The 576,716-nt window shown below is 45.2% G+C and overlaps 1 protein-coding gene across 2 annotated transcripts; it reads right to left on the bottom strand.

The window, feature by feature from the left end:
• Positions 1-447,858: 447,858 nt before the first annotated feature.
• Positions 447,859-463,279, bottom strand: TNFSF15 (TNF superfamily member 15). 2 transcript variants are annotated; one of them, XM_077283468.1, is made up of 4 exons: positions 462,881-463,277; positions 453,805-453,826; positions 452,853-452,897; positions 447,859-450,587 (listed from the first exon to the last, which is right to left on the bottom strand). In XM_077283468.1, the coding sequence occupies exons 1-4, from the start codon at positions 463,070-463,072 to the stop codon at positions 450,178-450,180; spliced, it is 669 nt and encodes a 222-aa protein (XP_077139583.1). In that variant the 5' UTR covers positions 463,073-463,277; the 3' UTR covers positions 447,859-450,177. The 2 variants fall into 2 exon arrangements, with proteins under 2 accessions (XP_077139583.1, XP_077139584.1); XM_077283469.1 differs by lacking the exon at positions 452,853-452,897 and having other exon boundaries at positions 462,881-463,279.
• Between the last annotated feature and the right edge of the window lie 113,437 nt (positions 463,280-576,716).

Raw genomic sequence — 576,716 nt, 5'->3', positions numbered from 1 at the left:
GTGGCGTCTGGGCATGCACAGATTGGCGGCGTTCAAAGCACATCCATCACGTTCTCTCCATTTCCCTTGTTTATTTTCGTCACTCGGTGCTTGGAATTTTACTGGATAGGCTTTATTTAGCCCTCCCTCTTTCTATACGGCCATTGGTTGCCACCTATTTAAAAGATCCTTCTCACCATCCCTTGGGCACGCCCCCGGAAGAAGCAAAGGGCGAAACGCGCGTCGGGGCGAGGGAGGAAGACCGGGCCATTCTGCACTATCCCATTCATTTGCTTTATATACCAGGGATTTTTCTCAGTAAGGTAATGCCGCTATTGTTTTACATCCCATGTCTTATATTTTATGTCAGATGTACATAGCAGATATGCCTGATTTAAACACGCACTTACTATTGCTTATCATATATTGGGCACATTCCTGGTAGCATTAGCACATTTGTGCTGTGATTCTGAGTTAACCCTCGGTACATTATTATTTCATAGTATGCAGATCTTAGTCTGGTCTCTCCTAGGTTATTTTTGTATCATATGTTCCCAGTATTTTATATGTTAATAAATATAGATTTGTTCTTTGACATCTTTTGGTTCTCTTCTTTGGGCTTGGGGGTTAATGCCTCTGAGTTCCCCAGTCTGTTGTTTAATTTGCTTTGAAGTGCCAGATTATCATTGTGGGACATTCTTGGTTTATCACTAGTGTTATGTTTGTAGATCTATTGTTGCCTTTCCATGGACCTTGTTCTGGCCATCCATCTGTTTAATCCCTTCTGCTCTGTTCCCGTATCCTCCTAGTATTCTGACTATGCCTTAGTCTCTTCCTTCAGTTTATAATGTATCCTCCTGGTCTTTGACCTTGGCTGTGAGAAGTGACTCAGCATCACATTACATCTGGCCAATACTTTTCTCTTTTTCACCAGTATGGAGCTTGTTTACATGCTCAGTGACCAGGTGGTGAATTTGACGCAGATGACTAAGGATCTGGATAATGAATGCCAGAGTCTTGCATCATCACAGTATCAGCTGCAGGGTCAGATAATTAATTTGATGAAGACATCCTATAGCCTTTCACTGTGGCTGTGATGTCAGTACCCTCTGATGAACAGTTGCTCTCTCCCAAACCTGTAATGGCGCTCCCTGATCGCACAGCTGAGGGCTACAGTACTGAGTTCTGGCAGTGGTCCAATAAAGTTCTGTGGAATGATGCAGCTCTCAGGTGCCAGTTCCACAAAGGCCTTTCCGAAACCCTTAAGGAGGCATTGGTCCTTCATGATGCCCTTTGTTCTCTGGGGGAGGCCATGAACCAGGCCATACGAGTGGACCGTAAAATTCGTGAGAGGCCTGGTGAACAGCAGGCTTCCCAATATACTTCCCTGGAGCAAGTCCATTTACCAGAAGTGGAGCCATGGGAGGTTAGAGTTGCCAGTCTTTGGTTGTGGAGAAGAGACGTAGACCAGATCTCAGATTCTGTATGGACTGTGGTCTCTTTGGACATTTTCTGAAGCATTGCGTAAATAGTTTTCTGGCTAGCAAACCATCAGGAGAACGTCTGAGTCTAGGTGATGGCTGATGAGGTCACCCAGACTCCCAGGTACCTTTTTCTTCATCTCATAAAGTACTGATAAATACAATGTTATCCTTCAAGAAGCAGGTGTTACCAACATTGAAGTTCATTGCTTGTGGGTCTGCCACTAACTTCATTGATTTGGGACTTTCTCTGAAGGGTTAGGGACAGTTAGCTTAGAAAGACCCACTCATATCTTTGCCCTTGACAAGATATTATTAGCCCAGAATTTGGTCAAAAGGATAGCGGTTGTGCTTCAAGCTCCAATCTGAGACTGGGAGGCACTTGCTGTCTCCAGGTGTTCATTGACCCAAGTGATTGCCAGGCTACTTAACTGAGCTGTTACTCCCAGACCTCTGCCAGATGTATATTCAGCTACTGTGTGGTTTGTCTCTATGTGCGCTCTGTTTGTAGATCTTTTGTTGCCTGACCTTGGACCTCGTGCTGACCATCTGTCTGTTTAGCCCCTTCTGCTCTGATCCGCTACCCTCCTGGTACTCTGACCTTGGAATGTTACCTGACTACGTCTTTGTCTCTTTCTCCTGCTTATGATGTACCCACCTGGCCTTTGACCTCATACTCTTTAACTTTCCCGTCTCTTGGCTTGGCCTTTAGAAGTGACTCAGCGTCACACTGGCATTTTCAGGCCATTGTCACGCCAGTTATGACAAAGTGGGACGGAGCTTGGGCATGACGGGATGTGGCATCCACTATGCTACAAATCTTACTCCAGCAGAGGTTGGAGTATGTTTTGTACCGAGGCACACATAGCGGCACACTCCACTACGTGCCTCACTTAATTCATTATTAGGCGTGCACCTCCTAATAACTCAGGAGCGTCTGCACCAACGTGCCACCTCAGCAAAACTGGTGAGTGAATCATCACCTATATTCCTCTGGTTTTATTCAGAAGCCTGTGAAGGTTTTTTATGATGTGTGCTCTACAAGATAAAAAAATAATAATCATCATTAAACAGAACCACTGTCCAGGGCAATAATCGGTTTTGATATTGTGGCAAAAAAATTATTTATCCTCTTAAAATTTAGAAATCAATTTTCAACACCCCTTCACAAAAAATGCAAGAGCAAATGTTTTGAAACAGTTTGAACCAATTTTTGAAAAGTTTTGCAACTTGTGGGCCGTGGTTGTTTCTTTAATTGCCTAATGAGGCCCTGTAATTGCCTGACTATTAACCTTCCTCCTCTCCATAGTGGGATAATATTATGTCGTTCCTTCTCCATTTACTTGGCAATTGCAATTTTCTGGTCTAAACTGATTAACTGGAGATAAAGGCAATTTTTAATCAATTAAAGTAATTCCGCTCGTGTTATTGCAGATTTAAAGCGTGAAAAGTATAAACTATTATCCCCCGTAGAAATTGGCATTGTTGTATCTTTGGTAGGATCGTTTTACGCATTTTCCTGGCTATATCATACTAGGGGGTTAATGGCGGCTGTTGTGCCTGGTTTATCGCTGATTTGCTCCGTTCCTGATGAATATATCTGTTCCCAGGTAAGAATGATGACATTGTTTTCGTGGCAGGAATACGATATGACAACTAGGCGGCTGAATTAATTAAAGTGCTTCCCTGGGAGTTTAGAGCTGAAATAAGTAATCACAAGTCTAATGCTCTAATTTCCTGATATCTAGGACTGCGGCAATGGACATGATGTACAGACATTAATTTACCCTTCATCTAAGTAAGAGTATGTGCGTAAATATTCTCCAGCCGCCATTGTCCCTGAAATCGGCTCGGAGGGACTACATTTTATTAAACACAACGGAGGAAACTTATTAATATAGGTATATGATGGAACGGTGTGCCGTGAGTGCAGGGAGCCCAGAATTCGATAGGCCACAGCTTTTGAAGAAGAGAAAAAATGACAGATCGTAGCAAATTTTGGTCACATCACCAATCCACATCCATTTCCCATTTCTTTTTCTCCTGGCAGGAGGAGATGTCAGAAGGGCGGTGGTAGTGAGAGACAATCAACAGACGCCCAAGACTGCAGGCGTAGACCCAAATCTGGCACTGTCCGCTGTATCCGGGATGGCTGGGACTAGAGATGAGCTGATGGATTCACGGGACTCTGGTCTAGGTCAATGGTACCTAGTGGCTGGACAGGAGGCCACGAATCTCTAACCTTCCGGTGACCCCCATGCGGCTGTTGATTATCCAGATCTGGTGTGACGTCATCTGTGCGTACGGCTCATCTCTAGTTGGGGCCTGTGGATTATTTTTTGTTCCTTCCTTCACATTCGAAGTCACAAGAACTTTCTTATCTTTATGTAGCGTCACAATACGACATCAGGCTTTTTTATGACTGTAGGCCGTGTTCACACGGTGCAGAAATACTGTGTTTTTTGTTTTCTGCCGGATCCGCACCAAACTGCACAATAACCATCGTCTCCCCCTTATTTGATGCTTTTCTGGTGCAGATGTGAAGCCGCCTTGTTAATGGGTTTTTTATAGTACAAGAAAAGTTTTGATTCTGCACCTAATAAATTATCTGCAGTTTTTCTACTTGTGTTTTTTTAGGCTCCACATAGAAGACAAAAGAAAAAAAAAGCTCCAAAGCATTTTTTGTATTTGGACTTGTATAAGATGTTTCAGGATTCATAGCTACATCGCTGAGACTCCTGGATAGATCACCAGCATGGAGATGTAAGTTTGACGTGAGATATATATCCCTCATCCTCGTATATGCCCCTGTTCTGCTGCTGTTATTTAATGCACTGAAAAAAATAAAAATAAAAAATTCTACTCACCTTCCCCCTGCTCCCCTGTTATGTAGTGTCCTCTGACTTCAGTGTGCAAACGACGGGAGCACATGACATCACTGCCCTGCGACCCCAGTCACATGCATGCCGACGTCAGCTGCTGGCCTCTGATTGGCTGGCAGTGTGTATTGCTGCCCATGGATCCAACGGGTCTATGCACCATAATACACTTTCAGCTGAATGTGAATCCAAGGACGCACGTCCAGTTGAAGTTTGCTCTGGCGAAAATACATGAGACAACATCCTCTGTTACTTAATGAGGTGCACTAATTTCCAGTCTTCAGGATAATACTGTTCCTCTGCCTCATGGCTTTCTGTTTGCCTGTGACCTGATGATTGACTATTGGAGTCTCCGGCATAGCTGACCCACCAGCTCAGACTGCGCTGTCTAATGCTGGTAGCAGAATTGGAAGATCACAGGGACTCTGAACAAGGGTGTAACTACAATAGGTGAAGGGGTTGCAATCAGGCCCTGGAGCGTAGGGCGTCCCAAAAAGTCCCTTTGGCCTATGTTATTAAAGATCTGCTATCAGTGATTGACAGCTATGTCTGCATGCACAGTCCAACAGCGAAGACTGTCAATCACTGATAGCACCGCCCACTGGACTCCTATTTATACATAATGAATAAATTACAAGTTTTACTAAAACTTTTCCTGGAACAATGTTTCTTGGTCTGATCCACTCCTCCTGTCTCTATAACATCCTGCCTGCAGGTTAGATGCCATTTTCAAAATGGTGGGTTCCCTTTAAACTCCACTGCGGACATGTTTAATGTGTCCTGCTAATCAAAATGAACAAATAAACGACCTGAAAAAGGAATCAAACATCTGAAATGGAACCTTAAAGATTGGGGAAAGCCATGTCACACTGTGCTCGTTATGTACTCACTACTTCGAGGGGGCAGCAATTAGTTAAAATATTAGGAAACTGTATAAAAAATCTTTTAAAACCAGACATCCCCAAAAATGAATGTGAAAATATAACAAAAGGCTTAAGTAATATATTGCAACACTGAAGTCTGCAAGTATTGAAAAAGTCATAGGATGCCCACTAGGGGGCACTGATGTACTGTGCATAGACTCCATCAATGACAATGACCTAATACTCAGAAAGTAAGAAAAAATAAAATAAAATAAGGAGAAATAGTAATTAAACTCCCAGTATCACTTACAGACCCTAACCGAACAGCGGAATTAAAAAATTGTTTGGTTCATTTTTTTTTAAATGTCTTTTGTGAAACCTGATCAAGGCTTTTTTTTTTCAATTGTTCCTGTATTCATTAAAAAAAAAATAAAAAAATAAAAAAAAGCAGCAGCATTCAGAATATCCATTGTTAGAATAAAGGAGCAAATTCATGTCTGTTCCATAATTACTGTTGGGTCAATAAATAAATTTACATTGCAAATGTCCTTCACTTGACCTTCAGAGGGTTCGGCATTCTATTGAAGTGAGTAAAAGAAAGAGATTGCTGCGAACGAGATGGAAATTGCCGCTAGATGTCGCCGTCGTCTCGCACACGTCGACACCTGGCGCCGCTGATATATTAATACTACAAAATACGGCTAAATAGCTAAATTGCCTTAAAAACAAAGATTTAAAAGGAACATTGGGTACATGTCAAGATGCAAACGTGTAGCGGGGAACACAATCAGTAATGTCGGCTGCGACCTGGGAGCTAAAGAGGTAGACATTCATTTGGCATCAATTCCTGATTAGGGGGATCTATTTTGTACGGGGTGTTTATATTTTTCGCTAAACACAATGTATTTGCAAACAAAACATTCCAAATAATAATAATAATTTGAAAAAAAACAACACATGTATAATTCCAATGCAAGGACGGTAATTTCTGAATCGAAATGTTACTTCTAAAGTGATTGAATAAAAAGCAATCTTTGGTTTGGTGTTCAGATTGCAGGTGAACTACAAATTCCAGCACGGTCTGCTAGAAACGGAATAAGCTAAGTGCATCCTACAATCGTACAGACCGAAGCTTTGTATTTGGGAAAAGATTCTATAAAGGTAAAATGTAACCTAAAAGAAATGTTAGATTTGATTCTATAGAAGGAAATGGCGCCCCCTATGAAAAAAAATAAATCAATGAGCTCATGTGACGGACGCCACCAATGTGTACTGCGGCCAAAAGGTTCACGGTTCTCTGAGTCGTCTTCTCATCAGTGCGGAGAAAGCTCCAGAGACACTTGTGGTAATAACCGACAGATTACAGTAAGGAAGATTAAAAACTCCCCGTGGGTACAAGGGTTTGGAAAAAAATGTTTTCACCTTTTGGAAATAGGAGTGCTGCCATTTTTTATTTGGTTGTGCAGTGGCTCAGACGAAACTGTGCTTTTATTCTATCTATCATGTATCTATCTAGAAAAAGGAGGTGAAGTTGCCCCCAGTCTTCCAAAATGTGCGCGCGGTCCTCCAAATCCACTGCCACATAGAAAATAATAATATATAGGAGAACAAGAAGTCACACTGCAAATATACCGGGCTGGAGCTCAGGCGCTGGTACCTCTGGCATGGCAGACATTTTTATCATGATTTTTTTGCTATCTACAGTATCTATTATCTATCTATTATCTATCTATCTATCTATTATCTATCTATCTATCTATCTATTATCTATCTATCTATTATCTATCTATTATCTATCTATCTATTATCTATCTATTATGTATCTACTATCTATCTATCTATCTATCTATCTATCTATCTATCTATCTATCTATCTATTATCTATCTATTTATTATCTATCTATCTATCTATCTATCTATCTATCTATCTATCTATTATCTATCATCTATCTATCTATGTATTATCTATCTATCAATCATCTATCTATCTATTATCTATTTATCTATCTATTTATTATCTATCTATCATCTACCTATTATCTATCTATCAACTATCTATCTATCTATCTATCTATCTATCTATCTATCTATCTATCTATCTATCTATCTATCTATCTATCATCTATCTATTATCTATCTATCTATCTATCTATCTATCTATCTATCTATCGTCTATCTATTATCTATCTAGCATCTATCTATCTATCATCTATATATTATCTATCTATCATCTATCTATTATCTATCTATTATCTATCTATATATCTATTATCTATCTGTTATCTATCTATCTATCTATCTATCTATTATCTATCTATCTATCTATTATCTATAGATCTATCTATCTATCTATCTATCTATCTATCTATCTATCTATCTATCTACAGTTGTGCTCAAAATTTTACACACCAAACAGTTCTACTTTGGTTTCATCAGACCATATGACATTCTCCCAATATTCTTCTGGATAATCCAAATGCTCTCTAGCAGACGTCAGATTGGCCCGGACATGTACTGGCTTAATCAGGGGGACATGTCTGGCACTGCAGGATCTGAGTCCCTGGCGGAGTAGTGTGTTACTGATGGTAGCCTTTGTTACGGTGGTCGCAGCTCTATGCAGGTCATTCACTAGGTCCCCCTGTGTGGTTCTGGGATTTTTGCTTACCGTTCTTGTGATCATTTTGACCCCACGGGGTGAGATCTTGCGTGGAGCCCCAGATCGAGGGAGATGATCAGTGGTCTTGTATGTCTTCCATTTTCTTTTTATTGCTCCCACAGATGATTTCATCACACCAAGCTGGTTGGCTATTACAGATTCAGTCTTCCCAGCCTGGTGCAGGGCTGCAATTTTGTTTCTGGTGTCCTTCGACAGCTCTTTGGTCTTCACCATAGTGGAGTTTGGAGTGTGACTGTTTGAGGTTGTGGACAGGTGTCTTTTATACTGATAATGATGTCAAACAGGCGCCATTACTGCAGGTGATGAGTGGAGGACAGAGGAGCCTCTTAAAGAAGAAGTTACAGGTCTGTGAGAGCCAGAAATCTTGCATGTTTTTAGGTGACCAAATACTTATTTTCCACCATAATTTGCAAAATAAATCTTGCCAAATCAGACAAGGTGATTTTCTGGATTTGTTTTCTAATTTTGACTCTCATAGTTGCAGTCTACCTGTGATGTCAATTACAGGCCTCTCTATAAGTGGGAGAACTTACACAATTGGTGGCTGACTAAATACTTTTCCCCCACTGTTTCTATTATCTATTCATCCATCTCTATTTGCTAAGTACCCCAAATGTTTGGGAGGCTTCTGAATAAATGGGAGACCTCCCAGACTCCTGGGACAGATGGCAAACCTCTTGGGTGCACACAGAAGCCTCCTGAAGCCTCTTGGAAAGTATTTTTTTGTCTGTAGTGATGGAATGATCTGTCGTCTGACTGATCTCTGGGGGTCCATATGGGACATGGAGCATGGAGGGGGCATAGTTTTATACCAGACAACTCCTTTCAGATTATTTTGCTTTCCCATGTGTCATACGAACCACGTCTTACTGAAGCTTTATATGCTTTTATTTCCCCCACCTTGTGAAGTTTTGTGCTAGTAATGTGTGCAGGTTGCGGAGGTTTCTATGACTATGTCAATGTTTCCATGACAACCGTATGGACATTTATGAAGTAATTTCATATCATGTTTTCTTACTATCTATCCTATATTTGCCGGCGAAATTGTGCCGGAGAGAGGTTGGCGGCTGCGTCACGGGTCATCCCTTCTTTGCTCTAGTTTCATCGGTCGCTCCGGCTCTGCCTGCCGTGAGCTTTGCTCTTGCATTAAGTAAATATGAGAAATGCTGGAGCGACACTATGAGCAGCCCTCTAATAAAAGGCAGCAATTGCTGGGCTGTCTGCCTCACCTTGACACTGGATCTTTCTTCATTTAAGTCCTTGTCTTTTAATCTAACGAGTCCTTATCCTCGGTTACTCACTCCACTTCAGGCGTCGCGCTCACCATTCTGCCTCTGTTCTGGAAAACAACGTCTCCGGTTGTAAATGTAACTTTTTTATGGATGCAAATTATGCTTTGCCTTTAGATTATCATGAAGTTTTCTTGTAGTAAGTGTATTATGCTCCATGTATAACATTTAAAGGGGACATTGCGCTGGATTTTTCTATTTAAACTGAGAGCTTCCTCTAATTTTCGCTGCTTCATTGATTCCAGAACAGTTTTTCTTTATTTTCTGTGCCCTTCTGTTACAGAGTTATGACCCTCAGTAATAATAGTGCAAATTTTCCCTTCAACGAATTGGGTGTGCACTACAGAACTCCTCCATGGGCGTGGCCACATGTTCATTGGCCAGCCTCAGAGGAAAAAAGGCAACACCCACAAAGATGTGGTTGGTCGAAGGGAAAATTTTCATCTTTATTTACAGGGGACATAACTTTGGAACAGATGGGTGGAGAAGAAAAATAAAAACTGTTCCTGAATCTGTGGACAGTCAGCAATTGGAAGAGGTACTCGGATTAAAGCACTACTCCAGTGTTTTTTTTTTCACATAGAGACAAAAAGAGAAAAAAAGCCAGCTCACCATTTCCAGCAGAGCGCGGAACCCGATCCTGACGAGATGCAGATTAGTGAAAAAAACTAAAAAAGTTCCAGCTCCGAATGAATAAAATGAAAAACTTTAATGAAAACATTAAAAACTCCATAGAACAATGCTCCATGCGAACAACACCATAACCCTAGTGAGTAAAGCTACGTGTTTCGACCGGAAAGGTCTTTGTCAAAGCTCCAAAGACCTTTCCGGTCGAAACGAGTAGCTTTACTCACTAGGGTTATGGTGTTGTTCGCATGGAGCATTGTTCTATGGAGTTTTTAATGTTTTCATTAAAGTTTTTCATTTTATTCATTCGGAGCTGGAACTTTTTTTGTTTTTTTTTCACATCCAGGGTGGTATGACTAATGTATGTTCTTTGCCTGTAGTAAACTACTTACCTGTCATCTGATCGTCATCTGCTGGCTGTGACCTGCCAGATCAATCAAGTGTTTGCGGGGTGAACCAGAAGTCAGTTCTTAATGTAAGTCTATGAGTGCCAGAACAAGGTTCTCACAGTCTTAGGGTTCATTCCACACGTCCAAGCTGATCGGTCAGAGATCGGACCCCAATGGCCTGACTTGCCACAGCTCTCCCAACCTTAGTGTGACAACTTCATAGAAATATATGAAGCTGTCATGATCTCGTTGGGGGAACCACCACCAGTCCGTGCATTAATGACCTGTGCTCGGACAATTGATACAGACGTCTGAATGCACCATTACATTGAGCGCTATTGACTATTAGCTGTAACTTACGGTCAGGCAGAAGCTGCCGGCACAATATGGCGGAGTTGGAATGGAGCAGCACTGAGAACAGAGGTAGATGACGGCTGGTTAGTATTATGCTATCAGAGACTAGAAATACCAATCTGGGGGTGAAATTTAAAAAAAACCACCAGAATGGGGCTTTAAATTAATTAATCCAGTGAAAGGTCCCCAGTAAGTGTAACACATCGAACACAATACAGTTGTGCTCAAACGTTTACATACCCCGGCAGAATTTTTGCTTTCTTGGTCTTTTTTCAGAGAATATGAATGATAACATCAAAACTTTTTCTCCACTCATGGTTAGTGGTTGGGTGAAGCCATTTATTGTCAAACTACTGTGTTTTATCTGTTTAAATCATAATGACAACCCAAAACATCCAAATGACCCTGAACAAAAGTTTACATACCCTGGTGATTTTGTCTTGATAACATGCACAGAAGTTGACACAAATGGGTTGGAGTGGCTGCTAAAGGCAATATCCTCACCTATGGCCTGTTTGCTTGTAATCAATGTGTGTGCATAAAAGCTGAGTGAGTTTCTGGGGTCCAGACAGACACTTGCATCTTTCATCCAGCCACTGACATTTCTGGATTGTGAGTCATGGGGACACCAAAAGAACTGTCAGTGGATCTATGACAAAAGGTACACAGTACCAGAAAACTTCATGATAATCTAGATGCAAAGTACAAGTTTTATCAATGTAAAAAAAGTAAATCTACTGAAAGGTCCTCTTTAATACTTGGCTTTTCACGTGACGACCACCTTTCTCTCAATCCCACTCCTGTCCGTTAGCTGAATAGTCAATGCCCTGAGCTCTGGAATGATGGGCATTCGCAACCCACCTGATGGAATTATTGACTTCTTTGTATTTTGCCGCGTGCTATTGATTTCCTTACGGAGCATATTTTTCGAGCAAAAGCTTAGCAAGCCGATGAGTTTCGTTATGTACATCTATATGGATAGCTAGAAAGACTGAACAAGCGCAATAGGTATTTCTTGCCTTTGGCAAACGACATATAAAATAGCTTGGCACAGCTCTCTCTCCATGCATTACACTGGATTAAGCCGTGTCTGGCATATGAAATACGGAGGGAGTGATATGTCAGCGAGCCTCCTGGAGGATTCTTCCAGTGCTAGAAATCTAATTATTTAATCTGGAGCTTACAATCTGTAATATTAAAAATGCCTCCACAGTCTGGCGCATATGCGGTGGAGGCGATAATCCTGATGGTAGAGCGTTTCTGCAGGCTGATACCAGAGATAGCTGCGAATAGTTTGATATTAGCACCCAAATGACTATTTAGAGAAGGATATATGTGTGTGTGCTTCTCCAGACGGATAGTGACACTGATGATCAGGAAGATAAAGAGACCGCCGCTTGTTTCAGCAGAGCCATTCCGGTTTCCGCATCTCTAATCCTAGGCTTCACATCTTTAATAGACTGCTTTTCATTTTTTTTTTTTTTTTAAGATGCAAGAGAATAAACTCCCAACTGCATCTTTTTTTTTTTTCAGCAGCTGCCTTTTAAAATAAATGACAGTCTTTTGCTTCCGTGTATTTGACCTTCAAATTTTCAAGAGGACGTCTTGAAAAGACCGAGGCGTCTGTTTTAAATAAATCAAGTAACAAGTCGCGTGTGTGCACTTTTAGATGCTCGGCGCTTTGGATTTGATTGCAAATGTTTGCACATTTTTTAATAACCTTTTCGTAAAGTACAAGTGTGCTTATTAGAGGTAGCGGCCAATTACATATTGACTCTTAATAATCTGCTTATTACAGGTCAGCCTTATGGAAATAGCAGACCTTTCTTCTCCTCCGTAGACTGTGACCTGGTGCCAATTATCTCGCTTTGGCAACAGACATCTTAAATGTTGTCACATTAAAGGCTCAGTCACACTAAGCATTTCCTTTAATTTTATTCTTTTTTTTCTTATACAAAAAGCAAAAACAAAGACAGGAAAGAGACAAATATATTTTTCTGACACTACAGGACCTGTTTTTTTTTTTTTACACATGTCATCCCCGACACAGTTTTGCCATGGACTGGGTCATCACTTAGTATGGAGCAGAATTGTGCCTTTCCCAAGAACATACATATGAAATAGAAACAACTCATGTAGAGGCAGCAATGGGGACTTATTGGTATCCCTTTTCATACCACATTGCGTGTCCCTCGTTATCCATGTAGCAATTGAGAGAATTTTGGCCATGGATAGGGCTCAGGTACTCAGCTAATCCCAAGTGAGAAAGGGATAGAAAATGTCCAGAGGATCCTGCCATCATTCTAAAAACTAAATATAGAGTGACACAAGGCAACATAAGCTAGCCTCTCTAGTGGTTTAAAATAATGGAATCAACCAGCATCAAGAAGGGATCCATTGTTGCTTTGCACAAAAAAGTCCCAAGGAAATCCTGGCCTTATTTATTTACCTATAGTGCCATCATATACCACATCACTGAAAAGCAACAGTTCTAACCATTGATCCGCCATGCTGGAACCTGATCTTATGCATGGATAGGGAGTGGCTGCTGGCCATTGGAGAAGCATTTTCAAGCCAGGTCATCACCAGAAGGTGAAAGTCAAGTACGGAATCATGAACTAGTCGGGTAAACTAAAAAAACAAAACAAGCCAAAGTCAAGAACCAGACACCAGGAGTTTTAAGACACAAGGGTTAGATGCATCAGCAAACCAGGGAAGAGCAAACTATAACTGACAGCAAGAATTATCTGTTATGGGTTAAATAGGTAGCAGTCACACCCTAGACTCACCTAGAGCAGATTACAACAGATAATCAGTCTCCTGTACCAAGACATAGACACCCTGTCTGGGAGGAACCAAAAGTCCCAGACAGACAAATGTAAAACAGGGCCACTCTTTCATCCCCCAACACCGTCAGAAGAACAAGAGAGCAGCTGCCTAATGGCTGAAGCAGAGGTTGCAGTAGATGGTTCAGACTTGGCTCTAAGAAGGTCACTTTTTATTCTCTATGTATGTCTCTACTGATTCCCAGAGTGATTTTTAGGATAGGTTTCTTTGGCTCTGATCCCTTCCTGTTTCTAATTTTTCAGCACTCTTAGGACTCTATAACATAGGAGATGACGGCCTTCTGAGGGATCATACACAGGGATAAAGACAAGTGAAATTTAGTTGTTTTTTAAGTAATTGTCCTACTAACAACATTTATCAATAGAACAGGTGATAATTGTTTGACCATTGGGGGTCCAGCTACTAAGACCCCCACCGATCCTGAGAATGGGGAGCCAAGATTTTTGTGTAATTGGAACAATAGTAAGCATGTGTGACCACAATTTGTACAGATAATGGCTGGACTAGTGGTTGCAAATGCTCACTATGGCTCTATTCACTCAGGGAACATTGGGACCTTGGTTCTCAGGATTGGAGGAGACCTAGTGGTAAGACCCACAGCAATTATACATCTATAATTCCTTTAAGGGAAAGTGCGGTAGCTTTATCACCAGAAGGGAGCCCCTTTTAGCTATTGCTATGTTACTCTACCCTCATTGTATGCACAACCCTGCTTTCACATCTGCTGTATTCTTGTCCTTTATCTTTCTTTATAATTTCTGACACATAATCATAAAATTGTAGCCCCTCTGTACAAATGATTACACTTCCATTACCCTTTTAGGCCCACCATGTTTTGAGGATCAATGACTCTATGTGGTTGTGCTTGAGTTGCACAGGATGATTTATCTTTGAAGGTTGATTCCTGACATTTGAATAAAACATTTGCTTCCCTATTTGTTGACCCAACCAAAACCACACAAGCCACTGAGTCTTTTTTACTAAGGATTTTTTTTAAATTATTCTTCACTTACCACATAGCTATGGTGCCAGTAGTGGGCAATTCAGTAAATCCAAAGGTTCGGTGTGACTACACAATAGGGTTTTTCCACTTTAGGCATAATGGCATATCCACATAGTTTCCCATTCACAGGACAATGTCCTGCTGAGAATGATAATTTTTAAGCAGGCTTAAAAAATATTTCACTTGGTGAAAGAGGGTTGCGCTTGTTAGTCAGGTAATCGGTGACTGTTTAGAGTGGCTGATAATCTGGAATTGGGTAATGCAAATGTACTTTTACTCTGATAGATCTTGAGGAAAATGTTTGGCGTCTTCTAAATTTCATCTTTTTGAGGCAAATTGACCCTTGTTTTACTGGAAGCTGTTGCAGAGATGGAACCTCCAACTATCAAGTATTATTGGGATATCCTAGATATGCCTTTATGTCAACAGGATATTATGCATCCGAGAACAATGACAATCAATGTGCACAGAATATTAAAGGGATTGTCTGGGCATAAGGCATTAATGATGTATCACCGGGAGAGGTAATCAATATCAGTTCGGTGGGGATCTGACTCTCTGCTGTTCCACGATCATCTCTTTTTTTTACTCTGACGCCAGCCTATATAAACACTTTAAGCACATCTCTGATCAAAGTGCAGCCACCACCGCTGGCCAGTGCCGGCTACTGTAGCGCACCTCCTATTCTTTTACATGAAAGCGGTGTTTGATAGCCTGCAAAGGCCAGCAGTGCACTTGGATCAGTGTTGCATAGCCTGCAAAGGCCAGCAGTGCACTTGGATCGGTGTTGCATAGCCTGCAAAGGCCAGCAGTGCACTTGGATCGGTGTTGCATAGCCTGCAAAGGCGAGCAGAGCACTTGGATCGGTGTTGCATAGCCTGCAAAGGCCAGCAGTGCACTTGGATCAGTGTTGCATAGCCTGCAAAGGCCAGCAGTGCACTTGGATCGGTGTTGCATAGCCTGCAAAGGCCAGCAGTGCACTTGGATCGGTGTTGCATAGCCTGCAAAGGCCAGCAGTGCACTTGGATCAGAGTTGCACTTATCAGCTTTTATCAATGTGTTATATCGAGCCCCAGCTAAGTAAAACACAAGGATCAGTGCGAAAGCCAACTCTTGGACCCCCCTGATCTGTTGTTGATGAGCTATCCTGAAGAGAGATCATCAATAGCATATGTCTTGACAGCCTCTTTAAGGACTGTTCTGTTCATATGGAAGTGAGATTGGTCTGTTTAATCATGCTATTAAACAACTACTGATGGGCTCTCATGTAGCTGATCGACGGCCATTTATTGGAAGAAATCGGCCACTGTATATCCACCTAAGGCCCCATTCATTCAGTGTTTGGTCAGTATTTTGCATCAGTGTTTGTATGCCAAAGCCAGGAACTTACAGCGAAAAACTATAATTGGAAGATTGAAAAGGTCCAACAGTTGGAAAGTCCAGCTACCAAATAATTATGGCATTTGCTGTGACATCCCAGATACGGTACAATGTATTGAGTAAATTAATAAATTGGAAAAATTACTAATTTTGTAATTTAGCATCAGTTTAATTATTATATTTGCATTTCTATTTGTTCTGATCTCTACTTTCTGTCTTCTTTCATTGTTTCAGGGAGAAATCTGGTTGGGCCTTGTTTGGGTGTATGAAGAAAGTACGAAACCCCCTTGAGCCATCGTTGTTCAAAGCGTGAAAGGAATGCAGAAATTGTTTGACTAGACGGCTGCTTGGCCCATAGCTTGTAAGCTTATCAGTAGCCACCTTTGGACACTATTTTACAGCTTCTAAAAAGTTTGTAAATACCATGCATTTCTGAACTATTTTTTATCCTACGTACTTTATAGTCCATAACTGCGTTATAACCAAATACCTTTCCTCCTCGGTATGACATTTTCCTAAAGGCAGTTGCCTCACGTTCTTACATGGGTAAAAGTGCAAAAAGCAAGCAACTTTGTGATTTACCATAAATGTAGGAAAGACACAGACAGCACATCCAAATATTGTACAAAAATCTATTGCGGCTAAACAAATACTGTATTTTGTGGATTATAATATGCACCGGATTATGAGACGCACTACAAATTTTTCACAAGAAGATAGGAAAAAAATGATTTTAATAAAAATCATGGTGCGTCTTATAATCCACTTATACAATAATTTACCTGCGGGGGTGTGGGGCTGTGGAGGACTGGGGTCTCAGGAGGCAGAGTCGCTGCTGCAAGAAGCTGGAGGTTGCAGGAGTGGGGTGCTGCTGTGAGTTCCTGGCTGGGAGGAAGGGAAGTTCGGCAGTGCGAGGCTGCGGCGAGTCCCAGTATTCCAGAAAATGTCGATGGAGTCTCTGCACTGCCCATCGTTTTCACTGCTGTGAACATGGGAAAATGGCCGCTGGAGGTGGCACATGCACCAATGAAGATCTCAGCTCCCTTTGCGCCCGGGTCCTCCCCAGCTACATCCATTTTTAGCAGTGCTGATCCAAAGTGTCTTGAAAATGCTAAGATGCTAAGAGTTGCAGTTTCTTTGCGATTATGCTTTGGTAAATTGACCCATGGACCACACACAACTTGTACAGAGACCTATAGCTGCTAAGCAAAAACTTACAAAACTGAACATGAAGTTCTTAGTTTAACATTCAGATCATACTGTATGAACCCCACTGACATGTTACTGGAACTTTGTGTTTTACCTCTTAATAAAATCCTTATGAATTGACTGATTTTTAGTTTAATACTTTATTCTCTTTTCCTGGGTTACAGTAGTAACATAGTGGTCTTTAATGGTTCTACTGTTCAGAGACACCTGCACAAATATTGCTTTCATGGAAGAGTCATCAGAAGAAAACCACTCTTGCGTCCTCCCCATAAAATTCAATGTCAGAAGTATGCAAAAGAACATCTAAAACAAGCCTTTTGGAAACAAGTCCTGTGGACCGATGAGGTCAAAATTGAACTCTGTGGCCGCAATGCTCAAAGGTAAGTGTGAAGTTAAAAAGGCACAGAATTTCAGGAAAAGAACATCTCAACAGCCATATAGCAAGGGGGTGGATCAATCGTACTTTGGATCTGTGTTGTAGCCAATGGCCGAGGACACACATCCAACTGAACTATACCCTGGCATCGTTACGCCTCTGCATGCGCCAAATTATGCTTTAGCACTTTGGTTTTCTTACCCTTCTCCCAAGAGCCATCACTTTTATACTCCTAGCCTAGCCTCATATACACATAGGCATACTGTTGCTCTTGAGGAATGTGTTGTAGTTTTGTATGACAACATTCACTTTAGCATATAATGTACTGGATAGTGGGGAAAAAAATCACAGTGAGGTGAAAATACTCAATTCAGCCATTTTTTTATGGGGTTTGGTTTTTACATTGGTCAAAATGACCTGGTAATATATTTCCCCAGGTCAATATGATTACGATCATTACAAACTTGTATAGTTTTTTTAAATTATTTTAGTGACTTTAAAAAAAAAGTTCTGAACCTTGTAAAAACAATTTTCATTGGTGTACCCATTTTTTTTTTCCAAGTCTTTTTCTATTTTATCATTGATGGGACTGACTGCATTAGGGTTTGTTTTATTTTCAAGGTTTTTAATTGTATAATTTGGGGGTTTTGTCCACTTCTTTGCTTTTTTTTGGGGATGTGCAGCGAATGAAAAATTGCAATTTTGGACTTTCATTTTTTTCTTTACGGGATTTACCTAATGAGTTAAATAATTTTGTAACAGGATGTCATGGGGTGAGAACTAAGATATTGTAAACCGTGCAGAGGACACAGAACTCCTAAAGATGAGGCCTGTCTGACCCCAATTCCCAGATCTTGAACTAGACCTGATGTTTCCTGCCTGCCTTGGCTGGCTTCCTAAGTCGGATTTCAGTTTAATCTTTGTGACTGCCCATCCAGAATACAACCTGGGGTCCTGCCATACCATTGTGTAGGTTCTCTCACAATAGTCCATCACTGAAACCGCTCATAGCAGTGACACAACCCAACTTCACATTTACATACACGCTAAATTGGAAAATATTGGGGATGATTGAAAAAAGTAAATTCTCCTTCTACCTGACCATCCTAAACCCCTCACTACTCCCACCAATCTTGCCACTAATTCCACTTCCGACCTTTATCCAACTATAACCCTACTTTTCTTTCTCCAGACTGCCCGGTGATGACGGCCAAGCAGCTGATGCCAATTTTTCCAATTTTAATACCACAAACTAGGTCTGGCTGTTATTTATTGGGCACTATGTCTTGCATTTTTGGGGTGCTGTAGGTTGAATTTGCATGCATGCTGTGTAAGTTGCATTCTTATGGGTGCAGTATGGGCAGTATGGTAGTATGGGCACTATGTTTGACATTTGCACAGTGGCAGAGTGACTGTAGCACATATATGGAAGCAGTGCGTAGCTCATCATGAATAGCGCTCAGTCATAAGCTGTATTCCTTCTGGGTAAATGTTTAACTATTGTATATTTTTGTGCCATTTGGCACAGACACATAACATTATGCTTGTAATTTGTTGCTCCTAACTATGATGGAATATTATAGGAGACAGAGTGCTGTTCCAAACACTTTAACCTTGACTGTTCAGAATTCTTTCATCCTCCAATATATATTTGTGGTTTTATATTTTCTTCTTGGAGAAAGGTTATGGTCAGGACACTCCAGGTAGATGGTGATGCTCAGTGGTTGGAAGGATATCTAGACAATTATGTAATGAAAGATCATGGCACTCCATTGTTTTAGTGAACAAAATTTTAATGATCTGTCTGTATGTCGTGGTCAAGGCTAGTACACTTGAAAAAATGGCCAATGTGTCAGTCATTCCAGACTTTCATCATGACCTCTCTGGAACAATAAGGTGTATGCTGGTCCTGGAGGACTGAAGCATTGATTTCTCTGCTCAGTATCCACCACACTACTCTTACGAGGCCGTGATCAAGGTTGGGGGTGACTGAAATGTTGGCCTCTCTACTGAATATCCACCATATTACTTCTAACAGGCAGTGATCAAGGTCCAGAAGGTTCAAAACGTTGAACTCAGTGTTGAGCATTCACCACACAATTCCTAAGAGGCTGTGATCAAGGTCAGGTAGGACTGAAGCGTTGGCCTCTCTACTGTGCATCCAACACACTGCTTCTTCCAGACCATATTCAATGTCGAGGATGACTGAAAATTGGCCATCTTGTAAAGTGTACTACCTTAGAATATGACATGCTGACAGATTAGTAAAGCTTTGTTCACTACAACTAAGGAGTGTTATGAGCATCCACCATACTACTCCTAACAGGCCATGGTCAAGGTCCGTGAGGACTGAAACGTTGACCTCTCTGTTGAGCATCTACCATACTACTCATAAGAGGTTGTGATCAAGGTAAGGGAAGACTGAAACGTTGGCCTGTCTAATGTGCATCTATCACACTACTCCTAACAGGTTGTGATTATGGTCTGGGAGGGCTGAAACATTGACTTCTCTGCTGAGAATCCACCACACTACTCATATAAGAGGCCATAAAGTGCACAGCTGAAATACACCAGAAATGTACCAGAAGGTATGAGTAACCACTGTTTATTAACTTTTCTCTTACTTACTCTTTCACCATGCTTACATATGCTCTTACAGTTTTTGCTCCACTAATCCTCACCCTCCTTCGCTATCCCAGACCCCAGCAGCCTCTAAACAAACTATCATCTCTCAGCGTCCACCACACTGCTCCTAACAGTATGTGATCGATGTTCTTGAGGAACAAAACATCATCCTGTGAAGTGAGGTACCCATGAACATTACATGCTGACAGAACAATACAATGTTCTGCCTTGCAAAAGGAGTACGTACATGAGCACTTTCCAGAGGTCTGCAGAAAACACCAATAACCAAACAAACCTCTCTATGTGCTATAAATGAGTGTAATACTTATTATAGAGCTCTGGTGTGTTCAGCGGTGCCATAAAACTTAGGCTAAGGCTGGATTCACAGATCTGTGTGTTGTGGTCTGAATGTCTCCTTCACAGCCTCATAAATACTATACTTGTGAGTCTTTTAAGTTCTGGTCAGGAGAACTGTGACTGGTCTATGCATCATGGACCATGAAACACGGATGTGCGAGTGCTGCCTCAAAGGAGTGTTATGGTATACATTGTTGTCAACAATACACTTTATAGGTGATAATTGTAAAATTGTTTAGATCTCTTAGAACCCTAGTTCTCCTCTGACCACAGTAGCTAAATTGAGCAGTCGGTTGCACATTTGCCATGTGGCTCTGTTTTAAGTCTACGGCACTGAACATACAAAGGTAAGGCTACCTTCACGCACAAAGTTGTTTGTCAATTTTATATTGCCCAAAAAGCGCATGTAAAATGCAAATTTTTACAAAAGTTTTATCTGGCGTTTTGTCTTCCCTTTTATTTTTGTATTTTATTTGTGCTTTCTTTTTCTGCAATCACCATGCAAAAGATAATAAGGTACCATCAAAATTAGCAGTTCACCGAAATATGTACCCAATTCGTGAAAATTAATCAAATAAAACATAACCTTTAATAATTTTATACTAAAAAGAAAAAACAATCTTTTCATATAAACATTAATGACTCACAAAACACCTATTTTGTCTCCAAATACAATAAGGGAAAAGGAAAGAAGGGTTCACCCTATCATTAACACTGAAAAATCCCTACCTGACTGCAGAGGTTGACACCCTACACCTGCGCAATGGCGCCCCCACACGTCGGCGGCTATCCCTCCCTCTCCCTGAAAAACCCTAACAAAAGGTGATAGGCTGCACAAAGTCAAAAGTAGGGTAATCAAATCCCCATAGTGCCCAAGTTCTGATATATCATATGGTACACGCACTATATTAGATAAGGCAATCCCTATTGCAGGAGCATACAGTTAAAGTTAGAGAAACAATCAATATACCAGAAAGAATTCAGATCAAATCATAAGTCTCATAGCCAATAGCACAACAATTATATGCATATATGTAAATGCAACCCAAAATAATCAGGTTAATAAAATGGTACCCCCTTTTTTGACAGTAGCACTAACCCTCTTAATAAGGGGAAGATAGAGGATAAACCCCCTCAATAAGGAAACAGACAAAATATTTTGTAGGGGAGAGATCACATAGGTGTGTAGTATAACAATTTGCACACAATCCCCAACTCAATACAAACTTAGAGTAGAGCCTCGGGAAAGAAAGGAACCACATGTAAATAGCTCAATAAAGTGCTTTTTGTGCATTAATATTTAGCTAGCACATTGTTATTGCACATATCCATTACTCCAATAGAAACATTTTTCCCAGCTACTACCCTTCAAATAATCCAGTATGCATATACTCTTCGCGTTTCCCCGCCTTAGCGGTTCATCAGGAGAACATGCTGAAAACAAGAACTTATCTTATCGTGTCAACAAGAAGTGAGGGCCATAGATAGCGTGGGGATGGTGCCCATCAACGTGAAGATAGCGTGAGATGATGACTTTTGGGTTTTCATTGGCTGTAAGCCGTAATCTTCAACATTAACAGAAATAAACACTTGAAATATATCACTCTGTTTGTAATGACTCTATTTAATATATCAATTTCACTTTTTTGTATTAAAGAAGTGAAATAAATTAGCGTGAGATAATGACTTTTGGATTTTCATTGGCTGTAAGCCATAGTCATCAACATTAACAGAAATAAACACGTGAAATAGATCACTCTGTTTGTAATGACTTTATATAATATACGAGTTTCACTTTTTTGTATTGAAGAACTGAAATAAATTAACTTTTTGATATTCTAGTTTTGTGAGAAGCACCTGTATATGTATTCTTGCATGAGTGCTCAGTGGTCCCTGTCTTTGCTAATTTTGTATCTTTGTCTGTTTTAATTGTTTAAATAAATGTTGTTTTATGGGTTCATATACTCTTTGTTTTTTTCTTACCCTTCCTTGTGACATTAACTATTTGAGTTTTGCCCCGGAATTTGTTTCATCTGTAGATGTGGGTGTCCTGTTATAAATAAGAACTATGACTTGTAACTTTTCGTTTTTGTGGAGTTCAGTTTTCGCTTTCTATAGTTTGTCGTGTGTGCAGAAAGTATTTTTTGTATCTATTGATAGAAGTGCTTTCTGTCTGAGGAAAAGCAGAAGATGACCTTTTCCTAAATGTTTCAAGGCAGAATACTACCTACCATAAAACGTAACTCACTGACCACATATTGCTGTATATGTCATTTTCCAAGTCCTGTCTTTAACCCTTTTAAGCAATATTTGACCATAGTTTCTAGTTTCTGTAGCCAGTATGTACACAATATGTGAATAGAGGTCATAATTTCAGAACTGGAATGCAGAACTTCTTGAAATGTGACGTTACTACTTCCCACATCTTCCACAATAACATTATGCATTCAGTCCCCGAAACCTTTAGACTGCGCCTATGAGACGTTTTTGGTTTTTAGTGACATCACAGAATGGTTTTCATGCATTTTCCTGCTGAATAGCACTCAAGTGTATGTCATGGGTTAAAAGGGTTGTCTCATTGAGCTTCAGGAGCGCACAGCTTCCCTGCTGTAACGCCCACAGGGTTTGACAAGGTATAGTGGACTCAAAAGACAGGAGAGTGGATCTCATAAACCAAAAGATATTTATTAACAAGGTTAAACAAAAAGGGAAAAGGAGTCAGAGGAAATGAACCTCTGGATCACGACACTGTACCACGTAGTGGAACACCGGGCAAGGTGTACCCCTATACAGGGATTCCCCCATCACAATACCAGGTGGCCTGAAGGCCGCAAATCCAGGACCAGAGGACGACCCGTATTGACAAACCAGCAACACTGTAGAATACTTGGACCTGCTGGTGGAGAGACTCCCAGAAGCTCCATGAAATCCAGAAAGGTTGATCCCACCGGTAGCAGGGTCTCGAGGGTTCCATGAGGAGAGGCAAGACAACTTGGAGTGAGAACCGGAGAGACCAGAGGAGTCCAGGATGGGGATCGCCAGAAGAGGACTCTGTGAAAATAGAGATGTAAGTAAAGTGCAGAGCACAGCAGAGCGTGCCTGAAGCTGAGGCAACAATCCAGAGAATAAACACGTTGCCCTGGCACCTCCCTTAAGGGGAGGATGCTTTTTATACACAGAGCATCATAGCACAGACAGCCCTAATAGCGAACAGGTGCCCTGCTGTTTCAAGTATGTGAAGGAAACGGGGCGCGGCTCCTAAGAGCATTTCCAGGAGACCAGCCAAGATGATGCAGAGAAAGGAGCCGCTGATCATCTGGAGCCACGGACAGGGTGAGTAAGGCTGTGTGATAGGCGCCGGTCTCCCTGCACAGCGGAGACCAGACCTGCGAATGAGGGCATGACACCTGCTTTCCGGATTCCTGCTTACAAGGGTGGTGTGCTTGTGATTGATTGACAATTTGGGCTAGCAACATCATCATGCCGCTGGTTCAAACTGTGCAATCTTCGATTCTGCAAGTAGGGGCAGCTTTGTATCTATAGGTTTGGAGGAGGAAAGTGGCAAATTAAGCTGGCCGGATTCATGATCCAACCAACTTCAGAGAAGCCCTTACAAGATCTATAGAATAGAGCTTCTGCAAGTAGAGGCAGCTTTGTCTTTGTAGGTTTGGAGGAGTAAAGTGGCAGTTAAGCTCTAAGATGGCTCTGGCAGTGGTCACTTGGCAGTTCTAAAATGACTACCACGAACAGGCTTGGCACCAGCTACTCCATGTTCCAGAGTCCTAGGGTTGCCCTGACCATAACCCTTTAGCCCCTATACAGGGATATAGACTTAAACAGGGGTCCTGGGCAGGGGCCACATAGTCAGCTGCTGTTCAGTGAGGCAAGCTGGCAAGAAGGATAGTCAGGTGGCTGGGTCAAAATCAAGAGGGCAGCAAAGGTACAAAATCATCAGGCAGGAGAAGCATCAATAATCAAGCTGAGGAGCAGAAACCACAAACCTAAACCAATGAAGCACAAAATTATATCTGCCAGCTTCCAGCAGTAAGCTGGAAGCGTTAGTAGGGCGTGGTGCTCTACAATTACCTGGAGCAATTAGCTAATAACTCAAGCTGAATTGCTGCCCATGCTGTCTAGAACTTTTTGGTTCCAACATCTCTTCTATAACCAGCGCCACCCACAGAATGAATACGGCGGCACCTGGCAACACAAGTAGACGCAGGTCCTGGCAGAGATGGGACACAAGCTGGCTGGAATAAAATCCAACCAAATTCAGGGCAGCACTTATAAGTTCTATAGAAAAGAGCTTGTAAGCACTGCACTTTTTGCAAAGGAGACCAGCGATCAATGACAGACTACAGAGGTGGCCAGTAATCTAGGCAACGAGCAGTAAACAATATGAAAAATTCCACTATTCGTGAAAACAGAGATCCTTGAGGAGAGTGATATGGCTGACATGCCACTGTGAGGAGGCTTATAAGCTATGCAATGAACCTCTGGGAAAGTAAATATGCAAATTGCCTCTTCAGAGAGGAAGAGAATTAAAACTGCCAAGTATTAGAAGTAGCAATCCTAAAAGTCAATATCGATTGTTTAACGAGCCTTGCCACATGATTTAAGATTAGTGTTGAGCATTCCGATACAGCAAATATCGGGTATCGGCCGATATTTGCTGTATCGGAATTCCGATACCGAGTTCCGATATTTTTGCGATATCGGAAATCGGAATCGGAAGTGTGCGGTGCGTATGGTTCCCAGGGTCTGGAGGAGAGGAGACTCTCCTTCAGGCCCTGGGATCCATATTCATGTAAAAAATAAATAATAAAAATAAACTAGATGGGTATTTCCTGAAGGAACTACAGATAGTGCTTTGGAATGGTGCCCGGGCTGCCCCTGCAAGACTTTCACACTTGGGTGCCCCTCAGGCGCTGGTTTGGTAGTTGTAGCCCCTCAGGGTTGAGGATTTGGTGGGCTGGGCACCTCAGGGTCCGATTTGGTGGGCGGGGCCACTCGGGGTCCGATTTGGTGGGCGGGGCCCCTCAGGGTCCGATTTGGTGGGCGGGGCCCCTGGGGGTCCGATTTGGTGGGCGGGGCCCCTGGGGGTCCGATTTGGGGGGCGGGGGTCCGATTTGGGGGGCAGGGCCCCTCGGGGTCCGATTTGGTGGACGGGGCCCCTCGGGGTCCGATTTGGTGGGTGGGGCCACTCGGGGTCCAATTTGGTGGGCGTGGCCACTCGGGGTCCGATTTGGTGGGCTGGGCCCCTCAGGGTCCGATTTGGTGGGCGGGTCACTTTAAGAGCTGATATTATCTGGCAAAACTGTGTCTTGGTGGGGTCATATAGAGTTCGTAGGCGTTGGCATAGTAACTGGGTCTGACTGCGCATATCAATGAGCTAATCAGCCAGGTGGCAGATGGCAGTTACATTTCAAATTGCCTCAGAAATCAGCCCATTTATAACCCTATGGGAAAATTTCCCTATTGAAATGAGGGGAAAAAAATTTTCAAACGCAAATTGCGCCAAAACTACAAATCCGATCGACACGAAAAATACTTAGCACACCTCTTGGGGATGCTGGCTTCGAAATGACGCCTCACTGGAGTCTGTGCGTGCAGCGGTTCGGGCCGCATTAATTGCGGACTGAATAATAATAATAAGAAGAATAAGAAGTTATCCACGATCGGATTACAATATAGTGCTTTGTGCCAAAGCACTATAAAAATATTGATATACTCACCCCTCCGGCGGACCCTGGCGCTTAGCGGTGCCTCCGTTCCTAAGAATGCAGGGCGTGAAGGACCTTCGATGACGTCGCGGCTTGTGATTGGTCGCGTGAGCGGTCACATGAGCGGTCACGCGACCAATCACAAGCCGCGACGTCATCGAAGGTCCTTCACTCTGCATTCTTAGGAACGGAGGCAGACGCTTGGACCGGTGAGAGCCGGGGCCGTCAGAGGGGTGAGTCTATCAATATTTTTTATTTTTATTCTTTATTTTATACATGAATATGGATCCCAGGGCCTGAAGGAGAGTTTCCTCTCCTTCAGACCCTGGGAACCATTCCGATATTTTGTGTCCCATTGATATGCATTGGTATCAGGTATCGGTATCGGCGATATCTGATATTTTTTGGATATCGGCCGATCCAATCCGATACCGATACCTTTGCATATCGGAAGGTATCGCTCAACACTATTTAGGATAAAAGCCAAACCAGAATCTCAATTTGCAGAAAACATATTTGTAAATTGAGATTTTCGTTTTGGCTTTTATCCTAAGACATGCGGCAAGACTCATTAAAGGATCAATATTGACTTTTCGGATTACTACTTCCAACAGATGGTGCTAGAGTTCTAGTCCTCTTCCTCTCTGAATAGGCAATTTACGGTACATATAAAAACAAATAGCATTTTTAAATACCAAGTAAATTGCAAAATTGCATCCTCTTTTTAAGCATGTTGATAATTAGAATAATCCTTTAAAGTAAGTAGCTACTATATGGATTTCGCACAGAATTACAATATTAAAGGGGTTATCTATTTTTACAATATATAAGCCCAAAGGAATCACCTGCATAAGAATATTTGTATTACTTAGTATTGCTCCAGCGCTTACGTTGCCTTTGTGCTCCTCCTTGCCGGTGTTTGCTTTGAAGGGCTGCATTAGTGACTCCTGTCCTCAGCACTTGACGAGCCATTGGGCTAAGTGGTCATGTCGAGGAAGATTTCACTAAATTGATGAGTCCAGTGACTGGTGGCATAGTACCAGTACTGACGACATGACATTATTGCTGCAGCCCTGTCCACAAACACCAGTGGGGAGCAGCTGAGAGATGGCACTAGAAGTATGTAAGTGATGCTGATTGTTATGAGCTGGTGGTTTAGGAGCAACATGGGACGTGCTCTGGAGGAGGTGGTACCTGTACTGACCGCAGTTCCTGAGCTTAACACAACACTAGAAGTAGCCATGGGATGTTCCTGTCACTCCCTAAACATCTCATCACAGCCGGAGGACTAACTGCCCCTAAAGATAGAAACAGGAAAGCTATCTTGCCTCAGAGAAAATCCCCAAAGGATAGGACAGCCCCCCACAAATATTGACTGTGAGTGGAGAGGGAAATGACATACGCAGAATGAAAACAGGGTGTAGCAAAAGAGGCCAGTCTAGCTAGATAGATAGAACAGTGTTGTGAACTCTATTTTTGGGCTCCCTCTAGTGGTCACAAGCGGTACTGTGTAGTGTTGTCTTTCTGCAGGTTGCAGCATCAGCTGGTTCGTTATCCTTGGTTGGTTTCCTATTTAGCCCACCTGGATACTCAGTTCCTTGCCTGCTATCAATGTATTCAGTGCTCTTCAGATTCCTTTTGTCTACCTTGCTCCCAGTCTCTCCAAGACAAGCTAAGTTTTTGTTTGATCATTTTTTGATTATCAGCGTTCATTATGTTTTTAGTCCAGCTCGCTAAAATGTGATTTCCTCGCTTGCTGGTTGCTCTAGGGGACTGAGTTTCTCCCCCCACACCGTTAGTTTCTGCTATCTAGTATTAGTGGGCCTCATTTGCTGAATCTGCTTTCACCCCTGTGTATGTGCCTTCCTCTTACCTCACCGTTATTATTTGTTGGGGGCTTCTATATCTTTGGGGATTATTTCTCTGGAGGCAAGAGAGGTCTTTCTTTCTCTCTAGGGGTAGTTAGTTCCTCAGGCTGGCTCGAGACGTCTAGGATTTTTAGGCATGTTCACTGGCTACTTCTAGTGTGTTTGGATAGGTTCCGATTTGCGGTCAGTCCAGTTTGCCACCTCCCTAGAGCTTGTCCTATGTTTGTTACTTAGCTGGAGTAATTTGTGATCCTCAACCACTAAGGATCATAACAGTATAGCAGGCCAAAAAGTGTTTAATGCATCGCAGAAGTGGGATAAAAAGAAGACCTGAGTACATTTATTTTTTTTCCTCCCGCTTTTCCTTTGCTGCAGTCTGTTTAGCTTCTTTCATCCCCTTGAACTCTGGGTGGTTTTGAGCTCAGCTGCAGACATGAATGTTCAGACTCTGACTTCTAGTGTGGATCATCTTACTGCACGGGTGCAAAGTATTCAGGATTTTGTTATTCATAGCCCTATGTCAGAACCAAAAATACCCATTCCTGAGTTGTTTTCTGGAGATAGATCTAGGTTTCAAAATTTTAAGAATAACTGTAAGTTATTTCTATCTCTGAGACCTCGTTCCTCTGGTGATTCCGCTCAGCAAGTTAAAATTGTTATCTCCTTGTTGCGTGGCGACCCTCAAGATTGGGCTTTCTCTCTGGCGCCAGGAGATCCTGCATTGCTTAATGTAGATGCATTTTTTCTGGCTCTTGGACTGCTTTATGAGGAGCCTAATCTTGAGAATCAGGCAGAAAAAGCGTTGCTGGCTATCTCTCAAGGTCAGGATGAAGCAGAGGTGTATTGTCAAAAATTTCGGAAATGGTCGGTGCTTACTCAATGGAATGAGTGTGCCCTGGCTGCAAATTTCAGAGAAGGTCTTTCTGAGGCCGTTAAGAATGTTATGGTGGGGTTTCCCACCCCTACAAGTCTGAGTGATTCTATGGCTTTAGCCATTCAGGTTGATCGGCGTTTGCGGGAGCGCAAATCTGCTCATCCTTTGGCGGTATTTTCTGGACAGAGACCTGAGCCTATGCAATGTGACCGAACTCTGACCAGAATTGAGCGACAAAGTCATAGACGTCAAAATGGGTTGTGCTTTTACTGTGGTGATTCTACTCATGTTATCTCAGCATGCTCTAAATGCTTAAAAAAAATCTCTAAACCTGTCACCATTGGTACTATACAGCCTAAATTTATTTTGTCTGTTACTTTGATTTGTTCTTTGTCGTCCTACCCGGTTATGGCTTTTGTGGATTCGGGTGCTGCCCTGAATCTGATGGATTTGTCGTTTGCCAGGCGCTGTGGTTTTGTCCTGGAGCCTTTGGAATTTCCTATTCCTCTGAGGGGAATTGATGCTATGCCATTGGCTGAGAATAAGCCTCAGTATTGGACACAAATGACCATGTGCATGACTCCCGTACATCAGGAGGTGATTCGCTTTCTTGTTCTGCATAATTTGCATGATGTTGTCGTTTTGGGTCTGCCATGGCTGCAAGCTCATAATCCAGTTTTAGATTGGAAAGCTATGTCTGTGTCGAGTTGGGGTTGTCAGGGAATTCATGGCGATACTCCGTTGGTGTCTATTGCTTCTTCCACTCCTTCTGAGGTCCCTGAGTTTTTGTCTGACTTCCAGGATGTATTTGATGAGCCCAGGTCCAGTGCCCTGCCCCCTCATAGGGATTGTGACTGTGCTATAAATTTAATTCCTGGTAGTAAATTCCCTAAGGGACGAATTTTTAATTTGTCTATACCAGAGCATGCCGCGATGCGGAGTTATATAAAGGAGTCTTTGGAGAAGGGACATATTCGCCCATCCTCTTCCCCTCTTGGTGCAGGATTTTTTTTTGTGGCCAAGAAGGACGGTTCTTTGAGACCTTGTATAGATTATCGTCTTCTGAATAAAATTACAGTCAAATTTCAGTATCCTTTGCCACTATTGTCTGATTTGTTTGCTCGGATTAAGGATGCCAGTTGGTTCACCAAGATAGATCTCCGTGGTGCGTATAACCTTGTGCGCATTAAGCAGGGAGATGAATGGAAAACAGCATTTAATACGCCCGAAGGCCATTTTGAGTACTTAGTGATGCCTTTTGGACTCTCTAATGCTCCTTCTGTGTTTCAGTCCTTCATGCATGACATCTTCCGAGAATATCTGGATAAATTTATGATTGTTTATCTGGATGACATTTTGGTCTTTTCTGATGATTGGGAGTCCCATGTGAAGCAGGTCAGGATGGTGTTTCAGGTCCTGCGTGCTAATGCTTTATTTGTGAAGGGCTCAAAATGCCTCTTCGGAGTACAGAAGGTCTCCTTTTTGGGTTTTATGTTTTCTCCTTCTACTGTGGAGATGGACCCAGTCAAGGTTCAGGCTATTCATGACTGGACTCAGCCCACGTCTGTTAAGAGTCTTCAGAAGTTCTTGGGTTTTGCTAATTTTTACCGTCGTTTCATCGCTAATTTTTCTAGCGTGGTTAAACCTTTGACGGATTTGACCAAGAAGGGTTCTGATGTGACTAATTGGTCTCCTGCGGCCGTGGAGGCCTTTCGGGAGCTGAAGCACCGGTTTTCTCCAGCTCCAGTCTTATGTCAGCCAGATGTCTCTCTCCCCTTCCAGGTCGAGGTTGATGCTTCTGAGATTGGAGCAGGGGCTGTTTTGTCGCAGAGAAGCTCTGATGGCTCTGTGATGAAGCCATGTGCTTTCTTTTCAAGAAAGTTTTCGCCTGCCGAGCGGAATTATGATGTTGGTAATCGGGAGTTGTTGGCTATGAAGTGGGCATTTGAGGAGTGGCGACATTGGCTCGAAGGAGCTAAACATCGTGTGGTGGTCTTTACGGATCACAAAAATCTGATTTATCTTGAATCTGCCAAGCGCCTGAATCCTAGACAGGCTCGTTGGTCGTTGTTTTTCTCCCGTTTCAACTTTGTGGTCTCATACCTGCCCGGTTCGAAGAACGTGAAAGCTGATGCACTTTCTAGGAGTTTTGTGCCTGACTCTCCGGGAGTTTCTGAGCCGGCTGGTATTCTCGGAGAGGGAGTTATTTTGTCTGCCATTTCCCCAGATTTGCGACGAGTGCTGCAGAAATTTCAGGAGGATAGACCTGACCGTTGTCCACCAGAGAGACTGTTTGTCCCGGATAGATGGACCAGCAGAGTTATTTCTGAGGTTCATTCTTCGGTGTTGGCGGGTCATCCTGGGATTTTTGGTACCAGAGATTTGGTGGCTAGGTCCTTCTGGTGGCCTTCCTTGTCGCGGGATGTGCGTTCCTTTGTGCAGTCTTGTGGGATTTGTGCTCGGGCTAAGCCTTGCTGTTCTCGTGCCAGCGGTTTGCTTTTGCCTTTGCCTGTTCCGAAAAGGCCTTGGACGCACATTTCCATGGATTTTATTTCGGATCTTCCAGTATCTCAGAAAATGTCTGTCATCTGGGTGGTGTGTGATCGTTTTTCCAAGATGGTCCATTTGGTGCCCTTGCCTAAGTTGCCTTCTTCCTCCGATTTGGTTCCTCTATTTTTTCAGAATGTGGTTCACTTGCACGGCATTCCTGAAAATATTGTGTCTGATAGAGGATCCCAGTTTGTGTCCAGGTTTTGGCGGACTTTTTGTGCTAAGATGGGCATTGATTTGTCTTTTTCGTCGGCCTTCCATCCTCAGACTAATGGCCAAACCGAGCAAACTAATCAGACGTTGGAAACTTATTTGAGATGTTTTGTTTCTGCTGATCAGGATGATTGGGTGACGTTTTTGCCTTTGGCTGAGTTTGCCCTTAATAATCGGGCTAGTTCTGCTACTTTGGTTTCGCCTTTTTTCTGCAATTCTGGTTTCCATCCTCGTTTTTCCTCGGGTCAGGTTGAGCCTTCTGACTGTCCTGGGGTGGATTCTGTGGTGGATAGGTTGCAGCAGATTTGGAACCATGTGGTGGACAATTTGAGGTCGTCACAGGAGAAGGCTCAGCGCTTTGCCAACCGCCGCCGTGGTGTGGGTCCCCGACTTCGTGTTGGGGATTTGGTGTGGCTGTCTTCTCGGTATGTTCCTATGAAGGTCTCCTCTCCTAAATTCAAGCCTCGCTTCATCGGTCCTTATAAGATCTTGGAAATCCTTAACCCGGTGTCTTTTCGTTTGGATCTCCCAGCATCGTTTGCCATTCATAATGTGTTCCATAGGTCTTTGTTGCGGAGGTATGTGGTACCTGTGGTTCCTTCTGTTGAGCCTCCTGCTCCGGTGCTGGTCGAGGGCGAATTGGAGTACGTGGTGGAGAAGATTTTGGATTCTCGTATCTCTAGACGGAGGCTGCAGTATTTGGTTAAGTGGAAGGGCTATGGTCAGGAGGATAATTCCTGGGTTGTCGCCTCTGATGTTCATGCGGTCGATTTGGTTCGTGCCTTCCATGCGGCTCATCCTGATCGCCCTGGGGGTCTTGATGAGGGTTCGGTGACCCCTCCTCAAGGGGGGGGTACTGTTGTGAACTCTTTTTTTGGGCTCCCTCTAGTGGTCACAAGCGGTACTGTGTACTGTTGTCTTTCTGCAGGTTGCAGCATCAGCTGGTTCATTATCCTTGGTTGGTTTCCTATTTAGCCCACCTGGATACTCAGTTCCTTGCCTGCTATCAATGTATTCAGTGCTCTTCAGATTCCTTGTGTCTACCTTGCTCCCAGTCTCTCCAAGACAAGCTAAGTTTTTGTTTGATCATTTTTTGATTATCAGCGTTCATTATGTTTTTAGTCCAGCTCGCTAAAATGTGATTTCCTTGCTTGCTGGTTGCTCTAGGGGACTGAGTTTCTCCCCCCACACCGTTAGTTGGTGTGGGGGTTCTTGAAATCTCAGAGTGGATATTTTGTAAGGGTTTTTTACTGACCGCATAGATTCCCTTTTCTATTTTCTGCTATCTAGTATTAGTGGGCCTCATTTGCTGAATCTGCTTTCACCCCTGTGTATGTGCCTTCCTCTTACCTCACCGTTATTATTTGTTGGGGGCTTCTATATCTTTGGGGATTATTTCTCTGGAGGCAAGAGAGGTCTTTCTTTCTCTCTAGGGGTAGTTAGTTCCTCAGGCTGGCTCGAGACGTCTAGGATTTTTAGGCACGTTCACCGGCTACTTCTAGTGTGTTTGGATAGGTTCAGATTTGCGGTCAGTCCAGTTTGCCACCTCCCTAGAGCTTGTCCTATGTTTGTTACTTAGCTGGAGTAATTTGTGATCCTCAACCACTAAGGATCATAACAGAACAGGACAGAATACTGTGCGGTCAGTATTAAAAACTAGAAAAATCCACCACAGAGTTTACAAAAATCTCCACACCTGACTAAAGGTGTGGAGGGTAAATCTGCTTCCCAGAGCTTCCAGCTTAACTGAATAAATCCATAGTGACAAGCTGGACTAGAAAAAACATAGAAAGTGCAGAAAGACCAAGTCCACAGCAAGTGGACTGCAAAAGAACAAGCAAGGACTTATCTTTGCTGAACTGGTCAGAATATCAGGGAAATCCAAGCAGAGATGTGAGTCCAACCAGGAACCATTGACAACTGGCACTGGCTGAAGGATAGAGCCAAGATAAATAGCCGAGCCAGAATAAACGATCAGTGGAAGCAGCTGCTGACTGCTAAATCCAAGGAGCAGCAGTTCCACTTAAATCCACCGGAGGGAGCCCAAGAGCAGAACTCACAAAAGTGCCACTTACAACCACCGGAGGGAGCCCAAGAGCAGAATTCACAACAGCTGATATTCTTATTTTCAGACCTTGTCATTGGCACAACTTCCAGTGAAACGGAATTACCTCCTCCCCCTCCCTGCGCAATGCCTCTGCACAGATCACAGAGCATGCCAAAAACACTAATGGAAGGTAATGAAAGTCTCTACTCATTTGTTTTCTTTGGTTCATTTGGCTGATGTAAATTCTATTTCTGAATACTGTAAATGGCTTTTCAAGCAAGATGTCCAACTCCAAAATCATGTACTGAAAATAAATACAGAAAAGAATAATAATATCTATTAAAAAAGTGCATGTATTAGTATCTGTTTAGTAAAAAATATACAGTGGATATAAAAAGTTTACACATCCATGTTAAAATGCCAGGTTTTTTCCAAGTAAAAAAAATCATGCCAAGAACAATAATTTCAGAACTTTTAGCACCTATAATGTCCCCCATAATCTGTACAAAATAATTGAGAAACAAATTGTAATCTTTTCGGGTGGAAAAAGAAAAATAACAAACTAAAATAATCTGGCTGCATAAAAATGTAGAAACCCTTAAATTAATACTTTGTTTATGTACCCTTTGAATTTATGACAGCATTCAATCTTTTGGGCAGGAGTTTATCAGCAGGGCACATCTAGAAATGTCAATCTTTGCCCCCTCTTCCTGGCAGTAGAGCTCCAAAACTGATAGATTGCAAGGGCTTCTCCTGTTTACAGCGCCATCATCAGGAGAATCCACTAATTTTACAATTTCATTCAGATCTGGGCTCTGGCTTGTCCATTCCAAACGTTGATGTTCTTCTGGCGTTGTCATACTGAAAGTTGAAATTCCTCTACAGCTTCAGCTTTTTACCAGAGGCCTGAAGGTTTTGTTGCAAAATTGACTGACCTTTGTAATTGCTTATAATGCTCTCCTCCTTAACTAAAGCTCCAGATTCTGCTGTCAAATAAATGGCCTAAAGCATAAAGTTACCTCCACCATGCTACACTGTGGGTATGCACAGGTGATGTGCAGTGTGTGCACCAAATATGCCCTTTGGAATTAAGGTCAAAAAGGTCAACAATGGTCTTATCAGACCATAACACATTTTCCCACATGCTTTTTGGCAGACTTAATGTAAGTTTTGGCAAAGCATAGCTGGGCTTGGAATGTTTTCTTTATTAGAAAAGTCTTCCGTATTGCCACCCTACCCCACAGGCCAAACACATGAGAATAGAGGAGATTGTTGTTACATACAGTGCACAACGAGTAGTTGACAGGACTTCCTGCAGCTCCTTTAATGTTTCTATAGGCCTTCAGTTTTCATCAGTTTTTGAGGGACGCCCAGTTTTAGGTAACGTCATTGTGATGCCAGTAACTTCGAGGAGCATCAGACAGGGGGCACGCTCCCTCTCTGCTCCCATGGGAACAATGCAATAGCTCTCAGAATAAAGAGGTGCAAAAATAATTATTTTTTCCATAAAATTGTTTTTATTGTCTAAAAGCACCAAAACATAAGAAAAGATTTACAGCTCTGGCAAAAATTAAGAGACCAGACCACTGCAAAATGTTCAGTTTGTCTGATTTTTCTCTTCATAGGCATATTTTTGAGTAAAATGTAATTGTTCTTTTATTCCATAAACAACTGACAACATGTCTCCGAAGTTCCAAGCAATAAATTTTGTACTTGTTTTCTGAAAATGAGAAATGGTCAAAATAACAAACAAATGCATTGCTTGCAGACCTCAAATAATGCAAAAAAAAACCCAAGTTCATAATCATTTAGAAACAGCAATACTAATGTTTTAACTCAGGAAGAGTTCAGAAATCAATATTTTGTGGAATAACCATGATTTTTAACCACAGCTTTCATGCGTCTTGGCATGCTTTCCACCAGTCTTTCACACTGCTTTTGGGTGACCTCATGCCACTCCTGGCACAAAAATTTAAGCAGTTATTTATTTGACGGCTTGTGACTATCCATCTTCCTCTTGATTACATTCCAGAGGTTTTCAATGGGGTTCAGGTCTGGAGACTGGGCTGGCCATGACAGGGATTTGATGTGGTGGTCCTTCATCCACACCTTAATTGACCTAGCTGTGTGGCATGGCACATTGTCTTGCTGGAAAAAACAGTCCTCAGAGTTGGGAACATTGCCTGAGCAGAAGGATTCAACTGTTTTTCCAGGATAACCTTGTATGCGGCTTGATTCATATGTCCTTCGCAAAGAAAAACCTGCCCAATTCCAGCCTTGCTGAAGCATCCCCAGATCATTACCAATCCTCCACCAAATGTCACAGTCGGTGCAAGACACTGTGGCTTGTATGCCTCTCCAGGTCTCCGTCTAACCATTAGATGACCAGGTGTTGGGCAAAGCTGAAAATTAGACTCATCAGAGAAGATTACCTTACTCCAGTCCTCTATGGTCCAGTCCTTATGGTCTTGGGCAAACTTCAGCCTCTTTTGCTTCTCATTGATGAAAGGCTTTTTTCCAGCTTTACATGACAAGAGTTCTGCCTCTAGGAGCCTGTTATGAACTGTTCTTGCCATGCTCTTCACCCCAGCTGCCATTTGCCATTCCTTTTGTAGGTCACTTGATGTTATCCTGCGATTGCTGAGTGACATTCGAGTAAGATGATGGTCATCCCAGTCAGTGGAGAGTGAGAGTCGTTTACTCCCTCTGCCGGTCTGTAGCTTTGTTGTCCCCAATGTCTGCTGCTTGACCTTGTTATAATGGACTGCATTTTGGCAAACTCAAAACAAGCCTTACAATGTTTGTGTGTAAGTGAAGGCTTTTTTCTGCCCACTCTTCCACAAAGGCCACCTCTATGGAGTGTACGGCTTATTGTGGTTGAATGGGCCGATACCCCAGTCTCTGCTTGGGAGCTCAGCAGCTTCTTCAGGGTTACTTTTTGGTCTCTGTGCTGCCACTCTGATTAATGCCCTCCTTGTCCAGGCTGAGAGTTTTCATGGGTGTCCCTCTCTAGACAGGTTTTTTTGTGGTTCCTTGTTCTTTCCATTTGATGATAGTGGATGTGATGGTGCTTTTGGGAGTCATCAGAGATTGGGATTTTTTTTTTATAATCCATCTATTATTTTATTATTATTATACATTTATATAGTGCCATTTATTCCATGGCACTTTACATGTGAACAGGGCAAATATAGACAAGCACAATAAACATGAGCAATACAAGGCAAACACAAGTACAGAAGGAGAGAGGACCCAGCTCGCGAGGGCTCATAGTCTACAGGGGATGGGCGAGGTTACACTAGGAGAAGGTAGAGCTGGTCTTCCGGTGGTTCAGCAGACTAAGGATCACTGCAGGTTGTAGGCTTGTCGGAAGAGGTGGGTCTTCAGGTTCATTTTGAAGGTTTCCGTGGTAGGCAAGATTCTGATGTTTTGGGGTAGAGAGTTCCAGAGTATGGGGGAAGCACAGGAGAAGTCTTGTATGCGGTTGTGGGAAGAACAGATAAGAGGGGAATAGAGAGGGAGATCTTGAGAGGAAGGGTGTGTGTGGATAAGTACCAGGAGACCATGTTACAGATGTATGGAGGAGACATGTTGTGGATGCTTTGTATGTCATAGCTAGGGTTTTGAATTGAAGCCTATGGACAATAGGAAGCCAGCGAAGGGCTTGGCAGAGAGGAGAGGCTGGGGAATAACGGGGAAACAGGTGGATTAGTTGGACAGCAGAGTGTAGTATGGATTGGAGTGGTGCCAGAGTGCTAGAGGGGAGGCCAGAGAGTAGGAGTTTGCAGTAATCGAGGCGGGAGATGATAAGGGCATGCACTAGTGTTTTTGTGGTTTCATGGTCAAGGAATGCACAGATCTGGAAAATATTTTTGAGTTCGAGTCGGCAGGAGGAGGCAAGGGCTTGGATATGGGGCTTGAAAGAGAGGGCAGAGTCGAGGATCACCCCGAGGCACTGAGCATGTGGGACTTGGGAAAGTGAGCAGCCATTGACATTGATGGATTGATCTGGTGGAGGGGTAGAGGGAGATGGGGGAAAGATGATGAATTCTGTTTTGTCCATGTTCAGTTTTAGAAAGTGAGCAGAAAAGAAAGATGAAATAGCAGACAGCCATTGTGGAATTTTGGTCAGTGAGGACGTGAGGTCGGGTCAAGATAGGTAGATCTGCGTGTCATCGGCGTAGAGATGATGCTGCAAACTGTGGGATTCTATGAACTGTCCCAGGCCAAGGGTGTAGATGGAGAAGAGCAGGAGCCCTAGGACTGGGCCTTGGGGAACACTGACAGAAAGGGGGCGAGGTGAGGAGGTGGTGTGGGAGTGTGGGAGAGGGAGACACTGAATGTTTGGTCTGTTACATATGACGAGATCCAGGATAGGGCCAAGTCTGTGATGCCAAGAGATGAGAGAATCTGTAGCAGGATGCAGTAGCATAGCTACCGGGGTGGCAGAGGGGGCAGCCGCCCTGGGCCCCATGCTCTGAGGGGGCCCACCCAGAGCTACGCTACTGTAACTGTATCGGCATGTGCACATTGCGCCGATACAGTTACATTCTGCGGCCCGGCTGCTATGGTGCCCCTGAGAAGGCAAGGGGGCCCAGTGCCAGCAGTGGGCCCACTGGCCATCATTGCAGGTTCAGCTGTATCGGCTACATGCTGATACAGCTGACCGCATTGATGAGTGAAGGAGCATTATGCTCCCTCTCCCATCATCTCCCTGTCAGCGTCTGAAGTCACCGATGCTGACACTGACAGGGGTTGCAATGACGTCACTACCCATCGCCCACAGTCCGGAGATGAGCGGGCACTCAGAGCAGCACAGGAACCAGGAGGAAGAGAGATGAGTATATATATATTTATTTTTATGGGAGCTGCTTTATACTACAAAGCCTGCCTATGGGGGGCTTCCTCATACTACAGAGTCTGCCTATGGGGGCTGCCTTATTACAGAGTCTGCCTATGGGGGGCTGACTTATTACAGAATCTGCCTATTGGAGGTTTCCTTATACTACAGAGTCTGGTGCTGGGGGGACGGAGTCAAGAATTGAAAGTGTTGAAAAGCTATTTAGGTTTGTGAGACAGGGAGGATATGAGAGATACTTACTTCTCAGTTTGTTTTGTGGCAGTGAGTGTGGACTTGAAGCTGGCGAGGGACTGCTTGTATGCTATAAAGTGCTCGGTAGAGCGGGATCGCTTCCATTTCTGCTCAGCGACCCTGGAAGCCCTTCTCAGTCCTTTGGTCAGGCTGGTCAGGCAGGGCTGCCTGTTGATTGTGCGAGTTTTGATATGCATGAGGGGGGTGGCTGAATCAAGTGTTGCTATTATTGTGCTGTTATAAAAAGTGGTAGCAGCATCTGTGTCATGTAAGGAAGCTATGTGTTATGGAACTGCAGCACAGAACTAGGAGAGAAGGGGGAAAGCTGACCATGCACTAAGACTAGGCTGATACCCTATGATGGACTCGGCGACCCATTCCTTGCGAATAGACCCACCGACGATCCTAGTTTAAACTCAGCGAAGACCTATAGATAAGGGGAAGGAGGTCCCTAAAAGATCTAAGGACTGGGTATAAAAAACAGGTCACCTCCTAATAGGAAACACAGCGAGGGCTGCAGAAACAAACTGAAAACAGAAACAAAATATAGCAGAACCAGAGATCCCAGAACTGCACAATATCAAACACAGAACGCTATCAAAGCACCTAGCCAGAACTCTAGCGGATTAACACTGTCGTCCAGCAAGGAATGGGAGGCAGGTGCTGGGTAATAAAGGGTGATACAATCACCAGACCTAAGACAACCCTGAACCAGGGGAAAAAGACCAGCAGCCAGAAAACCACAACAGGATGGTGGATGGTCAAAACAAAGCAGATTTTAACACTATGTCTGTAAGAGGGAGAAGGAACTCGGAGAGCGATTGTAAATTGAGGTGTTTGAGATTTCTGCGAGGGTGAGTGAGTTTGTGGAGTAGGGGTTGTGCACTAGGAGAGGAGAGGGAAGAGAATGTGAGTTTGTTGGTGATGAAGAGGTCATGCATAAATGACAGTTTATTGCAGACAGAGCGTGTGTTCTATAGTGCTCCAGGTAAGGGGATCGGGGGAGTGGGGACTGGATGAATGGGTATGAGATTATCAAGGTTGGGAAAACGTGTAGAGGATCATGGTAGGGGGTTAGAAATGAGGGTGGGGATGTGTTGAGGAGGGCCAGGATTAGGGGATACGTCGCCAGCAATGAGGAGCAGTAGTTAGAAGGTGGGAGCAGGATAGGACATGAGGTGGCCATGTGAGTCTGGAGAAAAAGTATTGTATGTGGAGGAACCGCTGTGAGGAGGAGGTGAGATGGCTGGGGAAGATGGAGGGGAAATTACTAAATTACTAGTTACTTACTAGGTGGAGGGGATTATAGGAGGTAGGGAAAATAGAGTAGCATAGGGATGAGTGAGAAAAGAAATCAAAACATTGAAGTGGTTTTATATTCCTTTACCTTACAGCCAATTCCAGCCCAATTTAAGTCTAATTCAGAGTAATGAAATTAGAAATCTGTAATTTGAAAGATGGCTGGGGCAGACACATGGCTCAGAATATATCTGCGACTAAGGACAATCAGGTGTGAGTGAGGGGTTGGCTGTGAATGGCCAGACCAAATGCTCATGGAGAAACAAAGGTCATAAAAAGAGGGAGGGGTTGGAGTGACCTCTCAAAGATATGCATGAAAATATAAGAGAAGTGAAGCAGGTTATGGAAACTAAATCATGGGTAAGCAGAGCATACCAGGGGGAGTGTAAATGCAGTTCACAAACAGTCAGGAGCCTGGGAAAGATGAGTACAGCTCCGACTTATTCTTCTCAACAACTTTGTCCCTGACTTCTTTATAGATCTCCTTGGTCTTCATGGTGTTTGGTTAGTGGCGCCTCTTGTTAATGGTGTTGCAGCCTCTGTGGCCTATCAGAAAAGGTAAAGTGTATATAGTGACAGACATGTGACACTTTAATTGCACACTGGTGAACTTCCTTTCGCTAAGTATGGGACTTTTGAGGGTAATTGCTTGCACCAGAAATTTGTAGGCACTTCACAGCAAAAAGGGTGAACACATATGCACATGCCAATTTTTAGTTACTTGATGCCATAAATTAAATTTATGCCCATATTTTTCTCACTTCGCTTCACCAACTTAGATTATTTAGTTCTGATATAATGACCCTTCCAGAGATTTTTTTTATCTCTGTACATGAATGCACAAAAGTCAGTATTATTCAAAAGTATTCAAAATGTATTAATTATAACAATATGAAAGGATTAAAAAAGGCAAATAATATAGGTATCTCTACAAGCAGCCCGGAGAATACTTCACCCCCTCTGGAAGAAGCTAAGGCGAAGCAGCGTTGTCTGGGTAGCAGCCCAGAAATACAGGACTCTCTTACCACTTGCAGTAAGTTATACTTAACATCAATTGCACACTAGATTATTTCCTATTTTTGATTATTTGCTATTATAGCCATTTACTATCTACATGAAATGCTGATTTTTGCATGACCAACTAATACCAAACACAGGACCCCATCCTGATCTGCATTTACCAAACCCGCACCTAGCACTTTCATTATTATAATACATACTATGACCCGAGAATCTCTTAGTACTATTTGCACTTAATAAAATAATCATGGAGACATCAAATACCAAGTGCTGCTTTATTACACACTTCTGAATTACCAGTATTATATATATATATATATATATATATATATATATATATATATATATATATATATATATATATATATATATATATTTTCTGACTCAGTTCTCTCTGGGCTGCTTGTAGAGATACTTATATTTCTGGCCTTTATTTAACCCATTACTTGCCAAATAAGAAATTTTCATTTTTTTTTTATTTTTAATGACAGATTTTTAATGATTTGGGTCCTAATGAATCAGAAGCATAATTTGCTAAATTTTTTCAAGTACGGATTTTTCAGAAAAGGGCTTCCCAATATTCAATTAAAAATGACAATGACATGATTTCCTATTTTGTAAACATTCATTTTACAAACACAACACAAAAAATTGGACCTAATTATAAAAATTATAAAATCTTAGTTGCTAGAAGCTAAAGATTGGGCGTCCCAAAAAAAGGACATTGGTAGATAATGGGTTAAAATCCTTTTGTACTGTTATAATTAATAAATTTTGACTACTTTTGACTAATACTGACTTTTGTACCTTCATGTAGAGAGATCAAAAATCTGTTAGGCCATGTGCACACTTTCAGTATTTTTTGCATTTTTTCGCGTTTTTTCGCTATAAAAATGTGATAAAAACGCGAAAAAAATGCTAACATATGCCTCCTATTATTTACAGTGTATTCCGCATTTTTTGTGCAAATGTTGCATTTTTTTCCGCAAAAAAATCGCATCGCGGAAAAAAAAGCAACATGTTCATTAAAAATGCGGAATTGCGGGGATTCCGCACACCTAGGAGTGCATTGATCTGCTTACTTCCCGCACGGGGCTGTGCACACCATGCGGGAAGTAAGCAGATTATGTGCGGTTGGTACCCAGGGTGGAGGAGAGGAGACTCTCCTCCACGGACTGGGCACCATATAATTGGTTAAAAAAAAAGAATTAAAATAAAAAATAGTCATATACTCACCTTCGATGGCCTCCGGAGTCTTCCCGCCTCTCCGGTGCATGCTGCCGCTTTGGTTCCTATAGCTGGTGTGTGGTGAAGGACCTGCGATGACGTCGTGGTCTTGTGATTGGTCGCGAGACCGGTCATGTGACCGCTCACGTGACCGCGACGTCATGGAAGGTCCTGCACACACAAAGCATCTATAGGAACGGACGCCGCTGAGGAGATCCGCTGTCTGCAGGTGAGTATAACCATTTTTTTTTTTTTTTATTATTTTTAAACATTCTGTCTTTTACTATAGATGCTGCATAGGCAGCATCTATAGTAAAAAGTTGGTCACACTTGTCAAACACTATGTTTGACAAGTGTGACCAACCTGTCAGTTTTCCAAGCGATGCTACAGATCGCTTGGAAAACTTTAGCATTCTGCAAGCTAATTTCGCTTGCAAAATGCTAAAAAAACGCGAAAAAAATGGGAAAAAAACGCAAATAAAAATGCGGATTTCTTGCAGAAAATTTCCGGTTTTCTTCAGGAAATTTCTGCAAGAAATCCTGACGTGTGCACATACCCTAAAGCTGGAAAAAGTACTGAAAGGTTTCTCCTTGGTGTGATCTTTTTACATGAGAAAATCCTGGCATTTTAACAAGGGTTTGTAGACTTTTTCTATCTACTGTAGATGTTATCTCTCATTGTATTTTTACCTGTGATGATAATGAGATGACTGTGGAAAAGTTCTTCCTACAGCAAATGTCATCCTGTTAACTGCATGGTTTGCTATCCATATTTATGGGCAGCACGTGATAGTTCATTTATGGTTATATATGAGAGATGCTGTCTACTCTGTATCCTTTCCATGATATCTATTTGCCCTATTATGCATCCATTTTAATTTACAGTGTTGGCATAATACTTATTTCCTTCATTTGTAAAAATATAATGCATAATTGTACTCATTTCATACTTGCCTGATAGTTGATACCAAAAAAGTTCTATTTTGGTCTCATGTAAGCAGATGACCTACTATGCCTCCTCTGGATCATCCAGATGGTCAATGACAAACTTCAAAACTGGCCTAGGCATGTGCTGACAGGGGGACAATGTGTGCACTGCAGGATTTTAAACCATGACGGCGTAGTGTGTTACTGACAGTAATGTTTGAGACTGTGGTCCCATCTCTCTTCAGGTCATTGACCAGATCCTCCCGTGTAGTTCTGGGCTGATTCCTGACCTTTCTCAGAATCATCCTTACCCCACGAGGCGAGATCTTTCATTGAGTTCCAGACTAAGGAAGATTGACAAACATCTTGTGTTTATTTAATTTTCTAATAATTGTGCCAACAGTTGTTGCCTTCTCACCAAGCTGCTTGCCTATTGTCCTGTAGCCCATCCCAGCCTTGTGCAGGTCTACAATTTTGCCCTGGATGTCCTTAGACAGTTCTTTGGTCTTAGCCATGGTGGAGTGGTTGGAGTGTGATTGATTGTGTGGACAGATGTCTTTTATACAGGTAACGAGTTCAGGCTGGTGCATTTAATACAGGTAATGAGTTTAGAGTAGGAGACTTCTTAAAGGGAACCTGTCACCCCCAAAATCGATGGTGAGTTAAGCTCACCGTCATCAGGGGCTTATCTACAGCATTCTGTAATGCTGTAGATAAGCCCCCGATGTTTCCTGAAAGAGGAGAAAAAGACGTTAGATTATACTCACCCAGGGGCAGTCCCGCTGCGGTCTGGTCAAATGGGTGACTCAGGTCCGGTCCGGCGCCTCCTATCTTCATTCCATGACGTCCTCTTCTGGTCTTCACGCTGCGGCTCCGGTGCAGGCGTACTTTGTCTGCCTTGTTGAGGGCAGAGCAAAGTACTGCAGTGCGCATGCGCCGGGCCTCTCTGACCTTTCCAGCGCCTGCGCACTGCAGTACTTTGCTCTGCCCTCAACAGGGCAGACAAAGTACGCCTGCCCCGGAGCCGCAGCATGAAGACCAGAAGAGGATGTCATGGAATGAAGATGGGAGGCACCGTACCGGACCTGAGACGCCGGGACTGCCCCTGGGTGAGTATAATCTAACGTCTTTTCTCCTCTTTCAGGTAACATCGGCGGCTTATCTACAGCATTACAGAATGCTGTAGATAAGCCCCTGATGACGGTGAGCTTTCCTCACCATCGATTTTGGGGGTGACAGGTTCCCTTTAAAGAAAAACTAATAGGTCTGTTAAAGCCAGAATTCTTGCTGGTTAGTAGATGATTAAATACTTATTTCATGCTATAAAATGCAAATTAATTATGTAAAAATCATACAATGTGAGTTTCTGGATTTTATTTTTACATTCTGTCTCTCACAGTTGAAGTGTACCTATGATAAAAATTACAGACCTCTCCATTCTTTGTAGATGGGAAAACTTGCAAAATCGGCAGTATTTTCCCAACCGTATGGAGAACTTGGTAGCTGAATACACAGTGAGCTTACATTTACCATATCTCTTGTGCACAGGTAATATCCTCTTTAAGAATGCCACTTCCCTATATTCCCACTACAAGGAGATAGTAGTGTGAAAGGCATGGAGACATTATTGTAGCACTTGAAGGGCATCTGTCGGTAGAATCAACCCTACTAAGTCATCTATATGGGTATGTAGATCATAGAAAGTTGAATAAAATGACACCTCGATATCTAGGATCCAATAACTTATTCCAGAGAAATCCACGTTTTTTAATCTGTAAATTAACTGTTAAGATTAAGATCTATGAGAATCTGCCTACAGAGCTTATTTTAAATGAAAGGGATTAGTGATGAGCGAGTGTGCTCGTTACTCGCGTTTTCTGAGTGTTCTCCGAGTATTTTGGGTGTGCTCGTAGATTATGTTTGTATCCCCGCTGCTGCATGATTTGCGGCTGTTAGATAACCTGAACACATGCAGGGATTGCCTGTTTGTTAGGGAATCCCCACATGTATTCAGGCTGTCTAGCAGTCGCAAATCATGCTGCGGGGACTCAAACATAATCTACGAGCACGCCCAAGATACTCGGAGAACACCCCGAGCAAGCTCGGAAAACTCGAGTAGCGAGTACACTCGCTCATCACTAAAAGGGATCATTACCAGAGTGAGACATGTGGATCAGGAGAGCAGACTGTCAGTCATTATATGTGTCACACTGGTAACATTCATAATAAGCTCTGGAGGCAGATTCTCAGGGAGATCTATGTTTGACCCATAGATCTTAAAAGCTCATTGACATATCAGGAAAAATCTGGGTTTCTCTTGAATAAGACTTCCGATTTCAGGTGTCAAAGTATAATTTTATTCCACTTTTTGTGACCTACATGCTCATATAGACAGTTTAGGAGGGTTCTACCTGCAGATTCCCTTTAACAGCAACTAGTGTGGTCATAGGACGAGAAGGACTCCAGATCTGCATATACCTATTCAGTCCTCATGTCCTTTATAAAGTGACAACGGACAGTCTATGTAACTAACGTCTATGTAACTAACATGCATAAAAGAGACCTCACAGCGTCAGGTTTTAGATCTGATACCAAATGTCCCTAAATTCCTGGTTTATCCATTTTTTCCTTTATACTTTGTTTCTTTTTCTTGTCATAGCTGATAGTGACGATCCGTCCTTGAATATTTAGAAGGCTGTCATTATCAGATCCATTTAGCTTGCCCTGGAGGGAGCTGTATTTCTATGCGGAGGCAGCTTTGAACGTGACAGTTTCGATATATAAGTCCACCGACGATGTGTTCTAGAAAGTAATGAAAAAATTGAGAAATATGTTTTAAACACAATATATCTGCCTGTGGCCTCCCACCCAAGCAGTAACAAGTCACAGACTTCACGCGTTCGGCCTGAGATTTTTTTAATGTGATTTTTGAGTAATTGTCTGGTGTCATTAAATTTAATCTTAGAAGGTGATTATATATATAATATCACAAAACAGGGATTCCCCAGGTTTCTCTCTTTTATCATTATTCTTCCTGGTTTCTGTTCTCAGATTCACTTTTTCTTTCGTAAATGCTTTTTGTTGGTTAATAAGAATTAAGGATTTTGGTCCTTTAGTTTACGGGTGTTTCTTACAAAATTAGAATATCATCAAAAAGTTAATGTATTTCAGTTCTTCAATACAAAAAGTGAAACTCATACATTATATAGAGTCATTACAAACAGAGTGATCTATTTCACGTGTTTATTTCTGTTAATGTTGATGATTATGGCTTACAGCTAATGAAAGCCCAAAAGTCATTATCTCAGTAAATTAGAATACTTTATAACACCAGCTTAAAAAATGATTTTAAAATCCGAAATATTGGCCTACTGAAATGTATGTTCAGTAAATGCTCTCAATACTTGGTTGGGGCTCCTTTTGCATCAATTACTGCAACAATGCGGCGTGACATGGAGGCGATCAGCCTGTGGCAGTGCTGAGGGGTTATGGATGCCCAGGTTGCTTTGATAGCATTGTCGGGTCTGGTGTCTCATCTTCCCCTTGACAATACCCCATAAATTCTCTATGGGGTTAAGGTCAGGTGAGTTTGCTGCCAATCAAGCACAGTGATACTGTTGTTTTTCCACCAGGTATTGATACTTTTGGCCATGTGGACAGGTGCCAAGTCCTGCTGGAGAATGACATTTCCATCTCCAAAAGCTTGTCGGAAGAGGGAAGCATAAAGTGCTCTAAAATTACCTGGTAGATGGCTGCACTGACTTTGGTCTTGATAAAACACAGTGGACCTACACCAGCAGATGACATGGCTCCCCAAACCATCACTGATTGTGGAAACTTCACACTAGACCTCCAGCAGCTTGGATTGTGGCCTCTCCACTCTTCCTCCAGACTCTGGGACCTTGATTTCCAAATGAAATGCTAAATACTTTCATCTGAAAACAACACCTTGGACCACCGATAACAGTCCAGTTCTTTTTCTCCTTGGCCCAGTTAAGACTTTTCTGGCGTTGTCTGTTGGTCATGAGTGGCTTGACACAAGGAATGTGACACTTGTAGACCATATCCTTGATGTAGCCACTTGTAGCCCATGTCAGGGGTGTGACGAAGGACCTAGTTATGAAACGCGTTTCGGGGTGTGCGCCGCACTTGAATCGGGGATCACCACCAGACCACCATCAGGTAATGCCTATTGCTGCTATTCACATTCCTTTTTCCTACATATTGTGCAATTTATATCCCCCACATATCCTTTTTATTTGTAGACTGTGAGCCCTCGCGGGCAGGGTCCTCTCTACTCCTGTACCAGTTGCGACTTGTATTGGTCAAGATTATTGTACTTGTTTTTATTATGTATACTCTGTTGTGAATTCTGTTGTGGGTTCTGCTCTTGGGCTCCCTCCGGCGGTTATAAGTGGTAGTGCTGCTGTTTGTCCTTCACAGCAGTCATCAGCTGCTTCCACTTTGGACGGGGCTATTTAGTCTGGCTCCTTCCTTTAGTGAGTGCCAGTTGTCCATTGTTTTCTAGGGATCCACATCTCTGCTTGGTTTCTCCTTCTGGATTGTCCAAATCATCAAAGATAAGTCCTGGCTCTGTTTTTGCAGTCCACATGCGGTGGACTTAATAGTTCTGTGAATTGCTATGTTTATTCTTGTCCAGCTTTGTCTGTGTAAAGATTTATTCAGCCAAGTTGGAAGCTCTGGAGTCACAGAGTTACCCTCCATGCCTTTAGTTAGGTGTGGAGATTGTTGTATTCTCTGTGGTGGATTTTGTAGTATTTTTTATACTGACCGCACAGTACTCTGTCCTGTCTTTTCTTTCTAGGTAGTGTGGCCTCCTTTGCTAAATTCTGTTTTCAGTCTGCGTTTGTAATTTCCCTCTCCTCTCACAGTCAATATTTGTGGGGGGCTGCCTTTCCTTTGGGAATTTTCTCTGAGGCAAGATAGTATTCCTGTTTCTTTCTTTAGGGGTAACTAGTCCTCCGGTCATGACGAGGTGTCTAGGGAGTGACAGGAACATCCCACGGCTACTTCTAGTTGATGTGTTAAGTTCAGGGTCTGCGGTCAGTATAGAGGCCACCTACTCCAGAGCTCGTCCATGCTGCTCCTAGGCCACCAGTTCATAACAATACCCCTCCTCACATGTAAAGTACCATGGAATAAATGGCGCTATAATAATAATAATAATAATAATTACACCTCTTTATATATATTTGGGGTGATTTGGTATATTGCACCAACTATTTATTATATAAATGAATGTGTTAACTGCATACTTCTTACCAACAGGCTTATTCTTAAGGGATTACTATTACTATGCACTTTAACTAGCAATGCACTTTAATTAATTATCCGTCATCTTTTTTTCCCTTTGGTTCCCCCTTTTTTCTTAATTTAATTCTGTGCACATTTTGCCATTTAATATGTTTTTCTTTTAATCTAATCATTGTACTTGTGCTGGCACTCTTTTGCACACAGTGCCAACTTTTGCCACCCACTGTTTAAAGGGAACCTGTCACCTGAATTTGGCGGGACCAGTTTTGGGTCATATGGGCGGGGTTTTCGGGTGTTTGATTCACCCTTTCCTTACCCGCTGGCTGCATGCTGGCCGCAATATTGGATTGAAGTTCATTCTCTGTCCTCCGGAGTACACGCCAGCGCAAAGCAATATGCCTTGCACAGGCGTGTACTCCGGAGGACAGAGAATGAACTTCAATCCAATATTGCGGCCAGCATGCAGCCAGCGGGTAAGGAAAGGGTGAGTCAAACACCCGAAAACCCCGCCCATATGACCCAAAACTGGTCCCGCCAAATTCAGGTGACAGGTTCCCTTTAATAAAGGTGTTTTACTCTAATACCCTTGTCCTATTACCATTCTTCTTAGGTCCATTCCATGCCTAGTGGTTTCTTTGATTCTTGGCATTGTACTGATACTATTCTATGACACTGTGAATAGATGGAATTCATTTAGAGGTCCAATGGCGGGTACGTACAGTGGGGCAAAAAAGTATTTAGTCAGTCAGCAATAGTGCAAGTTCCACCACTTAAAAAGATGAGAGGCGTCTGTAATTTACATCATAGGTAGACCTCAACTATGGGAGACAAACTGAGAAAAAAAAATCCAGAAAATCACATTGTCTGTTTTTTTATCATTTTATTTGCATATTATGGTGGAAAATAAGTATTTGGTCAGAAACAAACAATCAAGATTTCTGGCTCTCACAGACCTGTAACTTCTTCTTTAAGAGTCTCCTCTTTCCTCCACTCATTACCTGTAGTAATGGCACCTGTTTAAACTTGTTATCAGTATAAAAAGACACCTGTGCACACCCTCAAACAGTCTGACTCCAAACTCCACTATGGTGAAGACCAAAGAGCTGTCAAAGGACACCAGAAACAAAATTGTAGCCCTGCACCAGGCTGGGAAGACTGAACCTGCAATAGCCAACCAGCTTGGAGTGAAGAGATCAACAGTGGGAGCAATAATTAGAAAATGGAAGACATACAAGACCACTGATAATCTCCCTCGATCTGGGGCTCCACGCAAAATCCCACCCCGTGGGGTCAGAATGATCACAAGATCGGTGAGCAAAAATCCCAGAACCACGCGGGGGGACCTAGTGAATGAACTGCGGAGAGCTGGGACCAATGTAACAAGGCCTACCATAAGTAACACACTACGCCACCATGGACTCAGATCCTGCAGTGCCAGACGTGTCCCACTGCTTAAGCCAGTACATGTCCGGGCCCGTCTGAAGTTTGCTAGAGAGCATTTGGATGATCCAGAGGAGTTTTGGGAGAATGTCCTATGGTCTGATGAAACCAAACTGGAACTGTTTGGTAGAAACACAACTTGTCGTGTTTGGAAGAAAAAGAATACTGAGTTGCATCCATCAAACACCATACCTACTGTAAAGCATGGTGGTGGAAACATCATGCTTTGGGGCTGTTTCTCAGCCAAGGGGCCAGGACGACTGATCCGGGTACATGAAAGAATGAATGGGGCCATGTATCGTGAGATTTTGAGTGCAAACCTCCTTCCATCAGCAAGGGCATTGAAGATGAAACGTGGCTGGGTCTTTCAACATGACAATGATCCAAAGCACACCGCCAGGGCAACGAAGGAGTGGCTTCGTAAGAAGCATTTCAAGGTCCTGGAGTGGCCTAGCCAGTCTCCAGATCTCAACCCTATAGAAAACCTTTGGAGGGAGTTGAAAGTCCGTGTTGCCAAGCGAAAAGCCAAAAACATCACTGCTCTAGAGGAGATCTGCATGGAGGAATGGGCCAACATACCAACAACAGTGTGTGGCAACCTTGTGAAGACTTACAGAATACGTTTGACCTCTGTCATTGCCAACAAAGGATATATTACAAAGTATTGAGATGAAATTTTGTTTCTGACCAAATACTTATTTTCCACCATAATATGCAAATAAAATGATAAAAAAACAGACAATGTGATTTTCTGGATTTTTTTTCTCAGTTTGTCTCCCATAGTTGAGGTCTACTTATGATGTAAATTACAGACGCCTCTCATCTTTTTAAGTGGTGGAACTTGCACTATTGCTGACTGACTAAATACTTTTTTGCCCCACTGTATATAGGAAATGACTGTTGATACTGTTATGGTGCACAGTAGCTGGCTAAAATTGTTTTAAGGGCACTGTTGTTGTCACTGGAGCCAATGCTTCCTCACCCTGGTTAACTTTCCATTTTTGTGGGTGTTGTGCCCGTCATTGCCACTGTTGGCACTATGATTAAGTTACACTGATATGATTGGCTTTATTACTGATAGAGCTCGTGCACACAACCGATTTTTTCGTCCGAGTGTTATCCATGGTTTTCACAGATAGCACTCATACTCACTCCTACTTTATGATATTCTATTGGGCCATGCACATGTCTGATTTTCTCCTCGGACAGAGTGGTCTAGGAAACAATGAGGGTGTGTGCACACGTCAGGATTTCTAGCAGAAAGTTTCCTGACAAAAACCGGACATTTCTGCCAGAAATCCGCATGCGTTTTTTTAGCGGTTTTCATGCATTTTTGATGCGTTTTTGACGCGTTTTTTGTGCGCTTTTTTCCAAATGCATAGAATTGCGGGAAAAATGCGGAAATCCGCAAAATTAATGAACATGCTGCTTTTTTTACCGCGATGCGTTTTTTTCACGGAAAAAAAGCACCATGAGTAGTGTTGAGCGATACCGTCCGATACTTGAAAGTATCGGTATCGGAAAGTATCGGCCGATACCGGCAAAGTATCGGATCCAATCCGATACCGATACCCGATACCAATACAAGTCAATGGGACTCAGGTATCGGACGGTATCCCTGATGGTTCCCAGGGTCTGAAGGAGAGGAAACTCTCCTTCAGGCCCTGGGAACCATATTAATGTGTAAAAGAAAGAATTAAAATAAAAAATATCGCTATACTCACCTGTCCGACGCAGCAGGGACCTCAGCGAGGGAACCGGCAGCGTTGTTTGTTTAAAATTCGCGCTTTTACTTGGTTACGTGAGGTCCCGGCTTGTGATTGGTCAGGGCGGCCATGTTGCCGGGACGCGGACCAATCACAGCAAGCCGTGACGAAATTACGTCACGGCTTGCTGTGATTGGTCCGCGTCCCGGCAACATGGCCGCCATTAACCAATCACAAGCCGTGACGTCACGGGAGGCTGGACACGCGCGCTTTTCAAAATACGCGCGTGTCCAGCCTCCCGTGATGTCCCGGCTTGTGATTGGTTAATGGCGGCCATGTTGCCGGGACGTCACTGGAGGCTGGACACGCGCGCTTTTCAAAATACGCGCATGTCCAGCCTCCCGTGACGTCACGGCTTGTGATTGGTTAATGGCGGCCATGTTGCCGGGACGTCACTGGAGGCTGGACACGCGCGCTTTTCAAAATACGCGCATGTCCAGCCTCCCGTGACGTCACGGCTTGTGATTGGTTAATGGCGGCCATGTTGCCGGGACGTCACTGGAGGCTGGACACGCGCGCTTTTCAAAATACGCGCATGTCCAGCCTCCCGTGACGTCACGGCTTGTGATTGGTTAATGGCGGCCATGTTGCCGGGACGTCACTGGAGGCTGGACACGCGCGCTTTTCAAAATACGCGCATGTCCAGCCTCCCGTGACGTCACGGCTTGTGATTGGTTAATGGCGGCCATGTTGCCGGGACGTCACTGGAGGCTGGACACGCGCGCTTTTCAAAATACGCGCATGTCCAGCCTCCCGTGACGTCACGGCTTGTGATTGGTTAATGGCGGCCATGTTGCCGGGACGCGGACCAATCACAGCAAGCCGTGACGTAATTTCGTCACGGCTTGCTGTGATTGGTCCGCGTCCCGGCAACATGGCCGCCCTGACCAATCACAAGCCGGGACTTCACGTAACCAAGTAAAAGCGCGAAATTTAAACAAACAACGCTGCCGGTTCCCTCGCTGAGGTCCCGGCTGCGTCGGACAGGTGAGTATAGCGATATTTTTTATTTTAATTCTCTTTTTTACACATTAATACATTAATGTTGTTGCGATACCCGATACCCGATACCACAAAAGTATCGGATCTCGGTATCGGAAATTCCGATACAGCAAGTATCGGCCGATACCCGATACTTGCAGTATCGGAATGCTCAACACTAACCATGAGCACAAAACATGCAGAATGCATTCTAAATGATAGGATGCATAATGTATGCGTTTTTAATGAGTTTTTATAGCTTTTTTATCATGAAAAAACGTGAAAAAAACGCAAAAAAAACAGAACGTGTGTACATAGCCTGATAGACATGTCTGATTTTGATCCAAGTGTCAGATCAAAATCGAAAATGCAGATCTATGGGTACATAAAAAAATCGGCACTGAGATGTCAGAGATCCAATTTCCAAGGGCTGACAGGATGGAGAGGGTGAATAACCATTTTTTCTCTCCACGTCTGAAAAAAACCGATACCACTGTGATCAAAGTCCCATGATGTTAGGGGTCGAGTTCCCACCTCCGCACAGGGGGAATCTCGGGCCATCTCCCATTCTTCTTCTGCCGCAGTGTAGCCTGCTCAGCGGAGACATCAGTCCCAGCGTCTCGCTCAGTCTGACTCTGTACAAAGAGTTACTGCTGCTTTTCCTGCTTCTGCCATTGAAGTTAGTGCTGGGCAGCGGCGAGCAGACGCTTCTGGGACTAAGTCCTGCTTTTCTCGTTCTGAGCATGCCCAGAGTAAGATCTCTCATTGGAGATCGAGGGTCACATGATCAGATACTGCAGCTAAGGCCATTGGTCCTTCAGGAAGGTCCTGTAGGTGCTCACGCTCTGTGGCAGCCTCTCATTGGTCCTTCTAGGAAGGTCCTGTACGTGCTGCAACTATTTAAGGCTCGCATGGCCGCACGGCCATGCGCTAGTATTGTTCTATATTATGTGCTTTGCGCCAGTGTGGTCATGTGAGTTTGTGTTCAGGGACCCGGCTGAAATAAGCCCCTAGAATGCTGGTGCGGCGCCCCCACACCGCCGCAGGGCCGAGGGGTACCCGGAGCCGGGCCTCTAGTTCTCAGTCTCGGGTTTGTCACGGTGGCTAGACCCGGTCCGTGGCCCTGTCCGTCAGTGGGGGACGTCCGGTGCAATAGGTGGTAGTAATGGTAGCGATGTAGCGGTGCAGTTGTGGGGTGTAAGTCGCGGTAAATAACGAGGACACCAGGTTGCAGTCTCTTTACCTCTTTACTGGAGATCTCTGAGTCCTCAGTCCGGAATACGGTTCACCAGGCTACGCAAGTCCGGCCGGTCCAATGGCACCTCCAGAGTTCTCCTCTCAGGTGGAAATCTGTGCCTTCCTTCTTAGCGCTATGTGTTGTAGTCCTTCCCTGCTGTGCTCACGGAAAGTGACCCCACAACGGTTGTGTCTGTTTCTTAAGTTCCCTCACAACTCGATTTGATGTTCCTCTGTAATCCACCCCTTCCCTGTATTCAGGTTGGAATGGCACCCGTTTGTCAGGTAGGCCTGGAGTTCTTCCGGGACCCTAGAGATGCCCCTCTCCCGCAATTGCCCCCCAAGACTTCATAGGCGATATGTGGTAGACAGCCAGCCTGAGACCGACTGCCCTGCCGCTGTTTGGAGTATGGCTTGAAGCTGTATTCTAATCCACTCCCTCGGCGTTCCGGCCACCGGTATTGCGCCTCAGCAAGGTGCTGCCTCTTTCAGCACAACCCCTGCTGGTATTCTCCTTCTGCTTGATCTCGTTTCTCACTCAGCACAATCTGTCTCGCTTCTAGTCCTTTCTTGAGTCCCGCTGCTTCCAGGAGCCTGCGCGGACCCGTTACGTTCTTTCAATGCCAAGCCTCTGCCAGGATCCCACCCCTGGCAGAGACCCTACAGTCTCTCCCTTCACAACACCCCCTGCCACAGGGTGTTGCTCCGTTCAATCCCGTCAGCGTTCTCTCTCTAACTTCCTGCCTGACCCCCAGTTTACCCACTATGGTGGGGAGTGGCCTAATGAATAGTACCCTTAGCTCCCCCCGGAGGCCCTGCTGTGAAACATATTGGTGTCTGTGATACCTGATTGGAGGAACTCCTTCGGTGCCATCGAACGTACCATGGCTCCCCTTAGCGGCGAAGCCACAGCACTGCAACGACCAGGACTCTGGGGCGCTGCACTCCCCCCTGGTTAAACACAGTACTCCGGGACTGGGAAGAAAAACAACAATACAGATTAGCAAAAAGACATACAATTTTGTTGAGTGTAAAACAATAAGTATACTTGAACAGGCTTCCCTTTATGGGAGGTGAGGACACTTTTAACGTTACAAACATAGTCAACTTTATAAATTACAGGCTATACATAACTCCTGTTACCCAACCGGGTATTCTACTTAGTGCAAATACTGTAACAATAAATTAACATTGCCTTAAGAAACACACACTCTTAGTTTACCAAAGGCCTTCCTATAATCACATTACAGGGTAAGGTAACTTCACATTCTCCTACTTTGAACCTGCAGGACCGCCTGTCCCTATGGCACCAGACCTACTGCCTCTCCTTTCTTTTACAGGACCGCCCCGTTCAGCCAGGGCCTACTGCCTTTCGCTACTATACATAGTATAGACATAACATTCCTTTCGTTTGAAGAACTCTGAGCCCGCTCTACTCGGCTCCTTTAAGGACTCACTCTCTAACCCCTACGGGTTCACTTTCTGTCCTTAGTAACAAAGTAACTTTCTATGGGGACGCAGGGTTTACCTTCTATCCTCACCTTCATCATTACTTCTTTACTTTCAGCTATGCAGATCTCTACATCTACCCCTACGGGCTCTCTGCACCTTTCAAAACATTATTCAGGTTTCACATTTCAAACAAATTGAACACATTTAACTTTTCATGGAAAACAGTTACATTCTTTTTCAAGCTTCATTATCACATTACTGTTCTGCAACAGTATCTTTCTCAAGTTCAATTTCACACATCCCCTTTAAGAGGGGACCAAGTCTTTCTGAGGTAGCTCGTCTTCTCAGCCTACCAGCCCACGCAAAGGTTCCGGTATGGTATCTTCGCAAAGTGTCTTTAACTAGAACCGGTAGGAAAGGTATCTTCACAAAGTGTCTTTGGCTCAAACCAATAGGGCAAATATCTTCGCAAAGTGTCTTTGGCTAAAACCAGTAGGGAGCACCTTTAAGAAGGTGCAAACTATTTACAAAAGAAAGTTCGAATCATGCACAGTCCATGATTTCTGCAGTTTGTGTAACTTTGTGCAAAAATTTCAGAAAAAGGAAAACAAACAAAGGGGATCCCGGGTCAACAGAGGGATCCATTAACCCTGGGCGGGTTTAGCAACTTAAAGGAATAAAAGACAAACAGTAACTATTTACATTTTTCAGAGTATCTTAAAATCTTACTCTTCTTTCAGAAATTTCCATGAAGCGCTACCTGGTGGGCGGACCCCTGCAATTCAGGTTTCAGGTCCACTCCCGCAGCCAGATACACCCCATGGGTTCGGGTCTGTTGCACGACCAGGTCGTGCGCGGCGATAAAGGTCTGTGTCCCCACTTCTCTTTGTGCTGGTACATCAGGGACATTGATCACCCGCAGAGGAACTTCTTTAGCCACTACGGTGGTTGCGGCGATCGGGCGGCAGATCGCTAGTTCTGTGGTTGGGCAGGTGGAGGCGACCAGGGTGGTTACAGGTCGGTCACACGGTGGCACTTTGGCTACAGGGGCTGGTTTCTCTTTCTTGTAGACGTTCAGGGCGAACCACCCTTTTTCCCCAAAATGCCGGGTGTAAGTAACACTGTCTCCCGGATAGAGGTCTCGATCGGGGTGACCCTCTCTAAGGTGTGACTCGACATCCCGTCGGTTAACAAAGACCTCCGCGTATAGCCCCGGTTCTTTAATGAAGCCCCAGCCTCCTTGGAGTTTAAAGACAGTGACGATGCCCTGCCTGCGCGGGGCCTGGTGAGTGGTGGGGTCCTTACGGGCCCGGTCCTTGACCGCCAAATCTTTTTGATGGTAGGCCTCCCGTTTAGCCTAATGTGCTTTCTCTTCCTCTCGCCACCGCTGTTCCAGCTGGGTCTGATATTCTTCCCAGCTTAGGGCCTGTACCATTTCTCCCTTCTGGGTCTCCACCCCTGGGAACCCCATGAGATTGGATCCAGGGTTCACCCAGCGGCACACCGTGCGCTCCGCGCTGACCTCACACGGCAAGGGAGTAGGGGTGATAGGGGCTCGCATACGGTGTTCCATGCCCGTGGCTTCCTCCCATGGTAACAGGCGCTGAAGTCTATGGGTCCCCGGGAGAGGTGGTGCTGCTACGGGACCCACTAACACACCCTCGACTGGTGGGGCAGGATCGGCGGACTCACCCACTGGTACGAATCCACCTTCCGCAACAGGTCCCGCTGGTTCCTCCGAAATCCGAGAACCCGCTGCCGGCACCGCCTGATGCGGGGCCTGGACTCTCACATTCAGTTGGAGGAGCCGGTGATATAAATCCTCCATCTCGGCTCTCAGGAATTTGGTGTTATCCACAGAGGACAGGCTGCTGGGCTCATCCGGGTAGTCAGGGGAGACTTCCACTTCAACCCCGCTGTCGGGTTCGGAGCTGCTGGCCATAGCGTCCTCCGCGTGGGTCGCTTCCTGGTCTTTTTCCCGCGCTCTCCTGCGTGAGCGGTTTCGTTTTCTCTGCCTCCGCCCCCCATTAAGGATTAGGAGGCGGATTTCTGCTGCTGACGGACACGTCCTCACTGCACAGAAATATTTAGACTGGGCGGCCATTATTCTTCGCGCTCTCCAGCTCGTCTACGCCCACTCCACGCCCCTCTTCTCTTCCTGCGCTCTCCTCAGCGCTGCAATGGCGGCGGATTTTGGCGGCAACTGGCACAGCACACAGTCTTGCAATAAAGTACAGTCCAAGCACAACAAATCACAGTCTCTAGGCACACATGACCTGATTCTTCAGGCTTAAGTAGATCCTGTTCGTGACGCCAATTCTGCGGCGCCCCCACACCGCCGCAGGGCCGAGGGGTACCCGGAGCCGGGCCTCTAGTTCCCAGTCTCGGGGTTGTCACGGTGGCTAGACCCGGTCCGTGGCCCTGTCCGTCAGTGGGGGACGTCCGGTGCAATAGGTGGTAGTAATGGTAGCGATGTAGCGGTGCAGTTGTGGGGTGTAAGTCGCGGTAAATAACGAGGACACCAGGTTGCAGTCTCTTTACCTCTTTACTGGAGATCTCTGAGTCCTCAGTCCGGAATACGGTTCACCAGGCTACGCAAGTCCGGCCGGTCCAATGGCACCTCCAGAGTTCTCCTCTCAGGTGGAAATCTGTGCCTTCCTTCTTAGCGCTATGTGTTGTAGTCCTTCCCTGCTGTGCTCACGGAAAGTGACCCCACAACGGTTGTGTCTGTTTCTTAAGTTCCCTCACAACTCGATTTGATGTTCCTCTGTAATCCACCCCTTCCCTGTATTCAGGTTGGAATGGCACCCGTTTGTCAGGTAGGCCTGGAGTTCTTCCGGGACCCTAGAGATGCCCCTCTCCCGCAATTGCCCCCCAAGACTTCATAGGCGATATGTGGTAGACAGCCAGCCTGAGACCGACTGCCCTGCCGCTGTTTGGAGTATGGCTTGAAGCTGTATTCTAATCCACTCCCTCGGCGTTCCGGCCACCGGTATTGCGCCTCAGCAAGGTGCTGCCTCTTTCAGCACAACCCCTGCTGGTATTCTCCTTCTGCTTGATCTCGTTTCTCACTCAGCACAATCTGTCTCGCTTCTAGTCCTTTCTTGAGTCCCGCCGCTTCCAGGAGCCTGCGCGGACCCGTTACGTTCTTTCAATGCCAAGCCTCTGCCAGGATCCCACCCCTGGCAGAGACCCTACAGTCTCTCCCTTCACAACACCCCCTGCCACAGGGTGTTGCTCCGTTCAATCCCGTCAGCGTTCTCTCTCTAACTTCCTGCCTGACCCCCAGTTTACCCACTATGGTGGGGAGTGGCCTAATGAATAGTACCCTTAGCTCCCCCCGGAGGCCCTGCTGTGAAACATATTGGTGTCTGTGATACCTGATTGGAGGAACTCCTTCGGTGCCATCGAACGTACCATGGCTCCCCTTAGCGGCGAAGCCACAGCACTGCAACGACCAGGACTCTGGGGCGCTGCACTGGCACTTCCGGCGAGGAGTTTGTGTGCATGCATGACCACTGACTGCTCTCAGTTGGGTAGTTAGCCTGTGCCACTGTGAAGTCTAACAGGGTGCAGTGCTTTGAGTTTCGGCTACTCTGTGAAGTAACAGAGGTAGCTCATACCGCCTTATAGTTCTGCCGTTTGCTAACAGCAGGTTCTCCTGCACGGTGGACCCCGGGCTGCGAATGCATCAATTATAATAAAACCTCTATATTTACTCGGTGCGTTCCGCTAGCCCTAACACATGATAATAATTGGATCATTTTTCTGGTGATGTGACCCTTCTCATACTGTGGGTACTATTACTGGTCCTGATCTGGTTGGCATTGCACTGATGCCACTATTGGCCACGGTAAGTGACTAGAATTACTTTAGAAAATATTGTGGCTGGTACTAGCATTGAAGCTGTTTTTGGTCCTGGTGTTTTGTAAACTGTTTTTGGTCCTGGTGTTTTGTAAACTGTTTTTGGTTCTGGTGTTTTGTAAACTGTTTTTGGTTCTGGTGTTTTGTAAACTGTTTTTGGTACTGGTGTTTTGTAAGCTGTTTTGGGACTGGTGTTTAACCCCTTTCTGCCAGCTGACAGAATAGTACGTCAGCTGGCAGATCCCCCGCTTTGAGGTGGGCTCTGGCGGTGAACCCACCTCAAAGCCACGACATGTCAGCTGTTTTGTACAGCTGACATGTGCGCGCAATGAGCGCGAGCGGAATCGCGATCCGCCCGCGCCCATTAGCTGATCGGGGGTCAGCGGTGCATTGCCATAACAACCAGAGGTCTCCTTGAGACCTCTATGGTTGTTGATGGCCGATTGCTTTGAGCGCCACCCTGTGGTCGGCGCTCAAAGTACACCACCATTTCTACTACATAGAGGTGATCTGTACTTCACCTCTATGTAGCAGAGGCGATCGTGTAGTGCATGCTTCTAGCCTCCTATGGAGGCTATTGAAGCATGCCAAAATTAAAAAAAAAAGTGTTTAAAAATATTAAAAAAAATAAAAAAAATATAAAAGTTCAAATCACCCCCCTTTCGCCCCAATCAAAATAAAACAATAAAAAAAAAAATCAAACCTACACATATTTGGTATTTCCGCGTTCAGAATCGCCCGATCTATCAATAAAAACAAAGGATTAACCTGATCGCTAAATGGCGTAGCGAGAAAAAAATCAAAACGCCAAAATTACGTTTTTTTGGTCGCCGCAACATTGCATTAAAATGTAATAACGGGCGTTCAAAAGAACGTATGTGCACCAAAATGGTATTAATAAAAACATAAGCCCTCACCCGACCCCAGTTCACGAAAATTGGAGACGCTACGGGTATCGGAAAATTGAGCATTTTTTTTTTTTTTTTTTTAGCAAAGTTTGGAATTTTTTTTCACCACTTAGATAAAAAATAACCTAGGCATGTTAGGTGTCTATGAACTCGTAATGACCTGTAGAATCATAATGGCATGTCAGTTTTAGCATTTGGTGAACCTAGCAAAAAAGCCAAACAAAAAACAAGTGTGAGATTGCACTTTTTTTGCAATTTCATCACACTTGGAATTTTTTTCCTGTTTTCTATTACACGTCATGGTAAAACCAATGGTATCGTTCAAAAGTACAACTTGTCCTGCAAAAAATAAGCCCTCACATGGCCATATTGACGGAAAAATAAAAAAGTTATGGCTCTGGGAAGGAGGGGAGCAAAAACCGAAAACGAAAAAACGGAAAAAGCTCCGGGGGTGAAGGGGTTAAGCTGTTTTTGATACTGGTAAGGTGCGCAGTAACTGGCTAAAATTTGAAGTAAGTATACTTTCACTGGTATGGGCCACTTAAAAGTTAATTCTGCCATATTCCATATTCTTCATCATTACAAAATTTTGGTTAAACTAGATGTAGCTTTAACATGACAGTCCTATTGTGTTTTTCCAAAATTATTTCCTTTACTGGGGATCTCAGAATAAGAAATCCCCCACTATTCACCCCAAATTTCCCAAATTTTTTAAACCAGAGAATTATTATTTGCGGCTCAATAACAGTAGCCCATTGTCTGCCTTGACTACTCTGCTCATGGATTTATTAAGTTGCTCTATTTCCACACAACTTTTCTGGTCTTTTTCATATTCCGTTCATGTCATAAAAACAATTTTAACAAAATGACGAAGCATCTGACACCTTAAGAACTATTGTCAGCAAAAAATAATGGACTATCAGCATCTGATAGTGTAACTGCTTGCATTGATGATGCTGTTATGTATCCTTCCGGATCGCTGAAGAGATGCATTTTGCCAGATTTCAATCATCATCATCAGTAACAATGTTTCATTGCTCTCATTAAGTGCTGCAGATAATGCTGCCATTGATGTCAGAAACAAAGCGCCGCAGTCAATAAGACACTAGTAGCCGCTTGTTTTCATTAGTGAGTGTAATGCTATTATCTTATGTATAATTTCAATAATCATTTATTTTTATATTCCCTGCCGAATGTTGTAGAGCTATTGTGATCAGGACAGGATCTATGGTGTCATCGGTCTGCCATAAGAGTGCAACTCAACTCAGGTCACATCTCTTTCATATCTAAAGGGACACTCAATGAAAACTGATACACTGTGTTATGTATTGTGCATCTTAGTAATTTGTCCCTTCACTATGTCTGAAAGAAATAAAGGTTTGCTACCATGTTAGCCAGGTGAAAACAAGATTTTTCTCCATGAGAAAAAGAAAATAATAATCTTGTAGTTATGAAACCTTTTAATGGCAAACAAAAATAAAAAAAATAATGTTACAAAGCAAACATTCAAGACTTCTTTGGTCTCTTCATCGGGCATGGTAAAAGAAAGTATCTGAAGAAATACAAATATATACATAAAAAAGCAGAGACATGACATAATAAATGGACATTTATATACAGTGTGTCTGTAAAGTCATGGTGCACTTTTGACCAGTCACTGGAAAGCAACAAAAAACGATAGAAATGTGAAATCTGCTCCAAATAAAAGAAAAACTCTCCCAGTTTAATATCTATTCAGTGCAGTTGCATGTGGGCTCCATTTGTTGCCCTACACACATCCAAATGCTAGCATAAACTTGTGGTTGCATGATGTCACAGACCTGGCAGTGTATTAATCAGAGTTCAGTTTATCTGGGGTTAATCTGACTGGGGGCTCAGCAACAGCTTAAATAAAGGTACCGTTACAGTAAACGACTTACCAATGATCACGACCAGCGATACGACCTGGCCGTGATCGTTGGTAAGTCGTTGTGTGGTCGCTGGGGAGCTGTCACACAGACAGCTCTCTCCAGCGACCAACGATCAGGGGAACGACTGATTTCAACGATGCCGAAGTCCCCCTGCAGCACCTGGGTAACCAGGGTAAACATCGGGTTGCTAAGTGCAGGGCCGCGCTTAGTAACCCGATATGTACCCTGGTTACCATTGTAAAAGTTAAAAAAACAAAAAAACAAACACTACATACTCACATTCTGATGTCTGTCACGTCCCCCGCTGGCGTCCACAGGGTTAAAACTGCTTTCGGCAGGAGCGCTTGCTAATGCTGCGCTGCTGCCGAGAGCTTCCCTGCACTGAATGTGTCAGCAGCGCGCCGGCAGTAACAGCGGTGACGTCACCGCTGTGCTCTGCTTTACGGCCAGCGCTGACAGTCAGTGCAGGAAGCTCTCAGCAGCAGCGCAGCATTAGCAAGCGCTCCTGCCGAAAGCAGTTTTAACCCTGTGGACGCCGGGGGACATGACAGACATCAGAATGTGAGTATGTAGTTTTTTTTTTTTTACTTTTACAATGGTAACCAGGGTAAATATCGGGTTACTATGCGCGGCCCTGCGCTTAGTAACCCGATGTTTACCCTGGTTACAAGTGAACACATCGCTGGATCGGCGTCACACACGCCGATCCAGTGATGACAGCGGGTGATCAGCGACAAAATAAAGTTCTGGACTTCTAGCTCCGACCAGCGATATCACAGCGAGATCCAGATCGCTGCTGCGTGTCAAACACAACGAGATCGCTATCCAGGACGCTGCAACGTCACGGATCGCTGTCGTTCTCGTTGGAAAGTTGCTCAGTGTGAAGGTATCTTAAGATTAGAGGTCTGGTGCCCTCACTGTCTCAGGAGCAGATTCTTCAGATTTTGTAGTAAGTCATAAATCCTTGTGATAGATTTAGTCCTGTGTGGAGAGAATCAAAGACTGTAATAAGATTGTATTCCCATTGATGTTTTTGCAATTTGAAGTTGCCTTTTAATATGACAACTTTCATATTGTTTATGTTGCGTCCTGGACCACAGACATGTTTGGCCAAAGGTGAGGCTATGTGCACACGTTCAGGTTTTTTCGCGTTTTTTTGCGATAAAAACGCTATAAAAACTCATTAAAAACGCATAGATTATGCATCCTATCATTTAGAATGCATTCTGCATGTTTTGTGCACATTGTGCATTTTTTTCCGCGAAAAAAAAGCATCGTGGTAAAAAAAGCAGCATGTTCATTAATTTTGCGTCTTTTTCGAATTCTTCCCACTATTTTTTTTCTTTCTGAAAAAACGCATCAAAAACGCGGTAAAAACGCATGCAGATTTCTGGCAGAAATGTCCGGTTTTTGTCAGGAAAATTTCTGCCAGAAGTCCTGACGTGTGCACATAGCCTCAATGTTTATTTTTTGTCTGTAATCGTGTGGCAATGAGACCTTATCCTAAAGGTACCGTCACACTAGGCGATATCGCCAGCAATCCGTGACGTTGCAGCGACCTGGATGGCGATATCGCTGTATTTGACACGCAGCAGCGATCTGGATCCCGCTGTGAAATTGCTGGTCGCTGCTAGAAGGTCTGCACATTATTTGGTCGCTAGGTCGCCGTGTATCGCCGTGTTTGACAGCAAAAGCGACGATACCAGCGATATTTTACACTGGTAACCAGGGTAAACATCGGGTTACTAAGCGCAGGGCCGCGCTTAGTAACCCGATGTTTACCCTGGTTACCAGCGTAAAAGTTAAAAAAACAAACAGTACATACTCACCTGCGCGTCCCCCAGCCTCTGCTTCCTGACACTAAAGCGCCGGCCCTAAACTGAAAGTGAAAGCACAGCGGTGACGTCACCGCTCTGCTGTAGGGCCGGAGCTCAGCCAGCGTCAGGATGCAGAGGCTGGGGGACGCGCAGGTGAGCATGTACTGTTTGTTTTTTTAACTTTTACGCTGGTAACCAGGGTAAACATCGGGTTACTAAGCGCGGCCCTGCGCTTAGCAACCCGATGTTTACCCTGGTTACCCGGGGACCTCGGCATCGCTGGTTGCTGGAGAGCGGTCTGTGTGACAGCTCTCCAGCGACCACACAGCGACGCTGCAGCGATCGGCATTGCTGTCGCTATCGCTGCAGCGTCGCTTAGTGTGACGGTACCTTTACTCTCAGTTATTGTCCTGTTTCTCCACACAGACACCCCCCCATAGGATGTATAGTGCACAAAATTAAGCACACCACATTGGATTAGGAACATGTGAATGTCCCAGGAATATTATAGTCCTGCTGTGTGTTGGGGATCTGTATCCTGTGTATCCTGCTCTCATGTATAGACCAAAGACAGGATACAGATCTTCAACACACAGCAGGATGTTACGCCCAACTGTGGTGCATATGGATTAGTGGACCCAGGGGTGAACCCAGCCTCTCTGCTGCCTGAGGCGAACGGAAAAATGGGGCCCCCCCCCCCGTAATAAAATCAGTACAAGTAAATCTGGCTTACTCTTTACTAGCCTAACCTGACGCACATGGAAAATACATACACTTTTAAATAGGAATATATTTGAAACGTCGATCTTTACACTTCTTCAGGGACTAAATGCCGCCTGAGGTGAAGTGATCAACTTGCTTCATTTTAAGTGTGCCCTTGGCCGGGGAACAGTGCTTACTGTAGCGCTTCTTCCCTGGCAGGCGTCCGTGTCATTCAGATGCGGCACACAGTTGCCACACGTATTACACACACGGACACGAATATCTCCAGTACCGTTTTTTCCGGTACCGGAAATATCAGGATGTGTGAAGTCAGCCTAAGGCAATGTTCACACGATGCGGTTTTTGCTGCGGATCCGCAGCGGAATTGCAGCTGCGGATCCGCAGCAGTTTTCCATGCAGGGTACAGTACAATGTTACCCTATGGAAAACAAAAACCGCTGTGCCGACGATCCTTTTTTTCGCAGGCAAATCCGCGCGGATTTGCCTGCAGAAAAAAGAAGTACCATGTCAATTCTTTCTGCGGATTCTGCTGCGGGTTTCCAACAGCACCAATAGGAAACTGCAGTTGGAAACCCGCAGTGGAATCCGCAGAAGAAAAAGGACACAAAACCGCAGAGAGAAGCACCGCCGTTTTTCACTGCGGATTTTCCCGAAAAAGGACCTGAAAAATCCGCAGTGAAAAAAGGATCGTGTGAACGTAGCCTTTAGCCACATTCACACTTTCAGTATTTGGTCAGAATTTTACCTCAGTATTTGTAAGCCAAATCGGGAGTGGGTGAGAGATCCAGAAGTGGTGACGTGTTTCTTTATACTTTTCCTCTGATTGTTACTCTCCTGGTTTTGGCTTACAAATACTGATGTAAAATACTGAACATGTGAACATGGCCTGATAGCGTGTTTCTGTTACTTCTGACTTCCCGCAAGCAATGGGAGCTGGAGCAGACCGCGACGCCCATCTGACCCGTAACGGACCGGGACCGCCCCTGGGTGAGTATAATATAACCTTTATTTCTCATCTTTCAGGTTACATTGGGGGCTTATCTACAGCATTACAGAATGCATTACAGAATGCTGTAGATAAGCCCCTGATGCCGGTGGCCGCAGCTCATATACTATAGTCATTTTGCTATCAGGTCAGATTAATATTGAGGATCTGAGAGGCCAGTAGTACCTTTTTAACACCCCCGCCCCCTTTTTCTGTTCGTTGGTTATAGGGAAAGGAAGAACAGAGAGAGAGAGAGAGAGAAAGAAAGAAAGAAAGAAAGAAAGGAGAGAGAAACAGAAAGAACAGAGAGAGAAAGAAAGAGGGGAAAGAAAGAACAGAGAGAAAGAAAGAACAGAGAGAAAGAAAGAAAGAAAGAAAGAAAGAAAGAAAGAAAGAAAGAAAGAAAGAAAGAGAAAGAAAGAGGGGAAAGAAAGAGGGGAATGAAAGAAAGAACAGAGAGAGAAAGAAAGGGGAAAGAAAGAAAAGGAGAGAGAGAAAGAAAGGGTAAAGAAAGAAAGAACAGAGAGAGAGAGAAAGAAAGAAAGAGGGTAAAGAAAGAACAGAGAGAGAAAGAGGGGAAAGAACAGAGAGAGAGAAAGAAAGAGGGTAAAGAAAGAAAGAACAGAGAGAGAAAGAAAAGAAAGAAAGAACAGAGAGAGAAAGGAGAGAGAAAAAAAGATTAGAGAGGGAAATAAAGAACACAGAGAAAGAAAGAACAGAGAAAGAAAGAAAAAAAAGATTAGAGAGGAAAAGAAAGAACAGAGAGAGAAAGAAAAAAAGATTAGAGAGGGAAAGAAAGAACAGAGAGAGAGAAAAAGAGAGAGAGAGAAAGAAAGATTCTATAAAGATACTATAGCGGCCCGGCTCCCATTATAATGCCCACCTGAGCATCCCGCTGCAGGACATATCAAGATCCGCTCACATGGCCGGCATCCCCGATTCCAAGGTGATCCCGCTGTCCATGCTGTCGGAGGAGGACACGGTGATGGATCTGAAGCATTCCCTGAATGCCTCCATGGTTCCGTCACAATCTCCTCCCAAAATTACATCATTTCCAGTCAGCTTCCAGCACGTAACCTCCGGTGGAACATCACATGCGAGTTTTAAAGTGCTCCTCGGGGCTCCGCCGTGTACTCCTGTGTCCACAGGAAAAGTAAGCTCCCGGCAGGGACAGCCTCTCAAAATTGGGACTGTTCCGCTGGATCCGGGACGTATGAAATTTGGTCCCCACCATACACCGACATCGTACACGCACGGCTCCACACACCTTATACACACACGGTTCCGCTTTGTATGCCTCTTACACACACGGCTCCGCTCCGTACACCTCGCGCACACACACGGCTCCACTCAGTACACACATGGCTCCACTCCGTAAGCCTTGTACACATGCGGCTACAGATCGTACACACATGGCTCCGCTCCGTACACCTCGTACACACACGGCTCCGCTCTGTACACATCGTACACACATGGCTCTGCTCCGTACACCACATACACACACGGCTCCACTCCGTACACCAAGTACAGACACGGCTCCATTCCACACACCTCGTACACACACGGCTCCGCTCTGTACACCAAGTACACACACGGCTCCACTCCGTACAACTCGTACACACGGCTCCACTCCGTACACCAAGTACACACACGGCTCCGCTCAATACACCATGTACACATGCGTCTCTGCTCCGCACAAATCGTACACACATGGCTCCGCTACGTACACCTTGTACACACACGGCTCCTCTCCGTACACCAAGTACACACATGGTTCCACTCTGTACACCAAGTACATACACGGCTCCGCTCCATACACCAAGTCCACACACGGCTCCGCTCCATACACCTTGCACACATGCGTCTCCGCTCCGCACAAATCGTACACACATGGCTCTGCTACGTACACCTCGTACACACACGGCTCTACACCGTACACACCCGGCTCTGCTCCGCACACCTCGTAGACACACGGCTCCGCTCTGTATACCTTGTACACACATGGCTCTGCTACATCCACCCTGCAAACCCCTCCTGACCCCACACATCAACTTCCCCTCATCCAGCACCATGATAATCACCACAGCAGAGTCCTGCATACACGAGGACCCTGATCATGTGACTGCTGACTCCTCCCCCTCCTGTGACCTCATCACAGGTCCCGTGTGCACAGAGCAGCCATCCATGAGCAACCCGAGGAGATGCATGGAGAAGAGCGACTTCAGCGTAAGGACCTGTGATTATGTCATGTGAGTTGGGGAGAGCTGGATGAGGAGATCCAGGACGGAGCCCTGAATAGACTCAATAACGTAGTTACTGAACCTACGTCTCTGACGCAAATCCAGTTACTACACCGACAGAATCTGCTGCCCCCTCTCTTCAGGGACGACAGTGCCGCCTGAGCCAAAGAGCTCAACTCGCCTCTTGGTAGCGGCGTCACTGAGTGGACCCACGTGCCACAGGGCTGAGTCTTCCCAGGAAGGAGCATAACTAAGCAGCTACCTTGGTGTTCACTGGAGCTCCTGATGGTGGAGACGAACTGGGCTGCAGGTAGCCACCAGTTACCACTCCAGGGTAGAGCCTGGTACTGCAGCTGCCGACCCCAGAGGTCAGGTACGCTGACATCGATAATCGTTAGGTCTCTGTTCAGACTAGTAAGTTCTGGCACTTCTACAGAATGGTTACTGACATGGATCCAGGCTAGATTCAGACATGCTGGTCTAGGACGCTGGATCAGGATTTGGCCGCACACGGACCAAGGAACAATGTTCAGGCCCTGGCTGCTCCGGGACCAGGGGACGAGGTTCAGGCCTGGCTGCACCAGGACCAAGATGCAGATTCTACTCATTGCTTGGTGACTCCCTTGGGGAGAGGGAGACTTTTATACAAGATGTCCCTCAGCTATTGGCTGGAAGCCATCTTGCAGGTGCACTACATTATACTAAATATCTTTCAGCAACAGTCTGAGATTTAGTATTTGTGCGAGCTACCCTTTTAAGAAAGGGGGAGAGTGTACAGATGAGTACTAGGCATGCCACCGGGACCCGCGGCCCGCACACCAAGAAGCAGCAGGGACACTTTGGGAGACCACGCTGCAGTACTGGGGTGTTGAGTAAGTCGGCATCCCTGCACGCAGAGAGAAGGGTACACCATGTCAGGGCACTGGCAGCAGTGCTACAGTAGCCATCCTTATGCCCTCTCTTCTTCAAGCCGTGAGGACTCTATGCAGAGAAGTTGGAGACTGACACCTTATCATGGGCTCCCACTGGAAGAAAAGTGACACTGCACCATCTTCATGACTAGGATGCTTCTCTCCATCAAGCCATCTACAGCATAGGACAAAGCTGGAGTAGTACCAGGAACCGGGCATTCAGAGTTCTCTCTCAACCGCCTGGTTGGTGGATCGCAGAGACTTGGCAGATGTCACAGCCATGACATTCTCTTCACCAGATTTATTAGAGACTGAAGATACCTGCTCTGGGTCCGTCTTCAGTCAGGTCTCCAAGACGACATGTATTTGAGGCAGGCAGGTTCCTAGGGGCAGATCATTGGTATAATTTTCAGGACTGTGTGGATATATCGCCTCCGCTTTCCTTTCTTCGGGGACATCAGCACCCAGAAACTCAATGATAAGCAGACCTACTGGAGAAAATGGTAACACTGCTGGCTGACCTAGAGTAATTGGACTGGGCACCTCTTGTGCCTCAGCTGTCCTCAACGAAGGACCACATGGGGTCTCCAGACTAGAACTGGCACACGAGTTGTCATCTCTGGTCGACCGATGGGAATAGCAGACAGCAAATGGAAGGCGATCTTCTCCATGTACAAAGCTCTGATCTGGAGCTCAAGTTGTTCAGACACGACTTTACTGTTTCTGAGTAGGGCTCATCCTTCACTTGACAACACCCTCACTGAATTCTGGAGCTGTCGGATGGAAGTCTGACACCGACTCTTCACGTCTTGCAGCACGAACTCTCTCCGATTTGAAGCCTTCACTTGCCACGGTTACAGTCACAGTCATTTGTAGAGAGGTAATACTCCCACCAAGGACAGCCTCTCACACTGGCCCAAGCTTTTCAAGACTAAGTTTCATGGGACAAAGACACACAACCGCAGTAATACTGCAATCCCATCTCACCCCAGACCCGCACGCTGGGAGACCACACTGCGGGTTTTAGGTGGTGAGTATGTGAGGGGCAGCCAGGGCCATAGTCATGGCCCGCATAAGTGTCTGCTTTAGCGCTCCCTGGCCACCCGCATCACATATATACAGTCCCACTGTCTCACTTGCCTGGTTTTCTGAGGCCTCCCTTAGACACAGAGGCACTCCTTCCTTTGATCTGGCACATAATGAGACAGAGTCCAATTCCAACTTTAAACTTAGAACTTTACTCATTTTCAATTGCAGCACGTCCACAGCAGTTACAGCATCAACATATAGTTCAGCACCGTTCACATCTTTCACTTTTCCTGTGCTCTTCTCTATGTCCTTTAGGTTGTACCCGGTTCGGCCCCCCTTGACTGGCATTGCAGCATCGTCCCTGTTCAGCTTCACTATGTTCAGGAGTTCCCTTGTCTGTTTCGCGCTAGACATGAGGGCATCTGCCCATGTAGAAAGCTGCCACATCTTGGAGCGACCTGCGTACTTATAGTGCTTCGCTTCTGGCCCTCTGGCCCTGGACGGCTGGGCTCTTTGCTTGTAACATTATGGAGCTGACCACCCTGACTTGGCTCTATGGCCCCTACTGACTAGGAACATGAAAACCCTCTATCTTATCCATGGTTAGCTCCTCCTATGTGAACTATATACACTGTTGTACCCCCATCTAGTGTCCATCTTGAGCTATGGTATTTTCCCTGTCTACACAACATGTAAATATATGTACATAGCAGCATCAGGAACATTATATATATATATATATATATATATATATATATATATATATAATTATATACAACAATAAAAACACGGTTTAGCAGCATTACAAGGCAGCAATATACATACAGTAAACCAGGACGTGTTTGGGGCACAAGACCGTTTTTATGACCCCCTTACAAGTAAGCCAACGTCCCTGCATGGAGGAAGAAGGGGACACCATGTAGGGGTCCTGGCAGCAGCGCTACACAGGACTACAAGATTCCTGAGACATCCACATGTTTCTCTTACAATGTGGTGTACTTAAAGGGCCACTGTCACCCCCTCCAGCCATTATAAACTAAAAGAGCCACCTTGTGCAGCAGTAATGCTGCATTCTAACAAGGTGGCTCTTTTAGTTTTTGGTGCATGTATTCCCAAAATAAAGCGTTTTATAACTTCTCCGAAATACCTGTCTTTCGCCAGGGAGGCAGGTCCTCACCCCCCTGCTTGAAACGCCACACTGCTGTCACTCAAATCTTCAGGGGCACCGGGCGCCGCCCCCTCCGTGCTGTTTTCGCATGAAATCCGGCGCCTGCGCTGTGTAGTACTGTCTGATGCAGGCGCAGTGAGCTTTGGCCATCTGACGTCACAGCCAGGCTTGCAGACGGCGCGGCCACCCACCTTGGTAATCCCAGCCCCGCAGTGTGTTGTGCATTATGCACAGTGCGGGGCTGGGATTACCAAGGTGGGTGGCCGCACAGGCGCCATCTGCAGTTTTGATAAAATCACTGTTTATTTACTGCATATCTATCAGTTTCCTGAATGCTGAGCCCTGTATACCCCTGGCAACACTACTGATCGGTAGCATTTTGTGTACACTGTGCATAGGCAGAAAGCTGCCAATCAGTGATGGAGGCAGGGTTAGTCTACATGGCAGCAGATTTACTATTCCTCTAGTGATAATCTCCTGCTTATAAAATAGTAATTTTATCAAAACTACAGCAAGCAGCCCAGTAAGTGACATCACTGGAATCAGAGTCTCTGTCTTTGTGTTATACTTTACCCAGGTAAGGTGGCAAAAACCTGTAGACAATTCTCTTTAACCCATTAGTTGCTGCAATACTGACTGTGACATGTAAGTGGATAAAAGGAGGGGGAGGGAATTCCCATTGTCACCTCATCTGCACTAATGGACTTGATCTTTGGGTTCAGAAATATTATTATGCCTTAAAAAGCTCAGTATTCTGCCTTTTGTGAATGCCCATTAAGTTTTCACACTGGCTGGCATTATACACTGCAGTGGTGAAGGACTGATCATTCTACTATCTTCTGATTTTGTACCTTGTCTGCCCTCCTGATACTGACCCGGTAACTTGACCACTTCTGCCAGCCCACACTACCGGCCAGCAGCCTACTTCATGGCCCCAACCCAGGGACATCTGTGTAAGTTCAGATTCCTATACAGGTTTTAAAGTGTGAAGGTCAGGAAAACCTGTGGTAAATGGAGTGGGTAGCATTAATCCTGTCCATGGTCGCCATTTCTAGAGTTGTCAAATGACTACTGAAAGAGTGCTGTCTAAGTAATGCCCACATTATTATTATTATTATTTATTTATATAGCACAATTAATTCCATGGTGCTGTACATGAGAAGGGGTTACATACAGGGTTATAGATATCGTTTACAGTAAACAATGACAGAATGGTACAGAGGGGAGAGGACCCTGTCCTTGTGGACTTACATTCTACGGGATAATGGGGAAGAGACAGATGGTCGGGGGTGCAGCAGCTCTGGTGGTGGTGAGGCGGCAGCTCTGGTGGTGGTGAGGCGGCAGTTCTGGTGGTGGTGAGGCGGCAGTTCTGGTGGTGGTGAGGCAGCAGCTCGGGTGGTGGTGAGGCGGCGGCTCTGATGGTGGTGAGGCGGCAGAATGGTTATTACTGGCTGTAGGCTTTCCTGAAGAGATGGGTTTTCAGGTTCCGTCTGAAGGATCCAAGGGTGGTGGATTGTTGTAGCTGGGTCTCACTGATTGCTTTCAGTTCTGAGTTGATGCCACTGCTGGGCATTTTCCAATATCAAAGGGAAGTAAGCATGGTGCACTAAGTCTCAGTGACCGACCACTGAGTCTACTGTCCTCAATTTTGCCCACTTCTTGGTGTCATGGATACTGTAACAAAGGCAGATGCCTATCCATCATGTAATACCATCAGGCTACACATTTATCCTGGAGAAAAACAACGTTCCCAAACATGCAGCCATTGTTATTAACAATTACCTTCAATATAAAGGACAAAATGTGCTCGAAATGATGACCCGGCCCTGCAGAACCCTGATCTCACGTCATCCAGTCTGTCTGGGATTGCATGAAGAGGCAGAAGGATCCGCACAAGCCTCATACACAGAAGATCTTGGCTCAGGTCTCCAAGATGTCTGGAACAACCTCCTGCTGAGATCCTTCAAAATCTGTGTGCGAGTGGTGGCAAGAAATTATGATGTTTTGAAGGCAAATGGCGGTCTCACCAAATACTGATGCAATTTACGTTTTTCTTTTGATCACTTGGAATTTTCTTCATTTATAAAAAGAAACTTAACACTTCATTTTCCCCACATACCTGCCTTCACAATCCTGTATATAACTATAATGTATTTACTGAATATATAAAAGGTTCATGAATCATCACAGATTGCGGCTTCAGAAATAACGCAACCCTGCAAACTACCCCCTACTTCCCGGCATTCCTGGAGCCTCTCCTGATTAGTAGGCCAGGCACAATGTCTTGCATATTGCAATTAAAATGTCACATCTGACATGCAAATAAGGAGAAGCTCTTGGGATACTGGAAAGTAGGTTGAGGCTTGTCCAATGGCCACGGACTACCAAAGTGGTCGTGGGATCAGAGTCATGTGAATCATTTTGCTCAGCTCTACTATATACTCTATACACATCTTAATTATGGATGCAACATCCAACCTTTCAATGGCAAATTAATCTGAATTGAATAGATAAGACGAATATTGTGTCAGCCCGAGGTTACTGAAAGAGTCACGAGTGCTATGTATGTGTGTATCTCACTGTCGGTGTATCTAGTCATAACAAAAGGACTTGCATGCTTTGTGTTCACCACATAATGTTATGAGAGAAATGGCTGATGATTGTGGAAAATACCAGGTCTGAGAAGGGGAATTAACTTGAGAAACAGTAATAATACTATTTTTCTTTTGTTAAAGTAGCTGCTCTTATAGGGACAATGGAGCCTAACATAACACAGTAGATCTCAAGTATGCAAATGTTTCATTCATTTTTTATATATAAAGTGTATATATTAGGAAAAAAATAAACCCTTTTAAGAACCCTAAAATAGTGCCCACAAAGGCTTCACTGAACCTGTTGCTATTAGCAGAATTTGTGAACTGTCCTTATAGGGAGTTCCAGAAATTAGAGGGAATGTCCCACAAACAAAGCATATTTTAATCAATAGAATTGGAATAATAATAAGTTTTGCAATTGGTTATGCAAAAAAAAATCCCTGCACTGAGGTGGTATTCTAAATGTGCCTCTGCTATGTACTATTTGATGATTTTGTTGAACCATGCAGAGCTGCTCTAGTTCATGGTTGGCACAGACCACAGCTCCTAGCCAGGAGGGGAAGCATAAGTGACTTATGATAAGTGAGTATACAGATAAAGCAGCAGGGGATGCAGCGGCTGCTTTATGATGTAACACATTTCACTACATGAGATAGCACATATCTCTACATGTTTTATCACAGGTGTGAATGTTTCTGCCAGCCCCCTGAGCTCATCATAAATCTGTGAGGTTGGAGCTCCAGCAGCCAGGAAGCTTATATATCAGTTACGTGAGTTATGATAAGGTTAGAGGGCTGTGGATATGGCAGAAACACTCACTCCTGTGATAAAATAGGCAGAGAAATGTGTAACCCTGAGCAGGAAAATGTGCTACCTCAGAAAGCAGCAGATGTGAGCCCCTGCTGTTTCGTCTGTATACTAACTTATTATAAGTCACTTATGCTTTCTCCCCTAGCCATGAGGTGTGATATGTGCCAAGATGAACAGGAGCAGCTCTGCATGGTCAGACACAGCCATTACACAGTTTGTAGCAGGGGCATATTTATAAGATTTTTTGAATACATCCATTTGTGGAAATTATTATAATTAAAAGATCTATGGAATAAAACTTACTTTTTTTCATGGTACAACACCTTTAAGGAACAAAGATCGCCTGGCTAGCAGATTGGCTATGTTTACAAGAGTGACCTAGTGGTTTTTCAATGTGGTTCATAGAGACAGGTCAATAGTGGGGCTTCTTAGAATCATAGAATGTTAGAGTTGGAAGGGACCTCAAGAGTCATCGTGTCCAATGCAGGAGTCACTAAACCATCTCAGACAGATGTATGTCCAGCCTCATTTTGAAGACTTCCATTGAAGGAGAACTCACCACCTCTTGAGGCCGCCTGTTCCACTCATTGATCACCCTCACAGTCAAAAAGTTTTTTTCTAATATCTAATCTGTATCTTCTCCCTTTCAGGTTCATCCCATTGCTTCTTGTGTTTCCATGTGCAAATGAGAATAATGATGATCCCTCTACACTGTGACATCCCTTCAGATATTTATAGACAGCTACTAGGTCTCCTCTTAGCCTTCTTTTTTGCAAGCTAAACATTCCAAATCCCTTAACCATTTCTCATAGGACATAATTTGCAGTCTGCTCACCATCCTGGTCGCTCTTCTCTGAACTTGCTCCAGTTTTTCAATATCTTTTTTAAAATGTGGTGCCCAGAACTGGACACAGTATTCCAGATGAGGCCTGACCAAGGAGGAGTAGAGGGGGATAATTACTTCATGTGATCTAGACTCTATGTTTCTCTTAATACATCACAGAACAGTTTTTGCCTTTTTGCTGCTGCATTACACTGTTGTGATGTGCAGTCTGTGATCTATTAGTATAACCAAGTATTTTTCACACGTGCTGTTGCTTAGTTCTATTCTTTCCATTCTATAGCTGCAATTTTTGTTTTTCTTCCCCATATGTAGAGTCCTGCATTTGTCCCTGTTAAATACCACTATATTAGTTGCTGCCCATTGTTCAAGCTGATCTAGATCCTTCTGAATCCTTTCTCTGTCTTCTCTAGTGTTAGGGTACCTGTTGTGAATTAGACTTTTTTGGCTCCCTCTTGTGGTCACTGGTGATATGACTCTGGGATTGTCTTTCTCAGTTTGGCACCCACCTGGGTCGTTAGTCCAGGGGTGTTGCTATATAAGCTTCCTGGATTCTCAGTCCAGTGCCTGGCATCGTTGTAATCAGATCCTTTCTGTTTGCTCCTGTCTGCTGGACCTGGTTCTTGCAAAATTAAGCTAAGTCGTGCTTCCTTGTTTTTTGGTTATTTGTATGGCTCTTATTTTCTGTCCAGCTTGTACTAAATGTGATTCCTGATTTTGCTGGAAGCTCTAGGGGGCTGGTATTCTCCCCCCGGGCCATTAGACGGTTCGGGGGTTCTTGAATATCCAGCATGGAAATTTTGATAGGGTTTTTGCTGACCGTATAAGTCATCTTACTATATTCTGCTATTAGTCAGTGGGCCTCTCTTTGCTAAATATCTAGTTCATTCTTACGTTTGTCTTTTCTCCTTACCTCACCGTTATTATTTGTGGGGGGCTTGTGTCCAACTTTTGGGGTCTTTTCTCTGGAGGCAAGAAAGGTCTATCTTTTCCCTTCTAGGGTTAGTTAGTTCTCCGGCTGGCGCGAGACGTCTAGAACCAACGTAGGCACGTTCCCCGGCTGCTGCTATTTGTGGTGCTAGGATTAGATATACGGTTAGCCCAGTTACCACTGCCCTATGAGCTGGTTTTTTATGTTTGCAGACTTGGTATGTACTTTTGAGACCCTCTGCCATTGGGGTCATAACAGTATGCCAGGCCAAAGTTGAATGTTTAATGCATTGCAGAAGTGGGATAATAAGAAAGGAAATTCTGAGGTTTTTTTTTTTTTTCCTCTCTTTGTTCCTCCCCTTTACCTCTGAGTGGCTTGTGCTTGCTGCAGACATGAATATCCAGACCTTGATTACAAGTGTGGATCAGCTTGCTGCTCGTGTGCAGGGCATACAAGATTTTGTTACCAGTAGTCCAATGTCTGAACCTAAAATACCTATTCCTGAACTGTTCTCTGGAGACCGATTCAAGTTTAGGAATTTCAGGAATAATTGTAAATTGTTTCTATCTCTGAGACCCCGTTCATCTGGAGACTCAGCTCAGCAAGTTAAAATTGTTATCTCTTTCTTACGGGGCGACCCTCAGGATTGGGCCTTCTCGCTAGCGCCAGGAGATCCGGCATTGGCAAATGTTGATGCGTTTTTTCTGGCGCTCGGATTGCTTTACGAGGAACCCAATCTTGAAATTCAGGCAGAAAAAGCCTTGCTGGCTATTTCTCAGGGCCAGGATGAAGCTGAAGTGTATTGCCAAAAATTTCGGAAATGGTCCGTGCTTACTCAGTGGAATGAGTGTGCTCTGGCCGCAAATTTCAGAAATGGCCTTTCTGAAGCCATTAAGAATGTGATGGTGGGTTTCTCCATTCCTACAAGTCTGAATGATTCCATGGCGCTGGCTATTCAAATTGACCGGCGTTTGCGGGAGCGCAAAACTGCTAATCCACTGGTGGTGTTGTCTGAACAAACACCTGATTTAATGCAATGTGATAGAATTCAGACTAGAAATGAAAGGAAAAATCATAGACGTCAGAATGGGTTGTGTTTTTACTGTGGTGATTCTACACATGTTATATCAGCATGCTCTAAACGCCTAACAAGGGTTGTTAGCCCTGTCGCCATTGGTAATTTGCAACCTAAATTTATTTTGTCTGTGACTTTAATTTGCTCATTGTCTTCCTACCCTGTTATGGCGTTTGTGGATTCAGGTGCTGCCCTGAGTCTTATGGATCTGTCATTTGCCAAGCGCTGTGGTTTTGTTCTTGAGCCTTTGGTAAATCCTATCCCTCTTAGAGGTATTGATGCTACGCCATTGGCGGAAAATAAACCGTAGTTCTGGACACAGGTAACCATGTGCATGACTCCTGAACATCGGGAGGTGATTCGTTTTCTTGTTCTGCATAAAATGCATGATTTGGTCGTTTTGGGTCTGCCATGGTTACAGACCCATAATCCAGTCTTGGATTGGAAGGCAATGTCTGTGTCAAGTTGGGGCTGTCAGGGAATTCATGGTGATTCCCCACCGGTGTCTATTGCTTCCTCTACTCCTTCGGAAGTTCCTGAGTATTTGTCTGATTATCAGGATGTATTCAGCGAGTCCAGGTCCAGTGCTCTGCCTCCTCATAGGGACTGTGACTGCGCCATAGATTTGATTCCAGGTAGTAAATTTCCTAAGGGAAGACTATTTAATCTGTCTGTACCTGAGCATACCGCAATGCGTTCGTATATCAAGGAGTCTCTGGAGAAGGGGCATATCCGTCCATCATCTTCCCCGTCTTGGTGCGGGATTCTTTTTTGTGGCCAAGAAGGACGGATCTTTGAGACCTTGTATTGACTATCGGCTTCTGAATAAAATCACTGTTAAATTTCAGTATCCTTTGCCTCTGTTGTCGGACTTGTTTGCCCGGATTAAAGGTGCCAAGTGGTTCACCAAGATAGATCTTCGTGGTGCGTACAACCTTGTGCGCATTAAGCAGGGAGATGAATGGAAAACTGCATTTAATATGCCCGAAGGTCATTTTGAGTACTTGGTGATGCCTTTTGGGCTCTCTAATGCTCCTTCAGTGTTTCAGTCCTTTATGCATGATATTTTCCGGAAGTATCTGGATAAATTTATGATTGTTTATCTGGATGATATTCTGTTTTTTTCTGATGATTGGGACTCGCATGTAGAGCAGGTCAGGATGGTATTTCAGGTTTTGCGTGAGCATGCTTTGTTTGTTAAGGGCTCAAAGTGTGTCTTTGGAGTACAGAAGGTTCCCTTTTTGGGGTTTATTTTTTCCCCTTCTGCGGTGGAGATGGACCCAGTCAAGGTCCGAGCTATTCATGATTGGACTCAGCCCACGTCAGTTAAAAGTCTTCAGAAGTTCTTGGGTTTTGCTAACTTCTACCGTCGTTTTATCGCTAATTTTTCTAGCGTTGTTAAACCTTTGACGGATATGACCAAGAAAGGTTCTGATGTTGCTAACTGGGCTCCTGCAGCCGTGGAGGCTTTCCAGGAGTTGAAGCGCCGGTTTACTTCGGCGCCTGTTTTGTGCCAGCCTGATGTCTCACTGCCCTTTCAGGTTGAAGTGGATGCTTCTGAGATTGGGGCAGGAGCCGTTTTGTCGCAGAGAGGCCCTGGTTGCTCTGTAATGAGACCATGTGCCTTTTTCTCTAGGAAGTTTTCGCCTGCTGAGCGGAATTATGATGTTGGCAATCGGGAGTTGTTGGCCATGAAGTGGGCATTTGAGGAGTGGCGTCATTGGCTCGAGGGTGCTAAGCATCGTGTGGTGGTCTTGACTGATCACAAAAATCTGATGTATCTCGAGTCTGCTAAACGCCTGAATCCTAGACAGGCCCGCTGGTCATTGTTTTTCTCCCATTTTGACTTTGTGGTCTCGTATTTACCAGGTTCAAAGAATGTGAAGGCTGATGCTCTTTCAAGGAGCTTTGTGCCTGACTCTCCTGGAGTCGTAGAACCAGTTGGTATTCTTAAAGAGGGAGTTATCTTGTCAGCCATTTCTCCGGATTTGCGACGTGTGTTGCAGAGATTTCAGGCTGGTAGACCTGACTCTTGTCCACCTGGCAGACTGTTTATTCCTGATAAGTGGACCAGCAGAGTCATTTCCAAGGTTCATTCCTCGGTGTTGGCAGGGCATCCGGGAATTTTTGGCACCAGAGATCTGGTGGCTAGGTCCTTTTGGTGGCCTTCCTTGTCACGGGATGTGCGGTCATTTGTGCAGTCCTGTGGGACTTGTGCTCGAGCTAAGCCTTGCTGTTCTCGTGCCAGCGGGTTGCTCTTGCCCTTGCCTGTCCCGAAGAGGCCTTGGACACACATTTCCATGGATTTCATTTCAGATCTTCCGGTGTCTCAGGGCATGTCTGTCATCTGGGTGGTATGTGATCGCTTTTCCAAGATGGTCCATTTGGTATCTTTGCCTAAGCTGCCTTCCTCTTCCGATCTGGTTCCTTTGTTCTTTCAGAATGTGGTTCGTTTACACGGCATTCCTGAGAATATTGTGTCTGACAGAGGATCCCAGTTTGTTTCCAGGTTCTGGCGATCCTTTTGTGCTAAGATGGGCATTGATTTGTCGTTTTCGTCTGCCTTTCATCCTCAGACTAATGGACAAACGGAGCGAACTAATCAGACTCTGGAGGCTTATTTGAGGTGTTTTGTTTTGCAGATCAGGATGATTGGGTGACCTTCTTGCCGTTGGCTGAGTTTGCCCTTAATAATCGGGCTAGTTCCGCTACTTTGGTTTCGCCTTTTTTTTTCAACTCTGGTTTCCATCCCCGTTTTTCCTCGGGACATGTGGAGCCTTCTGACTGTCCTGGGGTAGATTCCGTGGTGGATAGGTTGCAGCAGATCTGGAATCATGTGGTGGACAACTTGAAGTTGTCACAGGAGAAGGCTCAGCGTTTTGCCAACCGCCGCCGCGGTGTGGGTCCCCGACTTCGTGTTGGGGATTTGGTATGGCTGTCTTCTCGATTTGTTCCTATGAAGGTCTCCTCTCCTAAATTTAAGCCTCGCTTCATCGGTCCTTACAAGATATTGGAAATTCTTAATCCTGTGTCCTTTCGCTTGGATCTTTCGGTGTCGTTTGCCATTCACAACGTGTTCCATAGGTCTTTGTTGCGGCGGTACGTTGTACCTGTGGTTCCTTCTGTTGAGCCTCCTGCTCCGATCTTGGTTAAGGGCGAGTTGGAGTACGTGGTGGAGAAGATCTTGGATTCTCGTCTCTCCAGGCGGAGGCTTCAGTATCTGGTCAAGTGGAAGGGCTATGGTCAGGAGGATAATTCCTGGGTGGTTGCCTCTGATGTGCATGCGGCCGACTTAGTTCGTGCCTTTCACGCTGCTCATCCTGATCGCCCTGGTGGTCTTGGTGAGGGTTCGGTGACCCCTCCTTAAAGGGGGGGTACTGTTGTGAATTAGACTTTTTTGGCTTCGTCTTGTGGTCACTGGTGATATGACTCTGGGATTGTCTTTCTCAGTTTGGCACCCACCTGGGTCGTTAGTCCAGGGGTGTTGCTATATAAGCTTCCTGGATTGTCAGTCCAGTGCCTGGCATCGTTGTAATCAGATCCTTTCTGTTTGCTCCTGTCTGCTGGACCTGGTTCTTGCAAAATTAAGCTAAGTCGTGCTTCCTTGTTTTTTGGTTATTTGTATGGCTCTTATTTTCTGTCCAGCTTGTACTAAATGTGATTCCTGATTTTGCTGGAAGCTCTAGGGGGCTGGTATTCTCCCCCCGGGCCATTAGACGGTTCGGGGGTTCTTGAATATCCAGCTTGGAAATTTTGATAGGGTTTTTGCTGACCGTATAAGTCATCTTACTATATTCTGCTATTAGTCAGTGGGCCTCTCTTTGCTAAATATCTAGTTCATTCTTACGTTTGTCTTTCCTCCTTACCTCACCGTTATTATTTGTGGGGGGCTTGTATCCAACTTTTGGGGTCTTTTCTCTGGAGGCAAGAAAGGTCTAACTTTTCCCTTCTAGGGTTAGTTAGTTCTCCGGCTGGCGCGAGATGTCTAGAACCAACGTAGGCACGTTCCCCGGCTGCTGCTATTTGTGGTGCTAGGATTAGATATACGGTTAGCCCAGTTACCACTGCCCTATGAGCTGGTTTTTTATGTTTGCAGACTTGGTATGTACTTTTGAGACCCTCTGCCATTGGGGTCATAACAGGTACCGTCACATTAAGCGACGCTGCAGCGATATAGACAACGATGCCGATCGCTGCAGAGTCGCTGTTTCGTCGTTGTGTTATCGCTGGAGAGCTGTCACACAGACAGCTCTCCAGCGACCAACGATGCCGAAGTCCCCGGGTAACCAGGGTAAACATCGGGTTACTAAGCGCAGGGCCACGCTTAGTAACCCAATGTTTACCCTGGTTACCAGTGTAAATGTAAAAAAAATCAAAAACTACATACTTACATTCCGGTGTCTGTCGCGTTCCCCGGTGTCCGCTTCCCTGCACTGCGTAAGCGCCGGCCGTAAAGCAGAGCGATGACGTCACTGCTGTGCTCTGCTTTACGGCCGGCCGGCGCTGACACAGTGCAGGGAAGCGGACGCCGGGGGACGCGACAGACACCAGAATGTAAGTATGTAGTGTTTGTTTTTTTTTACATTTACAATGGTAACCAGGGTAAATATCGGGTTACTAAGCGCGGCCCTGTGCTTAGTAACCCGATGTTTACCGTGGTTACCAGTGAAGACATCGCTGAATCGGCGTCACACACGCCGACTCAGCGATGTCAGCGGGTGAGCCAGTGACGAAATAAGGTGCTGGCCTTCTAGCTCCGACCAACGATGTCACAGCAGGATCCTGATCGCTGCTGCGTGTCAAACACAATGATATCGCTTTCCAGGACGCTGCAACGTCACGGATCGCTATCGTTATCGTTGTTAAGTTGTTCAGTGTGAAGGTACCTTTAGCTATCCCTCCTACCATTTAATCAGCTGCAAATTTGATTTGTTTACCTTTAGTTCCCTTATCTAAATCACTTATAAAATTGTTGAACAACACTGAGGCCAGGACAGAGCCTTGTGGTACCCCACCTGAAACACTCTTCCAATTGGATGTGCAGCCATTTATTACCACTCTTTGAGTACGATCACTGAGCCAATTATGAATCCAACTAACCAAAGCCTTGTCAATCCCATACTTGGTCATTTTTTCAATAAGGTTAGTTTGAGATACTTTATCAAATGCTTTGCTGAAGTTGAGATATAGTATATCTACCCCATTTCCCTAATCAACCTAGTAAGTGATTTCATCACAGAAGGAAATTAGATTGGTCTGGCATGACTTGTTTGTTACAAACCCATGCTGGCTTTGGTTAATTACTGTATTCCTATCCAAGTACTTACATACATGTTGTTTAATAATTTGTTCAAAGATCTCTCCTGGTATAGAAGTAAGGCTCACTGGCCTGTAATTTCCTATCTCCATCTTGTTTCCTTTTTTGGAGATAGGAACAACATTCGCCCTTCTTCGATCTTCTGGGACTTATCCTGTTCTCCAGGATTTTTTAAAGATTCTGGCTAGAGATTCTGCAATTTCCTCTGCTAACTCTTTCAGTACCCTAGGATGTAAATCATCTGGACCAGGAGTTGTTAATTCATTTAAATCAGCTAAGTGTTCCCTCACCATCTTTCTGTTTAAAGATAGTGTGGATTCTTTTATACCTTCGATCACACTGTGAAGATCAGTTGATGTTACATTTGTTTTATTAGATAAAACAAATCCAAAATAGGAATTTAAATGTTCGGCCTTCCCAACATCATTTTTGACCACTTCAACCTTTTCATTTTGTAAAAATCTTATAGCACCTTTGACTTATCTTTTGATATAGCCCCCAAATCCTTTTTACTGCTTTTGGTCTCCCTTGCAAGCCTCACTTCATTACTGGCTCATGTAAATGAATTATTTTGGTGATATGGCCTCTCAAATTTTTGAACCCCTTACGTAAACTCACATTTAAGAAAATATTCAGAAAGAGAGACATGTCTAGATACATTGAGATCACATTCTTTTCCACGCTTTATTTAATGATTTCATCAGTCATCACAATTTGCTTTTTCAATCTGCAAAGGCTTTTTCTTTTTTGTTACAGAATTTATCAAGCTTTTAGAAACTGCTGTGAGGTTTTGTTTCAGTTTTTATACAGAATTACATGGGTAAAAGTTTCTACTATAGATATATGAACCAATATATCGACATTTAGCTTCATGTATTGAGGTCCTGTTTTTAATTATGGAATCTAACAGAACTATGACATCTATTACTTTGCCGCCCTCAGATCTTAATTTCAGATATGGCAAAATAGTATCCTTCACTTAGAATGTACACATGTCACAAATTATTGAGGGATTCATTACAGCTTTGGGTTTGCTGAAAATTTAAATTTTATTTTTTTCCTTTTGTTAGTCTCTTGCTGGCACTTTATTTTAGGCTTGTCACCTGATGTTGTTTTGTAACTACTACTACCTCTTTTTAATTAGTCACATGACCCATCAGCTAATTGTCGGTTATAGAATTTTAGTTCTATGCAGACCAGCTAGGGGTGAGGAGCTCTCCTATGACTGTGTTGTTGCTGCTCTGGGATTTCTTCTATCCTGGTGCCATTTTCTCTGCTGCTGTGGAGCTTAGCAGCAGAGCCAGAGCTGAGTAGTTTCCTTTTTTGTCTGTCTCCTGTTTGTTTCTTCCCCTGAATGTTATCATCTGCAGTGGTGAGGCTAGTGTCATTGCCCTCCAGTGCACTAGCCGGGGTTGATAGAGGCTACAGTCAGGGACTCGTTACAGTGGCGGGGGAAAGAACCCGCATAGGGCGTTAGGGAAGCTTAGGGACAGGCAAAAATTGGTGTCAGGATGTGTCCCATCTCCCGTTCCCTACCTTTGGAGCCTTCCTACCCTTTTTCCATCCCGTTGCACTTATATGCTGTGCCATCCGCCGAACATACCCATGTCCAAGCGTGAAAAAACACAAGCCTGAAAGGTAGGTGTAGATTTCTGCAAAAGTATTAAATGCTACATAACGTTTCCTTGCTGAGACAAAGGTCCACTTTTAGAAACTTCCAGGGAATAGCTATTATTGCCAAAGAATACTAAGCCACCCAGAGAAGTCAAAAGCTCTAGGAGAAAAGTAGAAATACATGTGGTTTTACAGATAAATCTAAGTAGATCTTCACTTTTTGATAATATAAGGATCCTAAGTATGTGCCTCCCCCTCTACTACTGTACATTAATATGCTCAAAAAGGGATGTCTTAGCATGACAAACCTTTAACAATCCATGCACAGGTATGTATTTGAGAACCCTATCATATTGATCATAAATATGTTGCCAATGTAAATACATGGGGCCATACTGCACATCTAATTATATACAGACACATAGTGAATTGAGCAAAATAATGTGATATTGATCTAAGAGAGCACTCATCTTCCAATATTCTGTTGAGCTAGTTTGAGTATTTACAGAAGAGTTGAGCAAAATGATTCATAGGACCCTGGTCTAATGGCCACATTGCTATTCTATGGTTGACATGAAGGGGATACAGGGCCAATTTAGCTGTAGCTTCAGACAAGACAGGAGACCTTATGTCTGGTTTAACAGGTTTAGCTTTGCTGTGCAATTCAGTTACTCCCAGCTGCAGCAGAATAAGTCATAGTCCCATTTTAGTGATGTTTCCTTTGTTTCCTGGTCATGTCAGTCTTTGTCTCCTTACTGCCCGACATGTCCCTAGCCCAGCTACTCTTGTTTACCATGGGACACTCTTTCCAGCATAACAGATTCCCTGAGGGCCACCAACCTTCTCTTTCTCTGCAGCTTGACCAACATCTTCCTCACAGGAGGGACAGGGGTATGGCTCTCAATACTCCTTCCAGACTTCAAGCCCAAGACTGCCTTGGCATCCAGTCGAAACTTCGGATGTGATCTCATGCTTTTTAAGAAAACTAGAGGAGACCCAAATGAAATACCAGCCAGAGGGATAGAATAAAACATTTTAATCACACATACATATCCAGATATCAACATATCAAACTTCAAAGTGCATCATGTCAACCCCTCTGCTGCCATGACATCTTCACCTACCCGACCACCTCCCTACAGATGGATGTGAGCCCTGTGAATCTGCTCCTATCTGCTGGTATCCCATGTCCTGCACGTGTCACAATGACACTGTACTGGACCTACTAATCAGACCAGGCACTGGGGATGTCGGCAAGTTCGAAGAGATTTGCAAGGCTCTAGTCCAGTGGCCACAGACTACTGACCTTGTCCTTGAACAAGAGTTCTGCAAATCATTTTGCTCCTCAACTTTACAGTGATAACATTTTTTTCTAACGATTTTCAGGACTTTCTTACTTCAGATATATAACTGCGAAATACAGATAGCATGTAGGCGCCATAGAAAATCCAAGAAGCTTCCGGTTTTGTCTGAGCAATAACTATAAAAATTTATGTTTTTTTCTGCTTAACAATAGAATTTTGCTTTTGTCATTGATCATCATCCAAGTTATATGTTGGTAACCATCATTTCCATAGCTTTATTGTGACGAAAAAGACCAAGAAAGATTTTCTCGTCTTTTATCTCTCCTGGTCATGTTCCCCATAAGAACCTTGTACAAATTAGTCTTGTAACTTAAATAGTTTGTTACATACTGGCATACCTTACATAAAGTATGGAAAAGAACTGAGCTGGGAAAATGGATTTACACCCCTTCTATAAAACTTTATGACATATTTGTCACAATGTGCATTTATTACCTATAAAAAAAATACCTGAACCAGAATATACACATCACATGGCTTTTAAATATCCTCTTCAGTAGAGATGAGCCACCTCCCTAGTGTTCGGGTTCAGTTCGGTTCGTCCAACAGGGCCGTGTTCGATTAACTGTTTGTCGAACATTCGACGAACACCGTCGAACCCCATTGAAACCAATGGCAGGCAAACAAACACATAAAAACACATGGAAAACACATAGAAAACACCTTAAAAGGTGTCCAAAAGCTGACAAACTGCTCAGAAGACACAACAAACACATGGAAAAGTCACAACTACATATAGTCATGCGAAAAGAAAAGAGGTGGAGGAGTATTAGGAGGAGGAGACACAGATATAGGCATGTCATGCCCTTCTAAAATCAAGAAAGGCTGGAGTAAAAATCTAAAATCACCCTACCAACACCCAGACATCGTGACAAAAAAAATTAAAAAAGAAATATCTTTAGGTAGAATGGCCATGGTCCATTCAGAGCACTTTCCTTAGAAGATGTAGTGGTACCCCAGTTGGGAGTTGTGCCAAGAAAGGAACCCAATACATTCAGACTAATCCACCATTTGTCATATCCAAGGGGCATGTCAGTAAATGACAACATCGACGCGGAACTAAGTACAGTACACTGTGCTGTGCTGTACCTTATTTGACGAGGCAATCAGGTGGGTCAAGAAGTTGGAAAGGGGCACCCTAATGACCAAAAAAGACATTAAGGGGGCGTTCCGGTTACTACCTGTGCCTCCGAATAGTGTCCTCCCATTGGGCTGCTTCTGTGAAGGAGCATACTACATAGATCGCTGTTTGCCCATGGGGTGCTCCATATCCTGCACACTATTTGAGGCGTTTAGTTGCTTCCTCGAATGTGTCATCATGGACGTTTGTAAGGCGGCACATATCTATTACCTTAACGACTTCTTATGCCTGGGCCCAAAAGATTCGCCACAGTGTGAAAATACGCGGTAGTCCACCTGTGAGAAGGAGAGAGCTGGAGGGAGAGTGGACACCCCAGAGCCGAGGGGTTAGATTGAGAAAGAAAGAAGGTGGTGTAGCTTGCTTCATGGGTGGGGTACTCTGCTGAGTAGCAGAAATTGCTACTAGGCCCAAAAGGATTTCCTGGGCCAGATGCCGTTACAAAATAGTAGTTAGGTAAACAGGCGGTGTAGCTTGCTTCATGGGTGGGGTACGCTGCTGAGTAGCACTACATTCTACTACGCCCAAAAGGATTTCTTGGGCTAGATGCCGTTACAAAATAGTAGTTAGGTAAACAGGCGGTGTAGCTTGCTTCATGGATGGGGTACGCTGCTGAGTAGCACTACATTCTACTAGGCCCAAAAGGATTTCCTGGGCTAGATGCCATTACAAAATAGTAGTTAGGTAAACAGGCGGTGTAGCTTGCTTCATGGGTGGGGTATGCTGCTGAGTAGCACTAAATTCTACTAGGCCCAAAAGGATTTCCCGGGCTAGATGCCGTTACAAAATAGTAGTTAGGTAAACAGGCGGAGTAGCTTACTTCATGGGTGGGGTACGCTGCTGAGTAGCACTAAATTCTACTAGGCCCAAAAGGATTTCCTTGGCTAGATGCCGTTACTAAATAGTAGTTAGGTAAACAGGTGGTGTAGCTTACTTCATGGGTGGGGTACGCTGCTGAGTAGCACTAAATTCTACTAGGCCCAAAAGGATTTCCTGGGCTAGATGCCATTACAAAATAGTAGTTAGGTAAACAGGCGGTGTACCTTGCTTCATGGGTGGGGTACGCTGCTGAGTAGCACCAAATTCTACTAGGTCCAAAAGGATTTCCTGGGCCAGATGCCATTAAAAATAGTACTTAGGTAAACAGGCAGTGTAGCTTGCTTCATGGGTGGGGTACACTGCTGAGTAGCACTACATTCTACTTGGCCCAAAAGGATTTCCTGGGCTAGGTGCCGTTACAAAATAATAGTTAGGTAAACAGGCAGTTTAGCTTGCTTCATGGGTGGGGTACGCTGCTGAGTAGCACCAAATTCTACTAGGCTCAAAAGGATTTCCCGGGCTAGATGCCGTTACAAAATAGTAGTTAGGTAAACAGGCGTTGTAGCTTGCTTCATGGGTGGGGTACGCTGCTGAGTAGCACCAAATTCTACTAGGCCCAAAAGGATTTCCTGGGCTAGATGCCATTACAAAATAGTAGTTAGGTAAACAGGCGGTGTAGCTTGCTTCATGGGTGGGGTACGCTGCTGAGTAGCACCAAATTCTACTAGGTCCAAAAGGATTTCCTGGGCCAGATGTCGTTACAAAATAGTAGTTAGGTAAACAGGCGTAGTAGCTTGCTTCATGGGTGGGGTACGCTGCTGAGTAGCACCAAATTCTACTAGGCCCAAAAGGATTTTCTGGGCTAGATGTCGTTACAAAATAGTAGTTAGGTAAACAGGCGGTGTAGCTTGCTTCATGGGTGGGGTACTCTGCTGAGTGGCACTAAATTCTACTAGGCCCAAAAGGATTTCCCGGGCTAGATGCCGTTACAAAATAGTAGTTAGGTAAACAGGCGTAGTAGCTTGCTTCATGGGTGGGGTATGCTGCTGAGTAGCACCAAATTCTACTAGGCCCAAAAGGATTTCCTGGGCGAGATGGCGTTAAAAATAGTACTTAGGTAAACAGATGGTGGGTGGCTGGGCTACTCTGCTGACTACCAGACACTGAAGCTTTGGAGCAGACCTCTGAATCCCAGGCCATAGTATGAGTAAATAACTCTGCAGATGACCCCACCCACCTGGAATTGACGATGGCAGCGTCACGTAAAACTCAGCAAGGGGACTAAATAAAAAGAGTCTCCAGTTTTTCAAAAAATTCGGCCACAGACACCACTTAAGTGGCATCAATTTCGCCACAGTTTTTTAAAACGGTTGGTGAGGTGATTTTCAAAAATCATCAAGCTTTTAGTCTCCCCAAGATGACACAGGGGTAGAAAAGTCCTTGCGGATCCAGGATTTGTTCATCTTGATGAACGTTAGTCTGTCTACATTGTCACTGGACAGCTGCGTGCTCTTATAGGTCAGCACACCACCAGCAGCGCTGAACACACGTTCAGAGAGAATGCTGGCTGCGGGGCACGACAAGATCTCCAAGGCGTGAGTGGCGATCTCAGGCCATTTTTCAAGATTGGAAGCCCAAAATGAGCAAGGGTCCAGTTCCACAGTCATGGCATCGATGTTATCTTGGAGATACTCTTGTACCATCCTCTGTAGGCGTTGGCTGTGCGTCAGACTTCTTGTCTCCTGTGGCCTTGCAAAGGATGGTCTAAAAAAATCTTGAAACGATTGGAAAAAATTGCTGTTACCACCAGATACGATGTTACTGTTACGGTGAGTGATGACTCGATAGTCCCACGGTTGGCAAGATAGAACTCAGAGATTGACTACGTGCACCACTGGTGTTTTGTGGAAAAGCAGATGTTAGATTCTGTAACAGTCTCTGCTGATACTCCTGCATGCGTGAATCCCTTTCTATGGCAGGAATTATTTTGCCAAATTTGCTTTTGTACCGGGGATCTAAGAGTGTGGCAACCAAGTAGTTGGTATTACTTCGGATTCTGACAATCCGAGGGTCATGTTGCAGGTAGTGCAGCAAGAAGGCACTCATGTGTCTTGCACATCCAGGAGGACCAAGTCCTTGTTGTCTTGGTGGTGGCGAGGTGAGAATCATGCTTCCTTCATCTGCCCTCTCCCCCCAACCTCGCACAACAGAAATTTGATCAAGGTCTCCCTCATCTGATGAGTCTTCCATGCCCAGCTGTTATGGTTCTCAATGGCAAGAGAACATAGCCCAGCAAACATAAGAACTAGCTCTTGGAAGGATGGAAACTAAACTGACCATGAACTAAACCTGCCGCACAACTAACAGTAGCCGGGTAGCGTAGCCTGCGTTTTATCCCTAGACGCCCAGCGCCGGCCGGAGGACTAACTAATCCTGGCAGAGGAAAATATAGTCCTGGCTCACCTCTAGAGAAATTTCCCCGAAAGGCAGACAGAGGCCCCCACAAATATTGGCGGTGATTTTAGATGAAATGACAAACGTAGTATGAAAATAGGTTTAGCAAAATTGAGGTCCGCTTACTAGATAGCAGGAAGACAGAAAGGGCACTTTCATGGTCAGCTGAAAACCCTATCAAAACACCATCCTGAAATTACTTTAAGACTCTAGTATTAACTCATAACATCAGAGTGGCAATTTCAGATCACAAGAGCTTTCCAGACACAGAAACGAAACTACAGCTGTGAACTGGAACAAAATGCAAAAACAAACAAGGACTAAAGTCCAACTTAGCTGGGAGTTGTCTAGCAGCAGGAACATGCACAGAAAGGCTTCTGATTACAATGTTGACCGGCATGGAAGTGACAGAGGAGCAAGGCTAAATAGCGACTCCCACATCCTGATGGAAACAGGTGAACAGAGAGGATGATGCACACCAGTTCAATTCCACCAGTGGCCACCGGGGGAGCCCAAAATCCAATTTCACAACACCCAGCGCCAGTTCGTCCTCCACTTCTTCCTCGCCTCCTGCACCTTCCTTGACAGTTTGGCTGCTACCATGCGCCCTCGCTAATCCCTCTCCCCCAGCCTCCAATGCCAGCCGCCTTGGTGCTGCCAACCTTCTTGACCTTGGAGATATGATCCCTTCCACATACGACTCCTCCTGTTCCTCCTCCTCTTGTTCCACCACCTGACTCCGAACACTGTGTAAGGTGTGCTCCAGCATGTAAACCACCGGAATGGTCATGCTGATAATGGCATCGTCAGCACTAAACATCTTCATTGCTATTTCAAAACTATGCAGAAGGGTGCATAGGTCCCTGATCTGAGACCACTCCTGCAGCGTTATTTGCCCCACCTCTTGAGCTCGTTGGCCCAGGCTATACGTCATAACGTACTGCACCAGGGCTCGTCAGACAGTGTAGACACTGCTCCTAGGCCCAAAACTATTAACTGGATTAGATGCAGTAAAAATTGAGATACACAGGCGGTATAGTTTGTTTCACAGGCGGGCTACTCTACTGACGTGCAGACACTGCTCCTAGGCCCAAAACTGTTAACTGGATTAGATGCAGTGAAAATAGAGATACACAGGTGGTGTAGTTAGCTTCACAGGCGGGCTACTCTGCTGACGTGCAGATGGAGCACCCCCAGATGCAGGGCCGCGGGGTACTCGGTACCGGGCCTCTCTGTCTCGGTCATGGGGTTGTCACGGTGGCTAGACCCGGTCCGTGACCCTGCTAAGGGGTGTCCAATGAAAGATGTGATGATGGTGCATGGTGCAAGGTGCGATGAATAACGAGGACACAGGGTTGCAGTCTCTTTACCTCTTTACTGAAGGCTTCAGGATCCTCAATCCAGAGTACTGCTAACAGGGCTGGCTGAGACCGGCCGGTCCGAAGGCACATGCAGAGTTTCCTTTGCAGGTGGAAATCAGTGACTACCTTCTAGCGCCTGTGTGTTGTAGTACCTCCCTGCTGAGCACCATGGAATAGTCCTCACAACTGTTGTGTCTGTTTATGATGTTCTTTCTCACAACTATCGTTTCTGTTCTGATGTTCTTCTCCATCCCCAAATGATTTGGCTAGGACGCACCCGTGTGACGGGTAGGCCTGGAGTTATTCTGGGACCCTAGAGACGCCCCTCTCCCACAATTGCCTCCTATGTCTGCTTAGGTGATTTAGGTGAGACAGCCAACCTATAATTAACTGTCCTGCCGCTGTTTGAAGTAATGCTTGGAGCCCAATACTTCCTCGGCGTTCCGGCCACCGGCTACGTGCCTCGGTAGGATGTTGCCACGATCTTAAGGCATGACTCCTACTGGTTCTATTCTCCTTTGTGCTGTGATCTCGTTTTTTCACTTCTCCACAATAAACCTCGCTTCGTGTCCTTTCTTAGGATGCCACCGCAACGGGTGCAGGCGCGGCTCCGTAACGTTCTGTCCTTTTCGCTAGGCCACTGTCAGGATCCCACCCCTGACAGAGACCCCCCTTAATCTTCCCCACAACACCCTCTGCCACAGGATGTTGCCTGGGCAAAACCCAGTCAGCTTCTCTCTCACTTCCTATCCAACCCCCAGTTTTACCAGATTGTGAGGAGTGGCCTAATACATAGAACCCTTTGCTCCCCCTGGTGGCCAGAGTGTGAAGTGTAATGTGTGACTGTGATACCTGGTCAGGTGAACTCCTTTAATGCAATCAGACGTAACATCACTCCCCTTAGTGGCAGAGCGACATCACTGCAATAAACCAGGACTCTGGGGCGCTGCACAGACACTGCTCCTAGGCCCAAAACTATTAACTGGATTAGATGCAGTAAAAATTGAGATACACAGATGGTATAGTTTGTTTCACAGGCGGGCTACTCTGCTGACGTGCAGACACTGCTCCTAGGCCCTAAACTATTAACTGGATTAGATGCAGTAGAAATTGAGATACACAGGCGGTGTAGTTAGTTTCACAGGCGGGCTACTCTACTGACGTGCAGACACTGCTACTAAGCCCAAAACCCCAAAACGATTTACTGGGTTAGATGCAGTAAAAATTGAGATACACAGGCGGTGTAGCTATCTTCACAGGCGGGCTACTCTGCTGACGTGAATTATACCAGAGAAACACTCGGAGTACACGTCCAAATTTTGAAAAAAGTGTCTTTACAAATTTTATTCAACAAAAACAGTCACATACATGATAATTGTACCATCACGTAATAAATACACATACTTCAGCAAGGGAAACTATGGAAAAACAATGAAAAAGACCATTGACAGCCCCTGCGGACGTCTGCATCTATTCCATGAATAAAGTGCTATTAGTGCATGTCAAAAAAATGGGGGTTTAAGGAACATGTAAATAATGTACTATATGTCATATATTCCACAATCGGAATCACAGTCCGGTATCGTGCACTAAATGCCAAACCCAGTTCCCCAAATCTTACCCATTATGCAGACTCCAAGGGGTCACCACCGAAGCCCCTTGCGATACACAGGCTTTATAGTTTGTTTCACAGGCTGGCTACTCTGCTGACGTGTAGACACTGCTCCTAGGTACTAAACTATTAACTGGATTAGATGCAGTGAAAATAGAGATACACAGGCGGTGTAGCTAGCTTCACAGGCGGGCTACTCTGCTGACGTGCAGACACTGCTACTAAGCCCAAAACCCCAAAACGATTTACTGGGTTAGATGCCGTAAAAATTGAGATACACAGGCGGTGTAGCTAGCTTCACAGGCGGGCTACTCAGATGACTATCAGGCAATGCTACTAGCCCAAAAGGATTGGCTGAGCTAGATTACACCAAATGCTGTGACTAACACTTGCACAGCACTGGCTCAGACCTGCCTGGCAAACAGTGCTATGAACTGCTGTTACCTACCCTGAAAAGGGCTGATATTACAACTAGTCCCGACTCCTCCTGACTCCCTAAACCTATCTCTCTGACAATTCTCTCCAAAAAAACACTCTTAGTCTGTATAGCGCCCACAGCAGCAGCGGTGCCGTCTAACACTAAGCTGCAGCAGTGAAGAAATGGTGGCGACGGGGCAAATGGCTGGTTCTTATAGGGCAAGGACATGTAACATACACAGCCAATGACACATGCCGTTGCACCGCCCCTCTGTAAATGCGGAAAAGAAAAAAAAATGGAGATCGGTGTTATTTCAGCACAGATCTATCCCCCCGCCCCCTATACACTGAAACAGTCCATTACCAATGATAAACCGTTTTAATGTGCAAATCAAGCTAGGCTTTTGGTGAACGAACAGTTATTGAACAGAAACTCGAACAGCCGAATTTTAAGCAAATTGTTCTGGTTCGTCGAACGACTCCAACACCGAAAACAAAATTTGAAATTGGCGAACAGTTTGACTCGAACACCGCTCATCTCTACTCTTAAGACACTGTGATGTTGCACTGATGAGGGGCAAACACCAAGAAACACGTGTCTGCAAAAGGAGGTTTTGGTCTGGGTTCTTATCCTAAGTCACGTGGTAAGGTTTGTTAATGGCTTGATATTGACTTTTAGGATGGCTGCTTTGAGTAGGTGATGCTTAAGTTCAAGTCCTCTTCTTCTCTGAAGCAACAATTTGCATATTTACATTTCTAGAGGCATATTGCATGGCCTATTAGACTGCACTCTTCACAATGAGAGACATTGCCCCTTAGACAGAAGGTTTCACGCCTTTTAATGATGTACAATAAAAAAATACATTGTGGTACTGCATTAGTAAAAAAAAAACGTTTTGGCCCCCAAAAATTATAGTAGGAGTGATAACTTTATTGACTAACCAAAAAAATTATATTTGCAGCTTTCAAAGCACAGAGGCTCCTTTTTCAGGCAGGTTTACAAATAGAAGGAGCTTTTGCACATCAAAAGCTTGCAAATATAATTTTTCCGTTTAGCCAATAGAGGTATCACTCTTAGAATACTTTTTTCATTTTTGAGCATAAAATTATTTACACCACTTTGAATGCAAACTAAATCCACAGTAAAATCAGTAGATTTTGGCACTTATGAAAAGGAATAATTAGAAAGAGTTCCTAAAAGAACAAATGTCACAATCAAAGAAAATTATAGGGTATTTCCCAACTTGGTCCGTTATAATGTGCCGATCGCTGGACTTTCCACCACTGGGACCTCCATCAATTCTGAGACTGATACATGAGGAGAGAGCACCCTGCCAGCGAAGGCTCACAATCTGCAAGGGTGGGTGAGGATACAATAGGTAAGGGTAGAGCTGGTCATGCAGCAGTTTGGTCGATCAGTGGTTACTGCAGTTGTAGGCTTGTAGGAAGAAGTGGGTCTTCGGTTTCTTTTTGAAGGTTACGATGGTAGGCGAGAGTGTGATATGTTGTGGTAGAGAGTTCCAGAGTAGGGGTGATGCACGAGAGAAATCTTGTATACGATTGTGAGAAGAGGAGATAAGAGGGGAGTAGAGAAGGAAATCTTGTGAGGATCGGAGGTTGCGTGCAGGTAAGTATCGGGAGACGAGGTCACAGATGTATGGAGGATACAGGTTGTGGATGGCCTTGTATGTCATGGTTAGGGTTTTGTACTGGAGTCTCTGGGCAATGGGAAGCCAGTGAAGGGATTAACAGAGGGGAGAGGCCGGGGGATAGTGGGGGAACAGGTGGATTAGTCGGGCTCAGAGTTTAGAATAGATTGGAGGGGTGTGAGAGTGTTCGAGGAGAGACCACAGAGGAAGAGGTTGCAGTAGTCAAGGCGGGAGATGATGAGGGCATGGACTAGGGTTTTTGCAGATTCTTGGTTTAGGAATGTACGGATCCGTGAAATATTTTTGAGTTGAAAGTGACAGGAAGTGGAAAGGGCTTGCTCATCATCGCTTCAATGGTGGTCTGTAGGACTGTCGAAGATAGCTGAGCAGTGTCCTTGGCCATCTGTTGAAGTCCCATAGACTAGGTAGCAACTGCTCCATTCCAACTGGGCATTTTCAGGATTGGTGATGGCATGAAAAAGACCTTTTAAGATCAACAGTGCAAAAAACATCTTCTAAACATAAAAGTATGTAAAATCTACAGTCACAATTTCTAGTCAGTAAGTATTTACAGTAAGGTGCTACTGGATTTCAAGAGTCTGGACAACTGGACACCATCTCTAGTGGAAAGATGAAGGTTTTTTTCATTCTTTTTTTCCCAGGGAGCATTGACTCGCTACCAGTTGCATAATCGCAAGGAAAAATAGTTATTTTTTCAAAAAGACAGACCAGAGAAAAATGTTACAATATCATTAAGTTGTGTTTAGTGGTGTAATTTCTCCACTTTTACCTGGATTTTAGAATACTACCCTTAGCCTCACCACTAGTCCCGCAAAGCAAGAAAAGCATGTGTGAACATGAAGTACATTAAAGAAAGAGGAGAGGTCACAGAGAACAAAGGCTGATATTAGCCGAGAAGCTGGGTCTCAGAACGTGACAACCTATTACATATATTACATTATTCATATGCTGTTTGCAATGATACAAAGGTCATTTACAGAGAATAATGACCTAAGAGAATGATTAGCACAGCTGGGCCTTTGCCTGTCGGCAAATAATTTATTAGCAGTAGGTGGTAACGGCTGATTGAATAACATGATAATAGATGCCTGTGACGGAGGCCATGCAGTGACATCCATCACCCATAGGTCCTCAAGTAAAAAAAAAAGTATACCGTATACTTGACCTGCGGGAAGGAATAGTGTGGCCTACTACACTGTTCAATATCCTTTCACAGTATAGTGAAATATACGGACCAGATACAGGCCAAATGGACATTATTTTGATCTCTGCCTGGCAATGGAGTCCAATGGACATGTTTCACATATACATCGAGCGTTTCCTTGAAGTGCACTTTTTGTTCCTGATGTACTATGTGGATGGATGTTGTATGTGTACTTTTATCAGCTCTATATTTGCATTGTTAGGGTTCTATGTCTTTATTTAACTTTTACAGATCTTGTCCCCATTACAATTACAGCCAAAGAAAAATGTTTTCTTTAAGGGGGACTGCACATGATGAAGTTGGGGGGGAAGGGAACTGCACATGATGAAGTGGGGGAAGGGGACTGCGGATGGTTAAGTGGGGAAAGGCGACTGCACATGATGAAGTGGGGGAATGAGGACTGCACATGATGAAGTAGGCGGAGGGGGGCTGCACATGATGAAGTGGGGGAATGAGGACTGCACATGATGCAGTAGGGGGAGGGGGGCTGCACATGATGAAATTTTGGTTTGGTTATGACCACTAGATGGGGACATAGAGGGCGCTACTCTGTATGTAGCACTGTAAGAGTTAACTATAGGAGGGGCTACCTGGGAATAAGTCAGGAAGGTCTTCCTTTATTAGCCAGTCAGGGGCCAAACCCCTTAGTGCTCAGGTGGGCTATATGCCCGAGCTGCCAGATAACCCCGTAGTGTCAAAAGTGTACGGGCAGGTCACTCCAGAATATGGTGGATAGCTTCGTGGTCTGAATCACTGATGTCCGGGGTTAAACGGGTAGATGGATACTTCACTATAGTAACGCTTCACAGGGAGGACACTGAGGGGCCATCTAAGATACCCCGACCCACAGAAACACTTAGTGACGCAGGAAACAGAGAATGGAAAGATGAAGTGATATGCTGTATCATCTGTGATGGAAATGCAGGAAACTACTTGGATGTGCTGTGTCCTGAGGTGAATACATTTGTTCAGTTGAGAGTTGCCCTGGACTGTGTCTCTATTGATTGGGATCCAGAAGCAGCCGTTTGCCAGAGCAGCAATGGAGACACTGACAGCACAGTGAGCACAAGATGCAATATAAGAAACACCTTTTTCCTGTAGAGGGAGGCCAGGGTATCAGACACCTGAAAAGCCGGGCCTCGACCAATCAGCAACGGGCACAGCATGGTGATGATGTCATAATGGAAATCCCGCGTCTCTGATTGGTAGAGGCCGCCAGGTCTCGACCAATCAGCGATGGGCACAGTATCAACGTAGATGTCATAATGGTTGCCATGGCGATGATGATGTCATAAAGGTTGCCTCGACCAATCAGCGACGGGCACAGTCTGCCGCGAATTCTGGAATCATCATTGTCCATATACTACGGGGACATGCATATGCTAGAATACCCGATGCGTTAGAATCGGGCCACAATCTAGTATCTATATATATATATATATGTCAGCTGCAGCCGCCCAGCCCATGGCCGCCCCCCCAGGTCACCCAGACTGTCAGAATATACAGCGATATAGCATGGCACTCACTCAGGTGCCGGTAGCAGCTCCTCCAGTCTGGAATCTGCCTGTGCCTGATTAGTTCAGCACTGCACAGTGCACACAGCCAGGAGAGCAGAGCAGGAGAACTCTCCGCCGACAATGTCACGCTGGCTGTGTCCTTAACCCCTATGTGCCTGGCCCTGCACTGACTGAGAAGATGCTTGTGCCAGGCAGGGCAAATTGAAAGGGTAGAAAGGGTTAAAGCGGCCAGATGGATGTATGGCTGCGTGAGTGGGCCCCCCTGTCTAGTCAGGGCCCCAGCACTTGCCCGGGTGCGCCGGGTGCTGACGCCGGCCCTGAATGGCTCCTTGTGTGAAGTCCTGCTTCTGTGAGCTTTTATGAATTGTCTAACTGCTCTTCTTGCTGAGAGTCACAAGTCTAACATGCCAGTGTAAGGAGACTTCTAGGCCATGCAATGCTCCTCTATGAAATTAAATATGCAAATGTGCAGAAACCTTCTGACAGATTCCCATTAAAGGCCCGGAATCATCTAGAAGTCTAAGGAATCCCCAGTCGCCAATGTAAAACTTGAAAGTTTACTTATTATATTTTTTTTTTAATAAAGATCATGATATGGAAAAAACCCCTACACAATCAAGGTGTAAACATAATGGCATTTTCTGTTGACACGTTCCCTTTAGCATTTTTTAATATGCTAAGTTTCCTGCTTAGAAAAGACAAACATAAATCTTCCCTATTCTAACTTTCACTTTCTATTAACTGTTCATTATCCATGACTTAGCATATTCACAATGCTCGGCGCCTTTATTGGAGACTAATACACAATGCTGTATTAAAGTGTAGTCCACTGAATGGAAACCATAGAGCCATGCACAAAATTGTATAAGGTTCTGAGATGGAGTTGCAGGAGGCTCCAGTTTCTTCACTCATGTGACCTCTGCAGCCAATCCCTGACTTCCGGCAGGGCATTATCACTTCAGCATTGCCTGGGCGCGGTGACACATGTGTCCTGGGGAATTCCAGAAGTAATGCATCTTTCTTAATTTGAGAGCATTCTCTACGATTTACTAATTTTTGAAAAATTCCAGAAAAAAAACTGACCACATCATATTGAAGTGACTGAAGATCTGAAGAAGTACTTTTCTTTTTTTTACTTCTCATCCTTGTTGTGGATATATTTGCTTATAATTTTTAGATGCGAATTTCCCTTTCAACCATGAGGGCTTTTACAAGCATTTTTCTTTGAGGGGGTGGGTGTTTATTTTTCTCCTCTATTACATTTTTAGCCAATCATAAGAAGGCAGCATCATCATCAGAAAGCAAACACCTCTGGAGAAGATAAACATTGGCTTTCTCACTATGATCTGGTAAAACTCATATGGCTAACCTGGTCACGCTGACATCTCACTGCCTGCGCAGTGAGGAGAGGAGGACAACACTCTGAATCTTTCCCAGGCATTGGGGAATAATATATGAATATCTGGGATAGATGCAGAGCGGTATCAGGGATGCCCCTAGGAATCTCAGGGCCCCATACTGGCAAAATTTTGAGACCCCCTTGAGACCCTGCCCAGGCTCCACACCAGCTCTGCCTCCACCATCCCACCGCCCACTCTTGGAAAAACTTAACTTCATCATCACGTCCTCACCAATCAGATATTAGTGGTTCCCATTTAAAACCATATCACATTCATAACCAGCTTTTGTTCTGGCCAAAATAATTTTTAAGCTGCCACCATGACACAGTAGACTCTTTTGGCCGGGTCCTACTCTACTCTAAACTATTAAAATAAATATATTTAAATTTATTTTTCTTTAAGTTAATGAGTCACATACATTTTTTTTAAATGACCATTAATACCACATACAAGGGACAAATATCATCACACCATAGCCAGACCACATATTACCACGACATAGTGACTGAATAATACCACATATAAGGAACAAATACCGCCACACCATGAGCAGATCACATATTACCACCATATAATGACTGAATACTACAATACTGATCATTAATCAAAAAAACACAATACTAAGTGCCATTGTACAGAGGAGCTCTGAATACAGTGTCAGTGTAGAAGTAATACAGTGATCACCAGTGACATTATACATAGGAGCTCTGTATATACTGTCAGTGAAAAGGTAATACAGGGATCACCAGTGATATTATACACAGAAGCGCTGTATATACTTTCAGGGTACAGGTAATATAGTGATCACCAGTGCCATTATAAACAGGAGCTCTGCATATGGTATCAGTGTACAGGTAATACAGTGATCACCAGTGACATTATAGGCAGGAGTTCTGTATATAGTGTCAGTAAACAGGTAATACAGGGATCACCAGTGATATTATACACAGAAGCTCTGTATATAGTATCAGTGTACAGGCAATATAATGATCACCAGTGACGTTATACATAGGAGCTCTGTATATAGTGTCAGTGAACAGGTAATACAGGGATCACCAGTGATATCATACACAGAAGCTCTGTATATAGTATCACTGTACAGTTAATATAGTGATCACCTGTGACATTATACACAGGAGCTCTGCATATGGTGTCAGTGTACAGTTAACACAGGGATCACCGGTGATATTATACACAGAAGCTCTGTATATAGTGTCAGTGTACAAGTAATACAGTGACCACTAGTGATATTATACACAGAAGCTCTGTATATAGTGTCAGTGTACAGGTAATATAGTGATCACCACTAGTGAGGCCGCGAGTGCGCAGATTGAGATCTCGGTGGCCCTCGGCTTCAGAAAAATGGCCACCGAGATCTCAATCTGCCTCTGGTGACCATTTTCCTGAACCCGAGGGCCACCGAAATCTCAAGCCCACAGCCTCAGGAACATGGAACACGAGAGGTCATCCGAGATCTCAATCTGTGAACACGCCGCCTCCGGCTTCAGGAAGATGGCCGCAGGGAAACCAATGATGCACTCCGCACTGCCCACCACCAACACCGAGCCTGAGCATCGCCACACTTCTGCCGTCGCTCCTTCCCTGAGGAAGGGACGTTGTTACACCCCTCTCACAACCCCCCTGCCTTCACACTATAAAATGCACCCCCCATTTTCCTCCCAAATTTTTTAGGGAAAAAGTACGTCTAGTCCGAAAAATACGGTATTTAAGAATCTATTTACAATATGTTCTTTAGTTATTGAATTTTTTCTGTTTTCTGAGAACCCATTTGAGCTCCGTGTTAATGCTATATTGTGCTACTATGTGCTGAGTTTTCAAGTACTGTTGCCAATCGCGAGGGTAATAACACTTTCACGAAATATCTTTACTCTACAGGAGCAGCGTGGGTGCTAAATGGAGGCGAAGACTGTTCCTCATAAATCAGCTGGCTTTAACCACACATATAATTGTAAGTAACGATTGTGTCTCCCCCATGCATTATCCAGTTGTAAAACTCTAACAGTCCTATGTACTTCACTATCTAGATCTCATTTCTATTTTTCCCTTTTGTAGCTATCCCCGTCCACTTTTATTATAAATAAGAACAATCTATCATTTCCTTCACTGTCATGCTTGTGGCAAGTGATATGATATACTCCAATCAACTCGCATTAAATTTCTTATATATTTCATTTTTTACTTACTGCTAAACCAACTCGTAGGATTTATTATGTTCCTCTCTCATGTAATTACCTCCTGGTGCAATTAATGTCTCATTAATTACAGTGTAATATACAGTTCTCAGCTACTAGACAAAACAACGGCCAGAGAAAGAACCTAATAGATGCTGCATCCTTAATAATATGTTATTTTTTGATACGTATATATCTGTTATTTGCACTTAATTATTATAGCAATGCTAATCCATCTGTAATAAAATGAAAGTTGTCATGTCAGATTGTAACTCCTTCAGTCTGGGGTTATTTTAACCCTTTAGAACCCAACATTTTTTTTTAGATTTATTGAATACTGTTTAATTGTTTTGTCTGCAAACCACATCAGGGTATGACTAGTTGTACTTTTTAATTGCACTATTTTGCCATGCAGATAATGTGTTGAAAAACGTATTTTGGGGGAATTTTTATTTTATGACATTTTGTTTTTATTATTAGCGAGATGTTATCTTTTTATCGATGAATTAGATTATGTAGATAAAATATTTACATTTGTGTTTCAGCCATGGTCCTTCTTCTGAAATTATCCTCTACTCATGATGGATACATATGTTGTATAGCATTAAAGATTTAAGCAATTGATTAAAAATTGACTGATCCAAGACTCAATTATTAGGAACAAAGAACTTTTTTTTTAGGTAACCTGTCATGACAAAAAAAGATATTTACTTGCAGATATAGGGTTAATCTACATGTAAACCCTTTGTAGCCAACTTTCGGGAGCAGCGGCTACAGAGAGAAAATGAAGTTATATTCTCCTTGCAGCCACTTGCTTTGGGTCATTGGGGTGGTACAGAGAGCCATTCCACTACTTGCTCACTGAGCACACTGTAATCACCCTCGTCGCTTTGATTGACAGCCTAATTGGCTGTAGACAGATGATCACGGCATACATATCTAGTGTCAGTTAGCAAGCAGAAGCCAGCAGTCAATCATTTACAAAAAGTTTTCAAAAGACTTTTGTGCATGGCCAGTTTGAGAACAGTACAGCAGAGAATAGAAACATTACTCAGGATGATGAGAATAATCCTTTAAGGCTTGAGCTCCATGCACATGACAATAATTTTCAGACAAGTTACGCAAAAAGAAAACTATTTGTGCAACTTTATTGCTTTGACTTAACTATTTTAGAAAAAAAGTAGAAAAAACCAACCCAAGCAAATCTCAAAGAGGTTGCATGATGGTCGAATACGACTACCATTAACTTATTTAGTGGCAAAGTCACCTGCGACTAAAAATAAGAAAAATCAATGGTGTTGGATTATTTTGTGACAATCGCCTTATGGTCCCTGTAAGCCTCGGGCCACAACATGACCCCAGTAACATTATAAGATGTGATGGACAATGCATGGCCAAAATTACTGTGTAGCCTAATCAAATGTAGAACGCTGGTTGCGTCGGACTAGGCTGCAATACCAGACTTAACCCATGAACATTGGTGGTGCTATTTTTGGAAGATTTTTTTTTTTAAATACTTTACAATATGAGATTCTGGCCTATATGTAATCTTCATTTTGATTGCCCTTATTATTAATTAGTAGGGTTCAGAAAGCTAATTGCAGGAAATGAGTTGAATACCAACAATACCTCTGCATCTAAATGTTTTAGCGTAGATGTCTGTTCTCTAAGTAACCTTTTAAAACTTGTAAGAGGCCACATTGACATTTCAGTTTTGACATTACTGACTTTTAGGCCTTTAGCATTTTTGTAAAACTTGTAAAGCATCCAAGATACTTGGCAGCAACACTCGCCGCTTCTCTCCATGAACAGAATACCATCTGTACAAAGAGCACTGCATGTGTCGATGCTGACAACTCACCCTATGTATCCCGCTCCCTCGACGTTTGGGGTTTTCAGCGTGCCGCCATCACCGTACGTGACATATTTTTTATTACTATTCTCTGTATTACTCTTCATAATTGCATCTCCAGATCTCATCTCCACCATTGCATATAAGTAGAAAGGACGCGCGATACATATTAATATACCATAGCACAAACCCTTTAGATATTCCCGCATTATAAATGAATGCTGGGCTTTTATACTCGAAGTCGCGCAACTGATCAAATCTGGAAATTAAATTTTGTGACTGCTAAGTACAATCTGATCTTTTTTTATGTATCTTCTCTATATTTTACAATGTAGAGGGACTTTTAACTGAGCCTTTTCTAGCTCCAGTGACTTGAGTTAACAGATACTGGCAGTTTCACTCTTCAGCTTTCAGTTAATACCACAAAGCCTGTAGAAAGCTACGAAATAAAATAGATATGAGAAAGTTATTATGCCCTACAGGAGAGACTGTTTCAGGGCACCAAAAGAGATGGCTTTCAGTAACACTATGTTTGACGATGAAATGGATTTATTACATTCTTACTATATTAATCCACAGAGGATAAATACATAACGTTAGTATCTAAAACCTTTACTTCTAGTCCACAAATCAATGTCTCATGCAGTTCATTAAGATTTTCCAGTTGCATAGCAAAAGCTCATGCAAATGGGTATATTTCTGATCCGTACAATCCACGTTGCTGTAATACGGCACCTATCAAAGTCTATTATACTTTCATATGTCATTCTGAACTCATTTTTGTCTGAATCATATGTATGAAATAGTAAGGAAAAAATGGACCATGCTCCACCAGATTTCGTATTATACAGCAATAATAGAGCAAATCAATTTTGGAACAAATTAGGCCAGACATGTCACTCGAAGCAAGGATCATCAAGCTACGACTTGCCTACTTTGGACACATCATACGAAGAGAGCAATGACTGGAGAAGGACATCATGGTGGGAAAAATAGAAGGAACAAGGTGAACAGGAAGACCGCAACCCGATGGCTTGATGCTATCGAGATAACGGTGGAGAAGACCCTTGTGGACCTATCTGGGCTTACACAAGATTGATCTTCCTATAGATCAATCATTTATTAAGTCATCAAGGTTTGAGATGGAGCCAAAAGTCGGTAAATAAAAATTTATTATAGAGTATTTATTCTTGTGGATCAAACTTGTCCATTCAAGTCTATGGGAGTGAGGAAGAAAACACAGCACAAAAAAGTAGAAAACACATAACTTACAGTAGAATTGAAGTCTACAAAAATCCATATTTGCCGAAATACAGATCTTTTGTAGTTCGCTCCTGTGCGTTACAGCAAAACCATTGTTATCTGAACCATAATGAAGTGGAGAAAAAAAATCTTTATGCTCACCTTACAGCTCACCTCTTTAGCCTGTCCACTACTCACCACCACCCATCCGGTTTTCTCTGCAATTTCTGATCCCATACTGCTTGGCTGGAATCTATGGACTTCGCAAACTGATGAAAGGACTTCCTGGTTTCATGGACCTGGGAGGGCTCTTCGCATTTGCACAAGAAGATCATGGCACACGTTGTGATGTCATGATGCCATGACCTTCTGCGCACTTGCACAAAATACAACGCAAGTAGTGGGGGATTGTAGATGCAACAAGGACCAAATGGCTGGTGGTGAGTAGCAGAGGAGCTGTAGAGGTGAGCTGCAAGGTGAGTATTAGGGTTTTTTTTTACATTACCCTTATTCTGCTTTGGAGTCTGCAGAGACCCCAGCACATAATAAGGAGCATTAAATTCACAAAGAATAATAACTCTGCAAATCAAAATTCTTGAAAAAACCTGTATGAACAGGTCAATTTGAATCTTGCCTGATTCATTCATCTCCACAACTATTAGCACAAATGAAAACATTTCTAGGACTGCATGCAAGTACTGCCGAATGACAGAGATTCATGGAATAAAAAACCTTCTTTAGCCCCTTTTCGACATCGGGACTAATAGTACGCCGATGTCGGACTACTTCTCTTTGTTGTGGGCTCCAGCGGTGAGCCCACATCTTTCCCGGGACATGTTAGCTGTTTTGAACAGCTAACCTGTGCCCATAACAGCGGCAGGGAAAATCACGATCCACCCACAGAAATTAACCCGTTAAATGCCACTGTGCCACTGGTTTTGCCTTTCAAATACTGATGTGAAATACTGACCAAATACTGAACGTGTGAATGTGGGCTTTTTCTGGCATCCACACCTTATAGCTAAGCAAGTCTTTAGTGGTTTTTATGCAGAGACAACCAACACGAGCTGGATTGGAAGATTTGCTTCTGTGTGGGTGTTGTAGGCCTTAGCACAACCATTCTCCTCACACATTTTAGCATCAGAGATTTGGTATTTCTACTCTAGCAGTTGCAGTTCTTTAAAATTAGTCCCTTGTTTTTAGACTCCCAGTCTGCTTGTGAAGGCTTGGAGCTTTAGCATTCATCTTACTTCCTCTCTGGTACTGATGGAGGACATTTGGAGTAACTTCTCTGAATCTGCTCAAGATAAGTTGCTTCCCCCTGTTAGACTCCCTTCTTCACTTTAGAGTACAGTGGGTACTGACCAGAGTTCATCCCCCCTTCTCTATTCAGGGCCTAGGTCTAGGTATATACAGGGCTTAGATCCCTGCTTGGCGATTGGTGTGGAACCAATATATGGACGGTAGGGGAGGCAGAGTTCTATTAGATATGCCTAGGGGTCTCCACTCCTCCTTTCCCTAGGTTTTTGGTTTCCTTCCACGCTTCCCCTCGTGTTCACATAGTCTTCCCACACTGTGTGTGACATTATCACCGGCTATGCATATTTAGGGAAAAAAAAACTGACAAGTGGTTTTATTTTTGTGTGTTTTTTTCCCTTGGGCATGTTTTTTTTTCTTCCTTTTTTCCTTTGGTTTTGGATCCGGTTGCATTGCTGGAAGAGCAGCTATGCTGTCTGTCTCGGGAGGTGAGTGACCTTCACTAGGAGGTTCAGCAGCAGCGACAGCGGCTCCAGGTCTCTGATGTAGGGGTCTCTGCAGGTAGGCCAGTCAAGCTGGAACCCAAGGTTGCCCTCCCGGACAGGTTTTCCGTAGGTAGAGACAAGTTTTTTGTGCTCAAGGAAGCTTGCAAACTGTATTTTAAACTTTGTTCTCTCTCCTCCGGAACTGACGATCAATGAACTGGTGTTGTGATCACTCTGCTACAAGGAGATCCTCAATCCTGGGCTTTCTCTTTGCCTCAGGATTCAGTTTGTCCCCAGTCTGTGGAGGGAATTTTGGCTCTAACCCTAATCTATGATGACGCTTACCAAGTCTCCTTGGTTGAGTCCAGGTTGTGTTGCCTTCAGCAGGGAAATAGGTCAGTGGAGACATAACATACAGCTCCAAATTCCACAGATGGTCAACTGATATAAAACAGAATGACCCGATTCTCAGAAGCCAATTTCTTCAGGGCCTTACTGAAATGTTGAAGGATGCTTTCCAGTGTATGAAACCCCTATGTCGTTGGTTATACGTGTGGATAGATGCCTTCAGGATAGGTGGACCACCTTCTTCTGGTGCCTCATTTTCGATGTATTGACCCTTTGCCAGAGGAGCGATCAGGCAGTGAACCAGTTTTGGGCAAGGTGGAGAAACCCATGCAGTTAAGGGGTGCCTCTGCATTGTACATTTCGCCGGAGATTCAGAAAAAGAAGGGATTGTGTTTTGTTTTGTGTGGAAAAAAAGGACATTTTATTGGGGCCTGTCCTTTGATGCCCAAGCAAAAAAAGACTTGTTTAACCCTTAGTAGTCTGGAGTTGAATAAGCAAGGGGTGCATTTATCGTCAACTTGCCAGAGGTGGTGCTGGAGAGCAAAACCGAGGAGATAATGATAATAATAATAATAATAATTTTTATTTATATAGCGCCAACATATTCCGCAGCGCTTTACAAATTATAGAGGGGACTTGTACAGACAATAGACATTACAGCATAACAGAAATCACAGTTCAAAATAGATACCAGGAGGAATGAGGGCCCTGCTTGCAAGCTTACAAACTATGAGGAAAAGGGGAGACACGAGAGGTGGATGGTAACAATTGCTTTAGTTATTTGGACCAGCCATGGTGTAAGGCTCAGGTGTTCATGTAAAGCTGCATGAACCAGTTAACTGCCTAAGTATGTAGCAGTACAGACACAGAGGGCTATAAACTGCATAAAGTGTATGAGAACATGATGCGAGGAACCTGATTATGTTTTTTTTTTTATAGGCCACACAGGGATAGTTAGGTTAATGCGTTGAGGCGGTTGGCCAATCTGAACAAATTAGTTTTTAGGGCACGCTTAAAACTGTGGGGATTGGGGATTAATCGTATTAACCTTGGTAGTGCATTCCAAAGAGTCGGCGCAGCACGTGAAAAGTCTTGGAGACGGGAGTGGGAGGTTCTGATTATTGAGGATGCTAACCTGAGGTCATTAGCGGAGCGGAGGGCACGGGTAGGGTGGTAGACTGAGACCAGAGAGGAGATGTAGGGTGGTGCTGAGCCATTGAGTGCTTTGTGGATGAGGGTAGTAGTTTTGTACTGGATTCTGGAGTGGATGGGTAGCCAGTGTAATGACTGGCACAACGTAGAGGCATCGGTGTAACAGTTGGTGAGGAATATGATCCTGGCTGCAGCATTCAGGACAGATTGGAGCGGGGAGAGTTTGGTAAGAGGGAGGCCGAATAGTAGAGAGTTACAATAGTCCAGACGAGAATGAATAAGTGAAACAGTAAGAGTTTTTTGTGTTTTTAGTGATTTTTGTGTTTGTTGACAGTGGAGCCCGTGTCAGCATGATTGATGCTGTGTTTGCTAGAACTTATGGGCTAGCTTGCTATACTTTAGGTGAGTACATTCCAATCTTCACCATTGCTCAGCACCACTTGCACAGAATGCTCTGACTCAGATTGAACATAATGCAAGACTGAGGGTGGGGTCGGTTCATTGTGAGATAATTCCTTGCTATGTCCTGGACGATCTTCCCACCCCAATTGTATTGGGTCTTCCCTGGTTGGTGAAACATAATCCATTGGTGGATTAGCAAGCTAGGGAAATCTTTGAGTGAGGGAGATAACTGCCATAAGAACTGTTTAAATATTTCTCTTTCTACAGTATATACAGTAACCGTACCTGCATTTTTGTCGAGTTTTGAGGACGTTTTTTCTGAGAGGGGGTGTCAGGATTTGCCTCCTCACCGTACATACATTATGACTGTCCTATTAACCTGACCGCCTGAGCTAAACTTCCAAAGTCCCGACTATAATCTTTCTGGCTCTGAGAGACAAGCCATAAAGGACTTCATTGCGGAAAGTCTGGAGAAGGGACATATCCGTCCCTCATCTTCACCTGTGGCTGCCGGGTTCTTCTTTGTGAAGGAAAAAAGATGGCTGTCTACATCCGTGTTTTGATTTCTGGGAATTTAATCAGATTACCATCCAGATCCATACCCTTTTCCTCTACATCTGAATCTGTTCAACCACGTCGTAGGAGCTAAGGTGGTCTCCAAATTGGATTTAAGGGGGGCTTACAACTTGGTTAGAATCCGAGAAGGGGATGACTCCTGAGAGTCAATTCGAGAGTCTGTTTGTGCCTTTTGGTCCGACCAATGCACCTGCGGTTTTCCAACATTTCATTAATGATATTTTCCATCATTTGGTGTGCAAATTTGTGGTGGTCTATCTGGATGATATTTTGGTTTACTCAATTGATTTTGAGACACATCAGGGGCATGTTAAACAGGTGTTGCAGATAATAAGGAATAACAATCTATACGCCAAACTAGAAAATGTGTTTTCACCATCCAGGAGGTATAGTTTTTGGGGTATCTGTTGTCATCTTCAGGTTTTTGGATGAATTCGCAGCAGGTCCGTGCTGTCCATGATTGGGACCATCCCAAGAACCTGAAGGCTCTGCTACGTTTTCTCAGCTTTACTAATTTTTACCGGAAATTAATCTAAAATTATTCTGTAGTTGTGAAACCCCTTACTGACATGACAAGGAAGGGGTCTGATTTTTCCAAATGGTCAGGCTTTTTCCCCCCTGAACAGCTGTTTTGACATGACACCTATACTTAGTGAACTTGATGTTTCCCAGCCCTTTGCTGTAGAGGTTGATGCGTCGGAGGTGGAGTTTGGGGCTGTGTTGTCTCAGGGTCCATCGTCGGGTAAATAGTGACCACTTTCTTCTCTAAGAAATTGTCTTTGGCTGAGAGAAATTATGACATGAGCAATAGGGAACTTTTGGCGACTAAATTGGCATTTGAAGAATAGCTATAATGGTTGGAGGGGGCTGTCCATCCCATTTCTGTTATTACTGACCAACACAGTATCTTCAATTGGCTAAACGTCTTAACCCTAAGCAGGCTAGATGGTCCCTGTTTTTATTAGGTTCAATTTTGTTGTCACTTTCCGTCCAGGGGTAAAAAATGTCAAGGCTGATGCTTTGGTTGAATATGTATCTGCTTGTATTATCTGCTCGCGTTCTAATGTATCGCACACCCATCCGTCTGGTACTCTTCTTCCGCTGCCTATTCCTAGCAGGCCATGGATTCACGTGGTTTTGGTGGTTGTAGATAGTGATGAGCGAGTGTACACGTTGCTCAGGTTTTCCCGAGCACGCTCGGGTGACCACCGAGTATTTGTTAGTGTTCGAAGATTTAGTTTTCATCACGGTAGCTAAGTGATTTACAGCTATTAGCCAGGCTGAGGACATGTGGGGGTTGCTAGGTAATCATCATATGTAATCAAGCTGGCTAATAGCCGTAAATCATGCTGCTGAGGCCGATGAAAACTTAATCTCCGAGCAGTCATTAATACTCGGAGAACACCCTAGCGTGCGCGGGAAAAATTGAGCAACGAGTACACTCGCTCATCACTAGTTGTAGTTCAGCAAGATGATTCATTTTGTCGCATTACTGGCTCTTCCAAATGCCAAAACTCTTGATCAGGAGTTTATAAAAGAGATCGTGAAGCTTCACAGGGTTCCCTCCAATGTTGTGTCAGATCGAGGTACCCAATTTGTTTTCAAGTTCTGGAATCAGGTTTTGGAGCCTTACCGCAGGTGTTTTGTCTCCGAGAATCAGAAATTTGCTATTAATAATCATGATCAGAAGTCTACCGGCAAGTCACCTTTCTTTGGTACTTTTAGCGGGGTAGGGGCTTTGGGAGTTCCGGAGGATGAACGTTTTTCTTTGTTGCTCTCTTTGGTGTGGCAGGGAGACAGGTACAAATGTATGGCTGACAGAAAATGCTTGCCAGGTCCGGACCTGAATGTGAATGACTTTGTGTGGTGTGGAAGTTGTGTCCTAGATTCATTGAAAAAAAAGCCATCATTAACCCATCAGCATTTCGTCTTTAGCTGCCCCAGGCTTTATGATCACAATGTCTTTCACAGGTCTCTGCTTTGGAAATATGTGGAACCTCTTGAGTCCTCAACCCTACTGCTGCCCCCAATAATGGTTGATAGTAATATTAAGGTTCAGATTTTGAGGATTGTAGATTCTCATGTCCAATGTCGTTCCCTACAATACTTGGTGCACTGGAAGGGTTATGGCCCAGAGGAAAGGATGTAGGTTTCAGCATCATAGGTGAATGCTCCCAGGCTGGTTCATTCAATCCACACCTCTTATCCTGAGAAACCTGGTCCTGAGTGTCCAGAGGCCACTCACAGATGGGGGGGTACTATCACGGGTGTGTCTGATGCTACAGATAGTCGCTCTGCATCTGGCTGCAGAAGGCCACTGCATCTGGCATTGTAGTCGCCTTCCTAATCCTTCTGAATTTTGGACCCAGTGGCAATCTCCCTCCAGCTCTAATTGACACATCTGTACCTGGGTGTTTATAGACTCCCAGTCTGCTTCACGGAGCCGCCAATGATATTTACATGTTCCGCTTGCGAAGGCTTGGAGCTTTAGCCGTCTACTTACTTACTCTTTGGTGCTGCTAGAGGACATTTGGGGTAACCTCTCTGAGTCTGCTCAAGATAAGTGGCTTCCCCCTGTTTGTCTCCCTTCTTCTCTCTAGAGTACTATGGGGACTGACCAGTACTCATCTCCACCTTGCCTGTCCAGGGCCTAGCTCTAGGGATATACTGGGCTTAGGTTCTTGCTTGGTGTGGAACCAATATAGGGACAGTAGGGGAGGCATGGTGCTATTAACTCTGCGTAGGGATCTCAACCCCCCCTTCCCTTAGCGTTTGGGCTTCCTTCCCCTCTTCTGCTCATGTTGCTCTTAGTCTTCCCACACTGTGCATGACATTGAGACAGTCAAAGAGGTAATTTCCCCTTTTAGTGAGATACAGTCTGGTGGCACATTGTATTTGGTATGTGTTAGGGTTGGTGGAATCAAGCAAATAATATAAAAGAAGATATAAGGTGTGTTCCCAGCCCGGGGACAACCGTGAAGAGATATTACCTGCTGCTCAGTAATGGCGGACAGTATATGGCGGTATAATGAGAACACACACGGGTTAATGTCACGGACCCTGTTGCATCACAGAGCCGCAATACCGTTGAATGAACCCTAGTGTTTGGTCACAGGACTCTGCCCCAAGGACACGGGGTTATAGTCCCTCTAGACCCACTAGCGATCTGCGCCGCACCTGCGGTGCCAGGGAAAAACTAATGGTAATAAATTTAGCGCACTGAGTGCGTGCAGCGCCGCTCTGGTGGACGCCACTAACTGCCCTAACTAGGGAAAGGAAAGTGCACTAGTTGCGCACGGCACTGCACTGGCGGACGCTGCTTATGACGCTGTAGCAAACGTGTTTAGTGCTTGATAGCACAAACTGGCGCTAGTTAGCTCCAATCAACTACACTCAGTCAACAACGCTAGGGAAGGGGATCGATTTATATGCTTGGGTATGCTGTCTGTATGGGAGCTTGGGGGACAGCTTATTTTCCATTTGCATTTGTTGTGAGATCGTAGAGGCTATATAAAGACTGATATATTTTGACTATGATATGAGGGTATCTTTACCATCTCAAATCAGGACCTACTGTATATCAGATAAATTTTGGTCACTTTCATTTCCCCCTTTCTTCTTATCTGAAACCAGATTGTAAAAAATGTTTTTTTGCTATGATCTTTATCAGGACCTAGCTTTGCGCATATACTTTCACCCACCTTTTTCTATCTTACAGCTTAGTCACATCTTACAAACACCTATATTGAATGACTGTGCTTTTTGTTATCAATAGGTACAGTGTAGGGTTTTCTATGGCTAATTAGGGATGCCATTTCTCGTATCTATATAGGGTGCCAACCTCTGCTGTCAGGCAGTTTAAAGGTTAGGGGTGCATTAGTATCTCAAAAGTGTTCAGCTTTAATTCATACACATATATTTACTGTATATCAAAGTGGTGTGTTTTTTTGTTGGTGATATTTTTTAGAAGGTATCGAATAAAGAGATTGATTGTAAAGGTTTTTTCTATGTTTTGGTCCAAAGTACATTTAACTGAAATGCATTGTGGTGCAGAGACCCACTGGTCCCTACATGGCAATACACGCCAGGATGGGAGACATACACACAAGGATGGACCCAAGATGTGGAACATATAAACGAGGATGTGGGACATCTATAATATAACGATGGGAGCATCACTCTGTTCGTACCCTTTATAGATTGCGCAAGCGCAAGTGCATGCGCTGAGGCTCCTAGCGTTAGATTATAGCCACAGCGTCCGTCTTCATGAAAAAATGGCGTCGGAAAGCCCTGACTGCGCTGGCACCAATTTCGGCGTCATGATCTCGCCCACCCATGAAGTCGCAGCATTTCATCCCACAGCAATTATTTACTTACATATATCTGGTGTGGGTTCCACCGCCACAGTGTCCCCATGCCCCCTGATTCCAGCCCATGAACGTCCCCCTGCTCTTGCAGTTGGCGCCTGCGCAGTCTGTGCTTTCTGGCACCATTTTCTTGAAGAGACACTGCAGTGACAGGATGAGGGCGCAGGATGAGAGCATCACATGACAGGATGGGGAACAGGATGGGAGAAGCACATTACAGGATGGGGCACAGGATGGGAGCAGCACATGACAGGATGGGAGCAGCACATGACAGCATGGGGGTGCAGGATGTGAGCACATGACAGGATGGGAACGCAGGATGGGAGCTGCACATGACAGAATGGGGCACAGGATGAGAGCAGCACATGACAGGATGAGGGCGCAGGACGGGAGCAGCATATGATAGGATGGGTGTGCAGGATGAGAACATTACATGACAGGATGGGGTGCAGGATAGAAGCAGCACATTACAAGATGGGGCGCAGGATGGGAGCAGCACATACCAGATTGGGGGCACAGGATGGGAACAGCACATGACAGGATGGGGGCGCAGGATGGGAGCAGCACATGACAGGATGGGGGTGCAGGATGAGAGCAGCACATGACAGAATGGGGTGCAGGATGGGAGCAGCACATACCAGAATGGGGGAGCAGGATGGGAGCAGTGCATGACAGCATGGGGGTGCAGGATGGGAGAACCACATGACAGGATGGGCATGCAAAATGGGAGTAGCACATGACAGCATGGGGGAGAAAATGGCTAGAAAGTTGGAGGAGTGTTTAAACTAGGGAATGGGGGGGTATTCATTTTATAGGAGGGGAAGATAGTGCAGATAGAGACCTGGGCACAAATAAGGAAGTTGGGGGTGGCGGTGGCATGGGGGGTGGGGTTAGAACAATTAATAGTTTAAGAAAGAATAGAGGTGCAGAGAGATACATAAAGTGAATGTATACTAATGCTAGAAGCCTCCCCAACAAAATGGACCAATTAGAATTACCGTATATACTTGAGTATAAGCCGAGAATTTCAGCCCATTTTTTAGGCTGAAATTGCCCCTCTCGGCTTATACTCGAGTGATACTCAGGGGTCGGCAGGGGAGGTGGAGTGGCAGCGGTCTAAGCATACCCACCTGCTCCTGGCGTGGTCCCTGCTGCCCCGGCAGCTTCTTCCTGTAGTGAGCGGTCACATGGTACCGCTCATTACAGTAATGAATATGGACCCCACTCCACTCCCATAGGGGTGGAGCTGCATATTCATTACTGTAATGAGCGGTACCATGTGACCGCTCAGTACAGGAAGAAGCTGCCGGCGCTGGGAAAGCAGGGACCGTGCCAGGAGCAGTTGAGTATAAGCAGTGCGCTATATTCACCTGCTCCCTGTTCCACCGTCACCAGCCGCCGCTGCGTCTTCTGCATCCTCTGCACCGACGCTCAGGTCAGAGGGCGCGGTGATGCGATTAGTGCATGCCGCCCTCTGCCTGAGCAGTCAGTGCAGTGGACGGGGAAAGTAGGGGCGGCTGGTGGCGGTGGAACGCGGAGCAGGTGAATATAGAAAGTGTCAGGGGCCTGAGCGACGAGAGGTGAGTATGTGATTTTTTTTCTTTTATCGCAGCAACAGCATATGGGGCAAATGACTGTATGGAGCATCTTATAGGGCCATAATCAGCATTTGTGCAGCATTGTATGGGGCAAATGTCTCTATGGAGCATCGTATGGGGCCATAATCAGCATTTATGGAGCATTACATGGGGCAAATGTCTGTATGGAGCATCTTATGGGGCCATAATCAGCATTTGTGGAGCATTACATGGGGCAAATGACTGTTTGGAGCATCTTATGGGGCCATAATCAGCAATTATGGAGCATTACATGGGGCAAATTTCTCTATGGAGCATCTTATGGGGCCATAATCAGCATTTGTGCAGCATTGTATGGGGCAAATGTCTCTATGGAGCATCGTATGGGGCCATAATCAGCATTTATGGAGCATTACATGGGGCAAATAACTGTATGGAGCATCTTATGGGGCCATAATCAGCATTTATGGAGCATTACATGGGGCAAATGACTGTATGGAGCATCTTATGGGGCCATAATCAGCATTTGTGGAGCATTACATGGGGCAAAAGACTGTATGGAGCATCTTATGGGGCCATAATCAGCAATTATGGAGCATTACATGGGGAAAATGACTGTATGGATCATCTTATGGGGCCATAATCAGCATTTGTGCAGCATTGTATGGGGCAAATGTCTCTATGGAGCATCTTATGGGGCCATAATCAGCATTTATGGAGCATTACATGGGGCAAATGTCTCTATGGAGCATCTTATGGGGCCATAATCAGCATTTATGGAGCATTACATGGGGCAAATGTCTGTATGGAGCATCTTATGGGGCCATAATCAGCATTTATGGAGCATTATATGGGGCAAATGTCTGTATGGAGCATCTTATGGGGCCATAATCAGCATTTGTGGAGCATTACATGGGCAAATGACTGTATGGAGCATCTTATGGGGCCATAATCAGCATTTATGGAGCATTACATGGGGCAAATGTCTTTATGGAGCATCTTATGGGGCCATAATCAGCATTTGTGCAACATTATATGGGGTGTATTTTGTATGGAGCATCTTATGGGGCCCATCATGAACTGTGTGGAGCATAATATGGGGCTCCTGATTCAATATGGATATTCAAAAACACTTATCCTACTGATATCTCAATTAATTTTACTTTTATTGGTATCAATTTTTATTTTTGGCATTTACTGGTAGCTGCTGCATTTTCCACCCTAGGCTTATACTCAAGTCATTAAGTTTTCCCAGTTTTTTGTGGCAAAATTAGGGGGTCGGCTTATACTCGAGTATATACGGTAATGTTGTTGGAGCATAATTATGACATGGTGGGGATATCTGAGACATGGCTGGATTAGAGCCATGACTGGGCTGTTAACTTGTAGGACTATAGTCTGTTCAGAAATGACCATACAGATAAGTGAGGGGGAGGGGTGTGTCTATATGTAAAATCGTCCTTAAAACCCATCCTGCGTGATAATATAGGTGAATTTAATGAAAATGTAGAGTCCCTGTGGGTGGAGATAAGGGGAGGGGGAAAAATAATAAATTACTGATAGGGGTTTGTTATAAGTCTCCAAAAATAATGGAATCAATGGAGAATATCCTCATAAAGCAAATAGATGAAGCTGAGACTCAAGGAGAAGTCATTATTATGGGGGACTTCAACTACCCTGAAATAGATTGGGGAACAGAAACCTGCAGTTCCAGCAAAGGCGATCGGTGTCTGACAACTATGAGAGACAATTACCTTTCACAACTGGTTCAGGACCCAACAAGAAGGGGGGCACTGCTAGACCTAATATTAACCAACAGGCCAGACCGCATATCAAATATAAGGGTTGGGGGTCACTTGGGGAATAGTGATCACAAAATAATAAGTTTTCATGTATCCTTTAATAAGATGTGTAATAGAGGGGTTACAAGGACACTAAACTTCAGGAGAGCAAATTTCCAACGGATGAGAGATGATCTTGGTGCAATTAACTGGGACAATATCCTGAGACATAAAAATACACAAAGAAAATGGAAGACGTTTATTAGCATCCTGGATAGGACCTGTGCACAGTATATACCTTATGGGAATAAACATACTAGAAATAGGAGGAAACCAATATGGCTAAATAGAGCTGTAAGAGGCGCAATAAGGGACAAAAAGAAAGCATTTAGAGAATTAAAGGAAGTAGGTAGTGAAGAGGCATTAAATAAATACAGAAAATTAAATAAATTCTGTAAAAAGCAAATCAAGGCAGCAAAGATTGAGACAGAGAGACTCATTGCCAGAGAGAGTAAAAATAATCCCAAAATATTCTTTAACTACATAAATAGTAAGAAACTAAAAAATGATAGTGTTGGCCCCCTTAAAAATAGTCTGGGTGAAATGGTGGATGAGGAAAAAGCCAATATGATAAATGACTTTTTTTTATCAGTATTTACACAAGAAAATCCCATGGCAGACAATATGATCAGTGATAACAAAAATTCCCCATTAAATGTCACCTGCTTAACCCAGCAGGAAGTACGGCGGCGTCTAAAAATCACTAAAATTGACAAATCTCCGGGCCCGGATGGGATACACCCCCGAGTACTGCAGGAATTAAGTACAGTCAGTGATAGACCATTATTTTTAATCTTTAAAGAGTCCATAATAACAGGCTCTGTACCACAGGACTGGCGTATAGCAAATGTGCTGCCAATATTCAAAAAGGGGACAAAAACTGAACTCGGAAATTATAGGCCAGTAAGCTTAACCTCTACTGTGGGTAAAATCCTGGAGGGTTTTCTAAGGGATGCTATGCTGGAGTATCTAAAGAGGAATAACCTCATGACCAAGTACCAACATGGGTTTACTAGGGACCGTTCCTCTCAGACTAATCTGATCAATTTCTATGAAGAAGTAAGTTCTGGACTGGACCAAGGGAACCCAGTGGACGTACTGTATATGGACTTTTCAAAAGCTTTTGATATGGTGCCACACAAAAGGTTGATACATAAAATGAGAATAATGGGGATAGGGGAAAATATGTGTAAGTGGGTTAAGAGCTGGCTCAGGGATAGAAAACAAAGGATGGTTATTAATGGAGCACCCTCGGACTGGGTCACGGTTAGCAGTGGGGTACCACAGGTGTTATGGTTCCCAATGGCAGGGGAACATCAGAAACATAGAAAAACGGACAAGCTCTCGGGTGATGGAAACTAGAGCTGACCGCGATGCTAAACCTATACACACAACTAATAGTAGCCAGGGAACGTGCCTACGTTTTCGCTAGACGTCTCGCACCAGCCGGAGGACTAACTACCCCTAATAGATGAAACACAGTCCTGGCTTGCCTCCAGAGGAAAATTCCCCACAGGAGATAGTAGCCCCCCACATATAATAACGGTGAGTTAAGGTGAAAAGACAAACGTAGTATGAAAACAGATTTAGCACAGCGAGGCCCACTAACTAGATAGCAGAAGGATACAATAGTGGACTTCGCAGTCAGCTACAAAACCCTATCAAAAACCATCCTGAAATTACCTTAAACTCATGTGCCAACTCATGGCACCGGAGTGGCAATTTCAGCCCACAAGAGCTTCCAGCTGCAGAGAATCACATAACTGCAAACTGGACAAAACATACAAAAATAGACTAAGGACAGAAATGTCCAACTTAGCTGGTCAGCAGACTGGGAGCAGGTACATGCAACAGAAAGACTCTGGTTACATTGATGGCCGGCATTGGAATGACTGAGGAACAAGGCTAAATAGGAAACTCCCACATCCTGATAGAAACAGGTGAAAAGCTCACAAGACACCAGTACCACAAGCGACCACTGGGGGAGCCAAATAACCGAATCACAACACACAGGGGTCAGTATTGGGCCCTCTTGTTTTTAACATATTTATTAATGACCTTGTAGGGGGCATACAAAGTAGAATTTCAATATTTGCAGATGACACTAAACTCTGCAGGGTAAGCAATACAGAGGAGGACAATTTTATATTACAGGAGGATTTATGTAAACTAGAAGCTTGGGCTGATAAATGGCAAATGAGCTTTAATGGGGATAAATGTAAGGTCATGCACTTGGGTAGATGTAATAAGATGTATAACTATGTGCTTAATTCTAAAACTCTGGGCAAAACCATCAATGAAAAAGACCTGGGAGTATGGGTGGATGACAAACTCACATTTAGTGGCCAGTGTCAGTCAGCTGCTACAAAGGCAAATAAAATAATGGGATGCATTAAAAGAGCCATAGATGCTCATGAGTAGAACATAATTTTACCTCTATACAAGTCACTAGTTCGACCACCCTTAGAATACTGTGCACAGTTCTGGTCTCCGGTGTATAAGAAAGACATAGCTGAACTGGAGCGGGTGCAGAGAAGAGCGACCAAGGTTATTAGAGGACTGAGGGGTCTGCAATACCAAGATAGGTTATTACACTTGGGGCTATTTAGTTTGGAAAAACGAAGGCTAAGGGGTGATCTTATGTTAATGTATAAATATATGACGGGACAGTACAAAGACCTTTCTGATGATCTTTTAAATCATAGACCTGAGACAGGGACAAGGGGGCATCCTCTACTTCTGGAGGAAAGAAGGTTTAAGCATAATAACAGACGCGGATTCTTTACTGTAAGAGCAGTGAGACTATGGAACTCTCTGCTGTATGATGTTGTAATGAGTGATTCATTACTTAATTTTAAGAGGGGACTGGATGCCTTTCTTGAAAAGTATAATGTTACAGGTTATATATACTAGATTCCTTGTTAGGGTGTTGATCCAGGGAACTAGTCTGATTGCCGTATGTGGAGTCGGGAAGGAATTTTTTTCCCCAATATGGAGCTTACTCTTTGCCACATGTTTTTTTTTTGCCTTCCTCTGGATCAACATGTTAGGGCATGTTAGGTTAGGCTATGGGTTGAAGATGGACTTAAAGTCTTCCTTTAACCTTAATAACTATGTTACATGACAAGATGGAGGCACACAAAACAGGATGAGGGCGCAGGATGGGGGCTGCTTATAACAGGATGGGGGAGCAAGATGGTAGCAGCACATGACAAGATTAGGGTGCAGGATGGAAGCAGCACATACCAGGATGGAGACCATATACCAATATAAATGCTCGCCACCCGGGCGTAGAACAGGTTCAATAGCTAGTATATATATACCAGGATGGAAGACATTTTTACCAGGATGGAGGACATATATGCCAGGATGTGCCTAAGATGGGAGGCATATATTCTGGGATTGGGGACATTTTTACCAGGATGGAGGACATATATCCCAAGATGTGCCTCAGGTGGAATACATGAAGTGGGTACAGAAAGTATTGAGACCCCTTTAAAGGGATATGAATACTTTCCGTACCCACTACATACCAGGATGGGTCCTACAAATAATTGAGAGGTCTGTCATTTTTATCGTAGGTACGCTTCAACTGTGAAAAACAGAATGTTAAAAAAAATCTTGAATTACATTGTATGATTTTTACACAATTAATTTGCATTTCATTGCATGAAATAAGCAGTTGATACAATCGAAAAACAGAACTTAATATTTGGTACAGAATCCTTAATTTCCAATTACAGAGGTCAGATGTTTCCTGTAGTTCTTGACAAAGTTTGCACACACTGCAGCAGGGATTTTGCCCCACTCCTCCAAATGGATTTTCTCCAGATCTTTCAGGTTTCAGTGCTGTCACTGGGCAACATTGAGTTTCACCTCCCTCCAAAGATTTTCTATTGGGTTCAGGTCTGGAGACTGGCTGGGCCACTCCAGGACCTTTAAATGCTTCTTATGGAGCCACTCCTTAGTTGCCCTAACTGTGTGTTTTGAGTCATTGTCATGCTGGAAGACCTAGCCACGTCTCATCTTCAATGCTTTTACTGAGGGAAGGAGGTTGTTGGCCAAAATCTCACTATACATGACCCCATCCATCCTCCATTCATTACTGTGCAGTCATCCTGTCCTTTTCGCAGAAAAGCACCACCAAAGTATGGTGTTTCCCCAACCATGCTTCACTTTTGGGACGTTGTGCTTGGGGTTGTACTCATCCTACTTTTTCCTCCGAAGACAGCGAGTGGAGTTAATTTGAAAAAATTCTATTTTGGTCTTATCTGACCACATGACCTTCTCCCATACCTTCTTTAAACCATACAGCTGGTCATTGGTGAATTTAAAATGGGCCTGGACATGTGTTGACGTGAACAGGGGAGCCTTGCGTGCCCTGCAGGATTTTAATCCATGATGCTCTAGTGTGTTACTAACGGTAATGTTTCAGACTGTGGTCCCAGCTTTCTTCAGGTCATTGACCAGATCCTCCCACGTAGTTCTGGGCTTATTCCTGACCTTTCTCTGAATCACGTGAACATATAATCCCTTAAAACAATTTAATTAATTAAATATTAAAAAACACCTACCCAGACTTATCATAGACAGGATGTGCCCCAATATGTTTCCCCACTGTCACGGTTCATCAGGATACCTGCTTGATAACAACGATGCCAAGGATACAAGAGGCCATGATGGAAAAGTAGCATACCCAAAGGTCAAAACAAGAGGATTTAAACAAACCACTATTGAATGAAATCATCACAATTGATTCCACCCACCCAATGATCAGCGCTTTGTTTAACTGGGTCAACTGTCCCCCAATGTCTAGCAAGAATATAATTTGTAGTTCTCACCTGTGCAGGCATGTGTTCCACGCTGAAGCGCTAAGGTATCCATCCTGAAGTACCAATGATGTCATTTCTGGGCGCTATAGCAAAAGGTGTCCTGTATATTATGCATCCACCGTGTGGAACGCACAGCAGGAGGCACAGTATCGTCACTTCCTGTCGTGCCTCCTGAATGTTATTAGAGCAATGCCCACTGGCTTGTGACATGCGTTTTACAATGTGAAGCGCAAATACTGCCTGTACTATTCTAGATATGCACAGCAGAAGCCTGGTACATTGCCATATAAGGTTATTGCCGCACCCTACCATGTAATGAGAGTGTATAAATTCAAAACAGTACATAAATGAAAGTAATATCATACCATCAGAGAGATACATACAGTATGAAGTATTAAACAGGAGAATTACACGCTAGCAAGAGAACTATAAATACAGAAGAAAATTAAAGATGTACTAGTAAACCTATAAAATGCACAAGTAATGCCACCTCCTACTAGAGGTAAAGTAATGGCCGGAGCTGGAGCCGCCCCTCCCCCCAGCGGCGTAAATGGAGGTCAGCATGACCATGGGATGGAGGGAGGGGTTAGGGTTAATGGGTGGGGGCTTAAGAAAAGCGGGAGTTTAAGTAGCGGTGGGGGGGTGGGGCTTGGCAGTTCCCGCTCTCTGGGCAGCTTGTGTGCAACTCACCATGTCCGTTGTCGATCGGATCCTGGAGAGCCTGAGGGCTGCGGCGGCTTCGCACCCTCCCGACTGGCTGGAGCAGCAGGTGGCGGGCATTATAGGGAGCGGCGGTCAGGCGACGGCGTCTCCTCTGTGGCGCTCGTGCCGGGCCAGGCCCCCAGAACGACTCTCTCCCGATTCAGCTCCCCGGGCCCCCCGTAGGCGTAGGAGCCCCTCTAGAGACCCTCCAGGCCGGGCGCCATCTAGTCGCGGTGCCAGCGCGCCCCGGCCTGGGAGGAATCCGGTAGCCGGAAGGGGCCCATCTTCGGCTGCTAGGCCTTCGCCTCGCATCGTGTTGGGGGCAGAGCCTGAGCGAGCTGGGCAGCGTGGGAGGCCTTGTGCGTCAGGGGGCCGCGGCGGTGATGTCCCTGCCGCGCGGCCTGCCTCAGCTTTACCTAGGAGCGGGCAGAGTGGTGGTTATGGATCGGGTGGCCCCGGAGCCCACGTACTTGGGCTGACCCCGTTTTCTGCAGCAGGACCTTCATCTGCGCCAGGAGTTCTGGATGCAATGGCGGTCTCATCAGGGCTTGATGGGGGCTCTGTTATGATCCCAGTGGTAGAGGACCTCTGATATTCCGGCAAGATAGCAAAACATAAATACTGCTCTAGGGAGGTGGAAACTGGGCTAACCGCATACCTGATCCTAACACACACAACTAGAAGCAGCCGGTGAACGTGCCTACGTTGGTTCTAGACGTCTCGAGCCAGCCGGAGAACTGACTACCCCTAGAGGGAAAATAAGACCTCACTTGCCTCCAGAGAAATTGAACCCCAAAGATATAGAAAGCCCCCAACAAATAATAACGGTGAGGCAAGAGGAAAACACAAACGTAGAGATGAACTAGATTCAGCAAAGTGAGGCCCACTAGTCTAGATAGACAGAAAATAGATAGTGGACTATGCGGTCAACAGAAAACCCTACAAAAACATCCACGCTGAACATTCAAGAACCCCCACACCGACTGACGGTGCGGAGGGAGAATATCAGCCCCCTAGAGCTTCCAGCGAGCCAGAAAATCAAATATTAAGCAAGCTGGACAAAGACACTGAAAAATGCAAACGATCCAAATTATACAAAACGGACTTAGCTTTTCTTGCATGAGACAGACTGAAAGGAATCCGGAGGAGACCATATAGGTCTGGATACAACGATGCCAGGCAAGAGACTGAGTCCGGAGGAGACTTAAATAGGGAACACCCGCTGCTTAATGACACAGCTGGAGCTCAGGCCTGCAACAAGACATGCCTAACACAATACCGTTAGTGACCACCAGAGGGAGCCCAGAAACACAGTTCACAACAGGGCTCAGCAGCTACGTCGGTGCAGCCATTTGGTGGTCGGCTGGCACCAGATTCTTCATCGCCACCTGCTGGAGTGTCGCAGGGATTGCAGCTGGATTTAAGCCACGAACCTACATGGTCATCTGTTGTGAATTCCGCTCTTGGGCTCCCTCCGGTGGTTGTAAGTAGCAGTTTTGTGAATTCTGCTCTTGGGCTCCCTCCTGTGGTTTTGAGTGGTATAGCTGCTTCTTGGATTTAGCATTAGCAGCTGCTTCCACTGATTGTCTTTCTGGCTCGGCTATTTTAGTCTGGCCTTAGCCCTCAATCAATGCCAGTTGCCAATTGTTCCTGCTTGGAGCCACTGCTCTTTTGGATTTCCCTGACACTCTGTCCAGTTCAGCAAAGATAAGTCCTTGCTTGTCCTTTTGCAGTCCATTTGTTGTGGACTTTATTGTTCAGCACATTCTATGTTTTGCTCATTTGTCCAGCTTATCAGTATGGATCTATTTAGCTAAGCTGAAAGCTCTGGGCTGCAGATTTTGCCCTCCACACCTTTAGTCAGGTGTGGGGATTTTTGCATATCTCTGCGGTGGACTTTTTCTAGTTTTTATTACTGACCGCACAGTGTTCTTTCCTTACTATGTATATAGCTAGAAGTGGCCTCCTTTGCTAAATCTTGTTTCATACTACATATGTCATTTCCTTCTCCTCTCACAGTCAATATTTGTGGGGGGCTATCCTATCCTTTGGGGATTTTCTCTGAGGCAAGATAGCTTTCCTGTTTCTACCTTTAGGGGTAGCTAGTTCTCCGGCTGTGACGGGGTGTCCAGGGAGTGACAGGAACATCCCACGGCTACTGCTAGTGTTGTGTTAAGATCAGGAACTGCGGTCAGTACAGTTACCACCTGCTCAGAGCTAGTCGTATGTCGCTCCTAAATTACCAGTCCATAACAGTCATCCGCCTCGGATGGTTCGTTTTCCACAGGACGGAGTCATCAGGACCCTGGTACTCTGGCTGGAGGGATCACAGCTCCCTCGCAGCCTGGTGAGTGTGCGTCTTTGTCTTTATTATCTGCTCAATTGTTATCCCCTCCAGTTGTTCGGGGGGTGGGGCTTGGCAGTTCCCGCTCTCTAGGCAGCTTGTGTCCCGCCCTCCCGCCCTATTTTGTTTGCGGTTATTTTGGGGGTGTTATTTTATGTTGATGGGAAATTATTTCATTTGTTATCAAGTGGCTGTGGTGGCTGGGGGGAGTCCTTGGAGTTGGTGGAAATTGGGTTGGGGGAGCCATTGGCTGATGGCTCCTCTGTATTTAGAGTTCAATTGGTTTTGGATCTGGTGACTGGGGTGGGGGTTCCGGCAGGGGTGGTCGGTTCCCTTGGATTTTAGCGTGAACAGTGAACCCGATGGGGTTTTTTGGTGCTCCCGAACCAGTGTGGTAACGGCTGGGAGTAATTTGGTTTTGATAATGGTCACGCTTTGCTGTGTGGGTCACCAGATTCTTTGGGAGCTCCAAGGACTCCTTCACAGTTTTAAATGTTGGTGGTTTTTATATATTTCAATGTTTGTTGTTTATGTTAAATAAATAAAAGGCTGCTGTGGCTGTTACTATTCCAAAGAATCTGTTGTATGTGTTTTATTTGAGGTTAACGGGGCTTTAAAGCTATGTGCAATGATGGGTGGGTGTTGGGTGGGTTCCCCTCACCCCAAACGCTTGACATTACCAGGGTCATGTAAAAACATGTAGTAATTATGCAATTCATCAGACTCACCCAGAAACTTCTCTGGGTAGGAGGGACACTAACCAGAGACACTCCATTGAAAAGGATAAAGTGTTTGGAACCTATAAAAACATAATGTAGATTTGGCTAAAGTAATTTAAATAAAGCAGGTGTAAGAGAGAGATTCATTCAGTCCCTTGGGGGAAAGGGAATGCATCCTAGAAATCCACTCGGCTTCACCTCTTAGGATGATCTTATCCAGATCTCCTCCTCTAGTTTGGCCTGATAAGTTTTATCATAAAGAAGGTGATCTCTCCCAGGCGTGTGCCATGGACATTGTTCAATGGCGAGCAATTGGTGTGTCCTGCTTTTTCCTGACATCACCCAAATGCTCATCCACCCTCACCCTCAGTTCTCTTTTGGTCTTGCCAATGAAGTCCATAGGGCAGGTGCATGTTGCTTTATATACAAGTCCCATAGATCTACAATTGCCAAAATCCCTAACATTAAAGGTCCTTCCACTAGCCGCACTACAAAAGGTCTGACACTTAGACATCATTCCACACTTGGAGCCATTATCACATCTGAAGAAGCCATAGGGTTTCCTGTCGAACCATGCCAGTTTCTAGTGAAGACTATGTACCAACTGGTCACCGATAGATCTACCCCTTTTATACGTGATACCTGGCTTAGATGACACATAGTCTTTTTAATTGGGATCCGATTGAATACCCCAGTGCTTCTTAAAAACTTGATATACTCTCTTTGCTTGCCCATCAAATGTTCCAATCCTCCTGACCATACTGGTATCTCCTGCTATCCGGGTATCTTTTGTCATCAGAAGGGACTGTCTGTCAGCAGAGAGCTTCATTTAGTGGTCTATCAAGCACCCTGCATGGATTACCTCTCATCCTGAACCGTTGATAAAGGTCCCTAGCCTGCGTTCTAAAAAATCCCATTTTGGAACAGTTTCTCCTGATCAGAAAAAACGATCCCTTCAGTATCCTCTTTTAAAGGGGGGATCGGATGGTGGCTAGTCTGACTCAATAAGCTATTCGCAGCCATGGGTTTACGGTACGTGCAAGTACTAATGTTACCATCCATCCAGCTGATGTATGGATGCCACCACCCTCCCCAAACATATGGGTTTCCTCCCACTTGCCCTAGAAAATATTGGCATAAGTGGGAGCACATGGGCTCCCCATTGCCATCCTCCTGAGCTGGTGGAAGTACAGTTCTGGCAAAAATTAAGAGACCACTGCAAAATGTTCAGTTTGTCTGATTTTTCTCTTTATAGGTATATTTTTGAGTAAAATGTAAATTATTCTTTTATTCTATAAACTTCTGACAACATGTCTCCGAAGTTCCAAGCAATACATTTTTTATTTTTTTCTGACAAAGAAAAATGGTCAAAATAAAAATAATAGTGCTTTCAGACCTCAAATAATGCAAAGAAAACAAGTTCATAATCATTTAGAAACAACAATACTAATGTTTTAACTCTCGAAGAGTTCAGAAATCAATATTTTGTGGAATAACCACGATTGTTAATCACAGCTTTCATGCGTCTTGGCATGCTTTCCACCAGTCTTTCACACTGCTTCTGGTACAAAAATGTAAGCAGTTTTTCTTTGTTTGATGGCTTGTGACTATCCATCATCCTCTTGATTACATTCTAGAGGTTTTCAGTGGGGTTCAGCTCTGGAGATTGGGCTGCCCATGACAGGGTTTTGATGTGGTGGTATCTTAATTTTTGCCAGAGCTGTATATACTGTATAGAGGATGGTCCTTTTTTAATATAGATGCTACAAGGGCCAATACATCTGACCAACATGGGAGGAAGGGTGTGCAGGCCCAGATTTTTACACCGAGACCTATCTGACTTTAATTACTCCACTGCTTATCCCTTACTGATGGACATTTTTGTGGTATTTATTTAATATATTTTTAGATAAAAAGAGTTGTTTCAAAAGGGTTTTATTAAAAATTTTGGACTGTTTGGATTTTATACCCCTGCTCCCATGGAAGGTTCATTTTAAATACCAGATACTGTAAATTTAAGTTTTGGTAATGAACTTACATGTGGCCTTGGAGTAGCAATTTTTCCCATCAAGGAATGGGAACTACCAGAGTTATGCTGATAAAGTGAAAGATGAAATAGCCTTGGATATCTTGTGGTTGTTGTGTCCCCATAATCCAATATATCAGCTGCAGTGTCTCCGTAATTCCAAAACAAAACCTGTTTTATTTCAATTTCAGAAATGTGATTCCTTTCTGCAGGGAATTTAGGAAGTTTCATTTTATCTTTACAGCGCTCTTTCAGTCTTTCAGTTTCCTTATAAAACTCTTAGCATCCACTAAAGAACAAATATCCTTGTGGTTAGCAATTTAGTAAAACATTATTATATGACATGTTCTATGAAAGGATAAACAGCGCTACATAAGATAATAGAAAAGCAGAAAACAAAAAGTAATAATCTGGAAAGTATATGATGAAAATACTGTGGAGTTGAAAATACTTGTAATATTTAAAACCATTGTTGGAGTAATAGTAGGGCATGCACAAACTACCAACTGGCCCTACTATATCTCCATATGTCACCGATTCACATAGGGTGCATAAGTAAAAATCATAGCATGATTCATTGGTTCCTGACTATAGTAGATGATCGTAAAAATCAGTCAAGTTCTGTCCGTCATTCTGACAGATAGCACTAGTCCCCATGTTATTCATGCACATATCCAATTTTTTCTTCGGACCGATTTGGTTTGAGGAAAAAAATTGCAGCATATGCAAATTGCTTCAGATAATCAGATGCAACTTACCTATTCATGTCTATGGGTCCATGGAAAAGATTAGATCACACTTGCATTAATGTTTAGATTTTTCATTCTCCACATCTGAGAAAATCGGATCACCCTCTTAACACACTCTGCTTGCACATCACTATTGTTTACTGCTGAGTGCCGTGCAACCTTGGATGGTCCAGATGGATAGAGTAGTGGATGGTTGGCAGATGTCCCCAATGTCCCAACAAGGTTGCGAAGTCAGCAAGGAGGTGGCAGGGTCATGCTTTTGCCAGAATCATGGGAAGAGAGTTGATAGGCCCCTTTAAGGTCCTTGAAGGTGTGGAAATGGCCTCATCAATGTATGTAGAGTTTTTGGCTGACCATTTTCTTCCATGGTAGAAAAAAAAAGAACCTTCCATCCATAGTAAAATCATCTTCATGCTGACATTGCCCCATCTCAAACAGCAAAGTAATTGGCTGCTACAGGCATTAAAGGAAAGAAACTCATGGAGTGGCCACCATCTTCCGCTGACCTCAACCCTATAGAGAGCCTTTGAAAAATTCTCAAGGACAAGATCTATGATGGTGGGAGGCCATTCACATTAAACCAGCTGATCTGGGGAGGCTATTCTGACATCTGGCAAAGAAAATCAAGCAAAAAATATTCCAAAACTCACAAGTTCAATGGAGGCAAGAATTGTGAAGGTGATGTCAAGGAAGGGGTTCTATGTCAACATGTAACTTGGCCTATTAAGATGTTTTTGATTGAAAAAAGCTTTTGATTTCAGTAAATGTGACTTCTTACTGCTACAAATTCAACAAATGACCATTTTCAGTTCTTTACAACCTATAAAATGTTTGGTAATGTTGTTTATTTGGAGTTTTCATGTTGAGTTTTTTTTTTGTTTTGTTTTGACAAAATCCTGTTATCATTGCGAGGTTTGTCAAATAATATGAGATTTATTCTCTAACTGTTGATGATTTGAACATTATACTGCCTCATTTGCATCAAACATTTAGGAAAACCAGAGAAAAGTAGCATTTGTATAATAAATTGAAACAAGTTGTAAGGAGGTGAGCTGAGAATAAAGCCTTGATCACAAAACTTCTTGAAAAAAACATGCATCTAGATCTTTCCTGGAAGGAAAGAACAATATAAAAGAAGCTATCTCTACTACAATTCACTAGTGATATGAGTTTCTAAAGTTCCTAATTATTAAAAATGATTGTTAAACTGACGATCACTCACAGCGTTCTACCCACGGTTGAGAACCATCCAGAAACTTCTGGACATTTTGTAAAAATAGGACACTTTTTTGCCCTGAATGTAAAAAGAATTGAGACATCCGTGATTTTTTAGATGCTGAAGAAACTTACACAGATAATTTTGACCATCCTTTTACAATTAACAGTGCATGTAACTAATGACTTCATATCAGAATTATAGACTGTAGATATGTATCACTGTCACTAACAATTATGATTTATTATAGTTTTCCAATGTGTCACTAAAAACTATCAACTGCCTGACTTTTTGATAAGCCGTCCCGAAAAAAAAAAGTAAACGTCAAATTGGCAACCCTGGTTCTACTCTTACTAGTTGATGCCAGATAGTTTTCTCATCTCCCACAAGGGAGCGACTAATTTGCTAATTGAAATATTAATGTGTCCTTAGACTCCTTACATTTTTGAATGACTTTATTTGCCACGTGGTTTCTGATCACCCTTCACTTCTGATGTTAATGCTTTCCTTTACACTTATCTGAATTTCAACATTTTGACGTAAACTTCATGTTTTCGGCATTTGTGGGTTTTTTTGCCACTCGGCAAGAAAACAAGATTTGCATAAAGAAAAGAGGAATTAATAAGTAAATATAAAAATAAGTGCTTAGACCTCTAAACTTCTCCTACAGAACACCCTGACATGAGGAAACAAACATTATTTAGGTTCCTTATACAAATTTTTGGGACAAGATAATGCAAAATAAAATGGAACAAGTTCCCTTATCAGTTTCACAATCATTTTTATTGCTCCACTGAGTGTAAAGTTTGTAATGAAGGAACTTTGTAATATTATTCGTCTTGTTTAAAGGAGTTGTCGGAGAAGTGGACCTCAATGTTTCTTCTCCAGTAAAACAAAAACACTTAAGCACTGGCTCTCCCATGGATTGAGTGACTTTGTGTCATACAATCTCTGTGATCAATCAGCACTTGCGCCCCACACTCCTCCTTCGGACAAATCAAGACATCGGTGGAAGTGAGAGCTGCAGTTGCCCTCCCACTACCTCTGGATGTCAATTACGCCCGTAGGAGAGGACAGAGAAGCCAGCCCCGATTGGCCACAGGGATCAATCCCGTTACATAGCAATGAAAATGAGCCTGAAAAAAATATTACAAAATGGTAGAAAATGTGAAATAGAGTTGAAAAATTACATTTATTTCTGCAGTGTTTATTATTTGCATGACCATCAAAGACTTCAGGTTGTTTTCACATCTTACCAAGAGGTTCCTAGATCTGTCAATGGTCTGAAGATAAATATCTCATATCTACATGTAGATTACCAATGTAGTCTGTATGTACTATGACATGTGAGCTGGTGGAAGGATGTCTCATTTTTTAAAATCATATTCAGTCAATTCCAAAAGTGTTGGCGCCCTTGAAATTGTTCTGGGAATTGAAGTATTCCTCCCAGAAAATGATTGCAGTTACACATGTTTTGTTATACATGTTTATTTCCTTTGTGAGTATTGAAACAACACAAAAAAAAAAGAGAAAAAAAGGCAAATTAGACATAATTTCATGCATGAAGAGAAAGAAGAGTGGCACTCACCGATTCTTTCGAAAATACAAGTTCTGTATTCCAAACTATGGGACAAAGATGTAACATCACTGCCTTCATCCCTGCATGGTTTCCCATCCCCCCAATGCAGGGACACTAAATTACTCACCACCCCATTCTGTGCAGTGAGCTCCTGGTCCTCTGCTTATGCATGCTTAAGGTGCCCACACGTGCACTTCCTAATTCTTAAAGGGTCAGTGTGTGCATTCCTAATGCGTCCACAGTCTATTGCTGAGAGGCACTTGGTACTTAAGACTCTTTCAGTGTGTTTGTGAAACTGCTGAGTCGCTAGGTCCTTTCCTGTTTCTGCCACCCTGGGCGCTGAATACCTAGGCCTGAACCTGTACCTGTGTCTGTCCTTGTCTGAATTAGGACCAATCCCTGAGCTTGTTTGTATCTAAAGGCCCCGTCTCACATAGCGATTTACTAACGATCACGACCAGTGATACGACCTGGCCGTGATCGTTGGTAAGTCGCTGTGTGGTCGCTGGGGAGCTGTCACACAGACAGCTCTCTCCAGTGACCAACGATCAGGGGAACGACTTCGGCATCGTTGAAACTGTCTTCAACGATGCCAAAGTCCCCCTGCAGCACCCGGGTAACCAGGGTAAACATCGGGTTACTAAGCGCAGGGCCGCGCTTAGTAACCCGATGTTTACCCTGGTTACCAAAAAAAACAAACAGTACATACTCACCATCTGATGTCCGTCAGGTCCCTTGCCGTCTGCTTCCTGCTCTGACTGAGTGCCGCCGTACAGTGAGAGCAGAGCGCAGCGGTGACATCACCGCTGTGCTGTACTTTCACTTTCACTTTGCGGCGCTCAGTCAGTGTGGGAAGCAGACGGCAAGGGACCTGACGGACATCAGATGGTGAGTATGTACTGTTTGTTTTTTTTTACATTTACGCTGGTAACCAGGGTAAACATCGGGTTACTAAGCGCGGCCCTGCGCTTAGTAACCCGATGTTTACCCTGGTTACCAGTGAAGACATCGCTGGATCGGTGTCACACACACCGATTCAGCCATGTCAGCGGGACCTCAACGACCAAAAAACGGCCCAGGCCATTCCGACACGACCAGCGATCTCACAGCAGGGGCCGGGTCGCTGGTACGTGTCACACATAGCGAGATCGCTACTGAGGTCGCTGTTGCGTCACAAAACTTGTGACTCAGCAGCGATCTCGCTAGCGATCTCGCTATGAGAGACGGGGCCTTAAGTCTGGATCTTTTCCTAAATTCCCTGTGCCTGAATCTGTACCTATCTTTAAAACCTGCAGTATCTGAACCAGTAACTATCTCTAATTTGTTACCTCTGTGCAACATTAGTGGTTTGCGTATACCCTTGCTACTTCATTGTAAGTACCTGGTGGATGTCTGACTCTGACTGTCCTGTGCATACCTGTCCTTGTTTTGTTGTAGTGTGAACTTGGTCCTGTCCATCCTGTGGGAACTTTTGGTTACTCATCGGTCCGCATCTGCGGTTTTATGTTTGTCCGCATGTGCAGTCTCCTGTCTGTCCGCATCTTCGGCTCACTGTCTGTCCACACTTGTGGTCAAGTACCCCCTTGCCAGAGACCCAGTTCCTCCTGAAGCCATTCCTGTCCATCCTGTTTGAACTGGGTCCTACCCCTAGTTGTATATCACTTGTATCCACCAGCACCATCATATATTGTTGGGATCTGCTGCCGTATGACCGAGGTCAGTTCTGGTGTAGCATCTAGTCACGCCTCCTTGGGCTCTCCATGAATCGCAGCACCATCTGTTGCCGTGCATCCAGAGTCAGTCTTTGGGCAGCACTTAGTCACAATCCCACAGGCTCTCCTCTGTCCACAGTACAGTGGGACCATGATCCACGCCCACGCTAGACAGTCCAAGCACGAGCGTAACAGTAGACATGGTGTGCAGGAGAGCAGAGAGTGCGGGGAGAGGAAGAACAGAGAACGATGGCCATTTCGCGTTACTGCAATGCTTCTACGGATCCAGGTGTGTAATTACATCAAATTACTTCCTTTAAGGGCAGTTCTAAGACATAGGTGATTACAAACAATGTATACAGCATGTTAAAAACAAAGATAGATCAATTCTGCCATTTAAACCTAGCGATCCCTCAGCAGTAACCTTCATAATCCATATAGCGTCTTGTCTTAACAATAATTTAATATAATCCCCATCTTGTGGTGGATACTTAACTATTTCAAGACCTACAAAGCGCAATACTTTTGGATCAGATTTGTGCACTTGTATGTGTTTTATCAATCTTAATGACCCTTTGCCTGAAGTAATGGAGCAATAATGCTCTCGAAAACAAGTGTGGAGGGATCTTATAGTCTTACCTATTTTGGACGAGGATATCACCCCAATTATGACTCCTTTTATAAGAAATTAATGGTTTTGACTGGCCATAGTATGCATCTTTTTGTTATTTTCCAATAAATGTCAGTTTTTGTGAATGGCTGTGGGGATGAAATTATCCATAGGACTATGTTTAAAATGAAAAGTAAAACACTGTTCATAAAATAACAATCCCCTTTTTATCTTTACTTTTATTTTTTCGTCATGTAAACAATTCTTTATGGGATATTTTTTAACTTTATATATCAAATGCTTCTTTCAAATTAGATGAATGGTAACCTCTATGTAAAAATCTATTTTTCAGATCATTAGCTTGTTTATAAAAAATTTCTCCTCATCATTATTTATTTTGCATCGTCTTAATAATTGGCTATAAGGAATTGATCCTTTGTATGATGTGGATGTGCCCTGTTATAATGCAATTGAGTGGTTTTGGAAGAAGGTTTCCTAAACGTTTCTGTAATCATTTTACTACATTTTAAATCTATTTTTATGCACAAAAATTCTAAAGTATTTCCTCCATATAATTTATGTTCTCTGAATTAGATGTATTCAAATAAGCTTCACAAGCAGTGTTGAGCGATACCGTCCGATACTTGAAAGTATCGGTATCGGAAAGTATCGGCCGATACCGGCAAAGTATCGGATCTAATCCGATACCGATACCCGATACCAATACAAGTCAATGGGACTCAAGTATCGGACGGTATTCCTGATGGTTCCCAGGGTCTGAAGGAGAGGAAACTCTCCTTCAGGCCCTGGGATCCATATTAATGTGTAAAATAAAGAATTAAAATAAAAAATATTGCTATACTCACCTCTCCGACGCAGCCTGGACCTTACCGAGGGAACCGGCAGCGTTGTTTAATTAAAATGCGCGCTTTTACTTCCTTCCGTGACGTCACGGCTTGTGATTGGTCGCGTGCCGCCCATGTGGCCGCGACGCGACCAATCACAGCAAGCCGTGACGTAATTTTCAGGTCCTCAATGCCTAATTCTAGGCATTCATGATTTTAAAATTACGTTCCGGCTTGTGATTGGTCGCGTCGCGGTCACATGGGCGACGCGACCAATCACAAGCCGTGACGTCACGGGAGGCAGGAGACGCGCGCATTTTTAAAATTACGTCACGGCTTGTGATTGGTTGCGTGCCGCCCATGTGACTGCGATGCGACCAATCACAGCAAGCCGTGACGTAATTTCAGGTCCTGAATGCAGAAGTAGGCATTAGGACCTGAAATTACGTCACGGCTTGCTGTGATTGGTCGCGTCGCGGTCACATGGGCGGCACGCAACCAATCACAAGCCGTGACGTAATTTTAAAAATGCGCGCGTCTCCTGCCTCCCGTGACGTCACGGCTTGTGATTGGTCGCGTCGCCCATGTGACCGCGACGCGACCAATCACAAGCCGGAACGTAATTTTAAAATCATGAATGCCTAGAATTAGGCATTGAGGACCTGAAAATTACGTCACGGCTTGCTGTGATTGGTCGCGTCGCGGCCACATGGGCGGCACGTGACCAATCACAAGCCATGACGTCATGGGAGGAAGGAAAAGCGCGCATTTTTAGCAAACAACGCTGCCGGTTCCCTCGGTGAGGTCCAGGCTGCGTCGGAGAGGTGAGTATAGCAATATTTTTTATTTTAATTCTTTATTTTACACATTAATGTTGTTTCGATACCGATACCCGATACCACAAAAGTATCGGATCTCGGTATCGGAATTCCGATACCCGCAAGTATCGGCCGATACCCGATACTTGCGGTATCGGAATGCTCAACACTATTCACAAGCTGATAACTTTACTTTTGACCCTGCCCAGATGATAAATATGTCATGCACATATCTAAAATATGGACCAGGGGAGCAGTTTCACTCTCTTGCTGTACACAGACCAGAGTTTTGGGTTCAGGATGATTCACCAGGATTTGGGATTTGGGATCAGGACATTGGCCACAGTGAGAGCCATATTGCAGGTGTACACTTATGATAAATGCCTTCCAGTCATTTGTTGGGGCCATTTTACTAAGTGCACACACTGCACCTTTAAGAACGGGAGTGTCACGCTCAGTGTGGGAAGACTAAGTGCAACACGAGGGTAAGAAGGGAAGAAAGCCCAAACACTGGGAAACGGGGAAGTGGAGAAAATACAAACTCCTTGCAGATGTTGCCCTTGGTTGAATTTGAACCCAGGACTCCTGCACTGCAAGGCTGCAGTGCCAACCACATTTTTCAAGTTTTGCTATCCCTTAATATTTGCAGCAGCTGTTTAGCATGCCCCGATGTGTCTCAAAATCCGGTGAGTAACCCAAAATATCCTCCAAATAGACCACCACAAACCTGCCCACCAAGTGATGGAAAATATCATTAATGAAATGTTGGAAAACCACAGATGCATTGGTCAGACCGAAAGGCTTGTCTCTCAGTACCAGAAAAATTATACAGTCTGGACTTTGGAAGTTTACCTCCGGAGGTCAGGTTAATAGGACAGTTATATGTACAGTGGGAAGGCAAAGCCTGACACCCCCTCTCAGAAAAAACATCCTCAAAAGGAGATAGAAATGCAGGTACGGATAGTGTAGAAACTGTAGAAAGAGAAATGTTTAAACAGTTCTCATGGCAGTAATCTCCCACTCAACAATCTCCCTGGCTTGCCAATCTACCAACGGATTATGTTTCACCAACCAGGGAAGAACCAATACAATTGGGGTGGGAAGACCATCCAGAACATAGCAACAAATTATGTCACAATGAATCGACCCCACCCTCAGTCTTACATTATGTACAATCCGAGTCAGAGATTTCTGTGCAAGTGGCGCTGAGTCGATGGTGAAGATGGGAATGATCTTAACTAAAGTACAGCAAACCAGGCCATGAGTTCTAGCAAACTCAGCATTAATCATGCTGACTCCAGCTCCACTGTCAACAAACACAGAAATCTCCTTGGTTTTGCTCTCCAGCACCACCTATGCTGTCAGGATAAATCGGGTACTGCAGGTTGATGATAAATGCACCCCTTGCTTATTCAACTCCAGAATACCAAGGGTCTGCTTTTGCTTAGGCATCAAAGGACAAGCCCCATTAAAATGTCCCTTTTTTCCACAAAAAACCACACTCTCTTCTTTTTGCAAATCTCTGGGGAAATGTACGATGTAGAGGCATCCCCTAACCGCATGAGTTCCTCCACCTCCCGCAGAACTGGTTCACTGCCAGACTGCTCCCCTGGCAAAGGGTAACACCACAAAAAAGAGGCTCTAGAAAAGGTGGTCCTACCCACCTCTAATGAAAGCATCTATCAACATGTATAGCCAACGACATAGCAGCCTTCAAGGACTCAGGGGTTTTATACACTGCCAAAGCATCCTTCAATTTTTTACTAATTCATCATAGATAAGTGCTAGAGCTAACAAAAATTCCTCCACAGACTGGAGACAAACCGAATCCTGCGGCAAAGAGAAAGTCCAGGATTGAGGATCCCCTTGCAGCAGAAAGATCACAATACCAACTCGTTGCTCCTCATTTCTCTAGGAGTGAGGACGAAGTTTAAAATACAGTTTGCAAGCTTCCTTGAACAGAAAAAAATTGTTTTTAACACCAGAAAACCTGTCCGAGAGGGAAATCTTGGGTTCCAGCTGGAGCGGTCTACCTGCAGAGACCCCAACATCAGCGACCTGCAGCCGCTGCTGCTGCTGCCGAACCTCATAGCGGAGGTCATTCACCTCCAGAGACAGACAGTGTAGCTGCTCTTCCTGTCCTGCAATCGGATCAATAACTAAAAGGAGAAAAGGAAAAAAAAACACACCCAAGGGAAAAAAAACCTCACACAAATAAAACAACACGTCAGTTTTTTCTTAAATATACACGGCCAGTGATAATGTCACGTACAGCGTGAGGAAGACTAAGTGCAACATGAGAGGAAGAGGGGAAGGAAGCCCAAATGCTATGGAAAGAGGGAGTAGAGACCCCTGGGCAGATCTAAAGATCTAATAGCACCTTGCCTCCCCTACCGTCCCTATATTGGTTTCACACGAATTGCCAGGCAGGAACCTAAGCCCTGTACACTGTGTTCCAAATTATTATGCACAAAGAGTTTAGGAGTGATAAGGTTAGAATTTTTTTGTTTGTCATTTAAACTCATTGATGGTGATGTGTGTCAGGGCTCTTTATATCACTGAAAGCAATTGCAGATACCTGTGCAAATTAGTTTGGCAGGTGTGTCCAAATAAAGGCAAGACTACTTAAGAAGGTTGTTCCACATTATTAAGCAGCCTACATTTTTGGCCAAAATGGGAAAGAAAAAAGATGTGTCGGCTGCTGAGAAGCAACAAATTGTGGAGTATTTAGGTCAAGGCATGACTACAATCAACATTGCCAAGACACTTCATCGTGATCATCGCACAATCAAGAAGTATGTAGCTGATTCCCAGCACACATGTGTGCGTGCTGATAAGGAAACATTGAGGATCCTTTCCAACAGGCAATTGCGTAAGGTTAAAAGAGCAGCTGCAAAAATGCATTGTCATAGCAGCAGACAAGTTTTTGAAGCTGCTGGTGCCTCCAACGTCCCCAGAACAACAAGATGCAGGGTCCTTCAGAGGTGAGTAAGCCATCCTGTCGACCACCTCTATCCACTGCACACAAGCAGAAACAGCTCCAGTTGGCCAAACGATACATGAAGACTGACTTCCAAACTGTTTTATTCACCGATGAGTGCCGTGCAACGCTCGATGGTCCAGATGGATGGAGTGGAGGATGGCTGGTTGATGGACACCCCATGAAAACACGGCTAAGGCGCCAACAAGGAGGAGGTAGAGTAATGTTTTGGGCTGGAATCATGGGGAGAGAGATTGTCGGCCCCTTTATGATCCCTGAAGGGGTAAAGATGAACTCCATAATCTATGTGGAGTTTCTAAAAACACTTCCTGCCATGGTTCAAGAGGAAGAACCGTGCTTTCTGCAGCAAGATCATTTTCATGCATGATAATGCACCGTCTCATGCTGCAAAAAACACATCTGCATCTCTGGCTGCTATGGGCATAAAAGAGGACAAACTTATGGTGTGGCCACCATCTTCCCCTGACCTCAACCCCATTGAGAACCTCTGGAGCATCATCAAAAGGAGTGTCTATGATGGCGGGAGGCAGTTCACATCTAAGCAACAGCTCTGGGAGGGTATTCTGTCCACATGCAAAACAATTGAAGCAGAAACCATCCAAAAACTGACAAATTCAATGGACGAGAGTGTTCAGAAGCTTCTTTCGAACAAGGGGTCCTATGTGCAAATGTAACATCACCTAGAATAAAGTTTTCACTTGAAAACTGTTTGATTTCATTTTTAATAAGCTGATAATGCTTATAACTTCACAATTGACCATTTTTTTGTTCAAAATAAAATTAAAAAGGTTGAAAACACTGCTGTGCATAATAATTTGGAACATGCATTTTGAGTATTTATTTTTTTTAAAAAGATACTGTTTTCATAGGCAGTTTGTTCCAAAACATTGCAATTATACTAGAATAGTAGATGACTGGAAAATAACAATGACTGCAATTCAGATAGGTAATTTAGAGAAAATATGAGGAAATATTATTTGCATAATAATTTGGAACACAGTGTATATACCTAGAGCTAGGCTCTGAATAGGGAAGGGGGATAAGCACTGGTCAGTCCCCACTGTACACTAAAGACAAGAAGGGAGACAAACAAGGGGGAAGCAACTTAGCTTAAAGGGGTTGTCCACTACTTTCAATTATCCCCCCAATGTATCCCCCCGGGGCCCCTGACGAATTGTGTAAATACCTTGCGTTGCCTTTTTCGCCTGTGAGCGGCGCTATGCTGGTGGCTGAGTCCGGGTCACGTGACCCCCAGGCTGCAGCCACCGCTAATTTCCGCCGACGTCACGTCAATTTCCAGACTCTGACGTGACGTCAGTAACAGGCGTGTCCCAGCCGCACAGTCAGCAGTCACTCAAGAGTGACTGGGCTGTGGGTGGGACTGTGGGCTGCCTGTGCTGTGCTGGGGGCGGGGCTTTGCTGGGGGCGGGCGGGGCTGTGCTCTGCAGGTGTCTGGTGCTGGGATCTGCTTGCCGAGATGTGCGGCGGCTGGTTCCGTGGCAGCGGCGGACGGTGTACTGTACTGTACCGGCGGCAGCCGGTGCGTGGGCGGCCGGTCCCGCCGCGGCGGCAGCCGGTGTACTGTACTGTACCGGCGGCGGCGGCCGGTGCGTGGGCGGCCGGTCCTGCGGCGGCGGCCGGTGCCGTAGCGGCGGCGGCCGGTGCGACGGCGGGGGTCTGCGTGGTGCTGAAGGTGGCTGTGCGGTGGTGGTGGCGGCGGCGTTGTCTCTGTGTGCAGGCATGTCCGATGGGACTACAAGTCCCATCGGGCTCTGCCTGCTACAGTGACAGTGAGTGACACATTAGCCAATAATGGGACAGTAGTAGTCCCATCATCCGGCTAATGTGTTGAATGTAAAAAAAAAACAAAGAAAAAAAAAACACATATACAGTACATACATACATAGAACACATACAGGACATGCGCCATGCGACGACATGCTCCATGCGATAACATGCAGCATGCGACGACATGCAGCATGCGACGACATGCGCCATGCGATGACATGCGCCATGCGTCGACATGCAGCATGTGACGACATGCGCCATGCGACGACATGCAGCATGCGACGACATGCAGCATGCTACGACATGCGCCATGCGGCGACATGCAGCATGCGACGGCATGCGCCATGCGACGACATGCGGCATGCGACGACATGCGCCATGCGACGACATGCAGCATGCTACGAGATGCGCCATGCGGCGACATGCAGCATGCGACGACATGCAGCATGCGACGACATGCAGCATGCGACGACATGCGGCATGCGACGACATGCGCCATGCGACGACACGTGACGACATGCGACGACATGCGCCATGCGACGACATGCGCCATGCGTCGACATGCAGCATGCGACGACATGCGGCATGCGACAACATGCGCCATGCGACGACATGCAGCATGCGACGACATGCGCCATGCGACGACATGCGCCATGCGACGACATGTGATAACATGCGACGACATGCGCCATGCGACGACATGCGCCATGCGTCGACATGCAGCATGCGACGACATGCGACGACATGCGACGACATGCGGCAAGCGATAACATGCGGCAAGCGACAACATGCGGCATGCGACAACATGCGCCATGCGACGACATGCAGCATGCGACGACATGCGCCATGCGACGACATGCGCCATGCGACAACATGTGATGACATGCGACGACATGCGCCATGCGACGATATGCGCCATGCGTCGACATGCAGCATGCGACGACATGCGACGACATGCGGCAAGCGACAACATGCGGCATGCGACAACATGCGGCATGCGACAACATGCAGCATGCGACAACATGCGGCATGCCGCATACAGTTCATACATACAGTACATACAGACATGCAGTACATACATACATACAGTACATATAACATAGAGTATATACTCACCATTAGTGTTGAGCGATACCGTCCGATACTTGAAAGTATCGGTATCGGAAAGTATCGGCCGATACCGGCAAAGTATCGGATCCAATCCGATACCGATACCCGATACCAATACAAGTCAATGGGACTCAAGTATCGGACGGTATTCCTGATGGTTCCCAGGGTCTGAAGGAGAGGAAACTCTCCTTCAGGCCCTGGGAACCATATAAATGTGTAAAAGAAAGAATTAAAATAAAAAATATCGCTATACTCACCTGTCCGACGCAGCCGGGACCTCAGCGAGGGAACCGGCAGCGTTGTTTGTTTAAAATTCGCGCTTTTACTTGGTTACGTGAATTCCCGGCTTGTGATTGGTCAGGGCGGCCATGTTGCCGGGACGCGGACCAATCACAGCAAGCCGTGACGAAATTACGTCACGGCTTGCTGTGATTGGTCCGCGTCCCGGCAACATGGCCGCCATTAACCAATCACAAGCCGTGACGTCACGGGAGGCTGGACTTGCGCACATTTTAAAAAACGCGCGTGTCCAGCCTCCCGTGACGTCACGGCTTGTGATTGGTTAATGGCGGCCATGTTGCCGGGACGCGGACCAATCACAGCAAGCCGTGACGTAATTTCGTCACGGCTTACTGTGATTGGTCCGCGTCCCGGCAACATGGCGCCGTGACCAATCATAAGCCGGGACGTCACTGGAGGCTGGACACGCGCGTTTTTTAAAAAGTGCGCAAGTCCAGCCTCCCGTGACGTCACGGCTTGTGATTGGTTAATGGCGGCCATGTTGCCGGGACGCGGACCAATCACAGCAAGCCGTGACGTAATTTCGTCACGGCTTGCTGTGATTGGTCCGCGTCCCGGCAACATGGCCGCCCTGACCAATCACAAGCCGGGAATTCACGTAACCAAGTAAAAGCGCGAATTTTAAACAAACAACGCTGCCGGTTCCTTCGCTGAGGACCAGGCTGCGTCGGACAGGTGAGTATAGCGATATTTTTTATTTTAATTCTTTCTTTTACACATTTTTACATTAATGTTGTTTCGATACCGATACCCGATATCACAAAACTATCGGATCTCGGTATCGGAAATTCCGATACAGCAAGTATCGGCCGATACCCGATACTTGCAGCATCGGAATGCTCAACACTACTCACCATCACTTGTCACTTTGATCCCGGTGCGACGGCGGGGTTCTGCGTGGTGCTGAAGGTGGCTGTGCGGTGGTGGTGCGCCATGACGACATGCGGCATGCGACGACATGCGCCATGCGACGACATGTGACGATATGCGACGACATGCGCCATGCGACGACATGCAGCATGCGACGACATGCGGCATGCGACGACATGCGGCATGCGACGACATGCGGCATGCGACGACATGCACCATGCGACGACACATGACGACATGCGCCATGCGACGACATGCGCCATGCGTCGACATGCAGCATGCGACGACATGCGGCATGCGACAACATGCGCCATGCGACGACATGCAGCATGCGACGACATGGGCCATGCGACGACATGCGCCATGCGACGACATGTGATGACATGCGACGACATGCGCCATGCGACGACATGCGCCATGCGTCGACATGCAGCATGCGACGACATGCGACGACATGCGACGACATGCGACGACATGCGGCAAGCGACAACATGCGGCAAGCGACAACATGCGGCATGCGACAACATGCGCCATGCGACGACATGCAGCATGCGACGACATGCGCCATGCGACGACATGCGCCATGCGATGACATGTGATGACATGCGACGACATGCGCCATGCGACGACATGCGCCATGCGTCGACATGCAGCATGCGACGACATGCGACGACATGCGACGACATGCGGCAAGCGACAACATGCGGCATGCGACAACATGCGGCATGCGACAACATGCAGCATGCGACAACATGCGGCATGCCGCATACAGTTCATACATACAGTACATACAGACATACAGTACATACATACATACAGTACATATAACATAGAGTATATACTCACCATCACTTGTCACTTTGATCCCGGTGCGACGGCGGGGTTCTGCGTGGTGCTGAAGGTGGCTGTGCGGTGGTGGTGGCGGCGGCGTTGTCTCTGTGTGCAGGCATGTCCGATGGGACTACAAGTCCCATCGGGCTCTGCCTGCTACAGTGACAGTGAGTGACACATTAGCCAATGATGGGACAGTAGTAGTCCCATCATCCGGCTAATGTGTTGAATGTAAAAAAAAACAAAGAAAAAAAAACACATATACAGTACATACATACATACATAGAACACATACAGGACATGCGCCATGCGATGACATGCTCCATGCGACGACATGCAGCATGCGACGACATGCGCCATGCGACGACATGCAGCATGCGACGACATGCAGCATGCGATGACATGCGCCATGCGACGACATGCAGCATGCGACGACATGCAGCATGCGACAACATGCGCCATGCGACGACATGCGCTATGCGACGACATGTGACGGCATGCGATGACATGCGCCATGTGACGACATGCGCCATGCGTCGACATGCAGCATGCGACGACATGCGACGACATGCGGCATGCGACGACATGCGGCATGCGACAACATGCGGCATGCGACAACATGCAGCATGCGACAACATGCGGCATGCCACATACAGTTCATACATACAGTACATACAGACATACAGACATACAGTACATACATACAGTACATATAACATAGAGTATATACTCACCATCACTTGTCACTTTGATCCCCGAAGCCATTGTCATCTATAAAAAATATTAAAATAATAAACAAACACTATACTCCCTGATCCGCAGAAATCCAATTAAAACGAGTGTCCCTCGACGATCTCCCGTGGAGAGCAGGAGCATCTGCTGATGCGACCACTCTCCAGGTGCTCCAGGAACACAATGAGGGGAGGAAGGTATCCTTCCACAATGTATTTCCCACAATGTATTCCTACGCCCCTGTGAGAAAATAGTCCCTAGTCTCACTTTATGGCATTGCTGTGTGAGAAAGTTGCCACGCAGCTTTTTGCCATAAAGTGAGACCAGTGAACTTTAGTAACCTCAGTGATTCACTGCAGGAGCCATTGTCTCCTGTCAGTGTGTCACTGAGGGTCCTATAGAGCAGTGACATCACCCGATGTCACTGTTCTATAGGGGAGATCGTCGTGGGACCCTCGTTATTAATTGGACTACGGTGGACAGGTAGTATGCGGTTTATTATTTTACGTTTTTTGCAGGCGCTGAAGTATGGTAAGTATGGTTAAATGAAGAATATTAAAATACTTTTTCCTAATGTGTGCGTGTTTTATTAACCCTTTTTTAGTATTGGATTAATAACGGATAGGCGTCTTATTGACGCCTCTCCGTTATTAACCCGGCTTAATGTCACCTTACAATAGCAAGGTGACATTAACCCCTTATTACCCCATATCCCACCGCTACACGGGAGTGGGAAGAGAGGGGCTAAGTGCCGGAATTGGCGCATCTTACAGATGCGCCATTTCTGGGGTGGCTGCGGACTGGTATTTGTAGCCGGGGGGGACCAATATCCATGGCCCCTCTCTAGACTATGAATATCAGCCCGCAGCTGTCTGCGTAGCCTTTCTGGCTATAAAATATAGGGGGACTCCACGTCATTTTTTTTGGGGGGTCCCCCTATTTTAATAGCCAGTAAAGGCTACGCAGACAGCTGCGGGCTGATATAGCAGGCTACAAATATTGGCCCCCGGCCGTCGGCTTTCCCCCTCTGGTGCAGAAAATTGCACGGGAGCCCACGCCGTTTTTTTCCATTTTTTTATTAAATTAAACGCTCATTAAGGCCTCTTTCACCCTTGCGTCGGTACAGGTCCATCGCTATGCGTCGGGCCGACGTACCGACGCACGTTGTGAAATTTGTGCACGTTGTGGGCAGCGGATGCAGTTTTTCAATGCATCCGCTGCCCATTCTGAAGTCCGGGGAGGAGGGGGCGGAGTTTTGGCCGCGCATGCGCAGTAGAAAATGGCAGACGCGACGGACGTGCCAACGGTCCGCCAAAACACGACGAATCCATTGCACGACAGACGCGACGTGTGGCCATCCGTCGCGATTTTTCACTAATACACGTCTATGGGTAAAAAACGCATCCTGCAAGCACATTTGCAGGATCCATTTTTTTTCCCAAAAAGACGGATTGCTAAAAACGCAAGTGTGAAAGTAGCCTCAGGCTGCTTTCACACTAGCATCGGTAAGGGTCCGTCGCGCTGCGTCGCTAATAAAAGTCTATGGAGAAAAAACGCATCCTGCAGACAACTTTGCAGGACGAGTTTTTTCTCCACAACGACGCATTGCGACGTGCAGTACACGACGCTAGTGTGAAAGAGGCCTTAGAAACATCGGCCTTTCTATCTTATCCATAGATATATTTATAGATAGATATATCTATAGATACATAGATGTATCTATCCATATATTTGGCTGCTTTCACACATCAGGTTTTTGCCGTGAGGCACAATCTGGCGAGTTTTGAAAAAAACGGATCCATTTTTTTCCGCCGGATCCGTTTTTTCTCATAGAGTTGTATTAGTCGGATTGCGCCTGATGGCCACACGTTTCATCCGTTTTTTGCTGGATCCGTCAAAAAAGCTGTTTCTGCCGGATGGAAAACACATACAGAGGAACGTTTTTTCTGTCCGGCGAAAAAACGCACAGCGACGGATCCGGCAAAAAAACGTATGAAACTGAGCTGTGAAATGATGAATCCGGCCTTGGAATCCGTTTTTTCAGGCGTGTTTCCATTCAAATCATGCACATTTTCCGTTTATTTACTTATTTCCAAAAACGGCATTAAAACCGCGCATAAACTGCACCAAAAAAAGCATCAAAACTGCACCAAAAACTGTATCAAAACTGCACCAAAAACTGCATCAAAACCTGGTGCAGTTATGCAGTTTTGGTGCGGTTTTGATGCAGTTTTTGGTGCGGTTTTGATGCAGTTCTTGGTGTGGTTTTGGTGCGGCTTTTTCCGCAGCATGTGCACAACAAGTCTGCAGCTCCCATAGACTTACATTGGTTGTGCACTACACTGTGGATTTGATGCAATTCAGTACGGCAAAAAACGCTGCGGATCTGCAATCAGATCCGCAACGTGTGCACACAGCCTTAGCATTTAATGAACCTAGCAAAAAAGTCACACATCTGAACAAAAATGTTGTCACCCTCAACTTAACATTTGCTTGCACACCCTCTGGAAAAAATAATTGCAATTCATTGTTTCCTATAACCATCTACAAGCTTCTTACACCTCTCAGCTGGAATTTTGGAGCAGTCTTCTTTTGCAAACTGCTCCAGGTCTCTCATATTTGAAGGCACCTTCTCCCAACAGCAATTTTAAAGTCTTTCCACAGGTGTTTAATGGGATTTAGATCCAGACTCATTGCTGGCCACTTCAGAACTCTCCAGCACTTTGTTTCCATCCATTTCTGGGTGATTTTGAAAGTATGTTTATGGTCATAGTCCTACCCATGACTTAGGATGCAAACCCAGCTTTCTGACACTGGGCATTACATTGCTACTCAAAATCCTTTGGTAATCTTCACATTACATGATGCCCGATCTATCAACATATAAAAACAATTAATCTGATCGGTAAATGGCATAAGGAGAAAAAAAATCAAAACACCAGAATTACGATTTTTTTGTCGTTGCAACATTGGAATAAAATGCAATAACAGGTAATCAAAACATTGTATCTACCCAAAAATATTATCAATGAATACATCAGTTTGGCGCGCAAAAACAAGCTCTCACCCAGTCCCAGATCCCTAATAATGGAGACACTGTGGGGCTCAGAAATGTGCACTATTTTTTTTCCAACTTTGGATTGTTTTTTCACCACTTAAATAAAAAGAAACTATACATGTGTTAGGGCTACATGAACAGGAGAACCAAGAGTTTACTAAATAAACTATTTATTAAATCCAAAGAATTTTTACAATTTAAGAATGGATATTACATGTCAAGTACATACAATGTGAACTACCCAGGTGGATGAAATTGACCAAAGGTCCAAGGAAAACCAGATTAAGCAGGTCATTGCAGCATACATGTGAAAACAGCAACGACTCATGGTGATTTTTATCATAGAAGACTAAGGGTACTGTCACACAGTGCAATTTTGATCGCTACAACGGTACGATTCGTGACGTTCTAGCGATATCGTTACGATATCGCAGTGTCTGACACGCAGCAGCGATCAGGGACCCTGCTGAGAATCGTACGTCGTAGCAGATCGTTTGGAACTTTCTTTCGTCGCTTGATCACCCGCTGACATCGCTGGATCGTTGTGTGTGACAGCGATCCAGCGATGTGTTCGCTTGTAACCAGGGTAAACATCGGGTTACTAAGCGCAGGGCCGCGCTTAGTAACCCGATGTTTACCCTGGTTACCAGCGTAAACGTAAAAAAAACAAACAGTACATACTCACATTCCGGTGTCTGTCCTCCGGCGTCTCAGCTTCTCTGCACTGTGAGCGCCGGCCAGCCAGAAAGCGAGCATAGCGGTGACGTCACTGCTGTGCTTTCCGGCCGCTGTGCTTACACAGTGCAGAGAAGCTGAGACGCCGGAGGACAGACACCAGAATGTGAGTATGTACTGTTTGGTTTTTTTACGTTTACGCTGGTAACCAGGGTAAACATCGGGTTACTAAGCGCGGCCCTGCGCTTAGTAACCCGATGTTTACCCTGGTTACCCGGGGACTTCGGCCGTGATTGCAACGTGTGACCGCAGTCTACGACGCTGGAGCGATAATCATACGATCGCTGCGACGTCACGGATCGTGCCGTCATAGCGATCAAAATGGCACTGTGTGACAGTACCCTAACACTTTATGCTCAATGCTCATTTAATGAGCCGCCCGTTACAAAACATGAGTAACATTGAATACAATAGCCTGTTTACATGTCAGAATTAAAGGTGATAATTACCCATTACTAGTTTCCAGTTCTCCCGGGGACCTCGATCACCCCTGGGGTGAGAACTGGAAACTAGTAATGGGTAATTATCACCTTTAATTCTGACATGTAAACAGGCTATTGTATTCAATGTTACTCATGTTTTGTAACGGGCGGCTCATTAAATGAGCATTGAGCATGAAGTGTTAGTCTTCTATGATAAAAATCACACTGAGTCGTTGCTGTTTTCACATGTATGCTGCAATGACCTGCTTAATCTGGTTTTCCTTGGACCTTTGGTCAATTTCATCCACCTGGGTAGTTCACATTGTATGTACTTGACATGTAATATCCATTCTTAAATTGTAAAAATTCTTTGGATTTAATAAATAGTTTATTTAGTAAACTCTTGGTTCTCCTGTTCATGTAATTTGTGAAAGAGTAATTCTAAATAGTTGGATATTTTGATTTAACTGGTACTTTTTCTAATGTGTTAGGGCTAGCGGAACGCACCAAGTAAATATAGAGGTTTTATTATAATTGATGCGTTCGCAGCCCGGGGTCCACCGTGCAGGAGAACCTGCTGCTAGCAAACGGCAGAACTATAAGGCGGTATGAGCTAACCCTGTTACTTCACAGAGTAGCCGAAACTCAAAGCACTGCACCCTGTTTGACTTCACAGTGGCACAGGCTAACTACCCAACTGAGAGCAGTCTGTGGTCATGCATGCACACAAACTCCTCGCCGGAGGTGCCAGCATTCTAGGGGCTTATTTCAGCCAGGTCCCTGAATACATTCACACAAAATCTCCTCGCCAGAGGTGCCAGCATTCTAGGGGCTCATTTGAGCCAGGTCCCTGAATACACAAACACACAAACTCCTCGCCGGAGGTGCCAGCATTCTAGGGGCTTATTTCAGCCAGGTCCCTGAATACATTCACACAAAATCTCCTCGCCGGAGGTGCCAGCGTTCTAGGGGCTTATTTCAGCCAGGTCCCTGAATACACAAACACACAAACTCCTCGCCGGAGGTGCCAGCATTCTAGGGGCTTATTTCAGCCGGGTCCCTGAACACAAACTCACATGACCACACTGGCGCAAAGCACATAACATAGAACAATACTAGCGCATGGCCGTGCGGCCATGCAAGCCTTAAATAGTTGCAGCACATACAGGACCTTCCTAGAAGGACCAATGAGAGGCTGCCACAGAGCGTGAGCACCTACAGGACCTTCCAGAAGGACCAATGGCCTTAGCTGCAGTATCTGATCATGTGACTCTCAATCTCTACTGAGAGATCTTACTCTGGGCATGCTCAGAACGAGAAAAGCAGGACTTAGGGTGAGTTTCCACGGTCAGTAAACGCTGCGTGTTTGACGCTGCGCTGAGCTGCAGCGTCAAACACGCAGCGTCCAGATGTTCCAGCATAGTGGAGGGGATTTTAGGAAATCCCGTCTCCACTATGCGTGGAAACCCGCATCCGTCTTCCCTGTGACTCCGGACATGCTGCGCGTCTTTTCAGATCGCAGCATGTCCGTACACCTTGCGGGGACGCAGCATCCCCGCAAGGCATATCACAGGGCGCTATGGGAGGGAGCGATGATCCCGGATGTGTACAGTTAACAAATCCGGCATCATCGCTTCCCAGAAAGGGGGTGGGGCTTAGCGCCGAGCGGCTTCGCCGCTGCGGTGATACCGCCGGCCATCCTGACCATGGACACATACCCTAAGTCCCAGAAGCATCTGCTCGCCGCTGCCCAGCACTGACTTCAATGGCAGAAGCAGGAAAAACAGCAGTAACTCTTTGTACAGAGTCAGACTGAGCGAGACGCTGGGACCGACATCTCCGCTGAGCAGGCTCCACTGTGGCAGGAGGAGAATGGGAGACCGCAGCGGAGATGGCCTGAGATTCCCCTGTGCAGAGGCGGGAACTTGACCCCTAACATTACCCCCCCTAGGGCCCCCCCTCCTTTGGTCTCGCTATGTTCGAAGGCAGCAATGAGCTGCGGAGCCCGAATGTGCTCAGCAGGCTCCCAGGACCTATCCTCAGGACCGTAACCCTTCCAGTCCACCAAATAAAATTTTTTGCCACGAACCACCTTGCACCCCAAAATAGCGTTCACCTCGTAATCGTCTGTAGACGAACCCGATTTCCCGGCAGACGACTCAGAAAACCGGGACATGTATACGGGCTTAAGGAGGAACACATGAAAGGTTTCGGTGATACCTAGGCGTGGAGGAAAGGCTAGACGATAGACCACAGGATTAACCTGTTCAAGAACCTTGAAGGGACCAAAGTAGCGAGGTGCAAACTTAGTGGACTCAACACGCAGCCTGATGTTACGAGCGGAGAGCCACACTAAGTCGCCAGGAGCAAAGGTCGGGGCAGGGCACCGATGTGCATCGGCGGAGGACCTCATTCTCTCCTTGGAGGCCTGGATGGCATCCTGAGTGCGGTCCCAAATGTCTTGTGCCTCCACTGCCCAGTCTGCCACCCTGGAGTCAGCAGAGTACATGGGCATAGGCACAGGGACCTGCGGATGTTGGCCGTAATTAAGGAGGAAAGGAGTCTGACCGGTGGAGTCAGCTACAGCGTTGTTAAGGGCAAACTCAGCCCACGGTAACAAGGATGCCCAGTCATCCTGCCTGGCAGAAACAAAATGTCGTAAATAAGTGACCAGAGTCTGATTGGCCCCTCAAACCAACCCATTAGTCTCGGGATGATAAGCCGAGGAGAGATTTAACTCAATACTGAGTAGATGACAAAGCTCTCTCCAGAATCGAGACGCAAACTGGGGACCCCGGTCACTGACTATCTTGTCCGGCATACCGTGTAAGCGAAAGATATGCTTGATGAACAAGGCTGCCAGAGCCCGTGCAGAAGGTAGTCGTGGAAGAGGCACCAAATGAACCATTTTGGAAAAATGGTCGGTGATCACCCAGATAATGGTGCAGTTACGAGACTTGGGTAAGCCCACCACAAAGTCCATCCCGACCATCTCCCAGGGCCTGTCCGCCACTGGCAGAGGGTAAAGCAACCCAGCTGGCCGTTGCCGAGGGGACTTGTTCTTGGCGCAAGAGACACACGCCCGAACATAGTCTGCGACATCACGAGCCATATGCGGCCACCAATATGTCCTCGCCAGTAACTCAGATGTCCTTTTGGAACCAAAATGTCCACCCACCCTGGACGAGTGTGCCCAAGAGAGAACCTCCGGTCACAAGCTGGATGGTGCAAAAGTCTTGCCCGGAGGCACAGACTCTAGCGAAACTGGGGCCACAGTTCTCAGGCTCTTAGTGGGGACAATAAGCCAAGGCTACTCTTCCTCCTCCACAGATGACACAACGGAGCGAGAGAGAGCGTTGGCACGAATGTTCTTCTCCCCAGAAAGAAAATGGAGGGTGAAATGAAACCGGGAGAAGAACAAGGACCATCTGGCCTGGCGAGAATTTCACCGCTGGGCTGTCTGCAGGCACACCAAATTTTTATGATCTGTGAAGACTTGGAAGGGAAAATGAGCTCCCTCCAAGAGATGTCTCCACTCCGAGAAAGCCAACTTCATGGCTAGCAACTCCCTGTCCCCGATGGAATAATTCCTCTCTGCTGGTGAGAAGGTCTTAGAAAAGAAGAAGCAAGGATGCTTCCGACCTTGAGCATCCTTTTGGAAGAGGACTGCTCCAGCACCAACAGAAGAGGCATCCACCTCCATGATAAATGGCTTATCTACATCGAGGTGATGTAGGATGGGAGCGCTAGCGAAGTGTGAATTTATGGAGTTAAAGGCCTTGGAGACCTCCTCGGACCACAATTTGGGATTTGCTCCCTTCTTGCTGAGGGCAACCAAGGGAGCTACCAAAGTTGAGAAGTGCGGAATGAACTGGCGATAATAATTAATGAACCCCATAAAGCGCTGCACCACTTTAAAAGAATGGGGTTCCTGCCAGTCCATCACAGCTTGTAGTTTGGCAGGATCCACAGCCAATCCCTGGGCGGAGATGATATAGCCTAGGAAAGGTAAGGACTCCTGCTCGAACATACACTTCTCCAACTTGGCATAGAGGGAGTTTGCCCGTAGGAGGACGAAGATTTGCAAACATCTCTCCGGTGGGAGTCAATATCTGGAGAATAGATGAGAATATCATCCGATAGGCTACAACCGAGGTGGAGAGCATATCCCGTAAGATGTCATTCACAAAGTCTTGGAAAACGGCTGGGGCATTACAGAGCCCGAAGGGCATCACCAGATATTCATAGTGCCTATCCCTGGTGTTAAAAACCATCTTCCATTTGTCCCCCTCACGGATGTGAATCAGGTTGTAAGCACCCCGCAGATCTAATTTAGTAAATACCCTTGCTCCCCGAAGCCTATCGAAGAGCTCAGATATCAAGGGCAAAGGATACTTATTCTTAACGGTGATGGCGTTAAGACCCCTGTAATCTATGCATGGACGCAGTTCCCCATTCTTCTTCTGCACGAAGAAGAACCCAGCTCCAGCAGGTGACACAGACTTCCTGATGAACCCTCTTGCCAGATTCTCTTGAATGTACTGAGACATTGCCTCCATCTCTGGGAGAGATAACGGATAGACTCAACCCCAGGGAGGCTCAGCACCAGGCAAGAGGTCAATAGGACAGTCATAGGGGCGATGGGGCGGAAGGGTCTCCGCCACCTTTTTGGAGAACACGTCCGCATAAGACCAATATTGCTTGGGGCGAGAGGATAGATCTGCGGGTACCTCTGTAGTAGCAACCTGAACACACTCCCTCTAACACCTACCCCCACAAGATTCACCCCATCCCAAAATTCTGCCTGAGGACCACTCGATATGAGGAGAGTGGTACCGTAGCCAAGGTATCCCCAACAGGACCTCATCAATTCCCTCAGGAATGACGAGCAGAGAGATATAATCTCCTGATGGGATGGCGACATGGACAGAGTAAAAGGGATGGTCTGGTGTGTTATCTGTGAGGGCAGTGTTGACCCATTCACCACTCGTACCGTTACTGGTTGAGCTAGCATAACCAGGGGTATTGCGTGACGTTGGGAAAAGGCAGAAGACATAAAATTGCCCTCCGCCCCCGAATCCACGCAGAGCTCTACTGAGTGGGAGGATGAGCCTATAATAATTGTCCCCTTAAAGGACAATTTGGAGGCAAACGTCGCCGAGTCTAGTGTACCTCCACCTACTACCACTAGACGCTGACGTTTCCTCGACCGCTGGGGACATCTGGTGGCAAGATGTCCTGACTGCTGGCAAAGATGACAGACCTTGAGTGCACAAGCGGTCCAAGACTTAGATCCCGCTCGTGACACTACCATGGTCTCATGTGACTCAGGAACCAGGACCGGAGATTCCAGAGGTTTGGCGAAGGTGGGAGCCAGCCGAAACCTCTGCCTACACTGGGCTCGCTCTAACCTCCGCTCGTTAAAACGGAGGTCAATACGAGTAGAGACAGTTATTAACTCCCCCAGTGTGGCAGGAATCTCCCTAGTGGCCAGAGCGACATGATGTGTTGTAAACTTCTGATACATATGTTTCCCACAGGGGTCATGTCTCCATTCTGGGGTGATATCGTCTGTGCGGACTAAGAAACTTTTTCTGAAATGTTTCCCTCCCACACACACAGATATCCAAAAATAGCTGGTAAGAATTCCTTATCAATGAATATATTGAAAATAGTTCATAGTCTAGAATTGTTCATTGTGTGATCAACAGCCAAATTAGTGTAATAACCGATTTCTGGAAGCCCAACTTGGCCAGTAATTTTTAGAGCTGTTTTATCAAATGTTTTGTTAGCAACAATCAATATAAATAGTTTACTAATGAGTCTAATGACATATTTGCTACAATAATTTTTATTTTAGTTAAGAATTGCCCATGAGGGATTTAGAACATAGGATAATAAAATAATCCACCACAGCCACAACAAAAATAGGATAATTCTGCTTCCATACAAACAAAGTTAGTTTGAAATAAAATGTACATGGAATTATTTTAGTACTGGATTTCTCCCATATAAAAGTACATATTTTCCAAGTTACATTGATATGAATGTTGTAGGGATTCACTAAATTCCAGGCAGAACTACAGGCATACAAAGACTATGTCAGGTCCAAACAGCTGAAATTTATTTTTGTCTTAAATGCCAAACAAATCAAAACAGCCTTTTCTTGGCATAAAAAGTAAAAATAAACAGTTCACGTATCAGCACGGGTTAACCTGTTTGGATAACAATCTTGCTTTCATAGCTTCTGGCAGAGACTGTTCTACATACCAGCTCGTTTTTCTACCTCCACACATAGACAACATCTGAGGCATCTCAGCTGCCTTAAATAGGTTTTTCAAACCTCCAGAGTGAAAATAAGGTAACGGCCAGTCCCACCCAGCTCTTCTGGCCACTCAGAAAACCCGGACCCATTTTAAAAAATCACTTAGCAATTAACAGTGCTAGAACTTACTTTTCTGGGTCTCACATCATCAAGGCTACCCAACTTGGTTACATATATCTACAGGCTAGGACCTGTCCAGCTGCCACCTTACAATAAGTTAGAGTTGTCATACATAGGTCATTACCTAAGTCTTTATTTGAAAAAGTCATCACAATACTTTGCCTCAGCACTTAGAATGTTCTTGTCATTACATATGCCATTGAGGGGGAGAAAGCTTTCGATTATGGTATATTATCCTGTGTAGTTATTCTCCATACTATTAATATCATTGGCTAGATCATCTGAATAGGTATGAATATTTGGGAGTGAATCAAATGGTAAAAATGTTTGCAGAAAGATTTCAAGAATATAGAATAGAATAATATTTATAAGGTCTCAAAAAGTCAGAAATCATATAAGGACTAGTGATGAGTGAGTGTACTCGTTGCTCGTGTTTTCCAGAGCACGCTCGGATGGTCTCCAAGTATTTGTTAGTTTTCGGAGATTTCATTTTCATCAGCACAGCTGAATGATTTACAGCTATTAGCCAGGCTGAGTACATGTGGTGGTTGCCTGGTTGCTAGGGAATCCCCACATGTATTCAAGCTGACTAATAGCTGTAAATCATGCAGCTGCCATGATGAAAACTAAATCTCCGAACACTAACAAATACTCGGAGATCACCTGAGCGTGCTCTGGAAAACCCGAGCAACTAGTACACTCGCTCATCACTAAGTCACATGCCACATAATTTGAAGAAAACAGCCGCACTCTAGACTTGGATTTTCAAGTGCGTATCAAAAGCAAATATTTATTGAAATCACCACAGTAGAACTTAAGGGTGTTGAGGTAATGTTTCGACCCGATAGTGGGTCTTTTTCACACCTCACTTAAAGGAGAATAGTTTAAGAAAGAGAAAAAAACCGCAGTGCGTGATACTCAGATGTAGACTCTTGGAAATAGCAATTGCCTTTGAAGACAAGAATCCACAACGGCACGGGAAGGGTTTACGGTCGCTATAGAGACTGCAGGTCCAGACTGCCGAGTTCCCTGTGGTGCTGTGGGAACTCGTCAGTCTGGACCTGCAGTCTCTATAGGGACCATAATCCCTTCCCGTGCCTTTGCGGATTCTTGTCTTCAAAGCCAATTGCTCTTTCCAGGAGTCTACATCTGAGTATCCCGCACTGCATTTTTTTCTCTTTCTTAAACTATTCTCCTTTAAGTGAGGTTTGAAAAAGATCCGCTATCGGGTCAAAACATTACCTCAACACCCTTATGTTCTACTGTGGTGATTTCAATAAATATTTGCTTTTGATACGCATTTGAAAATCCAAATTTAGAGTACGGCTGTTTTCTTCAAATTTATGATTTAATTGGATCTACTCCAAGTTCAGCCTGCACCTGGTATCTTTTTTCAGTGTGCACGCCATTGCTCTAAACATGCCACATAATGACATGAAAACACACAATACATAAATCAAGAATGGGGTATACAAAAATCATGGATAATTGTGTATCTAACAGTTCATTGCTGCTCCTGTGCTAAACCACTGCCTGCCAGCGGAGGTTAGCACCCTAGGGTAAGCGTGATGGTGCCCCCCGCTCCTCGACGGCTGTCCTTAAGGGGCCCTGATATACCCTACAGTGGGGAAAAAAGTATTTAGTCTGTCACCCATTGCAAGTTCTCCCACTTAAAAAGATGAGAGAGGCCTGTAATTGACATCATAGGTAGACCACAACTATGAGAGTCAAAATGAGAAAACAAATCCAGAAAATCACCTTGTCTGATTTGGCAAGATTTATTTTTCAAATTATGGTGGAAAATAAGTTATTTATTTGGAGGACTATGGGGAGTGAATTATACTGTATGACACACTATGGGGAGTATATTATACAATATGGAGTATTATAGGGGGTGTATTATACTATATGGATGACTATGGGGAGTGTATTATACTATATGGAGGACTATGGGATGTTTTATACTATATGGAGCACTATGGGGAGTGCATTATACTATATGGGGACTATGGGGTGTGTATTATACTGTATGGAGCACTATGGAGCACATTATACTATGTTGTGGACTATGGAGCGAATTATACTATGTGCAGGACTATTCATTGAGTGATTAGTGTTTATGCAGGAATAAAAATTATTGTTCTCAGCAGCACATCGCCCGCAGAATGGCACAGTAGAAATTGCAGCCTACTGCAGGACCAAGCCCGAATGATAGGTAATAGGCCTGCATGATCTACAGGAAAATCTGCTGGTGGAACATACAGTGACAACAGCACAACACATAAAGCTATATATAGTTTTACAGATTTATTGCAGCCTATTCTTAGATAATGTCTGTGAAATTCCTCAGGCATATTCTATCACATTTTGTTTTTACAGTCGAGTAAACTATTTGAGATAATACACTGTGTTCCAAATTATTATGCAAATAATATTTCCTCATATTTTCTCTAAATTACCTATCTGAATTGCAGTCATTGTTATTTTCCAGTCATCTACTATTCTAGTATAATTGCAATGTTTTGGAACAAACTGACTATGAAAACATTATCTTTTAAAAAAAAAATAAAAAAAAAATAAACACTCAAAATGCATGTTCCAAATTATTATGCACAGCAGAGTTTTCAAACTTTTTTTGTTTATTTTGAACAATAAAATGGTCAATTGTGAAGTTATAAGCATTATCAGCTTATTACAAAATGAAATCAAACAGTTTTCAAGTGAAAACTTTATTCTAGGTGATGTTACATTTGCACATAGGACCCTTTGTTCGAAAGAAGCTTCTGAACTCTCTCGTCCATTGAATTTGTCAGTTTTTGGATGGTTTCTGCTTCAATTGATTTGCATGTGGACAGAATACCCTCCCAGAGCTGTTCCTTAGATGTGAACTGCCTCCCGACATCATAGACACTCCTTTTGATGATGCTCCAGAGGGTCTCAATGGGGTTGAGGCCAGGGGAAGATGGTGGCCACACCATAAGTTTGTCCTCTTTTATGCCCATAGCAGCCAGAGATGCAGATGTGTTTTTTGCAGCATGAGACGGTGCATTATCATGCATGAAAATGATCTTGCTGTGGAAAGCACGGTTCTTCCTCTTGAACCATGGCAGGAAGTGTTGTTTTAGAAACTCCACGTAGATTATGGAGTTCATCTTTACCCCTTCAGGGATCATAAAGAGGCTGACAATCTCTCTCCCCATGATTCCAGCCCAAAACATTACTCCACCTCCTCCTTGTTGGCGCCTTAGCTGTGTTTTCATGGGGTGTCCATCAACCAGCCATCCTCCACTCCATCCATCTCGACCATCGAGCATTGCACGGCACTCATTGGTGAACAAAACAGTTTGGAATCAGTCTTCATGTATCGTTTGGCCCACTGGAGCCGTTTCTGCTTGTGTGCAGTGGATAGAGGTGGTCAATAGGATGGCTTGCGCACAGCTGCAAACCTCTGAAGGACCCTGCATCTTGTTGTTCTGGGAACTTTGGAGGCACCAGCAGCTTCAAAAACTTGTCTGCTGCTATGACAAGGCATTATTGCAGCTGCTCTTTTAACCTTACGCAATTGCCTGTTGGAAAGAGTCCTCAATTTTTCCTTATCAGCACGCACATGTGTGTGCTGGAAATCAGCTACATACTTCTTGATTGTGCGATGGTCACGATGAAGTGTCTTGGCAATGTTGATTGTAGTTATGCCTTGACCTAAATACTCCACAATTTGTTGCTTCTCAGCAGCCGACACATCCTTTTTCTTTCCCATTTTGGCAAAAAATGTAGGCTGCTTAATAATGTGGAACAGCCTTCTTAAGTAGTCTTGCCTTTATTTGGACACACCTGCCAAACTAATTTGCACAGGTATCTGCAATTGCTTTCAGTGATATAAAGAACCCTGACACACATCACCATCAATGAGTTTAACCCCTTCACCCCCAAGGGTGGTTTGCACGTTAATGACCGGGCCAATTTTTACAATTCTGACCACTGTCCCTTTATGAGGCTATAACTCTGGAACGCTTTGACGGATCTTGGCGATTCTGACATAGTTTTCTCGTGACATATTGTACTTCATGTTAGTGGTAAAATTTATTCGATATAACTTGCGTTTATTTGTGAAAAAAATGGAAATTTGGCGAAAATTTTGAAAATTTTGCAATTTTCCAACTTTGAATTTTTATGCCCTTAAATCACAGACATATGTCACGCAAAATACTTAATAAGTAACATTTTCCACATGTCTACTTTACATCAGTACAATTTTGGAACCAAAATTTTTTTTTGTGACGGAGTTATAAGGGTTAAAAGTTGACCAGCAATTTCTCATTTTTACAACACCATTTTTTTTTAGGGACCACATCTCATTTGAAGTCATTTTGAGGGGTCTATATGATAGAAAATACTGAAGTGTGACACCATTCTAAAAACTGCACCCCTCAGGGTGCTCAAAACCACATTCAAGAAGTTTATTAACCCTTCAGGTGTTTCACAGGAATTTTTGGAATGTTTAAATAAAAATGAACATTTAACTTTTTTTCACACAAAATTTATTTCAGCTCCAATTTGTTTTATTTTACCAAGGGTAACAGGAGAAAATGGACCCCCCAAAGTTGTTGTACAATTTGTCCTGAGTACGCTGATACCCCATATGTGGGGGTAAACCACTGTTTGGGCGTATGGCAGAGCTCGGAAGGAAAGGAGCGCCATTTGACTTTTCAATGCAAAATTGACTGGAATTGAGATGGGACGCCATGTTGCGTTTGGAGAGCCCCTGATGTGCCTAAACACTGGAACCCCCTACAAGTGACACCATTTTGGAAAGTAGACCCCTAAGGAACTTATCTTGATGTGTGGTGAGCACTTTGACCCACCAAGTGCTTCACAGAAGTTTATAATGCAGAGCCGTAAAAATAAAAAATCATATTTTTTCACAAAAATGATCTTTTCGCCCCCAATTTTTTATTTTCCCAAGGGTAAGAGAAGAAATTGGACCCCAAAAAATGTTGGCCAATTTGTCCTGAGTACGCTGATACCCCATATGTGGGTGTAAACCATTGTTTGGGCGCATGGCAGAGCTTGGAAGGGAAGGAGCGCCATTTGACTTTTCAATGCAAAATTGACTGGAATTGAGATGGGATGCCATGTTGCGTTTGGAGAGCCCCTGATGTGCCTAAACATTGAAACTCCCTACAAGTGACACCATTTTGGAAAGTAGACCCCCTAAGGAACTTATCTAGATGTGTGGTGAGCACTTTGACCCACCAAGTGCTTCACAGAAGTTTATAATGCAGAGCCGTAAAAATAAAAAATCATATTTTTTCACAAAAATGATATTTTGCCCCGAATTTTTTATTTTCCCAAGGGTAAGAGAAGAAATTGGACCCCAAAAAATGTTGTGCAATTTGTCCTGAGTACAATGATACCCCATATGTGGGTGTAAACCATTGTTTGGGCGCATGGCAGAGCTTGGAAGGGAAGGAGCGCCATTTGACTTTTCAATGCAAAATTGACTGGAATTGAGATGGGACGCCATGTTGCGTTTGGAGAGCCCCTGATGTGCCTAAACATTGAAACTCCCTACAAGTGACACCATTTTGGAAAGTAGACCCCCTAAGGAACTTATCTAGATGTGTGGTGAGCACTTGGACCCACCAAGTGCTTCACAGAAGTTTATAATGCAGAGCCGTAAAAATAAAAAATCATATTTTTTCACAAAAATGATATTTTGCCCCCAATTTTTTATTTTCCCAAGGGTAAGAGAAGAAATTGGACCCCAAAAAATGTTGTGCAATTGGTCCTGAGTACGATGATACCCCATATGTGGGTGTAAACCATTGTTTGGGCGCATGGCAGAGCTTGGAAGGGAAGGAGCGCCATTTGACTTTTCAATGCAAAATTGACTGGAATTGAGATGGGACGCCATGTTGCGTTTGGAGAGCCCCTGATGTGCCTAAACATTGAAACTCCCTACAAGTGACACCATTTTGGAAAGTAGACCCCCTAAGGAACTTATCTAGATGTGTGGTGAGCACTTTGACCCACCAAGTGCTTCACATAAGTTTATAATGCAGAGCCGTAAAAATAAAAAATCATATTTTTTCACAAAAATGATCTTTTCGCCCCCAATTTTTTATTTTCCCAAGGGTAAGAGAAGAAATTGGACCCCAAAAAATGTTGGCCAATTTGTCCTGAGTACGCTGATACCCCATATGTGGGTGTAAACCATTGTTTGGGCGCATGGCAGAGCTTGGAAGGGAAGGAGCGCCATTTGACTTTTCAATGCAAAATTGACTGGAATTGAGATGGGACGCCATGTTGCGTTTGGAGAGCCCCTGATGTGCCTAAACATTGAAACTCCCTACAAGTGACACCATTTTGGAAAGTAGACCCCCTAAGGAACTTATCTAGATGTGTGGTGAGCACTTTGACCCACCAAGTGCTTCACAGAAGTTTATAATGCAGAGCCGTAAAAATAAAAAATCATATTTTTTCACAAAAATGATCTTTTTGCCCCCAATTTTTTATTTTCCCAAGGGTAAGAGAAGAAATTGGACCCCAAAAAATGTTGTGCAATTTGTCCTGAGTACGATGATACCCCATATGTGGGTGTAAACCATTGTTTGGGCGCATGGCAGAGCTTGGAAGGGAAGGAGCGCCATTTGACTTTTCAATGCAAAATTGACTGGAATTGAGATGGGACGCCATGTTGCGTTTGGAGAGCCCCTGATGTGCCTAAACATTGAAACTCCCTACAAGTGACACCATTTTGGAAAGTAGACCCCCTAAGGAACTTATCTAGATGTGTGGTGAGCACTTTGACCCACCAAGTGCTTCACAGAAGTTTATAATGCAGAGCCGTAAAAATAAAAAATCATATTTTTTCACAAAAATGATCTTTTCGCCCCCAATTTTTTATTTTCCCAAGGGTAAGAGAAGAAACTGGACCCCAAAAAATGTTGGCCAATTTGTCCTGAGTACGCTGATACCCCATATGTGGGTGTAAACCATTGTTTGGGCGCATGGCAGAGCTTGGAAGGGAAGGAGCGCCATTTGACTTTTCAATGCAAAATTGACTGGAATTGAGATGGGACGCCATGTTGCGTTTGGAGAGCCCCTGATGTGCCTAAACATTGAAACTCCCTACAAGTGACACCATTTTGGAAAGTAGACCCCCTAAGGAACTTATCTAGATGTGTGGTGAGCACTTTGACCCACCAAGTGCTTCACAGAAGTTTATAATGCAGAGCCGTAAAAATAAAAAATCATATGTTTTCACAAAAATGATCTTTTTGCCCCCAATTTTTTATTTTCCCAAGGGTAAGAGAAGAAATTGGACCCCAAAACATGTTGTGCAATTTGTCCTGAGTACGATGATACCCCATATGTGGGTGTAAACCATTGTTTGGGCGCATGGCAGAGCTTGGAAGGGAAGGAGCGCCATTTGACTTTTCAATGCAAAATTGACTGGAATTGAGATGGGACGCCATGTTGCGTTTGGAGAGCCCCTGATGTGCCTAAACATTGAAACTCCCTACAAGTGACACCATTTTGGAAAGTAGACCCCCTAAGGAACTTATCTAGATGTGTGGTGAGCACTTTGACTCACCAAGTGCTTCACAGAAGTTTATAATGCAGAGCCGTAAAAATAAAAAATCATATTTTTTCACAAAAATGATATTTTGCCCCCAATTTTTTATTTTCCCAAGGGTAAGAGAAGAAACTGGACCCCAAAAAATGTTGGCCAATTTGTCCTGAGTACGCTGATACCCCATATGTGGGTGTAAACCATTGTTTGGGCGCATGGCAGAGCTTGGAAGGGAAGGAGCGCCATTTGACTTTTCAATGCAAAATTGACTGGAATTGAGATGGGACGCCATGTTGCGTTTGGAGAGCCCCTGATGTGCCTAAACATTGAAACTCCCTACAAGTGACACCATTTTGGAAAGTAGACCCCCTAAGAAACTTATCTAGATGTGTTTTGAGAGCTTTGAACCCCCAAGTGTTTCACTACAGATTATAACGCAGAGCCGTGAAAATAATTTTTATTTTTTTTCTCAAAAATGATTTTTTAGCCCCCAGGGTAACAGAATAAATTGGACCCCAAAATTTGTTTTCCAATTTGTCCTGAGTACGCTGATACCCCATATGTGGGGGGGAACCACTGTTTGGGCGCATGACAGAGCTCAGAAGGGAAGGAGCGCCATTTGGAATGCAGACTTAAATGGATTGGTCAGCAGCCGTCACGTTGCATTTGCAGAGCCCCTGATGTACCCAAACAGTACAAACCCCCCACAAGTGACCCCATATTGGAAACTAGACCTCCCAAGGAACTTATCTAGATGTGTTTTGAGAACTTTGAACCCCCAAGTGTTTCACTAACGTTTATAGCGCAAAGCCGTGAAAATAAAAATTCTTTTTTTTTTTCACAAAAATGATTTTTTAGCCCCCAGTTTTGTATTTTCACAAGGGTAACAGGATAAATTAGACCCCAAAAGTTGTTGTCCAATTTGTCCTGAGTACGCTGATACCCCATATGTGGGGGGAACCACTGTTTGGGTGCATGACAGAGCTCGGAAGGGAAGGAGCGCCATTTGGAATGCAGACTTAAATGGATTGGTCTGCAGGCGTCACGTTGCATTTGCAGAGCCCCTGATGTACCCAAACAGTACAAACCCCCCACAAGTGACCCCATATTGGAAACTAGACCTCCCAAGGAACTTATCTAGATGTGTTGTGAGAACTTTGAACCCCCAAGTGTTTCACTACAGTTTATAACGCAGAGCCGTGAAAATAAAACATCTTTTTTTTCCCACAAAAATGATTTTTAGCCCCCCAAATTTTTATTTTCCTAAGGATAACAAGAGAACTTGGACCCCAGAAGTTGTTGTTCAATTTGTCCCGAGTACGCTGATAACACATATGTTGGGGTAAACCCCTTTTTGGGCGCATGGGAGAGCTCGGAAGGGAAGGAGCACTGTTTTACTTTTTCAACGCAGAATTGGCTGGAATTGAGATTGGACGCCATGTCGCGCTTGGAGAGCCCCTGATGTGCCTGGACAGTGGAAACTCCCCAATTCTACCTGAAACCCTAACCCAAACACACCCCTAACCCTAATCCCAATGGTAACCCTAACCACACCCCTAGCCCTGACACACCCATAATTCTAATCCCAACCCTAATCCAAACGTAAATGTAATCCAAACCCTAACCCTAACTTTAGCCCCAACCGTAACTTTAGCCCCAACCCTAACTTTACCTCCAACTCTAGCCCTAACCCTACCCCTAACCCTAACCCTAAACGTGACTGAAATACGTGGCACTGAAATACGTGGCACTGAAATACGTGGCACTGAAATACGTGGCACTGAAATACGTGGCACTGAAATACGTGATACGTGGCACTTAAATACGTGGCACTGAAACACGTGGCACTGAAATACGTGGCACTGAAATACGTGGCACTGAAATACGTGGCACTGAAATACGTGGCACTTAAATACGTGGCACTGAAATATGTGATACGTGGCACTTAAATACGTGGCACTGAAATATGTGATACGTGGCACTTAAATACGTGGCACTGAAATACGTGGCACTGAAATACGTGGCACTGAAATACGTGGCACTGAAATACGTGGCACTGAAATACGTGGCACTGAAATACGTGGCACTTAAATACGTGGCACTTAAATACGTGGCACTGAAACACATGGCACTGAAATACGTGATACGTGGCACTAAAATACGTGGCACTGAAATACGTGGCACTGAAATACGTGGCACTGAAATACGTGGCACTGAAATACGTGGTACTAAAATATGTGGCACTGAAATACGTGATACGTGGCACTGAAATACGTGATACGTGGCACTGAAACACGTGGCACTGAAATACGTGATACGTGGCACTGAAATACGTGGCACTGAAATACATGGCACTGAAATACGTGGCACTGAAATACGTGGCACTATGACTGTCAGAAAATGTTCATTAAACGGTTAGGGGTGAGGTTAGGGGTAGAGTTAGGGTTAGGGTTTGGATCCCTTTATCACCTTGATGGTGGTGGGTGGCTTTTCAGTGTGTTTTCTGTTTTTTTTCGATAAAAATGCATGCGTTTTTAACGCAAACAAACGCATGTGCTTAAAAACGCAAGAAAATACTGCAGGTTGTATTTCTGAAAATGAACGCATGCAGAAAAAAACCGCATGCGTTTTCAATGTTAAATATAGGGAAAAAACGCATGCGGTTTTTTGTGCAAAAAACGCTGCAGACAAAAACGCAAGTGTGAAACCAGCGACGCTTTTTATAGCAAAAAAGTTTTTTGCGTCTCCACATTTTGAGACCTATAATTTTTCCACATTTTGCTCCACAGAGTCATGTGAGGTCTTGTTTTTTGCGGGACGAGTTGACGTTTTTATTGCAACATTTTCGGACACGTGACCATTTTTGATCGCTTTTTATTCCGATTTTTGTGAGGCAGAATGACCAAAAACCTGCTATTCATGAATTTCTTTTGGGAGAGGCGTTTATACCGTTCCGCGTTTGGTAAAATTGATAAAGCAGTTTTATTCGTCGGGTCAGTACGATTACAGCGATATCTCATTTATATCATTTTTTTATGTTTTGGCGCTTTTATACGATAAAAACTATTTTATAGAAAAAATAATTATTTTGGTATCGCTTTATTCTCAGGACTATAACTTTTTAATTTTTTTGCTGATGATGCTGTATGGCGGCTTGTTTTTTGCGGGACAAGATGACGTTTTCAGCGGTACCATGGATATTTATATCAGTCTTTTTGATCGCGTGTTATTCCACTTTTTGTTCGGCGGTATGGTAATAAAGCGTTGTTTTTTGCCTCGTTTTTTTTTTTTTTTTTTCTTACGGTGTTTACTGAAGGGGTTAACTAGTGGGGCAGTTTTATAGGTTGGGTCGTTACGGACGCGGCGATACTAAATATGTGTACTTTTATTGTTTTGTTTTTTTATTTAGATAAAGAAATGTATTTATGGGAATAATATATATTTTTTTTTTATTATTTATTTAGGTTTTTTTTTTTTTTTTTTTTTACACATGTGGAAACATTTTTTTTTTACTTTTTTACTTTGTCCCAGGGGGGGACATCACAGATCATTGATCTGGCAGTGTGCACAGCACTCTGCCAGATCGACGATCTGCTGTGCAGGGCTGCAGGCTTACCAAGTGTCTGCTCTGAGCAGACACTCAGTAAGCCACCTCCTTCCCTGCAGGACCCGGATGCCGCGGCCATCTTGGATCCGGGACCTGCAGCCAGGAAGGAGGTAGGAGACTCTCGCAGCAACGCGATCACATCGCGTTGCTCCGGGGGTCTCAGGGAAGCCCGCAGGGAGCCCCCTCCCTGCGCGATGCTTCACTATACCGCCGGTACACTGCGATCATGTTTGATCGCGGTGTGCCGGGGGTTAATGTGCCGGGGGCGGTCCATGACCGCTCCTGGCACATAGTGCCGGATGTCAGCTGCGATATGCAGCTGACACCCGACCGCGATCGGCCGCGCTTTCCCCGTGAGCGCCGCTGATCGGTGATGACGTACTATCCCGTCGGCGGTCATACGGGCCCACCCCACCTCGACGGGATAGTACGTCAAATGTCGGGAAGGGGTTAAATGACAAACAAAAAAATTCTAACCTTATCACTCATAAACTCTTTGTGCATAATAATTTGGAACACAGTGTAGTGATCACAAGTGAGAATTCGCTAATGCATTCACATTGGAATTAATGATTATTCTTTGGAATTTCCCTTTATGCTAGTACTTACAAGCAATTTTATCCTGGTAGACACAAAAGACATCACGTTGTTACTTTCTACATCAGTACCCATTAAGGCTATGCTCTTGTCCTATGTTTGATGGTACTCTTAACCTCTTCAAGACCTTGCCCTTTTTCGGTTTTGCGTTTTCGTTTTTCGCTCTCCTTCTTCCCACAGCCATAACTTTTTTATTTTTCCGTCAATATAGCCATGTGAGGGCTTATTTTTTGTGGGATGAGTTGTACTTTTGAAGGACACCATTGGTTTTACCATGTCGTGTAACAGAAAACGGGAAAAAATTCCAAGTGTGATGAAATTGCAAAAAAATTGCAATCCCACACTAGTTGTTTGTTTGGCTTTTTTGCTAGGTTCACTAAATGCTAAAAATGATCTGCCATTATGATTCTCCAGGTCAGTACGAGTTCATAGACACCAAACATGTGTAGGTTATATGCAGCGCCCCAGAGTCCTGGTCGTTGCAGTACTGTGGCTCCGCCACTAAGGGGAGCCATGGTGCGTTCGATGGCACTGAAGGAGTTCCTCCAATCAGGTATCACAGACACCAATATGTTTCACAGCTGGGCCTCCGGGGGGAGCTAAGGGTGCTATTCATTAGGCCACTCCCCACCATAGTGGGTAAACTGGGGGTCAGGCAGGAAGTTAGAGGAGAACGCTGACTGGATTGAACGAAGCAACACCTAGTGAGAGAGGGTGTTGTGGAGGAAGAGACAGTAGGGTCTCTGCCAGGGGTGGGATCCTGGCAGAGGCTTGGCATTGAAAGAACGCAACGGGACCGTGCCTGCTCAGAATAGCGGCGGTGCCCTAAGAAAGGATTAGAAGCGAGATAGATTGTGCTGAGTGAGAAACGAAATCAAGCAGAAGGAGAATACCAGCAGGGGTTTTGTTGAAAGAGGCAGCACCTTGCTGAGGCGCATTACCGGTGGCCGGAACGCCGAGGGAGTGGAATAATATACAGCTTTAAGCCATACTCCAAACAGCGGCAGGACAGTCAGTCTCAGGCGGGCTGTCTACCACATATCACCTATGAAGTCTTGGGGGGCAATTGCGGGAGAGGGGCGTCTCTAGGGTCCCGGAAGAACTCCAGGCCTACCTGACAAACGGGTGCCGTTCTGACTGTAACATCAGGAAGGGACGGAAGATTAGCAGAAGATCAGTTAATCGAGTTGTGAGGGAACTTAAGAAACAGACACAACAGTTGTGGGGTACTTTCCGTAAGCACAGCAGGGAAGGACTACAACACATAGCGCTAAGAAGGAAGGCACCGATTTCCACCTGTGAGGAGAACTCTGGAGGTGCCATTGGACCGGCCGGACTTGCGCAGCCTGGTGAACCGTATTCTGGACTGAGGACTCAGAGATCTCCAGTAAAGAGGTAAAGAGACTGCAACCTGGTGTCCTCGTTATTTACCGCGACCTGCACCCCACAACTGCACCGCTACACCACCGTTAACAGCACCTATCATTCACTGTATGTCGCCTCCCCACCAGCAGGGTCACGGACCGGGCCTAGCCACCGTGACAACCCCAGAGCAGAGACTCAGAGACCCGGTACCGGGTACCCCTCGGCCCTGCGGCGGTGGGGGCGCTACAATTTGGCGTCACGAACAGGATCTACTTAAGCCTGAAGAATCAGGTCATGTGTGCCTAGAGACTGTGATTTACTGTACTTGAACCGTACTTTATTGAAAAGACTGTGTTGTGCCATTTGCCGCCAAAATCCGCCGCCATTGCAGCGCTGAGGAGAGCGCAGGAAGAGAAGAGGGGCGTGGAGTGGGCGTAGACAAGTTGGAGAGCGCGAACAGCAATGGCCGCCCAGTCTAAATATTTCTGTGTGTTGAGGACGTGCCCGTCAACAGCTGAGGTCTACCTCCTGATCCTGGCCGGAGGGTGGAGACCATGGGGACGGGGCCGCCCACGGAAGAGACCGCGGGAGGAAGACGCGGGAAAAGAACAAGAAATGGCGGCACCAGGAGCACAGCGCGGAGCTGACACGGCCCAGTCCGAGGCCGCACAAGCTGGGACAGGCTCTGAAACGCCAACGCTGCGGGGTCTGACCCTCACCGAGCCACTGTTGGGCCGACCCCCTGTGCCACTGTCCGAAGAATGTGTGGCTGCAGCCGAGGCCCGACAGCTGGCCCGCCGCCTGAAGGCTGATGCCCGTGCCCTCACCCGGGTGGGCCAGCCCACCGAGATCAAGTTGTCTCCTGTTGCTGCTTACCCGGCCGCGGCGGAAGGTACGCTACCCGCTCCAAGCCTGAAAATCATGCCGGATGCTGAGCACTTACGGCGTCCTGGCTCACCGGTACGATCTGTTGGCCTGGTGAGACCGGATAAGAGGCCACCTTCCGCTTCACCACAGTAAGATTCTACTGTACTTTCTTATTTGTAAATAGTTACTGTTGGTTCTTTTGTTCCTGTTGCTGCTAAACCCGTTCAGGGTAAACTTTAAAGAGGTGACCCCTTTGTTGACCCGGGGTCACTATTGTTGTTTTCGTGAAGTTTTGCACAAAGTTACACGAACTGCAGTAATCATGGACTGTGCATGATTTAAACTTTCCTGTAAATAGTTTGCACCTTCTTAAAGGTGCTTCCTACTGGTTTTAGTTAAAGACACTTTGCGAAGATACCATTCCGGAGCCTTTGCATGGACTGGTAGGCTGAGAAGAAGAGCTACCTCAGAAAGACTTGATCTCCTCTTAAAGGGGAGGTGAGAATTGAACCTGAAAGTGATACTGTTTTGGAACAGTAATGTCATGATGATGCTTTGCAAGAAATGTAACCGTTTTACATGAAAAGTTATATGTGTTTAATATGTTTGAAATGTGAAGCTTGAATAATGTTCTTCAAAAGGAAAGATGCAGAAAGCCTGTTGAGGTAGACTAGAGTTCTGCATGGATAGAAACGTAAGAAAGTAATAATGAAGGTGAGGATAGAAGGTAAACCCTGCGTCCCCATAGAAAGTTAGTTTGTTACTAAGGACAGAAAGTAGACCCGTAGGGGTTAGTGAGTGAGTCCTTATAGGAGCCAGGCAGAGTGGGCTCCATGTTCTCAAACTGAAAGGAATGTTATGTCTATACTATGTATAGTAGAGAAAGGCAGTAGGCCCTGGCTGAACGGGGCGGTCCTGTAAAAGAAAGGAGAGGCAGTAGGTCTGGTGCCATAGGGACAGGCGGTCCTGCAGGTTCAAAAGTAGGAGAATGAAGAGTTACTTTGCCCTGTAATGTGATTATAGGAAGGCCTTTGATAAACTAAGAGTGTATGTTTCTTAAAGGCAATGTTAATTTATTGTTTCAGCATTTGCACTTAGTAGAATACCCGGTTGGGTAATGAGAGTAAATTGTAGCCTGTTGCTATGATAGTTGACTATGTTTTGTAACGTTAAAGTGTTCTCACCTCCCATAAAGGGAAGCCTGTTCAAGTATGCTTATTGTTTTGCACTCAACAAATTTGTATGTCTTTTTGCTAACCTGTATTGTTGTTTTCTTCCCAGTCCCGGAGTACTGTGTTTAACCAGGGGGGAGTGCAGCGCCCCAGAGTCCTGGTCGTTGCAGTACTGTGGCTCCGCCACTAAGGGGAGCCATGGTGCGTTCGATGGCACTGAAGGAGTTCCTCCAATCAGGTATCACAGACACCAATATGTTTCACAGCTGGGCCTCCGGGGGGAGCTAAGGGTGCTATTCATTAGGCCACTCCCCACCATAGTGGGTAAACTGGGGGTCAGGCAGGAAGTTAGAGGAGAACGCTGACTGGATTGAACGAAGCAACACCTAGTGAGAGAGGGTGTTGTGGAGGAAGAGACAGTAGGGTCTCTGCCAGGGGTGGGATCCTGGCAGAGGCTTGGCATTGAAAGAACGCAACGGGACCGTGCCTGCTCAGAATAGCGGCGGTGCCCTAAGAAAGGATTAGAAGCGAGATAGATTGTGCTGAGTGAGAAACGAAATCAAGCAGAAGGAGAATACCAGCAGGGGTTTTGTTGAAAGAGGCAGCACCTTGCTGAGGCGCATTACCGGTGGCCGGAACGCCGAGGGAGTGGAATAATATACAGCTTTAAGCCATACTCCAAACAGCGGCAGGACAGTCAGTCTCAGGCGGGCTGTCTACCACATATCACCTATGAAGTCTTGGGGGGCAATTGCGGGAGAGGGGCGTCTCTAGGGTCCCGGAAGAACTCCAGGCCTACCTGACAAACGGGTGCCGTTCTGACTGTAACATCAGGAAGGGACGGAAGATTAGCAGAAGATCAGTTAATCGAGTTGTGAGGGAACTTAAGAAACAGACACAACAGTTGTGGGGTACTTTCCGTAAGCACAGCAGGGAAGGACTACAACACATAGCGCTAAGAAGGAAGGCACCGATTTCCACCTGTGAGGAGAACTCTGGAGGTGCCATTGGACCGGCCGGACTTGCGCAGCCTGGTGAACCGTATTCTGGACTGAGGACTCAGAGATCTCCAGTAAAGAGGTAAAGAGACTGCAACCTGGTGTCCTCGTTATTTACCGCGACCTGCACCCCACAACTGCACCGCTACACCACCGTTAACAGCACCTATCATTCACTGTATGTCGCCTCCCCACCAGCAGGGTCACGGACCGGGCCTAGCCACCGTGACAACCCCAGAGCAGAGACTCAGAGACCCGGTACCAGGTACCCCTCGGCCCTGCGGCGGTGGGGGCGCTACAATTATTTTATCTAAGTGGTGAAAAAAATCCAAACTTTGCTAAAAAAAAAATTGTGCCATTTTCCGATAGCGTCTCCATTTTTCGTGATCTCGGGTTGGATAAGGGCTTATTTTTTGCGTGCTGAGCTGTTGTTTTTAGTAATACCAGTTTTGTGCAGATATGTTTTTTTGATCGCCCGTTATTGCATTTGAATGCAATGTTGCGGCGACCAAAAAAATTTAATTTGGGCGTTTTGATTTTTTTCTTGCTACGCCATTTAGCGGTCAGGTTAATCCTTTGTTTTTATTGATAGATCGGGTGATTCTGAACGCAGCGATACCAAATATGTGTAGGTTTGATTTTTTTTTATTGTTTTATTTTGATTGGGGCAAAAGTAGGGTGATTTGAACTTTCATATTTATTTATTTTTTTTCATATTTTTAACCCCCTTCACCACCAAGGGTGGTTTGCACGTTAATGACCGGGCCAATTTTTACAATTCTGACCACTGTCCCTTTATGAGGTTATAACTCTGGAACGCTTCAACGGATCTTGGCGATTCTGACACTGTTTTCTCGTGACATATTGTACTTCATGTTAGTGGTAAAATTTCTTCGATATATCTTGCGTTTATTTGTGAAAAAAACGAATATTTGGCGAAAATTTTGAAAATTTCGCAATTTTCCAACTTTGAATTTTTATGCCCTTAAATCACAGACATATGTCACACAAAATACTTAATAAATAACATTTCCCACATGTCTACTTTACATCAGCACAATTTTGGAACCAAATTTTTTTTTGTGACGGAGTTATAAGGGTTAAAAGTTGACCAGCAATTTCTCATTTTTACAACACCATTTTTTTTTAGGGACCACATCTCATTTGAAGTCATTTTGACGGGTCTATATGATAGAAAATACCCAAGTGTGACACCATTCTAAAACCTGCACCCCTCAAGGTACTCAAAACCACTTTCAAGAAGTTTATTAACCCTTCAGGTGTTTCACAGGAATTTTTGGAATGTTTAAATAAAAATGAACATTTAACTTTTTTTCACACAAAATTTATTTCAGCTCCAATTTGTTTTATTTTACCAAGGGTAACAGGAGAAAATAGACCCCAAAAGTTGTTGTACAATTTGTCCTGAGTACGCTGATACCCCATATGTGGGGGTAAACCACAGTTTGGGCGCATGGCAGAGCTTGGAAGCAAAGGAGCGCCATTTGACTTTTCAATGCAAAATTGACTGGAATTGAGATGGGACGCCATGTTGCATTTGGAGAGCCCCTGATGTGCCTAAACATTGAAACCCCTAACAAGTGACACCATTTTGGAAAGTAGACCCCCTAAGGAACTTATCTAGATGTGTGGTGAGCACTTTGACCCAACAAGTGCTTTACAGAAGTTTATAATGCAGAGCCGTAAAAATAAAAAATCATATTTTTTCACAAAAGTGATCTTTTCACCCCAAATTTTTTATTTTCCCAAGGGTGAGAGAAGAAATTGGACCCCAAAAATTGTTCTGCAATTTGTCCTGAGTACGCTGATACCCAATATGTGGGTGTAAACCATTGTTTGGGCGCAGGGCAGAGCTCGGAAGGGAAGGAGCGCCATTTGACTTTTCAATGCAAAATTGACTGGAATTGAGATGGGACGCCATGTTGCATTTAGAGAGTCCTTGATGTGCCTAAACATTGAAACCCCTAACAAGTGACACCATTTTGGAAAGTAGACCCCCTAAGGAACTTATCTAGATGTGTGGTGAGCACTTTGACCCAACAAGTGCTTTACAGAAGTTTATAATGCAGAGCCGTAAAAATAAAAAAATCATATTTTTTCACAAAAATGATCTTTTCACCCCCAATTTTTTATTTTCCCAAGGGTAAGAGAAGAAATTGGACCCCAAAAATTGTTGTGCAATTTGTCCTGAGTACACTGATACCCCATATGTGGGTGTAAACCATTGTTTGGGCGCAGTGCAGAGCTCAGAAGGGAAGGAGCACCATTTGACTTTTCAATGCAAAATTGACTGGAATTGAGATGGGACGCCATGTTGCGTTTGGAGAGCCCCTGATGTGCCTAAACATTAAACCCCCCCACAAGTGACACCATTTTGGAAAGTAGACCCCCTAAGGAACTTATCTAGATGTGTTTTGAGAGCTTTGAACCCCCAAGTGTTTCACTACAGTTTATAACGCAGAGCCGTGAAAATAAAAATTATTTTTTTTTTCACAAAAATGATTTTTTAGCCCCCAGTTTTGTATTTTCACAAGGGTATCAGGATAAATTGGACCCCAAAAGTTGTTGTCCAATTTGTCTGGAGTACGCTGATACCCCATTTGTGGGGGGGGACCACTGTTTGGGCGCATGACAGAGCTCGGAAGGGAAGGAGCGCCATTTGGAATGCAGACTTAAATGGATTGGTCTGCAGGCGTCATGTTGCATTTGCAGAGCCCCTGATGTACCCAAACAGTACAAACCCCCCACAAGTGACCCCATATTGGAAACTATACCCCCCAAGGAACTTATCTAGATGTGTTGTGAGAACTTTGAACCCCCAAGTGTTTCACTACAGTTTATAACGCAGAGCCGTGAAAATAAAAATTATTTTTTTTTTTCACAAAAATGATTTTTTAGCCCCCAGTTTTGTATTTTCACAAGGGTATCAGGATAAATTGGACCCTAAAAGTTGTTGTCCAATTTGTCTTGAGTACGCTGATACCCCCTATGTGGGGGGGAACCACTGTTTGGGCGCATGACAGAGCTCGGAAGGGAAGGAGCGCCATTTGGAATGCAGACTTAAATGGATTGGTCTGCAGGCGTCACGTTGCATTTGCAGAGCCCCTGATGTACCCAAATAGTACAAACCCCCCACAAGTGACCCCATATTGGAAACTAGACCTCCCAAGGAACTTATCTAGATGTGTTGTGAGACCTTTGAACCCCCAAGTGTTTCACTACAGTTTACAACGCAGAGCCGTGAAAATAAAACATATTTTTTTTCCCACAAAAATGATTTTTAGCCCCCCAAATTTTTATTTTCCCAAGGATAACAAGAGAACTTGGACCCCAGAAGTTGTTGTTCAATTTGTCCCTAGTACGCTGATACCCCATATGTTGGGGTAAACCCCTTTTTGGACGCACGGGAGAGCTCGGAAGGGAAGGAGCACTGTTTTACTTTTTCAACGCAGAATTGGCTGGAATTGAGATTGGACGCCATGTCGCGTTTGGAGAGCCCCTGATGTGCCTGAACAGTGGAAACTCCCCAATTCTACCTGAAACCCTACCCCTAACCTCACCCCTAACCGTTTACTGAACATTTTCTGACAGTCATAAGTGCCACGTATATAAGTGCCACGTATATAAGTGCCACGTATTTAAGAGCCACGTATTTAAGTGCCACGTATTTCAGTGCCACGCATTTCAGTGCCACGATATTTCAGTGCCACGTATTTCAGTGCCACGTATTTCAGTGCCACGTATTTCAGGCACTGAAAAATACGTGGCACGTAAATACTTCAGTGCCACGATATTTCAGTGCCACGATATTTCAGTGCCATGATATTTCAGTGCCACGTATTTCAGTGCCACGTATTTCAGGCACTGAAAAATACGTGGCACGTAAATACGTGGCACGTAAATACGTGGCACTGAAATACGTGGCACTGAAATACGTGGCACTTAAATACGTGGCACTTAAATACGTGGCACTTATATACGTGGCCACTGAAATATCGTGGCACTTATATACGTATATACGTATATAAACGTATATTTCAGTGCCACGTATTTCAGTGCCACGTATTTCAGGCACTGAAAAATACGTGGCACGTAAATACGTGGCACGTAAATACGTGGCACTGAAATACGTGGCACTGAAATACGTGGCACTTAAATACGTGGCACTTAAATACGTGGCACTTAAATACGTGGCACTTATATATGTGGCCACTGAAATATCGTGGCACTTATATACGTATATACGTATATAAACGTATATTTCAGTGCCACGTATTTCAGTGCCACGTATTTCAGGTTAGGGGTAGGGTTAGGGGTAGGGTTAGGGTTTTTTGTTTTTTTCTTGTTTTCTTGTGTTTTTCTATAAAAACGCATGCGTTTTACCGCGTTTACATGCATTTTTTCACACATGTGGTTTTTTTAAAAAACGCATGCAGATAAAAACGCAAGTGTGAAACCAGACTAAAAGACGCTTTTTATAGCAAAAAAGTTTTTGCGTCTCCACATTTTGAGACCTATAATTTTTCCACATTTTGGTCCACAGAGTCATGTGAGGTCTTGTTTTTTGCGGGACGAGTTGACGTTTTTATTGGTAACATTTTCGGACACATGACCATTTTTTATCACTTTTTATTCCGATTTTTGTGAGGCAGAATAACCAAAAACCAGCTATTCATGAATTTCTTTTGGGAGAGGCGTTTATACCGTTCTGCGCTTGGTAAAATTGATAAAGCAGTTTTATTCGTCGGGTCAGTACGATTACAGCGATATCTCATTTATATCATTTTTTATGTTTTGACGCTTTTATACGATAAAAACTATTTTATAGAAAAAATAATTATTTTGGCATCGCTTTATTCTGAGGACTATAACTTTTTTATTTTTTTGCTGATGATGCTGTATGGCGGCTCGTTTTTTGCGGGACAAGATGACATTTTCAGCGGTAACATGGTTATTTATATCCGTCTTTTTGATCGTGTGTTATTCCACTTTTTGTTCGGCGGTATGGTAATAAAGCATTGTTTTTTGCCTCGTTTTTTTTTTTTTTTTCTTACGGTGTTTACTGAAGGGGTTAACTAGTGGGCCAGTTTTATAGGTTGGGTCGTTACGGACGCGGCAATACTAAATATGTGTACTTTTATTGTTTTTGTTTGTTTTTTTTAGATAAAGAAATGTATTTATGGGAATAATATATTTTTTTTATTATTATTTATTTAGGAATTTTTTTTTTTTTTTTTTTTTACACATGTGGAAATTTTTTTTTTAACTTTTTTACTTTGTCCCAGGGGGGGACATCACAGATCGCAGATCTGATAGTGTGCACAGCACTCTATCAGATCGGCGATCATACTTTCATCGGAGCAGGCTGCAGCTTTCATCTGCAGCCTGCTCCGACCCGGAAGTACTCCCTGCAGGACCCGGATACAGCCCCTCGGCCATTTTGGATCCGGGGCCTGCAGGGAGAAGACGTTCGGTACGAGGTGAGTACATCACCTTGTACCGATCGTCTCAGGGAAGCACGCAGGGAGCCCCCTCCCTGCGCGATGCTTCCCTGTACCGCCGGTACACCGCGATCATGTTTGATCGCGGTGTGCCGGGGGTTAATATGCTGGGGGCGGTCCGTGACCGCTCCTGGCACATAGTGCCGGATGTCAGCTGCGATATGCAGCCGACACCCGGCCGCGATCGGCCGCGCTCCCCCCGTGAGCGCGGCCGATCGCGTATGACGTACTATCCCGTCGGCAGTCATGGGGGCCCACCCCACCTCGACGGGATAGTACGTCAAATGTCGGGAAGGGGTTAAACACTTTTTTATTTTTTTGGCATGCTTCAATAGCTTCCATAGGAGACTAGAAGCTGCCACTGCACGATCGCCTCTGCTACATAGAGGTGAAGCACAGATCACCTCTATGAAGCAGAAATGCAGGGTTGCTTTGAACGCTGACCACAGGGTGGCGCTCAAAGCAATCTGCCATCAACAACCATAGAGGTCTCAAGGAGACCTCAGGTTGTTATGGCAATGCATCGGGGGTCAGCGGTGCGAGCGCTTCCGGCCGCGCAGCCGGCGGCTCTTGTTAATTGCTGCTATCAGAGTTTGACAGCGGCATTTAACTAGTTAATGGGGACGGGCAGATCGTAATTCCGCTCGCGCCCATTGCGGCCATATGTCAGCTGTTGATAACAGCTGACATGTCACGGCTTTGAGGTGGGCTCACCGCCGGAGCCCATCTCAAAGCAGTGGAGTCTGCCAGCTGACGGGATAGTACGAGTCTCTCGCATCAAGTCTCGGCACTGCCGCCGGCACTCGGGATCGGAGCGTTCAGCTGCCGCCGTCACTCGGGAAAGGAGCGTGCGGCTGCATGTATTTCTATGCTGTCTTACGCAGTTACTTCACTGTTTGGCTCTTGCAGGTAATTTCTCGGGGTCTGGCCACACATCAACACTGCTCTTCACGTTAGCCATGCTGGATCCATCGTGGATTATCTTTCATTGTCTAATCCAGACAAATTATGTGGATGCCTCTTAGTTTCTTTATGTTTTTATCTGTTAAAATTTCAGACATACATTAATGTGTTAACCTAATTGTTAATGTGCTTTAAAAAAACCCTTGTTTCCTTCCCCCACCCCTGTTCAAAGATAAAGAATGTTGATTGTGAGTCTCAATGGGGACAGCAATTGCGATGTCTACAAGGTCCTGTAGACTTAATAGCGCAATAAAAGGGAGTAAAAAAAATTAATTCCAGTGCACAGATCTACAGCGATCAGCAAGCTCCTTTAGAGGGGATTAGTGATGAGCGAGTGTGATTATGTTTTTGTCTCCACAGCTACATAATTTGCGGCTGCTGGGCAGCCTGAACACATGTGGGGATTCCCTAACAGACAACTTGAACCCATGCAGGGATTGTGTGCTTGTTAGGGAATCCCCACATGTATTCAGGCTGTCTAGCAGCCGCAAATTATGCAGCTGCGAGGACTCGAACATAATCTACGAGCACGCCCAAGATACTCTGAGATCACCCGAGCATGCTCAGAAAACTCGAGTAACGAGCACACTCGCTCTTGATAACTTTTTTTTTGCGGGGGGGGGGGGGGGGAATAACCATTGGAAAATTGAAAAAGAGCACGAGTCGGAGGTGTGACAATTGCTTTGTGTGACCCCAGCCTTAGGTTAAGCTTAGAACAGTGATGAAGTTATTGGACTGGCCATGTCCACAAATTGCAGATGTTACTAGCACTGTACGCTCATCTGAATCTCCCCTAGACCCACAGGTGTCTCCATATAACTGACCTGCCTATTGGACTAGTTATCTAAGATGCATAGTCCCCAGCCAAGTTTTCAGAGTATATTTTCTTAGAAACGCTGCAACATTTTAGAGTAAAATACACGCAGCAGCAATTACCCAGATGATCATACTGACCATGCATCAGACGGCCTGAATCTCCATTCACATCACTCTGTAATATATACCCCTGCAGTCTGCTATTTTTTCATATTTGTATCAAAAAGTTCATTTATTATGGATTTATTTTATAGCACCATGATATTCCACTGTGCTTTACAGACATTGTCATCACTGTCCCCATTGGGGCTCCTCACAATCTACATTTCCTTCCAACAAGTCTTTGGTGGAAACCTGAAGAACCCAGAGGAAATCAACACAAACACAAGAGAACATACAAACTCCTTACAGATGTTGTCTTTGGTGGGATTTAAACCCAGGGCCCCAGCACTGGAAAGCAACAGTGCTAACCACTGAGCCACCATAATACATTGCAAACATTGATTTTCTGTCATTTATCTGCCAATTATCTATGACTCTTTAGCTCACATTGGGCTATTGAAGACTAAGGGCAGATTTATATGCCAGAACTAAACATCCCCCATTCACTACACATGTGGTATGAGCCTAGCCTAATAGGAGCACACGTTACCATTCCAAATGATATGACTTCTTTATGTCATAATGAAGAAGGATGTTTGTAGCCGTTTAATAAAGTGAGTCGTTAATATCCATTATATAGAAGAGTCGATATATTTGTGGAAGAACTGAAGCGAGGAAGAAATATAAGGTATAAATCTGGGGTTTTGAGTCATTTACATTCTTTGCTGAATACATTGCATTCCTTCCATACACAAATGTAATCCTTGAAGCAGAACTCGCTCAGAATATCATCCTGCTTTTAGAATTGATGATTTCTGTTGAATCCATTAAAACGTTACAAACAGAAATACAAAAATACAATTTACAACGTACAAAAGAATTCGGGTCATGAAGAACCTTTTCATGATCTCTGTAAGCCTCTCCCGTATTATTATCATCACTCGCTTTTTTATGCATTTAGCTGTCATAAAAATATTATATGAATTACAGTGAACACATTTTGTACTGAAAAATGACCCCTAAAAAATGTACAAGGCCTTGAAAAGCTAAGTTATGGTATGGGAATGAAAGATTCATTTGGGTTGCACAGTTGCCAACAGACCCAAATTTTCAGGAACTGTCCCAAATTTTCATAAACAATGTCAGGCAATTCAGGAATTTACTGCTCAACAGTACCGAAAATTGGGTGTTGCAAGTTGAACTTGACGTAGGATCTGAATATCCCTATTTTACAATGAGATGGGTTTGTAAGTCCAAAATTGTCTTGGTGCTTAACTAGTTCTTGACCTGGCCACTATTTCTGATCAGGCACATTTTTCATTTTTCTGTTTTTCCTACATGTGGTCTAAAGAGTTTGTGAAGGAAAAATTTAATGATGCGCACTCTGTTGTTCAGGATGTGCAGGCAGATCTTGGAGGAATCCGATGTAGTAACCGGAAAAGGAAACAGCAGCACTCAATAAATGTATATAGTTGCAAAAAAGTGTCTATATTTATTACATGTACAAGAAAATCACCACAGAATAACAAAATGAGTGAAGGCCTTACAATACATTGCTGGTCACATCCTGGCTTCTAAGAACATCTCCATGGAGTCAGGTGACCGGTGTGTCCCAATACTGGCTTTCCCAAATATATCTATGGTGCTCAGGTGACCAGTGGTTCAAAATCCTGACTACTCAAAATGTATGCATGGTTCAGTGGATGGTCAATGGAGCAGATCTGTATTCTTTCAGCAGGGTCCAGGGTCTCCTAACTTGACATCCTGTAGAATGTCAAATCTGCATCCCCTGTGATGGAGCCTTGATGACTTGGCTGCTGTCTTGTAGAGTGTTCCTGGATGTGGTTTTGTAAAGTCTCTGGATCTTTGGATTTCTGGATCTCTTGGTTAATCTGTTTCAGGAGCATATCCCATTAATATCGCTCACAACTGTTTTCCTTCAATCCAGCATCCAGAGGTAAAGTGGAAGATGTGATGAGATTAACTAGCATTGTTTGACTATTTAATCAATTTGCATAATTTTTGCTCCTCTGTTTTGCAAGTCAACCAGCTAGCTGGCCTGGACAATGTGTATTCAACATATCAGAAAATATCATTGTTCAATTACCCTGACTTCCAGGACAACAGCACAATATGTTACAACAAATGTCAACTTAAAAGTCAGTATTATAGCCTTACACGAACAGAAGTCTGTGTTTTTTTTTATTAATTAATTAACAAATACATAAATTCAATAGTCAACATATAGATAACAATCTATTCCTCCTGGCTTACTAAAAATAGACATCTGGTCATTACAGAGCTGTACATTGTTTTTCTCTTTTGGATATTCAAATAATTTTTGTATTTTTTTTTGGTGGTACACAGTCTTTATTGTTCTAATATTTTTATACTCTAATTTTCATATTTTATTCAATTATCAGATATACAGAGAAAAAATAAGTATTTGATACACTGCCGATTTTGCAAGTTTTACCACCTATGAAGAATGGAGAGGTCTGTAAGTTTTGTCGTAGGTACATTTCAATTGTGAGAGATAGAATCTTAAAAATAATACAAAAAAACACATTATTTGATGTTTAAATAATAATAAAATTGCATTTTATTGCATGAAATAAGTACTTGATCATCTACCAACGAGCAAGAATTCTGTCTCTCATAGACCTATTTCTTTAAGAAACCCTCCTACACTTCACTCATTACCTGTATTAATTGCACCTGTTTGAACTCGTGACCTGTATAGCAGACACCTATCCACAAACTCAATCAATCACACTCCGACGTCTCCACCATGGCCAAGGACACCGGGGATAAAATTGTAGACCTGCACAAGGATGGGATGGGCTACAGAACAACAGGCAAGAAGCTTGGTGAGAAGGAAACAACTGTTGGCATAATTATTAGAAAATGGAGGAAACACAAGATGACTGTCAAACTTCATCGTTCTTGGGCTCCATGCAAGATCTCGCCTCGTGGAGTAAGGAGGATTATTCTGAGAAAGGTCCGGAAACAGCCCAGAACTATATGGGAAGACCTGGTCAATGACCAGAAGAGAGCTGGGACCACAGTCTCAAAGATTCCCCCTAGTAACACATTGCAACATCATGGATTGATATCCTGCAGGGCACACAAAGTCCCCATGCTCATGCCAGCATACGTCCAGACCCATTTGAAGATCATATGATCAGATGAGACCAAAATAGAACTTTTTGGTATCATCTCCACTCGCCGTGTTTGTATGAAGAAGAAGGATGAATACAACCCAAAAGCTCTGTCCCAACCATGAAGCACAGTAGGGTAACCATCATAATTTGGTGTTTTTTTTCTGCAAGGGATACAGGAAAACTGCACTGTAATGAAGGCAGGATGGATGGGGTCATGTATTACAAGATTTTGGCCAATAACCTCATTCCCTCAGTAAGAGCATTGAAGATGGGTCGTGGCTGGGTTTTGCAGCATGACAATTAGCCAAAACATACAACCATGACAACTAAGTAGTGGCTCCGTAAGAAGCATTTCAAGATCCTGGAGTGGCCTAGCCAGTCTCCAGACCTGAACCCAATAGAAAATCTTTGGAGGGAGCTGGAACTCAATGTTACCCAGCAACAGCCCTGAAACGTGAAAGATCTGGAGAAGATCTGTATGTAGCATGGGCCAAAATCTCAGCTGCAGTGTTTGCAAACTTGGTCAAGAACTACAGGAAATGTCTGACCTCTGTAATTGCAGACAAAGGTTTCTGTGTCAAATAATAAGTTCTGTTTTTCTATTGTATTGAATACTTATTTCATGCAAATTACTTATGTAAAATCATACAATGTGGTTTTCTGGATTTTTCTTTAAGATTGTGTCTCTTACAGGTGAAGTGTACCTACGATAAAAACTACAGATCTCTCCATTCTTTGTAGGTTGGAAAACTTGCAAAATCGGCAGGGTATCAAATATTTATTTACTCCACTGTATTGACGAGAACGTAAAGGAAATATACTTATGTTTTTCACATTTTTATTTTTCTATGACCACTTCAATAGATTTTAAAATGTTTTACCCTTTCTGTACCAATTATTATTTTCTTTTAACACATTTTTTTTTACAGAAATGGGTCTAGGAACAATGATTGCATTTTTTTATTTTTTTACCTACTATTGATTTATTTTTATTCATTTTTTATTTTTTTGTATATTTTTTAATTTTATTTCAACATTGAGATACTTTTTATTAAAATCTGACTTACCCTGTAACTGGGGCTGATATTTTAGCACCAGTTGAAGTGGAAATGCAGCCTCCTGGCTGAATAACGGAGCTGACTGGGTCTTCTAGAATGCATCAGTTCCTGCTTCACATGAACGCTGTTTCAGGAGAAGGAAATGCCTTTAGTGCTTCCAATTGTTTTATACACAGCGATAGTTCACAGCAATTGAGAAGGCAGAGACAGTAATAAACCATCTCTGACTTCTCTATCGGGAATTCGGCTATATTATTAAAATCCTTCTATATTATTTCAAAACACTCTTTTTCGGTGATTCCTTTGTATCTTCGTTCATACTGCACCCACAAATGCAAATGATACACCATTTGAAAGGTAAACTTGCATCCTTCTGCAAGAAAATAGCCAAACAAACCGCACATCCACGATGTGATCACAAAATACATTTTAAACATTAATTTTCATAAAACTGCAGTAAGGAAAAATGACCTGCAGGTGGCACCACACTACCCCAAAGCACAATAACACAAAGCTGAAAAAAATCCTAACATTTGCCTTGGGGGCTATCCAGCTTGCCGAACTCCTTGCCCAGCCGATTTCAGGCAGGTACATATAAAATATTTGCTACATATGAGGAAGTAGAATAAAAGTAAAACTTTACCGGTTTAAGACTTCAGCTTTAAAACTGAAGATATAAATGAATGCAGCCTAAAAGTGACCAGACAGGTTCTGAACCATCAGATTTTCCGTATTATTGGACAGTCATTGAAAATTCTATCTTCCTTCTAAGGTTGCAGCTTTTTGGTGACCTGGAGTCACCTCTGGTTCCAAGTAAAAAACTGCAGGATTGACATAACTGAGATTGTACATTGTTTCCCGATGGGAGAGATTGGTGAAAACAACCTTGCAAAAAATTTTAAAATTTTTAAAACATTTTTTTTCACATTTTTTTTTTAAAAATCCAACCGTAGGGAAAAAAAGGTAAAATATTCTGCAGATATTACTTTTTTTTTTAAAGGGATATTCCCAATTATTATACAATGGTGTAAATACGCTTAGTTATGGGGTCAATTCTCCTTCATCATTTTTACTGCCAAAGTGGCACTTCTGTACAGGGAGCTGCTCCGTTCACAAACATAGGGCTGTGTTGCAATTCCCTACACTGCAGATAGATGGCAGTGCTGCTGTGGAGGGGAAAAAATGCTGCTGCCCCTGTTTTTTTGCAAGGTCCTGACAATCAGACCCCTTCTGATCATTAAGTAAAAAACCATTGTGTTTAATGTTGGGTGATCTGCTTTAGGCTGGAGTCACACACAACGTATAAAAAATTGGTCCGTTTTACAGGGACGAGCATCGCAGAAATGTTCCCTGAACAGTGATCCGTATGTCATTTGTGTGCAGTGCGAGGATTCAAATTTCTCACATGTAAGCATCCGTATGACATCCGTATGGCAAGATTCTCTCGCCGGCTTGCAAAATGGACATATAATGGATCCATGGGCACAAATACAGTCTCTCTCTCTCTCTCTCTCTCTCTCTCTATATATATATATCAGTGAGACACATACCTCTCTGTGTTCATCATCTCATTGAATACATTTACATTTGACCAGCTTGATTTTCCTGAAATTGCCTGCGCCCCCGTCAACGGGCCAACTAGTTATTATTATTATTTATTATTTAGCACCATTTATTCCAGAAAGAAGCAGGGCACGTCCGAGGGTGAGTATATACCTAATAGGAATATACTCACCCTCGGACGCACCCTGCTTCTTTCCGGCAGCCTTCCTTCCTAAGAATGAGCGCGTGAAGGACCTTAGATTACGTCGCGGCTTGTGATTGGTCGCGTGACCGCCCATGTGACCGCTCGCGACCAATCACAAGCCGCGACGTCACCGCAGGTCATTCACGCGCTCATTCTTAGGAAGGAAGGCTGCCGGTTAGTACCAGGGCACGTCCGAGGGTGAGTATATCAATATTTTTTATTTTGATTCTTTATTTTACACATTAATATGGATCCCAGGGCCTGAAGGAGAGTTTCCTCTCCTTCAGACCCTGGGAACCATAGTATCCCATTGCACTGCATTGGGTTTCGTGTTTCGGCTGACCCCGACCCCGACTTTTTTATAGGATCGGCCGATTTCACTCGACCCGACTTTTGAGAAAGTCGGGTTTCGTGAAACCTGACCCGATCCTATAAAAATAAAAGTCGCTCAACCCCAGTCACAATCAGTCGGCGCGACGGTTCGACGAATGCGTCAAAAATAGTGTAAAACAGATGCAACTGGTCCAGCTTTTCGATGGATCCGCTAGACGGTTCCATCGAAAAACTGGATCCATTACATCCGTCTTATCCGTTTTTTCCATCCGTTTCATCCATTTTTTTTTACGGATCCGTTTTCCATACCTCCAAATGGGAGGCTCCCAAATGTGATTGGCTACTGGAAAATAATGGAAACCTATATATTGAGTGTTTTAACACCCCATCTTTGAGAGGGTTTAAAGCAAGTGTCAGAAATTGAAGGAGTTATAGCAAATATTGTGACTATGCATCTATCCTTCAGGCAGGTGGCTGGCAGGCTTCTTCCTTGTATGCTTATTGCTGGCACATTGAGGAATGAAGCCACAGGCCAGGTTTATATAGATTTGGGGCTGTCTGGCCAATTGTCTACTGATTTGGAGCATGCTCAGTGTAAGAAAACGGCAGCGCTGGATTCCATCATGTGACGTACCACGACGGATCTTGCGTCCATAGGCTTCCATTCTAGCCAACGACGTATGCCGCAGGATCCGTTGTGGCACATTTTTCCGACGCAGACAAAAAACGTTTCATTGTACGCTTTTTCCAGACGACGTGTCAACAAATTCTGACGGATCCAGTGCACGACAGAAGAAACGTGTGGCCATGCGTCGCGATCCATCGCTAATACAAGTCTGAGAAAAAACGCATCCTGCGGGCAAATTCGAAAGAGGCCTAAGTGTTAAGATGGCAGTTGTTGTTATGCCGGGCAGGTGACGCAGCAATAACTCAAAGGACACACAAAGGTGCAGTTTCAACTTTTACTCATAGTTCTGCAGTCCACAAACGCCAGCCAAGTGCTGTGTCCTTCAGGTCAGTGGCCCAGCAAACTCCTGGGTAAATTGAGGTGCACTTTTCCAGGACTCCTCTCATGTCTTTCTCTGGTCATCTCACTACGATGGCTTCCACCTCTCCTGCCCAGCGCCTCACCCACAATGTCCTAAGCCAGCAGCCATGAACCTAGTCGGGTGACATCCTCTGAGTCCCCTGGATCCTGTTCAGCTGCCTTTTTAGCCAGTTATGGGTGGATGTGGCTGTGACTCATACATATGTCACAGCCTGCAGTTTCTTAGCTGAACCTTGAAGATTTCCACTAAATTGGAGCCAGTCCCCTGACTGCAACCTGGTCCCTGCGCCTGACACTGGTCAGTCTGGATGTGGGCCCCACGGGTGGATTCTGCACTTCCCGTGTCCCTAGGATTCCCTCTGTCCTCCCGGGAGCTTCCTTCTGTCTCTCGCTCATGCTTCTCTCCACAGATACACTCTTCACTCCTCTTCCTTCGGTCTCCAAGGACCAGCTGCTTTCAACACTGTCCTCTTGCCTTCAAAGCTCCTACCCTATTTCCTACCTACTCCACCCACTCCCACCACCATATCCAGCCTGAGATAAGGCCTTCCTCCCTAAGGGTACGCCCAGGTGCCCCAACTGAAATGATGTGTTGGGTGTGAGAGTTAGAGTCCTGGGTAGTGTCCCCCTCCATACCTGAGAGTGGGATACCACACCACTGGATGAGGTGCAGTACTTCTGTGGCGACTGGACCCTCAGGGGCTCCACATTTGCATTGGTTTCCTCCCAAAGTCATACTGATAGGGAATTTAGATTATGCGTTCTATTGGGAACAATGATGGTAATGAATGTAAAACGCTAGGCATTATGATGTCGCTATATAAGCAATGCATAATAAATAAACAGCTTTCTCCTTACATGTGTATATCGGTAGAGACCTGTCACTCAAGTGGAGTGGGGCAACAAGATGTCACTTGAAACCGGCTTTTGAACTAGTCATTAGTCCCCCAAGCAGCATAACCCTGGCTGGTTTTTAAAACACCGATCAAGCGTTTATTTTTTTAAGTCCTGGAGTGACGCTTTAAAGGTAAGTTCCCTGTTCCCAGTCATACATATTCCCCCACCAGCATCTTCTATGTTTTTCAGAACCTCTCCGATCCACAGAGCCATTTTGTGAGTGTAGCTTCTGACAGGCCGGAAATCAGTAGCTACATCACAAGCTCTCATTGTAAGTCTATGAGAGCCAGAACGAGGCGAGAACAACGCTCTCATAGACTTGTATTGAAAAGTGACCTCCTCGCCACTCCATGAAAAACTGGAGCTTGATGGCAGGTCATTTTTTTCTGGAGATGGACCAGAGCGGCAGCGAAAATAGATGAAAATGCCAGAAGGTTCGTATATGACAGGGGCAGGGGAATTACATTTAAAGTACCTCTCCAAGGGTTGAATAAAAAAATGTTGGAATGGTGCTTGAAATGTATACTTTTAATGAAACGCGGGAGTGTTTCAGAGTAAAACATCCCTGGCTGAAGTGACACAGCCGGTGTCTGATTCATGCTGGCTGTGGTTTGGGCAGCAGGAATCAGCCGTCAGGTTACCTTAATTAGTCATGCATGTTTACAGCATGTATGGAGGGGGTTTAGAGTAATTTGGGAGCCTAAAATTTGGGATCCTGGAGGACTGAGATGTCATAAGAACAAGGAGAACACAATTCCTTAGCCATATTGTGGTCATCTTGACAGTATACAAATTCATATAATTATTTACTTGACGTTATTCAAAAGAAAAATGAGTCATACTTGTAGGACGAATGCCTAAACTTACCCACGTGATCATATTATGAAACTCTCTCTAACATGCAGCATGACAGGTCAGCATTTTATCTGATACAACTACTTGTGCATGAAACATGAACAAACAAGTTGAGGAAGAGAAGTTGCTAAATGGTTGCATCACTGAGGAGGAACATTCTACCACTAGACGTTGTAAATTGAAGGTTACGTAACCTAACATCTTTAGACTGGAGGAAGAATGAAATTTACATGATTGTGAATAATCACTAATTAAAGAGCAAACATCTGATAAACTAAGCCACACTGTGGAGCGAAAAAAGGAAATTTTTACTACATAACAGCTGTGACTGCAACTTGACTAGTGATGTGCGAACATGCTTGGATAACGTCTTATCCGACCATTTTGGGGTACATACGATGTTTAGATTGCCTCTTGTCACATTTTATTACCATGTTGCAGCCATCAAAAATCTGTAATTGTGGTGTTTCGATTTTTTCTTGTTACAATGTTTACTGATCGGATTAAATTATTTCATATTCTGATTGATTGGACTTTCCTGAACACAGCGATACCAAATATGTGTGACTTGTATTTGTTTTTAATTGTTTTCTTTATAATGGGGAAAATGAGGGCGATTTGAACTATTGCGTTTTTTTCCCATATTTTTAAAAACATTTTCTTTTCACCTTTTACTGCATTTGTTAGCACCTTTAAGGGAGTTAAAGCTGTGATTGTCAGATCGCTTATGCTATACATGGCAGGGCTTCTGCAATTATATGTATAGAGAAAATCATGATCTATGAGTGCCAGATAAAGACTGGTGTTCATAGGAGGATCGTAATGACAAGCATGGGGATCTTCATCAGACCCCCGGGTGTTCTGGTAATCCATTTGTGCCCTGTGATAACATCATGGGCGCACTGATGGGTGGGTGGAATGATGTGCCCCTCATGCAGTTGCTTCTTAAATGTCACTGTTAGAGATTGACATCAACATTTAACTGGTTAACAGCTGTGGACAGAGTTCCACTCCACCTACAGGTGTTAGAGACATTTGATGGCTAAATAATTCAGCCATAATCTGCTGGGAAAGATGTAAGCTCGGTGTGCAAGCCTGCATCAAATTCAGAGAGGAGACATATGACTTACCAGTACGTCATATGTCGGTAAGGGGCTAACCATTTTTGTATCCAATTTGGCAGCCTAATAGCAGATCTGTGCTTCAGTGACTGCTCTGTCTTCAGCCTCAGTATCCTGAAAGTAATCTGTCTAATTGTGTGCCTTTTTTCCCATTGATTTGGAGCATGAAGGAGTTGCATATCATTACTGCTCCTGAACTTTAAGGTGGATGTGATGTCTAGCTCATGGTTCTTTTTTTCTCCAGTAGGTAAAGTATATCTCACCTCTGACTCATACTTTTGTATTGGCTGAGCATAGCGTTGTTTTCTTTTTTCATCATGCAGATTAATTTTTGGAAAATCTATTGTCTGAAGAAGGTTAAACTTTCTGGAAAAGTTAATACTACTAGTATAATTATATTCTATTGACATCCCAGTGATCCTGGTAAATTATCTGAGTAAATTACTAAAGTTAATGGACCTCTTGCTGAAAATGTTATCTCCAGATGCAAGGGTTCATTTCTGTATGATGTGTGCAGTTTTAGGGGGTCAGCCCCTGTCAAGAACGGAATTACACTATGACTTTTAGAGACAATGCTCCCCTCTGATTTGTGTGCACTTGGACTAGTCATTTCCTCCCCTGTAGCTTGCTGTATGTTGGTTTGAGCAAGAAGCAGGAAGTATCTGTTTAGTAAGTGAAGAGGGAGACTCGTGCCTGGGTGAGAGAAACAGGGCACTATGTGTGTCCTATGTCACGGCTCCCGGGTAATACTTCTGTGGGGAGAGCTGCACACAGCAGTTAGGGAGCTCAGCAAAACACCGGGTTACTAACAGGTAGCAAACAGGACCTAAACCATGTGACAGAGTGAGAGGTGGTCGGGGCGGAGCCAGACGCCAAGGTGCAAACGAGACGTTATACACAGGAGAGTAGTTAAACAAGCTAAGATCAGAGCCAGGAGATCACGAAGTACCAAATGAGAGACAGGGGATTGTCAGAGGAGAAGACAGAGGTCTGAAATCCAAAAGAACAAACGAGCAGAGTACAGCACGGAGAGCAAGCAAAACAATTGAAAACTGACCACACACTCCAGGGGTCAGGCACACAGACTAGACAAATATATAGCTGACAGGGAATCCTAGTCTGGAGTGAGTATAAATACCCCTCCCATATCCAAACAGAGGCCAGCAAAATTAACCCTGAGAGAACAGGACATTAACCATGTCCTAACCATGACATCCTAACAACAGGAGAATAGTAACTGAACTAATGGCTTCAAGGGAGAAGATAGTGACCAGTTACTGCAGGATCGATCACAAGGACTGCGTCTAAAGGAAAGAGTCGCATCACACAGTCAAGATGGTGCTTCCCGAACACCTGTAACCTGAGAGAGAAAACAACGCTGTGGTGCCAGTAATCCCTCAGCATTAGAAGTGTAAACCAGACTTGCCCAGACCTTTAAGAAGACGGATCTGTTAACCTGAAGGAAGAGCTCAACACAACAAACTGGGCTTCACTATATCGGGGCGAAGCAGAAGCTAACATACTTTCTCCTAAGAGCTACAGAATTGTTAATGTGACACCAGTGTTCAACTGTGTTATGGTGTAGAGCAGGGTTCTTTAGCTAGGATGCAGTAGCAGCACGGCCCAATTATCAGAAGCCAGGCAGGAAGTTAGAAGAGAGTAGTTTGTAGAAATTGTTCATACTGTGTGTATTGAACTTCTTATTGCCACAGCTGGAGTGCATCTTGAGAGATACACTTCAGCTCTCTCCTTGCTATTACATTATCATTACAAGAACCATTAGTCTTATTTTCCAGCATATAATCCGCTGTCTTTCAATAAAGCTGGCATTTTGTTTGTGCCTTCTCTTCTACTGTCCTGCCCTGCAGTGTATTTCAGTCACAGCAGCACAGTTTCAGACTGGAGAACACAAGGCTCACAAGAGAACATCATTCTTGGTTCACCATACATTTACTATCAAGATAAGAAGGGCTAAAGTCTGAAACAAAAAGGAAGACAGCGCTATGTACATTAAGACAAAGTGCGTGACACTAAATATCACAGATTTCTTTCATTATTCTTATCACTATATGGACTTCATTGGATTAAAGACTTGGATCCCATGCCGGTCCAACGCAGTCCATCAAATTTTACGTAGACTAAGCTGGAAACCTGCCCCTTAACAAAGGCTTCTTTGGTCGAAACGCGTGTTGGGGAGGGCACACTACTTGCATTTCCCAGGCCACCTTACCAGGTAAAACATTGCAGATGTACAATGAATGTTTAAACTGGACTCACAGGAGTGATGTCTAGATACTGTTAGGCCATTTGGAAGAGTGCAATAATGACTGTTAACACTGTGATTACAACTATACAGTAGCTATACACGATACAATGATGTATGCTTTTGTACCATGTGTGCCCTGTGCATTTCTTACCCTTAGCCAAATGCCCTTGTACCTTGGTTATGTTCAATAAAATATATTTTTCTACTTTAATACTGTGGGAGAATTGATTGGGTTGTTTTAGTCTCTTGTTGGTGTCTTTAAGGTTTAGCGATTTATCCCACATTGTCCATAATACTTCCAGGCTATGCTCTATACAAATACTTACCTATATTATTTTCATTTGGATAAATAGATACATGGGCAATAGTGTTGTTCCCATAAAGCTTTTATGAAAAAGTAAAAGCACTAGAAAAACATGACAATAAGAAGAATTAAAGAAATCTCGTATTGTAGCCCTAAAGCCCAGACATCAATGTAAGTGCTGGAAGGGGACTCCAGTCCTCATAACAGAACCACATGCACCAAGCATGAACAATACGGGACCATTAACAAATGCAATCTCCAGAATATCTTTCCAAATTCTATTAATATATCAGAACAGGGCAACACACAAGTAAAATCTACATACAGCACAAAGGTGCCATCTAATAGGATGGACCCGCAATCCTCTACTGACCCAATAATGCAGCACAGCGACCAATATAATAAGATACTTGGTCAGTAATCAGAGAACTGCAATGGCAACAAATAGACTTGTACGGTGGATTTTTATCTGCGACTCTGAGCAAAAATTGATGCATATTCGCAATTATTTTGCAGTGCAGACGCACGGTCCACAAGAAAAACAGAGATGTGAAAAGCCCAAAAGAATATAATTGATATGTGTTCTACCTGTGAAGAACATGAATATAATATGTAATGTGAAAATGAATGTGTGAATGAGGCTTTAAGTAGGGTCCCACAGAAACCCCCATGTATCACCATCCCTGCTTCCTCAGGGGTAGTGTATCTACTGAAGGTTTGGTCTTAAATAATGAATATGGACATGGTAATAATTTCCACAATTTTTACGTCCAGTAACTAATATCCCACTGTGATTCTCACCTGGTATACCTTGGTCTTATGGTGCACTGCACATAGAGTCAGTGCTTACAAGCAGTTATAGCACAAGTGCTAGATTTCTGTCACAAACAAAGTTTCAAGTAATTATAGTGAATATGGAAATTCCACTTTGTGTCAATTCATTGTGACAATTTTCACTGTGGCTTTAACCTTTTGCATTGCATGGGATAAAATGTGCAGCAAAATCTGCATGCAATCAGTGGGTTATTGGCAACACAGATCAAAGTAGGATATGTCTCAGTTTTTTTTGTCCTGAAAAAAAAAATTCAGGTGAAAAAGCATATTCACTGTAATAGGTGCCTACTATCTCTAACACTTCATTATAAACCATGAAAAGTTATGTTTCTATATTACCTATAAGGTTATAACTCATTAATGGCACATAGCGAGGCCGGGACAAGGTACAGTGCCTTGCGAAAGTATGCGGCTCCCTGGAACTTTTCAACCTTTTCCCACATTTCATGCTTCAAACATAAAGATACCAAATGTAAATTTTTGGTGAAGAATCAACAAAAAGTGGAACCCAATTGTGAAGCTGAGCAAAATTTATTGGTTATTTTTAATTTTTGTGGAAAATTAAAAACTTAAAAGTGGGGCGTGCAATATTATTCAGCCCCTTTACTTTCAGTGCAGCAAACTCACTCCAGAAGTTCATTGTGGATCTCTGAATGATCCAATGTTGTCCTAAATTCCTAATGAGGACAAATATAATCCACCTGTGTGTAATCAAGTCTCTGTATAAATGCACCTGCTCTGTGATAGTCTCAGGGTTCTGTTTGATGCACAGAGAGCATCATGAAGACCAAGGAACACAACAGGCAGGTCCGTGATACTGTTGTGGAGAAGTTTAAAGCTGGATTTGGATACAAAATGATTTCCAAAACTGTAAACATCCCAAGGAGCACTGTGCAAGCGATCATATTGAAATGGAAGGAGTATCATACCACTGCAAATCTATCAAGACCCATACCCACCTATATAGAATGTCCTGCACGCACCCTATGCAGATTTATCACAGCAGCCCACATTACAGTATGATCATCACAGCCCTATTTACAATATGATGTCTCCACAGCCACCAGTATTATATTGCCCGCAGCCCCCTATAGAGTATGATGTCCACCACAGCCTCATGTGTAGTATGATGTCTCCACAGGCCCTTGTAAAATATGATATATTCATAGCTAGTCTCTTCTCTAGTACATCCCCCAGAGCAAGCCCCAATATGATCTTCCCCATAACCAGCCCTCTAATGTCCCCACAGCCAGCAGCCCAAACTATAATGTCCCCCACAGCTAGCAGCCCCAGTATAATTACCCCCACAGCTAGCAGCCCCAAGTGCAATGTCCCCCAAAGACAACAACCACAAAGTATAATTTCCTCACAGCCAGCAGCCCCCAGTATAATCTTCCCCATAGACAGCAGAGATTGACACTGCTCACCTGTGTGCCTGTGCCCCGGACATCACTATGCTGAATGCCTGTGTCTGAAGGAAGATGCCGGGTGGCCGCAGGCATTCAGCATTATCAGTTTTTTTTCTGGGCCCGATTGCATTTGCACTTCTTTTTGGTTGAATTTTTGGCGTTTCGCACTTTTAGTGTTTGCAAAAAATTCATCTTTCCATTTGTGCCTTTGTTTATAGTGTATTTTATATGTTTTCTTCTGTTTCTTTTTTTTTTAATAGACCAGTGACGGGGTTTAAGTTTTTCAGATGTTTTCATCAGACAATTTACAGTTTTTCAAAGAGTAGCAAAATTTGTTGCAAATATTCTTTATGACCCCCTTACCATGGAGTGATTCTATACATGCTAAACATGTTTGCAACACTTGGAAAAACATGCCACTTTTTGCATTAAAAGTTGCAAAATTGGTTGACAGTAAAATAGTCCATTCTTGACTTTCCGCAAAATTTGTGCCATTTTGATGAATTTGGTGGAAAAAAAAAAATCAGCGAATAGCACAAGACAAAAAATAGAAAAGTGACTTTAAAAACCCTTCAAATGATGAATTGGGCCCTTAGTCTTCATCAGTGCGGTGTTTCTCTGCGGTAATACAATTACATAACTAATATATTATGCATACAAACATGCTCTACATCTTCCTCTGTTTGTTTTTTTTATATCCGATTTTATAGCTCCAGCTCCTTGTTTCCAGCACAATAATTAAGTAATCTTTGTAAAATTGTATTTAAAGCTGATGACGAGTTTTCTCCATTAAGTAAATAATATCAATAAATGCTGCAGTCGTTCAACACTGTTACAAATCCTTAGTAGACATCAGATGTAATAACTACAGAATAAGAAATAAAAATTAGTCAATCATATCCTCAGTTTTAAAACTGGACTCATCGAAAAAAGTATTTTCTCCCTTGGCCTAATATATTTGAACAGCTAATAAGCAGTCAACTATAGATCACGTGATGCACGGCGCACATAGGGTTATTCTGGTATCATTCCCAGCATGGAGAGAGACCTGAACCAGTTCATCCATTGACTTTATATAGTTCAGTCAACATATTTAATAAGTCTGTTTTTTTTATTTGAAATGTATTTTTGGATATCATCCTTATTGGAGTAATCTGCGTTTGCGGTATCACATGTAGGCATAGTACAATAAATAGTACTAGTTGGTTACATGCCACCTAATGTATGAACATACTACTTCTTTTAACTGCTCCATGGTTTCCTCATCCTGAAGAGTTAAAAAGAAGTAACAAACATGTGCACAGCGGTGTCATTTTTTTATTGCTTTGCACTATGTTCACTTTTAGCTGCCGTTTCGCAACGCTTTTTCAGGTGGGTTCCAGGCAGAAATCGATCTGAAAAAGAAGTCATGTGCACATTCCCATAAGTAAGTGCCCTATTTTAGTTTCTCAAATTAATCTGTCTGTTTAAAAGTTACTTTTTTTTTCTTTTTGGTGCACATGGCAAGATATATATATAAAAAAAGAAGCAGAACACCTGGGTTAGTCATGTCTTCCTGTTTTTACTGGCAGCCGTAAGGAATAAGTGTAGGAGAAATGGAATGACATGTTTATAAAGACATACGGGATGTACAAAAGATGGATGAGATGAGGCATCACAGGCATAGTCATCACACCATTACTTAACATAATATATTTTGCTCCATCAGTAATACAGGAACATTACTAAATCCACATATAACTACTGGCCGGTCAACTAGCTGGGTTATTCGAGCCTCGATTCTTCTATTTTGGTATTATCTTTTTTTCTTCTCTGCTAGAGATTCAGCTTCAATCATCAGATCGTCATTCTTACATGTTCCCAAATAAATTTTCTGCTAAGCAATTTCAAGGATTGCAAAGCTTACAAGGTTGTGATGTCCTTAGTTAAAATTATTAAAAATGTATCTGCAAGTTGTATGTGGCTTTTTATAATGCAAATACCTCCAAAGTGAGGAGTCATCCCTACCCTCCTACAAAACCCCAATTCAATTTGAAGTGTTGGTATATTAAACTCAAATATTTTTCTAAACCCTTGTGAAACCTCTGGTAGAACAGCTGCTTTTTCTTTTCGCAGAATATGGAGCAAGTCCAATAATCATGGAAAAAAGTGTCGACACTCCAGAAAATGAAGTATTTCTCCCAGAAATGTATTGCAATTACACATGTTGTGTTATATACATGTTTATTTCCTTTGTGTATATTGGAACACCATGAAATAAACAACTGAGAAAAAAAGGCAAATTGGAAATCAGCACATAAAACCCATAAAACTGTCTGGACAAAATTATTGGCACTTTTCCAAAATTGTGGGTAAACAACTTTGATTCAAACTCACCTGTGGCAAGTACCAGGTGTGGGCAATATGAAAATCTCACTTGAAACTAGATAAAAAAAAGAGACATTGACTAACTCTCTGCATTGTATGTCTGTGTGCTACACTAAGCATGGAGAACAGATAAAGTTGAACTGAAATGTCTGAGGACTAAAATTGTTGAACAATATCAAAAATCTCAAGGTTACAAGTCCATCTCTAGAGATATTGATGTTCGTTAGTCCGCGGTGCATAACATAATCAAGAAGTTTACAATCCATGGCACTGTAGCTAATCTGCCTGGACATGGATGGCAGAGAAACATTGATGAAAGGTTGCAATGCAGGATAGTTTGGATGGCAGATAAGCAGCTCCAATCACGTACCAAAGAAATTTAAGCTGTCCTGCAGGCTCAAGGTGCATCAGTGTCAGTGCAAACTAACCGTTTGACATTTAAATGAAAAGAAATGCTATGGCAGGAGACCCAGGAGGACCCCACAGGACACGCAGACATAAAAACACTAGACTGCAATCAGCCAAAATGAACATGAGTAAGCCAAAATTCTTGTGCCAAAGCATCTTATGGACAGATGAAACCAAGATAGAGCTGTTTGAAAAAGCCCATCATTCCACTGTTTACCAAAAGGGTATGAGGTCTACAAAGAAAATAACACAGTACACACAGTCAAATATGGTGGAGGTGCAAATATATTTTAAGGTTTTTCCGCCTTTGGCACTGGGTCCTTGACTGTGTGCAAAGCATCATGAAATATGAAGTCTACCAAAGGATTTTGGGTGGCAATGTAGTACACAGTGTCAGAAAGCTGCGTTAGCGTCCTAGGATATGGGTCTTCTAGCCAGACAATGACCGCAAATGTACTTCAAGTTGCACCCAGAAATGAATGGAAAAAAAGGGCTTAAGAGTTCTGAAATGTACAGCAATGAGTCCGGATTCAAATCCCATTGGACACCTGTGAAAATATCTTAAAATTGCTCTTGGGAGAAGGCACCTGTTACCAGAATGTCAGGTCATCCTGGGAGATCTCAATCAAATCCTGGGAGATCTGAGATTAGAAGATCACTATGCATTGTGAATCGCAGATTTTCCATTTAACCTGTGTGTTTGTGTCCCATATTAAATGGATTTTGTTTCCTTTGGTACTGAAGAGGTGTCAGGACTTTGAACATTTTTTACCTTTTGTGCATTACTGCCCTTTTCCAAGATGGCGTCTTTGGTCTCATGTGCACTGTGCCTTCCTGCTATAAAACTCCACCCCAGCCTTCAGTCTGTGCTAGAGTATTCTGCCTTGCATCCAGCTCCTGATCTCTGATTACTCCCTGGCTATAGACCTGCTCCTGTGAACCTGTGTGGTGATCCTGCTACTCTGCTCTGAGTTCCTGCTGCATACACAAGTTTCCAGTAATCCTCCTTCATCTGCTGCTCGTGTTTTACTTCCACCTGCATTTGCTGGACATGTAAGCTGCTGCTGCTTTGCATTAACCTGAGACTATTAACCAGGCCTCCCTGGTTGAGCTAAGATATGATTTGAACTGCCTATAAGCATATCTATCTGTGTCTGGACTAAGACAAGGATTTATTCGTGTCAAGTATCCACAAGAATAACTGTGCTTCATAGACTTTCTGATTGATTGCATTTTGCTCTGAAGTTTCCTATAGACTGCTAAGCTGCGTTTATTATTTGCACCAAGTGTTGTGGACTTGAGTTTCTCTCTGCACCTGTTTGAATCACCGTGTGATAATATAGACTTTACCACTTATAAAACCATGTCCTGTAGTTGTCTTGTTCCACGCAAAGAGTCTCCTGAGTTATCCTCTATAATTATTACAAGAGGTTAACAACCCTTTCTATGCTAGTCAGAAACATGTAGCTCCATTTCAGCTGCTTCTGTTCTGGTAATTACCTCTCTCTATAAAACCTGGCCAGACCTTCTCTTCCTTGTCAGTGAAAGCTTTGCTTCCTAGCTCTTTGGAGACGCTTTGCTGAATTGGAGATCTTTGGTGTTACTGGAGATTTGTTGCATGGTGTTTTGGGTGTATGCTTTCCTCATAGTCCTATTCCCATTTAGTTGGTACATTTCTATCCTTCCCTTATACCTCTCTATCTTTGATGAATATTTGTTGCTTTCTGTCATCCCTATCTGTCTTACGCATTGATACACTAGCATTTCTGTACTAGACCTCCTGGGAGAGGGAAAGGGGACAGCTTAGGGAATAACAGGAGAACAGTAAGGCTGGTGGCCCACACCTCCTCACCTTTAGAGGCACCTTTGGGAGCAGGGATAGCTAGAACCACAGTCCTAGGGATGGTTCAGGGCCCCTTTCCCTAATCATGATCAGCTATAGCGTGACAGCACCCTTTAAATATGAGAAACCTGGAGATGTTTGGAACAGAAGATTGGTCCAAAATTCCAGTTGAGAGGTGTAAGAAGCTTGTTGATGGTTATAGGAAGCAATAGATTGTGGTTATTATTTGTTCTAAAGGGTGTGTAGCCAATTAGTAAGTTGAGGGTGCCAAAAAATTTGTCTGGGAAATTTTGTTTTTGCAAAATTATGTACAGTTTGCCTTTTTTTCTGTTTATTTCTGTTGTTCCAACACACACAAAGGAAATATGTGTATAACAAAATATGCATAATTGTAATAATTTTCTGGGAGAAACACTTAATTTTCTGAACAATTTCAAGGGTGTCAACACTTTTAGTCATGACAGTATATTCTGACACAAAGAAAAAAGGTCAAGAGGGATGGCAGCACTAAGAGCTGTAGAAGATGCAGACATGCGCCCTGCTTCATTGAACAAATTCAATGTTTGAATTGTTCAGATAAGCAGGTACACTGAGTCGCAGCTCGAAACGCGTAGGATATGCATTAAACTTTGGACACACCAGAGGATGTAATCTTATTAATTCTCTTGGAATAAAGATTGTGTTTTAATTTAGAACCCACGAATGGAGAATTACTCACTTTATATACTCGAGTATAAGCCGACCCGAGTATAAGCCGACCCAAGTATAAGCCAAGGCACCTAATTTTGCCGCAGAAAACTGGGTAATCTTATTGACTCGAGTATAAGCCGGGTATGCATTGTCACCTCATCCCTGTCCTGGTATGTGTGGCTCCCCCTGTTGTGTGCATGGCTCCTCCGTCCTCCCCCTGTTGTATGCATGGCTCCTCCAGCCTCCCCCTGTTGTGTGCATGGCTCCTCCATCCTCCCCCTGTTGTGTGAATGGCTCCTCCATCCACTCCCTGTTGTATGCATGGCTCCTCCATCCTCCCCCTGTTGTGTGAATGGCTCCTCCATCCTCCCCCTGTTGTGTGAATGGCTCCTCTGTCCTTCCCCTGTAGTATGCATGGCTCCTCCGTCCTCCCCTGTTGTATGCGTGGCTCCTCTGTCCTCCCCCTGTTGGGTGCATAGCTCCTAAGTCCTACCCCTGTTGTGTGCATGGCTCCTCCATCCTCCCCCTGTTGTGTGCATGGCTCCTCCTTCCTCCCCCTGTTGTATGCATGGCTCCTCCGTCCTCCCCCTGCTGTGTGAATGGCTCTTCTATCCTCCCCCTGTTGTATGTGTGGCTCCTCCGTCCTCTCCCTGTTGTATGCATGGCTCCTTCGTCCTCCCCTGTTGTGTGCATGGCTCCACCATCCTCCCCCTGCTGTGTGAATGGCTCCTCCATCTTCCCCCTCTTGTATTCATGGCTCCTCCGTCCTCTCCCTGTTGTATGCATGGCTCCTCCGTCCTCCCCCTGTTGTGTGCATGGCTCCTTCGTCCTCCCTCTGCTGTGTGAATGGCTCCTCCATCCTCCCCCTGTTGTATGCATGGCTCCTCCGTCCTCTCCCTGTTGCATGCATGGCTCCTCCATCCTCCCCCTGTTGTATGCATGGCTCCTCCGTCCTCTCCCTGTTGTATGCATGGCTCCTCCAACCTCCCCCTGTTGTATGCATGGTTCCTCCGTCCTCCCCCGTTGTGTGAATGGCTCCTCCATCCTCCCCCTGTTGTATTCATGGCTCTGCTCGGCTCCCCCCGTCCTCCCCGGTACTCCTCACCCTGCTCGCGCTGTCACTGCACGTCCCTGCATCTCTCTATGGTCCCGGGACCGACAGCTTCTTCCTGCATTCAGCGGTCACGTGGTAGCTCTCATTAAAGTAATAAGTATGTGCGCAATGCCTATGGGAGTGGAGATGCGTCCATATTAATTACTTTAATGAGCGGTAGCACGTGACCGCTGAACACAGGAAGAAGCTGCCTCACCAGGGCAACAGAGTGATGCAGGGAGGACTTGCAGAGATCGCGCGAGGAGTGGGTGACTATGACGTGACAGCCGCCAGCTCCTGCCGCTCCCCCTCTCGAATTATACAGGAGTATATGCGATAGATATATCTGTTACCAGATGGGTGGGAGTGGATTCCTCCATGCTAGAAAACACAACAGTCTTGTCTTGGGTGAACTGGTTTAGCTTCCATGTTAATATGCAGTTTGCACACTTCCACAATTGCAGTTTTAGCTAGACCTTTTGGTGGAGTTTGATTTGAAGAAGGCAGTTACAGCAATGAAAACCAAGAATATTGGTAAACTTGAGGCCGCTGCCATTGAGGAATGTGTTAAGATTCCTCAAGAATATTGCCAGATGCTAGTGTCTGCCTATGCATCAAGTTTACAGCAGTCATAACATCCAGAGGGCCAGCAGGTCGTAATAGCCAGAGACGCTCTACAAAACACTAAAGTTGGGTATCTTGAAAGGGTTTGTATAATCCTGAGACTGGAGTAGTCAGTAAAAGTGACATTTGAGTTGAATTTGAAGAAACCACATTACATTAGCTGTGTTCAGATATTTAAATTGCTCTTGTTTGATTAGTTTATAAAAAAGAAACAGCAGGAAAGTTTGTAAATTTTTCTGACAAACTAAATTTGAAATGGGAGTTGAATAATTTAGATTTCAATTATATAAAATAAATTGACACTATTATTTTTCAAGGGGGTGGACAAAGACAGGAGAGGATCCCTTTGCGAGAACAGTACATAAGCCCTCTGCAATAGCTCATCATAATGCATCCCTTTACGTGCCTGTGACAGAAACTGCTGTGGAGGTAGAGTGGATCCCCTTCCCATCATGTATTGAGCCCCTGTGTGGCTGCAATGGGTGAAGCAATGGTTGGTCCACCAATGACAGTTTATATACCTGAAAAATTATAAAATTATAAATGTAATATAGGAAAACAAGACTCTGAAAGCCAGTGTTCTAGAATAAAACTTTTTAAAATGTAGCTAAATGTTTGCAATCTCTAATTTGCGAAAAAAATTAGCCTTTTTATGCCAGTTTTAGCCAATTCCATCCACTTTTTTAAAAAAAGGTTAGCTGAGTGAAGAAGGGGCATGGTCAGGCACGTCTTGCAAAATCCTCAAAATTTACGTTACAAAACTTGGAGTACAATTTTTTGCATTGATGCACAGCAACTGAAAGATGCGCTAAATTCATTAACTCCTATAAATAATTTTGGGGCATTTTACTCCAGCACACTGTTCATCAAAACTGTCTATGAATCGGAGTCCGAGAGTGAATCTTTAGCAACTCAGATATTTCCGATATCCACTAACTGTCAAGACTCAACCGAAATGAAAGACGAAAAATGTAACTTATGTGTAGTAACAGTACTGAAAACTCCAAAAGATTGAGTGCAGGAAAAGAGAGTTTGGAGCCAAGGTTCGGTCAGTGATTCATGGTCTTCTTGGCCGTTGCCAAATTCTTTTTCTGATTTTATGTATGCTGCTGCTTCTTCGGGGGGCAGAAGAAGCAGCAGCAAAACGCGCGTTGGGGTACCTGTGCAGCGGCGTTTGGCATCCTATGGGTGAGATATGTTTACCTTGAATATTCATGCACTATCAGCACTTTATTTTTAACCCATAAGCACTTTATTTTTAACCCTTAAGGAATGCGGGAATGTATGTTTACCCTATACTGAATAATAAGCATGTCCTTTTAGGGGTATTATATATCCTGCTCATCTTGTATTAAGCTCTCAATGAGGCTACTTTCCCCTTTATACGCACACATGTGGGGTTATTCTGAGTGCTCTCATTTCTATGGATTGCCTGCCCCTGCCAGTTTGCATCATTGTTCATTAGATTGGTCCAGTATTTCTTGCTTTTTATTGTGAGCACTGTTTTGCCCTGTTTATATTAAATTATTAATAAAGATATATTTTGTATGGAAAAAAAATCATTTTGGGCATTTGCAATTAACTATTCATTACTATTGAGTTATATTTGGGAATTTAAAGCTCTTTTCTCTGGTTCTTATGTATATCATATTGCTCAATTAGAGTATCCTCTATGAATATGGTCACTTTATATGATCGGTTCTGGTATGTCATTATATTCCAATTCACTCCATAGTATATGAGTTACAGTGCCCAAGAAACAGCACTTCACTGTCACATGGCCTGCTGGGATAAGTGATGGAGTCAGTGACTTTGTGCTCCATCACAACTCTCAGCAGTATGGGTGTCTTGAGAACACCAATTCTGTTAACAATGTAGCAGACAAGGTGGCCCATGACCAGACAGGCCCTTCTGGATTTTGTCAGAATTGCCAGATCGTACTGCTGTGTACTTCTGGTGGCTATGAGACCTTAAAAAAGCTGAGCGGTGAGGACTTCTCTTTTTGGGTCTTCAAAGATCTGATATTGATGTACTAGCCAAAGGGTACAATTTAATTTAAGAATTTATTTTGGCTGCCCGAGTACATAAGCTTACCTTCCTTTACCTGGGTTTTCCACTATTCTAAAGACAGAAAGAGACACTGAAGTGCTAACTTTGCCTCAATTTTCTAAAAATACTGTTACATACTGTATGGTACACAAGACTTCATCTATTTTTGGGAAGTTGGACAACAGCGATGTGCAAAGTTTTTGATGACATAATAAGAGATGACCTGCAAAAATATAACGTAAAGAATAATATAACTGACAACCAGGACAGATTCATGAAGGGTAAGTTGTGTCTATCCAACATGTTGGGTTTCTATGAGGAGGTGAGTGCAAATCTGGATGTAGGTAATGCGGCTGATGGGATTTATCTGGACTGTGGAAAGGCATTTGATGCTGTTCCACATAACAGCCTTATACTGAAGCTACAGAGGAATGACTAGGAGACACTATATGCGGATGGGTAAAGAACTAGATAAAAGACTGGAAGCAAAAAGTCGTCGTAAATGGTACGTTCTCTAAATAGGATATAGTCAGCAGTGGGGACCACAGGGATCTGTACTGGGAGCAGTGGGGTACTGCTGGGATCTGTACTGGGAGCAGAGGAGGCCACAAGCATCAGTACCAGGAGCAGTGAGGGACAAAAAGATAACTTCCGGGAGCACTGGGGACTACAAGGATCAGTACTAGAAGCAGAGGAGGCCACAAGGATCAGTACCAGGAGTAGTGAGGGCCACAAAGATCATATCCGGGAGCAGTGAGGACTACAAGGATCAGTACTGGAAGCAGGGGAGACCACAAAGACCAGTATCAGGAGCAATGGTAACTTCAAGGATCAGTAATGGGAGAATGGGACCACAATTATCATTACTGAGAGCAGTGGGGGCCACAAGGATCAGTACCAGGAGTAGTGAGGGCCACAAAGATCATATGTGGGAGCAGTGAGTACTACAAAGATCAGTACTGGAAGCAGAGGAGACCACAAAGATCAGTAGCAGGAGCAGTGGTAACTTCAAGGATCAGTAATGGGAGGATGGGACCACAATTATCAGTACTGAGAACAGTGGGGGCCACAAAAATCAGCACTGGAAGCAATTGGGGACATAAGGATCAGTACTGGGTCAGTGGGGAGCGCAAAGATCATTGTTAGAGTATGTGCTTTTTTTACATTTAAGTCTGAAGCAGAACCACAAAAACTACGTAAAAATGTATTTAAATGCTCTTCGACTACTCTTCCAATTGATTTCAATGGTAAATCCAAACTATCCTTTTGCAGGGAGGTTTTTTTTTCAAAAAGATTTGAAAATCTGGCTGAGGAAAAAAAGAAACGTCATTTTTTTATGTGAATTCCCAGTGGAATCAGCTCACAACTTTACACTGTTAGGTCACAGGGATGCAAAAAAAAACACCTGAAAAAACCCTTACATGTAAAATCCTTTTCATTCTTACAAATGGGGGGAATTTAACTTCTCCAGATCATGTCATCTTCAACTTGCTTACCCGTTCTCAATAACAGTAATTTTGACCAGGGGTGCCCACACTTTTACATGCCAATGTTTATATATATATATATATATATATATATATATATATATATATATATATATATATATATATATATATATATATATATATATATATGTCTTCTTATATTTCTTGAGTTCATACTAATGTGAATATTTAATATAATTACATACGCGCGAATAGTGTTTACGAACAATAGATCCATATAAAGTCTTTCAATGCTGCGCATATTGCTCTATAATGGGAACGATTGACTGTCATTATCATGGTCTGTCCAAAATGGTGGCGAAAACAATGTTAACTGTAAAAAAAAAATACTAAAAAAAATGTAACAGTTTAAAAAAAAAAATGATTTTTTCCTGCATTGACGGTTTTGTTGGCACATTTGAAAATGCTCATTTTGTACAGGTGTGAACTTGCTCTAGTAATGCATAGACTGTAGTTGGTGTTGGGAAATTTGGTGACAGATGTGTGTATTTCCTCCTCGGAGTAATATTGCGTGGTGGTCATACAGGTTTACAACATACTTTCTGTGAAAGTCGTTTTCCAAAGAAAACTCAGTTGAACGATATCAGATGAGAAATGTTGTTTTTTTTAAGCTTCATCTACGTATGTCCGAGATGGAAAAGCATTGATGCTTGGCAGCTGCTTCACCCTGTGGGATCCTTCATGATAATAGTGCGGTTTTCTTGTCAACAAATGTGATAGATCTAAGCCTGCCTGGAAATGTGCGTGTGCCTGTTACGTCATTCATTGCAATCTACATAATCTACCAAGTGACAGCACGAAAAGGGATAACCCTAGATAGCTTAGTCTCCACTCATCTCGGTACTAGGCTCAGTTGTGATTACTTTGGGCTAATCCTGTGAAATAATATCGTTACTATAAAACTTAAAACATTTCAGCTCTCCTGATGTGTGTTTTAGCTATCACTTACAACTTCTCATACTGTTCCAGGACAAATGTTTCTATATTCATGTATTGTAGTCTCTTCATCTATTAATCCTCCTGGAATGCGTGAAGAAGTTGACAGCTACACCTTCGCAAATGAGATGCCTTCTTATACATTCTTACACTTGTTGTCCCATGAGTGTTGACTTTTAAGCTTGACTCTACTGGTTTGCTTGAATTTTTCTAGGTCTATCCATTCCTTGTTCTTGGAGGAAAACAATGTAATGTCCCTAACTTTGGGGTGCTGCAATGTTAAATAAAACATTGGTCAGAAACCAGTGGTCCATCTCTGCCCTCCTACCAATCATGTCTTACCAGTGCAACCTCTTACCTGCCATCGGCTTCGGCTTACTATATACCTAGCATACAGCTAAATCCGCTCCTCCAACACCCATGTGGAACCCTGAATAACCACATGAAAAGCACACCAATTCTTCAGCCCACATCTTCTCCAGTCCTGCAATAAATGTTTACGTATGCCACTAGTTATCCAATTCTTGCACCCTCTTTTGTCAGCTACATTAAAAGGCTGGTTTACTACTCAGACAACGTCTTCTGAACCCCAATGATTCACCCGAGTAAAGTACATAACACCTATACTCACCTCTTGTGACGGCAACGTTCTAGCAGTGGTGGCACTGACTCTCCTCGCTGCCAGTCAGCATTGGCTTCACTCTTCCTTCGGACAAATCAAGACATCCAAAGGAAGAGATAGAGCAGCCAAATGCTTCCATAGGAGAGGAGAGTGCAGCCAACATTGGCAGTTAGAATCGAGTGATCTAACAAAGTTGCACAATCCCCATAAGAGCCAGTGCTGGAACTGCTGGAACAGCGTCGGCACCGTAGGTGAGTATAGGAGTTATTATTTTACTAGGGCAAAACATAGAGATTCAGAAGGGGTTATGTGAGTAATGAACAATTCCTTTAAGGCCTCTGATAAGCAATGAAGTGTGGATCCATCTGGTCACAACATCAATTCTTTGAGCTCCTGTAAGGATTCAAAACTGTCACCTTGAAGTGACATGATGGTGGGATGTCTGAAGTTGGCGTCAGAAATAATTTCGGCATGCTGTGGTCGTGAAGAATCCAGTGAATTATGGAAAGACCTTTGGCTTCTTTGTTACAGAAAAAGTTTCTTTGCTTTACTTTGGCTTCTTCATTGTAGTTGTTCTTTAGGAAACTTATTTTTGGAAACAAAGTTGCACAAAAGTTTTTTAGAACACAACTCTGTTTTTGGGATGTCACGTTAATTTGAATTCTAAGATGATCGTAAGAAAACAGTAAAGTGATAAAAATGATCACTTTTCCTTTAAGCATAAAAAATGGACTGCACACTTGCCAATGTTATTCAATGCGACAGTTTAGCTGAGCGATTATTTTCCAAGACCAAATCTGCATGATCAAAAAAAAAAAAATTGCAGCATGAACTCGTTTCTTCCGTAATCGGATTCCAATTGCGCCTTTAAGTCTATGGTGGAACGAAAAAAATTAAATGTCATACGGAGCAATAATATAACATCTATTTTTTACGGATACATTGCAATTCTGTAACATGGGAAACTGTAATCGACCATATAAATGATTAATAGCTGCTGTTGTAAAAAAAAAACGGATTGCACATGGATGACAAGGGAGAAAATAAATTGAGTTTTCTGGATGAAACTCTGATGATTTTTTTATATGGTCGTATTCACCTGGCCTTAAAAGAAGGACTTTTCCATGGCTGGGTATTTAATAGTTTACACATTTGTAGCATTTTTAAGCCTAACAAGAAGCACACTTGTAAACTCTACCATAACATGTAACTTGGGGCAGAAGAACATAAATTAATATTTCAAGATAAATGTCAATAACAATTTTCTGCATTAGCATTTTTCGACACATTTTGAGTTGTGTGTTAGGTTTAAAAGATGCCACATTTGTTAATTTATGTTCACACTTGTGTTCTGACATTCCGTTTGTCATTTCCATTTTTTAAGAACAGACAAATGGAATTCTTGTTAAAAACAGATCCATTGCATGAATGATGCAAACAGCAGCAGAGGGGGTATTATGGTTTCGTTATGTGTCTGTTTTTAGGATGGAAAAAAAGTGCAGTGTCCTAAAAAATGGACACATAATGGAGCCCGAGTGGTCCTCATAATTGATGAGATCCTAATGCTTCAATTTGCTTTGGCTTCCGTTAAGCAATGTATCAATCATTTATATATATTCCATTTGTTTTCTCTCCAAAACGGAACAGACGTAAGTCAAAGTGCAGCCTTAATGAGTTTATAGTAGAGACAAATCTTAAACAAGACCTGTCATCTGTTATGATGTATCTATTTTAGTACATTTGTATTCTCCTCGAAATACCAACTCTCGATTATCTGCATTGTGGTTTTCCTCTTTTTCAGGAAATTTATAAATAATTTGATAATGAGGAATGAACAAAATTTCAGCAATCATTAGTTCTGTCCATTTTGCAGAAATCACAGTATAATAAAAGATAGCGGCCGTACTATTTGGCTATGCGGATAAAGGTTCAGAGCTATCAACAGACCACGGTATATTTGCAATTTGCAGAAGTGACTGGCCAGAGAAAAATTGCTTGGGAGGGTTGTGTCCACCTGACAAGGAAAGTGCTTGATGTCTATTTATTTCTATAGGAATATGAGTAGGAATGCAGAAACCAGAGTCCGAAAAAGAGAAATGTACCAGAATAATTATTGTATGAGAAGCCCCAGTATAAGCTATGGCAGGTATGTTAGGAGAATGGGGGCTATTTATACAGTGCAAGGGGCCCATCAGTAAGATAAACTGTGAGAGCCACCTTAAAGTTAAAGTTATTGTTTGAGACTAGCCCGGAGTGGGAGGGGCTAAGGTGAAAGTTTCCTGTCAGGAGGTTAGATAGGGCCCAGCATGCAGTAAAAGCAGACCTATGGTCTGACTAGTGAGTAGAGTCACATGTCGTGGGCATCCCTGAAGTGAGTGGAGACTGAGGCAGTGGATAGCGTGATCCTGAGTAAAGAGAAAGAGGAAAACAGTGACCGAAGGATCGATGATGCGCTGGAGATGGGTCCCTGGACAGAACACCTAGCTGTATGGCCCTGAGTTTATAACTCAGAGAGGTAATGGGCCAAGATAGGACAAAGAATGTGAGATGAAGAGAGTGCCCCGGGTGAGAGTTCTAAGATGTCAGAAGCGACAAAGCGAAGTACCGGCCTTTTTTGCAAAATACTTCCTTTAAAAGGGAGGAGGACGTGGAACTGCGGGTTCAGAAGAGGACTCTCACTTACTGGACTATAATGATGTGGTGGTGAAGATTTAGGACTGGGTGAGGTAAAACCGAGTCATTCTGAGAAGGACAGGAAGAACGCTTGTGAAGATATTGAAGATGGTCTATGTGTTAAAGGAAATGTTCATGAAGCATTGCACCCACTATCTACTGTACATCGTACCCGCCAGGTTACTGTGTAGTAAAAGACTGTATACTATTGATTGGTGGTCTGCCTCACTCAGCTTTACAACACATAGTCCTGGCTAGCTGAAATCACTATGGTGCCTGCAAGTCGTAGCGCCCCCATAGCACAAATCCACACACCCAACCAGGACTCCCACCTTCATGTAATGTGCCTGGGCGTAGGAGACAAGCACCTTCCCATGGCTACTGCCCCGTGTTACATTATATTTGTATAGTGTAAGCTCTTAGGAGCAGCAGGGTCCTTTCTCTCCTATTCTCTTGTAGAGTGTAGAAATATGCCAAGGGTAATGGAAGTGATCTCCTCTGCTGGATAAATTACAAACCGCAATGGAAAATGAAATGTCTTTTAAAAGGCTTTTATTTGTGGTAGTCCTGAAGAAGGAGTCAGAATGACTATAAAATGCATTGACAATAAACCAACATTTCATTTTCCATCGTGGTTTGTCATTTATCCAGCAGAGCAGATCACTTCCATTACCCTTGGCATTTTTTTGTACTATTGCTTGAAAGCTGCAGCAGTTGGAATCTATGCTAATTTAGTGGTTGTGTCACACAAAACCCTACTAGGCGAGCAAAACTAAGCATTTATTCTCTTTCACCTCTTGGACAAGACCTTTTTGCGCTTTTGCCTCTTTTATTTAACGCTTGTAGAGTGTAAGCTCTTATGGTCAGCAGGGTCCTATTCCTCTCCTGTAGCGTGTAAGCTCTTATGGTCAGTGGTGTCCTCTCTTCTGTAGAGTGTAAGCTCTTATGGTCAATAGGGTTTTCTCTCTCATGTAGAGTGTAAGCTGTTATGATCAGTGGGGTCCCCTCTCTCCTACGGAGCGTAAGCTCTTATGGTCAGTGGCGTCCTCTCTCTCATGTAGAGTGTAAGCTCTTATGATCAGCAGGGTCCTCTGTCTCCTATATAGCGTGAGCTCTTATGGTCAGTGGGGACCTCTCTCCTGTAAACTGCAAGCTCTTATGGTCAGTGGGGTCCTCTCTCCTGTAGAGTGTAAACTCCTATGGTCAGTGGTGTTCTCTCTCCCTCCTGTAGAGCGTAAGCTCTTATGGTCAGTGGTGTCCTCTCTCTCTCCTGAAGAGTGTAAGCTATTATGGTCAGCAGGATCCTGTCTCTCTCCTGTAGAGTGTAAGTGTGGCACCCCAGGAAGTCCGGTTGACACAATGACATTGCCTTCCTCACGTGGGGGGGGTGATGTCATGCCTGGAAGCAAGGAGGGATCCCCTAATCAAGTAATACTGACATGCAACACCATCCTGACTCCAGATCAGAAGTCAGAAGGGGGAGCTCTAAACCTGGTTTCAGGGGAGCTTCCCTATAAAATTCTGGCCTGGGGGCAGGGTTAAAGAGTCTTTTAGTTAGTTTGTGCAGAAAATGAGAGGAAAAGAGGCAAAGGAGAGGAGACTGGGAATGAAGCTATAACTGGTCTCACCCCAGAGGAAAGCTTCAAGAAACTGGACACCGGTGTCCGTGGTGGTGTGTCGATTGCATACCCAGCCACTGAACCCAGAGGGCAGGAGATTGCTGGTCTCCTGGCCCACCTGATACCTGGAGGTACCACAGCAAGACAGGAGCCTGGGGCTGCCAGTGAGAAGGCAATGCCCATGACAGGCTCAGGCTGTCATCCATACAGGTTGGGAGTACAGACACTGAGAGGACTCAGAGAAAGATATGATGTGCACACTGTAAAATTCAGAGAGGGAGGTGCCAGCTGGACATTCAACGTCAAATATATAGAAGAAAAACAGCCGCACCCAAGTCTTTGCGTTTATGTAGAACATTTTCTACATAAACGCAAAGACTTGAGTGCAGCTGTTTTTCTTCTATATATTTGACTGAGAGGACTCAGGCAGCAAGGGTCAGCGTATACAGAACAGAAGGAAGGCCTCCGAACCCACCTGGCTAGGTGGATCCCAAGCTGTTTCCAGGCTGCCCGAACCCCATCATCACCTGTTACTTGTACCCTGGACTGTACCTGCATTTCATCAGTAAAACGTAAAGGAAACTGCTATCCCTGTGTCCTTCAATTACTTCCTGCACCCTCAGTCCTGCACCCCACCGTCAATCATCCCTCTTACCAACTGTATCGGTAGCCCTGGGGACTAAGCTCTACCTGTTGGGGAGCTATACCAACTCTGCTGCAACTCCATCAGCCCCAGTGGACCCCTTTAAGCAGTGTTGGCCATCCCTGGCTGAATATCACAGGTGGCATCAGGAATTATCCTTTATAGACTTTATTATTCACTTTCATTCAGCCCTTTAACTGGACGCCCAGGGCCACGGACCAGGTCACTGCCACTGTGACCACCCCTTTAAGTACCGACGGAACCGACCCAAGTACCCCACGGCCCTAGCGGGTGCTCCATTTTGGCATCACAAACAGGATATCGCAGTCCAGTACCATTGGGTCCTGTGTGCCATAAACTTTATTGAGCTGTGTGAGAACTGCCATTGCCACGCCACGCAGCGTGCAAGGAGCCGAGGAGGTATGTCTTTGTGGGCCGAGATAAAGAAAGAGCACAAAAGGAAGCTGCACTCCTTGCTCTGCTCTGAGAACCGGAAGGAGCACTGTCCAAATCGCCGGTGGAGCAGCCACTCACTTCGGTTACGGAATGCAGGGCCTGGCTGAAGTTAACTGGGGGGACATGTCCAATCTGGATGGAGATTCAGCAGCGGTCGCAGCTGCAGCCCCCATGACACAGCCAGACCCAGCTGTGGCCACAGCCGCAGCCCCCATGATATAGCCAGAATAACCGGCAGCTGCAGCCTCCATAAACCCACTGGATCCAGCGGCAGCCGCAGTTACAGCCTCCATAATGCCGCTATCGATGCCGTACATACCGGGAGCAGCATGGTTACTGCAATACTCAGGGGAGTCACACACCCTGAGCGATTTTAAGGAGAGACTCTGCAGTTTATTTGAAGTGTACCCCCTGTCTAAAAATCAAAAGGTCAGCATCCTCACTGGTCAGTTAACTGGTGCAGCTCAGAGGGAGCTAAAGTCCTGGCTGGACACTGATAAAAGGACTGTTAAAGGGAATCTGTCACCCCATTTTTCGCCTATAAGCTAAGGCCACCACCATCAGGGGCTTATCTAGAGCATTCTGTAATGTTGTAGATAAGTCCCCGATGTAACCTGAAAGATAGGAAAAACAAGTTAGATTATACTCAACCAGGGGCGGTCCAAGTTCTGTTCGGGTCCGATGGGCATTGCAGTCCGGTCCAGCGCCTCCCATCTTCATGCAATGACGTCCTCTTCTTTTCTTCCTGTTGTGGCTCCCGTGCAGGTGTACTGATTTGCCCTGTTGAGGGCAGCATAAAGTACTGCAGGGCAAATCAGTACGCCTGTGGAGGAGCGGTGACAGAAAGCAAAGAAGAGGACGTCATCGCATGAAGATGGGAGGCGCTTGACCTAGACCGTAACGCCCATCGAACCCGATCCGGGACCGCCCCTGGGTAAGTATAATTAACTCGTTTTTCTTATCTTTCATGTTACATCGGGGGCTTATCTACAACATTACACAATGCTGTAGATTAAGCGCCTGATGGTGGTGGCCTTAGGTTATAGGCGAAAAATAGGGTGACAGATTCCCTTTAACAGTTCTTTTATCAGTGTCCAGCCAGGACTTTACCTCCCTCTGAGCTACACCAGTTAACTGGCCAGTGAGGATGCTGACCTTTACTGCAGCAGAGACAAAAAAGATTTTTGGGGGCGTAAACAAAGGGTGCAGGACAGTATACAGGACTATGCCCTTAATCTTCAGGAGGCGCTGCGGGCCATTAAGCAGGTTGATCCTGACAGCATGCAAGATGGGGGACAGATTATTAAAGGAGCAATTTATTGAGGGACTCCTGTCCAGCACCCACAGGACACAGCTGCGCATCCTGTCCCTGCAAAGCCCTGACCTGGACTTTGCACATTTTAAAGATAGGGCCATCCGGGTGCTGCATGAACCAAATTCCAGCCGCACCGTGCCCCCTAGGCGCCCAGCAATTGCATACCACCAGGAAGCGGCATCCTTTCCACAGACCCTCATGGAATCCGACATGCAGACCCTAGATAATGACCCCTCTACAGGACTGCGCCTCCAGGTCCAGGAACTGACCAAAAGTGTGGCTGCTCTAGCCAAAACCGTGCAGTCCATGCAAGTGTCCTCAAAGGCGAAGATCCAGCTGGCTTCTAGTCCAGATAACGTCCTGTGGCGATGACAGAAGAGGATCCAACCGACCAGAGGGAGAGACAACGACCGCTACGACCAGGACGGATGACCCATTTGTCGCAGCTGCAGCAAATCGGGACACATCACAAGATTCTGCAATTTAAACGAGCAACCCCTGGGGCAGAGGGCCAACCCCCAGGAGTAGGATGACCAGGCCCACAAAGCTGGCTAGCCAAGTATGTCGGAGGACAACCGATCCTCCCAACTGTGATTGATGGCATCCGAAAGAACGCTTTACTGGACACCGGCTCTCAGGTTATGACTATGCCATATATTCTTTACAAACGGTACTGGGCTGACTCTGATATTGCCCGCGGCCCAGATAGGCAAGTAGAGTAGAGTTGAAAACCCAAGGTCTGATAATTGTAAATATTGACCGCCGAGAATGTAACCCAATGATGACCTTAGGTACTAATGTGATAGAAAAGTGTCTTGGCGAGGTTATTGTTTTGTTGCAACAGGTAGCCAAAACTGCTGGTTCCAGTGAGCAGCGGGTCCTGCAAAAGGAGATCAAAGCACTGATGCAGAAACAACAGGTAGATCTGTCTGGTGGAGAAGTCGGCAGTGTCAGAGTGAGTGATCCATTCCCCATTGCAATACCCCCAGGAGTGATATGCTAATCTGGTGTCAAGCAGCAATAGGACTTAGGGGTCCAGACTACCAGGCCCTGGTAGAACCCGTGTATTCTGACAATAGGCCCACCATCCTGACAGCCAGAGGGGTAGTTGATGTCCGCAAGGGGATCATACCAATACGCATCCTGAATTGTGGGGAAAAAGAGGTCCACTTACCCAGATATCCCACCCTTGCAAAGCTGTTCACTGTAAGTAACAATGCAATAGAGACAGCAGAACTCTTGCTTCCGTCCGACCAGGTGGAGGACAATGGCTCTGCAGGACAGCTGGAGGATTGGTGTCAATAGCTACACGTAGGCACTGATTCCGCTCCTTTGCATCAAATGCATGGGGCTTACCGAGTGGTCCAGGAATATGAGCGGGTATTCAGCAGACACCCTCTGAACTTTGGGCATGTAAAAGGGGTTAAACATCATATCCCCACTGGAGATCATTCGCCCATTAAAGAAATGTGCCAGCCTGTACCCCCAGCTCACTATCAGTGTGCCAAGGATATGTTATGGGAGATGAAGGAGGCTGGAGTGATCAGAGACAGTTGTAGCCCCTGGGCAGCTCTGTTAGTCCTCGTTAGAAAGAAAGATGGTACCATGAGAATGTGTGTTGACTACAGGTGAATTAAAAGCATTAAACACAAGGACACCTACTCATTACCTAGAATTAAGGAGTAATTAGCTGCTCTGAAATCTGCTAACTACAGTATTTCTCCACCTTAGATCTCACCAGTGGGTATTTGCAGGTTCTCGTGGCAGAGGCGGATAAAGAGAAGACCGCCTTCACGACACCAATGGGCCTCTCTGAGTTCAACTACATGCCATTTGGGCTTTGCAATGCACCAGGGATGTCCAAAGGATGATGGAGTGTTGCCTCAGGCACAAGAGCTTTGAAACCGTTCTGTTGTACCTGGATGATGCCATTGTCTTCTCCAATACCTATGAAGACCACTTGAAGCACCTGGCTGAGGTGTTCGAAGCCCTGTCCAACTTTGGCCTGAAAGTGAGGCCGTCCAAATGCCACCTACTGAAGCCCAAGGTGCAGTTCCTAGGTCACGTGGTAAGCACCGAAGGTGTGGCACCAGACCCTGACAAAGTCACTGTTATCAGGGATTGGCCAAAACCCAACAACATTCATGAAGTATGGCAGTTCCTTGGGTTTGTAGGCTACTACCGGAGATTCATCATGGGCTTTACCAAGATAGCTGCACCCCTGCAAGACTTAGTAGTGGACGAATCCAAGAAGGCTAAGAACAGGCGTCCTCCGCTCGAGTGGAATGACAGGCTAGAAGAATCCTTCACTTGGATGAAGCTGGCTCTCACAGGAGATGAAGTCCTGGCCTTTCCTGACTATGACCAACCATTTGTACGTTACATAGTTGCAAGAAACGTGGGATTAGGAGCCGTGCTGTCACAAGTGCAGAAAGGCAGAGAGTGATTGCCTACGCCAGCAGGAAGCTTCGTCCCTCTGAAAGGAACCCCGACAACTACAGTTCCTTTAAACTGGAGTTCCTTGCCATAGTCTGGGCGGTAACGGAGCGCTTCAAGCACTACCTGGCTTCAGCGAACTTTAATATCTATACGGACAATAATCCGCTAACCCACCTTGAAACCGCAAAGTCCAATTATGAATTTACCATCAAGTACCGAATAGGACATAAGAACACCCAATTTACCAGACGAGGGAGAAGATCTGGAAGCAATCGAAGAAATCGAGTGAGGAACAAGCGCTGCATCGTACAGGAGGCCATGTTAAACCCACTGCCCCACCATGAGTGGGCAGAGACGCAGGATAGCGATCCAGCAGTCGGCCTAGTAAAGGAGCTACTGACACAAGCTGACTCAGACCCTGATCCAGATGCTCCACAGGAAGCACAACAGTTGTGGAAAGAGAAGGGCAAGCTGTTCATCTATGAGGGTAAACTGTGTCGAAGGAACATCAACCCATGCACTCAGGAACTGGTCTGGCAGGTGGTAGTCCTGAAGCGGGATGCGCCAATGGTCTTAGAGGCATACCACGATGGAGCAGGACACTTTGGATGGAAGAAGTTGGAGGTCCTACTACGTGAAAGATTCTACTGGATTGGCATGAGGAAAGCCATTGAGAAATGGTGCCAAGAATGTGGCCCATGCAACCTGCGCAGGAAAGACAGTAACAGCCAGAGGGCTCCCCTACAGTCAATAATCATCAAACAGCCACTTGAACTGGTAGCCTTGGACCATGTGCAGCTGAACCCAAGCCGTTTAGGCTATGTCTAAGCCCTGACCATTACTCATGGTTCCTGGTAGTCACACCTGTCAAGGACTAAACAGCGAAGACGGCAGCCAAGGCATTTCAACAACACTTTTGTTGACCACACGGTTACCCAGAAAAGGTAGTCACCGACCAAGGCCCAGCCTTTGAGGCAGAAGTGTTCCAGGAGTTCTGTAACCTGTACGGATGCAAGAAAATCAGAACAGCGCCATACTATCCGCAGACAAATGGCATGTGCGAGAAAATGAACGAGGTGGTAATTAACCTATTGAATACTTTGCCCCTGGAAGAGAGAAACCTGTAGCCAGAGAAGTTGCAGCGGTAAGCTCTTATGACAAGCAGGGTCCTCTCTCTCTCATGTAGAGTGCAAGCTCTTATGGTCACTGAGGTCCCCTCTCTCCTGTCGGCATATAAGCTCTAATGGTCAGTGGAGTCCTCTCTCCTGTAGCATATAAGCTCTTATAGTCAGCAGGGTCCTCTCTCTTTTGTAGAGTGTAAGCTCTTATGGTCAGTGGGGTTCTCTCTCTCCTGTATAGTGTAAGCTCTTATGGTCAGAGGGGTCAACTTTCTCCTGTAGAGTGTTAGCTCTTATGGTCAGTGGGGTACTCTCTCTCTTGTAGAGTGTAAACTCCTATGATCAGTGAGATCCTCTCTCTCCTGTAGAGTGTAAGCTCTTATGGTCAGCAGGGTCCTCTCTCTGCTGTAGAGTGTAAGCTCTTATGATCAGTGGGGTCATCTCTCTCTCCTTTAGAGTGTAAGCTCTTATGGTCAGTGGGGTCCTCTCTCCTGTAGAGGGTAAGCTGTTATGGTCAGTGGGGTCCTCTCCTGTAGAGTGTAAGCTCTTATAGTCAGTGGGGTCCTCTCTCTGCTGTAGAGTGTAAGCTCTTATGGTCAGTGGGGTCCTCTCTCTGCTGTAGAGTGTAAGCTCTTATGATCAGTGGGGTCCTCTCTCTCTTGTAGAGTGTAAGCTTTTATGATCAGTGGGGTCATCTCTCTCCTTTAGAGTGTAAGCTCTTATGGTCAGTGGGGTCCTTGCTCTCTTTTCTACTCCACATGTATTTTACAAGCAATTACACTCTTTCCAGTATTGAAATCCGCTCACATTTATTTGCCACAAATCAAATATTTGGTAAAAATTCAGCAAAATTTCAAAAGATCCACTCACAGTATGCTTTGCCCAACTGTGGGCAAAGCTGAAAAGCATTAGTGCGCATGCGCCGGCGCACTAAGTCCCGGAAGTATTTTGCTGTGTTCCGGGACATAGTGCGCCGGCGCACTAATGCTTTTCGGTTTTGTCCGCAGTTGGGCAAAGCATACTGCGCGTGCGCAAGGCAAGATTGCCTTGCGCAGGCGTGTACTACGGAGGACAGAGAATGAACTTCAAGCCAATATTGCGGCCACCATGCAGCCAGCTGGAAAGGAAAGGGTGAATCAAACACCCGAAAACACTGCCCATCGGACTGAAAACCGATCCCGCCAAATTCAGGTGACAGGTTCCCTTTAAGTATATTGTGTCAATTACTGCCCATATAATGAAAAAGGGAGCACTTATGAGACATTTATAGAAAATAATACTGCACACAACAAAATAAATAATTACTTTATCAGTGCCGCTATTTCATGTTAAGTCTGGAGATGCTCTTATTGTGATATTATTTATGCTTTTGTTTGCCTTTTTTTTTATATCTTTCTAATCTGAGCATATTTGCCTCCTTACTGAGATGTAAGAACTTCTGGAGCTTCTAGAATATTGCTTTCCAGCATGCAGAAGTATAATCCTGGGATTTTAATTAACCCGTTTAATTCTATGGGATTAGGTGTTGGGTACTTATGAGCGAGTGAACTCGTTGCTCGGGTTTTCCCGAGCATGCTCGGGCGACCTCCGAGTATTTATGACTGCTTGGAGATTCAGTTTTCATCGCTGCAGCTGAACGATTTACATCTGTTTGCCAGCTCGATTACATGTGGGGATTCCCTAGCAACCAGGCAACCCCCACATGTACTTATGCTGGGTAGTAGCTGTAAATCATGCAGCTGCGTCAACAAAAACTAAAACTCCGAGCACTTACAAATACTCTGAGACCCCCCGAGCATGCTCAGGAAATCTCTAGCAATGAGTACACTCGCTCATCACTAGTGGTGGGCATGCCCTGCGAGTTTCTCAGAAATTGTGATCTTGTGTTATCCCCTTTACTTTTGGGTTGTTTTTTCACTGTCCAAGTATGGACCGTAATGTATGAACTGTCCGTGAGTCTCCTGTCCCGAACTCAACCTTCTCATAGACAGATATGAGTGTTGTTTTCGGTTTAGTAGATCCGCAGCCGATCTGAACATCATGGTCCATGCTTGATGTGTGAAGCCAGCCTTCCAATAAAGGTGTTACTATACTTTTATATGTCATCTTGTGATCATAATGGGATGCTCACTGAAAAGTGATCTCTGCAGAACGGGAAGTGTCAACCCAATTTTTCCAAAAATTTGGCAACATAAAATAATAGGTTATTTTCTGACATGCATATTTTTTAATGGGCTTGTAGAAAATTGATTTTTTACTTAAATGTCTGCAACAATTCTGATTTGTTTGAGGTTAATGAACCCTACAAAAAGCTTGGACTTTTGATGCAAGAGATTGGGTGTTTCACAGTGAAGAAGCACTGGTTCTCTTGGTGGTATATGAAGTCTGCAGAGTATTACACCTGACCTATGTGCCCGACTTAGTGCACAGCCTTATATAGAGCAAGTTTTATGAAGAGTCTCTTAATCCCTGGTATTTGAGGTGGGAAGAGTTAATCTTCAAGAAATAACGTACAATGATAAAATTCAATCACAGTGTTAAAGTTTGTTGACTTTATTGCATCATGGATGTTATTGTTTTTGTTTTGTTTTGCCTTTGACAGAGATAATATTGATTTGCAAGTTAGTTTTATAGCAGATTTTTTGTGTGTTTATATTGAGCATAATTATGTTTATATTATATAAAGTGCAAATAAGCCGTAAACTTAGCTACACTTGGTTTACTTGAACAGGAAACAGAGTACGGTAAGTGTTCTGCAGAATTGGAGTCCTTGGGCATGTACTTATCATTTTTATTGTTTCATATTATGTATTTAAACCCATCTGTATTTCATATGGACAGCACCAAGAAATGATTACTGCTTCATATGCATTATACAGTGAAAACTGCAGCTGGTGCCTAGTGATGCTCCACTTCTTTTTCTGAAGTGCGCCAAACTTCAGCTCCCAGCATCTGCTACTCATGTGTGACTCAGCAATCGGCGAGAGTCAAAGTCAAAAAGACTGACTGGCTGAGGGAAGATCTAGGGGGATAAGATGCACCTCTCCTTCATGGAAGGGCCAGTGCAGTAAGGAGAGAGGAGAACAATATGTGAAGGAGAAAGAAAACAATGGAATACCTAGCGTTCTTTGGACCCTAAGAGTAGAGATGAGGGAACTTGCGCGGAAAACATTTGCCAATCACAAATTCGGCTCAAATGTAGCACATTTGGATTCGTACATGGATTCCTGAGCATTTTTCTTGAACTCGGCAAAATTTAGCCAAAGCTTGGTAAATCATCGAGTTTTCACTAATGCTTTTGTTAGGACTTTGGCTAGAATAGTGGTGCTGTATGATGAGCGGGGTTACGGGGGGGATGTGTTCAATGAGGGGATGGGTTGGGGAAATGTCAGCGTAGTGTCGGACTTTATTTATTTTTTATATTAACTTAATGTATGGAGATTCTGGCAGCCAACTGGAGTGCAGAAACCATCCACAATGTCCAGACACAAGAGTTTCTGTCATTGGCTGCAGAAGTCTCATGTCCCTCTAAGTATAAAAAATGGACATGTTCTTTTTGTGCAATTTTTTCAGTGGAACTGCAGAGAGGCTGCTCCTGCTGCAAGTAGTCAGATAGTTAGCTAGGCGGTTTATTGTCAGCTAGTTCAGCTAGATAGGATCCTGTGTCAAATCGATCAAAATTGTTTGTGCTAATAGTGTGGTTGAGCCAGGAGTCCATGTTTCAGAATCTAAATTGTTTGTGCTAATAGTGTATTACAGCCAGGAATCCACATTTCTTAATCTAAATCCTTTCTGCTAATAGTGTGGTGCAGCCAGGAGTCCACATTTTACAATCTAAATAGTTTGTGCTAATTGTGTGGCCCAGCCAGGAGTTCATGTGGCGCCCCAGGATCCTGGTCATCACAGTGGTATTGCTTTCCTCCCGGGGAGAGTGATGCTATGTTCAGAGGCAAGGAAGGATAACTGCATCCAGGTATCACAACCATGCAACACATTTCATACTCCAGACCACCAGGGGGAGCTTCTGATCCTATTTACTAGGTGACTCCCCATATATATATATAACTGGTAGTCAGTAGGGAGAGTTAGTTAGTTCCAGACATCAGTCTGAGGAGAACAGAGGGTCCACAGAGCTGTGCATGCCCTCAGAGCTGCAGCTCCCAGAAAGAGACATTTTGAAGGCAGAACTGTATTGCAGCGAGCGTGAAAGAAGGCAAAGCAAAAGAGAGGATACCAGAAGGGGACCAGCCCTGAACAGGCTGCCTCTTTCTGAGGCGCAGAACACCGGTAGCTGGAACACCGAGGAGTAAGGACCTCTACGCCTTACTTCAGAGACCGGCAGGACAGCTAATTGCACGTTACCTGTCCGCACCTACACCCAGGAGGCACAGTGACACCCCACAGAGCCGGGTTATCTAAGAGACCCTATAAACAGGCTCAAGTCACCAGTCATATGGGTTTTGTCCTATCCTATATGGGGGACAGAGAGAGACACTACATCTGTGAGGACCTTATTTGAAGCTTATGCAGTAAAGGACTACACCACTACAGCGCAAGGGAAGGCTATTGATTTCCACCTGGAGAAGGGGACTCTGGACTTGCCTCTGAACCGGCCGGACTCTGCCTGCCCTGTGGTCTGGTGCTCTGGACTGTGGATGCTGAAGTCTTCAGTAAAGGTAAAGAGACTGCAACCTTGTGTCCTCGTTCTACACTGCGCAAAGCACCATTCACCATCTAAATACTGGGAAGCCCTGGGGATATACTTCACCTGTGGGAAGGTAAACCATCTAGCTGCCATAACATTACCCCAGCGGACCCCTGAAAGCAGCGTCGGTCACCCTGACCGAATACCACTGGTGGCGTCATGAACATAAACTTTATCCCTTTAAAGACCTTCACCTTTTACATGGGTGCCCAGCGCCACGGACCGGGTCGCAGCCACCGTTACATCCCCCTGTGAACACCGGACCCGATACCGAGTACCCCACGGCCCTGGAGGGGTGACTCATTCACATTTTAGAATCTAAATTCTTTCTGCTAATAGTGTGGTCCAGACACCAGGCCACATTTCTGAATCTGAATCATTTCTGCTAATGTTGTTGTCCAGACACCAGGCCACATTTCTGAACTTAATTTCTTTCTGCTAATATTGTGGCCCAGATGCCAGGCCACATTTCTGAATCTAAATTATTTCTGCTAATATTGTGGTCCAGACCCCAGGACATATTTCAGAATCTAAATCCTGTGTACAAATTGTGTGTTCCAGCCAGCAGTATACATTTCAGCATCTAAATCCTTTGTGCTAATTGTGTTGACCATCCAGGAGTCCATATTTCAGCATCTAAATGTTTTGTGCTAATTTTGTGGTCCAGCCACACTATCTCAGAAAATAAATACAGATTAGTAATTTACTCGCAGGTGACTGACAGGTGTGAACCTAGAGTTGTGAAACAGCTGGGTAAAAGAGGGGAAGGGTACATCCAACGTGAGTTGGAAAAAGCAAGGTTCTGGTGGAAGGGGGAATAGACTTGGTGTTCGAGGTGTACGTGGGGTACATGGAAATCTTACTGAAAGCTCTATCGAACAAACACTAGCTCATCCTATCCAAAGACAACTGACAACTTCTGTTATTGGACACACTACTCAACTGCCTTTCTTTGGCAGCCCCACACTTTCCAACCACCCAACTGACCCAGGGTATAAATAATATAATTGCGCAGCATGGATGCATGGATGCATGGAACAGGGCCTGGGACAGGGCTTGGACCAGCATTTCTAGCTTAAACATTGATCAGTAACAAGTGTATGTGTGAAAGGAGTAGCCCTGGTGCTCTAAGAGCCCTGCCAAATTCAGGCAACAAACATGAAGGAGCCCCAAATTGGAGTCCAAACATTTCCAAAAATTAGGGTCAGACTTCAGGAAAAGTGGCATTAATTGACCCACAGTAGAAATGTTACAGTGGTACAGCAGCAGTCAGGCATGGGCCATTTATGAGGCAGGGTCTGGGTCAGCGTTTACAGCTTTGAATTTAAGTTCAAATTAAGAGGTGGGTGAGGGACCAGTGTGGGTTTGCAGTGCTCGGAGCCTTGATATCTCATGCAACAGCTCAAACAGAATTTTTGCTCAGAAACACTCAGGTTTCACAAATATCAGCTTCTTAGACGTCTATTTTTAAAAAAATGTATGGATAGTAACACAGATAGTTGACTAAAAGTAAGTGCAGGCCTGCCGATCTGGGATCCCTACTGGTATAGGCAACACGCATGAAGGGGACCTAACTTGGAGTCCAAACATTTCCAAAAATTAGGGGCAGACACCACTAAAGTGGTATCAATTTCCCTAGAGTAGAAATAGTATAATGGGGCTCTAGCACCCCATCCACTACCAGCAACCCACGGCATGAAGACACAACTTGGAGCCTCCACATTTAAAAAAAAATGTAAGTAACATCAGCAGCAGTAGCAACAGCAGGCACAGCAGCCACAACAAAGGTGTCACGGACTGGAATAACGCTAGATCAATGCAGGACTCTAAAACGACACCATCGCCTAGTCTGACCAGTCTGCGACTGGGATGCAAAAGTCATTGGTGATCCATGACTTACTTATCTTGATGAAAGTTAGACGGTCTACACTTTCAGGGGTCAGCCGCATGGGCTTATCCATCAGGACACCACGAGCAGCTCTGTAAACACATGTTGAGAGAACGCTGGCTGCCGGGCATTACTTCCAAGTCGTAAAAGGCAAGCTCATGCCATTCTTCCATTTTTGAAGTCCATACTTCCCCCTGATGGCATTGATGTTGGCCTTGAGATACTGGTGCACCATCCTTTAATGTCATTCACTATATGTCAGACTTGTACTCTATTCTGCAGGTGCATTTTAAAAAATGTGTAAAAAGACTCACAGAAATTTCTTATACCACTTACACTGCTGCTGCTGCTAATGATTTTACATTGACAACTTGAAATAAGAAGAGAAAAGACCATACAAAAAATAGTGTGCACGTTCACATATATAGCTATAAATAGAAATTTAGATTTTGACACAACAAATGTTAAAAAACACTTAAAAAAACAATTAGAAGCACATGGCAAATGAACCACACCCCTGAGAGTAGAATTATATGGGACATGAACAGCAATGAACCAAATGAACCAAACAACGAAGAATGCATATGCATATTCTACAAATGAGCAGCAAGATATCCACAATATAACGTGCAGCGCCCCAGAGTCCTGGTCATTGCAGTACTGTCGCTCCGCCACTAAGGGGAGTGATGGTACGTCTGATGGCACTTAAGGAGTTCACCTGACCAGGTATCACAGTCACACATTACACTTCACACTCTGGCCACCAGGGGGAGCAAACGGTTCTATGTATTAGGCCACTCCTCACAATCTGGTAAAACTGGGGGCTGGATAGGAAGTTAGGGAGAAGCTGACTGGGTTTTGCCCAGGCAACACCTAGTGAGAGAAGAGGTTGCTTGGGAAGATTCAGGGGGGTCCCTCTCAGGGGTGGGATCCTGACAGAGGCCTAGCGAAAAGGACAGATCGTTACGGAACTGCGCCTGCACTTCATTGCGGCGGTATCTTTAGAAAGGATAAGAAGCGAGGTTTATTGTGGAGAAGTGAGAAACGAGATCACAGCACAAAAGGCGAAAGAACCGTAGGAGTCGTGCCCCGAGATCGGCAACATTCTACAACCCTGTGTCCTCGTTATTTACTGCGACCTACACCACCACCTACACCTTTTATTGGGCGCCCCTTAGCAGGACCACGGACCGGGTCGAGCAACCGTGACATCCTCAGAACCGATAGACCCGGTACCGAGTACCCCGCCGTCCTGCGTCTGGGGGCCGCTCCAAACTTACAGAGCGGAACATTCACTAAGGGGGCAGAATGAAGATTAGAAAACATGTAAATGACATAAATAGTAGACCGACTGGGACATCATGCTCCCAATAATATCATACCCAAGCTGCAACACATCCTCTGAACATATATGTATTGGGATATAATCAATCGAATTGTACCCAAACCACAAGGCGTATATGTAGGGAACCAAAATGTCTCCAGGTCTGGAAATGAGCCTGGTTAGACATAGATAATCGTGAGAAATCCCATAGAATAAGACTAAAAAGCTGTGACGTATACATCCTGATGGTATGCAACCTGAGGGTACAAAAAGATGTAAAAGAGAATGGTGGTTGGCTGAGAAATGATATCGCGGCCACCTGGTCGGTTCAAAAGAGGCTCATATGGGAAGCCAAAGTAAGTATGCAGTCCCAGTAAGGAAGAGGTGTGGGAGAGGCCCACGCGCATTGCTGCTGCGAGCAGCTTCATTAGGGGAGTTTATATTGACAACTTGACGTTCCCAGGGTTCAAAGTCTATAGCTATGATGCACACTGTCTGCCTCATTACTGTCTTGGGGAAAACTACTCTTAAGATTGTCTACAAGTGTGTATCGTAACTCCAGCATGAGCGTGTCCTTTTTTGAGGGAGAAGCATCAGGCAAATTTTCACTTGTACTGTGGTTCTAACAGAGTAGCCACCCAGTAGTCAGCACCATTTCCAATCCTAACAATACAGGCCTCATGTTGCAGATAGTGCAGCAAGAAGGTGCTCATGTTTCGGATGCTTCCGTGAGGTCCAAGGTAAGGGTGTGTTGCTGGCAGGGTTACAATCAAGCTTGCTTCTTCCATTCCCTCCCACTAACAGTGGACAACAGAGAGGGAATTATTATCCGTTTCATCTCCTGTTGCACACTCATCGCCTATTCCTTTTTGTCCTTGTCTATTTGTTGCTTGGCTCCTACACCTAGACTAACATTTTGTCTGGTACCATGAGCCCTCCTTGATCGCTGTAATCCACCCTACCATGGTACCCACCTGTGCGATGACAGTTCAGAACTTAGAGCTATTGTTACTCCTTCCGCATCCTCCTCTGCTTCCTCCTCTTCCTCTGAAACCACCACCTCCTCCTCCTCTAGACTATTCAGACTGTGCTCCAGCAAGTAGATAACTGAAATAGTGATGCTGATGACAGCATAATCTGTGCTAACCACCTTAGTAGCCATTTTGAAACTGTGCAGAAGGGTGCAGAGGTCCCTCACCTGTGCCCACTCTGCAAGTGTGATTTGCTCCACGTCCATAATGCATTGGCCGAGGCTATGCAAAATGACACTGCACCAGGGCTCATCGGTGCTGCCACAGTCACTGCAACATGAGTGGAATGCCACCGTGTTGGCACATCGCATATCAACCACTTAACCCGTAACTCAAAAGACCTTTGTAGCAATGCAAGTTGATGACCCATGGGGTGCGAAGTGTGGAAGTGAGCATACAGTGCTGCAGCAGCACTTCCAGGCAAGGATAGTGGCGGAGAAATTGCTGTACCACCAGATTGAGGACATGAGCCATGCAAGGCATGTGTGTGAGGTTGCCCCAACATGACCTGCCCTGACGGCAATCCATTTGTCCCATGAACAGGACAGCTCAGCTACATCTGGATTGCATGCTGAGTGATGGCATGATGTTACCTCTCAGCCTTCAATCCAGCAGACACTGAGCTGTGTCTGGGAACCGCTGCCTGGGACCAATGGTAACCTCAATGACGTTAGTACCCTGCCTCTAAAGCTGCACTCTCAGGCTCAGCTGTGTCTCCTGGATTCACGGCTGAGCAGTTGTATCATTCCACCGCTCAGCCATGCAATCCAGATGTAGCTGAGTTGGCCTCTTCGTGGGACAAATGGATTGTCGTCAGCAGGTGAGAAATACGGTGTTTTATTATTTTAAATTTTACAGTAATACATGGGTAAAAGAGGGTGGGGAGTGTGTTTTGTTCAATATCAAGACTTTTTCTTGAGTATGTCTTTATTTAATTTTCACAATGTGGGTAGTAATGGGGGCATTTTATAGATGCCTCTCCATTACCAACCTCTGGTCTTGATGTCAGATGACAATACAAATCTGACATCAACCCCACAAATATTACTTCACTTGCCACAGCACCAGGGCAAGTGGGAAGAGCCTGGGAGAGTGCCAGAATTGGCACAAGTAATAGATATGCCTTTTCTGGGGCATCTAAGGGCTGCTACTTTTAGGCTGGGGAGAGTAAATATCCATAGCCCCTTTTCAGTCTGAAAATACTAGCCCTTGACTGCCTGCTTTAGCTTGACAAAAATGGAGAAGACCCCACACCATTTTATAAAATATTTATTTAAATAATGAAAAAAAAAATGACGTCATGGGATCCCTCCATTTTTGATAACCAGCCAAGGTAAAGCTAACAGCTGACGGATGTAGCCCATTACAGGTTGCCAGAGTTAACAGTCACTGGGTCTCCTTGCAGCTACAAGTCCCAGAAACCTCATGGGAAACTTTGAGGGACACTTTAAGGTTACTTGTGTTTCCAACTGCTGAAACATCTGAAGGCTGTAAATTTAGGTTATCTTTGGTGTGTATTTTACTGTACTTGTTAATAAATTAAAAAAATGAAATAAATGGCGTGAGGTCCCTTGTAATTTTCGTACCCAGCTGAGGGAAAGTCTACAGCTGGGGGCGGATGTTAATATACTGGAAAGGAACCGTTCAAAGGTATCAATGTGATTTCTGAAAAAACAGGACAAACAACAAAAAATGAAAAGCCCATAAAAGAAACGGTGAAAGGATTAGATAGGATAATGAACTGATGCCACTATTGAAAACAATACCTAAACATTTTAAGGTCTTCCATGCTGGTGATCCTCATGGCCTAAAGGTGCAAGGTATTGATAGAATCCAGTGCAGCATCACAGGCGGGAATACCAAACAAATCCTTGTCCAGTTTGAGTGGCGATGGATATCCACACCAAAAGGATTCAAGGGGAAACTTAGTTTCATCTCATATCTGTAACAAATTTAATTCTGTCCTATCCAAATCATATCCAATGACTTAAGGTACCTTCACACTAAATGATAACGATAGCAATCCGTGACGTTGCAGCGTCCTGGCTAGCGATATCGTTGAGTTTGACAGGCAGCAGCGATCAGGATCGTGCTGTGATATCGCTGGTCGTTGGTTAAAGTTCAGAACTTTATTTGGTCATCAGATCGGCGTGTATCGTTGTGTTTGACAGCAAAAGCAACGATACCAGCGATGTTTTACAATGGTAACCAGGGTAAATATCGGGTTACTAAGCGCAGGGCCACGCTTAGTAACCCGATGTTTACCCTGGTTACCAGTGTAAAATGTAAAACAACAAACACTACATACTCACCCTCTGATGTCTGTCACACGTCCCTCGCCGTCCGCTTCCTGCACTGACTGAGCGCCGGCCGTAAGGTGAAAGTACAGCACAGCGGTGACGTCACCGCTCTGCTGTTAGGGCCGGCACTCACAGTCAGTGCAGGAAGCGGACGCCGGGGGATGCGAAGGTGAGTATGTACTGTTTTGTTTTTTTACATTTTACACTGGTAACCAGGGTAAACATCGGGTTACTAAGCGTGGCCCTGCGCTTAGCAACCCGATGTTTACCCTGGTTACCTGGGGACCTTGGCATCGTTGGTCGCTGGAGAGCTGTCTGTGTGACAGCTCTCCAGCGACCAAACAGCGACGCTGCAGCGATCGGCATCGTTGTCTGTATCGCTGCAGCGTCGCTTAGTGTGAAGGTACATTTAGGTTCATAATCCTATCTAATCCTTGCATTGTTTCTTTTATTGGCGTTTCATTTTTTGTTGTTTGTCCTGTTTTTTTTAATAATTACATTGATACCTTTGGACAGTTTACATTTTTTTATATTCTTCATATGCTTCTGAATATACCATCATTACCATCTATCATGCCTAGATACGTGTATGGCCATTTTCTAACATTTATGAGATGATAAACTTGTGGGGAAAGGTCCCTTCTGGAAAATATTTTGAAACTTGGGAAGTGAGGATTAAACATTATTGTATGGATCTGTCTATCCTATTGAGCATTTTTACATAGTTACATAGTTACATAGTTATTAAGGTTGAAGGAAGAATTTAAGTCCATCTAGTTCAACCCATAGCCTAACCTAACATGCCCTAACATGTTGATCCAAAGGAAGGCAAAAAAAACCCAGGTGGCAAAGAGTAAGCTCAACCTTGAGGAAAAAAATTCCTTCCTGGCTCTACATACGGCAATCAGACTAGTTTCCTGGATCAACACCCTATCAAGGAATCTAGTGTATATACCCTGTAACATTATACTTTTCCAGAAAGGTATCCAGTCCCCTCTTAAATTTAACTAATGAATCACTCATTACAACATCATGCGGCAGAGAGTTCCATAGTCTCACTGCTCTTACAGTAAAGAATCCGCGTCTGTTATTATGCTTAAACCTTCTTTCCTCCAGAAGTAGAGGATGCCCCCTTGTCCCTGTCTCAGGTCTATGATTAAAAAGATCATCAGAAAGGTCTTTGTACTGTCCCCTCATATATTTCTACATTAAAATAAGATCACCCCTTAGTCTTCGTTTTTCCAAACTAAACAGCCCCAAGTGTAATAACCTATCTTGGTATTGCAGACCCCCCAGTCCTCTAATAACCTTGGTCGCTCTTCTCTGCACCCGCTCTAATTCAGCTATGTCTTTCTTATACACCGGAGACCAGAACTGTACACAGTATTCTAAGTGTGGTCGAACTAGTGACTTGTATAGAGGTAAAATTATGTTCTCCTCATGAGCATCTATGCCTCTTTTAATGCATCCCATTATTGTATTTGCCTTTGTAGCAGCTGCCTGACACTGGCCACTGAATATGAGTTTGTCATCCACCCATACTCCTAGGTCTTTTTCATTGACGGTTTTGCCCAGAGTTTTAGAATTAAGCACATAGTTATACATCTTATTACTTCTACCCAAGTGCATGACCTTACATTTATCCCCATTAAAGCTCATTTGCCATTTATCAGCCCAAGCTTCTAGTTTACATAAATCATCCTGTAATATAAAATTGTCCTCCCCTGTATTGATTACCCTGCCGAGTTTAGTGTCATCTGCAAATATTGAAATTCTACTCTGAATGCCCCCTACAAGGTCATTAATAAATATGTTAAAAAGAAGAGGGCCCAATACTGACCCCTGTGGTACCCCAATGCTAACCGCGACCCAGTCCGAGTGTGCTCCATTAATAACCACCCTTTGTTTCCTATCCCTGAGCCAGCTCTCAATCAACTTACACATATTTTCCCCTATCCCCATTATTCTCATTTTATGTATCAACCTTTTGTGTGGCACCGTATCAAAAGCTTTAGAAAAGTCCATATACACTACATCCACTGGGTTCCCTTGGTCTAGTCCGGAACTTACCTCTTCATAGAAGCTGATCAAATTAGTCTGACATGAACGGTCCCTAGTAAACCCGTGCTGATACTGGGTCATGAGGTTATTCCTCTTCAGATACTCCAGCATAGCATCCCTTAGAATGCCCTCCAGGATTTTATCCACACTAGAGGTTAAGCTTACTGGCCTATAATTTCCGTGTTCAGTTTTTGTCCCCTTTTTGAATATTGGCACCACATTTGCTATACGCCAGTCCTGTGGTACAGACCCTGTTATTATGGAGTATTTAAAGATTAAAAATAATGGTCTATCAATGACTGCACTTAATTCCTGCAGTACTTGGGGGTGGATCCCATCTGGGCCCGGAGATTTGTACATTTTAGTGATTTTTAGACTCCGCCGTACTTCCTGCTGGGTTAAGCAGGTGACATTTAATTGGGAATTTTTATCACTAGTCATTTTGTCTGCCATGGGATTTTCTTTTGTAAATACTGATGAAAAAAAGTCATTTAGCATATTGGCTTTTTCCTCATCCTCATCCACCATTTCACCCAGACTATTTTTAAGGGGGCCAACACTATGATTTTTTAGTTTCTTACTATTTATGTAGTTAAAGAATATTTTGGGATTATTTTTTCTCTCTCTGGCAATGAGTCTCTCTGTCTCAATCTTTGCTGCCTTGATTTGCTTTTTACAGAATTTATTTAATTTTCTGTATTTATTTAATGCCTCATCACTACCTACTTCCTTTAATTCTCTAAATGCTTTCTTTTTGTCCCTTATTGCGGCCCTTACAGCTCTATTTAGCCATATTGGTTTCCTCCTATTTCTAGTATGTTTATTCCCATACGGTATATATTGTGCACAGGTCCTATCCAGGATGCTAATAAACGTCTCCCATTTTCTTTGTGTATTTTTATGTCTCAGGATATCGTCCCAGTTAATTGCACCAAGATCCTCTCTCATCCGTTGGAAATTTGCCCTCCTGAAGTTTAGTGTCCTTGTAACCCCTCTACTACACATCTTATTAAAGGACACACGAAAACGTATTATTTTGTGATCACTATTCCCCAAGTGACCCCCAACCCTTATATTTGATATGCGGTCTGGCCTGTTGGTTAATATTAGGTCTAGCAGTGCCCCCCTTCTTGTTGGGTCCTGAACCAGTTGTGAAAGGTAATTGTCTCTCATAGTTGTCAAAAACCGATTACCTTTGCTGGAACTGCAGGTTTCTGTTCCCCAATCTATTTCAGGGTAGTTGAAGTCCCCCATAATAATGACTTCTCCTTGAGTCGAAGCTTCATCTATTTGCTTTACGAGGATATTCTCCATTGCTTCCATTATTTTTTGGAGATTTATAACAAACCCCTATCAGTAATTTATTATTTTTTCCCCCTCCCCTTATCGCCACCCACAAGTTATCCACATTTTCATTAGATTCACCTATATTATCACGCAGGATGGGTTTTAAGGAAGATTTTACATATAGACACACCCCTCCCCCTCGCTTATCTGTACGGTCATTTCTGAAAAGGCTATAGCCCTGCAAGTTAACAGCCCAGTCATGGCTCTCATCCAGCCACGTCTCAGAAATCCCCACCATGTCATAATTATGCTCCAACAACATTAGTTCTAATTCGTCCATTTTGTTGGCGAGGCTTCTGGCATTAGTATACATGCGCTTGATGTTCCTCTCTGTACCTCTATTTTTTCTTAAATTATTAAGTGTTCTAACCCCACCCCCCATGCCACCGCCACCCCCAACTTCCTTATTTGTGTCCAGGTCTTTATCTGCACTATCTTCCCCTCCTATAAATTGAATACCCTCCCCCCCAATCCCTAGTTTAAACACTCCTCCAACCTTCTAGCCATTTTCTCCCCCAGCACAGCTGCACCTTCCCCATTGAGGTGCAGCCCGTCCCTAGCGTAGAGCCTGTAGCCAACTGAGAAGTTGGCCCAGTTCTGCAGGAACCCAAACCCCTCCTTCCTACACCAATTCTTGAGCCACTTATTAACCTCCCTAATCTCCCGTTGCCTCTCTGGCGTGGCACATGGTACAGACAGTATTTCGGAAAATACCACGTTGGAGGTCCTTGCTTTCAGCTTGCAGCCTAATTCCCTGAAATCATCCTTAAGGACCTTCCACCTACCTCTAACTTTGTCATTTGTGCCAATGTGCACCATGACCGCTGGGTCCTCACCAGCCCCTCCCAGTAATCTGTCAACCCGATCAGCAATGTGTCGGACTCGAGCGCAAGGTAGGCAGCACACCGTTCGACGATCCCTGTCTTTGTGATAGATTGCCCTATCTGTTCCCCTAATAATTGAGTCCCCCACTACCAGCACCTGTCTGTCCTGCCCTGCTCTCCTATTTCCCTCCTTACTGGAGCAGTCACTCCTCCGGCTTTCAGAGGACATGCCTGGCTGCAGCAGTGCTACCCCTGTACTGGCACCCCCCTCATCTGCCAACTTAGCAAACTTATTGGGGTGTGCCAGATCAGGACTAGCCTCCCTGGCACTCTTCCCTCTACCGCGCTTCCTGTCACCCAGCTTGCTACTTCACTGTCCTGCAGCTCCATCCTACCATCCCCCCTCATCTATCCCATTGAGCATCTGCTCAGTGAGCAGAAGACTCCTTTCCATGTTGTCAATGGATCTCAGTGTTGCCAGCTGCATATTTAGATCCAGAATCTGGACTTCCAAATGCACAACGTCCTCATATCTCGCACAGCAGTATGCACCCTCGACCGGCTGATCAAGGATTGCATACATGTGGCAAGATATGCACTGGATGGCATTAACAATAGTGGAGCACATTTCCTAATGGGGATTGCACCACACAGAAATGTTAAATAAAAAATAAATACAAAGTATTAATAAAATACAGACAGCAATTCCTCCCTTGGAAACTCCCTGATTCCAAAGTCAATGAATCACAAGTCACACACTTACCGCCGTTCACACTTACACTCTGGTCACACTCAGCTCGTTCACACTCGCTATGCTGAAGATTTATAGATTTTTTTTTCTCTATTTCCCCTCAACAGCAATCCACCTTGCTGTTCAAATGCACTTCCAGAAAGCAACTTTTGCATCACTTTATATAATTTTTTCACATTTAATTTTCTTTTTTTTATTATTTTCTATTATTAGTTATATATTTTATATGAAATATGCATTTTTTGATTCTTATTATTTTGTAGGATTTTTTCATACTTATTAAGATGTATACAACTGTACTTTATTGTCAGTGTCACTTTAGTATTTTGGTTTCGTTGTTCTTACCTTTGTGCTATTTAAATTTTGCCTTACTTTTGCACATTAATGCTATGTTTGCACAATTAATTGTATGTTGCTTTCTTATATTCATGTGTATTATTGCACTTTGCTCTTTTATCTATAGATTATGGTATTGGGCATTGTTTATTATTTATTTTCCTATTGACCTTTTCATGTTCTTGTACTCCTCCTTCTGTTTCACTTTTTTTTTTCCTTTTCCCCTTCTTTCCCCTTCCCACCTTTCATGCCATCGTTTTCGATTCATCGCCATACTGGCCGCAATCATAAGACTTCAGAAAAATGGCTGCCGGTATATGCATGAGTTTTGTGCCCCTATGTCTGGCAGCCTCGCCTAGCTGTTAATACTGTGACGTGCACATGTATATGAAGTCACTGGTTTGTTTTCCACCATAACGGTGGCGGGTGACTGCTGATTGCAATGGCGTGCATCACAGTGCTAATGTGCCGCATTACCTGACACCTGGCAGAGGGGGTATATATACATGGCAGGACAATAGGAAACCTGCACCATCCCTTGAGAAAGCATTATGTGAAACGCGCTTTGGGCAGCTGTGGTGGGCATATCCAATCCTCCCTCACTTATGGTTAAGCACTATATTGGATATTATACAGCACATATCACTTTAGACTTCTGTCTATCTCCTATCTACAGTATTTTATAAATCTTTGTCTACCTTTAATAGTGTTTTTTCTCTGGTTGTTTCTTTCAAATAATGGAGTCTGTGTTTTTATTGCAATTAAATGACTTTACTTAATGCATGTTTTTATTACATTTAGACCATGGCATTAGTAATGATGGTGTCTTATAAATTCCTCTCCATTACTAACCTGTGAGCTTGATGTCAGCTGACATTACAAAGCTGACATCAACCTCACAAATATTACACCATTTGCTATCGCACCATGGCAAGTGGGAAGAACCGGGAAAGCTCAGAATTGGTGAATTTAATAGATGAGCCGAGCCTTTTATGGGGTGGCTGTGGGCTGCTATTTTTAGACTGAAGAATACAAGCCCTCGGCTGTCTGCTTTAGCTTGGCTGATTTAAATAATTAAAAACAATGGTGAGGGACCTGGCGCCTGTGCAAAAAATAAATAAAATAAAAAAAAAATGGCATGGAGACCCCCCTATTTTTGCTAGCCAGACAATATAAAGCTGACAGCTGGGGGCAGCAGCCCGCAGCTGTTAGCTTTACCTGCATTGGTAAGCAAAAAAAAGGAGTCCCCATGCCTTTTTTTTTGTTTGTATTTATGTATTGCACAGGTGCCGGCTGGTGAATACTGTCATCATTGTATGCCTGCTCTCACTCCTAACAGCTGATGCCTGTGACTGGTGGTAACCTGTGACAGTGTGGGAAACGCTGTGCTGTGACCGGCTATAGTGAACTCACCGCCGATCAAAGCAGGTGTTTTCTGTGCTGTCATGCAAGCAACAGAGAGGGAAACGCCTGATGTTCAGGCCCCCTCAATTCATTGGAATGCAGTCCCTGTTAAGGTTTAAGTTCAGGTACCATTCTGGTACCCAAACCAAACTTTTTTTTTAAATGTTCAGCATAACCAGATGGACCCGAAAATCAATAGGTCCACCCATCACTAATGGCGAAATGTTCTTTTCCTAAAATTCTGTGACCTATTTTCTCCACACGTACCTTTGACTATTGTGGCCAAAGAGTTCTATTTTAACCTCAATGGTCCACAGGACTTGTTTCCAAAATGCATCAAGCTTTTTTTTTTTGCATACTTCTGATGCTGAATTTTATTGTGAGGATGCAGGAGCATCTATTCTTCTGATGACTCTTCCATGAAGGCTGTACAGCTATGGCCCCATGGCATTGTCTCCCGGTGTGTCCGTCCTGCTTCCTGGTGTGCGCACACTCCCCTGTTTTTAAAGGAGCAGCATGTATATATTAAATGCTCTCAGCTTGGTGCTGGCAGATAATTAGTATAATGTAGTTCACCCGCAAGATGCCTCCCAGCCAGGGCTGGGACGCATCTTGTATGAAAGGCACCTTCTGCAATAGGGAGGTGTCTGTGCAACCCATATAGTTACTGTTTGGTGCTTTTGTGTGTGCAACTGTATGTTGCCAGGTCCCCCGTCCCTAGTCTGTTAATGTTTCCAGTATCCTGTGTCCTGTTAGTCCTGTACTCACCACCTCAGCCCCGCGATGTGGTCTCCCAGGGGGAAGTTCCTGTTCCTGCTTCGGCAGTGTCCATACCCTGAAACCGCATCCGTGGTGTCCATACCCTGAAACCTCATTGGCCTGTTACCTGATCTATTTCTTGAGACCAGTATGTCTAACCTGTCCCTGTGGCTATCCTGTCAGAACACACTCTGAGCCTATCACAGTGGCCATCCTGTTGCAACAGTCTTAAGCTGTCCCTCTGGTCATCAGATCTACTATTGGGAGACTGCACAGTCTTAACCTGTTACAGTGGCTGTCTGGTCTGCTATCCAAAGACTGCACAGTCTGAACTTGTCCCAAGCGGTCATCCTGTTGGCACAGTCTGATCCTGCCCCAAGTGGCCATCCTGTCTATACAGTCTGAACTTGTTCTAGTGGATATCCTGCCCTGTCTAAGAGTATGATTTAATTGCTTACACCGGTGGGGTCAGCTACTGCAGGACTTCGCCCTGACATGGCACCTGGCAGTTGCATGCGGCACAAGCCTGATCTCACCATTAGAGGCTCCAATGAACACCAAGGTAGCTGCTTAGTCACGTCCCTCTAGGGTAGGTCCAGTCTGTGACAGAGTGGGTCCACAAACCATGTGCATCACCTGCAAGCGTACCAAAAACATATTTGTGCAGGTGTCTCTGAACAATAGAACAGTGCACCACAACTCCAGAGTCTACTAAATCTTTCTGAATGTTTTTTGTAGTCAAGCGGGGATTCTGATTTGCCTCTCCAGCAATCCTGGGAGCAGCTCTCAATAAGATTTTGTTTGATCTTACAGATATTATCTTGACCTCGACTGTTTCTATTCACTACTATTTCTTAATTACATTTTGAACTGAGGAAAGGGCAACTTGAAAACGCTTTGCTATCTTCTTATAACCTTCTCCTGCTATGTGTTCCTCCACCATATTCATTTTCAGAGTGCTAGGCAGCTGCTTAGAAGATCCCATGGTTGCAGTTTTTTTGGCAAAAGGTTAGTGGAGGCTAGGTTTTTATAAAGCTGGGAAATTTGCATCACCAGGTTTTTCCTAACGATGATAGTGAACAAACCATAACCCTAATTAAGGTTTGAAATATTGGTCAAATTTATTTGAGCACAGAAATCTCCAAGAGTGCCCAAACTTTTGCATCTGCCCATTTTCCTTTTTGCAACTTTTAAAATGTAAAAAATGACTATATAGATATATTTTGGGGAGCTAAAATACAAAGTGAATGTATCATAGTTAACTTTAGGCCTTTTAAAGATCAATTGATCTTCACCTTGCCTAACTGTTCACAATAGCAGTAATTTATACCAGGGGTACCCAAACTTTTACATGCCACTGTGTATTAGTTGTATTGAGATATTTACGGTAAATTGTTCATTTGGTTAATTGCAAATAGCAGAAATTGTGTATTTTTTGCTAATAAATATTATGAATAATAATTTGTAATGTGAGTTGAGTTATTTTGGCATTTTGATTGCATGTGCATTGGCTTAAAATTTAAAGGCTGGGCTCTACTGGAAATGTACGGCTTGTGTTTTTCCATCTGTTACAGCTAAGAGATATTTTTCTTCTTTTTTGTTCTGCAGCCAATTGTGTTGATGCAAAGTGCGAAAAACAAACTGGAAGTTTGATATAGATGAGGATCAAGTTGTCCTTTTGTGGGAAGAGTCATTACCAAGTCCTTTTGTTTTGTTGACAGATTTGGAAAAAACTTGTTGTACATGGAATTATAATTCAAAGACCTAGTAGTTATTTTTATAGCTCACTTCTGTGCCATATGCCATATTTCCTCTACAGTTCACCTGGTTTCATTGTAATGATTTACATACAACTTTTGGCCATTTTTACACTTATTACACTATTGCCAAGGCTGCATTTGTGAGCTAAAACCAAATCTAAAACTTTAAAGAAGTACAGATCAAATCACGTGATCAATTAACATCCTAAGTGAAAACCTTTGCTACTGCTCATAGCACTGGTTTTTATTTGCCTGCACACCTTAGCATGTTCTTACTTATATTTACAGGACCTTCTATCTTTTTGTAGCTTGTTCTTGGATTTGTTCTATTTTATCATTCTACTAGAAATAGGCCAGAGGCTATTGCATCGGGAGTGCGGTGAAATGAACATCTGTGTATCCTTAGTGGTGCTAACAGGAGCAGTGCAGATTTGAATACCGCTAGAAGCTGATGTGATTGGTCGCCCGCCGCCGGGTTGCCAATCTATCAGCTGTTAGCAGTATTGCCGATCTCCCGACGGCACACAGCCGTGTTTACACTGTGTTCCAAATTATTATGCAAATAATATTTCCCCATATTTTCTCTAAATTACCTATCTGAATTGCAGTCATTCTTCTTTTCCAGTCATCTACTATTCTAGTATAATTGCAATGTTTTGGAAAAAACTGCCTATGAAAACAATATCTTTTTTAAAAAAAATAAACATTCAAAATGCATGTTCCAAATTATTATGCACAGCAGAGTTTTCAACCTTTTTTTTTTATTTTGAACAAAAAAATGGCCAATTGTGAAGTTATAAGCATTATCAGCTTATTACAAAATGAAATCAAACAGTTTTCAAGTGAAAACTTTATTCTAGGTGATGTTACATTTGCACGTAGGACCCCTTGTTCAAAAGAAGCTTCTGAACTCTCTCGTCCATTGAATTTGTCAGTTTTTGGATGGTTTCTGCTTCAATTGTTTTGCATGTGGACAGAATACCCTCCCAGAGCTGTTGCTTAGATGTGAACTGCCTCCCGCCATCATAGAAACTCCTTTTGATTATGCTCCAGAGGTTCTCAATGGGGTTGAGGTCAGGGGAAGATGGTGGCCACACCATAAGTTTGTCCTCTTTTATGCCCATAGCAGCCAGAGAAGCAGATGTGATTTTTGCAGCATGAGACGGTGCATTATCATGAAAGCACGGTTCTTCCTCTTGAACCATGGCAGGAAGTGTTGTTTTAGAAACTCCACATAGATTATGAAGTTCACCTTTACCCCTTCAGGGATCATAAAGGGGCCGACAATCTCTCTCCCCATGATTCCAGCCCAAAACATTACTCCACCTCCTCCTTGTTGGTGCCTTAGCAGTGTTTTCATGGGGTGTCCATCCTCCACTCCATCCATCTAGACCATCGAGAGTTGCACAGCACTCATCGGTGAACAAAACAGTTTGGAAGTCAGTCTTCATGTATCGTTTGGCCCACTGGAGCCGTTTCTGCTTGTTGCAGTGGATAGAGGTGGTTGACAGGATGGCTTACGCACAGCTGCAAACCTCTGAAGGACCCTGCATCTTGTTGTTCTGGGGACGTTGGAGGCACCAGCAGCTTCAAAAACTTGTCTGCTGCTATGAAAAGGCATTTTTGCAGCTGCTCTTTTAACCTTACGCAATTGCCTGTTGGAAAGAGTCCTCAATTTTTCCTTATCGGCACGCACACGTGTGTGCTGGGAATCAGCTACATACTTCTTGATTGTGCGATGATCACGATGAAGTGTCTTGACAATGTTGATTGTAGTCATGCCTTGACCTAAATACTCCACAATTTGTTGCTTCTCAGCAGCCGACACATCCTTTTTCTTTCCCATTTTGGCAAAAAATATAGGCTGCTTAATAATGTGGAACAGCCTTCTTAAGTAGTCTTGCCTTTATTTGGACACACCTGCCAAACTAATTTGCACAGGTATCTGCAATTGCTTTCAGTGATATAAAGAGCCCTGACACACATCACCATCAATAGGCTTAAATGACAAACAAAAAAATTCTAACCTTATCACTCCTAAACTCTATGTGCATAATAATTTGGAACACAGTGTATATCTCCTGTGCCGACACTGCCGGGAGATCGGCAATACTGCTAACAGCTGATAGTTCGGCAACCCAGCGGCGGGCAACCAATCACATCAGCTGCTAGCGATATTCAAAGCTGGAGCCAATACCGCTAGCAGCTGATTGGTTGCCAGCCTTGGGAGGGGATTCAAATCCCGCACGGCACGCTTATTGGCTCAGCCGGTGGGCGGCTCAGCCAATGAGTGGTGCCATGCGGGATTGAAATCCCCCACCAAAGCCGCACAGCACTGTTCATTGGCTGGGCTGCTGGCAGCTGAGCCAATGAGCTGCTCAAGATTCAAATCCCCCGCCAAAGCCGTGTGGCACCTTTCATTGGCTGAGCACCACTGGTGCTCAGCCAATGAGCGGCGTGGGATTCAAATCCCCTGCCCTGCCGGCTGAGCCAATGAGCAGAGCCACACGGAATTTAAATCCCCCGCCAAGCCTCAGCCAATGAACGGAGCCGTGTGGCTTCGGGGAGGGATTTGAATCATGTGCCGCTCATTGGCTGAGGCCAGGGGCATTCAGTCAATAAGTGGTGCCGCGTGGCTTGTGGGGGATTCAAATCCTGCATGGCAACGCTCATTGGCTCAGCTGGCGGGGCGAGAGATTTGAATCCTGTGCCGCTCATTGGCTGAGTGTCAAGAACAGTTGTGGAATTGCACTTTTTTTGCAATTTCACCGCAATTTTTTTCCCGTTTTCGAGTACATGACATGGTAAAACCAATGAGGTCATTCAAAAGTACAACTCGTCTGCAAAAAACAAGCCCTCACATGGCCATATTGATGGAAAAATAAAAAAGGTATGGCTCTGGGAACAAGGGGAGCGAAAAACAGAAACGCAAAAACGAAAAAGGGTTGAGGCGCGAAGGGGGTTAAATTCAGCAAATCGAATTTTCAAGTCATGAGTAAGACTGCCTAGTGCAGTCAAAACGCGTCAACTGGGTCATGTCGACCATGTAAATTTTTCTTCTGCATGCACTATATTTTCTTTTGAAAAATAAAAATAAAATGAACATCTAGTTCTGTTGAGCCGGACTCCAATTTTTTCTATTTTCCTTGATGTGAGGCCAGGGCGAGACCGGTGTCTGAGCTCTAGGTGGATGAGCATAGAGCAACTGGGTGAGCTGGAATCAATTTTCTATAATTGAAAGTGACATTATTGTATTTCTTTTTCATTATTTTTTTTGTCATTTTATAGGAAGAAAAAAAATCTGACTTTTAATTTCCAACTAGAATACAATGTCATATAAATGCACTGCTATGTAGAGATGTATCTCTATGTATTAGTATAATTTATCTGTAGGTTCAGAGCCTTCAATGAAGCTGCAAGCATATCCATCACTGTAAGCCATGGCTCATGCTTAACCTTCCATCTGTAATAATAGAGATTGTGGGTTCTATTCCGACAGAGACTAGATCTCAGGAAGTACTTGTTTTTCATTATTTTTTAGGAATTTAATAGGAACAAAAAAATCTGACTTTTTCTTCACCTCTAGAATACAAGGAGATCGAAAAACACTGCTATATACAATGTATCTGTATGTACCAGTATCATCTGTTTTGTGGTCTGCACTATCAGCAGATAGGAAGAGATTGTTGTAAATTGTGAGCAGAGCAGAGATCCCAGTTCCGAGGAGGATCTATGGAGAGCACAGAGACAAGTGAGTTAGAGGAAGTCAGGAATAGAAATCAGTGAATTTGATCGGTTCAGGGCTTATTTGGCAACCTATAGTGCTTACTGAATAAGGTGCAGAGGAAATCCGGCTTCCTAGATCGCTCCGGCCAATCATCTGTTCGGCTCTGCAGCTGCATGTGTCGTGGCTGTGTGACAGTCATGACACATGCATGGAGAGCCCAAAATTACACAGCGAATAAGTCTCCTTACCTTGACATGCCAGAGCTGGTACATCACTATCTGCAAGGAGAAACGTTAGCCCTTAGACTTCTTTAGGTAGGGAATAATTGTAAAATTTTCAATTAATGTCACTTTTACATTTGCTGGATCGCAAAGTGAGACTTTGATCTGTTACATGCAACTGTGTGGTGAGACTGAAACTAATGTATATCACATTGGTAGATTGCATGCCTTTTCATCGCCGTCCTACTCACTGAGTTCACCGCTCTGCTCATCCCCATGCCAGGTTGTCTAGCTGAGCTGCCTCTTGCAGCACCCCTGACCCTTCTGCCTACTCCTGTGTTTTCCATCTGGCTATAGGAAGGTGCAACAAGACTCTGCAAAACTTTAACAATGCTGTACGCTACCAAGTTTTGCTTCCCTGGCCTTTCCCCTGCCAGCAGTGGATACATTAGGCAGCTTCTCCCTCCATAACTTGACTGAACTTAGCTTCCTATTTCATTTGGATTCTTTTGTTACCAACCTGCTTTTTTCTTTTGTTCCAACTGATCTCACCTGACCTGACCCCAGATTCCTATTCCAATCCTGTACTGCCCACCCGACCTCAGACTGTCTGACCATATCTCTGCCTGCATCATCTTTACCTTGTGTTCTGCCTCTGACCCTTCAGTTAGCTGCTGCAGGTCCGGTGTCTGCCATGGAGTGGCACCTGGTGGCTCCTCTAATGGCCCAGCATATCATCACCATCAGAAGCTCTAGTGAAGACCAAGTATCCACTCAGTAATGCCCCTTAAGGGTAAGCACAGGCATCACAATGTATTCTAGCAAGAAGAAAAGCTAGAACTATCAGTTCCATATCAGACCTGCATTGTAAAGTGCTTTAATAATTTATTAGTATTATTAATAATTAATTAATAATATCATCACTGTTATTATGTAGAACTGGCTTAGAAATAAGAAAAGGCACTCTTTTTCCTTTTGTCAATAGAATCAACCCTCCTAATTGAGCAAGCAGGTCACAGAAAATTAAATGAAATGACACCTTGATATCACATATCTGTTATCTTATTTCAGGAAAATCCATGTTTTCAAATATGTAAATGAGTTGAAAAGATCTCTAGGGAAGTTCCTACCCTGGAAAAGAGAGAAGGAAAGTGGTTGATTGTATTCTTCCTTCAATGAGATACTACTCGCTGTGCCTACTGACCATGTTTTACTGATATGCATCTCGATGTTTCATAGACGTCATTTAGCTCTCATTATCTGTGCCCACAATGTGCAACATTTATTAGGTAAAGGCGTGTGTAAACAGACTCTATTTGAGCAGCTGTTTGGATATGTAAAGGGGTTTTCCCCATGAACAAAAATCAATAGATCTTAATAAAAATAAAATTTATCAAATGAATGAATATAAATATATTTCACAATTGGATGTGTTTTAAAAAAAATGTTCCTGTGCTGAGATAATCTTATAAATGTGCCCCTGCTGTGTACTGTGTAAGGCCATGTGCACACGTTCAGTATTTTTCGCGTTTTTTTCGCTATAAAAACGTGATAAAAACGTGAAAAAAACGCTTACATATGGTTCCCAATCGTTTCTATGTATTCCGCAAAAATTGTGCAAATGTTGCGTTTTTTTCAGCGAAAAAAACGAATCGCGGAAAAAAAAGCAACATGTTCATTAATTTTGCGGAATCGCTGATTTCCCGCACACATAGGCTTGCATTGAAACGCTAGAAATCCGCAAACATATAAAAATTTGCGGATTGCTAGCGTTATTTTTGTGGTAAAACTGGGGTAAAACAGGAAGTGACAACACAATGTCCATCCCATAATGGCTATCCCATCATGCCATGCATGCGCATCCCATAATCCAGGAAGCGGAAACTCCCACATCATTCCCGTCTTCCTGTCTTATGGCTTCCGACATGGAGTGGTATGATCGCATGAGGCTGGATGTGGTGCAGATGATAAGTGTGGTAAGTGTGTGTGTGTGTCTGTGTATATATGTGTGTATGTGTGTTCGGACATAGGCCGATGAGACTACTCCCATCAGCCTATGTCTGTTCCCTCCAAGTCGTTGCAGCAGGCTCAGCTTGATGGGAGCAGTATTTCTCATCAAACTGTCCCTGCTGTTATTTACTTTATTTAATTTTATTGTGGCCCCCTCCTCCTAAATATCCAAATAAAATGTCCCAAGAATTTCCCCCACAAAATGTCCCCTAAAATAATTGTCATTGGTGACCAGTGGTTACGGGCCCATTCCCCCTAAACAATAAAATTATTCACCCCCACAAAAAAGTATCATTGGTGGCCAGTGTGTAATAATTAACCTTGGTGGCCAGTGGTAAAATAATTAATTAAATATATTTTATAGTCCCTTTAGTTCATTTACATTGGTGGCCAGTGTTTAATAATTAACATTGGTGGCCAGTGGTAATAATATATAAATCAATTATGTCCCCATTAAAATTCATTTTCATTGGTGGCCAGAGTAAAAAATAAAAAAAATACTTTTCCACTTTCCATAATATTCCTTGTCATTGGTGGAACAGTGGTTACTAGGGTTGAGCGACTTTCATTTTTTTAAGATCGAGTAGGGTTTTGGGAAACCCGATTTTGTCCAGAGTCGAGTCGAGTGCAGTCGGCCGATTATCGCTAAAAGTCGGGGATCGACCGAAACACGAAACCCAATGCAAGTCAATGGGGAAGCATAGTCGGCAGTGAGTGGAGGCCAGGAAAACACCTACAGTGCCCATTTTAATGCCAAAAACATCCATTCTTGTTTCTGAAGCTTGCCAATCTTAATTAACTGTATAATAATAGTTGGGCATAGGGAATTGGGTGAAAGTTGTGGGGGGAGTAGGGCTGGCTCAAGTTTTTCGTGGGCCCAGGAAATGCGGACTACGTCACGGCGGTGTTGCAGGGAAAGGTAAGTATTTAAAAGTTGCAAGTGCTGTGATCCTGAGCAAGCAGGGGGGGGGCCCACTCGTTCGCATTGCCACTGGCACAGGGCCCCTCAAAGTACGGCGGTGTGTTTGCATGGCGGGGGCGCCTCCCACCAGCAGCGACACTTTTGCGTACTCTGAGGGGCCCTGTGCCAGTGACGTCGCCAACGAGTATGCCCCCCCACCTGATGAAGGAACCTGCACTTTCATCTGCACCTTCCTCTTTGTCCCTGTGTAAGGTGGTATAACATGCGGGAAGGGGAACCTTACTTTCAGCAGGGACAGATTCTGGCTGTGTAGAGTACAAGGGGAATGTAGTGGTCTAGGTCAATGTACCAGCAGACTCATTTAGCAGTGGCTGGGCAATGGGCAGGATGAGGAGGAAACAGATATAGGGCCAAAGAATAAAGTAGGCTACATGCAGTTCAAAATTGGTAACAGGACTAAACAGGCGGCATTGCTTTGTTCAGTGGAGTAGCAAACCCAAGAGCAGCAGACACTGTTTCAAGGGCCTAACCACACTAGTAGGCCAAATGCAGTTTAATATCTGATAGTATAGGGCGAAAGCCAGAATGTGGAAGCTCAGCTTTGTTCAGTTGAGGACAACACCAGGGAGGGGCAGACACCTTTAGTAGGCCGGAAAAGCCTATTGCATTTTTTAAAATGGTAATTTGGAGCAGAAGGTTGAAGCTCAGCTTTATTTACTTGAGGGCAACACCAGGGAGGGGCAGAAGCCGTTAGTAGGCCCTAACCACCATTTTTTTTTTTTAAACCACATAATGAGAGCCGGAAGGTTGAAGCTCAGCTTTATTTAGTTGAGGACAACACCAGGGAGGGGCACACAGACAGACACCTTTAGTAGGCCTGAAAAGCCTATTGCATTTTTCAAAATGGTAATTTGGAGCAGAAGGTTGAAGCTCAGCTTTATTTAGTTGAGGGCAACACCAGGGAGGGGCAGAAGCCGTTAGTAGGCCCTAACCACCATTTTTTTTTTAAAACCACATAATGAGAGCCGGAAGGTTGAAGCTCAGCTTTATTTAGTTGAGGACAACACCAGGGAGGGGCAGAAGCCGTTAGTAGGCCCTAACCACCATTTTTTTTTTTTAAACCACATAATGAGAGCCGGAAGGTTGAAGCTCAGCTTTATTTAGTTGAGGACAACACCAGGGAGGGGCACACAGACAGACACCTTTAGTAGGCCTGAAAAGCCTATTGCATTTTTTAAAATGGTAATTTGGAGCAGAAGGTTGAAGCTCAGCTTTATTTAGTTGAGGGCAACACCAGGGAGGGGCAGAAGCCGTTAGTAGGCCCTAACCACCATTTTTTTTTTTTAAACCACATAATGAGAGCCGGAAGGTTGAAGCTCAGCTTTATTTAGTTGAGGGCAACACCAGGGAGGGGCAGAAGCCGTTAGTAGGCCCTAACCACCATTTTTTTTTTTTAAACCACATAATGAGAGCCGGAAGGTTGAAGCTCAGCTTTATTTAGTTGAGGGCAACACCAGGGAGGGGCAGAAGCCGTTAGTAGGCCCTAACCACCATTTTTTTTTTTTAAACCACATAATGAGAGCCGGAAGGTTGAAGCTCAGCTTTATTTAGTTGAGGACAACACCAGGGAGGGGCACACAGACAGACACCTTTAGTAGGCCTGAAAAGCCTATTGCATTTTTCAAAATGGTAATTTGGAGCAGAAGGTTGAAGCTCAGCTTTATTTAGTTGAGGGCAACACCAGGGAGGGGCAGAAGCCGTTAGTAGGCCCTAACCACCATTTTTTTTTTAAAACCACATAATGAGAGCCGGAAGGTTGAAGCTCAGCTTTATTTAGTTGAGGACAACACCAGGGAGGGGCAGAAGCCGTTAGTAGGCCCTAACCACCATTTTTTTTTTTAAAACCACATAATGAGAGCCGGAAGGTTGAAGCTCAGCTTTATTTAGTTGAGGACAACACCAGGGAGGGGCAGAAGCCGTTAGTAGGCCCTAACCACCATTTTTTTTTTTAAAACCACATAATGAGAGCCGGAAGGTTGAAGCTCAGCTTTATTTAGTTGAGGACAACACCAGGGAGGGGCAGAAGCCGTTAGTAGGCCCTAACCACCATTTTTTTTTTTAAAACCACATAATGAGAGCCGGAAGGTTGAAGCTCAGCTTTATTTAGTTGAGGACAACACCAGGGAGGGGCAGAAGCCGTTAGTAGGCCCTAACCACCATTTTTTTTTTTAAAACCACATAATGAGAGCCGGAAGGTTGAAGCTCAGCTTTATTTAGTTGAGGACAACACCAGGGAGGGGCACACAGACAGACACCTTTAGTAGGCCTGAAAAGCCTATTGCATTTTTTAAAATGGTAATTTGGAGCAGAAGGTTGAAGCTCAGCTTTATTTAGTTGAGGGCAACACCAGGGAGGGGCAGAAGCCGTTAGTAGGCCCTAACCACCATTTTTTTTTTTTAAACCACATAATGAGAGCCGGAAGGTTGAAGCTCAGCTTTATTTAGTTGAGGGCAACACCAGGGAGGGGCAGAAGCCGTTAGTAGGCCCTAACCACCATTTTTTTTTTTTAAACCACATAATGAGAGCCGGAAGGTTGAAGCTCAGCTTTATTTAGTTGAGGGCAACACCAGGGAGGGGCAGAAGCCGTTAGTAGGCCCTAACCACCATTTTTTTTTTTTAAACCACATAATGAGAGCCGGAAGGTTGAAGCTCAGCTTTATTTAGTTGAGGGCAACACCAGGGAGGGGCAGAAGCCGTTAGTAGGCCCTAACCAAAGTTGAAGGCCAAATGCAGTTTAATTTCTGATACTATAGGCCGAAAGCCAGAAGGTGGAAGTTCCGATTTAGACAGTGGAGGACAATTTGAATTAGGGACTGCAGACAGACTTAGTAGGCTGTCCCCTGTGGACCATGCATCCACCACATTAACCCATTGCGCCGTAATGGACACGTAATCTTCCGTGGCCATGCCTACAGGTCCATGCGTCTGTTGTCAGGTGCACCTTTGTACTCACAGATTGCCAGAGTGCATGGACAATGCGGTCTTCTACATGCTGGTGGAGGGTTGGGATGGCTTTTCTCGCAAAAGAAGTGTCGACTGGTTAGCTTGTAGCGTGGTACAGCGTAGTCCATCATGGCCTTATTAATAGTAAATAAAATATATAACTAGGCTCTATGAACTTTTAAATAGGTTCCAGGGGTACACGGGCAGCATTGGTGTGGTCAGTGGAGGAGTATTGCAAGTAGGGGCTGCAGACAGGCTATCAAAGGCCTAAAATAACAAACAGTAGGCAGTCATGGCAGTTTTACATCGGTTACATGGATACACAGGCAGGCACTCCAGGCAGCATTGTGGTCAGTGGAGGAGTATTGCAAGTAGGGGCCGCAGACAGGCTATCAAAGGCCTAAAATAACAAACAATAGGCTCATGGCAGTTTTACAGCGGTTACATGGATACACGGGCAGGCAGCTTGGTGGTCAGTGGAGGAGTATTTAAAGTAGGGACCGCAGACAGGCTTCAAAGGCCTAACATAAGAAAATGGGCTGGCTGTAGGCACTTTATAATTGGTTCCAGGGGTACACGGGCAGCAGTGGTCTGGTCAGTGGAGGAGTATTTAAAGTAGGGACCGCAGACAGGCTATCAAAGGCCTAACATAACAAACAATAGGCTCATGGCAGTTTCACAGCGGTTACATGGATACACGGGCAGGCAGCTTGGTGGTCAGTGGAGGAGTATTGCAAGTAGGGGCTGCAGACAGGCTATCAAAGGCCTAAAATAACAAACAGTAGGCAGTCATGGCAGTTTTACATCGGTTACATGGATACACAGGCAGGCACTCCAGGCAGCATTGTGGTCAGTGGAGGAGTATTGCAAGTAGGGGCCGCAGACAGGCTATCAAAGGCCTAAAATAACAAACAATAGGCTCATGGCAGTTTTACAGCGGTTACATGGATACACGGGCAGGCAGCTTGGTGGTCAGTGGAGGAGTATTTAAAGTAGGGACCGCAGACAGGCTTCAAAGGCCTAACATAAGAAAATGGGCTGGCTGTAGGCACTTTATAATTGGTTCCAGGGGTACACGGGCAGCAGTGGTCTGGTCAGTGGAGGAGTATTTAAAGTAGGGACCGCAGACAGGCTATCAAAGGCCTAACATAACAAACAATAGGCTCATGGCAGTTTCACAGCGGTTACATGGATACACGGGCAGGCAGCTTGGTGGTCAGTGGAGGAGTATTGCAAGTAGGGGCTGCAGACAGGCTATCAAAGGCCTAAAATAACAAACAGTAGGCAGTCATGGCAGTTTTACATCGGTTACATGGATACACAGGCAGGCACTCCAGGCAGCATTGTGGTCAGTGGAGGAGTATTGCAAGTAGGGGCCGCAGACAGGCTATCAAAGGCCTAAAATAACAAACAATAGGCTCATGGCAGTTTTACAGCGGTTACATGGATACACGGGCAGGCAGCTTGGTGGTCAGTGGAGGAGTATTTAAAGTAGGGACCGCAGACAGGCTTCAAAGGCCTAACATAAGAAAATGGGCTGGCTGTAGGCACTTTATAATTGGTTCCAGGGGTACACGGGCAGCAGTGGTCTGGTCAGTGGAGGAGTATTTAAAGTAGGGACCGCAGACAGGCTATCAAAGGCCTAACATAACAAACAATAGGCTCATGGCAGTTTCACAGCGGTTACATGGATACACGGGCAGGCAGCTTGGTGGTCAGTGGAGGAGTATTGCAAGTAGGGGCTGCAGACAGGCTATCAAAGGCCTAAAATAACAAACAGTAGGCAGTCATGGCAGTTTTACATCGGTTACATGGATACACAGGCAGGCACTCCAGGCAGCATTGTGGTCAGTGGAGGAGTATTGCAAGTAGGGGCCGCAGACAGGCTATCAAAGGCCTAAAATAACAAACAATAGGCTCATGGCAGTTTTACAGCGGTTACATGGATACACGGGCAGGCAGCTTGGTGGTCAGTGGAGGAGTATTTAAAGTAGGGACCGCAGACAGGCTTCAAAGGCCTAACATAAGAAAATGGGCTGGCTGTAGGCACTTTATAATTGGTTCCAGGGGTACACGGGCAGCAGTGGTCTGGTCAGTGGAGGAGTATTTAAAGTAGGGACCGCAGACAGGCTATCAAAGGCCTAACATAACAAACAATAGGCTCATGGCAGTTTCACAGCGGTTACATGGATACACGGGCAGGCAGCTTGGTGGTCAGTGGAGGAGTATTGCAAGTAGGGGCCGCAGACAGGCTATCAAAGGCCTAAAATAACAAACAATAGGCTCATGGCAGTTTTACAGCGGTTACATGGATACACAGGCAGCTTGGTGGTGAGTGGAGGAGTAGTGCAAGGAGTGTCTGTCCCAGTACTCCCAAAATATAAATAGATGTTAATGTCTCGCAAAACAACCAAAACAAAAAAAAAAGGTGGCATACTTAGGTACAGGGGTGGGCTCATCTACTGAGTTTCTGACATAGTAATTTGGCAGTAACTATTTAATGGTGCCAATATAGGACACAGACACAGACTACTTTAAGTTGCATCATAGATGTCTACAAATTTGTATTGTCAGTGCCAGACATTGAATGATGTCAGCGAATAGACTAAAGATTGGTGGAGCTGTGCGACATAATTTTGCACGTGGTAGAGCACATTTTGAGCTGGGGTAGGGGGGAACTCTCTTGAGGCCGGCGGGACCGCCCCAGGGCCCCTCATGTTACAACGGTGTGTCTGACGTTGGGTGCGCACCACCACCGCCAGAGACACTACATTGTACTATGAGGGACCCAGTAGCAATGCCGTCAACCAAAAGCGAGCACACCCACCTCTTCAGACAAACAGCAGTCTCACGGGTGCTTGCGCCAAGTCGCGATACCACGGCCCCGTGTGGGGAGTTTTGCCATTTAGGGAGGTGTAAACATGTCGTATGCTGTACAATCAGCTGCAGCAAATTAGACATTAGAAAAGTAATTCACAGGCAAGAGCTTTTCATAGGAAAGCTAGGTGTCGGCCGGGCAAGGTGGGGCAAAAGATTTCGAAATCCAGTTGTGGTTCATTTTAATGAATGTTAGATCGTCAACATTTTGGGTAGCCAGACGAGTCCTTTTTTCGGTTAATATTGAACCTGCAGCACTGAATACTCTTTCTGATAGGACACTTGCTGCCGGGCAAGCAAGCTCCTGCAATGCATATTCTGCCAATTCTGGCCAGGTGTCTAATTTGGAGGCCCAGTAATCAAATGGGAATGACGGTTGAGGGAGAACATCGATAAGGGATGAAAAATAGTTAGTAACCATACTGGACAAATGTTGTCTCCTGTCACTTTCAATTGATGCAGCAGTACCTGTCCTGTCTGCGGTCATAGCAAAATCACTCCACAACCTGGTCAGAAAACCCCTCTGTCCAATGCCACTTCTGATGTGTGCACCCCTAACACTCCTAGTCTGCTGCCCCCTGGAGCTCGTGTGAGAACGATCACGTGCGCTGTGTGCTGGGAATGCCTGAAGCAAACGGTCAACAAGAGTTGATTGTTTGGTTGCTAATATTAGTTCCAAGTTCTCATGTGGCATAATATTTTGCAATTTGCCTTTATAGCGTGGATCAAGGAGGCAGGCCAACCAGTAATCGTCATCGTTCATCATTTTCGTAATGCGTGTGTCCCTTTTTAGGATACGTAAGGCATAATCCGCCATGTGGGCCAAAGTTCCAGTTGTCAAATCTCCGGTTGTGATTGGTTGAGGGGCAGTTGCAGGCAAATCTACGTCACTTGTGTCCCTCAAAAAACCAGAACCCGGCCGTGACACGCAACCAAATTCCTGTGCCCCCGGGAAAGGTTCGGCATTAAAAATATACTCATCCCCATCATCCTCCTCGTCCTCCACCTCCTCTTCGCCCGCTACCTCGTCCTGTACACTGCCCTGACCAGACAATGGCTGACTGTCATCAAGGCTTTCCTCTTCCTCTGGTGCAGACGCCTGCTCCTTTATGTGCGTCAAACTTTGCATCAGCAGACGCATTAGGGGGATGCTCATGCTTATTACGGCGTTGTCTGCACTAACCAGCCGTGTGCATTCCTCAAAGCACTGAAGGACTTGACACATGTCTTGTATCTTAGACCACTGCACACCTGACAACTCCATGTCTGCCATCCTACTGCCTGCCCGTGTATCCTCCCACAAATAAATAACAGCACGCCTCTGTTCGCACAGTCTCTGAAGCATGTGCAGTGTTGAGTTCCACCTTGTTGCAACGTCTATGATTAGGCGATGCTGGGGAAGGTTCAAAGACCGCTGATAGGTCTGCATACGGCTGGCGTGTACAGGCGAACGTCGGATATGTGAGCAAAGTGCACGCACTTTGAGGAGCAGGTCGGAGAACCCAGGATAAGTTTTCAATAAGCACTGCACCACCAGGTTTAAGGTGTGAGCCAGGCAAGGAATGTGTTTCAGTTGGGAAAGGGAGATGGCAGCCATGAAATTCCTTCCGTTATCACTCACTACCTTGCCTGCCTCAAGATCTACTGTGCCCAGCCACGACTGCGTTTCTTGTTGCAAGAACTCGGACAGAACTTCCGCGGTGTGTCTATTGTCGCCCAAGCACTTCATAGCCAATACAGCCTGCTGACGCTTGGCAGTAGCTGGCCCATAATGGGACAACTGGTGTGCAACAGTGTCATCTGCCGATGGAGTGGTTGGCAGACTGCGTTCTGTGGAAGAGCTGTAGCTTCTGCAGGAGGACGAGGAGGAGGAGGAGGAGGGGGTGCGAACGCCTACAGCCAACTGTTTCCTAGACCGTGGGCTAGGCACAACTGTCCCTAAATTGATGTCGCCTGTGGACCCTGCATCCACCACATTCACCCAGTGTGCCGTGATGGACACATAACGTCCCTGGCCATGCCTACTGGTCCATGCATCTGTAGTCAGGTGCACCTTTGTACTCACAGATTGCCTGAGTGCATGGACGATGCGCTGTTTAACATGCTGGTGCAGGGCTGGGATGGCTTTTCTGGAAAAAAAGTGTCGACTGGGTAGCTCGTATCGTGGTTCAGCGTACTCCATCAGGGCTTTGAAAGCTTCGCTTTCAACTAACCGGTAGGGCATCATCTCTAACGAGATTAGTCTAGCTATGTGGGCGTTAAAACCCTGTGTACGCGGATGCGAGGATAAGTACTTCCTTTTTCTAACCAGAGTCTCATGTAGGGTGAGCTGGACTGGAGAGCTGGAGATCGTGGAACTTTCGGGTGTGCCGGTGTACATGGCAGACTGAGAGACGGTTGGAGACGGTATTGTTTCCGCCGGTGCCCTAGATGCAATATTTCCTCCTACAAAACTGGTGATTCCCTGACCCTGACTGCTTTTGGCTGGCAAAGAAACCTGCACAGATACTGCCTGTGGTGCGGAAAATGGTGGCCTTACAGTGACGGAAGGGATGTTGCGTTGCTGACTAGCTTCATTGGCCGAGGGTGCTACAACCTTGAGGGACGTTTGGTAGTTAGTCCAGGCTTGAAAATGCATGGTGGTTAAGTGTCTATGCATGCAACTAGTATTTAGACTTTTCAGATTCTGACCTCTGCTTAAGCTAGTTGAACATTTTTGACAGATGACTTTGCGCTGATCAGTTGGATGTTGTTTAAAAAAATGCCAGACTGCACTCTTCCTAGACTCGGATCCCTTTTCAGGGATTGCAGACTGAGCTTTAACCGGATGGCAACGCTGTGCTCCAACAGGTTTTGGCTTTGACACGCGTTTTGGGCCAGATACGGGCCCGGCAGATGTAACCTGTTGCGATGTTGATGCCTGCTGCGGCCCCTCCTCCACCTCCGCTTCTGAACTACTGCCGCCTGCACCCTGTTCCCCCAATGGCTGCCAATCGGGGTCAATAACTGGGTCATCTATTACCTCCTCTTCGAGCTCGTGTGCAACTTCGTCTGTGTCACTGTGTCGGTCGGTGGTATAGCGTTCGTGGCGGGGCAACATAGTCTCATCAGGGTCTGATTGTGGATCTGTACCCTGAGAGGGCAATGTGGTGGTCTGAGTCAAAGGAGCAGCATAGTACTCTGGCTGTGGCTGTGCATCAGTGCACTCCATGTCAGAATATACTTGTAATGGGCATGGCCTGTTAAATGTTTCACTTTCTAAGCCAGGGACGGTATGTGTAAAGAGCTCCATGGAGTGACCCGTTGTGTCGCCTGCTGCATCCTTCTCTCTTGTTGTAGTTTTTGCTGAGGAGGACAAGGAAGCGACTTGTCCCTGACCGTGAACATCCACAAGCGACGCGCTGCTTTTACATTTACCAGTTTCGGAAGAGGAGGCAAAAGAGCTAGAGGCTGAGTCTGCAATGTAAGCCAAAACTTGCTGTTGCTGCTCCGCCTTTAAAAGCGGTTTTCCTACTCCCAGAAAAGAGAGCGTTCGAGGCCTTGTGTAGCCTGACGACGAAACTGGCTCCACAGCTCCAGACTTAGGTGGAATATTTTTATCCCCACGACCACCTGATGCTCCTCTACCACTACCATCATTACCAGCTGACAATGAACGCCCACGACGACCTCTTGCACCAGACTTCCTCATTGTTTTAAAATCTTAACCAAAGTAACTTTATTTGTTGCTGTCAAACAACTTACACGGTGAGCTATAACTTCAGTATGATTTCAATATCCCTTAACAGGTTGGTGAGACCACAAGGAAAATCAGGCACAATGTTACACACTCTGTTTTCTGTGGCACAAAATCACAGAGATGACACACACGCAGGACTGTCACTCAAGCACTAATGTCAATATTAATCTCCCACCTAATTTATTTTTTTTTTTTTCTCAGGGAGACTTTAGAAACCAAATAATATTAAAAAAAAAAAAAAAAAAGGCTTTCTATGGCCCACAATTAGAGAGAGAGAGGTGGCACACCCAGGAGTCAAGACTGGCACACAAGCTGAGAGGGCAATATTACTCTCCCACTGTTTTTTTATGTATTTTTTGTTTTTTCAGGGAGACTTTAGAAACCCAATAATATTTTAAAAAAAAAATAAATAGGCTTTCTATGGCCCACTGAATGAGAGGGAGAGAGGTGGCACACCCAGGAGTCAAGACTGGCACACAAGCTGAAAGGGCAATATTACTCTCCCACTGTTTTTTTAGGTTTTTTTTTTTTTTTCAGGGAGACTTTAGAAACCCAATAATATTTTAAAAAAAAAATAAATAGGCTTTCTATGGCCCACTGAATGAAAGGGAGAGAGGTGGCACACCCAGGAGTCAAGACTGGCACACAAGCTGAAAGGGCAATATTACTCTCCCACTGTTTTTTTATGTATTTTTTGTTTTTTCAGGGAGACTTTAGAAACCCAATAATATTTAAAAAAAAAAATAAATAGGCTTTCTATGGCCCACTGAATGAGAGGGAGAGAGGTGGCACACCCAGGAGTCAAGACTGGCACACAAGCTGAAAGGGCAATATTACTCTCCCACTGTTTTTTTAGGTTTTTTTTTTTTTTTCAGGGAGACTTTAGAAACCAAATAATATAAAAAAAAAAAAAAAAAAAAAATAGGCTTGCTATAGCCCACTGAATGAGAGATAGCACACACAGCAGTGGCACACAAGCCCTGACTGAGGCCAATATTTTTCTCCCACTGATTGATGTAGTGTTTTTGTGTTGAGGTAGAATTTAGAACACAAATCACGGAAAAAATAAATAGGCTTTCTATGGCCCACTGAATGAAAGGGAGAGAGGTGGCACACCCAGGAGTCAAGACTGGCACACAAGCTGAAAGGGCAATATTACTCTCCCACTGTTTTTTTAGGTTTTTTTTTTTTTTTCAGGGAGACTTTAGAAACCCAATAATATTTTTAAAAAAAAATAAATAGGCTTTCTATGGCCCACTGAATGAAAGGGAGAGAGGTGGCACACCCAGGAGTCAAGACTGGCACACAAGCTGAAAGGGCAATATTACTCTCCCACTGTTTTTTTATGTATTTTTTGTTTTTTCAGGGAGACTTTAGAAACCCAATAATATTTAAAAAAAAAAATAAATAGGCTTTCTATGGCCCACTGAATGAGAGGGAGAGAGGTGGCACACCCAGGAGTCAAGACTGGCACACAAGCTGAAAGGGCAATATTACTCTCCCACTGTTTTTTTAGGTTTTTTTTTTTTTTTCAGGGAGACTTTAGAAACCAAATAATATAAAAAAAAAAAAAAAAAAAAAATAGGCTTGCTATAGCCCACTGAATGAGAGATAGCACACACAGCAGTGGCACACAAGCCCTGACTGAGGCCAATATTTTTCTCCCACTGATTGATGTAGTGTTTTTGTGTTGAGGTAGAATTTAGAACACAAATCACGGAAAAAATAAATAGGCTTTCTATGGCCCACTGAATGAAAGGGAGAGAGGTGGCACACCCAGGAGTCAAGACTGGCACACAAGCTGAAAGGGCAATATTACTCTCCCACTGTTTTTTTATGTATTTTTTGTTTTTTCAGGGAGACTTTAGAAACCCAATAATATTTTTTTAAAAAAATAAATAGGCTTTCTATGGCCCACTGAATGAGAGGGAGAGAGGTGGCACACCCAGGAGTCAAGACTGGCACACAAGCTGAAAGGGCAATATTATTCTCCCACTGTTTTTTTAGGTTTTTTTTTTTTTTTCAGGGAGAATTAGAAACCAAATAATATTAAAAAAAAAAAATAAATAGGCTTTCTATGGCCCACTGAATGAGAGGGAGAGAGGTGGCACACCCAGGAGTCAAGACTGGCACACAAGCTGAAAGGGCAATATTACTCTCCCACTGTTTTTTTAGGTTTTTTTTTTTTTTTCAGGGAGACTTTAGAAACCAAATAATATTAAAAAAAAAAAAAAAAAAAAAAAAAATAGGCTTGCTATAGCCCACTGAATGAGAGATAGCACACACAGCAGTGGCACACAAGCCCTGACTGAGGCCAATATTTTTCTCCCACTGATTGATGTAGTGTTTTTGTGTTGAGGTAGAATTTAGAACACAAATCACGGAAAAAATAAATAGGCTTTCTATGGCCCACTGAATGAAAGGGAGAGAGGTGGCACACCCAGGAGTCAAGACTGGCACACAAGCTGAAAGGGCAATATTACTCTCCCACTGTTTTTTTATGTATTTTTTGTTTTTTCAGGGAGACTTTAGAAACCCAATAATATTTTTTAAAAAAAATAAATAGGCTTTCTATGGCCCACTGAATGAGAGGGAGAGAGGTGGCACACCCAGGAGTCAAGACTGGCACACAAGCTGAAAGGGCAATATTACTCTCCCACTGTTTTTTTAGGTTTTTTTTTTTTTTCAGGGAGACTTTAGAAACCAAATAATATTAAAAAAAAAAAAAAAAAATAGGCTTGCTATAGCCCACTGAATGAGAGATAGCACACACAGCAGTGGCACACAAGCCCTGACTGAGGCCAATATTTTTCTCCCACTGATTGATGTAGTGTTTTTGTGTTGAGGTAGATTTTAGAACACAAATCACGGAAAAAATAAATAGGCTTTCTATGGCCCACTCAGTGAGAGATGGCACACACAGGGATGGCACTGTAGCAGAAATGCCAATCTTAATCTCCCACAAAAAAAAAAAAAAAAAAAAAAAAAAACTGTCCTACAATTACTATCTCCCTGCAGTAATGTAAGCCAGGTATGGCAGGCAGCAATAGGAGTGGACTGATGCACAAATTAAATAAAAAGTGTGGACAAACAAAAAAGATAGCTGTGCAGAAAGGAAGGAACAAGAGGATATGTGCTTTGAAAAAAGCAGTTGGTTTCCACAGTGGCGTACACACAGCAATACAGCTATCACGGAGCCTTCTAGGGCAGCCCAATGAGCTACAGCGCTGAGGGGAAAAAAAAAAAAAAATAGCTTCCACAGTCCCTGCACACCGAAGGTGGTGTTGGACAGTGGAAATCGCTGCAGCACAAGCGGTTTGGTGGTTAGTGGACCCTGCCTAACGCTCTCCCTGCTTCTGACGAAGCGGCAGCAACCTCTCCCTAAGCTCAGATCAGCAGCAGTAAGATGGCGGTCGGCGGGAACGCCCCTTTATAGCCCCTGTGACGCCGCAGACAGCAAGCCAATCACTGCAATGCCCTTCTCTAAGATGGTGGGGACCAGGATCTATGTCATCACGCTGCCCACACTCTGCGTTCACCTTCATTGGCTGAGAAATGGCGCTTTTCGCGTCATTGAAACGCGACTTTGGCGCGAAAGTCGCGTACCGCATGGCCGACAAGCACAGGGGTCGGATCGGGTTTCATGAGACGCCGACTTAGCCAAAAGTCGGCGACTTTTGAAAATGATCGACCCGTTTCGCTCAACCCTAGTGGTTACCTGTGGAAATAAATTATAAATACCTGTCCCCTGCGATCGCCACCTAAAATAAATAAAAAACAAACAAACCCATACTCACCTAAACGCCCAATTCCACGAATCCCTCGTCAGAAAAAAAGTAAAAAAACAAACCACAATGTATACCTACCCTCCGCAGCATCCAATTAAACGAGTGTCCCACGATGATCTTGAGTTTAGAGCAGCCACATAACATGTGGCTGCTCTAAACCGCGTCCGCCGATACAATGAACGGGATCGTAAAGCGATCCCATTCACTGTATACCGAGTTCTCCCGAAGGCAGCTCGCACTGTTCGGGGGAACTCTTTAGTTACTCACTGCGGCTGCGCGGACTCACCGGCTGACCGGAGGTGAACTCTGGAGCGTGGGAAAATTTTCCCACGCTATCAGTTCATCTCCGTTCAGCCGCTGAGGCTGCGCAGAGATGATACATATCATCTGCAGTAATGTTTACAATGGGACAGGTGCATTTGCCCCCGTTCCATTGTAAACCAATGAAATTTTTTTTTTAACCCTTGGATTACCAGTTTAATAAAATGTGGTCTAAAACTAGGTGTCTTTATTTAATTAAAATATTTAAATCATGTGTGTCTGTCTTTATTAACCCTTTATATGTGCAAGGGTTAACAATGGATAGGTGTCTTATTGACACCTCTCCATTATTAACCAGGCTTAATGTCACCTTACAATCACAAGGTGACATTAACCCTTCATTACCCCACATCCCACCGCTACACGGGAGTGGGAAGAGAGTGGCCAAGTGCCAGAATAGGCGTATCTTCCAGATGTGCCTTTTCTGGGGTGGCTGGGGGCAGATGTTTTTAGCCGGGGGGGGGGGCAATAACCATGGACCCTCTGTAGGCTATTAATATCTGCCCTTAGTCACTGGCTTTACCACTCTGGAGGAGAAAATTGCGTGGGAGCCCACGCCATTTTTTTCCGTGATTTAACCCTTTAGTTTAATAGCTTTTCCACGTACACACTACTAACATTAGTAGTGTGGAATATGCCCCCCCAAAAAAGATATGAGATGGTTTACTGTATGTAAATCGATAGAAGAGAAGAGAGGAGATAGAAAAAGCTGGGAATTTGATTACCGGCATTTCTGCAATCTATCGCTGTATGCAATAGTTTTATATATATATATATATATATATTTATATATATATTTATATTAATATATTTATATATATATATATATATGTGTGTCTCACTGGGTTATGGCTAGGGTTTTGGTTAAGGCTAGGGTTTGGGTTATGTCAAGGGTTAGGGTTATGGCAAGGGTTAGGGTTGTGTCTATGGTTGTGTGTTGGGTTAGGGAATTTTAACACTTGTGTTGGTACGGGTCCGTAGCTAAGCTGCGGCTCGACTTACCGACAGAAGTTGTCAACCTAGTGCACGACGTGGGCAGCAGATGCAGTATTTCAATGCATCCGCCGCCCTTAATTTAATGAAGTCCGGTGAGGAGGGGGAATAGTTACTGCTGCGCAAGCACGGTGGAAAATGTCATACGCGACGGCCAAAAAAACCTTCACTTTAATGTTTTTTCTTGCACACGGTCTTTGTGCTAGTGTAGATAACCGTATATTTCTTTTAGTCCACAATTAATTATAATACAAATTTTCCCTTGTAATCTGTTATATTTTAGATTGAAAAACACCCTGAGGTCTGGGACCGGTCAAGTGATTAATACAAGGGGTCAAAGCGTGATGCCTGGCCAAAAATTGTTACTGCTCTATTTCCAGAGTGGCCGAATCTACCAAAACAGGGGCAAACAATGATTTGTAAGTATTGATTTTTTTAATTATTTTGAAAATGTAAGAAAATAGGATTTGTAATGTTTTATTTTTAAATTCTTTCATTTCAGTGGGCGATGTGAGGGAGAGATGGCGGTCTGTGACAGACCGATTCATGAAATCCCTCAAGACTCCAAGTGGCAGCTCTCCGCCAAGGAAGAGGGTGCCATTTGCAGACCAGCTGCAGTTCATATTGGGAAGCCGGAGTTTGAGGAGGTAGATTATATATAAAAATTGTTTTGCTTGACGTCATGATTTAAAATTGTATTTTTGTAACATGGTTTTTTCTTTGGTCTGCAGAACAGAAAGCAACGTCTATGCCCAAACACCTCCGGACCTTGAAGGTGACACCACGGAGGACAATATTGGAGAGGAAGTAGAAGAATGCAGGATGGGCAGCCAAGATTCTCCGGGGAACATGTCTTTGTCCGGAAGGTCACAAGATTTGACAGATACCTTTGGAGAACTTGACATTGCAGCTAATACGGGAGAAGTGTTGGACTCTAACAATGCTTCTACTTCCTCGGACGCTGCAGCCAACTCTGGTGGTGGTGTGTCGAGGCGCATGGTGATGGGGGCTGCTTATGCCCGTCCCGTGGCTTTGAGAAGGGGGGGACCAAAGAAGTCAAAACAAGAGCAAGTTATTGAAAATTTAACTAGCAGAACGCTCAATATGCTAGACAATTCGGCAAAGCAGGATGAGCAAGACAAATTTGGGTCACTTTTGGCAGACCGCCTTATGACACTGTCATGGGACAAGCAGCAAATATACATGACAGCAGCCAATTGTCTGTTAACGGCAATTGATGGCGCATCCACCATACCCCCTGCACAACAAGTAATGATGGGTATTTTTAACATTTTTAATAACCCCATTGTGCCTCCACCACCACCAGCAGCTGCATCGCAGTGTTATGGGCAGGCGGCAACATACAGGCCCGACAATGTTGACGCCTACAGTTATGGCCATACACCTGTACCTACTGCAACTGGCCATCGTACCAGTACGCCCAATACCAGTCTCTCCTCCCAACATGACTTATTTACGGGTTATGGATATGAACCTGAATATCACCACTGTTGAGATTTGACGTTTCCTCCTTTTTGAGTCGAGATGGGAGTTTAGACAATGTTTTACCGTGAGAGTTCCAGACCAAATATGAAAAAGTTATTTAAGTTTTGTTAAAAAATATGTCAGTTTATGGAAAAAATTGTTTTGCAATTAAATTTTTGATATTACATCAGCTTATGTATCTTCCTGGAATAATCTTCAAAACAGTTTCTTGTATGTAATAAAATTATATTTTACTTTATTAAAAAATGTTTTTTTCAACTACTCTGTGAGTTAGGATTATTAAAAAAATGTAAAGACTGGGTAATGGGATCTGATGAAGCAACAGTAAAAAAAAAACCATGGAAATGATAATTTTTAAAAACAAATTTTGTATTTATTAACAATTATTTGCTTTCATATTGATGATTAAAAACGGGCCTTGGTAGATAGGGATTAGGCGTCGGTAGATAGGGATTAGGCGTCACATGTTCTCTGGTGTTTCTCTGGTGTTATCATCTCTGCCATACAGACTGGTTCCTTAGTTGATAGGGTTTACCCGTCATATGTTCTCTGCTGTTATCTCTGACGTACAGGCTGGGGCCTTGATTCTGTTTAGGCATCCGATCTTCTCTGCAGTTCAGGCTGCTCAACACCGGCACAAGAGTATTGCCAGTGCACGGCTCCTTCAGGACTCATGAAGTAGTCTGCGAAGGTTTCTCTCACACGCACACCCGAGTTACATTGCCTTCCTTGACCACAGTTGTCCACCGCAACTAATTCCGACACCTGTGGCTCCTCAACTACCTCTGTGCTGTATTCCCAAGCATAGTTGTGGAGCACACAGCATGCCTTTATCACAGTGTCCACGGTCTCCGGATCTAACTGGATGACAGTGTGAAAGATCCTCCACCGACTACACATGATCCCGAAGGTACATTCCACATATCTTTGTGCATGGCTCAGCCTATAATTAAAAATCCTACGCCGGTCATCCAGTGCTCTTCGTGGGTATGGGTGCAGCAGGTGGGGCTTTAAGGGAAATGCCTCATCCGATACCATCACAAAGGGCACTGTATGTGTGGAACCCGGCAAAGGTCTTGGGGCTGGGAGCGTTCCGCCATCTCGAAGAATTTGAAGTCCAATCTGAGATGATTGCAGCACCCGAGAGTCCCCAGAGCTGCCATAAGCACTGACATCGATGGCAACAAACTTGTAATGTGCGTCAGCCACCGCCATCAGGACCACAGAAAAATACTTCTTATAATTAAAGAAGCTTGATCCTGATCGTGGTGGCTTCAGCACTCTCACATGTTTGCCATCAACAGCACCTACACAGTTGGGGAAATTGGCCACAGTTTGAAAGCCTGCTGCAACCTGCAGCCAAGTCTCTTCGGTTGGGCAAGGCATCACGATGGGCTGCAACTTCTGCCAGATGACGGTACATGTGCACCGTACAATTTGCGAGATGGTGGATTTGCCAACCCTAAATTGGAGATGCAGGGATGTGTAGCTCTCCTGTGGCTAAAAACCTGAAGAAAGAAAAAAAAAATTAGAATACCTAAGAACACTAAATGTATGTATTGCAAGATAAAACATACAAATCATGGCCACTATGTTATGACCCCAATGGCGAGGGTCTCAGAGGAACGTGGAAGTCTGCAGAATACAAAAATCCAGCTCATAGGGCAGTGGTAGCTGGGTTGACCATATATCTACTCCTAACGCCAACACTAGAAGTAGCCGGGGATCATTCCTACGTTGATTCTAGATGACACGCTCCAGCCGGAGAATCTAGCTACCCCTAGTAGAGGAAAACAAAAGACCTTTCTTGCCTCCAGAGAAGGGGACCCCAAAGCTGGATAGAAGCCCCCCACAAATAATAACGGTGAGGTAAGAGGAAATGACAAACACAGAAATGAACCAGGTTTAGCACAGAGAGGCCCGCTTACTGATAGCAGAATAAAGAAAGGTAACTTATATGGTCAACAAAAACCCTATCAAAATCCACACTGGAAATTCAAGAACCCCCGAACCGTCTAACGGTCCGGGGGGAGAACACCAGCCCCCTAGAGCTTCCAGCAAAGGTCAGGATATATATTTGGAACAAGCTGGACAAAAATACAAAACCAAAACAAAATAGCAAAAAGCAAAAAGCGGACTTAGCTGATATAACTGGAACCAGGATCAGTAGACAAGAGCACAGCAGACTAGCTCTGATAACTACGTTGCCAGGCATTGAACTGAAGGTCCAGGGAGCTTAAATAGCAACACCCTTAACTAACGACCCAGGTGCGGATAAAAGGAATGACAGAAAAACCAGAGTCAAAAAACTAGTAACCACTAGAGGGAGCAAAAAGTAAATTCACAACAGTACCCCCCCCTTAGTGAGGGGTCACCGAACCCTCACCACGACCACCAGGGCGATCAGGATGAGCGGCATGAAAGGCACAAACTAAATCGGCCGCATGAACATCAGAGGCGACCACCCAGGAATTATCCTCCTGACCATAGCCCTTCCACTTGACCAGGTACTGAAGCCTCCGCCTGGAGAGGCGAGAATCCAAGATCTTCTCCACCACGTACTCCAACTCGCCCTCAACCAACACCGGAGCAGGAGGCTCAGCAGAAGGAACTATAGGCACAATGTACCGCCGCAACAAGGACCTATGAAATACATTGTGAATAGCAAACGACACAGGAAGATCCAGACGAAAAGATACAGGATTAAGGATTTCCAATATCTTGTAAGGCCCAATAAAACGAGGTTTAAATTTGGGAGAGGAGACCTTCATAGGAACAAAGCGGGAAGAAAGCCATACCAAAACCCCAACGCGTAGTCGGGGACCCACACCGCGGCGGCGGTTGGCAAAGCGCTGAGCCCTCTCCTGTGACAACTTCAAGTTGTCCACCACATGATTCCAGATCCGCTGCAACCTATCCACCACAGAATCCACCCCAGGACAGTCAGAAGGCTCCACATGACCCGAAGAAAAGCGAGGATGGAAACCAGAGTTGCAGAAAAAAGGCGAAACCAAGGTGGCGGAACTAGCCCGATTATTAAGGGCAAACTCAGCCAACGGCAAGAATGTCACCCAATCGTCCTGATCAGCAGAGACAAAACACCTCAAATAAGCCTCCAAAGTCTGATTGGTTCGCTCCGTCTGTCCATTAGTCTGAGGATGGAAAGCAGACGAAAACGACAAATCAATGCCCATCCTACTACAAAAGGATCGCCAGAATCTGGAAACGAACTGGGATCCTCTGTCTGACACAATATTCTCAGGGATGCCGTGCAAACGAACCACGTTCTGGAAAAACACAGGAACCAGATCGGAAGAGGAAGGCAGCTTAGGCAAAGGAACCAAATGGACCATCTTTGAGAAGCGATCACATATCACCCAGATAACGGACATGCCCTGAGATAGCGGAAGATCAGAAATGAAATCCATGGAGATATGTGTCCAAGGTCTCTTCGGGACAGGCAAGGGCAAGAGCAAACCGCTGGCACGAGAACAGCAAGGCTTAGCTCGAGCACAAGTCCCACAGGACTGCACAAATGACCGCACATCCCTTGACAAGGAAGGCCACCAAAAGGACCTGGCCACCAGATCTCTGGTGCCAAAAATTCCCGGGTGACCTGCCAACACCGAGGAATGAACCTCGGAAATGACTCTGCTGGTCCACTTATCCGGGACAAACAGTCTGTCAGGTGGACAAGACTCAGGCCTATCAGCCTGAAATCTCTGCAACACACGTCGCAGATCCGGAGAAATAGCTGACAAGATAACTCCATCTTTAAGAATACCAACAGGATCAGCGACTCCAGGAGCATCAGGCACAAAGCTCCTAGAAAGAGCATCGGCCTTCACATTCTTTGAACCTGGTAAATACGAGACAACAAAATCAAAGCGGGAGAAAAACAATGACCAGCGGGCCTGTCTCGGATTAAGGCGTTTAGCAGACTCGAGATACATCAGATTTTTGTGATCAGTCAAGACCACCACACGATGCTTAGCACCCTCGAGCCAATGACGCCACTCCTCAAATGCCCATTTCATGGCCAACAACTCCCGATTGCCCACATCATAATTTCGCTCGGCAGGCGAAAACTTCCTAGAGAAAAAGGCACAAGGTTTCATAACAGAGCAACCAGGGCCTCTCTGCGACAAAACGGCCCCTGCTCCAATCTCTGAAGCATCCACCTCAACCTGAAAGGGAAGTGAGACATCGGGCTGGCACAAAACAGGCGCCGAAGTAAACCGGCGTTTCAACTCCTGGAAAGCCTCCACGGCAGCAGGAGCCCAGTTAGCTACATCGGAGCCCTTCTTGGTCATATCCGTCAAAGGTTTCACAATGCTAGAAAAATTAGCGATAAAACGACGGTAGAAGTTAGCGAAACCCAAGAACTTCTGTAGACTCTTAACTGACGAGGGCTGAGTCCAATCAAGAATAGCTCGGACCTTGACTGGGTCCATCTCCACAGCAGAAGGGGAAAAAATGAACCCCAAAAAGGGAACCTTCTGTACACCAAAGAGACACTTTGAGCCCTTGACAAACAAAGAATTTTCACGCAAAATTTTAAAGACCAACCTGACCTGCTCCACATGCGAATCCCAATTATCAGAAAAAACCAAAATATCATCCAGATAAACAATCAAAAATTTATCCAGATACTTCCGGAAAATGTCATGCATAAAGGACTGAAAAACTGAAGGCGCATTGGAGAGCCCAAAAGGCATCACCAAGTACTCAAAATGACCTTCGGGCGTATTGAATGCGGTTTTCCATTCATCACCTTGCTTAATGCGCACAAGGTTGTACGCACCACGAAGATCTATCTTGGTGAACCACTTGGCACCTTTAATCCGGGCAAACAAGTCAGACAACAGCGGTAAAGGATACTGAAATTTGACAGTGATCTTATTTAAAAGCCGATAATCAATACAAGGTCTCAAAGATCCGTCCTTTTTTGCCACAAAAAAGAATCCCGCACCAAGAGGGGAAGAAGACGGACGAATATGTCCTTTCTCTAGAGACTCCTTGATATATGAACGCATAGCGGTATGTTCAGGTACCGACAGATTAAACAGTCTTCCCTTAGGAAATTTACTGCCTGGGATCAAATCTATAGCACAGTCACAGTCCCTATGAGGAGGCAGTGCACTGGACTCAGACTCACTGAAGACATCCTGATAATCAGACAAATACTCCGGAACTTCCGAAGGCGTAGAAGAAGCAATAGACACAGGCAGGGAATCCCCATGAATACCACGACAGCCCCAACTTGAGACTGACATAGCCTTCCAGTCCAGGACTGGATTATGGGTCTGTAACCATGGCAGCCCTAAAACAACCAAATCATGCATTTTATGTAAAACCAGGAAACGTATCACCTCGCGGTGTTCAGGAGTCATGCACATGGTAACCTGTGTCCAATACTGCGGTTTATTTGCTGCCAATGGCGTAGCATCAATACCCCTAAGAGGAATAGGATTTTCTAATGGTTCAAGAGTAAAACCACAGTGCTTAGAAAATGACAGATCCATAAGACTCAGGGCAGCACCTGAATCTACAAACGCCATGACAGGAAAAGACGACAGTGAGCAAATCAAAGTTACAGACAGAATAAATTTAGGTTGCAAATTACCAACGGTGACAGGACTAACAACCTTAGCTATACGTTTAGAGCATGCTGAGATAACATGTGTAGAATCACCACAGTAGTAGCACAAGCCATTCCGGCGTCTATGAATTTTCCGCTCATTTCTAGTCAGGATTCTATCACATTGCATTAAATCAGGTGTCTGTTCAGACAACACCATGAGGGAATTTGCGATTTTTCTATCACATTGCACCGAATTAGGTGTCTGTTCAGACAACACCATGAGGGAATTTGCGGTTTTGCGCTCCCGCAACCGCCGGTCAATTTGAATAGCCAGTGCCATAGTATCATTCAGACCTGTGGGAATGGGAAAACCCACCATAACATTCTTAATGGCTTCAGAAAGGCCATTTCTAAAATTAGCGGCCAGTGCACACTCGTTCCAATGTGTCAGCACGGACCATTTCCGAAATTTTTGGCAGTACACTTCAGCCTCGTCCTGCCCCTGAGACATAGCCAGCAAGGCCTTTTCTGCCTGAATCTCAAGATTGGGTTCCTCATAAAGTAAACCGAGCGCCAGAAAAAACGCATTAATATCAGCCAATGCCGGATCTCCTGGCGCCAGCGAAAAAGCCCAATCCTGAGGGTCGCCCCGTAAGAACGAAATAACAATTTTTACTTGCTGAGCAGAGTCTCCAGATGAACAGGGTCTCAGGGACAAAAACAATTTACAATTATTCACAAAATTCCTAAACTTAAACCTGTCTCCGGAAAACAGTTCAGGAATCGGTATTTTAGGTTCTGACCTAGGATTACTGATAACATAGTCTTGTATGCCCTGCACACAAGTAGCCAGCTGGTCCACACTTGTAATCAAGGTCTGGACATTCATGTCTGCAGCAAGCATAGCCACTCTGAGGTAAAGGGGAAGAAGAAAAAAAAAAAAAAACTCAGAATCTTCTTTCTTATAATCCCTCTTCTGCAATGCATTAAACATTTAATACTGGCCTGGCAAACTGTTATGACCCCAATGGCGAGGGTCTCAGAGGAACGTGGAAGTCTGAAGAATACAAAAATCCAGCTCATAGGGCAGTGGTAGCTGGGTTGACCATATATCTACTCCTAACGCCAACACTAGAAGTAGCCGGGGATCATTCCTACGTTGATTCTAGATGACACGCTCCAGCCGGAGAATCTAGCTACCCCTAGTAGAGGAAAACAAAAGACCTTTCTTGCCTCCAGAGAAGGGGACCCCAAAGCTGGATAGAAGCCCCCCACAAATAATAACGGTGAGGTAAGAGGAAATGACAAACACAGAAATGAACCAGGTTTAGCACAGAGAGGCCCGCTTACTGATAGCAGAATAAAGAAAGGTAACTTATATGGTCAACAAAAACCCTATCAAAATCCACACTGGAAATTCAAGAACCCCCGAACCGTCTAACGGTCCGGGGGGAGAACACCAGCCCCCTAGAGCTTCCAGCAAAGGTCAGGATATATATTTGGAACAAGCTGGACAAAAATACAAAACCAAAACAAAATAGCAAAAAGCAAAAAGCGGACTTAGCTGATATAACTGGAACCAGGATCAGTAGACAAGAGCACAGCAGACTAGCTCTGATAACTACGTTGCCAGGCATTGAACTGAAGGTCCAGGGAGCTTAAATAGCAACACCCTTAACTAACGACCCAGGTGCGGATAAAAGGAATGACAGAAAAACCAGAGTCAAAAAACTAGTAACCACTAGAGGGAGCAAAAAGTAAATTCACAACACACTAGCGTTATGGGGGCACAGGCAGGATTGTGGCAGCATTATGAGGGGAACTGGCAGCATTGTAGCAGCATTATGAGGGGAACTGGCAGCATTGCGGCAGCATTATGGGGGAACTGGCAGCATTGTGGCAGCATTATGAGGGGAACTGGCAGCATTGCGGCAGCATTATGGGGGAACTGGCAGCATTGTGGCAGCATTATGAGGGGAACTGGCAGCATTGTGGCAGCATTATGAGGGGAACTGGCAGCATTGCGGCAGCATTATGGGGGTACTGGCAGCATTGCGGCAGCATTATGGGGGAACTGGCAGCATTGCGGCAGCATTATGGGGGAACTGGCAGCATTGTGGCAGCATTATGAGGTGAACTTGCAGCATTGTGGCAGCATTATGGGTGAACTGGCAGCATTGTGGCAGCATTATGAGGGGAACTGGCAGCATTGTGGCAGCATTATGAGGGGAACTGGCAGCATTGTCGCAGCATTATGAGGGGAACTGGCAGCATTGTGGCAGCATTATGAGGAGAACTGGCAGCATTGTGGCAGCATTATGAGGGGAACTGGCAGCATTGTGGCAGCATTATGAGGGGAACTGGCAGCATTGTGGCAGCATTATGAGGGGAACTGGCAGCATTGTCGCAGCATTATGAGGGGAACTGGCAGCATTGTCGCAGCATTATGAGGGGAACTGGCAGCATTGTGGCAGCATTATGAGGAGAACTGGCAGCATTGTGGCAGCATTATGAGGGGAACTGGCAGCATTGTGGCAGCATTATGAGGGGAACTGGCAGCATTGTGGCAGCATTATGAGGGGAACTGGCAGCATTGCGGCAGCATTATGGGGGCACTATCAGCATCAATTATGGGGGCAATGTGTCTGGGAGTATGTTTCCAAAAAAAAAGGCCTTAACGCAAGGTGATGAGCAGCCTTTCCTCTGCAGAGATTGCTCTTCGCATGACCGTATCTTCATAACTGAGGTGTGGCCCAAGAAGAATTAGAAGACGATCAAATGCCTCACTGGAAAGCCGGCAAAACTGAGTAAATTTATCTGGAAAGATGAAAAAAAAAAGAAAAAAAAATTAAATTAAAATAATTTTAAACACACACATAATGTACGTTGTATATAGCAATAAAAAGTTACAAATAAACTCAGCTGTCAATATACCATTTCTCCCTATATCTTACCTCCTTAAATCCCGGTAAAGGACATGGAAGTGTCCCTTTTCCTCCCGTTCCTGAATAATGGGATGAACCCACATCCTTTTTTGTCGTCTGCTATTCCTTCTTCTCCGAGATTGCTCCTATGGGAGAATATAGTATCTATTATTACATGGAACAGTACAACGCATGGAAAACTGCTGGCAATCCGCAGCGTCAGAAACACGGCATCTCCGCAGCCTAAGGTTGGGTTCACATTGCGTTCCCCCAGTCCGTTAGACGGACTTCGTTACACCGCTGCATAACGCGGTGAAACGTAGTCTGCTAGCACCGCCATTGACTCCTATGTCGGACGCATCGCTAGCCATGTGCCGTCATTTGAGTGACGGTCGGACCCCGAGACTCAGGCTGCAGCATTGCCGGGTCCGTCACTGCTAGCGCAGATAGAGCTAGCAGATGCTCTATCTGCGCTAGCGATATGCCAAAGTCAGCACTTGTGTTACAGCAGCCCGTTAACGTATGTGTTGAACGGGCTGCTGTACACAGTGTGAACCCAGCCTAATACGCAAAGTGTTCACATCTAATGACATTATCTTACCAGATCGCTGTGGTGGTGCAGCAAAAGCAGTGCTGTATGCAACAGTAGCCGGTTCTGTTGTGGAGTAAGACGATGGTGCGGCATGTTGAATCCAACAAGGAAGCAAAATGGAGAAGAGGGGTTGGACCAGGAAATGACCTCATGGGAGGTGTTTTTTTTTTCAACCAACGTTATGTGTTTGAAAAAACGCACAAAAAACGCACAAAAAACACGCATAAAAAAACGCATGAAAAACGCATAAAAAACACACCAAAAACGCATTAAAAACGCACTAAAACGCACAAAAAATGCATGCGGATTTCCTAGGAGTGGTGCCAGGTTTTCCTCAGGAAAATCTCAGGAAAATTCTGCACACAATCCTGAACATGTGCACATACCCTTATGGTCGTGCCTGACCCTGCAGGAACATGATCTGTACATACCATAAGCCACAGATCAGGGTGAACAGCGTGATATGGGGGGTGACGATGCAGTACAACTGTCCAAACAATTTAAACAGGGGAGTCTACAGCAGCACAACAACCGAAAAAACAAACCTACCCCTTAAAACCATCAATCTTTATTAATCATCTAGTACAATAAAAATAATCATCAAAAATCTGGATAAAAAACATCCCTATTGGGGACCAAATTCCTGGAATTAGGGACACAGCATATATATGTATAAATATAGACATTTAAATAGATGTCATTTATTTACCAAAAAAGAACACAATAGGAAAAACTCAGAAAAATGTGAAAAATAACAATGAAAAAACAAAAAAAAATGAAAAAAATATAAAAAATGAAAATATTACATATAATATGCCTATTCTGACCCTAGTGGGCCCTAAAGTCTGATAACCTTCCTTACAGCGGAGGTTGGCACCCTAAATATTCGATATGGCGAACCCGCTCACCGGTGGCTGTCCCTTATATCCCTAGGTGACCCCTACACATCTAATACCCACAGACAAGAACCACACATATATGGATCAAATTAGATCCATAGTAACATACCAAGCACTAATATATAAGCTATATGCTGTAACTAACACTATTGACCAAGAGCTTTAAATAGTTGTTAATAAAACTATGTGAAACATATGTACTTTTCACAAATCTGTGATCAGTGGGAACCTAGAACTGCTCCTAAGCTGGAACAGCGTGAACATGAGCCGATGTATTTAAATGGCGGCTATGAGGGAACATCTGAGGAGTAAAGAGCTAAGTGGATAACTTGCATTAGTTACAGTTTTATGGTGCAATTTTTGGCATACTAAGCACTTGATTTATTAACATATAACATCGGTGTGGTATATCTCTGCTATTATGAACTAGGAAGCTGGGAATGTGTATCTGAACTGCCTATGAAAATAGATAATATATGGTGCATAAGTGGTGTATTTAGCACTGTGTTCTTGACTAAGGCATCAGATAAAAATAATTTGTGTAGGTATATACCCTCTATGATAAGCTATGGATACATGAGCACCTTCTTCTTTCTTTTTTTCTAGCTCATTTGAGTATTCAGTAAAGTTGAAGTTTTGGAGTAGGACAATTTTTCATACTGGTGATATGCTGGTAAAGATATACCTGTTGCTAATATACTTATACAGGACAGCTTAGGAACAGTTCTAGGTTCCCACTGATCACAGATTTGAAAAGTACATATGTTTCACATAGTTTTATTAACAACTATTTAAAGCTCTTGGTCAATAGTGTTAGTTACAGCATATAGCTTATATATTAGTGCTTGGTATGTTACTATGGATCTAATTTGATCCATATATGTGTGGTTCTTGTCTGTGGGTATTAGATGTGTAGGGGTCACCTAGGGATATAAGGGACAGCCACCGGTGAGCGGGTTCGCCATATCGAATATTTAGGGTGCCAACCTCCGCTGTAAGGAAGGTTATCAGACTTTAGGGCCCACTAGGGTCAGAATAGGCATATTATATGTAATATTTTCATTTTTTATATTTTTTTCATTTTTTTTTGTTTTGTCATTGTTATTTTTCACATTTTTATGAGTTTTTCCTATTGTGTTCTTTTTGGGTAAATAAATGACATCTATTTAAATGTCTATATTTATACATATATATGCTGTGTCCCTAATTCCAGGAATTTGGTCCCCAATAGGGATGTTTTTTATCCAGATTTTTCATGATTATTTTTATTGTACAAGATGATTAATAAAGATTGATGGTTTTAAAGGGTGACAATGCAGAACTGGACTTGCCTGGCAGCATGTGTATCAGTGATGACCAAGTCAGTGGAGTATGCAGAATGGTATGTGGGCAATCAAAGCTGGAAGAAGTAGATACAGTTGAATTGCAGTTACGTACGGAATAGCAGTGAAGTATATGCAATCAGGTATCTTTCAGCAAGGATATGGTTAACCACAGGAACATCAGAGAGGAATAAGCCATAAGGTACCTTGATAGCAGAAATCAGTTTGTAACTTGTAGCTCGACTCAGCACAGCTTATTAAGAAAAGCAACAGGATTCACTGAAAAAGACAGTTGTAATAGGATGTAAGAAATAAGTCAGAAGTTACAATGATTTTAATTTAGCTACCTGGCTGGAGAAGAATCTAGAAAAATATTAGAACAACTCCAGTACAAACACTTAACAGCAAAGTGCAATAATTCCTAAATACTCATGGCAGCCAGAGTAAGTCTTAATAGGTATTGAGTGTTTTCAGACTAGCTGCTTGCCAGACTACCAGAGCAAGCCAGGGCAGGCTAATTGTCATGGTTGAATTGTTTGTGGAAGTCTGGCAGCTCTTTTTAGAGCTTCCACTGAGCTATTCTGTTTATGAGCTCCTATGGGTTGCACTAGCCTTCATCCTCTAACCTATGTACAAGGAGCTGGACTTCACAGGGGCTCTCGGCTGAGGCCACAGAGCCAGCTGCTGACTAATGGAGCAAGTCAAAGGCAAGAAGGGTCTCTACGCGGGACAATACCAAAAGGTCGCATCAGGAACAGAATAATAAAGCAAGCAGAAGGTCAAAATTCAAGCTGAGGTCAGAAAATGGGAGAAGACAAGAACAAGGACTAGAGCTAAAAGCCAGGTAGACACAACTCATTGACTGGCAGTTGAAGTCAAACACCTAGGAGTTTAAATAGCAGACAGCCTCTCCCAGAGCTCTCAGAAAAGAGTAATCAAAATCAAACACTTAACCCCATAGTTCCATGATCTAGCGGCACCAAATGTCCCAGGAATAAAACAGGTCTGATGCTGTCAACTGTCACCAGCAACAAAGCCACGAAGCTGCCTAGCAGCTGAAGCAGAAACAGAGGGGACAGTAACCGGCACAGATATTACATTAGTACAGAGGGAGCAGGACATCGGAGAAAGGCGCAAAGCCCGGTGCTGGAGCCAAGACAGGTGAGTAACAGTATTCCTCTTTAAGTGACCTTCCTATAAAAGGCTGAAAAAGAAGAGGATGATTGGCATTAAATCTCATGAACAAATTAGAGCTTAAAAGAAACCAAGCATCTGTTTTCAGGACCATATTACCTCCTGTCTGTCAGAAAAGTTTACCATAGTATTGGCATAGGAGAAGTGAATTAGCAATGCAAGGCTGCCACTTATTGCTCATCCCCAGGAAGAAACGGGGCTTGAGAATAGGAGCAGCTTGTGCAAAATGTTGCATTCTCACAGACTTTAGTGCTCGAGGTACCCTCCCTTGAAGCTCCATCTTGCTATGCCACTTCTTAGATGGCAATTCATATATTTCTGTTTTTTTGGAACTATTAATATCATCCATGAGCTTTTGGGCTGAACTTGATTTATCTGTATCTTTTAATAAAGGTTACTATGTGACTATGTAAATTGCTGCACTCTGTGACATGAAGATTGGGAAATCCCATTTATTATTTATTCATTATTTAATGTTATTCTTTATTTTGAGACATTACACAATAATGTGTGATATTTGTGTGGGCTAAAATAAAAAGTTCACAATTAGTTACTGTTTAATGATTGATAACACGGTAAGTGTTTTCATTTTAGATTTGTAATGGAAAATACCAGGTTGCATCACATAACACAGTGAACTCGGAAAGTAGGGAGAGGAGCAGAAGAAGAGAAAGTGAGCGTTATATACTGTGCAGAAAAAAGTTAAAATCAACAGCTCTTTATAGGGCTAATTCAAATACATTCTATTCTATAATACTGCTCTTAGATGCAATTACTGTAGGATTATCTGCCGGAGTAGGAATAGTGTATTGGAGGCATTTAGGCAGGGTTCATTAAGTTATTGTCCTTGGAGCTTCCATACATCAAAAGTTCCTTTACAGGCCAATTTAAATAGATTATATTCTGTAATAATTTAGAGAATTTAGCTGCAAATTGTGTTTGGTGAGCTGGCAGAGTGGGGATAGTGTATTTCAGGCATTTAGGCAGAATTCATTGCGTTATAGTCCTTGATGGTGACATGTACATCCAAAATTCCTTTAAGTGCCAATTTAAATAGATTCTATTCTCTAATAATACAGCTCTTAGTGTACATAATTTATAACTTGCGGTAAGAGAAGGGGAAGTGGACGTGCTGCTGATGGTGCATGCACAGGCCAAGGCTGTGGGATAGGAGAAACTGCCTGCTGCTATAGCAAACAAAAACACTCACTCATGAGACCTAGCTGCCTCTGCCACTTTCTAGGAGGCGAGGGACACCATTCTTAAAGCCAGAAAAGGGTGAACAGGTGGTCAGTTGGACTGCAGATAATAATTTCAGTCTGTTTAGCAGCACCTCCTTGTCTTTCACATGTTCCAATCTCACTAGCCAAGAGTCTGGACACATAATTCTCACCCTGTTACATCTTTCTCACACCATAACGAGCCCCAGGAGAAAGTGATCGCACACTTGGACACATCGAGGAGCTCTTTAACTTTCCATTTATTAATTTTGGCTTTTCACCATGCACGTTTCAAGAGGGACATGAAGAGATTGTGTCTGGTGATGCCCAAATATTTAAGAATCCACGGCCAGAAGAAGGTGATGGCAATTGTTGTCTCAAGAGGAGGAGGATGATGAGACACTGTTGCCAACCAGTCATGTTAAGTCTACAATTTTGGAGGATGACTAGAGAGAGGAAATGGTAGATGAAGTGTGGATGATGAAGTCGCTGACCCAACCTGTTAAGGTGGCATGCAAAAACTCGAGGTGAGGGATATGCCACAGAGGAACAGGCATGAACAGGCAGTGGGGTGGCCATAGGGTGAAGGCAGATAACTGTTCCCCAGTGCACCCAGACATGGCCAGATCCCAGGCCAAGAGTGAGATGTTCCCCACTCTGGCTTTTTTTTACAGATAGTATAGAAGACAAGAAAATGGTCATTTGCAACATGTGCCGTACCAAACTCAGCAGGGGCCACTACCAGCCTGACTATCACTACCACTAGCATGCTCATGCTCATGTTATCCAAGCACCCAACTAGAATGGCCAATCCCCTGGGTCCACAAATAATGTTTGCTGGTGACAATACTGTCTCTTCTCCTGTGCGGTGTGCTTGCCAATCCCCTGTCTAGGATGTAGACGTGGATGCCTCCTGTTCTGCACCTGTCATTGGACATTTGAAAGCTCCACCAGCAACCACGTCCATTTTCTTGTCCCAGCTGTCCCTACTTCAGGCCTTGGAATGCAAGCAGAAATATGCAGCCACCCACCCACCCGCAGGCCACATTTCCAGCCTGCTTGCCTTGGAAATGTTGCCATTTAGGCTTGAGGACTATGAGGCTTTCTGCAACCTCATAGTGGCGGCATCCCAAGATACTTGGTCCCCAGATGCCACTATTTTTCCCAGAGAGCAGTCCTGGCCTAACAGAAGCAAATGTCTCATAGTATCACCTGTGCCCTGACCAATGCAGTTACTGCCAAGGTCCACTTAACCACCAACATGTGAACAAGTGGTTTTTGCCAGGGATGCTACATTTTCCTGATGGCACACTGGGTCAACCTACTGGAGGCCGGGACCGAGTCGAACCCTGGGACGGCACATGTGCTACCGATGCCTAGAATTGCGGGCTCAAGTTCCATTAAGGTTTCCCCCTTTTCCAATGCCAGTTCCAGCAACCCCTCCTACTCCTCATCCTCCATCTCAGAATTATTGTCTATATCAGTTGCAAGCTCGAAGCACCGCAGCAGTGCCTCAGTGAAGTGTCAACAGGCACTGCCTTCAACTCATATTTTTAGGTGACAAACAGCACACCATGGCAGAGTTGTTGAAAAGTCTAACAGACCAGGCATATCTGTGACTTTCACCACTGAACGTATAACCAGGCATTGTCGTGTGTGATAATGGCCGGTAAGCTTTGAAGCTTGGTAAGGCCGGTTTCACATTTGCGGTTGTGTCCGCAGCGTTTCATCCGCAATAATCTGCATGCATTGTGTTATCCTATATTTAACATTAGGAACGCAAGTGTCTGCGTTTGATTGCGTTTTGCCGCGTTTGACGACGCATGCGTCGTTTCGTCGTCTGCAGTTTGGCGCGGTAAATGCTACATGTAGTGATTTTAGAGGCGTCAATTTGCCGCCTAGAAACGTATGCAGTTGTTAGCGGTAGAAATGCGCCAAAAAAACGCATTGCTGGCGATCCCAAAAAGGGAAAAAAAAATAAAAAACAGTGGACTCTTAGCATTCCTCCCCCCTCACCTCCCAGTGTGTCTGTAATGTCAGGTTTGTCTCACCCTTCCAGTGCGTCTCAGGCCTCTCATGTGTCAAGCCCTATCCCCAAACTACCAGACCCCACAAGTTTCATTGCCCCTTCTCCTGCCACCTCTGCGTCGTCCACAGTTAGCCAGGCCTCACAGCTTCACACCCACCGTTTCCAGTTTTCCCGGCGCAATTAAATAAAAAGTTTGTGTATAACAAAATAAATAATATTGTTTTTTGCCCCCAATTATGTGTGGTTTACTTGCGTATTTCGCCGCCGTCAACACACACCGTGCGCCGTACAGTTAATTTTTTGGCCACATCATAGCTCCAGTAGTTAGCAAGTAAAAGACTGCAGCTTTGTGTGTCTTAAGTATAGAGATATGAGATGGGCCAAAAAAATAATAATTGTATTATCTCCATAATCTCTTCCTTCTGCTTAGTCTGTCACTAGTGTTGCAGGCTGAAGAGAAAATAGCGGAAATACAATGCAGAACTATACTCAAAAGGTCAGGTGTCCAAAAACTCATTAGTTAGGACACCTGACCTTGTGAGTAGAGAACTGCCTTGTATAACCTCCATTTTTTCTTCTGTGTACGTAATCTATTTCACAAAAAGTGAAGGGATGATGGCGGTCATACAAGGCATATCTATGCTCACCTGGACATGTGTCAGAAATAGTGAATGCATGAGGCTGTTATATGTGCATCATGAATTCATTATTTCTGACACATGACTTGATGAGTATAGATCTGTTTTGTATGACAGCCATTGTCTCTTCAGTCTGTGTCCAATGGATACTGCAGAACAGAATCAGGATGCAATGACATCAACAACCTTACCACTAACAACATGGCTGCCGTCACACTAGCAGTATGTGGTCAGTATTTTATATCAGTATTTGTAAGCCTAAACAAGGATTGGAACAATTATAGGAAAATTATAATATTAACATATCTAGCACCTCAGCCTTTATCACCCACTCCTGGTTTTGGATTACAAATAATGATATTAAATACAGACCAAATGCTGCTAGTGTGAGGACAGCCTGGGTTTGTAGAGGAAAGACATAGGAGACACGGTCAAGACAACAAAAAATAAAGTTTATTAACGAGAAATATTTGTAACATTTAAGAAAATAACTGATACAGATAAAATCCCAAAAGGACATTTACACAACATTGTCCTGCCATGACACACGTCCAATATCCGAATAAAAAAAGGCAGCAAATTGGTTCCGCATGTGGCCAACTTCAGCTGTTGACTGCAGCGGGTGATGCTGGTAATCTGGCAATGGGTTTCCAACTGGTTCATCCAGTTCAATGTTGGGCTGCTCCTTAGCCATTATGTAATTGTCCAGAACCACACAGGCTTTGACCACCTCGTCGACTGTCTCCATTTTTAGATTAATGGCTGATGCAAGAATGCGCCATTTTGAGACTAGAATCCCAAAGGTACACTCTACTGTTCTTCAGGCCCTGGTCAGTCTGTAGTTAAAAATCCTTTTAGTGTGGTTCAAGTCCCAGCTGGAATATGGCTTCAGTAGGTTTTCATACATCTGAAAGGCCTCATCACCAACCATAACAAATGGCATTGGTGGACCTTGAGTATTGGGGAGAGGTCGTGGAAAATAAAAATTTTTGCCATACACACGGCGGCCCATATCAGAGTTCTTAAAAGTCTGTGAATCATTGCCACGGCCAACAGCTGCAATGTCCACGGCGATGAAGCGACAGTCCGCATCGGCTTTTGCCATGAGCACAACAGAAAAATATTTTTTATAATTGAAGTACTCTGATCCTATTCTGGCTGGTTTGATAATGCGGATGTGCTTTCCATCCACCGCTCCCAAACAGTTGGGGAAATCACACACACTCTAGAATTTTTCCTCAATTCCAATCCACATGTCCAAGGTGGGTAGGGGTATAAACTCATCCCGGAGTACATTCCACAAAGCCCGGCAGGTGTCCGCAACTATTCCGGACAGGGTGGAAATTCCTAGTCGGTATTGGAAGTGGAGGGATGATAAACTCTCTCCGGTTGCCAGAAATCTAGAAGAAAAAAAAAAATTACAATCAATTCTATTTATGGTGTTGTTATGCTAAAGACATAAGGGAAAATACCCCCCCCCCAAAAAAAAAAAATGTCAGAACACCCAAAATTAGCACTGCCATTGGTTTAGATTTGTTACGTACCTTAATGTAACCAGCAGACGTTCCTCTGGTGGAATCGCTCTACGGAGCTGGGTGTCCTGTCTCCGTATTGCTCCTTGGACACTAGCAAGCAAATCCCAGAAAGAGTCTTGCGACATCCTTGTATATTCCGGGAATTTCTCCGGGTTGGCATTAAGCTCGCCATACAGCGTGTGATATGCTCCACATCTCTCACGTAATTCAATAATGGGGTGTCTCCAAAAATGCCTACGACGTATCCTTCTCCATCTTTCGCGATTTCTGTCTTGCTCCCGAGCAAACGCACAGGCAAGAAACAGCTTGATGCTTAAATACAGGTTGAAATAAAAGCTCTCCATGCGAAGATCCATCATGATACAGGATACAGTAGCACACTGTTAAGATTTCAGCAGCCCTAGGGTCTATACACGCCCTCTGTAGTCCCATTGGTGTCTGGTTATCTAGATTTTTCTCCTGTAAAATTTGTTACCATACGCACCAAAAACACAAACGCAGGAAAAAATGCATAGAAAAGTGTGCAAATGCGTTTCTTTAACCGCATTCGTTCCCGCATGCGTCTAAAAACGCCGCGTTTGTACGTGTTTCGATGCGTTTTTTCCTGCACTTGCAGATGCGGATTAAACGCTGCGGATTCTAACGCAAATGTGAAACTAGCCCTAGATGGCACATGTACCATAACTGGCCCACGTACTCAACTTCAGCACTTTCTTAAATCCTACCCAGACTTGCATGAGCTACTTATGAAGGTATTCCGTGTGTGCATGCAGCGCCCCAGAGTCCTGGTCGTTGCAGTACTGTGGCTCCGCCACTAAGGGGAGCTATGGTACGTCTGATGGCACTGAAGGAGTTCATCTGATCAGGTATCACAGACACCAATACATTTCACCACCGGGCCTCCAGGGGGAGCTAAGGGTTCTATTCATTAGGCCACTCCTCACACACTGGTAAAACTGGGGGTCAGGCAGGAAGTTAGACAGAAAGCTGACTGGGTTGGAACCAGGCAACACCTTGTGGCAGAGGGTGTTGCAGGAGAAGATTTGGTAGGGTCTCTGTCAGGGGTGGGATCCTGACAGAGACTTGGCAACTAGAGAGAACGTAACGGGACCGTGCCTGCTCAGTATAGCGGCGGTGCCCAAGGAAGGATTGGAAGCGAGATAGATTGTGCTGAGTGAGAACCGAGATCAAAGCAAGAGGAGAATACCAGTAGGGGTCATGCTGTAAGACCGAGGCAACATCCTACTGAGGCGCACAACCGGCGGCCGGAACGCCGAGGGAGTATTACAATATTCAGCTTCAAGCAATACTCTAAACAGCGGCAGGACAGTCAGTCTAAGGCGGGCTGTCTCACTTAAATCACCTATGCAGTCTTGGGGGGCACCTTGTGGAGAGGGGCGACTCTAGGGTCCCGGAAGAGCTCCGAGCCTACCCGTCAAACGGGTGCCGTTCTAACCGTAACATCAGGGAGGAACGGAGAATTAGCAGAACATCATCTAATTGAGTTGTGAGGGAACTTAAGAAACGGACACAACAGTTGTGAGGACTTTCCGTAAGCACAGCAGGGAAGGACCGCAACACATAGCGCTAGAAGGAAGGCACAGATTTCCACCTGTTAAGAGAACTCTGGAGGTGCCATTGGACCGGCCGGACTTGCGCAGCCTGGTTATCTGGATTCCGGACTGGGGACTGAGAGATCTTCAGTAAAGAGGTAAAGAGACTGCAACCTGGTGTCCTCGTTATTTCCTGCACTGCACCACTATACCACCACCACCATCATCCACACCGTTTCTATCTGCTGTGCGCCCCACGGCAGGGTCACGGACCGGGCCTAGCCACCGTGACAACCCCGGAGCAGAGACTCACAGGCCCGGCACCGGGTACCCCTCGGCCCTGCGGCGGTGGGGGCGCTGCATGCGCCCATTTCAACAAGTCACCTACAGCTGCTGCCTGTCTTGCAGTGCTGTCAATTGCCACCTCACTGACTGGTTTGTGACCTGCCCATGTGCTGGAACTCAACACTGCATATAATGGCAAGGCTTTGTGAACAGCAGAAGGCAAGAATTTAATGCCAGCTACAACATGCTTGTCGGTATTCCACTCAGCCTCCACATACAACAACTGGTGAGTGGCCATTGATGTCTGACATCTGTGCAGTTCTCCAAAACTTTGAGGAATCAACCAAGATGGCAAGCATTGATTACGCCATAATCAGCACAACCATGCCACTTCTGTGTCTATTCAAATGCTTGCTGCTCACAATGAAAAACGAACCTTTACATGCGTACCAGGTCATGATGGAGGAAGAAAGTAGCGAAAGTGATACTACCAATCCCAGTCTCATCTTCTCATCACGGATTGGGTGATAATGAGTAGGAGGAGGAACAGGAGATGTTTTCCTAGGCTACAGAGGGTGCTACCAACACCAGCTTCTGTCTGTTCAGCATGGATGAGCTGAAAAAGAGAAGCAGGAGAAGGAGAGGAGGAGAAGGAGATGGAGAGTAGTACTCCTCGTGGGGACAGGGAAGTCTTGCCTGCTAGGAGTCTAGCACACATGGCTGACTTTATGTCCTGCTGCCTTTCACGTGACCCTTGCGTTATATCCATTTTGGCCACCATCAATTACTGGTTGTTTTCCCTTCTTGACCCACCCTATAAGGAGCACTACTTAAATTGTGCAATACCAGAAGGCCAAAGTTGAGGAATTGGAAAAAAAATTCCCATCTGACAATGCTGAGAGCGGAAGTCAGAGTTTTTTGGACAACCAAGGAGTAGAGAGGAGGGAGACACACACCAAATTTAACAAAGGCAGGGAAACACTGTCAACAGTCTGGGGCGATTTTATTAGACCCTCCCGCCACCCTGGCCCAGATTTGCAAGCTTCTCTGAAAAGGAAGAAAATGTTTATGAAGGTGGTGGAGTACCTAGCCGACCATATCAGTGTCCTCTGTGATTGCTCTGTGCCATACAACTATTGGTTATACAATACAAGCTGGACACATGGCATGAACTGCCCTCTACGCCTTGGAGGTGCTGGCATGCCATGCTGTCAACATTTTGTCAGAGTGTGTTTTTAGTGCTGCTGAGGGCATAACAATTGATTGGCACATCTACATGTCAACTGAAACTGCTGACAGGCTGATTCATCAAAATGAACAAGGCTTGGATTGGTCCAGACTTCTCAATCCCACTTGATGACAGCAGCGGAACATAAAGTCAATTAAAATGTACGTTTTTTTTTGTGTATTCACATGGATGCCTTCCCACCCAAATAAGGATGTTCAGTTCTTGTTTTATAATTTTTAGTGTCCTCCTCTATCTCCACCATATATAAATTGTAATGATCCGACCGTCGCTCCTCCTTTGTATGTTTTATTGTCAGTCAGTGAAAGTGGCGTAATACTCTGACACTATTGCTCTCAGCAGTGACCTGGGAGTCAAAGATGCGTCCAGGAGTCTCCCCCATGCTGTTTCCATTCCATTTGAGCGCCGCTTCCATCCATTACAGACATTTTTCTGCCCTCTAGTCATCCTGGAAGGGCCCGCCAGAAAAATGCTCCAGTTTCCTATTGACTTCCATGATGCTCGCTAGTTGGGTTGGGCACCAGAGCCGTACAACCTGCTTGTTATAAGTGAAGAGCATCCGAGCATTTTAGTGCTCACCCATCACTAGTGATAACTTATGATACTCGAAAATTGACTTCCCTAACGAAGAAGAATTTTGGATAACATAAGGTGTGCTTAATGAAAAAATATTGCCATCTTAGACAATTTAGCATTTGTTTCTATCAGAAATGGTATATTATTTAACCTTTTACCGATGTTTGACGTGAAATGATTGGGGAGGTTTTCCTGAAAAGTGACGTACAGTTACATCATGGTTATTTTGCAGACACAGGAGTTGTGCCTGCAAAATTTTCACTGAGAACATTACCCCTTCATTACGGACAATTTCCTCTTTTTCATTTTCATTTTTTCCTTCCCTACTTTACTTTTTTATATTTCCATCCACATAGCCATATGAGGGTTTGTTTGAATTGTACTTTTGAATGACACCATTCATTATATCATTTGATTCACTGGAAAACAGGAAAAAAATCCAAGTACGTTTAAATTGCAAAAAAGTGAAATTCCATTTTTTATTTATTTATTTGCCATGTTCCCTATACTATAAAATTGATCCGGCAATATGATTCTCCAGGTCAGTACGAGTACGCAGATACCAAATATGTGTAGGGATTTTTTTTAAATAATTTGGAAACTTTAAAAAAAAATGTGCCTCCATTTTCTGAAACTTGTAACATTTTCAATTTTTGGGAAATGGGTTCCCTTAGTTGATATTAACTAAAGAAGAGAGGGGAATGAGGGGTAAAGGAATAGTCAGCTCACCAAGAGTAGCAGTCTTCGTCTGTAAGGCAGCGCATGGAGCCATCCCAGTCTCGGACGTGGAGATAAATGGTAAAATAAACAATAATATCCTCCAAAAAATATATAAAAAGTAAAGTTTATTGATTACATTAAAATTGTAGTAGCAAATCACCAAAAGAGGTCCATAGGCATAGAAGAAACAGACCAAGTAGTTTCAGCTTAATGTTTTAATCATGGTACCATGGATTCCCCCATTTGTGGGCAGTGTCTAGCTTTTCCAGAGGTTTTCATCTGATTTATCAATTTGGACTTTTTTCTTAGAAGTTGCAAAATTTGGTGCAACTCTACTCGAATCCTTCCCTGGAGTAATTTTCTGTACTTAATTCAAAAGACTTAACTTTTGTGTGTCACGGGAAGCCTAGGTGGGCAAGAGCTAACAACCTGGGCCCCTGCAATTTCCCTCAGACTAGGGAAATCCTGACTGACCCTCTACCTAGAGTTTACACTGATGGTGTGCATGTCTAGGCCTCCGCCCTCTCCCTGTCTCCTGTTTCAACCCTAGGCTGAAATTACCACCCACCACCCAGTGAAGAGATCATACACCAATACCCACAGTTAGCACAGACAAGGATAACGGAAAATATACACCACGCCGCAGTCACTCAGGAATACACTATAAATGCGCAGGGCAAAATAAATACAAATATAGGAAGGAGTAAATAAGACAAAGGGAAATACACCACCAGATACGATACTCCAACTCCTAGCTCACCACTCCAGACCGAGATAACCAAGCACTAGACAGAAGCTATAATCGGCGACACCCAATGTTCAGAAGAACTATTTAAAGGCAGTGGGCGTGGCCCAGCTTCCAATCCGAGCACCAGCTAAATTAACCCCGGACCAGCTAGATAAAATCTAGCCGCCACTGAGCACATAGTGGACAAAAGCGGAATTACCGCTGTCTGTCGAACGCCCTGGTATGAACAGCGTCCGACATGACATTGTGACATTTTGGAAAGTTGTAACTTTTTGCTTACAAAAGTTGCAAAATGATATGGAAAACTAAAAAAGTCCATTTTTTACTTTGCGCTAAATTCATTAACCATGTTTGCCATTTTGGTAAATTTGGTGCGATAACTGTCAACAAATACCCCAAGATAAAAAATGAAAATATACTTAAATAAAAAAAATGTAAATGATGAATCGACGCCTATATATTTTCAGTTTTGTTCATCTAGAATAGCATGCGGAATGAGTGTTGCCATGTAAATCAACCAAAGTAGCGTTCTGTATTTGAGGAAGTTGTATATTTCAGGCTCCAAGAAATATTGCTGGAATGCAGCTTTAGAAACAGATGGAAGACAATGTCTTTTAAAAAGGTCACTATAACTCACTGCCTGCAGGATATTCGCTGACGTCAGGAAGCTTTTCTTTTTGAACACCCGAAAAAAACTCAAGGTATTGTGAAATTCTAAAGGGAATTTCAAAATTATTATTAATTTTATTTTTTACATGTGAAAAATGATTTGAGCAGGAAATAAATGAGAAAACCAAAGACCCATGTGGCTGCTGTGAAGACTGTAATTGAAGAAGTCGTTATTTACTATTATGTCATTTTATTCACCTTTATATTGCTTATATTGTGCCCAGATTTACTGTATTACAACAAATTGACTTTATTGTGATGCATGCAGTGTCCGTGTGCTTTCTGCCATTACCCCATTGACCATATGGGGTAAACTGTTCCAATGAGATACAGTACCAGTCAGAAGTTTGGATACATCTGTCCAAGCAATGGTTTTCTGTTTTCTTATTCGAATGTGCACATTGTATATTCAGACTGAAGGCAGCAAAACCACAAAGGGACACATATGGAAAAAAGGAGTAAAGAAAGAAACAATAGTACGTTGTCACACTTTTGACTCCAGTAAGTAGTTCCCTTTTACGCTCATGACTAGTGTTGAGCATTCCGATACTGCAAATATTGGGTATCGGCCGATATTCGCTGTATCGGAATTCCGATCCCGAGTTCCGATATTTTTGCGATATCGGGGATCGGGATCGGGATCCATATTCATGTAAAAAATAAATAATAAAAATAAAAAATATGGATATACTCACCCACCGACGGCCCCTGGCTCGCAGCGGTGCAACCGGCAGCCTCCGTTCCTAAGAATGCAGTGAGTGTAGGACCTGCGATGACGTCGCGGTCTTGTGATTGGTCGCGTGACCGCTCATGTGACCGCTCACGTGACCGCGACGTCATCGAAGGTCCTTCACTCTCTGCATTCTTAGGAATGGAGGCAGACGCTTGCAGCGGTGACAGCCAGGGCTCGTCCGAGGGTGAGTATAACCATATTTTTTATTTTTATTCTTTATTTTTTACATGAATATGGATCCCAGGGCCTGAAGGAGAGTTTCATCTCCTTCAGACCCTGGGAACCATTTAGGATCACTTCCGATATTTGTATCCCATTGACTTGTATTGGTATCGGGTATCGGTATCGGCGATATCCGATATTTTTTGGATATCGGCCGATCCAATCCAATACCGATACTTTCAAATATCAGAAGGTATCGCTCAACACTACTCATGACAACATTATGCCTCCTTTCGCATTTTCTCAAGCAGATTCATAAGAGAGCACCTGCAATGGCTTCCAATGATCTTAAGTTCATTTGTAGAATTACCAGTCTTTAGAAAGTGCTTGTGACAATCCGTTTTTTTTTGTTGCAGAGACAGTCTTGGTCACAGTACATAGCCATATTCTATAATAAAAGAGGTATCAGTTAACTAAGTAAAGAGAAAAAAAAGTCTATCATTACTTTAAGATGTGTATATCAGTCAATTTGGAAAGTTGCTAGAACCTTGAAGGTATCCTCAAGTGCAGTTATGAAAACCATCAATCTCTCTCATGAGACCCTACCCAGGAAAAACAATAAGAATTACCTCTCCTGCAGAGGATAAGTTCATCAGGGTTGCCAGCCTCAGGAATTACAATTTGACAGCACTTTAGGTAACAACTTTAATAAAGATGTACAGACCTCAAGTAGCAGATATATCTCAACATCAACTCTCCAGGGAAACTGTGAGAAGTGGCCTTTATGGTCACATTGCTGTATAGAAACATCTAGGAAACCACAAACAGGAAGAAGAGACTTTTTAGGGTCAAGTAGCACAAGGACAAGACAAGAGATTAGTGGAAATCTTAACTAGTGTACTATTATAGTATGTTGAGTCAAAATGTTTAATTTTTTTTACATCTGCCATGTCTTTGAGCAGATGGTTTCTCCATGTGAAGAATGGAGGAGGTGATGTGATGGTGTGGGGGATGCTTTGCTGGGAACACTGTTGGTGATTTGTTCTAAATTCAAGGCACACTTACCCAGCATGGCTTCCACAGCATTCTGCAATGACATGCCATCCTATCTGGTCTGCACTTAGCGGGACCATCAATTGTGTTGTTACAGGACAACGACCCAAAACAGATCTAGAGGCCTTGTCAGTGCTATGAGACTAGTAATGAGGAGGATGGAGAGATGCAAGAGTGAAGGCAAAGCAGTCAACAACTGCTCAGCACCTCTGGATACTCCTTTAAAGGTGTTGGTGATGACCTAGTAATCTAGTAAAAAGAAGGTATTTTTAGGAATCTAAGGTTTAACATATATTCTGTTTTGTTCCCATGCATTTCTTACTCCTTGCTTCAATATGAGTTTGTTTGTGGTTTTGCTGCTTTTAGTTTGAATGTAGAATATGCATATTTCAATAAGAACAAGCAAAACCACTGCACGATAAGGCATTTCCAAACTTTAGACCGGTATTGTGTTGTACCATGGGCATAATGATCATGGGAGCAACTGTCATCGGTACTATGGAGCAAGAAGCCTGCTTATGCCAACACTGTATTCACCTGGATGTTTCCTCCTATGCACAGTATTATGGAGCAGTTAACCTCTGGCTTCTTGTACCGCAATAGCTATGCAAGTTATTAGCCTATCAGACGCCGGCAGCTGACATTGGTGTGTTCATCACGAGCGGGGCATGACATCACTCCTGTACTGGTTATATAGGAACAAAAGGATGCTGCTCATTATACAAGTGGTGACCAGTAAAAGAATCAGATTTTCTTTCATATACAGTGAAGGCCACCGGGACAGAGAACATTATTACAAAATAGGGGTTAGGATAGGGATATTATTACAAAAGATGGGGTCCAGGATGGAGGACATTATTATAGGATGAAGGTCAGGACAGGGGACATTATTACAGCATGGGGCCAGAACGAAGGACATTATTACAGGATGGGGACTTGGATTGGGGACATTATTATAGGATTGTGGCCAGGATGGGGAGACTATTACAGAATGGGGGGCATTATTATAAGATTGGGGCCAGGATGGGGACATTTGGAGAAGTTCCTCAGTTTAAATGAATAAACTCAAAGAAATATCCTCTTTAAATTCCATTGAGGCCTATAGGATTATTTTTTGTAATTGCATTGTATTTTTGCACAAAAATTGTGGTGCGTTTATATGAATGAGCAATGAATTAAAATGCAACTAAATGTGCTGAAAGGGTGTTTCCAATGTTTAAGGTATCAAAATCTGATGATCACAAGACCTACATATGGCATATTGGCTGATGAACGGATTATGATTTTAAGTGGAATATTAGGCGAGTGAAATAAGTCAATCATCATGAAATAATACAGCTGTGCAATGAAAATTACAATGTTTGACATTTTACTTCGTGTTTGTTTTTCTTATTATTGGACCAATTCACCGCCAACTGTCCCAGATATGAATAAAAGACAAGCAAGTGAGTCTACTTGTTAACAGTCTTTAACTGTAACTGCTGACAGTTTGCAGATTACATTCTTGATACCAAAGTCGATAAACAGCCTTAAGACAGATAAGCTGGTCAAAACAGGCAGTGTTCCAAAAGAAGAGGAAAGAAACATTTCTGGTCAAATTAAAAAAAAAAAAGTAAAAGCAAAAAAAAGAGCTTTCAGAAATCAAAAAATGCTGCATGCCAGACAAGATGTATGTCACATCCGTCAGAGGCCACAGGTTCACACAGGCTATCTCGGAAAAACTTGAGGAATGCCACTCCCATCTGGCAGATTCCAGATGTACCCCGACATTCACCCTTTTACTCCTTTACAGGGATCTGGTCATACAAAGGGGTCCACTGGATTGCTTACACAAAAGAGCTGCCAACTGGAAGAGTGAAACAAGGGAAGGAAGGTTCACCAAGCAGGGTCAATGCCAACAGGTCATGGAACAGAATCGTAACACAAGAGGATAGTCAAAACTCATGCTGAGGTCAGAAAACAGAAGGAATTAGGGAAGCCACTCTCATCAGGCAGATTCTAGAGGAACCCCGACATTCACGCTTTTACCTCTTTACAGAGATGTGGACATACAAAGGGGTCCACTGGATCGCTTACACAGAAGAGCTGTTAACTGGAAGAGCGAACCAAGGGCAGGAAGGGTCATGGAACAGACTCATAACACAAGAGGATAGCCAAAACTCACGCTGAGGTCAGAACACAGAAGGAATCAGTAAAGCCACTCTCATCAGGCAGATTCCAGAGGAACCCCAACATTCACCCTTTTGCCCCTTTACAGAGATGTGGACATACAAAGGGGTCCACTGGATTGCTTACACAGAAGAGTTGCCCTCTGGAAGAGCGAACCAAGGGCATCAAGGGTCGCCAAGCAGGGTCAAAGCCAACAGGTCATGGAACAGAATCATAACACAAGAGGATAGCCAAAACTCACGCTGAGGTCAGAAAACAGAAGGAATTAGGAAAACACCACAAGCAAGGAAAGGAGAAAAATTCAGGTAGCAAAATTAAATGACTGGTAGTGGAAGTCAGAGACCAAGGGGTTTAAATAGCAAGCAGCCCTGTCCAGGGCTCTGAGAAAGGAGCAAAGATCAGACAATTAACCCCATAGTTTAATGATCTTATGGCACCAAAAGTCCCAGGAATAAAACAGGACTGATGCTGTCAAATATAATCACAGAAAAGACGTGGCCCCATCTTGCGGCTGAAGCAGAAACGCAATAATAACAGAAGAAAAGAAAGCCACTATAATATATGCACACCGCCAAATATAGAGTGAATCAAACAAGCTTTATTGATAACATATAAAAACAATTAAAAACATGTAAACAAAACTCCCTCCGTGTATATACTCCCAATACTATTCAGTATTACACACAACTTCCATATGATAATGGAGGACATGTATCAAATATAACATTTGGTCAATAGCGTGTATATTAGGGGACTTCCCCTGACGAAGCTGTGTTTAACAGCGACACGCGTTGGGCTCTCCCTCCGTTATTCTATACTCCCTGGGTGCTCCGTCCTGGCTATTTTTAGGATGGGTGTCAGCCTTTTACCTTGATCAGTATTTCTTTGGTGACCGCAGCATGATCCCTCCTCACTCTCAGCACAGGTGACAGGTGTGCTTGGAGGGTGAGATTCTGTCCTTCCTTTCCATCTGGGGCTACTATTTGCCAGATTGTCTTGTGCTCTGTATGTTCATATCTTTGGGGGAGCATTACAGCCTGGGGGTTTCTTGTGGCAGTTTGACATTACTCTGTTATTGACAGGTATGTTTCTGAGCATAATGTGGCGGACCTGCCAGTAACTATCAAACTATGTACACACTATTGACCAAATGTTATATTTGATACATGTCCTCCATTATCATATGGAAGTTGTGTGTAATACTGTATAGTATTGGGAGTATATACACGGAGGGAGTTTTGTTTACATGTTTTTAATTGTTTTTATATGTTATCAATAAAGCTTGTTTGATTCACTCTATATTTGGCGGTGTGCATATATTATAGTGGCTTTCTTTTCTTCTGTTATTATTGCTTGTCTATCAGCCACTTTATGCACCCCCTATATTTATTTATGGATATTATAGTGTGCCAGCTATTTCTATATGGTATATGAAGCAGAAACGAGCACAGATATTACAATGTAACTCTTGTGAGAAGGTTGCAAGTGAAACTCTTGTCATGATATCGTAATTATATATTGTAGCTAATAGCGTTATATACGGAGACTATACAGGTTATCATATTTCTCATATAATATCATATAAAACTCCAAATTAGCTAAAAACTACCAATTTGTACAGTAGAAATTGCCAACACATCACTTCCTGCTTGGCAGGTGTTGGCTGGAGCTTCTCCCCACAGACTTCCTGTTCTGTCCGCCCTCTGCATTCAGTGGACACATATGACTAAGAATACTTGGAGCGCCCTTCCTCTTTCCAGATATTTCTTCTTACATTGTGTCCCATATGCAAGAGGAGGTTGTACTAGTACTTTTATATTGATGACGATTTTTGTTGTTTGTACTATCTAAAATAAGACATTTTGAGCAGATGATCTATTGTGGATTTAAGGAGCAAATAATAAAAAAATGGAGCCAGTAGATCTATTCTTTTGACTTGGCAAAAGAAAGTGCTCTAGCTATCAATGACTCATTCCGAAAAAATGAAAAGTCTACTTTTTAACAATCTAAATATCCCCAAAACATAGATATAAATTTGCACAAACTATTTCAACATCTTTTTAGCAATATTCCATTTCAGAAGAGTATCATTCTATGAGGATTTAAAACTCTTCAGATCAACAAAGATGTATTCTTTGAAATTCTCTCACACTGCAAAGCAATATGTCTTCGGGGACTCCGATCTCAACTTCTTATTCTTCTGTTATGTTTTCTGTGTAAAGGAAAATAAAGAAAGTAGAATGTGGAAATCGGGTCTGATTTATATTCTTTTTATCTGTGGCAGAAAGCAGGTTTGTCTCTACACAGTTGGCGTCCATGGTGAACTTTGGAAGTCTTTTCTATCTCTCTAAGCCTTGTTGATCCTCCCTTCCATTCCCCTTCTAAAGAAATTTCTGGGGAGAAGTTCTCTCTGCACAGCATGGAGATGAAACATGCTGCATCGGGGACATTGTCTACAGATTTTTCTGTGTTATGTACAAAATAGACAGAAAACAGATTAACGACATGATGGTAGTATTGCAAAAATAATATTATAGGCATCACCCAACACTTCGGGTAAAGTACCGTATATACTCGAGTATAAGCCGACCCGAGTATAAGCCGACCCCCCTAATTTTGCCACAAAAAACTGGGAAAACTTATTGACTCGAGTATAAGCCTAGGGTGGAAAATGCAGCAGCTACCGGTGAATTTCAAAAATAAAAATAGATGCTCCATGCCATTCATTATGGCCCCATAGCTGTGCCATATAGTGCTCTGCACCGTTCATTATTGCCCCATAGCTGTACCATAGAAAGCTGTGCCATATAGTGCTCTGCACAGTTCATTATTGCCCCATAGCTGTGCCATATAGTGCTCTGCACCGTTCATTATTGCCCCATAGATGTACCATAGAAAGCTGTGCTATTGCTGCTGCTGCTGCAATAAAAAAACAAACATACTCACCTCTCTTGCTTGCAGCTCCTCAGCGTCCCGTCTCGGCGTCTCTCTGCTCTGACTGATCAGGCAGAGGGCGGCGCGCACACTGTATGCGTCATCGCGCCCTCTGACCTGCACAGTCAGTGCGGAGAGACGCCAGGAAGATGGAGCGGCGCCCGGCGTGTGGAACGTGGACACGTGAATATGTAATACTTACCTGCTCCCGACGTCCCGCTCCTTCCCCCGGACAGCTGGTCTTCGGTGCCACAGCCTCTTCCTCTATCAGCGGTCACCGTTACCGCTCATTAGAGAAATGAATATGCAGCTCCACCCCTATGGGGGTGGAGTCCATATTCATTTCTCTAATGAGCGGTCCCATGTGACCGCTGAACAGGGGAAGAGCTGCGGCACCCGGAGACCGTGGGACTGCAGGGACAGCACCAGGAGCCCCGGAAGCAGGTAAGTATCCCTCACCCGCCGACCCTGCCGCCGACCGTGACTCGAGTATAAGCCGAGAGGGGCACTTTCAGCCCAAAAATTTGGGCTGAAAATCTCGGCTTATACTCGAGTATATACGGTAATAAGTGGAACTGATCTGCTATCTGCAGTGGTGGACCGCAGTGGACAGATTTTAAAAAGAGGGGTAAGGTTGCGATTGTGCCCACTGTTGGGCACGTATGCTCAGGATTTGTGTTCCCAAAAATGGTCAACACCAGAGGACGCCTAAGCTTCTGCCCACCATGCGGACTCATTGTAAGAAATGTATGCCCCCAACTTTTCTTTGCAGTGTCCCTCTGTACAGGAAAGTGAAATCTACTGCACTTTCCTATGCAGATTAACAAGGCTTATGCATACCTGCCAGACGGAGGCCGGAGAAACATGTTTTTGGCCTCAGTCTGATAAATGGGGATGTTCACCTGACATTCACAATGTGTAATGGGTGGGAGAGCCCTTGTGTCGGTCCGAGTGACACTCATGCTTCATAAGACTGATTATTCCCTTAGGGTATATTCAGATATCAATAAAGTGGATTTTCTGTCCGGGATTTACAACACCAACATTGTGCAGGACATGAGAAGAAGTCTCATGCATGCACTGTAAAAAATACCCATACAGTTTGTGGCCATACAGCAGCCATTGCTGACTATAACTAACTATACAAAGCTGACATAAAGGGAATTATTCCCTATATAAATCATACCTTTACTATACAAAAATGCCAATCTCCATAAGGAGAGACGTTACACCTTAGACCACAGCCAGTGGCCTCTCATACAGCCAAATCAGATATCTTGCTTTGCCCTGAGGAGGGGCAACACACCGAAACATCTGCCTACAAATTGAGATTCTCATTTGGCTTTTGTCCTAAGTCATGTGGCAAGGCTCATTAAAGCTATGCTCACACGCTGAGTTTTTGCAGCGTTTTCTTTTTATTTTAATTTTCAGCTGCCTTTCACAGTATCAGCAAAGTCTATGAGATTTCTTAAATCTCATGCACACAGCTTGTTTTTTTTTCTGTTTTGTCAATAGCTGTGTTTTTGCAAACTGCAGCATGTCCCTTCTTTCAGCGTTTTTCAGTCTTTTTGCAGCTTGTTTCACCCACTGAAAGCAATGGGTAGTTCAAAAATCGCAGATATCAGGTTTTGATGCATTTTTGATGCCAAAACCTGATCAAGTTAAATCAGATTTTTTTATGCACTAAACTTTATCAGCACGCACAGGAGACAAATGTACCCTGACAAAAATGCAGTAAAAAATGCACCAGAAACGCCGCAAAAAAACACAGCAAAAACTAAGCAAAACCTGCTTTTTGTAAGCAGCTTAAACACTGCTTAAAATTTTCATTAAAAAACAGTGTAAAAACACAACGTGTGAGCATAGCCTAAAGGGTCAATATTGACTTTCAGAATTGCTATTTCCAATAGTTGGCAATAGAGTCCAAGTCCTCTTCCTCTCTGAAGTGGTGATTTACACATAAAATGTCTCTGTAATGTGAAAACAACCCACTTTGTTCCTAAATGCTAATTTATTCTTGATGCACCCTTGTCGGTTCCACCCCGTAAATTTCGAGCACTGGCTTCTCTCCAAGAAGAAAGTGTGTGTCTGTGCTCACTCACTTTTGGACTTCCTAGATTGCAGCATGTGTGCACACATCTCTTGCCTCTCTGCTGCAGCTTCTCTGTTCTCTCTGCACTTAGTGGAGCTGCCTCAGCAGAGAGGTGAGAGCGGTGTGCACATATGCTTCAATCTAGGAACTCTGGACACTGATACTGGCACCGAGGGCTCATACTCATCTACGTGGAAAACAGACGAGTGCATTCCGATAAACTTGGATTGCCCTCTGACCAATGATAATCTATGAGTCCCTGCTCATCTGCAATTTTTTCTCTGCTGAAACTGGATTGAGAAAAAAAAAATTGCAGCATGCTGTTGTGGAGATCAGACTGAAAGAATCCATTGTGTCTTTCTCCTGAGACAGCTGGCTTATTTCAAGAAACTTAGAGCAAAGTTGACATTTCCTTTTATGGAACTAATCACGGGTGCATTTCTTCTTGTAATTGTAACCTTTTACCTACATACCAAGCTGAACCTTATCTCTAGTATAGACTGTTTTTTTAAGGATGTGAAATATGAGCGCTTGTACGCATGTCTGTAAAATGTTTAACTCTTTTTATAAAGGAGGGGTAGAGCTCAGTGGGGCAGACGCGCTCCTGGGCTTTCCCTGTATATGATCACACAACCTTTTGTGCTGCGTGTCATTTCACTCGGATTCCTACAGTTAGGAAGCCAGGGACAGATAAGGACTCAACATTTCTCTGGCGCACCGAACAGGGACCTGAGAAAAGAGTATTTGCTCGAGATTTACCTGCGGATGCGGACAACGGAGATCTGGGATAATGGACGGCAAATGAACTGAAAAACCTGGCCAGGTAAGAGACATTATTAGTTCTCTTTTATCTGCCCTGTATTATCCGAAAGATCTCTATGAGCCGTGTCACGCTGGGTTAGTCTAGTAGTGAGTAGATACCTATAAAACTCGGGTTACCATATTGTATAGACTTATGAGTCCTGTCCCTGGCAGTGTGTGAACAGTGTGAAGGTTGTGGTATGTTGTGAAAGAAGAGCAAAAGTGCGTAGAAAATAAGCCAAAATAGTTGGGGTATAAGCCTTATACACGGAAGTCAGCCTAACTGGGTCATGTGGTTGCGTTCTTCTTCTCCGCCCATGCTTGACTCTCATTAAGTGCTTAATCTCCTTCATTTCTGGATAAGGTTTGATAGAATGAGCCCAGGACGCGGAATCATGAGCCTGGGACAAGTATGCTAACTGACACAGAAAGTTTTGTGATCTGTATGGTGTTGCTGGGTCTGTTTGCGTGCATAATAGCACTTAAGTACGTCCTGCATATTAGAAGAAATGGAGCAGACAAGCCCTTCAATATTTTAGCTCCCTAGGAGAGAAGGCAACGAGACGCCACCAACAGAGGAAGTGGTTGTCCAAACGTCACCTAGGGTAGTCATAGCTAATATTGAAAAGAAAAATGGGAAATAAACAGACCAAAACTGTCTTAGGACAAGTGGAAGCAGCAGATATCATACAGGAAAGATGTGGAAAGACAGTCAGAAGGCAGATTAGGAGGGTAAGAGAAAAATTGGGAATTTCAGAAGCACTTATGTTCAGTACAGAATGGGAAAGACTGAGTAAAGAACGAGGTGGAATTATCAAAGACAATGGGTGGGAAGAAATCATACACTGTATGATAGAGGTCTCAAAAACAGCTAAAGAGGAGAATTGGAAGTACGATCCAGACACTTCCAAATGGATCATGGGGAAGGGAAAAAGTTGTGACATAATCCCGCCACCTTACCTAGATCCAAAAGCCCAATCATTTGTACCATCTGGAAGAGCAGAAGGAGGAAAACAATTTCCAGCCTTGTATCCCAATCTTGGTGGGGTAGGAGGATGGGAATGTTCACACTGTGGACAACAAAATCCAGATTGGAGAAATGATTGCCTAGCCTGTGGTACACCTAGATATGGCGCTGTACTTGCCCCTGTTAGGGTAGTACCAAGACCCTTTAGGGAACCTGGTGCTGACGGGGTAATGAACACCAGATATCACCAGACCAGACAATACTTTCCTTGGTCCCCTGCTGAGGGTATGTCCCTCCTGCATAATGCGCCTGATCCCACTCAATATCCTATCCGATTTGCGCAGTATATACAACAAATCATGCAGACTCATGCTGGGGTCTGGGCGGACGGGGAAGAATTATGTAGAATGAAAATGTCCCCCGGACTTTTTCAGGAATTATTGACACACCTACAGCCCAATAGACCAGTGGCAGAAGGGGGTGCCTTACAGACAGAAGCATCAGGTACCCAGTTCACAGAGGCATTAATAATTTTCATGAGAGGAAAACAGAGGGAAAGGGGGTCTACAGGTGTGATTATGCAGAAATTTGGGCAAAGTATTGAAGAATATAGTCAAGAACTAGAAAATAGCTTTAGGGATGAAGGATTGGATTTGACTGATGCTTCAGTAAGGAGACTTTTTACAAAACAATTAATAGAGGGGCTAGATCCGAAAATCAGAGAAAAATTTAAATCCTCTACTCCAGATTGGAGAACAATTGAACAACCAAATATTGTGAAACAACGATGTTTAGGAATAGTCATGGATATGAGAGAGAATCGTAAGCCTGTTAGAATAGCACAAGCTAATACAGGAGGAAGAGTGAGACACAATTTTCCTTGCCACTACTGTAAAAAGCCAGGTCATTTCCAAAGAGAGTGCAGGAAGAAGTTGGCAGATATAAAGTCAGGCAAATTTGTTCCCAGAAATAACCCTCCCCAAATGGACAACCAGCAGAAATCTACCATCGTAGATGGTCCCATACCAGATTCAGATTGACTCGATGTGTTACAAACTTCCCTACCAGCTAGAAGACCTATGATACAGGTGAATGTGGGGGGGAGAGAGATTCCATTTTTGATAGATACAGGTGCAACTTCCTCAATTTTGAATCAAGATTTTCTTCCGAATCCGGAAGATATTTCAGAACAAACAACTTTTGCTGAGGGTTATGATGGGGTAATTCGAACACTGCCATATACTGTGCCCCTAGAGGTCTCATTAGGACCTAAATGTTTTGCATCCAGATTTTTGTATGCCAGAGGTGCCCCAACATGTCTGTTAGGAACTGATGTACTAAAGAAATTAGAAGCTAACATCAATTTTAGGGAAGATGGCACAGTTATGCTGACTATCCCTGATGATGCAGAATCATTAGAACAATATGTCAGAATTCAGGCTTTTGAGGATTATACTGAAGAAAAAGAGTACACCACAGATCTAGACCTCTCAACGGTCCCAGAAACACTGTGGGCACAGGGTGACACTGATGTGGGATTATTGCATATTGCTCCTGTAAAATTATCTGTGCAACCAGGAGCTGTTCTCCCACAGCTCAGACAATACCCTGTGAGTGCCCAGCAGGAACTAGCAATTACAAAACAGATAGAGGAATATAGAGAGAAAGGAGTTTTGGTAGAGATACAATCACCTGCTAACACTCCTCTGTATCCAGTCAAGAAGAGAACTCTTGATAAGGGTTCCATGCCCAAATATCGTATGGTACATGATCTAAGAGAAATAAACAAAGTTCTAGATCCAATCACCCCAGTTGTACCCAATCCTCATACGTTACTATCACAGATACCAGCCAGTTCTCAAGTGTTTACTGTAATAGATCTTTCAAATGCATTTTTCTCGGTTCCTTTACACCAAGATAGTTGGCATTTGTTTGCATTTACATTTAAGGGCAAACAGTTGGCGTGGACACGCCTTCCACAGGGAATGATACACTCCCCTACTCTTTATTCAAATGCCCTACAAACAGTTCTTCAAAGGTTTGAACCTGAATCACAGGTAGTAATTTTGCAGTATGTGGATGACCTACTACTTTGCTGCCCAGATTTAGAAACTGCAGAAAGGTCCACTGTGAGTTTACTATGTTTTCTAGAAAAAGAAGGGTGTAAAGTGAATAGACAAAAGCTACAAGTTTGTCAGATCAAAGTGGTCTTTCTAGGTCATTGCATTTCTCAAGGTAAAAAGCATCTTACACCTCAAAGAACTGAAGCAATAAGACAGATGAATGAGCCTAGAAATCATAAACAGCTACGAGCATTTTTAGGAATAGTGTCTCATTGTAGACAATGGATTATACATGCCAGTCAACTAATGCAACCACTGTATGACTGTGTAAAAAGTGAACCTTATTTGTTGACAAAAGAAGGTCAGATTTCGTTCCAACAATTAAAAGATGCCCTTGTTTCAGCTCCAGCGTTAGGGCTACCAGACTACACCAAACCATTTCAGCTTATGGCTGCAGAAGTTGATTCTCATGCTACAGGAGTTCTTACCCAGAAGCATGCAGGGAAACAAAGACCAATTGCATATCTTTCAGCAAGGTTAGATCCAGTAGCTAGAGCAGCGCCAACCTGTGTACGTGTAGTTGTTGCTGTCTCACTATTGTTGGACAAAGCATCAGAAATTGTCCTAGAGCATCCACTCACAGTTCAAACTACACATGATGTTTATGGGATATTAAACCAGGTCCAACCAAAACACATTTCCATGGCCAGACATTTGCGGCTACAGTGTTCTTTGCTGCTCCCCTCTACTATCACATTTGCAAGGCTTCAGACTCTTAATTTAGCAACACTGCTACCTCTCGAGTCTGAAGGGGGGAATAAGGACACTGATCCACACGCAAATTTTTTCCCTACAGACACACATGATTGTACAGAGCTCATTTTACAAGAAACAGCAGGCTTACCCAATGTATCCGAAACACCACTTCAAAATCCAGATTTAGAGCTGTTTATAGACGGTAGTAGGTTTGCAGATGACACAGGTAACTTTCATACAGGGTATGCAGTTGTGTCAGAATCTGAAACTCTCAAAGCAGAACCACTTCCACCAAAACAGTCTGCACAAGAAGCAGAACTAACAGCATTGATCGAAGCGCTAAAAATAGCTGAGAATCAGACAGCTAATATATACACTGATTCTAGGTATGCACATGGTATTGTGTTTGATTTTGGAGTAATCTGGAGAGCTAGAGGTTACATGACAGCGTCAGGCCAACCTGTAAAACATGCTTCTCTGATCAAACAGATCTTAGAGGCTGCACAAGAAACAAAAGAAGTAGCAGTAATTAAGGTAGCTGCACATGTGAGACTCGACACTAGGGAATCTAGGGGAAATGATAGGGCTGATAAAGCAGCCAAAGCAGCGGCAGTCAAACCCTTACGACAGGTTCATACTGTAAACCCCACAGAAAATACTGAAGATAGACTGAGACAAGCACAGGAAGATGCAGGAGAAGAGGAGAGGGACAGGTGGAAAAAGGAAGGGGCAGAAGAACAAGCAGGAATTTGGAAGAAAGATGGACTAATATGTCTACCTAGAGCCTGGTACCCGATTGTAGTTGGTGGACTACACCACCCTACTCATGTGTCTGCAAATGCAATGACACTACTGGCAAAGCAAGTCTGGTTGGCTCCAGGTTTTGGCAACTACGCAAGAGACTATTGTGCTGCATGTGTTATATGTCTGGCACATAATCCCGGACAGACGACAAAGACCCCTATGAAGCACCACGTCCGACCTCTCTATCCGTTTCAGCGATTACAAATAGACTTTATCCAGCTGCCAAAAAGTAATGGGTATGAGTATGTGTTGGTGTGTGTGGACATGTTCTCAGGGTGGCCAGAGGCCTATCCAGTTCGGAAGGCTTCAGCTAAAAACACTGCTGTAAAGCTAGTTGCCGAACTGATACCCCGTTACGGTCTCCCTGAAGTGATCGAGTCAGATAGGGGTACTCATTTCACTGGAGAAATATTTCAAAATGTACTGAAAATGTTGGGTGTTGAAAGTCAGTTACACACTCCGTACCATCCTCAAAGTTCTGGTAAGGTGGAACGCATGAATGGAACTTTAAAATTAAAAATACAGAAAGCCATGGCTGAAACAGGAAAGCCTTGGACAGAATGCCTTCCACTGGCCCTTTACTCAATACGCAATACCCCAAGGGGTAAGACTAAACTGTCTCCATATGAAATTTTGTTTGGTAGGACTGCCAATTTAGGATGTTATTTTCCACAGCAACTTGTGTTAAATATTGAGTCATTGACTTCTTATGTGCAAAATCTTCAGAAACAATTAACTAAGGTGCATGCACAAGTTTTTGCTTCCCTTCCAGATCCTGACAACATTGAAGGAAGTCACAAGTTGGAACCAGGTGATCAAGTCTATGTAAAAAGACACACCAGAAAGGCTCTAGAACCAAGGTTTGACGGACCCTTCCAAGTCCTGTTGACAACACCTACATCAGTCAAGCTTGAAGGAAAGGCATCATGGATACATGCAAGCCACTGCAAAAAAGCAGTACAAAACTCATGATATTGATGTTAATAATGTTAATCTCAACGGAGGCATGGGATAGACTAAATTCTCTAACCCCTTTGAACAATAGATTCGTACAACATCATAGAAAATTAGTGCATGACTTGTTAAATAATACACAACCCCTGGCAGATTGTTGGATCTGTACCCATTCACCGGTATCAGCCACAAGTATACCTTTTCTAGCAGTTCCCGTATCAGCAGAAGAAATATTCGCTTGGCCTAGTTGTTCAGACAACCTGGCCAACAACCAAACTGGTAATGCTAGGCTGTGGAATACTACAATCGCCATACCAATTGTGGGATGGGTAGAATTTCCTTGGTGGCAGGGTAATCTCTCAGGGAGTAATACACATCTACAATATTTAGCATTCAGGGGAGGAAAATGGGTACCTAGGAATAAGACTGGATTAACTGATCTAGGACAGGTCCCCACTGAAAATCTACAGCTCAGTTTTAGTACAACCGTCCCTTCCTCTGATGCCTTCAAACCTGTAGTATTGGAAAGATACATACACAATAGAAATTGGGAACATTCTGAGTTGTTCCCTCAAGGTAATGCAAGTGGTTGTACAAGCAAACCGGGGAACCTGGTTTGTAATGAATCTGATGAGTATGACATTTAAATTAAAGGACGTACAACGACTCAGAGATCAGTATGACAAAGATAATGACCAGAATAAGGATAACTGGTGGTCAGATACCTTTTCTTTTCTTAACCTAGCCAACTGGTTCAGAGGAATCGGTGGGTGGGTTGCTGGGATTATGCAGAGCATTATACATATAGTTATGATTATTGTAGTCATATACGTACTATTCCAGATTGTGCTCAAGGGTATCTCAGTATGCACAGATAAACTTTGTGTAATAGATGCAAGAGTATAAATTAATATTACCGTACTAATTTTTGTTTTTATATTTTAGTATACTGCTAAAGAAGAAAATAATTTGCAATAGAAGAATTAATACTAGATTTGATTCTCTTATTAATAATATAAGTGTGTGTATGTGTAATACCAAAAATAAAGGCTTTGTCTTTAGCCCTATGGTAATAAATAAAAGGAATATGTCAAAGGGGGGAATTGTGGAGATCAGACTGAAAGAATCCATTGTGTCTTTCTCCTGAGACAGCTGGCTTATTTCAAGAAACTTAGAGCAAAGTTGACATTTCCTTTTATGGAACTAATCACGGGTGCATTTCTTCTTGTAATTGTAACCTTTTACCTACATACCAAGCTGAACCTTATCTCTAGTATAGACTGTTTTTTTAAGGATGTGAAATATGAGCGCTTGTACGCATGTCTGTAAAATGTTTAACTCTTTTTATAAAGGAGGGGTAGAGCTCAGTGGGGCAGACGCGCTCCTGGGCTTTCCCTGTATATGATCACACAACCTTTTGTGCTGCGTGTCATTTCACTCGGATTCCTACAGTTAGGAAGCCAGGGACAGATAAGGACTCAACACTGTGATTGAGTCTCATCCAAGGTACGAGGACATACAAGTCAATGTGTGTGATAAACACACAGCATTCGGACCATGCATGTGCCATACCATTTTTACACACCCATGTCTGTTGTGAATTCTGCTCTTGGGCTCCCTCCGGTGGTTGTTGGTGGTAGTGCAGTTGTCTTGGGGTTGTAATCCTGGGCAGGTGTTTCTGCTGATTGCAGCTCTACTAGGTATTTATGTGTGCAGGATCCATGAGTCCTTGCCAGATGTCCATTGTTCTTGGAGGGATTGTATCTCTCTCTGGTTCCTCATGCCCTGCTGCCAATTCAGCTAAGATAAGTGTCTGTTTTTTTGTCTCTGTGCAGTGTGCACACATGCAGTGTGCTTTGCAATTCAGTGCAATTCATTGTGTTTTTGTCCAGCTTAGACTTTGTTTGGATTTTTCAGTCATGCTGGATTCTCAGGAGATGCAGATATACTTTCTATGTCTTTAGTTAGATGTAGAATATTTGTATTATCTGCTGTGGATATTTTTAGGATTTTAATACTCACCGCTTAGAATTCTGTCCTATCCTTTTCTATTTAGCTAGAAGTGCCTCTTTTGCTAAATCCTGTTTTTCTGCCTGCGTGTGTCTTTCCTCTTATACTCACAGTCAATATTTGTGGGGGGCTGCCTATCCTTTGAGGTTCTGCTCTGAGGCAAGATAGAATTCCCATTTCCATCTATAGGGGTATTTAGTCCTCCGGCTGTGTCGAGGTGTCTAGGACGTGTTAGGTACATCCCACGGCTACTTCTAGTTGCGGTGTTAGTTTAGGGTTTGCGGTCAGTACAGGTACCAGCTACTCCTGAGAAAGTCTCTCATGCGGCTCCAAGGTCACCGGATCATAACACATGTCCTTGAAAACCCGACATTTCATCTGTCGAGTACAGTAAAATCACAGCGTGACAAACATAATAGAATAGATGTAATATATATATATATATACACATAGAATAGATAGATATAAAGATGCCAGTCATATATATAATTAGCACAGTTTTTTTTTTTAGCTTACTTTATAAGTACTTTATTACTGAATAAGCTATTTTCTGAAAAAAAATGGCGTGCAATCTCAAAACATTTTAATAGCCAGCAGAAGGAAAGCGGAAAGGTGGGGGCAGATGTTTATAGCCTAGGAAGAGGATAATACCCATGAATCTTAACAGGCTATTAAGATCAGCTGTATACTTAGCCTTTACTGGCTATTAAAATGGGGACCCCAACAAAAATGATGTAGGGTCCCCTATAATTAATAACCAGCAAAGGCTAGGCAGACAGCTGTGGGCTTATATTAATAGCCTAGGAAGGTGTCATGGCTTTTGGCACCATCCCAGACTAAGACATCAGCTCTCGGCTGCCCCAGAAATGGTCCATCCATAAGATGTGCCAAATCTGGCACTTAGCCTCACTCTTTTCCACTTGAGCTGGTGCGGTGGCAAATGGGGTGATAGTATGGGGGGTTGATGTCACCCTTTTATTGTAAGGTGACTTAAAGCCCAGGGGTTAGTAATGGAGAGACATCTATAAGACACCCAACTTACTACCCCTATAGTCAAATTGTGAAAAAATAACACCCAGAATAAAGTACTTTATTTAAACAAATGACGCGGACTACTTTATTGAGTCTAAATTAACAAAAAAACAGTTATACTTGCCTTATGCCCAATCAACTGAAGCCAATGTCCTCTGTAAAAGAATTAAAATAATAGACAATCATATTCCTTATCTGTCCGACAAAAAGATAATAATGCATCTAGCTCTGCTACATCAAGATGGCAGGCTGCATTGTTGTATAATGCAACTATCCAGCCTGCCATCCTGCAGAGACACAGCTGTGCATGCGTGCTCAGCTCAGTGCCTCATGGTGACGTGCTAAAGATGAGAGGAGTTCATATCCAATTAACACCTTTGACCTCACTGACATCACCTCAAGTGTGAGAAAGTTCTCACGCTCGCGATGCCGTCCGAAAGGTCATCGGTGTTCAGACCTGCTGCAGGTCGAAATGTCTTATGCTCTACATGGCGGAATAAAGGTCTTTTTGAATTTCTACACCTGGATTGGATGCAGTTCTCAATTACTTTGATTGCTGTCACGTTTCTAAGTGGGTTCCTTGGATCGTAAGCGGGCATCCACTTAGTGAGTGCTGTCAGCCTTCCTTTTGTATGTGACTGGCATGACACTCGTCCAACTTTTCTGGACCGATGTCAGACCGTTTTTTACGGTGACGGGTATGAGCCCTAACACTAATACGCAGGGTAGGTTTTCTCCACATCTGAAGAAAATGTTCTGATTTTTCTGATCAGACTTTGATCTGAGTGAGATCAGAGTCTGATCAGAGTGGCATCACTTTTTCTCAAAATTGGAGAGAAAAAAAAATGTTATCCACGTACCTTTTTTAATGAACCCATAAACTTGCATTGCCCATTTTGATCCAACACTTGGATCAAAATCAGATATTTTTCAATCTTTTTCCTCTGACCAGGGGTGGATTAAGGGTAGCCAGGGCCCCGGGCTGTTCAGACACTGTGGGCCCCCCCGGTCATGTGACGGGGGGTCATGTGATGGGGGGGGGGGTCATATTATACCCGAACCAGATTATTCCAGAAAAATGGCCGGGCCCTACTCTACTGTAACCTATTAAATATTTGTTAAAATCTGCAATATAATTTAGGTATATTTTGACCAATAATATCACATACAAGGAACAAATACCACCGCGCCATGACCAGACCACAAATTACAAACACAGTGATCGAATAATATCACATACAAGGAACAAATACCACTGCACCATGTCAAGACCACATATTACCACCACTTGGTGACCAAATAGCACATTCAAGGGACAAATACCACAACACCATTTCCAGACCACATATTACCACCACATAGTGACTAAATACTACAATACTGATCAGTAATAATAAAAAAAACAAAACACAATACTATCACCATAAGTGCCAGTATTCACAGGAGATCTATACTTAGTATGCAGTGTCTGTGTAGAGGTAATACAGAGATCACTGGTGACATTATAGGAGCTCTGTATATAGTATAGTGTATAGTGTCAATGTGTAGGTAACACTGACTCACCAATGACGTCTCTAGGTGAAGTCCTTCATCTTTCATCCAGCACAGACCGCCATCATTTCTTCCAGCCAGGACTCGTTTCTGCAGGAAATAACACAGTTATCTCGAGCTCTGCTTGCAGAACACATTACTTAATTTTTCACAACTTCTACATTACACATGGAGAAAAAAAGGCGATATAGAGTCACTCTGCACAGTAACTGGACCGCCCCCCCCATTTAAAACAGTATACTCAAAAAATAAAATAAATACATCACTGCAGTAATAATATCCCTTAATTAGCCCCTATGGCAATAATATTCCCCACCCTGGCCCCGTGTGTCTCATTCCTGGCTCCTGCCATATGTTCTCCCATCCTGCACTCATGAGTATCCATTCTACACCATATGATCTCCCCATCCTGCCCCATCTGTCTCCATCGTATTCTCCTGCCCCATGATCCAATCCTGCCCCATGTCTTTCATTCTGCCCCATCTCTACATTCTGCCCATGCCTCCAGTCCTGCCCCCAGTGTGTCCAGCAATCTGCCCCAGTGTGTCCAGCATATTACCCCCAGTGTGTCCAGCAATCTGCCCCAATATGTCCAGCATATTGCTCCAGTAACCAGCAATCTGCCCCAGTGTGTCCAGCATTGCCCCAGACAGTGTCTCCAGCAATCTGCCCCAGTGTCTGACTCCAGCATATTGCCCCCAGACAGTGTGTTCAACAATCTGCCCCAGTATGTCCAGCATATTGCCCCAGTGTGTCCAGCATATTACCACCAGTGTGTCCTGCAATCTGCCCCAGTATGTCCAATTGTCCAGAATTGCCCCCAGTGTGTCCAGCAATCTGCCCCATTGTCTCCAGCATATTACCCCCAGTGTGTCCAGCAATCTGCCCCAGTATGTCCAGCAATCTGCCCCAGTGTCTCTAGCATTGCCCCAGTGTCTCCAGCAATCTGCCCCAGTGTGTCCTCCAGCATTGCCCCAGTGTGTCCAGCAATCTGCCCCAGTGTCTCCAGCAATCTGCCCCAGTGTGTCCTCCAGCATTGCCCCAGTGTGTCCTCGAGCATTGCCCCAGTGTGTCCAGCAATCTGCCCCAGTGTCTCCAGCATTGCCCCAGTGTCTCCAGCAATCTGCCCCAGTGTCTCCAGCAATCTGCCCCAGTGTCTCCAGCAATCTGCCCCAGTGTCTCCAGCACTGCCCCCAGTGTCTACAGCAATCTGCCCCAGTGTCTACAGCAATCTGCCCCAGTGTCTCCAGCATTGCCCCAGTGTCTCCAGCATTGCCCCAGTGTCTCCAGCAATCTGCCCCAGTGTCTCCAGCAATCTGCCCCAGTGTCTCCAGCATTGCCCCCAGTGTGTCCAGCAATCTGCCCCAGTGTCTCCAGCATTGCCCCAGTGTCTACAGCAATCTGCCCCAGTGTCTCCAGCATTGCCCCAGTGTCTCCAGCAATCTGCCCCAGTGTCTACAGCAATCTGCCCCAGTGTCTACAGCAATCTGCCCCAGTGTCTACAGCAATCTGTCCCAGTGTGTCCTCCAGCATTGCCCCAGTGTCTCCAGCAATCTGCCCCAGTGTCTCCAGCAATCTGCCCCAGTGTGTCCAGCAATCTGCCCCAGTGTCTCCAGCAATCTGCCCCAGTGTCTCCAGCAATCTGCCCCAGTGTCTCCAGCATTGCCCCCAATGTGTCCACAGTCCACCGTTAGCTTATAAAAAAAAAAAAGAAAAAAAAAACAACAAACAGTCTCCTCACCTTACCAGCGCTCCATGCGGCGAGCTCCCTCCAGCCGTGCACACTCGCCGGCGACTGACAATGACGTCAGACGCCGGCGACGTGTGAGCTGCGGCCGACTTCAGCTGCCAGCCTCCAATTGGCTGGCGGCTGTTGTTAACTATTGAGGTGCTCGCCCGCACCTCAATAGGAAAGCGCCGCAGCGCCGGAAGGGGCCCGGTGAGCAGATGAGAAGGGGCCCGATGCGGACCCCCTCTCTCTGCCCACCGGGTCCGGGGGGCGGGGCACATAAATGCCGGCAGGCCGGGCATTCAGTCACACTCCGGCGGATTATCAGAGGGTCAATCTGCGGTGGCCCAGGGACCCCCAAGCCACTGGGCCCTGGGCTACCGCCCATATTGACTCTCTGATAATCTGCCTCTGCCTCTGACTACTCAGTTTGATAAAAAATCGGACATGTGCCACAAAGAATATCATAGGTACGAGTACTATCCGTAAATATAACACTCGGACAAGAAAATCGGTCCTGTGCAGATGCCCTAATACTGATACATTTCTCCTCCAAAAATACCTGCCACCTACATAGCTCCTAGAACCTGAACAAATACCCTTTAGCTGCACTTCCAACTGCTCTGCATTCTATATTCCTCCAGGATGATGCCACTTTCGGAAGTTGAGTTTACACAGGAATTGAGACTGTAAGAAACTTATCTGTAAAAAATTCTTCCGTTTAGTTTCTGAATGTAATAAAAAAAATTTACAATTATTTAGAACAAGGAGGGAAATGTTGGGTAATACATCAACAGTACAAGAATATAGTCAATGGCTTAATATACATTTTTTGCAAGAAACGTATTAACCAAATACCCTGTTTTTTCCATCTTTTTACCAGCACTTGCTGTCTACTGTGATTTTTTTCCAACAGAGTGTTTTTGGTTTTACTGTGCTTTTTTGTGTTCTCAAGTCTCTTGGTGGTGTGAACATGTCTCTACAGGCTTGTTCACCGTGCGCGCAGCTCATGTGTTCTGGTTTCACATACCGTAATTGTTTTCTTGTGTTTACAAGACTGGGGAGGCCTCCACCCCTCTTTTTTTGAGCTGTGCGCACAGGAGCCGTTCTGTCCAGCGTGTCCACACGGACATTCCTTTTCTGAATCCTGCTCATACAGGTATTGTACATATGACCAGGTTTTAAATACATCAGATAGGGATTACATACATTAGCTAGGACTGCTCTGATATGGGTTACCTTGGCGTTTGATAGAGCGGCTTAATATACATTTTTTGAAAAAAACGTATTAACCAAATACCCTGTTTTTTCCATCTTTTTACCAGCACTTGCTGTCTACTGTGATTTTTTTTGCAACAGAGCGTTTTTGGTTTTACTGTGCTTTTTTGTGTTCTCAAGTCTCTTGGTGGTGTGAACATGTCTCTACAGGCTTGTTCACCGTGCGCGCAGCTCATGTGTTCTGGTTTCACATACCGTAATTGTTTTCTTGTGTTTACAAGACTGGGGAGGCCTCCACCCCTCTTTTTTTGAGCTGTGCGCACAGGAGCCGTTCTGTCCAGCGTGTCCACACGGACATTCCTTTTCTGAATCCTGCTCATACAGGTATTGTACATATGACCAGGTTTTAAATACATCAGATAGGGATTACATACATTAGCTAGGACTGCTCTGATATGGGTTACCTTGGCGTTTGATAGAGCGGCTTAATATACATTTTTTGAAAAAAACGTATTAACCAAATACCCTGTTTTTTCCATCTTTTTACCAGCACTTGCTGTCTACTGTGATTTTTTTTGCAACAGAGCGTTTTTGGTTTTACTGTGCTTTTTTGTGTTCTCAAGTCTCTTGGTGGTGTGAACATGTCTCTACAGGCTTGTTCACCGTGCGCGCAGCTCATGTGTTCTGGTTTCACATAACAGTACAAGAATGTTGTGTAATGCCATATATAAAGTTGAGGTAATTTTTCAAAATTCGGTTCCGATTACGATAGGTGGTGAATAGTGTTGAGCGATACCTTCCGATATCGGAAAGTATCGGTATCGGATTGGATTGGCCGATACCGGCAAAATAGCGGATCTCGCCGATACCGATACCCGATACCAATGCAAGTCAATGGGACGAAAATATCGGAATTAAAATAAACCCTTTCTTTCCTTGTAGGTTCATTCTACATGAAGAAAAACAACTAAGAATAATGTAGGATGTATTGGGGGAGGTGGCGGAGACATTAAAGGCATTGAGGTTTAGCCCAATCAAATAGAATAGCAGGAATTTTATTTAATTTTTTTAAGACATCCGGATTTATCAAGATATTGACTATGGTAAAAAAAAAATTATTTTGTCAGATATTGATGTTTCACTACTTCCACGCCCTTCACCTTTTTTTTTACTTCTCCCACACTTTCTTCTTCATCATCCTCAGCAGCAGCATCTTTGACATCAACTTCTTCTTCACCTTATTCATCTTCTTCATCTTTTTCCATGTTTTTTTTTTTTTTGTTACATTCTTCATATTCTTTTTATTCAACTATTATTCTTCTTCATATTCTACTTCTTCATCATATTCTTATTTGTGACAGGCATTCCTGTAGGTGTTATCTATAAAAGTTTGAAGATTACACCTTCCGTTCTGCCTGTCACAAAAGAGTTACAACAGGATTTGTCTGCGTTCAGTTTGGCCTGCAGCAGCAGGCTTTATCCAGGGGCACCACGAGGAGGAACGGACTCACCCCCACACACTGCTTAGTCTTCTTCTGCTTATAATTTAGATAATATCTTTTGCTCTGATGTTTAGTGTTATGCTTAATGTTCTTCTGCTCTTTGTTCTGCAGCCTCTTGTTCTTCTGCTTCTCGGTCTTCCATGTCGTCGTCTCCAGGGTTGTCATCTCTGGGGTCGTTGTCGTCGTCATCATCGGGATGGTCTTCAGGGTCATCGTCTCCAGGGTCGTCGTCATCTCAGTGGTTGTCGTCTCTGGTGTCGTCGTCATCTTAGGGGTGGTCTTCCGGGTCGTCGTCTTTAGGGTCTTGAACTTGGAAATGTAGCAGAAGGTACAAGAAGGCTGAGAAAATGCCGAGAACCAGCTGATGGAACTGGAACTCGGATGGCTACCCGAAGGTCCAAGAGCCAATGGAACTACCGAGGACCAGCTGACGTTACTGGAACCCGGTTACTAAGCAGGAGGTACCCGTGCCTGAAAGCACAACCAAGGACCACCTGACATTGGTGGAACTCGGATACCCAGAAGGAGGCACCTAAGCCAAAGGCTCTGCCTGGAACCAGCTGATGGTACTGGAACCAGGATGGGGAGCAGAAGGTACAAGAGCAAAAGACACTGCCGAGAACCAGCTGACGGTACTTGAACCCGGATGGGTAGCCGAAGGTCCAAGAGCCAATGGAACTACCGAGGACCAGCTGACGTTACTGGAACCCGGTTACTAAGCAGGAGGTACCCGTGCCTGAAAGCACTACCAAGGACCACCTGACGTTGGTGGAACTCGGATACCCAGAAGGAAACACCTAAGCCAAAGGCTCTGCCCGGAACCAGCTGACGGTACTGGAACCAGGATGGGGACCTATTCAAGCTTGTCTTCCTAGAGCCCCAACTAGCGGTGTTGGAGCAAAGGGTCAGCAGGGGGAGCAGAGTGTAGGCCGAAGCCTGCACTGGAGGCAGTTTTAGGTCTGTTGTGTCTGCCTGGGGTTTGCAGGAAACGATGCCGGCTACACAGCAGGGGAACAGCTGGCGTTGCTGAACCCCACTGACACATTGACTTAGTGTTTTTCTCTGTGCAGCCAGCACTTCCGGGCACCAACTGGCGGTGTTAGAGCCCAGGGTCAGCAGGAGGAGCAGAGGAGCAGATTGTAGGCCAAAGCCTGCACTGGAGGCAGTTTTAGGTATGTTGTGTCTGCGTGGCATTTGCAGGACACAATGCCGGCTACACAGCAGGGGAACAGCTGGCGTTGCTGAACCCCACTGACACATTGGCTTGGTGTTTTTCTCTGTGCAGCCAGCACTTCCGGGCACCAACTGGTGGTGTTAGAGCCCAGGGACAGCAGGAGGAGCAGATTGGAGGTATTGCCGCACACACAGATGGGGAACAGCTGAAGTTACTGAACCCCAATAACAGGGGAGCGACTGTTGACTGTGTGAACAGCACTTCCAGGCACCAACTGGCGGTGTTATAGCCCAGGGACAGCAGGAGGAGCAGATTGGAGGTATTGCCACACATACAGCTGGGGAACAGCTGACGCTACTGAACCCCAATAACAGAGGAGTGACTGTTGACTGTGCGGACAGCACTTCCAGGCAACAACTAGCGGTGTTAGAGCCCAGGGACAGCAGGAGGAGCAGATTTGTTTTGCCAGATACACAGCTGGGAATCAGCTGATGTTACTGAACCCCAATAACACGGCAGCAAGTGTTAACTGTGCAGCCAGCACTTCCAGGCACCAACTGGCGGTGTTAGAGCCCAGGGAGAGCAGGAGGAGCAGATTGGAAGTATTGCCGCACACACAGCTTGGGAACAGCTGACGTTACTGAACCCCAATAACAGAGGAGCGACTGTTGACTGTGCGAACAGCACTTCCAGGCACCAACTGGCGGTGTTAGAGCCCAGGGACAGCAGGAGGAGCAGATTGGAGGTATTGCCGCACACACAGCTGGGGAACAGCTGACATTACTGAACCCCAATAACAGAGGAGCGACTGTTGACTCTGCGAACAGCACTTCCAGGCACCAACTGGCAGTGATAGAGCCCAGGGACAGTAGGAGGAGCAGATTGGAGGTATTGCCGCACACACAGCTGGGGAACAACTGACGTTACTGAACCCCAATAACAGAGGAGCGACTGTTGACTGTGCGAACAGCACTTCCAGGCACCAACTGGCGGTGTTGAAGCCCAGGGACAGCAGGAGGAGCAGAGGAACACAGTGTAGGCCGAAGCCTGATTGGAGCAAGTCGAAAAGGAACCTTTAACCCCCCAAGGCGTTTGTAGCTGAAAGAGCCATCTTGTGCAGCATTAAGGATGCAAAAGGAAAAGGTGGCTCTTTTAATTATGCTCCTTGCAAACGCAGAACTAAACACTTATAAAATGTGTCCCCTGATACCGTGAGACCGTCCCGGAGGTGGGACTTTTCTTCGTAATGGGACGCAGCACAGCCATCATTCCTACCCCTTTGGTGCCGTGCGCCGCCTCCTCAGCGTTGTTTGATTCTGTCCCGGAGCCTGCGCTGTTATGTTATCCCTTGGCCAGGCGCACTTAGCGCTGCCCGTCTTCTGACATCATTTGGTGTTAGGCTGGCTGCGCCTGTGCGGCCGCGCTGCCCGAGATCCCACCTCACAGTGTCGTCTAATGTAATCCCACTGCGAGCCTGGGATCCATGGGCATGCGCAGTGCATATCCTCGCCTCTCACTCCCTTCCCTCTGGCTTCTTCAGACTGTGCGGCGTCATGGCCGTGGCATGCTATTAGGGATCAGCTGACGGCGCACAGTCTGAAGAAGGTGGAGGGAGATGAGTGAGAGCCTGAGGTGAAGATATGCACTGCGCATGCCCATGGATCCCAGGCCCGCAGTGTGATTAAAGCAGAAGACACTGCGAGGCAGGATCTCGGGCAGCGCGGCCGCACAGGCGCAGCCAGCCTGACACCAAATGATGTCAGAAGACGGGCAGCGCTAAGTGTGCCTGGCCAAGGGATAACATAACAGCGCAGGCTCTGGGAAAGAATCAAACAACGCTGAGGAGGCGGCGCATGGCACCAAGGGGGTAGGAATGACGGCTGGGCTGCGTCACATTACGAAGGAAAGTCCCACCTCCGGGATGGTTTTACGGTATCAGTGGACACATTTTATAAGTGTTAAGTTCTGCATGTGCAAGGAGCTAAACTAAAAGAGCTACCTTTTCCTTGTGCAGCATTACTGCTGCACAAGTTGGCTCTTTCAGTAACAAATGCCTGGGGGGGGGGGACAGGTTCCCTTAAATTTCAGTTGTGTCAGCGTGGCGGTCGCAGGACACATTGCCGGCTACACAGCTGGGGATCAGCTGACGTTACTGAAACCCATTAACACTGGGTCGTATGTTTTGACTGTGCAGCCTGCACTTCTGAGCCTCAACTGATGGTGTTGGAGCCCAGGAATTACAGTTCAGGTGGTAGAAAGATGAACACAACAGGAGACCTGGATACTGTAGACAGTCACCCAATTATTTAATCAGGAAGAGGAGTGGCAAATTCCTGCGAGATCCAGGCCTGGTTCATTTTCAGAAAAGTAAGCCGGTCAACTTTATCGGAGGATAGTCGCATGCGCTGGTCTGTTAGTACACCACCTGCTGCACTAAAGATGCGTTCCAATAATACACTAGCCGCAGGGCAAGCCAGCACCTCCAATGCATACTGGCTAAGCTCTGGTCATGTATCCAGCTTAGAGACCCAAAACTTGAAAGGGGATGAGCCGTCTGGGCGTACAATAAGAGGGCAAGACATGTAGTCTGTCACCATCTGACGGAACCGTTGCCTCCTGCTGACTGGAGCCGCCTGTGATGGTGTAGACATTTGTGGCGGGCACACAAAACTGTGCCACAGTTGGGCCATACTGGTCTTGCCTTGGGCAGAGGCACTGCTTCTGCTCCATCTTTGTGCAGAGCCTACTCCACTGCCTCGACGCACTGAGCTGCTTTGTAAAGCACTAGCAGCACTGCTCTCAGTTGGACTGGAGAAGATGATGGGATTCACCAGTGTGTCTTGGTACTCCCGCATTTTACGCTCCCGGTTCAACGGTGTGATGAGGCTTTGTACGTTGTCCCAGTAGCGAGGATCGAGCAGGGTGTACACCCAATAATCAGCCATGTTGAGAATGTGGGCGATGCGGCGGTCGTTTCTCAGGCACTGCAGCATGTAATCAACCATGTGCTGCAGACTGCCATCTGGCCAAGAAACGCTGTCCCCTGCTTGAGGCGTGATCTCTGCCCACTCTTCATCACCCCACCCTCGCTGTACACACTGACTACTGGACAATTGTGTAACTCCCTCCTCTGGACGGATGTCTTCCTCCTCCATTGACTCCTCCTCATCCTCCTCACAAAATGTCCCCTGCCTACGCCTTTGTGAGGAACCACGTGGTACTGACTGTCCAGAAGCTGATGGAAATGGTGACTCCTCATCCTCCACCTCTTCCACAACATCATCCCTTAGCGCTTGCAGTGTTTGTTGAAGCAGGCAGATAAGGGGGACAGTCATGCTGACTAGTGCATCATCTGCACTCGCCATCCGCGTGGAATAATCGAAGGGACGCAAAACCTGGCAGACGTCCTTCATAGTGGCCCACTCTGTGGTTGTGAAGTCTGAATGGCACGGAGTGAGACTTCTTTGCGCCTGATGCAGCTGGTACTCCATTACTGCTTGCTGCTGCTCACACAACCGCTCCAACATATGTAACGTGGAATTCCACCTGGTAGGTAAGTCACATATGATGTGATGTTCCGGAAGGCGGAACCGCCACTGCAGAGCTGCAATGCATGATCTTGCCGTGCTGGAACGCCGCAAGTGAGCACACTCTAGGCGGACCTTGTGCAGCAGTGCATCAAGATCCAGATAGTCCCTCAAAAAACTCTGCACGACCAAGTTGAGCACATGTGCCAGACATGGGATGTGAGTGAGGTTGCCGAGGCCCAGAGCTGCCACCAGATTTTGGCCATTGTCACACACTAGCATGCCTGGCTGGAGATTCGCTGGCACAAACCACACAACGCTCTCCTGCTTGATGGCATTCCAGAGCTCCTGCGCTGTGTGGCTTCGATTCCCCAAAGAAATTAATTTCAAGATGGCCTGTTGATGTTTGGCCACGGCTGTGCTCATGTCGGTCGTAACAGGTTGTCACGATTCACACCATGACTGTCAAGATCCCTTAGCCGCTGCCCACAATATGTCATGGATTGGGGTGACTTTAGACCAACAGACGGCTATCACATGTGCAGGGGGCTTATCCTAGTTATCCCTCCACTGCCACAATGTGATGAAAAAACACACACGAGGCTATTGACCTCTTAGTTTACAGCAGGGGCTTATTTTAGGTATCCCACTGCTCTTCAATATACCATGAACTGCAGGGATTTGTGTATATCCCGCTTACAGTTCCACTTAAACCTTGCAGCTCTCTGGTGCCCCCCTTTCTGTCAGGTCAGATTAGGTACTGCACCTAGGGTGATTAGTCGCCAGAAACGCTGCCTGCTATGTACTGGCTATTGGGCGCGCTGCAGCGACGCGATAACTACTCCCACTCAGGCAGGAACAATAATTATCAAGCCACAGTCGCTGAAACAACACCCAAAAGCCTGCACACAGTCGCTGCCACCAGCTCCGATTAAACGGGTCCGAAGCTAACCCCAAAACAGTAGCGTAATTTCCCTTCAAGAGACTTAGGATACGTTCTTAGAGCAGGGAGAAAGAACTGGCATGAAATAATATACCCCCAAAAATGTAGACAGTGCTTTATCAAAATATTCTACAACGATGTTACAAATGAGACAATTGCAAATATGTACAAGGTAATTATAAAAAAACAGGAAATAACATGAGAAATAACACTTACAGTTGTTCAAAGCATTACAGGCAACAGGCTAGTGAAGTTTCCATCTATCCCAGTGCATTTGCACTCGCAGTCAGGTCGCTTCAGGTAAAAACTCACAACTCCCCCCTGGAAGCCTGCCAGCAACTTTATAACCTACAGCCTGTGACCTCACAGAAAGGGCTGTGTTGAGATCGCCCGCCTCTTTCTTCAGTGTAACTAAATGTCCCCTAAAGATATCTAATGCTGGTATCTTCGCTACAGAACATGTCAGAATCATATCATACCCAGCATTCACTTCAGATTACCATGGGCTTTCTAATGAGATCAAATATGTCCTATTATTTACAGAGCAATCCCTACTTCTTCACCCGATGGTGTTAGACGCCCGTGTCTAGAGTGATGCGTAGATCCACCGATGGAGAATAAGAAGATATGTCTACCATTTTCCTATCTTACATCGTCTGCCTAATATCTTACAAAAATGGAACAAAGGACTTGCAAGATTCTAGAAGTTTCTAATCCAGTTAAAGCTGAGCACTTTCTACTACAGGAAATGCCGGTCGTAAATACCTTTCGTCAATAAAACTCTCTTCCCCCATGTACAATGACAAGGCAGCTCTTGGCTGAGTGAAAGGGAAGGGTTTTTTTTAGCCCACAGCTTGCTAGCAACAGAACTAAACTTATATGATATTTCATACCATATCGTGACACCTCCCCCTTTTAGCGTGCGCTACGGCGGCAGAACCTCTCGGTATGCCTCCATGCGCACCTCCATGGGTTCACCCTGGCGGGAGAGTGCATCTGCATTCCCATGCTCTTTGCCCGCTTTGTGTTTAATGGTGAAGTCAAATTGCTGAAGAGCAAGGCTCCAGCGTAGCAACCTGCCGTTGGTTCCACACATGGTGCTTAGCCAGCGCAGAGGGTCGTGGTCGGTCACCACGGTGAAGGTGCGACCGTACAAGTAGGGCTGCAAGCGCTGCAGGGCCCAGACTATGGCCAGGCACTCCTTCTCAATGGTGGAGTAGGCCACTTCCCTCGGCAAAAGTTTCCGGCTCAGGTACAGCACGGGGTGCTCTTGGTCCTCCGAGTCGACCTGGCTGAGCACAGCACCAAGGCCAAACTCGCTGGCGTCGGTCTGTACCAAGAACGGTCGACTGCTGTCGACTGCTTTCAACACAGGGGCGTTGCACAGAGCAGTTTTCAACGCCTGGAAGGCCCCCTCACAGCCATCTGTCCAGTTGACGATGTGGGGTAGCTTCTTCCTGGTGAGGTCCGTCAAAGGTTTTGCCAGGCTACTATAGTGCTGCACGAAACGCCTATAGTACCCTGCAGTGCCCAGGAAGGACATCACCTGTTTCTTGGTCCCAGGAGTGGGCCAGTTCACGATCGCGCCCACTTTCTCAGGCTCTGGTCTCTGGCCTCCGCCTACCCGGTGCCCCAGGTAGTGGACCTCCCTCATGCCCATCTGGCACTTTCCCGGCTTGATAGTCAGTCCTGCTCGGTGAATTCGCCTGAGCACCTCCTCGAGATGCTGCAGGTGTTCATCCCAGGAGGGACTGAAGATCGCAATGTCATCTAAGTACGCCACGGCGTACTTCTCCAGTCCCTGAAGCAGGAGATTGACCATCCGCTGGAAAGTGGCAGGGGCATTCTTCATGCCAAAGGGCATGACCGTGGACTCGTACAGTCCAAAGGGTGTGATAAAGGCGGACTTCTCCTGCGCCTTGGGGCTCAGGGGAATCTGCCAGTATCCGCGACTCAGATCCATTATTGTCAGGTATTTTGCGCCAGCTAACTTCTCAAGCAGCTCCTCGATGCACGGCATTGGGTGCGCGTCAGAGGCTGTAATGGCGTTGAGCCCCCTGTAGTCCACGCAGAACCGGGTGGTCCGGTCCTTCTTTGGCACGAGAACTACAGTTGAGGCCCACGTGCTCTTTGACCGTTGAATCACCCCCAGCTGTAACATCTCATCGATCTCCTGGCGCATAATCTGCTGCACCTGGTCAGAGATTTGATAGGGTGTTCGCCGTAGTGGGGCGTGATTCCCGGTGTCCACCTCGTGGACGGCTAACTCAGTCCTTCCCGGCCGGTTGGAGAACACGACCCGGAAGGGTTCCAGGGTGGTTTGCAACTGCAACCGCTGTGGTTCATCTAGCGAGACTGTTGTGAACTCTGTTTTCGGGCTCCCTCTTGTGGTCACAGGTGGTATTGTGTGAGTTTTGTTTTTGAGCTCCCCCTGGTGGCTTTGTTTGTTCTTGCGGGTCTGTGGCTGGATCAGCTGCCTCGTTATTCTCTAGGGAGGTTCCTATTTAGCTCTGCTTCACTTCCACTTGTTGCCGGCTGTCGATGTATTCAGTGCTATTCTGATTACTCCTGACTATCTTGGTTTTCTGTCTCTTCATGAGAAGCTAAGTTCTGTTTGATTATTTTTTGCTCATCTGTCTGCAGTATGATTTCTGTTTATGATGAGTTTAGTCCAGCTTGCTAATATGTGATTTCTTTTTGCTGGTAAGCTCTGGGGTACGGAGTTGCTTCCCCCGCACCGTTAGTTGGTGCGGGGGCTCGAGCAATCTCTGCGTGGATATTTTGCTTAGGGTTTTCTATTGACCGCACAGCTCCCTTCCTATTTTCTGCTATCTAGTGTTAGCGGGCCTCATTTGCTAAATCTGATTTCATCTCTGCGTATGTGCTTTCCCCTTAACTCACCGTTAATATTTGTGGGGGGGCTTTTCTATATCTTTGGGGGTCATTTCTCTGAGGCAAGTGAGGACTTACTTTCTCTCTAGGAATAGTTAGTTTCTCAGGCCGTGACGAGACGTCTAGGATTTTCAGTTAACGTTCCACGGCTACTTATAGTTGTTTGCGGATAGGATCAGGTTGCGGTCAATTCAGTTACCACTTCCCCAGAGCTAGTCGTCGGTTCAGTTTCTTAGCTAGTCAGATTTGCGATCCTTGCCACTAGGATCATAACAGTACAGCCAGCCCGTAAAGTGTTAATTGCATGGCAGAAGCAGGAGAAGAGAAGCCTTGAGTTTTTTTTTTTTTTTGTTTCTGTGTGTCTAGCTGCTGTGTGTCTAGCCCCTCTCCTCCTCTTAATCTTGGTGTGGCTCTGAGTTCAGCTGCTGACATGGATATCCAGAGTTTGGCCTCCAGTGTAGATCATCTTGCTGCAAGGGTACAAAGTATTCAGGATTTTGTTGTTCACAGTCCTATGTCAGAGCCTAGAATACCTATTCCGGAGTTGTTTTCTGGAGATAGATCTAGGTTCCTGAATTTTAAGAACAATTGCAAGTTGTTTCTTTCTTTGAAACCTCGTTCCTCTGGTGATTCCGTTCAGCAAGTTAAGATTATTATTTCTTTCTTGCGCGGCGACCCTCAAGATTGGGCCTTCGCATTGGCGCCAGGGGATCCTGCATTGCTCAGTGTGGATGCGTTTTTTATGGCCCTTGGATTGCTCTATGAGGAACCTAATCTTGAGAACCAGGCTGAAAAAGCTTTGTTGGCCCTCTCTCAGGGGCAAGATGAAGCAGAGGTGTATTGCCAGAAATTTCGGAAATGGTCGGTGCTTACTCAATGGAATGAGTGTGCCCTGGCTGCAAATTTCAGAAAAGGTCTTTCTGAAGCCATTAAGAATGTCATGGTGGGGTTCACTACGCCTGCAGGTCTGAATGAGTCAATGACTCTGGCCATTCAGATTGATCGGCGTTTGCGGGAGAGCAAACCTGCGCACCATTTGGCGGTGTCTTCTGAACAGACACCTGAGTCTATGCAATGTGATAGAATTCTGACCAGAAGTGAACGGCAAAATTATAGACGGCAAAATGGGTTGTGCTTTTACTGTGGTGACTCAGCTCATGTTATCTCAGCATGCTCTAAGCGCACAAAAAAGATTGATAAGTGTGTCACCATCGGTACTTTACAGCCTAAGTTCATTTTGTCTGTTACCCTGATTTGTTCCCTGTCATCTTACCCGGTTATGGCTTTTGTGGATTCAGGTGCTGCCCTGAGTCTGATGGATTTGTCATTTGCCAGGCACTGTGGTTTTGTTTTGGAGCCTTTAAAATTCCCTATTCCACTAAGGGGAATTGATGCTACACCATTGGCTATGAATAAACCTCAGTACTGGACGCAAGTGACCATGTGCATGACTCCTGTTCATCAGGAGGTGATTCGATTTCTTGTACTGCATAATTTGCATGATGTCGTCGTGTTGGGTCTGCCATGGTTGCAGACTCATAATCCAGTCCTGGATTGGAAAGCAATGTCTGTGTCAAGTTGGAGTTGCCAGGGAATTCATGGCGATGCTCCTGTGGTGTCAATTGCTTCATCCACTCCTTCTGAGGTCCCTGCGTTTTTGTCGGACTACCAGGATGTATTTGATGAGCCCAAACTCAGTTCTCTACCTCCTCATAGGGATTGTGATTGTGCTATAAATTTGATTCCTGGTAGTAAGTTTCCTAAGGGACGACTCTTCAATTTGTCAGTGCCGGAGCATGCTGCTCTGCGGAGTTATATAAAGGAGTCTTTGGAGAAAGGACTTATTCGCCCCTCCTCCTCCCCTCTTGGTGCGGGGTTCTTTTTTGTGGCTAAGAAGGATGGTTCCCTGAGACCTTGTATTGATTATCGCCTTCTAAATAATATCACGGTCAAATTTCAGTATCCTTTGCCATTGTTATCTGATCTGTTTGCTCGCATTAGGGGGTCTAGTTGGTTCCCCAAGATAGATCTTCGTGGTGCTTATAACCTTGTGCGTATTAAGCAGGGTGATGAATGGAAAACTGCATTTAATACGCCCGAAGGCCACTTTGAGTACTTGGTGATGCCTTTTGGACTTTCTAACGCTCCTTCTGTCTTTCAGTCCTTCATGCACGACATCTTCCGCGAATATCTGGATAAATTTATGATTGTGTATCTGGATGATATTCTGGTTTTTTCTGATGATTGGGAGTCCCATGTTAAGCAGGTCAGGATGGTGTTTCAGGTCCTGCGTGCCAATGCTTTATTTGTGAAGGGCTGAAAATGTCTTTTTGGAGTCCAGAAGGTTTCTTTTTTGGGTTTCATTTTTTCTCCTTCTACTATTGAGATGGACCCAGTCAAGGTTCAGGCTATTCATGACTGGACTCAGCCTACATCTGTTAAGAGTCTTCAGAAGTTCTTGGGTTTTGCTAATTTTTACCGTCGCTTCATCGCTAATTTTTCTGGTGTTGTTAAGCATTTGACGGATTTGACCAAGAAGGGTTCTGATGTTACTAATTGGTCTCCTGTTGCTGTGGAGGCCTTTCGGGAGCTGAAGCACCAGTTTTCTTCTGCTCCGGTCTTATGTCAGCCAGATGTCTCTCTTCCTTTCCAGGTCGAGGTTGATGCTTCTGAGATTGGAGCGGGGGCTGTTTTGTCGCAGAGAAGCTCTGATGGCTCTGTGATGAAGCCATGTGCTTTCTTTTCAAGAAAGTTTTCGCCTGCCGAGCGGAATTATGATGTCGGTAATCGGGAGTTGTTGGCTATGAAGTGGGCATTTGATGAGTGGCGACATTGGCTCGAGGGAGCTAAGCATCGTGTGGTGGTCTTGACTGATCACAAAAATCTGATTTATCTTGAGTCGGCCAAGTGGCTGAATCCTAGACAGGCTCATTGGTCGTTGTTTTTCTCTCATTTTGATTTCGTGGTCTCGTACCTGCCTGGTTCGAAGAATGTGAAGGCTGATGCTCTTTCTAGGAGTTTTGTGCCTGACTCTCCTGGAGATTCAGAGCCGGCTTGTATCCTCAGAGAAGGGGTGATCTTGTCCGCCATCTCCCCAGATTTGCGACGAGTGTTGCAGAAGTTTCAGGCGGATAGACCTGACCGTTGTCCACCGGATAGACTGTTTGTCCCAGATAGATGGACCAGTAGAGTCATTTCCGAGGTTCATTCTTCGGTGTTGGCGGGCCATCCTGGAATATTTGGTACCAGAGATTTGGTGGCCAGGTCCTTTTGGTGGCCTTCCTTGTCGCGGGATGTGCGTTCCTTTGTGCAGTCTTGTGGAATTTGTGCTCGGGCTAAGCCTTGCTGTTCTCGTGCCAGTGGTTTGTTGTTACCTTTGCCTGTCCCGAAAAGGCCTTGGACGCACATTTCCATGGATTTTATTTCAGATCTCCCTGTCTCTCAGAGAATGTCTGTCATCTGGGTGGTGTGTGATCATTTTTCTAAGATGGTCCATTTGGTGCCCTTGCCTAAGTTGCCTTCCTCCTCCGAGTTGGTTCCACTGTTTTTCAAAATGTGGTTCGTTTGCACGGGATCCCTGAAAATATTGTTTCCGACAGAGTCTCCCAGTTTGTGTCTAGATTTTGGCGGACCTTTTGTGCTAAGATGGGCATTGATTTGTCTTTTTCGTCGGCCTTCCATCCTCAGACGAATGGCCAAACCGAGCGAACTAATCAGACCTTGGAAACTTATTTAAGATGTTTTGTTTCTGCTGATCAGGACGACTGGGTCACTTTTTTGCCATTGGCCGAGTTTGCCCTTAATAATCGGGCTAGTTCTGCTACTTTGGTTTCTCCTTTTTTTTGTAATTCGGGGTTTCATCCTCGTTTTTCCTCGGGTCAGGTGGAGCCTTCTGACTGTCCTGGAGTGGATATTGTGGTGGATAGGTTGCATCAGATTTGGGATCATGTGGTGGACAATTTGAAGCTGTCACAAGAGAAGGCTCAGCGCTTTGCCAACCGCCGTCGCTGTGTGGGTCCCCGACTTCGCGTTGGGGACTTGGTGTGGTTGTCTTCTCGCTTTGTTCCTATGAAGGTCTCCTCTCCTAAGTTCAAGCCTCGGTTTATCGGTCCTTATAAGATTTTGGAAGTCCTTAACCCTGTGTCATTTCGTCTGGACCTCCCAGCATCGTTTGTTATTCATAATGTGTTCCATCGGTCGTTGTTGCGGAGGTATGTGGTGCCTGTGGTTCCTTCGGTTGAGCCTCCTGCCCCGGTGCTGGTTGAGGGTGAATTGGAATACGTGGTGGAGAAGATCTTGGATTCTCGTGTTTCTAGACGGAGGCATCAGTATTTGGTTAAGTGGAAGGGCTATGGTCAGGAGGATAATTCCTGGGTTGTCGCCTCTGATGTTCATGCGGCCGATTTGGTTCGTGCCTTCCATGTGGCTCACCCTGATCGCCCTGGGGGTTTTGATGAGGGTTCGGTGACCCCTCCTCAAGGGGGGGTACTGTTGTGAACTCTGTTTTCGGGCTCCCTCTTGTGGTCACAGGTGGTATTGCGTGAGTTTTGTTTTTGGGCTCCCCCTGGTGGCTTTGTTTGTTCTTGCGGGTCTGTGGCTGGATCAGCTGCCTCGTTATTCTCTAGGGAGGTTCCTATTTAGCTCTGCTTCACTTCCACTTGTTGCCGGCTGTCGATGTATTCAGTGCTATTCTGATTACTCCTGACTATCTTGGTTTTCTGTCTCTTCATGAGAAGCTAAGTTCTGTTTGATTATTTTTTGCTCATCTGTCTGCAATATGATTTCTGTTTATGATGAGTTTAGTCCAGCTTGCTAATATGTGATTTCTTTTTGCTGGTAAGCTCTGGGGTACGGAGTTGCTTCCCCCGCACCGTTAGTTGGTGCGGGGGCTCGAGCAATCTCTGCGTGGATATTTTGCTTAGGGTTTTCTATTGACCGCACAGCTCCCTTCCTATTTTCTGCTATCTAGTGTTAGCGGGCCTCATTTGCTAAATCTGATTTCATCTCTGCGTATGTGCTTTCCCCTTAACTCACCGTTAATATTTGTGGGGGGGCTTTTCTATACCTTTGGGGGTCATTTCTCTGAGGCAAGTGAGGACTTACTTTCTCTCTAGGAATAGTTAGTTTCTCAGGCCGTGACGAGACGTCTAGGATTTTCAGGTAACGTTCCACGGCTACTTATAGTTGTTTGCGGATAGGATCAGGTTGCGGTCAATTCAGTTACCACTTCCCCAGAGCTAGTCGTCGGTTCAGTTTCTTAGCTAGTCAGATTTGCGATCCTTGCCACTAGGATCATAACACGAGGCGCTCACCTCCACGTCCTCAATGGACCCACGGGCCTTGGCTTGGGCCAGCAGGTCCAGGAGGGTGTCTTCCTCCCCTTCTTCGGGTGCGCTGCAGACCAGTAGAACGAAAGGTTCACGTTCATGATGAGCCTTCATCATGTTGACGTGAAAGGCCTTTCACCTACCCCGAGTGTGGTCAAGCGTGACCACATAGGTCACCGGGTTGAGCTGTTGGTGGACGACGTACGGGCCCTCCCAGGCTGCCTGAAGCTTATCCGTTGGTACAGGAACCAGCACCCACACCTTTTGACCCACGTGGTAGGTCCGTTCCCGGGCGTTCTGGTCGTACCAGTGCTTCTGATCAGCCTGAGCCTGCGTCATGTTGTCATGCACCAACTGCGTCAAGGTCTGCATCTTGTCACGGAAGCGCATGACATACTCCACTATGGACACTTCAGAAGGGTTCGGCTCCTCTTCCCAGGATTCTCTTACCAACCCAAGGGGTCCCCGGACTTGCCTGCCGTACAGGAGCTCGAAGGGGGAGAACCCCGTCGAGGCCTGCGGAACCTCTCGGTAAGCGAATAGCAGGTGTGGGAGGTACCGCTCCCAGTCGCGCCCTTGTGTCTCAACCAGCATGCGTAGCATCTGTTTGAGGGTACCATTGAAGCATTCACACAAGCCATTGGTCTGTGGGTGATACGCACTCGATACCAGGTGCTTCACCTGCATTTTCTTACAGAGAGCCTCCATTAGGTGAGACATAAAATGGGTCCCTTGATCGGTAAGCATTTCCCTGGGAAATCCTACACGTGAAAAGATGGCCAACAGGGCATCTGCCACCTTATCTGCCCTAGTTGACGACAGAGCTACTGCCTCTGGGTACCGGGTAGCGTAGTCTACCACAGTAAGAATAAATCGCTTTCCAGAGCGGCTGGGGACGGCCAGCGGGCCCACAAGGTCCACCGCGATCCTCTGGAAAGGCTCCTCTATCACTGGCAAAGGGATCAGGGGAGCCTTAAGAGCAGGCCCCGCCTTCCCCACTCTTTGACAGGTGACACAGGAGCGGCAGTAGTTTGACACATCTGTCCCCATCTTAGGCCAATAGAAGTGTTGAGACAGCCGGGCCTTAGTTTTGCTGATCCCCAAGTGTCCAGCTAGCGGGATCTCATGGGCAATCCGCAACAACTCACCCCGGAATTGCTGCGGGACGACCAGCTGTCTTTACCTCAACCACTCCTTTTGCGATTTTCCGGGTACTGTCTCCCGGTACAACCTTCCTCCTTCCCAGAACACCTTCTCCTTATCAGTCTCGGAGAAGCGCGTCCCGGCGAGTTGTCTCAAACTCTCTAGGCTCGCATCTGTGTGCAGAGCAGCCTGAAACTCCTGGCTAGGGGAAGCCAGAAGTGACGTCAGGGTCCCTTCCCCACGGGAACCCTCTGGGACCTGCTCTAGGTCCACCTCTGGTTCAGTCACAATGATGACTGAGGAGGGTCCGGAAGGCAGACAGTTATCTGCATTCCGGGCACTCTGACTGAGGGTGACAGCAGCTACGTAGGCTGTCTCCCCGGGGGTTTCTACAGACCTATCAGCCGACGCTGCTACGGGTTCTGCCTTCCCATCCACCCCCATTACCTCAGGAGCATTGCTACTTATGGGCCAGTTACCTTCCTCGGTGGCACTGGTCAATTGCATGGCATCACCTTGCTCACGGTTCCCATGTATCTCCCCATTTCTTGTAGCACTGACACTTGCCCCTGCTAGGGGTTCCTCAGCCGTCTCACTCCGCAGAGCAACGTGGCTGAGCACTCCTGTACCTATGGACACATCAACTTGCACAGAAACATCATTATCAGATTCAGTTGGCACAGGTACAACATTTTCACCATCGATCCTAGGGAAAAAATGGTTAACAGATGCATCATTACAAGATAAAGCATGGTCAGGTAACACATGCGATTTCCCATCATCATCATCATCATCATCAGGGTTAACTTTACCCTCATTAGTAGATTGGGGAGGGGTGTCAACGTCGTAGTAGGCTACCAACCTCCCCAAATCGGTCCCCAACAAAACATCAGTGGGCAAATTATCAGACAGCCCCACTTCCTTCACCCCGCTCCCGGCACCCCAATCAATATAAACCCGGGCCATCGGTAAGGGACAGCTGATGCCCCCAATCCCAGTGACAGTTAGGGTTTTCCCAGGAATGATTTCTTCAGGGGCCGCCAGTTTGGGTCGGATGAGGGTTCGTTCAGCCCCGGTGTCTTTGAGGCCTGTAGCAACACGACCTCCCACAGTGACGTGCTGTACGTTTTCACACACCCTCCCAACCACACCACCCACCAAAAGAACTGCTGCATTCGGCCCTGGGGCCTTGGCTGGGGGGTTCTTCTGCTTGGTTGGACAGAAGGTACTGATATGACCAGGCTGCCTGCAGTGGTAACACTGGCGAAGTTTGGTGGTAGGTCTGGTGCTGTTGGCCACGGGGACAGGACCTCTGGTGTTTTGGCTGGCAGGGGTGCTGGCGTTGGATGCAGGCTTACCCCCTCTCCAGCTGGAGGTGACTGGCTTCCGCACTTCCGATCTGCGGTTGGCCTCATAGGCATCGGCAATCTGTGCTGCTTTCGTCACGTCTTTGGGTTCTCTGTCCGTCACGCACTGTCGCACCTCAGCTGGGCAAAGATGTAAGAACTGGTCTTTGATCATCAGGTCGCGCAGCTGTGCAAAGGTGGTCACTGACAGTCCTTGGGTCCACTGGTCAAAGTGGGTCCCCAGTCCATGCACCACATCACTGTAACTGTCGTGTGGGCCACGATGGAGGGTCCGGAACTTTTTACGGTATACCTCGGGTGTAAGCTGGTACTTGGCTATGAGGGCCTGCTTGATGGCCTCATAGTCACCATCTTGTTCTTGAGGGAGTGCAGCAAACGCCTCCAGAGCTTTGCCTCTCAGCCCTGGTGTCAGGTATCGTGCCCATTCATCTGTAGGCAGTCGGTACTATCTGCAGGCTTTCTCAAAGGCCCGCAGAAAAGTGTCCAAGTCCCCATCCTTTTCCATAACAGGAAAGTGGTCAGGCCGGGGCTTCGGTATCTGAGTGCTGCTGGGCTCACGCCTGGACTGGGACGACCCCTGCATTTGCAGTTGGGCCATCCGCAGCTGGAACTCCCGCTGCACTTGGGCCTCTCGCTCGGCTCGGTCTTGGTATTGCTGGATCAGCTGCAGACGTCTCTCTAGGTCATCTGCGGGGCATTGTTGCAGAGCCAGCTGCAGGAGGAGGTCTGCGCCCCCTTGGTTGCCAGTAGGGCCCGTATTCAGTGGTTGGACCTCTGCTGCAGCACCATGTTCGCTTGTGCCGGCTTCTGCGGCCTCTGGGCTCTGTGGCCTGGCTTGGTCTGCTTCAAATTGCATCAGTTCAGTGACCATTTGAGCCTTGTTCTTACCCTGGGGGTTCAGGCCATGGTACGTGCATATCCCAGCAAGAGTGTCCTTCTTCTGCTGGGTGTACCAGGCTTCTCCTTTCGCAGCCAAGGTTGCCAAATAAAAGATAGGATAGAAAAACGAAGAGAAAGGGAGGGGATAATTACCAGTACACAATTGTCTCACAACTAATAAGCACTGAGTTCGTTCTCCCAAACTTATTTGTGCAGAGTTCTCGCAAGAACTTTCTGCAAGTTTTTAGTGAGAGGAATGATTGCTCAAACCAAATCACTAATGCTCTAATATCCCACCGCCTTGCCACCAATTGTCACGATTCACACCGTGACTGTCAAGTTCCCTTAGCCGCTGCCCACAATATGTCACGGATTGGGGTGACTTTAGACCAACAGATGGCTATCACATGTGCAGGGGGCTTATCCTAGTTATCCCTCGACTGCCACAATGTGATGAAAAAACACACACGAGGCTATTGACCTCTTAGTTTACAGCAGGGGCTTATTTTAGGTATCCCACTGCTCTTCAATATACCATGAACTGCAGGGATTTGTGTATATCCCGCTTACAGTTCCACTTAAACCTTGCAGCTCTCTGGCACCCCCCTTTCTGTCAGGTCAGATTAGCTACTGCACCAAGGGTGATTAGTCACCAGAAACGCTGCCTGCTATGTACTGGCTATTGGGTGCGCTGCAGCGACACGATAACTACTCCCACTCAGGCAGGAACAATAATTATCAAGCCGCAGTCGCTGAAACAACACCCAAAAGCCTGCACACGGTCACTGCCACCAGCTCCGATTGAACGGGTCCGAAGCTAACCCCAAAACAGTAGCGTAATTTCCCTTCAAGAGACTTAGGGTAAGGGAGCAGGGAAAAAGAACTGGCATGAAATAATATACCCCACAAAATGTAGACAGTGCTTTATCAAAATATTCTACAACGATGTTGCAAATGAGACAATTGCAAATATGTACAAGGTAGGGTTGAGCGAAACGGGTCGTTCATTTTCAAAAGTCGCCGACTTTTGGCAAAGTCGGCGTCTCATGAAACCGAGCCGATCCCAGCGTTGCATCGGCCATGCGGTACGCGACTTTCGCGCCAAAGTGGCGTTTCAATGACGCGAAAAGCGCCATTTCTCAGCCAATGAAGGTGAATGCAGAGTGTGGGCAGCGTGATGACATAGGTCCTGGTCCCCACCATCTTAGAGAAGGGCATTGCAGTGATTGGCTTGCTGTCTGCGGCGTCACAGGGGCTATAAAGGGGCGTTCCCGCCGACCGCCATCTCACTGCTGCTGATCTGAGCTTAGGGAGAGGTTGCTGCCGCTTCATTAGAAGCAGGGAGAGCGTTAGGCAGGGTCCATTAACCACCAAACCGCTTGTGCTGTAGCGATTTCCACTGTCCAACACCACCTTCGGTGTGCAGGGACAGTGGAAGCTACATTTTTTTTTCTCTCAGCGCTGTAGCTCATTGGGCTGCCCTAGAAGGCTCCCTGATAGCTGTATTGCTGTGTGTACGCCACTGTGCAAACCAACTGCTTTTTTCAAAGCACATATCCTCTTGTTCCTTCCTTTCTGCACAGCTATCTTTTTTGTTTGTCCACACTTTTTATTTAATTTGTGCATCAGTCCACTCCTTATTGCTGCCTGCCATACCTGGCTGAGATTACTGCAGGGAGATAGTAATTGTAGGACAGTCCCTGTTTTTTTTTTTTTTTTTTTTTGTGGGAGATTAAGATTGGCATTTCTGCTAGAGTGCCATCCCTGTGTGTGCCATCTCTCACTCAGTGGGCCATAGAAAGCCTATTAATTTTTTTGCTTGATTTGGGTTCTAAAATCTACCTGAAAAAAAAACACTACATCAATCAGTGGGAGAAAAATATTGGCCTCAGTCAGGGCTTGTGTGCCACTCCTGACTCCTGTGTGTGCCATCTCTCACTCAGTGGGCCATAGAAAGCCTATTAATTTTTTTGCTTGATTTGGGTTCTAAAATCTACCTGAAAAAAAAACACTACATCAATCAGTGGGAGAAAAATATTGGCCTCAGGGCTTGTGTGCCACTCCTGACTCCTGTGTGTGCCATCTCTCACTCAGTGGGCCATAGAAAGCCTATTAATTTTTTTGCTTGATTTGGGTTCTAAAATCTACCTTAAAAAAAATCACTACATCAATCAGTGGGAGAAAAATATTGGCCTCAGTCAGGGCTTGTGTGCCACTCCTGACTCCTGTGTGTGCCATCTCTCACTCAGTGGGCCATAGAAAGACTATTTATTTTTTTGCTTGATTTGGGTTCTAAAATCTACCTGAAAAAAAATCACTACATCAATCAGTGGGAGATTAATATTGCCCTTTCTGCTTGTGTGCCACTCCTGACTCCTGTGTGTGCCATCTCTCACTCAGTGGGCCATAGAAAGCCTATTTTTTTTTTTTTATTATTTGGTTTCTAAAGTCTCCCTGAAAAAGAAAAAAAAAATAAAACAGTGGGAGATTAATATTGACATTTGTGCTTGAGTGACAGTCCTGCGTGTGTGGCATCTCAGTGATTTGGTGCCACAGAAAACAGAGTGTGTAACATTGTGCCTGATTTTCCTTGTGGTCTCACCAACCTGTTAAGGGATATTGAAATCATACTGAAGTTATAGCTCACCGTGTAAGTTGTTTGACAGCAACAAATAAAGTTACTTTGGTTAAGTTTTTAAAACAATGAGGAAGTCTGGTGCAAGAGGTCGTCGTGGCCGTGGGCGTTCATTGTCAGCTGGTAATGATGGTATTGGTAGTGGAGCATCAGGTGGTCGTGGGGATAAAAATATTCCACCTAAGTCTGGAGCTGTGGAGCCAGTTTCGTCGTCTGGCTACACAAGGCCTCGAACGCTCTCTTTTCTGGGAGTAGGAAAACCGCTTTTAAAGGCGGAGCAGCAACAGCAAGTTTTGGCTTACATTGCAGACTCAGCCTCTAGCTCTTTTGCCTCCTCTTCTGAAACTGGTAAATGTAAAAGCAGCGCGTCGCTTGTGGATGTTCACGGTCAGGGACAAGTCGCTTCCTTGTCCTCTTCAGCAAAAACTACAACAAGAGAGAAGGATGCAGCAGGCGACACAATGGGTTACTCCATGGAGCTCTTTACCCATACCGTCCCTGGCTTAGAAAGTGAAACACTTAACAGGCCATGCCCATTACAAGTAGATTCTGACATGGAGTGCACTGATGCACAGCCACAGCCAGAGTACTATGCTGCTCCTTTGACTCAGACCACCACATTGCCCTCTCAGGGTACTGATCCACAATCAGACCCTGATGAGACTATGTTGCCCCGCCACGAACGCTATACCACCGACCGACACAGTGACACAGACGAAGTTGCACACAAGCTCGAAGAGGAGGTAATAGATGACCCAGTTGTTGACCCCGATTGGCAGCCATTGGGGGAACAGGGTGCAGGCGGCAGTAGTTCAGAAGCGGAGGTGGAGGAGAGGCCGCAGCAGGCATCAACATCGCAACAGGTTCCATCTGCCGGGCCCGTATCTGGCCCAAAACGCGTGTCAAAGCCAAAACCTGTTGGAGGACAGCGTGGCCAGACGGTTAAAGCTCAGTCTGCAATCCCTGAAAAGGGATCCGATGCTAGGAAGAGTGCAGTCTGGCATTTTTTTAAACAACATCCAATTGATCAGCGCAAAGTCATCTGTCAAAAATGTTCAACTAGCTTAAGCAGAGGTCAGAATCTGAAAAGTCTAAATACTAGTTGCATGCATAGACACTTAACCACCATGCATTTTCAAGCCAGGACTAACTACCAAACGTCCCTTAAGGTTGTAGCACCCTCGGCCAATGAAGCTAGTCAGCAACGCAACATCCCTTCCGTCACTGTAAGGCCACCATTTTCCGCACCACCGGCAGTATCTGTGCAGGTTTCTTTGCCAGCCAAAAGCAGTCAGGGTCAGGGAATCACCAGTTTTGTAGGAGGAAATATTGCATCTAGGGCACCGGCGGAAACAATACCGTCTCCAACCGTCTCTCAGTCTGCCATGTACACTGGCACACCCGAAAGTTCCACGATCTCCAGCTCTCCAGTCCAGCTCACCCTACATGAGACTCTGGTTAGAAAAAGGAAGTACTTATCCTCGCATCCGCGTATACAGGGTTTTAACGCCCACATAGCTAGACTAATCTCGTTAGAGATGATGCCCTACCGGTTAGTTGAAAGCGAAGCTTTCAAAGCCCTGATGGAGTACGCTGAACCACGATACGAGCTACCCAGTCGACACTTTTTTTCCAGAAAAGCCATCCCAGCCCTGCACCAGCATGTTAAACAGCGCATCGTCCATGTACTCAGGCAATCTGTGAGTACAAAGGTGCACCTGACTACAGATGCATGGACCAGTAGGCATGGCCAGGGATGTTATGTGTCCATCACGGCACACTGGGTGAATGTGGTGGATGCAGGGTCCACAGGGGACATCAATTTCGGGACAGTTGTGCCTAGCCCACGGTCTAGGAAACAGCTGGCTGTAGGCGTTCGCACCCCCTCCTCCTCCTCCTCCTAGTCCTCCTGCAGAAGCTACAGCTCTTCCACAGACCACAGTCGGCCAACCACTCCATCGGCAGATGACACTGTTGCATACCAGTTGTCCCATTATGGGCCAGCTACTGGCAAGCGTCAGCAGGCTGTATTGGCTATGAAGTGTTTGGGCGACAACAGACACACCGCGGAAGTTCTGTCCGAGTTCTTGCAACAAGAAACGCAGTCGTGGCTGGGCACAGTAGATCTTGAGGCAGGCAAGGTAGTGAGTAGTGTTGAGCGATACCGTCCGATACTTGAAAGTATCGGTATCGGAAAGTATCGGCCGATACCGTCACAGTATCGGAATCCAATCCGATACCGATACCCGATACCAATACAAGTCAATGGGACTCAAGTATCGGACGGTATCCCTGATGGTTCCCAGGGTCTGAAGGAGAGGAAACTCTCCTTCAGGCCCTGGGAACCATATAAATGTGTAAAAGAAAGAATTAAAATAAAAAATATCGCTATACTCACCTGTCCGACGCAGCCGGGACTTCAGCGAGGGAACCGGCAGCGTTGTTTGTTTAAAAATCGTGCTATTACTTGGTTACGTGAATTCCCGGCTTGTGATTGGTCAGGTCGGCCATGTTGCCGGGACGCGGACCAATCACAGCAAGCCGTGACGAAATTACGTCACGGCTTGCTGTGATTGGTCCGCGTCCCGGCAATATGGCCGCCCTGACCAATCACAAGCCGGGACGTCACGGGAGGCTGGACACGCGCTCATTTTAAAATGGGCGCGTGTCCAGCCTCCCGTGACGTCACGGCTTGTGATTGGTTGCGCCGCGATCAACCAATCACAAGCCGGGAGGCTGGACGCGCTCATTTTGAAATGGGCGCGTGTCCAGCCTCCCGTGACGTCACGGCTTGTGATTGGTTGCGCCGCGATCAACCAATCACAAGCCGGGAGGCTGGACGCGCTCATTTTGAAATGGGCGCGTGTCCAGCCTCCCGGCTTGTGATTGGTTGACCGCGACGCAACCAATCACAAGCCGTGACGTCACGGGAGGCTGGACACGCGCCCTTTTTAAAATGAGCGCGTTTCCAGCCTCCCGTGACGTCACGGCTTGTGATTGGTTAATGGCGGCCATGTTGCCGGGACGCGGACCAATCACAGCAAGCCGTGACGTATTTTCGTCACGGCTTGCTGTGATTGGTCCGCGGCCCGGCAACATGGCCGCCCTGACCAATCACAAGCCGGGACTTCGCGTAACCATGTAAAAGCGGGAATTTTAAACAAACAACGCTGCCGGTTCCTGCGCTGAGGTCCCGGCTGCGTCGGACAGGTGAGTATAGCGATATTTTTTATTTTAATTCTCTATTTTACACATTTTAACATTAATGTTGTTCCGATACCCGATACCCGATACCACAAGAGTATCGGAATCCCGGTATCGGAATTCCGATACAGCAAGTATCGGCCGATACCCGATACTTGCAGCATCGGAATGCTCAACACTAGTAGTGAGTGATAACGGAAGGAATTTCATGGCTGCCATCTCCCTTTCCCAACTGAAACACATTCCTTGCCTGGCTCACACCTTAAACCTGGTGGTGCAGTGCTTATTGAAAACTTATCCTGGGTTCTCCGACCTGCTCCTCAAAGTGCGTGGACTTTGCTCACATATCCGACGTTTGCCTGTACACTCCAGCCGTATGCAGACCTATCAGCGGTCTTTGAACCTTCCCCAGCATCGCCTAATCATAGACGTTGCAACAAGGTGGAACTCAACACTGCACATGCTTCAGAGACTGTGCCAACAGAGGTGGGCTGTTATGTTTTTGTGGGAGGATACACATACACGGGCAGGCAGTAGGATGGCAGACATGGAGTTGTCAGGTGTGCAGTGGTCGAAGATACAAGACATGTGTCAAGTCCTTCAGTGTTTTGAGGAATGCACACGGCTGGTTAGTGCAGACAACGCCATAATAAGCATGAGCATCCCCCTAATGTGTCTGCTGATGCAAAGTTTGACGCACATAAAGGATCAGGCGTCTGCACCAGAGGAAGAGGAAAGCCTTGATGACAGTCAGCCATTGTCTGGTCAGGGCAGTGTACAGGACGAGGTAGCGGGCGAAGAGGAGGTGGAGGACGAGGAGGATGATGGGGATGAGTATATTTTTAATGCGGAAGCTTTCCCGGGGGCACTGGAAATTGGTTGCGTGGCAAGGCCGGGTTCTGGTTTTTTGAGGGACACAAGTGACGTAGATTTGCCTGAAACTGCCCCTCAACCAATCACAACCGGAGATTTGACAACTGGAACTTTGGCCCACATGGCGGATTATGCCTTACGTATCCTAAAAAGGGACACACGCATTACGAAAATGATGAACGATGACGATTACTGGTTGGCCTGCCTCCTTGATCCACGCTATAAAGGCAAATTGCAAAATATTATGCCACATGAGAACTTGGAACTAATATTAGCAACCAAACAATCAACTCTTGTTGACCGTTTGCTTCAGGCATTCCCAGCACACAGCGCACGTGATCGTTCTCACACGAGCTCCAGGGGGCAGCAGACTAGGAGTGTTAGGGGTGCACACATCAGAAGTGGCGTTGGACAGAGGGGTTTTCTGACCAGGTTGTGGAGTGATTTTGCTATGACCGCAGACAGGACAGGTACTGCTGCATCAATTGAAAGTGACAGGCGACAACATTTGTCCAGTATGGTTACTAACTATTTTTCATCCCTTATCGATGTTATCCCTCAACCGTCATTCCCATTTGATTACTGGGCATCAAAATTAGACACCTGGCCAGAATTGGCAGAATATGCATTGCAGGAGCTTGCTTGCCCGGCAGCAAGTGTCCTATCAGAAAGAGTATTCAGTGCTGCAGGTTCAATATTAACCGAAAAAAGGACTCGTCTGGCTACCCAAAATGTTGACGATCTAACATTCATTAAAATGAACCACAACTGGATTTCGAAATCTTTTGCCCCACCTTGCCCGGCCGACACCTAGCTTTCCTATGAAAAGCTCTTGCCTGTGGACTACTGTGAATTACTTTTCTAATGTCTAATTTTCTGCAGCTGATTGTCCAGCATACGACATGTTTACACCTCCCTAAATGGCCAAACTCCCCACACGGGGCCGTGGTATCGCGACTTGGCGCAAGCACCCGTGAGACTGCTGTTTGTCTGAAGAGGTGGGTGTGCTCGCTTTTTGTCGACGGCATTGCTACTGGGTCCCTCATAGTACAATAAAGTGTCTCTGGCGGTGGTGGTGCGCACCCAACGTCAGACACACTGTTGTAACATGAGGGGCCCTGGGCCTGTACCGCCGGCCACAAGAGAGTTCACCCACCCCCAGGTCAAACATTGCTCTACCACTTCCACAGTTATCTCTCACACTTCCACCAATGTTTAGTCTATGCGCAGACATTAGTGTTGAGCGATACCGTCCGATACTTGAAAGTATCGGTATCGGAAAGTATCGGCCGATACCGGCAAAATATCGGATCCAATCCGATACCGATACCCGATACCAATACAAGTCAATGGGACTCATGTATCGGACGGTATTCCTGATGGTTCCCAGGGTCTGAAGGAGAGGAAACTCTCCTTCAGGCCCTGGGATCCATATAAATGTGTAAAAGAAAGAATTAAAATAAAAAATATCGCTATACTCACCTGTCCGACGCAGCCGGGACTTCAGCGAGGGAACCGGCAGCGTTGTTTGTTTAAAATTCGCGCTATTACTTGGTTACGTGAATTCCCGGCTTGTGATTGGTCAGGTCGGCCATGTTGCCGGGACGCGGACCAATCACAGCAAGCCGTGACGAAATTACGTCACGGCTTGCTGTGATTGGTCCGCGTCCCGGCAATATGGCCGCCCTGACCAATCACAAGCCGTGACGTCACGGGAGGCTGGACACGCGCTCATTTTAAAATGGGCGCGTGTCCAGCCTCCCGTGACGTCACGGCTTGTGATTGGTTGCGCCGCGGTCAACCAATCACAAGCCGGGAGGCTGGACGCGCTCATTTTAAAATGGGCGTTTCCAGCCTCCCGTGACGTCACGGCTTGTGATTGGTTGACCGCGGCGCAACCAATCACAAGCCGGGAGGCTGGACGCGCTCATTTTAAAATGGGCGCGTGTCCAGCCTCCCGTGACGTCACGGCTTGTGATTGGTTGCGCCGCGGTCAACCAATCACAAGCCGGGAGGCTGGACGCGCTCATTTTAAAATGGGCGCGTGTCCAGCCTCCCGTGACGTCACGGCTTGTGATTGGTCAGGGCGGCCATATTGCCGGGACGCGGACCAATCACAGCAAGCCGTGACGTAATTTCGTCATGGCTTGCTGTGATTGGTCCGCGTCCCGGCAACGTGGCCGACCTGACCAATCACAAGCCGGGAATTCACGTAACCAAGTAATAGCGCGAATTTTAAACAAACAACGCTGCCGGTTCCCTCGCTGAAGTCCCGGCTGCGTCGGAGAGGTGAGTATAGCGATATTTTTTATTTTAATTCTCTCTTTTACACATTTTAACATTAATGTTGTTGCGATACCCGATACCCGATACCACAAGAGTATCGGAATCCCGGTATCGGAATTCCGATACAGCAAGTATCGGCCGATACCCGATACTTGCAGCATCGGAATGCTCAACACTAGCTGACATCCTTCCATACCTGCCACTGACAATACCATTGTGTTGACATGTATGATGGTACTTAACATAGTCAGGGGCAGTGTCCTCTATTTACCACAGTAAATACTTTGCGCTAAATTAGTAGGTCTGAAACAACGCAGAGGATCCCACCCCTGAACCTAATAATTGCACCCTTTAGTGTTTTTGTTTTGTTTTAATGCGAGACATTCACATTTAATTGTTGTTTTTGACTACTAACTGGCAGACACTCATTACAATCGGCCTCCGTTGACCAGACCACTGCTGCCCGTGTACCCCTGGAACCAATTATAAAGTGCCTACAGCCAGCCCATTTTATTGTGTTAGGCCTTCGAAGCCTGTCTGCGGTCCCTCCTTCCACTAGGCCTCCACTGACCAGACCACTGCTGCCCGTGTACCCCTGGAACCAATTATAAAGTGCCTACAGCCAGCCCATTTTATTGTGTTAGGCCTTCGAAGCCTTTCTGTGGTCCCTCCTTCCACTAGGCCTCCACTGACCAGACCACTGCTGCCCGTGTACCCCTGGAACCAATTATAAAGTGCCTACAGCCCGCCCATTTTATTGTGTTAGGCCTTCGAAGCCTGTCTGCGGTCCCTCCTTCCACTAGGCCTCCACTGACCAGACCACTGCTGCCCGTGTACCCCTGGAACCAATTATAAAGTGCCTACAGCCAGCCCATTTTATTGTGTTAGGCCTTCGAAGCCTGTCTGCGGTCCCTCCTTCCACTAGGCCTCCACTGACCAGACCACTGCTGCCCGTGTACCCCTGGAACCAATTATAAAGTGCCTACAGCCCGCCCATTTTATTGTGTTAGGCCTTCGAAGCCTGTCTGCGGTCCCTCCTTCCACTAGGCCTCCACTGACCAGACCACTGCTGCCCGTTTACCCCTGGAACCAATTATAAAGTGCCTACAGCCCGCCCATTTTATTGTGTTAGGCCTTCAAAGCCTGTCTGCGGTCCCTCCTTCCACTAGGCCTCCACTGACCAGACCACTGCTGCCCATGTACCCCTGGAACCAATTATAAAGTGCCTACAGCCAGCCCATTTTATTGTGTTAGGCCTTCGAAGCCTGTCTGCGGTCCCTCCTTCCACTAGGCCTCCACTGACCAGACCACTGCTGCCCATGTACCCCTGGAACCAATTATAAAGTGCCTACAGCCAGCCCATTTTATTGTGTTAGGCCTTCGAAGCCTGTCTGCGGTCCCTCCTTCCACTAGGCCTCCACTGACCAGACCACTGCTGCCCGTGTACCCCTGGAACCAATTATAAAGTGCCTACAGCCCGCCCATTTTATTGTGTTAGGCCTTCGAAGCCTGTCTGTGGTCCCTCCTTCGACTAGGCCTCCACTGACCAGACCACTGCTGCCCGTGTACCCCTGGAACCAATTATAAAGTGCCTACAGCCAGCCCATTTTATTGTGTTAGGCCTTCGAAGCCTGTCTGCGGTCCCTCCTTCCACTAGGCCTCCACTGACCAGACCACTGCTGCCCGTGTACCCCTTGAACCAATTATAAAGTGCCTACAGCCCGCCCATTTTATTGTGTTAGGCCTTCAAAGCCTGTCTGCGGTCCCTCCTTCCACTAGGCCTCCACTGACCAGACCACTGCTGCCCGTGTACCCCTGGAACCAATTATAAAGTGCCTACAGCCAGCCCATTTTATTGTGTTAGGCCTTCGAAGCCTGTCTGCGGTCCCTCCTTCCACTAGGCCTCCACTGACCAGACCACTGCTGCCCGTGTACCCCTGGAACCAATTATAAAGTGCCTACAGCCAGCCCATTTTATTGTGTTAGGCCTTCGAAGCCTGTCTGCGGTCCCTCCTTCCACTAGGCCTCCACTGACCAGACCACTGCTGCCCGTGTACCCCTGGAACCTATTTTACAGTGCATAGAGCCTATTTTTTTATTTTATTTAATATTAATAAAGCCAGGATGGACTACGATGTACCACGCTATGAGCTAACCATTTGACAATTCTTTTGCGAGAAAAGCCATCCCACCCCTCCACCAGCATGTTAAAGACCGCATTGTCCTTGCATTCTGTCAATCTGTGAGTCCAAAGGTACACCTGACAACAGACACATGGACCTGTAGGCATGGCCACGGAAGGTTACGTGTCCTTTGTGGCTCAATGGGTTAATGTATTGGATGCATGGTCCACACAGGGGACAGCCTGCTAAGTCTGTCTGCAGTCCCTAATTCAAGTTGTCCTCAACTGAATAAAGCTGAGCTTCTACCTTCTGGCTCTGATTAACTGCTGTTTTTAAATAAATTGGTGGTTCCGGCCTACTAACGGTGTCTGCCCCTGCCTGGTGTTGTCCTCAACTGAATAAAGCTGAGCTTCTACCTTCTGGTTCTTATTAAGCTTTTTTTTTTTCTTTTTTTTTTAATTGCTGGATGGGGCCTAATACCTCTGTTTGCTGCTCCCTGGTGTTTGTCCTCAACTGAATACAGCTGAGCTTCTACCTTCTGGCTCTCATTAAGTGCTGTGTTTTTAAAAAATGGTGTTTAGGGCCTACTAACGGTGTCTGCCCCTGCCTGGTGTTTGTCCTCAACTGAATACAGCTGAGCTTCAACCTTCTGGCTCTCATTAAGTGCTGTTTATTTAAAAAAAAAATGGTGTTTAGGGCCTACTAACGGTGTCTGCCCCTGCCTGGTGTTGTCCTCAACTGAATAAAGCTGAGCTTCAACCTTTTGGCTATCATTAAGTGCTGTGTTTTTAAAAATTGGTGGTTAGGGCCTACTAACGGTGTCTGCCCCTCCCTGGTGTTGTCCTCAACTGAATAAAGCTGAGCTTCTACCTTCTGGCTCTGATTAACTGCTGTTTTTAAACAAATTGGTGGTTCCGGCCTACTAACGGTGTCTGCCCCTCCCTGGTGTTGTCCTCAACTGAATAAAGCTGAGCTTCTACCTTCTGGCTCTGATTAACTGCTGTTTTTAAACAAATTGGTGGTTCCGGCCTACTAACGGTGTCTGCCCCTGCCTGGTGCTGTCCTCAACTGAATAAAGCTGAGCTTCTACCTTCTGGCTCTGATTAACTGCTGTTTTTAAACAAATTGGTGGTTCCGGCCTACTAACGGTGTCTGCCCCTGCCTGGTGTTGTCCTCAACTGAATAAAGCTGTGCTTCAACCTTTTGGCTATCATTAAGTGCTGTGTTTTTAAAAATTGGTGGTTAAGGCCTACTAACGGTGTCTGCCCCTCCCTGGTGTTGTCCTCAACTGAATAAAGCTGAGCTTCTACCTTCTGGTTCTTATTAAGCTTTTTTTTTTTTTTTTAATTGCTGGATGGGGCCTAATACCTCTGTTTGCTGCTCCCTGGTGTTTGTCCTCAACTGAATACAGCTGAGCTTCTACCTTCTGGCTCTCATTAAGTGCTGTTTATTTAAAAAAAAAAAAGGTGTTTAGGGCCTACTAACGGTGTCTGCCCCTGCCTGGTGTTTGTCCTCAACTGAATACAGCTGAGCTTCAACCTTCTGGCTCTCATTAAGTGCTGTTTATTTAAAAAAAAAAATGGTGTTTAGGGCCTACTAACGGTGTCTGCCCCTGCCTGGTGTTTGTCCTCAACTGAATACAGCTGAGCTTCTACCTTCTGGCTTTTGGCCTATAGTATCAGATATTAAACTGCATTTGGCCTACTGGTGTGGTTGGGCCCTTGAAAAAGTGTTTGCTGCTCTTGGGTTTGCTACTCCACTGAACAAAGCAATGCCGCCTGTTTAGTCCTGTTACCAATTTTGAACTGCATTTAGCCTAATTTATTCTTTGGCCCTATATCTGTTTCCTCCTCATCCTGCCCATTGCCCAGCCACTGCTAGATGAGTCTGCTGGTACATTGACCTAGACCACTACATTCCCCTTGCACTCTACACAGCCAGAATCTGACCCTGCTGAAAGTAAGGTTCCCCTTCCCGCATGTTATACCACCTTACACAGGGACAAAGAGGAAGGTGCAGATGAAAGTGCAGGTTCCTTCATCAGGTGGGGGGGGGCATACTCGTTGGCGACGTCACTGGCACAGGGCCCCTCAGAGTACGCAAAAGTGTCGCTGCTGGTGGGAGGCACCCCCGCCATGCAAACACACCGCCATACTTTGAGGGGCCCTGTGCCAGTGCCAATGCGAACGAGTGGGCCCCCCCTGCTTGCTCAGGATCACAGCACTTGCAACGTTGAAATACTTACCTCTCCCTGCTCCACCGCTGTGACGTAGTCCACGTTTCCTGGGCCCATTAAAACCTTGAACCAGCCCTACCCCCAACAACTTTTGCCAAATGACCCCCAAGTTCCAATGCCCAACTATTATTATAAAGTTAATTAAGATTGACAAGCTTCAGAAACAAGAATGGATGTTTTTGCCATTAAAATGGGCACTGTAGGTGTTTTCCTGGCCTCCACTCACTGCCGACTATGCTTCCCCATTGACTTGCATTGGGTTTCGTGTTTCGGTCGATCCCCGACTTTTAGCGACAATCGGCCGACTGCACTCGACTCGACTCTGGACAAAATCGGGTTTCCCAAAACCCGACTCGATCTTAAAAAAATGAAAGTCGCTCAACCCTAGTACAAGGTAATTATAAAAAAACAGGAAATAACATGAGAAATAACACTTACAGTTGTTCAAAGCATTACAGGCAACAGGCTAGTGAAGTTTCCATCTATCCCAGTGCATTTGCACACGCAGTCAGGTCGCTTCAGGTAAAAACTCACAACTCCCCCCTGGAAGCCTGCCAGCAACTTTATAACCTACAGCCTGTGACCTCACAGAAAGGGCTGTGTTGAGATCGCCCGCCTCTTTCTTCAGTGTAACTAAATGTCCCCTAAAGATATCTAATGCTGGTATCTTCGCTACAGAACATGTCAGAATCATATCATACCCAGCATTCACCTCAGATTACCGTGGGCTTTCTAATGAGATCAAATATGTCCTATTATTTACAGAGCAATCCCTACTTCTTCACCCGATGGAGTTAGACGCCCGTGTCTAGAGTGATGCGTAGATCCACCGATGGAGAATAAGAAGATATGTCTACCATTTTCCTATCTTACATCGTCTGCCTAATATCTTACAAAAATGGAACAAAGGACTTGCAAGATTCTAGAAGTTTCTAATCCAGTTAAAGCTGAGCACTTTCTACTACAGGAAATGCCGGTCATAAATACCTTTCGTCAATAAAACTCTCTTCCCCCATTTACATTGACAAGGCAGCTCTTGGCTGAGTGAAAGTGAAGGGGTTTTTTTTAGCCCACAGCTTGCTAGCAACAGAACTTAACTTATATGATATTTCATACCATATCGTGACACAGGTAAACGTTCACAGGTCCATGTGGAGGTGGACTGTGACGGCTCCTGCAGCGATGATTCTGAGGAACTTGTGTATGAGGAGGAGTCAATGCATACAGACTGGATTCCTGCAATCCTTGGAGTGGGCAGGACACGTCCTGCGCCACTCGCACGATCTGTACCCGGCTCAACAACATTAACCCAATGGGCAGTGAGGGAAAGGTATCGCCCCTGTCCATGGTGACTGGTCCACGCATCGGTGATGAGGTGGACCTTGCTACTGACGGCGTTCAGTAGCGCGTGTTTTATGTGTCCCTCCACATGCTTATGCAGGGCAGGGACGGCTTGCCTGCTGAAATAAAAGCGGCTGGGCACATTGTACTGTGGGACTGCCAATGCCATCAAGTCACGGAAGCTGTTAGTCTCCACCAGCCTGAATGAGAGCATTTCAAGGGACAGTAGTTTTGCAATGCCAGCATTCAGAGCCTGTGCTCGGGGGTGGTTTGCCGAGAATGGCCACCTTTTCTCCCATGCCTGCACTACCAATGGCTGTAGACTGGGCTGGGAGTGTGAGGATGACTGGGAACGTGGTGCTGAGGGTGGAATTACAGTGGGTCTCTGGACAACAGTGCCAGAGGTTCTTCCATGGCGAACCTGGGAGGAAGCCGAACCAGCTGTGTGTGAGCTGGAGGAAGAGGCAACACGAGCTGAAGAGGTGGTAGCTGCCGCTGTTGGTTGGCCTAGCTCTTCAGTGTGTTTTTCTAACTCCACCGCGTGCCTGGTCCGCACATGTTTCCACATATTTAAGGTATTGAGGTTGCCGACATTTCTTCCTCTTTTGATTTTCTGATGACACACCTTGCATTTGACAAAGCAAATGTCATCTGCAACTGTGTCAAAAAAGGACCAGGCACTGCAAGTCTTGGGAGCACCCTTTTTGGCTTTTGGAAGAGGCATGCTCCTAACGGGTGCCGAAGTGGAGGCTACAGGCTCCGCAGTCTTCTCCCTCCCTCTCCCTCTTTGGCCCGTTCAGGGAATCTCTTCCTCAGAGCTGCTCCCACCACCTTCCTGTACCTTACGCCACGATGGGTCAAGGACCTCATCATCTACACTACCCTCTGCCACCAACTGCTCCTCCTGGGTAGTCTCAGCAGCACAGCACGCACCAGAAAGTGGCACCTGAGTGTCATCATCAGATGCATACTGCGGTGTGGTGACCGGAGGCACTGGCCCACCCGCCTCTTCAGAGTCAGAGAGACAAAGCTGTTGGGCATCACTGCACACTGCCTCTTCTTCCATTTCTCCAATGCTGCTTGGCTGGCTCCCTGTTTCCAAGCCAAGAGATTCAGAGAACAGAAGTAGAGACGGCTCCTGTCCTGGGCTCTCTGCCTGGGCAATTTGGCAGGCAGTGAAGAGACAGATGGGTGCTCTCCAGTGCTCTGTGCCTGAGAGGATGTGGCACTAATTGAAGTCGATGCGTTAGCTGCCATCCATCCGACAATGGCTTCAATTTGGTCTTCACGCAGCAGCGGTGTACGGCGCTCTCTGACAAAGCTGCGCATGAACGACTGTTCCCTGCTGAAACTGGGTGATGATGAGTCACCGGTGCCCGCAGCAGGCACAGAATCCCCATGTCCTCTCCCTGCTCCACGCCCACGCCCACGTGCCTTACTCCCTACCCTCTTCATCTTGGTTGACTGATAAAGATAAGCAGAAAAGTACTAAGGGCTTAGTGTGCTTATTCCTGAACAGCTCCTAACAGGTATAAGAAACACTAATTTTCTAAAGTGTGGACTAGACTTTAATATGAGCTAATGTGGCCTACACAACTGTAAAGTGGTGTGTTTGGTGAACTTTATTATTATTATTTTTTTTTTTTGGCAGAACCGTCTACAGGGCGAGCTGCACTCACACGGAGACCGTGCAGACAGCCGTGACAGCAGACAAGGACAATGGATTTTACGGTATGAGGCAGTGACGCACCCTGAGCTGAATACAACAGGCTGTGGCTGCACACAGACTACAGGGCGAGCTGCACTCACACGGAGACCGTGCAGACAGCCGTAAACGGCACTGCAAGGCCCAAAAAACCTCCTCTAGGTTATCCTATGTAATGTTTTTCCACAATTTAGCTGGATACGGGTGGAAAGCCACTAATAGGAATTATTTGAAAAAATGTGCAGCAGGCTGCACTATTAGCAAACAAGGACAATGGATTTTACAGTATGAGGCAGTGACGCACCCTGAGCTGAATACAACTGGCTGTGGCTGCACACAGACTACAGGGCGAGCTGCACTCACACGGAGACCCTGCAGACAGCCGTAAACGGCGCTGCAAGGCCCAAAAAACCTCCTCTAGGTTATCCTATGTAGTGTTTTTCCACAATTTAGCTGGATACGGGTGGAAAGCCACTAATAGGAATTATTTGAAAAAATGTGCAGCAGGCTGCACTATTAGCAAAAAAGGACAATGGATTTTACGGTATGAGGCAGTGACGCACCCTGAGCTGAATACAACCGGCTGTGGCTGCACACAGACTACAGGGCGAGCTGCACTCACACGGAGACCGTGCAGACAGCCGTAAACGGTGCTGCAAGGCCCAAAACACCTCCTCTAGGTTATCCTATGTAGTGGTTTTCCACAATTTAGCTGGATACGGGTGGAAAGCCACTAATAGGAATTATTTGAAAAAATGTGCAGCAGGCTGCACTATTAGCAAAAAAGGACAATGGATTTTACGGTATGAGGCAGTGATGCACCCTGAGCTGAATACAACCGGCTGTGGCTGCACACAGACTACAGGGCGAGCTGCACTCACACGGAGACCGTGCAGACAGCCGTAAACGGCGCTGCAAGGCCCAAAAAACCTCCTCTAGGTTATCCTATGTAGTGTTTTTCCACAATTTAGCTGGATACGGGTGGAAAGCCACTAATAGGAATTATTTGAAAAAATGTGCAGCAGGCTGCACTATTAGCAAAAAAGGACAATGGATTTTAAGGTATGAAGCAGTGACGCACCCTGAGCTGAATACAACCGGCTGTGGCTGCACACAGACTACAGGGCGAGCTGCACTCACACGGAGACCGTGCAGACAGCCGTAAACGGCGCTGCAAGGCCCATAACACCTCCTCTAGGTTATCCTATGTAGTGTTTTTCCACAATTTAGCTGGATACGGGTGGAAAGCCATTAATAGGAATTATTTGAAAAAATGTGCAGCAGGCTGCACTATTAGCAAAAAAGGACAATGGATTTTACGGTATGAGGCAGTGACGCACCCTGAGCTGAATACAACCGGCTGTGGCTGCACACAGACTACAGGGCGAGCTGCACTCACACGGAGACCGTGCAGACAGCCGTAAACGGCGCTGCAAGGCCCAAAACACCTCCTCTAGGTTATCCTATGTAGTGTTTTTCCACAATTTAGCTGGATACGGGTGGAAAGCCACTAATAGGAATTATTTGAAAAAATGTGCAGCAGGCTGCACTATTAGCAAAAAAGGACAATGGATTTTACGGTATGAGGCAGTGATGCACCCTGAGCTGAATACAACCGGCTGTGGCTGCACACAGACTACAGGGCGAGCTGCACTCACACGGAGACCGTGCAGACAGCCGTAAACGGCGCTGCAAGGCCCAAAAAACCTCCTCTAGGTTATCCTATGTAGTGTTTTTCCACAATTTAGCTGGATATGGGTGGAAAGCCACTAATAGGAATTATTTGAAAAAATGTGCAGCAGGCTGCACTATTAGCAAAAAAGGACAATGGATTTTATGGTATGAGGCAGTGACGCACCCTGAGCTGAATACAACCGGCTGTGGCTGCACACAGACTACAGGGCGAGCTGCACTCACACGGAGACCGTGCAGACAGCCGTAAACGGAGCTGCTAGGCCCAAAACACCTCCTCTAGGTTATCCTATGTAGTGTTTTTCCACAATTTAGCTGGATACGGGTGGAAAGCCACTAATAGGAATTATTTGAAAAAATGTGCAGCAGGCTGCACTATTAGCAAAAAAGGACAATGGATTTTACGGTATGAGGCAGTGATGCACCCTGAGCTGAATACAACTGGCTGTGGCTGCACTCAGACTACAGGGCGAGCTGCACTCACACGGAGACCGTGCAGACAGCCGCAAACGGCGCTGCAAGGCCCAAAAAACCTCCTCTAGGTTATCCTATGTAGTGTTTTTCCACAATTTAGCTGGATACGGGTGGAAAGCCACTAATAGGAATTATTTGAAAAAATGTGCAGCAGGCTGCACTATTAGCAAAAAAGGACAATGGATTTTACGGTATGAGGCAGTGGTGCACCCTGAGCTGAATACAACCGGCTGTGGCTGCACACAGACTACAGGGCGAGCTGCACTCACACGGAGACCCTGCAGACAGCCGTAAACGGCGCTGCAAGGCCCAAAAAACCTCCTCTAGGTTATCCTATGTAGTGTTTTTCCACAATTTAGCTGGATACGGGTGGAAAGCCACTAATAGGAATTATTTGAAAAAATGTGCAGCAGGCTGCACTATTAGCAAAAAAGGACAATGGATTTTACGGTATGAGGCAGTGACGCACCCTGAGCTGAATACAACCGGCTGTGGCTGCACACAGACTACAGGGCGAGCTGCACTCACACGGAGACCCTGCAGACAGCCGTAAACGGCGCTGCAAGGCCCAAAAAACCTCCTCTAGGTTATCCTATGTAGTGTTTTTCCACAATTTAGCTGGATACGGGTGGAAAGCCGCTAATAGGAATTATTTGCAAAAATGTGCAGCAGGCTGCACTATTAGCAAAAAAGGACAATGGATTTTATGGTATGAGGCAGTGACGCACCCTGAGCTGAATACAACTGGCTGTGGCTGCACACAGACTACAGGGCGAGCTGCACTCACACGGAGACCCTGCAGACAGCCATAAACGGCACTGCAAGGCCCAAAACACCTCCACTAGGTTATCCTATGTAGTGTTTTTCCACAATTTAGCTGGATATGGGTGGAAAGCCACTAATAGGAAATATTTGAAAAAAAGGTGCAGCAGGCTGCACTAATAGCAAAAAAGGACAATGGATTTTACGGTATGAGGCAGTGATGCACCCTGAGCTGAATACAACTGGCTGTGGCTGCACACAGACTACAGGGCGAGCTGCACTCACACGGAGACCGTGCAGACAGCCGTAAACGGAGCTGCAAGGCCCAAAACACCTCCTCTAGGTTATCCTATGTAGTGTTTTTCCACAATTTAGCTGGATACGGGTGGAAAGCCACTAATAGGAATTATTTGAAAAAATGTGCAGCAGGCTGCACTATTAGCAAAAAAGGACAATGGATTTTACGGTATGAGGCAGTGATGCACCCTGAGCTGAATACAACTGGCTGTGGCTGCACACAGACTACAGGGCGAGCTGCACTCACACGGAGACCGTACAGACAGCCGTAAACGGCGCTGCAAGGCCCAAAAAACCTCCTCTAGGTTATCCTATGTAGTGTTTTTCCACAATTTAGCTGGATATGGGTGGAAAGCCACTAATAGGAATTATTTGAAAAAATGTGCAGCAGGCTGCACTATTAGCAAAAAAGGACAATGGATTTTATGGTATGAGGCAGTGACGCACCCTGAGCTGAATACAACCGGCTGTGGCTGCACACAGACTACAGGGCGAGCTGCACTCACACGGAGACCGTGCAGACAGCCGTAAACGGAGCTGCAAGGCCCAAAACACCTCCTCTAGGTTATCCTATGTAGTGTTTTTCCACAATTTAGCTGGATATGGGTGGAAAGCCACTAATAGGAATTATTTGAAAAAATGTGCAGCAGGCTGCACTATTAGCAAAAAAGGACAATGGATTTTACGGTATGAGGCAGTGGTGCACCCTGAGCTGAATACAACCGGCTGTGGCTGCACACAGACTACAGGGCGAGCTGCACTCACACGGAGACCCTGCAGACAGCCGTAAACGGCGCTGCAAGGCCCAAAAAACCTCCTCTAGGTTATCCTATGTAGTGTTTTTCCACAATTTAGCTGGATACGGGTGGAAAGCCACTAATAGGAATTATTTGAAAAAATGTGCAGCAGACTGCACTATTAGCAAAAAAGGACAATGGATTTTACGGTATGAGGCAGTGACGCACCCTGAGCTGAATACAACCGGCTGTGGCTGCACACAGACTACAGGGCGAGCTGCACTCACACGGAGACCCTGCAGACAGCCGTAAACGGCGCTGCAAGGCCCAAAAAACCTCCTCTAGGTTATCCTATGTAGTGTTTTTCCACAATTTAGCTGGATACGGGTGGAAAGCCGCTAATAGGAATTATTTGCAAAAATGTGCAGCAGGCTGCACTATTAGCAAAAGAGGACAATGGATTTTATGGTATGAGGCAGTGACGCACCCTGAGCTGAATACAACTGGCTGTGGCTGCACACAGACTACAGGGCGAGCTGCACTCACACGGAGACCCTGCAGACAGCCATAAACGGCGCTGCAAGGCCCAAAACACCTCCCCTAGGTTATCCTATGTAGTGTTTTTCCACAATTTAGCTGGATATGGGTGGAAAGCCACTAATAGGAAATATTTGAAAAAAAGGTGCAGCAGGCTGCACTAATAGCAAAAAAGGACAATGGATAGAACAGTATGAGGCAGTGAAGCACTCTGAGCTGAATACAACGGCTGTGGCTGCACACAGACTACAGAGTGAGCTGCACTCACACACACACACACACACAGAGACCTTGCAGACAGCTGTGAAAACAGCGCTGCAAGGCAAAAGCAAGGTGAACACACAGCGGTTGCTCAATTAGCCTGGGGGAAAGCACAATGAAGCAAATTGCTATCTCAACTGGCCCTCAGTCAGAACACAGCGTCCTATGCCTAACTGAATTCACAGCAGAGTGAGCCCGAAATGGCGGCAGCGTTTTTTATAGTGCATTATGACATCATTTCAGCAGCCAATCACAGCCTTGCCAGTAGTTACATGCCCACCATGCTGAACAGGATGTGCCCACACTTGTAATCATTGCTCATTGGCTGAATTCGTGCAGCTTGAATTCTGGGAACTTCCGATTCCGGTATCCGATATGTGGTAAATATCGGAACTCGGTATCGGAATTCCGATACCGCAAATATCGGCCGATACCCGATACTTGCGGTATCGGAATGCTCAACACTAGTGGTGAATATTGTTTTTGCAATATTCGCCAAACACAGACGAACGTCATTGGAATTAATGAGAATATAAATATGTTCGGAACCGATCATAAAACATAAATTCAGCACTAATAGGGTGCCAATATGACACAAATATGGCAAATTCAGATTTGGCGACCGATTCAGAACATATGCTCAACTCTAGCTATGTACAGCGTATATTTATAAACTACTAGCTAAATTTCTTAGAAAAGGGTTTTCCTTTAACTACTACCCAATGAGGCTTAAGCCTATTTTGTAGTTGACAGTTATACATTTGCTGTGTCACTATATGCTTACACCTAAGAAGGGCTTTGTAAATCACCTCTTGAGGCAGCCATGTATTCGTGTGTCATCGTTTGCTTTAGAAATGTAAACAGTCGGCTTTTTAGGACCGGGGAAGGGAAAAGATTCTGGGGATGTCCCAATGGCCTTGGTGCTGACCACAGTCAGATTGGAGTAAAACCATTGTACGTCAAGTGAATGGGGCCTTCCTCCAGTCTCCATCCCAGTAACTTTGACTCTTTATTCTCAGAAGGTCAATACTTTTGGAGTTTTAGCTCACTATAGGGTTTAACAGAAACTTGTAAATGTATTTGCGTTAATTCTCTAATAGTGGAAGGGAGTTAGTGGTCAGAGGCAAATTTGAGCGAGTGGGCAGCAAAGATACATGTTCACACAGCTAAGAGTCTCTCGAACAGCAAGAAACTGCAAAGTAATTGGTTGTTTTTTTGGTGGAAGTAGGAAGGTGGCGCCTGGGGAGCTGTAGAGGAAGGATATTGCCTGACTAGTCACTGCTCTACACATAAAATAGAAAGAGTGTCGATTAGGGGTCGATTCAATCCAGAGCACTGTGCGTCCCTAAGGGAAGGAGCGAACGTGCAGGGTGAGCCTACTGCTAGGGTGAAAAAGAAAAGTGGTTCCCTGTGGACATTGATCCATCTGTTGTTTGTGAGAAATGCAAGCAATCAGTCCAGCCCTGGGTACAACTCTTTGGATCCCTTCTACATTTGTGTCTTCCAAACGAGTGGAACAGATGGAGTGTCTTGAATATGATGTCTACTCAGGTTTAGGCTATTTTCACACTAACGTCGTGCACTGCACGTCGCTATGCGTCGTTTTGTAGAAAAAACGTTTTTTCTCTATAGACTTGCATTCGCGACGCAGTGCGACGCTTTGCCACACGTCGCAATCGTCGTGCGACGGTTGCATCGTATTGCGTCGGTCCATCGCCACCAAAAAACGTTGCATGTAAAAAAAACGTTGCACATGCGCGGCCGGAACTCCGCCCCCGCCTCCCCGCACATCACAATGGGGCAGCGGATGTGTTGAAAAACCGCATCCGCTGCCCCCGTTGTGCCACGTTTTCACTGCTTGCGTCGGTACGTCGCAACGACGCAATTCGTCGTGCGTCGTACGAAGCTAGTGTGAAAGTAGCCTTACTGAGAAGATTGTAAAGAAAAAAGAAACTAATTACAAGATAGTGCCTGAAAGTAGACCTCCTCTCATAAAACTTGCAAAAAAAACCCAAACTCTGCAGTATCAGTTATCTAAACAAGGGAAATATATACCAATAATGGAAGCGATTTAGGAGAGACAATGTGAGTGGGAGTCCTTAAATGTATCAGCAGATTGCTTGCTTCATCAGGGGATTCCTCATGATAAAGCAGACATTTGATGCTGCAATATTACTTTCTTCTATTCATATTTTTTCACCATATTTATTTAACTTCCTGACTTTCTATTGTGAATTTGTTTAACTTTTTTGTATACTACACTATTATATATATATATATATATATATATATATATATATATATATATATATATATATATCGTAATATACTATACTATACCATTATGCTATACTATTTTACTATCATAAATTGCCTTAAGGCAACAATATTGTCCATAAATGGCAAGACTTTAATAAAACTTTTTACACATAAGAGTGATTTAATATTAACAAATGTGATTTTATAAATACGTTAGCCTACTGGAAATTAGTCAGGTACTCCTTTATACATAACAGTATGCTGCAGTGATACATACACTATGAGCTGTAACAGCATTTGCTGGCACAGCAGAAAATGAACTTCTTAGAATAGCTGCAGTCTGATCCTATACACCATTACTGTGTTAATCAATGTTGCGTTCTCCCATAAAGTACAATTTTAAACTTAATAAAGGCTTTACAGAATGTTTCACCTTGTCAGGCATTATCAAGGGCTGTGAGGCTACTATGTAGTGATCACAAGGACCCATAGTGACATGGGGCAATCAAATATAAATGACTAGTGTCTAGATGGTGTACGCTATGGGAAAGGGTAGTCGTACTGCAACATACATCTTCTCGGGAAGCAGTTCTCATGATCATTCATGCCCCTGAAAGAGACCGCTATACCTAATCTGTGCAACTGCTCATGTGCAAGTTCCCACTACATGTAATAAACACTAAGCGCCATTCCACTTAAAATGACTAATCTTTAAGTTTATTTTGACTCTGTGAGTACAAAACTAAAGTTGTTTGTTAGGAGATGGGCGCCAGTGACATTCCAGTAGAGTGTCACTGCCATTTGTCCAGTTGTCCCCTGTCTACTCTCCCACCCCACCCCGCTTCCTCACCAGGTCTCAGTATTTTTTAGTGACATCATGCTCTACCTATCCCTTGTGCCACTCTTGGATTTATAGCTTTAGTAATTTGGGATTTCTCAGTTCTCACCATTCTATTGCCATGTAGATTGTTTTTCTTCTTCTTTTTTGAACATAGTGATGTAAACCTCATTGTTATGAAAATCCCCTTTATGTTAATGTGCTCATAGCTTTCTAACATTGCTCTGGTTCTAAACGTGAAACCAGTGGTTAACCAGGTTTATTTTTCATTCACATGACAAGGGACTTTTCAAGCTGTGACATCATCTTTGCCTTTCAACGACCACAGAGAAAAAGAGCATTTCACTCTGACCTCGAAGAGAGAAAATTTCCCCAGAGGTATTATGCTAAAAAGACAGAACACTGAGAAGATCCTTGACACATCATCTGCCAACCCGTGATTGCCCAACTATGGTAGATGGTACATATTATGGGTTATTGAAGTGGTTGTCCCAATTTGTAAATTTATGGCATATCCCCAGGATAGTAGATGATTGTCCCAACAATTGGACCTGCATTTATCCAGATCAGTGTCCACCAATTCCAGTTCTCAAAAGCTAATAACAGATCATGTTTTCAGGATGTCTTTATTATTGCATAGGTGATAATTCCCTTATCTATGCAAAACTAAGGGAATCCTGAAAACATGACCAGTTGACGGGTCTTATTGGAGTAGGGAAGCACTGATCTAGAGAAGGGAGCACTGATTGATTCTTCTGTCTGAGACATGGTCGGAATTCACATTAATTTGTATGGCAATTCTGACCATTGCACCACTGACAACAGCATGCAAAAAAGACCTAGTTGCCAAAATATATGCAGGACCAATTGGAGGGACTATAATGTGCCAGACTGCCGTAGTTGTTTGCGAGCTGCTGTCCATGATGCCCTGGCATGCTACAGAAAAATCGTGTCCCAGTATGCTGTCACATGTAGGGTGCTTTATACTCACTTGTAAGCCTCAGGCCTCTGCTGTCTTTAGTTCTTCAACTTCAGAAACAACCGCACACAGATCAAGGGCACCTTGTTTGATCCAACACGTAAAAGTTTACTGGATAGTTCAAGTACATCGGATTGTAAAACGCAGTATCGAGCACCTTCTGTTTCTTGTTTATATAAAATAGTACATTTCCAGTTTTTTTTTCCGTTCTGCCTGGACTATCCCTACGTTTACTGTTCCTGTCAGCCCCAGGGATTTCCTGTTCGGTTCCGCAGTATTGCCATGAATGGTTACCTTTCCCTCATGCGGTTCCACATCCATCTTCATTTGTGAGGAATGGGTTATGGTACACTCCTTAGAATCTGGATGGATCCTTAGGCTCCGGACATTGTAGTATTGTCTTCAAGGATTTTTTTAAGGCCTCATAACGCCCAGAACAATTTGTGCTTGTCTTTGCTATCAGCCACCTGCAACTTGAACTTGACCTTGTCACTGACAAACTCCTGTCAAGCAGGAAGCAGTGTCCTTTTTAATGACACTTTCCCCTCCCACTATGTGCTGGTTCCCGAACATTAACACTTTCCTATGTCCTAAATCCTATTTATTTGGCACTGTACACTTGCCACAGTATTCATTACCTTTTACATCACACTAAGTATGTATTACCATACATAACAATTCACATTACCTCACATAACTGCACAATAATACACTGAAAATGTCAGGATATAGTTTGCACTTTTCATAACACTATTCACATTACGTGCTTGGTGTCTTCAGAGGCAGGAACATGACAATACAGTCCACACCCTTACTGGTCCCACATCTACTATACATTTATGACGTGTCTTGTAGGAATACCTCTTCAAATATAAAATGCTAATAATAAATAAACAGTTTGTAGCATTTGATAACTTTCCCTGGCATTCCCTAACTGGTGGGTTTTCTTTGTAGATTCGGATTCACGATTCCCCAAAAGATAGATAAAAAAAATTAGGAACAGAAAAAAAACATGACATTTTTATAGCATTTTACGGAATAGCGGAGGACTCCGCGTCAGGACTTCAGCACAGTACATGTCAGCGTTTTAAGTCCACATATTGTGCCTATACACTATCTGCGCAGCACCAGATGCAGATCAAGCTGTGCCCTGCATGACACTGTTGTCACGTTAATCAATCATTCTATTACTAGTACATAACTGATGAAGGTCCAGATTAAGGACCGAAACGTTTTTTGGCTACTACGATTAAATATTCACGAGCATTAAGTTGAGTGCCAAGTTCTTTTCTTTGAAGTGTCACATGGTGTGGGAACCTACCTGGGCACCATCACTAGTAGTGCACACGCCTCTATCTTTCACATTTTACTATGTGTCCATAGTCGCCTGAGGAACACCCGCAGAGACTGACATGTGCCTCGTCTTTCCAGACCTCAGCATGTCAATTTCTATTACGGAGACACTAGTCTTGGCAAGAGAAATCTCACCCATGGAATGTATTTATCGTGGTGAATCTAAAGTGAACATATGTGGATTCACCTGTGTTCAATAGCCGGCAGCGATTTGGACACAGTGAACATACCCTCCGTCCAAAGCGCTGCTAGTCCCGGATCGTAGACACCAGGCCTAAGGAGTTTGACAGAGGTAGGGATCTGCTTTTGGTACCTGATTATAAGGGTATCTTCACAGAAAAGTAGGTTTGGAGCGGGTCCGCTATGAAACACTCCTGAAAAAAATTGCTAACAATATGCTCTAAAGAATGAACATATTTAATGATATCTTATATTATGACTTGCTTTGCACATGTTTAGGCTTTTGATGGTGTTTTAAACACTCCAAATTTACACCAAGAGATTAATAGAACGGTCAAAGTCAATAGGAAAGCTCAAAAGACATCTGGAAGCTTTCTGATTGTTTTGTCAGCATTCTTGCTTCAAAGACCAATAATGTTTTTTTATTGTTCAGTAAAATTAAAAGAAGCTCAGTAAATGCTCAAAAAAATGATGTCCAAAAAATGCTGGAAAAATGCTTATAGAAAAAAATGGTGGTCAAAAAAGCGCTCAGTATACTACAAGAAAACGCAAAAAAAAAAAAAAGATTCTTCAGATTCACAAATTGCCAGAGGAAAGGAGCGTTTCCTGAAGCATTTTCCAATTAATAAACACATCTGCTTTGCCCACCTGAAAAGAACTATTGTGTGCCCATACCATAAAAATTTGCCTGTTAGATTTATTCTGACAATCAATGATACTTTTGATTACTATTTCATAACATCATACCAAATGCCACCAAAGTTTCTAGTCCCCTAAGGAATAAAAAAAGAGTATGATAAGGTTCAATAAAAAATAATGTCCTTCCAAACTAAGATTAAAAACATTTTTTTATTTAAAAAAAAAAAATCTATGTACAGGTGCTTTTCACAAAATTAGAATGTCATCAAAAAGTTAATTTATTTCAGTTCTTCGATACAAAAAGTGAGACTCATATATTATATAGAGTCATTACACACAGAGTGATCTATTTTATGTGTTTATTTCTGTTAATGTTGATGATTATGGCTTACAGCCAATGAAAACCCAAAAGTCATTATCTCATGTGTTGCAGTGACCCCTGTGGCAGCTAGGGGGCGCTGTGTGTGCTCTTTGGGATATGCATGGAGGCATATTTGTTGTTATAATGGTGGTAAAACAGTGACTGGCAGTGTTGTGAATGGCCGATATGTGTCGCAGAGGGATTCTGCGTAGTAAGTCTGATGTAATGTGGTTGTTCTGGGACCTGTAGTCCCTCGAGTTTGTGTAATGGTGTATAGTTAGTATGGGAGACTTACTAGGCTAGTTGTGTGAGATGGGCGGGACAAACTAGCCACACATCCACACTCCCATCCAGGGGAGTGGTTAAGGGTATATAATGTTCCTCTATGGTTCCAGTGTTTGGACCTGAGTGGTGAAGGTCCTGGAAGTATGTGTTGGATTTCCTGGGAGTAGGAATCCTGAAGAGCACATACCAGTGTGTTGGATTTCCTGGGAGTAGGAATCCTGAATAGCACCTGGTGGGACTTTGCTATTGGTGACCTGGGTATTGGACGGTCCCAGCTGGGGATGGACATCATGAATAGTACCCGGACTGGCCACCTCTGTGATCCTGCGTAACCTGGGTGTTGGGAGGTCCTGGGAGTAGGACCGGATCCCTGAATAGCACGAGGTGACGACCGGGATCTGCAGAGCCAATGACAGCTACTGTGTGGGGAAGCTACAGTCCTTCAGTGGGTCTGGACTGACTAATGTGTGCCGGCCAGGCAAGTTGGTGATCACTGTGAGGCAGCTTACCTGCAGGAGTGGACTGACAAGGAGTCAGCATGTGGAGCAGGAGCTCCCGTCAGGTACCTATACAGACTGTTGGTGCTTGTGTTGCTCTATGAACTGTGTGGTAACCCACGGCAACTGAAAGGAGTGAGGTTCAGCGTGTTTAGAGACCGCAACCCAGAGTCATATGTGCTGTATGTGACTTGGGACATTGGTGAATTGTTCAGCGTACAGACACCCATGGTAACTGGGTGAAGTGAGAGGTCCAGCATGTTTAGTGTTCGTGAGTCAAAGCCGTAAATGAAGTGTAAGATAAAGCTGCAAGTTAATATCACCAGTTGGTGCCTGTTGTGTTTCGTGAAATGTATATAATGAACTGTGCATAACCCGGTTTATGACACTTTAATAAACCGCATAGACTGTGTTTAAGCGAAAAATCATGCCTGACTACGTCAATCCCGTGCCAAGCGAGTGTCCCCCAATACACTCAGTAAGAGCAATCTTACACTCAGTAAATTAGAATACTTTATAACACCAGTTTGAAAAAATTATTTTAAAATCTGCAATGTTGGCCTACTGAAATGCATGTTCAGTTAATGCACTCAATACTTTGTCGGGGCTCCTTTTGCATCAATTACTGCATCAATGCGGTGTGGCATGGAGGTGATCAGCCTGTGGAACTGCTCAGGCGTTATGGAAACTCAGGTTGCTTTGATAGCAGCCTTCAGCTCGTCTGCATTGTTGGGTCTGGTGTCTCATCTTCCTCTTGACAATACCCAATCTATGGGGTTAAGGTCAGGTGAGTTTGCTGCCAATCAAGCACAGTGATACTGTTGTTTGTAAACCAGGTATTGGTACTTTTGCCAGTGTGGACAGGTGCCAACTCCTGCTGGAGAATGAAATTTCCATTTCCAAAAAGCTTGTCGGCAGATGGAAGCATGAAGTGCTATAAAATGTCCTGATAGACGGCGGTGCTGACTTTGGTCTTAATAAAACACAGTGGACCTACACCAGCAGATGACATGGGTCCCCAAACCATCACTGATTGTGGAGACTTCACACTAGACCTCAGCACCTTGGATTGTGGCCTCTCCACTCTTCCTCCAGACTCTGGGACCTTGATTTCCAAATGAAATGCAAAATTTACTTTCATCTGAAAACAATACCTTGGACCACTGAGCAACAGTCCAGTTCCTTTTCTCCTTGGCCCAGGTAAGATGCTTCTGGTGTTGTCTATTGGTCATGAGTGGCTTGACACACGGAATGTGACACTTGTAGCCCATGTCCTGGATATGTCTGTGTGTGGCGGCTCTTGAAGCAATGACTCCAGGAGCAGTCCACTCCTTGTGAATCTCCCCCAAATTTTTGAATGTCCTTTTCTTAACAATCCTTTCCAGGCTGCAGTTTTCCCGGTTGCTTGTGCACCTTTTTCTACCACACTTTTTCCTTCCACTCAACTTTTTATTAATATGCTTGGATACAGCACTCTGTGAACAGCCAAATTCTTTATAGTTACATAGTTACATAGTTACATAGTTATTGAGGTTGAAGGAAGACCTTAAGTCCATCTAGTTCAACCCATAGCCTAACCTAACATGCCCTAACATGTTGATCCAGAGGAAGGCAAAAAAAACCCCATGTGGCAAGGAGTAACTCCACCATGGGGAAAAAAATTCCTTCCCGACTCCACATACGGCAATCAGACTAGTTCCCTGGATCAACGCCTTATCAAGGAATCTAGTGTATATACCCTGTAATATTATACTTTTCCAGAAAGGTATCCAGTCCCCTCTTAAATTTAATTAATGAATCACTCATTACAACATCATACGGCAGAGAGTTCCATAGTCTCACTGCTCTTACAGTAAAGAATCCGCGTCTGTTATTATGCTTAAACCTTCTTTCCTCCAGACGTAGAGGATGCCCCCTTGTCCCTGTCTCAGGTCTATGATTAAAAAGATCATCAGAAAGGTCTTTGTACTGTCCCCTCATATATTTATACATTAAAATAAGATCACCCCTTAGTCTTTGTTTTTCCAAACTAAATAGCCCCAAGTGTAATAACCTATCTTGGTATTGCAGACCCCCCAGTCCTCTAATAACCTTGGTCGCTCTTCTCTGCACCCGCTCTAGTTCAGCTATGTCTTTCTTATACACCGGAGACCAGAACTGTGCACAGTATTCTAAGTGTGGTCGAACTAGTGACTTGTATAGAGGTAAAATTATGTTCTCCTCATGAGCATCTATGCCTCTTTTAATACATCCCATTATTTTATTTGCCTTTGTAGCAGCTGCCTGACACTGGCCACTGAATATGAGTCTGTCATCCACCCATACACCCAGGTCTTTTTCATTGATGGTTTTGCCCAGAGTTTTAGAATTAAGCACATAGTTATACATCTTATTACTTCTACCCAAGTGCATGACCTTACATTTATCCCCATTAAAACTCATTTGCCATTTATCAGCCCAAGCTTCTAGTTTACATAAATCATCCTGTAATATAAAATTGTCCTCCCCTGTATTGATTACCCTACAGAGTTTAGTGTCATCTGCAAATATTGAAATTCTACTCTGAATGCCCCCTACAAGGTCATTAATAAATATGTTAAAAAGAAGAGGGCCCAATACTGACCCCTGTGGTACCCCACTGCTAACCGCGACCCAGTCCGAGTGTGCTCCATTAATAACCACCCTTTGTTTCCTATCCCTGAGCCAGCTCTCAACCCACTTACACATATTTTCCCCTATCCCCATTACTCTCATTTTATGTATCAACCTTTTGTGTGGCACCGTATCAAAAGCTTTGGAAAAGTCCATATACACTACGTCCACTGGGTTCCCTTGGTCCAGTCCGGAACTTACCTCTTCATAGAAGCTGATCAAATTAGTCTGACATGAGCGGTCCCTAGTAAACCCATGCTGATACTGGGTCATGAGGTTATTCCTCTTCAGATACTCCAGTATAGCATCCCTTAGAATTCCCTCCAGGATTTTACCCACAGTAGAGGTTAAGCTTACTGGCCTATAATTACCGAGTTCAGTTTTTGCCCCTTTTTTGAATATTGGCACCACATTTGCTATACGCCACTCCTGTGGTACAGACCCTGTTATTATGGACTCTTTAAAGATTAAAAATAATGGTCTATCAATGACTGTACTTAGTTCCTGCAGTACTCGGGGGTGTATCCCATCCAGGCCCGGAGATTTGTCAATTTTAGTGATTTTTAGACGCCGCTGTACTTCCTGCTGGGTTAAGCAGTGGACATTTAATGGGGAATTTTTATCACTAGTCATATTGGCTGCCATGGGATTTTCTTTTGTAAATACTGATGAAAAAAAGTCATTTAGCATATTGGCTTTTTCCTCATCCTCATCCACCATTTCACCCAGACTATTTTTAAGGGGGCCAACACTGTCATTTATCAATGTCTTTTTGTGGTTTCCCCTCCTTGTGGAGTGTCAATGACTGCCTTCTGGACATCTATCAAGTCAGCAGTCTTCCCCTTGATTGTGGAGCTACTGTAACAGACTAAGGGACTTTTTTAAACGCTTAGGAAGACTTTGTAGGTGTTTTTTGTTAATTATTCTAATTTACTGAGATAATGACTTTTGGGTTTTCATTGGCTGTAAGCCATAATCATCAATGTTAACAGAAATAAACACTTCAAATAGATCACTCTGTGTGTAATGACTCTATATAATATACGAGTTTCACTTTTTGTATTGAAGAACTAAAATAAATTAACTTTTTGATGATATTATAATTTTGTGAGAAGCACCTGTGTATCAGGATTCATATATTTTGCTGTTGCCATGGGTTGCAGTAGAGATACATGTTGTGTCATTATGCTAATGCCATATTTATGCTGATATTATGCTGTGTATTTCTTGGCCGCAAATCCATAACCAGGCAGTGTTACTGTAAGTTTGGTGCCTGCTCCAACTTTTAAGTATATAACCGTGCTCATGATTGTAATACCTGATGTATAGATTTATATGTGTGCATAAAAATAATCAAAGAAAGGCTGCACTATCATCCAGTGTAAAGGAAATGCCCCACATAACATGACAGTCCATGAAAAGGTCCTGTTTGCATATTGTTTATGTCTCTCATAAGTCAGACATACAAAGATGGACAACCTGTAAGATGTGAGAACTGTGCAGTCTAGCAGAAAGCATCTGCATCATTATGTTATGTTGACCTGTTGAGAACTATGTAAAATATATGTTCATTTTATTGCTGTAAATGAAGTTGTAGTGTGGAACTGGAGTGAGTTCCTCCTGAGTCAGCCATCACTACTTTATTTGACTCTTCTATTAATTTTGAAGGACCATTAACTTAAAGCTTGGTGTTATCTTGATAATATTTTAGCATTGTGTTTTACATAGCTGAAAGGCTACCAAAGAATTATTTTTTTTTACATTTTATAACCCCCTATATGTCCCACAGTTCTGTGGAAATCCGGGTCATTAGACCCCTATTGATTTCTTGAAAGACTGCTCACAAGCCCTCACTTCTGCAAGCAGCAACACTCAGCTGCTGCATGAGTGCTCGGACTAGCAATGTACAGATCCATACACTAAATAGTGAGCCCAGAGACATCTCTCTGTCTGTCTAAGTTCTGCTGTTTGTGGAAGTGAGCTATTAGGAACAGTTATTTGAGCAGGACCGTCACCAATTTGCAGCACTTTTAGGAGGGATTAACATATGCACTGATGAGCAAAAGGGTAGCAATGTTTTGAAATTTTGACTTTCAGGCTCCATATCTCACCATCCCCTACTGCTTCGAGTGTGAGACTACAATCATTTTATAGACAATCATCTTAGCTATCTCATACATAATCTTGACTTGCAGCTATTTAGCATATGATTAGTTATGCAGATTCTTGTCATGTCACTGATATCTGTTTTGCTTTGGGACCCGTAGAAGCGCAGCCGCGCAAAACGGCCGTTGTCCTTGTATCCCACACATTGCTTCCTTTCTGAAGGTTTTTTAATGTTTCAATAAACAGGACGGTGAGTGCCATCCCACTCTTTCTTTATACTTTGACTTTCCGTGATGTTTTTTTTTTTGGATTGAGCACCTGTACATCTGGGCTTGTGAGCCTGCAGCGTTTGTGACCCCGGAGCTGGGTTGGTGGATTTGGCGGTGAAGCAGTACGGATTGTTTGTTTCTTTGCAAGTACTGCCGTTTGAAGAGTTGGCTCGAGATTGGAAATGGGTGATTTGGAGTGATGAGATGAAAGTCAATGGAGTAGGCTCTGATGGGTACAAATGGGTCTGGAAGAAAAGAGGGGAAAAAGGGGCTAATGGATCAATAAATTGTTGTAACTGTCAAGTTCAGTGGAGGAAGCCTGATAATATGGGGTTGTTTCACAGCCAAAGGCATTGAATACTTGACCAGGGATCAATGTTGGTCTCAAAGCTAAGCTATATGTGAGTATCCTAAAAGATCAGTTACTTCGCACATTCAAGTACTATGGGTATGAAAGGACGAAATAGTATTCCAGCAGGACAACAGCCTGAAGCATATGTTGAGATTGGCAAAGAAATGGTACAATGACAATGAAGTAGAGTTGACCTCAACCCAATCGAGCACTTATGGGTAGAGTTGACGAAAAAACTGTATACATGCCCAAGTGAGTCGACGGGTGTGCACCAACATTGGAAACTTGTAGAAGAGATCTGGGATCAGATTTTGGTCAAGACATGTTTGAATCTGATCAAGAGCATGCCCTGAATGATTCAGACAATTGTGAAAGCCAAAAGTGGATTTACAAAATACAAAACTACAATTTAGAGTTTAAGAGCAAAACAGTAACAATGCAGTGACATGATAAAAATCTACATAACTAATCATATGCTAAATAGTTGCAAGTCAAATTTATGTATGAGATCTCGAAGATGATTGCCTATAAAATGATGGTAGTCTCACATTTGAAGCAGTACTGGATGGTGAGATATGGAGCCTGAATGTCAAAAGTTCAAAACATTGTTACCCTTTTGCTCCTCAGTGCTTATATAATTGAAAATGATAGGCACTCATTAAAAGGTAAATTAAATTACTCCTCAATGTATCTTGATGCAGTCAGACAGGTTTTCTTGCAGTACCCCTTTAGTTTACACCATGTTTTCTTCCTTCTCTCATGAGAATGCACCAGCTCAATGTAGATAAAAGGAATTTCCAGAGAAGACCAGAGCTCATAAATCCACAAAAACTATTCCTAAAGCTTCTTCTGTTCCACTTGCATATTATTTGCAAATACTTAATGTCTTTTAACAGAGTGCTATGAATGATGACTTCCTTACTGTCAAACTCCTATACAGGTTTGAATTACGATAGGTAAATCTCTTGGTGTAGTTGACTCATGTACCTTTTACCTAAATCTTTCCTAATGTATTTAGTTAGCACCTTAAAACTTGCCTCTAATTTGTGCAAAGTTTCGACAGACAGAACTCTTCCAGCTGCTTAGGTTTGAAGTGACTTTCACTTCCTGATAGTTGATACAGCTCTGCTCATTGTGTAATTTAAAACAGTTGTATATTATTTTGCACCACTTCCCTAATTTATTTATGTGTGTTACTGCAAGCTAATATGGAATGTCATAATATTTATAAGTATCATCACATTCTGAATACACAGCAAGTTCACCGTTGCAAAAATAATATATATCTATAGAGAGAGAGAGAGGGTCCCTGATAATATATCACTGGAGGAGATATGCATTACAGAAAGGTCTATTTTCTGTGATATGGGCTTGGAAGTTTTGTTCCAGCATTTCATGTTTGGAGGGGTTAATCCTCCATTTTCTGGGCCAAGCTTATTGGCGGTGCAGTACGGGGGAGGGAACCGCCCACCATGTCTCCTCACTGGGTGTTGCCTGTATTTAATCAGGTGGGTTTGGCACATGGGAGAAGTGTTTTGGGAGTCTGTGAGGTGGACACTAGAGAGTTGTCTGTGTCTGGGGAGGGAAAAGCCCTCCTGTGTATGTGGCTCCCGTTGACGGGAGAGAAAGGACCCTGCTGCCCATAAGACCTTACACTCTACAGGAGAGAGCGAGGACCCCACTGACCATAAGAGCTTACACTCTGCAGGAGAGAGAGAGAACCCCGCTGTCCATAAGAGCTTATACTCTACAGGAAAGAGAACCCAGCTGTACATAAGAGCTTACACTCTACAGGAGAGAGGACCTCACTGACCATAAGAGCTTACACTCTACAGAAAATAGAGCTAGGACCCTGCTGATCATAAAAGCTTACCCTCTACAGGAGAAAGAGGACCCCACTGTCCATAGGAGTTTACATTCTATGAGAGAGAGAGGAATCCACTGACCATAAGAGCTTATACTCTGCAGGAGAGAGAGGACCATGCTGACCACAAGAGCTTACGCTCTTCAGGATAGAGAGGACGCTGATGACAATAAGAGCTTACACTCTACAGGAGAGAGAGGATCCCACTGACCATAAGCGCTTACACTCTACAGGAGAAATAGGACCCCACTGACCACAAGATCTTTCACTCTATAGGAGATAGAGAGGACCCCACTGACCATAAGAGCTTACACTCTACAGAAAATAGAGAGAGGACCCTGCAGATCATAAGAACTTACACTCTACAGGAGAGAGAGGACCCCACTGACAATAAGAGTACACTCTACAGGAGAGAGAGAGAGGGAGGACCCCACTGACCATAAGAGCTTACACTATACAGGAGAGAGAGAATCCCACTGACCATAAGAGCTTACACTCTGCAGGAGAGAGAGAGGACCCAGCTGTCCATAAGAGCTTACACTCTACAGGAGAGAACCCCGCTGTCCATAAGAGCTTATACTCTACAGGAAAGAGAACCCAGCTGTACATAAGAGCTTACACTCTACAGGAGAGAGGACCTCACTGACCATAAGAGCTTACACTCTACAGAAAATAGAGCTAGGACCCTGCTGATCATAAAAGCTTACCCTCTACAGGAGAAAGAGGACCCCACTGTCCATAGGAGTTTACATTCTATGAGAGAGAGAGGAATCCACTGACCATAAGAGCTTATACTCTGCAGGAGAGAGAGGACCATGCTGACCACAAGAGCTTACGCTCTACAGGATAGAGAGGACGCTGATGACAATAAGAGCTTACACTCTACAGGAGAGAGAGGATCCCACTGACCATAAGCGCTTACACTCTACAGGAGAAATAGGACCCCACTGACCACAAGATCTTTCACTCTATAGGAGATAGAGAGGACCCCACTGACCATAAGAGCTTACACTCTACAGAAAATAGAGAGAGGACCCTGCAGATCATAAGAACTTACACTCTACAGGAGAGAGAGGACCCCACTGACAATAAGAGTACACTCTACAGGAGAGAGAGAGGGAGGACCCCACTGACCATAAGAGCTTACACTATACAGGAGAGAGAGAATCCCACTGACCATAAGAGCTTACACTCTACAGGAGAGAGAGGTTCCCACTGACCATAAGATCTAACACTACAGGAGAGAGAGGACCTTACTGATCATAATAGCTTACACTCTATATAATAGAGAGACTTATGTATTGACCCTGGAGATGGAAAACAACTCTACCGTACAAAATACGCTCCACTGTTAACCACTGATCTATGATGGCTGACCACCACTAAACTAGGTATGAGCCGCTAGATGTCAGAGCTGCAGGTAGTTATGGGGAGTCCCACACGGCAATGCAAAATAACATTATCCCACTCTCTGATGCTTCAGCAGTGTGGGAAATGGTGCTGGGCAATTTTGTCTTTTTGCGAACAGCAAATTGAATTTTAAAATGTTCGAATTTCAGAAAATTTGTCTGAAATTGAACTGCTTATCTCTAATTTAAAATGCACACTATCGATATGCACTAAATATACTTGCTGACACTAATAAGTAGGATAATGGATGCCTACCTGTGTGGCTAAGTAGACTCGATGTGGGATATATGTGCAATCCTCCAAGTAGAAAAGGGTTTAAAATTTGCTCCCACATGTTATTTCAACAAATTCAATGCATTTATAGACATAAAAAAATTCATGAGTAATGTAGCTCTAAAAAAAATTATATCAAAAAGCACCAGAACCTTAAAACCAACAAAACATATAAAAAACTGAACCTGGTTCCAGAAATGAAGAAAATGGGATGCATTTCATACATACAAGTCTTCAAGAAGTAAAGTTTTGTCTTGCAGAGATCAACATGCTAAGCATGCCAAGATGAGGAGACATAAAGCCGCAATGCTCCTCTGGGAAATATTGTAATTCTGCAAATTGTCTCTTCAGAGAGAAAGAGAACTAGAACTCTAGTGCCACCTATTGGAAGCAGCAATCCCACAAGTCAATGTTGACCCTTTAACGAGCCTTGTCACATGACTTAGGATAATATCCAAACCAAAATCTTAATTTGCAGACACTGCGTTTCAGGGTACTGCCCCTCGTCAGTGCAAAGCGGAGGTCTGGTTTGGCGGTGTGAGAGGCGTCCAACCAATATCCCGGACATATCGTTTCTCCTTGCGGAGATTGAAATGCTAAACATGCCGAGATGAGGAGACTTAAAGCCTCAATGCTCCTCTGGGAAATATGGTAATTATGCAAATTGTCTCATCAGAGAGAAAGAGAACTAGAATTCTAGTGCCACCTATTGGAAGGTAGCAATCTTACAAGTCAATGTCGACCCTTTAACGAGCCTTGTCACATGACTTAGGATAACAGCCAATCCAGAATCTCAATTTGCAGACACTGTGTTTCGGGGTCGGACGCCTCTCACACCGCCAAACCAAATCTCCACTTTTCACTGACTAGGGGCCGTACCCCAAAACACAGTATCTGCAAATTGAGATTCTGATTTGGCTATTATCCTAAGTCATGTGACGAGGCTCGTTAAAGGGTCGACATTGTCTTGTAGGATTGCTACTTCCAATAGGTGGCACTAGAGTTCTAGTTCTCTTTCTCTCTGAAGAGACACTTTGCATAATTAACATACATAGAAGTCTGAAATGCAAATCTACATTTAATCCTACACAGGAATATTATGAAGCCTTTAACACTTTTCAAAGCCTAGTGATTAAAGATATTCATAAAACTAAGAGTAAAAGATGTCACAATAATCGTACAGGAATAGAACAAATCAATATTAAAAAAATTCAAGAAAACAATGAAAGAGTGATTCACTTGGCCGACAAAGGTTGGGGAATCGTCATTTTAGCTCAACAGACAAATCATGCAAAATCAATGCGGCTGCTTGATGATGCAAAAACATAAAAAACTGTCCTTTGACCCTGCTGTGAAATTAAATAAATAACTTAAAATTTTAATTGATGAGGGAAAAGAAATTAATATTTAATCTACACAAGAATACAAATATGTAAAGAAGCCTTGTTTAGCTATGTTCTACCAAGGACCAAAACTCCATAAAAATGAACATTATCCACTTCATAGACCAATTATATTGGGAATTAATTGTTTAACAGCCAACCTTTCTTAATATTTGGTCACATCCTACAGAAATATGTCCCTACTAGTGTTGAGCATTCCGATACCGCAAGTATCGGGTATCGGCCGATACTTGCGGTATCGGAATTCCGATACCGAGATCCGATACTTTTGTGGTATCGGGAATCGGTATCGAGATTAATATCAATGTGTAAAAGAAAGAATTAAAATAAAAAATAGGGATATACTCACCTCTCCGGCGGCCCCTGGACTTTACCGCCGTAACCGGGAGCCGTTGTACCTAAGAATGCGCGCTTGAAGGGCCTTAGATGACGTCACGGCGCTCTGATTGGTCCGTAGCGGTCGCGTGACTGCTACGCGACCAATCACAAAGCGGTGACGTCACATAAGGTCTTTCAAGCGCGTCACATAAGGTCTTTCACGCGACCGCTACGTGACCAATCAGAAGCTGCGGACGTCTTCTAAGGTATTTCAAGCGCTTGAAAGACCTTAGGTGACGTCATGGCTTTGTGATTGGTCGCGTAGCGGTCACGCGACTGCTACGGACCAATCAGAGCGCCGTGACGTCATCTAAGGCGCTTCAAGCGCGCATTCTTAGGTACAACGGCTCCCGGTTATGGCGGTAAAGTCCAGGGCGCGTCAGAGGGTGAGTATATCCCTATTTTTTATTTTAATTCTTTCTTTTACACATTGATATGGATCCCAGGGCCTGAAGGAGAGTTTCCTCTCCTTCAGACCCTGGGAACCATACAGGATACCGTCCGATACTTGGTGTCCCATTGACTTGTATTGGTATCGGGTATCGGTATCGGATTAGATCCGATACTTTGCCGGTATCGGCCGATACTTTCCGATACTGATACTTTCAAGTATCGGACGGTATCGCACAACACTAGTCCCTATGTGACCAAATTATCTAAAGGACACAAAACACATTTTACAAATATTGAAAGATGTCCAATGGGACCAACATTATGTTATGGGATGGGATTAGATGCATAATAATAATAATAATAATTTTATTTATATAGCGCCAACATATTCCGCAGCGCTTTACAACTTATAGAGGGGACTTGTACAGACAATAGACATTACAGCATAACAGAAATCACAGTTCAAAACAGATACCAGGAGGAATGAGGGCCCTGCTCGCAAGCTTACAAACTATGAGGAAAAGGGGAGGCACGAGAGGTGGATGGTAACAATTGCTTTAGTTACCGTATTTTCCGGCGTATAAGACAACTGGGCGTATAAGACGACCCCCCAACTTCTCCAGTTAAAATATAAAATCTTCTTAAAAGTCGGGGGTCCTCCTATACGCCGTATGTCGTTCTATAGGGCCGGTGACTAATGTGCCTTTTGGGCGGGAGTGGTCCCGATGACGACGAGGGGGCGTCTCACAGGAAAGTGTGAGTGGACCATCCCCCACCACCTCATCGCAGCGCCGAAGCGCGGGGTCTCCGCTGGGAGCGGCGGCACCTCCCTGCGCCGCGTGGGCGCTGTGGGGCGGCGGCTCCTCCCCTGCAGTGCCGGGCCTCTGCGCTGCGGGGCGGCGGCGGGTCACCCCCACGCAGCCAGTCGGGGCTCCTCCGGCATCCCCCCAAAGCCCGGAGGCCCCGCTGGCAGCTCCACCGCTACGATGCGGTGGCCTCCGGGAAAATGGCCGCTAGGGGCGGCATCATCACTATATACAGTGAGATATAATGAAAAAGGATGTGAAGCAGTAGATTTTTTTCTACAAATGGGAGGGACACATTAGCAAATACCACCAGAGCAGATAAACTTCATAAAAAAGCCATAAAGTTCATTTTTACCTACAATTATTTTAAACATGATGATCAGTTTTATTTACAGACAGGAGGCACTGCAATGGGGACCAAATTTGCACCAATCTTGGCAAATCTTTACGTGGGCACTTGACAGAGTCTCACCATCCTGCCACATGAGGAGATTGGTGCGAATCTGGTCCTCTGGAGATGTTTTATTGATGATATTTATTTTATTTGGTCTGGATATCAAGATTCATTAACTCAATTTTTAAATTTCAATTTTTCTTCAACCACCAGTGTCACATCTATTAACTCTTTAGACATTGCAGCATTTATTGATGGAAATAATATAAAACATACAGTAAGCCAACAGACGGTAACAGCTACATTTGGATAGACAGTTGTCACTTGCCAGGGTGGCTTGCATACAGGAAAGGACAATTTATGCGGATTAAAAAAAATTGCATAAAGAAGGAGGATTACCATGAAGAATCACAAAAAATATTAAAACATTTATCCGAAAGGAATATGATCCAGTCAAGCTAAGGCTGGGTTCACACTGCGTTAGTGTGACCCGTTTAATGGACTACATTACACCGCGGCATAACGCGGTGTAATGTAGTCCGTTAATGCCGCCATTGAATGCAATGGTGGATGCATCGCTAGCGCACGCCCACAATGGGCGTGCGCTAGCGATGTGCCGTCATTGAGTGACGGACCCTGAGACGCGGGCTGCAGCATTTCCGAGTCCATCACTGCTAGCGCAGATAGAGCTACCAGAGCTCTATCTGCGCTAGCGGGATGCAAACGCCGGCACTGGCGCTAGCAGCAGCCCGTTAGCGTATGTGCTGAACGGGCTGCTGCTAACGCAGTGTGAACTTAGCCTAAGAAAAATTCATGAAGAAGTGGAAAATATACTGAGGGAACTTCTTTTAAAGCGAACCTGTCACCAGTTTTGACCGATAAGAGATACGTCCACAACCTTTCATGGCTGCTATACAGCCTTCTATATGGCTGCATATCCTCACTCAACCCAATCTTTAAGACTAGAAAAAGATCTTTTATTATATTCACCTGCGGGGCGGTCCGGTCCGAGGGGTGTTGCTCCTCTTTGTCTGGCGCCTCCCTTCTTCTTGCAATGCCATCCTCTTTCTTGCTTCTTGTGGATTAATAAATATCAGATTGAAGTGGGATCAATTCTTAAAGGTTATTGCATAATATACAAAGATTTAGCAGTTATTGTCTATTGGCAAATGAACTTGAGAGTTACAGGGCAACTTACAGTAACTTAAAGGGATAGTTTGGAGACCAAGGTAATTTTAATCCTAAATCTCTATCTGTTTAGTGCCATCTAAATTAGTTTCCTATACACTTGAATAAAAAATTCCCTATCCTTCCCTTACTACACTATCTAAAAACTTTTTTCTTATTTTTTCTCTACTTCCTTTTTGTTGATGCTTTGAAAATCCCCAGCGCATGCTGCTATGCTCAAATGAAATGTCATCAAGGGGCAGAGGCTGCAGTCACTGTTGCAGCCTCTGCCCCTCAATGAAATGAAGCACCATCAGTGATGCTAATTTCAGGGGCTGGGATCATCCCTGCGCAATGTGAACTGTGCACAATGACAGCACACTCTTTCTTGCTGCCTCAAATCAGCAGTAATGAGCCGGCCACAAAGAGGTGTCCAAATACCCAGCGAGCAGAGACTATCACAGCCCCTGCAAATGATGTCACTGATATCTGCACACCCGGTATTCTGACAACCTGCACTGATGCCAATTCATTACTACTGATCTGTGCCAGCAATAGAGAGTGTGCTGTCATTGTGCACAAACATAGAGCACTGTGCGTAGGGACTAGCCCAGCCCTTGAAACGAGCATCACTGATGATGTGTGGTTTCCAGGAGACGGCAGGGGCTGTGTCAGCGACCACAGCTTCTGCCCCCTGCTGGCACTTCGTTCACATATCCCAGCAGGTAAGAAGAAAAAAAAATAAAAGTTTATGGAATTTTTAATTCACGTATATTAGAAAATAGTTTAAATTATGGCTCTAAATAGATAGCGATTTAAAAATGAAAATACTTTGGACAACATTACATGCCTTTAACCTGCAAGCACAAGGCATACTGTAGGCTCAGCTAAGTCTCGTTGTCTGGTCACGCTGGTTGGTCATGCGGTATCTGCCATTTTTGGACGATTGCTTCCAATCAATTCCACATGCAAACAGAGGTAAAGTGGGTCAGTGACAACTCAAGATCCGCAGAACATTAAAAGTGGTCAAAAACCACATGGGGCAGACCTCACTGTCAACAATACATTGCATTATTTAGTCTGGCTCCACTCTAGCATGAGGTTTTTGATGTGCCATGCTACTTGGCTCACACGCATGGCCCAAAAGCCTACATATCCTACAGCACCTGTTAGGGAATGTTCACAAAGAGAATTTTTTGCATCCTTTCGCATGACAAAGTCAGGTTTTGGCAATAATAATGCTGCTTACATTACAAGTATTTTTCATGCTTTTTTGATGATTTTTTCTGATGCTTTTTAATGCTGATGTTCTGCCTTTTTTTAGGGATTTATTAGAATGGATAAAAAACCTTGAAAAATTGAATTGCTGCAGATCTGAAAAACCTATTGACGGTTTAAAAACGATAGGGGAAAAAAACTACAACATGTGCATGAGGATTCAGAAAGTTTGCTGGTAATGTAAAATGCTGTGTATTTTACACACCAAATACATTGCACAAATGCAGAGTCATTGATTGATGCAATGTGTTTCCTACTTCACTAGTCCTTAGTTTGTAGTGCAAAGACAGCCCAAAATGTGCCACATTTAACATCTTAACCAATGGGGCTTTTGTTTCAGATTAGGATATGAAATTCCAGTCTTTGTACATTCATTCCACAGCATTACACTAAGAGGAAGAGGACTTGAACACTAGAACCACCTATTAGAAATAGTAAACCTAAAAGTCAACATTGTCCTTTTAACGAGCCTTGCCACATGACTTAAGGTACCTTCACACTGAGCGACTTTACAACGATAACGATAGCGATCCGTGACGTTGCAGCGTCCTGGATAGCGATATCGTTGTGTTTGACACGCAGCAGCGATCAGGATCCCGCTGTGAGATCGCTGGTCGTTGCTGAAAGTCCAGAACTTTATTTCGTCGCTGGATCTCCCGCTGACATCGCTGAATCGGTGTGTGTGACACCGATCCAGCGATGTCTTCACTGGTAACCAGGGTAAACATCGGGTTACTAAGCGCAGGGCCGCGCTTAGTAACCCGATGTTTACCCTGGTTACCATTGCAAAAGTAAAAAAAAAAAAAAATACTCACATTCCGGTGCCCGGCGTCCGCTTCCCTGCACTCCTCCTGCATCCTGTGTAAGTGCCGGCCGTAAAGCAGAGCGGTGACGTCACCGCTCTGCTCTGTGGGAGATGCCGGAGATGTTCGGTGCTGACACAGGATGCAGGAGGAGTGCAGGGAAGCGGACGCCGGGCACCGGAATGTGAGTATGTGTTTTTTTTTTACTTTTACAATGGTAACCAGGGTAAACATCGGGTTACTAAGCGCGGCCCTGCGCTTAGTAACCCGATGTTTACCCTGGTTACCAGGGGACTTCGGCATCATTGGTCGCTGGAGAGCTGTCTGTGTGACAACTCTCCAGCGACCACACAACGACTAAACAGCGACGCTGCGGCGATCGGCATCGTTGTCTGTATCGCTGCAGCGTCGCTTAGTGTAAAGGTACCTTTAGGATTAAAGTCAAGCAGAATCTCAAGTTACAGACACATGTTTCAGGGTGCTCCCCCTCCTCAGCGCAAAGCATGTAATCTGATTTGGCTGTATGAAAGGTTTCTGACTGGTAATGTTTCTCCTTGTGGAGATTGTCTCTTCAGAGAGGAAGAGACCTAGCACACTAATGCGACCTATAGGAAGTAGCAATCCTAAAAGTCAATATCAACTCGCTAACAAGCCTTGCCATATGACTTAGAATTAAAGCCAAAACCAAAATCTCAATTTGCAGACACTATGTTTCAGAGAACAGCCCCTCATTAGTGCAAAGTGTGAGGTCTGGTTTGGCTACTTTGAATTTTAGGATTGTTACTTCCTATAGGTCGCACTTGAGTTCTAGTCCTCTCTGAAGAGACGATTTGCATATTTCCCAGAAAAACATTGTAGCTTAAAAGTCTCCTCTCCTCACTTTGGCAAGCCAATCTTGACATGTTGCTCTCCACAAGGAGGATTGTTACCCCTTGGATCCGTGTAATGAGTGACATGCCAGGGTAAGGATACATGTAAGCCATGTGATGCACTTCAGGGAAATTAAATGTGAAAATTGCCTCAAGGGAGAGGACTGGAACTCTAGTACCAACTATTGGAGTAGCAATCTTTATCAAGCCTTGCCATGTGACTCTTACTCTCTGAAGAGGATATTTGCATTTTTAATTTCTCAGAGAAGCATTGTATGGTCTATAAGTCTCCTTACACAGGCATGTTAGGCATGTCACTCTCCACAAGCAGAAATGTTACTCCTTAGACAGTGGTGTAACCAGAGTCTACTGGGCTTTGGTGAAAGATTTCACCCCCCAACCCACCCTGAGGACACACATCCCGTTGAAGTTTAGGCTGGGATCAGTGGACCACTCATGTGCACAGGCGCGGTTGCAGTTGTGACCTCTGCAACCACGGTTGTTAACCCCTGCACTTAGACTACAGTATTATACTGCAATTGAAACAGTATGGAGAATTTTTTTCTGATAGAGTTCTAACTTTTTGGAGCTGGTCCAAAAGTAATGTTTTGAGATAACTTTACATAACATTTAACGAAGTGAGAGAGAGCAGGAGAGACTTGATTTATTGATTTAGTTTTAGTTTTCATCCTGTTGATTTGTGTAATAGCACTTTCTCTTTTCTTTGTGCACTATTGAGGCTGGTACTGACAGGTGTTAGTAAGAATGTCTATAGAAAGGTGTTAGTAAGAGATGTGATGTATGATTTGAGTCAATCGGATGCTTATCGCAACTCTCTCCGCTTCATGCATCTTTACTGAGTCAGAACCTGCAATTCCACCTCTTTATTTCCTCTTTTTGCATATGTGATTTCTTTGGTAACTGAGGATTTTCTCTCCTCTGGTCATGTGTCTTCATGTTGCCAGCAGCTGAACATATAGAACCACTACATAGCTGTCCAGGGCACTCTCTGACCGTAAAAATGAGACAAAAGTATGTCAACTATGGAGAGGAGAATTGTCTGGTGAGTGATTGTTACATAGACGGAGCCATGTACATATTAGTCCATGTCATCTGGCTCTCATTCATCAATGACAGGGCTAAAGATGAACAATCTTTCCTGGAAATATTCTGAGAACACTTCACAAAATGATCTTTCGTAGAATAGCAAATATTTTAAATTCTACAGACTTCTTTTTTGGATGGTAAAAATTTGACAAACATTTTTTTTGTTAAACTTCACCCAACAAAATATTGTTTTGGTTGAATTTGTTTTGATCAACTTTAGACTGATGTGTATGGAGACCAGAAAGTGGTTTTCCAGGACTTGGATATTGATCTGTTGTGCTAAGGATAGGCGATTAATGTCTAAGTTGTAGAAGACCTGACCACATCTTTAAAGGGAACCTGTCACATCTTCCGTGCTTCTAGAACCACCAGCAGTTGTGTCTGCATATATAAATTCCCTGCCTAACAGGCCCTGTGTTACATTACACTCATAAGCAGATCATTAGAAAAGGTATTTCTAAAGTCCATTTAAGATATGTAAAGATGTTCTTTGACTAGTCGAGGGGTCGTTAGTGTCCCCGGACTAGTCGGCTCGCCCACTTAGCAATTTATCATGCCCCTGTGGGCATGATAACATTACTTGCAAGCATGGCGTCATCACAACACTTTACCTATCTCGCACAAGCGGGAGGATTCTTCCCCTTTCGTTATTGATCCTCTGAAGTTGGGTGTACACATCCCGGCCTCAGAGGGGTGCACTGCGCATGACGAGAAGAAACATGGCTCCAGCACAGCTCCTATTAAAATGGATGTGAACAGAGGTGCAGTATTCATGATAGGAAAAGTGTTGTCTTGGCTTTATACACTGAGTACATCCCACTATTGAAGGAGCTGTAAACCCCTGATTGTTGTGGGTGTCAGGTGATAGAACCTCATTGATCTGATATTGATGCATTTCAGAGTATGTAGTAGAAATTTTTCAGACAGAGAAGTTCATGCTACGGTAAATGGTAACAGTCATGTCAAAAAAATTGTCATAAATCAATAGTACAACCACGAACATAATACACTTTGTCATATATCTCGTCAGAGAAATCTGCTTTTTTCTCCACTCATGAGCCACTTCTGCCCACCCCCCTGTGTTCAGAGTAAAATTCCATTCATTTTGATAAGTAGCTAAATCAAAACAAGACTGACTGCCAGCTTGTTGAGGTGTCAGGTTGCAGAGAGTATTACTCTGTATAGACAAGCGGGAGCAGTGAGGAAACCAGACAGACATAGAAGGATCGTGCTTTAGCTTTCAGCATATAAAATTTCACTTTAGTGCTGTGGAGCGCCCCAGACGCAGGGCAATGGGGTACTCGGTACCGGGTCCCTCTGTCTCGGTTCTGGGGATGTCACGGTGGCCCGACCCGGTCCGTGGCCCTGCTAAGAGGCGTCCAATTAAAGGTGTAGGTGGTTGTGGTTTAGGTCGCGGTAAATAACGAGGACACAAGGTTGCAGTCTCTTTACCTTTTACTGTAGACTTTGGCATCCACAATCCAGAGCACTGCTAACAGGGCTTGCTGAGACCGGCCGGTCCGAAGGCACATCCAGAGTTCCCTTTGCAGGTGGAAATCAATATCCTTCCTACTTGCACCTGTGTGTTGTAGTACCTCCCTGCTGAGCACCACGGGATAGTTCTCACAACTCTTGTATCTGTTTCTGATGTTCTCTCTCTCCGTCCCCCAGTTTGGATAGGACGCACCCGTATGACGGGGGTAGGCCTGGAGCTATTTTATAGGGACCCTAGAGACGCCCCTCTCCCACAATTTGCCTCTGTTGTCTGCTTAGGTGAAAAGGTGAGACAGCCAACCTAAAGTCAACTGTCCTGCCGTGATTGAAGTAAAGCATAGAGCGAGTACTCCCTCGGTGTGTTCCGGCCACCGGCTACGCGCCTCAGAAGGATGTTGCCACGATCTTAGGGCACAACTCCTCCCGGTATTATCTCCTTTGTTGCTGTGATCTCGTTTCTCACTTCTCCACAATATACTTCGCTTCTTGTCCTTTCTTAAGATACCACCACAATGAAGTGCAGGCGCGGCTTCGTAACGATCTGTCCTTTCGCTAGGCCTCTGTCAGGATCCCACCCCTGACAGGGACCCCCCCTGAATCTTTCCCCGCAACACCCTCTCTCACTGGATGTTGCCTGGGCAAAACCCAGTCAGATTTCTCTCTAACTTCCTATCCAACCCCCAGTTTTACCATAGTGTGAGGAGTGGCCTAATACATAGAACCTTTTGCTCCCCCTGGTGGCCGGAGTGTGAAGTGTAATGTGTGACTGTGATACCTGGTCAGGTGAACTCCTTTAGTGCCATCAGATGTACCATCACTCCCCTTAGCGGCGGAGCGACAATACTGCAACGACCAGGACTCTGGGGCGCCGCAGCTGGATTTACAGCAACACAGCACAATACTGCTGTTGTATAATGTCTTTCAAACTGCTTATTTGGCTGCTAGATTAGAGTGGAACTTTTTAGACTTGAATTTACCGATTTTGACACATTTTCCAAAAAAATGCAACTTGCGTTTATTAAATTTGCATGAATCTCAATACTGGGAAGCTTGTAATTGCTTGTAAAATACAAGTCAGAGAGAGAAGAGAAAGGACCCTTCTGACTATAAGAGCTTACACTCTACAGGAAAGGGAGAGGACCATGCTGACCTTAAGAGCTTACACTGTACAGGAGAGAGGACTCCACTGACCATAAGAGCTTACACTCTACAGGAGAGGGAGAGGACCATGCTGACCATAAGAGCATACACTCTACAAGAGAGAGAGAGAGAGAGAGGACCCCGCTGACCATAAGAGCTTAAACTCTACAGGAGCGAGAGGACCCCGCTGACCATAAGAGCTTACACTGTACAGAAGAGAGAGGACCCTGTTGAACATAAGAGCTTACACTCTACAGGAGAGAGAGGACCCCACTGACCATCAGAGCTTACACTCTACAGGAGCGAGAGGACCCCACTGACCATAAAAGCTTACACTCTACAGGAGAGAGCGAACCAAGCTGACCATAAGAGCTTACACTCTACAGGAGAGATAGGACCCTGCTGACCATAAGAGCTTACACTCTACAGGAGAGATAGGACCCTGCTGACCATAAGAGCTTAAGGCCCCGTCACACATAGCGATTTACCAATGATCATGACCAGCGATACGACCTGGCCGTGATCGTTGGTAAGTCGCTGTGTGGTCGCTGGGGAGCTGTCACACAGACAGCTCTCTCCAGCGACCAACGATCAGGGGAACGACTTCGGCATCGTTGAAACTGTCTTCAACGATGCCGAAGTCCCCCTGCAGCACCCGGGTAACCAGGGTAAACATCGGGTTACTAAGCGCAGGGCCGCGCTTAGTAACCCGATGTTTACCCTGGTTACCAAAAAAAGCAAACAGTACATACTCACCATCTGATGTCCGTCAGGTCCCTTGCCGTCTGCTTCCTGCTCTGACTGAGATCCGGCCGTACAGTGAGAGCAGAGCGCAGCGGTGACGTCACCGCTGTGCTGTACTTTCACTTTCACTTTGCGGCGCTCAGTCAGTGTGGGAAGCAGACGGCAAGGGATCTGACGGACATCAGATGGTGAGTATGTACTGTTTTTTTTTTTTTTACATTTACGCTGGTAACCAGGGTAAACATCGGGTTACTAAGCGCGGCCCTGCGCTTAGTAACCCGATGTTTACCCTGGTTACCAGTGAAGACATCGCTGGATCGGTGTCACACACACCGATTCAGCGATGTCAGCGGGACCTCAACGACCAAAAAACGGCCCAGGCCATTCCGACACGACCAGCGATCTCACAGCAGGGGCCGGGTCGCTGGTACGTGTCACACATAGCGAGATCGCTACTGAGGTCGCTGTTGCGTCACAAAACTTGTGACTCAGCAGCGATCTCGCTAGCGATCTCGCTATGTGTGACGGGGCCTTTACACTCTACTGGGGAGATAGGACCCTGCTGACCATAAGAGCTTACACTCTACAGGAGAGAGGAGCCTGCTGACCATAAGAGCTTTCACTGTACAGGAGAGAGAGGACCCTGCTGACCATAAGAGCTTACACTCCACAGGAGAGAGAGAGAGAGGACCCCACTGACCATAAGAGGGTACACTCTACAGGAGAGAGAGAGGAACCCACTGACCAAAAGAGCTTACACTCTACAGGAGAGAGAGAGGACCCCACTGACCATAAGAGCATACACTCTACAGGAGAGGGAGAGGACAATGCTGACCATAAGAGCATACACTCTACAGGAGAGAGAGAGAGGACCCCGCTGACCATAAGAGCTTACACTCTACAGGAGAGAGAGGACCCTGCTGACCATAAGAGCTTACACTCTACAGGAGAGAGAGGACCCCACTGACCATAAGAGCTTACACTCTACAGGAGAGAGAGGACCCCACTGATCACAAAAGCTTGCATTCTACAGGAGAGAGCGAACCAAGCTGACCATAAGAGCTTAAACTCTACAGGAGAGAGAAGACCCTGCTGACCATAAGAGCTTACACTCTACAGGAGAGAGGACCCTGCTGACCATAAGAGCTTTCACTGTACAGGAGAGAGAGGACCCTGCTGACCATAAGAGCTTACACTCTACAGGATAGAGAGAGAGGACCCCACTGACCATAAGAGGGTACACTCTACAGGAGAGAGAGAGGAACCCACTGACCAAAAGAGCTTACACTCTACAGGAGAGAGAGAGGACCCCACTGACCATAAGAGGGTACACTCTACAGGAGAGAGAGGAACCCACTGACCAAAAGAGCTTACACTCTACAGGAGAGAGAGAGGACCCCACTGACCATAAGAGCTTACACTCTACAGGAGAGGGAGAGGACCATGCTGACCATAAGAGCTTACACTCTACAGGAGAGAGGACTCCACTGACCATAAGAGCTTACACTGTACAGGAGACAGAGGACCCTGCTGACCATAAGAGCTTACACTCTACAGGAGAGAGAGGACCCCACTGACCATAAGAGCTTACACTCTACAGGAGAGAGAGGACCCCACTGACCATAAAAGTTTACACTCTACAGGAGAGATAGGACCCTGTTGACCATAAGAACTTAAGGTACCTTCACACTAAACGATATCGCTAGCGATCCGTGACGTTGCAGTGTCCTGGCTAGCGATATCGTTTAGTTTGACACGCAGTAGCGATCAGGATCCTGCTGTGATATCGCTGGTCGTTGAATAAAGTTCAGAACTTTATTTGGTCGTCAGACCGGCGTTTATCGTCAGGTTTGACACCAAAAGCAACGATACCAGCAATGTTTTACGCTGGTAACCGGGGTAAATATCGGGTTACTAAGCGCAGGGCCGCGCTTAGTAACCCGATGTTTACCCTGGTTACCAGCGTAAAAGTAAAAAAACCAACGTAAAAGTAAAAAAACCAAACAGTACATACTCACCTGCGCGTCCCCTGCCGTCCGCTTCCTGCTCTGACTGAGCGCCGGCCCTAAAGTGAAAGTAAAAGCACAGCGGTGACGTCACCGCTCTGCTGTTAGGGCCGGCGCTCACACAGTACAGGAAGTGGACGCCAGGGGACGCGCAGGTGAGTATGTACTGTTTGTTTTCTTTTACTTTTACGATAGTAACCAGGGTAAACATCGCGTTGCTAAGCGCGGCCCTGCGCTTAGCAACCCGATGTTTACCCTGGTTACCCGGGGACCTCGGCATCGTTGGTCGCTGGAGAGCGGTCTGTGTGACAGCTCTCCAGCGATCAAACAGCGACGCTGCAGCGATCGGCATCGTTGTCGCTATCGCTGCAGCGTCGCTTAATGTGAAGGTACCTTTACACTCTACAGGAGAGAGAGGACCCTGCTGACCATAAGAGCTTTCACTGTACAGGAGAGAGAGGACCCTGCCGACCATAAGAGCTTACACTCTACAGGAGAGAGAGAGAGGACCCCACTGACCATAAGAGGGTACACTCTACAGGAGACAGAGAGGAACCCACTGACCAAAAGAGCTTACACTCTACAGGAGAGAGAGTACCCAGCTGACCATAAGAGCTTACACTCCACAAGAGAGAGACAGGACCCCGCTGACCATAAGAGCTTACACTCTACAGGAGACAGAGGACCCTACTGACCATCAGAGCTTACAATCTACAGGAGAGAGGACCCCACTGACCATAAGAGCTTAAACTCTACAGGAGAGAGAGGACCCCACTGACCATAAGAGCTTACACTCTACAGAAGAGAGAGAGGAGCCTACTGACCATAAGAGCTTACACTCTACTGGTGAGAGAGAACCCCGCTGATCATAAGAGCTAACACTCTACAAGAGAGAAAGGACCCCACTGACCATAAGAGCTTACACTCTACAGGATAGAGAGAGGGCCCCACTGACCAAAAAGCTTACACTCTGCAGGAGAGAGAGGACCCCACGACCATAAAAGCTTACACTCTACAGGAAAGAGAGAGGACCCCACTGACCAAAAGAGCTTACAGTCTACAGGAGAGAGATTACCCCACTGACCATTAGAGCTTACAATTTACAGGAGAGAGGGACTTACTCAGTAACATTAAGAAAACACCATTAGAGGAAAAACCTCCACTATACTAAACAAAAAAACACCAGAAAACAGGCAGAGATGCTTACCTGTTCAAGGCCTCCAACAATTGCACTAACCAGGGTGCACCAGGCCCAAATAGAGATAGCAAATACACAGGTGCAAATAATACCTATGCAGCCAACCTACAATCAGGAATTGGCCGCTTGGAGCACCCGTGCAAAAAATAGTCTGTATGTGGCATGTTCACACAGGAATGCAAAATATATGGTGCAAAGCCTATTAATGACGCCATATGTATAGCGGGCTAACCATGATGCATCCTGTGTGAACAGAGGCCACAGTGTACAGAGCCATCTAGGGCCCAGACGCACCCTGGAAAAATATACAGTGCACCAAAAACATAACAATGTATGCAAGGTATTGGTTGATATTATGGCCACAATATTGAAGCTGCCAACCCACGTCAAGGGTCCTTGTATCTTGGCAGTCCTAATCTAAAAAAACACCATTAGAGGAAAAACCTCCACTATACTAAACAAAAAAACACCAGAAAACAGGCAGAGATGCTTACCTGTTCAAGGCCTCCAACAATTGCACTAACCAGGGTGCACCAGGCCCAAATAGAGATAGCAAATACACAGGTGCAAATAATACCTATGCAGCCAACCTACAATCAGGAATTGGCCGCTTGGAGCACCCGTGCACGGGTGCTCCAAGCGGCCAATTCCTGATTGTAGGTTGGCTGCATAGGTATTATTTGCACCTGTGTATTTGCTATCTCTATTTGGGCCTGGTGCACCCTGGTTAGTGCAATTGTTGGAGGCCTTGAACAGGTAAGCATCTCTGCCTGTTTTCTGGTGTTTTTTTTTTTTTTTTCAGTAACATTAAGAGCTTACACTCTACAGGAGAGAGAGAGGAACCCACTGATCAAAAGAGCTTACACTCTGCAGGAGAGAGAGAGGACCCCACGACCATAAAAGCTTACACTCTACAGGAGAGAGAGGACCCCAATGACCATTAGAGCTTACACTCTACAGGAGAGAGAGAGGACCCCGCTGACCATAAGACCTTACAATCTACAGGAGAGAGGACCCCACTGACCATCAGAGCTTACACGCTACAGGAGAGAGAGGACTCCGCTGACCATAAGAGCTTACACTCTACAGGAGAGAGAGGACCCCGCTGACCATAAGAGCTTACACTCTACAGGAGAGAGAGAGAGGACCCCGCTGACCATAATAGCTTACACTTTGCAGGAGAGAGAGAGGACCCCACTGACCATCAGAGCTTACACCCTACAGGAGAGAGGACCCCGCTGACCATAAGAGCTTACACTCTACCGGAGAAAAAGAGGAATCCTCTGACCACAAGAGCTTACACTCTACAAGAGAGAGAGAGAGGACCCCTCTGATCATAAGAGCATACACTCTACAGAAGAGAGAGAACCCTGCTGACCATAAGAACTTACACTCTACAGGAGAGAAAGTGCACTCCACTGACCATAAGAGCTTTCACTCTACAGGAGAGAGAGGACCCCACTGACCATAAGAGCTTTCACTCTACAGGAGAAAGAGAGGACCCCGCTGACCATAAGATCATTCACTTTACAGGAGAAAGAGAGGACCCCAATGACCATAAGAGCTTACACTCTACAGGAGAGAGAGAACCCCACTGACCATAAGAGCTTACACTCTACAGGAGAAAGAGGACAGGAGAAAGAGAGGACCCCGCTGACCATAAGAGCATTCACTCTACAGGAGAAAGAGAGGACCCAAATGACCATAAGAGCTTACACTGTACAGGAGAGAGAGAACCCCACTGACCATAAGAGCTTACACTCTACAGGAGAAAGAGAGGACCCCGCTGACCATAAGAGCATTCACTCTACAGGAGAAAGAGAGGACCCCAATGACCATAAGAGCTTACACTCTACAGGAGAAAGAGGACCCCACTGACCATAAGAGCTTACACTCTACAGGAGAGACAGAGGACCTTGCTGACCATAAGAGCTTACACTCTACAGTAGAGGGAGGACCCCGCTGACCATAAGAGCTTACACTCTACATAAATTTACACACTATCTAGTGACTCTGGAGATGGAAAATGACTCTGCCACACAAATTGTGCTCTGCTGGGAATTGCTAATCTGTGATGACCCCGACACTGACCACCACTGTACAGGGTATGATAATCCGCTAGATGTCACAGCTGCAGGATGTTATGGAGAAGATGCACAGCAGTGAAAAATGATGTTAGCCTGCTCGCTGATGCTTCAGCAGTGTGGAAAATGGTGCTCAACAAGGGGTTTTATTTTTGATAACCGCTAAATGAATATTAAGATCTTTATGCCTGTATGAAACCGTGATTTTCAGAACATTCAACTTGAGCTTGATCCTAAGCGGATCGATCCGCTCATCTTTAGTGGCTGTTTCTTCTGTCTGGGTGCTACAGAGAAAGAAAACGGATAATCCATATCTCTTTGTGTTTACTGTATTTAGAAAACAAGATAGCACTTTGTCTCAACTCACCAGCTCAGAGAGAACAGAAAACTAGAATTAGTATCTGCTGAGTGAAAAATAGTAAAAAGTCAAATAATGTCCATAAATAGTGTTATTCCTCATGTACACAAAGTACAGTCAGGTGTACTCAAATAAAATTTACATCTCAGCCTGTCATTGTCTGTAATCTTTTTCTTGCCTATGGACCTTACATTTTTTCAAAACTACAGTTGGCTGGGAATCGTCAATTTGCGGAACACTATAATTCAGTATGAACAGCTAACCTCATGTCCTAATATGTGAATTCTGTAATTCTTTTAAGCAGAAAGTCCAGATGCATATCCAAATGAGCATCCTTTGGGAACCAAAAATCAATATGAAGAACGTGTCAAATCAGTTGCCCCAAATTAAAATACAGAGAAGCTTACAACTGCCTTGAATAGATGTATATAACATTCCTGGAACTTTATCCAACCCTTTTCAAGCTCTTTAACCCCATCTAAACAAATGATGACTTGCACCCCAACCCCGCATCTTTCCCAGGAGATGATGGCTGACTTAATCAGCCATCATGTGTCCTTACCAGCTGTGGGTGTAGTGGAGCTCTGCTGATGGCTATTAACATAATAAATGCTGCTGTCAATCTCTAACAGTGGCATGTAAAACATGTTTGCAGGGGAGCTCATAATTATAGTGCTTTGGAACAAAGCACTATACTGTTATTCCACCGTGGTAAACTTCTTCTTATTCTTATTATTCAGTCCGCACGTAATGCGGCCCGAACCGCTAAACTCACAGACTCCAGTGAGGTGTCATTTCGAAGCCAGCGTTCCTGAGAGGTGTGCTAAGTATTTTTCGTGCCGATCGGATTTGTAGTTTTTGCGCAATTTGTGTTTGAAAAAAGTCTTTCAATGCGTTTCAATAGGGAAATTTTCCTATACGTTTATAATGGGCTGGTTTCTGAGGCAATTTCTAAAAATAACTGCCACCTGGCTGATTAGCTCATTGATATGCGCAGTCAGACACAGTTACTATGCCAACGCCTATGAAGTCTACATCAGCTCACCAGGTCACAAGTTTTGTCAGATAATATCAGCTCTTAAAGTGACAGTACAGCACAATTCCAAACCACTATCCTTAGTCTTATGATTATTAGACTGTGGCCCGATTCTAACTCATCGGGTATTCTAGAATATGTATGTCCACGAAGTATATTGCACAGCCACGCAGTACACAGCGCAGAGCCGCGCAGTACACAGCGCAGAGCCGCGAATTACACAGCGCAGAGCCGCGCAGTACACAGCGCAGAGCCGCGCAGTACACAGCGCAGAGCCGCGCAGTACACAGCGCAGAGCCGCGCAGTACACAGCGCAGAGCCGCGCAGTACACAGCGCAGAGCCGCGCAGTACACAGCGCAGAGCCGCGCAGTACAAAGCGCAGAGTCGCGCAGTATAAAGCGCAGAGCCGCGCAGTACACAGCGCAGAGCCGCGCAGTACACAGCGCAGAGCCGCGCAGTACACAGCGCAGAGCCGCGCAGTACACAGCGCAGAGCCGCGCAGTACACAGCGCAGAGCCGCGCAGTACACAGCGCAGAGCCGCGCAGTACAAAGCGCAGAGCCGCGCAGTATAAAGCGCAGAGCCGCGCAGTACACAGCGCAGAGCCGCGCAGTACAAAGCGCAGAGCCGCGCAATATAAAGCGCAGAGCCGTGCAGTACACAGCGCAGAACGCGCAGTACACAGCGCAGAGCCACGCAGTATACAGCGCAGAGCCGCGCAGTACACAGCGCAGAGCCGCGCAGTACACAGCGCAGAGCCGCGCAGTACACAGCGCAGAGCCGCGCAGTACACAGCGCAGAGCCGCGCAGTACACAGCGCAGAGCCGTGCAGTACAAAGCGCAGAGTCGCGCAGTATAAAGCGCAGAGCCGCGCAGTACACAGCGCAGAGCCGCGCAGTACACAGCGCAGAGCCGCGCAGTACACAGCGCAGAGCCGCGCAGTACACAGCGCAGAGCCGCGCAGTACACAGCGCAGAGCCGCGCAGTACACAGCGCAGAGCCGCGCAGTACAAAGCGCAGAGCCGCGCAGTATAAAGTGCAGAGCCGCGCAGTACACAGCGCAGAGCCGCGCAGTACACAGCGCAGAGCCGCGCAGTATAAAGCGGAGAGCCGCGCAGTACACAGCGCAGAGCCGCGCAGTACACAGCGCAGAGCCGCGCAGTACACAGCGCAGAGCCGCGCAGTATACAGCGCAGAGCCGCGCAGTACACAGCGCAGAGCCGCGCAGTACAGAGCGCAGAGCCGCACAGTATAAAGCGCAGAGCCGCGCAGTGCACAGCGCAGAGCCGCGCAGTACATAGCGCAGAGCCGCGCAGTACACAGCGCAGAGCCGCGCAGTACACAGCGCAGAGCCGCGCAGTACACAGCGCAGAGCCGCGCAGTACACAGCGCAGAGCCGCGCAGTACACAGCGCAGAGCCGCGCAGTACACAGCGCAGAGCCGCGCAGTATACAGCGCAGAGCCGCGCAGTATACAGCGCAGAGCCGCGCAGTACACAGCGCAGAGCCGCCCAGTATACAGCGCAGAGCCGCGTAGTATACAGTGCAGAGCTGCGCAGTACACAGCGTAGAGCCGCGCAGTATACAGCGCAGAGCCACGCAGTATACAGCGCAGAGCCGCGTAGTATACAGCGCAGAGCCCCGCAGTATACAGTGCAGAGCCCCACAGTATACAGCGCAGAGCCGTGCAGTACACAGTGCAGAGCCGCGCAGTACACAGCGCAGAGCCGCGCAGTATACAGCGCAGACACACGCAGTACACAGCACGGACACGCGCAGTACACAGCGCAGAGCCGCGCAGTACACAGCGCAGAGCCGCGTAGTATACAGCGAAGAGCCACGCAGTATATAGTGCAGAGCCGCGCAGTACAAAGCGCAGAGCCGCGCAGTATACAGCGCAGAGCCGCGTAGTATACAGCGCAGAGCCGCGTAGTATACAGCGCAGAGCCGCGCAGTATACAGCGCAGAGCCGCGCAGTATACAGCGCAGAGCCGCGCAGTACACAGCGCAGAGCCGCGCAGTACACAGCGCAGAGCCGCGCAGTACACAGCGCAGAGCCGCGCAGTACAAAGCGCAGAGCCGCGCAGTATAAAGTGCAGAGCCGCGCAGTACACAGCGCAGAGCCGCGCAGTACACAGCGCAGAGCCGCGCAGTATAAAGCGGAGAGCCGCGCAGTACACAGCGCAGAGCCGCGCAGTACACAGCGCAGAGCCGCGCAGTACACAGCGCAGAGCCGCGCAGTATACAGCGCAGAGCCGCGCAGTACACAGCGCAGAGCCGCGCAGTACAGAGCGCAGAGCCGCACAGTATAAAGCGCAGAGCCGCGCAGTGCACAGCGCAGAGCCGCGCAGTACATAGCGCAGAGCCGCGCAGTACACAGCGCAGAGCCGCGCAGTACACAGCGCAGAGCCGCGCAGTACACAGCGCAGAGCCGCGCAGTACACAGCGCAGAGCCGCGCAGTACACAGCGCAGAGCCGCGCAGTACACAGCGCAGAGCCGCGCAGTATACAGCGCAGAGCCGCGCAGTACACAGCGCAGAGCCGCCCAGTATACAGCGCAGAGCCGCGTAGTATACAGTGCAGAGCCGCGCAGTACACAGCATAGAGCCGCGCAGTATACAGCGCAGAGCCGCGTAGTATACAGCGCAGAGCCCCGCAGTATACAGTGCAGAGCCCCGCAGTATACAGCGCAGAGCCGTGCAGTACACAGTGCAGAGCCGCGCAGTACACAGCGCAGAGCCGCGCAGTATACAGCGCAGACACACGCAGTACACAGCACGGACACGCGCAGTACACAGCGCAGAGCCGCGCAGTACACAGCGCAGAGCCGCGTAGTATACAGCGAAGAGCCACGCAGTATATAGTGCAGAGCCGCGCAGTACAAAGCGCAGAGCCGCGCAGTATACAGCGCAGAGCCGCGTAGTATACAGCGCAGAGCCGCGTAGTATACAGCGCAGAGCCACGCAGTATACAGCGCAGAGCCACGCAGTATACAGCGCAGAGCCACGTAGTTATACTGCCCAGTCACGTAGTATATTGTCCAGTCACATAGTATACTGCATATCCCTGTTAAAAAAAAAAAAAAGAATTAAAATAAAAAAGTTACATACTCACCTCCTGGAGCGGCCGGTATCTGATGGTTGTTGCACCTCCTAGAGCGGCCGGTACACGATGCTTGTTGCACCTGGAGTGGCCGGTACCCGATGCTTGTTGCGCGCTCCGGTCCCAAGAGTGCATTGCGGTCTCATGAGATGATGACGTAGCGGTGTTGTGAGACAGAAAGACGGAAGTGCCCTTAGACAATTATATAGTAGATTACCCCGCTCACCAAATCAGACCCCGAGGGGCCCGGCTCACCAAATCGGACCCAGAGTGACCCCGCCCACCAAATCGGACCCAGAGTGACCCCGCCCACCAAATCGGACCCAGAGTGGCTCCGCCCACCAAATCGAACCCAGAGTGACCCCTTCCACCAAATCAGACCCAGAGTGACCCCTTCCACCAAATCGGACCCAGAGTGACCCCACCCACCAAATCGGACCCTGAGGTGCCCAGCCCACCAAATGAGACCCTGAGGTGCCCAGCCCACCAAATCGGACCGAGTGACCCCACCCACCAAATTGGTCCCTAAGGTGCCCCGCCCACCAAATCGGACCCAGAGTGGCTCCGCCCACCGAATCGGACCCAGAGTGGCCGCGCCCACAGAATCGGACCAAAAGTGACCCCGCCCACCGAATCGGACCTAGATTTACCCCGCCCACAAAATCAGACCCAGATTGACCCAACCCACCAAATCGGACCGCCTGAGGGGCACCCAAGTGTGAAAGTCTTGCAGGGGCAGCCCGGGCACCATTCCAAAGCACTATCTGTAGTTCCTTCAGGAAATACCCATCTAGTTATTATTATTATTATTCAGTCCGCATGTAATGCGGCCCGAACCGCTTCACTCACAGACTCCAGTGAGGTGTCATTTCGAAGCCAGCGTCCCCAAGAGGTGTGCTAAGTATTTTTCATGTCGATCGGATTTGTAGTTTTGGCGCAATTTGCGTTTGAAAATGTTTTTTCCCCTCATTGTAATGCATTTCAATAGGGAAATTTTCCTATACGTTTAAAATGGGCTGGTTTCTGAGGCAATTTCTAAAAATAACTTAACTGCCAAATGCCACCTGGCTGATTAGCTCATTGATATGCGCAGTCAGACACAGTTACTATGCCAACGCCTACCAGGCCACAGTTTTGTCAGATAATATCAGCTCTTAAAGTGACAGCACAGCACAATTTCAAAGCACTATCTGTAGTCTTATTATTATTACAGTATACAGCGCGGAGCCCCGCAGCATACAGCGCAGAGCCGCGTGTCATGATTCTCAATGGCGAGAGAACATAGCCCAGCATATATGAGAACTAGCTCTTGGAAGATGGAAACTATACTGACCATGAACTAAACCTGCCGCACAACTAGAAGTGGCCGGGTAGCATGCCTACGTTTTTTTATCCCTAGATGCCCAGCGCCAGCCGGAGAACTACCTAATCCTAGCAGAGGAAAAGACAGTCCTGGCTCACCTCTAGAGAAATTTTCCCAAAAGGCAGACAGAGGCCCCCACATATATTGGCGGTGATTTTAGATGAAATGACAAACGTAGTATGAAAATAGGTTTAGCAAAAATCGAGGTCCGCTTACTAGATAGCAAGAAGACAGAAAGGGCACTTTCATGGTCAGCAGAAAACCCTATCAAAACACCATCCAGAAATTACTTTAAGACTCTAGCATTAACTCATAACACCAGAGTGGCAATTTCCGCTCACAAGAGCTTTCCAGACACAGTAACGAAACAGCAGCTGTGAACAGGAACAAAATGCAAAAACACACAAGGACAAAAGTCCAACTTAGCTGGGAGTTGTCTAGTAGCAGGAACATGCACAGAAAGGCTTCTGATTACATTGTTGACCGGCATGAAACTGACAGAGGAGCAAGGTTATATAGCGACTCCCACATCCTGATAGGAGCAGGTGAACAGAGGGGATGATGCACACAAGTACAATTCCACAAGTGGCCACCGGGAGAGCCCAGAATCCAATTTCACAACAGCCGCGCATTATACAGCGCGGAGACGCACAGCATACAGCGCGGAGCCCCGCAGCATACAGCGCGGAGCCGCGCAGCATACAGCGCGGAGCCCCGCAGCATACAGCGCAGAGCCCCGCAGCATACAGCGCAGAGCCGCGCAGCATACAGCGCAGAGCCGCGCAGTATACAGCGCAGAGCCCCGCAGTATACAGCGCAGAGCCGCGCAGTATACAACGCAGAGCCGCGCAGTATACAGCGCCCACCAAATCGGCCCCTGAGGGGCCCCACCCACCAAATCGGACCCAGAGTGGCTACAACTACCAAACCAGCGCCTGAGGGGCACCCAAGTGTGAAAGTCTTGCTGGGGCAGCCCGGGCACCATTCCAAAGCACTATCTGTAGTTCCTTCAGGAAATACCCATCTATTTCTCTCTGTTATCAGCCATTCCTCGTACTGCTGTCAGTCTATTTCTCTCTGTTATCAGCCATTCCCCTGTCCTGCTGTCAGTCTATTCTCTCTGTTATCAGCCATTCCCCCATCCTGCTGTCAGTCTTTTTCTCTGTTATCAGCCATTCCCCTGTCCTGCTGTCAGTCTATTTCTCTGTTATCAGCCATTCCCCCGTCCTGATGTCAGTCTATTTCTCTCTATCAGCAATTCCCCTGTCCTGCTGTCAGTCTATTCTCTCTGTTATCAGCCATTCCCTTGTCCTGCTGTCAGTCTATTCTCTGTTATCAGCCATTCCCTTATCCTGCTGTCAGTCAGAGTGACCCGGCCCACCAAATCGGACCCAGAGTGACCCGGCCCACCAAATCGGACCCAGAGTGACCCGGCCCACCAAATCGGACCCAGAGTGACCCGGCCCACCAAATCGAACCCAGAGTGACCCGGCCCACCAAATCGGACCCAGAGTGACCCGGCCCACCAAATCGGACCCAGAGTGACCCGGCCCACCAAACCGGACCCAGAGTGACCCGGCCCATCAAACCGGACCCAGAGTGACCCGGCCCACCAAACCGGACCCAGAGTGACCCGGCCCACCAAACCGGACCCAGAGTGACCCGGCCCACCAAACCGGACCCAGAGTGACCCGGCCCACCAAACCGGACCCAGAGTGACCCGGCCCACCAAATCGGACCCAGAGTGACCCGGCCCACCAAATCGGACCCAGAGTGACCCGGCCCACCAAATCGGACCCAGAGTGACCCAGCCCACCAAATCGGACCCAGAGTGACCCGGCCCACCAAATCAGACCCAGAGTGACCCGGCCCACCAAATCGGACCCAGAGTGACCCGGCCCACCAAATCAGACCCAGAGTGACCCGGGCCACCAAATCGGACCCAGAATGACCCGGCCCACCAAATCGGACCCAGAGTGACCCGGGCCACCAAATCAGACCCAGAGTGACCCGGGCCACCAAATCGGACCCAGAGTGACCCGGGCCAACAAATCGGACCCAGAGTGACCCGGGCCACCAAATCGGACCCAGAGTGACCCGGGCCACCAAATCGGACCCAGAGTGACCCGGGCCACCAAATCGGACCCAGAGTGACCCGGGCCACCAAATTGGACCCATAGTGGCCTGGCCCACCAAATTGGACCCATAGTGGCCCGGCCCACCAAATCGGACCCAGAGTGACCCAGCCCACCAAATCGGACCCAGAGTGGCTCCACCCCCCAAATCGGACCCAGAGTGGCCCCGCCCACCAAATCCTCAACCCTGAGGGGCTACAACTACCAAACCAGCATCTGAGGGGCACCCAAGTGTGAAAGTCTTGCAGGGGCAGCCCGGGCACCATTCCAAAGCACTATCTGTAGTTCCTTCAGGAAATACCCATCTAGTTCTTATTATTATTCAGTCCGCACGTAATGCGGCCCGAACCGCTTCACTCACAGACTCCAGTGAGGTGTCATTTCGAAGCCAGCGTCCCCAAGAGGTGTGCTAAGTATTTTTCGTGTCGATCGGATTTGTAGTTTTGGCGCAATTTGCGTTTGAAAATGTTTTTTCCCCTCATTGTAATGCTTTTCAATAGGGAAATTTTCACATAGGTTATAATGGCCGGGTTTCTGAGGCAATTTGAAATGTACCTGCCACCTGGCTGATTAGCTCATTGATATGCTCAGTCAGGCCCAGTTACTATGCCAACGCCTGCGAACTGTACATGACCCTAGCAGGACAGTTTTGGCAGATAATATCAGCTCTTAAAGTGATAGCACAGCACAATTTCAAAGCACTATCTATAGTCTTATTATAATTATTGCCCCGCTCACCAAATCGGACCCAGCCCGCCAAATCGGACCCAGAGTGGCGCCGCCCGCCAAATCGGACCCAGAGTGGCGCCGCCCGCCAAATCGAACCCAGAGTGGCGCCGCCCGCCAAATCGGACCCAGAGTGGCGCCGCCCGCCAAATTGGACCCAGAGTGGCGCCGCCCGCCAAATCGGACCCAGAGTGGCGCCGCCCGCCAAATCGGACCCAGAGTGGCGCCGCCCGCCAAATCGGACCCAGAGTGGCGCCGCCCGCCAAATCGGACCCAGAGTGGCGCCGCCCGCCAAATCGGACCCAGAGTGGCGCCGCCCACCAAATCGGACCCGGAGTGGCGCCGCCCGCCAAATCGGACCCAGAGTGGCGCCGCCCGCCAAATCGGACCCAGAGTGGCGCCGCCCGCCAAATCGGACCCAGAGTGGCGCCGCCCGCCAAATCGGACCCAGAGTGGCGCCGCCCGCCAAATCGGACCCAGAGTGGTCCCGCCCGCCAAATTGGACCCAGAGTGGCGCCGCCCGCCAAATCGGTCCCAGAGTGACCCCGCCCACCAAATTGGACCCAGAGTGACCCCGCCCACCAAATCGGTCCCAGAGTGGCCTCACCCCTTTAGGGGCTACAACTACCAAGCCAGCGCCTGAGGGGCACCCAAGTGTGAAAGTCTTGCAGGGGCAGCCCGGGCACCATTCCAAAGCACTATCTGTAGTTCCTTCAGGAAATACCTATCTAGTTATAGTGCTTTGGAACAAAGCACTATACTGTTATTCCACCGTGGTAAACTTCTTCTTATTCTTATTATTCAGTCCGCACGTAATGCGGCCCGAACCGCTAAACTCACAGACTCCAGTGAGGTGTCATTTCGAAGCCAGCGTCCCCAAGAGGTGTGCTAAGTATTTTTCGTGCCGATCGGATTTGTAGTTTTTGCGCAATTTGTGTTTGAAAAAAGTCTTTCAATGCGTTTCAATAGGGAAATTGTCCCATACGTTTATAATGGGCTGGTTTCTGAGGCAATTTCTAAAAATAACTGCCACCTGGCTGATTAGCTCATTGATATGCGCAGTCAGACACAGTTACTATGCCAACGCCTATGAAGTCTACATCAGCTCACCAGGTCACAAGTTTTGTCAGATAATATCAGCTCTTAAAGTGACAGTACAGCACAATTCCAAACCACTATCCTTAGTCTTATGATTATTAGACTGTGGCCCGATTCTAACTCATCGGGTATTCTAGAATATGTATGTCCACGAAGTATATTGCACAGCCACGCAGTACACAGCGCAGAGCCGCGCAGTACACAGCGCAGAGCCGCGAATTACACAGCGCAGAGCCGCGCAGTACACAGCGCAGAGCCGCGCAGTACACAGCGCAGAGCCGCGCAGTACACAGCGCAGAGTCGCGCAGTACACAGCGCAGAGCCGCGCAGTACACAGCGCAGAGCCGCGCAGTACACAGCGCAGAGCCGCGCAGTACACAGCGCAGAGTCGCGCAGTATAAAGCGCAGAGCCACGCAGTACACAGCGCAGAGCCGCGCAGTACACAGCGCAGAGCCACGCAGTACACAGCGCAGAGCCGCGCAGTACACAGCGCAGAGCCGCGCAGTACACAGCGCAGAGCCGCGCAGTACACAGCGCAGAGCCGCGCAGTACAAAGCGCAGAGCCGCGCAGTATAAAGCGCAGAGCCGCGCAGTACACAGCGCAGAGCCGCGCAGTACAAAGTGCAGAGCCGCGCAATATAAAGCGCAGAGCCGTGCAGTACACAGCGCAGAACGCGCAGTACACAGCGCAGAGCCACGCAGTATACAGCGCAGAGCCGCGCAGTACACAGCGCAGAGCCGCGCAGTACACAGCGCAGAGCCGCGCAGTACACAGCGAAGAGCCGCGCAGTACACAGCGCAGAGCCGCGCAGTACACAGCGCAGAGCCGCGCAGTACACAGCGCAGAGCCGCGCAGTACAAAGCGCAGAGTCGCGCAGTATAAAGCGCAGAGCCGCGCAGTACACAGCGCAGAGCCGCGCAGTACACAGCGCAGAGCCGCGCAGTACACAGCGCAGAGCCGCGCAGTATACAGCGCAGAGCCGCGCAGTACACAGCGCAGAGCCGCGCAGTACACAGCGCAGAGCCGCGCAGTACACAGCGCAGAGCCGCGCAGTACAAAGCGCAGAGCCGCGCAGTATAAAGTGCAGAGCCGCGCAGTACACAGCGCAGAGCCGCGCAGTACACAGCGCAGAGCCGCGCAGTATAAAGCGGAGAGCCGCGCAGTACACAGCGCAGAGCCGCGCAGTACACAGCGCAGAGCCGCGCAGTACACAGCGCAGAGCCGCGCAGTATACAGCGCAGAGCCGCACAGTACACAGCGCAGAGCCGCGCAGTACAGAGCGCAGAGCCGCACAGTATAAAGCGCAGAGCCGCGCAGTGCACAGCGCAGAGCCGCGCAGTACATAGCGCAGAGCCGCGCAGTACACAGCGCAGAGCCGCGCAGTACACAGCGCAGAGCCGCGCAGTACACAGCGCAGAGCCGCGCAGTACACAGCGCAGAGCCGCGCAGTACACAGCGCAGAGCCGCGCAGTACACAGCGCAGAGCCGCGCAGTAAACAGCGCAGAGCCGCGCAGTATACAGCGCAGAGCCGCGCAGTACACAGCGCAGAGCCGCCCAGTATACAGCGCAGAGCCGCGTAGTATACAGTGCAGAGCTGCGCAGTACACAGCGTAGAGCCGCGCAGTATACAGCGCAGAGCCACGCAGTATACAGCGCAGAGCCGCGTAGTATACAGCGCAGAGCCCCGCAGTATACAGTGCAGAGCCCCACAGTATACAGCGCAGAGCCGTGCAGTACACAGTGCAGAGCCGCGCAGTACACAGCGCAGAGCCGCGCAGTATACAGCGCAGACACACGCAGTACACAGCACGGACACGCGCAGTACACAGCGCAGAGCCGCGCAGTACACAGCGCAGAGCCGCGTAGTATACAGCGAAGAGCCACGCAGTATATAGTGCAGAGCCGCGCAGTACAAAGCGCAGAGCCGCGCAGTATACAGCGCAGAGCCGCGTAGTATACAGCGCAGAGCCGCGTAGTATACAGCGCAGAGCCGCGCAGTATACAGCGCAGAGCCGCGCAGTACACAGCGCAGAGCCGCGCAGTACACAGCGCAGAGCCGCGCAGTACACAGCGCAGAGCCGCGCAGTACACAGCGCAGAGCCGCGCAGTACAAAGCGCAGAGCCGCGCAGTATAAAGTGCAGAGCCGCGCAGTACACAGCGCAGAGCCGCGCAGTACACAGCGCAGAGCCGCGCAGCATAAAGCGGAGAGCCGCGCAGTACACAGCGCAGAGCCGCGCAGTACACAGCGCAGAGCCGCGCAGTACACAGCGCAGAGCCGCGCAGTATACAGCACAGAGCCGCGCAGTACACAGCGCAGAGCCGCGCAGTACAGAGCGCAGAGCCGCACAGTATAAAGCGCAGAGCCGCGCAGTGCACAGCGCAGAGCCGCGCAGTACATAGCGCAGAGCCGCGCAGTACACAGCGCAGAGCCGCGCAGTACACAGCGCAGAGCCGCGCAGTACACAGCGCAGAGCCGCGCAGTACACAGCGCAGAGCCGCGCAGTACACAGCGCAGAGCCGCGCAGTACACAGCGCAGAGCCGCCCAGTATACAGCGCAGAGCCGCGTAGTATACAGTGCAGAGCCGCGCAGTACACAGCGTAGAGCCGCGCAGTATACAGCGCAGAGCCGCGTAGTATACAGCGCAGAGCCCCGCAGTATACAGTGCAGAGCCCCGCAGTATACAGCGCAGAGCCGTGCAGTACACAGTGCAGAGCCGCGCAGTACACAGCGCAGAGCCGCGCAGTATACAGCGCAGACACACGCAGTACACAGCACGGACACGCGCAGTACACAGCGCAGAGCCGCGCAGTACACAGCGCAGAGCCGCGTAGTATACAGCGAAGAGCCACGCAGTATATAGTGCAGAGCCGCGCAGTACAAAGCGCAGAGCCGCGCAGTATACAGCGCAGAGCCGCGTAGTATACAGCGCAGAGCCGCGTAGTATACAGCGCAGAGCCACGCAGTATACAGCGCAGAGCCACGCAGTATACAGCGCAGAGCCACGTAGTTATACTGCCCAGTCACGTAGTATATTGTCCAGTCACATAGTATACTGCATATCCCTGTTAAAAAAAAAAAAAAGAATTAAAATAAAAAAGTTACATACTCACCTCCTGGAGCGGCCGGTATCTGATGGTTGTTGCACCTCCTAGAGCGGCCGGTACACGATGCTTGTTGCACCTGGAGTGGCCGGTACCCGATGCTTGTTGCGCGCTCCGGTCCCAAGAGTGCATTGCGGTCTCATGAGATGATGACGTAGCGGTGTTGTGAGACAGAAAGACGGAAGTGCCCTTAGACAATTATATAGTAGATTACCCCGCTCACCAAATCAGACCCCGAGGGGCCCGGCTCACCAAATCGGACCCAGAGTGACCCCGCCCACCAAATCGGACCCAGAGTGACCCCGCCCACCAAATCGGACCCAGAGTGGCTCCGCCCACCAAATCGAACCCAGAGTGACCCCTTCCACCAAATCAGACCCAGAGTGACCCCTTCCACCAAATCGGACCCAGAGTGACCCCACCCACCAAATCGGACCCTGAGGTGCCCAGCCCACCAAATGAGACCCTGAGGTGCCCAGCCCACCAAATCGGACCGAGTGACCCCACCCACCAAATTGGTCCCTAAGGTGCCCCGCCCACCAAATCGGACCCAGAGTGGCTCCGCCCACCGAATCGGACCCAGAGTGGCCGCGCCCACAGAATCGGACCAAAAGTGACCCCGCCCACCGAATCGGACCTAGATTTACCCCGCCCACAAAATCAGACCCAGATTGACCCAACCCACCAAATCGGACCGCCTGAGGGGCACCCAAGTGTGAAAGTCTTGCAGGGGCAGCCCGGGCACCATTCCAAAGCACTATCTGTAGTTCCTTCAGGAAATACCCATCTAGTTATTATTATTATTATTCAGTCCGCATGTAATGCGGCCCGAACCGCTTCACTCACAGACTCCAGTGAGGTGTCATTTCGAAGCCAGCGTCCCCAAGAGGTGTGCTAAGTATTTTTCATGTCGATCGGATTTGTAGTTTTGGCGCAATTTGCGTTTGAAAATGTTTTTTCCCCTCATTGTAATGCATTTCAATAGGGAAATTTTCCTATACGTTTAAAATGGGCTGGTTTCTGAGGCAATTTCTAAAAATAACTTAACTGCCAAATGCCACCTGGCTGATTAGCTCATTGATATGCGCAGTCAGACACAGTTACTATGCCAACGCCTACCAGGCCACAGTTTTGTCAGATAATATCAGCTCTTAAAGTGACAGCACAGCACAATTTCAAAGCACTATCTGTAGTCTTATTATTATTACAGTATACAGCGCGGAGCCCCGCAGCATACAGCGCAGAGCCGCGTGTCATGATTCTCAATGGCGAGAGAACATAGCCCAGCATATATGAGAACTAGCTCTTGGAAGATGGAAACTATACTGACCATGAACTAAACCTGCCGCACAACTAGAAGTGGCCGGGTAGCATGCCTACGTTTTTTTATCCCTAGATGCCCAGCGCCAGCCGGAGAACTACCTAATCCTAGCAGAGGAAAAGACAGTCCTGGCTCACCTCTAGAGAAATTTTCCCAAAAGGCAGACAGAGGCCCCCACATATATTGGCGGTGATTTTAGATGAAATGACAAACGTAGTATGAAAATAGGTTTAGCAAAAATCGAGGTCCGCTTACTAGATAGCAAGAAGACAGAAAGGGCACTTTCATGGTCAGCAGAAAACCCTATCAAAACACCATCCAGAAATTACTTTAAGACTCTAGCATTAACTCATAACACCAGAGTGGCAATTTCCGCTCACAAGAGCTTTCCAGACACAGTAACGAAACAGCAGCTGTGAACAGGAACAAAATGCAAAAACACACAAGGACAAAAGTCCAACTTAGCTGGGAGTTGTCTAGTAGCAGGAACATGCACAGAAAGGCTTCTGATTACATTGTTGACCGGCATGAAACTGACAGAGGAGCAAGGTTATATAGCGACTCCCACATCCTGATAGGAGCAGGTGAACAGAGGGGATGATGCACACAAGTACAATTCCACAAGTGGCCACCGGGAGAGCCCAGAATCCAATTTCACAACAGTACCCCCCCCTCAAGGAGGGGGCACCGAACCCTCACCAGAACCACCAGGGCGATCAGGATGAGCCCTATGAAAGGCACGGACAAGATCGGAGGCATGAACATCAGAGGCAGTGACCCAAGAATTATCCTCCTGACCGTATCCCTTCCATTTGACCAGATACTGGAGTTTCCGTCTGGAAACACGAGAGTCCAAGATCTTTTCCACAACGTACTCCAACTCACCCTCAACCAACACCGGAGCAGGAGGCTCAACGGAAGGCACAGCCGGTACCTCATACCTGCGCAACAATGACCGATGAAAAACATTATGAATCGAAAAGGATGCAGGGAGGTCCAAACGGAAGGACACAGGGTTAAGAATCTCCAATATCTTGTACGGGCCGATGAACCGAGGCTTAAACTTAGGAGAAGAAACCCTCATAGGGACAAAACGAGAAGACAACCACACCAAGTCCCCAACACAAAGCCGAGGACCAACACGACGACGGCGGTTGGCAAAAAGCTGAGTCTTCTCCTGGGATAACTTCAAATTGTCCACCACCTGCCCCCAAATCTGATGCAACCTCTCCACCACAGCATCCACTCCAGGACAATCCGAAGATTCCACTTGACCGGAGGAAAATGGAGGATGAAACCCCGAATTACAGAAAAACGGGGACACCAAGGTGGCAGAGCTGGCCCGATTATTGAGGGCGAACTCCGCCAAAGGCAAAAAAGCAACCCAATCATCCTGATCCGCAGACACAAAACACCTCAAATATGTCTCCAAGGTCTGATTAGTCCGCTCGGTCTGGCCATTAGTCTGAGGATGGAAAGCAGACGAAAAAGACAAATCTATGCCCATCCTAGCACAGAATGCCCGCCAAAATCTAGACACGAATTGGGTCCCTCTGTCAGAAACGATATTCTCCGGAATACCATGCAAACGAACAACATTTTGAAAAAACAGAGGAACCAACTCGGAAGAAGAAGGCAACTTAGGCAAGGGAACCAGATGGACCATCTTAGAGAAACGGTCACACACCACCCAGATGACAGACATCTTATGAGAAACAGGCAGATCCGAAATAAAATCCATCGAGATGTGCGTCCAAGGCCTCTTCGGGATAGGCAAGGGTAACAACAATCCACTAGCCCGAGAACAACAAGGCTTGGCCCGAGCACAAACGTCACAAGACTGCACAAAGCCTCGCACATCTCGTGACAGGGAAGGCCACCAGAAGGACCTTGCCACCAAATCCCTGGTACCAAAGATTCCAGGATGACCTGCCAACGCAGAAGAATGAACCTCAGAGATGACTCTACTGGTCCAATCATCAGGAACAAACAGTCTACCAGGTGGGCAACGATCAGGTCTATCCGCCTGAAACTCCTGCAAGGCCCGCCGCAGGTCTGGAGAAACGGCAGACAATATCACTCCATCTTTAAGGATACCTGTGGGCTCAGAATTACCAGGGGAGTCAGGCTCAAAACTCCTAGAAAGGGCATCCGCCTTAACATTCTTAGAACCCGGTAGGTAAGACACCACAAAATTAAACCGAGAGAAAAACAACGACCAGCGCGCCTGTCTAGGATTCAGGCGCCTGGCAGACTCAAGGTAAATTAAATTTTTGTGGTCAGTCAATACCACCACCTGATGTCTGGCCCCCTCAAGCCAGTGACGCCACTCCTCAAAAGCCCACTTCATGGCCAAAAGCTCCCGATTCCCAATATCATAATTCCGCTCGGCGGGCGAAAATTTACGGGAAAAAAAAGCACAAGGTCTCATCACGGAGCAGTCGGAACTTCTCTGCGACAACACCGCCCCAGCTCCGATTTCAGAAGCGTCGACCTCAACCTGAAAAGGAAGAGCAACATCAGGCTGACGCAACACTGGGGTGGAAGAAAAGCGGCGCTTGAGCTCCCGAAAGGCCTCCACAGCATCAGGGGACCAATCAGCAACATCAGCACCCTTCTTAGTCAAATCAGTCAATGGTTTTACAACATCAGAAAAACCAGCAATAAATCGACGATAAAAGTTAGCAAAGCCCAAAAATTTCTGAAGACTCTTAAGAGAAGAGGGTTGCGTCCAATCACCAATAGCCTGAACCTTGACAGGATCCATCTCGATGGAAGAGGGGGAAAAAATGTATCCCAAGAAGGAAATCTTTTGAACCCCAAAAACACACTTAGAACCCTTCACACACAAGGAATTAGACCGCAAAACCTGAAAAACCCTCCTGACCTGCTGGACATGAGAGTCCCAGTCATCCGAAAAAATCAGAATATCATCCAGATACACAATCATAAATTTGTCCAAATAATCGCGGAAAATGTCATGCATAAAGGACTGGAAGACTGAAGGGGCATTTGAAAGACCAAAAGGCATCACCAAATACTCAAAATGGCCCTCGGGCGTATTAAATGCGGTTTTCCACTCATCCCCCTGCTTGATTCGCACCAAATTATACGCCCCACGGAGATCAATCTTAGAGAACCACTTGGCCCCCTTTATACGAGCAAACAAATCAGTAAGCAGTGGTAACGGATATTGATATTTAACCGTGATTTTATTCAAAAGTCGATAATCAATACACGGCCTCAAAGAGCCGTCTTTCTTAGACACAAAGAAAAAACCGGCTCCTAAGGGAGATGACGAAGGACGAATATGTCCCTTTTCCAAGGACTCCTTTATATATTCTCACATAGCCGCGTGTTCAGGCACAGACAGATTAAATAAACGACCCTTAGGGTATTTACTACCCGGAATCAAGTCTATGGCACAATCGCACTCCCGGTGCGGAGGTAGTGAACCAACCTTGGGTTCTTCAAAAACGTCACGAAAGTCAGACAAGAATTCAGGAATCTCAGAGGGAATAGATGATGAAATGGAAACCAAAGGTACGTCCCCATGAGTTCCTTTACATCCCCAGCTTAACACAGACATAGCTCTCCAGTCGAGGACTGGGTTATGAGATTGCAGCCATGGCAATCCCAGCACCAAAACATCATGTAGATTATACAGCACCAGAAAGCGAATAACCTCCTGGTGATCCGGATTAACACGCATAGTCACTTGTGTCCAGTATTGTGGTTTATTACTAGCCAATGGGGTCAATCCCTTTCAGAGCTATCGGAGCCTCCAATGGCTCCAAATCATACCCACAGCGTTTGGCAAAGGACCAATCCATAAGACTCAAAGCAGCGCCAGAGTCGACATAGGCGTCCGCGGTAATAGATGACAAAGAACAAATCAGGGTCACAGATAGAATAAACTTAGACTGTAAAGTGCTAATTGAAACAGACTTGTCAGGCTTCTTAGTACGCTTAAAGCATGCTGATATAACATGAGTTGAATCACCACAATAGAAGCACAACCCATTTTTTCGTCTAAAATTCTGCCGCTCGCTTCTGGACAGAATTCTATCACATTGCATATTTTCTGGCGTTTTCTCAGTAGACACCGCCAAATGGTGCACAGGTTTGCGCTCCCGCAGACGCCTATCGATCTGAATAGCCATCGTCATGGACTCATTCAGACTCGCAGGCACAGGGAACCCCACCATAACATCCTTAATGGCATCAGAGAGACCTTCTCTGAAAATCGCCGCCAGGGCGCACTCATTCCACTGAGTAAGCACAGACCATTTGCGGAATTTTTGGCAGTATATTTCAGCTTCATCTTGCCCCTGAGACAAGGACATCAAGGCCTTTTCCGCCTGAAGCTCTAAATGAGGTTCCTCATAAAGCAACCCCAAGGCCAGAAAAAACGCATCCACATTGAGCAACGCAGGATCCCCTGGTGCCAATGCAAAAGCCCAGTCTTGAGGGTCGCCCCGGAGCAAGGAAATTACAATCCTGACCTGCTGTGCAGGGTCTCCGGCAGAGCGAGACTTCAGGGACAAAAACAATTTGCAATTATTTTTAAAATTTTGAAAGTGAGATCTATTCCCCGAGAAGAATTCAGGCAAAGGAATTCTAGGCTCAGACATAGGTGCATGAACAACAAAATCTTGCAAATTTTGTACCTTTGTGGCGAGATTATTCAAACCTGTAGCTACACTCTGAAGATCCATTTGAAACAGGTGAACACAGAGCCATTCAAGGATAAGAAGGAGAGAAAGAGAGGAAGGCTGCAGTATAGGCAGACTAGCAAGTGATTCAATTAAGAGCACACTCAGAACTAGAGGAAAAAAAAAAAAAAAAAATTGTAGCAGACTTCTTTTTTCTCTCCTTTCTCAGCCAGTAATTTAACCCTTTTTTTTTTTTGGGCCGGTCAAACTGTCATGATTCTCAATGGCGAGAGAACATAGCCCAGCATATATGAGAACTAGCTCTTGGAAGATGGAAACTATACTGACCATGAACTAAACCTGCCGCACAACTAGAAGTGGCCGGGTAGCATGCCTACGTTTTTTTATCCCTAGATGCCCAGCGCCAGCCGGAGAACTACCTAATCCTAGCAGAGGAAAAGACAGTCCTGGCTCACCTCTAGAGAAATTTTCCCAAAAGGCAGACAGAGGCCCCCACATATATTGGCGGTGATTTTAGATGAAATGACAAACGTAGTATGAAAATAGGTTTAGCAAAAATCGAGGTCCGCTTACTAGATAGCAAGAAGACAGAAAGGGCACTTTCATGGTCAGCAGAAAACCCTATCAAAACACCATCCAGAAATTACTTTAAGACTCTAGCATTAACTCATAACACCAGAGTGGCAATTTCCGCTCACAAGAGCTTTCCAGACACAGTAACGAAACAGCAGCTGTGAACAGGAACAAAATGCAAAAACACACAAGGACAAAAGTCCAACTTAGCTGGGAGTTGTCTAGTAGCAGGAACATGCACAGAAAGGCTTCTGATTACATTGTTGACCGGCATGAAACTGACAGAGGAGCAAGGTTATATAGCGACTCCCACATCCTGATAGGAGCAGGTGAACAGAGGGGATGATGCACACAAGTACAATTCCACAAGTGGCCACCGGGAGAGCCCAGAATCCAATTTCACAACAGCCGCGCATTATACAGCGCGGAGACGCACAGCATACAGCGCGGAGCCCCGCAGCATACAGCGCGGAGCCGCGCAGCATACAGCGCGGAGCCCCGCAGCATACAGCGCAGAGCCCCGCAGCATACAGCGCAGAGCCGCGCAGCATACAGCGCAGAGCCGCGCAGTATACAGCGCAGAGCCCCGCAGTATACAGCGCAGAGCCGCGCAGTATACAACGCAGAGCCGCGCAGTATACAGCGCCCACCAAATCGGCCCCTGAGGGGCCCCACCCACCAAATCGGACCCAGAGTGGCTACAACTACCAAACCAGCGCCTGAGGGGCACCCAAGTGTGAAAGTCTTGCTGGGGCAGCCCGGGCACCATTCCAAAGCACTATCTGTAGTTCCTTCAGGAAATACCCATCTATTTCTCTCTGTTATCAGCCATTCCTCGTACTGCTGTCAGTCTATTTCTCTCTGTTATCAGCCATTCCCCTGTCCTGCTGTCAGTCTATTCTCTCTGTTATCAGCCATTCCCCCATCCTGCTGTCAGTCTTTTTCTCTGTTATCAGCCATTCCCCCCTGCTGTCAGTCTATTTCTCTGTTATCAGCCATTCCCCCGTCCTGATGTCAGTCTATTTCTCTCTATCAGCAATTCCCCTGTCCTGCTGTCAGTCTATTCTCTCTGTTATCAGCCATTCCCTTGTCCTGCTGTCAGTCTATTCTCTGTTATCAGCCATTCCCTTATCCTGCTGTCAGTCAGAGTGACCCGGCCCACCAAATCGGACCCAGAGTGACCCGGCCCACCAAATCGGACCCAGAGTGACCCGGCCCACCAAATCGGACCCAGAGTGACCCGGCCCACCAAATCGAACCCAGAGTGACCCGGCCCACCAAATCGGACCCAGAGTGACCCGGCCCACCAAATCGGACCCAGAGTGACCCGGCCCACCAAACCGGACCCAGAGTGACCCGGCCCATCAAACCGGACCCAGAGTGACCCGGCCCACCAAACCGGACCCAGAGTGACCCGGCCCACCAAACCGGACCCAGAGTGACCCGGCCCACCAAACCGGACCCAGAGTGACCCGGCCCACCAAACCGGACCCAGAGTGACCCGGCCCACCAAATCGGACCCAGAGTGACCCGGCCCACCAAATCGGACCCAGAGTGACCCGGCCCACCAAATCGGACCCAGAGTGACCCGGCCCACCAAATCGGACCCAGAGTGACCCGGCCCACCAAATCGGACCCAGAGTGACCCGGCCCACCAAATCGGACCCAGAGTGACCCGGCCCACCAAATCGGACCCAGAGTGACCCGGGCCACCAAATCGGACCCAGAATGACCCGGCCCACCAAATCGGACCCAGAGTGACCCGGGCCACCAAATCAGACCCAGAGTGACCCGGGCCACCAAATCGGACCCAGAGTGACCCGGGCCAACAAATCGGACCCAGAGTGACCCGGGCCACCAAATCGGACCCAGAGTGACCCGGGCCACCAAATCGGACCCAGAGTGACCCGGGCCACCAAATCGGACCCAGAGTGACCCGGGCCACCAAATTGGACCCATAGTGGCCTGGCCCACCAAATTGGACCCATAGTGGCCCGGCCCACCAAATCGGACCCAGAGTGACCCAGCCCACCAAGTCGGACCCAGAGTGGCTCCACCCCCCAAATCGGACCCAGAGTGGCCCCGCCCACCAAATCCTCAACCCTGAGGGGCTACAACTACCAAACCAGCATCTGAGGGGCACCCAAGTGTGAAAGTCTTGCAGGGGCAGCCCGGGCACCATTCCAAAGCACTATCTGTAGTTCCTTCAGGAAATACCCATCTAGTTCTTATTATTATTCAGTCCGCACGTAATGCGGCCCGAACCGCTTCACTCACAGACTCCAGTGAGGTGTCATTTCGAAGCCAGCGTCCCCAAGAGGTGTGCTAAGTATTTTTCGTGTCGATCGGATTTGTAGTTTTGGCGCAATTTGCGTTTGAAAATGTTTTTTCCCCTCATTGTAATGCTTTTCAATAGGGAAATTTTCACATAGGTTATAATGGCCGGGTTTCTGAGGCAATTTGAAATGTACCTGCCACCTGGCTGATTAGCTCATTGATATGCTCAGTCAGGCCCAGTTACTATGCCAACGCCTGCGAACTGTACATGACCCTAGCAGGACAGTTTTGGCAGATAATATCAGCTCTTAAAGTGATAGCACAGCACAATTTCAAAGCACTATCTATAGTCTTATTATAATTATTGCCCCGCTCACCAAATCGGACCCAGCCCGCCAAATCGGACCCAGAGTGGCGCCGCCCGCCAAATCGGACCCAGAGTGGCGCCGCCCGCCAAATCGGACCCAGAGTGGCGCCGCCCGCCAAATCGGACCCAGAGTGGCGCCGTTCGGCCAAATCGGACCCAGAGTGGCGCCGCCCGCCAAATCGAACCCAGAGTGGCGCCGCCCGCCAAATCGGACCCAGAGTGGCGCCGCCCGCCAAATCGGACCCAGAGTGGCGCCGCCCGCCAAATCGGACCCAGAGTGGCGCAGCCCGCCAAATCGGACCCAGAGTGGCGCCGCCCGCCAAATCGGACCCAGAGTGGCGCCGCCCGCCAAATCGGACCCGGAGTGGCGCCACCCGCCAAATCGGACCCGGAGTGGCGCCGCCCGCCAAATCGGACCCGGAGTTGTGCCGCCCGCCAAATTGGACCCGGAGTGGCGCCGCCCGCCAAATCGGACCCGGAGTGGCGCCGCCCGCCAAATCGGACCCGGAGTGGCGCCGCCCGCCAAATCGGACCCGGAGTGGCGCAGCCCGCCAAATCGGCCCCGGAGTGGCGCCGCCTGCCAAATCGGACCCGGAGTGGCGCCGCCCGCCAAATCGGACCCGGAGTGGCGCCGCCTGCCAAATCGGACCCGGTGTGGCGCCGCCCGCCAAATCGGACCCAGTGTGGCTACAACTACCAAAACAGCGCCTGAGGGGCACCCAAGTGTGAAAGTCTTGCTGGGGCAACCCGGGCACCATTCCAAAGCACTATCTGTAGTTCCTTCAGGAAATACCCATCTAGTTCTTATTATTATTATTCAGTCCGCACGTAATGCGGCCCGAACCGCTAAACTCACAGACTCCAGTGAGGTGTCATTTCGAAGCCAGCGTTCCTGAGAGGTGTGCTAAGTATTTTTCGTGTCGATCGGATTTGTAGTTTTGGCGCAATTTGCGTTTGAAAAAAGTGTCTCAATGCATTTCAATAGGGAAATTTTCCAATACGTTTATAATGGGCCTGATTTCTGAGGCAATTTCTAAAAATAACTGCCACCTGGCTGATTTCCTCATTGATATGTGCAGTGAGACCCAGTTACTATGCCAACGCCTATAAACTCTACCAGCCCACCAGGTCACAAGTTTTGTCAGATATCAGCTCTTAAAGTGACAGTACAGCACAATTACAAAGCACTATCTGTAGTCTTATCATTATTGCCCCGCTCACCAAATCGGACCCAGCCCACCAAATCGGACCCAGCCCACCAAATCGGACCAGAGTGCCCACCCTTGCCAAATCGGACCCAGAGTGCCCCCGCCCGCCAAATCGGACCCAGAGTGGCGCCGCCCGTCAAGTCGGACCCAGAGTGGCGCCGCCCGCCAAATCGGACCTAGAGTGGTGCCGCCCGCCAAATCGGACCCAGAGTGGCGCCGCCCGCCAAATCGGACCCAGAGTTGCGCCGCCCGCCAAATCGGACCCAGAGTGGCGCCGCCCGCCAAGTCGGACCCAGAGTGGCGCCGCCCGCCAAGTCGGACCCAGAGTGGCGCCGCCCGCCAAGTCGGACCCAGAGTGGCGCCGCCCGTCAAATCGGACCCAGAGTGGCGCCGCCCGTCAAATCGGACCCAGAGTGACCCGGGCCACCAAATCGGACCCAGAGTGACCCGGGCCACCAAATCGGACCCAGAGTGACCCGGGCCACCAAATCGGACCCAGAGTGGCCCCGCCCACCAAATCCTCAACTACCAAACCAGCGCCTGAGGGGCACCCAAGTGTGAAAGTCTTGCAGGGGCAGCCCGGGCACCATTCCAAAGCACTATCTGTAGTTCCTTCAGGAAATACCCATCTAGTTCTACATGCCCTTCAGAGCACTCGTGACATGATCTCGGGGCGCCGATGGGTTGCCATGACTTCTGAAGACCTCCCCATGCTTGTCATGACAATTCTCTTGTGAAAGACTGCGTGCGGGCTCTCTCCCACTTGCGATTAAGCAGGATGAATGCAATCCAATTAAAAATCGGATTTAATTTAATAAGATGATGCACTATTAGGGTAAGATCACACTAGGCATTTTTATCAGAGGTTTCTTTTTGCAGCAAAACTTTATCTCTTGGCAGGATGGAAGCTGCAGGAAAAAAATGTTTTCCTTGGTTTTTCTTGCATTTTTTTTTTTGGCATTTTTGATGCACTAGATGATCTAGATTTGTCTCTTGTGCTTGCTAATAAAGTTTAATGTTGAAAAGAAGTCCTATTCCATAGAATCATGTTTTGGCACAAAAAATGTTGGAAAACCTGATACCAGCTTTTTTGGTGCATTTTCTCTGTGTTTTTTCACCACCCATTTAAGTCAATGGGTGAAAAATGCTGAAAGAAGATGATCTATGTCCAAAACACCAATGCGTGTGCATGAGATTTTCTGACATTTCATAGGCTTTGCTGGTACTGTAAAAAGCCGCTGAAAATTAGCATAAAAAAAGCATTAAAAAGCAGCAAAAACGCCTAGACTTTCATGTTTGTTTCGAAGAAAAAAACAGAACAAACCACTTTAAGTCATTTGCGATCAGGTAGACCATTCTTTGCAGAACACTGCACTGTCTGGGACCCCTGCTATTTGTGCTATTTTTTCTATTGTCGGTTGTCAATTCTTTTATATGAAGATTTTTGAATAAAGCTTATTGGAGTGCAACCTCTTGGTGCTGTATTTTTTACTACTTGTTGGATATTCCTGGACTGGTAGCCATGCACAGAGAGGACAGGTGAGCTGAAAAATACTTTTTTATTTACTGCTTACGGCTCTTACTTAACAGTGATACATTTTTATTTTACATTATCCCTTCAATTGCCATTGCCATTTGCCACTTTTTCTTTACAACACATTTGTACAATGCTATAGTATCTTTGACAATCTATTCAACCCTTGCCAAAAAAGACATAACAAGAAATGCTAAGTAGATACGCATACAGAAAGAACAGTGTGGCAGCAGTCCACAGTATAGGTGTGATGTGTACGGTTGTCAAATTGGACTAGGTAAACAGGCATGTAAGAACAGACAAACACTGTTAAGTGTCTAAATATTTTTTCAATTTTTTTTTTTTTACAAAATTCAACCCCCTTCCCAAAACTGATATGATAACAAATGCTAGGTAGGTACATGTTCAAAAACACAGCACTTGCAAAAGGGCCCTGTATCAGTGTGGTATGTCCAAATTTAAAATTTGACTAGTAAAAGAGACGAGCAATAAACATTTTTGATACAGACACTTTGTGACGTAGTCAGTTGCAGTTAAATGTCTGGATTTTAGGGAATCTTCTTTTGCATTTAACAAAACCAAAAAGAACTCTATACAGTCGCTTATGACATGCAAGCACACTGTCTCTGAATTACACTAATTTCAGATAATCTTTTTGTAAAAATATTGTGCTGCCTTGCTTTTGCTACCTATTGCATTATAAATTGAGAAGCAAAAATGTGTAATTGTAATTGAAAAGCAGCAGGAGAGATGCCAGACACAACATCACACTGATCAATCACACTGAGTCTGGCACTGTGCTGGCACCTTCCCCAGTTCTCTCCCCTTATCAATTGAATCTGTTTTATTCCTAAACGACTATGCTCATCTTCTTTACTGCTGCAGTGTGCAACAAAGTACTATGTAGACTATTTGTCAAATGCTTGTTATATCCTGATCCATCTACTTTCATCCACAGGTACGTCTGAACTGTCTCCTAATCTGGAATACCCACTGCACCCCAAAATCCCATGTACTTCTCTCCCTCTTTTCTGACTGGTACACTGCTACTTTCTCCCTGACTTTAATTCCATGTATCATACTGCAAATTTACTGAATGCATATTGACATGTCTGTGCTTCTCACATCCCATCTTTCGATCTTATCCTGCCTCTGTTTTCATCTTTGATGCTAGTCAAATGTTCTTTTAACTGCAATCTGTTAATTGCTCCCTGCTGTGAACTGTCCTGCTCCCTCCTCCCCTCACTCTCTTACATCTTACTTATCTCACATGGCTTCATGTCATGGACACTTAAATGGTATAAGTTGAATGAGCTGGTCAGATATGACTTTTGTCAGATGTGAAATCATTTAAAGTGACATCTTTTTAAGTGTAAGACTAATCACTGTCTTAAAATTTTACTTGCCTTTCTTTTTATCCCCTGCTCTTTAACCATGCTCACATTTGCCCTCACTGTTTTTGCTCCACTAATGCTCACTTTCCTTCGCTAACCCCTCACCCCTGCACCCTCGAACCAAATAACTATCTCCCCCTCCCTCTTACCCCCTACCTTGCTTCATCTGCAGACCTGCTTTTTAACTTCAGACCTCACCTACTAAAATATAATATAAGCCAATTGCTCTCCTTCACCCACCTGCTTTCCTTTTCTCTTCTCATTCTCACTGCTGGTGACATATCCCCCAATCCTGCCCCCCCCCCCCCCCCGGCCTCTTACATCCCACTAATCCCACTAATCCTCACTCCTATCAGTCTCACAGTAAGAGAAACTACCGCAACCCCTCACACTTAAAATCTGTGCCACTGGCCCCCACCCTCCTGCTTCCTCTCTCTGGGGCACTTTGGAATGCCGCTCCATCTGCAACAAGATCCACATGATCCACGATCTCTTTATTTCCCTCAACCTTTCCTTCCTGGCTCTCACTGAGACCTGGCTGATGCCCCCTGACACGGCCTCCCCTGCTGCACTGAGTTATGGTGACCTCCACCTTGCTCTGGCAACAGACATGGCAGAGGAGTGGGTTTCCTTCTTTCTAAAAACTGCTACTTCAACCCTAGCCCACCCCCACCCTCCCTTATCCTCCCTTCTTTTGAGGTTCACTCTGTCCATATCTACTCTCCTGTTGTGAATTCCGTCTGGGTTCCCTCTGGTGGCCTTTAGCGATACTGCGGATCTGGAGCTGGGCTCAGCTGCCTCATTTCCTGCTATGCTGGTTCCTATTTAAATCCACCTGGACCTTTACTTTTTGCCTGCTGTCGTTGTATTCAGTACTGGTTCTGACCTCTCCTGGATTTTCCTGGTGACCTGTCTATTTCTGAGAAGCTAGGTCTTGCTAGTTCTTTTTGCTCATTGTTTCCTTGAATATGTTTCTCAGTATATGATGTGTTCAGTCCAGCTTGCTTATATGTGATTTTTCGCTTGCTGGAGCTCTGGGGAGCAGAAGTGCGCCCCTCACATCGTGAGTCGGTGTGGGGGTTCTTGTACTTTCTGCGTGGATAGTTTTTGATAGTTTTTGTACTGACCGCACAGATCCCTGCTAACTTCTGTCTATTTAGTGTTAGCGGGCCTCATTTGCTTAAACCTGTTTTTCATTCCTACGTTTGTATTTTCCCCTTAACTCACCGTTATTATTTGTGGGGGGCTGTCTAAACTTTGGGGTTATTTCTCTGAGGCAAGTGAGGCTTTGCTTTCTCTCTAGGGGTAGCTAGTTTCTCAGGCTGTGAAGAGGTGTCTAGGTTTTTAGGTAACGCTCCACGGCTGCCTTTAGTGTGTGTGGATAGGATCAGGATTGCGGTCGGTATAGTTCCACATTCCCGGAGCTTGTCCTACTATTCAGGTTTACCTATCAGATCAGTTTGGTGATCCTACCACCGGATCATAACACTCTCCCTCTAATCTCCAAATGGCTGTCATATACTGACCACCGGACTCAGCCACTGCCTTCATTGACCAATTCTCCACCTGGCTTCTTCACTTTCTCTCTGCTGACATATCCACCATCATAATGGGTGACTTTAATATACCCAATGACACCCGCCAGCCAGCAGCCTCCAAGCTCCCGGCCCTTACTTCATCCTTTGGACTTACTCAGTGGTCCTCCACAGCCACCCACGCAGACGGACATACACTAGACCTCATCTTCACCCGCCTCTGTTCCTAATCTAATTTCACAACCTCTCCCTTCCCCCTATCCGACCACCATCTACTCACCTTCTCATCCTTGTCCTCCTCACCCACCCCCATGTCCAGCCACTACAACATCCTTGCAGAAACCTCGCACACCTAGACATTCACAGACTCTCAGACTCTCTTCTACCCCTGTCCTCCATATCTTCACTCCACGACACGGACAGCGTCACCACTTTCTATAACTCCACCCTCACATCAGCCATAGACTCAATCGCCACTCTCATGCATAGCAAAGTGCGACAAATCAATAGGCAACCCTGGCATGACAATCTCACCAGAAAACTCAGACAAGTATCCAGGGTCACGGAGCGGCGTTGGAAAAAATCACAACTGCCAGATAACTTCACTCCTTTCAAACAAGCTACACTTGCCTTCAAACTAGCCCTCCCTTCTGCTAAACAGACCTATTTCACTAACCTTGTATCTTTATTATCCTGCAACCCAAAACAACTGTTCAGCACATCTAACTCTCTCCTCCGCCCACCACTGCCACCTCCAACTCCCCTCATCTCAAAAACAAGATCAACCAAACAAGGCAAACCTTTACTATCCCACCACCCCACCCACTCCATATACTAGACCTCTGCCCTTCCCTAATAACTTCCCTCTCCAACATCACTAAAGGAGAACTTAACTGCCTCCTTTCCAAATCACACCTCACCATCTGTGCACTTGACCCCCTCCCTTCCCACCAGCTCCCCAACCTCACTAATATGCTCATTCCAGTCCTAACCCCTCTCTTCAACCTATCGCTATCTTCTGGTACCTTCCCCTCTGCCTTCAAACATGCCACCATCACACCCATCCTCAAAAAAGCTAAACTTGATCCAACTGCTATGCACAGCTATCGCCCCATATCACTACTCCTGTTTGCTTCCAAACTCCTTGAGCAGCATGTCCATGCTCAACTTTCCTCCCACCTCTCATCTAACTCTGTAATTGACAACCTCCAATCTGGCTTCCACCCTTACAACTCCACCAAAATTGCTCTGACTAATGACTTACAGCCAAAACTAACAGACAGTTCTCCATCCTCCTACTTCTCGAACTGTCCTCTGCTTTCAACACAGTCGACCACTGCCTACTGCTACAGATTCTTTCTTCCCTTGGCATCAAAGACCTTGCCCTGTCCTGGATTGCCTCATACCTTTCCGACCGCACATTAAGTGTTTCCCACTCCCACACTACCTCCTCATCCCACCCTCTCTCTGTTGGAATCCCTCAAGGCTCTGTTCTAGGGCCCCTACTTTTTTCCATCTATTCCTTTGGCCTAGGACAACTCATAAAGTCCAATGGCTTCCAGTGCCACCTGTATGCGGACGACACTCAGATCTACCTCTCTGGCCCAGATGTCACCACTCTGCTGTCCATAATCCTGGAGTGTCTATCAGGCATATCCTCATTCTTCAACTATTGCTTCCTAAAACTCAATGTAGACAAAACCGAACTTATCATCTTTCCCCCATCTCGCATATCTCCCCTACCTGATCTTTCTATTATGGTAAATGGCATCACGCTCTCTCCCGCACCTGAAAAGCCTTGGGGTAACTCTCGACTCTGCCCTGTTTTTCAAACCGCACATCCCAACTCTTGCCACCTCCAACTCAAAAATATTTCCAGAATCCGTCTGCTCCTCAGCCCACAAACTACTAAAACTCTTGTGCATGCCCTCATCATCTCCCGCCTCAACTACTGTAACACCCTCCTCTGTGGCCTCCCCGCTAATGCTCTTGTACCACTCCAGTCTGTCCTCAACTCTGCTGCCCGGCTAATCCACCTCTCTCCTTGCTACTCCCCTGTTTCTCCCCTCTGCAAATCCCTCCACTGGCTCCCAATTCCCCAATGAATCAAGTTCAAACTACTAACACTGATCTACAAAGCCATCCACAACCTGTCCCCTCCCTATATCTCTGAACTAATCTCCCACTATCTCCCCTCATGTAATCTTCGATCCTCCCAAGACCTCCTACTCTCCTCCACACTTATACGTTCCTCCCACAACCGCCTCCAAAATTTCTCCCGAATATCCCCCATCCTCTGGAATTCCACGCCTCAACACATCTCATTATCCACCATTCTCGGATCCTTCAGACGGAACCTGAAAACCCATCTCTTCAGGAAAGCCTACAGCCTGCAATAACCATTCTGCCACCTCACCACCGCCAGAGCTGCCGCCTCACCACCGCCAAAGCGGCCACTCCCCCGACCTTCTGTCTCTTACCCGTTATCCCGTAGAATGTAAGTCCACAAGGACAGGGTCCTCTCCCCTCTGTACCAGTCTGTCACTGTAAATTTGTTTACTGTAAATAATATCTATAACTCTGAACATAACCCCTTTTCTCATGTACAGCACCATGGAATTAATGGTGCTATATAAATAAATAGTAATAATAATAAATGCTTTAGGTTTCATTGTCTATTGTCAGGACTCTGAACATTTTTTATTACCTTTTGTGCATTACTGCCCTTTTCCAAGATGGCATCTTTGGTCTCATGTGCACTGTCTTCCTGCTATAAAACTCCACCCCAGCCTTCAGTCTGTGCTAGAGTATTCTGCCTTGCATCCAGCTCCTGACCTCTGGTGACTCCCTGGCTATATACCTGCTCCTGTGAACCTGTGGGGTTATCCTGCTACTCTGCTCTGAGTTCCTGCTGCATACACCAGTTCCAGTAATCCTCCTTCATCTGCTGCTCGTGTTTACTTCCATCTGCATTTGCTGGACATGTAAGCTGTTTCTGCTCTGCAAGAACCTGAGACTATTACCCAGGCCTCCCTGGTTGAGCGAAGATATTATTTGAACTGCTTTATAAGCATATCTATCTGTGTTTTGGACTAAGCAAGGACTTATTCGTGTCAAGTATCCTCAAGAATAATTGTGCTTCATAGACTTTCTGCGTGATTGCATTTTCCTCTGAAATTTCCTATAGACTGCTAAGCTGCATTTAATATTTACTCCAAGAGTTGTGGACTTGAGTTTCTCTCTGCACCTGTTTGAATCACCGTGTGATAATATAGACTTTACCACTTATAAAACTGTGTCCTGTAGTTGTCTTGTTCCACTCAAAGAGTCTCCTGAGTTATCCCCTATAATTATTACATCTATGGTGATTGCTGAAGTGTAAGCTCTGATGTCCTTTCACTATTCTAACCCTAAAATGACTGCTGCATTCCCTGCCTAAGCTTTTGTACAGTTTCTGATAATCCCTCCTGATTGGCTTCACTAAACCATATGATGCAAAAGCTGCAAGAAATTATGGGAAAGTCTGTGCCTGTGTTTCTGTACCTGAGGTCATGTGATCCTTCTCTGGCTGATTAGATCTTCTGCTTTGTATAAAATTGCGGCTGCAATTTTTCCGTTTCAAGCAAGTCAAATCGCGAATTGGTCAATTTCGTCATTACAAGCAGATTTCATATTCTTCATATTGAACAGAATTGCTCTTCTTTAATCTAATCTGGAGGATAATTGTAAATCCTTCAGTCAATGTTACTTTTACCTTTGCTGGATTACAAAATGAGACTTTGATCCATAAAATGCATTGTGTGTTAGTCTGAGGCTAATGACTTCTGGCAAGAAGAAAAACAGGAAATATCAGTTCCTCATTAGGCCTGTGTTGTAAAGTGCTTTAATAATTTATTATGATGATTATTATTAGGCAGGACTGGTCTAGATATAAGAAAAGGTGTTCTCTCTCCCACCACTTCTAAAGGTACTAACTTAGCGCTACCTTCATCACAATCAGGACCTGATCTCAAGTACAATAAATACAGTACTTTGAGAACCATCAAAGCTTGGCCCAAGTTTTATGGGCATTAATTCGTCTCTGCACCAAGGTTACAATATGCACAGTCAACTTTGTAAAAACTAAGTCATATTTCTTAACAGTGAATCTTATTTACCAAGAGGTTGTACCCAATCTCCATCTTTTTCCAGAACAGATATGTCACGGTTCCACCCCTCAGGGTGTCTGGGATGCAGTTACTGACAGCTCGGCTGTCCAATCTGGCACAGGGGCATGCTGAAGCTGTCAGTACTTTTGATTGAGAGCATGACCATCCAGTCTGGTTCAGGGGCATGCTGAGCTGTCAGTGTGTTGATTGACATCTCGACTATCCAATCTGTGTCTGGGAGGCGTCGGCTGTCTCAGATGTTCACTATCCCGGGTAATGGCCATGCCTACTTAACTGAGCAGCTTCTCCCAGACCACTGCTAGATGTACTGTATGTTCATCTTGTGAGGTTTGTGCTTTGTGCTCCCTGTGCCTTGAGTTCTATTTATTTGATCTGTTGCCTGACCTTGGATTTCGTTCTGACCATTCACCTGTTTAACCCCTTCAGTTCTGATCTGTTTTCTGTTATGGATCTGGTGGTTAGGAGCACCCGGAATGACCTGATGAGTAAACTAATAATCGGAACAAGCTCTGGGAAAGTGGGAACTCTGCTGACCGCAAACCCTACTCCTATCACACACACTAGAAATAGCCGTGGAGCGTACCTAACTCTCCCTAGACGCCTCTTCACAGCCTAAGAGCTAACTACCCCTAAAGATAGAAATAGAAGCCTAACCTTGCCTCAGAGAAATTCCCCAAAGGTAAAGGCAGCCCCCCACATATATTGACTGTGAGTTAAGAGGAAAGTCACAAACACAGGAATGAAACAGGTTTTAGCAAAGGAGGCCAGACTTCACTAAAATAGTCAGAGGATAGAAAAGGGAACTATGCAGTCAGCACAAAAAACTACAAAAAACCACGCAGAGTATGCAAAAAGACCCCCACACCGACTCACGGTGTGGAGGTGCAACACTGCACCCCAGAGCTTCCAGCTAGCAAGGAAATATCATGATGGCAAGCTGGACTAGAATTTAGCAGTATTAAGAAATATATTCAGGCAGCATTAACAACAAATGAACTAGCAGTGACTTAGCTTCTGCTGGAGTAGACAGGTCCTCAGAGAAGTCCAAGAGAGATCTGAACCAATACTGAAACATTGACAGCTGGCATGAAGTAACGATCTGAGTAGAGTTAAATGGGGAAGCAAGCATAACAATAAACGAGGGCAGCTGAGAAAGCAACCTCAGAGACCAGCAGTTCCCCTCAAAGCCACCAGAGGGAGTCCAAGAGCAGAACTAACCAAAGTACCATTCATGACCACAGGAGGGAGTCCGAGAAATGGAATTCACAACAGTTATCCTCCTGGTACTCTGACCTTGGAACGTTACCTGACTACGCTTTTGTCTCTTCCTTCTGTTTATGACGTACCCTCCTGGCATCTGACTTTAGACTCCCTGACCACTCTAACTGACGGCCTAGCCGTGAGAAGTGACTAGCATCACAAGATATATGTCTTTTCATAATAGCCACTATTGTGACGTGGGAGATTACTACAATGGCCAAGTGATAGTTAAGACTGTTCTAATGAATGTAGTAAATATTAGCACAGATTATTAGAGATCAACTAATCAAATTCGAAATGAATTTTTTTGTAATTTGTTCTATATGAATAAAGCAAAATGGCAACAACTTTTCAGGACTATTTTGGGAAGGGTTGCGACTAGGGTTGAGCGACTTTTACTTTTTTTTGGGTCGAGTCGGGTTTTGCGAAACCCGACTTTGTCAAAAGTCGAGTCGAGTGAAGTCGGCCGATTATCGCGAAAAGTCGGGGGTCGACCGAAACATGAAACCTAATGCAAGTCAATGGGGAAGCATAGTCGGCAGTGAGTGGAGGCCAGGAAAACACCCACAGTGCCCATTTTAATGGCAAAAACATCCATTCTTGTTACTCAAGCTTGTCAATCTTAATTTACTTTATAATAATAGATAGGCATTGGAAATTGAGGGTCATTTGGCTAAAGTTGTGGGGGGTAGGGCTGGTTCAAGTTTTTAGTGGGCCCAGGAAACGTGGACTACGTCACGGCGGTAGAGCAGTGAGAGGTAAGTATGTCAAGTTTGCAAGTGTTGTGATGCTGAGCAAGCAGGGGAGGCCCACTCATTGGCATTGGCACTGGCACAGGGCCCCTCAAAGTACAGCGGTGTGTTTGCACGGCGGGGGCACCTCCCACCGGCAGCGACACTTTTGCGTACTCTGAGGGGCCCTGTGCCAGTGACGTCGCCAACGAGTATGCCCCCCACCTGATGAAGGAACCTGCACTTTCATCTGCACCTTCCTCTTTGTCCCTGTGTAAGGTGGTATAGCATGCGGGAAGGGGAACCTTACTTTCAGCAGGGTCAGATTCTGGCTGTGTAGAGTGCAAGGGGAATGTAGTGGTCTGGGTCAATGTACCAGCAGACTCATCTAGCAGTGGCTGGGCAAAGGGCAGGATGAGGAGGAAACACAGATATAGGGCCAAAGAATAAAGTAGGCTAAATGCAGTTCAAAATTGGTAACAGGACTAAACAGGCGGCATTGCTTTGTTCAGTGGAGTAGCAAACCCAGGAGCAGCAGACACCGTTTTAAGGGCCCAACCACACTAGTAGGCCAAATGCAGTTTAATATCTGCTACTATAGGCCGAAAGCCTAAAGACTGAAGCTCAGCTTTATACAGTGGAGGACAACATCAGGGAGCGGCACACACCGTTAGTAGGGCCCAACCAATGTTGAAGGCCAAATGCAGTTTAATATCTGCTACTATAGGCCGAAAGCCTAAAGACTGAAGCTCAGCTTTATACAGTGGAGGACAACACCAGGGAGTGGCACACACCTTTACTAGGCCCCAACCAAAGTAGTAGGCCAACTGCAGTGTGACATTAAAAAATACTTAATGAGAGCCTGAAGGTTGAAGCTCAGACAAGGAAACCTGGAGGAGAACACCAAGGAGGAGGAGAACACCAAGGAGCGGCAGACACCGTTACTAGGCCCCAACCAAAGTAGTAGGCCAACTGCAGTGTGACATTAAAAAATACTTAATGAGAGCCTGAAAGTTGAAGCTCAGACAAGGAAACCTGGAGGAGAACACCAAGGAGGAGGAGAACACCAAGGAGCGGCAGACACCGTTACTAGGCCCCAACCAAAGTAGTAGGCCAACTGCAGTGTGACATTAAAAAATACTTAATGAGAGCCTGAAGGTTGAAGCTCAGACAAGGAAACCTGGAGGAGAACACCAAGGAGGTGGAGAACACCAAGGAGCGGCAGACACCGTTACTAGGACCAAACCAAATTAGTAGGCCAACTGCTGTCTTATATAAACAACTACTTAATGAGAGCCTGAAGGTTGAAGTTCAGCTTTTTCAGTGGAGGACAGCGTGATTGAGTGGCGCCGCAGACAGACAAAGGTAACATAGTAACATAGTTAGTAAGGCCGAAAAAAGACATTTGTCCATCCAGTTCAGCCTATATTCCTATATTCCATCATAATAAATCCCCAGATCTACATCCTTCTACAGAACCTAATAATTGTATGATACAATATTGTTCTGCTCCAGGAAGACATCCAGGCCTCTCTTGAACCCCTCGACTGAGTTCGCCATCACCACCTCCTCAGGCAAGCAATTCCAGATTCTCACTGCCCTAACAGTAAAGAATCCTCTTCTATGTTGGTGGAAAAACCTTCTCTCCTCCAGACGCAAAGAATGCCCCCTTGTGCCCGTCACCTTCCTTGGTATAAACAGATCCTCAGCGAGATATTTGTATTGTCCCCTTACATACTTATACATGGTTATTAGATCGCCCCTCAGTCGTCTTTTTTCTAGACTAAATAATCCTAATTTCGCTAATCTATCTGGGTATTGTAGTTCTCCCATCCCCTTTATTAACTTTGTTGCCCTCCTTTGTACTCTCTCTAGTTCCATTATATCCTTCCTGAGCACCGGTGCCCAAAACTGGACACAGTACTCCATGTGCGGTCTAACTAGGGATTTGTACAGAGGCAGTATAATGCTCTCATCATGTGTATCCAGACCTCTTTTAATGCACCCCATGATCCTGTTTGCCTTGGCAGCTGCTGCCTGGCACTGGCTGCTCCAGGTAAGTTTATCATTAACTAGGATCCCCAAGTCCTTCTCCCTGTCAGATTTACCCAGTGGTTTCCCGTTCAGTGTGTAATGGTGATATTGATTCCTTCTTCCCATGTGTATAACCTTACATTTATCATTGTTAAACCTCATCTGCCACCTTTCAGCCCAAGTTTCCAACTTATCCAGATCCATCTGTAGCAGAATACTATCTTCTCTTGTATTAACTGCTTTACATAGTTTTGTATCATCTGCAAATATCAATATTTTACTGTGTAAACCTTCTACCAGATCATTAATGAATATGTTGAAGAGAACAGGTCCCAATACCGACCCCTGCGGTACCCCACTGGTCACAGCGACCCAGTTAGAGACTATACCATTTATAACCACCCTCTGCTTTCTATCACTAAGCCAGTTACTAACCCATTTACACACATTTTCCCCCAGACCAAGCATTCTCATTTTGTGTACCAACCTCTTGTGCGGCACGGTATCAAACGCTTTGGAAAAGTGGAAAAGGTAGTATGTGTTAACTTAAAAAGTTGGCTCTATGCATTTTTAAATTAGTTTCAGGGGTACACAGGCAGCATTGGTGTGGTCAGCAGAGGACAATTGGAAGGAGGGACCGCAGACAGACTTCCTAGGCCTAAAATAATAAAATAGGCTCAATGCAGCTTCCATTAGGTGGCAGGGGTACACAGGCAGCATTGGTGTGGTCAGTGGAGGACAATTGGAAGGAGGGACCGCAGACAGACTTCCTAGGCCCAAAATATTAAAATAGGCCCTATGCAGCTTAAATTTGGCCACTGGGGTACACAGGCAGCATTGGTGTGGTCAGTGGAGGACAATTGGAAGGAGGGACCGCAGACAGACTTCCTAGGCCTAAAATAATAAAATAGGCTCTATGCAGCTTCCATTAGGTGGCAGGGGTACACAGGCAGCATTGGTGTGGTCAGTGGAGGACAATTGGAAGGAGGGACCGCAGACTGACTTCCTAGGCCCAAAATATTAAAATAGGCTCTATGCAGCTTAAATTTGGCTACAGGGGTACACAGGCAGCATTGGTGTGGTCAGTGGAGGACAATTGGAAGGAGGGACCGCAGACAGACTTCCTAGGCCTAAAATAATAAAATAGGCTCTATGCAGCTTCCATTAGGTGGCAGGGGTACACAGGCAGCATTGGTGTGGTCAGTGGAGGACAATTGGAAGGAGGGACCGCAGACAGACTTCCTAGGCCTAAAATAATAAAATAGGCTCTATGCAGCTTCCATTAGGTGGCAGGGGTACACAGGCAGCATTGGTGTGGTCAGTGGAGGACAATTGGAAGGAGGGACCGCAGACAGACTTCCTAGGCCTAAAATAATAAAATAGGCTCTATGCAGCTTCCATTAGGTGGCAGGGGTACACAGGCAGCATTGGTGTGGTCAGTGGAGGACAATTGGAAGGAGGGACCGCAGACAGACTTCCTAGGCCTAAAATAACAAAATAGGCTCAATGCAGCTTCCATTAGGTGGCAGGGGTACACAGGCAGCATTGGTGTGGTCAGTGGAGGACAATTGGAAGGAGGGACCGCAGACAGACTTCCTAGGCCCAAAATATTAAAATAGGCCCTATGCAGCTTAAATTTGGCCACTGGGGTACACAGGCAGCATTGGTGTGGTCAGTGGAGGACAATTGGAAGGAGGGACCGCAGACAGACTTCCTAGGCCTAAAATAATAAAATAGGCTCTATGCAGCTTCCATTAGGTGGCAGGGGTACACAGGCAGCATTGGTGTGGTCAGTGGAGGACAATTGGAAGAAGGGACCGCAGACAGACTTCCTAGGCCCAAAATATTAAAATAGGCTCTATGCAGCTTAAATTTGGCTACAGGGGTACACAGGCAGCATTGGTGTGGTCAGTGGAGGACAATTGGAAGGAGGGACCGCAGACAGACTTCCTAGGCCTAAAATAATAAAATAGGCTCTATGCAGCTTCCATTAGGTGGCAGGGGTACACAGGCAGCATTGGTGTGGTCAGTGGAGGACAATTGGAAGGAGGGACCGCAGACAGACTTCCTAGGCCTAAAATAATAAACTAGGCTCTATGCAGCTTCCATTAGGTGGCAGGGGTACACAGGCAGCATTGGTGTGGTCAGTGGAGGACAATTGGAAGGAGGGACCGCAGACAGACTTCCTAGGCCTAAAATAATAAAATAGGCTCTATGCAGCTTCCATTAGGTGGCAGGGGTACACAGGCAGCATTGGTGTGGTCAGTGGAGGACAATTGGAAGGAGGGACCGCAGACAGACTTCCGAGGCCCAAAATATTAAAATAGGCTCTATGCAGCTTAAATTTGGCTACAGGGGTACACAGGCAGCATTGGTGTGGTCAGTGGAGGACAATTGGAAGGAGGGACCACAGACAGACTTCCTAGGCCCAAAATATTAAAATAGGCTCTATGCAGCTTAAATTTGGCTACAGGGGTACACAGGCAGCATTGGTGTGGTCAGTGGAGGACAATTGGAAGGAGGGACCGCAGACAGACTTCCTAGGCCTAAAATAATAAAATAGGCTGTATGCAGCTTCCATTAGGTGGCAGGGGTGCACAGGCAGCATTGGTGTGGTCAGTGGAGGACAATTGGAAGGAGGGATCGCAGACAGACTTCCTAGGCCCAAAATATTAAAATAGGCTCTATGCAGCTTAAATTTGGCTACAGGGGTACACAGGCAGCATTGGTGTGGTCAGCGGAGGACAATTGGAAGGAGTGTCTGACACAGTAAGTACTCCGAGTCCCAAAACCTAAATTGATGTTAATGTATCCCAAACAAAAACAACCCCCCCCCCCAAAAAAAAAAGGGTGGCATACTTAGGTACAGGGGTGTGCTCCTATGCTGACTTTCAGACATTGTAATTTGGCGCAAAGTATTTACTGGTGTAAATGTAGGACAGGGCCCCTGACTATTTTAACTAGCATCATACATGTCAACAAATTGTTATTGTCTGTGCCAGGCATGGAAGGATTTCAGCGCATAGACTAAACAGTGGTGGAGCAGCGACAGATAATTTTGCAAGTGGTAGAGCACTGTTTGACCTTGGGGGTGACACTCTCTCCTGGCCGGCGGTACAAGCCCAGGGCTCCTCATGTTACAACGGTGTGTCTGACGTTGGGTGCGCGCCACCACCGCCAGAGACACTTCATTGTACTATGAGGGACCCAGTGCCAGTGCCGTCGACCAAAAGTGGGCACACCCACCTCTTCAGACAAACGGCACTCTGACGGGTGCTTGCGACAAGTGGCGAGACCACGGCCCCGTGGGGGGAGTTAGGCCATTTAGGGAGGTGTAAACATGTCGTATGCTGGACAAACAGCGGCTGCAAATTAAGAGATTGGAACAGTCAGTAACACCAGTCCCAAAGCAAGACCTTTTTACAGGAAAGCTAGGCTGGAAAGGTGGGGCAAAATAATTTGAAATCCATGAGTGGTTCATTTTAATGAAGGTTAGATCATCAACATTTTGGGTAGCCAGACGAGTAGTGTTGAGCGGTACCGTCCGATACTTGAAAGTATCGGTATCGGAAAGTATTGGCCGATACCGGCAAAGTATCGGATCTAATCCGATACCGATACCCGATACCAATACAAGTCAATGGGACACCAAGTATCGGACGGTATCCTGTATGGTTCCCTGGGTCTGAAGGAGAGGAAACTCTCCTTCAGGCCCTGGGATCCATATCAATGTGTAAAAGACAGAATTAAAATAAAAAATAGGGATATACTCAACTCTCCGACGCAGCCTGGACTTTACCGCCGTAACCGGGAGCCGTTGTACCTAAGAATGCACGCTTGAAGGGCCTTAGATGATGTCACGGCGCTCTGATTGGTCCGTAGCAGTCACGTGACCGCTACGCGACCAATCACAAAGCAGTGACGTCACCTAAGGTCTTTCAAGCGCTTGAAATACCTTAGAAGACGTCCGCAGCTTCTGATTGGTCGCGTAGCGGTCGCGTGACCGCTACGCGACCAATCACAAAGCAGTGACTTCACCTAAGGTCTTTCAAGCGCTTGAAAGACCTTAGGTGACGTCACTGCTTTGTGATTGGTCGCGTAGCGGTCATGCGACCGCTACGGACCAATCAGAGCGCCGTGACGTCAACTAAGGCCCTTCAAGCGCGCATTTTTAGGTACAACGGCTCCCGGTTACGGCGGTAAAGTCCAGGCTGCGTCGGAGAGGTGAGTATATCCCTATTTTTTATTTTAATTCTTTCTTTTACACATTAATATGGTTCCCAGGGCCTGAAGGAGAGTTTTTATTAATCCCGATACCGATTCCCGATACCACAAAGTATCGGATCTCGGTATCGGAATTCCGATACCCGCAAGTATCGGCCGATACCCGATACTTGCGGTATCGGAATGCTCAACACTACAGACGAGTCCTTTTTTCGGTCAGTATTGAACCAGCAGCACTGAATACTCTTTCTGATAGCACACTAGCTGCTGGGCAAGCAAGCTCCTGCAATGCATATTCAGCCAATTCAGGCCAGGTGTCTATTTTGGATGCCCAGTAATCAAAGGGGAATGACGGTTGAGGGAGAACATCGGTAATGGAGGAAAAATAGTTAGTAACCATACTGGACAAATATTGTCTCCTGTCACTTTGAATGGATGCTGCTGTACCTGTCGTGTCTGCGGTCATTGCGAAATCACTCCACAACCTGGTCAGAAAACCCCTCTGTCCTACGCCACTTCTGATCTGTGCACCTCTAACACCTCTGCCCTGTTGCCCCCTGCAGCTCGTGTGAGAACCATCACCGGCGATGTGTGCTGGGAATCCCTGAATCAAACGGTCTACAAGAGTAGCTTGTTTGGTTGCCAATATCTGTTAGAGGTTCTCATGTGGCATGATATTTTGCAATTTGCCTTTATAGCGAGGATCAAGGAGGCAGGCCAACCAGTAATCGTCATCTGTCATCATTTTTATAATGCGTGGGTCCCTTTTGAGGATACGCAAGGCATAATCCGCCATGTGGGCCAATGTTCCAGTTGTCAAGTCAGTGCATATGCTGGGTTGAGGAGCACTTCCTGGCAAATCAACGTCACTTGTCTCCCTCAAAAACCCTGAACCTGGCCTTGCACCGCCAGCAGTTTCTATTGCCCCCTGAGAAGCTTCCTCATCCAAAAAATAGTCATCCTCATCATCCTCCTTGTTCTCCTCCTCTTCGCCCGCCACCTCGTCCTGTAGACTTCCCTGAGCAGACAATGGCTGACTGTCATCAAGGCTTCCCTCCTCCTCGGATGCAGACCCCTGTTCCTTTATGTGCGTCAAACTTTGCATCAGCAGATGCATTAGGGGGATGCTCATGCTTATTACGGCGTTGTCTGCACTAACCAGCAATGTGCATTCCTCAAAACACTGAAGGACTTGACACAGGTCTTGGAGCTTCGACCACTGCACAGCTGACAACTCCATGTCTGCCATCCAACTGCCTGCCCATGTATGTGTATCCTCCCACAAATACATAACAGCATGCCTCTGTTCGCACAGTCTATGAAGCATGTGCAGTGTGGAGTTCCACCTTGTTGCAACGTCGATGATTAGGCGATGCTGGGGAAGGTTCAAAGACCGCTGATGGTTCTGCATACGGCTGGAGTGTACGGGCGAACGGCAGATGTGAGAGCAAAGTCTGCGCACTTTCAGCAGCAGGTCGGGTAACCCCGGATAACTTTTCAGGAAGCACTGCACCACCAGGTTTGAGGTTTGAGGTGTGAGCCAGGCAAGGAATGTGTTTCAGTTGTGAAAGGGCTATGGCAGCCATAAAATTCCTTCCGTTATCACTCACTACCTTGCCTGCCTCAAGATGTACAGTGCCCAGCCATGACCGAGTTTCTTGCTGCAAGAACTCGGACAGAACTTCCGCGGTGTGTCTGTTGTCGCCCAAACACTTCATTGCCAATACAGCCTGCTGACGCTTGCCACAAGCTGTTCCATAATTGGACACCTCGTGTGCAACAGTGGCAGCTGCGGATGGAGTGGTGGTGCGACTGCGGTCTGTGGACGAGCTCTTGCTTCTGCTGGAGGATGAGGAGGAGGAGGGGGGACGAACGCCTACAGCCAACTGTTTCCTAGACTGTGGGCTAGGCAGAACTGTCCCAATATTACTGTCCCCTGTGGACCCTGCATCCACCACATTAACCCATTGTGCCGTGATGGAGACGTAACGCCCCTGGCCATGCCTACTGGTCCATGCATCTGTTGTCAGGTGCACCTTTCTACTCACAGATTGCCTGAGCGCATGGACAATGCGGTCTTTTACATGCTGGTGGAGGGCTGTGATGGCTTTTCTCGAAAAGAAGTGTCGACTGGGTAGCTCATAGCGTGGTACAGCGTAGTCCATCAGGGATTTGAAAGCTTCGGTTTCAACTAACCGGTAGGGCATCATCTCTAACGAGATTAGTCTAGCAATGTGGGCGTTCAAACCCTGTGTACACGGATGCGAGGATGAGTACTTCCTTTTCCTAACAAGAGTCTCATGCAGGGTGAGATGGACTGGAGAGCTGCATACGGTGGAACTAGTCGGGGTGCCGGTGGACATGGGTGACTGAGAGAGGTTTGGTGATGGTATTCTTGATGGTGCCCTACATACAGTTTTTCCGACCACGAACTTGATGATTCCCTGACTGCTGTGGCCTTGCGACGAAACCGCAACATTTCCTGCAGGTGGTGTGGTAAACGGTGGGCTTACAGTGAGGGAAGGGATGTCGCCTTGCTGATTAGCTTCACTGTGAGAGGGTGCTACAACGTTAAGGGACGTTTGGTAGTTTGTCCAGTGTTGTGAATTCCGTTCTCGGGCTCCCTCCTGTGGTCGTGAATGGTACTTTGGTGAGTTCTGTCCTTGGACACCCTCTGGTAGCTTTGAGTGGAACTGCTGATCTTTGAGGTTGGCTTTCTCAGCTGCCCTCGTTTATTGCTGCTGCTGGCTTCCCTATTTAACTCTGCCCAGGTCGTTAGTCCATGCCAGCTGTCAATGTCTCAGTACTGGTTCAGATCTCTCTTGGAATTCTCAGATGACCTGACTACTCCAGCAGAAGCTAAGTCCTTGCTAGTCATTTGCTGTTCATTGGTTTTTGAATATATTTTTCAGTACTTGCTATGTTTCAGTCCAGCCTGCTATTATGATATTTCCTTGCTAGCTGGAAGCTCTGGGGGTGCAGAGCTGCACCTCCACACCGTGAGTCGGTGTGGAGGTCTTTTTGCACACTCTGCGTGGTTTTTGTAGTTTTTGTACTGACCGCATAGTTCCCTTTCCTATCCTCTGTCTTTCTAGAGAAGATTCGGCCTCCTTTGCTAAAATCTGTTTCATTCCTGTGTTTGTCACTTCCCTCTTAACTCACAGTTAATATTTGTGGGGGGCTACCTTTAGTTTGGGGAATTTCTCTGAGGCAAGGTAGGCTTCTATTTCTATCTTTAGGGGTAGTTAGCTCTTAGGCTGTGAAGAGGCATCTAGGGAGAGTTAGGTACGCTCCACGGCTATTTCTAGTGTGTGTGATAGGATTAGGAATTGCGGTCAGTAGAGTTACCACTTCCTCAGAGCTTGTCCCAGGTTTTCTGTTTTAACCATCAGGTCACTTCGGGTGCTCCTAACCACCAGGTCATAACAGTCTAGGCTTGCAAGTGCATGGTGGTAAAATGTCTATGCATGCAACTTGTATTTAAATTTTTAACATTCTGACCTCTGCTGAAGGTCCTTGAGCATTTCTTACAGATGACTTTGCGCCGATCATTGGGATCTTGGTTAAAAAAATTCCAGACTGCACTCTTCCTATCGGATACCTTGTCAGGCATTGCACACTGAGCTACTTTAACCTGATGGCCACGCTGTCCTACAACTGGCTTTGGTTTTGCCACACATTTTTGGCCAGATACGGGCCTGCCAGATGGAACCTGTTGCGATGTTGATGCCTGCTGCGGCTCCTCCTCCTCCGCTTCAGAGCTACTGCCGCCTGCACCCTGTTCCCCCAATGGCTGCCAATCGGGGTCAACAACTGGGTCATCTATGACCTCCTCTTCTATGTTCTGTGCACCTTCCTCTGGGTCACCGTGTAAGCCGGTGCTATAGCATTCGTGACGGGGCTCCATGGTCTCATCGGGGTCAGATTCTGGATCAGTACACTGCGAGGGCAATGTTCTGATCTGAGTCAAAGGAACAGCATAATAATCTGGCTGTGGCTGTGCATCTGTGCACTCCATGTCCGATTCATCTTGTAATGGGCATGGCCTGTTAACAATTTTCCTTTCTAACCCAGGCACGGTATGTGTAAAGAGCTCCATGGAGTAACCAGTTGTGTCACCTGACGCATCCTTCACTGTTGTTCTGGGTGAAGGACACAAGGAAGCGACTTGTTCCTGACCGGGAGCATCCACTGACGACGCACTGCTCTGACATTTGGCACTTTCCGAGGAGGAGGCAAAAGAGCTAGAGGCAGAGTCAGCAATGAAAGCCAATACTTGTTCCTGCTGCTCCGGCTTCAAAAGCGGTTTTCCTATTCCCAGAAAAGGGAGCCTTCGAGGCCTTGTGCAGCCAGACGATGACGCTGGCTCAACAACTCGAGACTTAGGGGCTATACTGCTTTTCCCATGACCACCTGATGCTCCACGACCACCACCACTACCATCATTACCAGCTGCCAATGACCGCCCACGGCCACGACCTCTGCCACCAGACTTCCTCATTCTTGGAAAAATGTTACCAAACTAACAACCGTTATGTGGTCCTGTAAAACCAGGTACAAGGTGTGGGTGAACTTGTTGGGAATGTAAATCTCCCTTTTTTATGTGTGGGAGAATGCAGTGAAAAATGAGGCCCACTGTATTACACTAGACAGTTTGATTGGCAGAAAGAGGCTGGCAGATATGGCACTAACAGGAGTGACGCAGATAAAAACACTGGCAATAGAAATGTCCCTCTTTGTGTGTGGGAGAATGCAGTGAAAAATCAGGCCCACTATATTACAGTAGACAGTTTGATTGGCAGAAAGAGGCTGGCAGATATGGCACTAACAGGAGTGACGCAGATGCACACACTGGCAATAGAAATGTCCCTCTTTATGTGTGGGAGAATCCAGGGAAAAATCAGGCCCACTGTATTACACAACAACACAGTTTGATTGGCAGAAAGAGGCTGGCAGATATGGCACTAACAGGAGTGACGCAGATAAAAACACTGGCAATAGAAATGTCCCTCTTTATGTGTGGGAGAATGCAGTGAAAAATCAGGGCCACTGTATTACACAACAACACAGCTTGATTGGCAGAAAGAGGCTGGCAGATATGGCAGTAACAGGAGTGACGCAGATGCACACACTGGCAATAGAAATGTCCCTCTTTATGTGTGGGAGAATCCAGGGAAAAATCAGGCCCACTGTATTACACAACAACACAGTTTGATTGGCAGAAAGAGGCTGGCAGATATGGCACTAACAGGAGTGACGCAGATAAAAACACTGGCAATAGAAATGTCCCTCTTTATGTGTGGGAGAATGCAGTGAAAAATCAGGGCCACTGTATTACACAACAACACAGCTTGATTGGCAGAAAGAGGCTGGCAGATATGGCAGTAACAGGAGTGACGCAGATGCACACACTGGCAATAGAAATGTCCTTCTTTATGTGTGGGAGAATCCAGGGAAAAATCAGGCCCACTGTATTACACAACAACACAGTTTGATTGGCAGAAAGAGGCTGGCAGATATGGCAGTAACAGGAGTGACGCAGATGCACACACTGGCAATAGAAATGTCCCTCATTTTTTGATATGGGAGACAAGGGATTGAATCAGGTCCACTATATCACGGTATAGTTCCTGTGGCACAAAATGACTGACAGATACCACAGACAGCACTCGCACAGATGCACAGGTTTGGCAAGATTATTCTCCCTTTATTTTAAATTTTTGGGGGATATGTGAGACAAGTGATTTAATCTGGCTCACTGTTATACAGTAGGTTTTCTGTGGCAGAAAAACAAAGACAGATACCACACACAGGACTGGCACTAATGCAGATTTGCCAATCTTAATCTCCCACTTTTATTTTTTTTATGGGAGAATTGTGAAGAAATCAGGCCCACTGCTACACAGTAGGTTTTCTGTGGCAGAAAAAAAAAAAAAAGCCACACACAGGACTGGCACTAATGCAGATTCGCCAATCTTAATCTCCCACTTTTTTTTTTTTCTGGGAGAATTGTGAAGAAATCAGGCCCACTGTCACACAGTAGGTTTTCTGTGGCAGAAAAACAAAGACAAATGCCACACACAGGACTGGCACTAATGCAGATTTGCCAATCTTAATCTCCCACTTTTATTTTTTTTTCTGGGAGAATTGTGAAGAAATCAGGCACACTGCTACACAGTAGGTTTTCTGTGGCAGAAAAAAAAAAAAAGCCACACACAGGACTGGCACTAATGCAGATTTGCCAATCTTAATCTCTCACTTTTATTTTTTTTTTCTGGGAGAATTGTGAAGAAATCAGGCCCACTGTTACACAGTAGGTTTTCTGTGGCAGAAAAACAAAGACAGATGCCACACACAAGACTGGCACTAATGCAGATTTGCCAATCTTAATCTCCCACTTTCATTTTTTTTTCTGGGAGAATTGTGAAGAAATCAGGCCCACTGCTACACAGTAGGTTTTCTGTGGCAGAAAAAAAAAAGATGCCACACACAGGACTGGCACAAATGCAGATTTGCCAATCTTAATCTCCCACTTTTATTTTTTTTTCTGGGAGAATTGTGAAGAAATCAGGCCCACTGCTACACAGTAGGTTTTCTGTGGCAGAAAAAAAAAATGCCACACACAGGACTGGCACTAATGCAGATTTGCCAATCTTAGTCTCCCACTTTTATTTTTTTTTCTGGGAGAATTGTGAAGAAATCAGGCCCACTGTTACACAGTAGGTTTTCTGTGGCAGAAAAACAAAGACAGATGCCACACACAGGACTGGCACTAATGCAGATTTGCCAATCTTAATCTCCCTCCCACTTTTATTTTTTTTTCTGGGAGAATTGTGAATAAATCTGGGCCACTGTATTAGAGTATATTTTCTGTGGCAAAAAGTGGCTTGAAGAGATATGTATATAAAAAAAGGGACTGTACTACAATTACTATCTCCCTACAGTTATATCAGAAAAGTATGTCAGGCAGCAATAAAAAGGACTGCTGCACACAAAAGTAAAAAGTGTGGACAAACAAACAAGATAGCTGTGCAGAAAGGAAGGAGCAACAGGATTTGTGCTTTGAAAAAAGCAGTTGGTTTGCACAGCGGCATACACACAGCAACGCAGCTATCAGGGGAGCCTTATAACCTACAGAGCTGTTGCACAGAAATCGAGCCTCCACTGTCCCAAAAAGAAAAGGTGGTGTTGGACAGTGGAAATCGCTACAGCACAAGCGGTTTGGGGCTTAATTTACCCTGCCTAACGCTATCCCTGCTTCTGACGAAGCGGCAGCAACCTCTCCCTATGCTCAGATCAGCAGCAGTAACATGGCGGTCGGCGGGAACGCCCCTTTATAGCCCCTGTGACGCCGCAGAAAGCAAGCCAATCACTGCCATGCCCTTCTCTAAGATGGTGGGGACCTATGTCATCACGCTGCCCACACTCTGCATGCACCTTCATTGGCTGAGAAATGGTGCTTTAAGCGTCATAGGAAGCGCGACTTAGGCACGAAGATCGTGTACCGCATGGCCGATCCCACGCTGGGATCGGGTCGGGTTTCATGAAACCCGACTTTGCCAAAAGTCGGCGACTTACGAAATTGACCGATCCGTTTCGCTCAACCCTAGTTGCGATGCAAGTCAAAGACCTTATTAATAGTGTTGAGCGATACCGTCCGATACTTGAAAGTATCGGTATCGGAAAGTATCGGCCGATACTGGCAAAGTATCGGATCTAATCCGATACCGATACCCGATACCAATACAAGTCAATGGGACACCAAGTATCGGACGGTATCCTGTATGGTTCCCAGGGTCTGAAGGAGAGGAAACTCAATGTGTAAAAGAAACAATTAAAATAAAAAATAGGGATATACTCACCCTCTGACGCGCCCTGGACTTTACCGCCGTAACCGGGAGCCTTAGATGCGCGCTTGAAGGGCCTTAGATGACGTCACGGCGCTCTGATTGGTCCGTAGTGGTCGCGTGACCACTACGCGACCAATCACAAAGCCGTGACGTCACCTAAGGTCTTTCAAGCGCTTGAAATACCTTAGAAGACGTCCGCAGCTTCTGATTGGTCGCGTAGCGGTCGCGTGACCGCTACGCGACCAATCACAAAGCCGTGACGTCACCTAAGGTCTTTCAAGCGCTTGAAATACCTTAGAAGACGTCCGCAGCTTCTGATTGGTCGCGTAGCGGTCGCGTGACCGCTACACGACCAATCACAAAGCCGTGACGTCACCTAAGGTCTTTCAAGCGCTTGAAAGACCTTAGGTGACGTCACGGCTTTGTGATTGGTCGCGTAGCGGTCACGCGACCGCTACGGACCAATCAGAGCGCCGTGACGTCATCTAAGGCCCTTCAAGCGCGCATTCTTAGGTACAACGGCTCCCGGTTATGGCGGTAAAGTCCAGGGGCCGCCGGAGAGGTGAGTATATCCCTATTTTTTATTTTAATTCTTTCTTTTACACATTGATATTAATCCCGATACCGATTCCCGATACCACAAAAGTATCGGATCTCGGTATCGGAATTCTGATACTGCAAGTATCGGCCGATACCCAATACTTGCAGTATCGGAATGCTCAACACTACTTATTAACATGCATGCAGCCTACTCAGTGTGAGAACTGCTGGAGACCTAAGCATTAGTGCCAGAAGACCAAAGGAGGAACTGCTGGCAAGCTGTGGCAGCAGTAGAGGCAACAGATAGGGTGAGTATGATATTTTATGATTATTTTAGTCTCTTCCTTCCAGTACAACCTCAGAGCATAGTAAATGTCTTTAAATGGTCATCAGGGCTCTTTTGATTGTCATCAAATAAACTTGCTGCAAATTCAATTTCTTATTTGAATTCAAGCTAATTTTCAGAATTCAAATTTTGGGAGATGTCTGCATGTATACTGTATGCACAGCTAGCGAAATCACTTCCCAGAGGTTGCCCACTTGCTTTATTAACCCCTTCGTGCCATGCGCCGTACTAGCATTAGTGCCAGCCGCAGTACTAGTACGGCGCAACGATCACCGCGGTCTCGCGCTGAGCGCCGCGGTGATCAGGTGCGGGTGTCAGCTGTATATGACAGCTGACACCCCGCAGCAATGCCCACGATCGGCGCTATCGCTGATCGCGGGCATTTAACCCCTCTGATGCCGCTGTCAATAGTGGCAGCGGCATAGAGGGGGATCGCGCAGGGACGGGGGCTCCCTGCGCTCTCCCACCGGAGCAACGCGATGAGATCGCGCTGCTCCAGTGACCTGGAAGGAGTCCCCGGATCCAAGATGGCCGCGGGACTCCTTCCGGGTCATTTACTGACCTGGCTTGCCGGCGCCTGCAAGAGCTGCTGAGAGCAGGCGCCGGCAAGCCTCTGCTCTTGTGTGTGAGATCGGTGATCTGACAGAGTGCTGTGCACACTGTCAGATCACCGATCTGTGATGTCCCCCCCTGGGACAAAGTAAAAAAGTAAAAAAAAAAAAAATGTCCACATGTGTAAAAAAAAGAAAAAAAAAATCCTAAATAAAGGAAAAAATATATATATATATTCCCATAAATACATTTCTTTATCTAAATAAACAAAAAATCACACAATAAAAGTACACATATTTAGTATCGCCGCGTCCGTAACGACCCCAGCTATAAAATTATATCACTAGTTAACCTCTTCAGGGAACACCGTAAAAAACAAACAAAAAACAGGCAAAAAACAACGCTTTATTCTCATACCGCCAAACAAAAAGTGGAATAACACGCGATCAAAAAGACGGATATAAATAAACATGGTACCGCTGAAAACGTCATCTTGTCCCGCAAAAAAAAAGCCACCATACAGCATCATCAGCAGAAAAATAAAAAAGTTATAGCTCTCAGAATAAAGCGATGCAAAAACAATTATTTTTTTATATAAAATAGTTTTTATTGTGTAAAAGCGCCAAAACATAAAAAAATGACATAAATGAGGTATCGCTGTAATCGTACTGACCTGAAGAATAAAACTGCTTTATCAATTTTACCACACGTGGAATGGTATAAACGCCCCCCCTAAAAGAATTTCAGGAATTGCTGGTTTTTGTTCATTCCGCCTCCCAAAAATCGGAATAAAAAGCGATCAAAAAATGTCATGTGCCCGAAAATGGTACCAATAAAAACGTCAACTCGTCCCACAAAAAACAAGATCTCACATGACTCTGTGGGCCAAAATATGGATAAATTATAGCTCTCAAAATGTGGTGATGCAAAAACTATTTTTTGCAATAAAAAGCGTCTTTTAGTGTGTGATGGCTGCCAACCATAAAAATCCGCCCAAAAAAACGCTATAAAAGTAAATCAAATCCCCCTTCATCACCCCCTTAGTTAGGGAAAAATAATAAAATTTTAAAAAATATATTTATTTCCATTTTCCCGTTAGGCTACTTTCACACTAGCGTCGGTACGGGGCCGTCGCGCTGCGTCGGCCCGACGTACCGACGCATACTGTGCAAGCATCGCACAACGGGGGCAGCGGATGCTGTTTTTCCACGTATCCGCTGCCCCATTGTGAGGTGCGGGGAGGTGGGGGCGGAGTTCCAGCCGCGCATGCGCGGTCGGAAATGGTGGACCGTCGGCACAAAAAGAGTTACATGTAATGTTTTTTGCTGCCGGCGGTCCGCCACAACACGACGCAACCGTCGCACGACGGTTGCGACGTGTGTCAATACATCGCAATGCGTCGCTAATGTTAGTCTATGGGGAAAAAACGCATCCTGCAGATGACTTTGCAGGATGCGTTTTTTCGCCAAAACGACGCATTGCGACGTATGCAAAAAAACGTTAGTGTGAAAGTAGCGCTAGGGTTAGGACTAGGGTTAGGGCTAGGGTTAGGGTTGGGGTTAGGGCTAGGGTTAGGGCTGGGGTTAGGGTTGGGGTTAGGGTTTCAGTTAGAATTGGGGAGTTTTCACTGTTTAGGCACATCAGGGGCTCTCCAAACGCGACATGGCATCCGATCTCAATTCCAGCCAATTCTGCTTTGAAAAACTAAAACAGTGCTCCTTCCCTTCCGAGTTCTCCTGTGCGCCCAAACAGTGGTTCCCCCCAACATATGGGGTATCAGCGTTCTCAGAACAAGTTGGACAACAACTTTTGGGGTCCTGTTACCCTTGGGAAAATAAAAACGTGGGGCTAAAATATCAGTTTTGTGGAAAAAAAATTTTTTTTTATTTTCACGGCTCTGCGTGATAAACTGTAGTGAAACACTTGTTGGTTCAAAAATCTCACAACACATCTAGATAAGTTCCCTGGGGGGTCTAGTTTCCAATATGGGGTCACTTGTGGGGGGTTTCTACTGTTTAGGTACATCAGGGGCTCTGCAAATGCAACATGACACCTGCAGACCAATCAATCTAAGTCTGTATTTCAAACAGCGCTCCTTCCCTTCCGAGCTCTGCCGTGCTCCCAAACAGTGGTTCCCCCCCATATATGGGGTATCAGCGTACTCCGGACAAATTGGACAATAACTTTTGTAGTCCAATTTCTCCTGTTACCCTTGGGAAAATAAAAACGTGGGGGCTAAAATACCATTTTCGTGGAAAAAAATATATTTTTTATTTTTGCGGCTCTGCGTTATAAACTGTAGTGAAACACTTGTTGGTTCAAAGTTCTCACAACACATCTAGATAAGTTCCATGGGGGGTCTAGTTTCCAATATGGGGTCACTTGTGGGGGGTTTCTACTGTTTAGGTACATCAGGGGCTCTGCAAATGCAACATGACACCTGCAGACCAATCCATCTAAGTCTGCATTTCAAACGGCGCTCCTTCCCTTCCGAGCTCTGCTGTGCGCCCAAACAGTAGTTCCCCCCCATATATGGGGTATCAGCGTACTCAGGACAAATTGGACAATAACTTTTGTGGTCCAATTTCTCCTGTTACCCTTGGGAAAATAAAAACGTGGGGGCTAAAATATCATTTTCGTGGAAAAAAATATATTTTTTATTTTCGCGGCTCTGCGTTATAAACTGTAGAGAAACACTTGTTGGTTCAAAGTTCTCACAACACATCTAGATAAGTTCCGTGGGGGGGTCTAGTTTCCAATATGGGGTCACTTGTGGGGGGTTTCTACTGTTTAGGTACATCAGGGGCTCTGCAAATGCAACATGACACCTGCAGACCAATCCATCTAAGTCTGCATTTCAAACGGCGCTCCTTCCCTTCCGAGCTCTGCCGTGCGCCCAAACAGTGGTTCCTCCCAATGTATGGGGAATCAGCTTACTCAGGACAAATTGGGCAATGACTTTTGTGGTCCAATTTCTCCTGTTACCCTTGGAAAAAAAAAATTGCGGGCTAAAACATCATTTTGTGGAAAGAAAAAATGATTTTTTAATTTTCACAGCGCTACATTCTAAACTTTAGTGAAACAATTGGGGGTTAAAAGTGCTCACCACACATGTAGATAAGTTCCTTAGGGGGTCTTCTTTCCAAAATGTTGTCACTTGCGGGGGTTTCCACTGTTTAGGCACGTCAGGGGCTCTCCAAACACGACATGGGTTCCGATCTCAATTCCAGCCAATTTTGCATTGAAAAGTCAAATGGCGCTCCTTCCCTTCCGCGCTCTGTCATGCGCTCAAACAGTGGTTTATCCCCATATATGAAGTATCAGCATACTCAGGACAAATTGTACAACAACATTTGGGGTCCAATTTATCCCTTGGGAAAATAAAAAATTTGGGGCAAAAAGATCATTTTTTGTGAAAATTAATATGATTTTTTTTTTACGGCTCTACATTATAAACTTCTGTGAAGCACTTGGAGGTTCAAAGTGCTCACCACACATCTAGATTAGTTCCTTAGAGGGTCTACTTTCCAAAATGGTGTCACTTGTGGGGGTTTCCACTGTTTAGGCACGTCAGGGGCTCTCCAAACACGACATGGGTTCCGATCTCAATTCCAGCCAATTTTGCATTGAAAAGTCAAATGGCGCTCCTTCCCTTCCGCGCTCTGTCATGCGCTCAAACAGTGGTTTATCCCCATATATGAAGTATCAGCATACTCAGGACAAATTGTACAACAACATTTGGGGTCCAATTTATCCCTTGGGAAAATAAAAAATTTGGGGCAAAAAGATCATTTTTTGTGAAAATTAATATGAATTTTTTTTTACGGCTCTACATTATAAACTTCTGTGAAGCACTTGGAGGTTCAAAGTGCTCACCACACATCTAGATTAGTTCCTTAGAGGGTCTACTTTCCAAAATGGTGTCACTTGTGGGGGTTTCCACTGTTTAGGCACGTCAGGGGCTCTCCAAACACGACATGGGTTCCGATCTCAATTCCAGCCAATTTTGCATTGAAAAGTCAAATGGCGCTCCTTCCCTTCCGAGCTCTGCCATGCGCCCAAACAGTAGTTTATCCCCATATATGAAGTATCAGCGTACTCAGGACAAATTGCACAACAACTTTTGGGGTCCAATTTATCCTGTTACCCTTGGGAAAATAAAAAATTTGGGGCAAAAAGATCATTTTTTGTGAAAATTAATATGAATTTTTTTTTACGGCTCTACATTATAAACTTCTGTGAAGCATTTGGAGGTTCAAAGTGCTCACCACACATCTAGATTAGTTCCTTAGAGGGTTTACTTTCCAAAATGGTGTCACTTGTGGGGGTTTCCACTGTTTAGGCACGTCAGGGGCTCTCCAATCGCGACATGGGTTCCGATCTCAATTCCAGCAAATCTTGCATTGAAAAGTCAAATGGCGCTCCTTCCCTTCCGAGCTCTGCCATGTGCCCAATCAATGGTTTACCCCAACATGTGGGGTATCGGCGTACTCAGGACAAATTGTACAACGACTTTTTTGGTCCAATTTCTCCTGTTACCCTTGGTAAAATAAAACAAATTGGATCTGAAGTAAAAATTTTGTGAAAAAAAAGTTAAATGTTCAATTTTTTTTAAAGATTCCAAAAATTCCTGTGAAGCACCTGAAGGGTTAATAAACTTTTTGAATGTGGTTTTGAGTACCTTGAGGGGTGCAGTTTTTAGAATGGTGTCACTTTTGGGCATTTTCTGTCATATAGACCCCTGAAAGTCACTTCAAGTGTGAGGTGGTCCGTAAAAAAAATGGTTTTGCAAATTTTGTTGCAAAAATGAGAAATCGCTGGTCAACTTTTAACCCTTATAACTCCCTAACAAAAAAAAATTATGTTTCCAAAATTGTGCTGATGTAAAGCAGACATGTGGGAAATGTTGTTTGAAAATTGCTAAATTTTCATAATTTTTGACAATTTTTTTTTTTTTTTTTCACAAATAAATGAAAGTCATATCGAAGAAGTTTTACCACTATCATGAAGTACAATATGTCACGAGAAAACAATGTCAGAATCGCCAGGATCCGTTGAAGCGTTTTAGAGTTATGACCTCATAAAGTGACAGTGGTCAGAATTCTAAAAATTGGCCCTGTCACTTAGGTGAAAACAGGCTTCGGGGTGAAGGGGTTAAAGGAAACCACAAATGGTTTTAACCTGCAGGATAATAGCATTGTAGTGATGTGTGGTCACCTCACAAAAAGTGAAAAATGACCTTTATTCTTCCCGCCGGCTTTCAGTTGTAGAGGTGTGTGTTATGACCCCAATGGCAGAGGGTCTCAGAAATTAATTCTAAGTCTGCAAACACAAAAAACCAGCTCATAGGGCAGTGGTAACTGGGCTGACCGTATATCTAATCCTAGCACCACAAATAGCAGCAGCTGGGGAACGTGCCTACGTTGGTTCTAGACGTCTCGCGCCAGCCGGAAAACTAACTAACCCTAGAAGGGAAAAGATAGACCTTTCTTGCCTCTAGAGAAAAAGACCCCAAAAGTTGGATACAAGCCCCCAACAAATAATAACGGTGAGGTAAGAAGAAAAGACAAACGTAAGAATGAACTAGGTATTTAGCAAAGAGAGGCCCACTGACTAATAGCAGAATATAGTAAGATGACTTATACGGTCAGCAAAAACCCTATCAAAATTTCCACGCTGGATATTCAAGAACCCCCGAACCGTCTAACGGCCCGGGGGAAGAATACCAGCCCCCTAGAGCTTCCAGCAAAATCAGGAATCACATTTAGTACAAGCTGGACAAAAAATAATAGCAATACAAATAACCAAAAAACAAGGAAGCAGGACTTAGCTTAATTATGCACAAACCAGGACCAGCAGACAGGAGCAAACAGAAAGAACTGATTACAACGATGCCAGGCACCAGACTGAGAATTCAGGAAGTTCATATAGCAACACCCCTGGACTAACGACCCAGGTGGGTGCCAAACTGAGGAAAGACAATCCCAGAGTCATATCACTAGTGACCACAAGAGGGAGCCAAAAAAGTCTAATTCACAACAGTACCCCCCCTTTAAGGAGGGGTCACCGAATCCTCACCAAGACCACCAGGGCGATCAGGATGAGCAGCGTGAAAGGCACAAACTAAATCGGCCGCATGCACATCAGAGGCAACCACCCAGGAATTATCCTCCTGACCATAGCCCTTCCACTTGACCAGTGTTATGGTTTCCAATGGCAAGGAAACATCAGAAGCATAGAATAAACGGACAAGCTCTCGGGTGATGGAAACTAGAGCTGACCGCGATGCTAAACCTACACACCACACTAGAAGTAGCCAGGGGGCATTCCTGCGTTGTCTCTAGATGCCGCGCGCCAGCCGGAGAACTAACTACCCCTGGTAGAAGAAAACACAGTCCTGGCTTGCCTCCAGAGAATGTCCCCACAGGAGATAGCAGCCCCCCACATATAATAACGGTGAGAGCAGATGAAAAGACGCACGTAGTATGAAAGCAGATTTAGCACAGAGAGGCCCGCTAACTAAATAGCAGAAAGATACAACAGAGGACTTCGCGGTCAGCTGCAAAACCCTTCAAAACACCATCCTGAAATTACCTTAACTCATGTGACAACTCATGCCACTGGAGTGGTAATTTCAGCCCAACAAGAGCTTCCAGCTGCAGAGATTCACATAAGTGCAAACTGGACAAACATACAAAAATAGACTTAAGGACTAAAGTGTCCAACTTAGCTGAGCAGAAAACTGGGAGCAGGAACATGCAACAGAATCACTCTGGATACATTGATGGCCAGCATTAGAATGACTGAGGAGCAAGGTTAAATAGGATACTCCCACATCCTGATAGGAACAGGTGAACTGAAGGCAAAGCTTGCAGGACACCAGTACCACAAGAGACCACCGGGGGAGCCCACGAACCGAATCACAACAGACCAGATACTGAAGCCTCCGCCTGGAGAGACGAGAATCCAAGATCTTCTCCACCACGTACTCCAACTCGCCCTCAACCAACACCGGAGCAGGAGGCTCAACAGAAGGGACCACAGGTACAACGTACCGCCGCAACAAAGACCTATGGAACACGTTGTGAATGGCAAATGACACCGGAAGATCCAAGCGAAAGGACACAGGATTAAGGATTTCCAATATCTTGTAAGGACCGATGAAGCGAGGCTTAAATTTAGGAGAGGAGACCTTCATAGGAACAAATCGAGAAGACAGCCATACCAAATCCCCAACACGAAGTCGGGGACCCACACCGCGGTGGCGGTTGGCAAAACGCTGAGCCTTCTCCTGTGACAACTTTAAGTTGTCCACCACATGATTCCAAATCTGCTGCAACCTATCCACCACAGAATCTACCCCAGGACAGTCAGAAGACTCCACATGTCCTGAGGAAAAACGAGGATGGAAACCAGAGTTGCAGAAAAATGGCGAAACCAAAGTAGCGGAACTAGCCCGATTATTAAGGGCAAACTCAGCCAACGGCAAAAAGGTCACCCAATCATCCTGATCTGCAGAAACAAAACACCTCAAATAAGCCTCCAGAGTCTGATTAGTTCGCTCCGTTTGTCCATTAGTCTGAGGATGAAAGGCAGACGAAAACGACAAGTCAATGCCCATCTTAGCACAAAAGGATCGCCAGAACCTGGAAACAAACTGGGATCCTCTGTCAGACACGATATTCTCAGGAATGCCGTGTAAACGAACCACATTCTGAAAGAACAGAGGAACCAGATCGGAAGAGGAAGGCAGCTTAGGCAAAGATACCAAATGGACCATCTTGGAAAAGCGATCACATACCACCCAGATGACAGACATGCCCTGAGACACCGGAAGATCTGAAATGAAATCCATGGAAATGTGTGTCCAAGGCCTCTTCGGGACAGGCAAGGGCAAGAGCAACCCGCTGGCACGAGAACAGCAAGGCTTAGCTCGAGCACAAGTCCCACAGGACTGCACAAATGACCGCACATCCCGTGACAAGGAAGACCACCAAAGGACCTAGCCACCAGATCTCTGGTGCCAAAAATTCCCGGATGCCCTGCCAACACCGAGGAATGAACCTCGGAAATGACTCTGCTGGTCCACTTATCAGGAACAAACAGTCTGTCAGGTGGACAAGAGTCAGGTCTACCAGCCTGAAATCTCTGCAACACACGTCGCAAATCCGGAGAAATGGCTGACAAGATTACTCCCTCTTTAAGAATACCAACTGGTTCAGCGACTCCAGGAGAGTCAGGCACAAAGCTCCTTGAAAGAGCATCAGCCTTCACATTCTTTGAACCTGGTAAATACGAGACCACAAAGTCAAAACGGGAGAAAAACAATGACCAACGGGCCTGTCTAGGATTCAGGCGTTTAGCAGACTCGAGATACATTAGATTTTTGTGATCAGTCAAGACCACCACACGATGCTTAGCACCCTCGAGCCAATGACGCCACTCCTCAAATGCCCACTTCATGGCCAGCAACTCCCGATTGCCAACATCATAATTCCGCTCAGCAGGCGAAAACTTCCTAGAGAAAAAAGCACATGGTCTCATTACAGAGCAACCAGGGCCTCTCTGCGACAAAACGGCCCCTGCCCCAATCTCAGAAGCATCCACTTCAACCTGAAAGGGAAGTGAGACATCAGGCTGGCACAAAACAGGCGCTGAAGTAAACCGGCGCTTCAACTCTTGGAAAGCTTCCACGGCTGCAGGAGCCCAGTTAGCAACATCAGAACCTTTCTTGGTCATATCCGTCAAAGGTTTAACAATGCTAGAAAAATTAGCGATAAAACGACGGTAGAAGTTAGCAAAACCCAAGAACTTCTGAAGACTCTTAACTGACGTGGGTTGAGTCCAATCATGAATAGCTCGGACCTTGACTGGGTCCATCTCCACCGCAGAGGGGGAAAAAATAAAACCCAAAAAGGGAACCTTCTGTACTCCAAAGAGACACTTTGAGCCCTTAACAAACAAAGCATTCTCACGCAAAACCTGAAACACCATCCTGACCTGCTCTACATGCGAGTCCCAATCATCAGAAAAAAACAGAATATCATCCAGATAAACAATCATAAATTTATCCAGATACTTCCGGAAAATATCATGCATAAAGGACTGAAACACTGAAGGAGCATTAGAGAGCCCAAAAGGCATCACCAAGTACTCAAAATGACCTTCGGGCGTATTAAATGCAGTTTTCCATTCATCTCCTTGCTTAATGCGCACAAGGTTGTACGCACCACGAAGATCTATTTTGGTGAACCACTTGGCACCTTTAATCCGGGCAAACAAGTCCGACAACAGAGGCAAAGGATACTGAAATTTAACAGTGATTTTATTCAGAAGCCAATAGTCAATACAAGGTCTCAAAGATCCGTCTTTCTTGGCCACAAAAAAGAATCCAGCACCAAGAGGGGAAGAGGATGGACGGATATGCCCCTTCTCCAGAGATTCCTTGATATACGAACGCATTGCGGTATGCTCAGGTACAGACAGATTAAATAGTCTTCCCTTAGGAAATTTACTGCCTGGAATCAAATCTATAGCGCAGTCACAGTCCCTATGAAGAGGCAGAGCACTGGACCTGGACTCGCTGAATACATCCTGAAAATCAGACAAATACTCAGGAACTTCCGAAGGAGTAGAGGAAGCAATAGACACCGGCGGGGAATCACCATGAATTCCCTGACAGCCCCAACTTGACACAGACATTGCCTTCCAATCCAAGACTGGATTATGGGTCTGTAACCATGGCAGCCCCAAAACGACCAAATCATGCATTTTATGCAGAACAAGAAAACGAATCACCTCCCGATGTTCAGGAGTCATGCACATGGTTACCTGTGTCCAAAACTGCGGTTTATTTTCCGCCAATGACGTAGCATCAATACCTCTAAGAGGGATAGGATTTACCAACGGCTCAAGAACAAAACCACAGCGCTTGGCAAATGACAGATCCATAAGACTCAGGGCAGCACCTGAATCCACAAACGCCATAACAGGGTAGGAAGACAATGAGCAAATTAAAGTCACAGACAAAATAAATTTAGGTTGCAAATTACCAATGGCGACAGGACTAACAACCCTTGTTAGGCGTTTAGAGCATGCTGATATAACATGTGTAGAGTCACCACAGTAAAAACACAACCCATTCTGACGTCTATGATTTTTCCGTTCATTTCTAGTCTGAATTCTACCACATTGCATTAAATCAGGTGTTTGTTCAGACAACACCACAAGAGGATTAGCGGCTTTGCGCTCCCGCAAACGCCGGTCAATTTGAATAGCCAGCGCCATGGAATCATTCAGACTTGTAGGAATGGAGAAACCCACCATCACATTCTTAATGGCTTCAGAAAGGCCATTTCTGAAATTTGCGGCCAGAGCACACTCATTCCACTGAGTAAGCACGGACCATTTCCGAAATTTTTGGCAATACACTTCAGCTTCATCCTGGCCCTGAGAAATAGCCAGCAAGCTTTTTCTGCCTGAATTTCAAGATTGGGTTCCTCGTAAAGCAATCCGAGCGCCAGAAAAAACGCATCAATATTTGCCAATGCCGGATCTCCTGGCGCTAGCGAGAAGGCCCAATCCTGAGGGTCACCCCGTAAGAAAGAGATAACAATTTTTACTTGCTGAGCTGAGTCTCCAGATGAACGGGGTCTCAGAGATAGAAACAATTTACAATTATTCCTGAAATTCCTAAACTTAAATCGGTCTCCAGAGAACAGTTCAGGAATAGGTATTTTAGGTTCAGACATAGGACTACTGGTAACAAAATCTTGTATGCCCTGCACACGAGCAGCAAGCTGGTCCACACTTGTAATCAAGGTCTGGACATTCATGTCTGCCAGCAAGCTCAAGCCACTCAAAGGTAAAGGGGAGGAAGAAAGGAAAAAAAAAACAAAAAACTCAGAATTTCCTTTCTTATAATCCCACTTCTGCAATGCATTAAACATTAAACTTTGGCCTGGCATACTGTTATGACCCCAATGGCAGAGGGTCTCAGAAATTAATTCTAAGTCTGCAAACACAAAAAAACAGCTCATAGGGCAGTGGTAACTGGGCTGACCGTATATCTAATCCTAGCACCACAAATAGCAGCAGCCGGGGAACGTGCCTACGTTGGTTCTAGACGTCTCGCGCCAGCCGGAGAACTAACTAACCCTAGAAGGGAAAAGATAGACCTTTCTTGCCTCTAGAGAAAAAGACCCCAAAAGTTGGATACAAGCCCCCAACAAATAATAACGGTGAGGTAAGAAGAAAAGACAAACGTAAGAATGAACTAGGTATTTAGCAAAGAGAGGCCCACTGACTAATAGCAGAATATAGTAAGATGACTTATACGGTCAGCAAAAACCCTATCAAAATTTCCACGCTGGATATTCAAGAACCCCCGAACCGTCTAACGGCCCGGGGGGAGAATACCAGCCCCCTAGAGCTTCCAGCAAAATCAGGAATCACATTTAGTACAAGCTGGACAAAAAATAATAGCAATACAAATAACCAAAAAACAAGGAAGCAGGACTTAGCTTAATTATGCACGAACCAGGACCAGCAGACAGGAGCAAACAGAAAGAACTGATTACAACGATGCCAGGCACCAGACTGAGAATTCAGGAAGTTCATATAGCAACACCCCTGGACTAACGACCCAGGTGGGTGCCAAACTGAGGAAAGACAATCCCAGAGTCATATCACTAGTGACCACAAGAGGGAGCCAAAAAAGTCTAATTCACAACAGGTGTGCCTGAAGTGGCTACAACCATCACTAACAGCATTGTAATCATGCGCTTACACTTCAGTAAACAGCTCGCTTTACACAGATACGCTGCAAAGCAAGCTGTCAATCAAAGAAACGGGGCGTGTTTACGAGCGCAGCTCACTGTGTACTGAGAAATGACTGATCTCTCCAGGCATGCCTCTATGACTAAAAGCTGGCTTCTTGCGGGGAGGAATAAAGTAGTCGCACTCTGGGTAGATTCACCCAATTAATTGACCCACATACATGAAACATGGACCGATAATTCTGATCAGACTTTGATCAGAATTTGATTAGAATTACATTAATTTTTCTCATACGTGAAAAAAATCTTCTCCAGCTCCTCCTTTCTATCAGTCTGTGAAAATTGAACTGCACTTGAATGTCATACAAGTGCAGTCAGATTTTTTTCACGGACCATTAAACTTGTACGGCCAATTTTGATTTGAACCTCCGGTTCAAAATCAAATGTGTATCCAATTTTGGAACACTCGGTATGCAGAATATATTGGACAGGTGTACTGCCTCATAGAATATCATATGTACAAGTGCTATCTCTGAAAATCACGAATTGCACTTGTATGAGAAATTCAGTTGTGTGCTCTTTCAGTAAGGCAGCATTGTAATGCTGTTACTCTCCAGATTAACCCTATATTTGCAGGTTAATAGCATTTGGGAACGTGACAGGTTCCCTTTAAGAAGCTGGAAGTCAGAGATATGAAGAAAATGAAGATGTAAATATAATTACTTTTTTTCTTCTTACGTCTACACCTGTACTTAAAGGGGTTGTCCGGGTCAAATTGATAAGTCTGCAGCCATTCTGTGTCACTGCAGACTTTTGAACCCCCCCAGCACACAGACTGTGATCTGAGAGGATTTGTCGAGTTCTGAGCCAGGACTGGATGGTATTTATACGTTATACATACCTCCGGCCAGAACCCATCCAATGGATGCAGCCTTGCTTCATAGACTTATGGAGCAAGGCCACGCCCTCTTGTCGGACACACCCACTGGATGGCCTCATTAGTCGGGGTGCAGCCTCGCTCCATACAAGTGTATGGAGAGAGGCCACGTTCACTAGTTGGGTTCTGGCCAGGAGTATGTAGTATAACTCATACATACCCTCCGATCCCAGCCCAGAAACCTGACAAATCCTGGCATCGCACAGTGGAAGCTCTGGGAGGATTCATAAGTCTGCAGTCACACACAGAGGGACTATAGTCTTACAGTGCCTTGTGAAAGTATTCGGCTCCCTGGAAATTTTCAACCTTTTCCCACATATCATGCTTCAAACATAAAGATTCCAAATGTAAATATTTGGTGAAGAATCAACAACAAGTGGAACACAATTGTGAAGTTGAACGAAATTTATTGGTTATTTTAAATTATTCTGGAAATTCAAAAACTGAAAAGTGGAGCAGGCAATATTATTTGGCCCCTTTAACTTAATACTTTGTTGCGCCACCTTTTGCTGCGATTACAGCTGCAAGTCGCTTTGGGTATGTCTCTATCAGTTTTGTACATCGAGAGACTGAAATTCTTGCCCATTCTTCCTTGGCAAACAGCTCGAGCTCAGTGAGGTTTGATGGAGATCGTTTGTGAACAGCAGTTTTCAGCTCTTTCCACAGATTCTCGATTGGATTGAGGTCTGGACTTTGACTTGGCCATTCTAACACCTGGATATGTTTATTTGTGAACCATTCCATTGTAGATTTTGCTTTATGTTTGGGATCATTATCTAGTTGGAAGACAAATCTCTGTCCCAGTCTCAGGTCTTATGCAGACTCCAACAGGTTTTCTTCCAGAATGGTCCTGTATTTGGCTCCAGCCATCTTCCCATCAATTTTAACCATCTTCCCTGTCCCTGCTGAAGAAAAGGAGGTCCAAACCATGATGCCGCCACCACCATGTTTGACAGTGGGGATGGTGTGTTCAGGGTGATGAGTTGTGTTGCCTTTTAGCCAAACATATTGTTTGGCATTGTTGCCAAAAAGTTCGATTTTGGTTTCATCTTACCAGAGCACCTTCTTCCACATGTTTGGTGTGTCTCCCAGGTGGCTTGTTGCAAACTTTTAACAACACTTTTTATGGATATCTTTGAGAAATGGCTTTCTTCTTGCCACTCTTCCATAAAGGCCAGATTTGTGCAGTGTACGACTGATTGTTGTCCTATGGACAGACTGACCCACCTCAGCGGTAGATCTCTGCAGTTCATCCAGAGTGATCATGGGCCTCTTGGCTGCATCTCTGATCAGTCTTATCCTTGTTTGATAATGAAGTTTAGAGGGACGGCCGGGTCTTGGTAGATTTGCAGTGGTATGATACTCCTTCCATTTCAATCTGATCGCTTGCACAGTGCTCCTTGGGGTGTTTAAAGTTTTGGAAATCATTTTGTATCCAAATCCAGCTTTAAACTTCCCCACAACAGTATCACGGACCTGCCTGTTGTGTTCCTTGGTCTTCATGATGCTCTTTGTGCTTTAAACAGAACCCTGAGACTATCACAGAGCAGGTGCATTTATACGGAGACTTGATTACACACAGGTGGGTTATATTTATCATCATTAGGCATTTAGGACAACATTGGATCATTCAGAGATCCACAATGAACTTCTGGAGTGAGTTTGCTGCACTGAAAGTAAAGGGGCCGAATAATATTGCACGCCCCACTTTTCAGTTTTTGAATTTCCACAAAAATTTAAAATAACCAATATATTTCGTTCAACTTCACAATTGTGTTCCACTGTTTACATTTTCTATCTTTATGTTTGAAGCTTTATATGTGGGAAATGGTTGAAAAGTTCAAGGGAGCCAAATACTCTCGCAAGGCACTTTATCAATTTGGGCTGGACAATCCCTTTAAAAGGGTGGCCATTTTTTTCTTTATTTTAACAATATGTTGTTGAGTACATGATTTTGTAAAAAAGTTGACACACGAAAACAAAGTATATCTACACCCGCGTATCTGGAAGTTCATGCTCTGTAATGTAAACGTACATCATAGTAAGGAACCTGTTTTTCCAGTTCAGTCCTTAGTAAACTTTAGATCAGATTTCACCGCAGTGATATATTTATGACTTATGGTGTAAAAGAAGAGGACAAAACACACAAACAATTGATATATTATTCTTTATTGCTGGGAATAATCCATTCTAAATACATAATTTTCTCTTTTTGGTGATACATCCAATTTAATGCTTGAAAGTACTGTAAGTACAATAGGCATACACGTTTTAACATAAAACAGATTTACTTTTTTACAGGGAATATCATCATTACATTACTTTTTATAATATACTGTATATATTTTTTTCTGTCTTAATCTTTACTGTTTTGTCTGTAAAAATTGTACGGCAGGTTATGTGCGCTGAAGGCAGCAGCAATTAATGGATATCAGCTGACAGAGAGACGTCATAGATTATTACATTCTCCAAGAAGCAGTAAGGTACAGTCCCAGCTTCTGCGTATATATCCTTATCTGTACATATCCTGAATATTTAGACCTCCTGCATTATTATAAGAGCTGTCATTAATTGCCTGCCTTCTAATGTTAATGAGATGACTCTGTTGATTGTGTCTCAGCTTATACAGCAAAGCTGACAAGTCAACTGGGCAAAACAGGAAATGTCTACTCATCTTGACAGCTCCAGTGGCCAGTGTGACACCTGCAGTATTATTACATTATTTATTATTTGATATATAATTGCACATTTTCTATGTACACCAATAATTTTTAAAATAAGATTCTTGAACAAAATCCTCATTTAAATAATATATCCTTAAGCAATCAGACTTCACCCTATATAAAGTGATTGATGGGGTGACGTACACAACAACCTATTCACACAGGTTACCGTAATTAAATGTTATCTTAGCAGGGAAATTCCTTTTGATTACATAATCATTTTTCTTTAAGCTCACACGTTTGTCAAACCAAACTTGTTAGAGCAGACGATCAAATACTTAAATACTTTCCAGCACCCACATATATGAATATTTATTATCTGCTAGATCAGATTAGGCTTCAAAGAAACATTCTACCATTTGGGGGCTCATCATGGGGTCTTGGGCATGTTATGCTTGCTGTAAAAAAAAAAAAAATAGCAGATCCCAAATGGATCCATTATAGTCCAACTTTTATGGAATCTATTCGGAAACTTCAGAAAATGACTATGTCACATCAGTCATGGTTTCTTTGTAGACGGGAGCCGTGACACTACTATAGAGAGAGTCCTTCTTGGGTTCTTTGGGAATGAATGAGTAAAATTTATTGAAAAGTGCACAAAAAGTTCTAAAGGTGACCACCAAGGTTTGCTCTTGAGGAACTATAAAAACCATTGGATGTAAATTGTGTTGAATGCAAGAATGTGTGTTAGCAACTAGAGGTGGTGAGAATTGATTCGTAAGACCCGGTCCATTGGCCATGAAGGTAGTTTATGATCATCGGACGTTAAGTCTATGAACCGGCCCCCAAGAGCAAGTATTGGCACTAGTTCTCTGAATTAACTAGCCACATGTCCCATGGGCATCAAGACACAATTAAAAGTGGAGCCGCGATGCTGTCACGTAAAAACTCCTCCCATCTGATACTGACATGATGGTTGAACCGGGTCCAATTTGCACCATTTCTAGCACCAATTAATATATAGTTGAAGGTTATTTTTTCTACAAATTGTAGTTGATCAATGTGCATGTGAGATCTGTCTATCAGCCTACTCCAGTAGAAAACCACACCACATAATAAAGCTGCCGTCCAATAGGTGGAGGCAGTGAAGAACTAGACACTTGTTGTTTAAAATACATATCGATACAATTTATTGGTAAGTATATTCCCACAGAAAGTGCATAACATTTCGTTGATTTTCATCAGATATACAAATGTTTAAGTAGAAAATTGGAATCCTAGATAGACAGGTAAGTGCTCAGTGGGTACCGCTATCAACTGAGCATTTACCAGTCTGTCTTGGATTTCCAGATAGATGATGAAAGTCAATGTCATCCAATCTTGGAGTGCCAGGTCTTGAACTTCCATCTGGTGTTCCATGTTCCAAGTAATTACTCAGCTACTTAACTAAGCTATCTCTCCAAGATAACTGCCAGTCATAGCTTTCATCTCTCTGTGGCTCATCCTCTGCTTAGAGCTCTGAAATAAGACAGTGATCTTCTGTTGCTGGACCCTGGATTTGCCTATTGGCTAACCATTTGTATTGCCCCTTTTGCCTTGATGTACTCTGACATTGGAGTTCTGACTCTGGACTGTGACCTGACTACACCTTACCCCTTTGAATATGACGAGCCCTCTTGGTTTTTTACGCTGGACCTCTTGACTACCCGCCTTACAGCTTGTCCGTGAGTAGTGGCTAGCATCACAATACTTACCAATAAGTCATTCTGATATGTATTTTTCACTATTCATGCTAAGCTCTTCATTATGTGCTATATAAGGGGTGGGACCCTACTTGTGAACCAACAGTATAGGAATGCCTTGTCCTTTTTATTCCAATGGGAGGAGGCTGATAGTCAGGCCTTGTCACATGACCTTCCATCTACTGTTATTTTGAGAACAAGATAGATGTGCCAGGGAGGCTTCGTAAAGTGCAAGAGGAAAATCATGTCTCCAACACATGAGTTGAAGTAGGGTGCTTGTACTTTTCAATTTTTTTTATTACTTACAGTCCATGTAAGCGATTTTGATATCAGCGGGCAGAGTGATGTATCAGCCACTTTAAAACAAGTGTTACATAAATATTTAATACTTTTAAAGTCTTTTTTTGTTTCTGATTATTACTAAATAGTAGTTACTTTGAGATATAGAGCCAAATATGGTTAAATAATGTAGGAAATACTCCTAGAATATGACATATTCCACTTATGGTTATTTGTGGCTGTATAAAGCAGTATTATAGAGCTTATAGACTCATACCGTAAATGTATGCCTCAGGTTTAGTAACCTAGAAACATGGCTTCCGAGGACGGCTATCTCCATATTGTTGCAATGTATGGGAGCACCATATAGAGGCACACAGTAAACAATTACATGAGGCATAAGAAGGATAGAAAATAAGCTTTGGACACAAAGAGAAAAAAAAACTATCCATATAATATGTTTTCACAGCTTTTCCAAAACAGAATGTTTTATAATTGTGTATATCACAAAACTGATACAGTGTCAAAAGTTATGGATACATAAAATAAATTGAACTTTCACATGTGAAAAAAAGGTATAAAATGCTTAACATTAATAATGTATACATTCAGGACTAGTGTTGAGCATTCCGATACTGCAAGTATCGGGTATCGGCCGATACTTGCTGTATCGGAATTCCGATACCGAGATCCGATATTTTTGTGATATCGGGTATCGGTATCGAAACAACATTAATGTAAAAATGTGTAAAAGAGAGAATTAAAATAAAAAATATTGCTATACTCACCTCTCCGACGCAGCCTGCACCTTACCGAGGGAAGCGGCAGCGTTCTTTGTTTAAAATTCGCGCTTTTCTTTCCTTTACGTGAGTCCCGGCTTGTGATTGGTTGCGTGCCGCCCATGTGACCGGGACGCAACCAATCACAGCAAGCCGTGACGTAATTTCAGGTCCTTCAGGATTTTAAAATTACGTTCCGGCGTTGTGATTGGTTGCGTCGCAGTCACATGGGAGACGCAACCAATCACAGCAAGCCGTGACGTAATTTCAGGTCCTTAAGGATTTTAAAATTACGTCCCGGCTTTGTGATTGGTCCGCGTCCCGGCAACATGGCCGCCATTAACCAATCACAAGCCGTGACGTCACGGGAGGCTGGACACGCGCACTTTTTAAAATGGGCGCCTGTCCAGCCTCCCGTGACGTCCCGGCTTGTGATTGGTTGCGCCGCGGTCAACCAATCACAAGCCGGGAGGCTGGACACGCGCCCATTTTAAAATTTTAAAATGCGCGCGTGTCCAGCCTCCCGGCTTGTGATTGGTTGACCGCGGCGCAACCAATCACAAGCCGGGACGTCACGGGAGGCTGGACACGCGCCCATTTTAAAATTTTAAAATGTGCGCGTGTCCAGCCTCCCGGCTTGTGATTGGTTGACCGCGGCGCAACCAATCACAAGCCGGGACGTCACGGGAGGCTGGACACGCGCCCATTTTAAAAAGCGCGCGTGTCCAGCCTCCCGTGACGTCACGGCTTGTGATTGGTTAATGGCGGCCATGTTGCCGGGACGCGGACCAATCACAGCAAGCCGTGACGTAATTTCGTCACGGCTTGCTGTGATTGGTCCGCGTCCCGGCAACATGGCGCCGTGACCAATCATAAGCCGGGACGTCACTGGAGGCTGGACACGCGCGCTTTTTAAAATGGGCGCGTGTCCAGCCTCCCGTGACGTCCCGGCTTGTGATTGGTTGCGCCGCGGTCAACCAATCACAAGCCGGGAGGCTGGACACGCGCACATTTTAAAATTTTAAAATGGGCGCGTGTCCAGCCTCCCGTGACGTCCCGGCTTGTGATTGGTTAATGGCGGCCATGTTGCCGGGACGCGGACCAATCACAGCAAGCCGTGACGTAATTTCGTCACGGCTTGCTGTGATTGGTCCGCGTCCCGGCAACATGGCCGCCCTGACCAATCACAAGCCGGGACTTCACGTAACCAAGTAAAAGCTCGAATTTTAAACAAACAACGCTGCCGGTTCCCTCGCTGAGGTCCAGGCTGCGTCGGACAGGTGAGTATAGCGATATTTTTTATTTTAATTCTTTCTTTTACACATTTATATGGATCCCAGGGCCTGAAGGAGAGTTTCCTCTCCTTCAGACCCTGGGAACCATCAGGAATACCGTCCGATACTTGAGTCCCATTGACTTGTATTGGTATCGGGTATCGGTATCGGATTGGATCCGATACTTTGCCGGTATCGGCCGATACTTTCCGATACCGATACTTTCAAGTATCGGACGGTATCGCTCAACACTATTCAGGACCCAAAACAAAAAGTTCATGGTCAAAATTGAGAAATTTCCAGATAGGTTTATATGGCGTCTGGTTGAGATATGGCTGGGGACTCTTCATGGAAGAAAATTGATCCCTTGTTTTGGGGTCTAGTGGTGATACTATGATCTGGCAATTATACCATGTACTGTGCCAAATGTATCAATATGTAGGTTAGATATCTGTTGTTCATGGGTTTAGCTATTAAAGACAGACAGATGAGGAAAATTTGAGAACTACAAATGGTCTCGTTAAAGAGATTCTGAGGGAAACAATTGCTGTACATTTTCTATTCCATTTCTCAGACAAGAAAGAATATGGGGCCAATTCATCAAAGCTTTTATGCTACAAAAGTGGTGTAAAGGTTTTGAAAACTTACAACATTTTTGGGCAATGTGGAGCTGAACCAAAACTTTGCCATTTTTGGAGTTTTTGCACCTATTTGGATCAGCTTTGAGAGCCGGGGCGGCAATGTGGCTATGCCCCCATCGAAATAATCAAATCTTATGGCATTTTTATGCCATATTTTATAAGTTAACCCTATATCTGCAAGTTAATGGCATTATTTTACATTTCAGGTTCCCTTTAATAAATCGGCCCCTTGGTCTGTAAAAAAAAAAGGAACATGTCCATAGAACATAATGCGGATGTGTACATGAATCACGGATGAATCACGGACATCTGAGGGAGGCTTTACTTGAATTTAAGTCCATTTTATCTCTGCCTTTTGCTAATCCAGTGGGCAGTTTTACTTAGTGATTGACATCTATCTCTGCATTTATGTAGAAAACGTCAATCACTTATTAGGACAGCCCACTGGACTTTTAAATAGTATATTGAGTATTTCCTATAAAAATATATTCATAAATTTGCTTAGATCCTTCTATGCCTCCTATAGATCAAACACCATGTTCATTGTCACAGGTTCCCGTTAAATAGCTCTTAATGTGCAATGAATTGCTTGTACTAATCTCTTGTTACAACCTGAATCTGTCCAGAGCTGCAATCACTAATCCACAGGCTGAAAACTGCCAACATTCCCTTCTGGCTCAGTGACTACACAGAGCTTGTTTTCCGTGTATTGAATTCTAGGAAGAGACACCTTCATACCGGGGACTGTGCAATAGTCTCATGCCGGGGACTAAGAACTAATCTCAGACCGGGGGCTGTGCAATAATCTCACTGTGCAATAATCTCATACCGGGGACTGTGCAATAATCTCCTATCGGGGACTGGGAAATAATCTCCTACCGGGGACTGTGCAATAATCTCACTGTGCAATAATCTCCTATCTGGGACTGGGAAATAATCTCCTACCGGGGACTGTGCAATAATCTCACTGTGCAATAATCTCCTATCTGGGACTGGGAAATAATCTCCTACCGGGGACTGTGCAATAATCTCACTGTGCAATAATCTCCTATCTGGGACTGGGAAATAATCTCCTACCGGGGACTGTGCAATAATCTCATACTGGGAACTGTGCAATAATCTCCTATTGGGGACTGTGAAATAATCTCCTATTGGGGACTGTGCAATAATCTCCTTTTGGGGACTGTGCAATAATCTCATACCGGGGACTGTGCAATAGTCTCATGCCAGGGACTGTGAACTAATCTCATACCGGGAAATGTGCAATAATTTCAAACCGGGGACTGTGAACTAAGCTCATACTGGGGACTGTGAACTAATCTCATACCGGGGAATGTGCAATAATCTCATACTGGGACTGTGAACTAATCTCATACCAGGGACTGTGCAATAATCTCATACAGGAAGAAATAAGTGTCCTAGTTCGCGAGATCAGCTGACATGGAGAAGTTAGATAAAGGGTTGACTTTTACACCATCCTATAATTAGCAGAGATGAAGAAATTATAAACTGAAATGTTTAACATTAGCACATCCTGAAAAATGTTCACTTGGTCATAGCTGACATGAAAGGATCATGTTCAATTAATTTGGTCATATATAAATAACTCTACGCAAAACAAGCTATTAATAAAAAAATATATATGTGTGTGGGGTAAAATAACTTACATGAACATTTTAAGTTAAACTTTGAATGGTCAGAGGTGCTCACTTCCAGAGATGAGCGGTGACGATGATGTTGTGACGCCACACTTTTGCCGATAACTCTTCAACGATAGGCAAGTATCGGGCTCGTATCTCAGCAAATGTGTATGGTCATACCATCATCATTTCCCCTTACCTGTGAAAGTGAGCAGCACCAAAAAATCCCTTTAAAGATAAGGCTCAATAACAGTGTCGATCAGCAGTCTACTCACAACAGTAATCCAACATCCTCCATTACACCAGGAAAGCACCAAAGAAGGTTTTGTGTTCAACAGAGATGTCAAGTGGAGTGCTAGGATTTATATGCACCTTCAGCCGATCATTCTTGTACAGATGAAGAAGACCACCCAAATAAATGGGTTGGTATTTTTTATTGCCCTTTGTACAAATTGAAATTCCACTGAGAATAATTTCCGGCTCCGGATAGTTGGGGTTGGACTTCATGATGCTCTGTGATATAGTCTTGTCATCAAGGCACGTATTACTTGGAGGGCGGAAAGACAATTGAGAATACACAAAATAAAATCCTTCTTCGGGAATGATGATGGATTTGTTGGAATATATCATTCCATTTCTGAGAAATGCCAGGCCAAGGGCAGGTTCCCATTGCAGATCTTCAGCACTTGCATCAGTTTGTCTTGTGCCTGGGAAGATAATAGCAGTTTATGCATTAGTTAGATGTTGAGTTAGATCGAACAACTTAGTTGTCTGACATAAATCGTGCACAACAAGAAAGTTCCCAACGTTAATGCTAAGAGAGTCCATAGTGCCCAAAGGAAGCCAAATGTCTGTTTGGCCCATTTGCTTGATTGGTATTGGTCAGCATACTGCATACTCTACGCTATTGTATACTTTTGCATCCAGTTAAAAAATGGAGACGTCTTCTAGCACATTTCAACCTAAGAAAAAATGCAGCATTTTTCAATACAAACAAAGTGAATGTGATTTCAGAAATCTCATGTGCAAACTGCTTACCGTACTTTTTCCTTGAGGATTTGAACCATCAAAGTCTTTTCTCAAATCTGCAGTATGTCTATTATGTCAATGTTTTAGCAGCATTTTTCATTCATTCAAATACATGGGAAAAAATGCAAGTAAAAATGCATCTAAAATGCACGTATTTTAGGCAACACAGAAAAAAATATACTGCAAATACTCTAGGTGTGCACATCGCCTAAACGATTGCATAACAGAACATGGCATTGAGTAAAGACAGTCATAGGCCTTCATTACAAGTATATAACTGATAGCTCCAGTTTTGGCATTGAAATATATTTAATTATACAAGACAGGACTCCAGCAGCTAAGAAGCAACCTCATTCCTTAGTGTGCATACTGATGAGAGACAGGCAGAAAATAGGGTGTCTCTGGTGAACGCTTTGCCTAGTGCTTTCTTGCTTCTCCTAAGGTTGGAGAACAAGAATCCATAGCATGTATACACTGGGTCAGAAGGAACTTTCCAGCCCCTGATCTACCAGTGCTCAGAGCAGAAGGAAGCTGGAGAATCAATCACTGGGATTGCTGAACATCTGACACAAACAGAGCTGCCATTTCATTTCCAATGAGGCCTGGCTCAACATTGGCACCTTCAAAGTATCAGTGGAGCATTTCTGAAGTTCTCAGAACTCTCTAAGTTCTGATTGTCTCTCAGATGCTCCAGTTGTGTAAATGTCCATACTTATACAGTTACAATATGCAGAGAGCTTACTGGAACCGCAGGGGAGGCTCCAGTGACATAACCACCCTTAAATATCCATATATGGACATTTACATCACTGAGGCTTCCCCAGGCAGACTCAGTGTTTAGGGTCGTTTCTGTGCAAAATCTCCCAGGCTAGCCTACTAGTTGTAATTTGGGCATGCCATGGTAGCTCCTCTAAGATGATATTTTAGGTAAGGTCTCATTCATACTTTAGTTTTACCAGTACGTTCATTTCAGTGGGATATTAACCTGTGGAAACCCAGTCTAGACTGTAACCCAGTACCGTTGCATACATTGAAGCCTTCTGCAACTGTCCCATTGATCTTCAGAAATTGTCCCATTCATCTGAGTGAGGCTTACAGGTAGCTATGCACTTGTTTCAGAAACAACCAAATGCAGACAGAACAAATTCATCAGTCGCGGGAATTTCTGTCACATGTGGATGTACATTTACAGGTCTCTGCACCAACAACGAATTGGACGTCTACAATGCAGGAGAAAAGTCTTAGAAGAAAATTCATCAAGACTGGCATAGTGTACAATTGCACTATGCCAGCCTTGGCACTATGCTAGTCTTGCTGAAAAAAAGGCGCTAAATTCATTACGAGATGCACACCACTTAGTGAGTTAGGTGACTTTTCTAAGTGGCATTCAATGCACCAGAAAAGCTATTCCACTTTTTAGGATTCCTTCTTCCAATAGTTGGCACTAGAGTTCTCTGAAGAGACCATTTGCGAATTTAAGTCCTTAAGACTTAAGACTTAATATTCCATTTCCAACCTTTAGAGTTAATCATTGACCGCAGAGGTCACGTGCCTTATTCCCGCCATAATACCTCACCAATGGGATCCATGATGCAAGTAGTATGGCAATTGACCTCTAAAGCCCCTGAAAATAAAGGCTGAGAATAAAATCAGTATTGAATTGTTGGGTTAGTGCTGTTTCTTTTGTGTTTATTCATTATTTTTCTTACTACATCTCGACATCAGGAGCTTTGTTTTTTATTTTGTCCTTTTTAATTTCTTGATAAGTTAGGTAACCCCTTTAAATGTAAATAAAAGGAAACTGCTAGTTACAGTGACAGTACTGTGTTAATAGGTAACAAGACATAAAGATAGCATGAAATAATGTTTAAAAAAAACTCTAAAAACTTTTCAAGGGTCTTTGTTTTTTAAAGATTGAAATTTAGACTCAGTAGAATCAGTACCTGTTAGGTGAGCCTTGGGTCTTTTATCGAAGGCCGGATTGGTCCCTTAATTAAAATAATAATGATTATTGCCCCATCATGTGAAATAGAAATAATAAAAAAATGCAAATTAGGAAAACAATTACATTTATGGCCTGCAGGCCTTTCACTGCCATAATTGAGGTAGGAGTGTTCATAGGAGGACATTAACAATATTATTTAAAGGAATTTTCTTAACAAGATTTCACACCACAAACTATTTATATGAGCATGTCGCTCTTTGCAGAGAAAGTTCAGCAATACCATTACATGGCCAATCCGATCCTCCGTTCCTGGTAAATCAGCTTTTAAATTAATATGCAAATGAAGCTGAATGACCATTGTAGATCTGAAACCTTTGTCACTCCAGCTCTATTCTCAGCACACCATGACCACCTCCTGCTGCTTGTGTGATGGCTTCTTTGTCTAAAGTCCCACAGCATAGAGGCTGTCTGTCAGGCAGGAAGATGTGGCGCTGGGTGGGGAATAGAGCTGGAGTGACAGAGGCTTCAGATCTACTATAATCCTTCAGCCTCATTTGCATATAAATTTAAACCCTTATATCTCAGCAATGGAGGAACGACTGGCCATATAAAGGTAATTCTCAACTTGTCTTTATATGGAGGCAGTGCTGGAAGGGAATAGAGCTGCAGTGACGGAGGCTTCAGATCTACCATAGCCATTTCCATATCAATTCAAATGCTGATTTCTCAGCAGTAATAGAGAAAGGACCGGCCATGTAAAGGTATTGCTGGACTTGTCTTTGAAAGAGCTACATGTACTTATAAGTAGTTTGGAGAGTGAAATCTTGATGACAGATTCTCTTGAAAACTTAATCTAATATAAAGGTATAATTTGTATTTTTCAGCCAGTCTCCTATCGATTAATTACACTTTAAACTACCCAATAGAAATTAAAGTTCATATAAACTTACCTTGCTGTTTGTCCATGTGTCCCTGTAAGTAAAGATGAAAATAATTAGTGAAAATAATAATAGTAATACAAAATTCTAGATTTTTCACTGATAATACATGAAAGGTGCAAGCAGTAATAATAAAGTTTTAGCTTTAAAAATTGCAATGTATCCTCTCAATATCTGTCATACTGCCGCCAATTATTATCATTGTATTTTGTGTTTTTTTTTATTTACCATGATCACTAAACAGTAAAACCGGCCTGTTAATATGATTGTTCAGGTCAGCATGAACACGCACATACGAAGCATGCATATTTTTTATTTAAAAAAAATTTTTTGCTTTTGTCGCCATTTTCCGAGAAATTTTATATTTTCAATTTTCTGGATGTTCTGATGGGTGAGGGCTTATTTTTTTGCGCCCTGAACTGACATTTTTTATTATAATTTTGGGGAAGATATGATGTTTTGATTACATCTTATTGCATTTTATTGCAATGTTGCCGCATCTAAGAAACCGTAATTTTGTCTTTTTGATCTTTTTCTTTGTTAAGCCATTTACCGTTCAGATTAATTTATTTTATATTTTGATAGACCGGACTATAGCAAACGCATTAACACAAAATATGTGTATTTTTTATTTTTTTAAATTGTTTTATTTTTAATGGGGCAAAAGGGGGTGATTGGAACTTTTGTATTTTAATTATTTTTTTCATATTTTTTAAAACATTTTGTTTTAACTTTTTATTTTCTTTAATAGTCCCCTTAGGGGACTTGAAGCTGTGAGATCGCTTCTGCTATTCGTGGCACTGCATCAGCACTGCTATGTATAGAGAAAATCACAATCTCCTATGAACGACAGCTAAAAGCCGGCTTTCACAGGAGGATTGTAGTGACAGGCAAGGGGGTCATCAGCAGACTCCCCCTTGTCTATATGTAAAATGAAATCTTTATATGTTGAAAATCTGGTGGCAGTTTCCCTTTAAAGGGAACCTGTCACCACGTTTTTGGAAGATGGGATAAAAATAGCGTTAAATAGGGGCAGAGGTGGGCGTTACATTAGTGTGTGTGTTATGCGTTTATTACCCACCTAAGTTGCCGAAATAACTTTGCAAAGTCTCCGTTTTCGCCTGTCAATCAGGCTGGTCAGGTCGCATGGGCGTTGTCTTCCCCCAGATTTGGCGTAGTTTTCCGTTGGTGGCGTAGTGGTGTGCGCATGCCCAAAGTCCGGAATCCTCTTCCAGGGGATTTAAAATAGCGCGGTGCTCGTTATTGCATTGGTGATCGGTGGGCGCGGCCATCTTCCTTTGGCCGCGCGTGCGCAGAAGCGGCGCTCTGCTGGCCGCGGCTTCAGGAAAATGGTCGCCGCGATATCCATCTGCGCACGCGCGGCATCCCGCGGCCATTTTCCTGAAGCCGCGGCCAGCAGAGCGCCGCTTCTGCGCACGCGCGGCCAAAGGAAGATGGCCGCGCCCACCGATCACCAATGCAATAACGAACACCGCGCTATTTTAAATCCCCTGGAAGAGGATTCCGGACTTTGGGCATGCGCACACCACTACGCCACCAACGGAAAACTACGCCAAATCTGGGTGAAGACACCACGCCCATGTGACCTGACCAGCCTGATTGACAGGCGAAAACGGAGACTTTGCAAAGTTATTTCGGCAACTTAGGTGGGTAATAAACGCATAACACACACACTAATGTAACGCCCACCTCTGCCCCTATTTAACGCTATTTTTATCCCATCTTCCAAAAACATGGTGACAGGTTCCCTTTAAGCCCAAAGAGTTTATAGTTGGGACATGTGGCTCTTAAGAAGTCAATGAAGAAGGTAGGTCCAGCATTGGTGGACAGAATTCCATTTCCTATTGGATGATGAAAACATTTGAGCCACCCCTTTCTTCTATCCCTCTATCCTCTCTTAAATGTATGGTTAGCAAGCAAGTGCTCGGATGTGGACGCAAGCACCAGAGTCCAATTTTGATCTTTTGGTATTCGGCAATCACTTTTCTATTTGCACCATTGGGTGAAGGCTAATAGGTCACCCAATAAACGACATTAGCCCCTCAAACAGAAAACCACCTCTTTTTAATACCAAGTGGTCATCATCATTATGTAGGAATCTTATTTTTGAATATATTAGCATTAATGACAATGAAATGGTCTTGTAATTATGAGAACATAGACACGCACTGGGATTAGACAGTTGGTTGGAAATTTTCAGCAGCTTACGTTACACATATGGGATTTTCCCATAATTCAGTTTTATGACATGTGAATTACACATGTCAAAAAAGCCAGAGTTGTGGGAAACCACTTCCTTATCGGCTTTTCTAACTCCTATATTGTTAAAGGGACTATACACATTATCATCAATCTTCCATAACTGAGGATCAGATCGACTTTTTTATTGGATATTTGGGTCTTAGAGATGAGACTGCATTGTTCTAAATTAATAACAAACTCAATTATGGTGGAATGGCACATGAAGTTTCTGATACAATTACGTAAGCCTCGAGCGGATCTGATGGAAATATTTTTTTTCCCTTTATTCCAAAGATGAACTACCTTTTCTGGTCCAAGGGCCACATTTTCAAACCAATCCCAAAAGTCATAGCGAAATGTAAAAGGGTAATACTATCTGAGACATATAGAACATATTGAAAGTTTATGCCACCAATCTCTGCTAGATGCCAACTCAACTTTCTTGACTCCCGCCTTGACGGTGGAAGAAGATCACCCTTCTCCCTCCATTCACACTCCCGAGGAGGCCATGAATGCAATTCTCTCCATTATGCAAATTGCCTCTGCTGAAAAAAAGAGGACTTAACTCTATAGCGCCACCTATTGGAAGTAGCGATCCTACAAGTCTCAATCAACCCTTTAACGAGTTGTGCAATATGACTTGGGATAAAAGCCAAATCAGTATCTCAATTCGCAGACACTGTGTTTCGGGCTGTTGGCCCTCGTCAGTGCGAAGCATGAGAACTGATTTGGCTAGGTGAGAGGCTCTGGACTGGGGTCTAAGGGGTAACGTTTCTCCTTATGGAGAGTGACATACCAGCTGGCTTGTCAAGGTAAGGAGGCTTATTCGCCGTGCAATGCTCCTCTGGGAATTTAAATATGCAAATTGCCTCTGCTGAAAAAAAGAGGACTTAACTCTATAGCGCCACCTATTGGAAGTAGCGATCCTACAAGTCACAATCAACCCTTTAACGAGTCGTGCAATATGACTTAGGATAAAAGCCAAATCAGTATCTCAATTCGCAGACTTGCAGGTGTTTCGGGCTGTTGGCCCTCGTCAGTGCGAAGCATGAGAACTGATTTGGCTAGGTGAGAGGCTCTGGACTTAACTCTATAGCGCCACCTATTGGAAGTAGCGATCCTACAAGTCTCAATCAACCCTTTAACGAGTTGTGCAATATGACTTGGGATAAAAGCCAAATCAGTATCTCAATTCGCAGACACTGTGTTTCGGGCTGTTGGCCCTCGTCAGTGCGAAGCATGAGAACTGATTTGGCTAGGTGAGAGGCTCTGGACTGGGGTCTAAGGGGTAACGTTTCTCCTTATGGAGAGTGACATACCAGCTGGCTTGCCAAGGTAAGGAGGCTTATTCACCGTGCAATGCTCCTCTGGGAATTTACATATGCAAATTGCCTCTGCTGAAAGAAAGAGGACTTAACTCTATAGCGCCACCATTATAACTTACCTCAGTATTTCACTACAGGCTACCTATATAACTATTGTAGAGAAACTCACAAATTGCCACATTTACTCTTTGGAGTGCTACAAAATGGTTGGGAGACTCCAATTCTTCAGATACAATGTGATTAAAGAACTGGATGCACAACACCGTATAATTATTTGCCAATCTCAATGCCTCTGTACTCTTGCATAAAAAAATAAGTAACAGCCACTAGACAAAGATTAGGACGTCTCTATCCAGATAGTTCGTTATTATACAGAACAGATTGACATGGCAGATTGACATGATGCATTTTACTAACTCATGCTTCTAAACCCGTTCTTTGCTTTGCCTCGACAATTGTGGGTGATTCCAGTTTTATACTATTATTTTTCTCAGTGGCTAAAAATCCTAATACGTGGCTAAGGAATCAAATTATACTTTATTTTTTTACAGGTCTTCAGTAATCCTATATATATGCAGTGGCATAACTTGAAGCTTGTGGTTCCCAGTGCAAAATATCTGGATTCATCAGTCCAGGGCACCTTGTTGCCATTTTCTCTACTTCCCAGTTCCTATGTTTTTGTGTAAAGTTAAAATGGTTGTGTAGGCTAGGTGTTCAAGGTTTGGGAATCCTTGCAGCTTGCACACTACACGCTGTCAGAATTGTTGCTGTCAGCGCCAGGAGGGGGTGGGTGCATAATTACAAGCATGGGATTTGCATTAATTCGATCACTTGCCAACTAGTTGTGCGCGGCTTCATTCAATACAAGTGAATTGAGTTAGGCCAGACATGTCTAGTTGGAATATGGCCAGGAGTATGCATATTGTATCACATGACTGCCCATTCCCAGCATTGGCACCAGAGAATCCTGACAGTGTGCACTGTGCACGCTATGAGGATTCACAAGTCTGCAGTCAGATAGAGTGACTCCTGCTTTGAATCCCAAGCCTGGACAACCACTTTAAGTCACTCATTCTTGTTTCCATGTTGAATACATGGGTTTTTGGCTGCTATTCTTCCATGAAGACATCTTTTGGCCAGACTTTGCCAATCAGTAGATGGGTGGAGCTGGGTGCCATTGGTTGCTACTAGTTTTGAGCTGATGGCACTGCTGGATATCATCTGATTTTGAAGGTAAGCATGATTTTTTTTTCTTCCGTACTATGTTTTCTTTGCTGAACACTGTTTTTGCTGTCTTTAATGTTGCCCATTTCTTGGTTCTTCTTCAAAAGAACATGAACAGCCCATTTTTGTAAACCCAGTCTGCTTTGAAATCTTTGCCTGGGTGAGACCTGGCTGATGTAGTATAACTACCTTGTGTGTTATTGCTGTGCTCAGTCTTACCATGATGTATGACATGGGACTTGAAACTATCTTCCACAACCTCACTTTAGTAGCAGAGCTTGGCTGTTCCTCACCCAATTTTAACCCTCCTACACAGCTGCTTCTGATTTAGTTAATGACTGTGTGTAAACCTACATATGAAAATGATCATCAGTGTCACTTGTTGGTATAACTGGTTACTCATACACCTGACTATAAACCTGCAAAATCCCAACTTTGTACAAGTCTACCTAGAAGAATTGAGGCTGTTTTTCAGGCAAATGACGATCACACTAAATATTGATGTGATCTAGTTTACTCTTTTCTTCTCTTTACATTTTGATAATTTATAAAAATAAATTTTTAATTATTAATTTTGGAATGTATTCTTACTTTGCAGCATTTTTCCACAGCTGCCTGATACTGATGCACAATGCTGTACATGTATTTTACACTTGCCGTGAATGTCATAATAATAATAATAATAATCTTTATTTGTATATAGCATTAACATATTCCGCAGCGCTTTACAGTTTTTGCACACATTATCATCGCTGTCCCCATTGGGGCTCACAATCTAAATTCTCTATCAGTATGTCTTTGGATCAGTATGTCATAGAAGTCGTTCACCTGGTACTTTAGACCATTGATCATGAGATCCATCTTCCATGACACTACATACCATACATTCACAAATGAAAGTTACCGCCGTCTGTGTTATAACATTAAATCATAACTTTTTCAATGATTGACGACAGACAGGAAGTAAATATTAACGTGAAAAGCTCTAGGCATCTTATCCTTCTAGTGATGTAACAACATGGACCTTGTCCAAACCACACGAAGAACAGATTAAAGAGTTCTGCCTTTTTGTGGTAGTTCAAAGTACACCACCAGACAATTGCTTAAATTGCAAATTCCGTAATATTTCTGAAAATACAGCAGGAGAGCTAAGTGGGATTTCACAAGTTGGCAGTTTTCTTCATGCCTTGGTATTGATATACTGACAGTTTTAGGTTTTTTTTCCTGTATTTGAGAGGAGCGTAACTTGGGACAGAGTTATATCGTTTAGGACTACATTACTGCTTTTTTGCTTGTCCTCTCAGTGATAAAGTTCTACTGAGAAAACGCTTTCATCAAAGCTACAGCAATCAGCCCAGTAAAGACCACCATAAGCACTAGACTAATATTGTCTGACCCCCCAGATCGTCAGGAACGGCCATCAGTCTGATCAATATGGCGTCTTCCAGAATCTACCCTAACAAATGATATTGGGGGACAGTAGGATCCAGCCGGTTGAATCTCTGACAGCCGATCCTTTTGTTCTCTGGGAGATAACCTGCTGTCAGGGGAGTTTGGTAGCTGCTGTCTCTTAGAGGACACAAGTGCTTGGCAGAGCCAAGCGTTGCTGTTTGCGGGTCTCCAAAATTTAGCTGTCTTCTGAATGATTTTTTGGCCAAAAGCTGTCTGTTATCTGTTATGCGTGGGAGGGTTTAAAGAGAACCTGTCACCAGGTTTATCCCATATAAAGTACTGCCATGACCATTAGGGCCTTTTCTACATCATACTGGAAAGCTGTAGTCCTCAATCCAGACAGCAGATCCTAAGGAAGAGCATTTATTATACTCAAAGAGGGCATTCCGGGCCGATGGGCATCTCTGGTCTTGATCCGGCACCTCCTCTCTTTTTACGATCATCGTCCTCCTTCCCTACTTCGTGTCCTATGTCATCCACACTGTGTCCTCCTTCATGCTCCTATGCAACCGCACTTTTATCTGCCCTGTTGAGAGCAGAGCTAAGTACTATAGTGCGCATGCTCCAGAGAAAGGCCAAAGACTCGGAAGCAAAGTCGGCACATGCACACTACAGTAGTCGGCAGGTGAGAGAGAAGTGCGCCTGTGCAGGACCACAATGGAGGACACTGTGTAGTTGACATGGGTCACGTCATTGACACGAAGCAAAGAGGAGGACAGCAATTGGAAGAACAGAGGAGGTGCAAGATCAAGACAAGAGATGCCCACCGGACCGGATCACATTGTATTTGAGGATATTAAAAGCTATTTTTTGGGATCTGCAAACTGGATTCGGGACTTTTTTACAACACTCCACTATGATGTAAAAAAAAGCCTTAGTGGTGATAGCCAAAATTTACATGGGGAAAACCTGGTGACAGGTTCTCTTTAGGTGACACAACTGGAATTAGGGTCTCTGACTACACATTATGCTGCTTCAAACTGAAGAAGCAAACACCCGGAGACTGAGTCTCTTTAAGGATTATTGCCGTCTACACCAACCCTATACAATGACAAACATATGCTTCTATGCAGGCAACACTTTCAGGAGACAATACCCCCATACCATATATGAATTAGTAAGAAACTAAACCCTCTATGTGCTTTTATGTAACTCAAGTCCTGTATTGACCATGGAAATATGTTATTTGTATTTTTATACTGAGCTGCAGCATCAGACAAATCAATGTACACAACAAACAATTGGAGACCGGGATGCCCTTCATTCTGACAATTGATGTGATTCATAGAGGCTGGACCCTCACCTGTCAAAGATTGATGACCAAGACAAAAGCCATTACTGGTTTAGAGAAGAAAGAAACATTGTAAAAGACTAATACCTCTGTTTTTTCCCCAAAAAGTACAGAAATTCAATTGACTTTTTTACAATGTTGATAATTAGAACTTCCTGTCATATCAATTATTATAGGACCAGCATAGTCATATACAGTGTATACTACGTAATGGCAGCCTAAATGTTGACCCTTTATATTATTTTGTTATTTAATATTATTTATATTATTGATATCATTATATATATGTCGACGCTATAGAAATAAAAATTATTAGCATTACTATAGGATATATGATAAAGCTTAAGCAAAACTCACTGTACTCCCAACTTCCAAATTGTCTAGTTTTTTTCCTGCAGTACATAAAACTCTAAAAACTTTTGACTATATATTGGGAATGGGACGATCTTTTTCATGCAGTTTTTCCAATATCTAAAAAGAACTTTACAAAATCTGTATAAACATATTATTATTATTATTATTAATAAAAATTATTAATAAAAATAATTAATTGTTAATAATTATTAAATAATGAATACATAATGTAATCTTTCTGAATAGTCATGTATTTATTTGACCTACTTCCCATGCATTTCTTAACTCACATTGATTGCAAGTTTTCTCATTATGACACTTCATGCTTGTCGTACTCAATAAAATGTTTAGCATGTATTTTGAGCCCTGATTATTATCATCTAAGCTGTTTGCACATCCCCCTACTCAATATGCTAATTAAAATTTTGGGAACGGAATAGGGTGCAGTTAGAAAGTTACATACACATCGACAGGTACAAGAACTTTAAGGAAGGGTTAGATCCTCACCTGAGGCGGCAACCTTCCCTGGCAGCTTGGGTTACAACATTTTGGCAAAAACAGTATAGTCAGCCTCTGTAATCTCCTATTTCCTATTTGATAGGGCATATTAAACAATAATGAGGTTTCTGGTGTCCCGGTATGGCAGACTGACCTTACATAATCCTTCCATGTGAAAGCATGGAGTACACAGACAGTGAAGGGCCCCTTGGAAGAACAATATATGGACCCTTTGCAACCCAAGACCTCATCATAATATAAAATTGCACCTGCTTTGGAGGCGACAGTGGCCCCCTTACCTCTTGGGCCCCTGATGCACCAATGATATAAAGAGTTGAGAAATACAACAACCAGGTCAACGATAAAAACCACAGTCCTCCTGCTAGTAAGTGACATCTAATGGAAGTTTAAAGGGGGTTGTCTTGGCTTGGGGCTGCAGACTTGTGAATCCTGGATTCTCCAATGCGGGGAGCCAGTGGGCATGTGACCGCAAGTATGGGATTTGCATATATGCAGCCACGTGCCAACTAAACTTGTGCAAGTTAATTGAGTGAGGCTGGTCACGTCTAGTCGGAATGTGACCTCAAGTATACAATTCGCACAGGAGGATTCACAAGTCTACAGTCACATAGAGCGCCCCAAGCCTGGACAACCAAGTTAAAGTATTACAATTATGAATTACCTTGTCTCTCTTGTCAGGAAAGCCACCTCGTAGTAGGAAAACTGCGAACACTGCCAAGGCGATGAGGAGAATGAAACAGAAAGCGACGGCCCATTTCAGCCTCCTAATACTCCTATCTTGAATACGCAGAGACTCTGAGCTGGAAGTAATATGATTCCTATCTTCTTGCAGCATTTCCTCTCTTGTTGGCATAGCTTTACTGAGTTCTGAGCTCTCGGCTTCGGTTCAGGATTGAGAAAGGCCCCGATGATCATGTTCTTATACAGGGGTCAGGCCCTAAATAAAGATCCATCGCCCCCACCTCCTCTCCAAGTGTCCAGAGATCCACTCCCATCCTACAAGGGAGTGTTCCGCCTACAGTCGATACTCCTCACTTGTGCACTGGTGTAACTTCTGCTCTGCAATGTCTTAGGAAAGTCCCAGTAAGAGTAGGTGGTGATAGGATAATGAACTTGTGAGTGGGTGGTCACAATGCAAGTACACAAAGGATTTAGCACAGAGAGTGAAACAGCAGCCAGAGGGAAATAGCACAATGATCATTGCTCAATTTAACTGTGGGGATTTTCTCCGTCACATTTGGAACCTACACATCTTATGGAACATTATTAGAAGTGACATTTATGTGGTGCCACAAATACTTGGATGTGGAAAAGAACATATTTACATTGTATCATTCATTAACTCAATTTTACATCATTGTGTTCTATTATTTGCAGTTTTTATAATTTGACACTTTAACCCCGGATAATGGAATTTTTCTTTTTCTCCTTCATTTTGTCTCGCTTTCATTCAAAAGCCATAACTTTTTTATTTTTCTGTTGACATTAAAAATCGAACTTGTGAAAAAAATATGTAATTCCCTTATGGTTATCGTTTTTTATGACCTGCAAACATAATTGTCCACACGCCTCAATTTTTTTCTATTTTAATAATATTTTTTTTTTAGAATATTGCACAAAATATTTTTTTTGCCTTGTATTGCTACATTCTGAGACCCGTAACATTTTTATTTTTTGTTGATGGGACTGAGAGCTTTTTTTTGTGCAGGGATCTGTCGTTTTTATTGATATCAGTTTTGTGTAATTATTACGATGCTTTGATTGCTTATTGTTACATTTATTTGGTGAAGTAAAGTAAACAAAAAAAATGCAAATCTGGAGATTTGATTTTTCTTTCTGTTTTCGGAGCTTATTGATTGGGTTAATCAATTCCATATTTTAATAGAATGGAATTTTATGAAGGTGACAATATCAAATATGTTTATTAATTAAATTTTTTCCTTTTTTATTTTTAATGGGTGGAAAAGGAGTTGATGATCTTTTGTCTATTTTTTCATAATTTGAAAAACTTTTCTTGTTTACTTTTTACAATTTTTTTAGTCCCCTTACAGGACTTGAACCTGCATATTTTTATGGTTCGTACTAAATACTGCAATATCATAGAGCTCAGCCTACGCTTCAGCAGTCCCATGGTTGTCAAAGTGACTCACCAGTCTCCCGCGATCACATTGCAGGGGGCCAATGGGAGATGGTGTGTGCATGAAACGGTGTACGTTCAATTTAAATACGACTGTCCTAGGTTGACAGCAGCATTTAAATGGTTAATGACGAGCCCAGAACACAGCACCAACCTCGGCTGGAAGGGTATGTTTCCACAGTGAGTACTGGCAGCGCTTTGGACGCAGCACATGTCCGCTACGTCCCAAGCACTGCCGGCTTTTGTATGTGCGGTGATTCCGCATGTGTTCATTGAACCGTGCGGAATCACCGCATCCTATACATTGTATAAGTGACTGTATCTTGCGGAGACTGAGAATCTCCGCAAGATAAATAGACATGCTGCAGTCTGGAAATACGAGTCGCATGTCCGGTTACGAAGGGGAAGCCAGAGGCGTCCCTGCACGCATAGTGGAGATGGGATTTCATGAAATCCCCTCCACTGTGCTGTAACATCTGGCCACAGCGTTTACTGACAGTGGGAACATACCCTTAGAGACAGATGCTAGGTATATAATATAGCAATACTTGGTAGGGGAGCTCAGCTCCTGAGCCTCCTCCACACAAAAGGACCCCTTCCCAGGTCATAAATTACACGTCCATTTGCAGGAAGGGATTAGCCAATTTTCAGAACAGAGACACATTTATTAAATATAACTGTAGAAAAAAAAGACATGGACCACCCATCCAAATATTGTACATTGAACTATTGCGGCTAAACAAACATTCACAAAACTAATCACGAGGTTTTTAATAGAGATGAGCGAACTTTTCAAGGTTCGGTTAAGTTTGGACCACCATTCGCCGAACAGTTGGTCGAACGTATGCACACCCCATTAGACACAATGGGAGGCAAAACCAAACACATAGACAACACCTTAAGGGGTGACGAAAAGGTTCCCAAACAGCTAAAATTAGGGGCAGACACCAGGAAAAGTGGTATCAATTGACCCACAGTAGAAATTTGCAAATGGCACAGCAGCAGTCATCCATGGGCCACGCATAAGGTATCAGGGCCAGGCCCAGCATTTACAGCTTCGAATTGAAGTTTCAAGGAGGACCTGGTGGTTAAGGGAGCGGTGTAAGCCTTCTTACCTGGGAGACCTCACACCTCATGCAACATTTTTTTTATTCAAGCCACACACAAATTGCCCAAGCATCAGTTTCATAGACTACTATTAATAGAAAAATGTAAGAATAATAACACAGGCAGTTGACTGAAAGTTCAGGCCTGCCTGCCTGAGAGCGCTACTGCTACAGGTAACACACCAGATGGAGATCCAACTTTGAGTCTCCACATTTCAAAAAATAATTGTCACCCAGCACTAAAGTGGCATCAATTTCCACAGAGTAGAAACAGTATAATAGGCCTCAGACACATCTTCCACTACAGGCAAGCTACCTGATAAAGTCGGGCAAATGCAGTTTAAAATTGGTTACAGGGGTACACAGGTGGCATAGGTTTGTTCAGTGGAGGTCAACTGTAAGGAGTGGCGCAGACAGACTTAGTAGGCCTAAAATAAAAAAGTAGGCTCAATGCAGTTTAAAATTGGTTACAGGGGTACACAGGCAGCATAGGTTTGTTCAGTGGAGGTCAACTGTAAGGAGTGGCGCAGACAGACTTAGTAGGCCTAAAATAAAAAAGTAGGCTCAATGCAGTTTAAAATTGGTTACAGGGGTACACAGGCGGCATAGGTTTGTTCAGTGGAGGTCAACTGTAAGGAGTGGCGCAGACAGACTTAGTAGGCCTAAAATAAAAAAGTAGGCTCAATGCAGTTTAAAATTGGTTACAGGGGTACACAGGCGGCATTGGTTTGTTCAGTGGAGGTCAACTGTAAGGAGTGGCGCAGACAGACTTAGTAGGCCTAAAATAAAAAAGTAGGCTCAATGCAGTTTAAAATTGGTTACAGGGGTACACAGGCGGCATAGCATTGTTCAGCGGAGGACGATTGTAAGGAGTGGCAGACACAGTTAGTAGGCCCAAAAAAGTAATAGGCTAAATGCAGTTCAAAATTGGTAACAGCAGTAAACTAGTGGCATAGCTTTGTTCAGTGGAGTACAACTGTAAGGAGTGGCTGACACAGTTAGTAGGCCAAAATAATATAGTGCGGTATATGTCTGCCAAAACAATTTTCAAAAATAAACAGGTGGCATAGCTACATACAGGGGTGGGCTCCTCTGCTGATTGGCAGACAGTGGTAGTTGGCGCAAAGTATTAAATGGTCTAAATGGAGGCCAGGGCCCCTGTATATTTTAACTATCATCTATCATTTCAACAAATTTTTATTGGCAGTGCCATTGAAGGATTTATCAGCACAGACTACACTGTGGTGGAGCAGGGAGAGGTAAGTATTGCAAGTGGTAGAGCACTGTTCGACCTGGGGGGAACACTCTCTCGTGGGCGGCGGTACTGGCACAGGGCCCCTCATATTACGACGGTGTGTCTGACGTTGGTTGTGCACCACCACCGTCAGAGACACTTCATTGTACTATGAGGGACCCTGTGCCAGTGCCGTCGCCCAAGAGTGGGCACACCCACCTGTCCAGGCAAACGGCACTCGCACAGGTGCTTGCGCCAGCTGGTGACCACGGCCCTGTGGGGGGAGTCAGCCCATTTAGGGAGGTAAAAAAATGGCCTATGGTGGACATTCAGCAGCTGCCAATGGAGGAATTGGAGCAGTCTGTAAGAGGAGGCCAAAAGCAAGACATTTTTCAGGCAAGCTACGTGTCAGAAGGGGAAGGTGGGGCAAAATAATTAGAAATCCATGATTGGTTCATTTTAATGAAGGTTAGATCATCAACATTTTGGGTAGCCAGACGAGTCCTTTTTTTGGTCAGTATTGAACCAGCAGCACTGAAGACTCTTTCTGATAGCACACTAGCAGCTGGGCAAGCGAGCTCCTGTAATGCATATTCTGCCAATTCAGGCCAGGTGTCTATTTTAGATGCCCAGTAATCAAAGGGGAATGACGTGTGAGGGAGAACATCGATAAGGGATGAAAAATAGTTAGTAACCATACTGGACAAATCTTGTCTCCTGTCACTTTCAATTGATGCAGCAGTACCTGTCCTGTCTGCGGTCATAGCAAAATCACTCCACAACCTGGTCAGAAAACCCCTCTGTCCAATGCCACTTCTGATGTGTGCACCCCTAACACTCCTAGTCTGCTGCCCCCTGGAGCTCGTGTGAGAACGATCACGTGCGCTGTGTGCTGGGAATGCCTGAAGCAAACGGTCAACAAGAGTTGATTGTTTGGTTGCTAATATTAGTTCCAAGTTCTCATGTGGCCTAATATTTAGCAATTTGCCTTTATAGCGTGGATCAAGGAGGCAGGCCAACCAGTAATCGTCATCGTTCATCATTTTCGTAAAAATAGTTCGTAACCATACTGGACAAAATGTTGTCTCCTGTCACTTTGAATTGATGCAGCAGTACCTGTCGTGTCTGCGGTCATTGCGAAATCACTCCACAACCTGGTCATAAAACCCCTCTGTCCAACGCCACTTCTGATTTGTGCACCTCTAACACCTCTGCCATGTTGCCCCCTGCAGCTCGTGTGAGAACCATCACCGCCGCTGTGTGATGGGAATGCCTGAACCAAACGGTCTACAAGAGTTGCTTGTTTGGTAGCCAATATTTTCTCAAGGTTCTCATGTGGCATGATATTTTGTAATTTCCCTTTGTAGCGTGGATCCAGGAGGCAGGCCAACCAGTAATCGTCATTGGTCATCATTTTTATAATGCGGGGGTCCCTTTTTAGGATACGCAAGGCATAATCAGCCATGTGGGCCAATGTTCCAGGTGTCAATTCACTGCTTGTGCTGGGCTGAGGAGCACTTTCTTACAAATCAACATCACTTGTCTCCCGCAAAAACCCTGTACCTGACCTTGCAATGCCACCAGTTTCTATTGCCCACTGAGAAGCATCCTCCTCCCATAAATATTCATCCCCATCATCCTCCTCCTCCTCCTCTTCATCCTCCACCTCATCCAGGAGAGTTCCCTGAGCAGACAATGGCTGACTGTCATCAAGGCTTCCCTCCTCCTCAGCTGCAGACGCCTGCTCCTTAATGTGCATCAAACTTTGCATCAGCAGACGCATTAGTGGGATGCTCATGCTTATAATGGCGTCGTCTGCACTTACCAGCCTTGTGCATTCCTCAAAACACTGAAGGACTTGACAGAGGTCTTGTAGCTTTGACCAATGCACACCTGACAACTCCATGTCTGCCATCCAACTGCCTGCCCGTGTATGTGAATCCTCCCACAAATATATTACAGCATGCCTCTGTTCGCACAGCCTCTGAACCATGTGCAGTGTGGAGTTCCACCTTGTTGCAACGTCGATTATTAGGCGGTGCTGGGGAAGCTTCAGCGATCGCTGATAGTTCAGCATACAGCTGGAGTGTACAGGCGACCGGCGGATGTGCGAGCAAAGTCTTCGTACCTTCAGGAGCAGGGCTGGTAAGCCCGGATAACTTTTCAGGAAGCACTGCACCACCAGGTTCAAGGTGTGAGCCAGGCAAGGTATGTGTTTCAGTTCTGAAAGGGCTATGGCAGCCATAAAATTCCTTCCATTATCAGTAGTGTTGAGCATTCCGATACTGCAAATATCGGGTATCGGCCGATATTCGCTGTATCGGAATTCCGATACCGAGTTCCGATATTTTTGTGATATCGGAAATCGGAATCGGAAATTCCTATAAGTTCCCAGGCGTGTGTGGTGCGTATGGTTCCCAGGGTCTGGAGGAGAGGAGACTCTCCTTCAGGCCCTGGGATCCATATTCATGTAAAAAATAAAGATAAGAATAAAAATAAAAAATATGGATATACTCACCCCTCCGACGGACCCTGGACCTCGCCGGTGCAAGTGTCTGCCTCCGTTCCTAAGAATGCAGTGAGTGTAGGACCTGCGATGACGTTGCAGTCTTGTGATTGGTCGCGTGACCGCTCATGTGACCTCTCACGTGACTGTGACGTCATTGAAGGTCCATCACTCTCTGCATTCTTAGGAACGGAGGCAGACGCTTGCAGCGGTGACAGCCAGGGCTCGTCCGAGGGTGAGTATATCCATATTTTTTATTTTTATTCTTTATTTTTTACATGAATATGGATCCCAGGGCCTGAAGGAGAGTTTCCTCTCCTTCAGACCCTGGGAACCATCAAGGATAGCTTCCGATATTTGTGTCCCATTGACTTGTATTGGTATCGGGTATCAGTATCGGCGATATCCGATATTTTTTGGATATCGGCTGATCTTATCCGATACTGATACTTTCAAGTATCGGACGGTATCACTCAACACTAGTTATCACTGACTACCTTGCCTGCCTCAAGATGTACACTGCCCAGCCATGACTGAGTTTCTTGCTGCAAGTACTCTGCCAGTACTTCCGCGGTGTGTCTGTTGTTGCCCAAACACTTCATTTCCAACACAGCCTGCTGATGCTTACCACTAGCTGTTCCATAATGGGACACCTCGTGTGCAACACTGGCAGCTGCGGATGGAGTGGTAGGGCGACTGCGCTCTGTGGACGACCTTTTGCTTCTGGAGGAGGAGGTGGAGGAGGAGGAGGAGGGGTGTCGAACGCCTACTGCCAACTGTTTCCTAGACCGTGGGCTAGGCAGAACTGTCCCACTATGGCTGTCCCCTGTGGACCCTGCATCCACCACATTAACCTAGTGCACCGTGATGGACACGTAACATCCCTGGCCATGCCTACTGGACCATGCATCTGTTGTGAGGTGCACCTTTCTACTGACTGATTGCCTGAGTGCATGGACAATGCGGTCTTTGACATGCTGGTGGAGGGCTGGAATGGCTTTTCTCACAAAGATATGTCGACTGGGTAGGTCATAGCGTGGTACTGCGTAGGCCATCAGGGCTTTGGAAGCTTTGCTTTCAACCAACCAGTAGGGCATCATCTCTAATGAGATTAGTCTAGCAATGTGGGCGTGCAAACCCTGTGTACGCGGATGAGAGGACGAGTACTTCCTTTTCCTAACGAGAGTCTCTTGTAGGGTGAGCTGGACTGGAGAGCTGCATATGGTGGAACTATCGGGGGTGGTAGTGGACATGGCAGATTGAGAGAGGGTTGGTGATGGTATTCTTGATGTTGGCCTACATGCAGTGTTTCCTCTGAAGAACCTGGTGATTCCCTGACTGCCTTGGCCTTGCGACGATACCTCCACATTTGCTGCAGGTGGTGTCTTAAACGGTGGGCTTACAGTGAGGGAAACAATGTAGCGTTGCTGACTACCTTCATTCTGAGTGGGTGCACCAACGTTACGGGACGTTTGGTAGTTAGTGCAGGCTTGCAAGTGCATGCTGGTTAAATGTCTATGCATGCACGTTGTATTTAAATTTAGGGGATTCTTCCCTCTGCTAAAGGTCTTTGAGCATTTCCTACAGATAACTTTGCACTGATCATTCGGATCTTGGTTAAAAAATTGCCACACTGCACTCTTCCTACTATCGAATACCTTTTCAGGCATTGCATGCTGTGCTACTTTCACCAGATGGCCACGCTGTCCTAAAACTGTTTTTGTTTTAGACACACATTTTGGGCCTGATACGGGCCTGCCAGATGAAAGCTGTTGCGATGTTGATGCCTGCTGCGGATCATCCTCCTCCGCTTCAGAGCTACTGCCAGCGGCACCCTGTTCCCCCAATGGCTGCCAATCTGGGTCAACAACTGGGTCATCTATCTCCTCCTCTTCAATGTCCTATGCACCGTCCTCTGTGTCACCGTGTAAGGTGCTATAGCATTCGGGACGGGGCACCATAGTCTCATCAGGGTCACATTCTGGCTCAGTACACTGTGAGGGCAATGTAGTGATCTGAGTCAATGGAACAGCTTAATAATCTAGCTGTGGCTGTGCATCTGTGCACTCCATGTCCGATTCATCTTGTAATGGGCTGTTAACTATTTCCCTTTCTAACACTGGCACGGTATGTGTAAAGAGCTCCACGGAGTAAACTGTAGTGTCACCTGCCGCATCCTTCACTTTTGCTTTGGGTGAAGGACACAAGGAAGCGACTTGTTCCTGACCGGGAGCATCCACTGACGACTCGCTGCTTTTATATTTCGAACTTTCTGAAGAGGAGGCGAAAGAGCTAGAGGCTGAGTCAGCAATGAAAGCCAAAACTTGTTCCTGCTGCTCCGGCTTTAAAAGCGGTTTTCCTACTCCAAGATAAGGGAGCCTTCGAGGCCTTGTGTAGCCAGACGATGACGCTGTCTGAACAACTCGAGCCTTAGGTGCTATTTTGCTTTTCCCACTACCACCAGATGCTCCACCACCACCATCATTACCAGCTGGCAATGACCGCCCACGGCCTCTTCCACCAGACTTCCTCATATTTGGGAAAATGTAACCAAACTAGCAACCGTTATATGGTACTATAAAGCAAGGTAGAAGGTGTATATAAACTTGTTGAGAATTTAAATCTCCCTTTTTTGTGTGGGAGACTGCTGCAAAAACCAGGCCCGCTGTATTACACTACACAATGTAAGTGGCAGAAAGTGGCAAGCGGATATACGACAAACAGAACTGACGCAGATCCACTTAGTGGCAATTTAAATCTCCCTTTATTATGTGGGAGACGGCTGCAAAAAAACAGGCCCGCTGTATTACACCACACAATGTAAGTGGCAGAAAGTGGCAGGCAGATATACGACAAACAGATCTGACGCAGATCCACTTAGTGGCAATTTAAATCTCCCTTTTTTGTGTGGGAGACTGCTGCAAAAAACCAGGCCCACTGTATTACACTACACAATGTAAGTGGCAGAAAGTGGCAGGCAGATATACGACAAACAGAACTGACGCAGATCCACTTAGTGGCAATTTAAATCTCTCTTTTTTGTGTGGGAGACTGCTGCAAAAACCAGGCCCGCTGTATTACACTACACAATGTAAGTGGAAGGAAGTGGCAGGCAGATATACGACAAACAGAACTGACACAGATCCACTTAGCGGCAATTTAAATCTCCCTTTTTTGTGTGGGAGACTGCTGCAAAAAACCAGGCCCACTGTATTACACTACACAATGTAAGTGGCAGAAAGTGGGGCAGGCAGATATACGACAAACAGAACTGACGCAGATCCACTTAGTGGCAATTTAAATCTCTCTTTTTTGTGTGGGAGACTGCTGCAAAAACCAGGCCCGCTGTATTACACTACACAATGTAAGTGGCAGGAAGTGGCAGGCAGATATACGACAAACAGAACTGACGCAGATCCACTTAGTGGAAATTTAAATCTCCTTTTTTGTGTGGGAGACTGCTGCAAAAAAACAGGCCCACTGTATTACACTACACAATGTAAGTGGCAGAAAGTGGCAGGCAGATAAACGACAAACAGAACTGATGCAGATCCACTTAGTGGCAATTTAAATCTCCTTTTTTGTGTAGGAGACTGCTGCAAAAATCAGGCCTGCTGTATTACACTACACAATGTAAGTGGCAGGAAGTGGCAAGCAGATATTTGACAAACAGAACTGACACAGATCCACTTAGCGGCAATTTAAATCTCCCATTTTTGTGTGGGAGACTGCTGCAAAAAACCAGGCCCACTGTATTACACTACACAATGTAAGTGGCAGAAAGTGGCAGGCAGATAAACGACAAACAGAACTGATGCAGATCCACTTAGTGGCAATTTAAATCTCCTTTTTTGTGTAGGAGACTGCTGCAAAAATCAGGCCTGCTTTATTACACTACACAATGTAAGTGGCAGGAAGTGGCAGGCAGATATACGACAAACAGAACTGACACAGATCCACTTAGCGGCAATTTAAATCTCCCATTTTTGTGTGGGAGACTGCTGCAAAAAACCAGGCCCACTGTATTACACTACACAATGTAAGTGGCAGAAAGTGGCAGGCAGATAAACGACAAACAGAACTGATGCAAATCCACTTAGTGGCAATTTAAATCTCCTTTTTTGTGTAGGAGACTGCTGCAAAAATCAGGCCTGCTTTATTACACTACACAATGTAAGTGGCAGGAAGTGGCAGGCAGATATACGACAAACAGAACTGACACAGATCCACTTAGCGGCAATTTAAATCTCTCTTTTTTGTGTGGGAGACTGCTGCAAAAACCAGGCCCGCTGTATTACACTACACAATGTAAGTGGCAGGAAGTGGCAGGCAGATATACGACAAACAGAACTGACGCAGATCCACTTAGTGGAAATTTAAATCTCCTTTTTTGTGTGGGAGACTGCTGCAAAAAAACAGGCCCACTGTATTACACTACACAATGTAAGTGGCAGGCAGATAAACGACAAACAGAACTGACGCAGATCCACTTAGTGGCAATTTAAATCTCCCTTTATTATGTGGGAGACTGCGGCAAAAAACCAGGCCCGCTGTATTACACTACACAATGTAAGTGGCAGAAAGTGGCTGGCAGATATACGACAAACAGAACTGACGCAGATCCACTTAGTGGCAATTTAAATCTCCCTTTATTATGTGGGAGACTGCTGCAAAAAACCAGGCCCCCTGCATTACACTACACAATGTAAGTGGCAGAAAGTGGCAGGCAGATATACGACAAAGAGAACTGACGCAGATCCACTTAGGGGCAATTTAAATCTCCCTTTATTATGTGAGAGACTGCTGCAAAAAACAAGGCCCGCTGTATTACACTACACAATGTAAGTGGCAGAAAGTGGCAGGCAGATATACGCCAAACAGAACTGACGCAGATCCACTTAGGGGCAATTTAAATCTCCCTTTTTTGTGTAGGAGACTGCTGCAAAAACCAGGCCCACTGTATTGCACTACTCAATGTAAGTGGCAGAAAGTGGCTGGCAGATATACGACAAACAGAACTGACGCAGATCCAATTAGGGGCAATTTAAATCTCCCTTTATTATGTGAGAGACTGCTGCAAGAAACCAGGCCCGCTGTATTACACTACACAATGTAAGTGGCAGAAAGTGGCAGGCAGATATACAACAAACAGAACTGACGCAGATCCACTTAGGGGCAATTTAAATCTCCCTTTTTTGGGGGGGAGACTGCTGCAAAAACCAGGCCCCCTGTATTACACTACACAATGTAAGTGGCAGAACGTGGCTGGAAGATATATATATATAAAAAAAGGGACCGTACTACAATAACAATCTCCCTACAATGATCTCAGGACAAGTATGGCAGCCAGCAATAAAAAGGACTGCTGCACACAAAAGTGTGGACAAATAAACAATAGAACTGTGCAGAAAGGAGCAACAGGATTTTTGCTTTTAAAAAAGCAGTTGGTTTGCACAGCGGCATACAAACAGCAATGCAGCTATCAGGGAGCCTTATAAGCTACAGAGCTGATGCACAAAAAACTAGCCTCCACTGTCCCTGCAAAGAAAAGGTGGTGTTGGACAGTGGAAATCGCTACAGCACAAGCGGTTTGGGGGTTAATCTTTCCTCCCTAACAATATCCCTGCTTCTGACGAAGCTGCAGCAACCTCTCCCTATGCTCAGATCGGCAGAAGTAAGATGGCGGTCGGCGTGCACGCCCCTTTATAGCCCCTGTGACGCCGCAGAAAGCAAGTCAATCACTGTCATGCCCTTCTCTAAGATGGTGGGGACCGAGACCTATGTCATCACGCTGCCCACACTCTGCGTCCTCCTTCATTGGCTGAGAAATGGAGCTGAAAGCGTCATATGAAACGCGACTTTGGCGCAAAGATCGCCGACAGCATGGCCGATCCCACAGTGGGATCGGGTCGGGTTTCACGAAACCCGACTTTGCCGAAAGTTGGCAATTTTTCAATTTGTCCGATCCGTTTCGCTCAACCCTAGTCTTAGATAAATCCTCCAAATGCTTTCTCAAATAACAACAACAAACCACCTGTTAGGTGCCGGGATTTTCCCACTTCACGGGGTAGATCCCAAGCCTTGTCTCCCTCTGTGGTTTCCCATTCTGCTTCAGTCACAGTGGGAGCTGCTCAGCAAAGACATCGTTCTTAGCATCTTGCCCAGACTCATGCTGTTCGCATTGTTACTGCTGGCTCTCCAGCTAAAGCTATAATAACTAGCAAGAGAAAGCGGCGAACAGACGTTCTAGAGGCTAAGTCCAGAAACCACCCTACTGAGCATGCTCGTGAGGTGGCAATCTTTGACAGTTGACTTTTGCTGTGTTCATGACTGTTTCACCATGGAAGATTGTCTGACTGTACAGTGGAGTCACCACTGCTTTCGGCAATATGCAGAGATGTTGCATTGCAGAAGAGTATGCGACGCCCACCAGTTCCATGGGGTACTCAGAACCGGGTCGGACAGTTCTTTCCGGAAGTCAAGTAGCCATGACCCAACTCTGTGGCCCTTGGCGTGCAATAAAAATGCAAGGGGGAAAGTTATATGGGATTGATTTGTGACGCCACCCGTGGTGTTTGGCAAAGCATGACCAACGCTGCGGTTCAGGTCCACTGGGGCTGATGGTGATGCAGCAAACATTGTACATCTCCCCGGCTTCGGAGCCCGGGAGAATGACGCCTGCAGCGAGTGGCCCCGGACCTCAGTGAGTGACAGGACACCGCTCGCTAAGTGCAGCAGAGTGGGGCCCCAGGGCAGGTATAACAGGCGTTTCAGGTGGTCGTGAACATTGGAGTTTGGAGAGTAAGCAAAAGACGCATAAAAGTACAGTTTTCTTTACCTTTACTTCTTGGTAAATGAATGTGCAATCTGGGGTATCAGTTACCGATGACAGAAGGAGTCCAGCTAGCCTGGAAGCATTCAGGGGGTCCAACCTACCAAGTGGGGTTGGAGGCTTTCCTGCTGCGCTCCCTTTTTGGGTCCCTGCTGCCTGTAGCTAAGCTGCGGCCCTCTCCTGCATGTTGGCTTTGTCCTGTATGGCAGACAGCGTAAGCCTATCACGGGCACTGCCTTTTTACTGTCAGTCCCGGGCTCTTGGTCTGCTGTGGTGACTTCGGGTGTTCGGTGTGGCCAGGGAGCTTACAGTCCCCTGCTCTCCAGATTCAGCTGTCGGAGCATACAGCATTCGCACAGCCAAGGACTCTGGCATCTTTCTTGTCAGCGCTTCACTCTGGGGTCAGGCTTGACACAGCTGCAATTCCCCCGAGTCCTTGTCTCTGCTCCTCTCTCTCCCCCTCCTCACACTAACTCTCTGACAGACTAAACTAACTCCTCCTCCCGACCAGAGAGAGCAGCTCTGAAGTCTGGTATAGTAGTGATGGGCAGTCCGGCTCTTTTTGGTGATCCGGCTCATGCGGCTCCGCTCACCAAAAAGAGCAGGATCCTTTTGTCTCAAAAAATGGCTCTTCTTGCACATACTGCTACTTTTCATACTTTTATCACTCCAGTCCCTTAAATATAAAGCCTGGACCTCATTATTCAGCTGCACAGGTGTCTAGCGAAGGTATTTTAGCCATTTTCTCAGATTGTAAGCTCCTGGGAATAGTGTTATGATCTGGTGGCCTAAGAGCAGCATGGGACGTACTCTGGAGAAGGTGGTACCTATACTGACCGCAGACCCTGAACCTAACACCGCAACTAGAAGTAGCCGTGGAATGTACCTAGCGCTCCCTAGACATCTCGACACAGCCGGAGGACTAATTACCCCTAGAGATAGAAAAGGGAAAACTATCTTGCCTCAGAGAAAATCCCCAAAGAACAGGCAGCCCCCCACAAATATTGACTGTGAGAGGAGAGGGAAAAAACATACACAGACTGAAATGAGAATTTAGCAAAGGAGGCCACTTCTAGCTAAATAGAAAGGACAGGACAGAGTACTATGCGGTCAGTAATAAAAACTAGAAAATATCCACCACAGACAATACAAAAACTCCACAGCTAACTAAAGATATGGAGGGTATATCTGCATCTCCAGAGATACCAGCTTGGCTAAAAAAATCCTAATACAGACCAAGCTGGACAAGACAAAACATAGAAAGGAACTGAGCAATAAGACCACAACATGTGGACAGCAAATCAAGGCCAGAACTTATCTTTGATGAAAAGAACTGCAAAGCAGAAGGAACCAGGCAGGGATGTAAATCCTCCAGGAACAATGGACAACTGGCACTGACTAAAGGGTGAAGCAAGACTAAATAGCCCCATCCAAATTGCAAAAGGTGAAAACACCTGATAAATGCTGTGATTCAGAGACAGCAGCGCTACCACTTACAACCACCGGATGGAGCCCAAGAGAAGAATTCACAACAGAATAGGCCCTCACTGCTAGTCTGTATTGCTGACTTGTGTTATTTTCTAAAATCCATGTACTCCCCTGTTCTAATCGTCCCCTCCCCTGTAATGCTCTTGACCGCTCATGCAGCGGAGTCAGAGAGAATGACGCCTGCAGTGAGCAGCCCTAGACCTCAGTGAGTGACAGGACACTGCTCGCTAAGTGCAGCAGAGGTCCAGGGCTCGCTCCCTGCAGGTGTCATTCTCCCCAGCTCATCTGCGATTGGTCGCATGGATTACAGTGGAGGACATTGAAAAGAGGTGAATATAAGGATTTTTTGTATTTTATCCTTATTTTTACAGGTGGAGACAGTTGGAGCAGACTCTCATCATTATCCCCTGCTGGTCCTGGGAACCATGATGAGGGCAGCGTTCAGCACTACGTGCTTGGGAACAGAGCAAACTGTGCACTGATTCCCAGGCTCCAATACGTGTTGCACGGATGGCATCCATGTGGGGTACGTGCCACATGGGCTCATTGACTTGAATGGGTCCGTGCTAGCCGTGCTGTCGTCCATGACAAACGGGCCGTGGAAACACAATGACATGTGAGCAGACTCATTCATTTCAATGGGTCTGTGTGTGTCACTGTCTCCAGGACGTATGGAAACTGACTGTCACCACATGTACCGGAGATACTGACGTGTGAAAGAGCCCTAATAAAATATAAACGTGTCCACAAAAGTACAATCTATTTAAATCTAAGGGCATGTGCACACGTCCGGATTTCTTGCAGAAATTTCCTGAAGAAAACCGGAAATTTTCTGCAAGAAATCCGCTTTTTTTTTTGCGTTTTTTTTGCGTTTTTTTGCGGTTTTTTTAGCATTCTGCAAGCGTAATTAGCTTGCAGAATGCTAAAGTTTTCCAAGCGATCTGTAGCATCGCTTGGAAAACTGACTGACAGGTTGGTCACACTTGTCAAACATACTGTTTGACAAGTGTGACCAACTTTTTACTATAGATGCTGCTTATGCAGCATCTATAGTAAAAGATAGAATGTTTAAAAATAATAAAAAAAATTAAAAAATGGTTATACTCACCCTCTGCAGACAGCCGATATCCTCAGCGGCGTCCGTTCCTCTAGATGCCCGTGTGGTTCAGGACCTTCGATGACGTCGCGGCTTGTGATTGGTCGCGTGAGTCACATGAGCGGTCACGCGACCAATCACAAGACAGCGACGTCATCACAGGTCCTGAACCACACCATCTTTAGGAACGGAAGAGAGAGCATGCACCGGAGAGGCAGGAACACTTCGGGGGCCATCAGAGGGTGAGTATATAACTATTTTTTATTTTAATTCTTTTTTTTTTACCAATTATCTGGTGCCCAGTCCGTGGAGGAGAGTCTCCTCTCCTCCACCCTGGGTACCAACCGCACATAATCTGCTTACTTCCCGCATGGTGGGCATAGCCCCGTGCGGGAAGTAAGCAGATCAATGCACTCCTAGGTGTGCGGAATCCCCGCAATTCCGCATTTTTAATGAACATGTTGCTTTTTTTTCCGCGATGCGATTTTTTCGCGGAAAAAAATGCAACATTTGCACAAAAAATGCGGAATACCCTGTAAATAATAGGAGGCATATGTAAGCGTTTTTTTCGTGTTTTTATCACGTTTTTATAGCGAAAAAACACGAAAAAACCGCGAAAAATCCTGAACGTGTGCACATGGCCTAAAAGTAACATAGTTACATAGTTATTAAGGTTGAAGGAAGACTTTAAGTCCATCTAGTTCAACCCATAGCCTAACATGCCCTAACATGTTGATCCAGGGGAAGGCAAAAAAAACCCATGTGGTAAGAGTAAGCTCCACCATGGGGAAAAAAATTCCTTCCCAACCCCACATACGGCAATCAGACTAGTTCCCTGGATCAACGCCCTATCAAGGAATTTAATATATATACCCTGTAACATTATACTTTTCCAAAAAGGTATCCAGTCCCCTCTTAAATGTAAGTAACGAATCACTCATTACAACATCATACGGCAGAGAGTTCCATAGTCTCACTGCTCTTACAGTAAAGAATCCGTGTCTGTTATTATGCTTAAACCTTTTTTCCTCCAGACGTAGAGGATGCCCCCTTGTCCCTGTCACCTGTCTATGATTAAAAAGATCATCAGAAAGGTCTTTGTACTGTCCCCTCATATATTTATACATTAACATAAGATCACCCCTTAGTCTTCGTTTTTCCAAACTAAATAGCCCCAAGTGTAATAACCTATCTTGGTATTGCAGACCCCTCAGTCCTCTAATTACCTTGGTCGCTCTTCTCTGCACCCGCTCCAGTTCAGCTATGTCTTTCTTATACACCGGAGACCAGAACTGTGCACAGTATTCTAAGTGTGGTCGAACTAGTGACTTGTATAGAGGTAAAATTATGTTCTCCTCATGAGCATCTATGCCTCTTTTAATGCATTCCATTATTTTATTTGCCTTTGTAGCAGCTGCCTGACACTGGCCACTGAATATGAGTTTGTCATCCACCCATACATCCAGGTCTTTTTCATTGATGGTTTTGCCCAGAGTTTTAGAATTAAGCACATAGTTATACATCTTATTACTTCCACCCAAGTGCATGACCTTACATTTATCCCCATTAAAGCTCATTTGTAGTGTTGAGCATTCCGATACCGCAAGTATCGGGTATCGGCCGATACTTAGCGGTATCGGAATTCCGATACCAAGATCCGATACTTGCCGCGTATCGGATACCGGAATCGGAAGTTCCCAGGATTCAAACTGCACAACTTTGTACGAAATCAGCCAATGAGAATGATTCCAAGTGTGGGCACATCCTGTTCAGCATGGAGGGCCTGAAACTACTGACAAGGCTGTGATTGGCTGCTGAAATGATGTCATGATGCAGTTTAAAAGTCGCTGGCGCCATTTTGCGCTCACTCTGCTGTGAATTCAGTTAGTGACAGGACGCTGTTTGCTGACTGAGGGCCAGTTTAGAGATAGCGATTTGCTTCTTTGTGCTTTTCAAAGGCTAATTTAGCAACCGCTGTGTTCACCTACTAATCACCTTGCTTTTGCCTTGTAGCGCTGTTTTCACAGCGATCTGCAAGGTCTGTGTGTGTGTGTGTGTGTGTGAGTGCAGCCCACTCTCTAGTCTGAGTGCAGCCATAGGCCATCCATAGCTGGTTGTATTCAGTTCAGGGAGAGTGGTTCATTGCCTCATACTGTTCTTTTTTTTTTTTTTTTTTTCCAAGTAGTGTAGTCTGCTGCTAATTTTTTCCAAAAAATCCTATTAGTGTCTTTCCACCCGTCTCCAGCTAACTTGTGGAAAAACACTACATAGGATAACGTAGAGGAGGGTTTTTGGGCCTTGCAGCGCCGTTTACGGCTGTCTGCACGGTCTCCGTGTGACTGCAGCTCGCCCTGTAGTCTGTGAGCAGCCATAGCCTGGTTGTCTCCAGCTCAGGGTTCTTCACTGCGTCATACCGCAAAATCAATTTTCCTTTTGTTTTAAGTAGTGCAGGCTGCTGCACATTTTTTCAAAAAATTCCTATTAGTGTCTTTCCACCCGTCTCCAGCTAACTTGTGGAAAAACACTACATAGGATAACGCAGAGGAGGGTTTTTGGGCCTTGCAGCGCCGTTTACGGCTGTCTGCACGGTCTCCGTGTGACTGCAGCTCGCCCTGTAGTCTGTGAGCAGCCATAGCCTGGTTGTCTCCAGCTCAGGGTTCTTCACTGCGTCATACTGTAAAATCAATTTTCCTTTTGTTTTAAGTAGTGCAGGCTGCTGCACATTTTTTCAAAAAATTCCTATTAGTGACCTTTCCACCCGTCTCCATCTAACTTGTGGAAAAACACTACATAGGATAACGTAGAGGAGGGTTTTTGGGCCTTGCAGCGCCGTTTACGGCTGTCTGCACGGTCTCCGTGTGACTGCAGCTCTCTCTGTTGTCAGTTCAGCCCCGAAAAAATAAATAAATAATAAAGTTCACCAAACACACCAGTGACACCACTTTACATTTGTGTAGGCCACATTAGCTCATATTAAAGTCTAGTCCACACTTTAGAAAATTAGTGTTTCTTATACCTGTTAGGAGTTGTTCAGGAATAAGCACACAAGTACTTTTCTGCTTATCTTTATCAGTCAACCAAGATGAAGAAGGCAGTGAGTAAGGCACATGGGCGTGGGCGCGGAGCAGGGAGAGGACGTGGGGACTCTGTGCCTGCTGCGGGCACCGGTGACACATCAGCACCCACTTTCACCAGGGAACAGTCTTTCATGCGCAGCTTTGTCGCAGAGCGCCGTACACCGCTGCTGCGTGAAGACCAAATTGAAGCCGTTGTTGGATGGTTGGCAGCTAATGCATCAACTTCAATTAGTGCCACATCCTCTCAGACACAGAGCACTGGAGAGCAGCCATCTGTCTCTTCACCACCTGCCAAATTGCCCAGGCAGACAGAGAGCCCAGGACAGGAGCCGTCTCTACTTCTGTTCTCTGAATCTCTTGGCTTGGAAACAGGGGGCCAGCCAAGCAGCATTGGAGAAATGGAAGAAGAGACAGGGTGCAGTGATGCCCAACAGCTTTTTATCTCTTCCTCTGAAGAGGCGGGTGGGCCAGTGCCTCCGGTCACCACATCGCAGGCCGCATCCGCTGATGATGACACTCAGGTGCCACTTACTGGTACGTGCTCTGCTGCTGAGACTACCCAGGAGGAGCAGTTGGGGGCAGAGGGTAGTGTAGATGATGAGGTCCTTGACCCATCTTGGCGTGAGGGACAGGAAGGTGGTGGGAGCAGCTCTGAGGAAGAGATTCCCCGTACGGCCCAAAGAGGGAGAGGGAGGGGGAAGACTGCGGATCCTGCAGCCTCCGCTTTGGCACCCGTTAGGAGCATGTCTCTTCCAAAAGCCAAAAAGGGTGCTCCCAAGACTTGCAGTGCCTGGTCCCTTTTTGACACAGTTGCAGATGACATTTGCTATGTCAAATGCAAGGTGTGTCATCACAAAGTCAAAAGAGGTCGAAATGTCAGCAACCTCAATACCTCCAACATGTGGAAACATGTGCGCAACAGGCACGCGGCGGAGTTAGAAAGACACACTGAAGAGCTAGGCCAACCAACAACGGCAGCTACCACCTCTTCAGCTCGTGTTGCCTCTTCCTCCAGCTCACACGCAGCTGGTTCGGCTTCCTCCCAGGATCGCCGTGGAAGAACCTCTGGCCCTGTTGTCCAGAGACCCGCTGTAATTCCACCCACAGCACCACTTTCCCAGTCATCCACACACTCCCAGCCCAGTGTACAGCCATCGGTAGTACAGGTATGGGAGAAAAGGCGGCCTTTCTCGGCAAACCACCCACGAGCACAGGCTCTGACTGCAGGCATTGCCAAACTTCTGTCACTGGAAATGCTGTCATTCAGGCTGGTGGAGACTGACAGCTTCCGTGACTTGATGTCATTGGCATTCCCACAGTACAATGTGCCCAGCCGCTTTTATTTCAGCAGGCAAGCCGTCCCTGCCCTGCACAAGCATGTGGAGGGACACATAAAACATGCGCTATTGAACGCCGTCAGTAGCAAGGTCCACCTCACCACCGATGCGTGGACCAGTCAACATGGACAGGGGCGATACCTTTCCCTCACTGCCCATTGGGTTAATGTCGTTGAGCCGGGTACAGACCGTGCGAGTGGCGCAGGACGTGTCCTGCCCACTCCAAGGATTGCAGGAATCCATTCTGTACGCATTGACTCCTCCTCTTACACCAGTTCCTCAGAATCATCGCTGCAGGAGCCGTCACAGTCCACCTCCACATGGACCCGTGATGAACGTTTACCTGTTACGACCGACATGAGCACAGCCGTGGCCAAACGTCAAAAGGCCGTCTTGAAATTAATTTCTTTGGGGAATCGAAGCCACACAGCGCAGGAGCTCTGGAATGCCATCAAGCAGGAGAGCGATGTGTGGTTTGTGCCAGCGAATCTCCAGCCAGGCATGGTAGTGTGTGATAATGGCCGAAATCTGGTGGCAGCTCTGGGCCTCGGCAACCTCACTCACATCCCATGTCTGGCACATGTGCTCAATTTGGTCGTGCAGAGTTTTTTGAGGGACTATCCAGATCTTGATGCACTGCTGCACAAGGTCCGCCTAGAGTGTGCTCACTTGCGGCGTTCCAGCACGGCAAAAGCGCGCATTGCGGCTCTGCAGCGCCGACACGCCTGCCGGAACATCACATCATATGTGACCTACCTACCAGGTGGAATTCCACGTTACATATGTTGGAGCGGTTGTGTGAGCAGCAGCAAGCTGTAATGGAGTACCAGCTGCATCAGGCGCAAAGAAGTCGCACTCCGCGCCGTTCAGACTTCACAACCACAGAGTGGGCCACTATGAATGACGTCTGCCAGGTTTTGCGTCCCTTCGATTATTCCATGCGGATAACGAGTGCAGATGATGCACTAGTCAGCATGACTGTCCCCCTTATCTGCCTGCTTGAAAAATCACTGCAAGCGCTAAGGGATGATGTTGTGGAAGAGGTGGAGGATGAGGATTCACCATTTCCATCATCTTCTGGACAGTCAGCGCCACGTGGTTCCTCACAAACGCGTAGGCAGGGGACAGTTTGTGAGGAGGATGAGGAGGAGTCAATGGAGGAGGAAGACATCCGTCCAGAGGAGGGAGTTACACAATTGTCCAGTACTCAGTGTGTACAGCGAGGGTGGGGTGATGACGAGCGGGCAAAGATCACGCCTCCAGCAGGGGACAGCGTTTCTTGGGCAGTTGGCAGTCTGCAGCACATGGTGGATTACATGCTGCAGTGCCTGAGAAACGACCGCCGCATCGCCCACATTCTCAACATGTCTGATTATTGGGTGTTCACCCTCCTCGATCCTCGCTACCGGGACAACGTAGAAAGCCTCATCACACCGTTGAACCGGGAGCGAAAAATGCGGGAGTACCAAGACACACTGGTGAATTCCATCATCTTCTCCATTCCAAGTGAGAGAAGTGCTGTTAGTGCATTACAAAGCAGCTCAGTGCGTCCAGGCAGTGGTGGAGGCTCTGCACAAAGAGGGAGCAGAAGCAGTGCCTCTGCCCAAGGCAAGACCAGTATGGCCCAACTGTGGCACAGTTTTCTGTGCCCGCCACAAAAGTCTACACCATCACAGACGGCTCCAGTCAGCAGGAGGCAACGGTTCCGTCAGATGGTGACAGACTACATGTCTTGCCCTCTTGCTGTACTCCCAGACGGCTCTTCACCTTTCAAGTTTTGGGTCTCAAAGCTGGATACATGGCCAGAGCTAAGCCAGTATGCATTGGAGGTGCTGGCTTGCCCTGCGGCTAGTGTATTATCGGAACGCGTCTTTAGTGCTGCAGGTGGTGTACTAACTGACCGTCGCATGCGACTATCCTCCGATAACGTTGACCGGCTTACTTTCCTGAAAATGAACAAGGCCTGGATCTCGCAGGAATTTGCCACTCCTCTTCCTGATTAAATAATTAGGTCACTGTCTACGTTATCCAGGTCTCCTGTTGTGTTCATCTTTCTACCACCTGAACTTAAATTCCTGGGCTCCAACACCGCCAGTTGAGGCTCAGAAGTGCCGTCTGCACAGTCAAAACATACGACCCAGTGTTATTGGGTTTCAGTAACGTCAGCTGATCCCCAGCTGTGTAGCCGGCAATGTGTCCTGCGACCGCCACGCTGACACAACAACTGAAATGTAAGGGAACCTGTCCCCCCCCCAAGGCGTTTGTTACTGAAAGAGCCACCTTGTGCAGCAGTAATGCTGCACAAGGAAAAGGTAGCTATTTTTGTTTAGCTCCTTGCACACGCAGAACTTAACACTTATAAAATGTGTCCACTGATACCGTAAAACCGTCCCGGAGGTGGGACTTTCCTTCGTAATATGACGCAGCACAGCCATCATTCCTACCCCCTCGGCGCCGTGCCCCGGCTCCTCAGTGTTGTTTGATTCCGTCCTGGAGCCTGCGCTGTTATGTTATCCCTTGGCCAGGCACACTTAGCGCTGCCCATCTTCTGACATCATTTATGTCAGGCTGGCTGCGCCTGTGCGGCCGCGCTGGCCGAGAGCCCGTCTCGCAGTGTCTTCTGATTTAATCCCACTGGGGGCCTGAGATCCGTGGACATGCGCAGCGCATATCTGAACCTCCACCTCTCACTCATCTCCCTACGGCTTCTTCAGACTGTGCAGTGTCAGCTGGTCCCTAATAGCATGCTATGGCCGTGACACCGCACAGTCTGAAGAAGCCGTAGGGAGGGGAGTGAGAGGCGAGGATATGCACTGCGCATGGCCATGGATCCCAGGCCCGCGGTGTGATTACATTAGACGACACTGCGAGGCGGGCTCTCGGCCAGCGCGGCCGCACAGGCGCAGCCAGCCTGACACCAAATGATGTCAGAAGATGGGCAGCGCTAAGCGTGCCTGGCCAAGGGATAACATAACAGCGCAGGCTCCGGGAAGGAATCAAACAACGCTGAGGAGCCGGGGCACGGCGCCAAGGGGGTAGGAATGATGGCTGTGCTGCGTCATATTACGAAGGAAAGTCCCACCTCCGGGACGGTCTCACGGTATCAGGGGACACATTTTATAAGTGTTAAGTTCTGTGTTTGCAAGGAGCATAATGAAAATAGCCACCTTTTCCTTTTGCATCCTTTGTGCTGCACAAGCTGGCTCTTTCAGCTACAAACGCCTTGGGGGGGGTTAAAGGTTCCCTTTAGACTTTCTCCAATCAGGCTTCGGCCTACACTGTGTTCCTCTGCTTCTCCTGCTGTCCCTGGGCTCCAACACGGCTAGTTGCTGTCCAGAAGTGCTGTACGCACAGTCAACAGTCGCTCCTCTGTTATTGGGGTTCAGTAACGTCAGCTGTTCCCCTGCTGTGTGTGTGGCAATCCCTCCTATCTCCTCCTCCACCTCCTCCTCCTCCTGTCCCTGGGCTCCAACACCGCTAGTTGCCGTCCAGAAGTGCTGTCCGCACAGTCCCAACAGTCCCTCCTCTGTTATTGGGGTTCAGTAACGTCAGCTGTTCCCCAGCTGTGTGTGTGGCAATCCCTCCTATCTCCTCCACCTCCTCCTCCTCCTCCTGTCCCTGGGCTCCAACACCGCAAGTTGTTGCCTGGTAGTGCTGTACGCACAGTCCCAACAGTCCCTCCTCTGTTATTGGGGTTCAGTAACGTCAGCTGTTCCCCAGGTGTGTGTGTGGCAATCCCTCCTATCTCCTCCACCTCCTCCTCATCCTCCTCCTCCTGTCCCTGGGCTCCAACACCGCTAGTTGCCGTCCAGAAGTGCTGTCCGCACAGTCCCAACAGTCCCTCCTCTGTTATTGGGGTTCAGTAACGTCAGCTGTTCCCCAGCTGTGTGTGTGGCAATCCCTCCTATCTCCTCCACCACCTCCTCCTCCTCCTGTCCCTGGGCTCCAACACCGCTAGTTGTTGCCTGGTAGTGCTGTACGCACAGTCCCAACAGTCCCTCCTCTTTTATTGGGGTTCAGTAACGTCAGCTGTTCCCCAGCTGTGTGTGTGGCAATCCCTCCTATCTCCTCCACCACCTCCTCCTCCTCCTGTCCCTGGGCTCCAACACCGCTAGTTGCCGTCCAGAAGTGCTGTCCGCACAGTCCCAACAGTCCCTCCTCTGTTATTGGGGTTCAGTAATGTCAGCTGTTCCCCAGCTGTGTGTGTGGCAATCCCTCCTATCTCCTCCACCTCCTCCTCCTCCTCCTCCTCCTCCTGTCCCTGGGCTCCAACACCGCTAGTTGCCGTCCAGAAGTGCTGTCCGCACAGTCCCAACAGTCCCTCCTCTGTTATTGGGGTTCAGTAATGTCAGCTGTTCCCCAGCTGTGTGTGTGGCAATCCCTCCTATCTCCTCCACCACCTCCTCCTCCTCCTGTCCCTGGGCTCCAACACCGCTAGTTGTTGCCTGGTAGTGCTGTACGCACAGTCCCAACAGTCCCTCCTCTGTTATTGGGGTTCAGTAACGTCAGCTGTTCCTCAGCTGTGTGTGTGGCAATCCCTCCTATCTCCTCCACCACCTCCTCCTCCTCCTGTCCCTGGGCTCCAACACCGCTAGTTGCCGTCCAGAAGTGCTGTCCGCACAGTCCCAACAGTCCCTCCTCTGTTATTGGGGTTCAGTAACGTCAGCTGTTCCCCAGCTGTGTGTGTGGCAATCCCTCCTATCTCCTCCACCACCTCCTCCTCCTCCTCCTCCTGTCCCTGGGCTCCAACACCGCTAGTTGCTGTCCAGAAGTGCTGTCCGCACAGAGCCAAACACCTCGCCAATGTGATAGTGGGGTTTAGCACCGCCAGCTGTTCCCCTGCTGTGTATACGGCAACGTGTACTGCGACCGCCACGCAGACACAACAAGTTAAATTTAAGGGAACCTGTCCCCGCCCCCCCCAGGCGTTTGTTACTGAAGGAGCCAACTTGTGCAGCAGTAATGATGCAAAGGGAAAAAGTGCCTCTTTTCGTGGTGCTCCTTGCACATGCTGAACCTAACACTTATGAAATGTGTCCCCTCCTACCGTGATACCGTCCGGTAGGTGGAACTTTCCTTTGTCATGTGGCGCAGCACAGCCGTCATTCTTACCCCCTTGGCGCCGTGCACCGCCTCCTCAGCGTTGTTTGAATCAGTCCCGGAGCCTGCGCTGTTAGGTTAGCCCTTGGCCATGCACACATTTTGCGCTGCCCGTCTTCTGACATCATTTGGTGTCGGGCTGGCTGCACCTGTGCGGCCACGCTGGCCAAGATCCCGCCTCGCAGTGTCTTCTGATTTAATCCCACTGCGGACCTGTGATCCATGGACATGCGCAGTGCATATCTGAACCTCCGCCTCTCACTCATCTCCCTACGGCTTCTTCAGACTGTGCGGTGTCAGCTGATCCCTAATAGCATGCCACGGCCGTGACACCGCACAGTCTGAAGAAGCCGTAGGGAGGGGAGTGAGAGGTGAGGATATGCACTGCGCATGGCCACGGATCCCAGGCCCGTGGTGGGATTACATTAGACGACACTGCGAGGCGGGATCTCGGCCAGCGCAGCCGCACAGGCGCAGCCAGTCTGACACCAAATGATGTCAGAAGACGGGCAGCGCAAAATGTGTGCATGGCCAAGGGCTAACCTAACAGCGCAGGCTCCGGGACTGATTCAAACAACGCTGAGGAGGCGGCGCACGGCGCCAAGGGGGTAAGAATGACGGCTGTGCTGAGTCACATGACAAAGGAAAGTTCCACCAACCGGACGGTATCACGGTAGGAGGGGACACATTTCATAAGTGTTAGGTTCAGCATGTGCAAGGACCATAATTAAAAGAGCTAAGTTTACCTTTTCCAGCATTAGTGCTGTACACGATGGCTCTTTCAGCTACAAACGCCTGGGGGGGGGGTTAAAGGTTCCCTTTCAACTTGCTCCACTGCAGGCTTCGGCCTACACTCTGCTCCCTCTCCTCCTCCTGCTGACCCTGGGCTCTAACACCGCCAGTTGGGGCCCAGATGTGCTAGCTGCACAGAGAAAAACACCAGCCCATGTGTCAGTGGGGTTCAGCACCGCCAGCTGTTCCCCTGCTGTGTAGCCGGCAACGTGTCCTGCAACAGCCACGCAGACACAAGAACTGAAATTGAAGGAAACCTGTCCCCCCTCCCCCAGGTGTTTCTATGTTTTACAGCCACCTTGTACGGCAGTAATGCTGCATGTGTGCAAGGTGGCTCAGAAACTTATTCTCCTTGCCCATGTTGAACTGAACACGTCTAAAATGAGTCCTCTGCGACCATTAAAACGTCCCTCAGGTGTGATTTTCCTTTGTATTGACACGCAACAAGCTCCTTGGTAGCGCTGCCCGTCTTCTGGCATCATTGTTTGGCTGCCTGCGCCTCTGCGGCCGCCTTGCCCCACACAACGCCCCTCGGTGTCTTATTTATTTGGACTGCGAGGGTGTGATTGACGGGCATGCACAGTGCATTTCTTCGCCTGTCCCTCATCTCCTTCCGCCTTCTTCGGACTGTGCGTCTTCATGGCCGTGGCATGCGATAAGGGATCAGCTGACGCCGCATAGTCTGAAGCGGGTGTAAGAACCCAAGCGAGAGGCGAACATATGTACTGCGCCAGGCCATGAATCCCAGCCCCGCAGTGTTTTAACAATGTTAAGACACTGCGGGGCTGGGATTCATGGTCATCGCAAACCGCACCGGCCGACATGAAATGATGTCAGAGGACGGGCAGCGCTAACAGCGCAAGGCCAAGGGATAACACGACAGCGCAGACTCCTGTGCAACTGATAACGATGCTCAGGAGGCCGCGCAAAGCACCAAGGTGGCATTTTTGCCAGCTGTACTGCGTCTCTTTACGAAGGGAACTCACGCCTCAAAATCAGTTTGACTGTGTAAGGGCCTAAATGTTATACGTGTTCCTTTCAGCATGTGCAAGGAGCAAAATTAAAAGAGCAACCTTTGACTTGTGCAGCATTACTGCTGCATAAGCTGTGGCTCTTCTAGTTTGTAACACCTGAGGGGGGGTTAAAGGTTACCTTTGAAATTGGTTCAATTAGGCTTCGGCCTACACTCCGCTCCCTCTCCTCCTCCTGCTGGCCCTGGGCTCTAACACCGCCAGCTGGGGCCCAGATGTGCTGGCTGCACAGAGCCAAACACCTCGCCAATGTGTCAGTGGGGTTCAGCACCGCCAGCTGTTCCCCTGCTGTGTAGCCGGCAACGTGTCCTGCAACAGCCACGCAGACACAACAGACCCAAAGCTGCCGCCAGTGCAGGCTTCGGCCTACACTCCGCTCCCTCTCCTCCTCCTGCTGACCCTGGGCTCTAACACTGCCAGTTGGGGCCCAGATGTGCTAGCTGCACAGAGAAAAACACCAGCCAATGTGTCAGTGGGGTTCAGCACCGCCAGCTGTTCCCCTGCTGTGTAGCCGGCAACGTGTCCTGCAACAGCCACGCAGACACAAGAATTGAAATTGAAGGGAACCTGTCCCCCCTCCCCCAGGCGTTTGTATGTTTTCCAGCCACCTTGTACAGCAGTAATGCTGCATGTGTGCAAGGTGGCTCAGAAACTTATTCTCCTCGCACATGTGGAACTGAACACGTCTAAAATGTGTCCTCTGTGTGACCATTTAACCGTCCCGGAGGTGTGACTTTCCTTTGTAATGACACGCTGCAACCCCCTTGGTAGCGCTGCCTGTCTTCTGGCATCATTGTTTGGCTGCCTGCGCCTCTGCGGCTGCCCTGACCCACACAACGCCCCTCGGTGTCTTATTTATTTGGACTGCGAGGGTGTGATTGATGGGCATGAGCAGTGCATAAGTTCGCCTGTCCCTCATCTCCTTCCGCCTTCTTCAGACTGTGCGGCTTCATGGCCGTGGCATGCGATAAGGGATCAGCTGATGCCGCACAGTCTGAAGCGGGTGTAAGGACCCGAGTGTGAGAGGCGAACATATGTACTGCGCCAGGCCATGAATCCCAGCCCCGCAGTGTTTTAACTATGTAAAGACACTGCGGGGCTGGGATTCATGGTCATCGCAAACCGCAACGGCCGACATTACATGATGTCAGAAGACGGGCAGCGCTAACAGCGCAAGGCCAAGGGATAACACGACAGCGCAGACTCCTGTACAGCAAATAACAACGCTCAGGAGGCTGCGCCCAGCACCAAGGTGGGATTCTTGACATCTGTGCTGCGTCTCATTACGAAGGGAACTCTCGCCTCCAACACAGTTTGACTGTATAAAGGGCTAAATGTTATACGTGTTTCATTCAGCGTGTGCAAGGAGAAAAATTAAAAGAGCAACCTTTGACTTGTGCAGCATTACTGCTGCATAAGCTGTGGCTCTTCTAGTTTGTAACACCTGAGGGGGGGTTAAAGGTTACCTTTGAAATTGGTTCAATTAGGCTTCGGCCTACACTCCGCTCCCTCTCCTCCTCCTGCTGGCCCTGGGCTCTAACACCGCCAGTTGGGGCCCAGATGTGCTGGCTGCACAGAGCCAAACACCTCGCCAATGTGTCAGTGGGGTTCAGCACCGCCAGCTGTTCCCCTGCTGTGTAGCCGGCAACGTGTCCTGCAACAGCCACGCTGACACAACAGACACAAAGCTGCCGCCAGTGCAGGCTTCGGCCTACACTTCGCTCCCTCTCCTCCTCCTGCTGACCCTGGGCTCTAACACCGCCAGTTGGGGCCCAGATGTGCTAGCTGCACAGAGAAAAACACCAGCCAATGTGTCAGTGGGGTTCAGCACCGCCAGCTGTTCCCCTGCTGTGTAGCCGGCAACGTGTCCTGCAACAGCCACGCAGACACAAGAACTGAAATTGAAGGAAACCTGTCCCCCCTCCCCCAGGCGTTTGTATGTTTTCCAGCCAACTTGTACAGCAGTAATGCTGCATGTGTGCAAGGTGGCTTAGAAACTTATACTCCTCGCACATGTGGAACTGAACACGTCTAAAATGTGTCCTCTGTGTGACCATTTAACCATCCCGGAGGTGTGACTTTCCTTTGTAATGACACGCTGCAACCCCCTTGGTAGCGCTGCCCGTCCTCTGGCATCATTGTTTGGCTGCCTGCGCCTCTGCGGCCGCCCTGACCCACACAACGCCCCTCGGTGTCTTATTTATTTGGACTGCGAGGGTGTGATTGATGGGCATGAGCAGTGCATAAGTTCGCCTGTCCCTCATCTCCTTCCGCCTTCTTCAGACTGTGCGGCTTCATGGCCGTGGCATGCGATAAGGGATCAGCTGACGCCACACAGTCTGAAGTGGGTGTAAGGACCCGAGTGTGAGAGGCGAACATATGTACTGCGCCAGGCCATGAATCCCAGCCCCGCAGTGTTTTAACTATGTAAAGACACTGCGGGGCTGGGATTCATGGTCATCGCAAACCGCAACGGCCGACATTACATGATGTCAGAAGACGGGCAGCGCTAACAGCGCAAGGCCAAGGGATAACACGACAGCGCAGACTCCTGTACAGCAAATAACAACGCTCAGGAGGCTGCGCCCAGCACCAAGGTGGCATTTTTGCCAGCTATACTGCGTCTCTTTACGAAGGGAACTCACGCCTCAAAATCAGTTTGACTGTGTAAGGGCCTAAATGTTATACGTGTTCCTTTCAGCGTGTGCAAGGAGCAAAATTAAAAGAGCAACCTTTGACTTGTGAAGCACTACTGCTGCATAAGCTGTGGCTCTTCTAGTTTGTAACACCTGAGGGGGGGTTAAAGGTTACCTTTGAAATTGGTTCAATTAGGCTTTGGCCTACACTCCGCTCCCTCTCCTCCTCCTGCTGACCCTGGGCGCTAACATCGCCAGTTGGGGCCCAGATGTGCTGGCTGCACAGAGCCAAACACCTCGCCAATGTGTCAGTGGGGTTCAGCACCGCCAGCTGTTCCCATGCTGTGTAGCCGGCAACGTGTCCTGCAACAGCCACGCAGACACAACAGACCCAAAGCTGCCGCCAGTGCAGGCTTCGGCCTACACTCCGCTCCCTCTCCTCCTCCTGCTGACCCTGGGCTCTAACACCGCCAGTTGGGGCCCAGATGTGCTAGCTGCACAGAGAAAAACACCAGCCAATGTGTCAGTGGGGTTCAGCACCGCCAGCTGTTCCCCTGCTGTGTAGCCGGCAACGTGTCCTGCAACAGCCACGCAGACACAAGAACTGAAATTGAAGGGAACCTGTCCCCCCTCCCCCAGGCGTTTGTATGTTTTCCAGCCACCTTGTACAGCAGTAATGCTGCATGTGTGCAAGGTGGCTCAGAAACTTATTCTCCTCGCACATGTGGAACTGAACACGTCTAAAATGTGTCCTCTGTGTGACCATTTAACCGTCCCAGAGGTGTGACTTTCCTTTGTAATGACACGCTGCAACCCCCTTGGTAGCACTGCCCATCTTCTGGCATCATTGTTTGGCTGCCTGCGCCTTTGTGGCCGCCCTGACCCACACAACGCCCCTCGGTGTCTTATTTATTTGGACTGCGAGGGTGTGATTGATGGGCATGAGCAGTGCATAAGTTCGCCTGTCCCTCATCTCCTTCCGCCTTCTTCAGACTGTGCGGCTTCATGGCCGTGGCATGCGATAAGGGATCAGCTGACGCCGCACAGTCTGAAGCGGGTGTAAGGACCCGAGTGTGAGAGGCGAACATATGTACTGCGCCAGGCCATGAATCCCAGCCCCGCAGTGTTTTAACTATGTAAAGACACTGCGGGGCTGGGATTCATGGTCATCGCAAACCGCAACGGCCGACATTACATGATGTCAAAAGACGGGCAGCGCTAACAGCGCAAGGCCAAGGGATAACACGACAGCGCAGACTCCTGTACAGCAAATAACAACGCTCAGGAGGCTGCGCCCAGCACCAAGGTGGGATTCTTGACATCTGTGCTGCGTCTCATTACGAAGGGAACTCTCGCCTCCAACACAGTTTGACTGTATAAAGGGCTAAATGTTATATGTGTTTCATTCAGCGTGTGCAAGGAGAAAAATTAAAAGAGCAACCTTTGACTTGTGCAGCACTACTGCTGCATAAGCTGTGGCTCTTCTAGTTTGTAACACCTGAGGGGGGGTTAAAGGTTACCTTTGAAATTGGTTCAATTAGGCTTCGGCCTACACTCCGCTCCCTCTCCTCCTCCTGCTGACCCTGGGCTCTAACACCGCCAGTTGGGGCCCAGATGTGCTGGCTGCACAGAGCCAAACACCTCGCCAATGTGTCAGTGGGGTTCAGCACCGCCAGCTGTTCCCCTGCTGTGTAGCCGGCAACGTGTCCTGCAACAGCCACGCAGACACAACAGACCCAAAGCTGCCGCCAGTGCAGGCTTCGGCCTACACTCCGCTCCCCCTGCTGACCCTTTGCTCCAACACTGCTAGTTGGGGCTCTAAGAAGACAAGCTTGAATAGGTCCCCATCCTGGTTCCAGCACCGTCAGCTGGTTCCGGGCAGAGCCTTTGGCTTAGGTGCCTCCTTCTGGGTATCCGAGTTCCACCAACGTCAGGTGGTCCTTGGTAGTGCTTTCAGGCACGGGTACCTCCTGCTTAGTAACCGGGTTCCAGTAACGTCAGCTGGTCCTCGGTAGTTCCATTGGCTCTTGGACCTTCGGCTACCCATCCGGGTTCCAGTACCGTCAGCTGGTTCTCGGCAGTATCTTTTGCTCTTGTACCTTCTGCTCCCCATCCTGGTTCCAGTACCGTCAGCTGGTTCCGGGCAGAGCCTTTGGCTTAGGTGCCTCCCTCTGGTATCCGAGTTCCACCATCGTCAGGTGGTCCTTGGTAGTGCTTTCAGGCACGGGTACCTCCTGCTTAGTAACCGGGTTCCAGTAACGTCAGCTGGTCCTCGGTAGTTCCATTGGCTCTTGGACCTTCAGCTACCCATCCAGGTTCCAGCACCGTCAGCTGGTTCTCGGTAGTGTCTTTTGCTCTTGTACCTTCTGCTCCCCATCCTGGTTCCAGTACCGTCAGCTGGTTCCGGGCAGAGCCTTTGGCTTAGGTGCCTCCCTCTGGGTATCCGAGTTCCACCAACGTCAGGTGGTCCTTTGTAGTGCTTTCAGGCACGGGTACCTCCTGCTTAGTAACCGGGTTCCAGTAACGTCAGCTGGTCCTCGGTAGTTCCATTGGCTCTTGGACCTTCGGGTAGCCATCCGAGTTCCAGTTCCATCAGCTGTTTCTCAGCATTTTCTCAGCCTTCTTGTACCTTCTTCTACATTTCCAAGTTCAAGACCCTAAAGACGATGACCCGGAAGACCACCCCTAAGATGATGACGACACCAGAGATGACAACCACCGAGATGACGACGACCCTGGAGACGATGACCCTGAAGACGACCCCGATGACGACGACCCCGGAGACGACGACCATGGAGACGACGACGACCTGGAAGACCGAGAAGCAGAAGAACAAGAGGCTGCAGAACAAAGAGCAGAAGAACATTAAGCATAAGACTAAATATCAGAGCAAAAGATATTATCTAAATTATAAGCAGAAGAAGACTAAGCAGTGTATGGGGGTGAGTCCGTTCCTCCTCGTGGTGCCCCTGGATAAAGCCTGATGCTGCAGGCCAAACTGAACGCGGACAAATGTAACTCTTTTGTGACAGGCAGAACGGAAGGTGTAATCTTCAAACTTTTATAGATAACAACTACGGGAATGCCTGGCTGTCACAAATAAGAATATGATGAAGAAGTTGAATACGAAGAAGATAATAGTTAAATAAAAAGAATATGAACAATGTAAGAAAAAAAATAATAGGTAGAAGATGAAGAAGAAGATGAATAAGGTGAAGAAGTTGATGTCAAAGAAGCTGATGATGAGGATAATGAAGAAGAAAGTGTGGGAGAAGTAAAAAAGAAGGTGAAAGGCGTGGAAGTAGTGAAACATCAATATCTGGCAAAATAAATAAAAAATTAACATAGCAAAAATCTTTCTAACGCCGAACGTCATAAAAAAATATAAAAATCCTGCTATTCTATTTGATTGGGCTAAACCTCTGTGCCTTTAATGTCTCCTCCACCTCCCCCAATACATCCTACATTATTCTTAGTTGTTTTCCTTCATGTAGAATTAACCTACAAGGAAAGAAAGGGTTTATTTTAATTCCGATATTTTCATCCCATTGACTTGCATTGGGATCGGGTATCGGTATCGGATTAGATCCGATACTTTGACGGTATCGGCCGATACTTTCCGATACCGATACTTTCCTATATCGGAAGGTATCGCTCAACACTACTCATTTGCCATTTATCAGCCCAAGCTTCTAGTTTACATAAATCATCCTGTAATATAAAATTGTCCTCCTCTGTCTTGATTACCCTGCAGAGTTTAGTGTCATCTGCAAATATTGAAATTCTACTCTGAATGCCCCCTACAAGGTCATTAATAAATATGTTAAAAAGAAGAGGGCCCAATACTGACCCCTGTGCTACCCCACTGCTAACCGCGACCCAGTCCGAGTGTGCTCCATTAATAACCACACTTTGTTTCCTATCCCTGAGCCAGCTCTCAATCCACTTACACATATTTTCCCCTATCCCCATTATTCTCATTTTATGTAACAACCTTTTGTGTGGCACTGTATCAAAAGCTTTTGAAAAGTCCATATACACTACATCCACTGGGCTCCCTTGGTCCAGTCCGGAACTTACCTCTTCATAGAAGCTGATCAAATTAGTCTGACATGAACGGTCCCTAGTAAACCCGTGCTGATACTGGGTCATGAGGTTATTCCTCTTCAGATACTCCAGTATAGCATCCCTTAGAATGCCCTCCAGGATTTTACCCACAGTAGAGGTTAAGCTTACTGGCCTATAATTTCCGAGTTCAGTTTTTGTCCCCTTTTTGAATATTGGCACCACATTTGCTATACGCCAGTCCTGTGGTACAGACCCTGTTATTATGGACTCTTTAAAGATTAAAAATAATGGTCTATCAATGACTGTACGTAATTCCTGCAGTACTCGGGGGTGTATCCCATCCGGGCCCGGAGATTTGTCAATTTTAGTGATTTTTAGACGCCGCCGTACTTCCTGCTGGGTTAAGCAGGTGACATTTAATTGGGAATTTTTATCACTAGTCATATTGGCTGCCATGGGATTTTCTTTTGTAAATACTGATGAAAAAAAGTCATTTAGCATATTGGCTTTTTCCTCATCCTCATCCACCATTTCACCCAGACTATTTTTGAGGGGGCCAACACTATCATTTTTTAGTTTCTTACTATTTCTGTAGTTAAAGAATATTTTGGGATTATTTTTGCTCTCTCTGGCAATGAGTCTCTCTGTCTCAATCTTTGCTGCCTTGATTTGCTTTTTACAGAATTTATTTAATTTTTTGTATTTATTTAATGCCTCCTCACTATCTACTTCCTTTAATTCTCTAAATGCTTTCTTTTTGTCACTTATTGCGCCCCTTACAGCTCTATTTAGCCATATTGGTTTCCTCCTATTTCTAGTATGTTTATTCCTATACGGTATATACTGTGCACAGGTCCTATCCAGGATGCTAATAAACGTCTCCCATTTTCTTTGTGTACTTTTATGTCTCAGGATATCGTCCCAGTTAATTGCACCAAGATCCTCTACATGATCCTTTTACATGATCTGTAAAAAAACGTAAAAGAAGAAAACATTTTATTTAATGCCAAAATTGTGGTGGTTTGGTCACAATGGCACAAAAAATGCATTAAGAAGCAATCAAAGCATCTCATGTACCCCAATATTTAATATATGTAAGTCTCAAATGTTTTGGAAAATTGCAAGTCAAGTAATTTTTTTGTTATGAATTTCTCAATTTTTTCACCCCAATAAAATAAAAACACACAAGCCCACACAACATTTTTTATTTTCCCGCTGACAAAGTCAAAGTTACAGCTCTTAGGCCTCTTTCACACATCCGAGTCTCCGGTATGTGTGGTGGCAGTTTTCCCACGTACCGGAGACACAGACACACGGAGACCCATTCAAATGGGTCTGTGCACATATTAGTGTGTTTCCACGGACCATGTGTCTGTGTGCCCCACAAGTAGACATGTCCGTCTAAAGACACATCCAGAATAAAGTCCTTTATTAGAAATAAAACAAAAAACAGTTTAACTTTTTTATTTAAAAATAACAAACACAGTTATACTACCCTAATGCCTAATTCCACCGAAAACTAAATAAAAAGCCCCTTGCACGAGTCTCTTGCATCAAGTCCCTGCACTGCCGCCGGCACTCGGGACCGAAGTGTTCAGCTGCATAGAAATACATGCTCCGGTCCCGAATGCCGGCGGCAGTGCAGGGACTTGATGCGCGAGTTTCTCGCATTGAACTCGCAAGTGTGACCCCTGCCTAACTCTCATCATTCTCCCCTGCTTGGTACAATCGCCGGCAGAGCAAGGGAGAATGATGAGAGCCGTGTTGAGCACCTGGCACTAGGGAACAGTGCAGCGCCCCAGAGTCCTGGTCGTTGCAGTACTATGGCTCCGCCGCTAAGGGGGGCTATGGTACGTCTGATGGCACTGAAGGAGTTCATCTGACCAGGTATCACATACACCAATACATTTCACAGTCTGGCCTCCAGGGGGAGCTAAGGGTACTATTCATTAGGCCACTCCTCACAGTCTGGTAAAACTGGGGGTTAGGCAGGAAGTTAGAAAGAAAGCTGACTGGGTTGTAACCAGGCAACACCTTGTGGCAGAGGGTGTTGTAGGGGAAGATTCGGTAGGGTCCCTGTCAGGGGTGGGATCCTGACAGAGGCCTGGCAATCAGAGAGAAAGCTACGGGACCGCGCCTGCACTTGATAGCGGCGGTGCCCTAAGAATGGACAAGAAGCGAGATTTATTGTGCTGAGTGAGAAACGAGATCAACGCAACAGGGAGAAATACAAGTAGGAGTCGTGCTGTTAGACCGAGGCAACATCCTACTGAGGCGTAAATAACCGGTGGCCGGAACGCCGAGGAAGTACAGAGCTCTAAGCATTACTTCAAACCAACGGCAGGACAGAGAGCTATAGGCTGGCTGTCTCACCTACATCACCTACGCAGACATAGGGTGCAACCTTTGGAGAGGGGCGACTCTAGGGTCCCGGAAGAGCTCCGAGCCTTCCCGTCATACGGGTGCGTCCTACCATAAGATCTGGGGGGCGAGAAGAAGAAGAACATCAGAATCGAGTTGTTGTGAGGGAACACGAGGAACAGACACAACAGTTGTGGGTACTATCCCGTAAGCACAGCAGGGGAGGACCACAACACACAAGCGCTAGAAGGAAGGCACAGATTTCCACCTGCAACGGGAACTCTGGAGGTGCCATCGGACCGGCCGGACTTGCGCAGCCCGGTTAACCGTATTCCGGACTGAGGACCCAGAAGCCTTCAGTAAAGAGGTAAAGAGACTGCAACCTTGTGTCCTCGTTATTTACTGCGACCGGCACTACACCGCACCACCACCACCATCCACATCTATTACTGTACGCCCCTCAGCAGGGTCACGGACCGGGTCTAGTCACCGTGACAACCCCAGAGCAGAGACTCAGAGGCCCGGTACCGGGTACCCCTCGGCCCTGCGGCAGTGGGGGCGCTACAACAGCACTTACTATAGCAATTCTTCCCTGCCGACCGTCTGTGTGGTACTGATGTGGCACATGGGCGGCACAGGGTTGCCACACGTGTGCCTAAAGTATTACACACATGGACACTGTGTACCAGAAATAAATGGACATGTGAAACCGGCCTTAGAGAAGGGGAGGGAAAAATGAAAGAGCAGAAAAAAACAGTAGCATTTCATGATTGCACACCTAAGGGGTTATAGAGGCCATGTGTGTGTCAGTGCGGCTTACTTCTGATACTACAGAAATTAATGAGAGGTTGAAGTCCTCCTCCTGTTATTACCCTAAGATCACTGCCAGTGCCTCCTCACCGCAGCGCCTCTGCTCACCCTGCAGCTGCCGAACATCTACCACTGTCCAGTGTCTGTGACTGCACTCACTACACTGAGCAGCCAATCACAGTAATGTATGTGTTTATGTGGGAGGAGCCCAGGCAAAACAAAGCATTGCCAATCATTGCCCACTTGTACACATGGCTATAAGTTTCCTCCTCGACTCCTCCCAGCCCCCAATCAGGCAGGAAGAAGCTAAGCAAACACCAGGGAAAAATAATTGTCTCAGCTCCCAGTGGTGTGCCGACCCCCCATCATTCACATCAAAGAGCTGGCTCTTCATCTGGATCTTTCATGAACAACACATCACTAGGGTCTAGAGCTCCCCCTTCTGGCCTGGAGCAGGGATTGTGATGCATGCTGTGTATTACCTGGCATGGGTACCTCTTCCTGCTTCCAGGCATGACATCACCCTACAGAGGGAGGCAATATCATTGTGGCAACTGGACTCTGGGGTGCCAGAAGTACATTTTTTCAATGAAGATATGTTGTTATTTATGGGGCTCTTCTGACTCACATTGTTAGTAAGGGAAATCTGGCTAGCACTCTCTATGGAGCACTCTCCACCCGGCACTGTTTATAGGGCACCCTTTAACTGGTATTACTTATAATGAAAATAACTCTTTTTGACTGTTTAAAGGTACACTCTGGCATAACTTTAGGGGTTGCTCTAGCATTAAATAAGGAAACGCTCTATGTTCACTGCTTATTGGGGCATTATACATACACCACGGGGGCCAACATGACAATGTTAATGGAAAGACTATCCCAATTTGCAGCAGTGGCTTAGGTCATTTTTGCCAACAAGCGTGTTGAGCAAATTAAACTATTTTTCCTGTTTCACATACTTTGATATTCGTGAAAGGAATTCTGCGCAGTTGCCTACTCTGCCATAGTGGTGTTTGTAAAATGTGTGGGCAGCGCCAGGCCCTGATCTCTGCCAGTAACAGAGATTATTTATAGAGTGCTGTACTACAGAAATATACTTCTCCTATGCCAAGCTCTCATTCTTCTGCCAATCTCTCATGAGAGAACATAATATTTCCTTTGTCTAATTTGGCAACACCTCACTTTCTGCCAAAGGCTGGAAAATGCCCTGAGCTGTTATCGTAGGAGTAGTATTGGACACAACATAAATTCTTATATTTTGTTCCCTAACCTCATCTAAACTGTCATTTTATTCTTCCTACAATGCTACATTCAGGTTTAGTGACTCTGGTAGGAATCCTTGGATGTGGCGCATCCCATGTTCTCCTTTGTACAGTGTACTTGCCCCTATTCGGAGGACCCCGTTAGGAATCTGTGCCTACTCCATGAAACTTCCCAGTGCAATAACAGTTATTTGCTAGGTCAAAGAAGCCAAACCAATGATACCCAGCTTATCACCAGAGATCCTGTCCTTACGGAACATAGCTTTAAGTTTTAACTCCTTAAAAGGGTTTGCCCAGGACTGGGGCACAAGTCTGCAGTGCACACTGTCAAGATTCTTCATTGCTGATGCCGGCAGCGAGTGATCATGTGACCTCAAGTATTTGATTTGTATACTCCTGGACACATTCCAACTAGACTGTATCCAGCCTCGCTCAATTTACTTGTATTGAACAAGGCCACACACGTTTAGTTGGCATGTGACACACGTATACATATCTCATACCTATGGTCACCTACCGTTCCAGTTGAAGCGCCCCCACGTTAAGGGCAACAAGGTACTCGGTACCGGGTCCCTCTCAGTTCTGGGGATGTCACGGTGGCCTGTCCCGGTCCGTGGCCCTTTGAGGGGCATCCAATTAAAGGTGTAGTTTGTACGGTGTTCGTGACGCCACCGGTGGTACTCGGTCAGGGTGACCGACGCTGCTTAGGGTTCCGCTGGGGTGATGTAATGGCAAGCTAGATGGTGTTTCTTCCCACAGGTGAAGTGTATCCCCAGGGCCTCCCAGGAGTGTAGATGGTGATGGTGGACGATGTAAGGCGCAGTGAATAACGAGGACAAAAAGGGTGCAGTCTCTTTACCTTTACTGAAGACTTCCACATCCACAGTCCAGAGGACTGATCACAGGGCAGGCGGAGTCCAGCTGGTCCGAAGGCACATCCAGAGTTCCCTTATCCAGGTGGAAATCAGTAGCCTTCCTACTAGCGCCTGTGTGTTGTAGTACCTCCCTGCTGAGCACCACGGGATAGTCCTCACAACTCTCGTAAATGTTCTTGATGTTATTTCTTCCTCTCTGTCCCCCAGATGGTATGGATAGGACAACCCGTATGACTGGGATAGCCTGGGGATTGTTTGTAGGGACCCTAGAGACGTCCCGACCCCCACAATTTGCCACCGCGTCTTCTTAGGTATTAAGGTCGGGCAGCCAACTTGGAATTGACTGTCCTGCCGGTCTCTGAAGTAAAGCGTAGAGTCTATTACTCCCTCGGTGTTCCGGCCACCGGCTATGCGCCTCAGAAGGAGGTTGCCGATCTCGGGGCAGAACTCCTCCCGGTGTTATCTCCTTGTGCTGTGACTTCGTTTCTTACTCTCCACAATACAATTCCTTTCTTGTCCTTTCTTAGGATGCTGCCGCACGTGGGGCAGGCGCAGCTCCGTGAGCCTCTGTCTCGTGCTAGACCTCTGTCAGGATCCCACCCCTGACAGGGACCCTCTGTCTGCAGCTGAGATGTTCCTCCTTTTCCCCCTGTCTGCCTGACAGGAACTCTCTGGGTCAAGACCGAGGCAGCATCTGACTAACTTTCAATCCAACCCACCAGTTTTACCCTAGTGTGAGGAGTGCCCTAATAGATAGGAACAAGGCTCCCCCTGGTGGACTAGAGTGTGAAGTGTAGTGTGTGACTTGTGATAACTGGCAAGGTGAACTCCTTTAGTACCATCACACGTAATATCACTCCCCCTGGTGGAAGAGCGACATTACTGCAACGACCAGGACTCTGGAGCGCTGCACTCCCCCCGTTAAATTCAGTACTCCGGGACTGGGAAAAGAAAACAACAATTACAGGTTATCAAAAGACATACAAAATGTTGAAATGCTATAAAACAAGTTAATTTAACAGTGCTTCCCTTTATGGGAGGTGAGGACACTTGAACGTTGCAAAACAAGAACATATTTACATTGTGCATAAGGTAAATGGGAAACAGTTATTATCTATCTATGGAACGCAATTACCCATACAGGTATTCTATCTATTAATTACTAAGTGCTATCTCAACAATAAATTAACATTTCTTTATTCTTCTCTAAGTGCAAGGTCTACTAACCATCTATCTATGGCTTTCTGGAGGACTCACTAACCCCTACGGGTTTACTTTATTAAAATTCAGAACAGGTTTCACCTCCACTACAAGCTAGACCGTATCTTTCTTCCAACTTCCTCTTGTCCTCATTGTTATTTACAGTACATCATTAAACATTTTACTCTCAACATTTTCAAACATTTCTTATCACTAGTTTTCTAACTACATACTATTACTATGTATAAACATTACTATCTAACTTCTTAAGGCAACACTATCATGTTTTGGCTAAGTGCAACAAGCGAACATTCCCTTTATGAGGGAATCCAAGTCCTTTCTGAGATAAGGCAAATAATCACATCACTAATTTTCCAAATGTGTTTAAAGCGGTATGACGTGATCTGAGGGACCCGTTACGAACCCCCAAACGTTGGTCTTGGGTAAGCTACAAGACGTGTAATCCTGACACGGAATTCTGCCGCACCAAAGGGTTTTTCTTCAGGTCTGTGAAGCAAAGCAGTTATTTTACAGCATAATTAACAGCAGCTTCTGTTAAGAGGCAGTCTCTGTAAAAGCCTCCTATGTAAAACCAGTAGAGAGCACCTTTAAGAAGGTGCAAACTATTTACAGAAGCAGTTTGTGAATCATTCACCGTCCATGATTCCAATGTTCTTTGGTAAAACAGTGATGAACCTTTGTGCAAACTTGAAACAATAGGGTCCCAGGTAAACAAAGGGATCCCTTTAAGAGTTAACCCCAGATGGGTTTTAAAGCAGCAAGGAAGGAATGAACAGTTAACTATTTGCAATTTCAGGTTTCCGAGGTTTATTCTCATAGTAGGTTGCAAGACATCAGTCGGTAATGAACACTTCCTGATCAGGTGGTGGAAGAGCGACATTACTGCAACGACCAGGATTCTGGGGCGCTGCACTGGCACCGAAAAATTCTAACAGCACATACACTGTGCACTGTAAGGACTCACAAGTCTGCAGTCATCTTAAAGATGACACATTTCCTTTGTATTTTAAACAAAAAAATATATAGTGCCTTGCAAAAGTATTCGGCCCCCTGGAACTTTTCAACCTTTTCCCACATATCATGCTTCAAACATAAAGATACCAAATGTAAATTTTTGGTGAAGAATCAACTACATGTGGAACACAATTGTGAAGTTGAATGAAATGTATTGGTTATTTTAAATTTTTGTGGAAATTCAACTGAAAAGTGGGACGTTCAATATTATTCGGCCCCTTTAACTTTGTTGCGCCACCTTTTGCTGCGATTACAGCTGCAAGTTGCTTGGGTATCAGTTTTGTACATCGAGAGACTGAAATTCTTGCCCATTCTTCCTTGGCAAACAGCTCGAGCTCAGTGAGGTTTGATGGAGATCATTCATGAACAGCAGTTTTCAGCTCTTTCCACAGATTCTCAATTGGATTGAGGTCTGGACTTTGACTTGGCCATTCTAACACCTGGATACGTTTATTTATGAACCATTCCATTGTAGATTTTGCTTTATGTTTTGGATCATTGTCTTGTTGGAAGACAAATCTCCATCCCAGTCTCAGGTCTTTTGCAGACTCCAACAGGTTTTCTTCATGAATGGTCCTGTATTTGGCTCCATCCATCTTCCCATCAATTTTAACCATCTTCCCTGTCCCTGCTGAAGAAAAGCAGGCCCAAACCATGATGTTGCCACCGCCATGTTTGACAGTAGGGATGGTGTGTTTAGGGTTATGAGCTGTGTTGCCTTTACGCCAAACATATCGTTTGGCATTGTTGCCAAAAAGTTTGATTTTGGTTTCATCTGACCAGAGCACCTTCTTCCACATGTTTGATGTGTCTCCCAGGTGGCTTGTTGCAAACTTTAAATGACACATTTTATGGATATCTTTGAGAAATGGCTTTCTTCTTGCCACTCTTCCATAAAGGCCAGATTGATGCAGTGTACGACTGATTGTTGTCCTATGGACAGACTGTCCCACCTCAGCTGCAGATCTCTGCAGTTCATCCAGAGTGATCATGGGCCTCTTGGCTGCATCTCTGATCAGTCTTCTCCTTGTTTGAGATGAAAGTTTAGAGGGACGGCCGGGTCTTGGTAGATTTGCAGTGGTATTATACTCCTTCCATTTCAATCTGATCGCTTGCACAGTGCTCCTTGGGGTGTTTAAAGTTTTGGAAATCATTTTGTATCCAAATCCAGAACCCTGAGGCCATGTTCACACAGTGCGTTTTTTACCGCGGAACCGCGGCGGTTTTGCCGCTGCGGTTCCGCAGCTGTTTTCCATGCAGGGTACAGTACACTGTACCCTATGGAAAACAGGACACACTGTGCACATGGTCCGGAAATTTTTAAAAAAAGCCGTGCTGAATAGCTCCCGGAAAAAAGAAGGAGCATGTCAATTCTTCTTCCTGAACCGCAGCGGTTCTGCACCCATAGACCTCCATTGTGAGGTCAAAATCGCAGTAAAACACGCAGATCAAAAATATATCTGCGTGTTTTACTGCGGTTTGATGTGCAGAACCGCTGCAGCAGGAAGTGCGGGGAAGCCGGCGGAAGTGCGGGGCCGGAAGTGCGTGGGCGGAGAGACATGGAGGCATAGCGTCGCATGGGGATCGTGTCGGCCGTTTGATTGATTTGGTATGTGTGTGTGTGTGTGTGTGTGTGTGTGTGTGCGTGTGTGTGTCCCCATGCGACGCTAGTGCCACCATTGTGCTAAGTCGCCGTATGGGACTACTACTCCCATCCGGTATTAGGATGGGAGAGTTGTCCCTGTGTCCGGCGACTTAGCACAATAGTAAAGTTTACACCAAACACCTACACACAATACACATACATGACACACAGTACAGTACATACAACACATAACACAGAGTATATACTCACCAACAGCACACTTGTAGGCGAAGCCCTCGATCCTCCAGGAAAAAATCCAAAAATAATAAACCAAATTCATACTCCCTGTCCGCAGAATCCATAAAACGAGTGTCCCACGCCGATCCCCTGCTCTCCGGCGATACACTGCCAGGAGCGAAGCTCCTAGCAGTGTATCGCGTACTGTTCCGGAGTTCAATGGCTCCGGCGTCTCGGTTAACAGCAGTACAGCTGCGTTGAACTTTCCCACGCAGCACTGCCGTTAAGCGAGAGTGCCGGGGTCAATGACCGCCGGTAAACTCGCTCGCGCATGCGCAGTGACACACCGACAGGAACTATGGCTCCTGTCAGTGTGTTGCTGCATCCGTGGAGAGCAGACATATCTCTGGATGTGTCTGTTCTCCATGGAAAATCTTCGTGGGATACGTGGATACTTAAATACGTGACACGTGTCACTTAAATACGTGATACGTGGCACTTAAATACGTGGCACGTGGCACTTAAATACGTGGCACGTGGCACTTAAATACGTGATACGTGGCACTGAAATACGTGGCACGTGGCACTTAAATACGTGGCACGTGGCACTTAAATACGTGGCACTTAAATACGTGGCACGTGGCACTGAAATACGTGGCACGTGGCACTTAAATACGTGGCACGTGGCACTTAAATACGTGGCACTTAAATACGTGGCACGTGGCACTGAAATACGTGGCACGTGGCACTTAAATACGTGGCACTTAAATACGTGGCACGTGGCACTGAAATACGTGGCACGTGGCACTTAAATACGTGATACGTGGCACTGAAATACGTGGCACGTGGCACTTAAATACGTGGCACGTGGCACTTAAATACGTGGCACTTAAATACGTGGCACGTGGCACTGAAATACGTGGCACGTGGCACTTAAATACGTGGCACGTGGCACTTAAATACGTGGCACTTAAATACGTGGCACGTGGCACTGAAATACGTGGCACGTGGCACTTAAATACGTGGCACGTGGCACTTAAATACGTGGCACTTAAATACGTGGCACGTGGCACTGAAATACGTGGCACGTGGCACTTAAATACGTGATACGTGGCACTGAAATACGTGGCACGTGGCACTTAAATACGTGATACGTGGCACTGAAATACGTGGCACGTGGCACTGAAATACGTGGCACGTGGCACTTAAATACGTGGCACGTGGCACTGAAATACGTGGCACTTAGGCTATGTTCACATTTGCGTTGTGCGCCGCAGCGTCGGCGCCGCAACACACAACGCAAAGTAAAACGCAGCAAAACGCATGCACAACGCTGCGTTTTGCGCCGCATGCGTCCTTTTTTTGATTGATTTTGGACGCAGCAAAAATGCAACTTGCTGCGTCCTCTGCGCCCGGATGCGTGCGCTGCAGTGACGCATGCGGCGCAAAACGCGGAGCGCTGTCATTCAAAACACGTCCACTCATTTTGGTGTTTAGTCCCAAAATGGAGGATGGAAGAAGAAAAGGGTTGGACAAGGAAATGACATCATTTTTTTTTTTTTTTTCCCCCCACTGCAGTAAACTTTATTTCTGTCAAACACAGACAATCTGCAGACAAAACTGCATCAAAAAACGCACTAAAAAACGCACCAAAAAACGCACCAAAAACGCACCAAAAAACGCACCTGCGTTTTCTGCAGAGACCTGCAGTTTCAGTCAGGAAAAAAAAAGGATGGAAATCCTGAACGTGTGAACATAGCCTGAGACTATCACAGAGCAGGTGCATTTATACGGAGACTTGATTAAACACAGCTGGATTATATTTATCATCATTAGGCATTTAGGACAACATTGGATCATTCAGAGATCCACAATGAACTTCTGGAGTGAGTTTGCTGCACTGAAAGTAAAGGGGCCGAATAATATTGCACGCCCCACTTTTCAGTTTTTGAATTTCCAAAAAAATTTAAAATAACCAATAAATTTCGTTCAACTTCACAATTGTGTTCCACTTGTTGTTGATTCTTCATCAAAAATTTACATTTGGTATCTCTTTGTTTGAAGCATGATATGTGGGAAAAGGTTGAAAAGTTCCAGGGGGCCGAATACTTTCGCAAGGCACTGTATATATTTTCATCTTTTATATTTTAAAAATTATAAAAAGGAAAATGGTCAAAAAGTTTGGGCACCCTGATTGGTTAGTACCTAAACCTCGAAACAGGGAGTGTATACATCAAAAATAAAATAGGCAATATTTTATTAATAGATCATAAGAAAATTATTCAATGAAAGTTAAAAATAGATGCCTCGAGTCAAACAAATAGACACAGCAAAAATATATAGTTCATGAATAAAACAATTTTTTCAGTAAAATCAGAGTCATCATATACACAACAGCTATATGGTTCTGTGGAGACTATCCTCTAAATTGCACAAGAATGCACACTATGGGTTGAAAACAAACTGAATTCAATACTAGTGCATATATTTTAGCTGGTGATAGACAAAAGACAAGCCCTAAATGGCCTCTGCATCTCCCACCCCAACGCGCGTTTCGCCTATTCTATTTTTGGTGCATACACTTCCTTCTTCCCGGTTTTCCTGTCTAGATTCTGATTTCCTTATCAGTATATGAAACGTGACCTTCTTGATGCAAAGGTTTTCTATGGACTAATATGTATGCATGGTTAGTACGTAGTAGCACCCATTTGAAAGTATCACAGCTTGCAAACACTTTTTGTAGCCTTAGCTCTTTAAGAGATCATTTCATCTTTAACTTAATTAACTGGTCAGACTACCAGTAATGCCACTGTGTGTATGTATATATGTGTATGTGTATATACACATGTTCTCATACACTTTCTGCAGTTAATTAGCCCTCTGTGTCTGTACTGCTACATACTTAGGCAGTTAACTGGTTCATGCAGCTTTACATGAACACCCGAGCCTTACACTATGGCTGGTCCAAATAACTAAAGCAATTGTTACCATCCACCTCTCGTGTCTCCCCTTTTCCTCATAGTTTTTAAGCTTGCGAGCAGGGCCCTCATTCCTCCTGGTATCTGTTTTGAACTGTGATTTCTGTTATGCTGTAATGTCTATTGTCTGTACAAGTCCCCTCTATAAGTTGTAAAGCGCTGCGGAATATGTTGGCGCTATATAAATAAAAATTATTATTATATTATTACAGAGGGTACAGAAAATATTCAGACCCTTTTAATTTTTTCACTATTTGTTTCACTTCAGCCATTTGGTAAATTCAAAAAAGTTCATTTTTTTCTCATTAATGTACACTCTGCACCCCATATTGACTGAAAAAAAACAGAAATGTGGACATTTTTACAAATTTATTAAAAAAGAAAAACTGAAATATGACATGGTCATAAGTATTCAGACCCTTTGCTCAGACACTCATATGTAAGTCACATGCTGTCCATTTCCTTTTGATCCTCCTTGAGATGGTTCTACTGCTTCATTGGAGTCCAGCTGTGTTTAATTAAACTGATAGGACTTGAGTTGGAAAGGCACACACCTGTCTATATAAGACCTCACAGCTCACAGTGCATGTCACACCAAATAAGAATCATGAGGCCAAAGGAACTGGCCAAGGAGCTCAGAGATAGAATTGTGGCAAGGCACAGATTTGGCCAAGGTTACAACAAAATATCTGCAGTACTCAAGGTTCCTAAAAGCGCAGTGGCCTCCATAATCCTTAAATGGAAGAAGTTTGGGACCACCAGAAATCTTCCCAGACCTGGCCGTCCAGCCAAACTGAGCAATCGTGGGAGAAAAGCATTGGTGATAGAGGTAAATAAGAACCCCAAGATCACTGTGGCTGAGCTCCAGAGATGCAGTAAGGATATGGGAGAAAGTCCCACAAAGTCAACTATCACTGCAGCCCTCCACCAGTCGGGCCTTTATGGCAGAGTGGCTCGACAGAAGCCTCTCCTCAGTGCAAGACATATGAAAGCTGCATAGAGTTTGCTAAAAAACACACGAAGGACTCCCAGACTGTGAGATATAAGCTTCTCTCATGTGATGAGACAAGATAGACCTTTTTGGTGATAATTATAAGCAGTATTTGTGGAGAAAACCAGGTACTGCTCATCACCTGCCCAATACAATCCCAACAGTGAAACATGGTGGTGGTAGCATCATGCTATGGGGTGTTTTTCAGCTGCAGGGACAGGACGACTGGTTGCCATTGAAGGAAACATGAATGCGGCCAAGTACAGAGATATCCTAGATGAAAACCTCTTCCAGAGTGTTCTGGACCTCAGACTTGGCCGAAGATTCACCTTCCAACAAGACAATGACCCTAAGCACACAACTACAATAACAAAGGAGTGGCTTCAGAACAACTCTGTGACCATTTTTGACTGGCCCAGCCAGATCCCTGACCTAAATCCAATTGAGCATCTCTGGAGAGACCTGAAAATGGCTGTCCACCAACGTTCACCATCCAACCTGACGGAACTGGAGAGGATCTGCAAGGAAGAATGGCCGAGGATCCCCAAATCCAGGTGTGAAAAACTTGTTGCATCATTCCCAAGAAGATTCATGGCTGTACTAGCTCAAAAGGTGCTTCTACTCCATACTGAGCAAAGGGTCTGAATACTTATGACCATGTGATATTTCAGTTTTTCTTTTTTAATAAATTTACAAAAATTTCTACATTTCTCGATTTTTCAGTCAAGATGGGGTACAGAGTGTATATTAATGAGAAAAAAAAGAACTTACTGTGGGTACGGAAAGTATTCAGACCCCTTTACCTTTTTCACTCATTGTTTCATTGCAGCCAATTTAGTGAAATATTTTGCATGTCTTTTATGTAACTGATGAAAATAAAGTGCAAGGAATTCATGATATACCGACAACAAGTATTTACAGTGGGTACGGAAAGTATTCAGACCCCTTTAAATTTTTCACTCTTTGTTTAACTGCAGCCATTTGGTAAATTCAAAAAAGTAAAATTTTTCTCAATGTACACTCTGCACCCCATCTTGACTGTAAAAAACAGAAATGTAGAAATGTTTGCAGGCCTCTTCACGCTCAGTACTGACACCCAGCTATGACCTGGGGACATTTCAGTGCGTGCATGAACAAGGCCATAAGACGATGCACCGAGGACCAGACCGGGGAAGGTAAAGAGCATAGAGGCCGGAGAGGTGAGTGATACGATGAGTGTAAGTATTTTTTTCACTTTCTACATCTTGTGTTTTTTATGCTCTGGGGTTTGGAGGGACATTCGATTTGCTTAGAAAAACTTTGCTGCCAATCAAATCCGCAAGACCTGGTCAATTAAAATTTTGCCTGATCTGCTCATTTCTGGACCTTTGTAGAAATGAACATTTTTTGCATCCTGAAATGCGGATGAGGATATCTTACATAACATTTACACCACGTTCCCAGTGTGAATGGGACACGCAACAGCTGTTGCACATGCGCCTCTGTTCTCTTCATGTTCTCGGAGTGTCCCAGCTATAAGACCCCCAACAATCAAACAGGTATCTCTTCCTCTGTGGATAGTTAATATGCATTGCTCATGGGAAAAACCCCTTAAGACACAGAGGAAGCGTCTTGTCCTTTCGCTCTCTTCCTCATTCTATCACCAGAATATGTGACAGTAACATTTCCCTCCCAGCCACTGTTTCATTATCCAATCTTTAGATGTTTATATAACTATCACGCATGTAAATATATGGATGTGATCTCTCATTAGCACAGATTGAGGAGACTGGAGCTGATCTGAGGCTGCTGATTGGCTGCAGCAGATGGCAGGAGGCTAGTGGGGGCACAGTAGTAAGTATAAAGGAATGCGTGAGCTCATAAGATGAGTATAGATTTTTTTTAGACTATTTTCAGCCCATTTAATGGACTTTGTTAACAGATTTTTGCTATTTAATCAGAGAGCAATATGATGTAGGGGGAGAGAGCCTGATTCCAGTGACGTGACACTTGCTCAACAGCTTGCTGTACTTTCATTACAATAAGTATTTCATTTGCAGATTATCATTAGATGAATAGGTGTCACATGCAGACAATACAGCTAATCTGTGTAACCCAACCCCCACAATTGATTGGCCGCTTTCTGCCTATACACATTGTAGACAGGAAGCTGTCAATCACTGGAGTGGGTGGGGGTATACAGAGCATTCAGAGAACGGCTACATCCACAGGAGAAAAAACAGGGATTCGATCAAAACTGCACCGAGCAGCCCAATAAGTGACACATTGCTGGAATTAGGGTCTCAGCAAAAATCTGCCAACAGATTCCCTTTAAGTAGGGTATATCCCCTTTAACCCAATTTGTCCTTGCTCCTTTCTCACTTTCTGCAAGCTATCTTTTCCTGAGTCCTTTTCCACTCCAGAGCCCCTGTCACTCACTCGTCTACCCTACCCATCTTTGTTTGGCTATTTCTTCTTCTTTCACCCCATCATCTCTTGCCCCATTTTCAAGCCCATTTTCTTTGTTTCCTTGACTCTGTTATTGTGAGCAGGTTGCAGGATGCAGTGACAGGCAGGAGACAGAGGGTTAAGTGGGTTTTAATCAAGAGTGGGATACTCCACGCAGGGAGGTAAAGGGTTAAACGGAATAAAGCAGTTCAATAGTGAAATTGTCGATTGGGTTAAAGAACAGTGAAGACAGTAGGAACACTTCTTGTGGGGTTAACTTATCCTATCTGCTGATCCGCAGGTCGTGGGTCTTGTGAAGCGGTGATGGCGCCAACAAGGGCTGACACGATGCTGATCCGATGAAGTCATATGGGTAACGAGGATCCGTCTTCTGGTGGCAGCGGTTGGCTTCTGCTACCTTCCACTGAGCTTTTAGTCCATCTACTGATGCAGCCAAGAGGGTATAGGCCTTGACCCTCTCTAGATTCAATGTAGACCGGTAGACGTATATGGAGGAATCAGGGCACAGCTTACGGTCCCACACTGAGTCTCTCTGAGGTGAAGTGTGTGTGGTACTCACGAGCCCGGAGCGTTTGGCACCTCGCCTCAGAGTGACCAACTGGCGTCCTGCACGTCTCTCCTGGCAAACGCTGCCAGTCACCGTGGGGATCTGCGGGCGCGGGTATTCTCTGTGACAGGGCTCAAGGGCCAGAGCACTCACATCTAATTGTCTGTTGCCGCCACAACTAAGTACTTCCATGCTCACTGTATCTGTAGCTGCTTACGCCTCTTTCACATTAGCGTCATGCACTGCACGTCGCTATGCACTGTTTTGCAGAAAAAATGCATCCTGCAAAAGTGCTTGCAGGATGCGTTTTTTCTCCATAAACTTTTATTAGCGACGCAGTGCGACGCATTGCCACACGTCGCAACCGTCGTGCGACGGTTGCGTCGTGTTGCGTCGGACCGTCGCCACCAAAAAACATTGCATGTAACGTTTTTTGGTGCATCATCTGCAGCATTTCCGACCGCGCATGCGCGGCCGGAACTCCGCCCCCGCCTCCCCGCACCTCACAATGGGCCAGCGGATGCATTGAAAAACAGCATCCGCTGCCCCCGTTGTGCGGCGCTTGCACAGTATGCGTCGGTGCGCTGCAACGTCGCATTGCGACGTGCAGTGCACGACGCTAATGTGAAAGTAGCCTTAGCCATGCCCCCTACTCCCAGGTCTGTATGTTTGTCCGGTCTCATTAGCTTTCCCCTGTACAACAGGGGAGACAGCCCTGACAGTTCCGGACCCAGCACAGAACAGGTCGGCTCCTTCTTCTTACACTATTTCCTAACCCTTCCAGCCATGACCTTCCTCTGACATCATGTATTTTGTCTTCCCTTACACCTACTCTCTATGAGCAATCCCACTACCTACTGTGCGCTATTCTATGCTCCTATGGTCCTATGGTGCGCTATCCCACCTATGATTTTCTCTTATTGGACCACAGCCCTTTTCCGCCCTTATTTTTGCCCATCAATAATGACTCATAAATATTAAGCAAATAAACACACAGGTGAACGTTGCTCCAAGAATCACTAACCATATCTCAACTTAGGTGGAAATAAACATCACCTGCACGAACATGAACACGTTGGCCTTGGAACACTATTCCTTTCCAAAATTCTAAAACACTTGGGAAGGACAAATGAAGAGTAGGGTTGAGCGAAACGGGTCGATCATTTTCAAAAGTCGCCGACTTTTGGCTAAGTCGGCGTCTCATGAAACCCGATCCGACCCCTGTGCTTGTCGGCCATGCGGTACGCGACTTTCGCGCCAAAGTCGCGTTTCAATGACGCGAAAAGCGCCATTTCTCAGCCAATGAAGGTGAACGCAGAGTGTGGGCAGCGTGATGACATAGATCCTGGTCCCCACCATCTTAGAGAAGGGCATTGCAGTGATTGGCTTGCTGTCTGCGGCGTCACAGGGGCTATAAAGGGGCGTTCCCGCCGACCGCCATCTTACTGCTGCTGATCTGAGCTTAGGGACAGGTTGCTGCCGCTTCATCAGAAGCAGGGAGAGCGTTAGGCAGGGTCCACTAACCACCAAACCGCTTGTGCTGCAGCGATTTCCACTGTCCAACACCACCTTCGGTGTGCAGGAACAGTGGAAGCTATTTTTTTTTTTTTTTCCCCTCAGCGCTGTAGCTCATTGGGCTGCCCTAGAAGGCTCCGTGATAGCTGTATTGCTGTGTGTACGCCACTGTGGAAACCAACTGCTTTTTTCAAAGCACATATCCTCTTGTTCCTTCCTTTCTGCACAGCTATCTTTTTTGTTTGTCCACACTTTTTATTTAATTTGTGCATCAGTCCACTCCTATTGCTGCCTGCCATACCTGGCTTACATTACTGCAGGGAGATAGTAATTGTAGGACAGTTTTTTTTTTTTTTTTGTTTTTTTTTTGTGGGAGATTAAGATTGGCATTTCTGCTACAGTGCCATCCCTGTGTGTGCCATCTCTCACTGAGTGGGCCATAGAAAGCCTATTTATTTTTTCCGTGATTTGTGTTCTAAAATCTACCTCAACACAGAAACACTACATCAATCAGTGGGAGAAAAATATTGGCCTCAGTCAGGGCTTGTGTGCCACTGCTGTGTGTGCGCTATCTCTCATTCAGTGGGCTATAGCAAGCCTATATTTTTTTTTTTTTTTTTTTTTTAATATTATTTGGTTTCAAAAGTCTCCCTGAAAAAAAAAAAAAACCTAAAAAAACAGTGGGAGAGTAATATTGCCCTTTCAGCTTGTGTGCCAGTCTTGACTCCTGGGTGTGCCACCTCTCTCCCTCTCATTCAGTGGGCCATAGAAAGCCTATTTATTTTTTTGTTTAAATATTATTGGGTTTCTAAAGTCTCCCTGAAAAAAACAAAAAATACATAAAAAAACAGTGGGAGAGTAATATTGCCCTTTCAGCTTGTGTGCCAGTCTTGACTCCTGGGTGTGCCACCTCTCTCCCTCTCATTCAGTGGGCCATAGAAAGCCTTTTTTTTTTTTGCTTTTTTTAATATTATTTGGTTTCTAAAGTCTCCCTGAAAAAAACAAAAAAAACATAAAAAACAGTGGGAGAGTAATATTGCCCTTTCAGCTTGTGCGCCAGTCTTGACTCCTGGTTGTGCCACCTCTCTCTCTCTAATTGTGGGCCATAGAAAGCCTTTTTTTTTTTTTTAAATATTATTGGGTTTCTAAAGTCTCCCTGAAAAAACAAAAAATACATAAAAAAACAGTGGGAGAGTAATATTGCCCTTTCAGCTTGTGTGCCAGTCTTGACTCCTGGGTGTGCCACCTCTCTCCCTTTCATTCAGTGGGCCATAGAAAGCCTATTTATTTTTTCCGTGATTTGTGTTCTAAATTCTACCTCAACACAAAAACACTACATCAATCAGTGGGAGAAAAATATTGGCCTCAGTCAGGGCTTGTGTGCCACTGCTGTGTGTGCTATCTCTCATTCAGTGGGCTATAGCAAGCCTATTTTTTTTTTTTTTTTTTTTTTTTTAATATTATTTGGTTTCTAAAGTCTCCCTGAAAAAAAAAAAAAACCTAAAAAAACAGTGGGAGAGTAATATTGCCCTTTCAGCTTGTGTGCCAGTCTTGACTCCTGGGTGTGCCACCTCTCTCCCTCTCATTCAGTGGGCCATAGAAAGCCTATTTATTTTTTTTTTAATATTATTTGGTTTCTAATTCTCCCTGAAAAAAAAAAAAAAACCTAAAAAAACAGTGGGAGAGTAATATTGCCCTTTCAGCTTGTGTGCCAGTCTTGACTCCTGGGTGTGCCACCTCTCTCCCTCTCATTCAGTGGGCCATAGAAAGCCTATTTATTTTTTTTTTAAAATATTATTGGGTTTCTAAAGTCTCCCTGAAAAAAACAAAAAATACATAAAAAAACAGTGGGAGAGTAATATTGCCCTTTCAGCTTGTGTGCCAGTCTTGACTCCTGGGTGTGCCACCTCTCTCCCTTTCATTCAGTGGGCCATAGAAAGCCTATTTATTTTTTCCGTGATTTGTGTTCTAAATTCTACCTCAACACAAAAACACTACATCAATCAGTGGGAGAAAAATATTGGCCTCAGTCAGGGCTTGTGTGCCACTGCTGTGTGTGCTATCTCTCATTCAGTGGGCTATAGCAAGCCTATTTTTTTTTTTTTTTTTTTTTTTTTAATATTATTTGGTTTCTAAAGTCTCCCTGAAAAAAAAAAAAAACCTAAAAAAACAGTGGGAGAGTAATATTGCCCTTTCAGCTTGTGCGCCAGTCTTGACTCCTGGTTGTGCCACCTCTCTCTCTCTAATTGTGGGCCATAGAAAGCCTTTTTTTTTTTTTTTTTTAATATTATTTGGTTTCTAAAGTCTCCCTGAGAAAAAAAAAAAAATAAATTAGGTGGGAGATTAATATTGACATTAGTGCTTGAGTGACAGTCCTGCGTGTGTGTCATCTCTGTGATTTTGTGCCACAGAAAACAGAGTGTGTAACATTGTGCCTGATTTTCCTTGTGGTCTCACCAACCTGTTAAGGGATATTGAAATCATACTGAAGTTATAGCTCACCGTGTAAGTTGTTTGATAGCAACAAATAAAGTTACTTTGGTTAAGATTTTAAAACAATGAGGAAGTCTGGTGCAAGAGGTCGTCGTGGGCGTTCATTGTCAGCTGGTAATGATGGTAGTGGTAGTGGAGCATCAGGTGGTCGTGGGGATAAAAATATTCCACCTAAGTCTGGAGCTGTGGAGCCAGTTTCGTCGTCAGGCTACACAAGGCCTCGAACGCTCTCTTTTCTGGGAGTAGGAAAACCGCTTTTAAAGGCGGAGCAGCAACAGCAAGTTTTGGCTTACATTGCAGACTCAGCCTCTAGCTCTTTTGCCTCCTCTTCCGAAACTGGTAAATGTAAAAGCAGCGCGTCGCTTGTGGATGTTCACGGTCAGGGACAAGTCGCTTCCTTGTCCTCCTCAGCAAAAACTACAACAAGAGAGAAGGATGCAGCAGGCGACACAACGGGTCACTCCATGGAGCTCTTTACACATACCGTCCCTGGCTTAGAAAGTGAAACATTTAACAGGCCATGCCCATTACAAGTATATTCTGACATGGAGTGCACTGATGCACAGCCACAGCCAGAGTACTATGCTGCTCCTTTGACTCAGACCACCACATTGCCCTCTCAGGGTACAGATCCACAATCAGACCCTGATGAGACTATGTTGCCCCGCCACGAACGCTATACCACCGACCGACACAGTGACACAGACGAAGTTGCACACGAGCTCGAAGAGGAGGTAATAGATGACCCAGTTATTGACCCCGATTGGCAGCCATTGGGGGAACAGGGTGCAGGCGGCAGTAGTTCAGAAGCGGAGGTGGAGGAGGGGCCGCAGCAGGCATCAACATCGCAACAGGTTCCATCTGCCGGGCCCGTATCTGGACCAAAACGCGTGTCAAAGCCAAAACCTGTTGGAGCACAGCGTTGCCATCCGGTTAAAGCTCAGTCTGCAATCCCTGAAAAGGGATCAGAGTCTAGGAAGAGTGCAGTCTGGCATTTTTTTAAACAACATCCAACTGATCAGCGCAAAGTCATCTGTCAAAAATGTTCAACTAGCTTAAGCAGAGGTCAGAATCTGAAAAGTCTAAATACTAGTTGCATGCATAGACACTTAACCACCATGCATTCTCAAGCCTGGACTAACTACCAAACGTCCCTCAAGGTTGTAGCACCCTCGGCCAATGAAGCTAGTCAGCAACGCAACATCCCTTCCGTCACTGTAAGGCCACCATTTTCCGCACCACCGGCAGTATCTGTGCAGGTTTCTTTGCCAGCCAAAAGCAGTCAGGGTCAGGGAATCACCAGTTTTGTAGGAGGAAATATTGCATGTAGGGCACCGGCGGAAACAATACCGTCTCCAACCGTCTCTCAGTCTGCCATGTCCACCGGCACACCCGAAAGTTCCACGATCTACAGCTCTCCAGTCCAGCTCACCCTACATGAGACTCTGGTTAGAAAAAGGAAGTACTTATCCTCGCATCCGCGTACACAGGGTTTTAACGCCCACATAGCTAGACTAATCTCGTTAGAGATGATGCCCTACCGGTTAGTTGAAAGCGAAGCTTTCAAAGCCCTGATGGAGTACGCTGAACCACGATACGAGCTACCCAGTCGACACTTTTTTTCCAGAAAAGCCATCCCAGCCCTGCACCAGCATGTTAAACAGCGCATCGTCCATGCACTCAGGCAATCTGTGAGTACAAAGGTGCACCTGACTACAGATGCATGGACCAGTAGGCATGGCCAGGGACGTTATGTGTCCATCACGGCACACTGGGTGAATGTGGTGGATGCAGGGTCCACAGGCGACATCAATTTAGGGACAGTTGTGCCTAGCCCACGGTCTAGGAAACAGTTGGCTGTAGGCGTTCGCACCCCCTCCTCCTCCTCCTCGTCCTCCTGCAGAAGCTACAGCTCTTCCACAGAACGCAGTCGGCCAACCACTCCATCGGCAGATGACACTGTTGCACACCAGTTGTCCCATTATGGGCCAGCTACTGCCAAGCGTCAGCAGGCTGTATTGGCTATGAAGTGTTTGGGCGACAACAGACACACCGCGGAAGTTCTGTCCGAGTTCTTGCAACAAGAAACGCAGTCGTGGCTGGGCACAGTAGATCTTGAGGCAGGCAAGGTAGTGAGTGATAACGGAAGGAATTTCATGGCTGCCATCTCCCTTTCCCAACTGAAACACATTCCTTGCCTGGCTCACACCTTAAACCTGGTGGTGCAGTGCTTATTGAAAACTTATCCTGGGTTCTCCGACCTGCTCCTCAAAGTGCGTGCACTTTGCTCACATATCCGACGTTCGCCTGTACACGCCAGCCGTATGCAGACCTATCAGCGGTCTTTGAACCTTCCCCAGCATCGCCTAATCATAGACGTTGCAACAAGGTGGAACTCAACACTGCACATGCTTCAGAGACTGTGCGAACAGAGGCGTGCTGTTATTTATTTGTGGGAGGATACACGGGCAGGCAGTAGGATGGCAGACATGGAGTTGTCAGGTGTGCAGTGGTCGAAGATACAAGACATGTGTCAAGTCCTTCAGTGTTTTGAGGAATGCACACGGCTGGTTAGTGCAGACAACGCCGTAATAAGCATGAGCATCCCCCTAATGCGTCTGCTGATGCAAAGTTTGACGCACATAAAGGAGCAGGCGTCTGCACCAGAGGAAGAGGGAAGCCTTGATGACAGTCAGCCATTGTCTGGTCAGGGCAGTGTACAGGACGAGGTAGCGGGCGAAGAGGAGGTGGAGGACGAGGAGGATGATGGGGATGAGTATATTTTTAATGCGGAAACTTTCACGGGGGCACAGGAAATTGGTTGCGTGTCACGGCCGGGTTCTGGTTTTTTGAGGGACACAAGTGACGTAGATTTGCCTGCAACTGCCCCTCAACCAATCACAACCGGAGATTTGACAAGTGGAACTTTGGCCCACATGGCGGATTATGCCTTACGTATCCTACAAAGGGACACACGCATTACGAAAATGATGAACGATGACGATTACTGGTTGGCCTGCCTCCTTGATCCACGCTATAAAGGCAAATTGCAAAATATTATGCCACATGAGAACTTGGAACTAATATTAGCAACCAAACAATCAACTCTTGTTGACCGTTTGCTTCAGGCATTCCCAGCACACAGCGCACGTGATCGTTCTCACACGAGCTCCAGGGGGCAGCAGACTAGGAGTGTTAGGGGTGCACACATCAGAAGTGGCGTTGGACAGAGGGGTTTTCTGACCAGGTTGTGGAGTGATTTTGCTATGACCGCAGACAGGACAGGTACTGCTGCATCAATTGAAAGTGACAGGAGACAACATTTGTCCAGTATGGTTACTAACTATTTTTCATCCCTTATCGATGTTCTCCCTCAACCGTCATTCCCATTTGATTACTGGGCCTCCAAATTAGACACCTGGCCAGAATTGGCAGAATATGCATTGCAGGAGCTTGCTTGCCCGGCAGCAAGTGTCCTATCAGAAAGAGTATTCAGTGCTGCAGGGTCAATATTAACCGAAAAAAGGACTCGTCTGGCTACCCAAAATGTTGACGATCTAACATTCATTAAAATGAACCACAACTGGATTTCAAAATCTTTTGCCCCACCTTGCCCGGCCGACACCTAGCTTTCCTATGAAAAGCTCTTGCCTGTGAATTACTTTTCTAATGTCTAATTTGCTGCTGCAGATTGTACAGCATACGACATGTTTACACCTCCCTAAATGGCCAAACTCCCCACACGGGGCCGTGGTATCGCGACTTGGCGCAAGCACCCGTGAGACTGCTGTTTGTCTGAAGAGGTGGGTGTGCTCGCTTTTGGTTGACGGCATTGCTACTGGGTCCCTCATAGTACAATGTAGTGTCTCTGGCGGTGGTGGTGCGCACCCAACGTCAGACACACCGTTGTAACATGAGTGGCCCTGGGGCGGTCCCGCCGGCCTCAAGAGAGTTCCCCCCTACCCCAGCTCAAACTGGGCTCTACTACGTGCAAAATTATGTCGCACAGCTCCACCAATCTTTAGTCTATTCGCTGACATCATTCAATGTCTGGCACTGACAATACAAATTTGTAGACATCTATGATGCAACTTAAAGTAGTCTGTGTCTGTGTCCTATATTGGCACCATTAAATAGTTACTGCCAAATTACTATGTCAGAAACACAGCAGATGAGCCCACCCCTGTACCTAAGTATGCCATCTTTTTTTTTGTTTTGGTTGTTTTGCGAGACATTAACATCTATTTATATTTTGGGAGTACTGGGACAGACACTCCTTGCACTACTCCTCCACTCAGCACCAAGCTGCCTGCCCGTGTATCCATGTAACCGCTGTAAAACTGCCATGAGCCTATTGTTTGTTATTTTAGGCCTTTGATAGCCTGTCTGCGGTCCCTACTCCTCCACTGACCACCAAGCTGCCTGCCCGTGTATCCATGTAACCGCTGTAAAACTGCCATGAGCCTATTGTTTGTTATTTTAGGCCTTTGAAGCCTTTCTGCGCTCCCTCCTTCCACTAGTCCTCCACTGACCAGACCACTGCTGCCCGTGTACCCCTGGAACCAATTTTAAAGTGCCTACAGCCAGCCCATTTTATTGTGTTAGGCCTTCGAAGCCTGTCTGCGGTCCCTCCTTCCACTAGGCCTCCACTGACCAGACCACTGCTGCCCGTGTACCCCTGGAACCAATTTTAAAGTGCCTACAGCCAGCCCATTTTATTGTGTTAGGCCTTCGAAGCCTGTCTGCGGTCCATACTTCCACTAGGCCTCCACTGACCAGACCACTGCTGCCCGTGTACCCCTGGAACCAATTTTAAAGTGCCTACAGCCAGCCCATTTTATTGTGTTAGGCCTTCGAAGCCTGTCTGCGGTCCCTCCTTCCACTAGGCCTCCACTGACCAGACCACTGCTGCCCGTGTACCCCTGGAACCAATTTTAAAGTGCCTACAGCCAGCCCATTTTATTGTGTTAGGCCTTCGAAGCCTGTCTGCGGTCCATACTTTAAATACTCCTCCACTCAGCACCAAGCTGCCTGCCCGTGTATCCATGTAACCGCTGTAAAACTGCCATGAGCCTATTGTTTGTTATGTTAGGCCTTTGATAGCCTGTCTGCGGTCCCTACTTTAAATACTCCTCCACTCACCACCACCAAGCTGCCTGCCCGTGTATCCATGTAACCGCTGTGAAACTGCCATGAGCCTATTGTTTTTTTATGTTAGGCCTTTGATAGCCTGTCTGCGGTCCCTACTTTAAATACTCCTCCACTCACCACCAAGCTGCCTGCCCGTGTATCCATGTAACCGCTGTAAAACTGCCATGAGCCTATTGTTTGTTATGTTAGGCCTTTGATAGCCTGTCTGCGGTCCTTACTTTAAATACTCCTCCACTCACCACCTAGCTGCCTGTGTATCCATGTAACCGATGTAAAACTGCCATGACTGCCTACTGTTTGTTATTTTAGGCCTTTGATAGCCTGTCTGCGGCCCCTACTTGCAATACTCCTCCACTGACCACAATGCTGCCTGGAGTGCCTGCCTGTGTATCCATGTAACCGATGTAAAACTGCCATGACTGCCTACTGTTTGTTATTTTAGGCCTTTGATAGCCTGTCTGCGGCCCCTACTTGCAATACTCCTCCACTGAGCACAATGCTGCCTGGAGTGCCTGCCTGTGTATCCATGTAACCGATGTAAAACTGCCATGACTGCCTACTGTTTGTTATTTTAGGCCTTTGATAGCCTGTCTGCAGCCCCTACTTGCAATACTCCTCCACTGACCACACCAATGCTGCCCGTGTACCCCTGGAACCTATTTAAAAGTTCATAGAGCCTAGTTATATATTTTATTTACTATTAATAAGGCCATGATGGACTACGCTGTACCACGCTACAAGCTAACCAGTCGACACTTCTTTTGCGAGAAAAGCCATCCCAACCCTCCACCAGCATGTAGAAGACCGCATTGTCCATGCACTCTGGCAATCTGTGAGTACAAAGGTGCACCTGACAACAGACGCATGGACCTGTAGGCATGGCCACGGAAGATTACGTGTCCATTACGGCGCAATGGGTTAATGTGGTGGATGCATGGTCCACAGGGGACAGCCTACTAAGTCTGTCTGCAGTCCCTAATTCAAATTGTCCTCCACTGTCTAAATCGGAACTTCCACCTTCTGGCTTTCGGCCTATAGTATCAGAAATTAAACTGCATTTGGCCTTCAACTTTGGTTAGGGCCTACTAACGGCTTCTGCCCCTCCCTGGTGTTGCCCTCAACTAAATAAAGCTGAGCTTCAACCTTCCGGCTCTCATTATGTGGTTTTAAAAAAAAAAATGGTGGTTAGGGCCTACTAACGGCTTCTGCCCCTCCCTGGTGTTGTCCTCAACTAAATAAAGCTGAGCTTCAACCTTCCGGCTCTCATTATGTGGTTTAAAAAAAAAAAATGGTGGTTAGGGCCTACTAACGGCTTCTGCCCCTCCCTGGTGTTGTCCTCAACTAAATAAAGCTGAGCTTCAACCTTCCGGCTCTCATTAAGTGGTTTTAAAAAAAAAAAAAATGGTGGTTTGGGCCTACTAACGGCTTCTGCCCCTCCCTGGTGTTGTCCTCAACTAAATAAAGCTGAGCTTCAACCTTCCGGCTCTCATTAAGTGGTTTTAAAAAAAAAATGGTGGTTAGGGCCTACTAACGGCTTCTGCCCCTCCCTGGTGTTGTCCTCAACTAAATAAAGCTGAGCTTCAACCTTCCGGCTCTCATTAAGTGGTTTTAAAAAAAAAATGGTGGTTAGGGCCTACTAACGGCTTCTGCCCCTCCCTGGTGTTGTCCTCAACTAAATAAAGCTGAGCTTCAACCTTCCGGCTCTCATTAAGTGGTTTTAAAAAAAAAATGGTGGTTAGGGCCTACTAACGGCTTCTGCCCCTCCCTGGTGTTGTCCTCAACTAAATAAAGCTGAGCTTCAACCTTCCGGCTCTCATTATGTGGTTTAAAAAAAAAAAATGGTGGTTAGGGCCTACTAACGGCTTCTGCCCCTCCCTGGTGTTGTCCTCAACTAAATAAAGCTGAGCTTCAACCTTCCGGCTCTCATTAAGTGGTTTTAAAAAAAAAATGGTGGTTAGGGCCTACTAACGGCTTCTGCCCCTCCCTGGTGTTGTCCTCAACTAAATAAAGCTGAGCTTCAACCTTCCGGCTCTCATTATGTGGTTTAAAAAAAAAAAATGGTGGTTAGGGCCTACTAACGGCTTCTGCCCCTCCCTGGTGTTGTCCTCAACTAAATAAAGCTGAGCTTCAACCTTCTGCTCCAAATTACCATTTTAAAAAATGCAATAGGCTTTTCCGGCCTACTAAAGGTGTCTGCCCCTCCCTGGTGTTGTCCTCAACTGAACAAAGCTGAGCTTCCACATTCTGGCTTTCGCCCTATACTATCAGATATTAAACTGCATTTGGCCTACTAGTGTGGTTAGGCCCTTGAAACAGTGTCTGCTGCTCTTGGGTTTGCTACTCCACTGAACAAAGCAATGCCGCCTGTTTAGTCCTGTTACCAATTTTGAACTGCATGTAGCCTACTTTATTCTTTGGCCCTATATCTGTTTCCTCCTCATCCTGCCCATTGCCCAGCCACTGCTAAATGAGTCTGCTGGTACATTGACCTAGACCACTACATTCCCCTTGTACTCTACACAGCCAGAATCTGTCCCTGCTGAAAGTAAGGTTCCCCTTCCCGCATGTTATACCACCTTACACAGGGACAAAGAGGAAGGTGCAGATGAAAGTGCAGGTTCCTTCATCAGGTGGGGGGGCATACTCGTTGGCGACGTCACTGGCACAGGGCCCCTCAGAGTACGCAAAAGTGTCGCTGCTGGTGGGAGGCGCCCCCGCCATGCAAACACACCGCCGTACTTTGAGGGGCCCTGTGCCAGTGGCAATGCGAACGAGTGGGCCCCCCCTGCTTGCTCAGGATCACAGCACTTGCAACTTTTAAATACTTACCTTTCCCTGCAACACCGCCGTGACGTAGTCCGCATTTCCTGGGCCCACGAAAAACTTGAGCCAGCCCTACTCCCCCCACAACTTTCCCCCAATTCCCTATGCCCAACTATTATTATACAGTTAATTAAGATTGGCAAGCTTCAGAAACAAGAATGGATGTTTTTGGCATTAAAATGGGCACTGTAGGTGTTTTCCTGGCCTCCACTCACTGCCGACTATGCTTCCCCATTGACTTGCATTGGGTTTCGTGTTTCGGTCGATCCCCGACTTTTAGCGATAATCGGCCGACTGCACTCGACTCGACTCTGGACAAAATCGGGTTTCCCAAAACCCTACTCGATCTTAAAAAAATGAAAGTCGCTCAACCCTAATGAAGAGCCCATTTTACTCCTGATGAAACTTTGATTTCCCCCTTTCAAGTTTGTATCTCTTTCTAGGGTCTTGCATACTAGTCAATAAAGGGGTTATCCGGTAAAAACAAGTTATCTCCTTTAGGAGTTGATTGGTGAGCATGTGACCACTTGGACCTGCACCGGATCGGTAGAACGGGATACCTTAATCCCCAATAGAAAGAAGAATCAGTGCACATGCTTGACTACTGCTCCATTTATTTCCTATAGGGCTGCCGAGTGCTCCATTCATTTTTTTTACCAGCCTCATAGAGAACTAATGTAGCGACAATTAAGCATTCGTTCAGCCTAGCCATTCTGTAACAGGATAAACATTCTCAATTCATTTCAGGTCCCAGCAATAAGCAAATTATCACCCACCCTAAAAAAATAATTTCAGACCTATGCAAAACACCCATTGTGTATGATAGAATAATGATTTCTAGGCTTAAAGGGACTCTGCCACCTGAATTTGGAGGGAACAATTTTCAGTCATATGGGTGGGGTTTTCGGGTGTTTGATTCACCCTTTCCTTACCCGCTGGCTGCATGCTGGCTGCAATATTGGATTGAAGTTCATTCTCTGTCCTCCATAGTACATGCCTGCACAAGGAAATCTTGCCTTACGCAGGCGTGAACTATGGAGGACAGAATGAACTTCAATCCAATATTGTAAGGAAAGGGTGAATCAAACACCCGAAAACCCCACCCATATGACCCAAAACTGGTCCCGCCAAATTCAGGTGACAGAGTCCCTTTAAGTTGTCGTAAAGACAGAAACCAGTAATGGTAGTTTGTGCTGTCTATTGTAGTTCTGTAACCAGATGGCATTACTTCGTTTTGTTCTTTTTTTTTCCTCTTTATATGCTGTTGTTGCTACTTCTTTTTTTTTCTTATTCTTCAGTATATTTAAAATAACAATAAAACTGGAATAAAAATAAGTAATGGTTTTAAAATACAACAATGAAAAAAAATAACTTGGTCCTTAAAGGTTTAACCCCTTCCCGACCCATGACGCCACGTAGGCGTCATGAAAACCCGTGCCAATCCGACCCATGACGCCTATGTGGCGTCATGGAATGATCGCGTCCCTGCAGATCGGGTGAAGGGGTTAACTCCTATTTTACCCGATCTGCAGGGAGAGGGGGAGTGGTACTTCAGCCCAGGGGGGTGGCTTCACCCCCCCGTGGCTACGATCGCTCTGATTGGCTGTTGAAAGTGAAACTGCCAATCAGAGCGATTTGTAATATTTCACCTAAAAAACTGGTGAAATATTACAATCCAGCCATGGCCGATGCTGCAATATCATCGGCCATGGCTGGAAATACTGAAGTGCCCCCCCCCCACACCCACCGATCGCCCCCCCAGTCCTCCGTTATGGGGTCCGGTCCCCTCCGTCCGCCTGCCGGCTCCCCCGTCCTCCTGTCCGCTCCCTCCTTGCTCAGACCCACCCCCCCTGTGCTCCGATCACCCCCCCTGTGCTCCGATCCACCCCCCCACCACCCCTTCATACTTACCGATCCTCCCGGTGTCCGGCCGTCTCCTCGCTGGGCGCCGCCATCTTGGAAAATGGCGGGCGCATGCTCAGTGCGCCCGCCGAATCTGCCAGTCGGCAGATTCTTTACAAGTACATTTTGATCGCTGTGGTAGGTTCTATCACAGCGATCAAAATAAAAAAAATAATAAATAACCCCCCCCCTTTATCACCCCCATAGGGACAATAATAAAATAAAGAAATTTTTTTTTTTTTTTCCCACTAGGGTTAGGGTTAGAACTAGGGTTAGAACTAGGGGTAGGGTTAGGGGTAGGGTTAGGGTTACGGGTAGGGTTAGGGGTAGGGTTATGGCATGTGCACACAGAGCGGATCGGCCACGGATCCGCAGCGGATCGGCCGCGGATCCGCAGCGGATCCGCAGCGGATCGGCCGCGGATCCGCAGCGGATCGGCAGCGGATCCGCAGCGGATCGGCAGCGGATCCGCAGCGGATCGGCCGCGGATCCGCAGCGGATCGGCAGCGGATCCGCAGCGGATCGGCAGCGGATCGGCAGCGGATCCGCAGCGGATCGGCCGCGGATCCGCAGCGGATTGACAGCGGATCCGCAGCGGATTGGCCGCGGATCCGCAACGGATTGGCCGCTGCGAATTCGAAGCAGTTTTCCATCAGGTTTACAGTACCATGTACACCTAAGGAAAACCAAATCCGCTGTGCCCATGGTGCGGAAAATTCCGTGCAGAAACGCTGCGTTGTATTTTCCGCAGCATGTCAATTCTTTGTGCGGATTCCGCAGCGTTTTACACCTGTTCCTCAATAGGAATCCGCAGGTGAAATCCGCACAAAAAAACACTGGAAATCTGCTGTAAATCCGCAGGTAAAACGCAGTGCCTTTTACCTGCAGATTTTTCAAAAATCGTGCGGAAAAATCTCACACGAATCCGCAACGTGGGCACATAGCCTTAGGGTTAGGGTTGGAATTAGAGTTAGGGTTGGAATTAGGGCTAGGGTTTGAAATAGGGTTAAAACATAAAATTGCTAAAACATAATTTTTGAGGAAAGAACAATTATTTTTTATTTTCACGGCTCTGCGTTATAAACTTCTGTGAAGCACTTGGGGGTTGAAAGTGCTCACCACACATCTAGATAAGTTCCTTCTGGGGTCTAGTTTCCAAAATGGGGTCACTTGTGGGGTGTTTCTACTGTTTAGGCACATCAGGGGCTCTGCAAATGCAATGTGACGCCCGCAGACCATTCCATCAAAGTCTGCATTTCAAATGTCACTACTTCCCTTCCGAGCCCTGACGTGCGCCCAAACAGTGGTTTACCCCCACATATGGGATATCAGCGTACTCACAACAAACTGGGCAACAAATATTGGGGTCCAAATTCTCCTGTTACCCTTGTGAAAATAAAAAATTGCTTGCTAAAACATAATTTTTGAGGAAAGAACAATTATTTTTTATTTTCACGGCTCTGCGTTATAAACTTCTGTGAAGCACTTGGGGGTTGAAAGTGCTCACCACACATCTAGATAAGTTCCTTCTGGGGTCTAGTTTCCAAAATGGGGTCACTTGTGGGGTGTTTCTACTGTTTAGGCACATCAGGGGCTCTGCAAATGCAATGTGACGCCCGCAGACCATTCCATCAAAGTCTGCATTTCAAATGTCACTACTTCCCTTCCGAGCCCTGACGTGCGCCCAAACAGTGGTTTACCCCCACATATGGGGTATCAGCGTACTCACAACAAACTGGGCAACAAATATTGGGGTCCAAATTCTCCTGTTACCCTTGTGAAAATAAAAAATTGCTTGCTAAAACATAATTTTTGAGGAAAGAACAATTATTTTTTATTTTCACGGCTCTGCGTTATAAACTTCTGTGAAGCACTTGGGGGTTGAAAGTGCTCACCACACATCTAGATAAGTTCCTTCTGGGGTCTAGTTTCCAAAATGGGGTCACTTGTGGGGTGTTTCTACTGTTTAGGCACATCAGGGGCTCTGCAAATGCAATGTGACGCCCGCAGACCATTCCATCAAAGTCTGCATTTCAAATGTCACTACTTCCCTTCTGAGCCCTGACGTGCGCCTAAACAGTGGTTTACCCCCACATATTGGGTATCAGCGTACTCACAACAAACTGGGCAACAAATATTGGGGTCCAAATTCTCCTGTTACCCTTGTGAAAATAAAAAATTGCTTGCTAAAACATCTTTTTTGAGGAAAGAAAAATGATTTTTTATTTTCACGGCTCTGCGTTGTAAACTTCTGTGAAGCACTTGGGGGTTGAACGTGCTCACCACACATCTAGATAAGTTCCTTGGGGGGTCTAGTTTCCAAAATGGGGTCACTTGTAGGGGGTTTCTACTGTTTAGGCATATCAGGGGCTCTGCAAACGTAACATGATGCCCGCAGACCATTCCATCAAAGTCTGCATTCCAAAACGTCACTACTTCCCTTCCGAGCCCCGGCATGTGCCCAAACAGTGGTTTACCCCCACATATGGGGTATCAGCGTACTCAGGAGAAACTGGACAACAACTTTTGGGGTCCAATTTCTCCTGTTACTCTTGCAAAAATAAAAAATTCTGGGCTAAAAAAATATTTTTGAGGAAAGGAAACACATTTATTATTTTCACGGCTCTGCGTTATAAACTTCTGTGAAGCACTTGGGGGTTCAAAGTGCTCACCACACATCTAGATAAGTTCCCTTGGGGGTCTAGTTTCCAAAATGGAGTCACTTGTGGGGAGTTCCTACTGTTTAGGCACACAGGGGCTCTCCAAACGCGACATGGTGTCCACCAATGATTGGAGCTAATTTTCCATTCAAAAAGCCAAATGGCGTGCCTTCCCTTCCGAGCCCTGCCGTGCGCCCAAACAGTGGTTTACCCCCACATATGGGGTATCATCGTACTCAGGACAAACTGGACAACAACATCTCCTATTACCCTTGGGAAAATAAAAAATTCTGGGCTAAAAATCATTTTTGAGGATAGAAAAATTATTTTTTTATTTTCACGGCTCTGCGTTATAAACTTCTGTGAAGCACCTGGGGGTTATAAGTGCTCACTATGCATCTAGATAAGTTCCTTGGGGGGTCTAGTTTCCAAAATGGGGTCACTTGTAGGGAAGCTCCAATGTTTAGGCACACAGGGGCTCTCCAAACGCGACATGGTGTCCGCTAACGATTGGAGCTAATTTTCCATTCAAAAAGTCAAATGGCACGCCTCCCCTTCCGAGCCTTGCCGTGCACCCAAACAGTGGTTTACCCCCACATATGAGGTATCGGCATACTCAGGAGAAATTGCCCAACAAATTTTAGGATCCATTTTATCCTGTTGCCCATGTGAAAATGAAAGAATTGAGGCTAAAAGAAATTTTGTGTGAAAAAAAAGTACTTTTTCATTTTTGCGGATCAATTTGTGAAGCACCTGGGGGTTTAAAGTGCTCACTATGCCTCTAGATGAGTTCCTTGGGGGGTCTAGTTTCCAAAATGGGGTCACTTGTGGAGGAGCTCCAATGTTTAGGCACACAGGGGCTTTCCAAACGCGACATGGTGTCCGCTAACGATGGAGATAATTTTTCATTCAAAAAGTCAAATGGCGCTCCTTCCCTTCCGAGCCTTACCATGTGCCCAAACAGTGGTTTACCCCCACATGTGAGGTATTGGTGTACTCAGGAGAAATTGCCCAACAAAATTTAGGATCCATTTTATCCTGTTGCCCATGTGAAAATGAAAAAATTGAGGCTAAAATAATTTTTTTGTGAAAAAAAAAGTACTTTTTCATTTTTACGGATCAATTTGTGAAGCACCTGGGGGTTTAAAGTGCTCACTATGCTTCTAGATAAGTTCCTTGGGGGGGTCTAGTTTCCAAAATGGGGTCACTTGTGGGGGAGCTCCAATGTTTAGGCACACGGGGGCTCTCCAAACGTGACATGGTGTCCGCTAAAGATTGGAGCCAATTTTTCATTCAAAAAGTCAAATGGCGCTCCTTCCCTTCCGAGCCCTGCCGTGCGCCCAAACAGTGGTTTACCCCCACATATGAGGTATCAGCGTACTCAGGACAAATTGGACAACAAAGTCAGTGGTCCAGTTTCTCCTTTTACCGCTGGGAAAATAAAAAAATTGTTGCTAAAAGATCATTTTTGTGACTAAAAAGTTAAATGTTCATTTTTTACTTCCATGTTGCTTCTGCTGCTGTGAAACACCTGAAGGGTTAATAAACTTCTTGAATGTGGTTTTGAGCACCTTGAGGGGTGCAGTTTTTAGAATGGTGTCACTTTTGGGTATTTTCAGCCATATAGAACCCTCAAAATGACTTCAAATGTGAGGTGGTCCCTAAAAAAAATGGTTTTGTAAATTTTGTTGTAAAAATGAGAAATCACTGGTCAAATTTTAACCCTTATAACTTCCTAGCAAAAAAAAAAATTGTTTCCAAAATTGTGCTGATGTAAAGTAGACATGTGGGAAACGTTATTTATTAACTATTTTGTGTCACATAACTCTCTGGTTTAACAGAATAAAAATTCAAAATGTGAAAATTGCGAAATTTTCAAATTTTTTGCCAAATTTCCATTTTTTTCACAAATAAACTCAGAAATTATCGACCTAAATTTACCACTAACATGAAGCCCAATATGTCACGAAAAAACAATCTCAGAATCGCTAGGATCTGTTGAAGCGTTCCTGAGTTATTACCTCATAAAGGGACACTGGTCAGTATTGCAAAAAACGGCAAGGTCATTAAGGCCAAAATAGGCTGGGTCATGAAGGGGTTAAAAAAGGCCAGTGCTGAGTCCTAAAAGGGTTAAAAAAAACTCAAAAAGTATGAATGTGATAATACAGAAGAAAAGCTTCAACCATAAAGAAAATATTATTACTGCATCAATAGCAGAGATGAGCAAACTGAATTTGAGCTGAATATTTATGAATTTGCTGAATACGACCAATTTGTGATTCACTTTGTGCAAGCCACTTAAAATAGTCATTGCTCTTTAACAGTTTGTATCAGTCAAAGAAGGTTTGCACCACCTCAGGTGTGGCCAGGCAGGCTTTCCTGTAATGCCTTTCAAGTATCACATCACATGGTATAGCACAGCCAATCAGAAGGGACTATACAGCCTGTATAAAAGTAGAAGTAGGAAATGCAGCAGCCATTTTGTGGTGAATCTGGATAGTGAGAAGATTTCACCGCTCATGGTTCAGCCATAGAGATTGGAAGTGAAAGCCATAAAACAGGGAAGAAAATGTCTAGATAGTGCGTGACAGTAAAGCAGTGAAGAAGTTTAGTGTGATGAAAAGAGAATAGTGTTATATATGTTTTGGGGGCATTTAGAGGCTTTAGAACACATTGGATTAATAAAAAAGTGATTTTAGCCACACATAGCAGTGCTTGATTAGAAAATCACAGCTTTAAGTCCTCTAAAGGGACTATTAAATACAGCAAAAGTAAGAATTGTTTTTCAATATATGAAAAATTAAAGAAAACACAAAAGTTAAAAATCAACCCCCGCCCCTTTTGAACCATTAACAATTAATAGGCAGTCAAAACATGGTATCTACCCCAAAATCGGTAAAGACATCAGCTCAGGGCGCAAAAAATAAGCCCTCCCACAGCACTATGTGATGAAAATAGAAAGCCTCACAGGTCTCGAAAAATCATGACATAAGAATAGTTTTTTTTATTACAAATTTCTAAACAAAATTTCACCACTTCAATAAAAAAACAATACATGTCTGGTGTCTGCCAAATCGTATTGACATGGAGAATAATATTTCCAGGTCATTTTTTCCCCACAGTGAATATGGTAACTAACCCCACTCCCAAAAAAACTGTGAAATTGCACTTTTTTTTGCTATTTCAACACTCTTGGAATTTTTTTCCTGCTTTTCAGTGCATCACATGATAAAATTAATGTTGTGATTCAAAATTACAACTCGTCCCGTGAAAAATAAGCCCCCATATGTCCATCTGGATGGAAAAATAAAAAAAGTTATGGCTCTGGAAAAGGGAAGGGGGGAACAAAAGTGAAAAAATGGAAAATCACCTTGGGATGACACAGAGATCATAATTGACATTGGAAAGCAGCCTGATGGTATTAAGGAGGAGAAAGCAAAAATAAGAAAGAAGCAGAAAGAACTATTAAGTTATTTGCCCTAAAGATCTATAAACACAACACAGATTTGGGACCACAAAAGCAGCGTTAACCACCAAGCCGTAAATAGGAGGGAATCGGAGATCAGAAATTCACAGCCCTGGAGAAACACTGACATGCTGATGAGCTGAAATCCAAGCAGACCCCTTGTCTGTTTCTTTACGTCTCATTTATTAACAATTCTCTCAAACTGTTGGGGTATTTTACATAAGGTTGTAGAGAAGAGGATATACCTTGACTTTCAGAAGATAGCGATCATCCACTTTGTGGCCAATTAAATGTGAGACATTCATTTCCTGTGAATCTCATAAGGTAGAACATGGAGAGAGGTGAATAGTTGTTGAAAGCTTGGATTTAATAACCTTCTCTACACCAATGAGGTTGGGTTAACATGCAGGACCACCAGATATGGGTCTTTGACCACAGTTCTCCACAACCTCAGAATCAAACTTTTAGGCGATTAGGCATTTAGAAAGCCTCTCAAGAGATAATCACTAGCTCATGGTGATTTTGTATGGGAGTTAATTGATGTTTTGAGAGTGAGATATTGTTCTGGTTCTGTCAAATATTTGGTCCCAAAAGGATGGTTCCAGGAGTGTACTCAGCTCACTTTCCCATGACTTCATAAAGGAAGTTGAACCTTGGAAAGTTTCAGATGTAAGCCTGCTGTAAAGAGCAAATGTGATTCGTTTAAGTATTACATCAAAAATTGTAGCAAGAAAATATCTAGGAATCTAAGTAGAGTCCAAAAAACCTCGATATTTCCGAAATGTTCTCACAACTCACAAGGGGATATGCTGATACTGCCAAATAAATCAAAGAAGATCACTCTTCCGTCTCTCCATAGCCTCTACACTGAATCACAATTATTCTTCAGACAATAATGGAATTCATGTGGGGGTTGGAAAAATCAGGATTATGTAATAGGGGCTGAAAAGGGAAAGTTCCAACACAATTTTTTTTTTGTAAAAAGGGTGAGGTGTTGATCTAATAAAAAGGACCACATTAATGTTGTTGGGAAAGATGAGAAAGTAGTGAGCTATTCAAAGACTACCCAATTAATTTCTTGGAATATCACATTTTAAGGTCTGGAAGACTTAGTCCATCCATTCTGGATGATATACAGTGAAGAGGAAAATGGTAATAATGATTTGAACATTTGACTTTCTGGCTTCATATCTCATTATCCACTTCTGCTTTGAACTCATAGGGAATCTGTCACCCCTATAAACTAAGGCCACCGGCATCAGGGGCTTCTCTACAGCATTCTGTAATGCTGTAGATAAGCCCATGATGTATCCTGAAAGATAAGAAAAACAAATTATATTATACTCAGCCAGGTGCGGTTCTGGTCCGATGAGCGACGCGGTCCGGGTCCGCAGTGGGACCGCCCCTGGGTGAGTACAATTTAACCTGTTTTTCTTATCAAGATAAGATTAGGGGGTGCTTCACTGCTAGGAAGGTGCTCTGGAGAAAAATAGTCCAAGAGAAATAGATAAACTCCGGCACACTGAAAATCATGCAAATAGTTTTTATTCAAAAGGATGATCCAAATGGTAAGACTCCAATTAACAAGAGCAATATTTCCTGAAAGTTCTTACAGACATATGAATACAATTCAACGTTTCGGCTGTCTAGCCTTATTCAAGAAATGTCTGTTTCTGCTGAGGTCTGGTAGAAGAGTAAAACTCACCACTGCTTGTTTATCAGTGCATTTCCCGGATCTCGCAACACCGAAGACAGAGGCACTATTACTCTTTTACCAGACCTCAGCAGAAACAGACATTTCTTGAAAAAGGCTAGACAGCCGAAACGTTGAATTTTATTCATATGTCTGTAAGAACTTTCAGGAAATATTGCTCTTGTTAATTGGAGTCTTACCATTTGGATCATCCTTTTGAATAAAAACTATTCACATGATTTTCAGTGTGCCGGAGTTTATCTATTTCTCCTGTTTTTCTTATCATTCAGGATACATGGGGGCTTATCTACAGCATTACAGAATGCTGTAGATAAGCCCCTGATGCCGGTGGCCTTAAGGTACCTTCACACTGAACAACTTAACAACGATAACGATAGCGATCCGTGACGTTGCAGCGTCCTGGATAGCGATAGCGTTGTGTTTGACACGCAGCAGCGATCAGGATCCTGCTGTGACATCGTTGGTCGGAGCTAGAAGGCCAGCACCTTATTTCGTCGCTGGATCACCCGCTGACATCGTTGAATCGGCGTGTGTGACGCGGATTCAGCGATGTCTTCACTGGTAACCAGGGTAAACATCGGGTTACTAAGCGCAGGGCCGTGCTTAGTAACCCGATGTTTACCCTGATTACCAGTGTAAATGTAAAAAAAAACAAACACTACATACTTACATTCCGGTGTCTGTCGAGTCCCCCGGCGTCCGCTTCCCTGCACTGTGTAAGCGCCGGCCATAAAGTGAAAGCAGAGCACAGCGGTGACGTCACCGCTGTGCTCTGCTTTACGGCCGGCAGGCGCTTACACAGTGCAGGGAAGCGGACGCCGGGGGACTCGACAGACACCGGAATGTAAGTATGTAGTGTTTTTTTTTTTTTACATTTACACTGGTAACCAGGGTAAACATCGGGTTACTAAGCGCGGCCCTGCACTTAGTAACCCGATGTTTACCCTGGTTACCCGGGGACTTCGGCATCGTTGGTCGCTGGAGAGCTGTCTGTGTGACAGCTCTCCAGCGACCACACAACGACGAAACAGCGACGCTGCAGCGATCGGCATCGTTGTCTATATCGCTGCAGCGTCGCTTAATGTGACGGTACCTTTAGTTTACAGGCCAATTTTGGGGTGACAGATTCCCTTTAAGACTACCATCATTTAATAGACAATTATCTTGGATATCTCATACTTAAATTTGACTTGCAACTATTTAGCATATGATTAATTATGCAGATTCTAGTCATGTCACTGCATCATTACTGTTTTGCTCCTAGAGATCTACATTTTTATTATATTGTTATTTTGCAAATCCACCTTTGGCTTTCAACACTGTATGAATCATTCTTGTTAGCGCTCTATCAGATTAGACATGTTTCAACCAAAATTTAATCTCAGGTCTCTTTCACACGTTCCCAAAGTTGGTGCATATTGGTTGCCTCATTTGGGTATGTATACAGCTTTTTTCTTCAATTTTACCCACAAGTGTTTGATTGGGTTGAGGTCTGGGGACTGTGGGGGCCAATCCAGCCCCTCCACTTAATTGTCATTGAACCATTTATTCACCTATCTCGACATATGCTTTGTGTTGTCCTGTTGGAACACTATATCATCCTTTTCATACTCATAGTACTTGAGTGTATGAAGTAACTCATCATGTAGGATATTCATATTTAGCTTCACATTGAGTCCACCATCAATCCTGGTCAAGTATCCAATGCCTTTGGCTGTTAAACAACACCATATCATCAGGCTTCCTCCACCGAACTTGACATTTCCTTCAATTTCTCGATCCATTAGCCCCCTTTTCCCTTGTTTCTTTCAGACCCTATTGGCACTTATCAGAGCCTTGTCTATTAATTTTCGTGTCATCTTTCCAAATCACCCGTTTTAAATCTATAAATGTCCACTTTTTGTACTTGTTTGCAAACTCGAACCAACGTTTCTTATGACAATATTAAAATTGAGGCTTCTTCACCTTTTTTTTTCCACCATTCCAGACTTGTGTAATATGAGTTGCACAGTGCTTGCACCGACATCCATGATCTCTCTATTATGAAGCATATGAGCCACCTCCACTGCCGTGTTTGTTGTGCCAGAACTGATCGACCTTGGGGTGAGCCGACTTGTTGACTCTGATATTTTGCCTGGATGTCCAACTTTTGGCTTCTGAGTGGATGGATGGACTTAATTTAGTAATCTTCCAACTGACATGGCGCTCACATGATGAAGATTGACAATTTGCTTGGCCAAGAGACCGCTATCGATGAGCTGGATGATGCTGTTCCTCTTTTCTTGGGAAATCACCTTCATGGCTGCTCCTCGATTCGAACCACTTGGGAATCAGCCTAACAATAAACTGAGCTTGTATGGGATGTGAGAAGAGGTTGTACTTTGTAGTATTCAGGAAGAAAAATATTTTTCCACCACCAGGAGCAAAACAGTAACAATACAGTTACATGATAAGAATCTACATAACTAATCAGATGCTAAATAGTCAAATTTATGTATGAGATAGCCAAGATGATTGTCTATAAAATGATAGTAGTCTCATGATCAATGCAGTAGTGGATGGTGAGATATGGAACCTAAAAGTCAAAAGTCCAAAACATTGATACCCTTTTGCTCTTCACTGTATAGAAAAATGGACAATATATATAATTTTTTACTGTCACATCTTTTTATTATCATAAAACAATTCAATGCAAAATAGACTAAGTAAAAAAAATATAATGAAGCGGAAAAATAACTTAAGGAGAGACAAAGGATATAAAACACATCTATGCAGTTGAACTTTATATCGATTTATCAAATATTATAGGGATGTGTAACTGGCTTTTCAGGAAGAAGAAAGAGAAAAGTAAACTATTGCTCCACCATAACTAAATATAATTCAATCAATTATTGAGTATACAGATCAGCTGCCCAGGATTGAACATTTGGTGATTGTTCAGAAATTTGTAGTGTGATATTGATTACTTAGTGCTCAATCATAGACATTCCAATAATGGGCCTCATAAAGAAATATTTCCACAGTTTAATGGATCAATTTCCTAAAGTTCATAAAGACTGATGTCATGCGAAGGCAAAAAGTAATGGACAAAAAGCCACAAGAATTAAAACAAATTTAACTAGATGGACTTAAAGTCTTCCTTCAACCTTAATAACTATGTTACTAAATAAAAATGCTTCAAAAAGTAATATACCGGTAGTCCATTGTGCACTCCAGATATCCAACACAGCTTATAAACTTGTTTTTTTTTTGTTCCGACACTTCGACTTTCATCATAAAAGTATCAGATTCCAATTAAGGATTGAAGATTTTTGGTGATTTTCCTTTTTTGTCAGCTTGCATATATTATTATAATACATTGCAAGCTGCTCTAACCCATGCACTGCCAAACCAAACCAATGGCCCATTTGTTAGCTCAGCCTCCAGTCCCTACTGTTTTCTCCTAAATGATTCAATTTTGATTTGATACAGGTTTAATTGTAATGAATGCAATTAGTAAAAGCAAACTGTTTAAAAATACTTAGTCAAAATGAAAGGGAGCTTATCAAGCCATTCATGGTGCCGAAACCACAGGAAGCATTAACCACAGACTGACTGCTTGATTGAAGCTGCAGGTCAGGTAATTGACTAGTCTCTCGTGTGTGTGTGTGTGTGTGTGTGTGTGTGTGTGTGTGTGTGTGTGTGTGCATGTGTGTGCATGTGAGCATGTTGCGAAATGCAGTGACGGACAGGACAGGGTTAACAAGTTTAATTAACACTGCAGTACTCAACACAGGGAGGTAAAAGGTAAACAGGATAGGTAAACAGTTCAAAAATAAGGATAATGTGCAGAGGTGAAAGAATAGTGGAAAAAGGTGTTGACAGTTTTTGAGGGTTAACTTATCCTGTCAGATGTTTATCACAACATAGTTGTCCCAGAGCAGGAGATGCCACCAGCCATGGCTAGCGTGGAACTTGACCGGCAGGTAACAATGATTTGTCTTCTGGCGGCAGCGGTTGGTCTCCGTTACCTTCCGCTGAGCCCCTAGTCCATATATCGTGGTCCGGGGAATATACATTGGTGAGTTGGTGCGCAGACGGAAGTCCTATGCCTGGTCTTCCTCTGGCGGCACGCGCACGGCAATCGCTAGCCCGGAACTTTCAGCACCTAGCTTTGTGGTAACCAACAGCACACCGCACGTCTCTTCTTACAGTCTTTAGCAGCGGCAGTGGGGAAGCTCAGGTGCGGGATTGCGTTATCCGTTATACGTTCCCCTGCTGCGCGCTTTCCCTTCCTGACAAGTCTGCCTGTTTCCGTGCGCGCTGCATTCCCAAAACTTTAACCACTCCCCCTGCTTCCACCTGCAATAATTGGTCCGATCTCTTATGCTTTCCCCTGGACAACAGAGGATACAGCCCCAACAGTTCCCGACCCAGCGCAAGAAAGATACCCGCTGCAGGTTCCTCTTCTTACATGTACATAGGGCAAGACCTGTCAATCACTTATAATGGCTCTGGGAAGCGTTGGGTCTGGGACGAAGCCACAGAAATCTCATATCTCTTTATGATCCACAGCCATATCTTTAAAGTATATTTTCTTTGAAAGCCCCTTAACATTTATAATATACCTGGCTGCTATCATAAAAAACCCTTTACTGACTGGGTACACCTTCTGGCAGTGAGATCGCTTTTATGCTTTTTTGATCAAAATAGTATTAACTACGAGGGGCGTTCATTAAAGATCTCCCCTGACTCACTTCTATTTATCACAGGACGCTGAAACTGCACATGTATAATGATATAAGTCTCTATAGGTTAGTTGCCAATTTGCATCTCAGAACTGATAATGGTCTCGATTTTACAGGTGCTAAAGTGGTGTGAGGTTTGATAATGGACCCAGTGGAATCAAGTTCCTTTACTTGAAAGGTCGCACACCAAAAAAGAGGTTTGATGAGCTGAAAGAGGTTTATGGTGATGATTCCCCATCATATGATGTAGTCAAGAACTGGCATCGTCAATTCAAATGTGGTCAAACTTCGGTGCAAACAGCTCCAAATCCATGAAGACCACACTCTGCTATTGATGAACACACCATCCAGCAAGTGGAGGTTGTCATTTTGGAAAATTGCCGAATAACCATTCGCCACCTAGCCGAAAATGTCAAGATTAGTGTGGGGTCTGTGGAAAAAATCATCGAAGTCCATCTTCACATGCATAAGGTATCCACTTGCTGTGTTCCCCGGCTGCTCATAGCTTTCCAGAAGCAGGAATGAGTCGAATGCTCTCAGGCTCTATCAACAATGTGCCATGGAAACCAAGAGGACTCTTTCAACAGACTGAATACACAGGATAAAAGCTGGGTCCATCACTTTGATCCTGTGACTAAAGTCCTGTCAATGGAAACATCATGACTCACTGCCTCCAAAGAAGGCACATGCCCAACTCATGTCAAGCAAGGTCATACTCATAGGATTTTGGGACCACCACGGAGTAGTATTGATGGATTTCCTAGGAAAGGGTACCATGATCACTGGGGCATACTATTCTTCACTGCTGCGGAAATTGCGGGAGGCCATCAAAACCAAGAGACATGGCATGCTCACCAAAGTTGTCCGCCTTCTGCAAGACAATGCACCAGTTCACAACTCATATGTTGCTCAAATAGAAGCATGCTTCTGTGGCTTTGAAATTCTAGTGTATCCCCCTTATTCACCCTACCTTGCACCATCGGACTTCCGCCTCTTTCCAATAACTAGGTTATTTTTGAAGGACAAGCATTTTTCAGATGATGAGACTCTGATTTCCAAAGTCACAATGTGGCTTTTGGAGAAACCTGTCAACTTCTACAAGCTAGATGTTTACAGTTGCTTAAAGAGATGGGAGAAGAGTGTGTCCCTAGGTGGCACCTATGTAGAGAAAGACTAATAGCTGTGCCAAGTTTCATTGCTGTCAGTCCACAGGAAGTAGTTCAGGGGAAATCGTTAATGACCGCCCCTTGAAAGACCCCCATATTATTTACATGTACTATTACTATTTGCTTATTTACTTTCTATAGGGTATATGCACATTTTATTTTTTTTTCTTGGGTTTTATCTGTGAAAAGGCTAAAATATGAACTTGCTCTTATACATTGCATGTATACCATCTTATGCTTTGGCTCATTTCTGTGATTTTGCTGTAGTTTCTTGAACTTTGTACAAAGAGGGGTATGGTCTCCCTTTTGAGCTAGGCATTTCACCTTTACAGCTTCCCATGGGCAGGTGGCAGGACAGTCTGACCCCTGACCTGCTCTGCCCTTATCTACATTGAGGTCGGCTGACAGAAGGTAAGGTTTTAATGCTAGAAGCAGAATAGGGCCGTACCAATTGGGTATACCTTGTCGCAGTGGGATGGCTTTTATGATCAAAATACAATTAACAAAGGTATCCTACTGTATTGACTGTACATGTTGTTGGAATAATGCTTATTATTGTATATATTGCAACAACTACTATTTATTACCGTTTAATAATGCATGAGTTTCTGTCTCCAGCAATAGTGTTATATTGCCCGTAAAACACTGTTAAAAAAAAGGGAAAAAAAAAGAAAAGCAAGAAGTTCCGGTTCACTTTGCAAGCTGACAGAATATATGGTAAGATCCTTTCTAAGTTATAAGGAATACAAGTTGTATGCTATGTCATCTTTGCTCCTGATTATATATTCACTGTTGAGTGGCTGGACAGTACAGAGATTAATCTAATGCCATCAGGTTATGGGCCCAGAAACCCAAAGACCCAGAGAAAAGCCTAGATGAGATAAAGAACAGTGTACAAAGAATAAGAAAAGATGGAGCTCAATGCCAAATCTGACTAACCAGAACCTTGGAAATTAAAGGTAAATGTGCTGCTGGACAGAAGATACATGGAAATACAGACAGGAGTCTAGGCCTGACCCATTACCAGAGAACTGGGTGGAGAAGGATCAAAAAACACAATGCACCATCTCCTTCAGTATAGATGATGAGCAGATTGTGCATTTAGTAAATATGAAACTGTAAGATAAATGTGGGAACAGCTGCAGAAAGTGCATGAAAGGATAAATCTCCACAATAGCTCTATTTCATGAGAATGCTATATCAGTATAAGCTAAATAAGAGCCAAGATATGCAGGATTATATAAGATATAATCTAGAAATTGTGAAGTGCCTGCAGAGCATTGGGGAAGATCTAAAGGATTTCCATGTTGCTGCTCTACTACTAAGATGGCTAGTAGAAAGCTATGACAAACTTGTAACTGCACTAGATGCGTGCCCAGATTATGAGCTTACATCGGAGTATGTAAGAGGAAAGCTTGTAGGTGAGTAAAAGTGAATGATAGAAAGTGTAAGCAGCAGTGGGGTATTCAAAGCAGAATCTGCTTTAAAAGCCCGAGATCTAGCTAAAAATAAAAATAATTTGAAAGAAACACTTCAGTGTTTTGTCTGCAAGAATTCAGCATACCTAAAGGCTCACTTCAGAGTCTATAAATCTAGAATGAAACAGATGAAAGAAAAAATAATAATGAAAGAGTTAAAACAGCCATTACGGAAGAATATGACACTTCAAGTACTGAGGCTGCATTTGCCATAAATCCAAGTACATCAAACCATGCATGTTGTATAGACTTTGGGGCAAGTATTTATATGACTCATGACAGAAGCTTCTTCTCTAACCTGGACCAAAGTAAGTCAGAGAAAGTGATATTGGCTAATGGTAAGTATGTGGATTCAGAAGGAAAAATCAAAGATGAGTTGTACCAGCTAAAATGCAAGGAAAGTGTATACACTGCCAGGCATGAACAGCACAAGTATTATATCCAGGTAAGGCACAGGTGTCATGCACATAGAGACCCAAAGGCTATAAGAAAGTTGGTTAAAAAACAACTTGCTAATGGTGTTACAGTCGATCTGTACAATTAGACAACTGAATATACAAGCTGTCTTAAAGGGAAAATGGCAAGAAAATCCTTTCCTAAGAATAGAATAGTACTAGAGAATCAGGACTTAGTGCACAGATGTTTGTAGTCCAATGAGTACTCAAACTCCTGTAAAGAAGAGATATTTTCTCACATTTATCAATGATTCAAGACATAGAGTAGTCTGCTTCACAGCAAAGATGAAGTTCCAGACAAACTTGAAATATATATTGCTGAAGTACACTGCTCAAAAAAATAAAGGGAACATTAAAATCCCACATCATAGATATCACTGAATGAAATATTCCAGTTATAAATCTTTATTCATTACATAGTGGAATGTGTTGAGAACAATAAAACCTAAAAATTATCAATGTAAATCACAACTAATATCCCACAGAGGTCTGGAGTTGGAATGATGCTCAAAATCAAAGTGGAAAATTAAGTTACAGGCTAATCCAACTTCAGTGGAAATTCCTCAAGGCAAGGAAATGATGATCAGTAGTGTGTGTGGCCTCCATGTGCTTGTATGGCCTCCCTACAATACCTGGGGATGATCCTGATGAGGCGGCGGATGGTCTCCTGAGGATCTCCTCCCAAACCTGGACTAAAGTATCTCACAACTCCTGGACAGCCTGTGGTGCAATATGACGTTGGTGGATGGTGCGAAACATGATGTCAAAGATGTGTTCAATCGGATTCAGGTCTGGGGAAAAGGCGGGCCAGTCCATAGCTTCAATGCCTTCATCTTGCAGGAACTGCTGACACACTCTAGCCACGTGAGGTCTGGCATTGTCCTGCATTAAGAGGAACCCAGTGCCAACCGCACCAGCATATGGTCTCACAAGGGGTCTGAGGATCTCATCTCGGTACTCTGGAGAGCACATGGAGGCTGTGCGGCCCTCCAAAGAAATGCCACCCCACACCATTACTGACCCACTGCCAAACTAGTCATGCTGAAGGATGTTGCAGAGAGCAGATCGCTCTCCACGGTGTCTCTAGACTCTGTCACATCTATCACATGTGCTCGATGTGAACCTGCTTTCATCTGTGAAGAGCACAGGGCACCAGTGGTGAATTTGCCAATCCTGGTGCGCTGTGGCAAATGCCAAGTGTCCTGCACAGTGTAGGGCCATGAGCACAACCCCCATCTGTGGACATCGGGCACTCAGACCATCCTCATGGAGTCGGTTTCTAACCATTTGTGCAGACACATGCACATTTGTGGCTTGCTGGAGGTCATTTTGCAGGGTTCTGGCAGTGCTCCTCCTGTTCCTCCTTGCACAAAGGCTGAAGAAGTAGTCCTGCTGCTGGGTTGTTGCCCTCCTATGGCTCCCTGCACATCTCCTGGTGTTCTAATCTGTCTCCTGGTAGCGCCTCCAGCCTCTGGACACTACGCTGACAGACACAGCAAACCTTCTTTCCATAGCTCGCATTGATGTGCCATCTGGGATGAGCTGCACTACCTGAGCCACTTATGTGGGTTGTAGAGTCCATCTCATGCTTCCACGAGTATGAAAGCACAACCAGCATTCAAAAGTGACCAAAACATCAGCCAAAAAGCATTGGTACTGAGATGTGGTCTGTGGTCCCCACCTGCAGAACCACTCCTTTATTGAGGGTGTCTTGATAATTGCCAATAATTTCCATCTGTTGTCTATTCCATTGTCACAACAGAATGTGAAATTGATTGTCAATCAGTGTTGCTTCCTAAGTGAACAGTTTGATTTCACAGAAGTTTGATGTACTTGGAGTTATATTCTGTTGTTTAAGTGCTCTCTTTTTGAGCAGTATACAACAAATTTTGGAGAATACCAAAAATTCTGCATGCAGATAATGGACAAAATAAACAAATAAGGAGTCACAAAGTGTTTTAAGGAAAATGGAATTGTGTTTCATACCACTGCACCATACAACCATGAACAAAAGTGCTACTAAGCACTTTTCCATTTATCATGGAGGAGATGTCTCTTCTTTTTCCATCCTAGGTATAGCGCGTGCTCACAGTTCACACAGAGGAGGAGACCATCGCAGGAAATTACTTAATCGTGAGTCATGGTGGATATATGTATTACAAACCAGAATGCCGCAAGGCATGAATGTAAGACACGATCTAACATACCACTATGATTGAATGTTTCCCCTACTTCCTTTTTTTCAGATACACTGTTGTTTTTTTTGTCATCTCTTTACAATGACTCTATTTACTACAAATTTGTGTTTAATTTGTTCTTAATTTCCTCAGATTGGATGTACCAAGACTACGTTTCTCACACAGAATAAGACATAAGACGCTGTTCAAACAGCAATTTTATACATGCAAAGATGAAAGCCCTGCTGGCTGAAACGTGTTTGTCAATCCGTTATCCCCTCATTGGGGTTGTGACATTTTTCGATATTTAGTTTTATATGGATCTAATAAAGTGATTGTTTTTATGGATTTTCGGAATACTGGATTTTTCTTTACCTGATCACAATTTTACTGTGGCACTAATGGTCTCTGGGCACCGGATCTCCAAGCAGGTGAGCTGACGCTTTTTCATTTTTGTTACTATATTACTAATGGAAAGAAGAAACCTGACGCTTTGTGAAAGTGGAAGAAGTATGCTGTCATGCTTCCCGCTTTTGCATATGCTGGAATATCCTCTGAATACACAGATATATTTGTGCATAAAATATTTATATTACTTTTTTGTGTAATTTGGAATCATACAGAGGATTCCCTATTTATATTTAAGATGTCACATTTGTGAAGATAATTGACCTAATAGATGAAGCAAAGCTGCCACTATTTTTTGTTTGGACAAACCAGATCATGTGCAGTCACATAATGAGATGGACACACACATGAGATCATTAGAAAATCTGCTTTTAAAAGAAATGAGAACATGGGTGACTGTACCACACTCCAGCCATATTTTGGAAAAATGTATAATTCCAAGAGGTCTAAAAAAAATCTTGCTTCTACAATTTTTTCTGAAGACTTGAATAAAAAACATCAGGAAAGATATAGAGGATTTAACATGCACAATAAGAGGATATTCTGTCCCGGAAAAAATATGAAATCGGGAATTGCTCTGTTAAAGAAAATATTTAGCGTTTGGAAGATAAAATAATGACCATTAAGAAGTCAAAATTTGAAAGAGAGCTCATGGATTATTCCAAAGCTGAGATGAATCTGTGGAAGCAAAGTTCAATGAGGAAGCAACATACAGTAATCAATCTTCCTAAATATATTTTGACAGACACACAGATAATATTATTACCCAAAGGCTTATCATTTGCACCAACTAATAAATTTGATGTACATAAAACAATCTTGGACGTGAATAAATTTGCTAGATCATTAACACTAAGTTACCATTTACATAATGACGATGATCTGCAGGTTCATTTTGATTACTCTATGGAAGAAAATGTACCCGTTCTTTCTGAGGTTTACAGTATCAATTACGTACAGTCTCCAGATCTTAATCCCATAGAAAACTTATGGAGGGAGTTGAAGCTCCGAGTTGCCTGCCGAGCGACAGCCTCAAAATCTTAATGATTTAGAGGTGATCTGCAAAAGGAGTGGAGAAAAATCCCTCCTGACATGTGTGCAAACCTCATCATCAACTACAAAAACGTCTGACTGCTGTGCTTGTCAACAAGGGTTTTGCCACCATGTATTACGTCTTGTTTGCCAGAGGGATCAAATACTTATTTCTCACTGCAAAATGCAAATAAATGTATATAATTTATACAACGTGATTTTCTGGATTTTATTTTTGATATTCTATCTTTCAATGTTAAAATTAACCTGCCCTTAAAATTATAGACTGTTCAAGTCTTTGTCAGTGGGCAAACTTACAAAATCAGCAAGAGATCAAATACTTAGTTCCCCCACTGTACGTATCCAGAAACAATGTACTCTATCCAATATTTCAGGAGTAGAGAAGAAAGCCATGAAACATCTCAAGAACAACAAAGATCAAGTAATCCGACAATCGGTCAAGGGAGGAGCAGTGGTTCTATTAAACTCAAGCCTCTATAAACAGATGAACTATGATTTACTTAATGTCGATGTTTACCAGGAGCTGGGCTTTAACTGCAATAAAAAATTCCAAATGGAAGTAGACAATCTTTTAAAAGAGGGAGTCAACATGGGGCTATGACAAAATAATTATCTAGTGATCTTATTACACAATTTCCCATCACCACAATTTATCATTCATTACCCAAAATTCATAAAAATACATTTCCTCCACATTTATGTCCAATTTTAGCAGGAATAGGGATTATGGGGGATCTGTATTAGCAACCATTGGTCAAACAATTATCTGGTTACACTCAGGATCCGAAACATGTTGTCTCTTTTCTGGATGGCACAGAGAAGCAACACGATTGTATATGGCTTTCTTGTGATGTAGTGGGACTCTATCCCAGTATTCCTCATGAATCAGCTATAAAATCTTTAGCTGTTGTTTTTTAGTAGTTTTTTTTGTTAAAACATACCGTATATACTTGAGTATAAGCCGAGATTTTCAGCCCAAATTTTTGGGCTGAAAGTGCCCCTCTCGGCTTATACTCGAGTCATGATCGGTGGTGGGGTCGGCGGGTGAGCACTGTCATATACTCACCTAGTCCCGGCGATCCTGGCGCTCCCCCTGCCCGTCACACTGTCTTCGGTGCCGCAGCCTCTTCCCCTGAGCGGTCACGTGGGACCGCTCATTAGAGAAATGAATAGGCGGCTCCGCCTCCCATAGGGGCGGAGCCGCCTATTCATTTCTCTAATCAGCGGTGCCGGTGACCGCTGATAGAGGAAGAGGCTGCGGCACCGAAGACCAGCTGTCCGGGGGAAGGAGCGGGACGCCGGGAGCAGGTAAGTATGACATATTCACCTGTCCTCGTTCCACACGCCGGGCGTCGCGCCATCTTCCCGGCGTCTCTCCGCTGACTGTTCAGGCAGAGGGCGTGATGACGCATATAGTGTGCGCGCCGCCCTCTGCCTGATCAGTCAGTGCGGAGAGACGCCGGGAAGATGGCGCCGAGGAGCTGCAAGCAAGACAGGTGAGTATGTGTTTTTTTTTTTTTTTATTGCAGCAGCAGCAACAGCTATGGGGCAATAATGGACGGTGCAGAGCACTATATGGCACAGCTATGGGGCAATAATGGACGGTTCAGAGCACTATATGGCACAGCTATGGGGCAATAATGGACGGTGCAGAGCACTATATGGCACAGCTATGGGGCAATGGTGCAGAGCACTATATGGCACAGCTATGGGGCAACGGTGCAGAGCCCTATATGGCACAGCTATGGGGCAATGGTGCAGAGCACTATATGGCACAGCTATGGGGCAATGGTGCAGAGCACTATATGGCACAGCTATGGGGCAATAATGGACGGTGCAGAGCACTATATGGCACAGCTATGGGGCAATGGTGCAGAGCACTATATGGCACAGCTATGGGGCAATAATGGACGGTGCAGAGCACTATATGGCACAGCTATGGGACAATGGTGCAGAGCACTATATGGCATAGCTATGGGGCAATGGTGCAGAGCACTATATGGCACAGCTATGGGGCAATGGTGCAGAGCACTATATGGCACAGCTATGGGACAATGGTGCAGAGCACTATATGGCACACCTATGGGGCAATAATGGACGGTGCAGAGCACTATATGGCACAGCTATGGGGCAATGGTGCAGAGCACTATATGGCACAGCTATGGGGCAATAATGGACGGTGCAGAGCACTATATTTCACAGCTATGGGGCAATGGTGCAGAGCACTATATGGCACAGCTATGGGGCAATGGTGCAGAGCACTATATGGCACAGCTATGGGGCAATAATGGACGGTGCAGAGCACTATATGGCACAGCTATGGGGCAATGGTGCAGAGCACTATATGGCACAGCTAAGGGGCAATGGTGCAGAGCACTATATGGCACAGCTATGGGGCAATAATGGACGGTGCAGAGCACTATATGGCACAGCTATGGGGCAACGGTGCAGAGCACTATATAGCACAGCTATGGGACAATGGTGCAGAGCACTATATGGCACAGCTATGGGGCAACGGTGCAGAGCACTATATGGCACAGCTATGGGGCAATGGTGCAGAGCACTATATGGCACAGCTATGGGGCAATAATGGACGGTGCAGAGCACTATATGGCACAGCTATGGGGCAATGGTGCAGAGCACTATATGGCACAGCTATGGGGCAATGGTGCAGAGCACTATATGGCACAGCTGTGGGGCAATGGTGCAGAGCACTATATGGCACAGCTATGGGGCAACGGTGCAGAGCATTATATATATGGCACAGCTATGGGGCAATGGTGCAGAGCACTATATGGCACAGCTATGGGGCAACGGTGCAGAGCATTATATATATGGCACAGCTATGGGGCAACGGTGCAGAGCATTATATATATGGCACAGCTATGGGGCAACGGTGCAGAGGATTGTATATATGGCACAGCTTTATGTGGAGTATCTATGGGGCAATGGTGCAGAGCATTGTATATATGGCACAGCTTTATGTGGAGCATCTATGGGGCCATAATGAACGGTGCAGAGCATTATATGTGGCACAGCTTTATGTGGAGCATCTATGGGGCCATAATGAACGGTATGGAGTATCTATTTTTAATTTTGAAATTCACCGGTACCTGCTGCATTTTCCACCCTAGGCTTATACTCGAGTCAATAAGTTTTCCCAGTTTTTTGAGGCAAAATTAGGGGGGTCGGCTTATACTCGGGTCGGCTTATACTCGAGTATATACGGTAATTCTTTTTCATTTAAAGAAACATTTTATTTACAGAGACTTCTATAGGGGCGGATTTTTCCCTTCACTATTGCAAATATTGGCATGTCAAAATGGATGACTTGTATACTTTTTCAGAACTCAATAGTTTTTTTTCCCATATCAGGTGGTATGGTCGTTACTAGGGTTGAGCGACTTTTATTTTTATAGGATCGGGTCGGGTTTCACGAAACCCGACTTTCTCAAAAGTCGGGTCGAGTGAAATCAGCCGATCCTATAAAAAAGTCGGGGTCGGGGTCGGCCGAAACACGAAACCCAATGCAGTGCAATGGGATACTATGGTTCCCAGGGTCTGAGCAAAGTTTGAGCAAAGGGCACATCAGGCCTTCATCCTCACCTATGGCTGCGGGGTTCTTCTTCGTTAAGAAGAAAGATGGTGGACTACGGCCGTGTCTGGATTTCAGGGAGTTAAACCAGATTACGGTTCGTGATCCATACCCTATGCCATTGATACCGGATTTGTTCAACCAGGTGGCAGGTGCTAAGTGGTTTACCAAGCTTGACCTCAGGGGGGCGTACAACCTCATAAGAGTCCGTCATGGTGATGAGTGGAAGACTTCTTTTAATACTCCTGAGGGTCATTTTGAAAATTTGGTGATGCCATTTGGGTTGATAAACGCACATGCAGTGTTCCAACATTTCATAAATGATGTGTTCTCGCATGTTTTGGGGAAATTTGTTATTGTGTACCTTGATGACATCCTCATATATTCATGCGACCGTGATACTCATTTAGATCATGTCATGCAGGTGTTACAGCTTCTCAGAGAGAATAAGCTATATGCTAAACAGGAGAAGTGTGTATTTTCGGTACAGGAGTTGCCTTTCTTGGGCTATATTGTGTCTGCTTCTGGTTTGAAAATGGACGCCGCTAAGGTGCAAGCGATGTTGCATTGGGAACGGCCTGATAACCTGAAAGCACTTTAGCGGTTCCTTGGGTTTTCTAACTACTATAGGAAGTTTATCAAGGATTTTTCTGTCATTGCTAAACCGCTAACTGACATGACTAAAAAGGGTACCAATTTCTCTGTTTGGCCTGAGGCTGCTGTGTGTGCTTTTGAATCTCTTAAGAACAGGTTTGTTTCGGCTCCCATTCTTGTGCAGCCAGATGTATCAAAACCCTTTGTCGTAGAAGTCGATGCGTCTGAGGTTGGGGTGGGGGCGTGCTGTCACAGGGCTCATCCTTGAGCGGTTTGTGTCCTTGCGCCTATTTTTCCAAGAAACTGTCGCCTGCCGAACGTAACTACGATATCGGCAACAGAGAGTTGTTGGCAATCAAATTGGCCTTTGAGGAATGGCGACACTTCTTGGAGGGGTCGGTTCATCAGGTTACTGTTATTACCGACCATAAAAATTTGCTTTATTTGGAGTCTGCCAAGCGTCTGTCTCCCAGGCAGGCTCGCTGGGCATTGTTTTTCACACGGTTCAACTTTGTTGTCACTTACAGACCTGGTTCTAAAAACACTAAGGCTGATGCTCTGTCCAGGTGTTTTCCGGGGGGAGAGCCTCGGGAAGATCCAGTACCCATCCTCCAAAAGGGTGTTGTGGTTTCGGCTCTCACTACCGAGGTTGAGGCTGAGATTGCCGAGGCCCTGGAGGAGGTACCACCTGAGCTTCCCATCAACAAAACGTTTGTACCGCTTCATCTCCGCTTAAAGGTTTTGGCGGAGCATCATGATGCTGTCCTGGCTGGCCAACCAGGGGTTAGGGGTACCTTGGAGTTGGTGTCACGTCGGTTTTGGTGGCCCAAGATCTGACTGGACATGGCCTCATACGTGTCAGCTTGCACCACGTGCGCTAGGACTAAGACGCCCCGCTCCCATCCTATTGGCACACTACTTCCTCTCGAGATACCTAGTAAGCCATGGACGGAAATCTCCATGGATTTTATCACTGACTTGCCCTCCTCAGCTGGGAACACGGTCATCTTGGTGATTGTTGATCGGTTCTCAAAAATGTCGCACTTTGTGTCTTTGCCTTCGTTGCCTAACGCTAAGACTCTGGCTCAGGTATTTGTGCAGGAGGTGGTCAGACTTCATGGGGTTCCTTCTGACATCGTTTCTGATAGGGGGTCTCCGTTTGTGGCAAAAGTTTGGAAAGCATTTTATTCACGGCTGGGGATCAAGTTGTCTCATTCTTCGGCGTTTCATCCTCAGTCAAATGGTCAGACCGAGCGTATGAACCAAAATTTGGAACAGTACGTACGCTGCTTTGTTTCAGATAATCAGGAGGAGTGGTCGAAGTTCCTTCCTTTGGCAGGCCAGTCCATAGCTTCAATGCCTTCATCTTGCAGGAACTGCTGACACACTCTAGCCACATGAGGTCTGGCATTGTCCTGCATTAAGAGGAACCCAGGGCCAACCGCACCAGCATATGGTCTCACAAGGGGTCTGAGGATCTCATCTCGGTACTCTGGATAGCACATGGAGGGCTGTGCGGCCCTCCAAAGAAATACCACCCCACACCATTACTGACCTACTGCCAAACTAGTCATGCTGAAGGATGTTGCAGACAGCAGAACGCTCTCCACGGTGTCTCTAGATTCTGTCACGTCTATCACATGTGCTCGATGTGAACCTGCTTTCATCTGTGAAGAGCACAGGGCACCAGTGGTGAATTTGCCAATCCTGGTGTTCTGTTGCAAATGCAAAGTGTACTGCACGGTGTAGGGCCGTGAGCACAACCCCCATCTGTGGATGTCGGGCACTCAGACCATCCTCATGGAGTCAGTTTCTAACCATTTGTGCAGACACATGCACATTTGTGGCTTGCTGGATTTCATTTAGCAGGGTTCTGGCAGTGCTCCTCCTGTTCCTCCTTGCACAAAGGCTGAGGAAGCAGTCCTGCTGTTGGGTTGTTGCCCTCCTATGGCTCCCTGCACATCTCCTGGTGTTCTAATCTGTCTCCTGGTAGCGCCTCCAGCCTCTGGACACTACGCTGACAGACACAGCAAACCTTCTTTCCATAGCTCGCATTGATGTGCCATCTGGGATAAGCTGCACTACCTGAGCCATTTATGTGGGTTGTAGAGTCCATCTCATGCTACCACGAGTATGAAAGCACAACCAGCATTCAAAAGTGACCAAAACATCAGCCAAAAAGCATTGGTACTGAGATGTGGTCTGTGGTCCCCACCTGCAGAACCACTCCTTTATTGAGGGTGTCTTGATAATTGCCAATAATTTCCATCTGTTGTCTATTCCATTTTCACAACAGAATGTGACATTGATTGTCAATCAGTGTTGCTTCCTAAGTGGACAGTTTGATTTCACAGAAGTTTGATTTACTTGGAGTTATATTCTGTTGTTTAAGTGCTCTTTGAGCAGTATACAACAAATTTTGGAGAATACCAAAAAATCTGCATGCAGATAATGGAGCAAAATAAACAAATAAGGAGTCACAAAGTGTTTTAAGGAAAATGGAATTGTGTTTCATACCACTGCACCATACAATCATGAACAAAAGTGCTACTAAGCACTTTTCCATTTATCATGGAGGAGATGTCTCTTCTTTTTCCATCCTAGGTATAGCGCGTGCTCACAGTTCACACAGAGGAGGAGACCATCGCAGGAAATTACTTAATCGTGAGTCATGGTGGATATATGTATTACAAACCAGAATGCCGCAAGGCATGAATGTAAGACACGATCTAACATACCACTATGATTGAATGTTTCCCCTACTTCCTTTTTTTCAGATACACTGTTGTTTTTTTTTGTCATCTCTTTACAATGACTCTATTTACTACAAATTTGTGTTTAATTTGTTCTTAATTTCCTCAGATTGGATGTACCAAGACTACATTTCTCACACAGAATAAGACATAAGACGCTGTTCAAACAGCAATTTTATACATGCAAAGATGAAAGCCCTGCTGGCTGAAATGTGTTTGTCAATCCGTTATCCCCTCATTGGGGTTGTGACATTTTTCGATATTTAGTTTTATATGGATCTAATAAAGTGATTGTTTTTATGGATTTTCGGAATACTGGATTTTTCTTTACCTGATCACAATTTTACTGTGGCACTACTGGTCTCTGGGCACCAGATCTCCAAGCAGGTGAGCTGACGCTTTTTCATTTTTGTTACTATATTACTAATGGAAAAAAGAAACCTGACGCTTTGTGAAAGTGGAAGAAGTATGCTGTCATGCTTCCCGCTTTTGCATATGCTGGAATATCCTCTGAATACCCAGATATATTTGTGCATAAAATATTTATATTACTTTTTTGTGTAATTTGGAATCATACAGAGGATTCCCTATTTATATTTAAGATGTCACATTTGTGAAGATAATTGACCTAATAGATGAAGCAAAGCTGCCACTATTTTTTGTTTGGACAAACCAGATCATGTGCAGTCACCTAATGAGATGGACACACACATGAGATCATTAGAAAATCTGCTTATCACAGAAATGAGAACATGGGTGACTGTACCACACTCTAGCCATATTTTGGAAAAATGTATAATTCCAAGAGGTCTAAAAAAATCTTGCTTCTACAATTTTTTCTGAAGACTTGAATAAAAAAACATCAGGAAAGATATAGAGGATTTAACATGCACAATAAGAGGATATTCTGTCCCGGAAAAAATATGAAATCGGGAATTGCTCTGTTAAAGAAAATATTTAGCGTTTGGAAGATAAAATAATGACCATTAAGAAGTCAAAATTTGAAAGAGAGCTCATGGATTATTCCAAAGCTGAGATGAATCTGTGGAAGCAAAGTTCAATGAGGAAGCAACATACAGTAATCAATCTTCCTAAATATATTTTGACAGACACACAGATAATATTATTACCCAAAGGCTTATCATTTGCACCAACTAATAAATTTGATGTACATAAAACAATCTTGGACGTGAATAAATTTGCTAGATCATTAACACTAAGTTACCATTTACATAATGACGATGATCTGCAGGTTCATTTTGATTACTCTATGGAAGAAAATGTACCCGTTCTTTCTGAGGTTTACAGTATCAATTACGTACAGTCTCCAGATCTTAATCCCATAGAAAACTTATGGAGGGAGTTGAAGCTCCGAGTTGCCTGCCGAGCGACAGCCTCAAAATCTTAATGATTTAGAGGTGATCTGCAAAAGGAGTGGAGAAAAATCCCTCCTGACATGTGTGCAAACCTCATCATCAACTACAAAAACGTCTGACTGCTGTGCTTGTCAACAAGGGTTTTGCCACCATGTATTACGTCTTGTTTGCCAGAGGGATCAAATACTTATTTCTCACTGCAAAATGCAAATAAATGTATATAATTTATACAACGTGATTTTCTGGATTTTATTTTTGATATTCTATCTTTCAATGTTAAAATTAACCTGCCCTTAAAATTATAGACTGTTCAAGTCTTTGTCAGTGGGCAAACTTACAAAATCAGCAAGAGATCAAATACTTAGTTCCCCCACTGTACGTATCCAGAAACAATGTACTCTATCCAATATTTCAGGAGTAGAGAAGAAAGCCATGAAACATCTCAAGAACAACAAAGATCAAGTAATCCGACAATCGGTCAAGGGAGGAGCAGTGGTTCTATTAAACTCAAGCCTCTATAAACAGATGAACTATGATTTACTTAATGTAGATGTTTACCAGGAGCTGGGCTTTAACTGCAATAAAAAATTCCAAATGGAAGTAGACAATCTTTTAAAAGAGGGAGTCAACATGGGGCTATGTGTTATGACCCCAATGGCAGAGGGTCTCAAAAGTACATACCAAGTCTGCAAACACAAAAAACCAGCTCATAGGGCAGTGGTAACTGGGCTGACCATATATCTAATCCTAGCACCACAAATAGCAGCAGCCGGGGAACGTGCCTACGTTGGTTCTAGACGTCTCGCGCCAGCCGGAGAACTAACTAACCCTAGAAGGGAAAAGATAGACCTTTCTTGCCTCCAGAGAAAAGACCCCAAAAGTTGGATACAAGCCCCCAACAAATAATAACGGTGAGGTAAGGAGAAAAGACAAACGTAAGAATGAACTAGATATTTAGCAAAGAGAGGCCCACTGACTAATAGCAGAATATAGTAAGATGACTTATATGGTCAGCAAAAACCCTATCAAAATTTCCACGCTGGATATTCAAGAACCCCCGAACCGTCTAATGGCCCGGGGGGAGAACACCAGCCCCCTAGAGCTTCCAGCAAAATCAGGAATCACATTTAGTACAAGCTGGACAAAAAATAAGAGCAAAGCAAATAACCAAAAAACAAGGAAGCAGGACTTAGCTTAATTTTGCAAGATCCAAAACCAGCAGACAGGAGCAAACAGAAAGGAACTGATTACAATGATGCCAGGCACAGGACTGAGAAACCAGGAAGTTTATATAGCAACACCCCTGGACTAACGACCCAGGTGGGTGCCAAACTGAGGAAAGACAATCCCAGAGTCATATCACTAGTGACCACAAGAGGGAGCCAAAAAAGTCTAATTCACAACAGTACAACAGTACCCCCCCTTTAAGGAGGGGTCACCGAACCCTCACCAAGACCACCAGGGCGATCAGGATGAGCAGCGTGAAAGGCACGAACTAAATCGGCCGCATGCACATCAGAGGCAACCACCCAGGAATTATCCTCCTGACCATAGCCCTTCCACTTGACCAGATACTGAAGCCTCCGCCTGGAGAGACGAGAATCCAAGATCTTCTCTACCACGTACTCCAACTCGCCCTCAACCAACACCGGAGCAGGAGGCTCAACAGAAGGAACCACAGGTACAACGTACCGCCGCAACAAAGACCTATGGAACACGTTGTGAATGGCAAACGACACCGGAAGATCCAAGCAAAAGGACACAGGATTAAGGATTTCCAATATCTTGTAAGGACCGATGAAGCGAGGCTTAAATTTAAGAGAGGAGACCTTCATAGGATCAAATCGAGAAGACAGCCATACCAAATCCCCAACACGAAGTCGGGGACCCACACCGCGGCGGCGGTTGGCAAAACGCTGAGCCTTCTCCTGTGACAACTTCAAGTTGTCCACCACATGATTCCAGATCCGCTGCAACCTATCCACCACGGAATCTACCCCAGGACAGTCAGAAGGCTCCACATGTCCCGAGGAAAAACGAGGATGGAAACCAGAGTTGCAAAAAAATGGCGAAACCAAAGTAGCGGAACTAGCCCGATTATTAAGGGCAAACTCAGCCAACGGCAAGAAGGTCACCCAATCATCCTGATCTGCAGAAACAAAACACCTCAAATAAGCCTCCAGAGTCTGATTAGTTCGCTCCGTTTATCCATTAGTCTGAGGATGAAAGGCAGATGAAAACGACAAATCAATGCCCATCTTAGCACAAAAGGATCGCCAGAACCTGGAAACAAACTGTGATCCTCTGTCAGACACAATATTCTCAGGAATGCCGTGTAAACGAACCACATTCTGAAAGAACAAAGGAACCAGATCGGAAGAGGAAGGCAGCTTAGGCAAAGATACCAAATGGACCATCTTGGAAAAGCGATCACATACCACCCAGATGACAGACATGCCCTGAGACACCGGAAGATCTGAAATGAAATCCATGGAAATGTGTGTCCAAGGCCTCTTCGGGACAGGCAAGGGCAAGAGCAACCCGCTGGCACGAGAACAGAAAGGCTTAGCTCGAGCACAAGTCCCACAGGACTGCACAAATGACCGCACATCCCGTGACAAGGAAGGCCACCAAAAGGACCTAGCCACCAGATCTCTGGTGCCAAAAATTCCCGGATGCCCTGCCAACACCGAGGAATGAACCTCGGAAATGACTCTGCTGGTCCACTTATCAGGAACAAACAGTCTGTCAGGTGGACAAGAGTCAGGTCTACCAGCCTGAAATCTCTGCAACACACGTCGCAAATCCGGAGAAATGGCTGACAGGATAACTCCCTCTTTGAGAATACCAACTGGTTCTGCGACTCCAGGAGAGTCAGGCACAAAGCTCCTTGAAAGAGCATCAGCCTTCACATTCTTTGAACCTGGTAAATACGAGACCACAAAGTCAAAACGGGAGAAAAACAATGACCAGCGGGCCTGTCTAGGATTCAGGCGTTTAGCAGACTCGAGATACATCAGATTTTTGTGATCAGTCAAGACCACCACACGATGCTTAGCACCCTCGAGCCAATGACGCCACTCCTCAAATGCCCACTTCATGGCCAACAACTCCCGATTGCCAACATCATAATTCCGCTCAGCAGGCGAAAACTTCCTAGAGAAAAAAGCACATGGTCTCATTACAGAGCAACCAGGGCCTCTCTGCGACAAAACGGCCCCTGCCCCAATCTCAGAAGCATCCACTTCAACCTGAAAGGGAAGTGAGACATCAGGCTGGCACAAAACAGGCGCCGAAGTAAACCGGCGCTTCAACTCTTGAAAGGCTTCCACGGCTGCAGGAGCCCAGTTAGCAACATCAGAACCTTTCTTGGTCATATCCGTCAAAGGTTTAACAACGCTAGAAAAATTAGCGATAAAACGACGGTAGAAGTTAGCAAAACCCAAGAACTTCTGAAGACTCTTAACTGACGTGGGTTGAGTCCAATCATGAATAGCTCGGACCTTGACTGGGTCCATCTCCACCGCAGAAGGGGAAAAAATAAAACCCAAAAAGGGAACCTTCTGTACTCCAAAGACACACTTTGAGCCCTTAACAGACAAAGCATTCTCACGCAAAACCTGAAACACCATCCTGACCTGCTCTACATGCGAGTCCCAATCATCAGAAAAAAACAGAATATCATCCAGATAAACAATCATAAATTTATCCAGATACTTCCGGAAAATATCATGCATAAAGGACTGAAACACTGAAGGAGCATTAGAGAGCCCGAAAGGCATCACCAAGTACTCAAAATGACCTTCGGGCGTATTAAATGCAGTTTTCCATTCATCTCCTTGCTTAATGCGCACAAGGTTGTACGCACCACGAAGATCTATCTTGGTGAACCACTTGGCACCTTTAATCCGGGCAAACAAGTCCGACAACAGAGGCAAAGGATACTGAAATTTAACAGTGATTTTATTCAGAAGCCGATAGTCAATACAAGGTCTCAAAGATCCGTCCTTCTTGGCCACAAAAAAGAATCCTGCACCAAGAGGGGAAGAGGATGGACGGATATGCCCCTTCTCCAGAGATTCCTTGATATACGAACACATTGCGGTATGCTCAGGTACAGACAGATTAAATAATCTTCCCTTAGGAAATTTACTACCTGGAATCAAATCTATAGCGCAGTCACAGTCCCTATGAGGAGGAAGAGCACTGGACCTGGACTCGCTGAATACATCCTGGTAATCAGACAAATACTCAGGAACTTCCGAAGGAGTAGAGGAAGCAATAGACACCGGCGGGGAATCACCATGAATTCCCTGACAGCCCCAACTTGACACAGACATTGCCTTCCAATCCAAGACTGGATTATGGGTCTGTAACCATGGCAGACCCAAAACGACCAAATCATGCATTTTATGCAGAACAAGAAAACGAATCACCTCCCGATGTTCAGGAGTCATGCACATGGTTACCTGTGTCCAAAACTGCGGTTTATTTTCCGCCAATGGCGTAGCATCAATACCTCTAAGAGGGATAGGATTTACCAACGGCTCAAGAACAAAACCACAGCGCTTGGCAAACGACAGATCCATAAGACTCAGGGCAGCACCTGAATCCACAAACGCCATAACAGGGTAGGAGGACAATGAGCAAATTAAAGTCACAGACAAAATAAACTTAGGTTGCAAATTACTAATGGCGACAGGACTAACAACCCTAGTTAGGCGTTTAGAGCATGCTGATATAACATGTGTAGAATCACCACAGTAAAAACACAACCCATTCTGACGTCTATGATTTTTCCGTTCATTTCTAGTCTGAATTCTACCACATTGCATTAAATCAGGTGTTTGTTCAGACAACACCACCAGAGGATTCGCGGCTTTGCGCTCCCGCAAACGCCGGTCAATTTGAATAGCCAGCGCCATGGAATCATTCAGACCTGTAGGAATGGAGAAACCCACCATCACATTCTTAATGGCTTCAGAAAGGCCGTTTCTGAAATTTGCGGCCAGAGCACACTCATTCCACTGAGTAAGCACGGACCATTTCCGAAATTTTTGGCAATACACTTCAGCTTCATCCTGACCCTGAGAAATAGCCAGCAAGGCTTTTTCTGCCTGAATTTCAAGATTGGGTTCCTCGTAAAGCAATCCGAGCGCCAGAAAAAACGCATCAATATTTGCCAATGCCGGATCTCCTGGCGCTAGCGAGAAGGCCCAATCCTGAGGGTCGCCCCGTAAGAAAGAGATAACAATTTTTACTTGCTGAGCTGAGTCTCCAGATGAACGGGGTCTCAGAGATAGAAACAATTTACAATTATTCCTGAAATTCCTAAACTTAAATCGGTCTCCAGAGAACAGTTCAGGAATAGGTATTTTAGGTTCAGACATTGGACTACTGGTAACAAAATCTTGTATGCCCTGCACACGAGCAGCAAGCTGATCCACACTTGCAATCAAAGTCTGGACATTCATGTCTGCAGCAAGCACAAGCCACTCAGAGGTAAAGGGGAGGAAAAAAGAGAGGAAAAGAAAAAAAAAAAAACTCAGACTTTCCTTTCTTGTAATCCCACTTCTGCAATGCATTAAACATTCAACCTTGGCCTGGCATACTGTTATGACCCCAACGGCAGAGGGTCTCAAAAGTACATACCAAGTCTGCAAACACAAAAAACCAGCTCATAGGGCAGTGGTAACTGGGCTGACCATATATCTAATCCTAGCACCACAAATAGCAGCAGCCGGGGAACGTGCCTACGTTGGTTCTAGACGTCTCGCGCCAGCCGGAGAACTAACTAACCCTAGAAGGGAAAAGATAGACCTTTCTTGCCTCCAGAGAAAAGACCCCAAAAGTTGGATACAAGCCCCCAACAAATAATAACGGTGAGGTAAGGAGAAAAGACAAACGTAAGAATGAACTAGATATTTAGCAAAGAGAGGCCCACTGACTAATAGCAGAATATAGTAAGATGACTTATATGGTCAGCAAAAACCCTATCAAAATTTCCACGCTGGATATTCAAGAACCCCCGAACCGTCTAACGGCCCGGGGGGAGAACACCAGCCCCCTAGAGCTTCCAGCAAAATCAGGAATCACATTTAGTACAAGCTGGACAAAAAATAAGAGCAAAGCAAATAACCAAAAAACAAGGAAGCAGGACTTAGCTTAATTTTGCAAGATCCAAAACCAGCAGACAGGAGCAAACAGAAAGGAACTGATTACAACGATGCCAGGCACAGGACTGAGAAACCAGGAAGTTTATATAGCAACACCCCTGGACTAACGACCCAGGTGGGTGCCAAACTGAGGAAAGACAATCCCAGAGTCATATCACTAGTGACCACAAGAGGGAGCCAAAAAAGTCTAATTCACAACAGCTATGACAAAATAATTATCTAGTGATCTTATTACACAATTTCCCATCACCACGATTTATCATTCATTACCCAAAATTCATAAAAATACATTTCCTCCACATTTATGTCCAATTTTAGCAGGAATAGGGATTATGGGGGATCTGTATTAGCAACCATTGGTCAAACAATTATCTGGTTACACTCAGGATCCGAAACATGTTGTCTCTTTTCTGGATGGCACAGAGAAGCAACACGATTGTACTGTATATGGCTTTCTTGTGATGTAGTGGGACTCTATCCCAGTATTCCTCATGAATCAGCTATAAAATCTTTAGTTGTTTTTTTTTATTTTTTTTTTTGTTAAAACATAATTCTTTTTCATTTAAAGAAACATTTTATTTACAGAGACTTCTATAGGGGCGGATTTTTCCCTTCACTATTGCAAATATTGGCATGTCAAAATGGATGACTTGCATACTTTTTCAGAACTCAATAGTTTTTTTTTTCCATATCAGGTGGTATGGTCATTACATCGATGACCTCCTCCAAAAATGGGGGGTTCAAGAGAATCAGACATTGAATTTGTGAAATAACTCAGTTGTAATGATATGAACTTGAAATTTACCTTTGGCATTCGAGATTGCAGCATCAGTTTCTTAGACATTATGCTTTCACATGCTTCCAATGGAATTTCAGTTATTACATATAAAAAACCTCAGCCACTAATGTCACTTTGTTAGCAACATTAAAAAATTCATTTGGGTGAATTGATTTGTACAAGAAATAATACTGACTCAGACACCAAATTTCAATCAGAATCCTCCTCAGTATATGAGAAATTCCGTAATCGAAAATATCCTGAATGGCTATCAAGAGGGTATATGATACTGTACAACACAAGAACAGACAGAACAGAGCAGACAGAATATCCTTAAAGATAAAAACATGCAGGTATCCCACAGGTCTAGTCCGATCACTTTTGTTTCTGAATATACTCCTCATTTTGCGAACATTAAAAAAATGATACAAAACACGTACCTATGCTTTACCAATATATGAAACTTAACAAAATTTTTAAAGACCCAATAAGGTACACTGCTAAAAAAGCCCCCACTTTGCACCTTGCCTCTGAGCCTACATTTGAATGAAAACAACCACCCTGAATGAACTTGGCTACATACAGTGGGCTTTTTTAAAGGTATATACTTAACAAGAAAAGTATGGATATTGCGCTACAGTTGATAGCTAATAATAAAACAGCTGTTGTTCCAAACCGACACCCTTAATTAAATGTCTTAATACTACTTGCTTTTGGCACAATAGAATACCTCATAGAGACTGTAAATACCAGGCGTTGTTTAATCTAATAAGTGTGGGTGATATTCCCACTGTATATTGCTGTTGTCATATCTAGTATACTTGCATACTCTGTATGTGCTTGATTCCACCATTCTTATATCCTGTGTCTGCTAGCAGAATGTGATAAGCAAGGCCGGGTTCTTATCTAGCTAATTTTTCCCAGGTGTCCGGTCTTTGCAGCTTTTTCCAAGGGTGCGGGTGGTAGGCAGATGGTAGTGTTTGGTGTCTGTTGGGAGAGTGCATGATGCCATGCAGAGCCAGTAATGCCCCGGCCGGAGTCGTCGCTGGATGCTCGGGGAAAAAAAGATGGCTGCTTGTAGTCGCTGCAGCATGTGACCTCACCAGGCTAAGGAGCCTCACTGGGGCCAAAGAAGTCAACCAACGCGTTTCGAAGGATTGCGACCTTCTTCCTCAGGGTTACCATCCCATCCTGTCACTCCCAAGATATAGGGTTCGTTCAACACCCATCCACACCCACCTTGTGTACCAAACTTGGTAATGGCGTGTGCTGTATTGTTTCAGTGTATTTAAACATTATGTGTGTGGTGGTTTATTTTCTCTAAATACATTGCAAGTGGAATTAAAACGTAACTTTTACTAGGATAATATAAAAGTACAAATCAAAAAAAACGCCACCCAAAAAAAGTGATATTAAACCACATAGGGAAAGGTCTCAACAAAGGGACCTAACAAAAAACCCCTAAAAGGATTCAAGAAACACCGCCTGCAAAGGCGCTTGCGGATTAAAAAGCAGACCAATAAATGATTTATAGGTTAGCTACAAGAAACAAATACATATGAATCATGAAGCAATAGTACATATGATTGGTTGCATGTAAAATAGAAACTTATTGCACAATGGCAAAAAACATAGCACCTATACCACGGTGTCATTAGTTAGAGTCATGGTAAAAGAATGGAACAATCTCACCAACTCCAGGATGAATAAGCAGGAGACCCGGAACACCTCTTGTTTAGGCCACGGTCCGGAGTTTAGAAAGGCAGGAACTGACAATGCCCTGTCATTCCCTATGGGGCTAACAGTAGTCTATCCCCAAAAAGCTCCTGCCCTTACAAGGGCAGTCCACAGCTACCCCTGCACAAACATGCCCTGCACTCTCCCTGTGGTCAGTCCCAACGCGTTTCCTCCAAGCCAATCATCAGGGGACCTGCTTGATTATAGAGATAGTGCTCAAAAGGGAGACATAAGTTACTGCCACCCCCTATGCTATCCTGCAAAGGGTAGGTGGAGTATGGGGCTAGTCCTTAAATAGGAAATGGCCAACAAAAAATTAAGCCAATTATAATGGGATAGATATAACCTGTGTTACTGTTCTAGGTAACGAGTAAAATGTCTGTCAGTAGGCCTATACATGCCGCCCACCATCAATATCTGTATCGTCATCACAAGTAGAAAAATGATAAACAGTATAATGGGCCGTAATAGTTAGACTGACCTCTACAATGGCGTCACACGCCATAAACCACGAGGAGACCGGACGCCGCAATCAAAACAATGCACGCCGGCATCGGCCGACATGCGCAGACAGAGCCGGAACCTGTGCGGCTCACCAAGCAGCGTCACTGACATGCGCACTACGGACGTAAGGTCGCTAGGCAACCAGAACGCCGAGATGCACAAACAATAAAAGAAACTGCAGCTCCTGGCAAGCGTTAAAGGTGCCGGAAGTAATAATTCCCCAGTGCATACAAGGGCGAATGATGTGTTACATATGGCAGGCAAGCAGCCATAGTTACTAAGCATCAATGACGCACTGAAAACCGCAGCACAACAAACTCATCTCTCCTAAATGACCAGGGAGGAGCTGACATGCCACATTAACCCCATTAAATTATTGCGCTTAACATGAGGGGAATCTGTTACAGCACATGTCCAACAGGAGCAGTGCAGAAAAATAGCTCGTTATATAATGAACAGGGGGAATGGAAAAAGGAGGGAAAATGAAATTAACCCTCCAGCAGAGGTACCCCACAACACACATAGATGGTAATCCCATATTATTAGATAAAAGTAGCAATTTACATGCAAATCCCAAAAAGGATGGGTGACTGAAAAGGATTTAGGCAAGAACAGATATTAAATGACTGTGTAATAATCAAAGAGGCTACAAGAAAAGAAACCGAAAGAGACAAATTCAAATAAAGCAACTATAATTAATTTGGTCATTAAGGCCATTGGGGGTTACAGTATTAAGATAAAAAATCCATTTAGCTTCTCTCTGAAGAAGCAACCGATCCCAGTCGCCTCCTCGTGTGGGGTTAGTGACCCTCTCAATGGCCATAAATTTGAGGTTCTTGGATTGACCCTCATGTACCAGATTAATGTGACGGGAAATGGGAGTATCCCTCCTGTGTTCCACGTCACCCAGATGTTCACCAATTCTTTTTTTAAATTCCCTGATAGTTTCACCAATGTACTCAATGCCACAAGAGCATGATGCCCTATAGATAACTCCTTTGGTGCTACAGTTCATGAATTGTTTGATATCATATTTCCTGCCAGTGACGTTACTCACGAAACTATTACCTACATTGACATGTTGACAAAATATACAATGTCCACATTTATGACACCCCGTAATGTTGCTTCTGAGCCAGGTCTCATTTACTGGGCCCGTGAAATGACTGTGAACCAGTCTGTCACTAAGTGAGCGTGCTTTTCTATACGTAATAGTCGGGGTATCGCCCAAAAACCGAGAGATGTCTGAGTCCATCTGTAAGATGGACCAATGTTTTTTAAAAATCTCTCTTACTCTGGTAGCACCATTGTCAAATGTGGTAATGAACCGCACCGCTTCATCATCCTGTGTCTCACGAGTAGAATTTAATAGAGAAGTTCTATTTCTACTTTTAGCATCACGATACGCTCTTTTTAAAACTCTGGGTGGATAGCCCCTATCCTCAAAGTTCCTTCTCAATTCCCTGGCTTGAGACTCAAAGGTTACCTCATTAGAACAATTTCTCCGAATTCTAAGGTATTGCCCCTTAGGGATCCCCCTCTTGAGATGTTCAGGGTGGTGACTATCCCAATGGAGCAATGCGTTGGTGGCTGTCGGTTTTTTAAAATTGGATGTGACCAACTCACCATCTGAGCCTTTAGAGACAAGGATATCCAGAAAGGGCAATGACATAGATTCAATTACAGAGGTAAAAAACAATCCGATAGAGTTGTGGTTAAGCCTATCTACAAAGGCCTTGAAATCATCCCTAGAGCCCGTCCAAATCAAAAAAACGTCATCTATGTAACGTGTCCACATTTCTGTGACACGATACATAGAACAATCTTCAGGGTCACCATTCCAAACCACAGTCTCCTCCCACCAGCCGAGGAAGAGGTTGGCGTAGGCCGGGGCGCAGGGACTGCCCATAGCCGTCCCCCTCAGCTGGTGGTAGATGTGGCGATTGAATGTAAAATAGTTGTGAGTTAGACAAAACCGAAGGAGTCTGAGAATGAAATGGTTATGTTCTTGCAAATGCTGACCTCTCATTCGGAGAAAGAATGACACCGCTTCCAAACCCTTTTCGTGTGGTATTGAAGAATAAAGGGCCTCCACATCAATACTTGCAAGAAATGCCTCAGGACTCACAGTAAGGCCATCAAGTCGACGAAGCAAGTCAGGAGTATCCTTTACAAAGGACTGCAAGGACGACACAAATGGGGACAAAACCCGATCCAGGTAGATGCCTGCGTTCTGACACAAACTCCCTACCCCTGATACAATGGGCCTGCCCTTCAGAGGGTTCAGGCCCTTATGTACCTTGGGGAGGCAGTAAAAAGTGGCTGTAACGGGATGCTGAGGGAGGATGAAATCAAATTCTGTTTTGTCAATAACACCTCCCTCCAAGCCCTCCCGTAAAATTTGTCCCAGCTCCTCGCAGTATTCCTTAGTTGGATTGCGTGCCAGAATTTCATAAGAGTCTCTATCAGCGAGTATCGACTCACACATCTGCTGATACTGAGTGACGTCAAGGATGACAACATTACCGCCCTTGTCAGAGGACTTGATTATAATTGTGTCATCACGTTCTAGGCGATTAATTGCCTCTATCTCTTTTTTAGAACAATTAAATTTACATGGTATACGGGAATGGGACAACTCAGTAAGTTCAGACGTCACCAAATTAGAAAAGATGTCTATCGCAGACAAATCACCCGTAGGAGGAGGCATCCGATGACTTTTTTCCTTTAATTGTGTGAAAGGACCCTTGCCTCGTTGGTTAGGATCAGTCTCCCCAATGCTGTGTAATAATCTAACATCAGACAACATGTCTACTGGGATCCCCAGATCGGCACATGTGCGAGAATCCTGTTTGGAGAAAAACTTCTTCCATCTAATTTTGCGCAAGAAGAGGTTGAGGTCTTTCACAGTTCGAAAAAGATCAAAGTCACTATTAGGGACAAAAGAGAGACCCTTTTGTAATACAGACATTTCGTCACAGTCAATACTTCTAGTAGAGAGATTGATAATTTGAATGCTTTGGTCAGTCATAGATTCCGGGAGACAGTTGGAGGATACCTCCCTCAAGCATCCCTCTCCCATCACTTCCTCACTGGTAACGGTCTGTTGCGCAAAGTGCACACCTGGTCTAAAAAACCAGACCCTGAATTATGATCTGATCTCTCAGGGGGTCCCCGTGCACTTTTCCCCCTTCCTCTACCTCGGTTACGCCCCCTAGATGGTCGGGTTCTGTTCTTAGATTCTGAGAAGTCTGTATCCGTAGAGGATAACTCAGTATCCCTATCCAAGGGGGTAGATCTAGGGGTAAGAACCAGGTAAGCTTTGTTGTCCTTGAAATCTTGTATATCACGCATATACTGACGATGCTTCCTTTCTTTTAGATGGTACTGGAACCGTTCAATGTGAGTCTGCAACTTGGTTTCTTTGGCCACAAATTCTGTTTCAGCAGAGAATTTTTTGGTAATAACAATTTGTTCCCTCAATTTTTCACTCAAGATGGCCAGGGAAGCCCTCTCCTCCTCAAGCAACAACTGCATGAAGCGGAGAGAACTCTCCGTTGCCTCCCTTTCCCACCTCTGTGTGAAAGTGGGATTTCTATGTCTATTACCCGCCGTCAGATTGATTCTCAAACCTCGTGGGACTATTTTAGCCTTTAGATAGTTTTCAAGGCTTTGAACCTCCCACCAAGAGGTAATCTGATCACGGTAAATTTGTTGGAGCTCTTTAAAGGCCACATTAAAAGTAGGGAGATATTTTTTTGGGGTAAATGCCTGATCTGAAAAAACCTCTTTAGCTTCCGATAGCCAATTATCAGTATTAAGGCCCACAGTCAAAAAGCCAGCCATATCCTGATTAGCAAGCACAAAGATAGCAAATAACTCTGTATATGGATTAGCCGCACAGATGTAACCACTGGAACAATTACTAAATACAGCGCAAGTGGAATTAAAACGTAACTTTTACTAGGATAATATAAAAGTACAAATCAAAAAAAACGCCACCCAAAAAAAGTGATATTAAACCACATAGGGAAAGGTCTCAACAAAGGGACCTAACAAAAAACCCCTAAAAGGATTCAAGAAACACCGCCTGCAAAGGCGCTTGCGGATTAAAAAGCAGACCAATAAATGATTTATAGGTTAGCTACAAGAAACAAATACATATGAATCATGAAGCAATAGTACATATGATTGGTTGCATGTAAAATAGAAACTTATTGCACAATGGCAAAAAACATAGCACCTATACCACGGTGTCATTAGTTAGAGTCATGGTAAAAGAATGGAACAATCTCACCAACTCCAGGATGAATAAGCAGGAGACCCGGAACACCTCTTGTTTAGGCCACGGTCCGGAGTTTAGAAAGACAGGAACTGACAATGCCCTGTCATTCCCTATGGGGCTAACAGTAGTCTATCCCCAAAAAGCTCCTGCCCTTACAAGGGCAGTCCACAGCTACCCCTGCACAAACATGCCCTGCACTCTCCCTGTGGTCAGTCCCGACGCGTTTCCTCCAAGCCAATCATCAGGGGACCTGCTTGATTATAGAGATAGTGCTCAAAAGGGAGACATAAGTTACTGCCACCCCCTATGCTATCCTGCAAAGGGTAGGTGGAGTATGGGGCTAGTCCTTAAATAGGAAATGGCCAACAAAAAATTAAGCCAATTATAATGGGATAGATATAACCTGTGTTACTGTTCTAGGTAACGAGTAAAATGTCTGTCAGTAGGCCTATACATGCCGCCCACCATCAATATCTGTATCGTCATCACAAGTAGAAAAATGATAAACAGTATAATGGGCCGTAATAGTTAGACTGACCTCTACAATGGCGTCACACGCCATAAACCACGAGGAGACCGGACGCCGCAATCAAAACAATGCACGCCGGCATCGGCCGACATGCGCAGACAGAGCCGGAACCTGTGCGGCTCACCAAGCAGCGTCACTGACATGCGCACTACGGACGTAAGGTCGCTAGGCAACCAGAACGCCGAGATGCACAAACAATAAAAGAAACTGCAGCTCCTGGCAAGCGTTAAAGGTGCCGGAAGTAATAATTCCCCAGTGCATACAAGGGCGAATGATGTGTTACATATGGCAGGCAAGCAGCCATAGTTACTAAGCATCAATGACGCACTGAAAACCGCAGCACAACAAACTCATCTCTCCTAAATGACCAGGGAGGAGCTGACATGCCACATTAACCCCATTAAATTATTGCGCTTAACATGAGGGGAATCTGTTACAGCACATGTCCAACAGGAGCAGTGCAGAAAAATAGCTCGTTATATAATGAACAGGGGGAATGGAAAAAGGAGGGAAAATGAAATTAACCCTCCAGCAGAGGTACCCCACAACACACATAGATGGTAATCCCATATTATTAGATAAAAGTAGCAATTTACATGCAAATCCCAAAAAGGATGGGTGACTGAAAAGGATTTAGGCAAGAATAGATATTAAATGACTGTGTAATAATCAAAGAGGCTACAAGAAAAGAAACCGAAAGAGACAAATTCAAATAAAGCAACTATAATTAATTTGGTCATTAAGGCCATTGGGGGTTACAGTATTAAGATAAAAAATCCATTTAGCTTCTCTCTGAAGAAGCAACCGATCCCAGTCGCCTCCTCGTGTGGGGTTAGTGACCCTCTCAATGGCCATAAATTTGAGGTTCTTGGATTGACCCTCATGTACCAGATTAATGTGACGGGAAATGGGAGTATCCCTCCTGTGTTCCACGTCACCCAGATGTTCACCAATTCTTTTTTTAAATTCCCTGATAGTTTTACCAATGTACTCAATGCCACAAGAGCATGATGCCCTATAGATAACTCCTTTGGTGCTACAGTTCATGAATTGTTTGATATCATATTTCCTGCCAGTGACGTTACTCACGAAACTATTACCTACATTGACATGTTGACAAAATATACAATGTCCACATTTATGACACCCCGTAATGTTGCTTCTGAGCCAGGTCTCATTTACTGGGCCCGTGAAATGACTGTGAACCAGTCTGTCACTAAGTGAGCGTGCTTTTCTATACGTAATAGTCGGGGTATCGCCCAAAAACCGAGAGATGTCTGAGTCCATCTGTAAGATGGACCAATGTTTTTTAAAAATCTCTCTTACTCTGGTAGCACCATTGTCAAATGTGGTAATGAACCGCACCGCTTCATCATCCTGTGTCTCACGAGTAGAATTTAATAGAGAAGTTCTATTTCTACTTTTAGCATCACGATACGCTCTTTTTAAAACTCTGGGTGGATAGCCCCTATCCTCAAAGTTCCTTCTCAATTCCCTGGCTTGAGACTCAAAGGTTACCTCATTAGAACAATTTCTCCGAATTCTAAGGTATTGCCCCTTAGGGATCCCCCTCTTGAGATGTTCAGGGTGGTGACTATCCCAATGGAGCAATGCGTTGGTGGCTGTCGGTTTTTTAAAATTGGATGTGACCAACTCACCATCTGAGCCTTTAGAGACAAGGATATCCAGAAAGGGCAATGACATAGATTCAATTACAGAGGTAAAAAACAATCCGATAGAGTTGTGGTTAAGCCTATCTACAAAGGCCTTGAAATCATCCCTAGAGCCCGTCCAAATCAAAAAAACGTCATCTATGTAACGTGTCCACATTTCTGTGACACGATACATAGAACAATCTTCAGGGTCACCATTCCAAACCACAGTCTCCTCCCACCAGCCGAGGAAGAGGTTGGCGTAGGCCGGGGCGCAGGGACTGCCCATAGCCGTCCCCCTCAGCTGGTGGTAGATGTGGCGATTGAATGTAAAATAGTTGTGAGTTAGACAAAACCGAAGGAGTCTGAGAATGAAATGGTTATGTTCTTGCAAATGCTGACCTCTCATTCGGAGAAAGAATGACACCGCTTCCAAACCCTTTTCGTGTGGTATTGAAGAATAAAGGGCCTCCACATCAATACTTGCAAGAAATGCCTCAGGACTCACAGTAAGGCCATCAAGTCGACGAAGCAAGTCAGGAGTATCCTTTACAAAGGACTGCAAGGACGACACAAATGGGGACAAAACCCGATCCAGGTAGATGCCTGCGTTCTGACACAAACTCCCTACCCCTGATACAATGGGCCTGCCCTTCAGAGGGTTCAGGCCCTTATGTACCTTGGGGAGGCAGTAAAAAGTGGCTGTAACGGGATGCTGAGGGAGGATGAAATCAAATTCTGTTTTGTCAATAACACCTCCCTCCAAGCCCTCCCGTAAAATTTGTCCCAGCTCCTCGCAGTATTCCTTAGTTGGATTGCGTGCCAGAATTTCATAAGAGTCTCTATCAGCGAGTATCGACTCACACATCTGCTGATACTGAGTGACGTCAAGGATGACAACATTACCGCCCTTGTCAGAGGACTTGATTATAATTGTGTCATCACGTTCTAGGCGATTAATTGCCTCTATCTCTTTTTTAGAACAATTAAATTTACATGGTATACGGGAATGGGACAACTCAGTAAGTTCAGACGTCACCAAATTAGAAAAGATGTCTATCGCAGACAAATCACCCATAGGAGGAGGCATCCGATGACTTTTTTCCTTTAATTGTGTGAAAGGACCCTTGCCTCGTTGGTTAGGATCAGTCTCCCCAATGCTGTGTAATAATCTAACATCAGACAACATGTCTACTGGGATCCCCAGATCGGCACATGTGCGAGAATCCTGTTTGGAGAAAAACTTCTTCCATCTAATTTTGCGCAAGAAGAGGTTGAGGTCTTTCACAGTTCGAAAAAGATCAAAGTCACTATTAGGGACAAAAGAGAGACCCTTTTGTAATACAGACATTTCGTCACAGTCAATACTTCTAGTAGAGAGATTGATAATTTGAATGCTTTGGTCAGTCATAGATTCCGGGAGACAGTTGGAGGATACCTCCCTCAAGCATCCCTCTCCCATCACTTCCTCACTGGTAACGGTCTGTTGCGCAAAGTGTACACCTGGTCTAAAAAACCAGACCCTGAATTATGATCTGATCTCTCAGGGGGTCCCCGTGCACTTTTCCCCCTTCCTCTACCTCGGTTACGCCCCCTAGATGGTCGGGTTCTGTTCTTAGATTCTGAGAAGTCTGTATCCGTAGAGGATAACTCAGTATCCCTATCCAAGGGGGTAGATCTAGGGGTAAGAACCAGGTAAGCTTTGTTGTCCTTGAAATCTTGTATATCACGCATATACTGACGATGCTTCCTTTCTTTTAGATGGTACTGGAACCGTTCAATGTGAGTCTGCAACTTGGTTTCTTTGGCCACAAATTCTGTTTCAGCAGAGAATTTTTTGGTAATAACAATTTGTTCCCTCAATTTTTCACTCAAGATGGCCAGGGAAGCCCTCTCCTCCTCAAGCAACAACTGCATGAAGCGGAGAGAACTCTCCGTTGCCTCCCTTTCCCACCTCTGTGTGAAAGTGGGATTTCTATGTCTATTACCCGCCGTCAGATTGATTCTCAAACCTCGTGGGACTATTTTAGCCTTTAGATAGTTTTCAAGGCTTTGAACCTCCCACCAAGAGGTAATCTGATCACGGTAAATTTGTTGGAGCTCTTTAAAGGCCACATTAAAAGTAGGGAGATATTTTTTTGGGGTAAATGCCTGATCTGAAAAAACCTCTTTAGCTTCCGATACCCAATTATCAGTATTAAGGCCCACAGTCAAAAAGCCAGCCATATCCTGATTAGCAAGCACAAAGATAGCAAATAACTCTGTATATGGATTAGCCGCACAGATGTAACCACTGGAACAATTACTAAATACAGCGCAAGTGGAATTAAAACGTAACTTTTACTAGGATAATATAAAAGTACAAATCAAAAAAAACGCCACCCAAAAAAAGTGATATTAAACCACATAGGGAAAGGTCTCAACAAAGGGACCTAACAAAAAACCCCTAAAAGGATTCAAGAAACACCGCCTGCAAAGGCGCTTGCGGATTAAAAAGCAGACCAATAAATGATTTATAGGTTAGCTACAAGAAACAAATACATATGAATCATGAAGCAATAGTACATATGATTGGTTGCATGTAAAATAGAAACTTATTGCACAATGGCAAAAAACATAGCACCTATACCACGGTGTCATTAGTTAGAGTCATGGTAAAAGAATGGAACAATCTCACCAACTCCAGGATGAATAAGCAGGAGACCCGGAACACCTCTTGTTTAGGCCACGGTCCGGAGTTTAGAAAGACAGGAACTGACAATGCCCTGTCATTCCCTATGGGGCTAACAGTAGTCTATCCCCAAAAAGCTCATGCCCTTACAAGGGCAGTCCACAGCTACCCCTGCACAAACATGCCCTGCACTCTCCCTGTGGTCAGTCCCGACGCGTTTCCTCCAAGCCAATCATCAGGGGACCTGCTTGATTATAGAGATAGTGCTCAACCCCGACTATTACGTATAGAAAAGCACGCTCACTTAGTGACAGACTGGTTCACAGTCATTTCACGGGCCCAGTAAATGAGACCTGGCTCAGAAGCAACATTACGGGGTGCTCCGGACCGTGGCCTAAACAAGAGGTGTTCCGGGTCTCCTGCTTATTCATCCTGGAGTTGGTGAGATTGTTCCATTCTTTTACCATGACTCTAACTAATGACACCGTGGTATAGGTGCTATGTTTTTTGCCATTGTGCAATAAGTTTCTATTTTACATGCAACCAATCATATGTACTATTGCTTCATGATTCATGCTTCATGATTCATATGTATTTGTTTCTTGTAGCTAACCTATAAATCATTTATTGGTCTGCTTTTTAATCCGCAAGCGCCTTTGCAGGCGGTGTTTCTTGAATCCTTTTAGGGGTTTTTTGTTAGGTCCCTTTGTTGAGACCTTTCCCTATGTGGTTTAATATCACTTTTTTTGGGTGACGTTTTTTTTGATTTGTACTTTTATATTATCCTAGTAAAAGTTACGTTTTAATTCCACTTGCGCTGTATTTAGTAATTGTTCCAGTGGTTACATCTGTGCGGCTAATCCATATACAGAGTTATTTGCTATCTTTGTGCTTGCTAATCAGGATATGGCTGGCTTCTTGACTGTGGGCCTTAATACTGATAATTGGCTATCGGAAGCTAAAGAGGTTTTTTCAGATCAGGCATTTACCCCCAAAAAATATCTCCCTACTTTTAATGTGGCCTTTAAAGAGCTCCAACAAATTTACCGTGATCAGATTACCTCTTGGTGGGAGGTTCAAAGCCTTGAAAACTATCTAAAGGCTAAAATAGTCCCACGAGGTTTGAGAATCAATCTGACGGCGGGTAATAGACATAGAAATCCCACTTTCACACAGAGGTGGGAAAGGGAGGCAACGGAGAGTTCTCTCCGCTTCATGCAGTTGTTGCTTGAGGAGGAGAGGGCTTCCCTGGCCATCTTGAGTGAAAAATTGAGGGAACAAATTGTTATTACCAACAAATTCTCTGCTGAAACAGAATTTGTGGCCAAAGAAACCAAGTTGCAGACTCACATTGAACGGTTCCAGTACCATCTAAAAGAAAGGAAGCATCGTCAGTATATGCGTGATATACAAGATTTCAAGGACAACAAAGCTTACCTGGTTCTTACCCCTAGATCTACCCCCTTGGATAGGGATACTGAGTTATCCTCTACGGATACAGACTTCTCAGAATCTGAGAACAGAACCCGACCATCTAGGGGGCGTAACCGAGGTAGAGGAAGGGGGAAAAGTGCACGGGGACCCCCTGAGAGATCAGATCATAATTCAGGGGCTGGTTTTTTAGACCAGGTATACACTTTGCGCAACAGACCGTTACCAGTGAGGAAGTGATGGGAGAGGGATGCTTGAGGGAGGTATCCTCCAACTGTCTCCCGGAATCTATGACTGACCAAAGCATTCAAATTATCAATCTCTCTACTAGAAGTATTGACTGTGACGAAATGTCTGTATTACAAAAGGGTCTCTCTTTTGTCCCTAATAGTGACTTTGATCTTTTTCGAACTGTGAAAGACCTCAACCTCTTCTTGCGCAAAATTAGATGGAAGAAGTTTTTCTCCAAACAGGATTCTCGCACATGTGCCGATCTGGGGATCCCAGTAGACATGTTGTCTGATGTTAGATTATTACACAGCATTGGGGAGACTGATCCTAACCAACGAGGCAAGGGTCCTTTCACACAATTAAAGGAAAAAAGTCATCGGATGCCTCCTCCTACGGGTGATTTGTCTGCGATAGACATCTTTTCTAATTTGGTGACGTCTGAACTTACTGAGTTGTCCCATTCCCGTATACCATGTAAATTTAATTGTTCTAAAAAAGAGATAGAGGCAATTAATCGCCTAGAACGTGATGACACAATTATAATCAAGTAATCTGACAAGGGCGGTAATGTTGTCATCCTTGACGTCACTCAGTATCAGCAGATGTGTGAGTCGATACTCGCTGATAGAGACTCTTATGAAATTCTGGCACGCAATCCAACTAAGGAATACTGCGAGGAGCTGGGACAAATTTTACGGGAGGGCTTGGAGGGAGGTGTTATTGACAAAACAGAATTTGATTTCATCCTCCCTCAGCATCCCGTTACAGCCACTTTTTACTGCCTCCCCAAGGTACATAAGGGCCTGAACCCTCTGAAGGGCAGGCCCATTGTATCAGGGGTAGGGAGTTTGTGTCAGAACGCAGGCATCTACCTGGATCGGGTTTTGTCCCCATTTGTGTCGTCCTTGCAGTCCTTTGTAAAGGATACTCCTGACTTGCTTCGTCGACTTGATGGCCTTACTGTGAGTCCTGAGGCATTTCTTGCAAGTATTGATGTGGAGGCCCTTTATTCTTCAATACCACACGAAAAGGGTTTGGAAGCGGTGTCATTCTTTCTCCGAATGAGAGGTCAGCATTTGCAAGAACATAACCATTTCATTCTCAGACTCCTTCGGTTTTGTCTAACTCACAACTATTTTACATTCAATCGCCACATCTACCACCAGCTGAGGGGGACGGCTATGGGCAGTCCCTGCGCCCCGGCCTACGCCAACCTCTTCCTCGGCTGGTGGGAGGAGACTGTGGTTTGGAATGGTGACCCTGAAGATTGTTCTATGTATCGTGTCACAGAAATGTGGACACGTTACATAGATGACGTTTTTTTGATTTGGACGGGCTCTAGGGATGATTTCAAGGCCTTTGTAGATAGGCTTAACCACAACTCTATCGGATTGTTTTTTACCTCTGTAATTGAATCTATGTCATTGCCCTTTCTGGATATCCTTGTCTCTAAAGGCTCAGATGGTGAGTTGGTCACATCCAATTTTAAAAAACCGACAGCCACCAACGCATTGCTCCATTGGGATAGTCACCACCCTGAACATCTCAAGAGGGGGATCCCTAAGGGGCAATACCTTAGAATTCGGAGAAATTGTTCTAATGAGGTAACCTTTGAGTCTCAAGCCAGGGAATTGAGAAGGAACTTTGAGGATAGGGGCTATCCACCCAGAGTTTTAAAAAGAGCGTATCGTGATGCTAAAAGTAGAAATAGAACTTCTCTATTAAATTCTACTCGTGAGACACAGGATGATGAAGCGGTGCGGTTCATTACCACATTTGACAATGGTGCTACCAGAGTAAGAGAGATTTTTAAAAAACATTGGTCCATCTTACAGATGGACTCAGACATCTCTCGGTTTTTGGGCGATACCCCGACTATTACGTATAGAAAAGCACGCTCACTTAGTGACAGACTGGTTCACAGTCATTTCACGGGCCCAGTAAATGAGACCTGGCTCAGAAGCAACATTACGGGGTGTCATAAATGTGGACATTGTATATTTTGTCAATATGTCAATGTAGGTAATAGTTTCGTGAGTAACGTCACTGGCAGGAAATATGATATCAAACAATTCATGAACTGTAGCACCAAAGGAGTTATCTATAGGGCATCATGCTCTTGTGGCATTGAGTACATTGGTAAAACTATCAGGGAATTTAAAAAAAGAATTGGTGAACATCTGGGTGACGTGGAACACAGGAGGGATACTCCCATTTCCCGTCACATT

Source organism: Ranitomeya variabilis, chromosome 2 (assembly GCF_051348905.1).
Source record: "Ranitomeya variabilis isolate aRanVar5 chromosome 2, aRanVar5.hap1, whole genome shotgun sequence".
In the NCBI taxonomy this organism is placed as follows: domain Eukaryota; kingdom Metazoa; phylum Chordata; class Amphibia; order Anura; family Dendrobatidae; genus Ranitomeya; species Ranitomeya variabilis.
The sequence above is the reverse complement of the archived record's forward strand: the minus strand, read 5'-3'. Positions and strand labels throughout refer to the sequence as shown.

What these genes read in the sequence shown, in the direction of transcription:
- TNFSF15 (XM_077283468.1), bottom strand. Translation starts at nt 463,072, where the DNA reads ATGCCAACAAGAGAGGAAATGCTGCAAGAAGATAGGAATCATATTACT. An exon ending in TTCCTGACAAGAGAGACAAG is followed by an intron (nt 453,827 to 462,880) that starts GTAATTCATAAT and finishes CTTTACTTACAG; the next exon opens with GGACACATGGACAAACAGCA. An exon ending in ACACATGGACAAACAGCAAG is followed by an intron (nt 452,898 to 453,804) that starts GTAAGTTTATAT and finishes ATTTTAATTAAG; the next exon opens with GGACCAATCCGGCCTTCGAT.